General features: G+C 37.2%; 1 protein-coding gene across 1 annotated transcript; it reads left to right on the top strand.

Annotated features, from left to right (window-relative positions):
• Positions 1-203,068: 203,068 nt before the first annotated feature.
• Positions 203,069-568,312, top strand: LOC134158324 (protein eyes shut homolog; the record flags this gene model as incomplete). Its single annotated transcript, XM_062608120.1, has 28 exons — positions 203,069-203,912; positions 205,901-206,014; positions 255,162-255,355; positions 258,083-258,210; positions 263,681-263,795; positions 276,406-276,565; positions 293,591-293,695; positions 293,959-294,098; positions 301,310-301,476; positions 312,004-312,257; positions 323,093-323,197; positions 407,652-407,765; positions 409,653-409,775; positions 424,054-424,158; positions 436,131-436,253; positions 438,057-438,170; positions 439,348-439,461; positions 439,912-440,025; positions 460,593-460,790; positions 462,330-462,451; positions 484,580-484,701; positions 511,859-512,118; positions 524,183-524,279; positions 525,316-525,423; positions 526,248-526,393; positions 548,439-548,610; positions 549,642-549,720; positions 568,113-568,312. Coding segments are annotated over exons 1-28 (4,547 nt in total), but the record flags the coding sequence as incomplete, so codon positions are not given.
• Positions 568,313-576,716: the final 8,404 nt, after the last annotated feature.

Below are 576,716 nucleotides of genomic sequence, written 5' to 3'. Positions count from 1 at the left end.
AGCTTATTGACCATATTCCTCAACTTTCCAATCTAGCATATCAACTCATGGCTAAAATATTTATTTGGGAGAGAGAATATAAAACTGTAAAACTTTCCCAGACAGAAGGATTTAAATTAATTTTTAAATTAATTCTTAAGCCATTCAATATTGAGTACTTAAGTAACACTACAGGTTTTCTTAGTTGATATCATTATTCATTTTTAAGTCTTGCCAACATGTTTAGCATCCACCATTTGATATCCTCTTAAAAATGGAATAGTACAATCTCTTTTGGTGAAAGAATGTGGTGATTCCAAAGCACTGTTAAACTTTCAATATTGCCAAAAATACTTTACATATCTGGAGAAAGTACTTGTGGAAAATGAGATATCATAAATGTTTTGGGGTTTGGGTTTTGGTGGTTGTTTTTTTTTTTGTAACTTTTGAGGAGTAGGGTCAAAACTGAAATTTCTAAGTTTCACTTGTTTCTAAATTATGTTTTTAGATCTGGTCCTTTAAAAGCTTCAGTGGTTATAGTTCCTTGAAAACTCAAGACTTTCATTATCTTGCAAGGATTTTGCAAAATCAAATCTAGTGCAACCAAGTGATGAAATTTTCATTCTGTGTTATTTGAGAGCTATCTAGCAAGCTTTTCCTCATTAACCAAAGCTTTAGCCTATGCAGGGTTCCACTGAAGTAAATGGGGACCCACTTAGAAGAAAAGACTACTTCTATTGGCCAGTGTGCAAGGTTAGGGTCTTCGTACGATAAGTTTAAATTACATTAAGTAATAAGACAAAAGAAAATCTGATTTATTTAAAGTCAGAAACAACAACATAACCGAGTCATGAGGAATTATTTTGGATAAACTGAGGATTCAAACTGCAATATAATCCTTAAAAGCCAGAGGCATACCACATCTATCTCTGAGGAAAGAAAATGATATCAAGGAACAGCCAGCAAGATTGCACAGATAACTGTATATGTGCAGCAGATTAAGAACCAGGATTTGAAGATTTAAGAAGACTGTCTCAAATGGAAATGTCATGGACATCTGGTGAGAGGTCATTACATTTCCAGCTGTGGTTATTCATTTCACAGAACCTTATTTTTGGATATGAAACTCAAAACTTTTCTTCAGATGACAACTGGAATATTACATTAGAGAAAAGAAATGCAAGATTGTATTTTGCTTACAGAATTAAGGAAATAACATTACCAGTTCTAAATTCTTGTCAGTACCAAAAGCAGAAACAAAGCACATACATACATTATTCTGATTAGCTGACTATAGACTGAGCGATGCAAGACATTTAGAAGGTTGCATTTTTTCCCAGTAATACAGGTCTTCAGCAAGTGAAGTTCAAATTGACTTAGGAACAGGCAGTAATTGAGGAGTTAATGTGTTCTATCATTTGATTTAAACAGTACCCTGTGGATAGGTTTTATTTGCAATTTCTCTATCACTACTGATTTTCTAATGAGTGACATATTTATGAACAGTCTAAATCATTTGGTCAAATCAGACACAATTAGGCCAGCCACAGCCCTCCATGGCACATTAGATGGAAGTGTCACGAAGAACTGGAGAAGACAGTGTATATATTAGAGTTACAAACACGTACAATTTTTTGATTCAGCTGTTAAACTAGGAAAAAAAAATACCCCAACATCCAAAGCAAAACAAAAAACACCACCAGAAGGAAACCTCAACAAACCCCAGAAATTAATGGAGGGGTCAGCAGATTGTCCCCCTTTTTTTCATCAAAAGGAAAATCAAAATATGTTTCTATTTTAGCATGAAACTCCAAGTTTTACCAAAAAATACAAAGTTCTTTTTTTGAAAATTTGCAAGAAAAATGAAACAAATCTAAGTGTGCCTGTCTCTTATCCTACTAGGAAAGACTTGTCACTGTAACCTAGATTCTGTGTGCCTTCATCTACCTGAAATTATTTGAATAGATTTCTTACAGAATCATAGAACAGTTAGGGTCATGGAAAGGATCATAGAGATCATCTAGTTCCAACCTGCCTGCCACAGGAAGGAACACCCTTCACTAGACCAGGCTGCTCAAAGCCCCATCCAACTTGGCCTTGAACATTGTCATTTTCTCCCCATCTTATCTTCTCCCCTGCTTTCCTGCTGAGAAGAGTGATAGAGGAGATTGGAAGACACCTCACACCCATGTCCCTGGGAGTGGATGGATTTTTAGCAAAGAATGGCCACGTTCCCAAGTCAGCAAGTGCCTACGTGGAGTTCAACATGAACTGAGGATGAAGGAGGACACGGGTAAGGAAGCAAGAGTAGTGGTGCAAGCAAGGTTAAGAAGAAACTGGAATGTGTTAAGATACAAAATAGTGAACTGTTAGCAAATTTTAAAGGTTAAGTTCCCATACGCTTATTTGATGAATTGTATACTAGTTGCTGTGTGCTGCAAGAATATGTATCAAAGCACAATATACTAAGCTATTGTATATGTGACCATTTATAATACAGCAAGCTATTGAATATGTATCTAATTATACTACAGGAAGCTATTGTATATGTATCCAAATATAATACAGTGAGCTACTGTAAGCAGATGCAGACAACAGTATAAAAAAGGATAGATGCTTTGTATTAAACAGCTTTGGTCTGATCACATTGATCTCTGACTATGTCCATTTTTTCTGCAGCACCTGGGTTGTTTTTAATATAAACATTTTCTTTCTTACAGTGAAATTAGAAGCCTTCCAGCAAAACTTGTACCTGTTGCCCCTTGTCTTCATGTGGTGCCTACTGAGGTGAGAGACTTTGTCCTACTTGTAGCTGCTAGCACATTGTGGTGAAGGCTCTTCCCCAGGTCTTCTCCTTCATGGAGAAAAGACCTAACTCTTTCAGTCTTTCCTTATTGGGCAGGTTCTCCAAACCTGTGAACATCTTCATGACCCTCTTTTGGTCCCTCTCCAGCCTATTTGCCTTTCTTGACTTGTGGGGACTAGAATTGGGCACATTAACCCAGGTGCAGCCTGACCAGCACTGGGTCAGATGATCACATCTTTAGCTCTGCTGTTAAGGACACTGCAGATGCAGCCCAGGATCTGATGTGTCTTTGCTGCTTGCTGCAGCACTGCACTGCTCACCTATGTTCAGTTTGTTGACTACCAGGACCCCCATGATCTTTCACAGCAGGGCTGCTTCCCAGCCACACAGATCCTAGCCTGTACTGGGATCCTTGGTTATGTTATCCCAGGTGCAGGACTTTGCACTTGCCCGTCTTAAACTTCACACAGTTCTCACCAGCCCACTCTTCCAGCCTGTCCCAGGCTTTCTGTCAAATGTGTCCAGGTCTTTCTGATGTGTCTGCCTCACTACCTAGTATTCTGTCATCAGAAGACATGGTGAGAGCACTTCCAGTCCTATCATCCAGAACATTTATGAAGATGCTGAACAGCATGGGGCCCAGTATCAATCTCTGGGGTACCCTGCTTGTGAGAGGCTGCCAGGCTGAGTAAAAATCACTGATCACTACCCTCTCCTATCTGTTTTGCAGACCACCCATTGAGTCTGTATCTTGCCAGTCTGTCAAGGGGGAAGCTGTGGTAAGCAATGTTGAATGCTTTGCTGAAGTCCCTGTTTACTCCCTTTCCCAGATCATGTATAAATAAGAAAAAGTTCCAACATGGAACCCTGAAGAACCCCACTGATAACATCCCTTTTTGCCAGATCTGAATTACTGTTTAAAATATTTTTTAAAGTTTTTTATTTGTTCTGCTGAACAAGAAAAAGGTGCATGTATGCTTTCATCTTTACTTATAGAACCTCTTCTTGATATCAAACAAAGCATAACAAAGAATTAAGATTCATTTCATTTAAATCATGCCACAAGAAACAAGCTATGATTTACCAAGTTTACAAGTCATGTTATTATAGTTTTACTACAATCTTAATCTGAACTAATTAGATGAAATTCATATAAAGAACATCTAACTGTATTAGACAAACTTGAAATGAATCAGCTTTATTTCTAACTGAAAGTTGCTCCCTTTCTCTTTCTCCACCATGAAGAATGATATTAATTTTCTAGCTAATTAGAATGCAACATAATTCTGAAGTCTAGCATCAAATTTTACTTTCTCTCTACGATTTTTAATTAAACAAGCAACTCAGCAGATTACAACTCTGTGCAGAAAAACATTAAGAAGGGGCTGGAATAAATTTTCACGGAATGTGCTTACTGAAGCATTCTAGATGCCTTAAGTCATAATGAACCACAAAAAACATCAAATATTTTCTTCTTAGGCATACTCAATTATGAAAACGTATTTTAAAAATAACATAGTCAATGACTGACAGAAAGACTAACATTACATGTGAGTAGTTTTAATGAGCTTGATTCCTAATGTAATTCAGGATATTTAATAGATTTATTATCTACTTAAACTCTACAAAACTCTTGCAAATGTAAGAACGTTTTCATGATGACTGTGTTACTGCCGCTGAGGTAACAGTGCCTTGGTGTACACTGCACACACTATTATTTTTGTAGAATAGAAACCGAATGCTTAACATAGCCTTTTGTTAGAATAACTATTTTCAAGGAAGTAAAAGTTATTCCCTACCCAACTTTAAGCGCTCCATTTAGCTGCCAAAGTTAAAAGCTTAGGTATTGTACATTCCCTGTCGCCAGTGAACACAGACAGGGGGAGGGCAGTGGTTAAAATAAAGGAGGAGAGCTGGATAAAGAGAAGCATTTCCACCTGCTTTAAAAACACTAAACTCAATGCCTGAAATAAACGATATTAATTTTGTCATGGTTTTGTTGTTTTTTATAAAAATAACCGTAGTGGGCCCAGATGCAGGTCTCTGAGTAGAGTGGAACCGAAAGCTATCTTCACTGTAAGTATATACATCTATATTATAAAATCTACCTAAATTTCAGAGAGAGTTGTCCAAAGTTATACAGGGATCTGTTTTGCCCCAACAATACCCCCACCAACAGAAGCATATGAAAAGATGCAAAATGGAAAAGTAAGAACATCTGGTATTATGTTTATTGGAAATATAAATTTCAAATCAATTTTAAATTTGAAAATAAATTTTAAATAAAATTTAAATTTATTTGCTTTTTTAACTGTTTGAATGCTCAAGATAAGTGCTATTGCTTAAAATAGTTTTCCCTTTTCTCTGTATTCTACCTGTTCCAACATTTCTTAGTTAACTGCACTATAAAAATAAACTCTCATACTCCCTTGTCACAATTTTTTGTGATCTTAAGGGCCAGTACTACAGCTGAACACTGAGAGAAACAGCTACTAATTAATATTTATAATGTTCAGTTCTGAAAGAATGTATCAGACATAGCAATAAATGCTGTAATCCATCTAAATTCTGTAACTCTTGAAATGACAGACTGGAAAACACAATGCAAGACAGAAACTGAATGCCTTTTTGTCTTACACAGAACTGACTTGATGAAACTGAGATTTGAAAAGTTAGACATTATAGATTTAAGGTTTAGAAGGCAAAGGTTTAAAAATGTGGATTTTTCACCTTTACATTCAATACAGACCTTTATATTCCTCTTTTATACATAAAAGGATAAGTTAAGGGCAACAAGTTCAATGATTTTGTTTTAATTTATGTCTTTCATTTTACCCAAAGGGATATTTAAACTTTGTTGTAAAATATGTATTAAATCAGCCCTCACAAGCACTACTACGAATAAGCGTTTGACAGAATATATATAAATCTGAAGAAACTGGATCTACAATAATTCAGGCATAACATTTTACTCTACTCTGAAACCATCTGGGTAAGATCCAAACATAAATGTTTGACATGAGTATAGTGAGCTATTATTATAGTCAAAGTTTTTGTTTTCCAAAGTGCATGTGCCTATATACATGACATGCTCAGATAGTCTTAACAGATGCATGTGGAAGTCTAATACAAAATAATTTACACTTCAGACTTTTTTTCCTTTACAGATGGTTGTAAATCTAAATAGACTTCTCCCCTCCTCCCCCTTAAAGTTTATCAGACTCAGTGGATAACTCACCAATGCTCCTTTTGCTTGTGGAAGCAACATTACCTGAATCTTCTTTATTGCAGAACTTAAAAGCTTTTCCACTATGCCCTGGGACTTCCCATCCAGCAGGGCCAATTTTCCTACAATTCTTTATGTCAGTGCTAGTAAGGCAATGAATACTGACTAGTACTGCTACTATACTGACCACAGTGACACAAAAAATAGCTACTTTTTTTATAACATTACAATTCTTGTGACACTTCCTCTTTTTCTATTGCCAAAGGGAATTTTTTTATGTGCCCGTACAGCTGAGAATAGTAGTTACGAACTCTTACATCAAATGTCTCTTGAAGTAGGATATTTTGTATGAAGTACTTTTTTACTTGAAAATCTTGATCAAATGTTGAGTTTGGGGCATTTACGTAACATATCAACTCTGAGAATTACACAGAATAATATTTTCTGAGGATATTTTCTGCTCTAGAACTTAGACCTATCATATTTTGTCATCTATTCTATTGCTATTGGTCTTAATTTGATGTTTTTTTTTTTAATAAAGAAATATTTAACATTTAGAAGAAGCAGGATATGGGCTTTCCCTCCTTCTCCAACAGTTTTCTCTATTTCTCCAAGTCACATGTTTGATGACACATTTACCTTCTGTCCAGAAGAAACCTAAAACATCCTTATTGTTCATTTTGTTGCATTCTGGAATACATAAAAGTTATTCTGTGCTATTAAATCCATTTCTCCTTATATATTTCGAGTTTAATTTTAACAGATGTACATGCATTAAACTAGCAGGAACACAGTGTCAGAAACCTTGTGCTGTCTTTTGACTTTTCTGCTTTGTGTTACGCCATTTGACGTGACATAGGACTTTGGATTTTTTGTCATTCAGAGGAAAACCCCATTATCTTTTTGACACTGTACTGCCACCATATTGTACCATGTATATAGCACTATAGTTAACTCTGACATTAAAGAAAATACTAATGCCGTTACACAAGGTAGATTCTGTGCTTGACAATCATCAGACTGCCAAAATCCCTTCAACTTACAAACTTAATAATGACAATCAAAAATTTCAGTGTATATGGCTGATTCCTCTTCTCAATGTCTTCAGAAGTTCCAGACCGCATTTTATTTAATGTTTTCAATTAATGAAATTATATTTCTCTTACTATTACAGTAATTATTGTGGAAATTCAATTGAGTCTGTTCAAACCTCATGTCAGGGAAGGAATTTTCAGTGAGTAATTTAGGTTTATAATAAAGATTAGAGAATTATTTATAGAAAAATGCTTAGCTCACCAGTTATAAATTAGGATTAAATAGGCCTATAATAAAGGACCTTGACCAAAAACACTACTAGAGGGATTATTTTTATGGGTGATCAGTGACTTTTTATTATTATTTGAAAACTTCTACCACAGCAAAAGCTTGTTCAGGAGCAGCCTGCCCTTTCATTTTCCAGAGGGGTATAAATAAAGACAGCATCAATATTTGTTTCTAGCAGGAGGGAAATCACTTAATGACTCAGTAGTGTCCTATCTGTGTTTTCTCTAAATATCATTTAGAGGCAAAAAGAAAAAAAAAAATTAAGTATCAGTGTAAACCAAGAAAATTAGGCTAGAAGAGACTGCTAGTGCTTATCTGGTCCAATCCCACACTGACAGCAGGATCAACTTGGATCAGGCTGCTCAGGACCTTGTGCAGGTATGTTCTGAAGCATGCACCTAAAGGATTTATCTAAAACATTTTTCTTCTGGTCTATATACCTAATTTAAAAGCTATAGATACATCTATGAGACTCGATCTTTGCCCAGTTCTTCTCTTTCAAAATTCCTTATTTCTTTATAGCTTGAACCTGGTAACATACTTCAATTAACTTCACATATTCAACAGGATTTCACAGCAATCTATGAAATTAATTTTTCAGTGTCATGAGCTCATCCATTCCTTATTTTCATACACAGTAATTAACATAGCTTTCTGAGAAAGGAGATGAGTAAGAAAAGAGCTATGAGGCCAGCAGAAATTAATTTCCTATATCTATTGCTTCCAGATTAAAAGCAGATTCCCTTAGAGTGATCATAGTTTCTCCGCATAAAGCAACCATCACATAATACTGGTTTTTATACCAGTGTTGAAGTCATACCATTCATAGAGATAGTTTCCAGAACTATCCTCAGCTTCTCAGTCTGCAGTGTAGGTGTATCACCAGGCTGTCCTCCCTATCCTGCAAAATTCACAGACCTTTTCTCTAACATCAGACCCACATCCAAGCAAAGAAAAGATGGAGCAAACCAGTCTCACTCAGTTACAGACAAAAGGAAGCAAATCAGGTTAACAAGTGGAAGACTCCCAACTGTCTAGCACAGGAAAACCTCAATAATAAAATGGGAGGAACTGTTGCATACTGGGGCCTTTGTCAGAGTGTCTCTGGGGTCCACCTGTCCCTGTATTTGCACATCTCTGTCACAGACCCCTTTCCTTCTCCCAGCCTCCCAGCCCTGCCAGCCCCAGGCACACAAAGGGCTGTGTTTTGCCAGGCAGTGACAGGCAGGTGGTGTCACCCCCTCCCCAGAAGGGCCACTCCCAGAGCTGAAGCTGGAGCAGGGGAGGCAGCAGTCACTGGGACAGGTGCAGGGGTTGAACCAGCAGCACCCAGACAGAGCCTCCCCCTGCTGAGGGCAGATATATTTACAGGGCCAAGGTTTCCACCTGCTCTCCTGCCTATAAGGCCTCATTGCAAGCGAAGACACAGGTTTCTTCTGCCTTTGAAATGTCTCACATTTCACAGTGAGACAGCAGCCCAGGGATGAAAGTTTGACAATAGAATGAGGGGACTGAATATTAGTTACTTCAGCATTCATCTTTCATCAGCCTCTTCTCTTCCTTTAACCTTGCTATACTCTTTAATGAGGCACTTTATAAGAAGCCAGAAAGAAAGCATTAAGAAGGTTTTACCATGACTCCACTGAATAAACTTTGAAGAAGGTGCCTTTAGCAGTCACTTTTGTGAAAAAAAAGAACTCTAAAGCGTATTTCTCCAACTCGGACAAGGATCCTTGGTGGTCAAGCTTACCTACATTTACATCCACAAGGCTTTTTGTTCATCAGCAACAGGTTTTCTGTTTTGCTCCACACATTTACCTCCACAGAATAGGTTATAAAATGTTACCTTTATTATTTCATATTGTTTTACCCTCCTTGGAAGGATATAAGTGACAACTCAAAATGCAAGGTCACTGAGAAATCATAACAGGTAGTCCACTGAGTAACATTAAGACTGCTCTGCACCTTCTGTATAGCATGCACTTCACAGTGCACTGGTAGGTATATCAATATAAACAATAAAACTTTACGCAGCACATAAAAAGGCAGAAGATACCTGATACAAGGTGCATTGGAATAAGGAATGAGGGGAGCAATTAGAGAGGATGGTAAAATAAAAGAGGAGTTAAATTAATTTTTTGCATCTGTCTTCACTATCAAAGGCTACGGGGAGATTACTCTTCCAAGGGCACTTTTCACTAGAAATTATGTTATGACTTTAACAAAATTATAGCCTCCATGGAGGAAGTTATAGAGCAACTTTAAAAACTTATGTGTAGTATATCACTGAAACCAGATATTATTCATCTGAGGGTTGTGAAGGAAATGAAGTGTGAAATAGAGAAGTTACTGGAAAAGATATGCAGCATATCATTAAAAAATGAACTAATACACAGGCTAAAAGTCACTGTGATGGCTCTTGGCTTTGGAAGAATCCTACACTTTGTACACTTTTTACATCACAATGCCTACAGGAACCCCAGAGTAAAGTAGTCAGGACTGAGAGTACTCTTCTACCAAAGCAGTTCTTTGTATGCCACATGTAATACGCTACATACAGCTTAAGTTCATAATACCATAAAGATACTGAAACCCTAAAATCAGAAAATCATCCATTAAAAAGTAATTCCTTTGAAGACTTCTTACTATTTAACACAGTATTGGAACACACCAAATTTTGCAAAATCAATGTCACCTTCTATATCATATGCAAAAGCCTAAGGGAGAAATAATAAAACAAAAAGTTAGTTTAAAATAAGTCATTAAGCAAATCAAAACTACTGAACAACAGTTGAAGACAAATAGGGATGAGGCATCTGGAAAAACAAGTCATTTGCTGAAAAATTAATTTCCATATTCTGAAATATTCTAAAGTTCAGGCTGTATCTTCTGTACAGTTTTAGCACATACACATTTGGGGTTTTTTTCTTAGTCTTCAAATCCAGCAGAATTAGCCCTTTAGCCCAATACTTTAATGAGACTAGATAATATTCCAAGGCTTGGACAAAGATTTAAGTTTCTTCTTCTGCCACTCTTGAGCACTGCCCCCATGTCCACCCAGCACACCTGCCTAGACCCCAGCCACTCTCACCTAGCCTACACTTCCCCAAACCACCAGCCAGTCCATCTCTGTACCGCCTAGAAAAAACAGCACTAAAAGTCTCCCCAAGCATACTGGTGTGGACACTTATCTGTTACCCTAGCCCAACCAGTGTCAAAGTTTGTCTTCCTGGAAGTGGCACCTTTAGTTTCTTTCTAGCCCATTAAGTAGGCAAGGAAGGGTTTCTTTCCTGTCTTTATCTCCATGCTTATTTTGTCATGTCTGTTTCCATTTTCACATTTTTTTCCTTAGTTCCTTAACTGAAAAGACTCCCAATCAGATAACTTGGCTAGAATAAATATTCTCACTCTCACATACCCACATCAATCTGTCTGGTTCTCACCACCACCTCCCTTTCTAGTTGTTGATCAGGTTTATGTGCCTGTATGTCCCTTTCTATGGCTTCCTCTCTTTCACATTTTCCCTTCCTTTCCCTACATGGGAAAAAGTCCTTGATCAGACAGCCTTCAAGGAGCAAACACTCTCATTCCACATACCTTAGAAACAGCAACAAATAATAAACTCCAGAATGCTATGCATGTCATTAGATAGGCCAACCCAAGCAAACATTTCAAGGCAGGGACCATGCAATTTTGTTAGGAGGCCTGATAAATATTTAAAGCTTATTTAAAGCAGTAGTTTTAGGTGGCAGAGTCACTATTTTCTTCATGGTAGTTTGTATCACGCTGTGTTTTGTATTTGTGATAACACTGCTGATAACACATAGGTGTTATTGAGCTGTCCTTACACAGCATCAAGGCCTTTTCTGCTTCTCACACTGTCCCACCAGCAAGCAGGCTAGGGGTGGGAAAAAGGCTGGGAGGGGACACAGCAGGGACAGCTGACCCAAACTGACCAAGGGGGTATTCCATGACATATGACATGCTCAGCAATAAAAGCTCAGAGAAAGAAAGGTGATGGTGGTGGAACATTTGGAGTTACAGTATTTGTCTTCCCAAGACACTGGTACACATGATAAAGTTTTCCTGGAAGTGGCTAAGTGTCTGCCTGCTGATTGGAAGTTGTGAACGAATTCCTTATTTTGCTGCTTGCATTGTGCCACTTTTGCTTTCCCTGTTCAATTGACTTGATCTCAAACCACGGGTTTACTTCTTTTACCTTTCTGATTCTCTCCCCTATCCCTTTGAGGAAAAGAAAGTAAACGCCTCTGTAGGGTTTAGCTGCAAGATGGGGTCATACCTTGGCATGAGCCTAGCAGGAATATGTTGAGAACATAAGACTATTTCAGGATAAAGTCATTTTATTTTTGACAGTAACACTCATCTCAGCCATGGAAAATTCCAGACCAAGAATTTTTTGTAGATAAATTGTGCAGTAGTCTCAAGTTGAACTTGAGGCCTCTAGCAATGATTCTAGGAAGTACAGATGAATAAATGTAACTCTACTTCAAGGCAACATAATAGATGCTATAATAATAATATCGGTAAATGTATAAATAAACATAATGCAAAGATCAATACACCTTTGGCGAAGGAAAGTCATGCTTCATAAATCTATTAATGTTCTTGAAGTAAATTCGAATATTGATCAATCAATATTCAATAATTAGATTAAAAAAGAAAAATTGTGTCATTAAAGGGAATTAATAGTAAGGAATGATTACTGAATAGAAGATTCATAGTTGGTTAAGAGAAATATAAAGGGCTGAAGAGAAATTGTACAATGGTGAGAAGTTACCATTCACTCAAGAATAATCTGAGAATTACATAAAGGATGTAAACCTGGGGGGGTTCAACAAAACCCTATGTGTGGAAATCATGTTTTGTCTAACACAAAAGAGCATGCACTATCAGTCCTGTGATTCATGTATGTGTGGTTCCAGTAGGAAAAAAGGAAATATAAAATCACTACTAACTTGCAGAAATAGAAATCCTGTCAGGTTTTTATAGACTACATAATTATATTCAGGTGTCTTATTAACATTGTTGAACATTAAGTAGATAAATAATTAGGTTTCATAAGAAAATTGAATCATATAAATGGCTGACTTTATTGTATGTCACACATTCCAGACCTTTATTCAATTTACATTCAAAATTAACATAGAATGCACCCCTGCTTAGAGCTTATTTCCAAGAATAAAATTTGCTTCTGACTGCATATACCATGTCATGGCCTCCTGTTCATACATACAGATGAGATGTGTTACTGCCATCCTACATAGGTTATATACTCCCTAGCTGGGGTTCACGCCTTGAGGGTACCTATTTCTTTATAAAGGTCAATAGAAATACTTGCTCTATGTGGATGTTTATACTGCAGACATAAAAACCGTGATGCTATGGAAGACTCCCATCACATGTGTACCAGAATTCCGTCACAGGCTTTGAAGCAGACTTACTGTTGCTACAAAGAAATGGACTCATTTTAAATGCCATTAGAAATGCTTTTTATGCCTCAGTGAACACTTCTAAGTTTTCTTACACTTTCTAAATAGTGTTTTTTTTCTTAGTCTCCAAATCAGTAGAATTAGCCTTTTAACCCAATAGTTTAAGAGACTGGATAATCTTCCAAGGCTTGTTTCTTTTTTGAGGGGATTTAGGGGGTCTGTGTTTTGGGTTTTGTTGTTTTTTTTTACAGCAGTATACAAATACTACTGGAAGGATGGCTAGGTTCTATTTGTTGCTTATTAACTGAGAAAATAAAGCTTTAAATTAGCATTCAAGAAGGATACAGACCTTATATGGGTTTATGCCTATACACACACCATATGTGTATGCATAATGAACTAAGAGTATGTTTATTATAGCCCCTCTACTGAGATTGAATTTACATATGGCAAAGCCAGGTTGGACATGGCTTTGAGCAGTCTGGTCTAGCGGAATATCTTCCTGCCAATGGCAGGGGGGATTGAACCAGATGATCTTTTTAAGTCCCTTCCAACCCAATCCATTCTAGGATTTAACATGCAAAAGAGCCGGTTCTGACAATATCAGGAAGACAAAGCCAGGCTCTTCATGTGATACATGGTAGGAAGATAACAGGCAATGGGCATAACCTGAAAAGAGAGATTCAGATTAGATCTAAAGAAAAGCATTTTCCCCATAAAGACAGCTTAGGAATGGAGCTGGTTGACTATAGAGGCTGTGCAGTCTCCATCCCTGGTTTTCAAGACAGCCTTCAGCAACCTGATCTGAACAAACAGCTGACCCTGCTTTCAGCAGGAGGTTAAGAGAGGAGACCTTCTGAGGTCCCATCCAAACTGAATTATTCTTTGATCCAACCCCATGATTATACTTACCATTATTTTATGTATTCATTTCTTTAGCTGTAGTTGAAATGGCTAGAGATTGAGCTATTGATGCAAAAGCTTCTAGACCAAATGCCTAATTTTGCTTATACAACTTTATTCTTTTCACATGTATGATACATTCATATACACAGATAGGTGTTCACACTGTGAACCTCTTCTGATGACAAATTTTGCTAATGTGAAAAGATTGTCTGTCCGCCTGGAACATTGGAACAAAAGCAGTAGACTATTTTGGAAGATAAGTGATATTAAAAGAAAAAGGCATGGCTGCTTAGAATTCTTATACCACTTTTAAGCACACAATGTGTAGGTTAATAAATTTTTTTGTAAGAAAACTTTTCTGATGTATCAAATTTAATTATGATTTTCTGCTCCGTTCAGTGTAATTATTAATTCTGAGCTATGATTTATCATTGTTTTCTGTTAAATACTTTTCCTTTATTTACTTAGAAAGGTAGTGATTCTATTTTGAATTACTTGTGAAAGCAGATAAAAACAATGTTACCTGGTTATTTTTTGTATTGTTACTGTTTAAGGTAAGGGCTCAGTTAGAATCTGCAACAAACAAAAAATTTGAGTTTTCCAATGAACACATCTTCGCATTCATATGAATCTATTGATTCATTAGATATGTTTAAGCTGCCAAAGTAAAATCTGAAAAGCCATAGTTTTCAATGAATAATTCCAGACATGCCGCCTGTTCTAATTTTGCAAAGTAACCCTCAAAAAAAAAACAAAAACCAATATTGCTGCACAAAGCTCTTGGTGCAATTGGAAGATACTAGAAAGGAGCCCAGATGTTTAGAACCCAAAATCTGTATTTCATAATGCTTTGAAAATTGTATACATTTTGTAATTCTCTAACAGCTCCATTGTGCACATTCAGCTCAACAGTTGTCTAAATAGGCTTTCCCAAATACTTACTTTATACACACACAAATATATTATGTTCTACTGATTTATCTCCTATATATTTTTCATTTAATAGGCAGAAACCAGTGCTTACCATTTTCCTTAAATTTTCCTAAATGACATATTTTATATGTCTTCCATTATATGCATTACATTTTTCAAAAGTTTGAAACACAGTGTCTGAGATAATGAGAACTGAAAGTGATAACTTTGTAGTATGGAGCTGTATTGTCTGCTTCTTGATAATGCATTCATAAAAGCACAAAAAGTTCTAGGCCAATGCTCTCCAAAGAAGAAACATTTTAGGAATTGTGCAGAACACAGGAAATGAAGGGCTTTGATTTCCTATTTGATCCATTTTATAAAGGCACTTCCATAGGCTCTAAGTAAAGATAAAAGACTAGCAAAATCAATACAGTAGTATTTTCTGTTTATTTTTCCCTTCTTTGAGATGTTTGGATATGTAATAGGCTACAGAATCAGGCCAAAAGTTCCTAACCTACAAATGTTAAGAGTTTAATGCTGTAGTTTTGCAAGGAATAAAAGAACCATGAAAAGCTACTTCCCCCCCCCCCCCCCCCCCCCCCCTTGGAATTATGTACAAGTGCCAACATGCATTTTTACACTAACATGAATTAGCAGCTTCTTTGAACAAGAAGTTATATAACATAGAAATAAACTGAACTGGTCAATAGAGTTCTCTTACTACAGAAATGATCCTTAGCTAGTGGTGATCTACACCTAAAGAGATCCATCCCATATTAGTTGTCAAGATGTAAATCCCAATTCAGAGATATTCAAGGACTATAAGCTATGTCCCAAGCAAAAGTGACTGAAGAGGTTTCTTTCTGCTTCTTTACTTTGTAGGCTAAGATAGCATTCATTAATTTACATCACTTCCTTTGCTGCTGGTTAACTATAATTTGAAAGTTAAGAGATCATTCTTGAAAATACTATGGATATGAGCTTTTTGAACGGGATTTTTAAAATAAGTAAACCTAAAAATATATAAATTAAAAGTGTTACGTATATCCTTCTCTCATGCTATTCTTTCCTTTCTGGTCTGTCCTACAACTCAACAGATGTTTTGCATAATCATGCTACAAAGAATAAATACATGAAAAAAGAAAACACAAACCCCAGCTTTTCTACATTTTCCCCAGTAGACATTCTAATTGCTTTCATGAGGCAATAATTAAAAATGAGCATTTTTTCAGCATTAGATACGTGGAGTTTGTTGATATTCTTAGCACAGTAATGGATAACTATGCTCTTCTAAACCCCCCTTCTGCTGACGTTTAAAGTAGATGCAATTCCTATTTATGTCAACTACCATTGCCAGCCCTGTGGGAATAAATGACAGACACTTGTCATTAGCCAGGGTGAGTATGCTGCTACTAATAATTGTAAGCTGCAGTGAGGAAGTCTGAGCCGCTTCTTGGTGAATGCTGAGAGCAGTTCTGTATCAGCATTCACTATAACACCATAGGAAAGAAGGGATTCTGAAAACGTGACTGACTTTCAAGTACTGAAGACAGCTGAGACTTTTGGGATACCAGTAGTCACTAAGATACTTATGATGTTTGAAAATAGATATTTTCAGGTATTTATATAAGAAATTATAGAGAATCTGTTTACTTTGTATGCCATACATAGGAATGATACAGTATAGCAACCTAAAATGCAGATGGCTTGGAACCCTATAATACTGATGAAATAAAGAGAGTTTTCTCTAATTAGAAAATCAGAATGGAGTTTAATTGTCTTTTTTTCCCTTCTGTGCATCAGGCATATAAAAATGGAACTGTGGGTTAAGAAAGGGCTGGTCTTTTCTGTACAAGGTAGTGAAAATTTTCTGTTTTTTTTTAATTCCCCTCTGTATTTTGTATGTCTGTACACCAGATCTAATAACAATGCAGAGGTAACTAGCACTCACTTCCAAAACATTGATATAAACCCTGTTTCATAAACCACAACTACCATCAACAGGCTGAATGCTGATGACTGGTGTTTATTGCAAATGATCCTGTAAAGCTTATACAAACCATTAGCACCATGAGGAGCATGAGAGAAGGTAACATATATCCTGTCCTAAGTGTCAGAACTGGGCAAAGCTGATTGAGGTACATTTTGTACTAACAGTCTTTTCTGCGGTCATTAACTAAGAGGTTACACCAAAAAGATCTTATGGCTTCTTCAGTTCATCCGTGTGAGCCACGTTCTTTGCACAATGCTGAGTAGGTTCAGCCCCACAGGAAATGAAACCTGGAGAAAAATTTATATTAAAAGCTACTGTAGCAATATTATTGACACATGGCAAGCATTTTTTTAAACAAACTCACATTTTTTCCTGTCTTTCACTAGAGCTAGGGAAACTGATGAATAACAGCACACAAATTATCACTGGATAATTACCAGATTAATTCAACTTGTAAAAGTTACAGTTTATCATGTTTCTTTTATCCCTCACTGATAGGTAGATTCATTGATCACTGTGTCAGTAGACAGTTTATTACTGAATGATGGGAAGTCTGGCAGGAAGCAATGCTAGGAGAAAATGAAATTGCAATTTGTAAGTATTAGAAGTACTGGTTTTGTTTTGTAGAAGGAAGGCAGAAGTCAGATAGCAGTTTATCTTTTATTTCATAATGAACCAATACAATAAATATGATTTTGCTCTTAGGAGATCCCCAGCTGCATACTGACATGGCAGTGCAGGGGCTGTGTCCCACCGGCTTTAATCTGGGCGCTGTTCATATAAAACCAGCACTAGGGCCTGTGACTGTTGCCTCCCCTACTCCAGCTTCAGTTCTGGGGGTAACAAAGAGACACCTTTCCCTCCCCACTGCAGTCACTGTCTGAGAAATCATAGCCTTGGGTGTGCCTGGGCTTAAGGAGTTCATCCCGTCCAGCTAGGTGCGTCAGAGGAGAGGTGATTACTTACAAGAAACTCTGTGCAGTTCACAAATTAAACCCTCCAGAAATTGAAGGGGAGAAGGGGGAGAACCCACAATTAATTTTATCAGTAACTCCCCTAAAACTATGTCAAGAGAAACAAAAGTCTTCACACATTTTTCTTCCTATAAAAGACACACACACACACACAAAAAAAAAAAAAAAAAAAAAAGAAAGGATAAAGGAAGGAAGGAAGGAAGGAAAAGCAGAAATAGGCCTACTACCCTGTACATCCAGCAACATTTTCTCAGTCAGCAACTGAAAATTCTCTCTGTTCCAGTCCTTGTAACCCAAGATGGAAACACACCACACACTTGTGGGGCTGTATTACCTTTGGATAGGGTCAGGCTCTCTTGAAACCCTCCTTGAGGTGAGACTCGTTTCCATCCCTGCACATGCGTCATGACCTGTTCTGGAACTTTCCAGCTGGTGGCCGGAAGATGGGGTGAGCCTTTGACATAGTTAACTCAGTGCCTGGCAGGCACCGCAGTGTCGGTGACGCTGTCTCCAGGCACTTTGTTGCTGGGGCAGTTGATCTTGGCAGCCTCAGGACAGACAACACAGGAAACCATTTCCCCCTTGGTGAGCAGGATCCTGCTCTGCCCCGGCCCCGGCTGTCTGCCCAAACGAGAGCATGTGATGAGTTCCTCCTATCTGTTGAGTTGTTTCGAGATGCACATGAAAAGGGTCTCTTGGCCATCACAGGGTGTCATGTCTGGGAAAATGAGTAGATGCAAGGAAAGGAAGTTTGATTTGGTTTTGGTGCAACAGTTTTAACCCTTGTATTCTTGAGACCTGTGTGCAGTAATTTGCACCATGAGCGTTAGTGTTACTGAGCTAGCAATATCTGTTTACTGTATTTTGGACTAATAAAAAATTCTCAGCTTCATATACATGTTTGGTACCCTTTTGCCCATAGCAAGTTTCTGAGTGTGATGCATCCAATGAGACCAAAAGCTATAAAAGAAGAAAAAAAAAAAAATATTTTGACCATTATTATGTTGTTGATTTCATTCTAGCTATTGTCAGTATATGCTTAGAGGAAACAAGAAACAAGCGTAGAAGAACTGCTGAAATTTTTCATCATAGTAATATTTCCCAGATGTAGTGTGTTAGCATGAGATTAATGTTGGAGTGCAAATAACCTTTCATCTATCTAGAGTAACATTTACTTCTGGTCAGACTAAATGTGGGCTTCGTATTTATATTCTGTATATAGAACGATTTGTATTTTGTATATAGATCAATTACTTCCTTCAGAGGATATTGTAACTTTTTTTCACTTTCAGCATTTAGTGAAACAAAAAGCAATTGTAAGCAGCCAGCATCTGCAGATATATGATGATATTGTTTACCATAGGCAGGAGGCCTTAGGCACTGGGACATTACCTGTATTAGTAAGAGTTGGCCCAAACTACTGATTCTCACCCATTTTATACTCTCTTCTGAAAAGCCGTTACGTAACTTCTTACATCAGCAGTTCTCAATGAATCATGAAAAATATATTTATCTTCGTATGACAAGAGTAACTACAAGGATCATGGAGACTTTGCTACTTTATCAGTACGATAGCAGGGAGTTAGTGAGAGGAAGTCCTTGCTTATTTTACAGCTTACTAGACAATAAAGTAACTTAATGAAGACAGATCAGAAAAGTAAACTGGAGATACATGGCCCAGTCAAATTCTAATTATGTTTTACTGAATTATTTTTGTTTTATTTTCACATTCTTTTGTGTGACAGACAATATATAAAACATACATTCATGAAATACTGCTATTTTTAAAAAGACACTGCTTACCTCCAAGATGTATGATTTTTTACAGAGAAAAATGTGTGATGATAGTGTAGTCTTATTTGTACCCTCAAAAACTGAGTTTTCTTAATTTTACTGAATGAATTCCTTCCAACATAACAAATTCCTTTGGTTCAAACCTTAAAACGTGAGTAAAGTGGTAGAGTGATAGTTGCCTGCATCTACAGGCCAGTCTAAAAAAATAATTTCAAATTGTTATAAGTCATTTATTGAGCTAAGGAATAGGAAGCTTTTTCCTTTTTTTTTTTTTTTCCCCTCTTTAGAAATGGTCTTTATGAGGTTTGTTCCCAGATCTTTTGAATTGTTATATAAAATGATCTTCTAGTGAAAATTGTATTATATGGTAGAAATTAGATGATTGTTGAGGTGATTTTGCCACTGGAGACACTGTTACAATAAAATGTTTTAAGCAGAAGTGAAGAACCACATATTTGGGAAATAATGGAGGCTTGCCTCAAAATAAATGTAGACTATCTTTCATTAACATCCCATAGACTGGATTTCTGGAACATCTCTTTTACGTTCTGTAGCATACATTATAGAAGATGAAAAAATATAATCAGCAGAAGCAACAGAAAAGAATATGAAAAAATGACTTAGTTTTGACTTTCAACAATATAGATGAAGCAACTACAGTTATATTACTGGATACCCCTTGGAAATTGTAAACAACACACTGTGCAAACACATTAGAATCTGACCAGGCTCTTAGTACTCATGTTCACATTGCAGTTCAGATTGAAGTTTTTGAAAGGACATGGCCACTTATACACTAAATTATACTCAATTGTGTAACAGTGACATACTCAATTCTGAGATGAAGGAGTGTGGTTTATACTGCTACTGTAAATGAAACAAACAGCTGTTTAATGGGGGTTTGTTTTGCAGCACCTGCTTCTGAATCCTCAAAGTAAATGGAAAAATTGGGCTAATGATTTTGTTTATCAGCCACTTTCCAGTTGTTTGTGTCTGAAGATAATGAACTTCTAAGGGACTGATGGGACTCTAAGGCATGATAGCATAGCTACAAAGCATATGTTTGACAAATATGGGAAAAAATCTCCTGTTTGTTTTGAGATTTCTTTTTTTCTAGATCACCTCCCACATTAAGCATTGTACTTGAAAATTATTCACGTTTTCGGTATTAATATACTTCAATAGAAGACAATGGTTGTTTGCAAATAACCATCAACTACACTACCATAAATTAGATCCAGTAAATGCATCAACAAAAAAGTAATTACAGGTTTTCTTTTTAAAGCATCAAAAGCAGTTGGAAACTTCTTGCTCCCTGGGTGTTTTGGTTTAACCCCAGCTGACAACTAAGAACCACACAGCCACTCTCTCAATCTGGCCAGTAGAATGGGGGAGAAAATCAAAAAAGTGCATTGAATTAAAGACAGTTTAATAGTTCAAGCAAAAGCCATGCACGCAAGCAAAGCAAAATAAGGAATTTGCTACTCCTGTCAGCTATCTTCAGGAAAGCTGGGCTCTAGCATTCGCAACCTTTACTTGGGAAGACAAAATGCCTTAATTCCAAACTTTTTCCCCTTGCTTCTTTTTCCCCCAGCTTTATATGGTGAGCATGATGTCATGGGATATTCCTTTGGTCAGCTGGGATCAGCTGTCTAGGCTGTGTCCCTCCCAAACTTTTGTGCATCCCTCAGGCTACTAGCTGGTGGGGTGGGGTGAAGAGAAGAAAATGCCCTGATTCTGGGCAAGCACTGCTCAGCAGTAGTTAAAATGTCTCTGTGATATCAATACTCTTCCCAGCACAAATCCAAAACATAGCCTCATACTAGGTATTTTGAAGAAAATTACCTCTACTCCATCCAAACCCAGCACAATGAGTTACATAATCTTACTTTGTCTCTTACTGAACACCTGATGCTCCTCAGCTACCCCAATTCTCACTGTAAAGCCAGAATAAAGTGGACTAATGTTCCTGCATCAGATATGCCTGATTCCTTTTGTGGCTTCAAGGAATATAGTGGAAGAATTATTTTCTGCACAAAAATATCTGACCTAATGATGGGTGACTCATATCCATTCCAAAATAATAAATGTTAATGTTACTTTGAGTTGCTGCATGTAGTTGTGCACCATACACTCATTAAATTTATAAATAAAACAAAAATCCTAATTGTTACCATTTTTATACCTTTGGACTGGAATTTATATAATAATTCGAGATTCCAGAATATGCATATATGCTGATCTTCAGTACCATTAGGAGTATTATATGCAGTGTACATATGGAAACAGTCTTACTATAATTTATTGAGCTTTTCTGTTTTAATGTCATGGTCACATTGAGTACAGGGCTATTAGGGGAGAAAAATAAAGAAGAAACAGAATAGCCATTTAAAAAAAAATCCAAACAAAAAATAGCAAGTTAAATATTTTTCCTAGGTTGTCCTCTTTTTCTATTCTCCTTCCCTTTAATTTAATGCTTGTATCATAGAAGATCATGAGGACACTTTATAAAAAGCTACAGAAATCTAAAAATAATTATGTTAGCTTTCTTTAAATTTTCATTCAGTAACTTTCTATTCATTTTTTTCCTCTTTTTCTCTTGATTCTCTGAAAAGCATTCAAATTGTCTTCTGGAAAAGCAGTTAGAATGGATCATCCAGCTTTATTAAGAATAATTCCTGTTTATAGTCTTAATAAAGAAAAAGCAGCACAATTGACACAAATGTTTTCCTTGAAAAATTATGGTTAAATAATATATAAATTTATAAAGGACTGTGCATTAGTTACTATCTGAATGATGAACTAAGGAATTATAGTGCCCAGAATATGAAACTTTATACACAAAATCTGGTGAGGTATTTTTTCAAAGATTATGAATAAATACAACCAACAAAACTGCGTTTACTGTTTCATTGGGTTTTGTATTTTTTTCTCTTGCTATTTACATGTTCTTTTTTTTGGTGTGTAACACAATATTATAATAAAGCAAAGCACAAACCAGCTATAAAAATGCAGATGAACATATGTGTAGGCCAACTATCCTGTTTTTAATCACTTGAATGACAATAGTGTTGCTGATACAGTGAAAAAATTGTAATTATTCCAGTGTAAAACTTTTAGCTGTACATTTAAAACATTGTACGGGGAAGAAATGGGGGAGCATTTCCAGTAGCATCCTCTAACAATAATATGCTTTTCCAATAACAAGTCGCTATAACTGCCTCTAAGGAAAAAACAAGCTTCAGAATGTACTAGGAGTGTAATCCTGTGTCATTCTGATTGATCGACCTTTTTCCTTCTTGATGAGTTCAAAAGTTTGATAACATTAATTATTTGAAACTCTAAGGTCCTCAGTGAACTGTTATCATCCTTTGATGTTTTATTAAATTTATAGAATGAACAACAGTGGAAGTAATTGGAAATCTGGAGGCTCAGAAAGGTTAAGTGACTTTCCCGAGGTTACAGTGAGGATTTTTTTGACCTTTTGACTTGAAGAACCATATTTAGTTCCTTCTCCAGCTTAATCCCGTTAGTAGCTTGATCATCAGTTCAGCCCCAAGAACAATTTTCAGCCATCTGCTTTTATAATGTAGTAGCTGAACCTGCCTTATATGCTCTTTGGGAGAAGGACGTGTTGTTACATGCGCATTTTCTTCCGCAGCACCTAGAAGTTAAAGGAATGGTACTGCTTCCGTGCAGAAGAATGAAGCAGGCTGGCACACTTACATTTTACTGTGCCTGTCCTAGACAAGTGCCTCATCCTCCATACAATCTTCTGAAAGTACTTGGATAATTCTTGAGTACCTGGGTAATTTTTCTCTTCTACTTCAGCAGCTATAGCTATGGACATTAAAATAAATTACTTTGGTCCTAAAATAAATGTGCTGTAGCAGTTGACAGGTCTTTGCTTAAATATGCCATCATGAAAGCTTGTCAAAATATGGTGGTTCAATCAATTATACATTAAATCCAACAATAAAGTGTGTAGTTCCAGGAATGCCTTTACTCCACACGATTGGGCATATTGCCTACTGAGTTGTAGCGATTTGCATTTTCCAAACATTGTCAAGAGATACCAATCAGGTTGGTACAGGGAAATTTGCAATCAGTAAGGACCATAGTACTGCTTTACTGCACTCCTGTTTTCAGCTATTTTCAAGTCATGTGTGTGCCTCCAGTACACAGTTTATTAAAGCACTTCATCAGTAACAGTTTTCTTTCTGACTGAGGATACTGCAACATTGGAGTAGCATAAGGAGGAAGAAAAAGAACGCATAAAAAGTATTGAGCTCAGCTAACCAAGGAGAAAATCCATGCCTTTGAAGATGAACCTAACCATTTTAAGAAAGAGTTAAACACCTGCATGAAAATTCCTGGTAAAAGTATGCAGGTATTAGAGAGTCCTTAATATTCAGAGTCTTAAAATCCTAGAATCCTAGAATGACTTGGGTTGGAAGGGTCCTTTAAAGATCATCTAGTCCAATCCCACTGCTGTGAGCAAGGATATTTTTCATCTTTATTAAATCACCTTTATCAAATATTGGTAATTCACATGTTCACAACCCAAATAAGAAGTTTTCAAGTCTAAGAACAAAAGAAAACAGGATGTACTCAAAATACAGCATTTTTGGCCAAGGATTCAATTACAGCTGGAACCTGCCTAAACACTACCTGATGAATGTATCTAAAAGTGACTGTTGTGTGCAACTGCAGCCAGTTGCTAGATGGCTAACGTGACTACAGCATAGGAGGGCTGCAATCAGGATGTGCTTTTGTAAAGCGAAATTGCATTGTAAGCTTGATATTTTCCAATGTTTTTCAAAGGACAACCTAGCAGTTTTGGAGTTTAATGTTTGTCTGTAGCACTTGGAATTGCTGAAGTTAGTCTTAAGTAACGGATACACTACTCACCAATCATTAGTAACAACTCTTAGACTGTATAATCAACGGTTTCATTTATTTTACCCTTTTCCAAGCAAAAGTTGCTTTTAACAGCATAGTGTAATGAATATTCAAACACTTGAGCGATTTTGTTTTCTTGTTCAATAACCATGGATTATCACATAGGGGAGAAGAAAGCATGGGAAAATAATGTGACAAACAATGAACAATGAATGTCAATGAAAGTCAGCATAGTTATGCCATTGTATAAAATGATCCAGATTTTCCTATTTTCTTTATGTCACGTGGCACTCCAAATGATTTGCTACCATGCTAGTGTGACTTTAAGATGATTCCTGTATAGGGGAATGGCTGAAATGTCAGTTCGTCTGCAGTTAGATTTTTGTCATGACTTCAGGGCACAAAGTGATTGCTCCTGAAATTTGGAAATTACTGAGTGCTTGCTGGCTGCCAAAGACATTGCAAACTAGCTTAGATAAAGCAAACTATGAGTGTTACATTTTAGTCTGCAGCCAGGGCAACAAATAAGTCTGTGTAAAGAAACTTTCCACACTCATACCACAAATGCCCAGAAATTTTTACTGTATCAGAAAAACTTGTTCATCAAAAGCAGCATTACTATTGAAACATACTGAAGTATTACATACTCTGCTTCACTGAAGCAAGATCCAGCAGTGCAGTAATTCACTGAATTCCATCTAAAACTTTGATTCTTTCTATAAATAAATAATTAGAACTATCACTTTATGAGAAACAATATTTTGCACTATGCTAGTTCCAAACCCTGAAGGAAGAAATCTTTTTGTAAAATCCTTTTCCACAGATGTTTCAAAATTAGATAGTATTTAAAAATTAACTATCCGAATTACCGAGAAAAAAATCAATAGTTTTATTTTAGACTTAGGCTGGCCTCTTTTATCACATCATACTATTTGATGCTAAAAGACTAGTAACATTTGCAAGAAGGGGAAAATTCAAAAATTAGAGCCAGCATATTTATTAGGCTTAAATATTAGGGAAATGACCTTGCTTATGTATTCTGAAATAGAATATTTGTGAGACATAGTTTATGGTAATAGTACATAATCAATGCTTGGAATCATACCTATAAACATTAAGACCTGACCAAATTAATAATCAAACACATTGGTTGAAATTTGCATTTTATCTTGCAGTGCTAAATGTTTTAGTATTTTACTTTTTAAAAGTCAAATATAGTTCAACATTTGCATCTTCTATTAGATAGATTCATAATGGCTTTCAAATAGTAATCATCAAAACCAGTTAATATGTTAGTGAGATTTTCTTCCATTAAAATAAGTACTTTTTATCACTGCTACTGCACAGCAATTTATACAAAAGACTGAAAAAGTGACATTCTATGAAGAACTGAAAAGGTGGATGTACGTAGCAGTATATAGGGAACTCTTTTTTTTTTTTTTTGTTAAGTTTATATTGATGGATTCTATCTCTAGGAAAAGTTGCCAACATTAAAGAATCGTTGTTACTTGTCTTGCAACAGCAGATTTACTGTGTAGTTCAAGCCTGTCATGAATGTCAGTGTTAGAAAATATATGTCCTAACAATAATGAGCTCTATTGCTGTCAAAGTCAGGCAGTTCAAATAAATTTAAACTTACAACTGTGCGTTTGTGAGTGTCTGCTTTTATTCATTTGGTGAACTGCATCTGGTGTATTTGCTGTACAGAGACTTTTTATGTAGATGTTGTTTGGCACTGAGAAGTTAAATGCAAGGGCACAGTGCTGGTACTGTGACCAATGAAATTTAATAATCATGTTATATCATTTTACCATTAATATCTTCCTGGGCCTGTTGGTTCTGTTGGATACATAAGGGTCATCTATCTGACCTGAAATTGAAAAACTGTATAGATAAACTCACCTAAGTTTCAAGGATTTATATATCCGTATATAAGTGTTGTGGTTTAAGCTCAGCTGGAAAATCAGAACCGTGCAGCCTCTCTGACTCCCCCAGCTTCCTCCCACCATTCCTAGAGGGATGAGGAGGAGAACTGAAAGAATGTAACTCCCACAGGTTGAGATAAGAACAGTCCAGTAACTAAGGTATAACACAACAACTGCTGCTACCACCAATAATAATAGTGATAAGGGAAATAACAAGGGAAGAGAATGCAGCCACTCACCACCCACCGACTGATACCCAGCCTGACCGAGCAGTGATCTAACCCTTCCGGGTAACTGGCACCAGTTTATATAGTGGGCATGATGTGCTGCGGTATGGAATACTTCTTTGGTCAGTTTGCCCAGGTGCCCCGGCTTTCCCTCCTCCCTGGCAGAGCATGAGACTCACAAAATGTCATGGTTTAAACCCTAGCCAGACAGCCTGTTCACTCACTCCCAGTGAGTGGTGCCGGCCTGAGAGCAATTGAGGTCCACCCCCCGGGGCTCTCCCCTTCCCTGCTCCCAGGGGAACGGGAAGGAGGATCGAAAGAGTGCAACTCCCACAGGTTGAGGCAAGAACAGTCCATCAACCAATGTACAACACAAATCACCACCGCTACTACCAATGACAACAATGATAAGAGAAAATAACAAGGGAAGAGAATACGATGCCACCGGCCAAGAAACGAGTCCCACCCAGAAGCCCGTGTCCTTCCGGGTAACTCCCAGTTACCCCTCACCCCGGCCATGACATGCTGTGGTATGGAATACCTCCTTGGCTAGCCTGGGTCAGGCGCCCCTTCTCTGCTTCCTCCCGGCTTCCCCTCCTCCCTGGCAGAGCATGAGCCTCACAAAGTCCTTGGTCAGGGTAAACATCACTTAGCAACAACTGAAAACATCAGTATCACCAGCACTGTTCCCAGGCTGGAAGTCAAAACACAGCACTGCACCAGCTACCATGAAGGAGAAACATGACTGCTACTGCTGAACCCAGGACACAATGTCCTTGGTCAGAGTAAACATGACTTAGCAACAACTAAAAACATCAGTGTTATCAGTGCTGTTCCCAGGCTGAAAGTCAAAAACATAGCACTGCACCAGCTGCTAAGAAGGAGGAAAATGACTGCTACTGCTGAACCCAGACCAGTATAAAGCCTACAGCACCCAGGATTCCCAGGCAGTCTCCCATTCAAGTACTAACCGAGCCCGACCCTGCTTAGCTTCCGAGATCAGAGGAGATTAGGATTTTTCAGGGTTGTGTGGCCGTTCTGATTTACCAGCTGAGTTTAAACCATGACAATAAGTTACAGTTTAATGTACAATATCTCATTGTTATTCTTACCTAAACAAACATTTCTGTCTGTATAGCTATTTTGTTACTTTTCGTATCCTTCTTTTCATCCTTCAAATGATAACATATATATTAAGCAATCCGTAAATAATCTTTACTTGAACAGATTAACAGAACAATTTACAAGAATTCTGTAATAAATACCAGATTGCTTATTATTACAGCCCTAGTGGCAGACTTTAAACAATGGCCCATACTGTTACATTCAAAATCTTACGTATGGGCAAAGAGGAAACACACTTTATATATATAGAAAGTGAAGGACTTATTCTTCATATAACTGAAATACTAGCATTAATCTAATAATTATTAGTCTATTACAAAAAAGAAATGTTACTAATATAGTTTAAACTGTTACACAGATACTTCTTATTTTCTACCCCTTTTCCTGTCTTGATGCTGACTCATCCTGTTCTCTTCTTGACCCTAAAGTTGGTGCTTTCATCCTTATGTTCTCAGCAGACATATTACAGTGAGCATTTTCAGTCCTTCACTGGGTGGATATGATATTGATGCTGATGGTGTTCTCTTCCCTACTCTAGCATCTATTTGTGTATCATTTTTGTATGTTTACTGTTATCACCCATGGTTGTGTCATACAAAAAATTAAAATAAATTAGCTGAAGGCACCTGGTCATTTAGATAAATTGCCATCAGAGCTAAACCAAGTAAAAAATAGCTGCAAGCAGATAAAGAAAATTTGTGTGAATTTGCTTTCATCTTAAGTTATTTGCACCTAGAAAGTTTAGATTCAGCTGATCAGATAATGGCATGTGGATTAATGGAAACTATTTATAAAGTCTGTACTTACTCATTTTCAAGAGAAATGTGCAGTATTAGATTATATTAGTGAGCATATTAGTGTATATCATTATCAAGGTCCAAGATTTTGGATAGATTTCTTTTTCATGGATATGGGCTTTTTGTTTGTTTGATTGTTTTGTTTTGTTTTCCATTGCTAAATCTGGAAAACTCAGATCAGTCAGGTTGTTTTCCCAGCATCTAATATACCTGGATTATTATAACCACATTCCACACTAACTGTCTTTGTTACAGTCACTGATAAACTAAATTTGAGTAATAATTTAAAAAATAAAAATAAAAAACCCGAATTCACAACATAAACAAGAAAATATAAATACAGTCTTAAAATATTACCAGAACACAGAAATATTCAGATAATGTCATAGAGTTTTACATAAGCTTAAGATTTTTATAAATATATATATTTGTTTCTTAAATTGATCTTCATTTTTTGTAAGTAATCTGACCAATTAAATATTGTCACGGATGAGTGACTTTCAACAGGTGATCTTTAAAAGTGAATTTCTGTTGTTTTTAAGCTTTATTAGAAGACTATTTTTGCTGTCTGTATAGGTTCTATGCATTTCAAATTATTGCAGAGGTGACTGTATAGAATGCAATGAACTGTATAATACATTTCATTCTTGCTCTAGTAGTGGTACATGGCTTGCTTATCTTGAATTCCTTTAAGAAGTAAATTGCAAGCTGGTGAGTCTTCTTAACATGGGAAGGTTAATAAAACTAGATGAGACCATATGTGGTTTGACTGCAATCATTGGAGGAAGAAACACGTATGTAGCAGATGCCCTCAGGTAGAAATGTTTTCCTGAAACCTGTGAAGTATAGGAGTATTTATCATTACATAAATTAAAATGTATTTGTTTTCATCGCTTTCATGTCTGCTTTAGTCCAAGATGAAAACATGCTTCTGATGTATATATCATAGTTTCCCACCCTGTTAATCCCCCAAATATAGAATCATAGAATCATAGACTGGTTAGGGTTGGAAAGGACCTTAAGATCATCTAGTTCCACCCCCCTGCCATAGGCAGGGACACCTCACACTAAACCATCTCACCCAATGCTCTGTCCAACCTGGCCTTGAACACCGCTAGCGATGGAGTATTTTCAGTTTCCTTGGGCAACCCATGCCAGTGCCTCACCACCCTCACAATAAAGAACTTCCTCCTTATATCCAACTTAAACTTTCCCTGTGTAAGACTGAACCCGTTACCCCTTGTTCTATCACTACAGTCCTTAAGGAAGAGTCCCTCTCCAGCATCCTTATAGGCCCCCTTCAGATACTGGAAAGCTGCTATGAGGTCTCCATGCAGCCTTCTCTTCTCCAGGCTGAACAGGCCCAACTTTCTCAGCGTGTCTTCATATGGGAGGTGCTCCAGCCCCCTGATCATCCTTGTGGCCCTCCTCCGGGCTTGTTCCAACAGTTCCATGTCCTTTTCATGTTGAGGACACCAGAACATTTTTATTGTAAGCAATATTATTCTTACAGTTCTTGTTCATGGTGGACTCAAACTTCTATGAGATTATTTTACATGTTGCTTATCTTTTCCTTGTTTTGAAAAAAAATTTAGTGCTACTATGTGCAGAACTTCTAAATCTAGGGTATTGTTCTTTAATATTTTTCTCTTACTGGCTGCATGCAAATAAGGAATTTTGCACAAAATAAATCATCAAACCCATTAAATGCACCCTTATGGCTAGGTTATGTCATTTCCTCAGCCAAAAGTCACTAATTTAAGTGCATCTTTGTAATATACTAATATCACTGCATATTAATGACCAATTTCTGACACCACATACCTGGTCCTGCCTGTCCTGCCTTGCTTTTTTACCTTGAGAAAAAGAGAATGAGGCTAAAAAAATATGGGAAACTGTTCCAACAAACTCCATTCCTTCTTCGTGTGGAGTACCAAGTGTGGAATCTCCACTCCTCTAAAACTGCTTCAGGAATAAATAAGAATATTTTCTCATTATGTTTTTGAACAGAAATCTATCTAGCATCTAAATGAGGTGCTGTTTGCAGTTATATTTAAATGAGTAACTGAAGAGAAGAAAGAAGGTGAGAAGAAGAGGTAAAACAAAAACAAAGCACAAACCCAACAACCAAGCAAAAGAACCAACCAATAAGGCTGTCTGCAGTCTGCACCATAAACTATATATGCCTGATTCTCTTTCTTATCCATTCATCGCAGTATGCTGCTGTGAAGGACAGTTGAATGCTAACTTTCAAAAGCATCCCTTTTGCTATTTACGTTTTTTTTTATGAAATACCTCTTCTGGAAACCTTTTCCTCTTAGGCCACTTGGCATCTCTTCTGATGAAGAAGGTACCTTCAAGTAAATGCCACCCAAACTCTGACATGCAAATCACCCCCAGAGTCCCATGCTTTGACTTTGACACAGGCAGGCATGGTTTGTATACAAGACCTCAGAGAGCTGTCTGCAGTCTTGAAGAAAACAAAGCTCAATTTCCTCATGCACACCTTCTTTCTTACCTTACACCAGCACAAAATGTAGTCTTCTTCCTCTCATTATGTACTTGTCAATAACTTAGCACAGAAAACCTAAGGCAACAATAATTGTTAGCAGGAGAGAATGTATGAGGAACAGGCAGAGGGTGAGCTGGGGTGATGGAGAGTGGTGGTGATGTGAAAGGGAGAGAATGGTAGGGAAAGATAAAAGTGCTGAGATATGTCTACTGTTGCTTTTAGAAATCTTTTAGAGATTTGTTACTAGAAATGAATGAAAAAGTGAGGTGGGATGATTTTGCACATTTTGTTTCGGTAATTTACGTACACATCACAGTGATTTTATGTTTTTTTAGCTTGCCAACTCTCTTACCACACTTATTCTGCAAAAGTTAGTCTTTATGGTTGGTGTTACAGTTCACTGGTTTCTGTCAGCAAAACTTATCCTGCAAAGTGATTTTAATGACTTGTGATGTCAGTATTTTATGTGGCCTGAAAATATCATATATGAAACACAACTGCCATTGTGCCAAATAATCAACAGCATTACTTTATCTTTGCTAGAAAAGTAAGAAAATGAAGATTTATTTTGTTAATTGTCAAACAAAATTAGAACGCTGTGTCTTGTTAATATGCCCTAATGGGAACTTCAGAAACTTCTAAGAAACATTTTATTGTTTTAAAAAAACTTTGGAAAATTAAGTACTTTGAAAAGTAAAATATATCATTTACCCTCACAGGTGGAAAAAGTGTGAGAATATGAGAGAAATAGAAAGTGTGAAACTGAAGATAGCAAAATACCATGTTATTTTCTTCAAACATAATATTGGACTGTAAATGCTTTAACTTCTGTCCATTCTTCGTTTCTCCTCATGTGTTTCTTTCCCTGAAAAATTCCAGTGGACCATTTTGTAAGAGTCACAGACAATAACAAGTGAGTTTAATTTCTAATAAAGTGCAAAAGTACATTTTTTTAAGCAACATGTTATGTAGTATTCAATGAAATTTAATTAAATCTTTTCTGTGTAACTTGGCAAAACTATGCTAGTGAATGCTGTTATCTTACATTAGTACATCTTGGAGATGTAAGTCTGTAAGTCCTAACATCTCAAAAGACAGCACTGTGAATGTATCAGTTTATTGTAAAATGTATTGAAATAATAATAATAATAATGCATTACTTCTTTGTTCCAGATCTCACATTAGTACTATGGGTTTGCACTACTGCTGTACATTGAATCTGATTAATAACACATAGATAGTTGTAGAGGTTGTTTACCCTTCTTAGGGGATCTTTAAACATGGGAGTTTGTGAAGGTATAGTGCTTCATAATAGGATAGTCAAGTTCTACCACACATACTTAGATGCCAACATCTAAGTATAGAAAAAAAGTTATTCAGAGCTGTTCAGAACAGTTTTGTTTTCTTTTCTTCTAGAATTAACTGAAATTGTACTACTCCAGACTGTTCATCTGTCCCCAAAACACATTGTCTGGAACTCTTACCAAAAAGTTGTGTCTGCTTTTTGACATTCTCTTTACGTCCCCTCAGATCTAAGACACCATGGAAAGACTAGATAAACGTGTTATTTGTGATAACACATGCTATCATAAATAGTCTTTTATTTCTGGACTAAAAGACTATTTCTATTAAAAGAGTAGAAACACCTAGCCACACCAGAATTATAACTATAGGCACAGTGTATATGCTTAGATGTGTTCATTAACATCTTAAGTGAAGAAATTGGTTTGTCTATAGACCCATGCAGTTTCTGATGCAGAACTGTTTATGAAATTTATCACTGTGTGTAATCTTTGTACCACTTTTTTCTTTTTACTAAGTTCAGCCACAGCTTGCCCCAGTATGTTTTTTTGGCTCATACATGATATTGCTGTTTCTGATGCTTTGACAATGCTTACACGTATGGTTTTACAAAATGCTTGGTATAATGCATTTCTGTTGTTGTTGAGTACTCTCCTGCTATGTTTTAATGTCCTACTGAAATTGCGTCCCTTAGCTTTTAAACCATATAAGCTTAAGAACAGAAACATTAATTTAAAGACCAAAAGTGCTCCAGGGGGCCAAAGGTTTGTCTGAGCGTGAACCTAAATCTGTGTCTTCAGTAAAACCTCATCTTCTTGGAGTCAGCAGATGTGTGATGTAATCAAAACAGTATCTTCAGTTTTTATCCTAAGTAACCTTTCCTCAGTGTTGATTGGTTATTAGATTTGTGGGTTCAGTAATCATTCTGGGCATGAGGTAAATACAACAGATGATGCAGTGAGCAAATATTTTAGTTTAATAAAATCACCAGCATTTGTAGATCCATTCCAGACTTCCTGTATTCATGGCTATCACAATAGTATGGTATAGTTAAAGGTATATCTTTGAATAATTCAGGCTGCAACTTTCTAATGGTTTCTATTCTCCCTTCTTTTTATTTTTTCTCTGCATTTCATTACTATTTTCTCTCCTTTTCTCATAATCTATCTCCCTCTCCTATGATTACTCATAGGACTAACTCTCTCCCTAGACTGTTAAAAAAAGTGGGCATATTTTAATGTTTTTTTTATATTCAGTGTGGTTTTACATACTCAAGAAAACATTTATCAGGGAAAACAAATAGATAGACCTAACATATTTTTTTGCAGTGTTAAAAGCTCATGCTGTGTAAGTGCTGTTAAGTCTTTGACTACCCTTTGCAAATTATCTTTTCCTACTTCTAAATTGAAGTTTATTGAATTTATTTCTGTACTACTCCTCTTTAATCTATTCTTTTTTCTCACAGCGTCATGATGTTGGACAGATACTTGAGATATTTCTGTGTTAAAAATAAATAATAAACTCTACTTAATAAGCCTCAGGAATAATAATCCCGTAACATAGATGGTGTATACCAACCTACAACAAGCAACAGCAAGTTTAGCTGGAAGCAAAACAAGCAAAATTAAGTCCTTATACAGAAAAAATGTCTAATTTAAACAGTTCTATGTAAGTATTGTTGAATCTCAGGCATTCTTTGGAAATATCACTGTCAGTTTATGTTTGGTAAAAACCCTTTAAGCATCTGCATTTCGCATTTTTAATTTAGAAAAAAAAAAAAGACTATTTTGTATTTTAAAATTTGTCAGTGTAACTCAAACTTGGGTTTTATCCATATTCTTGTCTATCTCCAGTTGCTCAGACACATTTATGACCTGGAAATAGTGTCTGCATTGTATTACATATTCTGTACTATTGCTTTTAGATTCTGCTCTTACAGATATTTGCTCAGTTTCTCTAGCTGTCATAGAACTTCATGAAGACTTTAGGTCCGAGAAGTTGAAACATCCGAACTAGAACTGATAGAATTGTCTAAGAAAATATAGTAGCCTTCAAAATATATCGGTGCAACCTTTACCATAGGATTCTTAATTTATTTTTTTCTGTAAATAGTACGAGCAAAGAAAGGAATGTTTCTCATCAAGTTCCTCACATTTCCACTGTTAACACTGTAGGACTGAAATGCTATGAAAATGTCATCGTGTATGTTGTGATAAATGTGTTTTTTTATAATGACAATTTGACAGAAAACAACAGTCTTCATTATACTTAGAATCCTAGCCTAAACCAGAACTGTATGTGAAATGTTTAGCATTACAGTGTAAAAATATTCTCTAAACAGCTAGTCTTTCAAATGAGTAAACACACAGCTTTACTAATTTATTAAATTATTGCATAGACAAATCAGTATGAGCCTTGCATTGTTTATTTTCATCATTTGCAAGACTGAAATTATTAACACAGAGACAAATTATCGTAGAAAGCTACAGTTCTACATTTCAGATACCTCTTCTGTGGGATTCTCATAATTCATTGGTTTCCCTGTCTTTAATGATCATTGTTAATCTGTGCAATGGAGAAGTAGAAGACTAATATGGATGCAGTCTGTACTTCTTTCATTTATTAACAGCCTGTAAATACTATATGTGCAAATCACAGACGTTAATTCTCATATTGGTGTAATTAATGAGCATAAGTGCACTGCAGTCATGACTATGTTCCCATGAAAATCGTTTGCTAGAAAGGTGAGACTCATGCAGCTACTATCCCTTAGCATTCTGAACCCATCTTACAGTGTAAAACAGTTGCCTGCCTGTCATTTTTCCTTATCTGGTTTAGACTTGCTTTTTTAATCTCTGCAGTGTTAGAGCTAACATATTCTGTGCTTGCATCTGAGGGGCAAAATAGATAAGCTCAATTCTAACTGACCAAAATTCAGCTAGTTCAGATAGATTTTTGAAATGCCTGACCTGCTGTTCTGTTTTACCTCACTTGACTAGTGAAGGTCTTCTTGCTCTACTTCACTAGGAAAAGGCCTACTACCCTAGTATAGCCAACGATTTTATTATACTGAGAAGGTATTTTAGATTTCTGAGTTACTTTTTTTTACCTGAAACAACATAAAGCACATAGATAAAATTATTTCAAGAGAAAGAATATTCACTCTGTCTCAGTTCTAAGACGAGCTGGTACATTTGACCATTCCAAGTCTATGCAGGGATTGAAGTCGGGTTCCAAAATGCAGTGTAACGATGTAATTTTTCACACTGACTATAGACCTTTCATTCTCAGCCAGAAAAAGTCACTCATGAGTATATGCCACTTCTCAGTTTGGAGGGTGCTAGATCAAAAAAGCATAAATATTCCTCTACTGTACACTGTTGCAAAGTGTAGGTGTGGCCTGAAAATTTGTTTCATCAAAGTACCTAAACCAATCTTAACTTTAACTCTGTAACAAGCCCACTAACTTCTAAAGTGTACTTACTGTTAAATAACTGCTTAAAAGATAGACTAACTTTAATAAGCTCATGAATCAGGCCTGTAAAATGTATGAAGGGATAATAGTAAGGGCTAATTATTCAACTCCTAAAATACTTATAGAAATGTGGCATAATTTTGCCGCTGAAAAGTAAATCAGAAACTGCTGCAGTCTGTGTAGTTTTTATTATCACTATTATTTTTCGGGTGAGAGAGTTTGTAGCCCAAAGAAATTATAATTACATTTACTAGGATATAAATGACTATAAACATACTAAAGTAGCGTAAAATAGCATAAAGTAGTGTAAACAGCAATAGTATTTAAGCATTCTGCAACACTGTCATGGCATAGCTAAAGACAATGTATGAACATTTTGACTAAATGTATCATCTACATGGCCACCAAAGAGGCAAATAAAGTCTTGTAATTGCACATAGGAAGCATTCAAGCAATAAAAGTTAGCATAAGGACAGAATAAGAAAAATAAAATTTCAAATAAGCAAGGCATTCTGCATACATCCTGCAGCAACATATGTAAGAAAGGTGACTGGCAAAAAATTATGAAAGCAGTATCAGGAGCAGATAAGACCCCCTAACAGGCTTTTTGTGAAGGGCTCAACAGTAGAGAAACAGCAGGTATAAGCAAAGAAAGACAGAGAAGAAAGAGAACAGGGTGACTTCAGTTCTGAGTTCTTTCAGCTGTGAGCTCCTGAGACTGATCTCCTAGGCCTCAGTGACTAAGAATCACGAAAAACTATAGGTATTCATGATAACTAAACAGCTTCAGCTCCATACTTTTGTATGCTCAGAGCTTATTTAAGATATAAACACTAAAGACAAAGTTTTGAAAATGCAGTGATAATGATTAATATTGTGTAAGAACTAGCCACATCTATAATGTGTTTTTAATGAATATATTTAATAAACTTTATTAATTTTTTACAGTTGAAACTTCTCATCACAGTTATTTCTAGATACCTGACATACATACATATGGATACATACATGCATAAAAATACATACAATTGCAATAGTGCTCGCATCACCAAAACAAATCTAAATTATGTGCTTATAGTAGAATTTGTATAACTGACCTATTCACCAAACCTTAGAAATTAGTAAAAATAAGAAGGGGAGGGACAGACCACTTAAGTTACCATGTATTTCATTCTGCTAGGTTTACAAGTGCTTCAAGATAACAAAGCTTACTAAAAATGATCATGAGAACAAAACCCTTGGAAACAGAAAGACTAACATATATTAACATATAGCATATTTGAATGGTTTCTACTTCACCTTTACATGAGAATTACCTTTATTTGTAATCTGAAGCTCTCACGGTTCCATTCCAAATTCAGATTTAATCACTACTCTTTATATTCCTCTACTGGAGTTTTTTATTTATTTTGTTCTTCAGGTATGCAGCATCAAACAGGAAAGTACTTAACAATTATAACTAGTTAGGCTCTTACTCTTTCCTTTATTTTGCAATAACAATGAAATGTTCCATATATTATGTGAAGATCTATTTAAATACATTTTTTTAGGATGCTGTATGCTATCACCAGAAAGGCTATTTGGAGAGCATTGAAGAAAAAGCATTTCCGTTTAACAGAGTTAGGTACACTATCAAATCATTATGAGTTTTGCACAGAATGGCATATACTTTCTTTTCTGAAATACAGAGTAGCAACTTGTATTCAGCTTTTTATCAAAGGTAGAAAATAAAAGTACCTTGTCAGGATTTCACAGTGTAAATACATATATTCTTATGAATGTGGCAGGTAATTGAAGACATTACTCTTGACAGCTGTTGATAACGGCCACCTACCTGGAGTGTACCACTCAGATAGTGAAGCCAACATAAGACAACCCTTTGAGCATTCCTAATCCATTTCAGTGTAATGTCAAATCATTTTGTGTTAGAGTAGTCCTGGAGATGGTTCATGGAGACTTGGCCGGATTTGTCTAAAATGTTTTATATTCTAGCTATTCAACAACTTCTGCTAGTAAGCCACTGGGATACAGTAGTATCTTAAACTGTTCTTGTTCCCAAAGGGGTGATGTGATTATGTTCACATTCTCTCAATACTTTCTAGGAGCTGCATTTTGACTCTCTAGTTTTTCCAAAACTCTCCTTTTTCCTGATTGTTATTGGAAACAGCAAAGATAATTGCACAATGTGGAATAGCTACAGTAGCTGCAAGAGAAAGTATTGCTAATAGAGATTTTGCTAGTACATAGACTATACCTTCCAAATGTAATTAAAGTGCCATCTTGTTCATATGTATTTCTTAAAGTTCGAAACACTTAATTCTGTCTTCTGTAAAGACATAATCTTAGAAAGATTGTATTAAATGCCTCTTTCACAGGCTGTAAAAAGAATTTTAGCTATCTGTTCAGCAGCTAGAAAATGTGCTTTTCTGAGTCAAAGACTGGGGAACTAATCTTTGCTATAGGGTAAATGTTCACAATGCCACTAATCTGTTTCAGTTTCCCATGTCTGGTTTTATCTTTCAAAATTTAAACAACTAGACTGCCTTTATAGTTGAGGAGAGAAATAAGCAATTTTGGGATGTGATTGATCTCAATGTAAGCAGGTATCTGAAACAGGTCAGACAAAATGCATCCCAAAGTGAATCTTTGTATCAAAAATGAGGAAGCCTTATGTGAGTAGAATAGTTGTAGGCATCTATGTATCTATATTAGGTTTCATTTGTTCTGACATTATATTCTAAGCTGGAAATCTGTCACTGGGACCAATATGAGTTCCTTAATGACGTTTTTTTCTCCATAAACATCTGTGTCAAAATCTGCACTGTGATCCAGACATTTTAAAAATCAGCTATTTAAATTCTCACTGCATGGACTAAATCAACTTACTAATTTCATTTTATTTTGTCTTTGTACTCAATTTAATTTCATGCATACTTTAAAAAAAAGGCATGTCTCTGTTATTTTTCTTTTGAAAAAAAAACCTATCGATAATTACCCAAATATGGCAACACTACAGAAAGGAGAATCAATGTGTTTTAATGTATAATAAGAAGGAATATTGTTCAATTGAAAATTCCCAAGCCATTAACATAAATCTGTGTTTTAAATGATTGAACATGTGTGAATTGAAAAGGATTGAAATGCTGTAAAGGTTACAAATTCAATTATTTAAAAGTTAAGATGCATTAAATTTTTGTCTAGTTTTCTGTACACTATCAGTTCAGACTTTTTTTGTGTTTATTCCTTTCAACTCCAGAGTTACTCATGCAATACTTTGGTTTCTATCCCTTTGCTATTCAGACATCTCCCCTTTTAACACTGCATGTGTTCATTTCTCCGCATTCATAGCTATATTGACTTAGAAATCTGAATACCTGTGTTCAAGATTAGTACCATGAGTTAGAAAATGCTTTCAGAATGAGGCAAACTCTCAATGTAGCTTTTTGTCTGAATGGTTCAGCATGATATTCCTACTTATCTTTTGTACTTCATTCATATATATTGCACTGTGTAGAAAATCTTATATTTTACTGAAGGTCTTTTTGATTACAGTCCTTACCCACTTAACCTTGAAAACCATTGATAGTCAAAATATGTTTTGTCAGATTTGGCAGATATTATTATCCCTATTTTACAAATGAAATGCAAAAGCATAAGAAAATTACCTATTTTTTAACTAGAATTACTTATTAGTTAAAAACACTGTTATTTTTATGAATTTGTGGAACCTGTGTCAATGAAACAAAGGTAATCTTTCTGAGCTGTCATACTACAAAACAAAATGATCATGTACTAGCTAATAAATAACTATAGTGGTCTCTATTGTACAAATTGAATTATAATTTTTAAAGTAAAATACTGTTCTCAGCTGCAGCCGTTCAAGCCCAGAATGGCTCCATGTTTGTGCTTTTTAGTATTTTATGGAAGCAGCTTGCATTAATTTGCAGACCGGAGGAAGGATTTCAGAATGCACCCTAGAGCTTTATTAAATTTGCTTTCTGGAATATTATTCTGAAGCTCTTTTATTAAAGAGCACACATTACAGTATTTTAGGAAAGAGCTGAAGCAATAACACTTACCAGAAGTCTTCAATTTTTATTAAAAAAGAAGAAAAACTCAGTGTTCAAAATTAATGTAGAAAGTTATTTTGCTACTGAGTTTACTTCCTGAAAACACTTTTGAAACTCAGTATCTAGCTTTGTTTTGGTTTAGTTGTTTGTTTTTTTTTCTCTGGTTGCTTGGTGGTTTGGGGGTTTTTTGTTTGCTTTTCTGTCTCCTTTCTCATGTATTGTTAATGGTTGTTAACCAAGCCTGAATTCTGTTCACTCTGTGCAGGTACCTGCATCAGTTCTGTATGACTGAAACGTGAAAATATTTTTCTCGGTATTTACTCTAATTACAAGAAAATAAGACGTTATCCTCAAAATGTGTAAAAGCATTTTGAATAATGCAGATAAATGCAAGCACGATTATCAAGTGTTAGCCTAATGGTCAGTCTTGAAAAGGACTTTAAGGACTTACTCTGTAAGGAAGAAGAACCCCCCCCCGTGTACAAAGTTCTTTAATGTCTATGCTTTCCTACAAGGAGCTGGATTCCCACGTTACCTGAGTGCTACTTTTCATCTATCCTATATTTTGAATATGGCTGACTTTCCAAGAGGAGCTTACACTTCCAAGAATTAAAAACAAACAAACAAAAAAACAACAAAAACCAAAACAACCACTGCACATTCTAAAAGGCCCTCTGAAATATTACCCTTCCCAAAGCAGACTTCCTTAGTTCCTCCTATGAAGCAGGTAATGATTATTCTTTTTGAGATTTATGACCAGCATGCAAAAATCCCCAGGCAAATTTTAATTTAATGATGTTCTTTAGAGGTGCGAGATCTAGAAACCAAAAGTCTTAGACCTTTATTGCCGTCCAAATTTATATTGCTGTTTCTTTTAACAATAATTAATTTTGCTTAGAAAACCAAAAGTCTTAGACCAACCAACCAAACAAAAAATCTTAAATAAAAATCAACCTTACTAGCAGCACAGTGGATTTAAGGAGGACTAAAATGATTTAAATTAGATTAAATTTAATAATTATTAAATCAGCTGTACTAATTTAAGCTTATATACACCTAAGTTATAAAATAACATAGGTGTCTAAAGGACTCAAAATGCTTTACCCTTTAGGTATTTTCATGAACAAAAACTGTTAAAAAAATTTCTACTTCCATCAGAATGATCTGAATGGCAGTCTGAAGCTACTTAAACCCTTATTTTCTGTCATTACTTATGTATATGTATCTTAAGTATTTCCATTTTCTTCCTCCAAAATTAAATCAAGAGTCTGCTCACAAATAGCAAGAAACAATGGATAGTGTTAGTATTACTTCTTGGAGTCTCAGTGCCCAAACTTCTGCATTAAAGTCAGTTGGCTTTATTACTGGTACTGTAAATTTGGTATCATATTCAGCTCCAGGAAATAAATCAATTTTTATTCTCCATAGAAATATTTGGCCTATAGGCCACTTTGATATTCTGGATTTATAAAAATAGCTGCTAGTGGCAAGAAAAGTGACAGTACTTGAGATGTTACTTTTAGCTCTTTTCTACAAAAAAGACTCTACATATAGTCAAGACTCACTGTCACTTCCAATTTATTCTTATACTCATCTTCCAGCTGTCATTTCCACGCTTGTTGAGCATCACTGCCACACAATACTTCTCTCATAGCCACTAAGGGCCAAATATCCCTCTCCATACATAACAGAATACCTATTGACTTTAGTGACAGTTGTGTTTACATAAGGAATATTGACTGTCTCTTACATTCAACAGTACATTGAAGAATGTTTAGGTTGTTTTGTTGTTTGGGGTTTTCGTTTTTCATATACAGTACTATCAAAAGAAGCAAAGCACTGTATTTCTCTATTTATGCTTGCTGCCTTTACCAAAACCTATCGAATGCTCTACTACAGTTCTTTTCAGCTGTCAGAAGTATCTGAAATATTAACATTTTGAAATATGAAATATGACATTTGAAATATTATTAAAAAATATATAAGTAAGTATTGAGTTATTTGTGTTTTCATAAGAAAATACCATTTGATATCACCAGGATTATATTTCCCCTCTTTCTCAGTTGGTAAACTGGTACCTTGATCTGTAAGTTTGTAAAATAATTATGTACTTCTATAGAAAGACAAATGCTGTTGTAATGAAAGATGATATAGAAATATTCTCTAGTATTTATATTCCAGCAGTACATATGAAGTGGAGATGAAGATTCTTCCACTTCGCAACAACGAATTTTGATACATTTCGGAGGGAAAAAAAAAAAGTGTATGAATTAAACCAAGACTGAAGACTTTCTCTTGGGAACTTCTGACAATAACTAACAGTAGAGCAGTCTCTAAAATATCCTATTCTTTGCCAGAACTAGAATAATGGAAAGTAATTATGAAGTCCTAGATCCATTGGAGTCTACTTAACAGTCCAGTTATTCTGCTGGAGTCACTGTATACTGGAGAGAATAAAAAAGCAGATCCAGTGCTATTATTGTGTATAAATATGAAAAAAATCCACAAAAAAACTCAAACAAAACAGAAGAAAAAAACCCAAAGCAATTAAATGAAAAATGTTAATAGGGGAAGATTAAATTTTGGTTAAAATACCCATAGTTCTGGTTTTGTAGTCTTTGCAAACAATATAAATTAGTGTATAAGTTTTTGTCGTGGTTTAAACCCAGTCAGGCAACTCGTTCACTCACTTCCCCCCCCTTCTTGCCCTTCACCTACTCCCGGAGGGACAGAGAGGAGAGTCAAAAAGAATGCAACTCCCACGGGTTGAGATAAGAACAGTTTAGTAACTAAGGTATAACACAAATCACTACTGCTACCACCAATGATAATAATGATAAAGGAAATAACAAGGGAAGAGAATACAGCACCTCACCACCAGCTGACCGATAACTCGCCCCCCCAGCCTGACCAAGCACCAGCCGATACATCCTCCAACCCCCCAGTCTACCAGCCCTTCTGGCTAACTCCCAGTTACATCCTGGGCATGAGGTGCTGTGATATGGAATACCTCTTTGGCTAGCTTGGGTCAGGTGTCCTGTCTCTGCTTCCTCCTTGCTTTCCCTCCTCCCTAGCAGAGCACAAGGTTCACAAAGTCCTTGGCCAAACCAAAACATCATTGTTATCAGCTCTGTTCCCGAGCCGAAAGTTAAACACTGCACTGCGCCAGCTACCAAGAAGGAGAAAAATGACTGCTACTGCTGAACCCAGGACAGTTTTATATTCTAAACCAATATAAATTTGCAATATAAAATACTGACAAATGTTTTCCCTACAGTTTTGGATTGTATTTTTCCCACATTTTCAGATTTCCTAAATTAATTTGGGAGACATCTCAAACACTTCAAAGAAAGACCAGAATACTTCAGAAAGCTTTGAATAAGCAGAGTAATTACTTAAAGGTTAGTTTTCTTGGACCAATAAGGACACATTTCTGGAATTCTGCGTTCTTAGATCTTGTACAGTTGAAAGTCATGTTCAGGCAACTGTATAAGTTGCTCATCTCAGTAAAACTTTTTTTTTTTTTAACACTTTTTTTTTTCCTTGGGAATCCTTTTTGTTCATCTCTGATGAACAAAGATTGAGAAAGATGTTCTAAATACCCTATTCTTAGCCTTTTTATTTGGCTCCTATTGAATTTGCATGCAGACCTTATTTTTTCATTACACTGAGATAATATTGGTTGCCCCAGTTTAACTCTTCAAAATTTATTCACTATAGCTTGCAAGAGACAGCACTTTCATAAAGTATTTTTAAGATTTAGGGTGAAGTGAAGCACCATATATAGGCATCTAATTTTTCTGCACTGACTTTTTACAGATCCTTAGGCATGTAAGTTGTTAACTCGGTACATTATTTATGCACCCAAAATTAGAAAGGATGAATATGGGCTGCTGTATTCATTATCTCTCCTGTCTTATGCTACTTCTCTATTTCAATTGTTTGGCTGGTAACTGTATAATTAATGATAATTTTTCAGTGATTTCCTTTCCAGACTTGATTCTTACTCCCTTTTTTGTTGTTCGTTTTTTTTTTTTCCTAGTTCATCAAATACAGCATTTAAAACCTACTCAGTGTGGAAGGCTGTGCTTCCCTTGCTCTCTAAGGCAACTTATATTCTCATGATAGGAAAAAGTGTATGGTAGGGAAATTTGTCTTCCCTTCTGCCCATTCAAAATGTAGAGTTTTCACATTTTGTTTCTCCATTAAGTTTGACTAGATTTTTCTGTATTTCTCTCTGCAGCACAACCTCAAGGCACTACCTTTATTCCTTGTGGCTGTCATTGTGAAGTTCTTCAATCCATTATTCAGCAAGTTTACTGTGTAGAAAGACCTAGGCTTTCATTCATGTGATGGAGGTTTCATGTCACAAAGGAAATAAAACTGTTTGATAGCACCTCTTCTATCTACTTTATATCAGAAATAAACTCTAGCTTAGTGCTGAAGCATTAGGAAAACATCTGAAATTTACTGCTGAATAGGCCCTAACTTCTGCTTAGGCTGTTATAACTGTCATGTAGGAAAGATTTATATGTATTTACAAACTGGGCCAAATCCTGCACATCTCCAAATGCAAAAGGGAAATGCAGTTACTTAACATTTTTCCATGGAAAAATAAAGAATCTTTCAAATGTAGACGGAATTCAGAGTTTTAAAACGTTATGGAACATAAGAACATGGAACACCTTCCAAAGAAATAACTATATTTGATCATTGCTGTCTTTGCCATTTGAAGTAGTCTTTTCAAAATGGTTTTGTTCTACTGTAGCTCCTGAAGCTACATTCTTTCTTATCATCATATACATCTCATATAGACATAAACATACTTACATTTCAAACAAGATTCAGACAAGTCACCAAGGCTAAGAGTTTGCACCAGTGGAAGTGTAACAATCTGATAATGAAATGTCAGCTGTTACATACAGTATATGTCAATACATCTGGTAGTTCTCCTCCCTCATGGCTGTCTTAAACACTTTTAGGAAAACTCTGTTCTTCTGCGTATATTTCTATATCACTCACCTAGAATGATAGAGGACTGTAATGTCACCTGGTCAGCTTTCCAGATCTAAGGCAATATTAGCTCTAGCTATAATCTCCCAATAGATATTTACTTAACCTCTTTTTAAAGGCATCTACAGTCTCCCCATATTGAACTATTCCAGTGTTTCATTATTGTTACCATCAGAAAGCTATTTGTAGACTATAATCTGAATCTCCCTTGCTCTGATTGAAACCCACTTGATATGAACATAAAGAACAAATAATTCCCCTCCCCCTAGCAGTAGACTTTGATGAATTTAGAGAGCATTAACATTTCCATACTCAGTCTCAAGTTTCAGAAATTAAATAAATCTCTCTCTAAACCCATCTTCATGCTCTCTGCTTTCTATACAACTGCTGATTTACATTTCCTTCATTTTGATCCATGACCTGAGCTCTTTCAGGAAGTGCAGTGTCAGATTTGAATATAGTTTCCCAGTGCAGACCATGGCAATGTAGGGTAGAGCAGAAAATTCTCTTTGCATACCTTGTAGACAGGCTTTCAAAGTTATCTGTCAATATATTGTGTACCTTTTTTTGGTGGTAGAACAATAATTTGTTTTGTGTGCAGCCTGATTAGTTCCCCAAATTAATTTCTGTGAAACTGCTACTTGTCTTTATCCTGCATTCATGCAGATGATTATTCTTATGTGCAGAACAAGTCATTTTTGTTCCTGTTGATTTCTGACTTATATTTTTTCAGATTACTTCTTTAAATAATTTAAAATTTTAATCCTTATTTACAACAACTGTTCATATTGTTTGCAAATTTAATGAGTCTATTCTTAATTCCAATATCCATATGATTATCGAAAATACCAACCCTGTATTCAGTACAGGCCTAAGGAAACTTTCTTTAAGAGTTAAGATCTGAATAACTGAATGAATGAATGAAATGCTCAATAACAGTTAAGATCTGAATAGCTAAACTCTTTATGATTTTCTTAAAATTTTTGCATATCACACAGTATCACAGTATGCTAGAGATTGGAAGGGACCTCGAAAGATCATCTAGTCCAATCCCCCTGCCAGAGCAGGAACACCTAGATAATGTTACACAGGAATGTGTCCAGGTGGGTTTTGAATGTCTCCAGGGAAGGAGACTCCACAACCTCCCTGGGCAGCCTGTTCCAGTGTTCCGTCACCCTCACTGAGAAGAAGCTGCTTCTCAAGTTTAAGTGGAACCTCTTGTGTTCCAGTTTGTACCCATTACCCCTTGTCCTATCATTGTTTGCCACTGAGTAGAGCCTGGCTCCATCCTCGTGACACTCCCCCTTTATATATTTATAGACACTTATAAGGTCACCCCTCAGTCTCCTCTTCTCCAAACTATAGAGACCCAGCTCCCTCAGTCTTTGCTCATAAGGGAGATGCTCCACTCCCTTAATCATCTTAGTTGCCCTGTGCTGGACTCTCTCCAGCAGCTCCCTGTCCTTCTTGAACTGAGGGGCCCAGAACTGGACACAATATTCCAGATGCTGTCTCATCAGGGCGGAGCAGAGGAGAAGGAGGACCTCTCTCGACCTACTAACCACCCCCCTTCTAATACACCCCAGGATGCCATTGGCCTTCTTAACCACAAGGGTACAGTGTTGGCTCATGGTCATCCTGTCGTCCACTAGGACCCCCAGGTCCCTCTCCCCTACACTGCTCTCTAACAGGTCGTTTCCCAACCTATACTGGAACCTGGGGTTGTTCCTGCCCAGATGCAGGACTCTACACTTTCCCTTGTTATATTTCATCAAGCCTGCCCAACTCTCCAGCCTGTCCAGGTCTCACTGGATGGCAGCACAGCCTTCTGGCGTGTCAGCCACTCCTCCCAGCTTAGTGTCATCAGCAAACTTGCTGATAGTACACTCAATTCCCTCATCTAAACCGTTGATGAATATATTAAATAATACCGGTCCCAGTACTGACCCTTGAGGCACTCCACTAGTTACAGGCCTCCAACTAGACTCAGCCCCATAGACTACAACTCTCTGACTTCTCTCCTTCAGCCAGTTCACAGTCCACCTCACTACCTGATCATCCAGACCACGCTTCCTCAATTTAGCCGTGAGGATGCTGTGGGAGACTGTGTCAAATGCTTTGCTGAAGTCAAGGTAGACCACCTCCACCGCTCTGCCATCATCCATCCACCGTGTTATTTCCTCATAAAAGGCTAAGAGATTGGTCAAACATGATTTCCCCTTGGTGAAGCCATGCTGACTGCCCCTCATAACCCTCTTATCCTTGATATGCCTTAAGATGGCACCAAGGATAAGGTGTTCCATCACTTTCCCAGGGATGGAGGTGAGGCTGACCAGTCTATAGTTACCCGGGTCCTCCTTCTTGCCCTTTTTGAAGACCGGAGTGACATTTGCTTTCCTCCAGTCCTCAGGCACCTCTCCTGTTTCCCAAGACTTGGTAAAGATGGAGAGTGGTCTAGCAATGACTTCCGCCATTTCCCTCAGCACCCGCGGGTGCATCCCATCTGGACCCATGGATTTATGGATGTCCAGATTGCTCAACTGGTCTCTAACCCATTCCTCATCGACTAAGGCAAACCGCTCCGTCGACCTGACTTCATCTAAGGTCTCAGGGGTACAGGGCTCTTCAGGACTGCCTGCAGCAGAGTAGACAGAGACAAAGAAGGCATTCAGTAACTCTGCCATCTCTGTATCTTCTGTCACCAGGGCACCCATCCCGTTCATCAGTGGGCCTACATTGCCTCTGGTGTTAGTTTTGTCTGCCATGTATTTGAAAAAGCTGTTTTTGCTGTCCTTGACCCTTCTTGCCAGGTTTAATTCTAAGGATGCCTTAGTCCTCCTAGCTGCCTTCCTACATCCTCTAGCAGCAGCCTTTTATTCCTCCCAAGTGGCCAGCCCCTCCTTCCATGACCTGTAAACTCTCCTCTTCCACTTGAGCATACCCAGCAATTCCCTATTTAGCCATGCAGGTCTCCTGGCCCTCTTCCTTGACTTCCTACATGTCGGGATGCTCCGATCTTGAGCACGGAAAAAGCAGTCCTTGAATGTCAACCAACCATCTTGGGTCCCTTTACCTTCAAGCAGCCTTGCCCATGGGATTTCCCCTAGCAATTGCTTGAAAAGGCCAAAGTTTGCCCTGCTAAAGTCCAGGGTTGCAATTCTACTTGGTATTCTACTAGTCCTAAAACACAAGATCCTGAACTCCACCATCTCGTGGTCCCTGCAACCAAGGCAGCCCTCAACCCTTACTGCTTTGACCAGACCCTCCTTGTTAGTGAGGATGAGATCCAGCAGCGCTCCTCTCCTGGTCGGCTCATCCACCATTTGCAGGAGGAAGTTATCATCCATACACTGGAGGAACCTCCTGGACTGTGGCTGGGTTGCCGAGTGGTCCTTCCAGCAAACATCAGGGAAGTTAAAATCCACCACGGCCTGTGACTGTGAGGCCGCTCTCAGCTGCCTGTAGAAGGCCTCGTCAACTTCCTCACCCTGATCTGGTGGTCTGTAACAGACACCTACAACAGTATCCCCCCTGCCAGCCTGCCCCTTAATTCTCACCCACAGACTCTCAACTCGCTTGTCATCTGCCCCTGGGCAGAACTCGGTGCATTGTAGTTCCTCCCGCACATAAAGAGCAACCCCACCACCTTCCTGGCTGGCCTGTCTTTCCTGAAAAGGACATAGCCCTCCATGACTATATTCCAGTCATGTGAGCTGTCCCACCACGTCTCTGTAATTGCCACCAGATCATAGTCTCCTGACTTAACACAGGTTTCCAACTCCTCCTGCTTATTTCCCATGCTGCGCGCATTGGTGTACAGACATTCCAGGGAGCGAGCTGAGCACACCGATTTCACCCTAGGATTATAGGAGGCCTCCCAGTCTTCATCAATTCTGGAGCGCTGCCCCACTGGGGCAAGCCCAGCTACAACCCCATCCCCCTTCAAATCTAGTTTAAAACTCTCCAAATGAGCCCTGCTAATTCGTGCCCCAGCATCCTTTTGCCTCTGTGAGACAAACCTTTCTCACTTGTCATTGTCCAGACTGGTGCCCTATAAAACCAGCTGTTATCAAAGAATCCAAAGCCCTGCCTGTAGCACCAGTCTCGAAGCCAATCGTTTACGAACTGAATCTTCCCATTCCTTCCCACATCATCAGTGGAAGATGGAAGGAGTGAGGAGAAGATCACTTGAGCCCCAGACTCTTTCACCATCCGCCCCAAGGCCCTGTAGTCTTTCTTCATCCCCCTCAGACTGCGGGAAGCAGCTTCCCCTCCACCTGTCTGGAAGATCAGCAGCGGGTTGTATCATCTGTCGGGTGCACCAGGTTGGGGAGCGCCCTAGTGATATCCCTGATCCGGGCTCCAGGCAGACTACACAATTCCCCATGATGAGGGTCAACTCTGCATATCGGGCCCTCTGTTCCTCTCAGAAGGGAATCCCCTACTACAATGACCCTTCTTTCTTTCTTATCAGAGGCAGTCTTGAGGTGCAAAGTCAACCCCCTTTTCCTATGTGGCCTTGTGGGCTGGCCTTGCACCACATTCTCACCTACCTCTCCTTCAAGATCCAGGACCTCGAACCTATTACGGAGGGACACCTGGGGAAGCAGGGCAGGAAGGGGGGAGAGTTTCCCACGACGCCAAACTGGAACTCACTTCCAACCCTCGTCGTCTTTTTGGTCCCCTACCTCTGCGCAACAGCTACAGGGCAGGGGCTGTCTCGGGCCAACCCCCTCTGTGTGAGAAGGCAGGGGGTCCTTCCCCTTTTGGGGGGTATCTCCCTGGAACCGTTCCAACTGGCACGCCAGGGAGTTACTCCACCAGTCGATCTCCCTTTCACACTCCCTGATGGTCCTCAGCGTCTCAACCTCCTCCTTAAGTCTTGCCACCAGGCTAAGCAGATCTTCTACCTGCTCACACCTCACGCAGGTGGAATGCTGTCCTCCCTCCCCCGGCAGCATCAGGCTCTGGCACTCCCTGTACCCAGAGACCTGAACAGCCACGGTTTGGGACGGGGTCTCCGTCTGAGTTGCTGTAGTCACCTTGCTGCAAGCTCTCTTCCTGGAGACAACCATATTGGTCAGCAGTCTGGGACACCAGCAACACGACCTGCTTGTTCCTCCCTGCACCCGGGGGGCAGCGACCGGTCGCTGCCCTCTCAAAGGCTTTTTCAAGGCAAGCAGTAGGGAGTGGTCGCCGTCACCGTGGGAACGCCCCCCGCCACGTCAGCCTCTCTCTCGCAAGGGCTGCTGTGGCTTCGGGGATCGGGAGATGTCGGGAATCGCGATGTCTCTGCGCTCTCCTCTCTGATTTTCCTAATCTCCGTTGACCCTCGCGGTCGCTGAAGCGTGCCGGCTGTGGCTCTAGCTAGGCTAGCTCCGATCAGCTGACTAAATATATCCTGTCCTAATATCATGAACATACAATTTCTATCACTACTGTCATAAATTGAGTATTAAAAGAAAATCGCAGGCAAGAAAAACAAATTGCCAGACATTTGTGAGAAGAGTTTAGACTAAAGTAACTTTACGATACCTTTTACATTTCTAAGCAGTCTATTATGTGAATATGAAACTGATAATGTATATGCAGTCAAAGATGAGCTTCAGTGAAGAAGCACTCAACTTGAAATAGTGGAGTATTCTAGAAATCTTGTAAGTCATCTTTCTGAAGTATCAAGCATAAATGTGTGCAGATGTTAGGATTGCAAAATTAGGTTGGTCATACAAAAAGTTGTTGTTTATATCATAATTGAGAATCTACAGTTCACACAATTAATGTTTCTCTCCTTAGGCATTCAAATTGGTTTGTTTGCTTTTTTTAATAATAAGACCAATTTACTTTTCAGGTACTCAATCCAGGCCCTGCTGAGATATTGCAAACTGAATAAGAAAGCAAAATCCTTATTGATAATTGTATCTCTTTGAGGACATTTTACTATCAGAACAGATGTCCACTGTCTTAGCCTCAAATCTCCGACAAGCATGCATACAAGGGAAGTGGCGTTTCAGTCTTTCCTCAATAAAGACTTTAAAAATAACTGGTCCTAGTGTTTTATATTTTAATGCATCGAGATTTTAAAATGAGACAGTAGTATTAAAAAGCAAGCATTTATTATCCCTCCTGAAAACTGAGTGCAAATGGTACAAACTTGTTGGTTTTTAAGTTCAGAACTTATTGCCAGTGTAAATCAACAACACTTTGTTTACAAGACCAGAGGATGTTTTCAAGGTTATTTCTTAAGACTTACTGCTCTAACAGCAAGAGTTGGAAGAGAGGGGAAAATAAACATGTAAGCCTAGGTGGAGCTGACCTTCCAGCATTATCCAACTGAAGTCTTGTCAGTCATTGATCCATAAAGTTGGCTGAGAATTTAATCATTTATAATGTTAAACAGCCCTCTACCACAATCTTCTTTTTGGCCATAAGGTACAGATTGCCTCATTTTGATCTGCATCAAATAAGAAAAAGGTTAGGGTAAAAATAAATCAGAATGAGGAAACACGAATTCTTTGTATAAGAATCAGAATTGCTTTGTTACATGGCCATCAAATCACAGAAAGACATGTCACAAATCACAGGCACTGGAAGTTAGGGAATAATTCTGTTTACTCAAAGCACTTGCACCATATTCTGTGCAACAATCAGGTAAAACAAGACCAAATTTAACAGTTGCTACCAAACCTATCTTTAGGTTGATACCAAACAAGTGACCTCATTGAGAATAATTTATGGATGGAAACTGGACCCTAATGGTGGATTCACACAATAACAACTTAACTTTGATTTCCTCCTCCATTAATGTGTTTCAGTTTTGACTGAAGTTAGGAGAGCTGTATTTTGAAAATAGAAAATTACCATATTTAATTTTGTGAGTTATATAATTCTACTTTCATGCTGTAGGAAAACATTCATTTTCTAACTTTCATTTCTGGGACTTGACAACTTTGTTATTATTTTCTCCTGTCTATTGTGAGCTGGTGAGTTAAAGTCCCACTTATAGTGAATACCTTGCTAAAAAGTGTTAGTGCTTTATTTTGTATTGTATTGCAGTGTATTGTTTTAGAATAAATGTCTGATCTTAGTAGGTAGTAGTTTCATATTCATTTGATATTGGTTGAATACAATTTAAATTTTATATATAACTTTATAATTTTTTTCTTATTGCAAAGTTTAAAATACTTATCAACTACTCATGTATTATATAAATGTAATTAAGTTCTTTGTGCAAATCTGTTGCTCTGATCTTCAAGTGAGGTTGTTATTAATGAAATTTAATCAGAATATCAATACTCTTCAGTATTAAAGGCCAAATAATCATCTGTTACATCTTTCTTTTTTTTTTTATTTTGGTTTGTAATCCACTAAACTAAATTTCGTAAGACCATAGTAGGGCGGAAAATGAATGTACTAGTGGCAGTATTAAAGTCTTAATGGCAGGCAGGTATACTGATCAAGAATATGTTGCATTAACTCAGTTCTCTTTTGCCTCTTAGATACTTTTAAGGGGTATGTCAATGGGGACTGTTTTTCTTAAGCATTATGACAGTTTGACAGTATTCTGACCTTGTAAATTTTGTTAATATCCTGAAAATGATGCATAATACTCACATATTTCAGGAAATGATACCACAGACTGCATCTGATGTATGAATTCATGCAGTATTTGTAAGAGACTTGTATATGTAACTTAAAAGACATCTAAACTTAAGATTCATAGAAAAAATGCACATCTCCTAAAACTAGCAGAGGAATGTATTTGAAATGGCAATTACAGTTGTAATCTGTAACATTTTGTAGATGGTGGAAATTTAAATGCTTAGCTTATAAAGCAATAAAGTATAATTTAATTTACAATCCTTCTTATGTGCATATGTTGTAATATAGATAAATTCCCTGGGGATTCTTGCTTTAAATTTGCTGTGTAGAAGAAAAGATTATTTTTTCTGTTTTTCAAATGAGTGTTTATGTTTAAAATTATATTTTAAAAGGAAGGCTTATGCTCAAGTACCTGTTCTTTGTTTCTCCCTAGAAAATATTTGTCAAGTGTTAATCACAAAGGTTTAGATCCAGATTCTCAACTGATTTAAATTGGCTTGCTAACCTGAAATCAACAAAGCCAGTGTATAACTAAGACAGCTGTGCTAGTGACAGCAAAGACTATGAGAACAAAAGAGATTTGTATCAAACAGCTGCTGCATAAGCAGTGTCAATGGAGGAGACATAATGGTCCATACATAGAGCTATCAAAATTAAATGATGGAGTCACAGCCCTAGGGGGAGAAGTACCTATGAAAGATTATCTTTCTAAAAAAAAGCTTTAAGTGATAATTTATCAACATTTATGAATGGTGAAATGTATAATCTCAGTCTTTCCAGTATGCTATTTTGTTTCCACTAGTTGTACTATTTATTACAGTTCAGTTGATTCACAGCTGACAACATAAAAAAATCCTCCAGTGAAGGGCCTACTGAACAGTGCCTCATGCTTCCTTTACTGCCTGTATCAGACATTAATAGCAAAACACTATTACTGAGATGTGCTGACATCATTGATTAGGCTTTTTGAATACACTAGAAAGTAAACAGAAACATTAATTTTAATTTTAAACTCCATTAGGAATTTGAGAGTCAAATGAAACTGGTGTCTACAGAATACAAGTGGAGCTTTCTTAATGGAGCAACAGCCATTTGTTTTCTGGTTTCTAAGGGAAACTTCCAGAACAGATACTAAAAGCACTTGAAAAAAAAATTAGAACATTTGCCCAACTTATTGTCTATATAATTCAAAGATACTTATTTTTGATTGGCTACACATTATAGGAAAGAAGAGGAAAAAAAAAATCCATACTTTAATCAGTCATTGTAAGGTGTCCCCGACTTACAGTTATGTCAGAGTCTGGTGATTTTTATACACAGAAATAATGTTGGTAAGTCAAACTTTTAAGAACTGTGACCAAATCTCTGCCTCTGTTAAAATCAGTGACAATTTTAATATTTAATGAAAACATGTTAAGTTTCTGCATCTTATTGTATTCCCCTATGTTGGCCATATGCCAGGTGTAAAATGTTTGAGTCCGGATCTTTAGCTAACGTAAATCTCAGCATAACTGAATTAAAATCAATGTAGTCAAAGAAAGTGGACAGAAATACAGAATATGCAATAAAAATAAAGTAGTGGATGTGGACATATTCTGCTGTGGCTTGGGTAGAAGGGCTTTTCTTTTTTTCAGAATTATATATTTAAGTTTTAAATATTTCAGCATCAGGCGGTTCCTTGGTGATAGATACAATAATGCCCAATATTGATACAATTCTGTTGTTTTTCTTTCAGGTTCTGATAATGCACTTTCACACTCCACTTTGGGCAAGGAATTTTGCTAGATATTTCTTTTGTCATCTAATGTTGCTGTGGCAATATCCCTTCATCTCATAGTTTGTTGTATTTTTGTTTCTTACATTGTGTTTTCAATCCATTTTACTTAATTAATTTTTTAATTTGACAAGACAGGTTATGTTTGGAACAAGCTGCTTCTTTATTTCTCAATTTGTCATTTTTGTTTACACTGTCTTTATCTTTTCACCTTTTTATTTATGTGAAAAGGATCTCTTATGATTCCTTCAGTTACACATAGATCACTTTCCAGAAATGTTTGATGTTTTCCTCCTCTCCTCTAAAGCTTCAAAATTTCTTACCTTTCCCCACCCCTTCTAAATTACTTGCCTTTCCCCACCACTCCCAAGTAATTTCCAGTAGAAATTACTTGAAATAAAGATTATCACACAAGGACAGACCTTCACATACTATATATTGCAATCCTATATCACATCTGCTCCTCAAGTTTTTGCATATATAAAGCATCCTGACTGTAATTCAAAGTAATTTACTAATTTCATTAATGTCAATTGATTTGACAACAAAAGACAATGGGGGGTTCACACCTGTAAAGCAAAAGCTGATGTTGCACTGAGGGCAGCAATTAAATTCGTGGTATAATGCATGTCTTCTCAGAGTAGCAGTGTAAAACACTGTACATTTGGCAGGGAATTAGGTTTTGGACAATTATGATATGCCATAAACTATATTGAATCCTTTTGCATTTAAAATAGCTGTACATTTTTTGTCTGGTCTTTCAGATTTTAGTTCTCATTTGAGAAGCAGCAGTGAGAGATCAGAAATGGAGAAAGAAAGATTGACTTTAATTGTCTTTTTCTGCCATTTTTGTCATTCTGTTTGTTAGTGTCATCTCTTTTCTCCTTTTTTTTTCAAGAGGACATTGAGAATAACAGGAACTATATTGAAGAGAACGTATAGGATCCTGGAATTACAATCTGGTAATTGTTATGTATATCGATTATTGTGGCAACCATGGAGATGCTAATATGGGTAGCTTACTGAAGTTATGTGAATGGTATGATGTCAGAACTGCCAGTCTTATTCTTCTCTCCTGTTTATCTCCCCAGTATAAGTTTTGTCATATTGAATGTGCTCTGTATGTTTTCTCAGGAAAAGGAGTGAAGGTTGATGTCTACCACTTTGTCATGGGGGGAAGTGGAGGGGGAGGTGCTTAACTCTTCTCTCTGATGTCAAGTGATAGGGTTTAAGGGAATAGCTTATAGCTGCATCAGGGAAAGTTCAGACTGAATATTTGGAAAAAACTCTGTCCTGGGTTCAGCAGTAGCAGTCATTTTTTTCCTTCTCGGTAGCCGGTGCAGTGCTGTGTTTTGACTTTCTGTGTGATGTTTTGGTTTGGCCAAGGATTTTGTGAGCCTCATGCTCTGCCAGGGAGGAGGGGAAGCCAGGAGGAAGCAGAGACAGGACACCTGACCCAAGCTAGCCAAAGATGTATTCCATACCACAGCACCTCATGCCCAGGATGTAACTGGGAGTTAGCCAGAAGGGCTGGTAGACTGCGGGGTTGGAGGAGGTATGGGTCGGTGCTTGGTCGGGCTGGGGGGGGGGGCGAGTTATCAGTTGGCTGGTGGTGAGGTGATGTATTCTCTTCCCTTGTTATTTCCTTCATCATTGTTATTATTGGTGGTAGCAGTAGTGATTTGTGTTATACCTTAGTTACTAAACTGTTCTTATCTCAACCCATGGGAGTTGCATTCTTTTCAGCTCTCCTCTCTGTCCCTCCAGGAGCAGGGGGAGGGAAAGGGGGGAAGTGAGTAAACAAGTTAACTGGCTGGGTTTAAACCACCACAAACTCTTAACTGAGAGGGTGGCCAATCACTGGAACAAGCTCCTCAGGGAAGTGGTAATGGCCCCAAACCTGTAAGTGTTTCAAGAAGTGTTTGGACAATGCTTAGATATGTAGTTTAACTTTTAGGTTGCCCCGTGTGGAGTCTGAAGTGAGACTCTTATGATACTCCTGGATCCCTTCCAGGATAGCTGTACAGAAACCTGAACATCAGTCTTGAACCTGGAAAATTATCATTTCATGAAATTAGGTACTCTAAGAGTACTTTCTTCCACCCCCTCTTGAAGTAAAGCCTTATGCTGAAATATCATCTGACATTTCCTGAAGCTGTAGTACAGAATCATGTATCTCTGCTTGACTGATAATGTCAGAGAATCCATCACTCAGAAAACTGTGAATTATTGTTGTGAATGACTGGATTAGGGTGCTTAAAGAATCACTGTCAAAGGTATTAGCAAAAGTGGGTTTAATGAGTGCAACTAAACAAAGTTTGTTGGCAAGATTTACTTTATTACTTAATTCATGAATTAATGTCCTATCACATAGTGATAGGAAAAAGGGTAATGGTTTTAAACTGAAAGAAGGTGGATTTAGATCAAATACTAGGAAAAAATTCTTTACTAGGAGGGTGGTGAGACACTGGAACAGGTTGCCCAGAGAAGTTGTTCATGCCCTATCTATGGAAGTGTTCAAGGCAGCAGGGTCTAGTGGCAGGTGTCTGTGCCTGTGGCAGGGGGATTGGAACTAGATGACCTTTAAGGTCCCTTCCAACCCAAACCATTCTATGGTTCTATAATTCTAGAAAACATAGAAAGGAAAATCTAATTAAAATAGATTTGGAATTATTTATGTAGAGACCAAAGATGCAAAAGTGTAAGGGAGACCCTCCTGTTGAGTCACAAGGTTCTGAGTTGACCCCCTTGCGTTCTAAACTCCTGATGGAGCTTATATGTGTCTAGGTCCAGTCTGAGTCTCAGACTTGGACAACAGTTTGTTTCTAAAGGAACTAACTACCTGGATTTCATTAGTATTAATTTAGCTTGCTATCAGCAACTTTCTTTCAAATAAAGGGTGCCTCCACCTTGGGTAAAAAAGGATCTCTCATTCTCAGGTAAGGAATCTCAAACCTTGAGAGATGTCCCAGCAAAGGGCAGAATCACTGGTGAGCAGTGCAGTTGCAATTTAGAGAGAACTTGAATTGGACTCATCCAAAAACCTGTCTTTAGTAGAAAAGTCTTTGCCTTGAGTAGCAACCTTGAGAGGTCTCCCAGCTGTACTGCCACAAGACCACCATGCCTAGATCACTAAGGCATATTTAGGGGATAAAGTGCTTGGCAAATTGTATACAATGGGAAATGGAAAAGGTATGCATAAGACTTCCTGTACCCACAACATTTTTTGTTCCTTGACGAATCTTGGAAAAGATATCTGCTATTCATGTGTTAAATACATGATCAGTGTTCCAAGCTCATATGCACTGATGCTCTTTGAGTCACTCTGCCCCTTTGTTAGTTTCATGGAGGACTTACTGACCTGGCTAAGTCTCAGGCCTTTACCTCCTTTGGAGCAGGTACCAAACTACAAGCTACCTAGTTTGGTTAAGGGGGTCAAGTGCATCCATCAAAATTATTCATTAGGATTCAGAAGAACTCTGATGATTCAAAACACCTTTGATGACTTAGCAAGCAAAATCAAAACAGTAGGATTCCAGTTACATCCCTGGACCTTAGAGCTGTAGGGTACATGCTGTCAGTGAACCTGATGCTTATATCAATGTTTACAATATTAAAAAATACAGTTTAGTTTTACTGCTACAACATATGCAAGAGGTAATGCAAAACATCTTTTATTACTGCAGAACCTCTAATGCTCTAATGACTGCTTATTATATAAAAAATTGGTTGCCCCATATTAAGAGCTAATAGTACGAAATTGAAGTAGCATGGGAGAATTAATAAAAAAGTATGGGCACTCTCACATATCTTGCGCATTTTTTTATACTTCATCTGTTACATGCATAGAACTTGTGTAGTGATTCACAATTAGAGAGTGATTATAAATATGCAACAGACCTTTCCTATACAGGATTATGCTTATTGTCTTTTTTGTTATAAAACCTCCCTCTGATTACCTTTCTGGTACTGTTACCAATATTTAATAATTAAAAATAATTGGTGTAATAAGCTATGTACTTTTAACTGTTGATAAACAAATTATTTGAAAGTCAAGGTTGATGAAAATTTCTGAATTAACCTGAAGGCAAATGATGTATGCAGTTTTCATTCTATTACTCTTCACTTAAAACATGTAGAACATGAATTGTTAGGAGGTTTTTTAAATATTAAAGGTTGAGATAGAGATAGTTCCATCACACACTCTGTTAGGCCCCCTTTCTTATCATACTCCTTCACTAGATGTGTGTATTAAATTTCCAATGATTTTTCAGTTTTAAGGAAGATGTGTTCCACTTATAGTAAAGCACTAAAATGCATGATGATTTATAGTAATTCTTGTGTAACTCTCCAAACAACCAGTTTTTAAAAAGATTATATTTTTTCAGCAGTTACCCAAATATTATTTTTCTCCTGCAAATGGGTCATGAGATCTGGAATAGCTACTAGTGTGATAACCTTTAAAAATTCAACAGAATATTTTGAAAAGCATTCTGTGTGCTATACAACTTGCCTTCATCAGCTAATAGCTAGTTAAGAAAAGAGGAAATATTTTGTAGAGCTTAACACAAGTGGGATATCAGCTATTCTATCCATTTGGTCATTAGGAAAAGTTTCATCACTGAGAGGTCACTAGAACAGGCTCCCCAGCAAGGTAAGTGTTCATGGCCCAGAGCCTTTCACACTTCATGGAGTGTCTGAACAATGCTCTTACTCATATTGTTTAGTTTTAGGTAGTTTTGAGAGGAGCATGGGGTTTGACTCAATGATCCTTATGGGTCTCTTCCAACCTGAGATATTCTATGAGTCTATGATTCTATTGTTTCCAGAATAAAGAAAAAATCCAGAGGGCTTTTGTTTTTCTATTATAAAAAATCTGTTATCTTCCTATATTTAATATTATTGCTCTTTCCCCTAATCTAACAGTAGCTCTTTGTTAAATTACTTTTGTTAAATTTACCTTATTTGGGCAGTCACCATGATGATAATTGGTCTAAAATTATATGTATTTGCTGTTTGTGGTAGATCTGATGCCAGAGGAGTTTCTAGGATTTCAGGTTAAACTGGGGGGCTTGGGTTTGGGTGGGCTCTTCTGGGAGTTATCTTTTCTTTTTGGTACACAGATCATGCAGTTTGTGGTTACTTTAAATCTCAAAGGGAAAATATTTTCAGCAACTGAATATTTTCTAGAACATGATAATAGTGAACAAGTAGCACTTTGCCTGAGTGGATCATAGAATCATAGAAGAGTTAGGGTTGGAATGGACCTTAAGATCATCTAGTTCCAACCCCCCTGCTACGGTCAGGGACACCTCACACTAAACCATCTCACCCAAGGCTTCCTCCAACCTGGCCTTGAACACTGCCAAGGATGGAGCATTCACAACCTCCCTGGGCAACCCATTAGAGTGCCTCACCACCCTAACAGGAAAGAATTTCCTCCTTATATCCAAACTTCCCCTGTTTAAGTTTTTGCCCATTACCCCTTGCCCTGTCACTACAGTCCCTAATGAAGAGTCCCTCCCCAGCATCGCTATAAGCCCCCTTCAGATACTGGAAAGCTGCTATGAGTTCTCCATGCAGCCTTCTCTTCTCCAGCCTGAACATCCTCAGCTTTCTCAGCCTATCTTCATACAGGAGGTGCTCCAGTCCCCTGATCATCCTCGTGGCCCTCCTCTGGGCTTGTTCCAACAGTTCCATGTCCTTTTTATGTTGAGGACACCAGAACTGCACACAGTACTCCAGGTGAGGTCTCACAAGAGCATAACAGAGAGACAGGATCACATCTCTCAACCTCCTGGTCACGCTCCTTTTGATGCAGCCCCGGATACGGTTGGCTTTTTGGGCTGCAGGTGCACACTGCCAGCTCATGTTCATTTTCTTATCCACCAGCACTCCCACATCCTTCTCCGCAGGGCTGCTCTGAATCTCTTCTTTGCCCAACCTGTAGCTGTGCCTGGGATTGCTCCAACCCAGGTGTAGGACCTTGTGCTTGGCATGGTTAAACTTCATAAGGTTGGCATCAACCCACCTCACAAGCGTGTCAAGGTCCCTCTGGATGGCATTCCTTCCCTCCAGCGTGTCAACTGAACCATACAGCTGGGTGTCATCGGCAAACTTGCTGAGGGAGCACTCAATCCCACTGTCCATGTCAGTGACAAAGATATTAAACAAGACAGGTCCTGACACCGATCCCCAAGGGACCCCACTTATTACTGGTCTCCAGATGGACATTGAGCCATTGACCACAACTCTTTGCGTGCAGCCATCCAGCCAGTTCTTTATCCACTGACTGGTCCACCTATCAAATTGATGTCCCTTCAATTAAGAGACAACGATGTCATGTGGGACAGTGTTGAACGCTTTGCACAAGTCCAGGTAGATGACATCAACAGCTCTACCCCTGTCCATCAGTTCCGTAGCCCCATCATAGAAGGCCACCAAATTGGTCAGGCAGGATTTCCCCTTAGTGAACCTTGCTGTTTTTCATGTGCCTTAGCATGCCTTCCAGGAGAATCTGCTCCAAGATTTTGAAAGGCACAGAGGTGAGACTGACTGGTCTGCAGTTCCCTGTGCCATCCATTTTCCCCTTCTTAAAAATGGGTTTTATATTTCCCTTTTTCCAGTTGTCAGGAACTTCACCTGACTGCCATGATTTATCAAATATGATGGACAGTGGCTTAGCAACTTCATTCGCCAGCTCCTTCAGGACCCGCGGATGGATTTCATGAGGTCCCATGGACTTGTGCAAGTTCAGGTTTTTAAGATGGTCTTGAACCAGATCCTCTCGTACAGTGGGCCTAAGGTCTTCATTCTCACAGTCGCTGCGTCTACCTTCCAAGACTTGGGTGGTTTGGTCAGAGCCTTTGCCAGTGAAGACCGAGGCAAAGAATTCATTGAGAACCTCAGCCTTCCCCAAATCCAGGGTAGTCAGTTCTCCCAAGAACTTCCAGAGGGGGCCTACGTTGTCCCTAGTCTGTTTTTTATTTGCTACATACCTGTAGAATCCCTTCCTGTTACCCTTAACATTCCTAGCCAAGTTTAATTCTGACTGGGTCTTAGCTTTCCTGACCTGGTCCTTAGCTTCCCAGACAACATCCCTGTACTCTTCCCAGGCCTCCTGTCCTTGCTTCTACTTTTTGTAAGCCTTTTTTTTCATTTGAATTTTCCTCAGCAGCTCCTTATCCAACCAAGGAGGTCTCCTTGACCTCCTGCTGCACTTCCTTTTATTTGGGATGTAACACTCTTGAGCTTGTAGTAGGTGATCCTTGAATATCAGCGAAGAGTCTTGGGCCCCCCTGCCCTCTAGGGCTATATCCCATGGAACCTTACTCAGCAGGTTCCTGAAGTGGCCAAAGATGAAGTGCGTTAGCTCTTTGTACTAGGTTATTAACTGTGTAAAGACAAAGCGAAAGCAGAATTATTTCTTTAAATAAGTGATTAAATGTATAATATTAATATAAAAGGTCTAATGGGTAGGAAAAAATAACTAGAGCAGTCCCTCAAGGAACTGTTTTTTTCTAAGATGGCAGTAGGAAGGAAGAGTTTCCATTTCACAGAGTATATTTAGAAAATTGAAGCATTTTTCAGCAAGCATTATCTTATGGGTCATGTACTGCCACAGTTGATATAAAAGTAGGTGAAGATTAAATTATTTTTACTTATCGAAGAGTTTGCATATTTCTTATGACTTAATTCCCATTTCATGAAAACTGAATTAGTCAGAAGAGAGTCAAACCATTACTGTGCTAGCCTATGTGATGTGTTGGCAAGTGCTCATGGGAATCGTTTAGTTAAAACATCAGCAAAGTAGGTTAGGGTAATTTCCCATCTCCTTTTGGAACTCATGCAGTTTCTGTCTCATAAATCCTTGTTGCTGTTGCTTTTATTTTTCCTTAAAAAAAAAGATGGTGAATGTAGACTGAACTGCTAGTGATAGGCAAGAATAATTTTCCTAATATTGACTAATAATTGAGAGCTGATAGTCTGTAAGATCCTTGACTGTGAAGATGTCTATTTCTGTTCTGCTGTCAGAAAAGCGGCCAGTAGAACAGTGCAGAAGAAGGGTTATAAAGTTAAAGTGACACACTAGGAGAAGAAGCTTTGCATTAGCTTTTTGGCTGGCTGTCAGAAAGGCATAATTGTATTTCATGAAGGTAAGTGGAAGGAATGCTTTAGATAATCAAGATGAGAGAGATGATTCACAAAGTTGCTAGTGATGTGAACCCATAGAAAAGATGTCTTTTAGCCATTATGCAAAACAATGCAAGTAACTTTGAATAGGTTTGATGTGGGAATATAGAGAAGAGCCCAAGCCAATGCAGATACCCACTTAAAGACTTAAGATACTGCTGTGCAAAATTATGCATTTAGAAAGCAAATTTTAGGGTAAAATCTGGTTAAAGAAAAAGGAACATCAGCAAAAACAAAGAAAGTTATGATAAAACTGATTTCAAAATAAGTACATGGAAGACAGTAAGTAATTGAATTGAAAAATACCCTGAATTATTTACTTACTATTGTATTAATTTCTTCATAGGTTCTTGTCCTGGGTTCAGCAGTAGCAGTCATTTTTCCCCTTCTTGGTAGCTGGTGCAGTGCAGTGTTTTGACTTTCAAACAATAACAAGCGATGTTTTGGTTTGGCCAAGGACTTTGTGAGCCTCATTTGCCAGGGAGGAGGGGGAGCCAGGAGGAAGCAGAGACAGGACACCTTGACCAAAGAAGTATTCCATTTCATGCCCAGGATGTGACTGGGGTTAGCCGGAAGGGCTGGGAGACTGCAGGGTTGGAGGAGGTATCGGTCAGAGCGTGGTCGGGCTTGGGGGGGGCGAGTTATCGGTCGGCTGGTGGTGAGATGATGTATCTCTTCCCTTGTTATTTCCTTTATCATTATTATCATTGGTGGTAGCTGTAGTGATCTGTGTTATATCTTAGTTACTAAACTGTTCTTATCTCAACCCGTGGGAGTTGCATTCTTTTCGATTCTCCTCTCCGTCCCTCCTGGAGCAGGGGGAGGGCAAGAAGGGGGGGAGTGAGTGAACAAGTTACCTGACTGGGTTTAAACCACGACAGTTCTTTAGAGAACAATTTTTGCTTTAGTGGTTTTGGGGGTATTTTGCGGGAGGGGAAGGGGGGTGTTTGATTGGTTTGGTTTTGATAGGTGTACAGGAGGGACATGTCACTAAAGTGTCTTTGTTACTCTCTAACTCTATATAAGATATCCACACATATTAAACACCAGGATAGATCACTGGAAGAGTGGCTTTGGTGGCAGGTATGATCTCTAACCCATAAAAAGGAGATTTCTAAGAGGGATGTGTCAGGCAGTGCTGCTCTTATAAATAAAATGAAGACCAGGCCTTACACTGCATCACAGCACTTTTTTATTAAAAATGAAAAGATTAAAGAATATTAGTCAAAAAATTATGAAAGGGTAAACAGGAAGAAAAGCAGACTGAATGTATGTGCATAACAGGAAATCTTGAGATGTGTTTTACTGAACGTATTCTGTCTCTGTCATCCAAGGGATTAAATTGTGGGTATCTTGGTCCTCAGATTGAACTTTAGAGATATTTTCCATAGCATGAGAATGTAAAATGTTGTATTCCTCATCAGAATATCTGTTAATGTTTGTGGTTTTTTTCATGGATTTTTGTACTGAAGTCTGTACTGCTTACTTTTGTAAAGGAACAATTAAAATGTTTAAACTAAATTTTCTATGAATTGATGCAGACTTGATACTCATTCAAATGAGGTTTCACTGGGCTGGAAATTATAATATAATTGAAAAGTCTGGTTAGTTCATTTGATTCAGGTGCGAAGAGATTGCACAATCGGTCTCATCTGGCTGTCAGAAACAGTTCACAGATAAAGGATGGAGGTGAGAAAGAGACTGACAAACATGGTTTCCCTGAAGAAATTGCAGCTGTGGTATGGCAAGATGTCCTGGATTCATTTTCTTCCTAGTAGCTGGTATAGTGCTATGGTTTGTATTTAGAATGAGAATAATATTGATAACACACCGATGTTTTAGTTATTGATAGGCAGTGTCAAGCACTTTTCAGCTTCTCACGCCACTAGTGAGGAGGCTGAGAGGGCACAAGGAGCTGGGAGAGGGCATAGCCAAGATAGCTGACTTAAACTGACCCAAGGGATATTCCATGCCCTATGACATTGTGGAAGCTGCACCCACAGACCTGACAAAAGCAGTCAAATATTCCCTGCACAGCTCTTGTCATGTCCACACGGTGGTGGTCAGCATATACAAAGGTGAGGAATTTGGAGTCCTCAGCCAATGGGGGCTGCGTGTTCATATTTGACTACAGATCATATTCAACTAGAGTATAAATGGAACCCCACCAGAGAGACATTTTACATTGTTCCTGTTCAAAGAAGCGGGCTTGGAGTTGTGGACACTTCCCTTGGGTTGGGATGCCAGCAAAGGAAACTCCTCAAGGCTGAGAGCCCTCCGTTTATTAGGTGAGTGACTGAACATTTTGGATGATTCAGAATTAATTATTGAGTCAGCAGTGTAGTGACAAATCCATACAACATCCTGAATCTATAGTTGATGTTAATGGAGCTTTAATTGAATTCGAGCAATAAGTTTCATTTAGTCTCAATATATTGGCTTTGTGACAGATGTTGTACTCTATATAAACTAGGGGAAATGCTGGCTGAGGTTTGCTGCTCAGGAACTGGCCGGGTGTCAGCCAGTGGGTAGTAGGCAATTGCATTGTGCATCATTTCTTTTGTATGTTCTAATTGTTTTGTCATTATTATTACTATTTTATCTTTCTTTTCTGCCCTATTAAATAAACTTTATCTCAAGCCACAAAATTTGCTTTTTTTTTTTTTTTTTAATACACCTATCTTATTCTCTCCCTCATCCCCCTGCAGGGGAGAAGTGAGCAAGTGTTTGTGTGGTGTTTGTCTACCTGATGGGTTAAACCACAACACAAGATGGAAAGGGCAGGAGGGAATTTAAAGTCTCATGTTTAATTTTCATATCCTGAGCAGTTTTCTGTGGATTTCCCTCTCCATAAATGACTGCTTCTGATGTCTTAAGGGTTATGTTTTTCAGTAAACAGAACAATGTAGGTGGCCACTCTGTGCCCCCAAGTCCTATAATTTCCTCAAAGGGCTCAATTTTTTAATATTGCAGGTAATCCTACATCTGTAAATTTTGTACAGGGAGTAAAGTTGGATATTGGTTTAGGGGGTTTTGTTTGGTTGTTTGGCGTTCTTTTTTACTGATATGTGGGATTAACCTTGCCTGGCTGCCAGATGCCCACCAGGCCACTCTCTTGCTCCGCCTCCTCAGCAGGAGAGAGAGAAAAAATAAGGTGAAAAACTCATGGGTCTAGAAAAAGACAGCTTAATGTAAGAAAATAAAGGCTGAACACAGAAGAAAACCAACAGAAAAAATAAGATTTATTCTCTACTTCCTATCAACAGTAGATGTCCAGCCATTTCTTGTTAAGTTAGGCCTCAGTACACATAACAATATCTTCAGGAGACAAACGCCTTAATTATGAAACCCCTGTGACCCTCCCCTAGCACGTTTTTCCTTTCAGCTTTTATTGCTGAGCATATCATATGGTATGTAATATCCTTTTGGTCAGTTTGGAGCAGCTATCCCATTTTATGTCCCCCAGCCTTTTGCCCTCTTGAAGATACTAACGCACGTGCACGCATATGTGTATGAGTGTGCGACAGCCTAGGTGCTGCATAAGCAGTGCTCAGCAATTCCTAAAACACTAGTGTGTTATCAACACTCTTCCAGCTACACTGTATGGGCTGCTGTGGGTAAAGTTAACCCCATCCCAGAAATATCCAACACAGTTGAGTATATATATCTTTATGATATGGCAAAGACATCCTACCGAAAGGCAATTTAAAATACTGTGAGGTGTAATAAATACATGGAAGGAGAAATAAGCAAGAGTAGGGCTCCTGAAAATATCACAATAAATTCAGAGGGCTAGAAGCAATAGCCTTTCTACAGCAAACATTACATTTCAGCCCAAACACTATTACTGTCTTTGCACTAAAAAAAGTAATTTAAAAATAAGTATTTAACAGTGCTTATCCTGCAGCAGAGGTATAATTTTTTCTTCCAGATTTAAAGAATCTGTTTCCTTTTACTGAGTTCCTAAAATATGGTGGTCGTGTGGGTTTTTTTTTTGTTTTAATCAGTTGTAATTTATTTCAAAAGCCTGTCCAAGGCTCCAAGCACCCTGACACAATTAAATCCTCAGCAGATTAAAACTGATTTCATAAAAATGAAATTAGTAAGTTGATCAGATACTAACACTCTTTACTGATTAGGAACCAAACCAGTATCAGTCCATAAAGAGCCTGTCACGTAGATCTATATTTTAGTATGCCTGGAGAATAATTTAGTTTGGTCTCTTTTTTCCTGAGTCCATGCAAAGATCCCTCCCTCGTATTATCCCCATTTCTTCTTTTTAGCATGTGTGATTTTGCATCATCATAAGATACTCAATGCTACACAAAATATTTTTTTTGTCACAAATTTGAATTAAACTATGATTTTGTCCAATTTAGAAGATAAATTACACTATGATTTGTGCTATTGCATTTGACAGAAAAAAAGTTTCTCCAAATGAATTCCATATATGTATGCTTTCATTAAAAAAAAAAAAAGCCACCAAAAATCCAAACCTATCCTTAAAAATGAAATCTCTTCAATTAGAAAAGTCCTCTTCAGGGGTCTTTGTTAATGATTGTCTATGGAGAGAATATTACTTCTACCAAGTCTGAAGATTTTCTAAAAATATGAACAAAGGGAAACAGAAAGATCGTTTTTGTTAATTTCTTCTCTCCCTTCTCTGGGGGGAAATAACCATAACCTCCCTTTGGTCATGCCTATATATCCCAGCATTACTCCACACATTAAAAGCCTCATTTTGTCTGCATTTTAGGAGATATGAGACAAGCAAGTTGTGTCCAAGGAAAGGAAATGTGAGAAAAGAGAGAATACTAAAATATTCAAACACTGTGAAAGAAGCAACAGAGCTGCAGTGTGCTGTAGATGCCTGAAGAGTTTCTAGATCTCTTGCAGAATTATGTAAAGACTCTAGGCTAAAATGTTGCATGTCGGTGCAAACTACATGATTTAAACGAACTCTTTTACCTGAGTCCACAGGTTTGAGTAACATCAACTGTCACCTAAAATGAGCCTTGTGCACCAACAATGAAACCCAGCAAACAAAAGTAGCAAGGTAGAAAACAGAGAAGGAAAGCGAATAATATTTCAGCATTCCACATAATCATGTGAGATATTTCAGTTTTGAGTATTCATATAAAGGCATCGACTCTCTTACACTGTTTATAAGGCTCATTGTACCCAGCTTTTGGAAAACATAGGGAACACTGAAAACTATTATAATTTTACAGTTATGATAATTATCATTAATTCAATGACAAAATTTCTGTTGGGACAAAGAAATTGATATTAGGAGATAATTTCTTAGTTGAAGCTACCAAAATATTTCCTCAGTAAGGAATGGATGGAAGTATCAAGATTTATTATTTTTGCTGTTTTGTTTTTTTTTTTAATCAATATTAAAAATAATTGAAAATTGCAGACATGGTAAAAATTTACCTGGAAGCTGAAATTCCTGTTACTAATGACTGTGGCAAGAGAGATAATGGTATACTCCAAAAGTCCACACACGTTTTAAAAGAGCACAGTGAAAGTGGTACACAGAATTCTGTATGATGCTGTGAGTACACATCCCACATTCTGTGCCATGTTTGTAAATTTATTTATGTAAAACAAAATTTATAATTTCATACTTTACAGATTGGTTTATGAAAAAAATAGTTTTTGAAAATCTTCAGATCTTCAGAGAATTACATCAGACTGTTTACAATAGTTCAATATATGTTTGATGTACTCAAAAGTTAGCAAGGTTCATTTTCATGACACTAATATAAGCCTCTTTATCAGGTAACAGGAGTTATGTGTATGCAAATTTGAAGTGAGATTCATTATAGTTGGTAGTGGTTTGTATATTAAAACATTATTATCATGCTAGAAAAAAATGAACTCTACCTTATACTAAAATTTGAACAGGAACATATAGCGTGGACTTTGTGATAACCTTCACAAATGTCTTTGCAAATTTTTAGATGACAGCAGTATATATACTGATGCATATTTATTAAATAGCAAGATAGTCAGGCTTGTTTACACAGTGCACATGTTTTTGTTATCCTTCCCCGCTTATCATCAGCTGATTTCTTTTTGCCCAAAGTCTGTCTGGATTCTGTTTAAATTGAATTTCCATTTAGAATAGCTTTGGACTCTTTGCTGACTCTTTGACTTACTTCACAGCTGCTAATTCTGAGAAATGTTACTAAAATAAGAAATGGTGTTGAAAGTGCCTGTAATTATTACTGTAATTATTATTATAACAAGGAGTCTGTCAATGAGTAACTTTGTCTAAACGTTATTTTATTTTTTCAGAGGAGGGTGTGAGAAGTTTGACACTTCTTATATAGCTGTGGAAACTAACTTAACATTTGCCTCCTTCAGCCATTATTTCAGACATTTAAAACTTATTTGAGTTGAAGGTCTTAATGACATTTATAAATAGAATAATTACCTAAAATAACTAGTGATGGGAGAACATCAGCTGAGTTGAGTTTTAAATCCTCGAAAACTTCTCCCTCTGCCTAATATTTTTCCAGTGGGTACTGATATTTATTATGTTCTTTTAGGCAGTACTTTAACAATCATATATTTCTACTAATCCTTGTCTTTGCCATTTTAACAATTATTTTCCATATGCCAGAGTTTAAGCAGCATCTGGATGACAGTCATAAGTTTTAGTTTTATGTAGTTGTGTGAGGAGTTGGACTCGATGTTCCTGTGGGTCCCTTTTAACTTGAGATATTCTATGGTTCTGTGATATGTTACTCTGTCGAACTGTATTGATTTAATTTTTTATTTTTATTTTAGTGGAAAATCCTTGTTTTGGTTTTCCTTATTCCATGGAAAATCTATGTTACATATTTCTTTTTTCTTTTCATTCAACCTGTAAAGTTTTCAAACATGGGAACTTACTAATTTTCTGCCACAGTTAACAGGCAAAGGATACTTTTTAATCATTATGGATTTATCTTTTTTGAATAGTGTTTATTTTACCCTGAATGTCTTCATGGCCCACAGATTTCCTGGTAGAACACTTTTTTATATATTTGAAGAATTTTTTTTATGTTTCTGGGTGTGGCGTATAATAGTTCAGATTATTAGAAGTGAATAGTCTGACACAAGGGAAAAGGAGGGGTAGCTAAAACCTAAATTAGTAATTTCTTCTTAGCATGTAAATTTCATTTCCTACTGGGATTTTTCACTTTTTTAGCTTCAAGATGTCTATGGCGATTAGGGATTTCCGTCCATGTATCAAGACATCTTTTCCAGTTACCTAAATCTTTCAAATAGTCTGTATGATAAAATTCACCTTTATGGCTTGCAAGTGTTCAGCATACTTCTCACAAACCGCTCCATAGCAGTGTATCTTAGATGACTTCAAAGAATCTGTTTCTGTTGCATGTCAGGCTATAATGATAAAAAAACCCCAACCAAATGCATCTTAACTAACTGCAGGAGGAGATGAATAACCTTTTCTTCCAAGTCCTGTTGGTGCAGTCAAGCCAGAAGAGCTCAGTTGGATGGTATTCCAGGAAAACTTGTTCCAGGAAGGACAGAACATTGACTTGGAGCTCTGCTTCATAGAAACTGACAGAAATATTTTTCATTGAACAAGAAAGAACACTGTAGATCAAAAGACAGAAGTCCTAATTCTTCTCTTCTATGGTGTGTCATAAATCAGAACTGAGCAAATTAAATTAGCCTGATATTACAGCAATGCAGACTAACAATTTGATACCTTTTCTCTCTGCTGTTTTTTTTTCCTGATGTGTTATATAGCCCTGTGCAATGATCACACCTCTAGAGCTTTAGTTCCTCCCCTCTTAAACTAATCTATGCTGCTTAGCTACCTTGAGTGTCTACGGGTGACAACTGTTAAGTATAGTTGGTATTAAGATGTGGTTTAGGTTTCTGCTCTTTTTTTTATTTTGTTTTTATAGATGTTGTTCAAAGTGACTGCCTCACAAAAGCATAAGAGAACATGAAAATAAGGAATATATGATTCTTACAAGCAAATGGAAGTTCTATGGATAAACTCATTTTTTCAATCCTTTTCCATCTACCAGGAAAATCTAGTTTATACCAGTGATTTTTTATTTTTTTTTTTTACCCTGCTAGCCTATTGAGATTATTTTGGTAATAAGGGAATAATGGTCTTTTTTTTTTTTTTTTTTTGATTACTTGGTCACTCTAAAAATTTTATTGTGCAAGTTGTGGGCATTTAACTTGACAGTTGAAGTTATGTTTATATTTCTGCTGTTAAATTATATTTATGCCTATTCTTCTGCCATCTGTGTGGATTTTTAAGGTACTGTTGTATTTTAAAAAATTTTCAGGTGTATAAATATGGGACAAACCTTATTCTGACCAAACACTTTCCTGAAAATTCACACTGCATAAAGAATAGTGTCACTTAAATGCCTTGGGGAAAGTATTTCTACCTTACTACCATGCAAATATTCCATATACCCCAAAGGGTGAGTGGGTTACTGTGAAAGGAAAAGGAATTTCTACTCAAAGATTTAATAAGTTAAGGGATTTTTTGAAAACTTTCTAGTGGCTCAAACTGATTTTGAATTTTGGCAATTTTTATATTATGAAAATTGCCTCTTAACCACATTCTGCTGACAGGGACTCCCTCAAACACTGGCTATTTTATTACAGAGAAGCTTTCTGAGAGCTTTCAGCTCAAGAAAAGCTTATTCATTGCAGAGCTGGAAAACACTGGGAAAGTACTCTGTGTGAAATACTCAGAATTTAACAGGGATTTCTGTTGTCATAGAGACTTTGCAAAACCCTATATGAGGCTCTACATTCATATTTTAAAACAATTAGCTATTAAAAAGAAAGTTAATTGAAACTTGCATGTTTGGTTTAGGTTCTGATCATCATAGACCCTTGGGAAACTAAGATTTTCTATCATCTCAACCCTCATTACAAATTACAGTGCCACAAAAGTTTAGTTAATTAAATGTTAAAAGGTGGTTCATGGGGTTTTAGTTTGCTTTTAATTAAGTCCACTTTGTGTTTTTTTTATGAATATTTTATGTGATGGTTATGGATTTAGGCTCTTACATGCTATAAAATGGTAAGAGATCTTCTGATGAACTAGAAAAGGTGAATAAAGTGTACAGAGAAATTACATCTATACAAATAAACTGAACCAGACCAGGTAATAGGCTTAAAAACTGAAATCAAGTTGACCATACTGTTCAATTGTCAAGGTGGTCCCATTAGGACTGCAGAGTTATATGTGTGCTGTGCCACATGGCATACTCAGGCAAATAGTTGCTGGCCTGTTCTACTTCAGATACAGGTATATCTGAATATAGATACAATATACAACAGATACAGATACAACAAAAAGATACAGATACAGATACAACAAAAAGGATACCATTAAATGCTATTTTTCTTGAAGTTGGAGCACAACTGTAGATTTGCTAGGAAAAAAAAATCAACTCTCTGAAGTTCTGTCACAGATTCTGGCATTAAACTTGTCTTAACTACCCAGCAAATCTTCAGTGTTTTATCTTCACAAGACTTCTACAAGGTAAATAAATACTTTTCACTGCATTTTGCAGAAACAGTATTAACAATTTTGGTAACTAAGCAAGTTACTGGAGAAGAAGAGGGAATCCTATAAAAGTTGTCCGTTATTTTTGTAGAGTAACTACATATATGCATGCTCTTGCTTGGCAGAGTTGACATAGCTTATATTGAGATATCACATCTTGTACTGTGAGCTTTCTTTCTGCACCCTCCAGCAGCAGGTGTAAGAGGAACTCCAGTTCTTTCTCAGAATCTTGAATTTCTAAATTGCAGTCTGAATGGGAGTTAAGAAACTCAGTGCTAGGAAGCAGTAGCAAGCAAGCATGATTTAGCAAATAAACAGTTTCTTCAACACCTGCCAGCTGTAGCTGGAGAAGCAATGACCAAGTTTAGTGTAGCATTACAGAAATTACCTGTCACTGAATGGTGGTTTCATGTAACAGCTCTGACCTTACTTGGAAAATGTTTAATCAAACTTGTGCAAGCGAAGACCAAACCAGGCCTGATGGATGGTGTCTGATTGAGCACAAACGCAGTCTGGGGCAGAGAATGGATTGAAAACAGCCCTGAGAAGAAATATTTGTGGTTTTGGTTGAAGAGAAGCTCAACATGAAACAGCACTGTGTGCTTGCAGGCCTGAAAGCCAGCAGTATTCTGAGCTGCATCAAAAGAAGTACGGCCAGCAGGCTGAGGGATGTGACTCTCCCTTTCTACTCTGTTTTCATGAGGCCCCACCTGGAGTGCTCCATTTTGCTGTGAGGCTGCCAGTAAAACAAATATGTGGACCTGTTGGAGTGAGTCCAGAGGAGGCCACAAAGTTGATCCAAGGGCTGGAGCACCTCTCCTGTGAAGACAGGAAGAGAGAGTTGGTCTTGTTCATTCTGGGAAGAGAAGGCTCTGGGGAGAGCTTCAAGCAGACTTCCAGTGCCTAAAGGGGAGCTACAAAAAATCTGGATAGGGACTTTTTACAAGGGCGTGTAGTGACAGGACAAGGAGAAATGGCTTTAAACTGAAAGAAGGTAGATTTAGGTTAGATATTAGCAAGAAATTGTTTACTGAGAGGGTGGTGAGGCACTGGCACAGGTTGCCCAGAGAAGTTGTGGCTTCCCTCATGCCTGGCAGTGTTCAAGGCCAGGCTGGACAGGGTCTTGAGAAGCCTGGTCTAGTGGGAGACCTACCTCCTCATGATGGGCTGCTTGGAACTAGGTGATCTTTAAGGTCCCTTCCAAACCAAATCGTTGTGTGACCTCAAAATTTTTCTTGTGCCTAGTATGATGTTCTGGAATTGGAAACAAGCCCTTTCAACAGTCCTCTTAAAACAGGAAGACAAAAAACATGAAAGGATCTTTTCTTTTTTTTTTTTAAACTTTTTGAAAGGGAATAGCTTACTCCCTTACATTAGCAGAGAAAAAATGAACATAAGGTTTCCAGTTATTTTCTCACAATCTATCCTACCACCCATCCAAATACTGAAGCTGTTGAGGCAGTACCCTGCTTAGCTTTCTCAAAATTAGTGGTGACAAGTCTTTCTAGGAAATTAAATCTAGATAAAATTGTGGGCAACTTATACAAGCCAGTGACTGTCAAAAATAGGTAAGCTGTTGAATTCTACTAAGTGGAGAGAGAATCATGCAGAATATAATAGTGTTACTGATTTGAATTAATTCCCTGAATACCTAAGTAAAGCTTATTCAAACTTGTGAGTAATGTCCTTGAAAAAATAAATAAAAGCACTAGCAGTTTGAGAGAGAGGTTTCAACTGAGAAACTATATGTGAAAGTTAGCCTTGGATGGATATTTGACAAAATCTTTCTAGAGAGCCTTAGAATCATATGAAACATTATATATATCTATTCATCCTTTTTCCAAGTCATGCTGAACTTCTCATCAGCCACCATCCCCAAGTCCCCTTTAGGGCTGCTCTCAATTCGTTCTCCACCCAGTCTGTAGCTGTGTTTGGTATTGCTCTGACCCAGGTGCATAACCTTGCACTTGGCCTGCTGAACTTCCGTGGACCCACTACAGAGCTTGGCGTGCTTAGTTCATTACAGAGATGAACTAGCCTTATCCATAATCCATTCAAAGAACCTGGAATACTTACACATGTGATTTAAGAGTGTTGATAATGGCTACATGCTTTCATCTAATGCACAAGCTTTCTGATATGTTTACAAATTTAAAGGTTGAATATGATGCTCAGTGTTTCACACGGAAGCACACACTTCATTTGGAGGGCATACATTTCCCATTTCTAGAAACAAGAACTTGGAAAGAAATGGCAGAGAGGAGATGGCTTTTCATCTGTTGAGGCAGCACTGTCACTTCCAAAGAAATGAGACAATTTAATTCAGTGGAAATGTCAAACCTCATTGAAACTTTCAAAAAATCAACTGAATTTTTCTGCACAATTGCACATTTTTTATTTCAGATTTTTTTTCAATTTTTACTTATTTTTTTTCCTTTATGTGCTTTTATCAAAATATGCCCAAGGATTACTAGGGATTGGTCAGATTTTTTTATCATATACTACTGCAAACCGAGATCTTGTACTCAAGTCAAATTATGCTTTTTCTTTGGTGTTGTATAGTTATAGGGCCATGTGAAAACCTAATTACATGATACTCTTTTTCATTAATATATAAGACAGGAGTCTTCTATACCTCTAGAGAACAGATGCTGATACAATTTGTATGGAGAATAAAGATTTTAGAACTGATAACAGATTTTGGTCATTACCCTAGTATTCACTGTTTTTTTCTTTTCCTTGATCATACAGAGATGTCAAATATCACTGGTGTTCATACAGTCATAGATTGACTATAGAGTAGTTTTTAACAAACAAAACTTTTTACTAAAGCTTTTATTTTCTTTATAAAACCTACATTTTTCACTGAAGAAAAATGCAGCTTTCATCCTAGGTAAAGTTTTTTACTTAGTATTGCAAGGATGGATGTAGCATATGACATTTCTGGTTCTTGCATTTGAAGTATGAATTGAGTGGAGATAGATTCTTCCATTCATTAACTAGGAGTTACAATACCATGCATGAGATGTGTCAGAATCATTCATAATGTGATATTTTACATACCTGCACAAAAGCTTTGAATAATCTTTTAACTCAGCATGTTCAAATTGTCAGATGATTTCTTAGAAGAGTAATTTAATCTTGCTTCCTATAACCTTAAAGCAAAGATGTATCAATGCACATTTGTGTGATTAAGGACTTAAACTGAAAAAAGAAGTGTTTACTAATCAGTGTAGTGTTTTGGAAGATTTCTTTAATACACAGCAGTTTTGTTTAGTTTTTTTTTGTTCACTTAAAAAGAAGGAATTATAAAATATTTTAGTTACATTCCAAAATTTAAATCATGTGTAGTTGAAAAGTGTTCCCAGGTTCTGCAGAATAGCTGTTTCCATAATGTGCATATCCTTACAACAATAAACACAATGAGATGTTAAGCTCTCATTTGCTTTTACAACTGCTTCAAAGTTTATCCTTTTTTTTTTTCCCCTTTAATAGCGAGTATGCTTACAGCTAGAACAGTGCCAAAGTTTGGACTTAAGTACATCCATAATCAACATAAATTCAATTTAAATTGAACAAGTGATAAGTTTCCTGAATTTGTTCATAGTTATAAATATTGGCTCAGGAATAAAAGATACCATCTTTTTAGCAGGGAAGAAGCAAACATTTAAATTGTCCAAATTGAAGTAATATTTGCTGAGAAGATACCATCACGCAAGTGAAGTGATATTTCTCATGTGGTCTTTAATATCATGAGGCTAGACCAACTAATCTACACTGTCTGTAAAAAAAAATAAAAATAAAATCATATACCTTGTTTCTTAGATGCCATTCTTGTTACAGCTTGTCTCTGTTGGTTCTAATAAAGCATAAATAAATTATCCCTGCTTGTAGCTGTGTTGGTAAAACTGTTCTACTGATTTAAGAAACAGTTTGGATTTAACATCTGATTTTTCTTTAATTATATATATAGTATATATAAACATATATAGACATATAGCAATATTTATGCTCAAATTAGTTTATTTTCTTGGCCTTGCTGCATGTCTGCACTACACACAGATACTAAGTTTTCGCCTGCGGTTGGTAAGTTTTGGATAACAGCCAAACTCCCACCCAGCTGCTATCTTACTCCCTCTCTTAAGGGAAGCAGGGAAGAAAAACAGGGATGAGAAAGCTTGTGCCTTCAGATAATGACAGGGAGTAAAGACAGGAGAAAAGTGCCAGTTACTATTGTGGACAAAACAGACCCAACTTTGGGAAATTAGCTTCATTTATTGACAATTGATATAAATGTTCAATTGCTGAATCTGGTATTGGGAAACAAAAGCCAAGTAAAAAGAAACAAACATTTCACACTTGGGGAAAGCACCTTTCATCCCCCTTTCCCAGGCTCTTCATCACCCTAAGTACCTCTTGTCCCCCTTTTTATGTTACTGCATTTAAGCTTAGTCGCTTCATGAAGCAACCAGCAACACAAGGGGCATTGCGATGAGGAGGCAGCAGTTTCTCCCTGCAGTCTCTGTCCTTCTCCCTCCCTCTCCTCTGCTTCACTGCACTCGGCCACTGAGCTGTGTTGTTCCTCTTCATCATTTCATCATCTCTCTGTTTTCTCAACTTTTTTTTTTCTCCTTTCCCCACTCCCACTGTCTCTCTGGGGGCATTTTCTGTCCTTTCTTACACATGCATCCCAAGATGCCACCACCTTGGCTGTGGGGCTCAGCTGTGCCCTGCTGTGGGTGGGTTGGATCAGGGTGGAACTAGCTGTGTCCAGCACGGGGCAGCCCCAGCCTCTCCTCACTGGGACTTGCAGACCCCACTGCCAAACCCAGACACACACCCCCCAGTACAGCTCCAGAAGGAAGAACTGTAATTGCATCTGCACTCAAATGTCCAACAGTTATCATGGAGATTCCCCACACAGGCAAGTTCCATGACAAAGATTCTGAGCCACTTGTGAATGACATCTCTGTGCATAACTCGTACCCCTTTGCCTTCATTTGCTGTGAGGGACTCCTCCACAGGACTTGGAGGTCACTTACATTGAAGTACATTGCAATTAGGCTAAACAAGAAATAATAGCAGAGTATACCTGACTCTTAACCTTTCCAGACTTTGTAGCCCATGTGCCTTTGCCCTAATTTTGACAAACCTACCTCTGTGCCAGAAGCTGAATTAGTTTAAAAGTCATAAAAATCACTGTGGAAGTGTGGTATGTTTCTCATTATATTCCCTAGTCCTGTTTGGCTTCCACCAGTTCTTATTTAATGCTTGTATTGTGCTTGAAGAATAGATTAAATCAATTATTTTCTGTTCTAAATGACAAAACAAAGGTTTGCATAGTTGTATCACAATTCAGCTGACAAAACATATGTTTTCTAAGGGCAGCACTTCAGACCAAGACTATGCGAAAGAGGAAGGGGGTACTTTCTTAGCTTATCTTCCACTCAGCTGCCAACCTTGTGCAGGTTATGAATTATATAAAAATAACAAAGGTGAAATTCCAAGTCAGGAATACAGACTCAGCAGTTAGGCTCTTCAAACAGAAGTAAATTTGATAGGGATGCCATTGAGGGCAAGCCAGTGTGAAGTACCACATAGTATTTTCACAGTTCCCTATCTGATTCCAATCACACTTTAATGATTCCTATCCATTATATATGTGCCATGCCCCCTGATTTATGCATTAACTCTGGAAACAGCACAATAAATAAGTGCTTGGCATATGTTATTTTTTCACTTCTTGCTGGATATTGGCACCAAGAATACAAATACCCTTGTATATATTTCCCTGATGAGTGTGCTGTGGTACTCCTTCCTGTCCTTGCTGACTTTTAGAACCATCAATTCCCCCAGCTATAGAAGATTTAAGACTCTTGGGAGAAGCAAACACATTTTGCTTAGATCTTGGTTTAAAGAAAGACAATATTACACCATCCTGTGTCTTTCATCCTACTATTTCCTGTTCTCTAGAACAGATGCTTTTAAGCACTACTGTAGTGACATGGGATTCATACTTAGAATTCCTTTGCCTTGCAGTTTTATGTCTTAATACCTACCTCACACATAGCCCTTCTTTAGGGTGGGGAGTTGTAACAGCCTGGGGATCAAATCACCATCAGCAGCAGCAGTTTATGGATGAAAAGACTTGGGGTCAAATTCAGATGTGATTTAAGCAAAGAGAAATGTGTGTGTCCTTAGCAGAAATTCATCTGCTTAGAAGGTCCAACATTTTTACCTCAGAAAAATGCATTTCTGCATTTATTACTAGTCAGTGAAGTTACATATTAGGAAACTTTGAAGTTCTGCTAAATAGATAGACAAAAAGACAAAGAAACTGGAAAAAGACAATTTAAATACCACCATTTGTAGTGAAGTTCAGCCATGCTTTCTACTACACACAACACTGTCCTGATCTTTTCTTGTATTTGACCTTAATTTTGTACTGTACATTAAGGTGAAACGGGTTTTATTATTGGGATTTTCTCTGGGGTAGATTTTTTCTGTTTGGTTTTGGTTTGTTTTTTGTTTTTTTTTTTTTTGTTACAACACCTACTAAATTTACTGTGTGTTATCAATGCTAATTCTAACTACTTTGAGTTCTTTATTTTTTGTTACAAATGAGAAAAAAAGGTTGGGGTTATTATAACTGTCTCCATTTACATTTATTTTTATTCACTTACTTGAAATGTTAAGATCTTCTTTCTGGTATGATTTTAGTAAGATTTGAAAACTTTTGCTTGAATATTTTGTTTCCATGTCCTTTCAGGGATCTATAGAAAGAGAAAATAAACATTATATTGAGTGAAATTATTTCAAAGCTGACATAAACTGACATAGTGGTTTTCTGAAGAGCTAGTTAATAACTAAAGCTTTTCTTATTTTAATTTTAATTTTTTTTAATATTCTGAACATTTAAAGATGTTCCTTGTAAACTGAAAATTATTTTTACCCAGGTAAATTGTTTTTAGAAATAGAATGTTAGTGCTCCTATGTTTTAGTGTTTCAAATCTTGCATACTGCTGGTTTCAAACAAGCTAAGTGGAGTCCTATTTCTTTTCACAGCTTTTATTCAGTTATTTATTCTAGAATATTTTCATTTCATTGTACTGGAAAATTCAAGCCTATTTCTGTATGTGTTTTAAGAATTATTCTCATCTGAGAAGTAGAGCAATTCCTTTCTTTCTACCTCTCTCACTATATTACCATTCATAAACTTAGATTCCCTTAAATGAAACGCTACTAGTAATGCAACTATAATAAAATAACCCAATGTATCCTTGCCATCATTGCAAATTAGCTTAATCTGATAGAAGATTTCTACATAGGATAAACTCCCTATAATATATTCAGTATTTTAGTAAAATAGAACTCAAATTGGCTTGACAAATATATATGAGTATAGATGAATCTTGATCTCTTAGCCCTTTATACCAAGAAACTATTCAGTCAAGCATAATGAACACATAGAATATTTACTTTTACTCCAGAATATCTTCACCACTTGCTCAACAGTTTAGTTCTGAATGTGCCCGATAGCTGTCTTCCTATATTACTTCTGTGTTCAGGAAAATTTAAAGGCCATGAGACAAGGTTACAGCCTTCCAGTAATAGGAAGCAATTGGAAAGAGGGAGACAATTAACTGTTCTTTATTCCATAGGCCCAAAAGTAATGGGCTTAATTTGCAAGCAGGGATATTTAAGTTAGACATAAAAAAGGTAAGGAGCTATCTATTGGTAAGGGTAATTAAGCTTTGTAGTACATTGTCTAGGGAGCTTTTAGAATCCATACCATTGATATTTAAAAATAAAATTAAAAAAAAAAACAGGTAAAGCAAATGCATTAGTAATACCTTAGCTACAGCTGACTCTGTCCTAAGGCAGAGAATTTGATTATATGATACCTCAAGTTTCTTTGCAGGTCTGTTTTCTGTGTTTTCTAACACAGCAAGTACTGAGGTAATCATACCCACTTTTCTAAGACAATACTGGAAAACAATTAGAGGACATTGATGCAAAGTAGTATACATGGCAGTGTCAATTATAGTGTCTTGCCTCCAGTTTAATACATCCTGGCATGGATTTCTGAAGAATCTCAGCCTCCTCATTAACCAGTTATTACCCTATTGTATGAGAGAGCCATGTGCCTGTTCAGCTGAGACAATATTCATAATGACAACCAGAGCAAAGAAAAGCCTTTTAGCTGTAGTAATTTGACGGTGTTTTAACAACAAAAAAAAAAAATCTGTAAAGTTTTAGCTTGTTTTTTCCTCTCCTTTGTTAATTGTGCCAGCCATTCCATTATTCAGTGTCCCCGAGGAGCAAAGTGGGTTTGAGTTGTTTTTTTCCAGCCCAAGCAGATACGTTGGTTAATCAAAGTTTCTAATATTGCAGCCTAAATGCTCTGAATCCTGGACAGTTTGAGAGTTCATCATTACTTAAACTGGAATTACAGCTACTTGGGCGATAATTATGTCCACGTAAGACTCTCTTTAGTGAGTTATACTACCATAAATCTTCGTGTTCTGCAACATTCTAGATTTCATCAGAGGATTTCAATTTGAGGTAGTAAATGTGGTTTTGAGATACTTCAAAATTAACCAAAAAGGGCATTTCACAAGCAGGGATTGCTGTGATTGCTGTGTTTACCACAATCAAATATTTTTTTTGTCCCCACAAAGGCTATTTAGGCTTGTAAAATTCCTTCTGCTTCAGGTGAGACTAGGAGAATGACCTAGGGTTTCTATGAGAAATATTTACGTTTTAGTTTCCACAGAATGTTTTTTTTCCCTTGGGTTTGCCACACTTACAGTCACAAAAAAAAATCAACAGCTTTGCTAGTAAAAATATTTTTCTCTGTACAATGTTTTAGGCATAGATTTTTTTTTTTTATGTCTGTATCATATGGTTATGGAATTTTCAAATTCGTAGCAAATTCTTCAGTGAATCACCCAATGTTTCAACCTGTTACTGCTTTACAATGCTGTCATAATGATCCATTACTGTATTGGTGCCTCTGATACAGCCATCCCTGGAGGATCTTCCTGACATTCTATCAGTCTGTCATTTTCTTTTTGTAAAGAGAATGATGAGAGCTCAACAAATTGAAAAGCAAGTCCAGTATTTAGCTTTATAATTGGTAACATTCTGACCATGCCCAAGGGTTTACAGGTTGTTTTGCTTAGGAGTATAGTAAGTGATTTCTTAGTTTCTGATGCGTAGTCTAACAGCATGCCAGAAATATAATATTCATAATTCACTTTAAAGCATGCTAAGCAAGTTATTTACATATACCACTCTATTTCAAGAGTCAACCTAAAATGCATCTCTTCTGAGTGCTAGTTAACTCTATAATTGTCTAAATAACTGTTTGTATTCCACTCTGCTATTTTTGCTTACTTGAAACTCTTTAAGACTTCACTGTGAAAATTCCTACATTTTCAGAATTGCAGCTGATGTAACTTGGTATATGCTTATTGAAAATCATGAGCCAAACTTTTTTATCCTCATAAACTGACTTTTGGATCTAGATCCATCCTGAAGACATTCCTATTCCACTTTTGTTCCTGTGATCTAGGCAACATGTATGCAACCTTCTAAGTAAAATATATAGTTTATGTGTAAGCAAGGAGTTCCTCTGAGCAAAAAAACACTAGGCATATTCAGCAACAAAATGGTAGGAAGCTTTTTTGTTTAACTCTGAAAATGTTAGACAGAAGTTGAACGGACCCTTCCATCTTTAATTCCACCTTGATTGTGGAAGATACTTTTGAAAGAGAAGATTACATCAAACAGTAGATTTCATTGTGGGGAACACTTGGTTTATATTGTATGGAAGAAATAAAAAAGCTTCACCCATGTTTATGATTGGCATATTTTTCCTTGATTGATTAGTAAGTCTTCAAATTATTTACTCTTCCTACATTATTAATTCTTTTACATAGTTCAGAAATGAAGTTTGCTTTTTTATGTTGTTTATACTGTCAGCTCCACAGATTTAAAAGTCCCATCCATAGAAAAAAATTATTAAATTTTGACAAACATTAATTCTGGTTAACCTCTGCAGGTGGTCACATGCAATCCTGTATGTTCATATTTTGAAGTTTAATCGCTTGTATATGGTCTAATTGTCTGATGTGATCTTCTTACACAGTGTAGATGAAATAAGAGGCTGCAAAATGAAAACAAATAAGAAATGAAAAACACTGATTTTTCAGGAATGCACTATACTTTGACACTAAATTATTTAATCATGCTTTGTGTTTTACTAAATCAGCTTTGGTAAATAGCGGCTGTAACAATAACAGTAATAACAGTATTCTTAGTAACAGTAGTCATACTAAAATACTTAATAGCACAGCTGGGCTAGTAGAAATGTACCTCAGGAATCAGACACAGAGAATCTATTTTCCAGCATTCACAGTTCTTGAGCAGATGGTGAAAGGAGTGGGATAAACTGCACTGTCATATGAAGCAAGTTAAACAAAGCACTAACCATGTGATACTTGGGATGTTGATGCAGATAGAGTGCCTCCAGGAGTATTAGACAGGTGTGGTCAGGAACAACTATTACTTTACATTTTTAAATGGGAGCAGCATACATATCCCTTACACAGGCTGCAGAGTATAAAAGGGGCAAAAGAGAAGCTGCACCAGTTAACAACTATTAAAACCACAACACATTTCTGTGAAAATATGTTTTCTAATGTGTCTTGGTTAAAGATTAGTGTTATTAAACTAAAATTCAAATTAACTTAGAGGTTACTTCAAGCTTAATAATACAGCCTATGGCATACTCCAAAACACACTCACTAAAGAAATTACACATGGGGTGAGTGAGAAGATTTGAAGTATGCCAGTGCATGCCTACTTTACATTAAAAAAAAAGCAAAATAGTGTCTTGTTTGGAAGACATAAAAAAAATGATCTGCTAGAAACTTTAGAATATCTACACCTTGCTTAAAAGATATCCATCAAAGTGCTCTTAGGTAGTAAAATTTACAGCTCAGTTTCTATACAATTAGTAGTCTAGACTTCCTCTTTTCTAAGTGACTGAAATGCCATGATTTGAAGACTTTTGATATGGTGAAATGCATTCAGGAATGAATTTTGTAAGTCATACAGCTTTCATGTTCTTGCACAATAATACAAAGCTGCTACAGAAGGTACGGCCTCAATAAAGCATCTCTTATCTCTGCAGTGGACTGTGTCTTATGTAATAATGACTAGCATTTACCAAGTACTCAATATATTCAAAGCACTGTGCAAACCATAACTAATTAGTCACGAATTTTGAGCAGTTCATTTGTTGCACATACACAAGCTTGGAACAAGTTCAGATTTGCTTTCTTAGCATTGCACAACAGTTATAAAGCATCCCAGAATATGTAGCAGAGGTAAATGATCCCAGTATCAAGAATAAAGCCAGTTACAGGAAAAAAAAAAATTACAAAAAGCCAGAATATGTAGACCTTCAAGGCTTCTTTTTCAGGGGGGACATTTCAACTCATAATTGAGTAACTAATACCCAGAACTCAAATACTTAAGCAGCTTGTCCTGAGAGACACAGTGAGAAAAGAGATTAAGCCCTTACTGTAGCTGAAAATAGGCACAAAGCTGAGTGCCAGTCTCTGGAATGAGAAAAGAATGAGCTCCTCTGTAAGCTAGTACCTGCTCTATCATATAAGCACTAGAAATTTTCTGTAAGTAAAATTAGGAAAGCAGTATCTTTATTATACTATGAAACAGGGGCATTGCTGAGATCCTGAGAAGTTATGGAGAAAATGATCAGCCCAATGCTATTCAAAACTGGTAAAAAAACCTGAAGAATAATTTAGTGCATTCTACTTAAAGTTGTTTAAGATTCTTGTGTTTCTTTAGCAGTCCTCTGAATGAATATAATAATAAAATCATAAAAAGTAACCTCATATAATGCTTATCATCCAGAGGGTTCGAGAATGCATTCCAAACTGATATTTGAACCCTCTACTCTGTTTTACAGAGATTACTTCCCACATCCTTGAAATACAGCCACTTTAGGTAAAACTCAGCACCTGTTTAACAATGCACATCCAACCTCACATAATATTTTACTATAAGAAAAAGAAATGCAGTGTCCAAATAAAATGCAGGGGGGAATTTACTGGCACAGTGTAATTACTTGTGTTGGAAATTGTCCAGGACACTGAGGTTAATGCTTCTACTGTTACAGAAAATCCCACTAGCTATTTAATGGCTCTAAATGGTTGAAGCTGGAGCATGATTTGGTGTCTGATATAAAGTAGGCGATGAGAATCTTTGAAAGGTCTTTTGAGTCTGCTCTCACTCTAGTTTGAGGGTAACATAGCACTTATGGTTCTGCATAGTTGCCAATGATATATAGTAGCAAGAAAAAAGAAACTTCAAGCTTTCAGAAAGCTTTGTGATCTACTAAAGGCTGGAAGGTTTTTTTCTTGTTATTAGGAATATATAATATTGAAAATATAGGTTATTAAAGATTATGACTCAAAGAACCACTATCATCAGGCAGACCAGGAAGCAAACAAGCAATTCAAGGCTGTATTTCTAATATAGTCACAGTTCCAACATTATTCTGAGCTGAAGTCATAGCTCTGTAAACAGGATCTCTCTACTTAAGATACAATCCTAAAATCCTATTAGGGAAGAACCATATTATATACTGAAAAGAAGAGCTGGTAAGCAGCATATGAAAAATATATTAATTTGCAGTGAGAACCTTTCTGCTGTCTGCAAAAGCACTCACAAGTACTTACGTCCAGACAAAAAAAAAAGACCCTCTCTCATATTTCTGCTGTAGTGGTTCATATAATCAGAACACTAATACATTAATGTAAATTATTTCTTAGAAATTAATCTGCTTTAAGTATTAAAATATATGTTAATATCATTGAATCATGGAATATAATTTATTTTATAAAAAAGCAGCTTCCACTGATGACAAACTGAGAGCACAAAAGCTCATATGCCAATACACTGGCATGTTTTACCAGGTATTGAACAGAAGTAACTATAAGATTTTTGTGGGTATGTGTGTGCATGAGAAGGGCTTTTTTCTGAGATTTGAAAGGGTTATTCACTGATTTCACAAGGCATGCGAATGTCACAATGCATTTTAACCCTTCTGTTACTGTTACAGACATTGACAGACCATAATAACTTAAAAAATTGTTACTAAATTTTTCAACCACTGCTGACTCGAAAGCTCATGGTCTCCTCCCAGACAGATGTTAGTCTGAGGGGCAAGAATAGAAGTAGACAGACTTCTAGAGAATAGAGAGAGACACTGGTCTCATTTATGAGAAAGGTTAACAGACAGAAAGATGAGAGAAAGAAGCAATGCTCCTGACCATTCAAAATTCAGGAAGCATAGGAATACAGAGATGTAAAATGCTGAGATCCAAATTCAGCAATGTGTCAGAGCAGCAAAGGCTGAGCTTTACTAGAGCCACATGACATCTTCCAATTATTACTGCTTATGAGAAAAAACAGATAAACAGATAGTACATGATTTCATTTTTATGAAAGGAAGAGTATGAGAATAGATGCCATTAAGATCATAAATCACATTATGAAGCAGATACACATAAAGAGGTTATACATGCCATGTAATGAAAACCATTTTTTAAAGCATGAAATACTTCTATTTTGCAGAGAAACCACAACACATGTTTTAAAATGCATGCCAATATACATCTGTTTATAATATAACAGATCCACCAAGTGGACAATCCTCAGATAAAATATGCTCTTAGGCTCACAGCATATTATATTAAAAATTAATAGAAATATACCACTTTATTTTCCATATAAAACTTAACATACTAGAAATTAGGAAATCAACTAATTTTTCACATCTATCATAACCTCAGCTTATGGGTCAGCAATACTTGTTTTGTTATGACTATTAGTGCAGAGATGAGTTTGATCCTGACTTGCTAACAATAGCACACTATTAACTCTTCTGCTATATCTCAGCTACAAGATGTACTCCAGGTTGTGCTAGAAGGTAACTCACATTTTGGAGGGAAGAAATTCAATAGTTCCGTTGAAAGTATAAATTAGCAAGGAAGCTAGATAAAGTGAAATACTGCAAAATAACAGCGCTATCATTATGTAACTGCAGGGCAAAAAGGGAATTTAGACTTCCTATGTGTATTATATGCAAATGTGTCTTTGAAACGGAGGTTTCACATATATTATTTCCTCATCTGTGTCTCAGCATTGTCTGGGAGAGTGTTATTTAGCCTAAGGCAAAGCCACACCAGGGGTTGTTTTAAGAAAAGAAATGGACAGTCATGGGCAAGAGCTTAATCTCATGCCCCCATTTATTAAAAGTATAAATGTAGCAATAGATTTTATGGCCAAAAAAACTGTTATGATAACACATTATGTAATTTTGCTTAATGCTGGCCTTTAGGTAACAAGCAATTATTTCATTATTCGCTATTTTTTCTAATAGTCTATGAAATATATCTTACAAAAGCCAACTAAAGCCAAAACACAGCAATGTACCAGCTACTGGAAAGAAAAATAACTCTATCCCAGCTGAAACCAGTACAGAGATCTGAAAAAAAAAAACAAAACCAGATTTGATATCAAGTCTATTCAGGTTATTTCCACTACCTGACAGGATTATAAAGTCTTGACTGTTGAGTGCTTTATTGGTTTTGCTCTTAAAATATGTCTGATTTGAAGTTTAATTATCTTCTATGTTCATTTTGCATACCTTGAATCTTGCTGTCTCTCATATACTCTTACACTGAAAAGTCCACTCTCAGAGGTGTTCTTCCTTTACACACGTTTTGATAGGTTATTCTCTCCTAAATGTCAAGGCAGATTGTGGGTGAAACCCAGCTCTAGACTCAGACATCTAGCTCTCTAAAACATAGGTATCTACATGTAGACTAGGTAAACATCTAAGATTTCATTACAGTCCATGGAGAGCTAATCAACACAGTCAAGGGCTCCTAGCAAAGTCTTCAGGCAGATGTGTGCAATTTGGAATGAGCTAAATGTCTCTCTGCATACCATCAATTATATTGATTAAAGTCACAGTCCAATTGCACAATTGTAAGTATTCTGTGCCATTTTAAACACCCTGGAGCATCTGGGATATCCACACTGGCCTGGTAAATGTGTCAGGAGAGACATGAACACTTAGAGTGGTACCTAGAGGACAAGTATCTCAAATGCACAAGACACCTAGGTAATACAGTCAAGCCTAAGATATATACTGAATATAAAGGAAGCTTAACCACTTAGGACATTTATAGACTCATAGAATGCTTGGGTTGGAAGGGACCTTAAAGATCATTTAGTTCCAACACCCCTGCCAGGAGGCAGGGACAACACCCTTCACTAAACCAGGTTTCTCAAAGCTCAGTCCAACCTGGCCTTGAACACTTCCAGAGACTGGGCTTCCACAACTTTCCTGGGTAGCATTTTCCTGTGCCTCATCACCCTCAGAGTGAAGCACTGAAGAATTTTTTTCCTAGTATCTGAATTGACCTTCTTGTAGATATCTACACTACAGACATATATGTCTATATCCAACGGAGTCCAACCTGCATGAGCTAAATCCAAACTTCCATGAAACTGTGTCTCAGTTTTAGTACCACTCTTGCAAATCAACCCCATACACAAGCAAGTGAAAACTGACTGTGATATTCCAACAGGAATCTTATTAATGCTGAGTGCACATGTAATAGCTTCTTTTTGTTCCTGCTTAACAATTTTCTGTTCACACTTCTGTGGATGCATTTAGCCCTTTATTTTTGATGCATCACATTTTGTGTAGTTGGCATTTCATGATAAATCCTCTTCCAGAATTATGCCTCTTCAGTGTCCGTTTTGGATATATTGAAACAAAAAGCATTTTCAGACTGTAAACTTGATGGGGTTTCTTTACCAAAAAATTGTGACGCTCTTCTTCACATTCCAAGAGGAAGAATCTCCAATCAAGTAATTCAAACTGGCCAAGTGTTTAGAGTCTGATGAACCTTCTGCTTCCAAGATCTTTGCCAACTGGGATGTTCTGCATTAGGGATTACTCTAGCACATAACATTTTACAAAATCTTAATATAAGAATCTTCCTTTAAAACACGTTACCACTGGAGGTTTTTTGCATGAAAAAATGAACCAGCAAGAAAACCAGCAGAACATCAGAGACCCAAAGGAAGCTGAGATAGAGGATTTGTTGAATAGATTTAAATAAATGTATATATTTTAATAGTAGTTTAATTCCTCCAGAAAACAACCCTGCCAAGCAAGAGCAAGCTAACAGATTTTGCTCTTTTGAGCGTAAGGGTAAACCTCACTGTTTCAGTAGACTTCAACAGAGGGGCAAATTATTTACTGAGGAAAAAGTAATAAAGTGCAGCTGTAAAGCATATTTTAAGAATGGTGGGTAATTTAAAAGTCAATTAATTGTTCTGCTTCCAATGGATCAAAATAAAATGTTCTTTTTTCGTTGGTGCCTTTGTAGAACTCTCTTGCCATATTATAAATGTAACATGCAAAAAACCCTTTCTGTAAATCCATCTTTGCCTTTTGTTGCAACCATTATAGTTGATCTTTAATCTGGGTTGAGAAATACTTGATGGCTTCAGTTTGCTCTTTGTGAGTTAAAAATATTGTAGCAAGACAAAAAAGAAAGGAAGATAACATGTTGCAAGCTACAGCTGCCGAGCAAATGCATGCTTCTCAGAAAAGACAGATGAGACACATGTCAATAAGGATGTGATACTTCTGGTCTTTTGCCAGACTTAGAGAACTAGAGCTCCTGAATGTGCCAAAATATTTTTCAGTAAAAATTTCAAAGAAAAGACATTTGTTATTCCAGTACCTTTACATTCTGGAAAGGAAAAAAAACCCAACCAAAAGATGATATAGTACTTAAATCACTGGTTGTTAAATGTTTAGCCTTTAATTTCAGAGGTTGTAAATCACTTTTCAGACAGTGCCAAGGTTTTATGTATCATGTAATCCCATTTAAATTCTGCAGTGAGGAGCTAATTGGGACTTAAGTGATGTGTCATCTCTGTGCAGGCCATCTGCACAATCTGAATTGCATTCAAAGGCAGCCTATGACAAACTGCAGAGTACCCAGTTGCTGCTTGTTCGAAAAATGAAGTATAAATTTATCTCTGTCTCAAATAATGTGGTAAAATGAATTACAGGCAATTATAAAATAGTCCAGACCTCTGTATTTCTGTATTGGTTGATCAAGTTCAGATCACAACCTGCTTTAACCATCTGCAACAGCAATCACTTCACTGATTTTGGATTCTTAAACCATGGTCAAACCAGGTTCTTAAACCAGGGTTTCTTAGAAAGAAACCCTGTGACTGGGACAGAGTCCTTTTCCTCTGTTTTGTATACACAGAAACAAATATAGCAATGTTCACTGAGGTTTTCCATACATTACATATAAACCCCTCATCCTCCCAACCTGCTCCCAAATCTATCTTTCTACAGCTACCATAGCCAAAGTAAGAATGGTAAAGAAACAAAGAAGAAGAAGGGAAATGGAATTATAAAGCGTTGTAAATTGAATTTTCAGGTAATGTAGGACCCTAGTGGTTTCTAACCAACAAAAATAATACAGTCTTGTCCTCCTCTGATACACACAATACTGTGTTTTTTTTTTTAAATATTTTTTGTCTGTCTAAGGACAATTGTCTTCAGCAAATAAGCATTCAGCCAGGCTGATCTATACATTGCACAGTAAAATTATAGTTTCAGTCTCTTTCTCTTCTACTTCCTAACTATATTGGAATGCATAAAAAGAGGTAAAATAGCCTGTGTTTTCCTTCTTATGTTGACTTGGAATATTAAAGGAAGCAGCTTGCTCTGGTGATCACAATCATGCCTGACTATGCAAGCATTGCTGGAAACAGATTAATTGGATAATCATTCTGTATTTGCACAGAGACTGAGCAATAAAATTAGTAATTATCAGGTGAGATAAATCTTTTCTAAAAGAGAATGTATATGAAAATTTAGCCAATGGCATTGTACTTTTTCTGGTTAGATATATATAAATATGTACTTATAGAAAGGGATGGATGAAGAACATGGTCAAATAAACAAGCAACAAAACATAACAGTGGAGTTTCTTTGACTGATAACAGACTGTGGGTATGTGAACAAACGCCTGCAGCACACACAAGGCACGTGTTAATCACATCTACTATACATTCAGCATTGCAGGGTTATGATTTTAAAATATGCCTGGGAAAGTAAATCTACTGAAAATTAAAGTGATTTTAAACACTTGATTGTGGCTTCTTGGATTCCTATGGAGTATATTTGTCTTTTTCATTATTAGAAAAAACTTCTTGCCTTTGTATTTTTTTATGTCATTTGCAAACTGATTGTTTTCAGCAAAGCTCCTTTCCCTACCTGAAAAAGAGATGGCCAGGTACTGAGATGAAGGGTAAGAGCTTGTGTACAAGATTCCATATGCTTGGGCTAAACCCCCCTTGAGCCTACTATAATCTTAGCCTTTAAAGTAAATGCAGGCGTGTACATGGAACTCAGGTTTAGAGATGTTTTTCCTTTGATTGATGCATCCAAAGATTTTTTTAATGAATTCGTTCACCTCACAGGAAAAGTGCAAGAAGATCAAATATGTGCTGAATTCTGGGAGGCTATATAAGAATAAGAAATCTGAAATTGTTAACTATGTCAGTTGGGAATATTTCATCTCACTCTAGACCAAATATCTGTATAATAAACAGGAATGAGGGATGGAGGAACCATCCTTCTTGTTAAGCAAATACACAAGTTTACTAGCTCCATTTTGATCTATGTTTGTTACTGAACATACTAAAAAAGTAGATTATTGAACCCTCCAAGTAGCTTGTAGATTGTTTCCTTTCAGATAATAATCCTTCTTAAAATGAGGAAAAAGAAAAAGAGAGAGGATGACAGCTAATGGTAAATTCACTTAACACCATTTTCTTTCAGTTGAACATGTCTTTCTTAGCTCCATAAAAAGGGTGATTTCGTTTGACTTAGGGGCAGTGAATCAGATCATGTTAAATAACAGCTCTCAAAACACTTCCATCAACAAAATGTGTACACAAATAGGGTTCAAATCCCTGTGGACAAAAGCTGCAATGAATTTCTGTCCTGAAACAAAGCAACTTTTTTCTGAAAAACTTCCCTCTCTTAAATCCAGTCCGTAATAAGATAGTAACTAGGCTGGAGAACCTAATCCTTGGAGGAGAATAGCAATCTGAGGCACTGAATTTTGAATTCTCCTAAGGTATGACAGCAAGATACCAAACTGAGATGTTTAGAGATAGCAGACAAAAGTATATCATTCTCAGGTTTCATTTCTGTTGTTCCTGAAAGTTGTTTTTTTGGGTTCTTTTTTGTTTCGGGGGGTGCTTTGGCTTTTTTTTTTTTTTTTTTTTTTTTTGTGAAATATTGATCAAAAGTTCAGATTTAAAAAAAATAAATAAAATAAATTAATTCTGAAGCAACATTTTCAAAAGGTCCAATTCTTTTTTCCAAACCAACATTGTCTCTATGGTCAGATGCATGGAAGGAGTTCCTGAGGTGTTGAGGTCTTCAGGTCTAACAGTGTTTATAGAGTAATATCCCTGTGAGTTGTTACTTACAATTGCAGATATTCCCACAGGGAAAATGTGATGGACGTTTGCTGCAATCAAATAGTATCTACTCAGCTAATGTTTCTAAAAAAATTAGAGGTATAGCAATCGCAACAAACTAGGCATTTGCACTCAGTCCCTTCACAGTAATCAAAACTAGATATGAAGATGATGAGAAATTGGCTCCAGAAAATGTGGACAAGAATCATGGCATGGCCAAGCTTGCATATTTAGATTTTTTCTGTCATAGCCATTTTTGTTTTGTCTGTCACTAAACTTATGACAACCTTCCAAATGTTCTTTAGTTATGTATTCATGTTAATTACCAAGTATTAATAACCACAACAAATACAACAATTTTGGCTTTTATTCTGCTGGAATGTCTAAATCCAACTGAAATCAGCAACCCTTTTTTCATAAGGTGTATATGCACATACGAAAACAAGCAAGCAGAAAGGAAGTAGCTTCCACTAGCTAGCAGAAAATTATTTTAGTCTCCTGACAGTTATATGGATGTCTCAAATCCATGCTATAGTGTGAGTTCACTTAAAATTCAGATAAATGGGTCATCAACCTATTTGTACGCTCTGAATTTACAGAAATATATTCTAGAGAGAGAAATAAAAGATTTAGGTTCTGTTCTCTGTTTGTTGCATAGGTGTATTTACTATTAATGGGACCAATGTGGATATAGAAAGAGACTCTTCATTTACAGGATCTGATATGAAAGCAGAAGAATTGCAAAGTGTTGGAAGAGAGATTGAAGTCAAGTTAAAAGATATATAAACCTCATATTATACTTATTGTATTTAAAAATAATAATATTAATCAGAGTAGAATTAAAACTGCAACATGAGAGAATATCATATGAATCTGAACTTTAAAAGTTACGGGTCTTGGATTTTACAAGTACTTTTTTTTTATAGCAGAAAATACTGTACAGGCAGAGTAATATGTCAGGAAAATTCTAAAATAATATATTTTGTACAACTGGTTACATGAGAAAACACACATAAACTTTTTTTATTTTTTTTTACCATTCTACCAGCAGATTTGAAGATAGATTTATTAAAAAAAAAAAAGGACTACTCTGATACTGTGGCCTACAGTGACCTAATAAGTCTTTATAAAATAAATATCCCTAAAGCAAAAAACTCTCTCCTCTGGGTTAAAAGATAATTAAAAACTGCAACTATTTGTATCAGTGCATGATGCAAGTGTATCTTTTGGGTTTTGAACTTTAAATATGTCTGAATTTCTTGTTATTTTATTACATTTCATCATTCTTGCCATATAGCCCAAGACCAGTGGCCAACGTAATAGCTCCAAGTGGCAAAAATGAAAAAGAGTATATTAGATAGAGGTATGCCTTTACTCCCAAAACAATGAGGAACTGTTCAAGGTTGAATTATTAATCACTCAAGTCCCCTCACAGTTGAAATAGGATCCAGAGGTTTGATTTGAAAAGAGAGAAAAATCTCTTAGACATTAGGGTCATCCTTTTTAAGTGCTAATATAAAGAGTTCTCTTATGCCGCTACCCTCACATTTTCTACTTGTTATTGAAGCATATATTGCTTGAAATTGTATTGCTAATATAGTACTTGAATAATGGTAATGATCACATTTTACAGTTTATTTTACATCTTTCTTTCATCCAGCAAATATAGTATTTATATGTTTTTATTTTATTCTGTGTAAATTCATAAATTAACTAGCTGTAAAGTCATAAATTCATTAGGAAAAAAATAAAAAAAATAAAAATAAAAAAGAGAAAAAAAGAAGAAAAAGTTTTCTTCTTAATGCAAAAAGCCTTAACACACAATATAACTCTAACCAGAAGTTTTATTGTATGGCCGTAGTTTATATTGTAGAACTAGAGAAAGAGCAAAGCAGTAAAGAAGCCACTCAGAAAATAACATTTGCTCTTCTAGTGGTTTTTACTGTTTTGAAATGACTGTGGCTGAAGGGATAATCATCTAAAATCATCCCAGGTGAAGCTGAGCTTAGTTGAAAGATGGTGACACAGGAAGGTAAATTGTAAGTTTAGCCAAGGTCAACTGAACAGCCTGAAACCTGCATTAATTCTGTTGTGGACCATTTACCTGCTGGCATTGAATAAGATGCAAAACCACATCTACCCAGCTCCAAAGAAGACTTCCAACCTTTTGTCTGTGCTAACAGCTCAGAGAAGTCATTAGAAAAAACAGTGTTTATCCATCACTTAGAACAGATAAACACTTGTTATTCCTCAAAAAGAAAGAAGAGCAGTTCCTATGCATAAAATTGTTACATGAGAATTCATTAATTTTCCTGAATTAAAACAGATTTGAAGACACCATTTTCAAGCCTCTTAAACATTTTGTTAAATTAATATTTGAACCCAACCTCTACCTTTTACAAATAAACAGTTTAGGTCTAGCACATTCTAAGGTGATAGGTGACTATGATGGGCAAGTGCAAAAGGCTTTTAGGTTGGTGCCCTGCTATAATATAAATCAGTTAAATGATCACTAAGCAACAGAACAAATAATAGAGGTAATTTCAGCATTTCATAAGAAGTAGAAGTTGTCAGCAGGAGTTTTTGTCTGAGAATAGTCCAAGTTTCAGTGAAAATTCTAGTAGCTGGAAGAGCCAAAATCAACTTGAGGACAACAGTTCCACATTGTGGAACTGAATTCTTGGCTAATGAATGGGAGAAGACATAATTGCTGCTTGGTGTGTTTTATAGGAGAGAATGCATATCCTAAGTGTACTCACCAGACAGGATCCTGTAGGTAGGTTAAGGACGGAAATTTTCATTTTGTAAATCATGTTGGATCTTATGTGTAATAAGGACACAAACTGGCAACTGGTGTTTGTGACATAGGAGGTTTTGATGGTCTGACACAAGAAAAGGAAGAGACATAGAGAACAAAAGCATAAGTCCTCAGGGTTAAATTGATGATAAACACATTTTAAAGTATGCCTTTTATGCTCTGTGCTACACCTTGAAAGCATTCTGCATCTATGTAAGATAAGAGACAGATATACGTCATCACTCTGTGCAGCTTTATTTCCTTGGGGGAAGAAATCCTAGTGCAATTTGTAAGAAGATCCCGTATTCTGGAGAATGAGAATGCCTGAGGTGCACTGTCCTGCGATTCAAACCTAGCATCTAACATACCCAGGAAATAGGCCTAGATTTGGGTGGATGTCTGGGACAGTGGTGTTTTGGTTTGTTTTTTTTTTGTTTGGGTTTTTTGAGTTTTTTTTTTGGGGGGGGGGAGGGTGTTGGTTGTTTGTTTTTTTTTTGTTGGGGCTTTGTTGTTTTTTTTTTTCCTGTGGTTTTATTTCTCAAGTGTCAGCTGGCATCCCACAGAGGAAGAGAAACTATCCTGATCTCTTGTAGATGAAATAAGGGAAGAGATTATATATAGTCTATTTCATTATAACAATAGATTTATTTTTAAAAAATATCAAAGCACAGCAAAAAAATATCAATCTATGTCACCATTTAGTGTAAGAACCTATTTGCTTAAAAGCACCTAAAACTGAAATAAAAAACCTGACTAAATTACTACAGGAATACAAATGATGTTAATTTATCTTTCCAACATCATGCAAGGACTTTAGGAAAGTCACATTAGTATCTCCCTTAATACCTTGGCATAGCATTCTTGATAGTTTAATATCAAAGACTTAACTGGTTATTATTCAGTAGAAAGAAGCCAAAATGAATACATTTCTCCATGTTGTGGACAATAGTTAATGTATTTTATTTAAAATCAACTTTAAAACTACATTCATGTCTTTATAACATTCTGAAAGAGATAATTAATTAATAGCTATAGTTCTCCACTTCCCAGAAAGCTACAACACAGAGCTCATGTACTTTCTTTTGCATAAATGACATATAAGGTTTCTTCTATATAAGTAAACTGAGCAGTAGCAGATCCTGTGTCCTTTTCCTGAGGTCACACATACAGACATGATGGGACATTCAGACATCAGTAATATTGAAATATCTTGCCCTGTAAAACCAGACTAGAGACTGTATACTGGAAAAAAGTAAATTTTACTGTGATGTAAGGAGGTAAATGCAGACAGAACACTGGCTTTAGTGAAAATCTATGAACCTCACCATTTTTGTAATGAGATTTCAGATTCAATTTTTCTAGCTTTTGCTGGTGTAGCCAAGCAGAGGTATAAGCAATAACAATAAACCCAGCTCTCGTTGCATGTCTGGATAAGAATAATCAGCTCTCCTTTTGTGCTTACCCTAGTCCTTCAAACTAAGATCGCAAAAAAACCCTTATGCTTCCATCAGTTTTCCACTCTATAGCTGGAACCCAGTAATGCATTCCTCATTTCCTTACACATCCTGTCAGTGTACTCCTTTCCCATTCACCTGCTTCCTGCTTTAGCCAGCATCCCAATCTGCTCTCATTACATCTTGTGTTATACTTCATTGTGCCTTGACATTGTTCTATTCAGGGCCACAGAGCAGTTGAGAGAAGTGATAATGGTCCTGCAGGACATTATGGGAATGCAGATCAAGAAATCTGGACCTGCTTGTGCATAAACCAGTATTTGCCACTGATCTGCACATCAGCCTTAACTGTTTGGATAGTGTGACAGGTATTTAGGTAGTTTTCTTAAAGTAATAGCTATTGGAGTTGTGATATTTAGATGAACGCTATGAGAAAAAAATAACTCAGGAAATGGAAAATATAGGTATAATTTAAATGGTAGAAATATTATTTTTTTTAAGAAAAAACAAACAAGCAAGCAACAATCCACAAACAACAAACCAAACTGTAATCCAGGGATTAAATAGCCTGTCCAGTAACGAAATATTTATGCTTTTTCAGGTCTCTTTCTAGGTTTAAAATAAAAAGATGCAACTCTACTGTAAAATGACTAAACTAGTTTATTGTTAGATCTTTATAGTCATCCAAAATGTACAAAAATGCTAATCACTATGCCATATGTATAAAATGCTATATCGCTATTATGTATATATATCTTGTACAGCGTCCGAGTTATAGGTAGTGACAGTATGGAATACGACAACATAACCAAGGTGCTTTGAAGTGCTTATTTTATTTATTAGGCTTCATACATATGTATATATATCCTGAAGGGTAGAGATGGGGTGAAGTACTATCTGTATAGATAAAAGAGCTGTCTGCTCTAAGCTACTACCAAACATAAATCTACAGATAGCTTACTGATGGCTTTTCCCACTTTGCTTCCAATAAAGTTTCCTTGAAATCTTGCCAGATTTAAGTTTTGGTAAGGAAGAGTTCTGAATTATTTTCTATTGTTCATTATTTAATGTTTTTGTGTAGCTTCAGATGTATGCTTTTAACAGTGGAATGAGAAAATATATGGTTCTTGCCCAAAAGAGACCAGCTCTCACAATGAAACAAAAAAATATGCACAGTTAAAGTGAGAATAGAATTATTTATAGGAAATTCCTATGTAATCCAGGTATGGGGGTGTTTTGAGAAGTGAGGAAGGCTGAAGGGAAAGAGAAGCATGGGAGAAGGAATGAATCGGTTGCAAACTAAATGACTGACAACATGGGCTACAATATTGAGAGGCAGAGAGAATTCTAAGATTTTCTTGATATGAGATATGTGATGATACACTTCTCAACATTGATAGGCTATTAAAAATGTGCCCAGAACTAGGAGGATGAGCTTTTTTATTTGAAGTAGCAGAGTAGCTACTACAGGCTATTTTTGTCAGAGGTATCAATTACCCAGGAAAGGAGATGGTTGTGGTATTTAATTTGACATACAGTTACATACTCAACATGCTGGAGGAAAGGGATGCCATCCAGAGGGACCTTGACAGGCTTGAGAAGTGGGCCAATGCAGACTCTATGAAATTCATCTAGGCCAAGTGGAATGTCCTGCAACTGAGTCAGGGCAAAGCACAACTACAGGCTGATATGAGATTGACCTGTGTGAACAGCCCTGTGGCTACATCAAAAGGAGCCTGGCCAGCAGATCAAGGGAGGTGATACTTCCCCTCTACTCCTCTGTGAGACCCCACCTCGAGTACTACACTCACTTCTGGGACCCCCAGTACAAGGATGTGAACCTGTTGGAGCCAAAAGTATTTGATGTTCCATTAAAATAGGAATTATTCTGGTAGATTGATAAAGTTTTATTTGTAATTCTTTCTGTAAATAGGCATATGTTTAACAATCTCCAGATCAAGTACAAGTAGTATGCATACACATACGTATGTATATTTTAATATCTGTTAGTGTAGATAACAGCATAAATTGCATGAACACTAGTGATAGCACTGGCTGTAAGTTTCAGTACTAGAAAACTACTAATCATAACTGCCTGCTGTGCTGTACTGTACTTTATGCATTGGTCTGCATTCATGTAACTGAAACAGATAAACTGAAACAAAGTTTAATTTCACAAACAGAAATTCTCTTATTCATTGATTACTGTCCATCTGCAGCTACATATCCAAAGCTTGAAGTGTCAGAATTATGTTGCTTATCCTAGGAATTTTATTAGATCTCTATTATTTTCATACTTTACATTAATCCATGGACTGGTATAACTGTGCTGTAGTAGCTGTGAACGAGAAAATTGCCAGATTTCTGAATTATAGTCATTCATGAGGTGATACACTTGATGTGATACAGTTTTCTATTAGGACACTCTTGGTAGGATTCCCAGACAGCTTGGGATGCCAACTATCTCGGTAAATTGAGCTACCTGTGAGGATAATTTGCTACAATTCTGGTTTTCCCAGATATTGATATTTCACATAATTTTTCCTTCATATTGCATTTGGGCAGTATATTTTCACATAGTATTATATAATACTTTTAAGGTAGGATAATTCCATTACAGAGCATAAGTTTTTACATATTTTAACCAAGACAGTTCCATCCTTTTCAATATGAATTCAGCAGCAAGTAGTCTGAGATTCTTATTTTTTTCATAATGGTGCTTCATCCAAAATAAGCAGTTGTTTTTTCACAGGTGTTGTGTTAGAAAATAGAAATTTGGCACAAAAAAAACCAAACCAAAACAAAAAAACCCTGCATTCCAGCCAGTCCTCAAAGGTCGGATGTGCTGAGTCCAGCTAGGTTCAATTTCTAATTATAACCAGTTCAACACTGTAAGTCCAGTCACAGGTAATAAGAACTTTCACCGTTACAGTCACACATAATGTGCTTTGCTGAAGCAAAGGAAATTCAGATTCAGAATTTCCATTGGTAAATTCACTTACTGCATTAATGCTAAAATCCAAAACTAGCCAGCGATTAACTGAGTTCATATAGGAAAATAACCAATTGGTACTTCACTGAGCTCAGTTTCCACCCTAGGTATCACCCAACGTAGTTGGACGTACAGATCTTACCGAAGAGGTGTCCTTGCTTTGGGGAGGAGAAAGGAGCAAGCCCGTCTACTTGTCTGCAGAGGTCATACTCTCATCCTTGCCACTAAGGAGTTCAAATGTGAAATTTGATTTTAGTGAGAAGTGGAGATTAGACTGTAGTCAAATTATGTGTTGCTGCCATCATAGATGGGGGCGGGCATAGGACAGGGACATTCTCATTTTTGTGTGTTTTTTATTTTAAATGAGGGATAATGATAATTTCAATTACCTTTAGTCAAGCTGTTCAAGGGATGTGGTTCTTGCCCAAGGGTGGAACAGAAACATGTTAACATGCTTAACATGCTAACATTGCTCCCTCATTCACCCTGCCAAGGCAGTCATTAAGGCCCTTCTGCAGAATAGCCTAATCTCCTGCATCAGTAGCGCAAACCCCTACCAGGGCGTTGCCCTTAATTGCTTCACCACATGCCTCATGGCCTCAGGCCTCAGGTCTACAGAAGGAAAATTTACTTTTAGCATGATATTCAGCCATAATGTCTAGTGACAACAAGAATCAAAACCTTTTAGTGTGGTTTATCATCATGCCCTTTCTCTCATATTTTAGAAAGTGTTTCTAACTGTCCCATTACAGTTATGTATAGCATGGAATCTTTAGAGTGGATGTAAGATTGTAACAAGAGGCTTTAATTCATAAAAGCATTTTGGCATTCATAATTTTTCTGTATCTTAAATTGACCTTAATTTGATCTAACAGTCACTTGAGGTTCCTTCAGGCTTTGCTGAAGTGCCTTTTTAAGTGCCTGCTAAACTAAATTTTAGGAAAAAATAGGTATTAAAAAAGCATACAATCAACATTTTTCAAACATACATGTCATCTTCATTTCCTGATGAACTTCATCCTACAGACTGCTTGAAAAAAGAGTTGCCAACTCCGTCAGGCCTGGAAGGGTCACCAGCATTGTGATACCAAGCTTCTGGCATTGTGATACCACCTTCCTGGATCAAGTTGGGCAGCCAGGGAAGTGGCTTTACTTTGTTCCCACCTTGATCCTCTTGACAGCAGAAGCAGGCTCAACTTGTATGGTCAGAACAATCAGTCTGGCTTATTGCCCTGCTCCAGCTGCATGATCAAGAAGTCTAGTTATTTTCCAGCTGCCTAACAGTCTTTCAAAATAAAGAATTTTATTAAAATGGAACTACTTTATACTCATCTGAAGAAAACACATATCATTATCATCATTTCTTATGTCTGATTCATTGTAATATTTTATTATTTTATTTAATCTGCTCACCGTTGCGGGCCTTCTGGAGCTGTTCAAGACTGAAAAATTCTTTGTTTCACTCACAACATGGATGTGTTTCTTTTTCCTTCAGGAGTTGCATTAAAAAAAACCTCAAAGAAACAAAAAATCAAACAAACAAAAGAAGATATTCAGCCAAAAAGATCAAGGCTTTTTTCAAAAGCCACTGATGCAGTGAATATTTTGAATAAGAAACAGAGTAAATTGCACATACAGGATAGAAATGAAAAAGATTTATAAGCAGTTCTGCACCTTCTTATTCTTGTCACCACTAGGAGGTCTTCCCCCCTAAGCCTGGTTTCCAGTCTTCAGCAACTTTTAAAGTTATAATACTATATACATGATCTTCCTTTGGCCCATTTGTGGCCTATAAGGACTGTGTGCTTCCTAGTCTTCTAGGTAGGTTTTCAGTCTCTGTATAAAATTCAGATCTCCACCCCCTCTATGTGATTCTTTTAGTTCATGTTCTTTTGCAAAACTGTGTAGCCTGTTGGACTTTCCTTGTCTAAGTATATCTTGTTGCTTCTCAGAAGGAGTGTTCTTTCTGTCTTTTCAGAAATAATAAAATCATTCTTAACGCTTTTTATAACACATGCACACCTAAAATCAGAAGGAAAAAAGATACCATAGGTCACAATGATTCAAAGCATAGATTCATCTAAGATATTTTCACCCTCTGTGTGGTGCGTTTTGCACAGTTGACCAAAAGAAATTTCAAGAAATAAATGTATGTTTTTGATGAAATTACCCTAAAATTATTTTATTATATTTTAACATGTTCTCAATTGCTGTCATGTTGAATGCAGGGTTTTGGTTAGGTTTTTGGTTTGGGTTGTTTTTGGTTTTTTGTTTGTTTGTTTTTGTTGCTGGTTAACCTCCATTAATAAGTTTGCCTATTAAAAAACTTCAGAATAATTATGTTTTCCTACAAGCTACTGCTGGAGCCTCTCCAAGGCCCTTCTTTCTAACTCTAGGATAAGAAAAGTGAGTGTACATGCAGTATTTTCTGTTCAAATTCTGTATATTCTTTTTCATATTATACTCTGTAGTGGTACATTTTGGAAAGGCTCATCCTAGGAGGTTTTCAAAGCTCTTTCTCAGCATAATCTATGTGGTATTTTTTTACTGGTTCTGATAAGTATTACATTTGCCCAAAGAAGAATCGGGAAGAAGTTATCCAGAATAAGAAATTAAAATTGAAACAGGTGAGAAACTTGGGCTAAAATATGGGTTAATTTTTCAAAAAAAAAGAACATGGTTGATTTGTGAAATGCTAACACATTTCATTTTTTCTATTCAAAAGAAAGCTCTTTTGCATTCATGACATTGTTCATTTGAAGGTAAATTTTTCTTAAGATAGTATTGAAATGTGTAATTCAAAAGGCATCAGCCTGTTTAACCCAGGATTACCTATATTAATACAAATTAATCTTAATATTATTTTGTTGCTGTTGTTATTTTTGTAAAAGACAACCGTATTCCTTAGCTTGAACCTCCACACTCTTGCTCAAAAATCAATTTAAAAAAATAAAAAAATTGGTTCAACCTGTACCATTTTTTCATGAATCTTTAGTTTGACCATGAAATAACTTTTTTACGGATCAACATGAAATAATTTTTCCAGTATTGTTTAAGATCCAAAGAGTAAATATTATGGGGAAATTTATAACATTTTGCTAAGCAAGATTCTCCTAGTGCTTGGTTGTTTGCTTTTTTTTATCCTTCCTTATTTTTTTTCAAGAACAGCAGGTAGAGGTATTGCTTGGACCCAGGGTTGACATAATCAGAAATTCCCTTTGATGCTAATGGTGAGGCCTATTGATGGTGTTATCTTCAGGTTTAAAACACCTAAGTATCCTGGAGATACAGACTTAAATCTCAGTAGGACTGAATCAATCTTTAACCTTCAAAGGCAGATAGATCAATTGCTCTTATGTGATGTTTGGTTTAGACCTTTGAAATGGCAGATCTTGCTGCTCTGTTTGGAGAGTAAAGTTGCAGCAGCCTTATCCTTGAAGAAAAAGAGCTGCTTCTGTGAAGACAGTCAGCAGGCTTCCCAGAATTATGTAGTGTTGGGACACAAAGGTTTGTAAAATACTTTGGAATGAAAGACCCTCAGTAAAATATAAATTATTATTTCTGTGTATTTATATAAACTTCCCAAAGCCAAGCGTATCCTGGGCTGCATCAAAAAGAGCGTGACCAGCAAGTAGAAGGAGGTGATCCTGCCCCTTTACTCTGCTCTTGTGAGACCTCACCTGGAGTACTGTGTGCAGTTCTGGTGTCCTCAACATAAAAAGGACATGGAACTGTTGGAACAAGTCCAGAGAAGGGCCATGAGGATGATCAGGGGACTGAAGCACCTCCCTTATGAAGATAGGCTGAGAAAGTTGGGTCTGTTCAGGCTGGAGAAGAGAAGGCTGCATGGAGACCTCATAGCAGCCTTCCAGTATTTGAAGGGGGGCTATAGGGATGCTGTGGAGGGACTCTTCATTATGGACTGTAGTGATAGGACAAGGAGTAATGGGTTAGAACTTAAACAGGGGAAGTTTAGATTGGATATAAGGAAGAAATTCTTTCCTGTTAGAGTGGTGAGGGACTGAATAGGTTGCCCAGGGAGGTTGTGAATGCTCCATCTCTGGCAGTGTTCAAGACCATGTTGGACGAGGCCTTGGGTGATATGGTTTAGTGTGAGGTGTCCCTGCCCATGGCAGGGGGGTTGGAACTAGATGATCTTAAGGTCCTTTCCAACCCTAACTATTCTATGATTCTGTGATTCTGTGGACTTCGATGTAATAACAAAAAAATAGAAATATTTGATATTTTAATAATTTTTTTTCAGATAATATTGTTTATGATATTTATTCATCTAACAATGATCAACTAATCAGCAGGTGGAAATAAAACTCCAAATGACTTGTGAAGTAGAAAAATACTTTACTAAAGAAAATTTTGAACTGCCAAAGACATGTATCAACCTACATTCTGACAGGTGATACTTTGCAGGCTGTGAGCAGAAATACTATTTTAAAATTATAGTAGTGTTTTCATATAACAAAATAAAAACATTTACAAATCTAAATGAATGACTGAGCATTATATAAAGAATATAAGAATTAAAAAGTCTTCATTTTTACAAGATGTTAGTTTAAAACCAAATGTTTTGAGGGAGGAAAATATGTATCTTCTTCAGCCTAAAAACTTGAAATAGAATATTAATTTTGTAAACTTTACATATGGAGTAAAGGCTTTGGGAAGATTAACTATTTGTCTAACGAGCTTCCACACAGATTATGTTTCATTGTTATATATTTTCCTACCACTAATATAAATTCTTTGCATCTACTATCAAATTAAAATATTTGAGCAAGGAAAGTATTCTTCTGGTAAAACGATTGAAAACATTTGGAATTAATTTTTACTTCTTATCAGCAGGATTGCTGTCTAGTCCCTCAAGCACACAATCTCCAGTACAATGCCACCTGATGCTGTCATTAAATCCTCCGCGTCAGGTCTCCTTAGCAACAGAAAAGCTCTCCCTGCTTCACTGTCTGCGTCTGAAATCCAGAACAAAAACAGTTAATTGTATGCTTGTTTTCTACGGGATTTTTTTTTGTCAAATATAGTCTGAGACCTTCTGTATCTGGAAAAAAGTGGTGAGTAGCAGTTAAAGTTTGTGATTATTAGACTATAGGGCTGTATTTTAGTTGCTGATGTACACGCACACCAGATGGTGGCCTGCTGTATTCATCACCAGATTACAAAGATAAAGTCTGGGCTATATGTAGGCCTATATACTTCTGAGTTTACTTTGTAAAGCATAAAAGGTTACAGGGCTTTTAGTGCTTATTTAAGACAGCAGATATTAAAAAGCTATATTTTTGTTTGCTTATATATTTGGCAGGATGAACATATTCCCAAGGTGTTTAAAGTTAATTTTGATATTACTGTTTTCATACTGTTGTCACTCTCCAGGCTGACAATAGCAAGCAATATGTAAACTATATAGAATGTACCTGGTTTAGGAGTTACTGTTCACAGAATAGACAACTGTGTTTGACTTAAAATGTATGATGATAATTAAAAACTGTATCCAGATCTCACATGTTATTTTCACACAGGAAAACTGGAAAATGGTTCTGAAAGTAATTTAATGACTAAATTTGATGACTAACATAGCCTAAACAAAAGCTTTTCTATGTTCATTAAAAACAAAGAAAGCATCTTCTGTGTTTACTTTTTTTTTTTTTCATTTCTAAGACACACACATTCTAGTCCACCCAGCTAGCATGGAGAGCTCTCAGATCAGTGGCGTTTTGAATTTCATTTTAATAAATACCCATTCTTTCTCATTATATTTTTATGATTTGATCTCATAATTGATAAAATGCATGATTTTTTAAGGGATTTTACTTAGATACAGTAACATTTTTTTAAGCAATATTTGTACAAAGTATAGTTGGTACATTTGTTAAACCACCTTTGTAAGTAAGCCTGAATTACTGTCATTTCTTGGTGTATAAAATTTGGCTATGTTAACCATGAAAGCTATGGTGTAGGTTGAATAAAGCAGTTGTGACTGTGGCTTTATTACTGAAATGAAATGAAGAGATGTGCCTTTATACTTCTGAAGATGGTGATTACTAAGAAATCTTTAAGCAATTTCATTAAAATACAATGTTCATCTAATTTAGGGCTAAACCTCTTTTCTGAAGTAAAAGGGACAATGATAGTCATTGTCCAAAGGCCTTTTCAAAGTATCAGCAGTGATATCTGGCCTTTACTAAAGAACGGTGTGTTATGAGAAAGAGATAATAATGTGAAAGACATATAAATATTTACTGAAAATATGTTAGAAACATAGAATATAATTTTAGCATGACATATTTGAAATGCTTTAAATGTAGCAAAACATGTACACCTTGTTTAAAAATGGTTGTGTTTCTGGTTCATAATACTGCTCAACAAAAGTATCATTTGCTTTCTACACATTTGTAGTTAACTTACTGTAAAGACAAGGAATTAAATAAGGAAGAGCTGCACACCAGAGGAGATTGTGCATTTCCAATGTCTAGTCAGTACATTTTCCAACAAGAAAAGGTGTAGGAAATCAGCAGCCCCCTGACTAGACTGTATTGTGCTGTGAACCAATATAAGGATGAGCAGGAAATGAAAAACCACACCTGACAAACCTTTGGTACAGATCTCTCTTTTTAAATATATGAGGATAGTAGTGGAACAGCAGCAAAACCCCCACACATCTTGACCACACATAAGGCATTGCAAACAGCACACAATACTAAGTATTTCAACTAGTAAAAATCCCTGTGCTGGGCAGCACCCTGGACCCACCAGTTTAAACATTATCAGCTGTAGACCTCAGGCCACACTTTCACTCAATTTTAACAAATTTCTTAATCAATGCTTGCTTTTAAAGTTAAATTTTTATTCTTCAAAATTGAGTTGGTAGTTTTGTAAGGTACCAGTGATGTTTCAATAAAGTAATCAATGTTTTGATAACAACATTTGGAGATACTTTGGTAATGTAATTATTTGAGATGCATAAAAGAATCATTTTTACCGTAAATGCGAAGCAGCCAATCCTGTTCAAAAAAGTGTTTCTGGAGAAACAATATGGTTCAGAGGAGCACAGTTGCGTATTTAAGGCTAAATGGAGGCAGAATTTATTTGTTTAGTTGTTAGTAAACTGCTTGGTCTGCAGAACTAAAAATCAGAGTTTATCTGTATTATAGACAAGTAATTTATCTGAAAAATGTGTGCAAATTTTAACAAATCATGAACATATGTTGCAGAAAATATGTGGACATTTTCACACAGGCTCATGCATGTTTTCCTCCAGTTCTTATTCTTTGTACACATTCCAAAATAGTATCAGCAAGCTTTTATATGAGTAGGGAAAGAGTATGTAGGCTATAATATCTACCTTTTTTTTTTAGAAGACAACCCCCCCCCCCCACCCCGTAAAAGTACTATGTAATGAATGTTTAAAATTTGATCTTTGGCAAACATGAATTTAAACAATTTGTGTTTCCAACACCATTTGGGAGAGATGGTTTTCTTTCTGTTGTCATACACTGTCCTGGTTTGTGGTTTCTGGGTTGTTTAGGTTTTTTTTTCATAAATATTTGGTAGATAGAAGATTTGTAAGAAATAAGATCTGTTATAGAGTGTATATGCTGACAAGACTATGATAGATGCAGCAGCGTGATAATTTCATGTCCATACTGATGCATTTTGTTACTATCTCCCTATTCTGTCAGTCTAGTATCCATTCTCTTGTGCCAGTCAAATTAGTCACATTTGAGCCCCAGATTCCTGAGGCTCATTTAGCTAAGGAGAGTTGATAAAGAAAAATAATGTAACTAACTGGTTTCACCAATCAAAACCATTTCTCTGGAAAAGATCATTATGATGAAGTAAAAAATAACAGCATTTTCTATACTAAGTTGCAAGCCTCTAGTTATTTTGTATAAACCCCCGCTTTTTATAAAGTCAACAAATCAAATAGACAGATGATCAATGTCAAATATACTGAAAAACTGCCTGTGCATATGGAATGACAGATTAGATCATAATCTGTCACTCAAAGTGTTGACGACCGTGTGTATATTGCTAAGCATGCCTTGGACAAGAGTTGTAGTAAAAGTCACCTTCATCCTAAAATGTATTTAATGTAAGTTTCATACTAAAGTGTGAAAGATTTTTTAAGGTTAATAAACATTTTCAAGGTACATGATGAAGAAGCTGTTATGAGCTATAAATATATCTTGCACGTTGACTTCCTGGATCAGTCCAATTATTGCAGCAATTAAAAATCATAATAATTATTTATTAAATCTAAAGTGACAAAGATTCATTTTTTCCTATAAATGATATTCATTGATGAAGGCTGCAAAAATATCTTGTCATATTGTACATTGTCAAGTTGCTGCTGTGTCTGTAGGTCCCTTCTGGTCCTCCAAACTTTTACTAGCTTTTCTAATTTTGCATGACTCCCAGACAGTGTGTTCCTTTGGAAGACAGTAGCTGCCATTATTTTGTACATCAATACTGAAAAAATAAATAGGATAAATATTCTATGAAGCCTGAAAGCAGTGGTTAGGTAAAGCTGTTCACATAAATAAGTGATTGAAAGGAAGGCACTCTATGGCCTTTTTTTTTTTTTCTTTTCATTAGATGCTTATAGTCTTTGTTTTCTTTTAATCTTCAAGGATCTATAATTGTTCAACGCTAGGTGCTTCACAGGTTGAGTGGATGCTAGCAGCATATAAATAGGTCACTGCTGGGGTAAACACACCCTTCAGTGGGTGCACAAAGCACTGTTCTATAAAGAAATGGAAATGAGGGTTATGTAGCTCAACCTTCATAGGAATTTAAAATGCCTGAAAGATTTCAATGTGACAAAAGGAAGGAAGGATATTAGGTTCTTCCAGGATAGGTAGTAATCTTGAAACTGTTGAGATGTTTATCTTCTTCAGTAGTCAAGTGATTAACAGGGATTTCCATGGGAGTCTCCTGCTTCTTACTAGGCTTAAGCTACTTCTTGCACTTTCTTATGGAGGGACTTAGCCTGTAATTTATGTAGTTATACTTTTATCTACTTGTTCACTGAATTGTTACATATATTATACAATTTGGGTTAGCTTCAATGAAATACTGAGAAAAACTCAAATTGTGGTATTTAAAGAATTGTATAAGGGTGCAGAACATTTAGAAAATACCTGAACTACTTATGCTAAAAGGTTAATGCCACCTTCATGAAGCAGAAATTATATATTCAGTTTTAAGGTGGCCACAATTTAGGGTTTGTCCCAGGGAGAAAAAAAAAAACAAACAACAACAGTTTTGTTTCCATTAATATCAATGAAGAAAACCAAATAAATTATCAGTGATTTTTTTTTTATCTATCCAAACTGATTTTTCTACTCCTTCCATGCATATGTTAAGCTATTGGACCAAAGATGTAATGCTCAAGTCCTATTTAACGACATAAAATTAATACAATGCTTGTGAATTGTTTAAATCTCTAAGTAATTTTACTTTTGCAGACTGTTACAGTGATGCTTTTATGTCTATGACGTGCAAAATTCTATTGCCATATAATACTGTATATTACAGAAGTGTAAATATAATGCCATATCAAAATTGGGAAATTTCAAAGGACAAAGTTTCTAAAGCAAATACATTTATTCATAAAATTCTTTCTAATGTGGAATTTAAATAGAAACAGATCAACTCCATAACTAACAATAAAATAAAGAAAGCAAATGAAAGGGATGATTATTCTCGTACATGCTTGTGGTGAAACCAGTGATGTAGTATCATTTTTGCTGAAAATTGTAAAAGGAAGCTGATGAGAATTGAAAAAATCTTTGAGGCATTGTTGAAGAGAACTGCTTGAGATAGAATTCAAGAATGTAGCTTTTTAAATGCAAGACCGACAGGTTGCCGCAAAGTATCTTAACAGCAACTTTTCATATTAGTGAAATGATTTTCAGATACTGTAAACATAGCATAGAAACTAATGTACAGAAACTAAAGGTAGAAGATTGAAACTGGGTGAAAGAAAAGGAAGCAATGGAGTTTCAACTAGTTGATGTCCACCACAAGACTGGATTTTTATCTACAAAGCCTAACTTTGTCAAATCTAAGTACCTCATGAAATGTTAGGGAAAGTAGCATTATAAGAGATCAAGTAAGGCTGTTTCCCTGAAAAAGTTTCACACACTGAAGAAGAATTATTTCTGTGGTTGTGGAAGGAAGAATCAATGTAACTTTTAGTATCTTCTTTTTTTTTTATATATCTCGAGTCTTACTTTTTTCTTAATATGAGTCCCCCAAGTGAGGTCATTTTTAGTGTAAACATAATTTGAAGTTAAAATAGCAAAATCTGGTTTATAAAAGTACTGCTCAGGCACAAAAAGAAGGAGGATTCATGGGAGCTTGTCTAAAGTAGAGCTCTGTAGGCACCCAGATTCTGTGTGTTCTGCCTTATAGCTCTTAAACGGGAAACGTAGTTACAGTGGATATTTATTTCTCAGACTGCAACACAGTAGCTGCTCAGAGCAACTTCAGAAAAGTAGTGGTCATGTTGTGCAAAACGCCAGACATGCTGCCTTTTTGCACATCTGGTAGCTTTGGCCAAAAAGATTCAGGCCAACACAGTAAGTACTGTGTCCCAACTGGAGTGGGTTTTCATAGCAAAACCCTTTGCGTGGAAGGTTTGGTATCCACATGCATTTCAGAATCTATAGGTTGGATTGGCTGTGCATTCTACTTGAGGACTTGAATGCCTGTAGAAGGTGGATTTATTAGTTACACAACAGGAGTACGTATTCTGGTTTAATTTTGTTTGAAAGGAGCACTCTTTATCTGCTATGTGATGTGGTCTGAAGCACTGTAAGTGGGGGCAGTGAGGATATTCACTGAAAAAGCACGTTCCTGATCCAAATGAAATGCTGAGTAGCACAGCTCCTCCTTCAGCTATAGAATTAGCCCTGTGTTTTCCAATTTCTTTATGCACTACTGTGTGCTTGAAATAAAGTGTTTTGAAAACCAAAACCGAGAGCTGAGAGATCTTTTTACTGAGTAGCATGTCCTCGTGTTTAATCTGTGTGGGTTTTTTTTTTGTTTTTGTTTGTTGTTGTTGTTGTTAAATTCCATTTGCAGAGTTGTAGGGAGACATTTTGGAGCTGTTAGCTGTTCCCCTGCTTCCCCTCTTTTTGATCCTGTTCTCCCCACTGCCATGAACCTGTGACTATGTAACTGCTGTATCTATATGTTTATTCCGAAAGCAATGTCCCTTGTCATTTCAGAAGGACATCAGCATTACTTTCTGTAATGCCCTCTATTTATCAGGCTAATTTCAATTTATTATTTCTCATCCGTGAGAGTGGGGGTTAAACTCAGTGTGAAGGCAGATTTTCATTAGAGACTACTCCTCTCATTAACTCTTACTCTGTAGTGAGCAGTCCTACCCTGTGCTTGCTTTAGATAACAATCTAATTGGATAGTGTCCTGACATTCTGGAAATCATACACTAGCTCATATGTAATGTTATTGCTTAGAATTTCTTTTCTATCCCCACTGCTTTACAGTATTTGTTCTTTTACAGATAAATGATGCATTGCTGAAAGCACAGTAGTTATTTATACTCATGTATATATAAGAAAGACATCTTTAGGACATCTTGTTATTAAAAAGTGTATGTCCTTATCATCATACAACTACATGGATAAATCACTTTTTGTTACGATGTGTCCATATTTTCCCCACTTGTCACCTAGGAAATAATTTGTTTCCATTTATTGTCAGATTGTGCATCTACACAGCCAGGATATACATATAGTGAAAATTAAATGGTGATTTATAACATAAAGGGCAAAAGTATGAGGGCATTATGACCTTGTCACAGTCTTGAATTGTTCTCTTGTTTTTAAAATAGATGACAATATTACTTTTTATCCTAAAAGACAACTGATGCTTCTGGTATTAGACCCTGAAACAATGAAGCTTATTGTACTTCATTTGTGCTGAATAGCCTTAAACATTTTTCAATAAAACTCTGTCTTCTTTTGCTCTTAAATATTATCTCCCCTTCTATAATCACAAGTGCAACATAAAATCTCACAGTCTTGCACATATTCAGATTATCTTCAGATTATTTTAGCTGCAGTATTATGAACTGTATTAAAAAACCATCAGCTGTATGTAAAGATAAAGAACCTACATGTGCCTTACACAAAGATTATAATGTCATGGAGAATTAGTCTAGTTTTTCTTAGTCCTGTGGGATGTGCATTTGTCTACACAAGGAAAAAAAAAAAAAAAATTAGGGTTCAATTTTTGAAGCAATATTTGGATGATCATATAAATAATGGTGTATTTTGTCATGTTCTTCTTCAGTTCTGCATTTCGAATACTTTATTTTAAACTAATGTCAGGCTAACTTGGTTGTGAGCCACCCCTCCAAGTTTTTTAAATTTATCCCATAGTGTTATGCATCTTAGTCAATACAGCCATATTCAATACAGCAGTATGACTACATTAACAGTTATGATAATCAATGAATACTACACAGCCTAAAAGCCCATGACTACAACATAAAGGATGCTTGATATGCCAATTTATTTCTTTAAATTGCAGAACTTTTATCTTCCAGGGTGACAAAAGGTTACAGTATGTCATTTACATAACACTAGTCACTGGAATAATTTATTATACTCTTTCTTTTTCTTTTAATTTCAATGAAATATTGTTGCCTATTACCTTTATTGCCAAAACATCTAATTAAAACAAACAAAAAAGATTTTTCAGGCTGGCTTTGTACCATATTACAGGTAGCAGCCTTAATAATAAATGAGAGAAGAGAGTATAAGACAGCAGCATGTTTGAAAAAGCAAACTTTCTGAAAAATGAGACTGGCAGAATGGACTGAACATTTTTCCTCTTGAACTATTACACAGATTTTCATCTCAACATGAAAAAAGGAGGAATTTTGCCAAACATTTCAGTTTGACCAAGCTCTGCTTTTCAACCCTACTCTCCTTTCTGTTTGGCTAAATTAAAAAAATTGATTTCTTGCCTGTTTATTAATTTGCATAAGTAGCAGCCTTTATCACTTACAATATAATCTTTTCATGATGATTCACTGTGTTGAAGGAAGCACAGATCTGCTTTCTATTTTTGTGACTGATAACGTCCAAGTCGTCACCTCCCTTACGGCATTTGAAGGGAACAACAGATGACACTTTCAAGATTATTAGAAGGGTGGGTTGAATTTTGTACTCTGTCAAATCCTTGCAATAATCTTTATTAAAAGAAAAGATCCATGTTGTAGAATTTCCTTTTCTCATTACAATCATTGTCATAAGAATGAGAATCAGTATGTAATTGACGGGAGTATTTACGCAGTGTAAGAGATTACCAAACCACTGTAAACTTGACAGCATTTTCTGGAAACTGCCATTAATCCACCGCTTTCTAAGAGCAGAGGTTGTGACTGATTAGGAGACCAAACTGTATGCTGTTGAAAGGCCTGAGTTAACATTTTTGGTTATTTCCCACCACAAAGCCCCAAAGTCATAATGTACAATTGAAAGTGTTATGTGTTCTTAGCTTCCTGCCAAGAGCAAATCAGTTTGACCAAGTGCTGCCCCACAGCTGGTGGGCTACCTGAAATAAGAAAACAATCATGCCTTAGTAAAGTGCCTCACACATTGAGTCAGACACAGTGTGATAGAAGGATTAAAAGCAAAGACACAGGCAAATCCTGTCAGTAAGGCAGGACACTGAACTGCATACTTACCTTTTATTGTATTTTCTTTTGTATAGAAAGTCCTTTTTACACTATGTTTTAATGTCATATTTGTATGATACATTACTGGCAGCATCTCACACTGACATGAAATGTGAAAGAATATGTCAATGGCAATCTATTCCTGTATTGGGTGTAAATACAGCACAGTTAATTAGAAGTGGTAGTGTTATCCCCCTATCATGCCACTTGGTGTAGTCTTCATTTTATGTCTCCTTGTTTTTATTAAGCTTCTGTTGTTGTGACAGATTCAGAGATGATATGTGTGCTATTAGCCCTAAAAAATGGTAGTACTACCAAAATGTTCAAGTGTATGTATAGATCACTTTCTCCTCAGTTTCCCTGGAATGCAGAATTGTTTGCACTGTTTCAGAATTCCAGATGAACGGAAACCTAACTGCTTCCCTTTGAGCAATCTCAGTAGGAGTGACAATGAAAAGTATTGCTTTTGCTCAAAAAAACAGCGAGTCACTTTTCCTCTTTTCTTGAATTTTTAACATGTGCCTTTTTACAGATGTTTAATGTAAACACACAGCTACTTTCCTGCAGACCAGTAGCTTTGCCTGTATTGTACGTGCTTCATTGTTCCACTGAGGTGAAGTTTACTCAGCCTGATTCAGAGTCAGGTACAAAACTAGCAGTTCCACTCCTCCTAATAGAAAAACAGGTGATCTAAGAAAATATAGATGACTGGAGTACAGGAAAACAATATAAAGAACTCATTACATCAGAGAGCATTAATCACACACACACACATGCACAGATTAATTCCCCATACTGTCAAATGTGTGTTATAGAAATTATTTTTCAATATCTGTTTTGGAAGAAACATTGTGAGAAGTAATTAATGTGCTTTCTAATTCCATTTCAGTGAAACATAGTGCTTTGTCTTTCATGTTCTATTTAAGAGAGTTTGTGCTCCTGAATTAAAGTTAATCCAGTTTCTAATTTATTTTTTTTTTTAATCTTATATATATATACACACATGTACATAATTGTATGTATACATTTTGTTCTTTTTGGTTTTGGAAGTATCAGAGCTCAGTCCACCTATTGCTAAATGCCTTACATTTAGTTACTTACTTAATTTTAATTTTCTCTTCTGGTCATATCAACAGCACTTGTAAACCTGTATGTTTTGTTGTGAATTCTTTAGTCAGGAGCCATCATGTCTTCTGGATACCCGCTGCATGTTGAAATGCACAGCGAATATAGAAGAATGGTACTTTGTCAAGTAGTTGACACAGCATAGTTGACACAGCAATGTTGTGAAGGGCACTGCAACTTAATATAACATCTGTCCTTAGAAAAATCATTGAACCTACACAAAGAAGTTCAGTCAGAGTATTGGGGTGTTCAGGACCAATTTTCAGATGGTCCAGACCACTCAGCTTTTGCTTGGTTCAAGTAGTTCTATTTTAACTATGCTGAGATTTGAGTGCTGTGATTCCCTGCTGTCTACACTGGCATAGATCTCTTCAAAAACTGCCCTAGATATGACTTTCAAAAAACTATAAATGTGATTTTATAATACTAACGCTACATAAGAGCCTGATCACCTTGAAGACAGTGTCTGATATCACTGCCTGGAGACATCATTTTGTTCATAAGAACTGTATCAGTTAGCTCCTGTGAGGCAGCATCCTGACATTGTTAAACAGACAGATAGCTAGACATGGCACAAAGACTCCATGGGTAAGAAAAGAGAGACAAAGCCAACTTATCCAATATTTCAAGGGTCTTTTTGAATAAAAATTTGAAATGGGCTTTATATAATCTATGTAGAATTTTAGTCCTGCCTGATACTGCAGTTGAGCATGTAAATTACTACTCAAGTGAAGATGAAGCAACTTTCTTTAAAAAAATAGGTAATTGCTCATATGATATAAAGCAGAGCAGAGTTGTTGCTTAATACCATTTTGAATCAATATACTTTATCTGCTTTCTTTTAATTCAAAACTTCAAAACTGTGATGGGGAAAATAAAAAGTAACAATGACTATGCTTTGAAGATAACTGGTCAGTTCTGAATGTTATCAGGATTACAGGACCAACAGCAGACGTAGTGTGGTAGGATAAGGCGCAGGGGACAAGGCAAGACTGTAAAATTAATTCAAAATTGCACTATGTTAACATTTCTGAGATTTTTTTACTATGCTAATATATTTCAGAAATAAGTAGATTAATAAAGCTAGGTTTTATTATCAATAAATTCTTTGACAGAAGAACTCTGAAGAATTGTATAGCCAATAAATTATGTGAAATCAGGTTGAGTTCAGTGCTTCTTTTTTTTCATATACTGCTTTGATGCAAATGTACCAGTGTTTCTGACTGCAATCGAAGGCAAACAACACTCAGGCTAATAAAAAAAATCTCAGCGACACACTGATCCATAACTTACAGAAATGATCATAAAGAAAAAAAAATAAATTCAGACACATGAAAAGACACAGATATATAATACAATAAGTTATACTAATTACTTTCTAAAACTCTAACTTGCATACACTGATTTTTATAAGAAGGGAAACAGAACTTAAGAAGACCTTATGGCTCCAACTGCCTAAGTAAATACTTTTTCCTGGAATAAGTTTTATTCCAAATCTTTAAGATATTATGTGTGTTTTTGCAAGCTTCCAGTTTTGCCTTTGACTAACCTGTACTGTCCTGCTTTTTAGGTTGATTTTTATGTTGGTCAAGCCCAGACAGCAACTCAGAACCATGCAGCCACTCGCTCACTCCTCTCCCACACTTCGTGTTTTTGTTTATAGCAACAGAAAGGCACACCTGCATAGGTTTGCAGTGAACAGGCCATATGGAAGAAAGCTGCTAGCCAAGTGCTATAGGTGTCCAGGTTGCAGTAGGGCTACATCATCTTTGTATCTGATGGTCTCAGGAAGGCTTGTGATACAGTAGCATGGCAGGAGGTTTGTGTTATCACTTTACCAAGACTTTTGTGACCAAATTTCTTGGGTTGATGGTGGGAACTGTGAAAAGAGAGTATCATGGGTCACTACCCTGTGTTTGGATGGCATTTATTGTAATTTAGCCATAATCACAAGCAAGATTTTTATTTACTGGGGTCATTTGCTAGCTGGACACTTTGTCACCTCTATTTAAAAAATGCCAGAGAAGGAATTTGAAAATCCTGTGTTTGTCAATTACAGAGATTGTCTTGCAGTAACCTTATTATGATGGTAGGCAGAAGGAGAATTCCTAGAGATCATGGACACAAAGAAGTCATGCAAAGAACCAAAGGTAGGAATGTGGAAGTACCTGCTGTAATATTCAAATTAGCTCTGCAGCTGTAAGGCTGCTCAGTTTTTCATGTTGAAACACTGAACTGTATTTATAGAGTATGATTAATCCTATTCTCTGGGTATCAGGTTCTGTGGTGCTTGGGAAATCAAAATAAAGGGAGTTGTTTAAGCTGTGCAAAAATGCAAGCATGGCAGTAGAGAGCTAAAAATATGTTAGGTGTAAGTATATTAAAGAGTGGGGCATACATACACATTGATAATTCACTTTTGTTAAAACTGTTTTTTTACAAATAATAATTAGATTATTATTGTAATTATAGTCTAAAACTAAATTATAGAATCATAGAATAGTTAAGGTTGGAAAGGACCTTAAGATCATCTAGTTCCAACCTCCCTGCCGTGGGCAGGGAAACCTCACACTAAACCATACCACCGAAGGCTCTGTCCAACCTGGTCTTGAACACTGCCAGGGATGGAGCATTCGCAAAGTCCTTGGGCAACCTATTCCACTGACTCAACACCCGTACAGTAAAGAACTTCTTCCGTATATCCACTCTAAACTTCCCCTGTTTAAGTTTTAACCTGTTACCCCTTGTCCTGTCACTACAGTCCCTAATGAAGAGTCCCTCCCCAGCATCTCTATAAGCCCCCTTCAGATACTGGAAGGCTGCTATGAGGTCTCCACGCAGCCTTCTCTTCTCCAGGCTGAACAGACCCAACTTTCTTAGCCTGAGTATCTTAAGTATCTTAAAGCACTTGGGATCTAAAAAATACTTTTCATTTTCATTCAGTAGAACACTTTTAAAGACTTTTTTAAAAGGAAAATGAGATTGATTTGAGCACTTACAGTTTTGTACTATGCATCTGCATTTTTACATAATTTTATTACAAACATGGGGAATTCTGCATTTTCACTAATGAGGTAATGCAATGCCAGTTTCTTCAGAGGCCCGTGACTTTGCTTTTTATGGGCCATTTTTAAGGACCATTAATAAATATTCTGTCAAGTTTAGATACCTGGACCTGATCTAAAACCTTTTTAAAACAAGAATTCAAAGTATAGAATGAAATGGTGTATAATGGTAAGGAGATGCTCATCAAAGGCATTAAAAATGTGGCTGAAATATAGACCTTTTCACTCAGCACAGTATCTGAGAGCTGCAAGACTGCAATCATAACAGAGTAATGAAAATGGATTTAGTTGATGCCATTTCTCGTTTTCATTACCATCCTTTTCATCAGAATGGATTAATTTTGTGCTATTTTGTATTCTCATGGCAATTTTTGTAAGAAAATGGGTTCATGCCAAGCCGTCTTCTGTTCCTGTTAATCTTTTACATGAAAGCAAAGACACCAGATTTTTCATGGCCCATTGGTATCATAGGGATATGTAAAACTTTCACAGAGCTGCAGACTTCAAAACAGGTTTCAGTTGTTTGGATAGTCTAAGCCTATGTGATGCTTACTGAAGCAATACCAGTAAAGAATTTAATGTCATTTGTAACAACTACAATAGAAAGTACAAAACATAATACCAATGAAGTCTAGTGAATAGGTTATAAATGACTTAGCTAGCTACTTAGAGTTTTACACATGCATGTAAATTAAGGAATACATAGCCACAGAAATTATAACACAGATAAGTGTATTAAACACTTAAACTATGGCAATAAGCCATCAGTTTTTGCTTATAACCAAAAATAAAATCTAGTATGTTTTCACTGTAGTAGAATATATAGGGCGGAACTTTAAAAAAATAGCAGAGGGAGTACTTCAAGGAGCATATAAAATCCTTTATGTATATACTTTTCTGCATTCATGTGATAAATCATTGTGCTATTTGACTATAAGACATTTGAATGAGTTAAATTTTGTTTTTACTTTTTCTTCATACTGTAGTTTTGGTCCCTATTACATAGATAGCTGAAATATTTAGTAATATTTTTGTACAAAAATAACTGCTTAGCAACATTACATGATCATTGATATTACACATATTAGAACCAGAATATATCCTGAATAAGGAGAAGGAAGATTACATGGTAATTTACCTAGGGAAGTGGAAATGTATGAAACTTTCCTTTTCCACATAAGGAGATGTCTTTATTCCTGTATTGAGAAAGATTGAATGTGATTGTTAAATAGGCCGATGCACTGGGTGACCATAGCAAGGTGGTAAACCCACTATAGCTGAAATGTTTATACCATAACCTGAATTAGAAAAAAATCAGTTGAATTCTGTAAAAGTTTAGCAGCAAAATTATTTTAAGGGCATTTTTTTATAAACCTAAGTACCCTTAAAAGTCTTCTGAACAATTTACCCTTGCCCCTACTGCCATGTCTTTTGTTTGCGCTGCATTTAAAAGCTAATAGTAACACAAAACAGCAATCAGAACAAAAATTTTCCCTTTTTTGGGAACCTTTTTGAAGTCATGTCTGATGAGCTGGTGAAGTATGGAAGTTTAAGCAGTGTAGGACAGAGTATGATAAAGCCATATTTAATATTAAATAGAAAAAAAATGAATGAAAACTGAAACAGTCATGATATCAGTATTATCTTTAATTATAATCAGCTTGTAAGCATTGAGCCTCTTCTACTTTATCTAGTTCTTTCCACTTCATAGTTTCTTAAGTCTCTGCATCAATCTATTAAATGAAAGCTAGGTAGAGAGAGATCATTCTGTGACTACTGCCTGAAGCAAACCAGTGAATTATCTCTGAAGGGAAACTCACTAATTTCTCATTGAATGGCATACTGAAATAAATGATCCCTTATTTCTAGAAGTGGCCTTTTTCATATGAAATTGAAACAAAACCTCAAAGGTGTTTTTTTGGTATTTTGTTTATTTGGGTTATTTCAATTAATTTGAGTGGAAAAAAAAAAGAATTTGCAAATTTTAAAGGAAAGTCCTCATTTTCCAATGAAAGTATCTGTAAGCATATAGAAAGGGAAATTTATAAGATTTCCAAATTCTTACTGCGTAATCCTCTTGTGAATGCCTTTCAAGATTAAGAAGCCCCAGGCTCTTTTCAAAGATGTTCAATAAAAGTTGGCATATATACTTTGATTTATTTGACTACCTACTTTTGAGAAACTTCTTGACTAGTGCTTAGCTGTTCCAAAGATATGTCAAATCCTTTCAGGCTATATTTTCCTACACATGGCCTTCTGGATGTTACTTTCCTGTCTTTGTTTTAATTCCTGAGTATCATATATATTTTCCAAGGAACGAGATAGCTTTAAGTTGAATACTATTGTGCTTCTGGTTTTTCATACAAGTTTCATATTACAGTATGGGGTTCCCTTTATTACATGGTACCGGTTTCAGCTGTTTATTTTAAGAATTTTAAGAAAAGGAAATACTGCTTGCATAATATCAATGCGAAATCAATGGTTTTGGAGATTTTACCTTGCTGAGAAATTCTTCTGAGTATCCTGCCTGGTATGTCTGGGGTCTAATTAACAGTGAGCAAGCTTTTATTCAGAATATCTGCTTATATTAACAACTTTCATTACTTTCAGACCTAGCTTCAAAAATTTTACTAGTTATTAAACTTCTATAGCTGCTTTGGTGCTGGACTGTGTGTGAGTATTCAAATAATATCCAAATTCATGATCTGTGTGTGAGTATTCGAACAAGACTGTACTTTAGCCAGGTCTTTTCATTTTCATGGAATAGTTTATAGTCCAGCAATTCCAGAAATTGCCTTCAGAACACTACAGCTCCTTTTCTCTGTCTCTAGGACATGGCACTAGTGTTTTTCAACATATTTTTAAAAGAATAGGAGCAAACACATTAAAAGTACTACCTCATAAATTCTTTGTCCTCTGCCTGTGCTGTTTTCATTGTGCCTGTGCTGTTTTCATTTTTTCAAATTGCTTATCTGCAAATAGGTGTTCACCTGCCTTACAAAATGTGAAAAAGTTCCCTATTGATTAGACTCATAGTCAATACCTTCAAGTTCATTTTTGACCAAGAAAAAAAAAGATTGAACACAACTCTGTATGTAGAAGGAAAAGTAAAATAAATAAATAAATACATTGCTGTAATTAGAAGAAGAAAAAAAAAAGGGGGGGGGGGAATATTATTTATATTAAATGTCTAATATATTGTCCTCAGAGCTGATGACTCACCAAGCAGTTTCAATTTAAAAACCAGATTTGCAAATGAAATAGAAATCCTTGTTCAAGGGACTGTTAATTAATTAGGCATTAGACATAAAAATTATATAACAGGTTTGTGAGCAAAAATCAGAACTTGGGGCTCCTTTGCTGATTCTATAGGGTCTCACTTTCACAAGGAAACGAAGAGAATTTCCAAGCCTCATGGTAGCCATCATCTCCTTACGTGAAGTAATCTCTAAGAACATATATATTTGAATTCTCTTAAAAAAAAAAAAAAGATACTGAACCTTGTTCTTGCACTTTCTGCATGAATGCTTTGATAAGAAGACTGTTACATCCTCAGTGGATGACAGCATCATTCCTGAACATTGTGTGATTCCTGTGAGCCATAGATTTTGAAGTCACCACTGCTGTCATCGTTTCCTGTTTCCTACCTATGACTTCACCAAGCTGGCCAGCTCCGGTGCAGGCCATGCTCCTCAGCAGAGCAGGGGATCGTGGCATACTGTGGGGTTGCTGAGGGTCGGAAACCCGAGGAGAGCACAGAAACCCATCAGGAACCATCATATCAGCTATTACAAGAGCACTGACCAGGTGTGGGCAGGGCCAGGAGTAACTGTGATCATCCCCCACCCCCAGAAAAGGCAGCCCTATGGAGCAACCAAGAGCTCTGTGAACAGGGCAGGCAAACAAGGTGTGATATGGTGACATTCTGAAGGGAAGGGATGCCATCCAGAGGGATCATGACACGCTTGAGAGATGGGCCAGTGCCAAACTCATGAAGTTCAACAAGGCCAAGTGCAAGGTTCTACACTTGGGTCAGGACAATCCCAAGCACAAAAACAGGCTGGGTGGAGAATGAATTGAGAGCAACCTTGAGAAGAAGGACTTGGGGGTGTTGGTCGATGAAAAGCTCAACATGAGCAGGCAGTGTGCCCTCGCAGCCCAGAAAGCCAACCGTATCCTGGGCTGCATCAAAAGGAGCGTGACCAGCAGGTAAAGGGAGGCAACTCTCCCCCTCTATTCTGCTCTTGTGGGACACCACGTGGAGTACTGTGGTCACCTCAAGGGCCACCAACACAAGAGGAACATGGATAGGCTTGAGCAAGTCCAGAGGAAACCAGAAAGATGATCTGAGGGTTGGAGTACCTCTTATGAAGGCAGGCAGAGAGAATTGGGCTTGTTCGCCTGGAGAAGACTGTGTGGAGACCTTAGAGCATGTTTCCAGTATCTAAAGGGGGCCTAAAAGAAACCTAGGGAGGGACATTTTACAAGGGCATGGAGTAACAGGGACAAGGGGGAATGTCTTTAAGCTGAAACTGAAAGAAGGTAGACTTAGATTAGATACTAGGAGAAAAATTCTTTACTGTGAAGGAGGTGAGACACTGGAACAAAGGAGTTGTGGTTGCCCCATTCCTGGCAGTGTTGAAGGCCAGGTTGGACTGACCAGACTAGTCCAGTGGAAGGTGTCACTGCCCATGGCAGTGCATTTGGAATTAGATTATCTTCAAGATCTCTTTCTTCTCAAGTCATTCTGTGACACCTGTGGGAAACTGCCAAATGATGTGCTAACTTCTGGTGGACCCCTGGTCAGTGTTCAGCAGCTTTGGATTCAGATCTGTGTTACTGTTATTTATAAAAGCCTTTGTGTCTAGCTTTGGAGACTGGATCATGCTCCAAGTTCCAGGCTGAGCAGTGATGTCTAGCTTTCATGTATTCAGTTCCTTGTATCTGGACTTCAATTGCTATCTAATCTGTGCTGCAAGCTTATTTATGAAGAAATTTAGACTTAAACAAAGAGTTAGGAGAAAGTTTCATAGCTTCATTCTCGAACAGAACTATCTCACCTTGCATTTTGTAACAAGCCCTGTGAAACAATCCTGTTAAAATTCTGGGGTGAGATTGCAGAACGGGCCACATTACAACAAGCCTTTAAGTACCTCCAAATCACCACTAGACAAATGTTACACTCTACACCTACTGTATAAAGGGCACTGACAAATGCTTATGTTCCAGTTTTTATCAACTTTTATTGTTTATAAAACTCTTGCTGATAAAATGTAATGACGCTTCCCAATGCATTTTTATCTCTTCACATACACCCTAGCAGTCAGCCACCACCACACAAAATAATTCAGTTTTCTCAGTTTTCTATGACTCTAACCACATGGGAGCTAGAAGAAAATAGTCTTCAATCACTCATTTTAGATAGGAACTTCAAAACACAGTAGGTTATGGCTTATATGTTAATAAAGTTAACCTGTTTATTTCTTGATAACATTTATTTTTACATCCATTTCAGAGGGTGCCAGAAGTTCCCATAATAGTGAGCTGAGTACAGAAAGAAACTAACAACACTATACAGCTATGGACAAACATTAGTGCTAGAGGAAACACTTTAAATATTATTACCTTTTACAAAGAAGCATGTAAATATGTTAGGAAAATACAAAAGTATAATTTCTGGGTATACTTTTGATCATTTAAAACCCTATGTCTTATTTCATTTGCAGTTGAAACCCTAAAAGCAGCATATAAGTGACAAAGAAAATATTCTTCAAACAGTTGAGGAATGTATCTAGGTTTGCTTTTTTCCCCTAAGGATTACAATATATAGAATATGAAGACCATTTACAAGGAATTCTAACTTTTAAAGTAAGTTAAGATTTCAGGCAAACTTTTTGCCTGTTCTTAGTGTTCAAAACTTAAAAAATTTCACAGGTTCAGTTAATACTAACTGCAAATCTATTTATAATTGGTTTATGCAGTGCAGTACTGCTATAGCAGCTGGTAATGTTATATTGTGTGTATATAAAATAATGTTAATTTATGCAGGCTATTTTACCATTGAAGCCCTGTAACTGAATATATTTATATTCCAATAAGTTCTATTTTTTTCCCTTATGATTTTAACACATTGATCATATGAGACAGTTATAGCTTATATTTAAAATGTTTCGGCGTCAAGACCCAACGCCTGGATTTAAAAGATTTGATAAAGATAGTGATAGCATTTCTTTCAGCTTCTTTTTCCTCCTGTGCATGGAAGTGCAGTGGTACCTTTCCTGGTTGCTTGTGTTGCCTTTGGATAGAAATGAGAAAGTGGTGGGTTGGAATTAAGTGAATGACAACAGGGAGGCTGATACAGTTTGCCTATTTGACATGTAGACATTGGAAACTTCATTTTCAATTTTCATTTACACTTCAAAGTTACTACTGTCACCAGGGAACAGGTTGATCAGCAGTTTCTGGGTAAGAAGTCTGTATTTATTCCTTCATAATATAACAGTGACAGCTTGCTTTGTAGACCTTCTCACTTATTACTTTTGCTTCTTAGAGGTCCTGGGACTGTAATCATCTAACTATTGTAGGTTGCAATTTTACATGGAGTTAGGAAAGACTCTATTGCACTCCTTTTAGCTAAGTAGGCTTTTGCACCTGGAACCCTATTGGTTGGAGAATCTAAATTCTCAAGTGACTTCAGCATCCTCGTAACATGTTGATCTTTGAAATTATGAAGGAGACTATATGAACATTTTATCTCCCAAATAGTAAGACTGATATCACATGAAACTTCTAGACAGCTGTTAGTCAAGTAGCCTGGAATTCATTCTTTATTCTCAAGTTTGTAACTGGAACTACCTACATCACATCAGATTTGCATGTCTCTGACTAGCAGTATGCTCTGGTTTCTTCCAGCTACGTAGGTATCCTTAATGATGTTGTACCTTCTGTGTTTATCTGTATTATAGTATCTGAATTCAGAATTTTCATATCTGTACCAAAAAAAATATGCAAAAGTTAAATTTAATTTCAAGAATTAAATTCATCTTGTGAATTTCCACTTTTTCAATACCAGAAGAGAAGTTGGGAATACATATTCTTAATTTACTCACTACATTTTTCAATTATTTATTTCAGTCCTGCTGTTTTGTCTGTACTTATATGGGAGGTTTTTTACACTTCTGAATGCTCTCTTTGCTTTTAAATCTTGATTACTCCACTTACAAGAGAATTGTTACACAATTTAAGACTGTATTAAATATTTAAACAATGTCAAAATTAAGATTTCTATTTTGTTCTTAATTCTTTTTCTAATGATTCCTAATTATTCTGCTGACCTTCTGGACTGCACTAAACTATAGACTGCTATTTTCAAAGAAATGGTCAAGATGATTCCACATATTTTTTCCCAAGTAGGAACAGATAATTTATAGCCCATCATTCTGTACATAGAGCTAAGATTTATTTTGCCTATATACAATGCTTTGAAGCTACTATCGCAATTTTAGCTGACATTTTATTTCACTATCACTCAGTGAACTTTTGCTTAGTGCTCAAGAAGTTTCTGTTTGGCTAATAATAACTGTTCTCCATCTTTGTCTAATCCTTTTCATTATAATACGTTATTTCTTTAATATGGTATTATGGTACAGGTCTATGACTATTGATTAGTATTGACTGGTTACTTATGTGAAAAAAAAGTAATATTAGGACAACTGATGAGTTGCTTAAAAATGCTAGGAAAAAGCTAAAAAGCCTCCAAAGCCATTGATTGGAGAGGCTGTTGTCACACAGGCAAATAAAGGGGCCACCGATACTCTAATCGTTGCGTATTTGAGAGTGATCTTAAGCTTTTTAGTAGATATAAAATTACCTCTTTCATCCAGTCAGTCTTGTGGCTTTCTTCTTTAAAATATTATATATAAAATGTAATATAAAAATTTAATTTACTAGAGTTATATATGAATTGGGGAGTTTATGTGCAGAATATATAGTTGTACATTAGACACACTGTCAAGAGGAGAGATTACACCTGGGTGTAAATAGGGTTTAATTAGCTAACATTTGTTAAACAGATGGAGATGCTAAGATTGGAGCTATTGAATAACAGTCCATTGTTCTAAGTATCTTTTCTTTAAAGGTGAACGTATTTGTTCCTAAATATAAGCTACTACATTTAAAAAGAAAACAACAAAAAATTAAACAATTAGTAACTCAAATAGGTGACAATGAATTACACAACTCACTTGTTAAAAACTGGTTGATTAAATAGAATGTTGTCTACCATGGATTTTAGCACTCAGTATCTGTAGATGTTACACTTCTTTCAGCTTTCGTGTCAGTGAAGCTCTTGTACAGTTGCAGCCTTCTTGATGTTCTAATCTTCTTACCCAGCTGTTCCACCTTGCCTTCATACCCCAAAATACCAAGTACCAACACATGCCACATTTGTAAAAGCATAAGAAATTTCTCTTTTTCTGGAATTTGTGAAGCACAGTTCAGCAGGAGAGATTTGACCTCAGAACCCACTGCAAAAAATTTCTTTTTAAAACTTGCTTAGGTTTCCTCTTTGCCATGTAATCTGACTCAATGGAAAAAAATTGTGTCATATGATAAAGAGAACTATTTCTATGTTTCAATCAGAGAAAAAACTCAAAGGTAGCAGAGGTGGAAAGGAGAAGTAACTTGGATAAATACTAATTTCTAGTCATATTAGCTACTTTGTATAACAGTAGTTTTTGTGACTGATTACAGTGATTAATTATAGTAATCAGCATGGGTATTATTGTCACTGTGAATATCAGAAAAATATTTAAAAATATTAGAGGTTCTGATAATTATTTGTATGAGTAATTACATTTAAAATTCTAAAAGTCTAATTAATGCACTAAGTTATAGATTGACCAATGTATTATGTTTTGTTAGAAAGGTGTTCTTTGACACATCACACTACTACAGTGAGTTTTACTGGAGGTGGGAAAGCAGAAAGGAAGATAGGTAGTTAAATGAAATGAATGAAATGTGTTCTTCCTGTTTTTATTTTAAATGCCAGGAAGAGGTGGGTTGACAAAGCATAGGAACATCATTAATCTTGCATGCATTATAATCTGAAAGATGAAAAACAAAACTAGTTTAGATTAAAGACCATATCAGTGTGATTTCATTTTATCAGAGCTTGTGCAGTGAAACTCAGATTCATTAGATTTTTTTGAGGTTGACAAAACAGATAGTTCCTCATAAGCATCTAAAAGTACCTCATAGGTGTCATTTGATACAGAACTGGAAAGGATGGAGAGGTATCTTCTCATGGCTTCATTATTAACAACACCTCTAGTAGTCTAACAAGTGCAATAAGACACATTTTTATGTGACTTGTTCAAATGATTACTTGGTCACAATTTCTTTGTGGGAAGGCCTATCTGTCTGGGTTATTTTCATTTTCTCTGGTATGATAGGAACATGGTTAATGACTGGAGGCTTCAAGGCACTGTTGTGCTGTAAACACCAAGCAACTTTTTTCCTGTGAATTGTGACCTTCCTCCCTCAGACTCAGACAACATAAAAAGTAAAAATACTAAATGTTTGAGATTACTGTTGCTTAAGAATTGAACTGATACCTTGGAAGACAGCAACTATTGCTGATGCCATGTCCATAGACTGCAGTTAGAGACATTTTATGCTCATTTACGCAAGGAGTGTCTGCCTCATTCTGTCTTAACCTGTCTGGAATCAGGTTGTTTTGAAAAGGAAGTTCAGCGATTGTTCCTGTTACATTGAGGATGTTATTCTCTCAAGGAGTATAGAAGTGCAGTTGCTCTCAATATATATCGCTGCATGGAACAGAACAATTCTATTTCTATCTCAGATGGTAGAATTTACTTTTAATATGAGACAAATTGATTCTCTAGAAACTACATCCGTTAAATATATTGTATTCATAATATCTGTTAATTAAAAAGCATTCCATACACATAAAAATAGAAATGGAACTCTAATGACTTCTCATTTAGAGTAAAAGATGGCTTCATACAATTTTTTTTCTGTTGCATATTGAAGTACCATTGTCTACAGTCATCTGCAAATCTTATTCTAATGCCCAGTTTCTTAATATAAAATGATTTGTATCTTCATAACACAAATATTTAGACTTTCAGGCAGGTTGCTTAATTGTTAGCTGGCATAATGCAGAAGAAAACTGATGCTAACTTTTTCTTTATTAACGTTGCCACAGATTTTGATTTGTATAGTGATTGATACCTTTTTTGACTACAGTGACTTTCATTTTCACAAAGATCTAACTTCTGAACAGGTAAGAATAATGTTACATGCAATAGTGCGTGATTTCACTGTAAATAATAATTATCTCAAAATAAATTTGATCACTTGCTTTGGAATCAGCCTTAATTGTTAGTTTTCAGTAACCGCTCATCTTTCTAAATTTAAATTTGAATTCTCTGAAGTCTAGAAATACAGGCATATTGTGCTAATTAATAGTATATTGTTACTAGTAAAGTCACTGTTTTTTGTGGGATAGTAAATTCACAGCGTTTGAAAGTTGTTAGCATGACTATTCACTCTGACATATATGCGTATTCAGACTATTATATAAGGGATAATTTGGTTTTGTAGTGCATGTGTGAAAAATAAATAGCTAGCTTCACTGTTCAAGGCAGTGCTTGAAGAAAGTATTCTGCATTTTTTATATTTTGATACTATACTATGCAAACCTTTGAAATAAACACAAAATGCAGGGCTTTCTCCTTTTGTAATCTTCATTTTCATGCTTTCCAGAAAGCAGTGCTACCATACAAGATGAGAGAATGGATGTTTCTGATTTTTACTAATTAATTATTAGTTATTAATAAAACATAATTTTACTAATTCTGAAGAAACAAAATCGGAATTGCTCATGCAGTTGTTACCAACAGGTACCTTGATAAACCAGATGATTTGGCTATAAACAATACAATATACACAAGTATATGTTACATTACTAATAAAACATGTCCAATGGTATTTTGAGATCTGAGATTTTGAAAAGATTTTGCAAAGAAGGTTGTCATCATTATTTTCTTCCTACAAATAATGATAAAACTTGGAAATTGCTCATTTTTATAACAGCGAAGTAATGTGATTCAAGAACTTGGAAGTAGTTAAAACAAGATGAAAATAAGCAATAGACAAATCAAATCCAATGCCTTCAGTTTATTAGAAGTGACCGAGAAATAAAGAATCTTTTGTTACAAAGAATCTAGGGACCTGTTAGAAAAGTTTAACACACAAAACGACATTTACTATTACTTCTGCGTTGGTAAACAGATCTGCTACATATTGCCAGTAGCATTTGCATTTATCTAAAGCACTCTGAAGAAAAGCATCCAAAGCTTTAAATGTCTCAGAAAAAAACCTATTTTTTTATATTTCTTACCCAAGGCGGAGAATATTGCATGTGTAATTCCCAACTACCTTTAATATCCATGTATATTTGTATTATCTGGTATGAATATAGTGTTCATAAGCTTTCAGTATTTGTGTTAAATAACCAAAGATCAAAACATCATTTAATTAGTAATGTAATATGTTAGGATAACCATAAAGAGATTGGATGATTCAATTATATTTGTAGATGAGCAGATACAGAAATACAGACACATTGGGTGGAGGGTGGTTTACTCATAAAATATTTAATCCAATACAACTGTGTGCTAAAAATCCTGGAATATACACTGAAAACATGGCAACCTAATAAATATCTGATTAAGGTCTCTTTATAAGCAAAGATCTTCTGAAATAAGTGAAGTGTACTCTGAAATTATAGCTGGTTGTGTTTACTTATTTTCTTTGCACTTACTAAAGGCATAAACTTACCATCCTTCCTATAAATTGCTAAGAGTCTTTATAACCAAATATATATTACAGTCTGGAAAGGAGCATATGAAGTGGGAAAATTACTATGGAAAACATTGAATTTTAGACTGTCTAAATGAATGCTTAATTTTAAGCAAGAGGTATTTTTCCAGTATAAACAGTATATGGTTTTTATTATATTGTTTAAAGTAAGCCTGAATGCACTTTTCCCTCTCTTACCTGATGTGTGTTTGCGTTTTGTGTAGCGTTTTTCTAAAACAAAAAAAAAAAAGAAAAGAGAACTTAGTAATGCTAGATATTCCCAAGGTTGGTTATACCAAAGATCAATATCAAATATTACTGGAATCTCTGAGTTGAATAGTTTAATATATTATTAATTTTCTTGTAAAGACTGTACTTGATAACTACTACGACTTGATTAAATATGCTATATGACCAAAAGATCACTATTATTTACTTGCTTTATGTCATGGTTTAAGCCCAGCTGGCAACCCAGAACCACACAGCCACTCGCTCACACCCTTCTCCTTCCTCCCCCAGTTCCTGGAGGGATGGGGTGGAGAATCAAAATAATGTAACTCCCACAGATTGAAATAAGAACAGTTTAGTAGCTAACACAAATCATTAGTGCTACCACCAATAATAATAATCATAGAATCATAGAATAGTTAGGGTTGGAAATGACCTTAAGATCATACAGATCCACCCCCCCTACCATGGGCAGAGGCACATCACACTAAACGATGCCACCCATGGCTTTGTCCAACCTGGCCTTGAACATTGCCGGGGACAGAGCATTCAGAACTTCCTTGGGCAACCCATTCCAGTGCCTCACCACCCTCACAGGAAAGAATTTCTTCCTTACATCCAATTTAACTTCCCCTGTTTAAGTTTTAACCCATTACCCCTTGCCCTGTCATTACAGTCCGTAATGAAGAGGCCCTCCCAACATCCCTATAGCCCCCCCTTCAGATATTGGAAGGCTGCTATGAGGTCTCCATGCAGCCTTCTCTTCTCCAGCCTGAACAGACCCAACTTTCTCAGCCTATCTTCATGTGGAAGGTGCTCCAGTCTCCTGATCATCCTCGTGGCCATCCTCTGGACTTGTTCCAACAGTTCCATGTCCTTTTTATGTTGAGGACACCAGAACTGCACACAATAGGTGTGTGGCTGGCTGGCTGACTGTCACCAAGCACCTTGTTGATTTTCATGTGCCTTAGCATGCCATCCAGGAGAATCTGCTCCAAGATTTTGAAAGGCACAGAGGTGAGACTGACTGGGCTGTAATTCCCTGGGTCATCCATTTTCCCCTTCTTGAAAATGGGGGTTATATTTCCCTTTTTTCCAGTCATCGGGAACTTCACCTGACTGCCATGATTTCTCAAATATGATGGACAGTGGCTTAGCAACTTCATTCGCCAGCTCCTTCAGGACCCGCGGATGGATTTCATGAGGTCCCATGGACTTGTGCAAGTTCAGGTTTTTAAGATGGTCTTGAACCAGATCCTCTCGTACAGTGGGCCTAGGGTCTTCATTCTCACAGTCACTGCGTCTACCTTCCAAGACTTGGGTGGTTTGGTCAGAGCCTTTGCCAGTGAAGACCGAGGCAAAGAATTCATTGAGAACCTCAGCCTTCCCCAAATCCAGGGTAGTCAGTTCTCCCAAGAAATTCCAGAGGGGGCCTACGTTGTCCCTAGTCTGTTTTTTATTTGCTACATACCTGTAGAATCCCTTCCTGTTACCCTTAACATTCCTAGCCAAGTTTAATTCTAACTGAGTCTTAGCTTTCCTGACTTGGTCCTTAGCTTCCCAGACAACATCCCTGTACTCTTCCCAGGCCTCCTGTCCTTGCTTCTACTTTTTGTAAGCCTTTTTTTTCATTTGAATTTTCCTCAGCAGCTCCTTATCCAACCAAGGAGGTCTCCTTGACCTCCTGCTGCACTTCCTTTTAGTTGGGATGTAACACTCTTGAGCTTGTAGTAGGTGATCCTTGAACATCAACCAAGAGTAGTGAGCCCCCCTGCCCTCTAGAGCTATATTGCGTGGAACCTTACTAAGCAGGTTCCTGAAGAGGCCAAAGTCTGCTCTCTAAATGATAAGGGAATTAACAAGGGAAGAGAATAGTGAAGGGAAGGGAAGAGGCCAAATTCTTCTCTCTAATGATAAGGGAAATAACAAGGGAAGAGAACGCAACCACTCACCACCTGCCGACTGATACCCAGCCCGACCTGATCAGCAAGCTATCCCTTCCAGGCAACTGCCCCCATTTTATATGCTGGGCATGATGTGCTGTGTTATGGAATACCCCTTTGGCTAGTTTGGGTCAGGTGTCCTGTCTTTGCTTCCCCCCAGCTTCCCCTCCTCCCTGGCAGAGCCTGAGACTCACAAAGTCCTTGGTCAGAGTAAACATTACTTAGCAACAGCAAAAAACATTGGGGTTACCAGTGCTGTTCCCAGGCTGAAAGCCAAAAATACAGCACTGCACCAGCTACTCAGAAGGAGAAAAAAATACCTGCTACTGCTGAACCCAGGTCAATACTACAGCAATATGACAGAAAATATTTTGCAGTTCCAAAACAAAAGTTTTATTTCTATAGTTGGCCTTCTGTGTTTTCTTCTTGAATGAATAAACTGTAGCTATGTACTCTTCCTGCAAAGCCTAACCTTGCTTCCAGAGACTGTACTGTTACTGTTAAGGTTTTGCTGAAAACATTCATTTGTATATGTCAATTAAATTATTTCTTAATTTTCAATTATTTTATAGTCTTAAATTTAAACAGTGGTAGTGGAGACATACAATAGTTTTGAATTACAATTTTCTACTCACCTCTAAAGTGGAATGAAGTATTCTAAAATTATGGCAAACTGGTAAAATTCTAGCAATGAGTAAAGGAAGAGAGGGAATCTAATTTATTATTTTTTATAATATCACCTTCTGCTCCAGAAAGCTAATATAAGGAAAGGTAAAATACAAAAGACATCCCCTTCTTTTCTTTTCTTCATATATGCAAATAAGTTAGGCCAGATGTTGCTTAATAAGTGCCTTTAATATGCCTGCACAATTCAATGTACTCCTTATTGATCACTTCTGTCTACATTGTCCATGCTATGAACCCTCCTGCTTCAGGACTAATGCTGATGGATCCAGTTCTAGAGAAAACACAAAAAGGCATCCTGCTCTTTTGAGATTCAGTGTGTCCAGAAGCTCAACACTATTTCAAATTCCTGTGTCAGCTGTTGCATCCTTTCAGGGACTCTGGCTTTTTTGGTTGACTGACTGTCAACTGTATGGAAGAAAAAATAGTCTACATTATTACATCCATGTAAGGCAGTCTAGACATTAATGGAGATTCTTGTCCTTCCAGGAGTACATGTGCAATATTACCAGATGTTTACATACCCTCAAAATAGGATGTTTCGGCATAAGATTTAGTCTTCTCCCTTTCTAGGTAAACAGGGTATGGCAAAGTCATCACTGAATATACTTGACTAGTTCTATGTATCACAATCTGTTTTCCCCTCCTCTCTTTATCATATTGCTCCTATAGCCAAGAGCATTATGTGATTTTTCAGTTCCCAACATATAGACATCTAATGTCCTTTGGGATGTTCTAGGGTTGCCTGATTGATGTCGTGGTTTAAGCCCATCCAGCAACCCAGAACCAGGCAGCTGTTCGCTTTCTCCTCCCCCTTCCTCCCCCCGCTCCTGGAGGGATGTGGGATAGACTCAAAAGAATGTAACTCCCATAGGTTGAGATACGAACAGTCCAGTAATTAAGGTATAACAGAAAATCACTACTGCTGCCACCAATGATAGTAAAGATGCAGGAAATAACAAGGGAAGAGAATAGAATCGCTCACCACCTGCTGACCAATACCAGGCCTGACCTGAGCAGCAGTCTAGCCTTCCAGGTAACTGCCCCCAGGTTTTATACTGGGCATGACGTGCTGTGTTGTGGAATACCTCTTTGGCTAGTCTCAGTCAGGTGTCCTGTCTCTGCTTCCTCCCAGCTTCCCCTCCTCCCTGGCAGAGCATGAGACTCACAAAGTCCTTGGTCAGAGTAAACATTACTGAACACCAACTAAATACATCGGTGTTATCAGCGCTGTTCCCAGGCTGAAAGTCAAAACCACAGCACTGCACCAGCTACTAAGAGAGAGAAAAATGACTGCTACTGTTGAACCCAGGAGAACTGGTCTATAGCTGCCAGTTCAGAAGGGTTATAGGTCTCTAACCTATCTGTGAATACAGTGTAGTTGTCTCCAATACATCAAGTTTTCTCAAAGGGCATTAATGCCTACGTGCGAGCACATGAATTCAGCCCTTGGTCTCCTCAGTTCTTGTTGACAAAAAGCAAACCTGTGATATACTCAATATTCTGCAGACTTTCCTTTATACAGTGTTACTACACAATATGGTAAAATTAGCCATAGCTATTCTGAAGGAAAGGACAGCTTGGAAAATGTCACATTGCACTTTTATGACATGCAACATTTTGAATTCCAAAATGTAACATATTTTTAATACTAATTCCTTATGTTTTCTTAAAAGTTATCTACATTTAGTTTTATTTATAGAAATATATGAACAGTGAATCAAAATAGATATGCTTGAACATTTTGATCAGAAGGTAAATTTGCAGGCAAAATCCTACCTTGGACTTAGTTTATTTAAAGTAAATGAAATATTAATTATCCATTGTTATACAAGCTAGATTTAGGAAGCAAAATAGTTTTAAAATATGTTCCAGTTTCTTAAATATTGAAAAATGAAGCATGTTGTGTCAGGGACAATAGATAATTGTCCATGGTGAAATACACAAAGTTAGAAAAGTACTGTTTGTCTGCTTTGGCTCCTCCCCGGAAAGTGCAGCTTTGGTTCCTCCCAGGGAAGTTCCACTTTAGAATTCCTCAGAAACATCACGACCTTTGGAGACCTTTCTAGATATTGCTGGCCACTTCTTCTGATGCAGGCTGGCCCCCTGCGTCAGAATGAGTGAGCGTTTTTGTTAGTGTAAAAGCCTGAGCCTCATTCGATGCGGAGAGGCAGAACCCCCTACCACCCAAGTCAGCAATGCCTCCATGGGGATGCCTGCTAAGATTGAGTGTGTCACCTTGCACTACGATGATGTTTCTCAGAGCTGGTTTCCTCATTGTCATTACACAGTCTTTGGGGTTGGTGAGATAGATAGCCAAACAACAGAAGTATCCTTTACTGTATCTGTTAGTATCTCTATATTTTCCTATATTACTAAACTAGTTGTGAGTTCTCTATTTGTGTCTCGTATCTATCTCTCACCTGGAATCCTCGAACTCTGGAACATATGTTCTGTCTTTATCATCTACTGTATTATTTTCATAATCTTGCTTGTCTACAGAAGTTGTAATGAACCTATTAATGTAACACAGGTATCATTTAACTGAGCCCTTAGAGAATAGTTGAACTATAGTAGCATCAAACATTTCAAATGAGTAATATTATCAAAACTCATTTTATTTTCATACTGCATCATGATTCTTTAAAAGAGCCATGTAATGTTTCAAAATAACGATAACAAGAAAAATATGAAAAATAAATAATTATTGAAGTTTCCTAATTGTTAGAATTTGTTATAGAAGAGGCATATACTTGTCAATAAACATACTATACAACTTACGTATTTTGACATTTGATATGATGCAGAGAGATACATATAAATATATGGAAAACAATTATAGCTTATAAAATATCCACTGTAAAAAATGTAATGTGTGAAATTCGTTGTAAACTATTGCAGTATAAACCACCACAAGTAGCACAGAGTTTTTTTCTTCTGTTCAAAGAAATTATATGGTAGTTTTAAAGACACAGATATTTTAGATTCAGTTCTTGAAGTTGTGAGATATATTATACATTGCCTTTAAAGAAATAAGAAATATCATGATGTATTGATAAGAGGATATGGGCCTGCAATAATCCACTTATTCTCAGCCAGTATTTAAGAGAGAAACTAAGGGACTTGGGTTCCTCCTGCAATTTATGTCATCTGAGTCTGCTTCAGCCATCTTTTCTTCTTTCTAAAGAACTCTTACTTCTATATTTTTAATCATAGTCAGCTCCGCTTCATAGTCTTGAAGCCCTAGTGTCCCACTGTCTGCCATATAGGTCCTGCTACACTTTATCTGAACTTTCTAAAAGTACCGAGTAACTTGTCATAAGGAGGCCTTCTTGATTTGTGTGTAATATACACCTTCTGCTCTTCACTAGCTTTTCTAACATTCAAAGTATTATATGTATGATTATTTCTCCCACTAGCTGAAAATGCCTCTTTGCTTCCACCAAGAGAGAAAAGTTGAACATATTCCTTGAGCACCAAAGAACTTTTTTAAAAACAATGTTGGACAACAAATCTTTTTGATCCCATCTATAACACCACAGGAACATACTCCTTTACCATTTTCCATATGTAAGATTTAAAAAGTGACTTAGACAACATGAAAAAAAAAAAAAAAAATCACAACTTCTAGGTAAAATTCCAAAAGTAATTTGTTTTTAAAAAATGATGTATTTGCAAAAGGGAAGATTTTGCTAGATTTACTTTTATGGGCTGTTATAGCAAATGCATAAAATGACATAACCTTTGAGGGTTATTAAAAAGATTTGCATGAAGAAATGAACAGACAAATGAATTCCATTATGTACCTACTTAAGTTATAATGCTGATTCTACTAGAAACTGGACATAACTTTGAATAATACATTATCTTAATATTCATAGATTTTTTTCATTATTGACTGCCTGTTCAGTGTTGTATCATGAGTTCTACGTTTCCAAAAGCAACATTATGTTACTTTTCTGACTGGATAGTGAATACCAAATTCCTTTACTATACCCACACTAGTGAGAAAAAGAGCAGCAGCAACCTGAATATGATTTTGATTCTTTACTTTTCCCTGGCCATTGCAAAATCAGGAACATTTTACGACACTAAAAATAAAACAGAGATATTGTATGTTCTGTTTTACACACACAATTTTATTTTTTTTATAGCTTTAACTATTATTCTGTATCATTAATAAATAATATTTTCAAACATGTCTATTATTTACAAGTTCAAGTAACAGATTAGTATATAAAGCCATGGTTTCACAAAAATAATATACATAAACTTGTTGAATTCTGCCTTTGCTTTGTACCCAGATTTCCTACATAAATTTTTCTATGCATAAAAGATGTACCATAGAGTTAATGTCAGTTGCTCTCCCACTATTTTTTTTGGTGTGCTGCAGTTAAATATATGTATTGAACAGTTCTGTATTATGCCTCTAAGTAGAAACACCAAACCCTAGACTTTTCTAAATGCATATGCTCTACTGTTTTCCAAAATTCATCCACTAATATCAGGTTTGTTGAGTCTCCTTTTCTTTAATATCAGTATAGATACTAGAAAAGTTCAGAGAAACTTTTTAGTCTGAAGAGCAAGATTCCTGTAATGTTCTAAAGATGACAGTCATGTGCCATAAAAAAAACTTTCAAATGGAATAAAATGTAAGATTCATGAAAAAGGTAACAGGTAACAGATAACAGTATTTATCAATAGAAAATAAAGCTGCTTTGTTATTCCCTAAATTACATACAGTTCGTCACTATGTTTATTTAAGTAAAGAACAATAAAGGTAGTTTTTGACTGAGAAATCTTTATCTGCAACATAGTTCTTCATTTTCTGTTCATAATTAAGGCAAGAATTGAAGTATTGAACAGCTTTCTACTGTTTCTTTTTACTCAAGTGTATTTATATCCTTTACTGTTAAAACTTAATCCAGATGATGAAAAACAAGTTAGAAGAAAGCAATTTCTGTTTTAACGATTTCTGTATTAACTCCTCTGCTGTTATTGTTGGTATTAAGACAGATGAATACACGTTCTACATATGAATCTCAGAGGTTTCATAAATAAAATGTACCCAATTAAGTCATTAAGTTAGACCAAATTTTTACTGTGTAATGATTGATTTTGTAAATAAAGGTTTCAAGTCAGTTTGTAAGTTGTAGCAAAAGGTTTAACTGAGTTTGCTTTTGTAATTAAAAAAGGCTTCTCATTCATTTCAAGAATCTTTTAACCATTCCCAAGGTAGTTTAGAAAGCTCTGTGATCTAAGAAATCAATACATACTTTAATAGAGAAAATACCCACTGACTGAGGAACTAAGATTCCTTGGTAGTTAGATGATCAAGGCTTTTGCTTATAAGACTAATTTTTAATTTGTGCTAATTTGTGTCCTTATAAACTAATGTAGAATACAAAGGATTTATACTTACAGAGCTTTTGTGGTTTACCAGCCAAAATAAATGTCAATTAACAACTATCTAAAAAAAAATGTCTGGAAACATAATCATATCAGCAAACACACATAAGAGTAGGTAGATTCAATCATGACTTTCTGAAGTGAAATTCACCTCAACTTCTGTGTCAAACCATGCTTAAAGTCTTTCATGTTTGTGTATGGAAAGAAAGTGAGGCTTTCCAGTTTTGTCCTGTGACACTTTTTGTTCTTCTTTCTTCTAAGAATTAAAATTAAAGAACAAAAAACCAAACCTAATCAAAAAGACCCACTCATGTACAATATTGACACAAATTAATCATTGTATAGGAAAAAAGAAGTCAAGCTTCTATATAAAGTAAGCAAATTAGTAGCTTTCTTCTGTAACTGAAAACCAAAGCTTGCAAGGGTGTTAAAAGCTGCCTAAAGGACACCTAAGGTTACCTATTTCAGAGGAGAATTACAGTACTGCATAGCTGAGATTTTATTTTTTCCATCTTTGTCAGTAATTTTCTGTAGTACAGTTAATTCATGAGAAAGCTAAGAAAGCCAGAAAATAACACCAGTTCTGTGCCCATATCTTTTTCTGTCTTGACCACCTGTGCTAAAAACTAGCATGACAAACAAGGTAAAATGCTTTCAATTACCCAGACAAACCTAAAAGGACCATTTTTAACTAATTCTGTAACAAAAGTCCTTTTACCATCCATTACAAAACACCCTTGGTTTCTGGAATGTGTTACTGCAGATGTTGCTACAGTGACTGTGAAGATTTAACTTGTCAGCAGACTCTTCTTTTGTAGGAATTCAGTGTTGCTCTACTGACCACTAAATATCCAGGGCTCACATAACTTATAACAATTGAAAATATGAAATAGACTTTTAGATGTATATATACTGGAAAACAGTTTTCAGGAAACACTTTGGCTTTTATTAGGAAGTAGTAACAACTGAGGTATTTTATTCATTTTTCTTTAAAATGGTGTTTTGCATGCCAGCAGGCATTTATTATTATATTTTTTTTATAGCTGGAATATCAAGTGTTGTGGTTTTATCTACCCATTTATGATACTCAACACTGTTCTCATGAGAAACTTCACGTGGGAGCAGAAGTACAACCTCATAATATTTAGATGCATAGATCCTGCCTCAGGAGGTTCAGTTCAGTATCTGTGCCATATTGCATGATGTTTTCAAAGGAAAGATAAACACTTTGATGTTTTAAATGATCTGTGAAAAAAATGAGATAAATAATTTAAAGTATCTTATATTTTTATCTGAGAAATGTACCATAAATTTAAAATAATTTACTATGCCATAGGAAGAGAATTATCTTAACATTTGTGAGTGTTGCATTGCTTGTTCTGGTTGCCTCAGATTCCAAGAATATAGGAACAGACCACTGTTGCCAACCAAGAGGCACAAAAGAACAAGACAGTTTTAATTAGCATAGCTTGCAGCACTCATAATACAGCAGCTTATCAAGTATTTTTAGATGACCCAGAAAAAATAGCTCTTCTTCAAAATAAGAAAGACGGTAACAATATAGAATATAATATATTTTATCATTGCAGTTCCTTTTTTAAGGAATAAGTCAAGCTATTTTTCTCCAGAAACTTTAAATTTGCTAACCAACAGAAGTATTGTGGGTTACACTGTGCACCTGGATAAGTAACCTTTCAAAAAAATGAAAGAAGCAGATTAAGGATGTATGATCCTCCAAAGTTATAACAGGAGCTAGATATACCTTCTTTAATTTCTTATCTATAAATAATACTTCTTATTTATGCATAAGTTCTTCCTAAGAGACATTCTTCTGGTGAGGTACTTACCCTGCCAGAATTGCAAGCTTATACAAAAATGTGATTATTTATTATCTAAATATGAAAGATACTGATGGTTTCCTCTACAAAATATATTCTTTTGAGATGACTATAAGGTCCTAGTCTCATTTATATTGTTTTTATCTGAAATATTGGGCAAAAATATTATATGGGAAAAAAATAAAACTAAATTCCAACTACACAGTGTTTATACCTTTTTCTTTTGTATTTTTAAAAGGTAAAAGACACTTACTTTATTGCTATCATCCAAAAAATGGTGGCTTGACATGTTTCAGTCAGTCCACAAAAAAAAGCATTAAAAATTTTTCTTCACTCTCAAGGGGAGAATAATGCAGAGACATCTACTAATAAAATAGAAAGTACACATACATATTAAATAATAATTGTTATACTTTTACTCAATAATTGCACCATATTGAATAGAATACTTTGAGAAACCGTTTTCTGAAATTTTCAAAGGAGGAAAGAATCAGGCATCCTATATTTAGTTAATTCATCAGCTATAACTCATTCAGAATCTTGAAAATATTTCAGCTTTTCTGTACAGCTGGATACTATTTTTTTATTTTTTCAAATACTCCAAACCTCACAAGAATTAACATGCACATTAGACTTTCCTCAGTGCTTTCATCTGCCTATTTTCAGGGGTCTGTTGTTATATATTAATTAATACTTTAACACCACATATATCTGAGACCAGGAGATTTTGGACTTTGGTGCAGAATGCTTACTGAGCAATACAGATGCAAGCCCTGTTTCCTCTCCTGAAGCAAAAAGGAGGAACTGAAATGACGCATGGGATCTGAAGATCCTTGCAAAAGAGATCCTATCTGAATGCCATATTGACACCACTGATCACCCCTATGAATATCTGTTTGGATCCCTGGACTGTCAGGTTCAAGCAGGGAGCAGAACTCATGGATTCAAACAGGATACTTCCAAGAGCTCCTGGTGTCCAGTAACCCATGAATGAGCCTTGAAGAGCCAGCATGGAATAGGCAATGCTTTTCATTCTTTAGCAGGTTAGTGAGATTGCTACAAAGCAAATTCTCTGAGTTACTGAAAGATGACTCACTCTATCTGAAATATTTCATGATGATAGCTGGAAAAGCTGCTTTTCCATCAGAAAGCTTGGGACTACTTCTAATCTGCCTTTTAGGGTGACTTAGATATGACAGACACGTAAGAAAATCTTAGGTCCACTTAGGCAGGATTTCTGCAGCATTGACCATGGTTGGATCACACTAAAAAGAACCCTGTGGGTTTAACTTTGAACTAAATTGTTTGTCTCTATCTGTAAAATATACCTGCAGCATAGTGTGAAACAATGACGAATCTTTGTCAATATTTAAATGCGGAGAATGAAAACATTTAATAGCTTTAAGGATGTTTTGTTGCCTTTTCACCTGAATCTGTACAGTATTTAGCTGTAAAAAGTTGTTTTACACAATTCAGAAGAAAAGAGATTATCAAGAGTGAATCCTTTCAACCATGTAAAACATACATCTTGGGGTCTGACTCTTAGCCATAATTCTCTCATTTCCTTACAGCTTAGCGCTTCTGAGGATAAGTTATGTTTCTTTTCTTTTCCAAAATCTACTGGTTACAGTCTCCTTTGCCAAAAAGATGTTATCTCCTAAGTAATTCTTGTGTACCATCAGAAAAGTTCGAATTGCGTTTCCTCAAATGTATCCCTAACTACCAGTATATCCACAGTCCATAACTCTTCTGCTGACACAGACTGAAAGGTTAAGGTCATTATTTTTGTGTTAAGAAACTATATATCATGCACACAAAATAATAATCAGCCATTATGTTCCATAGAATATAGTATCAGGAAAACCTGGGAAGTGTTGTCCTGGAGAAATTTCTTAAGTGGAAGTTGTATGTTACAGTATGAGAAAAAACAAACCAAACCAAACCAAACAACTAAACACCCTGAAAATTGTTGGGAAAATTATTTCAGAAATTTTAGCCCACTCCTTCACCTAAAGGAGGTCATCAGCAAAGTTGGTAGCTGATAGATTGAAATCCTAACAGGACTGGATTTTCTGGGCTGCAGCTCCTGAAAGCACTTCAGCAAGTAAAACAGTCAATCTGTCTGGGCTACACTGTTGTGGCTCTTGAAGTCCTGCCTTCAAGCAACCAAAATGTTTCCAACTTAATATTTCAGAATTAAGCAATTAGCATGTTTTAACAGTACATAATGTTTCATAAAATTTCTGAACAGCTCTATTCATAGGCAGAACTGGGTTCAAATATCATAGAATCATAGAATAGTTTGGGTTGGAAGGGACCTTTAAAAGTCATCTAGTACAACCCCCCTGCAATGAGCAGGGACATCTTCAAATAGAAATGTTGCCCAGAAGCACATCCAGCCTGGCCTTGAATGTCTCAAAGGAAGGCACATCTATCACTTCTCTGGACAACCTGTTCCAGTATTTTACCACCCTCATAGTAAATATTATTTTTTCCTCACATCCAGCCTCAGTCTTCCCTGTTTTAGTTTAAAACTAGTACCTCTTGTCCTATCACAACAGGTCCTGGTAAAAAGTCTTTCCCCATCTTTCTTATAGGCCCCTTCTAAGAACTGAAAGGCCACAATAAGGTCTGCCTGGAGTCTTCTCCAGGCTGAACAACCCCAACTCTCTCAGTCTTTCCTCATAGGAAAGATGCACATAGAAACACCTCACAGGGTGTTCTATCCCTCTGATCATTTTTGTGGCCTTTCTCTGGACCCTCTCCAACTGGTCCGTATCTCTCCTGTGCTAAGGACTCCAGAGCTGGATGCAGTACTTCCAGGTGGGGTCTCACTAGGCAGAATCACCTCCCTCAACTTGCTGGCCACTCCCTTTCGGATGCAGCCCAAGATATGCTTTGCCTTCTGGGCTGTGAGTGCCCATTGCCAGCTCACATCCAGTCTTTCATCCACCAGTACCTCCAAATCCTTCCTCTCAGGGGTACTCTCAATCCCTTCATCCCCAGCTGGTATTGATATGGGGGTTGCCCTGACCCAGCTGCAGGTTTAACTTGGTCCTGTTGAACCTCATGAGGTTCACAAGGGCCCACCTCTTGAATCTATCCAAGTCCCTCTGGATAGCTTCCTGTCCCTCGTGCATGTCAACTGCACCACTCAGCTTTGTGTCATCTGCAAACCTGATGATGCACTCAAATCCCACTGTCTGTTGTTGAAGATATTAAACAGTACTGGTCCCAGTACGGACCCCTGGGGGAAGAATATCTAATTTTTCTTACTTAAGTGATTTTGTTATGCATATCACTGTTATGATAGCTTTTAACATAGAGGACTGTCTGTTGAGTACTTGTAGATTAGGTAATGCACAGGAAATTTAAAACATCAGCTGTGCAGAACAAATTTCAAATGAGTGATGAAGAGCCATTGTCTATATTTTATTCTTAATTTGAATTAATATTTCAGCTATTTGTTTAGATAGCAGCATAATATTTTTTCATTTCACAGATATTTTAGAACCATTTGTCTCTTGTGTGATTTTTCTTACATATTCAAATTGGTTCTCATGTTTTGAGAATCACATCATTCTGAAGTCCTCTTCTTCACTCTTGCATGCAAATAAATGAGTTCCTATCTTGCCTTTTCATACATTTAAATTAATCATTTTAAACTTTAATTGATTATTACAGTAAGCAACTGATCAAGAAACCTGCAGATTGGGTCAACAGTAAAATTACAGAATGTAAATTACTTATATTCATACATTTACACACTTTTGATTAGATTTTTGAAGTTCCATTTTATCAATATTTGAATTATTCAGGTAATATTATTTTAATGTGGAGAATAACATAAATCTAGTATGCTTGAAAGCTTTTCCATTTTTCAAGTCATTTGGTAGCATCTGCTAAAGGTTACTACCTCTTTCTACAAAGCTTGGCTTTCTTTAATAATATTGTGTGGCTTTGCTAACAAATATAAATGCAAGAGCTAAACAAAATAGGGCTGATGAGATAAACAATGACTATCCTAATGCTGTGTATTCTTTTGGATATGAGCTAAGGTTTCATGAAGAACTTTCTTTTGTTTCCATCTTCGTAATGACTGGTTTTCCATTGGGATTTATTTTGGTTGTTTTTTTATTTGTTTATTTGTTTCCTCCATATCAAGCAAACTGAAACATACGAACATCACAACTTTTCTAAACTTCTCAGTCAAAGAGGATTGTTGATACGAAACTAGTCAAATAAGATGAATTGGTTACAAGTTGTGGTACAGGGATGGTATTAGAGATGGTCAAAATCACCAGTGTTGTATTTTTGCAGGACTTCAAATTCTGAGAAATTCAAATACTGAAAGAAAAGCCCCTTATCCATGGACAATCGATGTAGCTCAATTGTTTTACTTTTGTAGCTATTTCACATCTCTTATTTCTGGAAAATGCCTATGCATAAACGTAATTTTCTTGTGACTACAAGGCTAAGGTTATAGTTGAAAAATAATTTCTTAACAGTTACTGGTTATAGTAACACTGGAAAATACTCGATAATTAAGAAATTGCAATATATTATGCTGTTTAAGTCATAGCTTAAATTGTTTGCAACCCCCTGCCTTCCTTCCTTTGCTGTACTGTCTTATCAAACAGTTTGTGCACTAAGAATGTCCCTTAAAGCAGCTGCAGATATGTTGCACGGCTCTCATTAATAGAACTATCTCTTTCTTTTATTGTCAGCAATTACTATTTTCATTTTTTCGTCTCTATATATAGTCATAATGTAAAAGATTGCTTCCAAGATGATTCAGAAATTATTTGCATCATGCATTCAAAGTGTAAGAATAGCTTTTCTGGTATAATTGGGAAATATTTTTTTTAAAGACAGTAGAGGACCTGACACAGCAAGATAGTGTTTTTAGCAAGTATTTAGAAACTTAGCTGTGAAAGGGAGCTCCAGGGCGTCAGAACTAAACTCCGTGTGATTGCAGTGATCATAGCTCAAAACCTTCCCATTTAAAATAGCTGGATTTTCCTCTACATTGATTTATTTTTGTGCTTCTTTCTTGTGATTGCCAACCCTATTTCTGTTAGAGGACTGCTTAGGATACAGTTAGTGTAATTTTTCTAATTTCTGGTTCAAATTTTTCCACAGCCAGAGTATACCTGTTCACCACTGTGCCAGTATTGTCTTGTGGCTTAAACAGTAATTTTGTTCTTTGCTGATGTTTATACCCTTGATGTGTTGAGGTATGTAAAGAAGTATTGTAGTCCTTCTCTGTCTGCCGTTTGCAAGATTGCTTCTGATACAGACATAGAATTTTGCTTCCTAGCTTCTAGCAAAATAATAGCTTCTTGGTTCATGCAAATATTTATGACAAGTCTATATATTTCATGTCTATAGTAAGCCACTTCTAAAACTTTAATTCTGACTCGTGGCATTATATTAGAAATATTATGCTAGACTGACCAAGCCATGTTTTTTCCATTTCCTTTCCTGAGATCAGCTCCCTACTTCCTTTATCATTGTCTTTGTTCGTCAGCATCTTTTGTAGTTTGATTCTATCGATCTTGAACACGAGGAAAAAGAATTGTGTTCAGCATTTCAGAATATAATGAAAGCTGATTCCCTGTTTTTTATGGAGACTGTTTCAGCTGAAGTACCTTGGAAATTATTTTGCTTCCACTGATCCACAGTGATAGTTCATTATGATTCCATGATCAATTTGTATACTCAGGCTTTTCTCCCTTTCAGCTGCTTTCAGTCAAAAAGCTTGTGGAAAAGTTATCTATCTGGGAGGCATCTCTAGAGAGTAATTCATTCTAATGTAAATGTCCCAGACAGAAGCCAGGCATCTTGTTGAAGTATATCTTTCTTTCTTTCTTTACATTAATGGTGGAGATCCAACAGAACTAGCTTCACCTGGAGAACTGATTTTCAGTTTAAGTGAAATGCAGTGCATCGCCTTCGTCTTGTATTATCCTTAATTTAAACATGTATATAATAGTTGTAAAATAAATTACTTTTATACTGGAGTTGGAGATATGTTTTTAGACCAATAGAAGTAATGTCTAACAGGACATAATGTTCATTTAGGACTCTGATAATTTTGTAAATGAAATTTGTATTTTCCAAACTAAAAAGAGGTCACATTTCGCAATGGATGAATATACCAGTGTCTGCATATATAGGAAAATATTTCCATTTTTCAGACATCCAATCATTATGTGAAACTCTTTTGCATTCTATTAAAGTTCCAAGAACATCTTGGAATATGAACATTGAAAAATTAGTATTTTACTTAAGTTTATGCTTTCAAGAATTAGCATTAATAAAAACAGTAAATCTAATGGACATATTGAAATCAATAAATTGCATGTCAAATGCTTAGTTTTCATTTTAGTTATTTGGTGCATTAACCAGAAGAATTTAAATTTCTCAAAAAATGTAGAGTAATATCAACAGTACCTAAAGTTTCCTTGAAATAGTTCATCAACATTTTAAAATAAGTTATATCACTATTCAAGCATTTCACTGATACAGTTTCATGGACACCTATTGTGGAAAGTAAGTGTTGAGGTCTAGTGTGTCAGCATTTGTTCTGAGCACTGTAGACATTTTACTGATTATTAGCACATTAACGAGAAGCAGCTGGAACCATTATGACTTTGATAATATCCACAGATGTTCATAAAATTATTAAACCAGAACCCCAACATGAGTTAATGCAATGATTAGAACTTGTTCAATCATATTTCAGAGAAACTGTGCTAAGATTTTATGCCTGAGAGAGGTTTCCTATAAGATTTCCACAAATTACTTGGGTTCTCATTGCTTGCTTCTCTCTGTGTGAAAGAGACAACAGTGATTTCATATCCAGGATCTGTGTGAAAGTAGACACAAAGGTTAAAAGTGTTCTTGCAATACAAAGAGAAGGACAAACAATTATCATATCTTAGCCAAGAGTTTGATTTAAATTCATGAAATTGACATTCAATTTCATGACATTGCCAGACACAGTATCTTGTTTCAGGCTCTTCAGACCTCAGCCATTATCGTTGCGCCCATAGAATGCCACGTATCCTTCTCTTGCACTTTTCGTATCCACCAGTTTCAGTTCTCTGCCAAGCTTTTCAGTCTGTGATGTTGATGGCTTGACTTTGCAGCTTTCCACCCAAAATATCCTCATGATATTCTATTAATGGATCTTACAAATGCTCAGAGGTTATCCTTTATTTAAATCTATCTTGTCCAATTAATTTAATTTATACATTATTAGTGGATGCTCACAACTAGGATTCTAATACATATTGCTAGCCTCTATGTCTATTTTGTAGTCTGTACTAAACTACTGTTTTTCAAACACCTGCCACATTAAACTTAATTACAGCTTCTGTTAATATTTTCAGCAGCAGGAATTGGCACGATCATTTTAGGCAAAAATGTGAACTGACTGTGTTTAAAAAAGGACCATGCAGATACAAAAGAAATAAAAGCAAAACTTTGTTGCATTTTTTAAGAGAAATGGCAAAACAATGATGTAATATGGGAATGGCTGGATTCACAGGACAATGTAGTTTGAGGCTTACATATCTCTTTCTATGCAAATGTCGTGGTTTAAACCCAGTCAGGTAGCTTGTTCACTCACTCCCAGTGAGTGGTGCCGAGCTGACAACAATCGAGGTCCATGTCCGTCTCCCCCCCCGCCTCCCCGCTCCGGGGCTCTCCCCTTCCCCGCTCCCGGAGGAATGGGGAGGAGGATCGAGAGAGTGCAACTCCTACGGGTTGAGACAAAAACAGTCCAGCAACAAATCACCACCGCTACTATCAGTTAAAACAATGATAAGGGAAAATAACAAGGGAAGAGAATACGATACCACCGGCCAAGAAAACGAGTTCCACCCAGAAGCCCATGTCCTTCCGGGTAACTCCCAGTTACCCCTCACCCCGGCCATGACGTGCTGTGGTATGGAATACCTCCCCGGCTAGCCCGGGTCAGGCGCCCTGTCTCTGCTTCCTCACAGCTTCCCCTCCTCCCTGGCAGAGCATGAGCCTCACAGAGTCCTTGGTCAGGGTAAACATCACTTAGCAACAACCGAAAACATCGGCTTCACCATCACTGTTCTCAAGCTGGAAGTCAAAACACAGCACTGCACCAGTTAACACAAAGGAAAAACATGACTGCTACTGCTGAACCCAGGACAGCAAACCATTACATGAAACATTTCTGGTTTATTCTATTTTATTTTGCCCTCTGTGGTAGAGAATAGATAGCTTGACATGTGCACACTGTCACTTTCATTATTTCAAATTCCATTCTCCAAACCCAATTATTCAGGGAGATACATTGATTTAATGATATGGACACACAGGATCTAAGAAAAGCTCAAGAAAAAAAAATTAACTTGTGCACTAATGAGAATTTGAACTTAAGCTTCCTGTGACAAAAGTGAGTATTTCTGGCATCCCATGTAAATGCATATTTTGGATAGCAATATCCCTTAAGTAATTCATCGTCATTTGATGTTGGGATTTGTGTGATGTGTTGACTGAGATCCATTTGCAATGTTGACTACAGTATATATCTAAAAACTGAAAAGGTGAGATTTCAAGTTTCAAGTTGCTGAAAAACTATTAATATGACAGATTTGGCAATCACAATTAAAATATAAATGCTACTACAGATCAATGACATATTATTGAGGTTGTCGCTAGCATTAACTGCACCATGCTCTTCACCTGCTAGATTCATAATTCCAGTGTGGGTTTTTTCTGCAACATCTCTTTACAATGACACCAACAGCATAATAGGATGGCACTGTCGTTCACAGATGCAAATGTTTTAGGGTAGGAGGTCACAGTGATGAATAACACCAAACACTTAAGGTATCCTATTTTTAAATAACAATGTTAGGTCTCCTTATGCAACGTTTATGCTTACTGAAAGGGGTTGGTTGGTTGTTGGTTTGGTTTTTAATGACCTGACTGGGTTTAAACCACGACACGTTCCAGTTTCTGGAAAGAAAATCTGAGTTTTCAAGAACTAAAATCATACTATATAGTTTTTTCAGAATCATTTTATTTTTCTCCTTGGCTATGAAGCCTTGTTTATTTAATGCTGTAAACTTCTCAGTCAAATAGAACCTGAAAAAACAGAAATGTGCCACAAGAAGCAAGAGATACTAGATTACAAGTCTGTTTCCTAGGTGTTTCACATTTTGTCCCTTCTATAATCCAGTGTCATTTATGCTGACTTTATTGCTTTTTGACAGCATAATATATTCAAATATAGCAGGAAATCTGTTAAGACTTTGTATATTGCTCTTGTGTCAACAGCAGATTTTGATAGTAGACACTATGACTGCAAAATAAGATTACTCTCCAATAAAAGCTCTTTTTTAATATTTACAGTTTCAACCAAATACAAATTTTTTTATTTCTTGCATTTGACCATCTATTGTTATCAGAGCACTGCAAAGTCTTATGTCATGAGTGACTCAGATTATTTGTTCAAATTCAGGGTAAGAAAGACTGGCCCCTTCATGGGAGTTTTTTCAAGAACATGTATATAAAATGTATGTTCATCATTATTGGTTAGGTTTTTTTCATGTTTATCTGTCTTAAGCATCATGTTTCCACATTGTCAGTGAAACTTATCTTCTGATACTTTGAGATAACAGTTGGCTGAAATGCTTGCATTTCTTTCATTATTACACATATTTGGATATACTTCCAAATCTGGCAGCAATGTATCATCTGCTTTCTCTTGTCACATGCATTTTATTGTAAAAGTCAAAATGGTATAAGCATATGGAATGATAGACAATTAAGTTGCAACAATATCCTTGCGATTCTGACAAGGTCTTAATGGTCTTTGCATCTGTTACACTTTACAAAGTGAGTGTAATAATTGATTTTTTGCTGACTTTATGCAAAATTTTCAATAGTTGGAAAAAATCCATCAACATTACATGCTTGACTGATAACATTTAACATGGTGAATAGTGTTGTTATCTTTATCATAACATGCTATGGTTATGAAGAAGTTCAAGCTCATTGATAGGTACAGACCAGAAGCAATTAGAAAATAATTTCAGGAGTACTTTTTAAGAGGAAATTATATCCTTGAAAGACAGTTCAGTGCATTAGTTTTTATGTATGTCTTTATCATATCAGTACAGATATCATACCATAGATATTTTTTATATTAGAAAAGTATTTAAAAGATCCAGCCTAATGATTTTGTCTCAAAAGCTGTTTAACAATGTAATATTACATTCACAAAAGACCCATTACTTTTTTTTTTTTTTCCAAGGCAAGCATATTTCTCTTAATGTTTTCAATTTTGGTTCACACAAAAAATGTACAGAATTCGTCTTCTTACTAAAGGATCAATTACCCCTTAGACATATGTTTTCTTCAATAATTTTTTCTAAACTTATTTCTAGTAATTGATTCTTACTGTGTTTTTATCTACACTAGAAAGTTCTTTACAGTGTTTTTGCTTTTATTTTGGTTTGCTTGAGAAAGGAATGAAAAACTATGATCAAGTTAGAATTTTCTCTGACTGATATAGATTAATTCATTTACAGGTTTTGATACATGTTTTCTCCAGTGCTTTTATATCAGGCTTGTGCTTATATTTGCACTCTTTCCTGTAATTTGTTACCTGAAAAATGCAGTCATAAAAAAACAATGAAAACATTTGCAAATGGAAAATTACTTCTCCCTCTGTCCACACTTTTTAGAATACAATCATTCTGAACTGTTCATTCTGACTTGTTCTTTCTGATATATCTTTTCCAGGGTCATTACATTTTATGAATGCAGTACTTGCAGGCTTTAATTTCTTGCTCCAAAGCCTGTTTATTTATTTCCTTTGGTTTTGTGTTTGATTAGTGCCAGCTAATCAAGTGTTATGGACACTTCATGATTGATCTATCCTGCTAATTCTTCAACATCCCAATAGCCTTTCTATGATCTATAAATTTTATCTATGGTAATTAATTAAATAGACTTAATTTGCGTAACAGACTTAACTGTTTATAGTGGTTTTACCTTTTACACCAGTTTACTAGATGACCTTAAATTATGTAAGAATGATACTTTGTGAGGAAATAGAACACATTTTCTGCTCCAAATGTAACTGAAAACCATCTGAAAGAAAAACAAAGGGAGTAAGTAGAAAAAACGTCAGTCTATTGGCAGAAATTTGCTGTTGCCTGTATTGATTGAAGCTCTTTTGAACAGTAGAGAATACAATGGGATAAACTTGCATAAAGCACAGTAATATGCTATGAAAACCTTTCTAAAAATCAGTATTTTAATTGCTCCATGCTGTTATCCAGCTTGGCAGAAGCGTAATCTCCCACATTGTTCATGTTACCATTCAATGTGTATTAGCAGAACCCTGCATTGTGCTTTAAGTCAGTGTATGAAATGTTGCCATTTAAAATACTTGCACTGATACAACACTTTAATTAATGGGCTGTAGGGATGTGGCAGGTGCTCCCTCTGCAACAAAGGCCCTCACAAAGGGCAGCAGAAGGTTCCCCCCACAGACAAAAGCCCGGAAGAGCTCCCATGCTTGCAGCTGTTGTCCCACTCACATGGTGGTGGCCAACAAGTGCAGGACCGAAAAAAACAAACCGTCAGCCAATGGGTTTGACCATATTTGACCACAGCTCAGACTTGACGAGGGCATAAAAGAAGTCTCGCCAGAGCACTATGCTGAGTTGGTGCTCCTCAAAGCAGCATGACTGTGATGACGGACTCTCCCACTGGGTCGGGATGCTGGCCAAGAGATCTCTTTGAGGTTGAGAGCCTTCCTTTTACTAGGTGAGTGACAGTGCGTTGCTGACCATAAAGTTTAAGATTCAGCAGAGTAGCGACAAATGCATGGGACATCCCGAATCTGTAGTTGGTGTTGGCGGAGCTTTAATTGAGTTTGAACAACACATTTGGTTCAGCCTCTGTTAATTGGATCTGTATGTATATTGGCGTAGCCAGCACACTATCCGTGGACAAATCGCTACTGATAAGCCCCTTCTCGCACAAGGGCGTGCAGTGGGCAAAGGCGAGGTGGTTCGATACCGGCGCCGTCCTAGAGGGACTCAGGCAGTGCTGTGGAGATCGGGGAGGTGATAAGGAGACTGTGTGCACCACCTTGGGCACATGCCTGGTACAGGCACAGAACAGTTTTACGAAGGAGGATTCGTAGAGGCAATTGGAGACGGACTGCGTAAAAGAGGGTTTGAAAAGAGAAAGAGAGCAAGCTTGTTGGAACAAAGAATTGAAACTGTGGTGGCACGAGAAAATAAATTCTTAACCAGAAACCCCAGTACTGTGCAAATTTGGAAGCTGGGTGTGCGCACAGACCCTAAGGGTTGGGACAGGGAGTATCTGGGGAGATTCTGATGAGAGCAGCTCTTGAGGAGGTGGAGGAGCTGGACGAAAGGGATGTGCGAGCCCCTACTAAAACTGAAAGGCAGATGGGTACCTAAAGTGGGAACCCATGGTCTGTGTGACTCCTGGTCAGGAGCTGATCCCAGGGAATTGCAAATGGAGTTTCCACGTAAGCTGGGCAACACGGCAATGGAGTGTTTGCAGAGTCTCTCTGACAGGGGAGATCGGATATTGTTAAGAGATACTAAGTGAAAAAGACTGCGGTTTTGGGGGTCCAGAGTTGTTTTTGAGGAACAGACTGGTGAGTGGGTGGTTGGCAGGCTCCCTAAGTGGCTTCTTGGGCTTTGGAGTACAGCCAAGGGAGAGAGGAGTGCTGGCCACTGCTCAAGTGAAAGGGCAGCCGAAGCTATGGAACAGAGTACAAACAGCTGCTTGCATCCAAGCAGTGTATAGGAGAGGGCTGCATGGAGTACCGATGGGCACTCTGGTAGATCCCAATCACCCCATATCCCTCCTCAGAGGATCCCCAGAAGCCTTGAAAATACTGTTTGTCTCTTGGGGAGGGAATTCAGGCACAATCGGCCTCTCAGAATCACCCATGCAAGTCTGGACTCGGGTGGAGATGTTACACAGCACATTTACCCACAGGCATGAGATGGGCTAGGCCAATTCAGTGAGTGGCGTGGGCAGGAACAGGAGGCCCCGACAAGCTGGTCATAAACTCCAGGTCGGGGTGGCTGCCCACAGGTACTGAAGGAGCTGGCTAATGAGGTTGCTAAACCATTCTCCAGCATATTTGAAAAATCATGGCAGTCAGGTGAAGTTCCCGACGACTGGAAAAAGGGAAATAAAACCCCCATTTTCAAGAAGGGGAAATTGGATGACCCAGGGAATTACAGCCCAGTCAGTCTCACCTCTGTGCCTGGCAAAATCTTGGAGCAGATTCTCCTGGAAGGCATGCTAAGGCACATGAAAATCAACAAGGTGCTTGGTGACAGCCAGCATGGCTTCACTAAGGGGAAATCCTGCCTGACCAATTTGGTGGCCTTCTATGATGGGGCTGTGGAACTGATGGACAGGGGTAGAGCAGTTGACGTCATTTTCCTGGATTTGTGCAAAGTGTTCGACACTGTCCCACATGACATCCTTGTCTCTAAATTGGAGAGACATCAGTTTGATAGAAGGTCTACTCGGTGGATAAAGAACTGTCTGGATGGCCATGCTGAAAGGGTTGTGGTCAATGGCTCAATGTCCGGCTGGAGACCAGAAACGAGTGGTGTCCTTCAGGGATCTGTGTTGCGACCGGTCTTGTTTAACATCTTTGTCACTGACATGGACAGTGGGATGTGTGCGCCCTCAGCAAGTTTGCTGATGACACCAAGCTGCGTGGTTAGGTTGATATGCTGGAGGGAAGGAATGCCATCCAGAGGGACCTCGACACGCTTGTGAGGTGGGCTGATGCCAACCTCATGAAGTTTAACCATGCCAAGTGCAAGGTCCTACACCTGGGTCAGAGCAATCCCAGGCAAAGCAACAGGTCGGGCAGGGAAGAGATTCAGAGCAGCCCTGCAGAGAAGGACTTGGGGGTGTTGGTTGATGAGAAAATGAACATGGGCCGGCAGTGTGTGCTCACAGTCCAGAAAGCCAACTGTATCCTGGGCTGCATCAAAAGGAGCGTGACCAGCAGGTCAAAGGAGGTGATCCTGCCCCTCTCTTCTGCTCTTGTGAGACCTCACCTGGAGTATTGTGTGCAGTTCTATTGTCCTCAACATAAAAAGGACATGGAACTGTTGGAACAAGTCCAGAGAAGGGCCACGAGGATGATCAGGGTACTGGAGCACCTCCTGTATGAAGACAGGCTGAGGAAGTTGGGGCTGTTCAGGCTAGAGAAGACAAGGCTGCATGGAGACCTCATAGCAGCCTTCCAGTCTCTGAAGGGGGCCTATAGGGATGCTGGAGAGGGACTCTTCATTACTGTGGAGATAGGACAAGGGGTAATGGATTAAAACTTAAACAGGGGAAGTTTAGGTTGGATATAAGGAGGAAATTTTTTCCTGTTAGGGTGGTGAGGCACTGGAATAGGTTGCCCAGATAGGTTGTGAATGTTTCATCCCTGGCAGTGTTCAAGACCAGGTTGGACGAGGCCTTGGGTGATATGATTTAGTGTAAGGTGTCCCTGCCCATGGCAGGCGAGTTGGAACTAGATGATCTTAAGGTCCTTTCCAACCCTAACGATTCTATGATTCTATGATTCTAAAACACCTTTCACAGACTCAGTACTAGGGTCAGTACTAGGACCAGTATTATTTAATATATTCATCAATGATTTAGATGAGGGAATTGAGTGTACTGTCAGCAAGTTTGCTGATGACACTAAGCTGGGAGGAGTGGCTGACACGCCAGAAGGCTGTGCTGCCATCCAGCGAGACCTGGACAGGCTGTAGAGTTGGGCAGGGAATAACTTGATGAAATATAACAAGGGAAAGTGTAGAGTCCTGCATCTGGGCAGGAGCAACCCCAGGTTCCAGTATAGGTTGGGGAACGACCTGATAGAGAGCAGTGTAGGGGAGAGGGACCTGGGGGTCCTAGTGGACGACAGGATGACCATGAGCCAACACTGTGCCCTTGTGGCTAAGAAGGCCAATGGCATCCTGGGGTGTATTAGAAGGGGGGTGGTTAGTAGGTCGAGAGAGGTCCTCCTTCCCCTCTACTCCGCCCTGATGAGACCGCATCTGGAATATTGTGTCCAGTTCTGGGCCCCTCAGTTCAAGAAGGACAGGGACCTGCTGGAGAGAGTCCAGCACAGGGCAACGAAGATGATTAAGGGAGTGGAGCATCTCCCTTATGAGGAAAGACTGAGGGAGCTGGGTCTCTATAGTTTGGAGAAGAGGAGACTGAGGGGTGACCTTATTAGTGTATATAAATATATAAAGGGGGAGTGTCACGAGGATGGAGCCAGGCTCTACTCAGTGGCAAACAGTGATAGGACAAGGGGTAATGGGTACAAACTGGAGCACAAGAGGTTCCGCTTAAACTTGAGAAGCAACTTCTTCTCAGTGAGAGTGACGGAACACTGGAACAGGCTGCCCAGGGAGGTTGTGGAGTCTCCTTCCCTGGAGACATTCAAAACCCGCCTGGACACATTCCTGTATAACATTATCTAGGTGTTCCTGCTCCGGCAGGGGGATTGGACTAGATGATCTTTTGAGGTCCCTTCCAATCTCTAGCATACTGTGATACTGTGACTCCAGCAAGGGTATAGACACTCTCCCACTACTGCCCACAATGCCTTAGCCAAGCTCCTTGGTACTGTGGAGGTGCTAGAAGGTGTCTACAAGTACATAGATGATATCCCAATTGATGGAGCTCTAATTGAGTTGCAACAATAAATTTTTTTTAGCCTCCATTTATTGGTTCCGTGACAAAGGAGAATATAGTATATTCATTCCATAGAGACTAAAACCTTGCTTTATCCTGAAACATGCACATATCAGCAGGAGTGGAAGCTTCCCCACAATGCTGTACAAACATGGGCTTAATCTCATTTGGAAGGCAGAGAAATTGGGTGTCACTGCAATAACGCATCAATGAACTTCTGTTGGTAGACAGAAGCAGATAGCACTTTTTCCCTTTTGATGAGCAAGTAACAGATTGTCATGGTGAAAAGATGTTTTTAGTTTGGGCAGAAGATAATGCATACTATTTTACTGTATAGGTGTGTTAGTTTCAACGATTGTTGTACCTAACTCTACTGAGTTTAAGAAAAATTGGAAAATGGCTATTTTCTTTTGGAAATAGTCCAGAGGCTAGGATTTTCTTTTCATGGCCAAGGTATACCAGTCCTGATGCTGTGACAGTGGGTCAGGATAAGGAACTAATAGTGTATTGATTTTGCATTGTTCAAATTCTGTTTTGTCAATTGTTTAAGGAGACAGGTATAGGTCACTGATGTGAGCAGGACCTGCTGTTGTTATTGTATAGCACTGCCCGGATGAGGTTTGTTTATGTGAGTTTTTTAGTACTTCTTTAAACTATTGTGTTCTCTTTGTAGGTTCTGAAGGTATGTTGTAACACCTGAAATATTAGACTGCAATTTTGTAATGGGAAATAAGTGGAAACAAAAGAAGGCAAATACCTAAGGAGGCTTTAAGATTAATTAAAAATTATCTGATCTGTAACACACAGATTTGTTCAGAAATTCAGCTGATACTGTTTTGGACAGTTAAGGATATAATTTCTTTATTACAATGCAAGCAGTTTGTGCTACTAGTATTTTTTTCTATAGATACAATAAAGAAGATACTTTCTTTGTTAATTGTACACATAGAGTACTTGGTGTCAAAACACTGAAAAAATACTAGTGACCTAAAGGAATATGTAGAGGTAATACTCTCTTGCTAATCCAGTAAAAAAAAAACAACAAACCATTCCCAAAAGTGTCTATATCACTTCCAGTGACAGGGTAAAAGCTTGACATTCTCGAAAATGGTTCTGTTAAAACCAAATTTTTAACAAAAACAGTTCTTGGAAATTTCTTTGGCAAGGACATTCTCTTATTTAGTTTTCTTTCTTATAATGGAACCTTATTTTGCCATAAACTGTGAAAGCACAGTAAATCATTAAAAAGGTTCAAATAAAATTAATCTCCAAACTAAAAATTGTTAATGTTTGAGTATTAGAACTGAAAATATAAATGGATATTTTTCAAGTCTGTCATGTTGGAAGCATAAGAGTGAGAACTCATGGGTTGAGATAAACACAGGGAAAGCAAAAGCTCTGTGTTCAAATTAAGCAAATTAAGCAATACTTTCACTGTTTCCCATAGGCAGAGGTATTCAGAGCCATCTTCGGGATAGTAGGCCTCCAACAGTGACTTGGGAAGACAAACACTGTAACTCTAAATGTCTCCCCTTCCTCTTCCTTCTCTCAGCTTTTATTGCTATTAGCATTCAATATCTGTTTGTTCAATTGGGGTCAGGTGTCCCAGCTGTGTCCCCTCCCAACTCCTTGTGCACCCCTAGCCTACTCGCGGGTGGGGTTGTATAAGAAGCAGAAAAAGCCTTAACTGTGTGCAAGCACTGCCCAGCAATAACTGAAACATCCTCATGCTATAAGCATTGTTTAGGTCACAAATATAAAACATAGCACCATACAAACTTCTATGAAGAAAATGAATTTAGTCCCAGCCAAAAGCAGTGAAGTGGGCAATAAATAGTCTTAACAACCCAAATATTCATTATGTCTTAAATAAATCTTCACGTATTTGGTGGTTTTATAATACTTCTTCTCTCCCCCCCCCCCCCCCCCCAATTTCATGCCAGAAAACTATCTCATTTGCAAAGAGAAATGAGGAAATGTATGTAATATTAAAGACAGATCCAAAAATCTTGGCTTACAACTCTCAGTTAGATTACAATGATTTGATAAAGGGCAAAAAGAGTTACATTTCTTATCGTGAAAGACCTTAAAATACATTTACATGAAAAGGCAATTTTAACAACTTGTGCCCCTTCAATAAGCTTTTTCCTAGGACAGAGAATTTTCACATGGTGCCTCAGGGTGGTAGTCTATTCTGTTTATTTTAATGCCATTCTTATTCTTTCATAAATTTGCATTTGTTTTGAGATTAAAGAGCTAATTTGAACATCAAACTGGAAATGGAGGTTTCATTACGTCCCTGGTATTTGTCTTTTGAAATAATTAAGTATTCTGAGTTATAGTTAATTTTTTAAATACAGTTAGATATAGGGAAAAGATCCCAGCTTGGTGGAAATAAAAAGGGTCTGCTGAAGCAAAAGTCTGTGTTGACCTGTGACAGAATTTTAGTTCAGGAATTGTCAAAATTTACTTTGCTTCTCTGAAACATCCTTAAAGTTCAGGACTCTTGAACCCTTTCCACCTTCATTCTGGTTACAAAAACCCTTCCCAGCAGCTGGATTAACTTTCATGAGTATTTAAATGATACATTATTGATTGATGTAAGATTGAAAAGGTTTAGCACATTACAATTGCTGTTAAATGAAACCTTTTTTTAGTATCTGTAGTGGAGGCCTTTATGGACATATCGTTTCCCTTTTCAGACTTTACTATTTGACCTTAGATTAATTTTAATTAAAACAGTAATTTGTTTCATCATTTTCTTGGCAGTGTGCATAGGTTCAAGGTTGATGGACAATACTAAACTCAGAAAAGATTCATCATGATAATACCTTTTAAAATAAACTTTTAGATGTATGTATAGACATTTTTTTAGAAAGAAAGCAATGGGGCCAATTAGTGCACCCACAGAAAACTGGCAGAATTTCCACTTGGTTTTAGAATCTAATCTAAAGCTTTTAGGCTACTGAAATAATGAGAAATCTTTCCCTGTGTGATGAGTGTCACCTTTCCTAATGAAAGCTTCACAAACACTATAGGGTCTTAAATGTAAGAAAATTAAAATTTAAACTTTCAGATATAAGAGAGCAACTGTCGTGTTTTAAGGCCAGCCGGCAACCTAGAACCATGCAGCCTCTCACTCACTCCCCACCCCCCTTCCACCCCCCACCCTGGAGGGATGGGAAGGAGAATCGAAATAATGTAACTCCCATGGGTTGAGATAAGAACAGTCCAGTAACTAAGGTATAACACAAACCGCTACTGCTACCGCCAATAATAATAATGATAAGGGAAATAACAAGGGAAGAGAATACAACCGCTCACCAGCTGGTGACAGATACCCAGCCCAACCTGAGCAGCGATTTAGCCCTTCTGGGTAACTGCCCCCGGTTTATATACTGGGCATGATGTGCTGTGGTGTGGAACACCCTTTGGCGAGTTTGGGTCAGGTGTCCTGTCTCTGCTTCCTCCTGGATTCCCCTCCTGCCTGGAAGAGCATGAGACTCACAAAGTCCTTGGTCGGACTAAACATTACTGAACAGCAAATAAAAACGTTGTTATTATCAGCGCTGTTCCCAGGCTGAAAGTCAGAAACAGCACTGCACCAGCTACTAAGAAGGAGAAAAAATGACTGCTACTGCTGAGCCCAGGACAGCAAAATTCCTTCAAAATGTTTTAATAAATACGATGTATTATTGAGTCATTCTGAATATGATAGTTATTTTCAGAAAAAGAACTGTACAGAGTGATCCGGAAGACCATGGCAGGAGCACCCCTTAATATCAGCCACCGAGGATGAGGGTCATCATGTTTCTTTTTCTTATACCTCTGATACAGCTTCAGCGTTAATGAAGAGCCATATAAGACATGTAATGCAAGAATCCTAATGCACCTGGAAAATGGCATAATAGTACTGAGAAATACAAACCTAAGAGAAACCTGGTCCAACTTCATGCTGTTTTATGCGTCTTTCGTGTGATGCAGATATAAGTTCCATCATACACTATTAAGTTTTCTCTTACTGTGCAGCTGAAGTTGTCCCCTATTATCAGCTACAAATCTTTTTTTAAAAAAAACCTGCTCTAGTGTTTTCATGGTAGATGTGTACCCTTTTCCAGCATTAGCTTTCTCCTGCCTAATATTTGCAAATCGTATTTCTTTCATCCTTCATTTTCTTAAGCTAAGCAAGCTAAGCTCTGTTTTCCAGCCATAGTTCAATTTTCTGTTTCCTTATCATAGCTGTGACTTCTGTGTTAACTTTTCCTGTCTTATTTCTTCATTATGGAGGGATATGCCAGCTGAGGTCTTACACAATGCTATTATTACTTATCCATTGCTTTTGGAGATACTACTACTCTACACATACATACTAAAATAAGATTTGTCTTTTTTCAGTCACATTATATAGTTGTCTCTTGAACATCCTATGGGCCACTAATCTTTGTCTCCTTCTTCTGACAGTTAATTTTTAAGAACCTTTAGTTCCTAATCAAAATTTATAGTAATAAATTCTCAGTTAACTCCATTTAATTCCACTTAGCATCCTGTCCAAGTTAGAAGTTCAGTCATCAGAGCCAGGAAAGAAAGACAGAAGGGGTGTCTTGCTCCTTGAATACCAGAATAATCTTTCGGAAGTACTTCTTTCTTTCTGTTAACACAAGAATAGGTCCCATCTATCTTCATGTAAGTAGCTGAAGTGACTACTGGTTCTAGACTACTTCTCCATAGTTTATATAAAGAAGGCTATTGAATTCATTGTCCCAAAAATAAACTGTTAGTGGGCATTAAAAATATTAAAAAAAAGGTGAGGCAGATGTATCATATACTCTTCCTCATTGTCTTAAGTTGTATATTTAGAAACAATTACTCTGGGAGATATATGTAGAATAGAGGAGCTGTCTACTGAACAGTGGCTGTTTTGAGGGGGAAAGAAAAGTCCAAACAAAGAAAGCTACAGAAGATGACTCCCAGAAAACTGCTGCACAAGACAAATGTAAAATTGATAGGGCTGCTGATTTTAAAACCCATAAAACAAATCCCAAAATACTTCTTATAATTTTCATATTTGCTAACAAAAGAATGATAAAAAGCTGAAAAAAAAAAAAAAGGTACAGAAAATACTTGAGAAGTGGAACAGATTTACCATGAAAGCATTAAGTAGCTGTTATATCTGGAAAAGAGTGTTGAAAGATGGTGGGATATAGTACAGCATCTTCAAAGATACTTTATAATCCAGAGGTCAGGGGACATCTTGGACTTAGCTGGCCGCTGGTGTTAAACCATGATACCACATTGGAGTTTTTGTGTTTCACTTTGATCAGTGCCATTTATTTACAATTTTAATGGAATGGTGATAGAGTGATTTTGACATTTTTATCACCTGATAAATATATTCACTTACTTTATAGTACTATTTAGACTCAGAATGGTTAGGGTTGTAAAGGATCTCAAGGTCGTCTAATTCTAACACCCCTGTCATAGGCAGGGACACCTTCCACTAGACCACACTGCTCAAAGCCCTATCTAAACTGACCTTGAATGCTTCAAGGGATAGAGCATCCACAGCTTATGTGGGCAGTCTGTTCCAGTGCCACACCAGTCACAGTGAAGAATTTGTTCCTTATTATCTAACCTAAATCTCCCCTGTTTGGTTATTGGGTAACTTTTGAGTTTTCATAGTGCATCTGAAAAATCTTTTGCAAAATATTGAAAGCAAAGTCTCTAAAATGGTTATATATATGTTTACATTTGCTGAATGACAACAATACTTCCAATAGTGCCAACTACAGTTGGGTGCTAGTACAGCCTGAGGTAGAATGCTAATGTTTAGTGTACAGTGCTTTATCAGACATAAGATATTGTATGATAGAACCAGAACAGAACATCTGTAGCTAATTTACAGGACAAAATAAAACTTCAATATTTGCTGATGATTTTCCTGTCTTTTGGGTTTGTTATTTTAATGTCTTCAGTTCTATTCTCCTTTCATTATTCCAAGCTTCTATAACACTTTGATTGATAGTAAAAGAAAATGGGCTACCTCTATAGTTTAGCTACTGAGGGGAAAAATAATTGCCTCAGTAGTGGCAATGAAGAAACTGCTCCAGTGATCAGGAGAACGGGAAGGAGGGATTCAGGAGTATTTTGGTTCCAACCAGTTCCCTAGTCTTGATAAAAATGCTGGAAGTGGAATAACAGTTCACAGAAATGAAACTTATTCCATTTAAATACAAAACCCAAGGCTTAGAAGTGTGAAGATATGGACTGCAAAACCAAAAAATGAGGTTGCTAAGCCACAAACCTAAGCAAAATTGAACAATGCACAGTTCTTCATGACAAAAGCCTGAATAAAAACCTCAACCATGAGAAGGCACTAACAAGCCTTCAAGGTTAGGAATTTTCCAGCAAATATTGCAAATAGTAGATTATCCTATTTATGGACAAATATTGCAGATAGCAGATTATCCTGTACCTTAACTAGCTTAAACTCTGATATTGGTCCTTTTTTCACCTGTAATCCTGCAGTTTGTAACAGTGGCTAAATGTAACTTCTAGCATAAAGCTAGTTTTTCACCCTTCTACAATAATGAACGTATTCATCTGGCTACATTAAGGCAAAATGATAAGTATTGTGTCAGGGAATCTTTTTGCACTTGAGATAAGCTAGAACTATAGATAGCATTGTTATTGGGGTCCTGATATACTGCAGTTTAGAGTTTGTATAAATAGAGGGAAAAATCAACGTGACTGAGACTTAACTTAATCTGCCATAAAAAAAGCTTAATTTGGTTCCTGGTGGGTTTTATTTTAGCTTTTCATTCAGCAGTCTCACTAACTGATCTGAATGACATCATTGCTTAACTTTATTTCTATTTTATTTGCCTTAGCATTAGAATCACTGACCATGATAACTTGTGTAACTTGCTTTTTCTGTCAGTTTCTTCTCTTGAACTACAAGATGCCACCTTTTCATACTTTCACTTCTGTCTGCATTTTAGGTAGAGGTTAGTAAAAAGCTTGTTCTATGAAACTAAATGAAAAATGTAGATTTGGAACACTTAAGACTTTTTTTTTTTTTTTTAACATTCCCTACCAGCTGACCTGCAAAGAAAGGAGAAATTTTATGACGCTCAGAGGTCAAAGCTGTGGGGTTTTTGGAGAGCAAAAGATGAAGTTTTGGGTTTCCAGTTCAAGAACTGTTACTGTTGTCTAAACCCGATACATTTAATACAGTAATTTTTTGGGAAGTAAGAATTCTAGGCTTTACTGACTTCAGACACTTCAGTTGCTATACATTTTTTGCTATTCAGTGTTACCTGTGCTAAGTAACAAATCTCATTTCCCTCACTAAATCATAAAATATGGAATTACCTCAAAAGAGCAGGAGTTGAAAAGAGCTCTACAGGAGCCTCACTTATATCAATCCAACTATATTTGTGTAGCTGAAGGCTCCTGTTGTCTCCTACCCTTTATGCCTCTCTTTTTCTCCTACCTTTAAGTACCTCTGTTTTGTGTTTTTTTTTTTTTTTCATCCAGGAAGTTAATGATTTAGCCATAGCTTGTCAGGACTATATAAACTGTTGTAATCAAAGGTGTGAAAGCTGTTTCCACATATCCAGGCTTCTAATTTCACCTCCAGGACAGTAAAGGAAGTAGGGAAGGAATTTTTTGGCGATTGTTGAAAATAATGCCAATTATTTTAAAATGCAGCATCTGTCAAGATAACAGTGCAAGATATAGTACAATGCAATGCTTAAAAAGCATTTTAAAAAACAAGAACCAGATAAGCTCAGCTGATTCTGAGACATCTTAAGATGAGTTAAGATGGTAAAGGTTGTTTAAGCCGAAAGGGTAAGTTTTGATGAGGTTGCAGTCACAATGTGAACTCATAACACTATAATGTCATTGAAAAATAATAAATCTCAACCATTCCAAATTTCATGCTCAAGAGAGAAAATAGACTGTCATCTTATTGAACTCCAGTATTCTTAAATATCAGAACTTAGGTTTTGCATGTTTAAATACTGATTGAGATGACGGCTATGTTACACCTCTTTTAAACTGGTTCACAGGTAAAGCTGAGCCTCAGAACAATACTCCCACTGAAGGTATGTGTCACTGTGCACATAGAAGCCATCTAGGCGTTTCCTGTCAGCCTTCTTGCTGAGGAAGGTGTTGCTGTCAGGCTCAGAATTAAAGATGCACTAATTATTGGTTCCGAAACTGTGGTCAGCAATAATCAGCCACGTTATTTCCCACCTTCCCTATAAAACCATATAAAGTCTAAAATGTAGCAACTAATTGGTGTTGAAAGGTTAGCTAGGAACTATAAAAATCTGCAAGTCCTGACAATGATTTATTGACTCAAAACATGCAACCACAGATAGGGACATTATAAAGCATCTCCTTTGGTATAATTGAAACTTGTTCTACTTTGCATGTCTCCAGTGAGTTAAAACAATAAATGTTAAGATACATATGTCTAAGTTCTGGAATTTAGCCTCTTGTAATTACCTACATAAAGTGTACGGACTGAAGTAATACAGTCAAATTTGAGGCATAATAATAAAAATCATAGCAACTAATAAGCTGCTATATATTCTACCATGGTAAAAAAATAAAAAATGTATAAAAAGGTGTGCAGGGGAGACAGTTATTATTTGAATCAAATAAAAAGGATGACAAGACTAAAAGATAATGTAAGATGATAAAAGGAAAAGCAAGGCGGTTGTAGAAATGTTTCTTTTTGATCTAGGAATATTTTTTGTAGGAACAGTAAATCACAGCACTAATTCGAAGGAGACATCGTACAGAACTTTTAAAGGAGATATAACAAAGATTTATAGCACAGTAGGTGGTGAAATTAGTCATCAGCTTCAGTTCTGTTAGACTCAAATCAAGAGATTCCTGTGTATGAATCTTTTCTAAAAATATGAGGGGAGTGATATGATCTAAGCAAGAGTGAAAATTAGACTGTCACTTCATTCCTTCATATTTCTAACAGTGAGCTTTTTCTGGTGTAGGCAATCTGTGACTAACAAGACTTAAACTTCCTTTGGAGAATTGGTGGATGGCCACAGGGTTTTAAAGTGTGGTGTTCTATAAAATAAAAATCTACAAATTTAAATGGCTTGTCTCTTGGATGCCAAAGTTTAGCAAATTTATTTCAAATTATCGTAATAAATGAACCATAAATCTTGGAATAAAAGATGGGTTCAGGAAAATAGAGTGGTTGGTTTTGTACAATTAGACTCCTGCTCTTGGCTCTATAAAAGGGACAAAATTTGAAGCTGAAGTTGGGACAGTGGTAATTGTAGGAGTATGTAATATCTATTTAAATCAAAATCTGTCACTGTTCTTTATGATGTTAGGAAAAGAATTAACCTCTCAGTTGTAATGGGATTATTTGTAAATGGCACTGGCCATATCAGTAGTACTACAAAAACTATACACTTCAGTAGAAGTCAAGAATAATTTCTGTACTTTTGCATCTTTTCTTAGCCAATGATATGTCTGAAATACTTCTATTAGCTTTCCTGATAATTGCATTAAGTAAAGTATATGGTGGTGCAACAAGAAGGCATACAGAACAGCTAGCTTGACAAATACTTGCAAATGGAGTGCTGAGAAGTGATATTGAGAAAGATTCTTTGTTTCACTAAAATAAATTTTCTGGATCTGAAAAATTCATAATCTTCTGAAATGCTGCAGAACAAGGCGTCATACTGCCTCTCAGCCACAGCAAATACCTACCCTGTCTATTTAGATAGACACCATGAAGTCCTGATGTAATCCTCCTCTTTCAGTTAACCAGAAGGAATGTTCATAAGTACAATTTAGTTACTTGGAATTCACTATGCTCTTTTGGTTTCATTTTGGTCACTCAATCAAAATGCTATCAAAATATGTTAGCTTTTAGAACCATGGATGAAGGAGATTAGATTTTCTTGGGGGTAGGGAGGGAGTAAATTCGTTACTGTCAGAGTCCAGTTTTTATCTCCACTACACTCCTGATCTTTAGACACAAATAAGAAGTTAGACTGTGCAGTACAGATTAACAGTAAATACATAAAAATACTACCCAGTTCTTCAGCTTGAACTACTATATCTGCTGTAAAATTAAGAAAATTTATTATGCTAAGCAGGTGGCTGTTCACATCCAGAAAGAGATCCAAAGTACAAAGTAGTAATGGGTAAATTACATTTGCACCAAAGGTATGTAGGGCTTGTTTTTTTTTTCATATATCTGAGGGGAAAAAAAAAAAAAGAGGAAACTCTTATTAGAAAAAGTCTCTTACATCTTAGCAATATACATACTTTTTAACTATTCTAAAATGAAAAAGAATCTTTCAATTGATTAGGTTTCTAATGTGTTTTTACCTTAAAATATATCTAACTTTAGTGACTTAAAGTAAAATTGGTCTTGTTGCTTCAAAAAGTCAGACATCAAGAAAATAGATACTTTTTGCTCTTTTCTTTTTCTGTCACAATATGTATTTCACAACTGAAGGAATTCATATGGGATGCAAAGCCATTCAGAAGTCTGCAAATAAGAAAGCAGAAAAGAGGAAAATTTAAGCTTTTGTGTGTAAGTAATAGCTGATGGAAAGGCAAAATATATTTTACTGGCATCATGTCATTATCATGACATCAACAAATGTCTGCTATAACTTGATTATTTAAACTAGTAAGCCAGTAAAATGGTAGGGTTTTGTAAGATAGTAATGGTTCTGCCTAGCCAGCATATTTTAAATATGACAGCCAAATGAAGTTCTGATACCACTATAAATAGAGGAAAAAAACTGATTCAGTGAAGATGCCCTACGCATACTCCTTTGAGTGAAATAAATCTTTAAATAAGCTATCTGCCAAAAAAAATAGTTTCAATATGTATACAATGCTTACTGTTCTAAGCATTGTATCACCACTTCTGTATTAACCAGCAGAACAAAAGGAATATACCTCAAAATTTGTAAGTAATTGTAAAAACGTATTTTCAAGACCTTTTTCTCTGTTACCTAAATGGCTCTATCCCAGTCTGATTTTGAAAAAACAACATACTCACACATCTTTGTGTAATATATATATGTACATGTATACAAGTAAAATAGATGGACAATGCTGTGCATGCAATTTTTCATCAGTGTTAACTATGTTAAAAGGATTGGAGACAGCTTCCTCCCAAAATTCACTATTTTCTTTCACTTTCCAGCAGATATAAATCATACGTATAGTTGCCTAAGGGGAACCCCATATTAAAAACCCCTAACAACCAACTTAAACATGCCATGCTTCCCTCTAATATGTGAGAAGAGAAGCTTTTAAATCACTGTTTTACTGAAGCTCCTTAAATTTTCTAGTTTTGTTTGTTGTTTTTTTTAAGCCTTTTAATTTTCATATTTTATTTTGTATGTTTCTGACTTGTGCATAGCTTTTTGTGTTTTTGTTTTGTTCCCTCCCCACCCCCAAAAAAATTTTTTTTCTATGAGTAAAACAGTGCTCAAGGGGGGCATTGAGAATATAGTTACAGACTTTTTTTTAAGGTTTACGGGACTTTTGTCATATTTTGTTTATTGTTTTTTTAAATTAAACATTTTAAAACCAATTCTGCACTATTATAGACAAAACAGAAAAATATTCACAAGAAACTACACATATTTGCACCAAAATGTATGTAGTAATACTTCAGTCTGTAACGCAGATATATCTTTGAAGAGGTTAAGAAAACCCTACTCATAATTTGGGTCAGCTTTTCTGAAATTCTCCTCATTACTGCAGGTTAGAGATTAATTCAGGATTCCTGATCTCATGAAATGGAGATGTAGCTAAATCGCTTTGACAGCAAAAGGGTGAAATCTTTGGATATGAATACTGTAAAAGCTTTACTAATGGTAGACATAACTGAACTCTGCATCTCTTCTGAAAAAAATCCTGGGTCAATGCCATACACCTTTGAAAGTGCTGTGCTTTGGTAAATTACAGTTCTGATGTAGGCAAAAAAAACTTGCATAGAAAAAAATAATCAAGTGTATCTATAAAAGCAGCCATCAAACAGATGTACTTGATAGGCACGAACAGTAGACTTCCTCAAAAAGAGTGCTTGGCGAAGATATCCAGATCAAAGAATTTTTGATACATCCTCTATAGATACATCTTATAATTGAGCAGCATATATCAGCTTTATCTACTTCTACTAGATCTCAAAGAGCTATGTTTTCTACTTGTATTGAGTCCCAGGTTTAATTATAAATGTGCTGTTCCAATTCACAGTCCAAGGATAAGAAAGGAGTAGTTATCTATGATTTATGTAGCTATGCAATTTTGTAAATAACCCCATATTTCCTGTTTGAATTGTATTTTAAAATTCAAACAGAAAATGTAAAATTAACAACAAACAGACAAAACTAATTTGTGGTGTGAGAAGGCTTTTATTAGCTTCAGCACGATAAAGATGCCAGTACAGATTAGCCTTGTACTTCTACTTTAACTTTGTTCACATAGCATAGAAAGTTGCAAAGTTTTTATTATATTGAGGAAAGGAATACAAGGAATGTATTCAGATGAGAAGAATTTCCCACATTCTTTGCAGAAAATGAGTTTTAATTTTATATTTGATTTTTCTGAAGCCAAAGACTGAGGTTTACATTTTCATGAGACGAAATCTGAAAGTCTATTTTTTTTCACTGTAAAATCTAGGTCAAGCCTCATTCCAAAGCAGTTTTTTCAGCACTACAAAGTGCCATATAGCAGGGACATAGCAGGTAACTTCCAGCTAATACTCCCCTCAAAATTATTGTCTCAGTAAACCAGTTACGTGAAATCTGTTCTGATTTACATTACATAATAATCTGGCCCTCAGATAGGACGACTAATGGAGCAAATATACACAAAATATACTTCCAAAGCCAAGGCTTATATTCTTATTTTTTGTCTCCTTATGATGCTAAAGTCCAGAAAATTGGATTCTGAAACAACATTCTAAGGAATAAAAATACAATGTATGAGGCTAGAAACTCATCTTCCATTTTGCAAACATTTAATGGAAAATTTACACTTCGGTGTTTGAAGTTATTGCAAACACATTTTAAATTATTTAAACTGTGGGAATAAAGAAACTGAAGCAACTGCAACTGTTGGAAAGTTCTCTAGCTGAGAGATTCTGACATCTGCTACAGCTGCTGGTAGACTGATGAGATTCAGGAGTGTTAATAACTCTGCCTTGATATCTTCATACCATTTGAATACACTTTTACAATTTTGATAGTGGAGTTCAAGCTGTGTGTCTTCATTTGATGACAGTTGAAGTTACTTGACTGAAACCTAAACCATGCTTTGCAAACCTAAATGATAAAATCTTGCTTTTGTTTTACTAGGAATCTAAAAGCAACAATATTTGAAATCCAGCAAGTATAATTTTGGTCATTGAAAAAAAAAAAAGTTTTTTCTGCCTTTTTTTTAAATAACACTTAAAAAATGAAAGGTTTTATCCTATGTCCAATTCTGGAATCCAAAAATTGTACAACATTTAACACTTGTGACTCGCTTACCACAGAAATCCTCTGCACAGAGGTTTTCTGAAATCTCTGTCCTGTGTGGGTAGTTCATTCAGGATCCACTCAGGCAAAATATGGCTGTAATTGTATTGTTTGATGGGGCATCAATGATTTGTGCATCATCCTCAAATCACCCACTGCTGCTTTAATTGCTTTGGCAGGATTGTTAAACCAGTTAACATCAAATCTCTACAAAATTAAAGTCTTCTGACTCTACTCCATGCAGTTTACTGGTATATCCACATCATAATTTAGGTTTGACTGTTACCAAAGGAAACAAACTGCAAATTATTTTAAGACAATTGAGAAGGAAATTTGCATGTTTTCTTCTTTCAGTGTTGTCCTGCTTTAGTTCCATTTGGCTAATTTTAATGTGAATTAATTATGCGCTTTTAACATATATTCTGTTAGTAAGCATGTTTATAAAGCCAAGATTAACTACATATTTTCAGAAAGAGTGTGAGGGCTATCAAGCACCCTGCAGAGAATGCCAAGAGAAAATTATACCCCTGGCTATTAATTAGTATTGCTGACAAATGTGGGGAAAAGTTAGATGGAAACTTTAATTTTCACCTGAACTAATGAAAATACTACATGCTTTTATCAAAATGTGTCCTTCAGATGTTTGGCATGCTTTGGATTTTTTTTTATGAAGGTCTCTCAAGTTCTTTGGGTAGCACATGCATAAGTCAACAGGTGCCTGGCCACATACATGTAGAGTAGAAGGTGCTAGTACTTTTTGAAGAAACTTTTTTGACTTCTGCCTTTTAGATATTTTTTCCTTTTCTGAAAAGTGATTTTAGATGACATAACAAATACAGTGAGAGTTACAACTACATTGCTACCAAATATATTGTATATTTAGTAATTTATAATTTTAGGATCAAAAGGTGTTCCCTAACACTAAGTTCAGCAGAATTCATTGAATGAAAAATGTAAAAAGACTTTTATTCCTCACTTTTTTCCGCAGTATTTTTGACCACACATCTGCCACTTGTCATTTTTATTGCAACATTTACTTCATTTTTCAGCTATACTTGGTCTTTTATAATTCCTTGTTGATGCAGTAATATTTTATAGGCAATATTTCATGCTTGTTTTCAATAATTGTTGGTGGTTTTCCCTTTTCATGTTACTTCTCCATGAGCTTGCTCAAGCAAATACTTGAGTTAAACTTCGAGTTAATACTCCAGAATATAAGCAAATGAATCCATATCAGATTGGAACATCCAGTAAAAATTATACAAATGAACCCCTTCAAGCTCAATAGAAAGGAATCAGTTACAACTTATCCTTCAGATTAATAGGGTGCATAAGATACTGCCCTTTCCCTTCTTATAGTAACAAAAGCACAGTATAATTGGATAGGTGAGACAAAAGGTTTATCTGGATCTTCAGTACATAGAATATTTGCATAGTACAAATTTCACTGTCTTTCTTCACTGAACATCACTTGCCATCTGCTGGCTGAATTGCAATTCAAGTGCTTTTGGATACTGTTTCATTAGTCTTGTTTATCTTTCTAATTTTACTGTAATTAATTTTGAAAGAAATTGGCATATCTTGCCATTATGCCACCTGGTCTAGAGGAAGGTGTCCCTGCCTATGGCAGGAGGATTCGAACTAAATGACCTTAAGATCCTTTCCAACCCTAACCATTCTATGATTGTCTGTTTCTGAATTTTGCCTTTATTTGCATTCTGAGCAATCATCAGGAGTTTGACTATTAATTTATTTCACTAGTCACTGAAGAGACAAACAGCATTTCACTCATTCCAGATATTATCAAGCTGAGTGGTGCTTCACTTTCTTCTGATATGAAAGAAGAAATTGTCATAAATTTAGCAGGCTTTAGACAAACAGTCTTCAAGGGGAAAAAATACAACAAAACTCCAAAAAAATGTTGAAATTAAATAACAGCTGTATAAACTGCAGATTAGGTTATAAAGGAGCAGTCTATAGAATTTGTGTAAAAAAATATGATTATAGCAAAATAAAAAAAATGAAAGTAAATTCAAACCTTTGTGAAAAAATGGTCATCTGACAAAAAGCATGTAAGGAAATTGAAAATGAAACTGTCAGGGAAAAGAAAATTTAAATGAGAACCATTAAATAAGGAACATTACCCTGCAGTTATTTCACATATTTATGAAATAGTGACTTCTACCAATATTCTTTGACCAACCTCTGCAGTATCATAGCATGCAGGTACTTTACCATGTATACTGGTTTTGTTAACACAGCTCCCATTAACAGCTAGAGGTTATTTTGCAGAAGAACAGAGAAATGATTCTCTGGTTGTTTACAACAAAGCAGGAGGCTACACAACAGTCTCCTTTTCTGCACGTATTTTCATAAACTCTTTCTTAACTGAAGTCAACACACTAAATTCAAGGTTACTCAAAAGGATGCAAATTAAAAGATACTCAGTCCAAAAGAAAGATACAGGCATATTTTAAAGAGATGCGCAGGAAAGAAAAGGTAGTGAATTAAAAGACACAGGAATTGACCAGAGATATATACTAAGTCCAAAATACTGGCAAATACAAAATTTTGTTCAATATAAACATTAGAAAAATAAGTTACAACACTCTGTAGGTTGTGTACAGATTGCTAACCTCTGGCATAGGATCATTAGCAGTCTGTTACTGATGAATGAATATGCCCAGTAACAGTGTATCGATCTGAACTTAACTGAATCTTAGTGCGAAAAATTGTGCATGGTACTTGCAAGTCAAGACTTTGACAAATGGTAATAGGACAGGCTCAGTATACTTACAAATGCAGAATACAGGTTTTAAGATCAAATTCATACCTTTTAAGGCATAATAATGGGTCAAAGCAGTACATTTAGTAATAATAATCAATATGACTGCTGCTTCCGTTAGGGTACGTAAAAAGCTCCCAACAGAAAAAAAAAAACAAACCTTGTTTGTGTGATTTTTACTCTCATAATCTTAGGCATAACCAATACTTTACTTTCTTAAAGGAACTACAAACAGAAAGGAAGTGAAGCAAAAGTTGAAGCTGTAAATGTATTTGTTCCTTTTGAATCAAGCTAGATAGTAATTTGTTTTTTTTGTTTTTTTGTTTTTTTTTTTTTAACGATAAAAGAAAAAAGTAAAACCAGTTTCATTTTAAAGGATATATTCCACTCAGTCTGGTAAGAAATTTTACCTTGCACAAGAAAACCAAAGGAAAATTGAGACTAGAATAAAAAAATCTATTGGTGGTTGCTCTGCCATTCAGTTATATATATAAGTACTCACCTCAAAAGTACGGCATCTTTTATTTTTTTTTTATCTGAGATAAAAATATGTGAGATAAATTATTTTATTTTCCAAGAGTACTTAATAGACCCATACCTGGGAGTAAAGGCTGGTGAATGTAATGATATATAAACATTTAAACATTTACTGGACCAGATGAAATAGTCATTCAAAACCCTGCTTTATTTTCTAGCTAGGGAAATTCTTGATTAAAAGTGGTTTGTTGAGAAATGAATGCAAACACCAAGAAGTTTTCAGGTTTCACTACAGAGTATCTCCCAGGTATGGAGTAAGTAAATTATGTTAGGTAGGTGCTCTGTTTGCATTTGAGAGAAATGTGAAAATGTTCATACAAATGTTGCACTAGAACCCACTCATTGCTATTGTGACCCTGCCTACACTAACCTCACTGTAAAAACAGTTAATCCAGTTACTTGCCTTTTGAGGATTTAAAATGCAAGAACTTGTTAGTTATTACTTAATTTAGGACACGATGAAAGTTCTCCATATGAGAAAAGCTACTGCTTTTTATATTATTATTGACTCTGAGGATATTATATAATTGAAAGAGGTTTAAAAAAACCAACCACTAAGCTATGGAGCAATGCCAGTTTCCCTGGGCTGTGTATAGCATTCAATGTGACAGTCTGACACCTGGACTAATCTGTCAGTGGCAGTTCTTCAGGAAGCGTAGGTTGAATTACTTTAAAAAAAAAAAAAAAGAAAAAAAAAAGCCTACAAGTTAAAAATCAGTGGAAGATTTTGACTTTTTTCTTCAGTGCTTTCCTCCTATTTGACTCCCTTAATTTTTCCATTAATACCTTAATTATTTTAAGATATATTATCCTGTATCTGGTTAAGGGCAAACCCAGGCACATCTACAGGCTGGGCAGAGGCTGGGTTGAGAGAAACCTTGAGGAGGACTTGGGGGTGTTGGTTGACAAAAAGCTTGCAGTGTGTGCTCACAGCCCAGAAAGCCAACCATATGCCATGCTGCATCAAAAGGAGTGTGGTCAAGGGAGGGGATTTTCCCACTCTGCTCCATTCTTGTGAGACTCCTCCTACAGTACTGCATCCAGCTCTGGGGCCTCCAACATAAGAAGGACATGGACCTGTTGGAGCAAGTCTAGATGAGGGCCACAAGGATGATGAGAGGGCTGGAACACCTCTCCTATGATCACAGGCTTAGAGAGTTTGGCTTGTTGAGCCTGGAGAAGAGAAGGCTCCACAGAGACCTTATAAGAGTCTTCCAATACCTAAAGGAGTCCTGCAAGAAATCTAGAGAAGGACTTTTTGCAGAGCATGTAGTGATAGGACAAAGAGGAATGGCTTTATACTGAGAGGTTACCTTTATATTAGATATTAGTAAAAGATCCTTTACTATGAGTTGGTGAGACACTGGCACAGGCTGCTCAGAGAAGCTGTGGCTGCTCAATCCCTGGAAGTTTTGAAGACCACGTTGGACAGGGCTTTGAGCAATCTGGTCTAGTGAACAATGTCCCTGCCAATGGCAGTGGGGGTAGATAATCTTTAAGGTCCCTTCCAACTCAAAACATTCTGAGACTTAGCTTTAAATTTGTTTCCAGCTGTGTGCATCTTTCTGCTGCAGGCTCTCTCCTTAACCCTTTACTCCCGCTTATAGAAGGTTTTCCAAACCTGAGCATAGTCCAATGAGCTCAGCCTAATCTAGTCTCTGGAAGGTTTTCAGGATGTGAACACTAGGGCCCAACGAGCGGACAGCCTTCTTTTTGGACTTCAGTCAGACTATCTTTAGCTGAAGAATACTCAGTAATGGCGTATGACATTAACAAAATAAATAGTTAAGTCACTGTCAACATCTCCCAGTTAATTTTGGTATAAACTCATTCAAGTCTAAAATGCAGCAGATGTCATGTATTTGGTTTTGAACTGAGGCAGTCTAACAGTTCTTGCAAAGCTAAATACAGGGGAGAAACTTACTTACTTGGTTGGTATATGGACTGTGTATGCATAGAATCATAGAATAGTTAAGGTTGAAAAGGACCTTAAGATCATCTACTTCCAGCCTGGGCAGGGACACCTCACACTAAACCATGTCACCCAAGGCTCTGTCCAGCCTGGCCTTGAACACCGCCACGGGTGGAGCATTCACAACTACCCTGGGAAACCCATTCCAGTGCCTCACCACCCTCACAGTAAAGAACTTCCTCCTTATATCCAATTTAACTTCCCCTGTTTAAAGTTTTAACCAATTACCCCTTGACCCTGAAGAGTCCCTCCCCAGCAACGCTATAGGCCCCCTTCAGATACTGGAAGGCTGCTATGAGGTCTTCACGTAGCCTTCTCTTCCCCAGGCTGAACAGACCCAGCTTTCTCAGCCTGTCTTCATACAGGAGGTGCTCCAGTCCCCTGATCATCCTCATGGCCCTCCTCTGGACTTGTTCCAACAGTTCCATGTCCTTTTTATATTGAGGACACCAGAACTGTGCACAATACTCCAAGTGTATTCTCTAACGAGAATCAAGATTCCTCTGCAGCCTCGCTATCAGGATGTTCTGCTTTGAAATGAAAGGGGTGGGATTTGTATTCTGAATAGTTACGGTGGAAACTAAAGTTACACTTTTAATTCCTGAGTGCCTGAAATAGAGTTTCCCAAGAAAAAGGTTATTTTTACCAAAGGCATAGTACAATCTGTATGTATCATTTCATGAAAGGGACAAATGAAAGAATGGATAACTAAGTCACTAGATTTTACAGTTCATAACTGACAGAGCTAAACCCCACCAAAGTACTATTTAACAATTGTGGAATACTTTGCCATAGCATATTTCTGGAAGTAGAAATAGAATGAGATCAATCTAATGATAGGTCAATGGGTAACCACTACTGAATAATCATTAATCAGTACTGAATAGCATGACCAAAGGTAATTTACTCACACTAGCCCCATTTTTTACTTTTTTCCTAAGTGTCTATTACTGGCTGCTGTTTGAGACAGAATACTGGAAAATGCAACTGCTCTGTTGAAACATAGGCTGGTGAAGCTCTTGTTTATGAGCTCTCATGTGAACTTGAGCATGTAGGCAGATGCTTAAGTATTGTAAATGGCATAGTTTCTGATACAGACCTTTTCTCAGTATTTTGAATCAGTAAATTAACATCCTCCTTGCCTACTTCCTCATTTGTCTGTTGTGCAACCCATTTTCACATTTAAATTTAGAACTAATTTCTTATGCAGAAAAGAAGGTTCTGTGCTTAGATATTTAGCATGAAGTATTTAAAATGCAGTGTATAAAGCCTGTAAATTGTTTACAAGAAAATGAAACATTTGTGTCTTGTCATTTCTTCAGCAAATGCTCTGTCTTTAATTCAGAGTTAACAAAGTTTTTAACTGGAACTGGGCATCTAAAAGGTGTGGAGTTTCTGAGTGTGTTTGTGTCTTTCTGCTTTGGCAGTGACAGAATATTCACTTTGTTTTCACAGCTCTTTATATTGGCATGAAATTGTTGTGAACCCCAAAATGATGATTTGATTTCTGAATCAATACACTTTCTGAAGTTTTCTTGATGTTTAGTATAGAAACAGTTATATTTGTATCTCCAAAAAAATGAGAGGAGTATTAGTAAATATAGGAATTCATGTATATTCAAATCTATCTATTTTTTTAGGAAGGACTTGAAGAACATTAAAATTATTTTTGTGAATGAATAAATCCATTGAAAGCTGTGAAATGCAAAGTTTGTCACTGTTGTTCAGGCTGTTCCTCAGCTGCATGTCCATGAAAGCTGAGGTAATGCAAAGAGCCCTATTTCTGGGCTCTTTCATAAGTATTATTGGCCACTGCAAGAGGCAAGAATCAAACTATACTGGCCTTTGACTAGCCAAGGGTGGCTCATTGCTATACTTTTAAGTCAAGAGAATAATCATATAGCCAATGTGGTATGGTAAAAATGAAGTTGTTACTGGTCCACCAGTGTTTTAATTTCTTATCACAGTAGGCTTATGATTGGTACCATCTTTGCTCATCTTTGCTTATCCTAAGATTTAAATTACCAGGTCAGCATTCTTAGCATATACTCAAATATTTTTTGTCACAGCCAGCACACTCCCCACACGAAAGCCAGAGCACCTTGCTGACAAGTTGGCAAGAGGTACTTAAGCTGTCATAAACCAAAGCTCTCATTTCCATGATGACTTTAGCAAGAGTCAGTTTACAGTTGAAAGCTAATCTGAAAAATGTGATAGTCATAGCCCAGTTATTAGACTGTAATAAGTTATATTCTGTCAATACAAAGACCGATAGTAGATATTAGTGACCCAGTTGATTAGCTCTTTTATGTACACCGTGGAAAAAGGAGAACAACCAGCAAATTTAGTGTACTTTCTCATTCACCACCTCCAGTGAGTATGGAGTAAATATATTTGGCTTCTATAGCAGTTGTTTAAACCCCATCAAAAGGGGTAAAACCTCCTGTGTAACCTGTTCTAGGCGGACCTGCCTTGGCAGTGGGGTTGGACTATATGATCATAGAATCATAGAATCAACTGGGTTGAAAAAGACCTTTAAGATCATGAAGTCCAACCTTTACCCCAGGACTGCCAAGTCCATCACTACACCATGTCACTAAGGGACTCATAGAATCATAGAATAGTTAGGGTTGGAAAGGACGTTAAGATCATCTAGTTCCAACCCCCCTGCCATGGGCAGGGACAGCTCACACTAAACCATATCACCCTAGGCCAAATCATATCACCCAAGGCCTCATGTTCATGTTTTATTTAAAACTTCAGGGTAGGTGATTCCACCACTGCCCTGGGCAGCCTGTTCCTATACCTGATCACCCTTTTGATGAAGAAATTTTTCCTAATATCCAACCATCTTCCCTGATGCAGGTCACTGCCAATGATCTCCAGAGTTCCCTCCCAACCCTAATGATTCTGTGATTCTATAAAGCAGAAGGATCATGGTCAATAAACACTGAACTCTGGTAACTTCCCAGCACTTGCTTGCTAGATCACTTTTATGAATTAATACAGAATAAATAAAATAGTTCTGAAAAGTTAAGCTCAGAATCCAATAAACAGCTGGAAAAAAAATAAAATAAACAAATATATTTCATGAAGGCAGTCAAAACTTCAAACATTGTCTCAAAGCAGATCTTATTAAATACAGTTCACTTCTATTGTGCAAGTGTGAAATTCAGACCATGGAGTATATTTAATTTTTTTTTTCTGATTAAATTGTGCATATTTACATTCTTATTAATACAGCATTAATTTTGATTTTCCACTCTTAATAGGGAGATTAATAGTCTTAACACTCATTTTGTCATATCAACAACACTGATCAAATGCTGCAGGTTAGGTTTTCACAGAAATCCAGATAACTGTCAGTTTGATTTTTTTCTCCTAGTACTTGAATGAACATAAATCCTTTATGTAAACAGATATATATTTATTTTACAGTGAAATGCTGGATCTGGGCAAGGGAAAGAGGTTATATTTTGCTTTAAATGTTATCATTAAGGGAGCAGTTTAAAGTTATATAATGATCAGAATTTCATGTTAATTTTTTCAGACTTTTTTGATCACACTTCAGTGAATGTTTTGGTTGTATAGGGTCATATATCTTTTAATCAGATTCCTCCTAGGGGAACTACTGTCCTTGAGCAGCTGCTCTACCTGCCAGACTGAGCAGACAAAATGTCTATTTTGAGGTGCGGAAACAGCTGGGTTTTCTTAGTGCTAAAGGGAATCTCAGTCAGTGCCTAATGAGTTTATACCAGGTTCTGGTCCCTTATACCATCATTTAATCAATTCTTTTTTCAATCATAGTCTTTGTCAAAATGTGCACTATTACAATGCTAGATTTCAAATATTTCATCTGTTTCAGCTATCTGTGTGTAAAAGGTGTGACAGTAATTTTCACTGCTGGCTTTGGGGATTGTTCTGTAAAGACTTTTGTTTTCATTTTCATTTAGCTACAAAAAGATCAGCATATTTCCTCTGAAAGGAAAAAAAGGGAAAAAAAATCCCTACAAAGCAAAACCAATGTTCCTATCTGTAAAGAAGTAGCAAGGAAAATTATCCTAACATTAAAACGAACACCATTCTTTTATTTGTCTTTTCTGTTGAAAAAATGTATATATCATTTTTCATTTCTATGTGATAGATATAAATGTAAAATTGATAATTTTGAAAAACAAAACCACCCCAAAAACCCGAACCCAAATTGCCTATTTAAAACTAGAGTCATAGAATTATTTAAGTTGGAAAAGATCTTTGAGTTCAACTAGTGCTGCAAAGTCCACCACTAGGTCATGCCCCTAAGTTCCACATCTACTTTTAAATAACCTCTAGTTATGGCGACACAACCACCTTCCTGGGCAGCCTTTTCCAACATGTGACAATCCTTTTGATGAAGGAATTTTTCCTAATATCCAGCCTAAACCTCCCTTAGTATAACTGGAGGCCATTTCCTCTTGTCCTGTTGCTTGTTACTTGGGAAAAGAGACTGACGGGCACAGTGTGATCAACATTTAGCTGATGATTGCATGTTCCACAGCAGATAGGGAAGTGACAAAATTAGAAATTCTTTATGCTATATAAAACAAATTTTCTGATCTCCCTCACACACTTCTTCACAAGTCACAGTGAAGTTGCATAACCTATACCTGCATTAGACTGAAAGGCATTTATACTACAAAGATCATGCAACCTATGATTTTGGTCGGTTTATATTCAAAAGGTCAGAATTTGAGGTTGAAGCTTTTTTTTTTTAAAAAAAAAAACCCTGAGATTTCATAAGATTCAGTCAGAATATTCTTTTTATTCAGTTGTTACATATATAAAAGGACTTGATTCTGCAGACTATTGATGTCTTATTTCAGTGAGTACACAGTTATCTTCCAATTTCAAAAGAAAACAAAGCTGTACCCTAAAATAGATATTTAAATAAATACAGAGAAATCACTTGCCACTTATTGCCACAGGCAAACCAGGCCTTACTCAGGGAATTTAACTTAATTTATTGCTACTTAACATAACCTAAACATTTAATATCTGATTGAAATATAGGGTAACAAAGAAGCTGAACATCAAAACACTTATGAAAATACCTTTCCTTCCCATTCCTAGTACCAGCTTCACTCCAGACACTTCTCTTCCCCTGCTCCTGGTGTCCACTCCCCTTGTTACTGCCACAGGTTGCATGCAGTGCCTTTGGTGAGAATGCCACTGGAGCAGGATCAGGTAACACTTCTGTCTGCTGCTTTTTCCTTCTCACTTGGCTCTTCTGCTCCAGCATAGGTCTTCCATGGGCTGCAGTCAATTCATCTGTCCTGTACCAGCATAAGCTTGTCTATGGCCCTCAATCCTTTCAGCTCTGGTGTGGAGCATCTTCTTCTACCCTGATCTTGTTCCCTTGTTAAATTCTTTTATTCCCCTGTTTCCCTGCTCCATTTCTCCCTTCTAGATGTTTCCTCATCTGTCTTAAACGTGCTCACTTAGGAGCACTATCTTGGCAGATGGGATCAGCTGTGTCCTGTGGTGTGTCTGTTGTGGAGGCAACCTGAACAGCCTGTGCCCAACATGGGGGCAGCCTTCACATCCTTCTACAGAGGCTGTGTACCCTGCAGCCCCCCTCCTCTGCCTGTGTTACCCAAACATTGCCCTTTATGCCATTTAGCACTTACATTGAAGTCTAACCCAGTATCTAGTGTAAAAATAATAAGTTTTATCTTGACTGCTGGTTCTCCAGCATAGTTTATTTCACTTAAGTTAAAGCAATGTGGCTGTTGGGTGGCTCTCTTTAGATCAGTCAGATAAAATAAGCAGCTGAGTATGATTTGATTCAGGCATATCAATGTAAGATAAGTGGTTTTTCTACTCTTCTTTCAGTGACTGAGAAGCAGCTAACAGCAGATAAATAGCCCTCTGCAAATCAGATGTTTCATTTATTTCTGAAGACAGAAACATGAAGCTTAACAGACTAGAACAGGGAAATAAGATAGCTTTTGTTATAAATGGATTTGTTACTGTATGCTTTTAAAGAGCATCCTCCAGCAAGGTACACTAGCAGATGCTACCTCAGGAGGCTTCAGGACGTGATTTTGCAATGGGATCTATGAACCACCTAAAATCTGTTGTGTATCATTATTTGATAATGACTTTGCATTCTTACCTTTGGTTATAATTCAGTACAGGCAAATGAAGATAACAAGATTGTAAAATATTTAGTACGTAGGTTACACTAGTGGTGCTGCCATTTTATGTCAGAATGAGCAGGTAGTCCAGTCAAATAGTGCTATGAGAAAATGCCTTTTTCAGTTAAAATTATATATTAAAAAAAAGAGAATCACAAAATGGCAATATTTGCTAGGTCTGTACACAAGACGCTTTCCTGTCAATCTGTAAAATAACAAGAGAATATGAAAATGAATCTTCAAGCCTTGGTACTTAGATCCAAACACTAAACCAAATCTGTTTCAAGCTTGCAAAAATAACTGAAGTTTTCACCTTGTTATTCAAAGTAGTTTCTGATTGTAGGTTTATTTTCAAATGCATGTTTACATTGTGCCAAATGCTTATAGAACAGCATGCTTTTTCTTACATTATGTGGTTTTCTTTATCAAGCTTACAAAGAAAATAAAATTAGTATAGGAAAATATTGACAAATCAAAAAACCATATTACTATTAACAAAATAACACTGTTTCCTATTCCATTCCAGTTTAAATAGGTTAAAGCTGTGAAAAAGGAAAATACAGTTCTGTTCCTTATACTTTCCCCCAATCTTTATTTAATTAGATAATTTTTCACAACAGTATTTTTTTGTGAAAAACATATAAAATATTTTAGATCCTGTCTGTTCATTTACTGTTGTTTCATAGCAGAGTTTATTCTTGCTCAACCATGCGTAAAGAGCTCTTATATTCAGTTCTAAGATTTCCACCCTTGGCTGCCTGTTTGTCAGTTTCTCACAGAATCTCCAAGTGCCTTCACTCACATGGCTTCTTATGCGTTGCATCTGATCTCACAGCTTGTATGCAAGGCCCCTAGTCTGATCGTATTTCAGGCCCTCTAGGGGCCTGTTTCTGTAAGATTTTAGTCATTCAATCTAGTAAATTTATATTTCTTTTTAATCCCATTCTTTCTTTTTATAATTTTCCCCTTCATTTCTCCTTCTTTGTCCTTAGAATTAAAATATCTTCCTGACAAGGACCATCTTACAAGTACAAAGATGTCTTGCACGCTGGGAGTTACTGCGATGTTGTAGAATATGTTGTATGAATAGCGTATGAAACACATCAAGGATGCTGCAGCTTCTCATTTTGGAGCAAGCCATGATTACATTAAGTAACCTGGCATGCTATAAAAGTGGGAAATTCAGAAATAGGGCAAGAATAGAATTATTTTCTGGACAAGATATAACTTAACTGAAAGACATCCAATGCTAGCCAGGTACTCTAGCTCAGCATAATAGGAAAAGAAAGTGGGGGTTGACCAGAAAAGCAGGAAATAATACCTCCGTATTGTAGGTAACATGGAAGAAAAGGTACTGCAGCACTCAAGCTCCTTTGAGCTTCTTCATATGTATCATCTCTGTATGGATAAGATTGTTAGTTGCCATGCTGCTTGGCATTTTCCTTTCCATAGCTGGACTTCTTCAGCAGACAATTCTTTTAGCATCTGCATGCATATACATTGTCCGCTATTTTGGTGTTACTTTGTCAAGTAAACTCTTGAGCACATCCTCCAGTTTTGGCTTTGCTTTTGCAGCAGTTTACCAATTCAACTCTGAGGCAGCCATGCAGGAGGTGATGGTAGATAGGTGCTTTGCTATCATTCCTCTAATACAGGTATTTTCTTTCATGGGTGAGCCACAGCTTCAGAGAAGACATTCTAGTAGAGAGACAAATGTAGGCTTCTACAAGGTGTGAGGTGGCAAGAGGCTTCTCTGTGAAGAGCTGTCTTTTTTTTTTACGGGAATGATGCTGATATGCATTTAAAGCATGACATTTCTGCTATAAATGGAAAAGACTTTGTAGTGCTGCCTTCTATTAGTTATTTGATAACATAGAAGTATTTCCTGTGCTCTTTAATTTGATTAGTAATATCTTACCTAATTGGTGGTAACGCAATTCCTGAAATTGCTGAGAATACATTCCTCTTCCAAATTCTCACCATCATTGATGAGATCAAAAATCTTTAATTTTCATACACTTTTAATATATGTTGTGTTCTTTCTTTTTTTTTTTTTCTCCTTGCAAGCCTCATTCTTTTTTGCATGTTAAATTATTTTAAAACAGTCAGACTGTGTGGATATTAGATTATGATAGCACTGTCTAACTCAGAACTGGATACTAGATCTCATTTCCCAAGGTGAATATAGATTGCTCAAGTTAAAACTTGCAATGGTATGGATTAAATGCAACAAATTATATGCAATGCTTTGTATGGGCTTACTCAGTGAAGATTTGTGGTTGTGGGGCGGTTTGGGTTGGGTGGGGAGTATGATATGCAGGAAAGCTGCAGAATAATTTGCTTTACAGTTGTCAGATCTTGCACTCCTGTTTTCAATATTGGACTTTCATCAGCTATGTAGTTCCAGAGGTCAAGAACTTGTGACTGAGGAATAGTAGAATATTTATTGATCAAAAGGATGTGAGAATGTGTTGAAATATAGTCAGGTGACTTCAGAATGACTGGTCTTCCCTGTTGATAAAGCATTTTCTTCTAACTAATATACATATACCCCTTAATTGCATTATTAAAATTCAGAAATTATTTTGGACAAAAACACTTTCCAAAAGAGTAGTGGAAGTGTTGTTGCCAAATAGTATGTGAATATACTTGGTTGAGGCACCTCCCACTAGATCAGCTTGCTCAAAGCCCCATCTAACCTGGCCTTGAACACTTCCAGGGAAGGGGCATCCATAACTTCTCTGGGTAACCTGAAGTAATGGTGGATCAGGGTGCTGGCTTTTAAAATGTCAGTGGTTTTAATACTTCCCAATTTTCTTATTCTCTGAAAATCCAAAGAAAATCAACTTCAGTGGAATTTAATTCTTCTTCCAGTAATGTCTACTGTAATCGCACTCTTTGCTACATGAGCTAAATGATGCTGTAAACTGACTAAATGGTTTGGGACTGTATGTTATGGTTTACCTGGGCTGTTAATTTTAGTGCATTTACTTGTGCAACTGCCATTAGGTAGAATATGCTTCTGGAGTACATTTGTTTTTTTTTTAAAAATGAGAATTTTATGCCTAAACGGGATTCTTATAAACAGCTAATTTGGATTCCTTCTGAAATATGTGTAATTTTTTGAAAGTCACAGAAGTCTGCACAATGACTCTGGATTATCTGTGAATTCATTATTGTTCCTAAAATCACAGTACTTTGTAATCTGTGGTCTATTAACAGAAATAATTTACCTCCTGCAATGGTTGTTTGCTTGGATGGGAGATGAGATACGTATTGGTTTTTAGACTGGAAAATGTAAAACATACATGTTAGGGGATTTCAGACTTTTAAAAATTTAAGTAATATATTTTTGTATTTATAATAAAGCAGCAAGTTGTAACACTTTTGATAATTAGTTAAATTGACTCTCCTTCTGCTATGTCATATTGAAATTGCCTCTCCCAATATGTATCATTACCTCCCAGGCACTAGGAGATTGACTCAGGAGACTTAACACCTTTTTTTTCTAGTTCATTAACTGTTCTCATGATCATCACCTGAAATGCTTGAATGATTAGATTTTTTACATTTTCCTAAAGTCTGTGACTTACCTCTGTAAACTCATCTCTTACAGTGATCTCCTGTATATATGAGGCATCATTAGCACTCCTTCATATAGTCGTGGGAAAGTGACTTCTACTTTAAGGATTATGCTTTCTACCACAGGAGAAGTTCTCTCAGTTAAACTCCAGAATAGGCAGTTTTGAAACAGAACATAAATCTTTCTCTCTCACTACACTTAAATGCCTTGGACTTAAGTAATACTGAGATGATACTGGTGGTAGCAGAGTTTTAAATTGGAGACATGACCAGTAAACACATAGTCCCGAGTGCTGCACGCTACAAAATCTTTTCAGATTTTTCTTAAAAGACATCTTTTCTTCTTATTAGTTTCCTATATATTCAACATTTAAGTTCATAGCTTTCTCCTCCCTACGCAACAATCTCCTACGTTGCAAATATCCATGTTTAAATTGAAAGAGTTTCATTCACATAGAATTCATTTGCTGCCCTCTTTAGCAAATGTAGGAAAACCTAGCACATCACTGATCTATTTCTGCAGAAAGATACAGTAGGTGTACACCAAGTTCCTAATACTTGGCATTTCATTTTAATCTCAAGCACAGGAGGGATAGGGACTGTACCTACTTAGAGCATATGCCTCTGAGTAGCTACTGTGATTGTGCTTATGCAGTGTCTGCTGCATGCTGCAGGGGAACAAATAGGAATTTTAAAATAGGTCGTAAGTTTACGTTTGACTATTTCAGGCATCAAGGCAATCTGTGAAATAGAGGATAATACCCTGGTCTGTTCTGTAAGACTGATCACTGGCAATTAGGTGAACAGTTGTTCAGCCTGACTACTTTATGAGGAATTATTACCATTTAAAAATATTTGTCTGATGGTTAGCTAGCAGCACATTTGTATATAATTGCCTTCCTCTTTTTCTACTATGTTTTCAGATGTTCCACTGATTTCCAGTTACAATCCTGAAGTTATGAATTTGTTAGAGAGAAATAGAAATTTCTGCCTTTTTCTCCCTAGTAACAAAGAAGAGTATGTTGCTTATATTACTTAAACTATCTGTTTTTAGGGAAAAAAAAATCACAGAATTTTAATAATAGAAAAAATGAAATATATTTGTATTGTAAAAATGTGAACTGCCACAAACATAGCCCAGTTCTATAGTTTTACCAGTAAAGTTGCATCTTATGCCTGGTATTACATCTGTTCACTAAGCTAAAATGAAAAATTTATGATGGTTTTACTTGTACCTAATTAATGACCTCATAATTTATAGCTATGTGTGGTTTTCCCTATGGAAAACAGAGTAGGTAAGTAGGTTTGAAAGCCAAGACCACAGTTTGAAGATATGTTATAAATTTTTCCTCTAACTTTTTTTTAATTTGCAGGCTGAGGTGGTGAAGATACATAGGAATAGGAATTTTTCTTCTATGTTTATGCAAGCCAATGTGTTAGAATCATGTTATATGATTAGCTGTAGGAATATTATCACACTTAATGATTAATAGTGGTAGTGAGACAGAAGACATGTACTAAGTTAGAATAAAAAAAGAGAATGAGAAGTTCATACTGTATGATAGTTACAAGTGTTATGTTCCTAAATTAAAATCTTAATGTAGTAATTTTCAAGAATTTTAGTCAAAGCTTGGTCTGGTCTAAGTACAGCCAGTAACTCAGAACCATGCAGCCAATTGCTCACTCCCCCCCCACCCCATTCTGTCTCCCCCTACTCCTGGAAGGATGGGAAGGAGAGTCAAAAGAACGTAGCTCCCACATGTTGGGATAAGAGCAGTCTAGTAACTAAGTTCCCGATGACTGGAAAAAGGGAAATATAACCCCCATTTTCAAGAAGGGGAAAATGGATGACCCGGAGAATTACAGACCAGTCAGTCTCACCTCTGTGCCTGGCAAAATCTTGGAGCAGATTCTCTCCTGGAAGGCACGCTAAGGCACATGAAAAACAAGGTGCTTGGTGACATCCAGCATGGTTTCACTAAGGGGAAATCCTGCCTGACCAATTTGGTGTCCTTCTATGATGGGGCTACAGAACTGATGGATGGGATAGAGCAGTTGATGTCATCTACCTGGACTTGTGCAAAGTGTTCGACACTGTCCCACACGACATCCTTGTCTCTAAATTGGAGCGACATCAATTTAATAGGTGGACCACTTGGTGGATAAAGAACTAGCTGGATGGCCTCACGCAAAGAGTTGTGGTCAATGGCTCAATATCCAGCCGGATACCAGCAACAAGTAGTGTCCCTCAGGGATCGGTGTCAGGACCAGCCTTGCTCAACATCTTTCTTGGTGACATGGACAGTGGGATTGAGTGCACCCTCAGCAAGTTTGCTGATGACACCAAGCTGTGTGGTTCAGTTGATACGCTGGAGGAAATGAACGCCATCCAGAGGGACCTTGACATGCCTGTGAGGTGGGCAGATGCCAGCTTTATGGAGTTTAACCATGCCAAGTGCAAGGTCCTACACCTGGGTCAGAGCAATCCCAGGCACGGCTACAGGTTAGGCAGAGAAAAGATTCAGAGCAGCCCTGCGGAGAAAGACTTGGGGGTAGAAAGACTTGTTTTGGTAGATGAGGTTTGGGTTAGGGATCAGTTAAGTAATCTGGACATCTATAAATTGATGGGTCCGGATGGAATACACCCACAGGTGCTGAGGGAGCTGGCAGAGGTCATTGCTGAGCCACTCTCCATCATCTTTGGTAAGTCGTGGGAAACAGGTGAGGTGCCTGAGGATTGGAGGATGGCAAATATCAAGCCGGTCTATAAGAAGGGCAAGAAGGGGGACCCGGGTAATTATAGACCGGTCAGCTTTACCTCCATCCCTGGAAAGGTGATGGAACAACTTATTCTTGACACCATCTCTAGACATATCAAGGACGAGGGGGTCATTAAGAGCAGCCAACATGGCTTTACCAAGGGGAAGTCATGTTTGATCAACCTTATAGCCTTCTATGAGCAAGTAACTAGGTGGATGGATGATGGTAGAGCGGTAGATGTGGTTTTTCTTGATTTCAGTAAGGCATTTGATACTGTCTCCCACAGCATCCTCATAGATAAGCTAAGGAAGTGTGGGCTTGATGATCAGGTAGTGAGGTGGATCAAGAACTGGTTGGAAGGAAGAAGGCAGAGAGTTGTGGCCAATGGGGCAGAATCTAGCTGAAGGTCTGTGACCAATGGAGTCCCTCAGGGGTGGGTGCTGGGACCAGTGCTGTTTAATATTTTCATCAACGACCTGGATGAGGGAACTGAATGTACCCTCAGCAAGTTTGCTGATGATACTAAACTGGGAGGAGTGGCTGACACACCAGAGGGCTGTGTTGCCATTCAGGGAGACCTGGACAGGCTGGAGAGTTGGACGGAGAGGAACTTGATGAAATTCAACAAGGTCAAGTGTAGAGTCTTGCATTTGGGCAGGAAAAACCCCATGTACCAGTACAGGTTGGGGGCTGACCTGCTGGACAGTAGTGAAGGGTAAAGGGACCTGGGGGTCCTGGTGGATAGGAGGATGACCATGAGCCAGCAGTGTGCCCTTGTGGCCAAGAAGGCCAATGGCATCCTAGGGTGCATTAGAAAGGGTGTGGTTAGTAGGTCAAGAGAGGTTCTCCTCCCCCTCTACTCTGCCTTGGTGAGGCTGCATCTGGAATATTGTGTCCAGTTCTGGGCCCCACAGTTCAAGGACAGGGAATTGCTTGAAAGAGTCCAGCGCAGAGCTACAAAGATGATTAAGGGAATGGAACATCTCTCTTATGAGGAGAGGCTGAGGGAGCTGGGACTCTAGCTTGGAGAAGAGGAGACTGAGGGGTGACCTCATCAATGTTTACAAATATGTAAAGGGTGAGTGTCAGGATGATGGAGCTAGGTTTTTTTCAATGATGTCCAGTGATAGGACAAGGGGCAATGGGTGTAAACTGGAGCATAGGAGGTTCCATGTGAACATCAGGAAAAAATTCTTTACTGTGAGAGTGACAGATCACTGGAACAGGTTGCCCAGGGGGGTTGTGGAGTCTCCTACGTTGGAGATATTCAAGGCCCGCCTGGACAAGTTCCTGTGCGATGTACTCTAGGTTACCCTGCTCTTGCAGGAGGGTTGGACTAGATGATCTTTTGAGGTCCCTTCCAAGCCTTAGAATTCTGTGTTTCTGTGATTCTGTGTTGGTTGATGAGAAAATGAACATGAGCCGGCAGTGTGCACTCACAGCCCAGAAAGCCCACCGTATCCTGGGCTGCATCAAAAACAGCATGACCAGCAGGACAAAGGAGGTGATCCTGCCCCTCTACTCTGCTCTCTTGAGACCTCACTTGGAGTATTGTGTGCAGTTCTGGTGTCCTCAACATAAAAAGGACATGGATCTGTTGGAACAAGCCCAGAGGAGGGCCACAAGGTTGATCAGGGGACTGGAGCACCTCCCATATGAAGATAGGATGAGAAAGTTGGGTCTGTTCAACCTGGAGAAGAGAAGGCTGCATGGAGACCTCATAGCAGCCTTCCAGTATCTGAAGGGGGCCTATAAGGATGCTGGGGAGGGACTCTTCATTAGGGACTGTAGGCTGCATCAAAAGGAGTGTGACCAGGAGGTCAAAGGAGGTGATCCTGCTCCTCTACTCCACTCTCGTGAGATGTCACTTGAAGTATTGTGTGCAGTTCTGGTTTCTCCAACGTAAAAAGGACATGGAACTGTTGGAACAAGTCCAGAGAAGGGCCACAAGGATGATCAGGGGACTGGAACACCTTCTGTATGAAGACAGGCTGAGGAAGTTGGAGATGTTCAGCTTGGAGAAGAGAAGCCTGTGTGAGACCTCCTAGCAGCCTTCCAGTATCTGAAGGGGGCCTACAATGGGTAGCGACTCTGCATTAGGGACTGTAGTGATACGACAAGGGGTAATGGGTTAAAACTTGAACAGGGGAAGTTTAGATTGGATATAAGGAAGAAGTTCTTCACTGTGAGGGTAGTGAGGCACTGGAACAGGTTACTTAAAGAAGTGGTGAATGCTCCGTCCCTAATGGTGTTCAAGGCCAGGTTGGACAGAGCCTTGGGTGACATGGTTTAGTGTGAGGTGTCCCTGCTGATGGCAGGGGTGTTGGGACTAGATGATCTTAAGTTCCTTTCAAACCTTAAATATTCTATGATTCTATGATTCTATAAGTTATAATACAAAACCACTACTGCTACCACCAACAATAATAATGATAAAGGAAATAACAAGGGAAGAGAATACAGCTGCTTACCCCTACCAGCTTATACCCAGCCCGACCTGACCAACAATCTAGCCCTTTCAGGTAACTGACCCCCAGTTTATACACTGGTCATGACGTGCTGTGGTATGGAATACCTCTTTGGCTAGTTTGGGTAAGGTGTTCTGTCTCTGCTTCCTCCTGGACTCCCATCCTCCCTGGCAGAGCGTGAGACTCAGAAAGTCCTTGGTCGGACTAAGCATTACTGAGCCAGAACTAAAAACATTGGTGTTATCAGCGTTGTTCCTAGGCTGAAAGTCAAAAACACTGCACTGCACCAGCTACTAAGAAGGAGAAAAATGACTGCTATAGCTGAACCCAAGACAAGCATGCTTTTAGCATGCTTTTATAACAGCAAAAGTAGCATGCTTTTACTAAGAAAGGGACAAATTAAAAGTCTTCATTTAAATCATATTGAATGATATTTTTGAGTCATTCATTAAGTAAGCCACTGTCATAGTCCAGTACTCTGACAAGGTGGTTCTTGATAGTCCACAGGTGGAAAGTGTAATATTTGATATAAAATTTAATTATTTAAAGATATTTGATGTTACTTGGGATTTTTGATTTAGTAGAGTTATATAAAATGTACTGCATACATATACAGAGCAAAATAAAGTGAAAATTGCAATACGCCATTCAGTCACAATCCCAGTAGAATTGCTATAATATACTCAATCACAATGCTGGCGTCCCCAGTCACGGTGAAGAAAAATGTGAATTGAAACTGGATCAAGGCCCTTACTCTCTTCAAAATTCTTTCTCTAGCTGTCTTACATTTTTTGTTGGGTTTAGCCATGTATTCTCACTCCTTATGCTGGCCTGGCTGATTCAGGGAGACATTCGTGCTTTCAGTGAAGCCAGGGAAAAGCATTTACACCACCAGTTCATGCACTCATTTGTTGATAGGTGTTCATTTAAAACCGAAGAATGATGAGTGTGACAGAGAACAAAGTGCTATGTATTCCCTGTCCTAACTGATGCCTTGGATATGGATACCTCCATGGGCAGAGTGAAAGACAGTACTTTGTAGCTCAGTATGAACTTCTGAAGAAGCTCTTGCAGTGCAAGTGCAAGGTCTAGAACACAGCCAAGAAGATCTTGGCAAGAACAAGAAGGAGGCTTCAGAGACTGCTGGAAATGTAGAGAGGTTTGGTTTTCTTTTTAGCTTTCCTAGAGAGAACAGTGTAGCTTTTAAATACAAAAGACCTCTGAAAACTGCTGGACCACAGGAAAGGGTACACCATTCAATTACACAATGGGTATTAGTAATGCTGTTTAAATCCTTCTCTTCTTGTCTGATCACCTCTAACTTAAGTGTCTTGTTCTCATAATCCTAGAAATGCAAAACCACAGCTGACTTCTGAGAAAAAAAACAAAAAGGAGTGTATCTGTTTCAAAGCTGTGAGTTGGGTTCAGGAGCCATCAATTGGTTCAGGTGTTTTGTTTTATTTTTCTTTTTTTTTTTTTTTCTCCTGAGCTCTTGAGTTTTACCAAAGCCTGCTGGAAAAAGTGAAATGGTCTCAGCAGGAAGCATTGAACCAGTTTCTGCATTGTTCTGGCAATTGCAGCCTGCATGCTTCCCTCAGAGCTGAAAGCTACTCTGGCACATGCACCTCTTAGATGAGTGATCAGGAGAACAGCAAGGAATCACAGTTGTGTGAGAAATTAATTTTCTGAAATCATGATGAGAGTCTGAGTAAAATACGCATTTTACCTATCCAAAATCTACCATTGGAGCAGTGTGGTTTTAAGAACAGAAAATCATACTCCAGATACCAGTGTAAATTAATTTTGGTGCATCAGTAACCTTTTTCCTCTGAGCCAGGAAATATTGCTGCTTTGATAGCAACACAAGCACAGTTGAATAAAATCAGCACTTTAGTAAAAGCAGCAGGAGGTCCAAAGCACATCTTTCCAGGCAATTAAATTCAAGCACAATCTATCAGAGTTTTGTAAAACTTTCTGTTCTAGAGTGTGTTTCTGCAGTGGGAGCAGGTGGCAAGATACCTGCTTCCCTAGAAGTGGAAGGTTTGAATAATGTTCCAGGAGCACTGAGACATTTATGTCAGCAAAAGATAACTCATCATGATCATTATTTGTGATGAGAATCTGGAGAATAATGTTGATACATTTTTTATTTTTTTTGGTAATTTTTTTAATATTTTTTTGCTAACCCCCTTTTTTTTTGCCCCACCATCAGCGAAAATCTGCTTTTGAGAATTATTTGTAGAGTCTTGATTACTCCCTGGGTGTACATTTCAGCTGAGCTTTTAGGAGAACTGCAAGTTCCTTTCTAACATTGTATTTGGTAACTCTTCATATAATTTGACATTAACACTGACATTCTCTTATACAATCCACATGGTACTTTCTTCAGAATGTCTAGAAAAATTCTGTTCATCTCATCTTGACTAATTGCCTTTGAAAGAAGGGCTGGTTTCGAAAACTACTTTATTTTTCTGTGCCATATGTGAAAAAGCTGTGCACCTGCTGCAGTTTATCACAGATAGATAGAACCCAGATTATTGACAGTGGCTTGCAAAGGTTTGGCTGATATTCAGAGTGTTAATAGTGACTTTGAAAGACCTATGACAGGATTTAATCATCTGCCTATTTACTGCGTTTTTTCAAAATAAAATTTGAAAGTGATAATTGTGAGCTTTCTAATTTTTCATTGTTATCCCTGAAATATTTTTTATTCTGTGAATTCTTACAAGGATTATGATAGAGGCAACTAAAACCTCATAAAATGGTACATAACTGTCATAGGTGTCATTAATTACCTTTTTTATTATTATTCTTTCAAGAATACAGCTAAAAAGTTGGATAAAAAGCCTAAATTAAATTCTTTCTCAGGGAAGTGATTGAGTTACCATCCCTACAGGTATTTAAAAAACATGTCGATGTAGCACTTAGGGACATTGTTTAGTGATGGATTTGGCAGTGTTAGGTTAATAGCTGGGCTTATAGCTTAATAGCTGGTCTTACAAGTCTGTTCCTAAATGATTCTAGGATTTTTACTTGCATATCGTGTTAAGAATGAGATTTCATCACCATGTTAACCTAAATATTTATCTCTGATTTCATATTGTACATACTAACAGAGCATGTATGGCGGCTATGGAATACTTGCAAAAAAAATATAGTTGCTAAGTCTGAATTCATAATGTCTAGTGTTAGGTAAAACACAGCACCACTGTACTGATAATTATAATTCAGACCCTTTAATACTGGGAGTCACATTTTAATTTATTGTCATTATTCACAGGTCAAATTACTGTACTTTAATATATTTCAAAATAATAAGAAAACAGCAGTCATATATTCTGGATGTGTATTCTGGGCAATTATTTTTTTAAGTAGACATAGACATTGCCTTTTGTTTTGTGCTTCCCAACTTCCTGAAATAATATAATCATAGCCTACATTAAAAGCCTGAAGTAATTTTTCTAGTAACTGAGTGTCCTGGGTTCAGCAGTAGCAGTCATTTTTCTCCTTCTTGGTAGCTGGTGCAGTGCAGTGTTTTGACTTTCGGCTTGGAAACAGAGCTGATAATGATGTTTTGGTTTGGCCAAGGACTTTGTGAGCCTCATGCTCTGCCAGGGAGGAGGGGAAGCCAGGAGGAAGCAGAGACAGGACACCTGATCCAAACTGACCAAAGAGGTATTCCATACCACTGCACGTCATGCCCAGGATGTAACGGGAAGTTACCCGGAAGGGCTGGTAGACTGCAGGGCTGGAGGAGGTATCGGTGGGTGCTTGTCGGGCTGGGGGGGGGGTGAGTTATTGGTCAGCTGGTGATGAGGTGTTGTATTCTCTTCCCTTGTTATTTCCTTTATCATTATTATTATTGGTGGTAGCAGTAGTGATCTGTGTTATACCTTAGTTACTAAACTGTTCTTATCTCAACTCGTGCGAGTTGCATTCTTTTCGATTCTCCTCTCCGTCCCTCCAGGAGTAAGGGGAGGGAAAGAAGGGGGGGAGTGAGTGAACAAGTTGCCTGACTGGGTTTAAACCATGACACTGAGTATTACCAGAGCCTGTTGTCTAGTATTGATGCTTAAGGGGATTGTCTGATCTATCCAAACCACCACTCAGCTTCCAGAACAAATGCCTTTACTCCTCCTGCCTTGTGGGAATGATCCTTGGCCTGACATGTCACAAATTGTGCTTGAGAACTGACTGTTAGGAGTTGGTAATGGTCATGGTCATTCCAAAAACAAACCTATCAGTTTAACAATACAGAAGATCAATGTATTTTTCCACTTACAGAATTGAAAAAATAAACTGATATTTGATTATTACATTGTATCTGTTGTTTTTTACCTCCTATAATATTACTATATTTTAATACTTATCTACTTCCTAAGTAATGCTTTTGGTTCTTGGTATGATTCTTAGGTATTGCTAATGACTCCAGTATTTTGGTTTTTTTTTGAAACATTTAATAGGATAAGGGTCTTTCTTACAAGGGCAAAAATGCATTCTGGTGTTTATAAAAGGAAAAAAAAAAAGAAAACAAAAGGTAAAAGTGAAGTCATAGTCCTATGATCCTTTTTGAATATTTCAATGCAAATTCAAAAGAGAATTGAGCCTTCTTTTAACTTCTGGCTTGCTCCTTTGCTGATTCAGTTTTCATTTAAGTGGGGTGTCTAGGATCCTCTAACAATCTTGTTCTTTCTGTCCTCAACTACAGTTACAATAGACTGTAGTAGTCAGGTAATCCTTTACTAATACAGTTCTTTATAAATAAGCAAATCAGGCTAATACTTTCTCTAACACTGTGTTGAGGCCAATTCATTGGACCCAGATTACCTGCTGTTGGCAAAACAGAATTTTCTTTTCAAGATTTATGAAAGTTTTGAGATTTGACATAATTCCTTTGCTCTAATTAGGGAACAATTCTGTTGAATACAAGAGAATTTTACTCCTTAAATAGTTTATGAAATTAGTTCTATTTTACTTCCCATTTAGTTCCCAGATATGTCTTTGTTTCCAAGCACTGTGGAGCAATAAAAGAAGATTTTTAATGTGCAGTAGTAAAGTTACCTGATGCTGCTACCTAATATCCATTCTATTCTTCTTTTGGGGGTTTTACTGCAGACTCACCCTACAAGTGTGGCTCAGACATCCATTAGTCACTGGAGTGCACTGGGTATATTCTCAAAGTGCTTATTTCAGGTTCATTTAATGTGAAGGTTCGCTTGTTCTGAGATTGCTACATTATGTGAACTAAAGTATGCTACAGGGGGATGTTTTGGAATTGGCTTCAGAAGCGTATTTCTAATCTTAATGAAAAGGTTACTGTAAACTCAACTATAAAAGACATTCTGTAGGAACTCAAAAACCTTCAAAGAAATGAAACAAGGTGATAATCAGTTTAAAATTATTTGGGTGTCTAGTGCAGTAAAAATCAATTTGCTCTGTATGAGAGACATAGAGGTATGAGATTCTTAAAAACTCACCTACACAGTAGTTAATCTACAGTTGATCTTTATTTAGTATAAGTTGTCTTAGTGGCTACTTTTTAAATTTAGAAACATGTCACTTTCAGTAGAAAAGAAGAAAAGTACTGAAAAATCCTGGATATTTCAAGGTAAAAAGAAGTGTGGAATCTCTGTAATTGCATTTTATTTGTAATAAATTTTATGTTATCTGAAAATCATCTTTTCTAAGTCCAGCAATTTGAAAAAAAACAGTAATCTGTGCTGGAAACATTCTTTTTTAATGTGTTTGGGTTTTTTTTTGTTTTTTTTTGGGGAGGAGGGGGAGGTACTTTTACCTGTTGTTCACAGGGGTCTCAATTCAAATTCAATGGAACTAGTGTAAGTATTCCAATCAGATATGTGTTAGGTGTTTCACATGTTTTGAAATTCATCATACTATAAAATGGGCTGATATCACCATAGGTAATTCGATTACATTAGTACTACTTTTTATCTCAAACTGTTTCATTGCTCAGCCTTTTACAGGAAAAGATTAATCTTTCCCTAAGAAAACTGAAGTGACTTTTTCAAAATGTGGAATCAGCATATAAGAATTATTTTGGATAAGTGCATTCTTCAAACAAAAGAATGAAAATGAAGAACTATTGGCTGGCTTTCTCACCTCTCTGATGAACATTTATAAATGAAATTATATTTTTATTTTTGGTATGTAGAAAGTAATCAAGAAGGAAAAACCTTTCTGAAGTCTGTGTCTCGGATTTCAAAGTAGTAACACCTTATTCATGAATTCTTGTACTATTAAGTGCAACAATGTTTAAGAACAGTTGAGTACCAACATGAAAGGATTAAAAAAACAAACAACCTAGAAGTCAAACCTATTGTGCCTTCCTAAGTATTTTTTACTAAAACATTGTTTCTTGTTGAACAATAAAATCAACAACATAAGTCATAGCTGTGGACAGCAGTGGAAATACATTAGCAGAGGCACTTAGGAGAAGCAGAAACCTCATGGCAAATCCAGCAGTAAACATGGTGGTCCGTGGCAGAACTCAGGTACTGGTAGCTTTGGTTCCCAATCTACATATTACTTCTGCACAAAATAAGCAAAGCTGATCTTTTTTTTTTTACATTTAGAATCCTATTACATTTTCCATAATTTCCTACTACATTTCCCGTCATGCGTTTAGTGCATTCTCATTGAAAATCCTTTTTTCATTTTTAAGAAGTTTGCACCTGCTTTACTGACATGATTAAATATTTTCAACTTTTAAGCACCAAAAACAAAGGTAGTATGATGATGGGCAAGAGAAATGTGTGTCCTGTTTTAAATGCATCTGTTTTCATTTCATTTTTCATAAATGGCTGATCAGGGAAACTGTTGAGAGGAGTGTAACTCGAGTAAGTAACTACTCCATACATGTTTTGACTCCTCATCATCATAGCTGATGGTCACCTTCAGGACTTTGTTTTGTTATTGTGCAGTGTTAAAGGACAGAACACATTTAAAAATGCTGCTGCCTCCTTGCTTTTAATACAGTTGTAGTGCAGTGTAAATTCACATGTCGATTAAGGGATATTAGAAAGGTATATAATCACAAAACCCAACATGAATCTCAGCAACATCCATTGTTAATATTTCTAGCGTTATTAGGGCATTAAAAGGAGTTGTTCTCAGTAGCTTGTGAAATTGTCTTTAGGTTTGGCTGAGATAAGAGTTCTGAATATGTGATTTTCCTCTCTGGTTTGTATTTTCATGGTTTTCATGCAAACGTATGATCCACTGTGCCACTGTATCAAAGCAGAAGGCATGCACATTGTGGGACAATGCAAGTTTTTCAGAGAGTGTAGGAAAAGGTGCTGTATGGAGCATATTGACATACTCTCCATCATCTGGAGATGCAGATTTCCTTTCTACAGGCATGTTCTGCATAGACCACCTATTCAAGCAAGCTCCCCAAGGGTTTTCAGGTAAGAAATAAAGCCAGGTCTTAATCAAATATGCTGTTTGAATAAGCATTTTAACAGAGAAAATCAAGAAAGAGCATACACAGAAAGGGTTTATTAAGAGCTCTTATTGTACTATGCAAATCTTAGAATCATAGAAAGGTTAGTCTTGGAAAGGACTTTAAGATTATCTAATTCCACCCCCCCTGACATAGACAGGGACTCGTCATCCTAGACCATGTCGCCCAAGGCACTGTCCAACCTGACCTTGAACACTACCGAGGATGGAAGATTCACAACTTCTTTGGGCAACTTGTTCTCTCACACTAAAGATCTAATCTAAACTTCCCTTGTTTCAATTTGAACCCACTACCCATTGTCCTATCATTACAGTCCCTCATGAAGAGTCCCTTTCCAGCATCCCTGTGGGCCCCCTCCAGTCATTTCAACAACTTTCTGCATTGCTTCAAACTCTGTAATTCAGTCTTTAGAAAATACTGTCATCACTTTGGAGGCCTGTAACTGCTTGTTAAGAGTTGTGAGCCCACAGCTCCCAACTGTGCCTGTCTCACCAGGCTCTTGAACCTTCTTTCCCACTTATGAAACCTTCCTTCATCCTAGCATCTCCTGTCACCAGTGAGAAAATAAATTAGATTCACAGGAATCCACTTTCCAACTCTCCTCCAAAAGAATGGGTAACACTGAACAGAAAGAACCTCCAGTTTAGCAGGTCATAAAGAAAGAATGTAGTAGGGCATTCAACTAGGAGAAAGGACTAATGTGTTTTGATGCTTCTATAGATAGTTTTTGCATTTAAATTGTATAAAATACATAATTTTCTTCTTACCCTGCAGCAACTATACTTGCTGCAGTGACACAATCCTATTTTTTTCAGAGTGATTTTGCAATATTCTGTTTGTGAAGAATTCTCAGAAATTCCAGTAAGTCATATTGATTCTTCCCCAACATTTCATACCAAGATAGTTTTCATAGGAGGTTATACACAAAAATAAGTGGATCTATTTAATTCTGAAACTTCCTTAAAACTGGGTATTTCATAGAGTCTTTCACTGTTGCAGTTGACTCTGTTAATTTTGTTTTAAATATCAACAATTTAAATATCAGCACTTCAAACCCTGGAAAATCCTTATATCAGCCTCATCAAATTTTGTCACAGTGAATATAAAACCCTATAATTTAATTTTTCTAAATATCTCAATGTCTCTTTTGTACACAGAATGTCTGTTTGTCATGGAGACTCTGTTAGGCTTTCTGTTACTTTCTAGAGATTTGTTGCTCGTTTTGATGTCGTTATTTTCTCTTCAATTCTTTTCTCCCCTCTAGTGTTTTTATATGAATCTGTGTTTTCACATTTAACATACCGGAGTTTGTGATTTTTTTTTTTTTTAATTTCATTTATTTATAGGAAATTGCAGATTCTAAGGTCTGCTGCTTACTTTCCTTCCCACATCATGCAGTTTAGTCATGCCAGCCCCCTTTTATCTATTTTCAAGCCCTGATTAATGGTATGCATTTATTCTGTCTCCAGACAGTATACTTAGATAGTCTCTACTTGTTCTATGATCATTTAACACCATTGCACTCTTTTAAGCCTCCTTTTAGTAAATTTACTACATCAATGGTTTCTCTTATAGAAACTTAAAACAATTGTGTACTTCTTCACTTTTGTTTCTCTGCAATCATTTTGGATCTAAGTACTTGATGGACACTTTCTCTGAAAGCTTGAAAAGATACTTTTCAATTCTGAATCAGGACATGCAAAATAACAAATCATGACAAAGATTGCTTTGGCCTTTGTATCTTCTAACCTCTTGCTCCATGAAACAGTCACTGATCCCATCTGAAAAAATAATCTTTAATCTTTAATTATGTCTTTGGGCTATTTGCCCAATGTTCATGGTAGCTGTGATCTCCCATTAGTTTAGTTTCCTGTACTCACAGCCTCTCTGACCTCAGCAGGTCACAGTTGTGGTCACAATCATAGTTAGAGTCTTCATGGTGATCTTTGAAAAGAGCTACAATAAAGAAGACAGGTGAAAAGAATGTCCTTTTTTTATTTTTTTTTTTTAATTTATTTATTTAGGTGAAACCATGGCAGTTGAAATAAGACATACTTTTACTAACATCTGTTTTGCTTCTATGACTCTTTGGGCTGCCTTTTTTGTCAGGTTTCTAGTCTTTACGTTGGTATGTGTGCATGTTGATCACACAAAATAACTAAGATCTGTAGAGTGTATAAAAAACTTACACACAGGTCTGGGTTTGAGTAAGCATGATTGTAGTGGGATCAAGGCCACAACTGACCTTCTACTTGTCCTGGGCGATTTCTGAGTGTTCTGGGACTGACAAAGAGAGGTGGGCAAATCCACCTGTACCAAACTGTCTTGAAGCCAGAGGACTTCATGGACTTGCTCAGACACATGTGCAAAAGGCACTGGTAGCTCCTAGGGGTTGGATACATGTTGGTAGATGCACACCGTGCCACAGAGGTGTGTACATGCTCAGAGACTGCAGTCATTGTCAACCCATACCAGGGCAGGGACATAAGGAAACTGAGCATCAGGAGTCTATTAAGGTCAGGCTAGCAGAGAATTGTTACATACAATGTGCCAATCTCCTATAACCACCCTGAAGGAGCTGGAAAGACTCCAGACATTTTGGTGTGGAGGTAATAGGTGTTTGCATGCGTGTTTAATTATTTGTGTGATTATATATCAGAATCACTGAAAAGAATTTTATATTGGTTAGTGCGCTGGTTTTCTACTTGGATAGAGTTTATTTTTTTCATAGTAGCTTATATATGGCATTTTTTTGGATTTGTGCTGGAAACAGTGTAGATCACATAGGGATGTATTCATTGTTGCTAAGCAGTGCTTACACAGATTCAAGGCTTTTTCTGCCTCTCACCTCACCTCACCAGTGAATAGGCTGGTGGTGCACAAGGAGTTTGGAGGGGACACAGCCAGGACAGCTGACCCAAAGGACATTCTATTCTGTATGGCATCATGCTGAGCAATAAACATCGGGAGAAGCAAGAAGTAAGAGGGGACATTCAGGGTTACAGTGTTTGTCTTCCTCAAGTAACTGTTACATGTGATGGAGCCCTTCTTTCCTGGAGATGGCTGAGCACCTGCCTGCCAATGGGAAGCAGTGAATTAATTATGTGTTTTGGTTTGCTTGTGTGCATGACTTTTGTTTTACCCATTCAATTGTCTTTATCTCAACCCATGTATTTTCTCACTTTTACCCTTGTGATTCCCCTGCCTATCCCATGGAGGGGGTAGTGAGCAAGCGTCTGTGCAGGGCTCAATTGTCAGCTGGGGTTAAAACTATAACAGCTAGCAATAAGATAAAATAAAATCCCCTGACTCAATATTGTTATGCCTATAGTGATGTATGGATTGGTAAATAAAAGACTAGCCAGCAGAAAGCCCTGATAAAATAGGCGTAGTATAACTATAAGGTAGAAATCAAGATTCTGTATTTTAAGTTGCAGGTAAATTCACTGTCTAGCATATTCATTATTCTGGAAAGTCATATTAAGAAATTAATAATTCAGCAGTTTATGTTCTGAATGGCCTTTAGTAAATAAGGAAAGGTTAATTTGCAAAGAATGAAGATTGACATAAATAATGCATCATTTCCTGAGAATTATTAATTTTGTGATGAAAAATATAAGGTACAAAGAATAAATTGGTATGTCATTGAGACAGTTAGTGGATATTGTAAAACATATAGAGAGTGTGGAAGTCAGATTATGCAGGCGCTATAATTTGTGGCATTTCCTGTATTATGTGTACATAAGTAATGCTTAAATCTGATGCTTTTAAATGTGCATCAGAAATAAAGCAAGCATGATATCACAGTCCTAGGGAGCAGCAGACATTGTCTGTCCTGCAAGACAGCTGCACAGCACCATGTGAGAAGCTGAGTGCAGGTTGGGGGTGCCACTCAGAGCCAGTCAATAGCCCAGTGGTGCCCAGGCTGGCCCACAGTGAGGAGGAAGGTCCTGAGATCAAACCAGTAAGTCAAATATTTGGATAAGGGCCAACGCCTAGGTAAGCAAGGTATAAATATAAGGCCAGGTATCAGTCCACTTGCATCATAGCCCAGGTGAGGATGGAGGGTGAGCCTGAGCCTAAATGTCGGTCCTGAGCAAGCAAGCTGCCAGCAAACCCTGCCCTCCCCAGCTCCCTCTCAGTTCTTTTCACAGCAGTTTTATCAAGGTTTGCAGTCCAATCCTGCCAAAGCTGAACTTAAACACACAGAAGCAGACTACAAAGTGTGTGTGCGACATCTGCAGTGGTGGCAAGAGAAGGTTGATTCCTGTCCCCCACATGGTGGCATGATTTTTCCTAAACTTTTTTTTTTGTTTACCTTCTGTAAGCATTTCTCCAATCTTCCCTAAAATGTACTTTTTTTTAATTAGCATTTAATAACTTATTAATAGAAAGAAAACATAATACTGAAAATAATGGACTAGAATGCAAATAACTTGCGATTCATTTTTGCTTTTAAATGACCTCTCTGGGTGCTGTATAAACCTTGATGCTTTAGTTCTCCTTTAGTTCAAAATAGAGCTTTGTGCTGCTTTTCCCTCAGCTTTATGCAACTTTACGAATTAGATTTTCTTCAAGTATCTTTGTGTGTCTATATAAGTCCCAGTCTTGGACTTAGTCTTCATCAATTACATGGAAGCATCTGGGGTTATACATAGGAAGATTTACTTCTTACCTAAAGCAGACCTAAAATGGAACAGTTATCATAATTGCCTTCAAATTTCATTTTGTGACATATTTTTGTCACATGACATGGCCTCAGGTCCTAATTTTGCAGGTATTTAATATCTTTTCTGATTTTCTTAGTCAGGTATGTTAATACTGTAACTCTATTCCACGCATGGATCTTTACTTTTTGTACTCACCACTGTATAACATTTTTTTTTTCCCTTCTTGATTTTATTGTTAAAACCCAATCTTTGTTCTCTTGATATTTCTTTCCCATCTTTCCCTGGTTTTGCAACTGCTTTTACAGGGTGTATTTTTAATTACATAATTAATTCTAGTACTCCCATAATAATCTTCCAGTTGTATGAAAAACAGTAACTCTGAAGACAAAGTATCAGCTGTTGCAATGATCCTAATTATGTATTTTAAAATTTATCCCGTACAAACATTGTAAGGAAGCCAGTATTCTTTACCAGTAAAAATGAAGCCTGTATATGATACCAGACCTGTGCATACTTACATGAATGAAGGACAAAATGTATTGTAAGTGGGCAAGAATTCTTCTGCATTGGACATGCAATAGCCTTCTTGAAGTGTCCTAAGAAGAAAAATAACTTTTTATAAACATCTAGTTTAGTAACACCTGAGGAAATCTCATTATGCAAAAGGTATCTAAAGATAGCTTGCTGATTGTAGGATTTTAAATGTCCAGTAATAGAGAGCACAGACTTTTACACCTGTTAATAGTGACAAATGTAATAGCAGCTATAATAGGTATAACAGTTCAACACTGCTACCTTAAAAGAAAAAATGCTAAATGATACAAACTACACATTTGATAACAGAGTATCTAACGGTATCATTGAGCATCATGAGATTCTGAAGATAATGGAATGGTCTAAAATAGAAAACCTATGAGTATTCCGTAACAAAGTTAGTAGTTTTCTTGCAGATCCATGTGCTTTCTTTTTTTCTTTGGGGAATTAGCTTCCAGGGGTGGAAATACAGAGACAGAGAAAGGAATTAGAAATTGGCATGCTTGCCTGGCTGTGGAGCTAGGTGGTTAGAGTACTTCAACTATTTGGAGGCAGAACTGGGATTCAGTTATTAAATTAAAACAAAAACTATTCTGGAAAGGGGATCAAAATCTAGTTTCTACCACATCTGAGTTTAATATTCTAACCCTCAAGTCTGCTATTATTACTATTAGTCATAGTTCACACCTTTCTGGTATCTTCAAAGGCTTACAGTGCTGGTCCTTGTGGTGCACAAAGGTCATTTGGACAGATTCACATGCACAGCAATTTACTAGTAAGACATGCCTAATTTTTAGATGTTTTCATCCCAATTTAGGTGACAACAGGAGCGACTGAGTGCTACCCTTTGATATTATCTTTAAAGTTTTACAGCTGAGTCATATAATGTTCTCCAGCTCAAAGTTTTCACAAACAGTATCTTTCCTGTCTTTCTTTGATCTTCCAGCATAGTCTGTAGTGTGCTCCAAGATTTTTTTGAATAGGACATTTAATGAAATGATGTAATTAGAGTGGTATCATAATCTGTGTGCACTTCAGAGATGGAACAGCTGTATGTAGGTGTAGAAATACACACATCCAGATGTCATTCCATATGCTGTGTAAAAATGAAAACATTGTAAACCAATTTCAAAATATAAATGCCATTGTGCATTGATACTGAATGGCTTCCCTTGAAAGATACAGTTTATTCTTTACAATAATTTTCTCATTTGTAAATGTCAGTTTAGAGGCCACTATCTTAAAGTGCAACATAAATATACTGACAAAAAAAGGCATTATGGAATTAAAAGGGAGAAAAAACATCAAGGCAAATTAAACTATTAATGACATTTTCTAAAGACTTTGACATATTGTGTTTTCATTGTTTTCAGTATGACTTGAAGAACAAACTTCATAATTTTCCTTTGGTTTTCTTTCTGTACTGTAATCACTGATCTCCATGCAATAAAAATTTCCAGATATATTGAGGGGCCAAGAATGGCTTTTCTATAAATTGAACAGTCTTAGAGGACTCTGTAGTCTGCTAGCTTTGACTGTGATGCATCAAGAACCTCAAGTATATGATTAAGGTTTGTCTTTTGGACAAGTACTTGGAAAATTAAGGATTTAATTGATTGTTTTGCTGAGCGCACGTGAACATCAAAAAGTTGGGGATATGCTTGTATGTTTTCGTCTTTGAAACCATGATTCACAGGCCTACATCTTTGAATATCTACCTTTATCAAAATTAATGATAAATCATCAATGTAACAGCTACAATTAAAGCTCATGACTAGAGCTTAGATGTTCTGCTTTAATTATTAATTTTGCCACAGATGTTAAACTTGGTTATCATTAGTTTTTGTCAACAGAGGGATGGAATATAGAAAGTTTTATTTTAAGCTCTCTTCCATATGCAAGCACAATGAAATGTACTAAATGAAAATCAAATCTTTAGCAAGAATAGAAATTGGAAAAATATGGCTTCAGTAGTATAGTTCTGATCAGTTAATTGGACTTACTCCAGTTCCACATCAGTGTAATTAGACATAGATGTTGCTTTGTTGTGTATTTTCTATTTTTGTAATAAGGCTTTGATATTCAACTGTATTTGATGTGAAAACACAATTTTCTCTGAATTCCTAGGCTGCTGTGGAAAATACAGATGAACCTTAAGGTACAAGTGTTCTGAAGCTATCTTCAGTAATGAAGCAGGTGTGAAAGACATCTCCCATTTGCCAAGTGAAACAATGAATACAAAATCAACAGTTCGCGTATTTGTGTGCTTTATTCAGCTATGTGTTGTAAAGGGGCAGGTAATATGTGAGAGGCAAACGATCGCAGAATGGCGAGTGGAACCAAAACCTAGTATAATAAAATGGACACCAAGAGAAAATGTCTGCTCAGACTTTTATACCGAATGCTGGAATATGAATAAAAGTATTTCTGGGGAAATCTCAGAAGAACAAAACCTCAATATCCCTCAGATATGCCCTTTACAGCTTCAGTTAGGTGATAGTCTCTTCATTTCCTCCGAGCCATCTTTTAAGTCCTTTGGAATGAATTTAGTAAATGTCTCCAAGGAAGAATTTATTAACTGCCCTAAAGCTGGTTTCCTTCAAGAACAGTTGATTTTTGTATGTCAGATAAAAGGAATGCACCAAGTTGACCCTAACTGGCTTGATGTTGGAACCCATTACTTTGCAGAACTTCATAAGAGAGGCCCGCTACTGTGCAACGTGGGCCTCCGTCTGAATGTAACTGTGAAACAGCAGTTTTGTCAACAGTCTCCAAGTGCACCGTTATGCTCTGGGCATGGAAAATGTCTAAGCCACATTTGGGAAAAATCATATAATTGCCATTGTTTCTCACAGTATTCAGGAAGATTCTGCCAGAATTTTGATGTATGCTCCACTAAACCTTGCCACAACAATGCATCCTGCACTGAGAAAACAGAACGTTCTGGAGATTCTTATGAATGCCTGTGTCCTCCAAAATTTTCAGGTATTTCTTTTCCCCTCTAGGAATAAATGTTACATAGATAATACATTTTCCTTAATTGATGATAAAACATTTTAAACATCATTGGCAAAGTTTTTGTATAATTTGGTTGTCCATTGCCAATACTACACCTGTACTGATGAGACTGTGCAGTTATTTGAAGACCGTTTGTGGTTGTTTACATTCATGTCTGCATTGTGGGGAAAACCAGAATAAGTTCTTATTATGCTTCTTTTCCACTTACATTGGTAAGTACTTCTGAATTTATGGAAGTAATAGATATTTTTTGTTGGTTTATTCAGCAGTTCAAGTTCCTGAACCAAAAAACATGAAGTGTTTGGAGTAAAATCCCCAAAAAATAGTTAACCAGACTGCTGAAAAATGGAAAACATTTTTGTTGAAATGAGAGTTTCATTCAACCTGCCACCCAACTTCCTTTTTCAGTTTAAAGAACTTTTAAATTATGTTAGAGAAGTGTCTGAAAACAAAATTTGTTTTTAATTTCAAAGACAAAGATTTAATTAGGAGAAAAAGGAAACAAAAAATACTCTATCTTCCAGATTGTTTTTCACTGAAAAGTTCTTTGAAATCTAGTTTGCTAAACATGCTGTTATCACCAAATTAAAAAAGCTCACCTGATTCTATCCAGGAAATTCTGCAGTACTTACCCAAAACCCACTGGAGAAACTGAATCTGAGTTTGGGATTGGACTACCAGAGAATATAGATATGTTCTTAAAGGGGAATTAAGAAAATTATGGGTTTATTGTTCCTGCTGCATTCAGAACAATGGACTTTGGAAATCCTTTAGAAAGTAAAAGAAATATCCATTCATACCATGAAAAGGGTTGTTGTGGCTCTTTGTGTGCTTGTAGAGCAGAATTCTAGAAATGTTCCTTTGGTGGGCTGCACTTCTGTGCTCTCGCAATAGTGATGCTATGCTGTGAAACACAGCTGACGAGTCAGGAATGAGTGAGATTATGTTGCATAAAGTTTGCTGTAATTTATTTTTAATTGCTTTACAAACTGCATAATAATTAGATTACTAATGCATTTGCAAAAAGAAGGTTATGCAGGTATGAATAAGTCAATATTATGAGAATAATATTTCTATAATTATTTGAAGTTTAGTAAAATAGTGGAAGATATTAGTATGCAGTAGATTTCCTATTTTCTGAGGGCTGCGTAAAATGCTTTGAAATTGATAACATCAAAAAGTATTTAGTACTACTTTAATTCAAATTAATTGAGAGATTCACAATTCTGTTAAAAGCAATCATCATGCTTAATGTTATCAACAAGCAATGCTTAAAATATTCTGTTAGGCTATATGAGATAGTGTTAGCTAATGCCATTATTTTCTACTGGCAGTACTGGTACAGTAAATAAGCTGTATGTGAACAAGAAAAACTAGCAGATTAAACCACATTATATTATGGATGTGGCTACACAAGAATAAGGGAGGAAAAATGTGCTTCCCATAATATAAAGTCTGTTAGAATTTTGAAAACTTGAAGTGTGAATAATGTCATAGCAACAATCCAAGTGGCAAGCATAATTGTATGTTATTTAGATCCATATGTTGTAATAGCATAAACAATATGTAATTGAAACTGTAGTTTCCAGAAAGCTGCATATTAAGAAAAATTTAGTCAAATGGGAGTCCATATGAAAACATCTTTTGCTTAAAATGCTGGAAGAATCTGTAAGCTAGATTCATGTAAAAATGAAAAGTACTACAGTGCTAATAGCACTTCTGCATTTTAAGCTGTATGTTGATTTGTAACTATATGGCAGATGAGGCTGAGCACAGTAGCTCATATTGCAGCAGCTGTATATCTTTCTGCCTTGCTTTAGAACTTCAGTGATTTTGGGGAAAAATAGCAACCAACATTAGCACAAATTCCTATCTATCCATCCACTTATTAAAGTAATATTTTACATATAAATTTGACATTTCAGAAAAAAAATAAAATTATTCTTTTTAAATAGGTAAAAACTGTACAGAAATAGTTGGACAGTGCCAGCCACCTACATGTTTCAATGGTAACTGCAGCAATGTTACTCCAAACACATTTATTTGTGAATGTGACAAGGGCTTTACAGGTAAGAAACACTGTTGTTTCCTGTCTTATAATAGTGGTTTCCTGTGTTGTAATAATAGTGTGATTTTTGCTTTATTAAAAGAGCTATTTTAGATAAATATTTTCCTCCTTTTTTTTATGTAGGTTTTCTAAAATAAAGAAATCAAACTTCCATGTGACTATTGTAAAATACTTATGTACTAAAGTAAAACATGAATGATGGTAGCTTTTCATAATTGAATACCATCCATGAGTACCTTCTCCTTTTGGCAGTATGACAAAGGAAGACTCATAAACACTAACTCACTGGTTCTCAAGTACAGAGTTTGCAAGAATAGGATCAGAAACTCTTGCTGGATGATTTAAAATGATCATGACACCTTTATTCATAATTTCAGCATCCTCTTTACACATGTGCTAGAAAAATAAAATGGAAATAATTCCATGAGTCAGGAGCCTCATGATTTAGTGCTGTGTCTTGATTAAAAAAACTCCAACTTTCAGAAGCTAATCGGTTTACTTATGATATATTGGACAAGTAAGTTGTTGTCATGAGAGAAGCTCGAATCAGAAAGCATATCTGAATCCATCCTATTGTAAGCACTTTTTCTTGGAGGTCACGATAACAGTCAAAATACCATTCTTGTGCTTCACAGCAGAGATTCACTATGTTGGTATAACAGAAGTAGCAATGCACATAACATTCTTTAAGAATGAGCAACATGTATTTTCTTGGAAGCATCAGTAATCCCTGACAACCACAGAATATAAACAAAATACTACATTGAGATGTAGAGTTAAAAATAAAAACAAAACAAAGAAGGAAACAAACAAACAAACAAAAAGAGCTTAAGGGAGTTAGAGGGATCCAAGAACCAATGAGAGCACATCTTTATTTTCATAGTGAAAGGCTGAACAATCTTATTGACATTTTAGTTAAGTCTATGTAGAATTATAATTTATAAATAGGATAGATATGCTTAATCCTATACTCCCAGTAAATTTGTTTTGTATTCATTTCCTTTTCCTCACTTTCCATCGCTGTAGAGGGCATCATGGTCACCATCATTCAGAGAAAACTGGAAAAAGGAAAATAATTTTTCTTTTTTGTCCTCAAACAAGGCAAGTCCATTAGTAAAGTTTTCTAGAATGAGCTTTTCCCCCCATATGACCTGTATGTTTTAAAAACACAACTCTTGTCCTTTTCACCCAAATTATGTGGGCACATTGCATTCGAAGTTTTCCTCACAAAAAGTCTTCTGTATCCTTGCAGTTTTGATCTAATGAGGGAGAGGAGGGTAAAAGACAGGAGGAAACCCTTCCAAAAACTATAAGCCCAAACATATAATGACATTAAAACAGTTCAATACACTCAACTCCAGTGGATAGCAGCAATCATTGCAATCCACTCTCCAGGTAGCTGGTAAGGATGGCGACAGAGAAAAGGAGACTATGAGTGTGAATTAGCTCCCTTTTTGTTCTTCAGTTAGCTAAAAGAAAATTGGCAATGCTTTCTTGTTTCTAAGCATAATGTAAGTATCACAGGAGGAGAGGCAGACTTTCAGGAATTTACCTCTTTTTTTCCTGCTTTGATACAAACTACATCAGGTCCTTGCTGTAAAAGGAAATTATGTAGCCTATCTGCATACCTCGAAACAGGACTGATTGACCAGCAGACATTATAATTTTGCAATTAGATTCTGACCAGATATGGTTGGTTTAAGTCTATATTTCTTCTTGTGATCCTGTGTAAAAATATTTGCTAGCACAAAGGCAATTTCAAGAATAGTTATCTGAAGAAAATCCAACCCCTGTGAAACTGATTTTTCTATGAAAAGAGACATTTTTCTACTGTTATACCATCTTGGCTGTATTGTGTTCTCAGACAAGATGAATTGTGCAATTATGAATCACGTGTCTTGAATGCTATTCAAAGTGTGTGAAGATGGCAGCAAATTCAAAACATTCCTCTCTTTTGATATTGAACTTCTGCACAGAAGATGCAAATATTAATACCAAGACTGTGCAAATGGTGTTTCAGATTTGATAAACTTTGACATACCTTTTTTCCAAAATAAGATAAGACACTGGCAATAACAAGTTTGCATGATCTGAGGGAAAGTGTAACATATTACTATAAATTGATGGCATGTAAATAAAATGATAATATTTTTATTTATAATTATTAGGATTTACAAGTATTTCTAAAAAACAAGTAAACGTTGATTTGTCCAAGTTTGTTCACAATGACAGAATGTATCTATTGGACTAGCAATGCATATGTTCATGTCAGTTATGTATTTTTATTTTTTATTAATTGTTCATTCACTGAGCTCTCAAAACTCTTCCCTGAAAGAACACTTGTAGCATAACTTAATAACGAACAGCTAACAGTGGGCATGGCATTATTCTTATGTTTGAATACTCCAATTAATACCAGAATTTGCACCCTTAGACTTACTAAGGAATTTTTAAAGGAAGGGGATCTAGACAAAATGAGGATAGGGTGAGTGTAGAGAGCAAGGAGGAGTAAAATTGGTAGGGTGTGAGCAGTAGCTGGTCAGCATACTTGTCTGACTGAGCCTGAACTGAATCACTCTAGTCTGTCCAGTCTTATTTAATCCTTTCTGAACTCTCTTCTAATGTAATCTCACTCTCTCCCCATCTGCAAGTGCTGTAAGGTCTAGATGCCAGAATCTGGAGACATGAAAGTGACTGAACTAGGGGTCTACAAATGGAGTTAGACCACTGGCAATAATGGTCCTAATGTCTGTGGTGCTGGCAGCTGGAGTAAACAAGGATCTCAGCATTAGCAGCTGCAGGGAGACCACAGCTCATAGGATTATGTATTGGCAGTGAGTGAGTTTAGTGCTAGTGCATTGGGCCTTGGGTTATAGTGATTCCTGTGCTTCATGCCAACTGGAGAACATGAGAGGCCCAGAACTGGCAAGTGCAGAGGGGACTAAGTGAGATAGGGCCTGTGTGCTTGGGCATGAGCTGGTCCAGGGAGACTGGAATGTTTATATTTCCCCCTCACATTGTGTGTATGCCAGCACATGCATGTTTGTATATGTGTGAACGTGCATGTCTGTGCATGTGTAATTCATTAGCAGACAAGCTGGACTACCTGGTGAGAGGAGGCCCAAGGTCTAGGCATTAATATTAAATGACCCATGCTAATGTTCAAGGCACCCAGGAATGAGTCTGTCCTTTTGAACAAGAGAATAAGGGACTGTGTGTTTTCACTAGCAAACCTCATTCCTGATCAGTTAGAGAGGAGGACTGGGTTTTGGCTGTTTGTGCATATGTTTTATGTGAATTATGGTAGTGTTAGATGTGGGTGATGTTAAAGGTAGTGCCCTCTCTGTGGGCAGTCTATGTAGCTGGCTGTGTTACTGTCCTCTGCATTTGTGGAGGACATGTGTGTGGTATACATATTCATCTTTGCTGCTGGCTGAGCCTTCAAACAGGAAAGCAATAGCTGTGTTCATTAGCTTAGGACAGAGGGACTCTCAGGTCTCTGGGTGCACTGGGCTGGGCTCCAGGAGTTGGGAAGGAGGCTTCTCAGGCCCCAGAGTTCACCAGAGGAGGTACCTGGAGGTGCGTTTTATGTATTGCCTAACAGAAAGGATGTTTTGGAAATTCTTATGGATGCTGTGATCCTGTTCTGAAGATTCACAGAAAATTAATGTGACTCATTCGCAACCTACAGGAAATACCAATATCTTAATTGGTAGTGCTTACCCTAGACAGTGTTTGGTGGTGTTCCATTTGAGTATGTTTTGTTGAATCTGGGAGGACTTTTTACTTCTTAGGTAGGAATATGGGAGGTAAGAGAAGTGGTTAAAACCAGCCCTCTGTAGAGTGCTTGAGATTATTAGTTTTTTTCACATATTCCTGCAAGGGAGACCTAAATTTCCTGCCTTCTCCAATGGCCCAATTAGCCTCTTTACAGGCCATAATGAGTTCTCCTCCTCACTTGCAGGACATGAGATAGTATAAGAATGAGGTGGTTTTGCTTGGAGCTACTTTGCTAGAGCTTCCGTCATCCAGGTGCTTTAGTTTAAAACGGTCTATTTGCTTAATCAGTGAATTACAGACAGAGTACTTTGAAGAAAGCCATAGTTGTAAAAGGACTTCACTATATATGTATGGAGAGAAGACTCCATTGTTTGTACAATTAGTGTTTTAACATCCTAATAGTTCAATTTATCTAATACTAGCACAGCCCAAATTAACACCCAAAGCCTTATTAATAATACCTTTAAAAATACTATATAAAAACACTTTCCTACTATGTATTTCTTACTTTGATATTATGCTCAGCTTTCCACCCTCCTCTTGTCCAAAGAGCAATACATCAGTCTCCCTCAAGAAGAGGGGGTGAGACTTGCAGCAAGTTATCAGAATCCTGAGGTCTTCATCAGACATTCGTGCTGGAAGTTTCTCCCCTGTCAGCCAAGGGTCCATCTCAACCTACTTTTACATGTTTTCCTATCACTATCTATCTCCTTCATTCTCCCATGCTGCCAGCAGTAGCCTGGCAGTGGTCCCCAGCTGCCCCCCACAAAGGGCTGTGGTTTGTCAGGCAGTGATGGAGGTGGAGATTGGATCACCACCACCATAGGGGCCATTCTCAGAGGTCAAGCTGGAGCAGGAGAGCCAGCAGTCACTGTGCCCAAAAACACAGGGATTAATTAAAGCAAACTAGACTAGTCCTGAGCCCTTGCACTGTCAAGTCAGCACAAAGGTCAGCCTAAAGAGATACTCCTGTTACAGAATCTGGTATTTCTTAGTGCTCCTCTAGAGGAAGAGAAGAGGGTAACTGAAGATTAAGTTTTTACAGGATATTTTAACCTCATTTGTGATTTGTTGAGTTTTTTGTTTCGTTTTGAAATGAATGGCTATGGTTTAATAAAAACAGTTTGGCAAGGATAACAGTTTCCTCAGAGAAACCTGTAGATCATGGGGATTATGATCCTTAGTTGTAAAAACATCCTGTAAAACGTTCTGTGATTACTGTTAGCTGCCACAATGAAGAAAGTATGGTCAAGCTTTTTGGCCAGCTGTATGAATGACACTGATGAAATAGCTTTAGTACTTCTAGTGTTAAGAGAGAAAACGTGTATTGTATTTGGGGTTTTAATGAAGTGATGATGACTTTTTTAATTGCATCATTTCATGTATATCTTATAGTTGTTTCAAAAGTACTATAAAAACTGTGACAGCATGTCCAGAACAGGAGTTTGTTTTTCTCCCATGGTTCAAGAATCACAAAAATACTTATTTTTATTATAACATCTTTTAAGAGAACTCTAGCTGATTTTTTTTTTAATTTATTTATTTTGCCATTTATACAGCTTATTTTTAAGCTACTTTTAAAACAGTTTAGAAATGCCAAAGTTAAGAGTTTTAGTCTTTGTCAGAATCCTTTGTTACATTTAACCTCTGTTGCAAATTATCACTGGACACTGTTCCACTGTACTTTCACCATGGTTCACAGGCAGTAGTTGCCCTCACTTTCTATGTATCCAGTGAAGCAACCTAATGACAGACGAAACTGATCAGATCATTGAGAGACTCAGCTCTTCTCCAGAATACATGCCTATTTTATGCCAGAGACCATAATATGTGTCAGTCACGTAGGACCCAGATATGAAAATAAATCTCCCTGTTCTCTGATCTAGCTACTATACATATGTCTTCAGTAATTGTTTTCAATTCAGAGTCAGCGAGTTCACAACATTTCACTCACAACATATTTGAGTAGTGTACCTTAATTAAGTTGATGTTTTCTATGGACTTGTGAGGCCCTGAAGAGACTAATTCAGCAATGAAGGAATATTCTAGTTTGAGAGTTAAGGTAAATGCCCTTAAATTAGGTCACGGAAATACGTGACGGGACTTTACCATTTGAGGCTAACGCGGTTTAGCTGTAGTTTACAAACATGATATAGATAACGTAGTAATAAATACATATACACATGTTGAAACGTATGTATGTAAATGACATGAATTAGTTTGTCTGACATAGTAGATCTAAGTTTTCTTAAATGTACTCTCCTTGGCATGATTCCATTTCTCACTTCAGTATCCTATCTTTCAAAACCTTCTTATTGCTTTTGATAATCTTCCTGCATCGCATAATTTTTTTTGTCTTTATTAATAGAAAGCATTGGTTTATAAGTCAGTTTCATATTTGTTAGAGCATATCAACTCAACATTAAGTATACTCAGTATTGATTGATTGATGGCTTGGCTTTGTGAGCGAAAATTTGGGAAGGGCTTTAACCACGCTTACTACAAGCACGATGACCAAGGGCATGTGGAATATGAAAATCTGGTTGGAAAAAAGGGTGCTTAGGCAGTCAGGAAGTGTCCGACCAGGACTGTCATCCCCCAAGTGATCTCGAGCTACCCATGCGCTAGTCTGCATACATGCAAGGTTGGATCTGCAGCTTTCCATGCACCTTGTCAGCTACCGTTTTGACCCTCGCCTGTCCATACAGACAAGTGAGAGTAAGCCCTTCCAGCCGTGCAATGGATTTTTTAGGTGAGGCACAGCTTGCGCAGAACTGGCCCCACCCTTTACACCTGAGGTTTAACTGCCACGGCCTAGTTAACTAGGACGGTGACAGAAAAGTCCACAGGTCATAGGTTTGTGTGTCCTTCTTAGATGGACACATAGAAGTGTGTCCTTCTTAGATGGAAGACCATACAAGGCTACACGAGCTCCATCTGCCCAGGTTTGAAGACAGGAGTTTTCCTTGTCTTATGAGGAAGGCCTGTCTTCGCTAATGAAGATTCAGGAAGGGCTTTAACTCACTCATTCTGAACAAGATTGTCGTTTCCTGGGTCAATCTCGAGCGACCGATGACGCAACAGCACAGCATCAAGCGTCTAGGCAGGAATCTGACTTAAAGGCATTCAGTAACAAGCCCATAGATGGTAGCCTTGCACCAGTGGCTCCTCAGTCAGTATAATGACTGAAAGTATCTCTGATACCACTTTACAATAGGCAAGTATAATTACTCTGGGACAACACCAGGCATGCATGCTTCTTGTAGTTCGCTGTTAATTACTAAACAGTGTAGCTTCAAACTCTGAGCAGGTCAGTGATCCTTTTAAAGGAATTTGCTAACTTGCACTCAAGTTTCCCTATTATTAAAGTTATATCAAGGCAAATTCCAGTGACCATTCCCAAGGTTAAATATAAATCAACACCTCAGAAACTCACTCATACATTTCATGGACACTCTAATCCAATATGTCAACTAGTATGCCTTCATTAAAATAAATTGTAAAAAAATATTTCTAAAAATTGGAAAGAATCACTGACCATGAGATGAATAGCGATACTTAGTTCTACAGTTAAAAGTGGAAATTGCCCTTTTAGAAGAAAAGTAAGACTGTGAGCTCTAAAATAAGTTGGAAGTATACAGCAGTGTTCAAACATTTTTGGGTGCTGTACAGATCGTAAGTATATTGCATATAAGATATTTGGGGACGTATGATTGAGCTTTGATGAGGTGAACAATTTGGCTAATGAAATGAAGGGCAGAATACTAAAAAGGTGACTCAGTTAATAAATTTTTTTTGTACTTTCTTTTCAGTTTTGCAAAAGCACATTGTCAATATTAGTAGCATTGTTATCTTAAAAATTTGAATGAAACAAAGTTTATTTACCTGGAGTACTAAAAAGATTTTAATGATAACATGGTGATTTGAAAGTTTATTTCCTAGATTTTTGAAAATAAAAGACTCCTACATAATACAGTCAACCCAAACCAATAGAACTGATTTAATAGCTGCTTTGTTTAAAAGGATAATAATGGTAAAGTTGTTTTTCACTACTTCCTCAAAATACATTCAGAAAAAATCACAAATTCCTTTACAGCTGAAAATAACAAGGACATGAAGACCACACACATGCATGCATAGAGCTACTAACCATTTAACCACGCAGTTATGTAAGTTTAGGTGTCTTAACCTGAGAAATAAATTTATCCATGGCATTCCTCCACAGGGTAAAAATCTTACTTCCTCAGAGCAATTTCCTCAGAGCAATTGATCTTAACCTAGATCTTAGCCCTAAATCTAAGAAGTGCCTAGATATTTAGCTAGCATGTATTTTCTTGTGTTTTAGATATCGAAACTTGGGTAATAATCCTAACTCTACTAATGAAAACAAGAACCTTTTTCTCATGTTTGGTCTCATCTTTAGTAGTTAAAATGTCTATAATTTGAAAAAGAAATAAACTTTCATTCCCGTCTTTTCCACATTGCAAACTGAACATGATTAACATTCTTTATTAAGAAGCCCTCTACATACATTGCATTTTGATCATTTTTGTTCAGGTGTTTGCATACAAACATTGCAATATTTTGAAGTTATTGCCACTGTAGCTGAAATAGTTCATAGCTGAATTTATAATTTTAGGAAAGTATGAATATTTAATGGTTTGCTTTTTAAAGATTTGTCTTCAAAAAGGAAATGTAGTCTTCAAAAAAATATTTTTATTGTAAAAATCTATTAAAATGATGAATTAACCATTTTACTTTATGAGAATGTGTATGCTCTCTGCAGTTATACAGAATTCACCAACTAGCCTGTAGCGTATTTTTAGCTAAAAGCGTTTTTAGGATTACAGGTTTAAATTTTCATTTTAAGTGTCCTAGCTGTAAATTGCATTATACAGAAAAATCCCACAAAACCTTTGTATGCAGTATTACAAAGGTAATTTTTACTGAATTCCGTAATCCCCTTGCCTCAAGGGAGGTAAATTTAAAATGGCAATAATGACAGATCAGATATGATCTTACCCTTAGATACAAGTTTCCTTATATTAGCCTATCCTCATTGAAGATATTAGAACCATGGACCCATCAGTTCCAGAGTACAGGTGTGAAGCAGAAGGGATGGGTTTATTTTTGGATCCAGCAACTTCCTCTATCTCTGCCAGGCCTAAAGTGACTAGTGATCATGAACAGCTTACAGCTGGAACCATTGGCAGCAGGAGTCACTGGGAAATGGACTGTTACAGGCCTTCAAAACTAGGGGAGGAGCAGATTTGTGTCATGCCATGTCTAAAAGTAGATTTACAGTAAGTGAAGACTAGTAAAAAGATAAGTGTGGAGTACCAGATCAGGCAAGAGATGAAAATCCATGTTCAATGCTGACTTACAAGATATGGAGGATAACATGGAAAACTGGTGGGAGATAGATGTACTGATGTGGGAGGGTCAGTAATACAGACTAGAAAAAAAACACTGAAGAGCTGGAGTTGTTACTGGATAGTGAGGGAAAGTAAAGCTGGAAACAGATATGGATGTTACTGTAGTCAGCATGGAATCTATAAAAAGAAATGCTGCCTCACTCTGCTGAAATTCTGCAAGCTCATCATTAAACATATGGAAAAAGGAAATGCAATTAGTGTAATAGTTCTGTATTTTCAGGAAAAAAAACAACCCTTTAGTAGTGGTCCACTCAAAACAAAACAAGACAAAACACCAAGCAACGCAGTTATGTGGAACTGGAGGAAAGGATTAAAAGCCACTTAGAGAACAGGAACAAAGGACAGGAGTTAATGCTCATTATTTAAGGAAAGAGAGAAGTCAGTCATACTTTACCTAAAGACTAACACTGTCTGATTTCATTCAGTATCTTCAACAATGATCTGGAGAAGGGAATGGACATTGATAATCTCCTATTTGTCTGCAGACAAAAACATGCTCTTTCAGGATCTAGGGGGAATTAAGGCCTCCTCCACTTAGATACCCTTCCCTAGTTCCTGGGCAGTACCTTCTGAAATCAGGAGGAAATCCATCTCATTATATATTTTTGGAGTAAGTCCAGAGGAGGGCCACGAGGATGATAAGGGGGCTGGAGCACCTTCCGCATGCAGACAGGATGAGAAAGTTTAGGCTGTTCAGCCTGGAGAAGAACGCTGCGTGAAGACCTCGTAGCAATATCTGAAGGGGGCCTACAGGCTTGCTGGTGTGGGACTCTTCATTAGGGACTATAGTGACAGGACAAGGGGTAATGGGTTTAAACTAAGGGGACGTTCAGGTTAGATATGAGGAAGAAGTTCTTTGCTTTGTGGTTGGTGAGGCACTGGAACAGATTGTCCAAAGAAGTGGTAAAGCAAAATCCCTGGCAGTGTTCAAGGCCAGGTTGGATACAGCCTTTGGCAATGTGGTCTACTGGGAGGTGTTCCTGACCCTCCTAGAGGGGCCTTGGAAGATATAAGCATATCTAAGTGTTCATAAAATTAAAAACAAAATTAATGGTATCTCTAGGTGCAGGTAGTTCTTCTACTTGCCTGTATGCAAAAAAAAAAATAGCTGTAGAAATTAAACGTTATATTTTTATATATAAGTAATATAAGAAACTAAATTTATTTTTTTCCCATTGAGATTCACTTAAAATAGATTTTATAAGCTTAAATTTACTGGGCATGTAGTTTAGGTTGGTTTATGTCAAATTGGTGTTCCTTTTCTTTCAGACATTTGTGTATGAAGAGAATTTGCCTCTTTTATAATCAGAATTAACCAGCTTTCCATGATGTATAAATTAATTCAAGGTAAATTTTGAGGTTTCACAGCTGTAGTCCTTCATTGTAAATGCATTAAAAAAAACACCACAACAAACAAAAAAAAAACCCCAAACGTCATAACTGAATGAATAGGGGACATTGATTACCACATAATCTATTTTTGGTTAGCCTTTTATTTGACAGGACCAGATCCTAAGTCTTGGGACAATTTTTATAAGACAAAAGTTCCCGTTTATCTCATCTTCACCATTTAACCAAATATATTAATGCATGCAAACACATTGTAGACAGATCTGTCATAAAGTTGCCTCTGGTTGAAGTAAAGACAACTTCAGTAGCAAAAGTGAAAATTCCGTAGAAAAATAAACACTTCCACAGTGTTTTGAGTTTTAAAGCACGTAAGGTATATTGTTACAATTTTGTTCCATAGTAACTTAGAGACTTTTATAGCCTCAATATTCTTGGATTTCCATACTAACTTTCAAAGGTAGTATTCACGCAAAGGCATAGTAAGATTGGGTTTAGTTTCCTTTGACTTTCTCAGTCCCATTGTTTTCTTCAGATGCTTAACATAGCTGTTCACAACAATATTATCTTTACAAAATTGTTTGCTCATTTTAATCTGAATGCATCTATAGTTCACTTCTGTTTAAGACAATAATGGCAGAAGCAATTGTTAAGGAGGCATATTAAGAATACAATTTTCTATTCAAAGCAGCCTGGAGATAAGTGCAGAGGTGGGTTGCGTAGGATGGAAATAGAATTTTCACGATTGCTCTGAATAGAGAAAAAAATGAACCCAATATTGTAGAGTCCAGGGTCTGCAGTAGTTTTTATTTAAGCAATGCAAACATAATATTTTGACAAGCAGTATAATAATAAAAGCTCTAAGCTACAGTCAGAGTGTGTTTACAGTTTACGGAATCCATGGAGATCCATGATACTTCAGTCTTTCATGGCCAGCAAAATTTACCGTGGAGGATGAACCAAGTGGGATATAACATTTGAAAAGTGTAGTAAGGCATGAGGACTAAAAACCAAGACACACTGACTCTCATCTCTATTTCATGGAATAACAGTCTGAAAATGCTCATGACTTAAGTAGTAGTATGAGGCAATACTAATACCAGTTTTTTGCCTTTTCTTGAAAATTAGTTTGTAGTTGATACAGTTTAAAGGAAGTCCAAATGAACTTTGGATAGACAGACCTGTTAGTGACATATTCACTTTCCTTCAGTTCCTAGCACTTAAATTGCACTCATGCATAAGTCTTGATGAAATGATACAGATTCTGGCCCTTGCAATACGAAAACCATTACAGCTCAACAGACTTTTGATATTTCTGGGAGGCATAATCATGTCTAGACAAGCCAAACCCACCTGTTATCAGCAGGAGGTATTACAAGGGCACACTGTCTTACAGTCAGTATGAACAACAGCAGCTTAAGTGCTGAACAGTTCCAAACAGACAAATAGTGACCATAGTTTTAAAGCAGTCAGAGCACAAAGTCTTGAGAATGGACATGGTTTAATAGAATTAAGGGATGAGTGACTTACTATGAATGCCCCCTGATGCAGATGTTGTGAAAGGTCCCAGCACATAGGCATATGCATATGTAGAAACCCAGTTGTCTCATTTTATCAATCATACGTACTGAATATTGTCAGCTGAAGGACAGGCGCTGGAGGAAGAAGGGAGAGAAATGAGAGAGGGAGGAAAAGAAGGAAAGTGAAGGAGAAAGGAAAATGAAGGAGTGAAGGAGAGAAGGAAGAAAGGGGAGGGTGAGTGGCAAGAAAAGATTAGGCAATTTCTCAGAGGTCTCACTATGGTGCCAAAGCTGACTGCAAGCTAATGTTACACATCTGTTCATCAGAACATTTTGTTGTTCAATTTGGCATGCTGTAACATCTCAAGATTTGTGTAATGAGATATGTTTTGCAGTTCTTAAAAATTCTGGGAAGAATTTATGCTCCTAAGAACCCCACAGTCCCAGTCAGACAAGTGGCTGAAGAACCTTAGCACATGTAACAACTGGTAATGATTGCAGTATCCTGGTTTCACTAATTAGGACTTCATATAATTCTACATCCGATTAGTTAATTTCACATCTTTCTATTTCACTTGTGAATTACTGTGTAGCAAATGCACTCGAGTGTGAAAAAATCTTTTTTTAATGGAAGAGATAAAATGGATTTAATATAACTAATAAGGTCAGGCACATTTACCATTTTGTGCTTTAATCCTCTAAAAATCTCATTTTTATTGTGTCCTGGTAGTTTAGGTATCCTTTTTCAATGTAGAAAATATGTCATCTATACTGAAAGAGCTATTTCATTTGACACTGGTGATGTGCTTTGGACTAAACTATATATTTAAATGATATTTTTTCATCAACTGATTGTAAATAGTTTCATTCGTGGGATTTAAAAGACATACATGTTGATAAAGGCTGTGAGTTCTCAAAAACAATAAGTGGAAGAATATGGTTAATATCTCAATAGTCTTAATGACTATATAATTAACACCACTTGTCTTCTGGAAAACAGATCTTTTGAAGAAACCTAACCTTATGTTTATGCACTAAATTTAGAACTTTGGAAAATAACAGCATCTGTAAAGTGCTAAAATACCTAGCAGTAAGTAAAAGGTAAAAACGATACTGATTGACATTTCAGATGTAGGCATAAATAGTTGTGCTCCTCACCTGATCAGAATTGGTTTCAATTGGTTTCTATGTATGACAGAAGACATGAAATCAACATTTGTAAGCATTTTAAAAGTGGAAGAGTGTGAACAATGGTGCTGCAGGGAATGCAGCTACAGTTTTTATGTAGACAAATATAATCTCGTATAACAAGGAGAAAAGAAAACATCATCTTTACAAACAGCTTTCATACTTGCAAAACAGGGGGTTGTTACTTGATACTATCCTCATTTAAAAAGATACAAGATTATCATAGAGTCATAGAATAATTAGGGTTGGAAAGGACCTTAAGATCATCTAGTTCCAACCTCCCTGCCGTGGACAGACACACCTTACACTAAACCATATCACCCAAGGCCTCGTCCAGCCTGGTCTTGAACACTGCCAGGGATGGAGCATTCACAACCTCCCTGGGCAACCCATTCCAGTGCCTCACCACCCTTACAGGAAAGAATTTCCTTCTTATATCCAACCTAAACTTGCCCTGTTTAAGTTTTAACCCATTACCCCTTGTCCTATCACTACAGTCTCTAATGAAGAGTCCCTCTCCAGCATCCCTATAGGCCCCCTTCAGATACTGGAAGGCTGCTATGAGGTCTCCACACAGCCTTCTCTTCTCCAGGCTGAACAGCCCCAACTTCCTCAGCCTGTCTTCATACGGGAGGTGCTCCAGTCCCCTGATCTTCCTCATGGCCCTTCTCTGGACTTGTTCCAACAGTTCCATGTCCTTTTTATGTTGAGGACACCAGAACTGCACACAATACTCCAGGCGAGATCTCACAAGAGCCTAGTAGAGGGGCCGGATCACCTCCTTTGACCTGCTGGTCATGCTCCTCCAGATGCTTTTAATTCTTTTGAAGAAGATAGAATGAGCTGCATAGTTTTGAGTCTACTTAACTCAGATATTACATCCAGTTTAAATAGTTGTTAAGTATGGGTGTCTAAACCAAAAGCAGTCAGAAATGCTTCAGACTAAATAAAATTTTCTTTAAATCTAATAGAGCAATGCATAGGTATGTAGCAATACATTGTAGAATTCCAGAGTGATCAGATCTGCATATCCAGTTCTGAAGCATGGCATCTGCAGAATCAGGGTTTTTTTAATGTAGTCTTGTGTACACTACAAAGGCACTTCAGCCATGCTATGAGTTATGGACAGCTTCATTAGCTTGTTTCACAATTTTATATCAGTAACTGGCCATTTATGTGCCTTATATTGCTGTCTGATAAGTTTCAGTACTTTCAAAGCCTCTGCATTGACCTCTTAGGAACCTCTGCTACAGTCTTTTGATTACTCATTTTTACATACCTGCCTAGTCTGCATGGCTCACAGTGTGAAACACTGATATTTAAAAGTGTGTCACTGTATATATATATCACTTTATCAACTAATTATTATTAATACTGAGTAACTACTGCATTTTTTGTTACAGTTTTAAATTAAGTGCTTCTTTTCAGAATATAGCACATAGTAATATGAAGTCAACGGAGACCTGCATTATGACCTTACTTAATCTGCCCTAGAATTCCTTGTCTCTCCACTGACAACAAAGACATTTACAGAAAGCAAGCTATTAACTTGCATTTCTCAGTTGAATGCATTAGGGATGATAGAGAGATTCTATGTTTTTTATTTCATTAGTGAAGAAAAAGGGTATGAGTCAAAGAGTATAAACAAATAAGGATATAGGGAATAAGAAAATGCTTAGACATCAGTATAGTTAATTATTAATTTTAGTTTATTGTTTCAACATCTGCTAGATGCATCATGAAAGGGAATATCACCATAGTATTCATATATGAAGTAGCCAGTTCTGTAAAATATTTTTAATGGAAAGGTAGATGGTGCTTTTCTTACAGCTGCAAAGCACACTGCTGTAATACTTATTTGATCAAATACATCTAAAGTATGACAAGCAGTAGAAAGCAGCAAGAGCACATCTACTTTCTTCCATAGGACCAGAAGGGAGCATGTGTTTTCTTTTCTTAATAGTCCTGTACAGCTACATTATCCAGAACAATGTCCAGTTTCATAGTATACATATAATCAGTGAAGAACTAAGATTTAGAGCCAAGACTTAATAACAACTTTTTATATCATAGAATTATAAAATGGTTAGGGTTAGAAAAGGGAATTTAAAGCTCATCTAGTTCCAACCACCCTGCTATGAGCAGAGACACCTTCTATTAGACCAAGTTGCTCAAAGCCCTGTCCAACTTGGCCTTGAACTCTTTTCAGGAATGGGGTAGCCACTTCTCTGGGTAACCTGTTCTAGCATTTCACAGCCCTTATAGTGTAGAATTATTTCTTAATATCAAACTCAAATCTAACCTCTTTCAGTTTAAGGCTGTTCCCCCTTGTACTGTCACTACATGTCCCTGTAAAAAGTCTGGAGAGCCAGATTTCTTGTAGGCCCCTTTAGGTACTTGAAGGCTGCTGTAAGGTCTCTCCTATGCCTTCTCTTTTTGAGGCTGAATCATCTTTAAACCTGACCCATAGTGCAGAGCTCTATGCACTCCATCTGGTTATTGACGTAGAGGGTGACAACCCATCCTTGTCTCTCCAGCCTCTCTTTCCTGTAAAGCCTGTATCCTTCCATTCCGACACCCTAGTGTCCAGAGACCCCCTCCCCCATGTAACTTAAGAAGAGAGGTTGACACAACAAAAAAAAACCTAGTGGAGGAATGACAGAAAAAAAAACAACAAAAAAAAAAAAAAAAAACAAAAAACCAGGAAAAGGAGATGTTTCTATAAAAATGAGTTTAATGTGAGACTTCATGGAAGGTAGGCTTAGAAGGTGGAGTTAGCTAAGAGACTGAATGGAAATGAAGGATCAGGGAAAGGCATTTTAAATGTAGTCATTAGTATTTAAAGAAAAAATATTTGAAAACAAATGAAGAGATAGAATAATGAAAAATAAGAGGAATGGAAGGTGTTGAAATGCAAACAGAGCCATTATTTGCAAAAAGCCAGTAGTGAATGTGAAGGAGTCTAGGGTAGCCAAAGAGGCTGATGAATGACAGGTAGCTCAAATGTGACATTCTTTGTTACCCACAAGCCACAGCAAATACTAAGAACAAAAGAGCTCTACCCAAGCACAGTGCTGGGCCTGGAATAGAGACATGCCAAAGGCTCCATTAAGACCACAAAACATATCACTATTCATTTTCATGGAAGTAATTGGATACTGGGGAGATGGATGAACAGACAGGTAGATAATAAAACAAAAAAAAGATTGCTCATTGTTTGACTGTCATTATTCATATTTAGCAATCATAGTTGGATTGGTGAAGACAAAGCATACATTGCAATATATTGGGTTAATATCGATGAAAACATGGGGATGTAATATTTCTTTTTAGTTCTGCCTGTCCTGCCATTTCATTTAGAGGGTTATACATTACATTTACTGGGAGAAAAAAACACAAGGTGATTTGAAAAGTTAAGTATAGACAGCATACTGAAGTCACACAAAGTCTTACAAAGCAAATATTGAGAATAACAGTAACTGTAGAAAGAAGGCAAATACTATAAGAAATAATAAAAGCGTCACAGTTAATAAAGTTACTGCCACTCTGAACAGCAGACTGGTTAGAATTCTCAACATTAAGCAAACAACAAATTTAAAAAAAAAATGGTTTGAAATCACATCCATGGTTTGTGAGCAAAAACAAAAAGACAGTTGTTACTATTTCATAGTGTTGTGATAATAATGGATTTTGATATCCATACAGAGAAGGAAAAAAAAAAAAAGTCAGAATGCCATAAAATCGAAAAAAGATTTCAATAGGCACTGTTTCTTTTCTTCCCTATTTTTTCTTATTTTTTTAATTTCAATTCCCTATCTTACATTAATTCTGGCTGTAGTTCCAGTTGTTGTTGTACTTAGGATTGTGCAAGCAAAAATCTCTGTTCTCCAAATACTTCATGACTGAAATGCCATGTCAGCTGAATTCTAGAAAACTGAAGCTCCAAAGTCATTCATTAGGAAATTCTAGGAGAAGAGTACAGCTCAGGTGCCATACATAAATCCTTGCTTATTTACTAGATAAGTGTAACCACAGTAGAACTGTGAATGTGTAAATGATTAGCATTGTATGTACCACATTACTGTGTCCTAATATAATAACACAGGACATACAAACAGAAAATGGCTGATTAACCAAAATCAGATTTAATGAAAATGAAAACTTTTTGATAGCACACTAAAAAAAAAACAAAAACAAAACAGTGCAACAAGAAAAATTATAGTACCTGACTCATTACCTGTTCAGAATGGCAAGTTTTAGTGGCCCTTTGTTGAACTCTCTCCAGTGTGTCCATCTCTCTCTTATACTGGAAGCCCAGAACTGGACATAGTACTCCAGGTGTGGCCTTAGCACCAGTGCTGAGGAGAGGGAAAGGATCACTGCTGACAATCTGCTGGCAATACTCCTGAGTGTAGCCCAGGATAACATTAGGCTTTGTGGCAAAAGATATGTTGCTGGTGAATCATAGAATGTTCAGCTGCTTGTCCACAAGGACCCACAGGTCCTTCTCTGCAAAGCTGCTTTCTATCAGGTTGTCACCCAGCATGTACTGGTGCTTGTGGTTATTCCTCCCCAGGTACAGGTTTTGGCACTTCCCTTGTTGAACATGATGAGGTTGATGTCAGCCCATTTCTCTATCCTGTTGAGGTACCTCTGGGTGGCAGCAAAACCTCTAGTGTGTCAGCCACTCCCATTTTTCTGTTTTAGGCAAACTTGCTGAAGGTACACGCTGGGCCATCAGTCAGATTAATGAAGATGTTGAACAGGACTGGACCACTATTGACCCATGGGGTACACCGTCGGTTTCTGGCCTCTAAGCAGACTCCATGTTAGGGATCATCTCCATCTGGGCCTTGTTGTTCATCCAGTTTTCAGTTCACCTCACTGTCTGCTCATTCAGCCTATACTTCATCGAATTTTTCATGAGGATCTCACAGATGGTAGTGCCAAAAGCCTTGCTAATGTCAGGGTAGACAATATACTCTCATCTAGCAAGCCAGTCATTTCATTGTAGATGGTTATCAGGTTGGCCAAACGTTCCCCTTTGTGAATCCATGCTGATTACATCTAATCACCTTCATGTACCTGGAAATATTTTTATGGTATTATCTGCTCTATTGCCTTCATAAGAGCTGGGGTCCAGCTGATCAGCCTGTAGTTCCCCAGTAAGGGAAACTACACTTTGTTCTTCTGTCTTACCCTTCTTGATGATAGGAGTGAAAAAATTGCTCAGCATCCACTGACTGATGCCCAACTCATCCCCAAGCAGAGATTGGTCCCTTCTGGGTGACTCACCCCAGTTTATATACTGGGTATGATGTGGTGTGGTATGGAACACCCCTTTGGCTAGTTTGGGCCAGGTGTCCTCTCTCTGCTTCCTCCTGGCTTCTCGTGTCCCTCCTCACTGGCAGAGCATGAGAGACTGCAAAATCCTTGATCGGGGTAAGCACTACTTAGCAACACCTAAAACATCACCGTGTTACCAGCATTATTCTCAGATTAAAGCCTAACTGCAGCACTGTACTAGCTACTAGAAAGAAAAATAATTCTATCCCAGCCATGACCAAGATACCATGTTATTATCTATGCTGAGTGGTTTTCTGCCCAGGACCTCTAGCAAAACACCCCAACATGCTGATTTCCCAAAAAGGGTCTGTTTTTCTTCACAGTAATGCTTTGTAGGCGCTTCCTTGCTTTCATGCAAGGAGGTGAATCTGCTTAAGCCACATTTCGTTGGTTTTGTGTTCCCTTTCATTCACTTCATTGTGGGCACTTGTGAAACCTATTTATCTGTCACTCACAGGGATGCTGGTAACTCTTCCCCTCCCCTGTTTGTTTTTAGCGTAAAGCAACATAGTGCTTTCAAGAGGGCATGGGACTCTGTAGCCCAAGAAGTCCTTTTACTTCATGTATTCCTGTGAATCAACCCCAACCTGTATTTATCAACAGAAGTTTGTTAGTTACCTGCATTTATGGCAAATAAACTGCTGGAAAACAGCTACTCATACTGGTATGACTTTTTTTTTTTTTTATTTTGGGACCTCCAATGCAAATTTGTGCCACCAAGTAGTGTTACATTGTTAGTAAAATGTGCTCCTGTTAATACTATCAATTCAGCTCAGTATCATTCTCATATGAGTCCTCTATAAATACTAACTGGAAAAAGGAAGTCTGAAAGGCAGTTAAAATGATTCGAGAGAAAGAAACACTGAAAAAGAAAACTAAATTATAAAACTAATGAAAACTGATAGACTACTGTGAAAGAATCCAAGGATTATGAAGAACCTGTTGATGCTGTAGAATAAACTAAAGATTATTTTAGAGTTTATTAATGTTTTAAAAAAAAAAACCCACAAAATAAATGAAGAGCCTTAGTTAAAATACAGAAGAAAGAAATGAGTAACAGAAGGTTAACATGATAATCTAGTTGCTATGGTGACCATAAGATGTAAAAGGAAGTAGTGTCACTGCTGACTTGTACATAGTAGTAAAATAAATAAGTTATTTCTTCACAGGAGAGACTCTGTATCATATCTATAAATTGTAATGAGGTTAGTTAGCTCTTCAAAAGCCTTCACACTGAACTACCCGTTGGCTGTGGTATGCCAAAGAAAATAACATAGGAGCAGCACAGATGATAATGGGGTAAATACTCTCTTAATGTGAACAAATGTTATTTCACTTGGAGTCATGCCTGCAAATGAATCTTGTGCTGCCTTTATTCACATACTAAGTCAGACTTACAGAACTAACTTTAAATCACATCCTCAGCATCCAGGCAGAAATGGTATGCAGACAGAAGGGTAGGAGTTACATTTGCTTAACTTATTTGACTGCAGCATACATACATACATACAATGGTTTTGGTTGGAAAGGACCTCAAGATTGTCTAGTTTCAGCACCCCTGCCATGGGCAGGGACAACACTAAACCATGTCACCCAAGGCTCTGTCCAACCTGGCCTTGAACACTGCCAGGGATGGAGCATTCACCACTTCTTTAGGTAATCTGTTCAGTGCCTCACCACCCTCACAGTAAAGAACTTCTTCCTTATATCCAATCTAAACTTCCCCTGTTTAAGTTTGAACGCATTACCCCTTGTCCTGTCACTACAGTCCCTAATGAAAAGTCCCTTGCCACATCCCTATAGCTCCCCTTCAGATACTGGAAGGCTGCTATGAGGTCTCCATACAGCCTTCTCTTCTCCAGGCTGAACAGACCCAACTTTCTCAGGCTTTCTTGATAACGAGAGGTGCTCCAGTCCCCTGATCATCCTCATGGCCCTCCTCTGGACTTGTTCCAACAGTTCCATGTCCTTTTTATGTTGAGGACACCAGAACTGCACACAATACTCCAAGTGAGGTCTCACGAGAGCAGAGTAGAGGGGTAGGATCACCTCCTTTGACCTGCTGGTCACACTCCTTTTGGTGTAGCCAAGGACACAGTTGGCTTTCTCGGCAAGTGCACACTGCCAGCCCATTTCATTTCCTTATGCCCAAGACAAGATTTTGAGTGTAACAATATTTAGGTAATTAATGCAAATTTCTATGGGGTCTTAGCATACACAGTTCTATAGGTTACTAGGCTTTTCCAGAGCAGTTGAAAAATACATCTTTAAGCTGAAGATGGGACTAGTCCACAAATAATCTGTTCACAAAAATGAGGTGGATTGGTCTGACTTTCACTGACACAACTCCTGTAAATTTTACTCATTCTGAATAAAATAAGGCTTTTCTCCTCTCCACCCCACCAAGTTCTGCAGTGCCAGAATTCAATCAGAATATCCTAAATCTCAAAGTGTTGCTTTTGTTTCTTTAGATAAATGGGCTTTCCAGGAATGATTTTACAGAGACGTTACTAATTCAATATGGGAAGATTCAGCTTTGTGGCTTCCTCTTGAGAAATTAGTCTCATTTTTGTAGCTACTGTAATTTGTAGTCATAGTAATTTATGGTGCTATTTTGTAGCCAATTAGTACAATAAATGCCATAAAAATGTTCTGTACTCTTTCCTGCAGTCACTTTGAATAGTGCCTTTTGTCCATTGTTCTGAATTAGTTTTTCCTTGAAGGCCTTGGCAATATCAATATAGGTTCTCTGACTCAGCAAGTTACCTTTAGCTTTCCATATTGTAGTGGTACTGCTGCCACTCCAGTGAAGATTCAGCTTGAGTGCCTACATGTAATTTTTCATCAGCTTTTCAGCCATTCATGTATATATTATCTGGCCAATGAAAACATGTTTGAGCAATCAGTTACCTGATATACAAGGACATGTGGTGATACTACAAGGGGTAACGGTAGATTTAGATTAGATATTAGGAAGCAAGTTTTTACTGTGAGGGTGGTGAGACACTGACACAGGTTGTCCAGAGAAGTTTTGGATGCCCATCCCTGGCAGTGTTCAAGGTCAGGTTGGTGAGGGCTTTGAGCAACTTGATTAGTGGAAGGTGTCCCTGCCTGTAGCAGGTGGTTTGAACTAGATGAACTTTAAGGTCCCTTCCAACCCAAGCTATTATACGAATCTAAGATTCAGATGCCTTGACCAGTGTATTTGTGCTTAAAGTATCACACAGCTGTGCTGCTAATCTCACTATTCAGAACTATATTCTGTCACTTTATATGAACAGAATCATTCATGCAGACTAATGCAGAAAGTATTGAGATGTTTATTCTGATGACTGCAAGTTTCTTAACTTCTGCATGTTACATTAAACTGGCTTTGAAAGATGAATAGAACACACTTTCATTCAAAATGTTTTATTTTTCCATAATAGAAGGATGTGTTTTTATGTCCCAAACCAGAATGTGAATTAATCTGTATTGTCATCCATGCATATTTTATGAGCTATATTGTCAGCTAAATTCTTCCACAGATTTTCTCATTATTTAGTGGTAATGCATAGATCTAACTGTTTTTTTCAGCATCTTCTAGCTCTTCAGTGTTGTGAAGCTGGATGAGGACCTTAATTTCCTTTATGATCACTTGCAGGCTTAGTTGCTTGTTCTTGTGATCAAAAGAGTTGATGATATATGGCATATGTCCTAATATGTGTATAATCATTGGCAAAGAACAGCCCACGATACAGCAATTATATAAATTTTGATTTAGCACAACATCTCTCTCATGTATATGCTGACAAATACAGATCCTTTTATGCCAACTCAAGTATGCATGAAGGAATTTTTTTCCGAAAACTTGTAAAAGCCTGATAGCTGACAGTACTGAAGGTTTTGGATTGATGACCTAAATTTTTTGTTCAATTTCCCTTGCTGTACAAGTCATAGCAGCTTGTGGTACTATAGCATTGTGGTGCCCAGTAGGCACCAAAGCACCACACAGCCACTTGTTCACTATCCCTGCTCCCCTGGTGAAATAGGGGAGAGGATCAGAAGAGTAAAAGTGTGAGAATTCATGGCTTAAGATAAAGACAGTTTAATAGGGAAAGCTAATGCTATCCACGCAAGCAAAGTAAAATAAGGAATTCATTTACCGCTTTACATCAGCAGGACCATTATCAGCCATGTCCAGCATAACATGGTTCCATCATGCATGATTGTTACTTGGTAAGACAAATTCTGTAACTCTGAATATCCCCCTTTCCCTGTTCACCCAGCTTTATATGCTGAGCATGAAGTCTCCTATATTTCTATATTTTTGTGCGAACACTCTATGTTTGCATTGAATGGCTCTATTACAGCTGTTTAGGAGTTTGAAGCATATTACAAAGGTACTGCTACTATCTGTTTCTTTATGGGTAGCTTAAGTTTCATTTAGTATTTTGTCAAAAATGATAGATGAATCATTTAATGGTATTGCATTGTTCATTTTGCATCAGTGATTCAGCATTTCTCATCCAGAATTTGATAATCTTCATTGAAATGTGCAATAGCAGCATCATAGGGCATATGCAATTTAAAGCCACGGTAGAGGTGTTTGATGTGATATCATTTTGCATTTGTTGACATTTATGAATCATAAGCATTTTTTAACTTTCATTTATGGTAGGCAGTATTCTTGTTTGCCAGTTTTTACATTTTACTTAAGATTTGCACAATATTTGTACTTCAGCAGTGTTCAGATAAAATCATTTTAAAAACACCCAAAAACCAATGTGTGTCACATTTGATTTTGACACAGCAAAGAACCTTCTCTGGGGTAGTGCATGCTACCTGACTTGCATCCTGACTGACAAAAATCAAAGGAATATAACATAAATTCATCTGAACAACATCTACTCCATCCTTCTCTAGTGCAGGACCAGCTATACGTGCAACTTACCTTATAAGCAAAAATACTTTCTTCTGTTAGGCTACCATAAGATAACTGCTGTATAATTCCAAGCAGTGTGCAGCACTTCATGCTGACCCAGTCCATGGAAAGAGTTACTCTATTTTAGTCATTCAGGCTATTACAGGATTTTCTTGGAAGGAAAATGTTGAAATCTGTCTTGTCCTCGAAAATTGCCATCACATTATCCCTAAACTTTTTTTTTTTCTTTAGCCGAGCTCAAGTTCATTCAAATTGACTTTGTAAATAGTTTTCATTAAACATTTGATACTTCTTTTTACTTCTTTAAGCAGGACTTTCTGTAATGACACACTTACTTTCTCCCTCTGTTTTTTAAACTGACCCAGTATTCTAACTGAGATAGAATCAGATTATGTTTTTCTTCAACTATTTATGGAAATCAGTGTCAAATGCACTATTAAATTTAATGTAAATGACATGATAGGTGATGTTGTCCTTCATAAGCCTAGACTGGTTTGACAAGATTTGTAGCTTGCAACTCCATGTTGTCTTTTATCTTTTTAATTATATGCTGTCTTTATTGTGTTCTGGGTGCTTGCAAATAGCTTGCTATTTGACATTATCCATTTCATCTTTTATAAAGCTAAACAGCATTAAGAATGGCTTCCATTAATTTCTTCTTCTCTGCTCTTCTGAGTAATTGAATCTGAACCCTTTAATTTCTTACAACTGGTATTTAAATTGCAATTGTCAGGCATCCTGTGACATACAGCACACCATAGGTTGATCATCTGACAATCAGACTGCATGATACATGGGCAGTTCTGACATCTGCAAATTCTGAATTGCTTCACGGTGATCTAACTATCAACTTTGTATGCCTAGACTGTGTATGAGTCCAGAATTTTTGCTTGTCAGCTTGTTGAAGTATTGTATAATGATAATCACCTGAAAGTCAGATGCTACATTTATTTTCTTCCCTAAAACTATGCTTACTTAGATGCTTAGTTTAAATAGGAAGTCAAGGCCTTGTTGTTTCATGCCATGAACTTCATGACACTGTAAAGATACAGTCTTCCTATCTCCTATGTTCTTTCATGATTATTACCTCAGTAGTAGCAAAATAACCTGCTGGGTCTTCTTAACACCAGCACCTACCAATTTGTTAGGTTGAGGACTTTCTTGTCAGTAATCATGTACTTGGTCTTTTCTTAACTCCAGTTTGTCCACCAGCGCAGCTTCGGAGCCTTCCAAATCAGACTTGCTGACCAAACATTTCTAAATTGCAACTATGACACCTGCATATCACTTTTTCTATTTTTCTGCATTGTGGGAGTTAATATAGTAAAGAGTAAAAGGAATAGTGCAGTATACCTCCTTAGAAATGTGTTCAAATTGTATGATCAGAGGAAGAAAAAAATGCAGAATCCCATTCAAATTTTCTGTGGCTGTTATTTACCAGTTGACATAGCCAATTGAAAAAAAGTGGGTAGTAAAGTGTAAATTGTTGCCTGAATTTGGTCAGTTAGTATAATTTTCTCAGATTTAATAATATAAATTGTAGAAACCTGTACAAATTTGCCTTATTTCAAACCTGCCACAGGTGTCCATTGCTCAGAACTGCAGTAGTGCCACACAGGGATAATGGCTGAGCAAGTGTTTAGGTTTCTGAGCCTTCAGGACTTTACAAAGTATCACTGTTGCCATAATTTGTATCCAAAATCCAGCAGGCATCTTGGGCTTTTTGGAGCAGGTACAGAGGAGGGCCACAGAAATCATCAGAGGGATGGAGCCCCTAATCTAGGAGGACAGGCTGAGAGATTTGAGGTCATTCAGCCTGGAGAAGTCTCTGAGGAGGCCTTGCTTCAGTCTTTCAGTACTTAAAGGAGCTTCTAAGGAAATTTGAGGCAGACTTTTTAGCAGGGCATGTTGCAGTAAGACGAAGGTAATGGTTCAGACCTAAGAAAAAGGGAGATTCAGACTCAATAGGAGGAAGACATTTTTTACAATGAGGGTGATGAAACACTGGAACAGGTTGTGCGGAAGCCTTCGAGGTCAGGTTGGATGGAAATTTGAGCAACTTGATCTAGTTGAAGATGCCCTGCGCATTGCACAACACGTAGGACTAGATGACCAGAATTGGCTACCTAAAGAAGTTGTGTATGCTCCATCCCTGGCGGTATTCAAGGCCACGTTGGACAGAGCTTTGGGTGACATGGTTTAGTGTAAGGTGTCCCTGCCCATGGCAGGGAGGTTGGAACTAGATGATCTTAAGGTACTTCCTATTCTATGATTCTATGACCTGTAGATATCCCTTCCAACCCTAACCATTCTATGATTCTCTGACCCAAAATTAAAAACTATGCTTAAAAATGTAAAGCAGAGGGGAAAGCATTTCACCTGTTGAAAAGAAACCTTCTTTATTTATATAGAAAATATTCCTTTCATACAAGTTTTGCAACAGCAAGAAATTACTGATTCACATTGATTGTGATGCTCAAAATAACTGTTATTTAGCCAGTTATTGCATAGGTGAGTATTCTAATCTAATTTCAGACTCTGCACGTTTCACTGTATTGCATCGTACCTTTCTGAAGTATTTTTTGTTTCCATATTCCATAGCAAAAAAGCTGTTCCCCCCCCCCATTTTTATAATTTGTGTGTATGGACTTTAGTTTTTATCAAAGTAATTTTTCAATGTGACCAACATGATTTTATGGATCCATTTCTGTGATCATTTACAAAAATCAAAAACCTCAAATCAAACAGCATTCTGTAAATTAATACACATTTAAAATTGCCAGAAATACATTTTTAATGGACTGAATTGCAACTGTGAGATAACCTCGGCTTTAGTGGCTAGGAGGAACAAATGGTTTAAGAGTATATTTACTTTTATGGAAAAAAATTTAGCCAAACTGCATTTATTTCTGTACTTCAGTTTTAAATTCATTTTTGTACTTCGTGATTGCATTATTTGCAACAAATTCAACTCAATTTAATTATATTAATTTAGTAATAATTACGTTCCTCAGTGCAGTGATTTTTTTATGATGTCCACTGATAGTACTATATCACTAATTGTGACTTTTGGATAAAGGTATTTTCTGAATTTTTTTTTTAAAAACACAAGAGAAAATTTTGTAAACCAGACACACAAGTACTCTGTAGTAAATTTTTGTGAAAGTAATACCATCTTCTCCAAAGTCAGTGGGTGTAGCTCAGTGTTATTTAAATTAACTGTGACTGCTCATAGCTGTTGCTTGTCATGGTGTGAATTGTTTCTGATTGATAGGCAAGATTTTCTCAAATCCTATACAGCTTGTTGAACTTCTGGGGGAATTTAGGAAGGATTCTGATTCTTGTGTCTTCACTGAACATAGGTATAGTATCATTACAGTATCAAAAAACAGGTAACATATCTAAATGACACCTATTTCATACTTATTGAAGTAACATACAACAAGAACATCAGCTTATCTAAGTTACACCAGTGAAGAGAGGCAGTGAGCACATCAAATTGGCAGAGCTTGAGCCTAAATTTGGCACCAGCATGTTAGACAAATGCAAAATACCAAAATCATGATGCCTATAGAATGTGGGTGCCTTGGTGATTAGGTGGTAGCTGTTTAGAGGGTATTTTACTTCCATTTTGGATAGAGAGAGAACTTAGTTGCCAAAGTCCTGCCACCAACATAGAAGCTTTCATGAGCTCTAGGCTGCAGTCTCTTCTCCATACCCATAAACTGCATCTTCCATGCTTAGACTTGTCAATCCTTTGAGTTGCCCATGAAAGATTTGATCACTGTACCGTGAGGTGTTCTGTCACTGTATGTTGATATAGAACGTAGGCATATACCCACCATTTGATTTGTCAAAAAGTAATCTATTTCACTGCAGGAATAAAGAGCTTAATAAGTGTTCATTACAAAAACCTACAGTTTCACAGTTCTTACTGTTATTATTGTCCTTTAAAACCAGCAGGTACTCTCTACTCAATTAATTTTGTTGAAGATGTCTTAGCAAGCACCATTTTAGCGACAATTGTCAACTAGAGAATATTTTGCTTATATCAGTAATGTTTTTTTGTTGCTATTGTTTTATAAAAAGAAAACATAATCCAAACCGTTCCTGAAACCAGTTATGTTCAAAACAGAGAAAGCCTTGATGTACTGTGTAAAACTCTTGTACAATAGGGCAGCTTGCATGGGTGCCTATAAACGCAAGAAATTATACATGGAGCTTATTTGTGCTATGCTGTGTGAGGAATAATGTTTCTTAAAGTGATGCAAATCACTGCAAACACGGAGAAGTTAGAAATGTAAAGCAAACTGTATATGTTTGCTGTTGAGATTGATTTATTCCACATATTTTCCTTTTGTTCAGCAGATATCCTTGCAGAAGGTAAACTTGCAATAGTTCTATTCTGAGAGTATTCTGAGTGAATTGAACAGAGACTGAAAAAAAAGAAAAAAATCCATACGTATTTTATAGATTAAAACTATGTTGTACACATGCAATTCCATTCAATACAGTTCAATTCCTTTTAAAAACTATGTTAATGGCAGAAAAAAACACTGTATTAATTTTCCGATATGTGAACTTCTCTTGTTTTTATGAACTCACTCTAGAGAATCATTTCCTTAGCCTACTGCTGGCATGTCTTATTTTTCTCTTACTTAAGCCTGTAGTGCTTTCTGGTCAACTTGCGTTAGTTTGAACGTAAAGCCAGAGTGCACATGAGCAGAGATTTGAAATTCCTTTTGACACTAAGCATGGGTACAGGAGCATATCAATCTATGGTCAAGAGAATTGCATTGCTCTTCATCTCCTTTTGTTACTATGACTTATTTCTTCCCCTCTGGCTTTTGAGCTTGATTCAAAGTTAATGGGTTTTCAACTCTGAGATACCTGATATCTTGTCTTGTCATTAATCACTCTGAAGTTAAAGGATAGTACAACTTTCAGCACTACCTTGGCTTTAACTTTGTCCATATAGTAACAAACCAAGCTCAAGAAAATACAGCACAGTTCCATTTGAAAACAAACCCTCTTATTTTTCTATCAGTCAGGCAGTCTTTCATTTTAAGAAAAATCTTAACATTGTTTCAAAAAAAACAGCAGCCTGATTGAAGTTGCAGTGTTAAAAAAGCTAATTGCACATACAATTAGAGAGATCAGCATTTCCTGTAAGTAACTTTGGTTGAAAGCAATTCAATTTATTGTTTCAGAAATGTTAAGTGTTAAAGAATAATTTTATAATTAAAAAATGTAATTTACCATGCCATTTCAATTTAAAATTTTCATGGTTTGTCCATTACTATGTGGATAAATTATTGGCCTGTACATTTGTGATTATACATTTCATTTATGTACAGTAGCTCAGGTCAGGAGCTTCAAATTAAGAAGTTTAAATAGTTCGCAAACTATTTTTAACCCATGGTTCATTTGGAATCCATTTTAGATTCCTGGTGGTTTTGCCTGTAAAATAGGCCGAAAGTTCATTGTCAGAGAAGCAATGATTGTTGATTGGTTATTTAATTTACTTTCCAGAATAATTATTCAAATTCTGGACAAGCCAGAAACACAAACTATCTTTATCATGCTTCAGGGAGAGGAAGTTGGACCATGGGAGTTCTGATGTATTTTAAATAATTTGGCTTATGTTTTAATTTTGACTCACGATGATTTATGTACTTAGTCAAAACCAGTCAGAAAAATCATAATATATTAAATAGTCATAAGACTCCAATCAAAATTGTACGCCTCCAAGTCCATAGATAGACTGTAACATTCTGTATACTGTATTGCTGAATAGTCTTAATAACTGTAGCCCTTGTACAGCTTTGCTTAACAGAATCTCCTAAATTCAGCCTTTGTACACAGATGTACACACGCTTATCTTAGACACGTAAGAGATTAAGAGAAATTAGGAGAATATCCTTTTAAAAAACATATTTCATATGGTAAATCATAGTGATGCTAGCACTGCTAAATGTGTATTGGGAATCATGATCAGCACTAGCTTCATAATTTTTGTAGGAATATTAAAAGGATTTAGTGATACTATACTATAAGTAAATTAAGAAGAATGTAAGTCTCTACAGTCACATGAAAAACAACAAGGTGCTTGGTGACAGCCAGCATGGCTTCACTAAGGGCAAATCCTGCCTGACCAACTTGGTGGCCTTTTATGAATGATGGACTGAGGTAGAGCAGTTGGACTTGTGCAAAGCCTTCGACACTGTCCCACACGACATCCTTGTCACTAAATTGGAGAGACATCAGTTTGGTAGGTGGACCACTCAGTGGATAAAGATCTGGCTGAATGGCCGCACGCAAACAGTTGTGGTCAATGGCTCAATGTCCAGCTGGAGACCAGTAACGAGTGGTGTCCCTCAGGGATTGGTGTTGAGACCGGTCCTGTTCAACATCTCTGTTGGCGACATGGACAGTGGGATTGAATGCGTCCTCAGCAAGTTTGCTGATGACACCAAGCTGTGTGGTTCAGTTGATACACCGGACTATAGGAATGCCATCCAGAGGGACCTTGACATGCTTGTGAGGTGGGCGGCTGCCAACCTCATGAAGTTTAACCATGCCAAGCACAAGGTCCTACACCTTGGTCAGAGCAATCTCAGGCACAGCTACAGGTTGGGTAAAGAAGAGGTTCAGAGCAGCCCTGTGGAGAACGACTTAGGGGTTGGTTGTTGGTCAATGAGAAAATGAACATGACCTAGCTTCAGCGTACTCTTGGAGCCCACAAAGCCAACCATATCCTGGGCTGCATCAAAAGGAGCGCGACCAGCACGTCGAAGGAGGTGATCCTGCCCCTCTACTCTGCTCTTGTGAGACCTCACCTGCATTACTGTGTGCAGTTCTGGTGTCCTCAACATAAAAAGGACATGGAACTGTTGGAACAAGTCCAGAGAAGGGCCACGAGGATGATCAGGGGACTGGAGCACCTCCCATATCAAGATAGCCTTGGGTCTGTTCAGGCTGGAGAAGAGAAGGCTGCATGGAGACCTCATAGCAGCCTTCCAGTGTCTGAAGAGGAGCTATAGGGATGCTGGGGAGGGACTCTGTGTTAGGGACTGTAGTTATAGGACAAGGGGTAATGCGTTCAAACTTAAACAGGGGAAGTTTAGATTGGATATAAGGAGGAAGCTTTTACCCTAAGGGTGGTGAGGCACTGGAACAGATTACCTAAAGAAGTGGTGACTGCTCCATCCCTGGCAGTGTTCAAGGTCAGGTTGGACAGAACCTTGGGTGACGCGGTTTAGTGTGAGGTGTCCCTGCCCATGGCAGGGGGATTGGAACTGGACATTCTTAAGTTCCTTTCCAACCTTAACTATTGAATGATTCTGCGATTCTAAGAGGAAAAATCATTTTATTCTAGCTAGGTGGGTGACTTTGAGCTCCTATTGCTTAAAACCCAAATTCTTCTATTTCATACTCTAATAAAAGCTGGCTTTTTTCTGAATTTGGAAACCTTTCAGATGTTATTTAGGAACCCACTGTGAAGGAGATGTCTACCTCAAAGTGGTGTCTGAGTTGGTGACCTATTTCAGTACATTTATATTCCAGTGAATAAAATAGAATTTACTTACCTGTGTACTTGACATATGTTTTAAATAAATAAACAAATAAATAAATAACATAAATTGCTGTATCAATTCCAAAGACAATTCTAAAAAAATCCCATTTCACAAATTTTTCCCTCATCTTATCTCATAACTTAATCCATCCAGATGGCTTTTCATTCCTTTGAGCAAATCTGAAGTAAATCAGGATTTAAACTAAGACAAAAACACCAGCAGCAAAATCAGAACAAATTTTGCCTGGAAAAAGAAATGTGAAACAAACTAAACCAACCCAAACCCAAACTGTCAATTACAGTATTTTAAGAACTCAGTTTACTTCCAGAGGCAATTATGTGTTTTGGTTTTGAGGTCAAATTACCCAGAAAAGGTACTAACACATTCTAATATTAGTTAAAAAAAAAATAAATAAAAATTGCAGATTTGCAGTATGACTCAACTTGGTGAAACTTGAATAGTGTAGCAATTTCTACTGGAAAAAAAACCACTTAGTGGAAAGGTGAAAAAGGAATATATGAGGAAGTAAGCTTTCAGTCACATTACAGCACGATTTTGCATAGTTCTCCAAATGGTTAATGTGGGTTATCCCCAGTGAGCAACAAAGCCCCACACAGCTGCTCACTCTTCCCCCCCCCAGCGTGGGACGGGGCAGAGATGGAGAAGAAACTAAAAGGATTAAAGTGAAAAAGCTCACACATTGAGATAAAGGCAGTTCATTAGGTAAAGTGAAAGCCATGCATGCAAGCAAAGCAAAATAAACAATTAATTCATTATTTCCCATTAGCAGGCAGCTGTTTCCAGGAAAGCAGGGTGCCATCATGTGTCGCAGTTACTTGTGAAGATAAATGGCATAACTTCAAATGTCCCTTCATTTCTCCCTTCTTCCTCACAGCACTTCTTGTTGAGTATAATGTCATGTGGTGTGGCATATCCCTTTAGTCAGTTAGGATCAGCTGTCCTGGCTGCATCCCCAACTTACCATGCACTCCCAGCCTACTTGCTCTCTTGCTATGAGGAGTGGAAAAGGCCTTTACTCTGTGCTAGTACTGCTCACCAATAATTAAAACAGTGATGTGTTTCCAACACTGTTTTCAGGACAGATGCAAACCAGACCCATACTAGCTACTATAGAGAAAGTTAACTTCATCCTAGCCAAAAGCAGTAGAAAAAGATAAGCACAGTATATTTATAAATGAGCAAAAATCAAGGATATGAAGACAGAACATAAAACAGAATTTGAAAATATGGCAGAATGAAGGGAAAGAATTAAAACCCCCAACTTTTTGGCTTATTTGTGTGTTTTGAGGATGGATGAAGCATTACAGTATTCTTTACTCTTTACCTTGTAAGTTAGTGTTCTGAATAAACTGACAAAATGTTTTTCCTTAGCAGAATGAGTAAAATCAATAAGATACAGATTTGGATAGCAAGGCAATAGCTTGACGCACAATCTGAAGTGCCTTCTAAGGTGGGTATCATAAGTCCCTCAGTATATATACATCGGATTGTTTTTTTTTTCTTTGCCAGTTAGAGGGTAAATATGCTACTGATTAGCTGGCTGACAGTATCTTGCACCTGTGAGAGAGCATGATCTTTGTGTAGTGCACTGAATATCTGATTTTTGCTGCTGGCAGAAGTCCTTAGGCTTGTGTGCTGACCTGGCAACACAGGGGCTTGGCCTCACCTTGTCCTGAGCTGGGTTTCACAACTGCTGCTTCCCTGTTCCAGCTTCAGCTTTGGAGATGGCTCCTGAGGTGGGGGGGACATCACCCATCCCACCTCCCACAGTCAGTGCCAGGCTGGGGACCAGGGCTTCAGCTGGCAGCCTGAGAGAAGGAAGCGGTCTGTGATTAGAAAATATATATATATTTTTTTTTTAAATTAAAAACACACACACAAACACCACCTCTAGATTTTAGACAGAGAGAGAACCCCCTTCCACGAACATCATACTTGGCATGATGAAGGCATCAATATGCCCATGAGTCTCATAGCTAAGGCTTGAACATTTACTCCCTTCTTACTGATAAAGGCAGAAACTGTCAACCTTGTGCTCCGGAGAGACACTGGAAGCATGAATAAGGCACTGGAGAAAGGGAATATTAGTAAACTTCATTCTATAGTTATTTTAGGTCTTTTAGGTGTTTCTGTATTAAGCAGAGAGTATGAACTCTTAGACAGTTAAAACATTAACAGTAAATTATTGGATCATATTGTGTGTTCCCTTTTGCCTGTAGTATTTTGTGTATCATATATAGCTCTCAGTTTCTACCAAATTTATAACACAGGTAAGCAGAAGCATTTTTTCTGAAGTAAAAAACTGCACCATATTGACCTCTGTGTCCCCTGTGACACTTAGTCATATCTTCTAGTTCTTGATCTAGTTAAATCCATCCACCAACAGAAGGGTATCACTGACTGTGAAATAAAGTGAGACTGTAGCTAGAAGCTATCATGCTTCTTGGTTCCATCTTCAAGAGCAGTGCCTTTGGAGACGTAGCTCTAGTTATCCAGCATCAGAAACAGTGGCATTATTCAGTAGCACTTAAATAATTTGTTTAGGTAATGTTTACAGTTCAGACATAGTTCCTAAGAACTTGTGTAGTAAAAAATAATGTAGCAGATTAAATGGAGCTGTCCTGACAGATAACACTGTATATTGAATAGACATGAATTAATTAATTAAGGTAGCATTTGGTTTTGTTCATTCTGAAACTTGAATAGTTTTTAAATCACATAGGCAGATATAAGCAAAGCATTTGTGAACACATGCCCATTTCCTAGTGCTATCAGCATTTTTGTTTTGTCTTCTGTATTCTTGAATTTTTAATTTTGCTTTCTTCAAAGATTTTTCTGAGCCTTCAAGTCAAGAATATGGTAAATAATACACTTTGTTAGCATACCACACCACACTTTTTTTGTTCTACATAAATTGTGATGAGTATATGTGGGCTGTAATAATTCTCTACAATACTAGAGTATGCTACCTTTTTCTGCTATGAAGTATAAAAAATGAAGTTAGCAACTGTGACACAAACTTGACTCAGCCAGAGATTTGAATTGGACCTGACTGCGCTTCAATACAGAAGGGCTTTGAATTGCTAAACTGTGTTTTATAAAAGCATGAGAATAAAGAACTCGAAAAAAAATACATTATGACAAATTAAAATAAAAAGGCCTTTCTTGTGTCTTTTCCTTGATTTTTGCTATCAGTTCCCCAGTTCTTTTGTCAGTCACTTCTTTGGGTTGAAACATTTTCTACACTTTACTTCGTGGGACTAAAGGAAAAATGTCTCTGTGCCCTCCACCATGGTGCCTTCATTCCCTATCTGTTTCCTTCACTTCTTGTAGTCCTTTGCTTAGTGCTCACGTTGCTCTCCCCGTTGCTCAAATCTCTGCCTGGATTCCTGCAGCTTCAGTTGTATTCAGGAGTGATTTCACCCCCTTCCTTCCAGCAGCTTTCTTCTAATCCACAGTGTAGTAGACAGGAAAAGTTAAAACAAACAGCGTGCTGTTATCCTGCTCATTCATATGCTTTTAAAAACAATTTCACATATACTAACTTACACTGTCATTTTATATATAGTAAAAAAATGACCAAACAAGTAAGTCTTCATCTGGAATTCTCTCCACCAGAAATACAAACCTCCCTTAAAAATTAAAGTTAAATTTCTTGCATAATGAAATGCCATCAGAAGTTTATGCTTTGGGAAATATTTCCAGACACAAAGTCACAGGATTGATAACACCACTATTCAGTATACTAATTTTTCCTCCCCAGGCTAGTGATGAATTAGCATTAGTGGAGAAAAGATGCTGGAATTCATTGCACAGTTTATTCTTTATGAATATGAAGACTGACATGTTTAATATCTCAAAATATTGGTTTTAGTACAAGATACAAACTAATCTGAGATTGATTTTCCTAGAAACAACAAATTCATTTATTATTCACTGTTACAGCTTTTGATACAATTCACCACTACCATTAACAAATGACGCCTTTAAGACCCTCAGGAATTTTTGCAGTTTTGTCTGGAATTTGAGTCAGGACACCTTAGGGTGAGAAGATGGAGTCAGGCTTGCCACAGTAGTGCATGGTGAAAGAATAAGACAACAGGTATAGATTGGAACACAACAGGGTCAAACTGGATATTATGAAAATCTTTTTCACTGTTTGGACAGTCAAGGACTGGAACAGGTTAACCAGGATTACAAAGTCTCCCATCTTTGGTGTTTTGGAAGACCTGATAAAGGCCCTAACTAACCTGGTCTGACTTCATAGCTTATCTTGCTTTCAGTAGGAGGTTGGACTGCAAACTTCCTACTGCCTTTACACCCTATGGTAAAAGTGGTGAAATAATCTTTAAGTGTAAATAACAATATTTAGAACCACTTCCCATTTCAAATTAGAAATAACTTCAGAAGTAAAACACATGACAGGTCTGTGTCATTAAGAGAAACCTATAGCTTATGTAAAGTGAGAGTGGTTTTACAGGTATTTTGACATTTTTTTTTTACATATTCCATGGACTCCACTAGTCCAGAGAGGGGGGTAAATCTGACTGGACACCAGGACAAGACTGTCCTCTTTATGTGAAAGAGATAAGATCGTTAACATTTTATGCATTTCATAGCTGCTATATAAGTAGGACTTCTAGACTGTAATACTATCATATAATTTATTTCAGCATCTGGAAATCAATGGCTTGACAAAATGTGTCTTGAAAGTAGCTTTTTGTTTATTGGCATCATATCATGTGTCAGCAGAAGACAATACCTAATGTTCTTAATTAATCAATGAAATTCAAACACTAGAAAAAATGTGTGAAGTTGTTTTGTTTTTTTTTTTTCTTTAAATAGATGATGACTATACACATTTCCAATTTAGTAAGACTCATTTACTCATTTTAGGGAATTAGCAGCAAAGCAGAATTTAGAAGTAACATCACTAGCACCAGGAGGGATATAAATCAGTGTATAGAACCGATACCGTTGCAAACATTTCAGTAAAATAACATCTGTCTTCTTTTAAAGGGAAGTCCACTCTTCATAGCCAAGGTATACGGACTATTAAATAAACAGAAGACGTGTTTACCTTACAAGGAGACAGTAACAACCTGTGAATTATGACAGAAAGTCACTATTTCAAAAGCTTTTCACAGCTTTCAGAAAGCTTTGACAATTCCTTTGTTCATTTGTTGGTAGACTGTAATCCTTTTAAAACTAAATCTGATCCTAAGAGTTCTTATATGCTTAACTGTTTAAGCATAATACCAATAAAAGAAAACAGGAATCTTTTAATTTTAAGACATTTTTCAAAATGAATGGAGATTCCAGATTAAAACAAAAATACTCTGTAGGCAAAATGAAAAGATGCCACTAGCCACTCTTCATTTTAATTTATTAGTTAGTATATGTGTGAATGAAATCCCTAAATGTATAGGTAGGAATACATCACATTTTAAGTTGTTTTTTCTCCAAGATGCAGGATACCATTTCATTGTCTTTTCTCCAAACAAAAATTGGTCTTCTGATGCTGTAGAGTTTTAACTTACTATTGAAGGGATCTTGTTAATAACCTAGAAAATGTCTTCAATATTAAATGAATGACTTTTTTTTTCTCCTCCATTTTCTCTGGCTTTAATTTCATTTGGCTTTGTTATCTTGCTGCCATTTGATATGTCAATACGTATCAATATTTAAACACAGGATTCCGCAAAAAAAACATTACACGTATAAAGCAAAAAAAAAAACTATAGTGTAATTGAAATCTTAAGAGTCTGTGCAGAATCTGTGCAAAAAATATTTCGATAATAATACAGATATAGTTCTTACATATCTCAGGTTTCTACATATCTGCTTCTTGGATTCTGACTCCTTTCCAGATGCTGTTTTGACCCTTTCCATGCTTCTTTTACTGCTGTTGACAGCAGGAGTGCTACTGTGAGCATCTGAAGTCCTAATCTAGGAGGAATATACTGTTTGTGCCAATGGTTTCATCTTCCTTGCTGAAGGATCTACTTAGGATCATGTTTAAATATTTGCTAACATGCTTATATATCTTTTTTTTTTCTTTACTGGGCTGCAGTTCAACATCACATCTGAATTTACTAGGTATGATCGGGTTTATGTACAAAACTGAGTTATCTAATTTTAATTAACATTTATTTTGCTTTTCTGGTTTTCTTCTATAGGTACTCCTAGGGATTATTGTTTTTTTCTTTCTTCAGATTAGTCGATCATAATAAATTAATGCATAATTTAGGAGATGAGAAGATAAATTTGGACTATAAAATGGTGTGATGTGGTCACTTGATAGCATATCACACATTTTATACATGTAATTAACCTTCATTTTAGGTATTAACACAACTGAGCCCTCTTGGGATTTTTCATGACAGTATTTTAAAATTTGGTAGACAGGATGAAAATCAGCAATATGGAAATACTCAAGGTAAACCCCATCTTTTTCTCATCAACAACATAAAGAAAGCTCTTTTCAGCTGCATTTTTTTCTTCCTCTGCCTCCTAGGGTAGCTACTGCACATATTAAAACAGAGGTATCAGTAACTTAGTAGCTTTTCCTATAGCTCTGCATTACTGGGATGGGCTCCTCTGTTCCTGGGATTCAAAGACTCCTTTTGCACTTACTTTCTATACCACCTGCTCTCTCCTCCTCCTCCTCTACTCACTATACTCAATCCTCACTGCTGCCTCAGGCTTCCCCTTATTTAGCACATATCCCTGGTCTCTGCAGTTGTCTGAGAGCATACCTTCCCAGAATATTTTCCTATAATTTATGTCTTCCTAAACCCTTACTTTGCTTGTTGAATTTCAGGTGGATATATCTCCTGAAGATTTGTTTCCCAAGTCCTCAGTAGCTCCTCAAACATACAGTCATGTTTCTGAACATTGCTAAGTAATCAAATAGGAATTAAGCTCAGCCAAAATCCTCTTTGACTGTAATAGGACTTTGCCATTTAGACTTGTGATTTCCAAGGACCATGGTGGGGGATGTGTGTGTTGTGGAAAGTATGTATCTTGAATAGTTTCTTTTGTCAAAGACTTGAACAATCAATTACCCTTCAAAAAGATTAGTCCCCATGTTAATTTCTTTCTTGATTAATTGTAAACCTGCTTCTACATACTACAGATAGTAAAATAAAATATATAATCTTAAAAATAATTGACATTTCACTCCAGGACTATACAGAGACAAATGGATCACTGGCTTCAGTTATTCACTTCTGTCAGAACTCATTTTAAAAATAATTTTGTTAAGGGATTCATAAGAATTAGTTCAAAAGATTCAAGCTATTTGGGAGAATTAAAGTGCTTAAAATGTACATTGCTGAGGACTCCATTTGAAAACTTGAGAGTGGTGCAAATATGTCAGCATTTTCATCAAGTTCAGTATTAACAGCTGTGTATAATACATCAGTTCTGTGAACTGTATTTGCCTGCAAGTGTTTTTTCTTGATTACATTTGATGTAAAAAGATGTAAATGGCTTATTTCTGGATTCATGTAACTAACTGAATGGCTCACTATCAATATTTGAACTATTGCATCTTTCGTTTATCCTAGTTTCAGAGGTAGGTCTCAAAAATATTAGTCAAAACAATGGATAATAATAATAATAGCAAAAACAATAATGTCATAGAATCATGGAATGGTTAAGGTTGGATGGAACCTTAAAGGTTATCTAGTTCTAACCGCCCGGCCATGGGCAGGAACTAGACCACTAGACCAGGTTGCTCAAAGCCCTATCCAACCTGGCCTTGGAATTGGAAGGCATCAAGGAACTGAGGCATCCACAGCTTCTCTGGGCAACCTGTTCCAGCATGTCACAACCCTCATAGTGAAGAATTGCTTCCTAATATCTAACATAAATTGGTCCTCTTTAAGCTTAAAGCCATTCCCTCTTGTCCTATCACTACATGCTCTTGTAAAAAGTCCCAGTGCAGTTTTCTCGTAGGCCTGCTTGAGGTACTGAAAGGCTGGTTTAAGGCCCCCCTCGAGCCTTCTTGAGGTTGAGCAACCTCATCTTCCTCAGCCTGTGTCCATAAGAAAGCTGCTCCAGCCTTCCTAGCATCTTTGGGGCCCTCCTCTGGACTTGCTCCAACAGGTTCATATCCCTCTTGTGTTAGAGACCCTAGAACCAAACGCAGTACTGCAGGTAGGGTCTCATGACAGTGAAATAACTATAACAACACCTTCCTTCCTCGCCCCCTCCCTCCCCACCCCCCCAAAAAAAAAACAATCTTTCAGTTCTTAAAGGTTTAAATTTATTATGTTGTAATCATGATTGCTGAATATTGGGGTATATAGTACAGGTCTGTTACAGACAATTTTTGAGTCTTTTAGGGAATTTCCAGTTGCGGGTTAGTTTCTTCATTTGACTCTTAATGGGTATTAGCCTAAAGCTTTTGGTGTCCAAAAAGGGTTTACCTGATTTACACCAGGTTATGTGAGGTGATACTGAGATAATTAGCAAATGAATGCAGTTATGACTGCCCCAAAATGGTGAGGTGTGTCATTTTGAATGTTTCCATACAGGAATAAAGAACAACCCAGCAAATCTAACCTATATCAACTTTACCAAAGAAAAGTGTCTCAAGAAGGAAGAATAAATTATTATGGCGACTAAAGTAAGCCTGTTAGCACAGTTAACAGCAATAATTTTCTTAAAGCTGCCATTTATCACCATATTTTACAGTGCCAGCAATAGAATTTCCATTCTAAGATACCTAGATAATTTTTGAAAATGGGACTTCATAGTAGTATAACAAAGTATCACCTCAAAAATCGAATCTAAAATTCAATTCGCAGTTGCCAATTTGATTTCATATAAGATACCTTCAGGTGTGAAAAAGTCTAGCTATAATAGGAGAGGCATAGCACATTTATTTTGTATGTCAATTATTTGGATATTTTCAGAAATGTTACTTGGCCTCTTTATGCGTTCTTTCAAATCTCATCTAGTTTTACAGTGCTAAGAAGGTAAGTACTAACAATCCTAAATAACCAGATTGTACATAATGTGGCTAAAGTTGTTACTTGTGTTGAGAACATTTATAAAAAAGAATGTCCCAAAGTGTTTTGAGAGGTTCAGAGTAATTCTGGCCTAGGTATACATAATTTTACGCCTCTCATTAAAACCTCAGTGCATTCAGACCCTTATGAAGAGGTTTTGCTCTTTCTAGTCTTCTGTCTCCATTTTAAAGAAAAATAAGAGCTAGAAGAAAATTAATTAATTTGTTTAATTTAATTACGAAATATTGATTTCCCGCATTGCATTAGTAGGGTTTTTAGACACAGGGAACAAAATCTATAAGTAAATTAAGAATGGTAGAAGCAAAAATACATTTGTTAACTTGACAGAAAAAAGCAAACAAATAAACCCCCAGTTTTGGTCAACAAAAGCTGTTTTGTCCCTCGAAAACTTCTTTTGCTTAATAATGTAGAGTATTTTTAATGTTCCTAAAGAATCTACTGGACAGCTAACTTCACCAGTATATTATCGGGAACCTCAGACTGCTTTAATTAGCTTCCATTGCTATAAGGTAATCTTTGTAAGTAGGACAGAGTATTCAAGATATGAGGAAATTATATGTTCAGTTGTGTCATACATGTTACTTTTCAGAGTTGTACTGATCTGATAAAATTAAACTATCATGTGATTTTGTGAAACTCAAGCAGTAGTACAGAGGTAAAGAAAAATGTAGGAAATTTCTACATTGCCCCAGCCAGAAGCATACAAGCTCTGTTATTTACTGACCTCAGGTATTCAGTGACCATAGAGATAATAAAGATGATATTTCTTTTCCACTTTTCACTAATAATCAAGTCTAGCCATATTTGCCACTGTCTTTCGTTACACTTATTTTATCCATGAACTTACTGCTATTCAAGAGAGTTGATCTGGCCCATTCAGTGTATCTATTATAATTTAGGATGCTTAGCTTGCATAAGCACTCTTATATGCATAAGAATGCATAGCTTAAGAAGTATATGTCCCATTTATAGCTTTATAAAGCATGCTGAGTATCTGCAGGCACAGTGCTAGTCCATGAATGTCAGGAGAGACATCCTCATCTCTAAGAGGTGGAATACTTGAGAAATACTGAACCTCTCACAGGAATATGTATGTGAGCCATCAGAGACGTAACAGCATAAGAACAGTCCTGCCACTTGAGGACCAATGAGGAACTAAAAGAATGCTATCTGGAGTAACCGTTGCCTTAGAGAGAAAGGAGTGATTAACCACTGAATTTTTAAAACTGGTTTCCCAAAACATGGATACATAATCATGTAATTTTACTGTAGCGGAAACCGTGCAGTATTAGTGAATTCACTGTTAATGAACACACATTTTCTTCTGTACCTGGTGTCTGGTGAACACAAGCAGCTAGCTGCAAGGGAGGAGGCAAGTTAAAATCCAGACTTTCTGTTAGTGGGCAGCATTGATGTTCTTGATAAAAGTCATAACTGTCAATTTGAACATTATGGCTATTCTTCTTGTGCCCCTAGCAGCTATTTGAACACCTCTTTCTGCAACAGACCGAGGCACTAGGAAGGGATTTTAGGCTAGGAATAGTACATGCTGATCTGTTAGAACTATGTTGATGCCCTGCCCTTTCCCCACGGAATAATAACCTTCCAGAAGTAGTGACTGGACAGCCCATGCAGACCGCCTTAGCAGTGGCCAGAGTGGCATGGGCTCAGAATCAGTGCAGCTCTGGCTATTTTAGAATTTCTGAACACTGTGTTTAGTCAAGATAAAAAGTTTCCAAGGACTCTTGATGAGTTTTTCCAGCAGTACTGTAATTTACTCTCTAATAGGCTTTACTCTGATGGCAGCTAATGTTCTTCTCATTCATTTACTTCCAAAATGTCTATTTTCAAGTCTGCTGATTGGAGCTTTTGTATAAAGCACATCAGTGAGATTTGATACTGCCTATATAGTCTAAAATTAAGATCATAGCCCTTATAATCTTTCATGAAGATTTGCACTTGCTCTCTTCTGAGACCTAGATTTACAGTGCCCTAAGTAGACGTCATTTTGATTCAAACTTTACTGAAACTTCATATGCAGAAAAAAGGTGGCATTCATTGGTTTTGATTAAAAATCTATATGAAGATGCAAATATTCATATTTCAAAGAGTAATGCTTTCAGTGCACCAGGAGAAATATTGGTATATTTCAGGGTCTAGGTATATAAGACCAGACCATGTGATTCAGCGATGTTTTTAAACAAAAGAAAAAATATCTTTTTACCGAGAGGGCTTTTAAAAATACCTTTCAGTTTTACATTTAAAAGGAAGGGTAGCAGATATAATGAAGGAAAGTGAAAAAAAAAAAGGGGAGAATTGGACTGGACTAATTGAAAGAAGTTGCTAACAGAACTATGAATATATATATTAGTTTAATTGAAGAAGTACTTTCACTTAATCAGCTGAAACCTGGTGGACCTCACATTAAAAAAGCCTCATTTTGGCATTAAAGTGAACAAGTGTGCTAAACATTAATCATGGCATGATGTGAGGACATGCTGTGTGGGTTTCTACAATTTCAGCTGTGAAACAGAACATATTACAATTCTAACAATATTTTTAAAAATTACATTATCATATTTGTCTTCATTTCCAGGCTTTATTCTGTTCACTGCCTACTATGTATCTTGATCCTTGATTGTAGCTCCTAGCAACCACCTTTTTTCTTTTAAACTGAAAACAGATTTCTCTCCCACTAAATAGTTCCTTTTTTATGGTAACCCTGAAATAGTATTGCTTCATTCTAATTGAAGTACAAATAAGTGAATGTATATGTATGCAACATATGCTGTTTCCTGAAAAAGTCTGCTGTGCCTTATGCATATCTCTTCTAGAAAGTACTGATATTTCGTTAAAGGAATAACAAAACAGAAGTACTGAAATAATATTATAGTATGCTTATATGATCTTTCACATATTTTTCTCCTTGGAAATGGAAATGGTTGTAGAAATGTGAAGCCCAGAAAGACTTGTATTAAAAATAGAAACTGTATTAATCAACAACCCCAGATATTTTGTAAGTGGCACTATGTGGTATCTTAACAAATTCAGTGGCTTATCAATGGTGTCAGGAATGTCTTTTGACTTCTAATGGATTATCATTGTTACATGGTAGTGAAAATAATGAAAATTAGCAGGGATACAGTTAAGAAAGGTGTGGGGTTTTGTTTTGGTTTTTTTTTTCATTTGTTTGTTTTTGGTGAAGGGTTTTATTCTCTTCACATGTCAAAGCAATAAAAAATGCTGAAAATAAGGTTCACATCCTTAAACTAAAATTCATTAACTGTCATATTGGTCTGTAGGATAATCTTTACTCCCCCATTACTGCTCTTTAATCTTCTACCATTTTTATTTCATTGAAGTAAATAAAACAGGAAGTTGATGTATTGGAAAACCATGGTGAACTGATCCTGCTGGTGATGTCTTTAATTTCTTTAATTTTTGGTTTAATCAGGATATTCAGTCAAGGTGAACTATTTTTTTTTTTTTTTCATATCGAAGTTGGAAGTTTCCTGGTTGTTTCCCATTAAAACATGTTTTCTACAGTTATTTTCCTGAGAATTTGAACAATATACCATAGTATATATAACCACAGTTAATCATTTATCAATGAACATTTTCAGCTGTTGTCTCTTTTTTGGGCTGTCTGAGGTAAGAATGAGTTCTGTTGAAACTGTTGGCAACGGAAATACCTAGCCCCTATGTCAAATACTATGCCTATATACCATGTTGTTATAAAAGTAAAATAGAATATTATGCATTAGATCTATGCAGTTACAAGTATTTGCCTTGCCCTTTTTTAATTTAAGTCTCAGCTCTCCATAATCTGTACAAACATTTTCAATATTCACTTCCAATTTGGACCAGTATATTCTTTATGTCTGCATTGTTCATTGCTTAAATATTATTCTCCTGCAGGGGTTCACATTTGATTTGAGATAATACATATCTATTTTTACCCTGGTCACTTTTTACCTTGCTTCTAACAACAGCGTTCAAGAGGTCAGTAAATGTTAACATGACTATGAAGTTTTTATTTTAACATACCTAAGCAGGGGGCACTGATGAGGACAAGAACATACCAGTTTTATTATGCAAATTTGGATTTAATTCTTAATTTTACACAACTATTAAAAGTTTTTGTATATATTTTGAGTCCAAGTAGATAAATAGATTTGCAAATTTAGAGGAACAGTTTTTTATCTATTCTGACCAAAGTTTGTTATATTGCTTACATATATATTAAGGCTCCTGTCTTGTATATGGTTAAAATAGCATCTTTCAAAAGGCATTGATGTGACATGAGCAGCTGTAGAATCCAGTTTTTTCATGGTTGTCTGATACAGAGATCTCACTGGTAAAAATATGAGGCTTTTCTAACTTCATTTGTGTTGCTTCTCTCTTTCTTTGCTTTTGTTGCATTTTTTCTCCACTGAATTAACGGTCCCTTTAGTGTCTAATATTATCCCCATCCAAGGGCTGTTATCAAGTCACCTTTCAATCTTATTAAGAAAATAGATAGAGTGTGATATCAGGTTTGGAAATGATAGACTAAGAAGCTTCAAAACACTAATACTCCTGAATTCCTTTTATTGACTTGATTTGTTCTCCTGGGTTCAGCAGTAGCAGTCATGTTTCTCCTTCGTGGTAGCTGGTGCAGTGCTGTGTTTTGACTTCCAGCCTGGGAACAGTGCTGGTGATACCGATGTTTTCGGTTGTTGCTAAGTGATGTTTACCCTGACCAAGGCCTTTCTGAGGCTCATGCTCTGCCAGGGAGGAGGGGAAGCTGGGAGGAAGCAGAGATGGGGCGCCTGACCCAGGCTAGCCAAAGAGGTATTCCATACCACAGCACATCATGCCCAGGGTGGGGGGTAACGGGGAGTTACCCGGAAGGACACTGGCTTCTGGGTGAGACCTGTTTCTTGGACGGTAGTACTGTATTCTCTTCCCTTGTTATTTTCTCTTATCACTGTTGTCGTTGGTAATAGCAGTGGTGATTTGTGTTGCACATTGGTTGCTGGACTGTTCTTGTCTCAATGAATGGATGTTCAAATGAAAGAGCACTGCTTTTGCTTTTCATATGAAGTGCTGAATACAAGAAATTATAAAGCAGAGGAATGTCAAAGACATGAGTAGCTGTCCTGGGTTCAGCAGTAGCAGTAATTTTTCTCCTCCTTAGTAGCTGGTGCAGTGCTGCTTCTCACTTTCAGCCTGGGAACAAAGCTCATAACACCGATATTTTTAGTTGTTGCTAAGTAATGTTTACTTTGACCAAGGACTTTCTGAATCTCTTGCTCTGCCAGGGGAAGCCAGGAGGAAGCAGAGACAGGACACCTGACCCAAACTAGCCAAAGGGGTATTCCATACCCCAGCACATCATGCCCAGTATATAAACTTGGGGCAGTTACCCGGAAGGCCCAGATCACTGCTCAGGTTGGGCTGGGTATCAGTCAGCGGGTGGTGAGTGGTTGTATTGTCTTCCCTTGTTATTTCCCTTATTATTATTTTTGGTGGTAGCAGTAATGGTTTCTGTTATACCTTAGTTACTGAACTGTTCTTATCTCAACCCGTGGGAGTTACTTTTTTTGATTATCCTTCTCATCCCTTCGGTAGCGGGGTGAGGAAGGCAAGGGGAGTGAGCGAGCGGCTGCATGGATCTGAGTTACCGGCTGGGCTTAAACCACAACAGTAGCATCAATGATTAAGGAAATATTCATGCTCAAGAACGAATTCTTCCTAAAAGTTGTTAGGCAGCTGGTAAAGTTTTTCATTGAATTTACTCTAAATTTATCTGTGGTTTAGGCCCTGTGTCCAGTTACTGACTCAGTATCTTCATTTAGATTGATCCCCCATGACCTGGTTGGGTAATTGGCTTCCAATTCATACTAAAAGCACTTTCTTTTTTTCCAAATTAAATAAATACACAAATTTTTGCCCCTTGTAAGGAGATGCAGGGTGAAAAGAAGTTAAAAACCTTTTTTGCCTTCCTTGTACCATGAACTTTTTCCTTGGTACATCTGTCATGCTGTGATTAACATTTCCTTGTCTCCTTGCAGGCTTTTCCCTAGTTCTCTTCCAGCTAGTTTTAGTCTTCTCTAAAACAAAGTTGCACTTTTTTTTTTTTTTTTTTTTTGCAGATAAATGCCCTTTTCCTGGTTTTGCTGCAAATGAGCATACCATTATCAAAAAGGCACCTCTATCATCTGGTTTCTGCAGCTGGCCTTCATTGTTCTGTGTTAGTTTGTTCATTCAGTCTTTCCCTATTCTAATAATCCTATCTGGTTTAACAAAAGGCTAAGAAATTCTGTGTAACAGTGGCAGGACAAATGAGGAAGCTTTTATGAACTCAGGAAGGAACAGCTTACAAACCATTTGGCTTGTGGAACTATACTGTTTTGCTTTCCTTTGAGTAGAGCAGTTGGAGTCACTGTTTTGCTGATTTGACGTCTCCTGTTGAGTAACATAGGTGGGACAAGAGCACCCATTCTTGTCAAATATGCCCAATATAAGGAAAAAATCCTAAAAAAATAAGCGTTGATATGTAAGCTTATCTGTGTGTACTGCTGAGGTACAATATGGTACTCAAGTATAACAGGACAGCTAAATACATAACTGAATAATCTAAAACAACTGGCCAATTCACCTCACTTCATGTTTCAAATGTTCTCTTATGTATGTGCACTACCACCAGTCAATGGCCGTGTTCTGAGGAATGGCCTTCTTAGCTTTTTCTATTAACATCTGTAAGTTGCAGTGTATTTTTACTGTAATTTGGTTACTATGGTGATGAAGGATAGCAACATGTTCATTATGGATTCTTTGAATGTTCTCTGATGCTAAGGAGAATGGAGTAATACATTCTAAAAGATAGATCCAGTGCATTTTGTGTTATTGAAACAACTACTTCCAATGAACTGAGTGAGGAAAAGGATTTTGTGTTTTGACCCTTTTTTCTGTTAATAGGATTTTCATGTATAGGGTTTGTTGCATCAGCTGTTCTGGTAAATAATAGAGACAGTGTGTAATATTTGGATTTCCTGGTAAACATTGGTCCACATAGTTACAGTTTCTCTATATAACTAGTCTGTTCGTGAGAAAATCACTGGAGGCTTGCATACTTACCTATTAATTGGTTCAGAATGAATTTTGTATGTTTGCCTTGTAGTTTACAATTCTGAATTTTCTATACTGTGCTTACCATTATGGAAGTATACATCTTTTCATAAAGTATAATTTGTTTTTTTATGAATGTCTATTTTTAATGCAGTTAATTCAGGTGGCTAACAAAATGCATAATCAATACATACTACAACTTCAGAATAGATTTATTATGACGGTAATGTTATTGCTACAGCAAATTACTGAAAAAAATGCATCTGATGTAATTGTGTGTTAGGAAAGAGGTTTAAAATAGAGTACCAAAGTACAAACAATGTAAAAAGTATATCTGCTACATATTTTTTTAGAAGTAAATGGAAGTAAATTCTTAGGTGCCATAATTCTGCTCTTTGATGTTGCACAATTTAAAAAATTAATTGACCAGAATACTTAGCTCTTAACTGTTGAGGTATGCAGGTAGATTAGTTAACCCCTGCCTGGGCTTACAGTAGCTGAACAGGACATCATTAACTACTGGACAGAACATGGGAAATTGCAGATTTTAACAAGTAACTGAGCGAGTGGCTGAAAGTTACGGATGGCGTCATGAGTGATGACTGGATTTCATAGATGGTTAGGGAGAATTTTGTCAGAAACAGAAAAACTTCACAGATAATTAGAGGAGGAATCGGGGACATTTCATGGATTATTCTCTTGTAAAGCCAACAGAGCCTCGGTAGCCATATCAGTAATGCCACATAAAGCCAAGATTATTTAGGTAGCAACCAGAAGTACCAAATTTCTGTATGGAGGTGAAAAAACTGGGAACCATGGGGACAAACACTTAAGTAGGGGTTATTTATCTGTGAGGAGAAAGAGGATCAAGGTGGGTGGGAGGAGTACAAATATGGGAAAATGCAGAGAAAAGGTGATAAAAGGGCTGGTTGGGTGTAAGCAGTCTTCTGCTCATTATGCTTCTCTGGCTGAGTCTCTGTGTTACCACAGACCACGGCTGTCTTTTTACTTCTGTGTTACCACCCTTCTTAGCTAGCACGGGTGGGCTTTTGCAACTAGAATAATACCCAGATCTGGAATGACTTAAGATCTGAGCCAGCAAATTGGTAAGAGGTTCAGGATATGGATCTGGATATCAGACATAATTTAAAACCTGCACTGATATTTGAGTGATCCATTTATGTGGGTTTATTTGTGCTTTCAGGAAAGAAAGGAGTGCATATGTTAGCTGATGAGCTTCAGTACTGACTACTCAGAGAGGAGGAAAAGGTTGAACATTGTTGTTCAGGCTGATGTGAATGCTGTTTGTATTTATGTTGATCCATGTGGGCAGTGTGTCTGTCTTATGTGTGTGTGTGCATGACTATGCACCTACTGAGGCTACAGTCAGCTTCACTGCTGGCTAGTTCTAAAACCGGAATGGTAACAACCTCTTTGATCTGAAAGTCTGTTGTATTCAGCTTTTCTTCGTAATAACTGCTGTGAAAGAGATGTTCAGTGACCATTCAGTATCTCCTGGAACTGTGGTTCCGATTCTTCTCCTTTTGTTAGAGATGAGTTTAGTCACTCCCACATTCACTCCCACATACTTCTACCATGTTTATTCACCAAAAGAAATAAACCAACAGGAATATTTTTAGTTCTTTTCTATTAAATTGGTGATAGTTTTCAGATGTCCCAGTTAGTAACTTAGAGCCTCATAGGGTAGACAATAGCAGAAAACCACTATAAATAAAAGCTTCTCAATCCTTCCTAAAATTATTAAAAAAAAAAAAAAAAAAAAAAATTATGGGCAAAATATCAGGAAGCATCATTAACTCAAACACTCCCTACCTTTTTGTGTTTATTACTTTTAGGTCCATTTTGTGAGAAACCTGGTGATCCTTGTGCATCTCAGCCATGTCTGAATGGGGGCATATGCCAATACAACCAGTATGGATATGTCTGTGATTGTCCTGCTGGTTTTCTTGGTCACAACTGTGAAATTGATGTCAATGAATGTTCTTCAAGGCCATGTCAGAATGGAGGTACATGCATCGATTTGCCAAATGTAAGTATAAGCTTCAGAGATTTCTATTTGGACAAGGAGTCGTAGAATCATTGAGTTGTTTTGGTTGGAAGAGACCTTACAGATCATTTAGTGCCAAACCCCCTGCCATGGGTAAAGACACCTTCCATGAGACCAGGTTGCTCAAAGCCCCATCCAGCCTTGTCTTGAACACTACCAGGGATGGGGCACCCATGTTTGGGAAGTCTTTTCCAGTGTCTCACCATCCTTATAATAAAGAGTATCTTCCTTATTTCTAATTTAAATCTACCCTTTCCCTCTTTCAGCTTAAACCATTATTCTTTGTGCTATCAATACAGGCCCTTTTAAAAAGTCCCTCTCCAGCTTTCTTGTAGGCCCTTTTTTAAGTATTGAAAGGCCTCAACAGAGCCCCCAGAGACTTTTCTTTACCTTTATGAGCAACCCCAATCCGCTCAGCCTTTCTCTGTGGCCATTTCTGTGGCATTCCTCTGGACTTGCTCTAACAGGTCCATGTCTTTCTTAAGCTGTGGTCCCCAGAAACTGAACACAGTACTCCATGTGCGATCTTACAAGACTAGAGTGGGAGAAGCACCTTCCTTGATCTGCTGGCCGCACTTCTTTTTATGCAGCCCAGCATACAGTTGACTTTCTGGACTGCAAGTGCATAGTGCTAGCTCACATCCAATTTTCCAAGCAGCACTATTACCCAGTCCTTCTACTTAGGGCTGCTCCTAATGCATTCATTATGCAGTCTGTACTAATACTGGTGATTGCCCCGATGCACGTGCAGGACTTTACATTGAGCCTTGTTGAACCTTATGAGGTTCACATGAGCCCACTGCTCAAGTCTGTCAGGGTCCTTCTGGATGGAATTCCTTCTTTAGCGAATCAATTGCAGCACTCTGCATGGTGTCATGCGCAAACTTCTGAGGGTGCACTCAATGCTTCTGTCTGTGTAATTTATAAAGATACTGAACAGTAGTGGTCCTAGTACAGGCCCATGAGGGATACCATTTGTTGTTACTGATCTCCATTTGGACATGGAGCTGTTGATTGCAACTCTTTGGGAATGGCCAATATCTACTGAGCAGTCCATCCATCAAACCAATACCTCACCAGTTTAACAACAATGATGTTTGGTGGGACAATGTCAAATGCCTTACAGAAGTCATGGTAAATGGCATCAGTTGCTCTTCCCTTATCCATCAGCACGGTCACTGCATCATAGAATGCCACCAGATTAGTCAGTCAGGCATGATTTGCTCTTCTTGAAGCCATATTGGCTGTTTCTAATCCCCTCCCTGTCATCCATGTGCCCTGCCATAGCTTCCAGGAGGATCTATTCCATGAAAGTGGCAGACCATTTAATTCTAATGTACATTTTAAAATGAGCTTTGCATGACCCATGAAGAAACCGAGCTTTGTCTGAATGTGCAGTGTTCCTAATATTCCTATTTTTAAAAAGGCCAAATACCACATTTTCAGTTCAGTTGGGCTTTTTTTGTCACTTAAGAAACTACCAGTGTTGCTTAACTTTTTTCTCTCTCCCTAATAAAATCTTCTGATATAAAATACGATACATCAGTCATCTTTATTAATTAATGGTTGTTTCCTGTTCTCATGCTTTGCCTGTGATACTTGGTTTTAATACTTGGTTTTAATTTCCATCCCTTTCCCCTTCCCTCTTCTTTTTTCTTCTTGTAAAATAGAATAAATTAATGCAGACTTGATAATAGAGTCATATCTGGTCATATTTCAAACTGCATTGTCAGTGCTCTTTCATTAGCATGACTATTGCAAATAGCAGTGATTATACAGAACCAAAATAGCGGAAGATTCAAAAGCTCAGTATCACATTCCAGCAATGCATACTCACAGAGAGAAAAAAAGACATCTAAATTCCCAAACAAATTGATAGATTTCTAAATTATACAATCTGTCTAAATGTTTTTTAGTAGATATACTAGCACATTGTAATTTGTACAGTCATTTCTATAGTCAAACAGATGAAGTAGTTTGTTTTACACATATATATAAATCTTTCACTAGATGTTGAGAGTTCCCTTGATCATGCCTTTAAGACTGATTCTAAAGAAACACCTGAACACTTGCAATTTCATTGGGGGAATAAACCCATGTATAATTTTCCTATACTTTCTGACATCAGAAGACCTGTAAAGAATATTACTTTATATAGAAAAATAAGGGTGGGAATATCAGCTCTCAGAAATTGTTTGTAAAATAACTTATTGTTCTTACTGTGCAAATTACAGATGTCTTTCACCATCATAGAGAAACATATTTTCTGTGTTTCATATTGAAGGGGAAAAAACATTTTATTTCCTACTTTAGTTGGCAAATACTGTTTGGTATTTGATGTACCTTGTGTACTGTTACTGTTTGAAAGATGCAAACATTACATTGATACAAATTCAGAAATTAGGAAAAACCCTAAATGAATTGTAAAGTTCCTTCTCAATCCAGTTATGAAATGACAAATCCAGCTAAATTTAGAGCTGGTGTATTTCCAGCTAGCAAACTGAGCTCTTGCATAATTTGTGCTGGAATGCTTATCCAACTTGTCCTAAATTCTGTTTGTAAGCTAGGAGTGCTTTTTGTTCTGTCTTTGTAGACTGTTTAATATGATGAAACTCTGTCCTAGTTAGGATCTCTATAGTAGTGGAACTAAACACTAATTTCTGTATTGCCTTGATTACAACAAATAATTATTTTTAATTTCTTCTATAGGATGTGGCATGTATCTGTCTGCCAATATTCACTGGCAAGTTCTGTGAGAGAATACTGAATCCATGTGAATTACTGCCTTGCTTAAATAACGCAACTTGTGTAGCTCAACACCAGAACTATAACTGCCGGTAAGATTAGAAATTAATTTATTTCAGTACTTTGATCACTTGATGACATCCCAGTGATTGCAGAAAGAAAAGACTTCTTCAGTCACAGAGCACACAGAAAAAAAACACATTCCTTTCAACAATTGTTTATGTATTTTTGGTGTTCTACTGTGTCAGTCTTCTTAAAAACTTGTGAAGTACTAGAAAAAGATTTAAAACATTTAACAAGTTACAAACTTTTAAATCAGTAATTCTGTAAGATAAAATATATAAATCCTGACAAAATGATGATAAGTAAGACAATTATACTACAGGTACCACTCCCATTCAAGGCATATGATATTTCTGTTGTTTCTGATAGGATAAGACGAATCATTTAATTTCTGATTCACAAACATGTATTAGTAGGTCTTAGATTGATCCTTCAAGCAGCATAGTAAAAAGTGCTTTATCCAGGAAGACCATGCTGGAAATTATCCATTTGAAAATAACAGACGACCCGGTATATCATTTTATTCTATTTTAAATAGCTTTTTAGAAGCAATTTAAAACTATTTTTAAACTAAAACTAATAGGTTAGTTTTCCTACACCACTAAAGAGTACAGTTTGTCCTCTTCCCATTTGTTTGGCTTTTATCTTGCTGCCTGGAGTAAGTTCTGCTGGGCACTACTGAAGTGCAATAAACCACTTTCAAATTTTAAGATATTCATAAAAACTGAAAGCTATGGTACGCAAAAGCCTGAAACCATTATGAATTAATTTAGAAACCACAAATGCATAACTGAAGTACAGATATAAAGTTAGGGTCTACCAGAAACGATTCAGTTGAGAAGTCTGAAAATTAAAATATAAATAGAATTGTGTTGGCTATTTTCCCAAAGAAGAAAAAAAAAGACAATTTTATTTATACTTACACTTAAATATATATATATATACATTCACAAACACATGGAAACACACAAAATTAGATCTTCCCATATAAATATCTATAGCATAGAACAATGGGGTTAACATTTATTTTCCAATACTTTAACACAAGACATATGCTGCTAATAATTTACTACTGTACAGCCAGTCTTTTACATTGTATGTTGGTGCAGGAATAAGTATGAAATGATGCCCGATGTTTACATTTAAAATTATGCATAACATAAGCAATTAATAACAAGATAAGATTACATTTCTTAAAAAAAAGAAATAATAAAAAATCTTGGCCCTGTGTACAATGCAGATTGAATAATTTATAACTTCTCAAACCACTGGTAGAAATAATCTGTACCATGAACTTCATCGTATCAAGGAAATTGATTATTAAAAATAGCCATGGAAAGGCATGGTGATCTAACAGTCTTCCAATTGATATAATAAGGAAGAATAAGAATGGAAGTCATGATTTAGACCAATATAACAGAAAATAAAAATGGGCAATTAACCCATGCATACTGATTATTCAGAGATTCACCTAGGTTATGTGGTAAAGCTAGGTACTAGAGGTTTTAATTTTAGGCTCAAGTATTACAATCCTCTTTACTACTAATATCAAGCATTAAGACCCTATTAATATAAGTGGCACTTAGATTTTACATTTAATATCTGTATATTACATTTGTATATAAGTGTATAGTTTTTCTGTGTGTAAAATATGCATTTGGTAAAACAGGCAAGATATTTGTGGAGAGCTAGTTTGAGAAGCAGGGTAGGTTATAAGCTTGTTATTTTTTAGCACTAAGAACACTCTAAAAAGGGGAATAACATCCTAGGGAGAACACTGTGAATAGAATAATGGAGAATGCATCCTTCAGCTTTGCACAATGTTGAGTGCCTTGCCCTTACAGACTATTTACATAAAAACTTAAAAACTTTAGACCCCCATAGTTTTCCTTAGCATCCAAGTTGCATGACACACTTTCTTGGTGAAGGAGGAACTCCATAAAATTGCTCCTATTCCGAAGAGTTATATTTAGGACAGGTGAGATGAAACACCTTCTTGAGGTTTAGGGTTTTCTCTTTACAGAGGCACAGAGAAAGCCTGGGTTGCTCTCTTAAACCAAATACTAAAACTGCAGACTTCTAATGTTAGATAAGTATAGCAGCACTGGAAATTGGTTTCAATAGAATGAGAGAATCATAGAAGAGCCAGGTTAGAAGAGACTTCAAAAAATCATCTGGTCCAGCCTTCCATGGGAAAAGGTACTTCCATGAGATTATCTAGCAGCTTGTCCATTCACATATTGAAAACCAGTACACAGCCGTAGTATTACCTTTCAGTCCCTGAAGGCTGTAATTACTGATTGCAATATTTTTTAGTGTTTATTGTTAATAAATATGAAATTATTTCCTCATTTTTTTGTTAAATTACAATTTTCTACCACTTGATCCTCAATATTTAATAAATGTAAATTCTGTATATACTTCTGCCTGTATACTGGGAAGCAGGCATTTAGTTGAGAGAAGGCATTTCCAGGGAGTATGAATTGCATACCTTTCAAAAGGATACCAGATTCAGTAGCTGGTTGTGGGAGCTACAGTATTGCCAAAATCAGAGTGTAGAGGAGATACTGACTTCTAGAGAGGGCCGACAGTCAGCAGATTTTACTATTTCTAGGATTCATTGTAGTTCTATGTCTCACATTAACTACGTTCTATAGGAACAATGGTTTAAGAGTTTCAGTTTTGTTAAGCCACAGACTCTGAAGCTTTCTGTTTGTGAGTTGTTTCTGAATTCATTTTACGCAAAGCAAACCTACTATTAACTATGTTGCTTTATTCAGGACGTTTGGAACTTCTCATTCAAAATTTTAAGCAGAAGTTTTGTTTCATTTTTTTTGTCACATGCATATACAAATTCAAGTAATAGCTGAACTGACCTTTTTACTCCTTCTTGTTTTGTTTTCTTGTCCCTACATTATGTGCTTCTCCTTATACCCAAGCTCCATTTTGCTTATATCCATCACCATCCTGGCTTCTTTCCACTTCTCCTTTCTTTGGGAAAGCAGTGATTTTAAATTCTAAACATATAACCAAACACACATTATAATTTTCTCCAGTTATAATGTATGACTATCTTGTATCCTAATTCCATCCTTTCAGTCTTGCTATCATATACAGCTTTGTGCTTAGATTCTAATAGTAGCATGTTTTTAAGACAGTAAAATATCACAAAAAAATATGAAAGGGTGTTCTGAGAAAATTTGTTCTGTTGGTGTCTTCTTCGAAACTTTACTGTCAACTTTGTTAGTGCTACTTTACTCTTACCTCCTCTGACTTTGGTACACCTATTGCAAAATGACATCAAAACCAAAAATGGGAAAAATTAGCAAATTTTTAAAATAGAAGAAGCAGCTTCCACAATTATCTTACTAAAGAACAGTCATCAATTACCCAAATAAATTCAACCAGAAAAGTAGGAGCTTTTTCACCTGGTACAGGATATTTGGTAAAGACAAACCAGTAAAACAAATGTTACAATTGAGTTGCTCTGATTTGGTTTTAAGTGTAAATTAAAAATAGAATTATAACAAGAGAGACTTTTATTTACTTTTACATTCCTTTAACGCATAAATATAATGTATGGATGAATGGTGCTGTAACATAGAGGACAGCAAATAAGCCATCGGTTTGTATGACTACTTCTGTTCAGAGGGAAAAATAAGTAACTATCCTAATTACTTATTCCTAAATAATATCCTATTTATTCCTAAATAAAAGCAGTCAAGTATAATGAAAAGCTTCTTTTAGCTACAATATGTGAACCAGAAATGAGTTAAGAATAGACTTTGCAAGAGTTTTGATTCTAAGTATTTGAAAAGGTAGCAATATAACTATAGGATTTACATATAGCCATTTTTTCAAGAGAAGGGTGAGGATTGCTACTTGCATAGAGTGTCCTCCTGTGGTTGTGTTTATACTAGCCTGAAAGAATATAACTATTTAGAGGAGGCTTTCTCATATACACCTATCTCTGTCCAAATGGACCTACATATGGACTGTGTGGATACTTTCCAGGGGTTTCTGGTGAAATCTATCTGGTTTGACACTTCACCAAAGGTTAATAAGTGACTTAAGCTTCTGGACATGCTAGGTGCCTCTCTACATCCCTCACAGGCATAACCATACCCGCTGATTAGGCACCTTAACTGAGTTAGAAAATGCAGCTAACCTAGTTTTTATTAAATGTTGTTGACGATTTGCTATTGGTAATATAGCCTTTACTTGAGCTATATAACTGTGAGAGGCTTCTGCATACTGAAACTAGCCGTGGTATTGTTTCTAAAAATGGGGAAACATAAGCAGCACGAATCCAGTAGAAGAAGAGCATAGGAAAAAAAAAACAAAAACAAACAGAAACAATTCTTTGTCATCTTCCTGATTTCCAGCTTCTGTGCTGAGTCATTAGACAAAGTTCCCCTCAGAAAGAGATAAAGAAACTTCCTATCTATTATTTTTGGGTTCCTTCACAATTACAAATTTTCAGGCAATTGGCCATTATTTTTCTCTTCTACTTAAATCTTTTTTTTCCATGCTACAAGAAGGAGCCTTTAGACAGGGGAACATGCTAAGCATGTCTGCAAGTAAATACTGAGTGAATTTGACAAGCATCATGTATCGGTTAAAACACAAAAGAGAGTTTTTGCAGTCTGTATTTTACTTTTTGCACATTTTGAGCAAGATATACATATTCAAATATTTTTCTACTTTGTTCCATTGTTGCTTTTGAGTAAGACTTGTTTACATTTGCATCTACCTCATCTCTTTTGTTTGTGTACAGAGGATATTTTTAATCACTGGAAGGATAGGTAAGAAAAAGATTTTCACCTACTAATGACAAGTGCTGACATGAAGCAGAAGAAATGCCTGCAGTTCCTTTTACCATAGAATAGTTACCCATGGCTCCATTAGCATAATGTGGAAATAAAAAACTGTCATAAAAATAGAATGCTAGTTTTCTCTTTTAATGAAAATACTGAATTGCAAATAAGCAAACACTAAACCATGTGTTGTTCTCTCCACAGATTGTTCCTTACATACCAAAGCATGTCATTATTGACTAATCTTTGTTAGTCATTAGTAATGATTGATGCTAAGTACTTTAGACCTTATTTATCATCATATTTCCAATTTTTCTCTCTGATGGTTTAATTGACTCGTCCTTTCTAATAGATTTCTGAAACCTCATTTACAGCTTTTTACTGTACTTTTTACTTTTTTTACTACCTCATTCTAGATTATTTAATGTTTCTGGAAGATTATATGAAGTTTTGGTATGAAAATGTTTTAATCAATGCAAAAAAAATATTTTATGGGGAAGCAAAAATATCCAGAATCATGCAACTGTTTTTTAATTGCCTGAGAACATGTCCTGTTTACTTTAAATAACATATGAAGTTGGTTTTGTTACTGCAAGAGCATTATTTAATAGAATTATGGAAAATAATTAAATACAATTAACTTTTAAAATACAAGTCCTCTGATACACGGATGTATTTGCAGCTGTATGCCAGGATTCACTGGAAAGAACTGTGAGGAAGTAATTGACTACTGCAGGCTGCTCAGCATCAACTGTCTGAATGAAGGATTGTGTCTTAATATAATTGGTGGATTCACTGTAAGTAATTTAATATATGTTAAACTAATTCAGTGCTCCAAAGTATAAAAGCTTCAAACAAGCAGAACTTGGAATGCATTCATTACTCTTAAGAGACAAGAGGGACATGCATTTATGTGTTTTATTTATTTAAATCAATAACATAAGGACTAATCACTTGGGTAATACAGATTTTTTTTTATTACTTTTTTACTGAGAGCATGTTTTGTATTGTATCAAGTAAGAGAACTGAAAAGTATTTTTATTGTAAAAATTACATATATATAATATATATATTATAGAGATATATCCATCTCTATAATTGTAGTCCAGTGCCAGTCCACACAAATGAGAATGAGTCTTTAAAAATATATTGCCTGAATTGAGAACATCTGTTGCCATTGTTTTAACCATAATCAAATTAGCAATTTAAACATAAGCACATTTAAACTCGTTAAAAGCTTAGAAGCTTGATAATGAAACTGCCATGCAGCAAGATTAATTCAAACTGACAATTTGAAAAATAAAATAATTCTGCTTGTTCTAACATCCATCATGTACCAAGATTCTCCTGATCATAGCTTGTCAGAAGAGAGGAAAGAATAGTTTTTCCAACAGCAATAACTGGGAACATAAAGGTTATTCTAAACAAGTGCTCATTCTGCAAATAACAGGAGAAGATTACAGAATCACAGAGTGCTTGAGGTTGGAAATGACTCTGGATATCATCTTGTCCACCACTCTACACAAACAGCGTCACCTACAGCCAATTATCCAGTCCTAACACGCTTACCTGTTTGGGTGCTCACACAGAATGCATTAGGATTACTGTTACTCCTTGGCTTCATTGAGTGGGAAGAGTAGTTCTCCTGTGTAAAGGAAGGAGAGCTGGAACCGAGGGTGACAGCAAGGCTGGCAGTGACAATATCTTCACCAGTAAAGGGCACAAAGTTCCTCAATGCCCACAGCAGATTCACAGATTCAGCCAAAAGACCGGTGACCACCAAACAAGTCTGTAGTGATTTGCAGTCAATCTGAGAAGTCAGCTGATCAGGATTAGCAATGTACAAAACTGGATACATGCATCCTGACAAAATAGCCCTGGAAAGGATCTAGTGCCTGAGCTTAAATGCATCTGAGAGGTGAGTTCTGTTTTCACAGTAGGGTGGTCTGAGGTGACAATGCTGGGCCACATCAGAGCTGACCTTGAACACATGCAGTTGTATCTGTGAGAGAGGGAAAAGAAGTCACCAAGGAAGAGTGCAGTGAAAGATGAATATAGTCTGTTTAAGCAAATTAGAGCTGGTTGACGCATTCAAAGTCCTGACGGTTTCTTTGAATATTTCTTGCATGTAATTATTTATTAAGTCTATATTTCATCACTTTTCTTGTAGTCACAAAAGCTAAAGAGGTGTTGATATTGTCTCCACAATGCTTTCCATGATGTTAAAGCCATTTCCACAGTTGAAAATTATTGTCATTTTATTTTCAGTTTGTGGTGTGGGATCTTTATTTGGAAAATTAGCAGTTGTACATCAATTATAAGTTAAATTCTCTGTGAAGAGACACAAATAACTAAGTAATCTGTCCAGCCATTTTTTTTTTTTTGCTTCTCTTTGTGGTAACTTTCTTGATCATAATTTATTTTTTCCCACAGTAAGTACATATTTTCAGGACTATCAGGAAATCAAATACTGACAAGTAATTTGAGAATTCCAGCTAAGAGAAACTTGGCTGTTATTTTTTTCCTTTTTTTTTTTTTTTAAAGAAAAGTGGACCTAAGCAGTCAATCTAAAAAAAAAAAATCCCAAACCACCCCACCTTCAACAAAGGAATTTTCAAAAAATCAGGGTGCTGAAACTTAAAATCTAATTTAAAAATTATTTTTATTTTAAAAGTAACCTCTAATTTAGTTTCAAAAAGTAGGAAGTACTTAGAATTGAAACAGTATAGTTTCTTTTTCAGTATTGCTGTAAAAGTTATTGGCACAAATTCTTGATCACTGATACTAGTTATAATTGTAATATTAATAGCTACTCTGCTTACATTTATTGTATTTTGTAATTTAATATCTGTTTCTAAAATTGTTTCTGCCTCTATTAGGAAATCCCTCTAATTCATATTAGGCTTATGCTTGATAGTAATGTGAAGTTATAGGAAGCATTTACTGATGAAGCTATTGTGTCAGATAAACATCGGAATTGTTGCTTCTTAGGAAACAGAGCTTCTCCTTGCATTTCATTTTTTTATATCTCAATTCTCATATGTCATACTTCAGAGTACAGCTCTACTAATAACAATTTCCTTTGTTCTTTGCATGGTTGACCATCATCTTGAGAATCAAAATAATGATGTATATATATTAAGATAAGATTTATCATTAGAAAAAACAGTGTGTAGTTAATTCCTGTTCACATAGCTTAATGCAAAGAGATGACATCAGACAAAGCAGATTTAATGAGATTTAATAACCTGACAGGTAGTGATGGAGAAACATTTTCTGCTGCAATTTACTCATTAAGCAAAATTAATTGTTTAGTGGAGCAAGTTCAACTCCAAGGAAAAAAAAATGTAGATCTTGATGACACTTCAGTGGGCGTAGCCAATCAGCTGTATTGACGCAGAAAAGTTTTGTTTCCAGGCAGTTGAATATTCTGCTTTTTGCAGCACACACCCCACACATCCCTCACCCCATCCAGCTGAAACAGAAGATACCACAGTTTGTATGTCACGGCTAACTGCCAAGATGACTGTAAAAGACCTAGAATTCTGCCTAAGATATATTTTTGATTTTATTTTCAGAGTTAGAAAAAGTTCAAACTGATAAAAATGTTACCACTGTATTACTGGACTTATAGGTTTGAAAATTTGTGAAGCAGTTATTCTGATTTAAAATTAGAAAACTTTTTTGGTAAACCATATTAAATTAAGTAAAAACAGAGTGAATAGTCAAAGACGAAAATAATTATGAATTGGGAATTAGTGATCCCTATGAGTGTTTTCACTGGGCTCATGTCAAGCCAGTCAATGGGCTGTCAGTTTTCTGCAGAAGGAATACAAAGGAATAGTTGTATTTGGAATATTTAATTCTGGGTACCAGAAAATGGTAAAGCCGCATTAGCAAGGACATGCTAACAGTGTTGTGCATAGTTCTGTTCATTTGCTTCTCCTGTGTGCTACTGATTATACCAGGAGCATTTTTAAAAATAGTTAGAATAAAATATAGTGCAGTACAATGTATAAGCATTTTTCCATCAGACCCGTGCCAGGTCACATCTGTCCTGTTCTAGTGAAAAACTTCACCAGACATTAGATTTCATGAGGACCTACTGCTGTGGGATTCAAACCCCAAAATTACCACAGGCTGAAGGCTGGAAAACAATGTGAATTGCTTGTAGTAGCCTATGCAGCGCTCTTATTCTTCTGAATTAAAAGGTTGGTAAAAGGATTATATTTCCCAGTGTTTCCATGAATAGTGAAAACATAAAAAACTCAACTCACTTTATCTGGGCTCCATAGATGGTCAAAGATACATTTACTTTTTTAGCTAGATCCTAAAATACAGAAAGGTAAGATTGCAGCCTTGCCTCAATTTAAGAAACCATGTTATCATTTGGACAGGTAACAAATACAGTGTTTGAACATTACAGATCTTCCTCTTTCAAAAAATACTGCTATGTAAAATTCTATTATTTACTATTGATTTGTCAGTTATTGCAAGAACCCTGCTACTGAATTTCCCCTGTTTTCAATTGCAATGTCGGAATCACTTTTTGAAACCTATATAGAAGAACATATAATATAGCTCATTTTTCTTCAATACCCATCACATAGATAAGATTTTTAATTGATGTTATCCTGATTCGGCAACTTTGCCTCCAACTACTCAGTATTAAAAAACACGGGGTTGCTGTTTTAATGAAAATTTTAAATTAAAACAGGTTTAAAATAAACCATACTTCTACAGTGACTACCATGTGTAACTTGCAGTTTCCAGCAGAAGTTTATTCAATAAAAATATTCATCTAAATTATTTTGACAGTGTGATAATCTGCTCCATAAAAGTATTTTTTTTAACAAGATCTGCCTTACAGAAACACATTTCAATAGGCATATCTGTTTTCATGGCAACTCTTTAATTTTCTTCAATGGATATTTTAGATGAAAAGACAGTGTTCTTAATTTTAAGTCCATACTATTTTCTCAGTGCTTTTAATGTGAGTGTCTTAACCAGTTTATGACTATGGGTGTCTGTTATCCTTGTCTCTACATGAAGACAGGGAAAAGATCAACAATTCCCAAAGGACAGCTGTCAGGGAAGAAAGAACTGTTGTTTCTTTTGTGTTAATCACACTGCTGCCTTATGCTAACCACCTGTGGGGGCGTGCAGTGGTTTTGGTAGAGTTCTCTCAGTGAATTTGAATGACTCCAGCAAAGCCTCTGGCAGAAGGAGACAGAGCAGTAAAAGCAGGTAAAGAGGATATACAAATGAGGAATCACCTGGGGATGTAAAGCATTCCTCTAGGTCTCAAGGGGGAATCAGGTACTCAATTGTTTATTCACAGGAAGTGGCTTAGATTAAGGCCAGATTAAGAATTATCTCTGTTTAAGATCACCTGCTTTTTTCCTGAATCACTATTATTAAAATAAATCAAGTAAACAACAAAACCAAAGATACTGAAAGAATGTATTACATGAATTATGTAAATTATGAGGATAACAGGATTGTCAATTACTAAATTTTGGAAGCCTGTAAAGAAGTGAAGTTTCTGAAACTAGGGAAAGTAGGGGATGTCAGACTGTCAAATTTGTGGCAGACCAGCTGTCTTTACTTTCTAGGGGAAATGACTGAATCACATAAAATTTACAGAATTCACAGTCTAGTTAGGAATACCTGCAGAAAAGGGCATTTGAGGGAGAAGAACGTGCAGCCCTGCTGAGTTGCAAGCAGGAAATCTGGAATAGCTACACACACTTTCCTGTTTCTGCTCTGCCATACACTTCTTATGGGAGGGCATGCAGAGTGAAAATGCAGGGTGTAAAAGTGCTCATTCATAGTTGTTTGTGTTTTTTTTTCCTAACAGCCCCTTACTATGTTACAAGCAACTGTCTTTGAACTTACATGGTCTGCATAGTGTACTGAAGTCTATTTTGTCAAACTCCCATCATCCCGACAAACCACTGATTCATGCAAGATTATGTGCTTACAGCTAACAAAGGAACTGAGTCATATAGACAAAAAAATAAAGCTAAAAAATGAAGCGAGGGCAATGTCATTGTAAGGTCCATTTCCATTTGCCTGCACTACACTTGAGACAAGGACTAAGGAAATTATATATGTTGCCTGAATAGCAGCGCTGTGTTGGCAAGCAAGTAAACACTAGAGCAGCATTAAAGAAAGAGACAGTGATCTGTGTTATACCATTCTGGGTTTTACAATTACACCTACTGTTGGCCATTCAAAGCAAGTGTTAAAAATTTTCTCTGAAAAGCTGTACTCACACTTGAATGTGAAATTTTATGTTGGAATCATTGTCAATGGATGTCCTGGCGCCTTCCGAAAGAGTAGCAGGAATTGCTGCTGATTCCTGGCTGGTGTTCACACAGTGCAGTGGGATTGTGCTGTAAAAGGGGAGTGAAGGTAGGCAAAAAAGGAATAATGGTTTTAACTTCTATGAGTAATTTTCAGTATATGTATTCTGTAATCGTCAGGTGTTTGTATATGCCTGGAGAACATCGATTAATGAAAACATGTACTAACATGCATACCTTTCAGAGAGTTGTTCGCTAATCACTGTTTCTGCTTTCTTTTAATATGGACATGCATTTAATACTGTATATCAAATAGTATGATCACTGTAACAGTATAGAAAACATTATGTAATAGAAAAGATTGCTACCTAAAATCTTGCCCTGCAGATGGCTCTGTGGCTGTTCATGTTATATGCTTTTGATCCTTTTCCATATGACCATATATCAAAACTGTTACATCTAGAGTTTGTTGGTGAACCTGAGATATTTCAACAACAAGGTGTGAACCAAGAAGATATATGGTTGATAAAATAAAATAGAGAGCACAAATGAATAATCAGTAACCCCATGGATCACACCTTTGTAGTTTAAGTGAAAAAAAAACCACAAAAAACAACACCAAAAGCCAGCAAATATGTACTGCCTGAAGATGATCATGTTCTCTACAAGAAGAGGCTTGAATACTAACACAAAGAACTGTCTTCACCAAAGCCAATATAATCCTTATGGGTGGATGAGGGAAAGAGGAGGGAAACTCTCTTTCTCCTGTTTGGTTTTTTTTTTCCCCCATGTTAGAAATCTGGAATGAGGTATGCATTCAAAAGAACTTGTGCAGAAATGACTGGGAGGCAGACAAAGCTCCAAGTTTCATCCCTAACCAGATGAGGTTTGCCCTTGTGGGTGCAGAACCAGACCAGTCAGCCAGCTGTCAGGCTGGGAATCAATCTGCTGATTTTCAGAAGAGTGGCAAGCATTGCCAAGCCCTGCAGGCCTGTTGTACGCCCTACACCAGCCTGAACAGCCTTTGTGGAAACTCTGCTGCTACTGCTCCCCTTTACCACTTTGTAAGTTCTTCCATGAGAAGCTGCTCTCAGTACTAATGTTGTTTGGTAATACTTTATCCACAGAAGTCTGGAAGAATTTATAACCCCAAATAAAGCATCTCTATGCAGTATTAGCAATAAACTCCAGAAATGAGCTACATCAGCTTAGATCTCATAGTCCTGACTAGGCCTCAGACTTACTCTGAGAGCAGCCATTTGTATGTATTGCATGAGAGGAGAAGTAAGTTCTAGGTAACATACCCAGAATTAAAAAGAAGGGTAGCTGAGAGAAAACATTACCTTGTTTAACAAATGCATAATGCAGTTCTTTACAAAAAAAAAGCCACCAGGGCTCTTTTAAAACCCTTTGCACTCTATCAATCAATATTTGTTTTCTGAGTATAAAAAAGCCGTAAGGAAATAAACATTTAATATATTTGGCATACTATATATTAAAGCTGTTGTTTGGGGTAATAAAATTGTTATGAATATTTATAACAGCTCTACTAGCAATGCTGGAAGCAGTGAAAATTGGCACTGCAAAATCTACTGCTCTCAGATGCAACTTTTATACTTACAAACAATATATAAACTAGATTATTGTCATTTTCTTTAGAAAAAATATCTAGTCTCTTCTATTAGTTTCTCCCCGTAGACTGTCTGAGCAATATAATCTCATCTCTGTGAAGCGACTGCCACCATCATTAATTCCACTGATGTGTCCCCTGTATTTGTCCTTCTAGCTGACTATTCAAACAGCAGTAGTTCAAAGTCAGATACTTCTATTATGGTCTAGTTTTGCACAGGTTAATTAGTCCATTTTCTTCCACAAGGTAACAGTAATTCCACAGAAGATATCACATTAATTTTGAAATATCCTATACAGTTCTGTGCTTCTTCAGTATTAAGTTTGAACTTAATCAAAACAGCCTTTCCCTATTTTTCTTATTCTGTTGTGATAAACAGCATCAAAGCACCCTAGGTACTTTTTATACATGCTGTTAAGTACCTCTGAGCAGTGCAGAAGTCAATAAGCAGTAGAAATCTTCAAGTAATAAACTAAATATTCTGCTTTCCAAGAGTTAATTCAAACAAAAAATGTTTAGTTAAAGCTCTCATCATGTAATACCTTTATACACATATCTTAATTGATCTACTTGAGTAGATTATAATCAAATATAAGCAGACAGTAAAATACACCAAAAATAACCAATTAGAATGTTTTTTTTTCATTTTTAAACAAAACTTCTGAGATGACAGTCATGTTAACTCATTGTCAGTGAAAAAAAGCATAAGCCAGAAAAAAATAATGAAAACTAAAATACACAAAGTTGATAAATATTACAGCGAAAGATTTGCTACATGATAGGTCTGAAATACTGTTTATTATTGATAAAATGCAGTGCTGTTCCTATGCATTGTATGTAAAGGAAAAATTACTAGATTGTTTCGAGATGGTGAGACAGACAAAGGAGTTTTAGACCATAGGAATGGAAAGACAAGAAAACACATCAAGAATTTCAAGGAGAAAGGAAAAATAATCTCGAGAAAACAGTGTTCACATAAGAATACTAGCAGTATTTCTTACTAATTTTGTACTATGAAATAGTTACTATATCAAAGACCATATAACCTACAGCCCAGATGCTTCTATTTCATATGGAAAGACATGAAATCTATAAAGGGGATGAAAGCCTGTACCTGGGTGAAATGTTGTGTTCATTAAAAATGCATCATATGCAAAAATAAGTGTCTGTAATGCACTTCCATGTTGTGGAAACACATACGACTCCCTAGTCGCTGGTTGGGTGGGGTGAGAAGCAGAAAAGGCCTTGACTCTGTGTAAGGCTGTTCAGCAATAACTAAAACATTTCTGCTATTAATGCTGTTTCCAGCACAAACCCGAAACATAGCCCCACACTAGCTACTATGAAGAAAATTAACTCTATCCTAGCCAAAACCAGCACATCACACTAGCTGAGTTTTAATTACTTTTTAACAGAATCAGTGCTCAAGTTTAAACCACTTCTCAAGTTTAAACCACTTCTCAATTTGGGCAGTCTTTTCTGACTTCTCTACCTAATAAGGAGCTGGCCCCTTGAGATAAGGAGGATTGCTGTAGGAAGATTCCATGAAAGTTTGGTCAGCCAGCTCAGCACTGTGTATTTCTGAAGTGCATAACTTACAACTAAATTCTTTAATCTGTTTATTAGTGCCAGTAAGATCAGACACACATTCTCCATGTGCTGCTTAAATTTGTGATGCCTTAAGCAGCTGTTTCCAACACTGCTCAGTAATTTTCTAGGACATGCTACAGCTTCTTGTGGAATAATTTTCATCTTTCAGTATCTGCTTTATATTCATCTACTACCAAATAAAATATGCACATTCTTAATTTTCCTTTAGAGGTTACAATTAAATATTAATAAAATTTAAGTATTTTTTAAAGTGATGAGATGCAGCACATGCTCAAACTACACAAAAGTCAAGTTCACCTTCCTTGTCTCTATAGGAGATGTGCACGGATGGAATTCTACTTCATTGGAAGCCAGAGGAATACTAGTTACTATAAAAAAAGTAATTTCTGTTTTCCCCACTTATGTAAACCTGAAAAAGGAAAGAATATAATCTCTATAAAATGAATTAATTTATTCAAGATACACCATTTTTCTACCCAGACCCCTAAAGATTTTTACCTGAAGTCAGGGATTCACATGAACGAGCATATCATATTAGAGATCACAGAATCATGGGATGGCTTGGGTTGGAAGGAACCTTTAAGGGTCATACAGTCCAACTCCATGAAATGGGCAGGCAGGTTTTCAAATAGATCAGCTGGCTCAGAGCTCCATCCAACCTGACCTTGAACACTTCCAGGAATGAGCCATCTACCATATCTCTGGGCAGCCTGTGCCAGTGTTTCACCACCACCATTGTGAAAAATTTCTTCCTTATGCCTAGTCTGAATGTACCCTCTTCTAGTTCAAAAACATTACCTTGTCTTATCATCTTACCTTTTAAAATATCCCCATCTTTCTTATAAGACCCCTTTAAATATTGAATGGCCACAGTATGGTCTCCTTGGAGTCTTCTCCAGGCTGAAGAGCCCCAGCTCTCAGCCTTCTCTCAGAGGGGAGGTCCTTAATCCCTCTGATTATTTTTGTGGCCCTGCTCTGGACCTGCTCCAAGAAGTCCATGTCTTTCCTCTGCTGAGAGCTTCAGATCTGGATGCAGTACTCCAGGTGGGATCTCATCAGAGAAGAGGTGCAAAATCTCCTTTGACCTGCTGGACATGATTCTTGTTATGAATCAGTGTAATCTGAAGGTGATAAAGGTTAGCTTCATTTTATAATGGCTTGTATTAGTAAAAGTGTAGCCAGCAGGTCATCTGCTCAACACTTGGAGGCCACCCCTAGAGCTCTGCATGAGGTTTTGGGCTTTGGTGTAAAAGAAAAAAAAAAAAAAAAAGACTGAAAAAAATTGGAACAAGTCCAGCTGAGAGACGCCAATATTGTGAAAAGGTTGCTGCACATAATACAGGAAGAGAAGCTGAAGGATCTGGGTTTGGCTACCCTAGGAAACAGAAAGCTGAATGGGGATATAATTCTTCAGCTCCCTATTGAGTGATCACAGCCAAGACAGAGCCAAACTTTTCTCAGAATTGCACAGCAACTGAATGAGAGGCAACGGCAGCAGGTGGTCCAGAAAGGCTGTGGAATTGCTATCCTTATAGATACTCAGACCTCAACAAGACAAGGTCCTCAGTAACCAGCTTGAATTTTAAAGCTGAACTGCTCTGAGCAAGGAACAGGACTATATGACATTCAAAGATCTCTCTCAACCTATATTATTTTGGGAATCTGTGAAGGTAAAATACATTGACATATAGGATAAATAATATTTTTATAGGTTTGTTCAGGGAAGCTTTGTGTACTGCACGACAAAGGTAGGTGTTGCTATAGATACAGCTACCTAAAACATGCCATGTTGTTTTTACATTTTTATAGTTGTGTCAGAGTTAACCAAACATAACATCAGGGACAAGGTTGGTTTATTGGAAGTGGCAGGTGTTTCTGGAGATTGAATGGAATTGGGAAATCACAGAATCATGTGTGGGTGTTGTCAAACACAGAGGTACAGGGATTAGGAATTCAGAAAATAAGAACTAAGGAATATAAAGCCACTGAAGAACATTAAGTTTTTCCAGGCCCTGAGAAGGTAAGTCACACTAATGCTGTTGCATATGATGTTCCTTTTATGTGTTGGTCACTCAAGAGATGACAGCCCACTAGTTGAGCTCAGAGTTTCAAGATGGGGGATTCCCATCAGTTTAGGTCTCTTAAAGTCTTCTTCACTTGGCTACCTGAACGCTGTTCATTTTTTCAAAAGATGTATATCAGGGAATCAGTGATCACTGTAATGTGAATGTTAAGAAGACTGAATTGCTGGGCAAGTTTTTTAAACAAAACTTTATTGAATTTACTTTTTACAGGTCAGCCATTCACACTACACTTAAATAGTTATTCTGCAATACTTACATTCTAAATACTTTGTGATTATACGATACCATGGAGCTGGTGCCATATAGTTATTGCTGATGGCTCTCATTGTTGGTTGTTCTTACTTCCAAAGTCAAGGTAATCTGTTTTATGAGCAATTTCATGAGAGAAGTCATTACTGAAGTGAGCTTGTTTTCCTTTTGCTCCACCTTTCCTCTTCATGTTTGACATTTCATGCTTTTTACCCCCTCCCTCCCTTAAAAAAGGTGGGTTTCCTCTTCTGATATTGCTTGCCTTAGGGCTTTTCTGTGTCTTGACTGTCCTGTATTCAGCAGTATGTCTTGCCTGTTTTCCGTGCCTTAAGCTAATCTCCTACTTTAGCAACATTTTTTACTTACATGATGTGCAACTTCACCCCTGTGCATCCCTTTGCTGGTCCCATTGTACACATGTGAAATGCTTATACATTGTGGCTGGCAGCACCCTCAAAAAGTTGTAAAATAATTTTATGCTACTGTTGGCTATACTGTTTTATTGACCTTATAATTGGATTCAAGTCAAGCTATTAATTATATAGTTATCAGAGCACTTGTAATTTATAGGTTTCATGGGACTCTTTTGAGAAGTTACTCTATTAAGCTTGTATTCCAAGAAAATATTTTCTGTATCTTTTATTTTTTTGTTTATAGTTATATCTAGTGTGTTTTTTGTTTTTTTTTTCATGTTATTTCTTAGTCCTTGAAGGTTATTGAAGTAAAAAGATGATGCTGCCAACATGTTTCTGTCCTAGTAATGCTTAATAATAATTCTGTCATAATAATGGAATAATGATGCAACATATTTGTCCCTATGTTTTAGTTCTTTTTTTTTTTTGTAAATGAAACTCTTTGTCTCAATGAGTCATGATTGTATTGTCATTGGTCCAAAACAAAAAATTTGTAATATGTGAAGACGACCAAAGGTTTCTCAATTACTCCAGAAATATTTTTTTCTTAAAGGAAAATATTATATTGAGCCTTGTACTGAAAAACTTCACTAGATAGCTTTAAACCTTCCGCTTTCCTCTGCAGAAATTAGTTTTATTTATTTTAGTTAACAGATAGAGTCAGAACATATAATGGAACCCCCATATTATTTTTTCTCATTACCAGTTGGCCACTGTGTTTTTCTTGCAGGCTGTGTTAGTATCACTGCCTGGTTTCTCCCTCACTTCAAGGCCTTTTAAATCTCTTTTGCATGCTAAATTCTTCTGTTCCTAGGGGCAGCTCCTTCCCTTAAGAGCCAGTAATTATCTTGCCATTTTCTCCTGCTCAGGTATCCTCTTTTCCCACACTTTTTTAACAGACATGGTACATGAATTCTGAGTCTTTCAACTCTTTTATCATCTGCAGATACAGGCATGTAGAATAGTCTCAGCTGGGTGTAACACTGCATTCTGCTGTACTTTTGTTCAGTAGTAAAATACAAGACAGATTTCAGTAAACTTTGACATTAAATTTTAATTTTGTGTTCTCTCAGTGGTTGTTCTGTTGTTGTTTGTGCGTTTGTTATATCTAGTGCCTTTGTGCACCTGGATGGACAGGAGAATTTTGCCAATTTGCTGAAAATGCATGTTTGATTTACCCGAATAGTTGTTCTGATGGAGCAACTTGCATTGATATGAGCCAACTGGGAGAGCAACCTCTGTTTCAGTGTCTGTGTCTTCATAATTTCACAGGTAAGGAATATGCATGTAGAAGTTTGTAATTTCATTTCCTTTTAAATATTTAATATAGGAATGCTGAATTTTCAAAAATAAGAAATAAAGAAGTGTTTGGAGGAGTAATCACAACTCTCTGCATTTTCTGGCCTCTGCTGTGATGTCTGCAAAATTTAAATAAAGCATGCAGATTTAAATTTGAAACTTCCAGTTAAGGTTATAATAAGAATAGACATAGATTAAGCTTTAGATTCAGTTTAAGAGACTTAAGTGTATTTCTACGTATAGGAGCTCTACATGCGAGCTAGATGTCTTGCCATCTGATTATAGTTCCTGGAGATAAAGCAATGGAGTCTAGGAAGGTGGTTAGTTTGTATCAACTTTTTTTAGTCCACATAAATCTACTTATCTTTTCTGAGAGATGAATCCCACTTTCTGTTTCAATTCTTTGGTTGGCCACCAATGATTTATGCAACTTAGTCTGGGTGGAGTTAAATGATTCACTTTCACATGACTTTAGAAGTCTATAATGTAATGTGAGACCTAGTAAACAAGTCTTCAAGGCTCTGTGTATCATCAGTCAATAAGCATTTTCAGAGGGTAATTAGGACCACTTATGGATATTTGCTAGTGGTAGAAACACTTTCTTCAGGAGTGTTACTCTTTCAATTGCTTACAAAAGAAGCCTAGAAAAATAGTTTAGATTAACCATATTGGGTTTTATTTTACAAGGAATACAATTCCTAGGTTTTCTTCCATTCTTACCCTTTAACTAGAACCTCATTTAGGTTGGATTCTAAAATCCTTCACTAATCTTTGCATAAGAAGGGTACTGAACGAGGATCATTGAATACGATTCACTCCAGCTTTAGGAGAAATTAAGGAAACAGGTATTAGTCATGTGTATATACATTTAAAGATAAGTGGCAAAAAAGATTTACCAGCATTTACAAAAATAACAGTTTGAAAGACAGAAACTTAATTGCATAAAGAATGAAAATTAGATTAATGCTAGTATTAAAAAGAGAAAATTGACTTTACTGCTATTGAGATAAACATTATAGAATCATATCCCAGAGGGTTGTAACTATCAGCTTCTTCTTTCACTCTCACCTTATCACCTCTATGATCTTTCTTCAAACTAATCTTGTGTTACTTTTTATTGCTGCAACAGCTAAAAGTATGGATTTGATAATAAAAATAATGTTCGACTACAGTGCTTCAAGGCTTTTAAGATAATAGTAAGGTTTCTACTGTACAACGTAATCATCAAACAAAAGTCTGATAGACTATAGTAAATGACAATAAATAGATGCAATTTAGAAAATTTAACCTTACTAAATGCTGAGTTATTACTGAGTTCTAGTGGAATTGACTTCAGTGTTCAGGGAAATCTTAATATAAAGATTTTTTTCCTGTGTGCGATATCACTGTAAGAGGTTCTTCATATTGTAATAGATGTATTTTTTTTACTTCTTTCTATTCTTAAATAATAATTTTCATCTTCACTCTTGTTCCATAGCAATATTTTAACTTATACCTGTTTATTGTTTCATTTATGTGTTTGGGAAGGGAGAGAGGGAAGGACACTGCAGTTGCAAATATGTCATGTTTACTTGACTCTGAATGAAATAACGTCTGCAACCAGAAAGGCTATTGTAGTTTCACATCTGATTGTTCTTAATTGTGTTTGTAAATTATACACACTACAGTTGCAGCCTTTACATTAACATTTAAATAATATTTGGAGTAGATTTACCTTAGAGAAAAGAAATATGACATGATGTAACATTGTCAGCTGTGAAAAGCAGAACTTTGATTTAAAAAGCAATAAAAAAAAATCTTTTTTTTTGTTTCATACTCTTTAGCGAAACCTTGTAGAAGCTTAGCACATGCACACAATAAAAATGGAATTTTAAACTGCATTACTTATTTCTATTTGTATGTAAAATATGTTTTGGATAGTTGACACAGAAAAATATCCAAGTATTCAGCTTAGATGGTCAAAAGAGACAATAAAAAGGTTATAAAATATAGTTATTTTCCTTGAACAAATGTTACAGCTTTTGTATTTTAGACTTCCTTCTACTGTTAGTTCCTTATTTCCTTTTTTTTCTTCTCTGAAAGTGGATAAAAACCTTTGTATCTACAACAGGACATGTCAGTAACATGGTTTATGACACTGAAATGAAGCAACCCATGTCAGCAATTTCTCAGATTGTGCGTAGGAGACCAATTGTCCTTGGAGAAGCTTCCTCTAATTAACTACTATCTTTCCTTGTGTGTAGAGCAATCATATTCTCAGGAATTGATTGGGCATGTTAGACACTTAATTTAGTTGGTAGAAAAGTCTTTTAATTAAAATAATCTTACTGCTGCTAAAATGAGCTACACCCAAAACAAACTCACCAACCATTATTTAAAGTACTGCTTCAGTTAGATAATTTTTCCTCATCTTCAAACTTTCCTTTTAGAATATTCATCATGATAATTCATTGATTTATTCACATTTTTCCCCGCCCCTCTTTATCTCATTGTTTTATTGAGTTGAGACAGGGCTGCTAATTTCTACAGGTATATTGGAAATAACTATAAAGAGATTTGGATGAAGCTTGCACTATGGTGGTTCATAACAGTCTTCTGCAGAAAGTAGTTCTGGTGCCATAACAGCTAGTGGCCCAGAGAAGAAAATATGTGGCATAAAAGTTCCTGTATCTTTTACAATCTAGGTAAGGCAACATTTATACTATGAACAAAACAACAGCATGGCATAATTGAAACCATTTCTATCTAGTCAAATCCAGATTTTTAAATCACTTTATTTTGCAGAATACAGAGAAAACGTGATTTAAAGCTAGTGGGCAGCTAAGCACCACACAGCCAGTTGCTCACTATCCACCAGTGGGATGGAGAAGAGAATTAGGAGGGTAAAAGTAAGAAAAACCTTTGAAAATTGAACTCCTTTTTAAAAGTAGTTTTAATTGACAAAGCAAAAGCTACATGTACAAGCAAAGCAAAATAAGGAATTAATTCACTGCTTCCTATTGACAAGCAGGCCTTCAGCCGTTTGCAGAATATTTGGGGAAGTTCTTTATTTTATGTTGAAGTACAGTGGAAGTCTTGTAAGTCTCAACTCAGATAGATAAAAAGAACAATAACATTTCTTCTACTGCTCTATCCCCTGTACTGAAGGTGAGCTGGTAAAGGAATTTTTGTAGCACCATGGGAGGTCCAGTGACAGGAATGTCACTGGAATTACAAAGCAGTATGTCTGAGTAACAGATGCTGTCATTTGAAGCTTTGTTCATTGCACTTTTTATGTTATTACCATTGTCACCTTTGAAAGAGAAATTGTTAGTGCACATGGATTCCAAACATCAATGACTATGGACTAAAATAATAGAATAAAAGAAGTAACTTTCTAAGTATTACTGGAGGAATTCACTCGGAATACTTACCTTCATTAAATGAAGAAAAAGGGAACACTTCACTGCTTTGCAGAGGATTCAATTTCCTGTTAAAGAACTTTCAGTGATAAGTGACAGAAAGCAAAACCAACAACCAAAATACTTAAATCTCTAATAGTCTTCAACAGATGTCTAGAAATGTTTCCTGCTGTTTAAAATGCCTTTTAGAAGGCGTGGCTGAATAGCGTTAATTAGGGTGAAATGCAAACGATTTTAGCTAGGGCACAGGTCCTTACAAAGATTTGTCACCTAAGATAGCAAGCTGAATTATGTGAAAACACAATGGTGCCAGTCCATCTGGCGCATTCCACTTTAGTAACTGAGATAAATAGATAAAAGGATGGAAAGATAAAAGGATGGAAAAATAAGCAATCAAAAAATAAAAAGAACACATGAAAACATAGTGGCATAATATTTAGCTCGAAGCAGATAAACTTAGAACACTAAGTGAGGGTTAATATCTGATATTGTACCATACTTGTGGGAACTCCATGCAGACTGTGACCTAAAACAGGTTAAGTCAGCAATTATTTTCAGATCTTGATTTCCACAAGAATATTAAGACTACTGAAATTTTCATGCTGGAAATACTTTTTATTCTTTGGCATCCAGCAATTGCATGAAAAGCCAAAAGACTGTAAAAATGTTCTACTTGATATTTCAAAGAGAAACATAATATCAGTATTGAAGTTCTGGCTCCTTTTTAAATGGAACAGAATGTTCCCAATGCACAGAATATCTATGAATATGTTCATATTTTTTAGTATTTCAGTTTCCAGTTTGAATCGCTGTACAGTGAATGTATTTTGCCCATATGAATAAGAAAGAATTTTGACAGAATTTTAGTCCATCACGAACAGTTATGTATTTAACTTAAAGATGCTGTAGGTTGTTAAGCATATGTAATATCAATGTGTATGGATTGCTGAGTAAATAATTAGTAAAGTTCTCATCTGGAAGACATGCTTAAAAATTTGCACTTAAACTTGACATGTAAAATACTCCAGCTGTCTACAGCTGCTCATGTATTTCAAAAACTTTCACTCATCTCTGAAAACCTTCTTTTTATTTTTGAGCAAAGTACAAACTCCTTGACCTTTTACTTTCTGGGACTGTCAGACCAGCACTCAAACCAGAGTGGTGCTCTGCATCACTGACTATTTTAAATGTAGCAAAATTTCAGAGATGTAGTAGGAGTGTTTCCTCATCAGTGTGTTCACGTGAAAGGCTGACCTCAAAATTGGGTGTATACAAAAGAAACTAGCACTTTCTTTTCCTACTTTCCAATACCTACCAGGGTTTATTTTATGAAGACACAGAACTCCTAGATTTACCCTCAGGGAGTCTGCAGACCTCTGCTGATTGGCTTTAGCTTGTCTATCTCTTCTGGTGTCTCTTTGCAGATATTAGTGTCTGTATTTTTTTTTGTTGTTGCTTTTTTGGTGGGTTTTCTTTTGTTTGTTTGGTTTGGTTTGGTTTGGTTTGGTTTTTTTTTTTGTTTACTCGTTCAGTGTGAGACCTAAAAGGAAAGGTCTTTTCTCCATGGATCTCCATTCATCTCTCTCTCATAGAGAGCACCAGTGCATTATTCATTCTCATTACCCAACATGTAAATCAGCTGTAAGTGACAAGGGAAACTAGGAATTTTAAGCTTTCTTCAGTCATTCAGAGAGGCAGCTGGAGAGATAGTGTACATTCAAATTAGCTGTATATTGCCACCAAAAAATCATCAAATCATCAATAACAAACAGGAGGGAAGTACACGTTTTATGTAAATTCAGTCAAAAAGCCTTGAGAACAAGTTGTTTGAAGCGGTTTAAAAAGTTGATGAACTATAATAGCCATAGAGACATTTTTTTCTGCTCCTCAGCTGAGCCTGTGCTGATTAGCTCAGCTGGGAACAGCATTTCAGACCTTTCCTAGAGAGAAAAATTGTTGGCAGCGCTGTAAAATCACCTATCACACTAATGGGTTTAAACCATGATAAAGTGTGTAGTATAGATTTAGAAATAACACATTTAAAAACAGAAAATGTATTGGAGAGTTGAAAAACACTATCATGTAGATTTAGTGACTGTGTTCATTACACAGCTGATCTTTGTAGGTCTATTTTGTTTCTTTAGAAGACCTTAGTCTTACGTCGTTTAGCTCCTGAAGCCTTTCTGTAACGTGGAGGTATTCAAGTTGGAATTCAGTGTTTCTGAAGAAATTATCATGACTGAAAGTATGTAGAAAACATGATTAAGAAAAAGTTACCTGTTTTACCATGTTCAACTAAACCAGTCCACTACAGTATTCTTACACCAACCTGAACATCAAATTTCCTCTTTAAAGAATGGATAATCATGCTTAACCAGGTATTATTTACTGTTTCTCAAACACAGTGTACCACATCATTAGCTGACATAGTCAGCTGTATCTCCATTGAAGCTAGAATTATGAGAACATATGAATTAAAAACTCAAGGCTTTCTTAAGCTATTTCTTAATCTTTGTTCATTATTTGTTCCTTCTAAAACAAAAAAGCAAACCAACATTCTGTTCAAATACTTCCTTTCAGATAGTACAATGTGACACAGTTTCATCTGTGTTATTGATGACTGTTATTGATGTGTATTTTTCCTATGACTTATCTGCTTTCTTTTTAACCTGTATTACACTGGAAACATATTCAACAGCTTCTATGTTTTGGTCTTCATTCTGGGACTTTTCTGAATAGCTTAGGTATACTTTTTCTGAAATGTACTTGTTTCAATTTCTATTTCCTGAGACATATCTCGCTATTAAAACATGTTCCTTTCAAGTATTTAATCTCTTTACACATGTTTTTATTTTATCTTACTCCTCTGTATTGGCCACCAATTTAGTACAAACTATGTGATTGAAGCATCATCTGCTTTCTAAGTCATTAATAAGAACGTTAAATAACATTAGAACTCCATCAGTTAGAGTACTGCATCCAACTCTGGAGCCCTCAGCACAGCAAAAACATAGACTTGTTGGAGCAGGTCCAGAGCAGGTCCAGAGCAGGTCCAGGAAAATGATCAGAAGGATGGAACACCTTTCCTGTGAGGACAGGCTGAGAAAGCTGGGGTTCTTCAGCCTGGAGAAGGCTCCAGGGAAACCTTATTGTGGTCTTTCAATACTTAAAGGGGTCTTATAAAAAAGGTGGGGGACAAAAATTTTAATAGGGCCTGTAGAGATAAGATGAGGTATTGGTTTTAAATTAAAAGAGGATGGGTTAAGTCTAGATATAAGGAAGAAATTTGCTACGATGAGGGTAGTAAAACACTGGCACAGGTTGCCCAGAGAGGTGGTAGATACCCCATCCTATGAAATATTAATGGGGCTCTAAGCAACCTGATCTACTTGAAGATGCCCCTACTCATTGCTGGGGAGAGGACTGAGGAGTGGACTAGATGACTTTTGAAGGTCCCTTCCAACCCAAGGTATCCTATGATTAATTTTTGTGGCACCCAGCAAATTCAGGCTGCCGTCCCAGTGCACTGACATTAGTGCTTACTCCAGGTTTATAATATCATCCTATTCTCAGTCCAGAATTCTTATATCTAAATAATAAGGGACAAATTTTCCAAGGAATTTCTATAAAACTCAAAAATTCCCACCACCTTTCTGGAACTCCCAAGAGTGACATTCATGCCTCTTCCAGGGACCAGAGGAGGTCGCAAGGATGATGTTGTTTATCCAGGCTGGGTAGGATGCTCCTTCTGGAAGTCTCTCTTTCTCTGCAAATGGATGTGTGTGTGGTTGTTCTGGATTTCTTCATAGTTCATATACGATGACTGACTGATTCCCTTCAGGATGAATTTAAAAGACAGTGAAAGAGGATAAAGCTAGATGAAGTTTCTCTTGTTTCTGGCATCAAGAATATTTTGCACATTCAAGTATCCTGGGATTTCTTTAATGAACCATCTTTCTTAGTGAGATGTGAAGGGTACTTTGTCAACAAGGAAACAACCCCTCCGGGACAGTATTTAGTGTTTCACTTTGCTCTCACTTACTGGGACATGTGTGTCTTTGTGTTAAAAGGTTACGCTGCTTTCATAAGAGGAGAAATAGCTTTCTAGAAAACTGGTCCACTGTATGGCTGTATGACGCAAATGTGACTAATATCTTTCACTCAATCAGATTTAGTATGTGAGGAGTTCCAATTTCAGAACTGGTTATCTCCAACCCCAGCAAATTTTTGTTTTTCAGGACGTAATGAAAACTATTTGCTTTAGATCTTAATTAGAAAATCTGTGTCATTAGAAAAGTATGAATACCACATTTGTCTTGGGTTTACTTTTATAATCCCTTCCTTTCAGAAGAATAACTCACCTTCACTGGCATATATAAAACACCATCCTAAAATGAAGGGACAAGGAATTTTGGAGGTAAAATAAGTGAGAAATTATCATTAAAACTTCAAATTTTGACAAAAATAATATTAAAACATTATTTTCCAAATACCACTGCAGATAAATATGTACATTGTGAAGCCAATTGCCATTTGAGATGGCTGTATCATTCATTTTTTTTTAAATTAAATACTGAGAGAGGTAATGATCATCAATGCATGAGGTAATTTAGTATGAGGTGTCTTTAGCAATCTAAAAAGTAATAATTCGGTCTAAACAGGTTGTCTGGATTCTGTCTTTTGCCAGTGGAGATTATCCAGTTGTAATCACCTCATCTCCTCTATAGCAGAAACCTCTCCACCAATAGGATGAATTACATGTTCCTGTTTTTTCATGTTTACCTATAGAGAGGCAAGATATTGTTTTTATTAGTATGCAATTATATTTTATTCCAAAGGAATTGAAAAACTATGTATATTGATCTTAACTAAATCTTAATTCTAATATTTATGATAGCAACTTTACTAAAGACAGATCTTTCATGTAGCCTGTAATAGAATTATCTTTATTATTGTGTCTCCTTTTTTCACTCTTTCCTCATTCGCTGTAACTGCTTTACTTCAAAAAGCACAAAGATTAATTACTATACCTAGGCTTCTCTAAGAATACTTATACTGCTCAGTTCTACACAAGTTTAAATGAAAATGAGGAAATACTCAGAATCTGTGAAAACCTACTTTCCAGTTTCTAGCAGATCCCATAAAAATTACTCTGAGTGAATTTGTCTTTCAAAATAATTAAATGGAAAGTTCTTGGAATAAATCATTGCTAATTTTTAAGTGCCTACAGTGTAAATGTCTATACCAGGTTTGTCATTTTGTGCTATCTACATCCTCGTGGTCCTCCTCTGGACTTGTTCCAACAGTTCCATGTCCTTTTTATTCTGTGGACACCAGAACCGTACACATTACTCTAAGTGAGGTGTCAGGAGAGCAGAGGGGCAGGATCACCTCCTTTGACCTGGTGGTTACACTCCTTTTGATGCAGCCCAGGATATGGTTGGCTTTTTGGGCTGCAAATACACACTGCTGGTTTATGTTCATTTTCTCATCAACCAACACCCCAAGTCTTTCTCCACAGAGCTGCTCTGAACCTCTTCTTTGCCCAACCTGTAGCTGTGCCTGGGCGTATCAACTGAACCACACAGCTTGGTGTCATCAGCAAACTTGCTGAGGGCGCACTCAATCCCACTGTCCATGTCACCGACAAAGCTGTTAAACAAGACTGGTCCCAACACTGATCCCTGAGGGGCACCACTCGTTACTGGTCTCCAGCCGGACATTGAGCCATTGACCACAACTTTTTGCATGCAGCCATCCAGCCAGTTCTTTATCCACTGAGTGGTCCATCCATCAAATTGATGTCTCTCCAATTTATAGATAGGGCTGTCGTGTGGGACAGTGTCGAACGCTTTGCACAAGTCCAGGTAGATGACATCAACGGCTCTACCCCTGTCCATCAGTTCTGTAGCCCCATCATAGAAGGCCACCAAATCGGTCAGGCAGGATTTCCCCTTACTGAAGCCATGCTGGCTGTCACCAAGCACCTTGTTGTTTTTCATATGCCTCAGTATGCCTTCCAGGAGAATCTGCTTCAAGATTTTGCCATGCACAGAGGTGAGACTGACTGGTCTGTAATTCCCTGGGTCATCCATTTTCCCCTTCTTGAAAATGGGGATTATATTTCCCTTTTTCCAGTCGTCGGGAATTTCACCTGACTGCCATGATTTTTCCCACTAGCTCCTACTACCTTTATTTCAATGGTCAAAAGTAATGAGTGTGTGTGCATGTCTGCAGTTGCACACATGTGCAGATGTGCACTAAATCTAACTGGGTATTACTACACTCAGAAAAAAGAAGTTGTAGTTCTCTAAAATGACTTTAATTTTAGAGAAAAAAAAAAAATTATGATGCAGACCCAGTACCTGTGTACTGAAGAAAAGCATTAGGTCATGTAAGATATTTTGCTTAATAAGCTTGTTGCCATATAAAATATGGGAACGGAAATGCTCAGTGTAGATATATATACTCTTTATTAGCATACTGTTTTTTTGCATAGTTTCTGCCAAAAAAGTGGTCATATTAGAATCATAGAATCATAAAATGGTTACGGTTGGAAAAGACCTTGAGATCATCTTGTTCATTAAAATGAGAGCAGAAGTGCAAAAATGGAACAAAGCAAAAACCAAAAACATGTCTAGAAATGCAGCTAAAGTCCTAAAGAAAGCAAATTCTGATTTTATTGCTTAAGATGTTTGGGTCAGTTAAAAACGAAACACCCTTATTAAAAGTGCTGACTTTTGTGTACTCTGCAGTATGGAAGGCAACTACAAGTTGCATTCTTTATAAGGACCTTCAGGAAATGGTTTTTAAAATCAGGCCTACTAGTATGTACATTTCTAGCTGACTCTGTTGTGGTCATGTCCTGGGTTCAGCAGTAGCAGTCATTTTTCTCCTTAGTAGCTTGTGCAGTGCTGTGTTTTTGACTTTCAGCCTGGCAACAGCACTGATAGCACTATCATTTTTAGTTGTTGCTCAGTAATATTTAGCCTGACCAAGGACTTTCTGAGTCTCATGCTCTGCCAGGGAGGAGCGGAAGCTGGGGGAAATCAGAGACAGGACACCTGACCCAAACTAGCCAAAGAGGTATTCCATACCACAGCATGTCATGCCCCGTATGTAAACTGGGGGCAGTTACCTGGAAGGGCTGGATTGCTGTTTGGGTTGGGCTGCATATTGGTCGGGCGGTGGTGAGAGGTTGTATTCTCTTCCCTTGTTATTTCCTTTATCATTGTTATTATTGGTGGTAGCAGTAGTGATTTGTGTTATACCTTAGTTACTAAACTGTTCTTATCTCACCCCGTGGGAGTTACATTCTTTTGATTCTCCTCCCCATCCCTCCGGGAGCAGGGGGAAGGGGGGGGTGGGGGTGGTGGGAGTGAGCGAACAGCTGCGTGGTTCCTGAGTGACCGGATGAGCTTAAACTACAGCAGGTCACAATCTTGGTTATAGGCAAGGGAAAAATATATGTCTATAAAGCCAAGAATTTATTGGTAATGTAACTGGAATATTAAAAATAGAATAATTGGGGCAGGTCTGATTTCATGGTGGTGGTGTTGGGGGCAGTGTTACAGAATCTACAGTCCTTCCTTGGGAGGAATATGATCATACTAGTGGTTTCTTCATCTCTCTAGGATCTGCTTGGGATCATTTCTGTATGTCTGCTTAAATGCTTTTACACTTCATTGAGCTGCAATTATATTTTATATCTGAATTTACTTTTCATGGTTGCTCTTACATAAATGAAATACTATTTCTTGTTACCCTTAAGACCAGTTTTGTCCAGCTCCAGGTCCAGAATGGTTGAGGTTGGAAGCAGACCTCTGGATGACAAGCACGTTGTCTAACTCTTGCTCAAGCAGGGTCCCAAGGCTGCCCAGGGCTATGTCAGATGGATTTTTGAGTATCTCCAAAGACAGAGACTCCACCACCTTTCTGGGCAATCTGTTCTAGTGCTTGGTCGCCATTGCAGTAAAAAAATATTTCATGGTGTTCATCTGTAACCATAGTTTGTGCTCATTTCTGGTCACACTTTATTTCACTGATATCTCAGGAATTGAATTTGTAGTTAAACAATTTAACTTGTGAGAACATAAGGTAATTTTGAAAAATAAACAGTACAGCAGTAAACACTTTAATATAAAATTATTCCCAGTCCCTCTTATATTATACAATTTATTTTTTTCCTTTGTTCCTTGTACCTGCTGAACTTATTCCTGATAGAAGAATAACATGCGTAATTGCACACAAAAATCTCATTTGAGTTTAACCAGTATTGCATTTCTCAATTATTCAGCTCTCTCTCACTATGAAGTGATAATTAGGCATTAAAAGCTAAGTGGATTACTGTGGAGATCTCTCCTGACATCCATTTAACACTTAATCAGATATTAATACCATAAATTATGCATTTCTCAGCAGTATTCAGATTCTAATAAATTTTATAACAGTTTGAAGTTACTAGGTTTTCTTGACCTCATTGTGGGAAGGAACAGTTGTAAAGTTAGCTTAAAGGATAACATCTGTTACAGGAATTTAAGATTTGTAGCAAAATAATTCTTTAATCCTGTTTGGTTATACTCGTATTTATTCATAAGGGTTTCTTGGAGAAGAGAATTCCATCATCATGAATAACTATGAAAAATTGGATCAAAAATGCATATTGAGTTGAAGTTTATTCCCACCTTTCTGCTTTCCAGACCTCATTAAGAAAAATATGAAAAGAAACCCCATATTTCGTGGGAGATAGCAACTTCCTCAACGCATTCAGTTGATTTTGCAACTAAAATATCTGGGTTTTTTTTTTCACCATGTCCATTTGCCAATCACTATTAAGCAGTGACTGTTTATAACTCTTTTCCTAGCTCATCTCATAGCATGGCTTTCTAAAAGTTGCCGTTACAGTTACTGTAATGTGAGTCTTGTGAATGTAAGGTCATGTTGTCCATAGTTACCCATGTAATATTACATATAATAATGTAATATATAACACGTAATATTAAATACAAATATGTAACATTAATATTCTATAATATTAATAATTATACATAATACACATTATTACATATTAATCTGTATAAATATATTTAATATGTATATAATATATATACTATATTATGTATATTTAATATATCTACACATATATCTGTATATATAAATATACATATATTTAATATGTATATATTTAATATGTAATATAATTATATTACATGTAATATGTAATATTACATATTATAATAATAAGAGCAAGAAGTATCTAGTTTCCTATTTTCTCTATGAAGTTAATATTTACAGTAAGCTTTAAAACCTTCAGTAAAATATACTCTTTGTTGTTTCAAAATTTACATGTTAATTCTGGGCTATTTTTGGCTGAGAAGCAAAAGAACGAAACAAACATTTGCAGTCTATATACCATGCTGGTCAACTTATCTGTAAATACATAAGATTGTACATGTGTTTCAGCACCTGGTGGCCCAAAAAAATGAGATTTCTGGACAGCAAATCACAGCATTAAGACCTTAATAAGTATATTCCTCTTTAAATTTGTAGAAGACCATAAAAGCAGTCTTTTGGTCTTAGTTTGACACTCCATTCCAGCATGTTAAAAGATATAATGTATGTTTCACAAAATTTAAGTGTTTTATATTTTTAATTATAGAATCATAGAATCATAGAATAGTTTGGGTTGGAAAGGACCTTAAGATCATCAAGTTCCAACCCCCCTGCCATGGGCAAGGACACCTCACACTAAACCATATCACCCAAGGCTTCGTCCAACCTGGTCTTGAACACTGCCAGGGATGGAGCATTCACAACCTCCCTGGGCAACCTCTTCCAGTGCCTCACCACCCTAACAGGAAAGAATTTCCTCCTTATATCCAATCTATAATCCCCTGTTTAAGTTTTAACCTGTTTTAACTTTTTTTTCCCCCCATCCCATCCCCTGTTTAAGTTTTAACCCATTACCCCTTGTCCTATCACTACAGTCCCTAATGCAGAGTCCCTCCCCAGCATCCCTGTAGGCCCCCTTCAGATACTGGAAGGCTGCTAGGAGGTCTCCATGCAGCCTTCTCCAGGCTGGACAGCCCCAGCTTTCTCAGCCTATCTTGATATGGGAGGTGCTCCAGTCCCCTGACCATCCTCGTAGCCCTCCTCTGGACTTGTTCCAACAGTTCCATGTCCTTTTTTATTCTGAGGAAACTAGAACTGCACACAATACTCCAGGTGAGGTCTCACGAGAGCAGAGTAGAGGGGCAGGATCACCTCCTTCGACCTGCTGATCATGCTCCTTTTAATGCAACCCGGGATATGGTTGGCTTTCTGGGCTGCAAGTGCACACTGCTCACGTTCATTTTCTCATCGACCAGCACCCCAAGTCTTTCTCCACAGAGCTGCTCTGAACCTCTTCTTTGCCCAAACTGTAACTGTGCCTGGGATTGCCCCAAACCAGGTGTAGGACCTTGCACTTGGCATGGTTAAACTTCATGAGGCTGGCATCAGCCCACCTCACACGCGTGTCGAGGTCCCTCTGGATGGCATTCCTTCCCTCCAGCCTATCAACTGAACCACACAGCTTGGTGTCATCAGCAAACTTGCTGAGGGCGCACTCAATCCCACTGTCCATGTCACAGAGAAAGATGTTGAACAGGACCAGTCCCAGCACTGATCCCTGAGGGGCACCGCTCGTTACTGGTCTCCAGCTGGACATTGAGCCATTGACCACAACTCTTTGCATGCAGCCATCCAGCCAGTTCTTTATCCACCAAGTGGTCCATCCATCAAATTTATGTCTCTCCATTTTAGAGACAAGGATGTTGTGTGGGACAGTGTCAAACACTTTGTACAAGTCCAGGTAGATGACATCAACTGCTCTACCCCTGTCCATCAGTTCTGTAGCCCCATCATAGAAGGCCACCAAATTGGTCAGGCAGGATTTCCCCTTAGTGAAGCCATGCTGGCTGTCACCAAGCACCTTGTTGTTTTTCATGTGCCTTAGTATGCCTTTCAGGAGAATCTGCTCCAAGATTTTGAAAGGCACAGAGGTGAGACCGACTGGTCTGTAATTCTCCGGGTCATCCATTTTCCCCTTCTTGAAAATGGGGGTTATATTTCCTTTTTTCCAGTCGTCGGGAACTTCACCTGACTGCCATGATTTTTCAAATATGATGGCCAGCAGCTTAGCAACTTCATTCGCCAGCTCCTTCAGGACCCGCGGATGGATTTCATCAGGACCCATGGACTTGTACATGTTCAGATTTTTAAGATGATCTCAGACCAGTTCCTCTCCTCCAGTGGGCACAAGGTCTTCATTCTCACAGTCCCTGCATCTGCCTTTCCAGACTTGGGTGGTTTGGTCAGAGCCTTTGCCAGTGAAGACCGAGGCAAAGAAGTCATTCAGAACCTCAGCCTTCTCCAAATCCTGTGTAGCTAGCTCTCCTGAGAGCTTCCTGAGGGGGCCTATGTTCTGCCTTGTCTGTTTTTCATTTGCTATGTACCTGTAGAATCCCTTCCTGTTATCCTTAATATCCCTAGACAAGTTTAATTCTAACTGAGCCTTAGCTTTCCTAACCTGGTCCCTAGCTTCCCGGACAACATCCCTGTACTCTTCCCAGGCCGCCTCTCCTTGCTTCCACTTATTATAAGCCTCTTTTTTCATTTTAATTTTCCTCAGGGCCTCCTTATCCATCCAAGGAGGTCTCCTGGCCCTCCTGCTGTGCTTCCTTCTAGTTAGGATGCAACACTCCTGAGCTTGCGGCAGGTGATCCTTGAACATCCACCAAGAGTCTTGGCCCCCCCTGCTCTCTAGGGCTATATCCCATGGAACCTCACTAAGCAGGTTCCTGAAGAGGCCAAAGTCTGCTCTCTTCAAGTCCAGGGCAGTGAGCTTGCTGCACGCTCTCCTCACTGTCCTGAGGATCTCAAATTCGAGCGTCTCGTGATCACTGCATCCAAGGCTGCCCTGGAGAGTCACATTTCCAACAAGCCCTTCCCTGTTGGTGAGCATGGGGTCAAGCATGGCACCTCTCCTTGTCGGCTCCTCTATTACTTGCAGAAGGAAGTTGCCTTCCACACAATCGAGGAACCTCCTGAATTGCTTGTGCCGGGCCGTACCGTCCTTCCAACAGATTCCAGGGTGGTTGAAGTCACCCATGAGAACAAGGGCCTGCGAGCATGAGGCTTTTCCTGCCTGTCTATGGAGTGCTTCATCTGCAGGTTCTCCTTGATCAGGCAATCTGTAACAGATCCCCACAGTAATGTCTCCCATCGCTATTTTCCCTTTGACCCTGACCCACAAACTCTTTGTTAACTGCTCACCTGTCCCCAGACAGAGTTCCATACTCTCCAGGCAATCCCTAACATAAGGGGCAACTCCCAATCCCCGCCTGCCAGGCCTGTCTTTTCTAAAGAGCCTGTAACCTTCCATTCCAACACTCCAGTCATAGGAGCCATCCCACCATGTTTCTGTGATGCCTATTATATCATACCCCCGTAGATGTGCACACATCTCTAATTCCTCGTTTGTTCCCCATGCTACGGACATTTGTATAGAGGCATCTGAGCCAAGCTCCAACTGAAGCTGTCTCATTGGCTGGAGCAGCTGGACTAAGTCAATTAAAATGGCAGAAATGCATTGCATAAACAGACATAATCCTTTACTTACCAGATTTTATACTATTAGTTCATGTTGTACTGATGTCTCTGGCTTTAGATCAAATGGGAGCTGACTAAAAAATTTAAAGCTATATCATTATCACAAGTAAAATTGGTGGTTTTTTTGTGTTTTTTTTTTTTTTTTTTTTTTCCCTGTGAAAAATTTCAACTTGAATTATAACTTTTGAAAAAACATTTTTCAGAACCCTTTGTCTGATTTAAAAAAGTATCCCAGTTCCCTGTGCATTTCTCTCAAACATTTTTCTCCTGTACAGCTCTTCCAGTTTTGTTTTGCTTAAGCTACTATCACTGACTGCAAAGAAGTTGATAGTAAAGCCATCAGTAATCTACTCTTATTTCCTTTTCTGAAGTTTTGTGCTATGAAACTTTGAAAAACTTCTTCACTTTCCTCTAGTTTTATTGGCAGTGAAGATTAATTCCCACTGTAGAAATAATAAACTAAAAAATAAAAAAGTTAATGGAAAAAGGAATAACAGCACACCAATAACAAAAAACAAAATAAACCTCAAAACCCTTTAAACAGAATTCATTATATTGTTTTCAGTACTAAAAAGAATGAGAAAACCTTACTATGATGTGCTTTTTTCATCAAATCCTGTGTTTTCCATGACTAATGGTAAAGCTGACCATCTTCCTTATCTCTTATCACCAGAGTTATATTTCTCTTCAGCACATTTTATTTAGAACTGTCATTACAAGTTCAATTGTTTTTTCTACTGACCTAAAAGAAAATGTAAAGTATTATCTCCATTTCAGATTCTTTTTTTATATGTATAGAAATGGAGAGAAAAGAGTCTGGAAACTTACACAGGGTCTTTAAATTCTTACCAATATTCCAGACAGATGGTTTAAAGCAATTATTTTACAAGTATTACTAATATGGTTCATGTTTAGATGTTTTTGGTTTTTTTTTTTTCAACCCTAGGAGAATTCTGTGAAGTACAAATAGATACCTGTGGTTCCAGTCCTTGTGAAAATGGAGGAACATGTATTGACTATGGAGATCATTTTAACTGCTCTTGCCCTATAGGTGAGTCATTGGAAATGTACTTTATTCTCTAAACAGAACAAAGAAAATATCGTATGATATTTAAGAAATGTCATAAAAATAGCAACATATTTTAATGTATGCAATAAACATTTTGTTTTATGAAGAATACCATTTTTTCAATTTTTTTCAGAAATAAAACTGCCAAATTACTCTAGTAGAGTGGTGTTAATTGCTGACACCTGCATAGACGTAATGTCAATATTCTGAATGAACTGTGATTAAACATTCTCTTTGTGGTGCAGGTTTTGAAGGTGAAAGATGTAAACTGGATATTGATGCCTGCCTGTTCTCCAATATAAGCTGTGCCCCAGGAGCACTGTGTGTGGATAAACCTCATGGATTTAATTACACATGTTTATCACCATGTATTGGAAATACAGAGGTAGGATGAAGTGATACATTTCCCCCAGTGTTTTTGGGAAATCAAACAAGTTATTCCAAGAGCAGTTAGCTGATGAAGCCTTATTTCCCATGGGTTTCCTAAACACAGTACTTGTTCTTGTTATATTCTCATGCTAATCCAACCCTTTCCTGTATAACGTGTATCCATAGGCGTGTGATGTGACTAGTCTTGTTATTGTCCAACAAACTGTGTAATTCCTGAGCTCTGTCCTTCTTGTTCTTTATAGGTTTACTCACTGACATCTCCAGTACCTTGCTTACTGCAATGTTACGAAACTTGTAGGAACAAATGAAATTTCCTAGAAATGTTTGATGTGGTTGAAAGTTACTAGAAAGAAGGCTGACGGTGTATCAATGCAGAGAAAGAATGACAAAAACTTAGTTTCCATTAAAAGCAAAAATAAACACCATAATCAACAAAATAAACTAAAGTAAGAGTAATATTACACTGCAATGAGAGCTGGAAATGCAGTTAGAAAAAAACAGTCAAGATTATCCTTGCAAGTTATTCTTAAATGCTCACAATATAGTGATGAATTGGATTTTTGTACATACAAGGTATTGTAGAAATCTTTAAGTTAGATTATCAACAATGCTTAGGCCAAAGTAGCATCCATTTTGTATCTAGATGTCTTTAAGATGTATTGATTATACCCTTCTCACTTAACTTTAGTGACCTTTGCAATTAAATTACTGGAATTACTGGTTTGGTTAGGATTCATTCACATCAGAGTGAACTACAGACCCAGGCCCTTGAGTTACTGCAAGATAAAGTAAAATAATGTTGCACTGCTTTATTATGTTAGTTATTTTAAAAGCACAATATTGTGTAGCCCTTTCAAACAGCTATTCAAACATGGTAACCAGTGTTTCAAAGGTTTAATCTATTCTTTTATTGAAATACATTCACCATAAAAACATACTATGCAGAGCAGGCAATGTGTTTACATGGAAGAAATCAACATTTATGTTACCTTAAAGTCCACAAGTACGCACTCACCAATGAGTATGAAATGTAATGCTTAAATACTCACTGGCTTAAAGGTTTATATTTAAATTTGTTCAGCATCTGTTAAGTTTTAATGTTTTCATTATTTAAAGTGTCATACTGAGTGCAAATTTATTATACATTGCATAATACCATAATGATGCAATAACCATTATGGCTAGTTAGGATAAGAAGTGATGTTGTGCCAAGGATGCTGTTGGGAGCTACTATAACATTTTACTGTGATATTCACTTAAAAGCCCTAAGACATATTTAATTTGTTCATACAGACATTACATACACAGTCATAAATGTCATGTGAGGTAAAAAAATAATATGTATGCATCTATATACACCCACTGTATGAGAAATATATTTGGGGCAAAATGGAAATAAATAGTAGACTTTTTATGGGAAAGAGGATAGAAACTAAAATAAATGAGTGATATGTTTGTGTTTTAGTTCTTTTCATAGACTGACATAATCACAGAATGGTTTGAGTTGGAAGGGACCATAAATATCATCTAATTCCAACCCCACTGTCATGGACAGGGACACCTTCTGCTAGACCAGGTTGCTCAAAGCCCCATCTAACCTAGTCTTGGAATACTTACAGGGAGGGGGCATCCAGAACTTCTCTGGGCAACTTGTGCCAGCGCCTCACCACCCTCATAGTGAAGAATATTTTCTTTAATGTCTAATCTAAATCTCCCTTTCCATCTTAAAGCCATTCCCCTTGTCCTATCACTCCATGCTATTGTAAAAAGTCCCTCACCAGCTTTCTTGTAGGCCTGCTTAAGGCACTGGAAGCAGCTTTAAGGTCTCCTCAGAGCCTTCTCCAGGCTGAACAAGCCCAACTCTCCCAGCTTGTCTTCACAGGAAAGATCCAGCCCTTTGATCATCTCTGTAGCCCTCCTCTGGACTTGCTGGAGCATGTCCATGTCCCTCTTATGTTGGGGGCCCCAGAGCTGAATGCAGTACTCCAGGTTGGGTCTCATGAGGGAGGAGCAGAGGAGGAGAATCACCTCCTTCGACCTGCTGGCCATGCTTCTTTTCAAGAGTATGCTTAGCTTTCCAGGCTATGAGCTCACACTGCTGGCTCATGTGGAGCTTCTTGTCAGCCAACACCCCCAAGACTTTCTCCTCAGGGCTGCTGTCAATCCAGTCTCCTCCCAGCCTGTGTTTAGGATTGCTCCAACCCAGGTGCAGGGCCTTGCACTTCTAATTGTTGAACTTCATGAGGTTTACACTGGCCCACCTCTCAAGCCTTTCAAAGTCCCTCTGGATGGCATCCCTTCCTTCTAGTATGTTGACTGCACCACACAGCTTGGTGTTGTCTATTCCACTGCCCCTGTCACTGAAAAAGATGCTAAAAAATGCCTATCCCAATACTGACCCCTGAGTAATGCTTCTTATTGCTGTTCTCCACCCGGACATCAAGCCATTGACTGAAATTCTTAGAGAACAACCGTCCAGCCAGTCTTTATCTGCCAAATGGTCCATCTGTTAAATTCATGACTCTCCAGTTTAGAGACAAGGGTGTTATATGGAACCGTGTCAAATGCTTTGTATTTAGACAGTTAGAGGTCCAGTTAGATGGCAGAAGTCGCTCTTCCCTTATCCACAAATGCTGTAACACCATTGTATAAGGCCACCTAATTGATCAGGCATGATTTGTTCTTAATGAAGCCATGTTTGCTGTCAGGAATGGCCTCCTGATCTGCTTCATGATCTTGCTGGGCAACAAGGTGAGACTGACTAGCCTGTAGTTCCCCAGGTCTTCATTGCTTCCCTTTTTAAAAAGTTTCCCCTTTTCCAGTCAATGGGAACTTCACTGGACTTGCGCAACTTCTCAAATATGATAGATAATAGCTTAGCAGCTTCACTCACCAGTTTCCTTAGGTCCCACATGATGCATTTTGTCAGGTCTCATGGACTTGTGCACTTTCAGGTTCCTTAGATTTTCTTGAATCTGACCTCCTTCTACAGTGGGTGGTTCTTCATTTGCCCAGTCCATGCCTTTGTATTCTGCAATTTGAGGGGTGTGGCTGGAGCCCTTGCTGGTGAAGGAAGGCAAAAAAAAGTCATAGAATACCCCAACCTTTTCTGTGTCCCAGGTAACCAGGTCTCCCATTCCCTTCTGGAGAGGGCTTACATTTTCCTTAGTCTTTCTTTTATCACAGACATACACAGGAGCTTTTCTTTTTGTCTTTGACAGACATCTGGCCATATTTAATTCTGTCAGTGCTTTAGCGTTTCTAATCTGATCCCTGGCTGCTCAGATGATTTCTCTATTCTACCCAAGCTACCTGTTCTTGCTTCCACCTTCCTTTTTATGCTCAAGTTTGTTCAGGAGCTCCTTCTTCATCTGTGCAGGCCTCTTGATGTTTCTACATGACTTCCTCTTTGTTGGGATTCATCGCTGCTGAGCTTGGAGGATGCAGTCCTTGAGTATTAAACATTTTTCCTGGGCCCCTCTTCCTTCCAGGGCTTTATTCCATGGTACTCCATCTAACAGACCCCTGAAGAGGCCAAAGTCGGCTTTCCTTATTTCCAAGGTAGTGAGCTTGCTGTGTGACCTCCTTGCTGCCCTATTTGGAGGAGGCTGGCTTTGAATCACTATGCGTTTATCGTTGAAAACCTTGCACAGGATAGTGAAGACAGGAAAATGAGGATAAGGCATACATTATTATATATTTTCTACCATTATGTGCATTAAAAAATTAGAAATAAAGCCTTTTTTATTTCTCTAAAGGAAACTAATAATACTTCATTTATAGTTTCTGGGAAAAGTGTCACTTGTAATAAAGTAACAAATAAAAAAAATTGCCAGAAACCAATAATTTCAAGGCAATTTATTTTCCTTTGGTAGCAAGAATAGAAATGGCAAAAATTAAAAGCTTTTAGAAAACTTGAAATACATGAGCTTCTCAAAGAGTAATCTCATAAGTAAACTAGTGAAACAGTGCACCTGCTCTAGCTTGGTATAAAGCAGGTAAGATACTTATGCTGAGTTATTTTAAGGGTAGTTTCCTGAACAAAAGAGTCTGACATCACCTTGGAGAAATTATCTGAAAAATAGGATGGAATTTATTGTGTATATTTGCAGATTACAAGTGACATCTGTGAACTTCAGAATTGTTATGTTAAATTAATCTCCAAGATAAGAGATTCAACGACTTTTCAATTACTAGTGGTAGTAGGCATTGTAGGTAGGGTTTTAGATGTTAAGCAATATAGCCATCTGTAGAAATATTTTTTCTCTGTAGAAATATTTTTCTCTATAGTTCTCTACAAAGTTTGCGTCTTAGAAACTGCTCTCACAATACTCACTTCACTTGCAGAATGCAAAAATAATGTTTAATTGTCAAAAGCCAGAGTATCAAAATTGAATAAAAGGAAACATAGTGGAAATATATGAGACTGCATAACTTAGGTGACCTAACTCACATTCTGGAGACCAAGAAAGTCATTAAGTTCTGCTTATAGGCGGCTTAAGGATTTTAAGTATTTACTTCACAAAGAATAATTCAGTAGCATCTAGAGTGCAGGTAGAACTGAAATCTACAAGCAGTTAAAGTATAAGCAGAGTGCTTCTTTCATATTAATCATACTCTTCCATATTTTAGTTTCATTATTCCTTCTGGAGCTTTCAGCAATTTTTTCTTGAAATGCAGATTTATTTGTTTTTTTGAAGAGGGATTTTTTTGTTTGTTTGTTTTAATAAAATTTTTTTAGCTACTTTCTTAGTGTACCACTAGTCCAGGAAAGAATATAGGGCAGATCCATTAAAATTATACTTTTTGGAAATTTTGAATATGAGTACAATTGATTTTGCAGTAATAAAGCCCGAAGACTGTAGTGAAAGGATATGCCAGGTGAAAAAAAACAAAAAACAACTAAACCAACAAAACCAACAAAAAAACCAAACAAAACAAACAAACAAACAAACAAAAAAACGAACCAGTTTTATTCAAACTGCAGAGAATTTCAGAAAAAGTAAGAGGGAAGAAATGTTCGGAAAAGATTGTGCTGAGTTCCTTCTACCTTGGTGTCTTTTCTTATCTCAAGCAATAGAGAATAGATGATACATAGAGAAGAGAGTCATATTGTTATGTCCTCAATTACTGCAGAGTGAAGAAAGTAGAAGGAGGAAATGTAATCAACTGGGGACTAATTATCTTCTGTTGCTGTAATAACATTTCCTGGTTGATATTAGAAGGAAGTGATTCTTATGTTTTTTATGAAGACTAAATAATAAGGCAGATTTATTTTAAAGTACATGCTGTATACAGAAGTGTCAGACTGACCAGGAGAGCCCGTGTTTACAGTTTGTGAAGTCATGAGATCTGTGCTTAATCATAACAATGAGGAAGATTTACTTTGGGAAAAAGAAAAAGCTGATTGATGGGAGGATGCTGCTCTTTACAAAAGTCCATTTGTCTATTTCTTTTCATTTGAAAGTGTTTCTTGTAGTAACTCTAGAAAACTACAATGCAGGTTTGAAGTTTAGAGAACGACGTTGAGTAGGTACTTAGTTTGACTTTAGTAATAAATGAATTTTATTTAGGATTAATTTATTATAAAATTCTTAATAATTCTAACCCAGAGTTTTCAATATTTAAACTGACAGGGAATTAATTTTACAGCAGAGGTAAAAATGCATATGATAGAGAAAACTGCTGACTGTATTTGATGGTAAAAATGTCTTCCATAACTTCATCTTAATTTAAAGCTGCTTTAGCTTGCAATAATATCTTAAAGGCTGACACACTTATTCACAGTATAAAGTATCAAACTCACATAAGTCTATAATGAATATAATAATGGGGCAATATTGAAATTTAACTTCTATCTTAATTGCCTTACAAGTTTTTTATAGTTGACTTTTTCTGAGTGTGAGCTTATATTGGAGGTTTGAGGAAATAGTAAGCCTTTGGAAAAAATCCTGCAGAAATGTTAAAATAAAAAAAATAAGAAGACACATAAAAATCAGAAAGAGAATACTTCCAAAACTATACACAGAGAAGTTTTCTTTGCATTTGTTTTCTTTATATTTATGTTGAGCAGCGCTTTTTTTCAAATAAGTTTTCCCATTGAAAGAGGATCTCGAGTCTAAAATTCAGTAGTCTGAACATAGCAAAAAATCTCTTTCATTTTAAGGTCAATTTAAAACCTAATGAAAGACAAATGAATATTAGAGGATTTCTGTCAAGAACTGTTATTATTACAGAACTTAGGTGTCCCTGCCCACGCCAGGGGGGTTGGAACTAGATGATCTTAAGGTCCTTTCCAACCCTAACTATTCTATGATTCTATGATTATAAAGAGACTCAGACTCAAACAAACTGAAGTACTAGTGCATTAGCTCATCTCCTAGACACGATTTTCTTTAGAAACCAATTCATTAGAAGGAGGGGTCTTAATTAGTTTGAAATAAAAATGTAGTTATCCATTTTTACACTTGCAAAATTTTCATAGAAATTAAATGGGACCCTAAAAGTGAAACAAAGAAAACAACATTTATTCTGACCTAGAAATTTCTGCTATTTTTGAAGAATACAAGAAATGTTGTAAGTAATATTAGAAAATAAAAGCTACAAAATAAAAATAAAATGCTGGTCCAGACTAGGTTTCTTAATTTCTCAGTGTCTGGAGGTAGGAAAGAAAGAAATTTCTGGTCTTCCCAGAGCATAGATGTATTAGATGCAGATAAAGGTATAGATAGATACAGTTGTATATAAAAGATTCAAGTATACATTGTGAATCAGAATTATTATTAAAATTTAAAAAAAATAGTCTTTCTGGTGATAGCCAAAACTTCAGTTAAATTATACATTGATTTTAACCACTTTCAGTGGAACAATAACAGGCTAGTTCACTATTACCCCTCCTAAACCACGCACGTTTTAAGGTCAGTTATGAAAGTGGCACTATTAAATAGAATCATAAATTTTTCTTTCCAGCTAAACAATTATATGATGGATTGATTCAGTGACATTCAGTATTTTAGGTTCTTTTGGAACCTAAAATCTATCTTGGAGATCTATCTTGGAGATCTATCTTTTGCAATATTATAGTGTAAAACCGTATTAATTGTTAACAGCTTAGTCAGTTAAAATCTAGGGGAAAAAAAAAACAACGTTGAGAAAATCCCAATGTAGAGAAAAGCTGCTTTATGTATTTGTACTTCTCATATACAGGTATGTGCAAATGGAGGTAGCTGCTTCTATGATGAAGAAAACCAGAGATCTCATTGCTCCTGTGCTCTTGGATGGAAAGGACAAGCATGCCTGGAGAATATTAATGACTGTGAGGTCAACCAGTGCCAACATGGAGCCACATGTGAAGATGGAGTTAATAAATACAGGTACTAACAAGATGCTTTCCATACAAAGCTTCATAAAGAAATTTATGCCAAATTAAGATATTTTTCCTTTCAACAAGAATTACAAAGGGAGTTGCTATTGCAGGAGTATTTTTGTCAGATCATAAAATGCCATGGGTACTAACTTTGAATAAACATGTGCATTCAATAAAATTCCTTAGTCTGAAGTATTGCAGAGAAAGGCCTCACAAATATTAGTCTTTGATAGACAAACTCTTTATCTCAGATAAACATATCATCTCTTCTAGTAAACGGTAAACACTTTATGACCTGTAGTGTGACATGGAGTGGCTTTTCTTATTAAAACCCAAATTATAATTTTCAAGTTAACAGTTCAAATGCTGAGTTATTCGTGGCTTCTAGGTTTGTGGGTTTTTTTTTGTTTTTGTTTTTTTTTTAAGGTTGTCCTGGGTTCAGCAGTAGCAGTCATTTTTCTCCTTCTCAGTAGCTGGTGCAGTGCTCTGTTTTTGACTTTCAGCCTGGCAACAGCGCTAATAACACTGATGTTTCTAGTTGTTGCTAAATCATGTTTAGTATGACCAAGGACTTTCTGAGTCTCATGCTCTGCCAGGGAGGAGTGGAAGCTGGGAGGAAGCAAAGACAGGACACCTGACCCAAACTAGCCAAAGGGGTATTCCATACCACAGCATGTCATGCCCAGTATATAAAATGGGGGCAGTTACCAGGAAGGGCTAGATCACTGCTCAGGTAGGGCTGGATATCGGTCCCTTATCATTATTATTATTGGTGGCAGCAGCAGTGGTTTGTGTTATGCATTAGTTACTGGACTGTTCTTATCTCAGCCCATGGGAGTTACATTCTTTCGATTCTCCTCCCCATCCATCCGGGAGTGTGGGCAGGAAGGGGGAGGAATCAGCGAGCAGCTGCATGGTTCTGGGTTGCCAGCTGGGCTCAAACCACGACAGTTCTTTGTGCTGCCCAACGTGGGGCCTGAAGGGTTGTGATAACGACAGATCTGACCAGAGTGTGTCTAATCATATTTGTGATAAGCATTTATTGGTTTGGATTCATAGTCACTCATCACAATGCTGATTTATTGGCTCTCAAAGTTGTTGCTCCTGCTCTCACAGTTTCAGCGTTTCATACCTTACTTACAGCGGTATTTGCTGTTTTAGTGTTTAGCCGTTGCGGGACTTGGGCTAAGGTTCTTGTTTCACTGTATTTTATGGTAATGACTTGTAATACAGTAGACTTATTGATCATGAAACTGATCTGGCTTGTATTCCCAGCGTGGTCACCACCTCTATACTTTGGGAGGTATATAATAGAAGTGCTTAGCAATTATACATCTTTTTTTCTGCTCCTTGGGTGGTCAGCCTATGAAGGAGACATTCTCTTAGGTTCCCAATCCCCCCACCAGACTATTGACAGCATCATTTGAGAGTTCTGAAGGTTTTGAATGGCCTTTGGGTACCCTTGAGACCTGCCTGCTGATTGTGATGAGAATCACCATGCTGGCACACATACAGAGTGTGTTTTACCCACGACCATTTTGTCTGATCTTGAAAATTAAGCAGAGTCAGCTTTGGGTCTTGTCTAGGGTTAGATGACAATATAGGAGGACCAAGAGATTTTCCCTGAGGCTGGACGGTCATGAGTGGCAGGGTGTGTGGGATAGTATGGACAAGTATCTAGGCCAGTGGGCCCCTCCATACTTTGGAACTTCATCAGTGAATAAGTGCAAAATCCAGAAAAATTAGTAAAACACTTAAATGAGGTGTGTCGTCATCCTTGTCATACCAGAGAGGGACAAATCTTGGCAACCTGCTAGGGCTTGGCCTATGCTTACAGAGCCCTGCTCAACAGCATCCAGCACCTTCAAAGGGAAAATATATGTCTCTGGATCTGATGGCAAAGCAACAGACAACGCAGCTACTCCAGCTCCAAATACAGCAGCTACACCAACCATAGTGACAAGTACAGCAGCTACTCAAACTCTGACTACAACAGATAACGCAGCTACTCCCAACTCCAACTACACCAACCCCATTGACAAGTACAGTAGCTACTCAAACTCCAACCACAACAGACAGTGCAGCTACTCCAGCTGCAAGCACAGCAGCTACACCAACCCCAATGACAAGTACAGCAGCTACTCAAACTCTGACTACAACAGACAGCTCAGCTAATCCAATTCCAAGCACAGCAGCTACACCAACCTCAGTGACAAGTACAGCAGCTACCCAAACCCAACAACTGATACTGCAGCCACTCCAACCATAGTGATAATCACTGCATCTAAACCAGAAGAGCTCTGCAGTGACCAGACGAGTTCTGTGGTGTCATCAGCAGACAACAATCCAACACCGCACACTGTCTCTCCTTTTCTGAAAGACTGTTACAAGAGATGGAGCCAGACATCGTGGACTGGATGAACTCAGCAGCTTTATAGGGATTAGTCCATGCACTAAGGAATGACATCTCCCTCTTTGTGTGTGTGTGGATGCATATATATATATGAGACAAGAGTGATGGTATATTGAAAATGTGAGAATCTGAGCATGATGTGAATGGTATGGAATAAGGGGTGGATAATGTCCTGGGTTCAGCAGCAGCAGTTATTTTTCTCCTTCTCAGTAGCTGGTGCGGTGCTGTGTTTTTGACTTTCAACCTGGGAGCAGCGCCGATAACACCGATGTTTTTAGTTGTTGCTAAGTAATGTTTAGTCTGACCAAAGACTTTCTGCCAGAGAGGAGGGGAAGGTGAGAGGAAACAGAGACAGAAAAACCTGACTCAAACTAGCCAAAGAGGTATTCCATATCACAGCAAGTCATGCCCACTATATAAACTGGGGGCAATTACCCAGAAGGGCTAGATCACTGCTCGGGTTGGGCTGGGTATCGATCAGCAGGTGGTGAGCGTTTGTATTCTCTTCCCTTGTTATTTCCCTTATCATTATTATTATCAGTGGCAGCAGCAGTGGTTTGTGTTATACTTTAGTTATTAGACACTAGTCTCAATCCGTGGGAGTTATTCTTTGGATCCTCCTCCACATCCCTCTGGGAGCAGGGGGAAGAAGGTGGAAGTGTGAGCGAACAGCTGCATGTTTCTGGGTTGCCGGCTGGGCTTAAACCACGACATAGGTATTGACAAAACTGTCAAGTATGTGCTTTCCTTAGTGAGCTGCAACAGGCTGTAGATATTTGAAAATAAGACTCTATGAATTATGGGGGAAAAAAATGTAAAAGGATTTCTTCAATAAGCAGAGTTCAGCTGTTTTCATCAGACTTGAATTTTTTATTTTTCCTCTATAAAAAAAACAGAATAACTAAAACCTCTCCATAATGTCTGTAAGTGTATTTTGAAGGGCTTTAATACTATGCTGTGTCCTGTACTTATAAGAACTGTAATTAATATACTTTATTTTTTCTATTTAGAAAAGTTTGCAATAGCAGACCAAATTAAAATAGAAGTAATTAAAAATTTCTTCCACTCTACCTCTGTTTTTATACAATCATCTGTAATAATAACTAAAATCACCAAATAAGCACAAAAGTACAGATAAGTACGTGATTCTCAACATACCGGAGTTAAAATGTCAAAATATGGTCCAGTGATTCAATACTAGAGTTGACTGCAAGCTTGCAAAAAAAGAAGGATGTATACTTTATAAGGGTGGCAAAAATGCCTTTTATTTCACTGATAAATCTTTGATTTTCCTGTCTGTATTGTAAAGAGAATCCTGATAGATGAGCAAAGCCACGCTTACCTTACAAAATCCACTAGCATTTACTGAGAAATGAGTAGGTCTGAAGACTTCTGGTGAAACAAGAACTTCTGAATTTAGCTTGCTAATCCAGACTCAGGCTACTGACTGAAAACACTTAATTCTTAAAGTCTTTGAAAGGCAAATAAGGTTTGCAGAGCAGTCCGTTTAGTTAAGGAACAAGAAAACACACCACTGAGATACAGATCCTAGGTGTGTTAGCCGACACTTTTTTATCAGAGAACCTGACCTCACAAGAACACAATTGGTTATTTTGCAAAGACAATGTGCAGAGTGTTTAATGTGTAATACCTGCTCTGTTGACAGGGGATTGCTATTTCACAAGGACAGTGAAGCATTTTTAAGTGAACTAAACTATTCCTTCCATAGAAATAATGGTATTTCCCTAGAGTTATTTATCGTCAGCAAGTGAAACAATTTTAATTTCCCATTTGCAACACACCATTAAAACCAAAATAATAGGAAAGGAAATGCTGAACTTCACTACTGTAGTCACCCACATTTTTCAAAAGAGACTTACAATTTGCGTTTTTATCCTAAAATGGCTATCACTTTTGATAAGGCAGTTATCAAGAACTGTATTTTATGCAAAGTAGTTTTGGGAAGACATACGAAAACTGTCAGCAGATTGTATGGAGAATTAGATGTGTAAGAGTCATTAACAGGCCTACTGAGATCCATTTTTAAAGATGTAATAGTCATTCAAAACATTACTTGCCTTTGTCTTCTTCACTTACTAAGTTAGCCAAATTGTTATGTATTACTTATCTGTTATTATATGGTTTTATTTAGTATAATAAGTGTAAAACTAGACTTTCTCTGAGGTAAGAAAACTTTACTTCTAAGGTAATTATTAAACTTTATTCATAATTTATTGTTCCAGGGGTAGCTTGCTATAATAATGCTAATTATATAATGTTAAGAGCAGGAAAGCCTTGAAGGTATCCAGCTTAGCTTCAAGAACATATCCTTCTTTTAAAGGTCTCATGTTTACAAGCTGTCACATTCTTCCAGATTGGAAATAAGTGCTCAGCTGTATGTATTTTTTTTAACTTTCTATCTCCTTACCATGGCATATTCTGTTTCTCCTCCCATTTTGAAATGACTTGCAGACAGTAGTGTCACATAATACATGCAGAGAAATTCTTTTGAGTACAGGATGGGGAATTGCTCTGTGTGAAGGAGGGGAACTTTAAAACTATGATAGAGGATAATACCCAGTAAGGCTACATAATCACAGTATCACAGTATCACAGTATGCTAGAGACTGGAAGGGACCTCGAAAGATCAATAAGAGCAACATAAGTCTTAGGAATTTTACTCCTTTGGCTTGGTGAGCCATCTGTTAGAACTAGAATGGACTCAGTCACACTATCACAAAACCTCTAATCCAAATTAATTATTGCACTGCCAGCTGAGCCTGTGCTGTTTGAGATACCATGACATAAGTGAATCAGCATGTATTTAAAGTGATAACTTCTCCAAAAAGTTACTGATCCTGGCACTGGGTTGGTGGTATAGCTGTCAATATGATGAATCAGGAAGATACACTACAATAGACCGACTGCATCCACATGCCAAAAGAATCTCTTGACCTGTGGTCACATATAAAACAGACTAAAAACAGAGATTCATTACCTCAGTAAATAGACAATGTTGCTACATAAAAAAGTATTTGAATTTTCCTTTCTAAAAAGCTTGGTATTGTTTCATTATGTTATGAGAGAAGAACTGACTTAACATATGTCAACAAGAAGCATTTAATAAATAATTAAAGGGAAAGAATTCTTCAAGGAGTTGATACTCCTGTTTTGCAATCCAAACGGGGGTTATTACTCTGTTTTCTTCACCCTTGTAAATTTATTCCTTACTATTACTGTTGCTGTTGTTTGGACAACCAAGATTCTAACCAAAATAACTCCTAATAGATATTTTATTGTAGTCTGTTTAGTGAGGGGGAACAACAGAGGGAAAAGATAGAATTTAAAATTCAATATATTTTCAATTACCTGTCCTATTTCTCCTGTTTTTTCAGTCCAGTCTATTCAGACAAGTTTTAGACATCCCATAGCCCCAGGAAAGCCTTGCAAGAAGGACTGAGAACTATTAGATTAAGACATTTGAAGAAGCTGTATTCTGGAATTTACCACTATTTAAACTAATATGTTTTAAAACTTATTTTAGTGCATAGCTATAGCACTGAAGTCAGCATTTCATGAGCCTTTATACAAGAAAACTTCCAATTAAGAAGCTGGATTCGGTGTACAGTACAGCTTGAACTGCCAGCTCATTTTTCAGTATTCAGTACATAAATTTCAGTGTGCATAATTTAATCTCAATTAATCTCACTAGGAAAGAGTAAAGCCTTACCTAGTGACACATTGTTAAATAAAATGTTTTAGAATGCAAGATACTTCTTTGCATGATGCCAGCAAGAGTATGAAAAGTAAACATAATTTAGATAACTTTTCTGTATCATAAAATTTAACTCTTCTATTACTTCATTCATCCTTGACTTTTTCTATTTTCTGCCAGATGGATAAATGAGGCTGTTAGATTACATTGTTTTTTTAATACCTAATTTTCCATTTTTAAGTTTATTCATCCTGTATTATATATGCAATTTGACTTCAGGACCTATCTGACAGTGTCATTTGAAGTTAGTACTATGATATACACAGTTTTCTGTAGCAATGACAGGCTTCTTTCACTAGAGAAAGAAGAAAAATACTTTCCCTTGCTTTGCTACAACTCCAGAAGGTAGGTGAATATATGTTTCAATTTCGTGGTGGATATCTGTAATGAATTATACAACAGCTTTTCTGCAATGCCTACAGATGCTTACAAAAAGCCAAAGTGAAACTTTGAAAAATAACCTTTTCATTCATTTTATGAATGTGTGTGAGTTCATACTTCAACTAGAAAAGAAAATACTAAATACTGAGTAAATGCAGTTAATCTCTTTGGACAACTATAATTTAAACCCCCAGACATCTATTAAAAAAACGAAGTACAGAGATACTGGGAAGTCTTTGCTAATACCAGGCTTCAATGAGCCAATATGCCTTCTGTCTCAAGATACACAATAGGTAGCTGGGTCACCTCCTAGCACAAATCAACATAACCAAATCTTCAATGTTTTTTGTCTTTTTTTAGTCCTTTTGAGCATTCATCTGTTGTACACAGTTACTTACTCAACCGCACAAGTCGTGCTACATCTCTTCAGTGCAGGCAGTCTGTGGTGACACTGTGACAGCTGCCCTGCCTGGACTAACTAGGAGGGACTTGCATACCTGCACACCTGCTGTTCTAGACCTCTGGTGCTAAGTTATATCCCACTCCATATTGCTAGGAATGTATTGCAGATATTCCATAACCATCTGAATGTATGCAATGTCCCTTCTTAGACTAAATTCCATGCCTGATTTATCTGCATCTCCATTTAACATGTATTTTACATGCATATCAAATTACAGTGCAGTGTTAACTGGATTTAAGCATTGGAGTAGCAACATACTGTCATCTGCATGGTACATGTGAGAGCAAAGCAATCTACAGAAGGATAACAGTGGCTTGTGTTTGGTATGCACTAAAAACTAGAATCCATGTTTGTAAGCAAAAGAATTGAGGTATTGGTTTCCCTTTCCAGGATCTGTTAAAATCTTGATACAGGCAAAAGAGACTACGGAGAAGCTAGAAAATTGCTGTTATTCCCATTAATGTTAATACAAAACTTCCTCATATTTACCTTTTCCTTGGTGCCATGTTTATCCTTTCAATGTGTCCCCAGTTTATAAATTTGATGTTTTAGTCTTCCTTAAGAAAGTAGTTGGCGGTGTCATTAGGATCTCCTGGCCTTTTGGTAGGAGGTGTCCCACACTCCCCAGAGGGGTCACTCCCAGAACTGAAGCTGGAGCAGGGAAGGCAGCAGTGACTGAGCCCTGTTGAAACCCAGATCAGGCCATAGTGAGGCTGAGGCCCCAGCACACAGCTGGGGCATCCTTCTGATAAGGTGTCCTGGGTTCAGCAGTAGCAGTCATTTTTTCTCCTTCTTAGAAGCTGGTGCAGTGCTGTGGTTTTGACTTTCAGCCTGGAAACAGCACTGATAACACCGATGTTTTTAGTTGTTGCTCAGTAATGCTTACTCTAACCAAGGACTTTCTGAGTCTCATACTCTGCCAGGGAGAAGCAGAAGCCAGGAGGAAACAGAAACAGGACACCTGACCCAAACTAGCCAATGAGATATTCCATACCACAGCACGTCATGCCCAGGATGTAAACTGAGAGTTACCTGGAAGGGCTAGTTCACTGCTTGGTCGGGTTGGGTACCGACGGGTGGTATTGTATTCTCTTCCCTTATTATTTCCCTTATCATTATTATTATTGGTGGTAGCAGTAGTGGTTTTGTGTTGTACCTTAGTTACTGGCCTGTTCTTATCTCAGTCCGTGGGAGTTGCATTCTTTCGATTCCCCCTGTCCCTCCGGGAATGGGGTGGGGGGGAAGCAAGCGGGGGGAATGAGCGAGCGAGACTGTGTGGCTGATCGAGTTTAAACCATGACATAAGGGCAAAAAACAAGTTTTCTGAGCTAGAGATTCACTCACAAATAGAAACTCTGGTATTATAGATATCTGTATACTTTTTTCTTTTTTAATTTATTGTAGAGAAACAGTTCAGCTTTGCAGCAAATTAAAACTGCAAATCAATCCATGATTCAAAGCTTTTGACATCATGTTCAGTATTTTAGTGCTGCTGAAATATTAATGGAAGGTCATATTCATTAAAATCTAATGTGGTGATTGTATTTTTCCTGCTACAAGTGTAGTAGACTTAATTACTTTTAGATCATAGGTCTTGATATTATTTCTAAGACAGGCAGGAAAAGATATTTGAAGTTCAGCTGTGTCAGTGTTACGCCAGCAGAGTTTTTATCAAAACTGTGTTCAAGACCCATTTCATAGATTGACTTAGAAATGATAGCATTTATTAAACACCTTGTATCATTTAGAATCTTGTAAAAATGTTAAGGCTGAAAATAAGAGCAATCAGATGCTGATATTCAAAGCCTACAGAGCAGTACCGACACTATTATACGGTAAATTTAAGAACTATGCATAGAGCAACCCATGTTGGCCTTGTACATAGTACTATTGAATATATAATGCAAGTAGTAACTAGTACATGTTAATGTTATTACATTAACAAAATATGCACCAAACTCAAAGACCTGACTAGTTTAGACGTTTACCGCATAAAAATGGCAGTATTGAAAAATAGACACATTATAAAGTGCAGATTTTAAATAAAGACTATTAATAACCTATGCATTTAAATATTATTTAGCCTTCCTTTGTGGATTTTCTGTATATGATGTTATGTATTAAAGTTATGTGTAAGCATGCCAGTAGAATTTTATGTAGATTATTATAAATTATATTTATAAGGACTTTTAGATCCCTCACCTCTAAACTTCAGTCTGGATTATAAACAAATTAATAATTTTTCACTGGTTTAATCCTCAACACATAGTAAGAGATTAAATTGTTACTAAGGGGGCCAGAGTTCTCCTGTTTGCATTGATATACGACTAACAGAACAAAACCTCTTTCTGTACTATTAGTTTGTAGTTTTACATTGTTCTAGGTCATTGCCACAGATTTGGGCTTGACTAGCAGCATAGGTCAGCCACTTTGTTTCATGTGACATGAAGATCCATGACATTAATTTTGAAATTACATTCCTACTACCATGCTGTCTATGATTTTACAGGATCCTACTGACTTACAGTTACTAATTACAATTATATAAATTACCTAAGTAGGATTTCCACAATTCTAACACAAAAATATAGGGATAATAAAGAAACAAACAGCCACATGAACATTATCTTCTGTTAAAAATAAATAAAAAAGAAACTTTCTGCCAGATGGATCAGTAGGGAGCATTGCTATAATCAAGCCTTCCTTAACTTGTTAGTTCTTTCCAGCTTCCAAATAACATTTATGTGGATCAGGAATATGTAAGATTATTGTAAGATTTTCTCCTCCCCTGGAAGGAGACCTCTGGACATGATAAGGAGAGGATCAATCAAAGAAAGGGATTTTCTTATTTTATGATATGTGGATCAGCTGTGGAACAATCCACCTTGAATTTTCATTCACACACTTCAAAAATAAAAAAAATGGAAGCACAAAAGAAGCCATCTCCAGTCTTATACAATTTGTATATCATCCTACATTGTGGGGAAGAGATATCTTGCTCAAGTTATATAAAATTTGTAGATTGTTGGGGTTTTTGGTCAGTTACAGAATGAAATTGTAAACTTGGTTTCTAATGATAAAGCATTTTTATACCGATTTTATGTCCAGAGGAAGCAAGATGTAATATTGTTTTTTTTCTTTTTAGTATTATAGCAAGCAACTAATAATTTTCAGAAAAGAATTCATAAGATGCATCAAGTTCATTGTTTATAAAAGTTTTCTATTTAAATATTTTCATTGGAAGCTTCATATTAAAAGCTATATAGCTGCTAGTTTGTCCCATCTAAATAGCTAAAATTTTATTATTGTGCAGTTTCTTTTAGTTATTGCAAGCAGTCTATGTAAAACAAAGCTACTTAGTGACTAATCAAAGGTAAAGAAAGAAGATTAAAAAAATTCAATTAATTTGTGAGAAATTCAAAGTGAAAATAATGTTGACATTAGTCATTAGTGACCCATATATTCAAGATTTCTTTTTACCCTCCTCTCGTCTCGATAACAGGTGCATATGTCCCCTTGGTTACACTGGCACATTTTGTGAACGTGATGCTAGCAACTGCGTTGGAAACCAGTGCTCCAAATATGGTTTCTGCCAGGACCACTTGCATAATTACAGCTGTATTTGTGTGCCTGGATATGAAGGACCCTTCTGTGAAGTTGAAATTAATGAGTGCTCAAGTTCACCTTGCAGAAATGGAGCTACCTGCATGGATTTAATTGACCACTTTTCATGTCAGTGTGCTGCTGGGTTCAAAGGTAAGTTTTCTCTTTTGAAGTGACTTGTGCTACAGATGTGATTGTCCAGTTATGTGTAAGAGATGTATATATGATTGCATAATAACAATTTTTTATATATGTAAAAGTATGTATCAGTTTGAATGAATTAGCATGGAGGTGCTTAGATTGTGTCTTCTAATTGTTCCTCAGGTGACTTTCCCTCCACTAAATATACCATTCTGAGTATAAGATTTTGTGCTTTTGTAAAAAAAAATGATCAAGTTCCAAACTACGGTTTTAATTGTATTTTTTTTGATTTTGCTGTTATTCAGCCTGTCCATGTCCGTCTCATGGATTTAGTCAGCACAGACTCATATGAACAAATGTTTTGGTATTGAACAGGAAAATCTAAGTGTGAGGAGGAATGAGATCAGCAGTATCATCTCTTGTCGTATATGGAATATAAATAGCTATATTTGAGTGAGTTGTTCAGACTCCTGTTCTACTCAGCAGAGATAGGGCATCTGCCTATCTTGGACATCTGGTCTAGGATGAGATACACTGTAGATTTCTGCATTGCGTAAACGAATCCCACACAATCTGATAATGTGCTTCCCTTAAGTTCCCGTTTTCTGTTTTGTGTGAATACCCTGATACAAAGAGTATGTGTAGGAGGCAGAAAATAATTTTGGATTCAGCAATTCTGAAGTGTTGCATTCCCAGTCTGTAGTCCAAATCATTGAACAGAAGCATTAATGCTCTGAATGCTTCTCTATCTTTATTGACAATCTGTGGTACACTACCACTAAGAAAGACAAAAATAAATAGTATAGTATGTACAGTATCATCTGTACTAACTAGTCATTACTTACAGCTTCTTCTTCAAGCTGCTGAGGGCTTTTGTTCCAATTCAGGGAACATGCATACTACTAGACTTGTAAGTCCCAGTTAAACCACTGAGATAACACATGTATTTGGATTTTGCTGGGTCACTGCCACAGTACTGAGCTACAAAGTAACTATAACTTCAGTGCAAATTTTCATTATAAATTCTGCCCAGCAACACTTACTTTTAATATTTCAGCACTAACATTTTTAATTTTAAATACATTTATATTCCTTTATATTATATACAGTTATGTATGTGAATTACATTTGCAGATTTGTTGGTCTGGAGTTGAGTCTATAATTTCTTGGGCATTTTAAAACATATTTAATAAAAGATGATGCATCTTCTTCTCTTCTGGAAGGCATGCTAAGGCACATGAAAATCAACAAGGTGCTTGGTGACAGCCAGCATGGCTTCACTAAGGGGAAATCCTGCCTAACCAATTTGGTGGCCTTCTATGATGGCGCTACAGAACTGATGGACAGGGGTAGAGCAGTTGATGTCATCTACCTGGACTTGTGCAAAGTGTTCGACACTGTCCCACACGACATCCTTGTCTCTAAATTGGAGAGACATCAATTTGATGGATGGACCACTCGGTGGATAAAGAACTGGCTGGAAGGCTGCATGCAAAGAGTTGTGGTCACTGGCTCAATGTCCAGCTGGAGACCAGTAACGAGTGGTGTGGTGCAGGGATTGGTGTTGGGACTGGTCTTGTTCAACATCTTTCTCTGTGACATGGACAGTGGGATTGAGTGCGCCCTCAGCAAGTTTGCCAATGACACCAAGCTGTGTGGTTTTGTTGATACACTGGAATGCCATCCAGAGGGACCTTGACACACTTGTGAGGTGGGCTGCTGCCAATCTCATGAAGTTTAACCATGCCAAGTGCAAGGTCCTACACCTGGTTTGGAGCAATCCCAGGCACAGCTACAGGTTGGGCAAAGAAGAGATTCAAAGCAGCCCTGCGGAGAAGGACTTGGGGGTGTTGGTTGATGAGAAAATGAACATGAGCTGGCAGTGTGCGCTTGCAGCCCAGAAAGCCAACCGTATCCTGGGATGCATCAAAAGCAGCGTGACCAGTAGGTCGAAGGAGGTGATCCTGCCTCTCTACTCTGCTCTTGTGAGACCTCACCTGGAGTATTGTGTGCAGTTCTAGTGTCCTCAACATAAAAAGGACATGGAACTGTTGGAACAAGTCCAGAAGAGGGCCATGAGGATGATCAGGGGACTGGAGCACCTCCCGTATGAAGACAGGCTGAGGAAGTTGGGGCTATTCCGGCTGGAGAAGAGAAGGCTGCGTGGAGACCTCATAGCAGCCTTCCAGTATCTGAAGGGGGCCTATAGGGATGCTGGAGAGGGACTCTTCATTAGAGTCTGTAGGACAAGGGGTAATGGGTTAAAACTTAAACAGGGCAAGTTTAGGTTGGATATAAGGAGGAAATTCTTTCCTGTTAGGGTGGTGAGGCACTGGAATAGGTTGCCCAGGGAGGTTTTGAATGCTCCATCCCTGGCAGTGTTCAAGATCAGGTTGGACGAAGCCTTGGGTGATATGTTTTAGCGTAAGGTGTCCCTGCCCATGGCAGGGGGCTTGGAACTAGATGATCTTAAGGTCCTTTCCAACCCTAATTATTCTATGATTCTATGATTCTATTGCTATCTTAGCAATTCCATTTTCATATAGTCTCAAGATTTATGATCCTGGGACATTTTCCAGCATAGAACAGCTTTGATGCATGTTACAAATCGGTGAAGAGCATTTCAGTGTAATTCTGAAAAAAAAAACACATTTATTTTCATCGATTTTGTGTGTGTGTTTGCTGTGTCCTTTATCTGTAATTCAGGTTTTACATATCCAGATATAGTACTTTTTTTTCTTTTATAAATAGTGAGTTCACTTTCAGATGAAATATTAAAGGCAATAGTAAATAAAGAAGTTATTGTTGCCCAGGACCGTGTAAATCTTTGGGGAACTATCATACTTTGTGAACTAGTATTTATAGATTTGCAAATAAGCCACCGAGTTCCCAGTCACCAGCTTGTTTTCTCTCCTGCTAATGAATAAATCTCTGGGTGCTCTTTGATATAACATTAGAATCAGTTTTTATTTCAGAAGCAAAATTTTGCATAGAGAACTCATAGCTGTCTTCTCTCTCTAGGTGATTGATCTGATGTCTATCAGCATTTCTAAAACACATTACATTGTATTAGCTAGGGACCCCTTAGGCACTTTTCATAAAAAATCCAAGGCTTGGTTATTTGCACAGTAAAAACAAGTACTTTATAACATCATGTACCAAGTATTTTCTTTTGAACTATAAACTGTACGTGTGATTGAAACTTTAAAATGGAGATACTTCATGACTGGAGTGCTCTCCACTGCCTGGAAAAGAATTTGGCCTATAGCAAACCTGGAAATTTACAGTATGATGTTTAAAAACTGAATCAGAATCATAGAATAGTTAAGGTTGGAAAGGACCTTAAGATCACCTAGTTCCAACTCTCCTGCCATGTTCAGGGACACCTTCCACTAGACCATGTTGCCCAAGGCCCTGTCCAACCTGGCCTTGAATTACAGATAAATGAATTCAAAGTGAATGAGTGAGCCTAGTGGAGGCAGTGCAGTCACTAAGGAAACTATAGCCCGGCAGCATGTAAACAGGTCAGGCAGATCCAAGGGCTAGTAACAAGGTCCCTCATAAGCCCCAGGCATTGCAAGCGGTGAACAAAGTGCAGGGTCATAGAATCATAGAACAGTTAGGGTTGGAAAGGACCTTAAGATCAAGTTCCAATCCCCTGTCATGAGCAGGGACACCTCACACTAAACCATGTCACCGAAGGCTGTGTCCAACCTGGCCTTGAACACTGACAGGGATGGAGCATTCACAACTTCCTTGGGCAACCCTTTCCAGTGCCTCACCACCCTCACAGTAAAGAATTTCCTCCTTATATCCAATCTAAACTTCCCCTGTTTAAGTTTTAACCCGTTACCCCTTGTCCTATCACTACAGTCCCTAATGAAGAGTTCCTCCCCAGCACCCTTACAGGCCCCTTTCAGATACTGGAAGGCTGCTATGAGGTCTCCATGCAGCCTTCTCTTCTCCAGGCTGAACAGCCCCAACTTTCTCAGCCTGTCTTCATACAGGAGGTGCTCCAGTCCCCTGATCATCCTCGTGGCTCTCCTCTGACTTGTTCCAACACTTCCATGCCCTTTTTATGTTGAGGACACCAGAACTGCACACCATACTCCAAGTGAGGTCTCAGGAGAGCAGAGTAGATGGAGGCAAGTTAGACGTAACAGGAGACAAGACCAGAGACAACACTATGATATACATACAAGTAATCCATTCAAAAAGAAAAATTGTTTATAGTGTGGGCTGAAGTCTGTTCTTGAGACAGGGCCAAAGGCAGGAAATAGCGCATCTACAGAATAGCTCAGGCCAGATCTGAGTGCCTACAGCTGGGTGGAGCTGAGCTGAAGTGATGCTCCTTGGACAATGGGCTGATTGTATGGGAAGGTCACACATGGGGCTGCTTAGGGAAATTAGGGACTACTAGTGATCTCAAGGTCCTGATATCTGCTTATATTAGCAGAGTCACCTGATACTATAAAAGTATTCCGCTGCACGAAGGAAGGCATTTGGGTTCAGTTGGTTAGTTCACACACTCTTTCTGTGTTTGAAGTACCTGCTTCATTTCCATTCATACAGTTCCTATTTTAATAGGGCAAGGCCATCCTATGAGTACAGCTCATGTCTGCTTCCACATCTCCACCACCAAACAGGTCTAAGTTGGGTGTGTGACTCAGGGTATAGGGCAGTGCAGACTCTGTGGTCACTCTGGCTGGCTTTTTCTGCCAGGGGAGACTGATTATCCTTAGTACCCTTTGCCAGTGCAGCTAGCCTGTCAGATGTACAGTGTAATCCTATGGAGAGAGATGAGGTGGGCTCTCAGCAGATTATGGAGTTGAAGAGCCACAGACTTTCTCCAAGTTAAAATTCTTTCAGGGAATCTAAGACAGTGAAGTGGTTTAAGACAAGATCATATAAATCAGTTTCAATCTCGAATAAGAGTTCATAGAAAGGTTTACGCTATATGAGGTAAATAATAATAAATAATTATAAAGAATTAATTTGGATTTTTAACTGCTGTGATTTCTTGCACAGTAAAGAAAAAATCCCTCAAAACAACAAAGGACCAAGTGTGTAGTACAGCAAAGCTAAGAAAGGGAAATGCTAAATTCATGGAGGCCACACTTGGAACTGTCTTCCCTTTTTCACAACTGCATTTTCTGCAAACCCAATGTTATTTTACTGAGGTTGATGCCTTTCTTATCTAACACAGTAACTTACTTTGCCTAAAAACAAAGAGTTATAACATGTGTTCTCAGGTACATGACCTGAACGCTTTATGTATATTTTACAGAATGGTGGATACCGAGGCAACCATTCAACCTTCAAATACATTGTTTGGGTACTAGTTGAACTTCAAAAAGCTCCTGTTTTTTTTAGCAGTACTTGTTTAAGATTACATGAAGTGGAATTCTAAATAATTTGCTTTTCATCAGATCTGGGAATATAAAAATTCAGCTTATGTCTTGAAGTAATTTCTCCTCAACAATAGAGTTTTAGTTAAAAAAAAAAAAAATTAAAAATTCTTAGACATCCTTTTACTAATTGTGCCCATTCTGTCTGTCTTTGCATTGTCAAACTTCGTATTCCATTATGTCTATAAAACCAAAGTTCGTATAAACAGTAAGTAAAGTTTTTATTTTGATATTTGTACTTCATAATGTGTTTCATAATTCAGATAGATATATTTATAATAGTGGTGGCAGTGAGATACTTATATATAATATTTATTACATTGAGAAAATAAGCTCTCAAATTAATTCCAGTTTGGTACTAATGTCTGAATATTGTACTTATATATGAAGTTAAATTTATTCTGATATATAAAATCAGTTTTGTGGATATTCTGCAAAATCTAAAAATATTTCCATTGGTTCAAAGTTTGAACTTAAGCTCTTTAAGTTAAGCAAAAATAGTGATTTACAGTAAAGTGATTTACAGCAAAGTGATTTACAGCAGTAATGCTAGTGGAGGACTAAATATCTTTGCTAAATTTTTTAGCATGTACCTACTCAGATCCTCAGGCTTTCCTCAAGATTTTTGTGCTCCTGCAGAATAACATTTGTGTGTCATCAGTGTGCCTGTATAAAATGTTTCTGTTAAGCATAAGGCTATGCAATTTGTAAGAGTGACAGACTTTCCTAAGCAGCTGTAATTATTTGTTTTGTATCATAAGAACTGCATTTTTTTACAGGATAAGACACACTGTAGAGTTACTAGAATTGGCTCCTAATAAATTTTAACATTCTCTTTGTACTTCAGAATTTGGTGAAATGATCCCAGTAAATTGTTTAGGAATTCAGACCTTATCTAGAATTTATTAAATAACTAATTATATATTGCATTTTACTGCTAATTATGTTTGGATGTGTTGCATTAATATTAAGCGTAAAAGTGTAAAAGTGGAAAATATTTACATTAACATACTTTAATGTTGAAAGTAATTTGTAGCTAATTAGTGATTTTTATGAGATTTTCAAAGAAGGTCCTCATCACGCATTTCAAACACTTAGTTGAGATTAGTTGCATACTGGGAAAAAAAAGGGTTTTCTGTACTTTTCCAGCTTTCTTCATGTCTCAAATACTCAGAAAATATGGCCTCATGGTAGCTTCATAAGTTTTTTTTTGTTCTCTCTGAAATATTGTTGAACTTCTGTCCATATATTGCCTTTGTACTCTGAGATCATGAATTGCTACATTTCCCTAGCAACTGTTCGCAAGCAGATTTGGGACATGCCTTTTGTCAGGTGCAACTACCAGTTTAATGGCACTCCATGTTATGGCACATAGCCAGAAGACTTAGTTACTGTCTACAACACACAAAATTCAGTTGTCATTATTTTCACTACATGTGCATTTGACTGGCAGAAATCGCACTAAAACATGAAGGCTTTTCCAAGTTTTAACATGATTCATATATAAAAATTCTCATCTCCTAGCCTTTTCTGAAATGTAAAGAATTACCCAAGACTGCATTGTTAGCTTTTAGATGGAAAACAGTATCAGTTTTTCATAGCTGCATAAAGTGTATTTTTCAGTACCCAAATAGAAAAATCAGAAAGAAAATGAAAGTGATCCTGAAGGAATGGTAACAGAGATGCATAGAAACTAAAGTCTTAGCTGTGTATGCCAATAATACTGTAAGTTAGTCAGGAATAAAATCAGTGATCTGTATTTAATGTGTTAACAGCATTTTCAACTGGAATATTTCAGATATCTTGTTATCTTTCTAAATGCTTTTGCAAGTACTGTTAGCATGACTTGTAAATCAGTCAGTGGTTTTCACAAGTATTTTCATCACTGAGAGGTATTCTCAGTGCTTGATAACTCAGATGAGGCTGAGTGGCATGGAATTGCTTCTTTGTCAACTGAAGTAATTCAGCTCTAATAACAGCCTCCAGCATAAAATCATCACCTTTGTTAACAGAGCAGGGCTTTTTTTCCCCCCATTTCCTTGTTCTCTTAAATGAAGATTGGAATTCATACACATCTAGCATGGTCACAGGCAAATAAAAGCAAAATGTCTGAAGCCAAGAAGTTGTTAACTATCTCTGCTGTACAGCATTAGTTTGCACATTTGGGACTAATTGTCTAAATTGGAACTAAATCTTTTAATCTATGGAGAGTTGCAATATAGGTGAATACATTAAAAACTGCAGTTACTGAAGTCTTAAAATAATGGGGGGTTAGTGTCATGAGATCAGAAATGAAATTAATATTCTGATGCCACTGGTGAGAATTTCTTTGCACTACATTATAGCAGATATTTATTTATTGCAAATGAAGATGCAAAATAAATTGTCTTTTTCAGCACCCTTTCTCATATTGACGGAATCATTATGCTTTGTGTCAGACTTAGAATGGCAGAATGGTTTTGATTCCTTTCTCATGTTTTCTGCACAAAATCAAGTTTTGTCACTTCTCCTTGACACAGCTAAGGCTCCACTATTCATCTTATGTCTCAAATTCTTTTAGCCTTCATTATTTCATCATCCTCTCGGGACTCCTCAGGTCTTATACCATTCCATATAGCTCAGTCGAAACATAGCCACAGAATTAACCTTTTGATCAGGTGTCATTTTGCTTTTGAATTCCTCCAAGCGTTCAACTTGCCCAGTACATGCTATTTTTTTGTTCTCTTTTCAAAACACTCCTTATTAGACAGCTGCCCTCTATGATTTTGATCTTTTCTCTTATTTCCTATCATCCCATCAGGATTTCCAGACTGAATGACCAATTTATGGTACTGTTATAAAACTGCTGCAGTTATCTTTTCATGTCGTCCATTTTATCCTCTGTCCTGTGTTCAGCAGTAACAGTCATTTTTCTCCTCCTTAGTAGCTGATTCAGTGGTGTGTTTTTTGACTTTCAGCCTGGGAACAGCACTGATAACACCAATGTTTTTAGTTGTTGCTAAGTCAAGTTTACTCTGACCAAGGACTTTCTGAGTCTCATGCTCTGCCAGGGAGGAGGGAAAGCTGGGAGGAAGCACAGACAGGACACCTGACCTAAACTAGCCAAAGAGGTATTCCATACCACAGCACATCACGCACAGTATATAAACTGGGGGCAGTTACCTGGAAGGGCTAGATCACTGCTCGAGTTGGTCTGGATGTCGGTTGGCGGGTGGTGAGCGGTTGTGTTCTCTTCTCTTGTTATTTCCCTTATCATTATTATTATCAGTGGCAGCAGCAGTAGTTTTGTGTTATACCTCATTTACTGGACTGTTCTTATCTCAGCCCGTGGGAGTTATATTCTTTTGATTCTCCTCCCCATCCCTCCGGGAGCAGGGGGAGGAAGGAGGGGAGTGAGCGCATGACTACGTGGTTCTAGGTTGCCAGCTGGGCTTAGACCATGACATCCCCAGAGAACTGTTTTCTTGGGACTGAACACAGGATGTCATATATTGCATTAGATACTGCCAGGGAAATGAACTTCACCCTAGATGCTTACTTTTAAGTATGGACATGTATTTGGAAGCCTACATGTATTTGACTGATTTCCTGCTGAATGCCACACCCATTTCCCAAAATTAAAAGAAAATCAAAGGAGCTGGTTAAGAACAGTCCAGAGGGAATTGCAGTTATAACTGTTACAGCCACATCTTAAAGTTATGGTACTACCCAGGTCAGTAATATACCTTTGCTGCCTTAGAATCAAGAGGAAAACAGAACCATTTTCACAAAAAGGCAGCAAGAAGTTCAGAAATCTCTCAATAATATGAATAAATGACGATGATCTCAATCCATATTTTCCCTTAGAATAGCAGTTGGTTTATTTTATCCTATGTATCACAAGTACACCACAACTCAAGGGATGTGAAAGAATCTGTTTCAAAGAGGTTTTTTTTTCTTGTACATGCTGCTGTTTACGCATGGCTTGTGGTCAGATGATTTACAGGAAACTGTGCGCTACTCCCCACTTGTCTATGCAGAAGACAACATATGCCAGTATACTTCCATTTCTCTTTATCAAAAGAGACCTACCATAATCAGGAAATTGACTGTGGAAATGGATCTGAACTAGAAAACATAATGAAACCAAAACAGCAGAAATAAATCAGAAAGGTTGCACAGAGTGCTGTTAACTTAGCAGCACTTCAAAGAGAAAAAATAAAAGTAACCTAGGAAAAGATTCATATTTTGTCCATTCCTTACTTGTGCCACAGCGCACTCCAAGCAGCACTCAGCACCAGCTGCAAGCAGATAGCTGTTTACTTCACTGTTATGTGAACTTTCCATAGTCTCCACTTGTGCATCCCCTTTTCATACAGATATCTTGAAGACTTACAGAAAATGCAGAGCATGTTTAGAAGCAGAGAGAAACCCTAATAGGAGCCACTTTGTCATAAGTTTATTTGTGGACGAGAACCTTGGTGCTACTATGGGCTTCTCCAGTGGAGGCCTTTTATATCTAGTAGTTTCCCAAAATACAGGTTTTAAGAGCTGATCGTCTTGGTTCGTAAGATTGTATGAGAGGACATGTATGTGTGCTGCAGATAAGAGACCAAATACTTTCCACAGTGAGAAGAGTTCAGAGGAATTTCAGCATTCATTTTGGTTTTATCTAATTCTTTGAGGTTCACAGAAAGCCCAGCATGCTTTGTACACTGCTGACCTGTGATAAGTACTGAACATCTGATTTGCCTCCATATTTCTGTGGATGGAAATAACTTTTCCCTTTACAAATCAAAGCAACCCCTTTTGTGTATTGCAGATCTACATTTCGCTGTACTTCCTATCTTTGTTCCTAATTATTTCATTCTCTATCATCTGTATTTGGCCTCATTAAATATTCTTCAGTGACTTTATCATTCTCTTCCTTTGCATTATATGGTGAAAAGAACTATCCAGTATCATAGCACCGAGAACTTTCTGTAGAACATAGGCTGATTTCTGCTGTTACATGTAACTATCTGTAAATTAGTATTGGCCTGACTTTCATATGCTTTCATATTCAATAACGCTTTGCCATTCTTTTTTAAAGGAGACAGGGAGTGAAAATAAAGAAAAGAACCAACACAACTGAATAAAAATTGCCTGAATATAGTAATTTTATATAATGGAAAAAAAGCTCCAGGTTTATGCATATTCTCAGTAGGAAAGCTTTCTGTTTTCCTAATTGTCATGCTTCCAACATTGCCTGTCAAAATGGACTGTGTTGTAACCAATAAGGCAAAAAATTCGTCACACGTAAGATGTCTGTATCCCTGTGTACTCGGTGAGGGCACTTTGGCCAATGGGGTCAGCATTTAGACCATGACAATCCTATAGTCCTTTTTCATTACAAATACGTCTCTGTGATTTGAACACGTCAGAACATTTGTCTTTTTTTTTTGAAATCTAAAATTTCAGGCGAAACATGTTCTGTTCGGATGAGTGAGTGTCTAGACAGACCCTGTTGGAACAGAGGAACCTGTGAAGAGGACATAAATGGCTTCAAATGCAATTGTCCCTTTGGTAAGCATTTATAGTTTCTATACAGTTGCTAGTTTGGTATAATGTATGAGTTCTACGTTTGTTACTCAGGTGCTATAATGTCTTTTATGATGAAAGCATTTTGCTTACATTTTGAAAGATAAAAATCTGGTTATTTAGACTACTGAAGGAGAATTTTCTCAGTAAGTCCATGACATTTTCTCTCTGTCTGATTTTTATAATAGTAGATTACTTTAATTAAAACATATGTTTAGTACTGGAACATATTGGTGAAGGAATGACAGAACTGGAGATTTCCAATTATTTAGTGTCTGTTTGTAGGTTTTAGCCAGCAAAACATGTTAAAATTGAGCAAACATCCAAAATCCTAGTCTTTGGAATCCTATTATGCTGGCCACGCTACTCACACCTAAAAGATTAAACACTGCTCTAAAGTATGTATGACCTCAGTCTGTTGCCTGAGTATATGCACTTTGTGTCATGTGAATTGCCCTTAAGTATCCAAGATACTGCATGAGTCTAGAAGATACAATACAGGATATAAGGGACATCCAAGGAGGATCAGGCCATGGTGGCAACTGAACTCTAAGCACATAATGTAAGAAGACACAGCAAAATAGAGGAGAAAGAAATATAGTATTGAAGATTTTGTTTTACTAATTATATATACACTGTATAATTTGGAATTTTGTATGTTACTGTAGGGTGACTAAGAAAACGTAGAAAAATGTGGGTTAGAAATTCCTCAGAATATAATTACGGCCAATGGGGTAGACATTCAGCAACTGGTAAATTAATTCGTAAGTATGGGTAAGAAATTACTGATAAATTCTAAGAAGGCTTTTGGTTCTGACATGTGCATTTATAAGCTCATTGTTACTATGGAAAATAAGGTCGGAAGAATGAATTTTACACGTCTGTGGTCTAAGAAAGCTTACAGTATTTGGGTGTTTAGAAGTGAAACTGATAGTCATCAATAAAACCTGTGAATGTCAGAGTACTAAAACACAAGTCTCCAACCATCCCTCTGAAGCAAATAAACTGATTTTAAGTGGACTTTCAAGTACTTAATATCAAGGGATCCTTAAAAGTTTTAAGGGTGGTATCCTGCTGAGTTGGGAACTGAAGACAATACTGAGTTGTATCTTCAAAGGTAAGATGATGTTAGTTGCTTCACTGGGACAAATTTCAGCATGTGTTCAAGTATTTTACTTGAGGTAGGTAGACACAAGGTTTGTAGCTAAACAAAAAAATATTGTCATATGGAGATTCTCACATTCATTTTATTGCTTTGCTATCCCAAGTTTAACTGTCATTGGTGTTCATTAACACTCTCACGCACAGTGGATTTTAGAGAGAAACATCCTGCATATCCTTCCACAGATAGGAAGATCTCTCTGAAAAGAGATCTTATTTACACTGCAGAATGTCTGTCAGTGTTAGGAAAGAAAATTGTTGTGATGCTGTTTTAGTAGGTCATTTGTGCTTCTTTCTTTAAGGTCAGTCACTCTGTAGACAGTTTTTATTATCATTTTCAGTGTGTCTTATGTGCATGCATGGTTTGAGTGTCTGTAACTATTCATTCCTTCATGTTGTGCCTCTGATGGTAAATCAGGTATTTGTCTGGAACAGTGAGGTTTGTATAATGGACACATATACACGAGAAATTGTGAGTTTCATTCTGTTGACTACTAAAATGCTGTACATAGCAGCGGTTATTCATCATAATCAGTCAAAGGGTCAAGTAACTCATGGTGAACCAGCAGTTATCTGTAGAAATGATCAGTTAGTTTCTAAAAGAGTTAAGATTTTCTGTATTACTATATGCAGCTACATTATTAACACAATGACAAGCTGAATTAGAGAGACGGGAAATGTGGTGATGTGCATACCTAACAATGAGTTAAAAAGAGGAGAATTTTAATCTAAATGTGATACAGATTTCCTTTGTGCCCTTGGGTAAATTAATACCCCAGTTTATACTCTTTAGGTGAAGGTTTAGATAAACAAATGTAGCCATCTCACAATATTGTAGTAATTAAACAGATAACGTCCGTAAATTGCCTTAAAACAAAAGTAGTTATGTTACTGGATATTTTTACGAGCTAGCTTGGGTCTAACAAAAGTATCACTTCAAAAGATAAGGTAGTTAATTCTGTCTAATCCTTAAGTGAAAAAAAAGACAATTCATACTTTCATTGACAAGCAATGTCATATAGGATTTCTGAAAAAGAAAATAGGTTTTGCTTATCAGAGGATCTGTTGTTGCTGGCCTTTAACAGGTAAATAACAACAAATAAATAGTAAAAACATCGAATAAATCACATGTATTCAGTAACAGGATACAAGGCAGCACAGAGAATTTGGTTATGCCCCACTGATCAAGTTCTTGTAAATGACAATACTTGCATCTGCAACTGTCTGTCTGCTAGATCACTAGTAAATTGCTTTTCACTGCCTTTCTTTGGAATACATTTTTATTCATTAGACAGGTGGCTGTTACCTCTCCACTTTTCTGCTTTGCTTGCTGTTGTCTGAAACGGTCTCTGTCTGCATCTTATTTTTAGGTGCATAGTGATGTGTTCCCAAATTAGACCTTTCAATATTATCAAACGGCTACAAATAATAAAAATAAAGAACTTTCCTCTATATACAGTGGAAGTTCTAGTTCTTTGTTCTTCTTTTTTTTTTTTTTTAATATAATTTAAACTGTTATTTAACAAGGAATTATAGCTCTATTTTACCAGATGCAGCTTAAGATACCTTTGATGGGCAAGAAATATGTCGGTAGCTCCTCTTACACATGATATAGAGTCTTATATCTGGAAGTGTATAATTGCCCCAACAAGAATGCAAACATGATGGATTAAAGGCTAGATTCTTCACTGCACTGTTTGGTGTAGACATTTGCTTGGGTCTGAAGAAAGCAAGATAATTAACCTGATTAAGAACCAAGGATCATTAACTCAACAAGAAAGCTATGCTGATAGTTAACGCTGCTTCTGATACTAAAGTAAGCTCTTTCAGATACTGTCTCTTTATGAAGTACTATAATTATGAAGTGCAGAGCTACTAACACATTGCCATTGGCTGGAGTTAAAAGAGTTACCCTGTCAGAGAAGCTTTATAGACTGATCAAACTGCTTTTGATAGAGACTTGTGGTCTTCTGTTTTTATTTTATTTAAAGAAGAGTTTGAAGTGGGAAATGCATGTAAAATGAACAGTGGGACCTCTGCTTTACCAGGGCAATCCTTCATCAGACCATCTCCAATCTGTCATGTTTATGTCTGTATAAACTTTCCAAGACAGAATCTATATTTAGAAATTGTTATAAATGCACTTGTGAAGACCTCAGCACTTTCTCCACTGGAAATTCCAAAGTTACTGTTTGTTTTTTTTTCCATTACCAGTAGTCACTGTGTTAACAGAAACCAAGGCACGCTAACATTGCACACCTCTGTAATTAGTGTATAGAAAATACTGAACCCATTCTGTTTCAGGCAGCCAAATGAGAATTTTATTACAGTACTGATGTTCTTCAGTGTATTAAATATGTATATATTATGTTTCAAAAGACAGAACTATTTGAATTTAACACCTGCACTTTTCAGTAAGAGCACAGATTTTTTTTCCTTTTGAGAAAAATTAAAAAAAAAAATCTAAAAATATATGCATTAAAGTTTTTGCTAAGCATAGGAAATATGTTTCCTATTTTTGAATGATCTATGATACTGCTACAAATTTTAATTACTCTATGGAATATTGGTGAAAAATCTTATTTGCATCAGTCACAAAAATAAGAGACCTTGATGCCATGCAAAATTGCAAGCATCTTCTTCATTTCTGTCACTACTAAATAAATCATAAATCAACAGGAAACTTCAATAAGAAGCTTCCAAAATAAAATCTAATTGCTGGAATATTTGTGCTATAAATGATCATTAAAACAACAGTGAGTAATAGCTAAATGAACATTACTTATCTAAAACAAAATATTTTTTTAAGAGCTATTGATTTTTTAAGAGTAGTAAGATGTACATCATAAAAAATTAAATGTAGCTGTGGAAAACAGTGTACCACATAAAAATATTTAAGTACATAAGACACATTGATGAATTTAAAACATTACAGTCATGATTAAATTAAAAATGTAAAAATATGCTTCTTATTTTAGAGAGTCAATTCTTCTCTCTTTAAGGCAAAAATTCCTGTTAATGAAATTTGAAATTTTCACTATTTTTACTGAATTCCTACTTTACTGATTCGCATTTTGTGTCTCATTTGTTCAGAAAACATTCTCTCTAAAATATGAGTAAGTGTGTCTTCTCTATCTAAATTGCAGGAAAATAGAAAGCAAAATTACCTCTGAAACCTTTGCTGAACCTAGTAGCTGAACCTCAGTATTAATCCTTCTGATGGCTCAAGAGATTAGCTTAGCTGGACTCATTGATGATCGAAAAAGTTCCGCAGTTAACAACAGTAGCACAAGTACTGAAATACTACTTCGACTCATATGTCACATGACATAAAGTACCTCTTTTGCGAAGTCAAAAACCTCATACAAAAGCATAGATATTTTAAACCTCATACAAAAGCACAAAATCATATTTATTCTCAAACCTTTTTTAAAAAAAGAATCTTTGAAAAAATCAGTTTTTCAAATATAAATATTTGTTAGGATGGACGTGTTCATTTCAGTTATACAAATTCAATCTCACTTTGTTAATGTAGGAAATAATAAAGTGCATAGTAAGAGGAAAATCAGCAGATCTGTCATTATATCTGTTCTATCTCAGTTGAAATAAGGCAAGATTGTAAGTGTGCACATATGAAGATTATCTAGTAAAGTATGATGAACATCTTTTGTGATATGTTTTATCCATTTGTGATGCTAAACCAACACAGTATTAGTAACTTGGAATTTCTAGTAACTTATGTATAGCGTTATACCATATGAAATCCCTTTGTTGTTTTCCACTGAGCATGACATGTTCATATAAACATGTTCAACATATTCTTAGAAGAAGAACCTTGAGGGGATATAAGAACAATTTTTAAAGTGATTTAATAAAATGTATGCTTTTTGAATATAAATGTCTGCAAGAATGTCAATAATTTGTACTGAATGTTTACATGCTTTTAAAGTAGGATGTAGCTGGAATAAATGCACATCGACCACAAACTGCTGAAATATTTAAATGTGTAAGAATTCAGTACTGAGTAATGGAGAAGTACGTAAATACTTGAACTCTTACTCCTGGAAAACTACAATTTGGGGAAATTATGCTGGAGTCCTTTTTTCATCTGCCTATCCAGTGTAAAAAATTAAACTGACTTAGTAGGGTTAAACGTGACAGCAAACTCCTTTTTCATTCCAGAAAGAAACCTTGCATTTTAGAAACTAAGAGAACACCAGTAAGGAAATTCGTCATCTATAAAAGCTGAAAGGAAGCATGGCCTGAGGGCTAAAGCAATGAACTTGGATTTAGGAAATGTGCTGCAAGTTCTACATTGCTCCAGAGTGAATTTTTACACAATACGTTTAAAGCCACAAGTTAATAAAAGAATTGATTCTGCTAGTAGAAACTGCAGAACCATGATGGTGGCAGAAAGTTTTGACCTGAGGTTTCTGATCACTGGTTTCTGCTCATCCAAATCTGAATTCTGACTCTAATCTTCATCTGGATCCTTAATGCCAGTTCAAGTGTGTATTCTCTGGACAGCTACCCAGATCTACCCCAAATACTTCTGTAGCTCACACAGTCAATTAAAAATGACAAAAAAGAGTGATCATTTTTAGTTTCAAACTTACATGTACAGTTCTATCACCCTTAAGAAGCAGGGTTGCTCCTCCTTTTTAAGAAATCAGAAAAACTAAATGTATTAAGCAAGTCTAAAATGTACACATTTAACTTGTATATGCTAATTTTATTGAAATACACTTAATGCTTTATTAGTTACTGTCAGGTAATTAATTATCTTAATATGCTGTCAATCTCAGCAGCTTTAAAAATAATTCATTAGAATTATCTATAGTATAGCTATGGTATTTCTTAGAAATTATTCCAGTACTCCATGCTGCTGTTGATATTGTCACTAAATACAAAGAAATGAAGTAATTTAATCGTACGTGTCTTAACTTTTAAAAATACATATCTACAAAAAACTCTTGACTTTTAAGCATTTAGGCTTGGTTCTTACCAGATATTTTTTTTCTGTGGGCTGTTATTTTTTTAATTTCCTTGTAGTTTATTCTGATTTCATATCACAGTGTAAGAACCCCATTCACGAAAACGTATAGGTTACTTTAAGTAATGCACTCTTCTGGGACTCTGCTGTTGCGGTAGAGCCAGGAATAAAAAAGTGAAGTTGAGACTGGGAAAAAGCAGGGAGAGAGTTAGGTGAGAGATGTTTTCATTTTTGTCATTGATTGTCATCTGCTTTTAATTTGCAATAATTAAATTAATTTTCTCCAAGTTGAGTCTGTTGGCCCATGATGCTCACTGGTAAGTGAACTCCATGTCTTTATCCCAGTCCAAGAGATTTTTCATCTTATTTTCTACCCCCATCCTGTTGAGGGGTGGAGGTGGGTGGAGGTCTGACAGCCATCCAGGGTGAACCCACCACACATCTGCAAGCACCAGTCCTGGGGAAAACAGGAACCTTCAGTATTTTAACCTTCTCGATGTGTCTTGCACCTAACAACAGCGTTTCTAACAAAAAAGTTCTAAAATATTTAAATCCAGGTTATCCAGTATTAAAATGAACATGAATTCTGTTTAGGATTCTTGAAATTAAGGTGAAAACATAATAACAATAAGCCCTATAAGTGGGGTGGAAAGGCCCTAGAAAAACCTGCTCAGTGCTTTTACAGAAACAAGTGCTGCAATTATGACAGATAAGCCTGGAAGATGACACTGGAGAAGCAAGTAATTCTGAGGAATCTGAAATCTGTGTTCTAACACAGCAAGTCTTCCGTTGTTAAAATACCTTCTGGAAAGACGTTTTTCATCAATTCTGTAGGAAGAAACTCCTGCCTCTTTCACTAGGGCTGAGAAGACCTCCAGCCAGCACTAAAAGTGCCAAGGAAAAAATGATAGGTACTAGCAGTATGTCTCTTTCCATCACTCACTGTCCCTATGCGACTTTTTTCATCAGACCCATAAGGACTGATCAGTATTGATTAATTTTTCATGATTTTTAATTCAGCATAATGGAAGCACAGCATAGTGCTATCTTCATCAATGGGAGGAATGGCAGAGGAAATTTCAGTGGTGATATATACACAGCTAGCACATGATATTTGATTTAATATGTAATATTGGAGCTAACATGTTGTTGGCTTCATACAGAATAGATGTAATTCTTCAGAGTCTGTCGAGAAAACTGAAGGGCAGACGACTGATGAAGAAGCCATAAAGTATTATATTTGAATGTATGTTGTGTTCCAAGATTGGCTAAGATTAATGTGTTCGTAAGACATTTTAGCTATCAGTGAATCAGCATTTTTAGGAGAAAAAAAAATCAGTGGAAAGTGTTATATCTGCTCTTGTTCCAAAAAATAATACACAAACTTTCAAAATCTGTGGGTTCATTACCTGTATATTTTGCTGCCTCACAGCTTCATTGTACATCCTCCTTCTTTTATGTGGCTCAGACTTCAGAATGTTTTTATTTGGCTCTAATGTTTTTATTGCTCATTCAAACATTTTTTGCGTGTGTTGGTTTCGTTTTGTTTTGTTTTGGAGTTTGATTTGCATTTGTTGCTTCAAGTTGTTTTCTGAATATGTGCCACTTGTTGTCCTTCCTATTCTGCTCTCAATGTTATTTAACACTTCTTCTGTTTGATTATAATATTTAGAAGCTCTTATTTGTTGCTTAAATAGACTAATTAAACTTCTATTTCTTGCAGGCAGGCTGAGTAGCAAGCTTTTTTTTTTTTTTTCACTTTGTCACCTGAGTATTTGTGTACTTTTTCTGATTAACTTGGTAATTATTTTGTTATTTTAATAATTTAAGCAGTTCAAAGTTTGGGGGACTATTTCATAGAATCATAGAATCATAGAATAGTTAAGGTTGGAAAGGACCTTAAGATCATCTAGTCACAACCCCTCTGTCATGAGCAGGGACACCTCACACTAAACCATATCACTCAAGGCCTCGTCCAGCCTGGCCTTGAACGCTGCCAGGGATGGAGCATTCACAACCTCCCTGAGCAACCTATTCCAGTGCCTCACCACCCTCACAGGAAAGAATTTCTTCCTTATATCCAATCTAAACTTCCCCTGTTTAAGTTTTAACCCATTACTCCTTGTCCTATCACTACAGTCTCTAATGATGAGTCCCTCCCCAGCATCCCTATTGGCCCCCTTTAGATACTGGAAGGCTGCTATGAGGTCTCCACACAGCCTTCTCTTCTCCAGGCTGAACAGCCCCAACTTTCTCAGCCTATCTTGATACGGGAGGTGCTCCAGTCCCCTGATCATCCTCATGGCCCTTCTCTGGACTTGTTCCAACAGTTCCATGTCCTTTTTATGTTGAGGACACCAGAACTGCACACAATACTCCAGGTGAGGTCTCACAAGAGCAGAGTAGAGGGGCAGGATCGCCTCCTTCGACCTGCTGGTCACGCTGCTTTTGACGCAGCCCAGGATACAGTTGGCTTTCTGGGCTGCGAGTGCACACTGCCAGCTCATGTTCATTTTCTCATCAACCAACACCCCCAAGTCTTTCTTCGCAGGGCTGCTTTGAATCTCTTCTTTGCCCAACCTGTAGCTGTGCCTGGGCTTGGTCCGACCCAGGTGTAGGACCTTGCATTTGTTATGGTTAAGGTCCTGTACATGTTTTCTTCTTACTTTATTTGCTGTAGGTAAAACTTTGTCCAGAATGCCATGATAGTCTTTTACGGAGTCAGTGACTAACTCTTTTGCTCACCTTTCTCTTGTAATCTTTCAGTTAGGTGAGTGTAGGAGTAAAATGGAAATTGTCATTTTTGTATGTTTCAGTGTAGATGAATATGCCATTAGTCATTGCCTTGCATCTCAAAGTTCTTAAAGTAACATCTTGTTTTGGGAAAAATAAAACCATGAATGACTTGAGGATGATTAATTTATTGAAATAACATAAAGTCTAAGCAGCAGCTAAATAAAATTGTGGCAACAAAAAGATTTCTAACCCAGCTGTTTCCATGACAACTTCCCTTCTCAGAGTTTCAGAAACCATTCCTGCATTACTCCTGTGCATCTCATCATTTTCATTGTACCTTATTTGAAAAGATATTTCTATTTTATCCATATAAAAAAATCACGTGAAATACATGATAGAAGGTATTTCTCTATTTGTATTGTAATAGCGTCCTTGATGCCTGATATGTACTGGGTACAATTATACAATGTACTTCAGGTATGTGTTTTCCTTTTACAGTAGCATAGGCGTTAATCTGATGCAAAAAGTTCAGTGTTTTTTTTTAAATGGAATCATCATTGTTGTGAACATGATAGAAAATGGTTGGATATATTAAGTATTGTTTTCCCTATTTTGTAGTTGTAGGGACAATATGAACACAGGTGAAATAGACAAACATTTTGCTACTGTACAAGTCTCTTGTACCAGAACTTAAATGAGAGTTTAGATTTAGAAAAGTTTTAGATAACAGAAGATAGAAGAGATTAGATGAATCCCAGCTGAAGTGATTTTCTCTGTGACTAGAGACACTGCAATACAAGTGGACAGAGGTCTCCTTAGCCTTTTTCTGACAACTTTCTTCCATGTTAACAACTGAATTCTGGGGATGGGATTTTTTTTTATTCACACAGATTTTTTTCATTGTTATTCTTGTTACACCTTTAAGGTTCCCAGAAGGGTTCATCTACTTTAATAAAGCACAATTTTATTTTTTTTTATAATCAACTCATTGAATCTGGCAAGTGGAAAATGTGTATATATTATAACTTAATGTGAATCATCAAAGAAATAATGTGGGAAGTTAAGAAGTGCAGCAGGATGGTAAGAGCAGAAATGGAGTTGATATGCAACAGTGAAAATAAGCTGTAAGAAGGCACCATTAAAAAGTTAAATAAAATGAAACCTTACAAAAACTCCCACACACTTTTATTAAATTCAGCATTATAATATTCTTTTTAAAGAATAACTTAAGACGGCAGTAGTAATGCTACTGCCTGAATTGTTGCAGTACGCTGACAATGTCTGAGGTAAACTGCCCACTGAGCGCATATGTTATGCCTTCCACAATTGAAAATAAAAATTTAAACTTATTAATACTTATAGTTTTGCTGCAGCCAAATTACAGTCTAGGCTGCCACATTATTAATCAGTTGTTTCATCCAGCCTTAGTAGGAAGTCCTTGAAGTCAGGTACTCAGGCCAAACACAACCACATAGACCTTACACAAGGTTTGCACAGTTCACTTTAATGACAATAAAGCAATGATGATGTAATTGACAATAGAATTAAGGCTATCAGTGGTCAGTTTGGCATACCTTTTTCTGAAGAAAAAGCACTGCACTGGGGTTTACTACAGCATTATGCACCCAAGCTTGGAGCGGCTCCACCTATGCTACTAGTCATACTCAACTTTAAGGATTAAATTGCCTGATTAAATTTGGATTCCTTTGCAAGGTTGATTTGATCACAGAATATTTCACTTTTCTTTAATGTGAGAACCAGTTATGTCGACTACCCTTCATTTTGTATTTTCTTAAATAGCCTGTGCATCTTAGACAACCTGTTAATCTATGCACCATCTGCCTTGGTATATTTTCCTTTGGTTGAGATCGACTTTTTTAAACACCTAGTGTCTTTCTTACTGATATTTTTCCTACATAAGGTTCAATATAACCTTAAAACATTCTTAGTCTTTACCATAGTTTCAGTTTGGGGTTTGTAGGTTTCTTACGATCCCTAGAAATTCAAGTTTCATATCAGTAATAAAACCATATTTGTATAAACAAACTCATTTGTAGAATACACATATAAAATCTAATATCTTTATCTGTTATTCATATCTGTTTATGACTGTTAATTAATGTAAGTAACCAAACTTGCTTATGGAAATCTATTTGATTTCACAAACAAAACTACAGCTTGATGAAAGAGGTCTTTATGTACTTCTTCAGGGAAATATTTAAAAACAAAGCACACTGACTTTTTCTTTTCCATAAGTGATGAATTTTTCTCATTGGGAACAATATTATGAGATGTTTTTTCACTAAACTCTACATTAAATTATTTACTCACCCTGCCTATGGTTTTCTTTTATCTTCCAGAATATGTTTTTTTTTTTTAATTGAATGAAAAATACATTTTTATTTGTTTGAGCCTGTTTATTTGCTTAAACCATGCTGTACTACATGGAAATATATCATCACTCTGCATTATTTATATGCCTTCTTTTATTGCAATATTTATATTCCTGTATGACAATGCAGCCCTGCCAATTTTTTCACTTCTTAATTGTTTATGACTTGAAATTGGTAACAGCGATGGGAAATGATATTTCATATGCTTGCAGACCAGCTTTGAATGGCAAATTTATCTTTGCTGGACACTAACACATGATGAAAAGTTAAATCCATTCCAGGTAGCACTGCAGAACATCTGTTTGAACTTCTAGTCTGTCATCATAATTAGAAAAGGTTATTCTCTCCAGCCTGTTTCAGATAAACCGTGGTCAGATAGAAGATTGGCTATCTGATTATTCCTTTCACATAGCAGGCAAGAATCCAGTGCGCAACCCATCTGCAAGTAGTCTGTGAATAAACCCATCAGCTTGCTTCCTCAAGCTCCTAACTCAGGCTGTGCCAGCTGAGTCAGCTGGACTTCCAGAGATTAAAAAGCAGCTTCTGACAGCTGGATGGGGAGTCTGTACATCAACAGTTTCACACAGTACAGATTGCATATAATCCCAAGAGAAATACTCAGTTTTCTAACTGGGATTTAGCTTAAAAAGTTCTGTTCTTTGGACTTGGAACAATTCAGGTTTCTTTTTTCAAGTAAGTCCATTTAACTTTCTTCTCATGGAATTATCCTCCCTGTCACCCAAAACAAACCTTCACATTGTTTTTTATCTGTATTGTTTTCTGCTGGAATGGAGTTAATGTTCTTCATAGCACCTCATATGGTGAGGTGTTTTGGATTTGTAACCAAACAATGTGGATAACATACCAGTATCTCATGCTAAGCAGTGCTTGCACAGCATCAAGGCCTTTTTTCTCACACTTCTCTGCTGGAGAGTAGGCTGGGAGTGCACAAGAAGTTGTGAGGGGACACAGCCAGGACAGCTGATGCCAACTGACCAAAAGAACATCCCATGCCATATGCTGTTATGTTCAGCAAAATATAGAAGCATGGAAGAAGGCAGAAGGGGGAGGCTGTTTGGAATTAGGGCATTTGTTTTCCCACGTAGCCATTCGATGTGATGGAGCCCTGCTTTCCTGGAGATGGCTGAACACCAGCCTGTCGGTGGGAAGTAGTGAATTAATTCCTTGTTTTGATTTGCTTGCATGGACAGCTTTAGTTTTCCCTATTAAACTGTCTTTATCTCAACCGACAAGTTTTTCATGCTGGTGTCCTTCCAGTTCTCTCCCTCAACCCACTGTGGAGGAGTGTGCAAGTGACTGTCTGGCTAAGCTGCCCGCTGCCATTTACCAACATTACCACATCAGCCGTGTTTTTGTTCCTCTCCCTCAGGACTGTCTCATGAAGTGTGCAAAACAGATGATCCTCAAACAGAAAAAAAAAAAAAAGGTGATTCAATATTGTGTCTTATTTTTACTCTAGAGCTGTATATTTCATTTATTAGATTTTATTGAAACTATGTCCTCAAGATAGAATTACTGCTTTGCTTTCTTTTTTTTTTTTTATAATATATGCCTGAATTTTCTTCTCTAAAATTCGTCAGATTTGGTCCAAATCTTCCGGAATCTAGATCACCTTAAACATAACATGTGTCTCACTTCTTCATCCTTTCTCAAAGGTCTCAATAATGTATCAAATCCAGTGCAACATTAATTAAATTAATTTTTTTTATTTTATTTGTTTTTAACATCTCTTGATACAGGAGAAGCCACCTTCTCAAATAATGGTAGTTCTTTCATACAGTCTTGGAATTCAGCTCAGCAGGGATAGAACTGCAAAAAACTTGCTCAAAATATCCACTTTTCCTTCCCTGTTAATTCTAGAATTAGAAATCCGCTCAGTAATGTCCAAAGTGTCAATATGAATGCTTCAAATGAAGTTGCCACCAAAAATGTTGTAGCAGCACATGACCATAATCATGGTCATTCAGCTACCAGACATGTATATTAGTGATGGATTCACCCAATGTTTAGGGGGCTTTGGTGCCACATGCACTGTTAGAAAAAGCAGTTCTTGTATTTCAGAAATTCTTTGTAGAAAAAGGCATGCTTAGATTTTGCAACCAATTTTCTTTGTCTCATACATAGCCCAATCAAAAATCTCAAAAATAAATCTCAAAAAAAGACTTCTATATTCCTCCCTCCTTTCCACTCTGGGTCAAAACTTCTACAATACAGTATCTACATTCTTAGCTACTTTAGTCCAAAGGCTTAAAGACGTGACTTGATGAGAACTGAGGCAGAACTTTAAACCTTAATGCCATATATTCTATTAAAGATTTACCTATCCAGCTCTTTTAAGCTAGTCCTTCAATTTCTAACTCTTCATTAATCATGAGAAGAAACTTTCCAGCAACTGGTTTAACTGTTTTACCTGGGATAGACAAAGATTCAGGAGTCCTATCTGTATATTTCCAGCACAGCTTACAATCTTATCTTCCCAATGGAATTTAAGACCATTTCACATAATGTTTTAAATGTCTACAAAAAGTGGTAATTCACAATCCAGAAATGCCTTTGCTTTTTCACCACTGATGTGAAGGAAGGCTAGATCAGCTGTGTGATGATCTGCACTGTAAATATTTATGGTTAACACAAATCCCATTCTTGATTGTTAATTACCCAAAATCTGCTCTTCTCTAATATATCTCCGAGTTAGTTGTCCTTTTTACTTTTTTAAAGAATACATGTTGGAAAGGTATATTAATGAAATAAATAACTTTATCTTCTGACCGTTTTTGCTTGGAAGAAAACAGCATATGTAAGGTACAGAAGCATGACATAGGTATCATTTTGTATTACCAAGAGCTGAAGAACTGAGAGCAGTATTTGTGCGTTTGTGTATTATGACTTCTTTATCATAACCTAATTTTTTGACATTTAAGGTAACATGCCTAATTTTAGGAAAGGAGAGCTAATGGTAAAGCTTTTCAGTCACTGGAATCACCTGAACTCAACTTTCACTTTCATGGAACTTATAGAAATAACACTTTTAGACATGTGACTTGTCTGACTTTGAAATCGGTGATCTTAATCAGCATTTTTCATACATACAAAAAGCATTACATAAAGTTTCATAAAGAACATTCATATAAAGTTTGTTTTCTGAAGATATGATAAGAACATTTCTTAGGCTCCATTTTCTGATTTTAATTATCTAACAAATTTATAACAAAGAAAACTTTTTAACAAGTTAAAAAGAATATATTTTTGTACACGTTCTAGCATACGAAATACTATCTTGCTTTGGAAGGAAAAATTAACTGCCAAGACTTCAAAGAAATAATGAGATTTGACGTTTCATATAAAGCCTTGCTAGAGTTTAGAGAAAAAAAACAGCATAATCTTACATTTCAGGAAGATTTATACCTAATACAAAAGATAGGCTACCAGGACAGGTATTAAGTTGAATACATTAGCTATCTTGTTGCCTTCTATAAAGACAGCTGGTTTTCAGGACATCTGAAGGAATATCAAAAAAAGTGCCAAAGTCTGTAATCTTACTGCCATTCATGAAAGTGTATTTATCAGATAATCACAATTGCTAGCTGTGCCTGTGAGGAGTCAAATAATTATTTATTATGCTTAATGAAATCCACAAAATTCATTAGCTATACTAAATGTCTTCTAATTATTCATTCTCTACAGAAGAATTAATGTATTTCAAGTCATCAAAAGACCAGTCATTACCAACCAAACTTGATTATACAGTGAAATGCACGTGAGATGCCTCCAGAACAATCCTGAAAGCACTGAAAGAAAAATTATGAGTGAGTTAATTAGGTTTCTCAAGGAAGTGCTTGCTGTTATGTTGAAACTAGTATTTAGACTTCTTGTTCTTTACACCTAAAATACCCTGTGGTTTAACTGATCTTCAAATTAATTATAAAAGTCATAAAGATCTTACCAGCTTTTCACTTCTATACTTTGAAACACTTGAAACCTATTAAAAGTCTGTTTTTCTCAAAAAGTTGCTCCAAAAGCATAGTCTGTAGAAAACAATGAAGATTATCACTATTACGTAATACATGCTTCAATCCTCCTTTCTGCCTCCAAAATGCCACCAGCCCTAGTAATACCAGAGGGAGGTTGCTTGGTCACAAGAGACTAATTAAAATAGTACTGCTCCTAAGTATTGGGAATTTTTTGTATTGCAGCTAACTGGTTCTATTGCAGTATTTATTTACATGGGAAAAACAGAATAAGTGTTTAACAACTGGATGTAGTTAGAGAAATGGGATCTTATTAGAAAGACTTCAGAAAGGCAAGGTAACATTTTGACTCTTGAAATAATATGGACTTCATTGGACGTTTATAGTGAAACATGTATTTTCCAAGGTGAGTAAGCTTTATGAACTGCTAGCTTTGGAAGCACTGGGAAAGTAGCAGAATGGTAAAATGCTGCATTGGCTGTCAGACTGAATTCAATTTTGGTGCATTTCTTTTTCTGGAGAGAAAAACCCAAACAAACAAAACAAACATTTTAATAGAAATACTTGGTTTGAAAGAGAAATGTCTTTTAGCAAGAACAAAACCAAAGAAAAAGTGTTGTTGCCATGATGCTCCATTGTCTTTCATAATCTACAGTCTCTGATTGTGTTTCCGCAATAAATCATATCTTTCATGTTTTGGGATACATGCATTGCATCTTCTGAGTCTCATAGATGCATCTGGGAAGCTGAAGTGAAATTTTCTCAACAATTTAGGCTGTGTTGATAAAATGATTAAAAGTTAAAATTTGAATGCTAACCCTGACAAAATGACAGAGTTAAATAGGAACCATCTGTCATTGAAGGGTGAACAATTGTCTGGAAAAACAGTACAAGCCAATTGAGAAAAGAGGTCTGGGAAAAGTGAAGAGAGCATAAATAGTATGTGTAAAGCTGGAGGTGTTAGAGCTGATTGAAGTGACTTTAAGTTAGCTCTACAGATGTCAGAGAGCCAATTCAAAGAATGGTTAGGAGAGTGTGCTGCCATCAGTAGATAGATGAGGTGTAGCTGAAACATGCCAACATTGGAAACAGATTCAACTAGAAAAGATGCGAGAGCCCGGAAACCAATACAATAACTTTATTCCTCAGTAACAAGCAAGAGAGGAAATGCGATATTCTGACTACCTCTGCCAACAAATCAGGCTCATAGAGTTCTGAAATTAACACAAATAACCATTTGTCAAATGCATTGTCTTTGTAGTCACCTGTAGGTGTGACAGCTTGGTTAGAGATTTTTATCTCAATCAGCGTTGTGGTTTAAACCCAGACAGTGACTAAGTACTGAGCAGCAGCTTGTTCACAGTCTGCCATGGTGGGATAGGGAGGAGAATCAGCAAAAAAAGCTAAAAACCATGGAGTCTTTTTTCATTATTATTAGTAGTAGTATATTATTAAATTGTTCTTATCTCAGTCCATGCAGTTTGCTTTTTTTCTGATTCTCTTCCCCATCCCATGAGAGAGGCAGAGAGAGTGAGCAATTGTCTGGTATTTAGTTGCCAGGTGGGGTTAAACCACAACACTGAAGGTTAGCACTAAGGCAAAGGTTTTGGATTTTAGAAGAGCAAACACCAGCTTCCTCAGAGCTCAGCTGGGAGGGATTCTGGGGAGACTTTCATGGGAGATAAAGGACATAGTGAATGCTGGGAGATTTTCAAGAACGTTCTGCTGGAAGCACAAAACCAGTTTGCTCCTGTTAAAGGTAAGGAAAGCAGGCACGGCAAGAGACCACCATGGCTGAACTGCAAGCTTCTGAATCTGCTCAAAACTGACAGAAAATCCTTCCAGAGATGGAAAAGCAGACAAATGCCTGTTGAGAATTACAAGGGCTTTGCCAGAGGGTACAGAGATGCAGTTAGAAAAACAAAAGCTTAGATCAAGTTGAAATTGGCCAGAGATGTGAAAAACTGCAAGAAAGGATTCTTCAGGTACATAAACAACAAGCAGAAACAGAAGAAATATGTTGTCCTGATGTTAAGCAGGAGAGGTAAGTCACCAGTAACACCAAGAGGCAGAGATTCTCAACTTGTTCTTCAACTCTGTCTTTACCATCACCATTAAGCCTCAGGCCTTGGAAATAAAAATCCAGATTGATGCAAACACAGACTCACCATCAGGGAAAGAAGAGTTGGTATGGCAACTATTACAGGAGCTTGAGCCCAGCAAATCGATGGTTCCTGACAATATCCACACAAGGGTGTTAAACACTGTCTGATGTCATTGCAGGTCCACTCTCTGTAATTTTTGAGAAGTCTTAGCTTGGTTGATGTTTGTCCTGGGTTCAGCAGTAGCAGTCATTTTTCTCATCCTTAGTAGCTGGTGCAGTGCTGTGCTTTTGACTTTCAGCCTGGGAACAACACTGATAACACTGATGGTTTTAGTTACTGCTTAAATGTTTACTGTGACCAAAACATGCTCTCATGCTCTGCCAGGGAGGAGTGGAAGCCAGGAGGAAGCAGAGACAGGACACCTGACCCAAACTAGCCAAAGAGGTATTTCATGCCCGGGGAGGTAACTGGGAATTACTCAGAAGGGCTGACTCACTGCTCAGTCAGTCTGCATATCGAAGGGTGGTATTGTATTTTCTTCCTTTGTTATTTTCCTTATCATTATTATTACTGGTGGTAGCAGTAGTGATTTGTGTTATACCCTAGTTACTAGCCTGTTCTTATCTCAACCTGTGGGAGTTACATTCTTTTGATTCTTCTCCCTGTCCCTCCAGGAGCTGGGGGTGGGGGGGAGGGGAGAAAAGGGAGGCGTGAGAGAGACTGCGTGGCTGACTGGGTTTTAAACCACAACAATGCTGGACGAGTGGTGGACATTGTTTGCCTGCATTTCTTCAAGGATTTTGATACAGATTCTCACAGCCTCCTTCGAGAGAAACGGATGTATGACAGTCTAGACACATGTCCTGTGTGGTGGGTGGGGAACTGGCTGACAGGCTGCACCCAGAGGGTAGTGGTAAATAGCTCCTTCTCTGGCAACTTGTCACAAGTGGGAGTCCCCAGGGATTGATCTTAGGCCTGATGTTCTTTAATATTTCATGAGTGATGGGAGCAAGAGTACCCTGATGAAGTTTGACAGTGATACCAAACTGAGTGGAGCAATGGGCAATCAGAAAGGGAGAGCTACTCTGCTGTCAGACCTGCATAGGCTGGAAGAGTGGGCTAACAAGACTTGGTGAAGTTCAGCAAGGACAAATGTAAGGTCGTGCCAGCGAGAATCACATGAAGTTCAACAAGTTTAAATGTATAGTTCTGTAACTGAAATAACTCTGCAGAGCAGCACAAGCTGAGTCTTTACCCCTATAAGCACACAGGGGTATATATCTGCCAGGAAGGCCCTCGGATCATGATGGATGGCAAGCTGAAATTCAGCCAGTGGTATGTACCTCGGCAACAAGAAAAGTAAACCACATCCTGGGCTGTGATGTCTAGTATATAGTGAGCAGATTGAGGGAGGTGGTTACTTAGCTCTACTTGGCACTTTTTAGGTAATGCCTAGAATACCGTGTTCAATTATGAGCCTCCCAGCTAACAAGAGACACAAGAAAGTTGCACAGTGTCCCACAGAGGGCCCCAAAATGAACAGAGGGCTTGAGAACTGGACATACAAAGAAAGGTTGAAGAAACTGTGTTCATTCAGCTTAGAAAAGAGACATCTCAAGCAGGATCTAGTCCCAGTTTTCCGTTACCTAAAAAGCAGTTACAGAGACCATCAAGGTTCTTTTTTTTCACAAGGATGCCCCAGTCACAGAAGAGGCAGTGGGTATAAGTAGCTTCAGGGCAAACTCTGGATTCAAGAAGTCTTCACCATGAGAACAGTTCAACATGTGAATAAATTGTTCAGAGCAGTGGTGGAATGTCCCATGCTGGAAATAATCCAAGACTTGTCGGAGCACTGGATACCACCTTGCTACCGACAGAAAGCAGGACCAGACTGTCTCCAGCGGTCTTTTCTGACCTAGACTTTTCTATTACTCTATACCACTGTTTACATCTAGACATGCTGGTTGTAGGTTGGTTATGAGTAGGGTGAGGGCTACTTCTGCATATCAAGGTGTCACAAAAGTGGGCAGATCTGTGAGCAAACATTACTTCCAACTTCCTTTTATACTTGATTTTATAACTTGATTTTATAAAGTAGCATAGACAGATTATTTTAGTAATAGTAACTGTATAAATAAAGATTTTCAAGACCATGGGCTGTGTTTTTCTACTCACACTTGTATTTTTATCCATAATGTCCCTTGCTGTACTATTTAATCACTGAGATTGTGATTTTCCACCTGTCTCCATTGTAAGAACAAGCATTTCAAATATTTCCCATTGCTATCATCAGCTTTTCTTAACTAAATTCTCCTCATCTCAAGGGTCAAAGGGAGACATTGGCATTCTTCATCAGCTCTGGTAACTGTTATCTGATGTGAAAGTAATGTAATGCAGCACATCAGTTCTGACATCTGTGATACCCTCTATCTTTTCAAATTTGTTAAGTCATATTGACTTTGTATCTTACATCTAACAATGTGTCTTATATGACGTTACTATATTTACTGTTTCTGAAATGAAAACCAAGCTTTTGTCATGTCAGAAAAGAACAGATATACAGCAATGCTGGAATTGCATAAAACTGGCAACTTAGCTTTGACCAGAATGACAGGAGTGTTTACAAATGATATTTTCATGATGATTGTTTCACAAAGCAGATGGTTGGTTGGTAATATTCCACTAACAGGTTTGGAGGTTGTTTCTTTCCAAATATAGTTGTTCAGAATGGATCGAATACCAGTCGTCCCTTTAAACATTTTTTCCTGGAGCTGCAGTACCATTCATTATTCATAACTGGTCCTGCAGTTTCAATACTTTATGAATATCCTCTGAGAAGTTGGATCTTGTGTACAGGTGGACTGACACTGGTATGCACAGCTTTTCTTATGCTCTTAAAAGATGTTTTGTCTGAGTATCTCAACATACGCAGATACCACTAAGTCCAGTTATGTCCTAAAATATATCCCTGGGTAGAGGTCAGTACTCAAAATATTACACAAAGTAATTCAATGTATATAAATAATGAAAGAGAGGCATTACTTGAAGAAGGTCAGTAGGCCTTGCAATATTTGCAGTGGTATACTTCATAGTACTTCATACAATACACTTAATTACATTTTTATTCACTCAATAAATACATAGCTAGGACTCCGTTTTTATTAAAACATTAATTAAACGATGAAGATAATTTACAGAATCATGTATACACTTAATATTTGAGCAATACTTGCAAATATTTTCGTCCTGTGTACTGTAAGAATTTCAAAAAAACATGCCAGAAAGTTGTTATAGATTAACAGAACAGTATATAGAAATACAAGAAATTATTTTTTCTGACTTTTTAATAGATTTGATTACCAAATCCATTGCCAATATATTGTTTACTGTTCTTCTAATCTAGTTATAATTACAGCATACTTTAGAATGCATGGACTAGGTCATTGTCTCACTGATGTATAAATGTAAAATGATTTTATTAATTTACCTCACATCATCATACAGAACCAATTACAATGGTCTACAATCAATCTCACTGTAAAAAATATTTTGTTGCAAGGATGCTTCTATATAGGAAATTGGAAGGTGTTATCATGTCTTTTTAAGGTGATACTGAATATTTTGTGAAAAGAGTAATTGTAATATTTGGTTAGTCAGATAGCACTATTATCTTGCATACATACACCTATAAATTTTGTAATTACTCAACCATTATGCATGAACTAAAAATAATAATCCATGGTTTTATCACACTATATTGGTTTTTAAAGTCTGCGAAAATAAACCTAAGTTGAAGATAGAAGATTTCATCTCATAATAGGGATGAAACTCTCAACCAGCTGTTTTGTTTTGTTCTCTGTTTGAAAGGAAGATCTTGTTTGGAGAAGATAAAAGATAGAAAAATGTATTTTTATAAGTCAGTTATTAAAATTTAATCTGTTAACTGAAACATTCATTTATTTGAAATAAAGTTCTGAGCATTTTGCCTAGCCGAGTAGTATAAAACAAAAAAGATCTAAAGGCAAGGTGTAATTTCTCACATATACCCTGTAGGCAATATTTGAAAATCAATTTTATTTAAGTACATGGATTTATTTTTTTTTTTTAATAGTAAGCATCTTAAAAGACTGTACAATTATTACACAATAATTCAACAGATAATGGTAAAACTACAGATAACGGATGGAGGAGGAGGACCATGCATAAATGTGAATAATATGAATAAATCATTTGGTGCATTCTACATCAGGCCATTTCCTAGTGAGGATCTGGTGATCTGACTGTGCATCTCATAAATTATGCGAGCACACATTTCATACAAATATGAATGAAGAAATATATCCAATAAAAACATTCATAAAGTAGCAATATTTTCCATTGCATTACCTAGGAAATACTTTCCATATAAAAATAAATGGTGGAATTGCAGAAAGTTTTCTCTTTTGTAATATTCCAGAAAGGAAGACATATATCCCCCCTTCCCTGTGCCTCAACCCTCTTCCAAAGTGCTAATAAAGGAAGGACCCAAAGTGACACCTCAGGTAAAAAGGCAATGCAAAGTAGGTGCAATAGTTATGCTGAAGTTAATTTTTATTTTTTTTTAAATAACAAACAAAAACTAAAGGGGATGCTGTGACTAATCTGGAAAGGGCAAGTAAGAGAAGTATTTGTTCCATATACAAGATTGGTTTTTACATTAGTTAACAGACATGTTCCATCTGTTATCACTATTTATACTGCGACCTCTGTCCCAGGGCTGTTAGTCAGCAGAAACACATTGTGCACTTGCCGGGAATTCTGTGTGAAATACGCAGTTCAGGTGTAGCCAGGCCAGTGTGTGTTCCCAATTCTCTATACACCGTGTCTCTCATCCAGCATCTCAATTCTGACCTTTGCCTCTTATGACCAGGAGAAGGGCCTTTTCAGCTCTTCTAGGGAAATTGAAAATTGACTGCACACCCACTCCCTCCCCTATTTGGACATGTGCAAGAAATGTACAGCACAGAGGGGATTTTTGGTGGTTGAAATCATAGCATCATAGAATGGTTTAGGTTTGAGGGGACCTTAAAGGTCATCTAGTTCCAACCCCCCCCCCGCCATGGGCAGGAACACCTTCCAGTAGACCAGGTTGCTCACAGCCCCATCCAACCTAGTCTTGAACACTTCCAGGGATGGGACATCCACAACTTCTCTGGGCAACCTGTTTCAGGGCTTCTTGCTGCTTTCTAATGTCTAGTCTAAATCTTCCCTTTTTCAGTTTAAAACCATTCCCCCATGTCCTGTCCGGACAAGTCCTTGTAGAAAGCCCCTCTCCAGATTTCCTGTAGCCCCCTTTATGTACTGGAAGTCTGTTACAAGGACTCCCCAGAGTCTGCTCTTCTCCAGGCTGAATAACCCCAGCTCTGTCAGCCTGTCTCCATAGGAGAGGTGCTTCATCCCTCAGATCATCTTTGTGGCCCTCCTTTGGACTCACTCAAGCAGGTCCACATCCTTCTTATGTTGTGAATGTGTTTTATTGTGGTTTTTTTTTTTTTTGTTTGGTTTTAGGTTTTTTGTTTGTTTGTTTGTTTGTTCGGTTTGTTGTTCTTTTTGTTGTTGCTGTTGCTTGTTTCTTTTTTTGCATTGAATCCTGTACTTCAAGCATTTCTTTCAGTAGGGTCTGTTCTTGGGAGTATATGCTAAGAATAGAGACCAATGTATCCACAGTTGTACACTGTCAACATATATATAGTCTCTTATGAAAATAGTGCATACGACTTTCTTAAATGTTGCCACCACAAGTAAAGGTTACATGCATAAATCTATCAATGGGCTCTTGCTCTTAATTTTATTGATAATTACTATGCCAGGGCAATTCAGAGGCAAGTCACAGTAACTGAGCTGCTTACTGCAAAATTCATTCAGCTTGACTGCAAAATAATTAGGTGTTTTGAGATGGAGGAAGATACTTAGACCTTTCAAATACTATGCTGAGGAAAAAAAGTGATCAAATAATATGCTGTGCCATGTCAACTTCAGTTTCTTAGCTTAAATGTATCCATGAATTGTTGTCCTGGGTTCAGCAGTAGCGGTCATGTTTTTTCCCTTTGTGGTAGCTGGTGCAGTGCTGTGTTTTGACTTCCAGCCTGAGAACAGTGTTGGTGAAGCCGATGTTTTCAGTTGTTGCTAAGTGATGTTTACCCTGACCAAGGACTTTGTGAGGCTCATGCTCTGCCAGGGAGGAGGGGAAGCTGTGAGGAAGCAGAGATGGGGCGCCTGACCCAGGCTAGCCAGGGAGGTATTCCATACCACAGCACGTCATGGCCGGGGTGAGGGGTAACTGGGAGTTACCCGGAAGGACACGGGCTTCCGGGTGGAACTCGTTTTCTTGGCCGGTGGTATCGTATTCTCTTCCCTTGTTATTTTCCCTTATCATTGTTGTAGTTGATAGTAGTGGTGGTGATTTGTGTTGTACATTGGTTGCTGGACTGTTCTTGTCTCAGCCCGTAGGAGTTGCACTCTTTCGATCCTCCTCCCCGTTCCTCCGGGAGCGGGAAAGGGGAGAACCCCGGTGGGGGGGGACGGATGGACCTCGATTGTTGTCAGCTCGGCACCACTCACTGGGAGTGAGTGAACAAGTTACCTGACTGGGTTTAAACCACAACAGTTCTTTTTGGCGCCCAACGTGGGGCACGAGGGGTTGAGATAAGAACAGATCTGACTGGATTGATAGTCACTCGTCACAATGCTGATTTATTGGCTCTCAAGGTTGTTCCTCTTGATCTCACAGTTTCAATATATCGTATCTTACGTCCATCCGGTATTTGCTGTATTAGTGTTTTTCAAGTGTGGGGCTTGGGCTAAGGTTTTTGTCCCATTGTACTTTATGATAATGACTTGTAATACAATAGAATCATTGATCATGAAACTGATCTGGCTTATGTTCCCAGTGTGGTCACCACCTTTATACTTTGGGAGGTATATGATGGAGGTGCTTAGCAATTACACATCTTTTTTCTCCTTCTCAGGTGCTCAACCTGTGAAGGAGACATCCTTTTACCCTCCCAGTCCTCCCCCCAGACCATTTACATTTGAGAGTTTTGAATTTTTTGAATGGCCTTTTAATGCTGTTGAGACTTGTTTGCTGATGGTGGTGGGAATCACCATGCTAGCACGCATACAGAGTGTGTTTTGCCACGACTGATTTCAAGAGTTAAGTAGAGTCAGGTTTGGGTCTTGTCTGGGGTCAAACGACGATGTAGGAGGACCAAGAGATTTTCCCTGAGGCTGGACAGCCATGAGTGGCAGGGTGTGTGGGATAGTATGGGCAAGTATCTAGGTCAGTGGGCCCCTCCAGTACTTTGGAATTTCACTACCGAACAACTGCAAAATCCAGAAGAATTAGTAAAACACTTAAATGAGGTGTGTGGTCATTCTGGCCATACCAGAGATGGACAAATCATGGCAACGTGCTGGGGCTTGGCCTATGCTTACAGGGCCTTGTTCAACACTATCCAGCACCTTCAAAAGGAAAAGAATGTCGGCGGATCTGAGGGCAAAGCAACAGTCGCTACTCAAACTTTGGCTGCAATGAACTGCGCAGCTACGCCAGCGGCAAGTACAGCAGCTGCTCAAACTTCAACTGCAAAAGACAGCGCGGTTACCCCAGCTCCAAGCACAGCAGCTACACCACCCCCAGCAACAAGTACAGTCGCTACTCAAACCACAGTGATAATCACTGCAGCCAAACCAGAGGACCACTTCGTACCAATATCGGTTGCCCCTGTACACAAGAGAACAAGCAAAAAGGAGGCAAAAAGGGTGAAGCGAGATGAAGAAACAATGAATTCACCACCCGGTCCAGAATCTGATCAGGAGTCATCATCACATGACGAAGAAGAAGAAGAAGAGGTAACTTCTTGACCTCGGACCTCAACCGAGCTGCAGAATATGCGAAAAGATTTTACCCGTCAACCAGGGGAGCACATCGTCACCTGGTTACTCCGATGCTGGGACAATGGGGCCGATGGTCACGACCTAGAAGGTACAGAAGCCAAGCAGCTGGGATCACTTGCTAGAGAAGGGGGAATTGACAAAGCAATTGCAAGAGAGAAAAAGTCCCTCAGCCTTTGGAGGCGGCTCTTGGCAGCTGTGAAAGAAAGGTTTCCGTACAAGGACGATGTTACGAGTCGTTCGGCCAAGTGGACTACTATAGACAAAGGCATCCAGTCTCTGAGGGAATCGGCCATCGTAGAGATGCTCTATCACATCAAGCCGAATAACGGGGATACACCTATAGATCCAGATGAAGTTGAATGTACACGACCCATGTGGCGAAAACTTACACAGAATGCACCGTCATCATATGCCCATTCATTGGCAACAGTAACCTGGAATGACATAGTACCACTAACAGTGGATGAAATGGTTCATGAACTCTGAGAGTTCAAAGACAATCTCACCCCTTCCATCATCTCAGCTGTGAAAAAACTGTCCCAGGACCTCGAACAATTGAGGGACGATCTATCTGATTTATCCAGCTCCTCACGTGTACCAACACACGTCTCAGCTATTAACAAAAGGCGTCCTATTGTTCAAGAGAGGAGATACTCCACGGGGTACCCTATGGTTTTACCTGCAGGGTCACGGAGAAGACATGACAAAGTGGGATGGAAAACCTACTTCAGCTTTGGAGGAACGGGTGAGTGAACTGAAGAGGGGAGCAAGGGCCAAGACTGATCGTCCCATGAGAGCTACGGCTTCAGTCTCTGGTGAGCAGTTTCCCAGATGGAATGGAAGAGCTGATTTTACTCCAGCTCCTGTGATAACGAAGAATAATCCCTTTCACCACGACTTAAGTGTCCAACGCTGTGACGACCATTAGAGGGGCCCTGCCTCCAGCCAGGTGGAGGTAGGGGACAACCGGATTTACTGGACTGTGTGGATCAGATGGCCTGGCACATCAGTCCCACAGAAGTATAAGGCTCTAGTAGATACCGGTGCACAGTGTACCCTGATGCCATCAAGCTGTCAAGGGGTGGAACCCATCTATATTTCTGGAGTAACAGGAGGATCCCAAGAGTTGACTGTGCTGGAGGCTGAAATCAGCCTGACTGGGAGGGAATGGCAAAAGCACCCTATTGTGACTGGTCCAGAGGCTCCATGCATTCTCAGCATAGACTACCTCAAGAGAGGGTACTTCAAAGACCCAAAAGGGTACCAGTGGGCTTTTGGTATTGCTGCTTTGGAGACTGAGGAAATTGAGCAGCTGTCCACCTTGCCTGGTCTCTCAGAGGATCCCTCTGCTGTGGGGTTGCTGAAAGTTGAAGAACAACAAGTGCCAATTACAACCACAACAGTGCACCGGCGGCAATATCGCACCAACCGAGACTCCCTGATTCCCATCCATCAGCTGATCCGTAGACTGGAGAGTCAGGGGGTGATCAGCAGGACCCGCTCACCCTTTAATAGCCCCATATGGCCAGTGCGAAAGTCTAATGGAGAATGGAGACTAACAGTAGACTATCGTGGCCTGAATGAAGTCACACCACCATTGAGTGCTGCCGTACCGGACATGCTAGAACTTCAGTATGAACTAGAGTCAAAGGCAGCCAAGTGGTATGCCACGATTGATATTGCCAATGCATTTTTCTCAATTCCTTTGGCAGCAGAGTGCAGGCCACAGTTTGCTTTTACTTGGAGGGGTGTCCAGTTCACTTGGAACCGACTGCCCCGGGGGTGGAAACACAGCCCTACCATTTGCCATGGACTGATCCAGACTGCACTGGAACAGGGGCAAGCTCCAGAACACCTGCAATACATTGATGACATTATTGTGTGGGGCGATACAGTGGAAGAAGTCTTTGAGAAAGGGAGGAAAATAATCCAAATCCTGCTGAAAGCTGGTTTTGCCATAAAACGGAATAAGGTCAAGGGACCTGCACAGGAGATTCAATTTTTGGGAATAAAATGGCAAGATGGACGTAGACAGATCCCCACAGATGTGATTAACAAGATAACAGCAATGTCTCCACCAACTAATAAGAAAGAAACGCAAGCTTTCTTGGGTGCAGTGGGGTTCTGGAGAATGCACATCCCAAATTACAGTTCGATTGTAAGCCCTCTCTATCATGTGACCCGGAAGAAGAATGATTTTAAATGGGGCCCTGAGCAGCAACAAGCCTTTGAGCAAATTAAACGTGAGATAGTTCATGCAGTAGCCCTTGGACCAGTCCGGACCGGGCCAGATGTAAAAAATGTGCTGTACACTGCAGCTGGGGAGAACGGTCCTACCTGGAGCCTCTGGCAGAAAGCTCCAGGGGAGACTCGAGGTCGACCCCTCGGCTTTTGGAGTCGGGGATATAAAGGGTCTGAGGCCAGCTATACCCCAACTGAGAAAGAGATACTGGCAGCCTATGAAGGGGTTCGAGCTGCTTCGGAAGTGATTGGCACTGAAGCACAGCTCCTCCTGGCACCCCGGCTGCCTGTGCTGGGCTGGATGTTCAAAGGCAGGGTCTCCTCTACACATCATGCAACTGATGCTACATGGAGTAAATGGGCTGCACTAATTACACAACGAACTCGAATAGGAAATCTCAGTCGTCCAGGCATTCTAGAAGTCATCATGGACTGGCCAGAGGGCAAAGATTTTGGAATGTCACCAAAGGAGGAGGTGGTGCGCGCTGAAGAGACCCCACCATATAATAAACTGTCAGAAAGTGAAAAGCAGCATGCCTTGTTTACTGATGGCTCTTGCCATATTGTGGGAAAGCATTGGAGATGGAAGGCAGCTGTATGGAGTCCTGGACGACAAGTTGCAGAAACTGCTGACGGAGAGGGTGAATCGAGTCAGTTTGCCGAGGTGAAAGCCATCCAGCTGGCCCTGGACATTGCTGAACGAGAAAAGTGGCCAGTACTTTACCTCTATACTGACTCATGGATGGTGGCAAATGCCCTGTGGGGGTGGTTGAAGCAATGGAAGCAGAGCAACTGGCAATGCAGAGGTAAACCCATCTGGGCTGCTGCACTGTGGAAAGATATTGCTGCCAGGGTGCAGAACCTGGTGGTGAAGGTACGTCATATAGATGCCCATGTACCCAAGAGTCGGGCCACTGAGGAACACCAGAACAACCAACAAGTGGATAAAGCGGCTAAGATTGAAGTGGCTCAGATGGACTTAGATTGGCAACATAAAGGTGAATTATTTTTGGCCCGATGGGCCCATGACACTTCAGGCCATCAGGGCAGAGATGCAACATATAGATGGGCCCGTGACCGAGGGGTGGACTTAACAATGGACACTATTGCCCAGGTTATTCATGAGTGTGAAACATGTGCTACAATTAAACAAGCCAAGCGGTTAAAGCCTCTTTGGTATGGAGGACGATGGTTGAAGTATAAATATGGGGAGGCCTGGCAGATTGACTATATCACACTGCCACCAACCCGCCAAGGCAAGCGCCATGTGCTTACCATGGTGGAAGCAACCACCGGGTGGCTGGAAACATACGCTGTGCCCCATGCCACTGCCCGGAACACTATCCTGGGCCTTGAGAAACAGATTTTGTGGCGACACGGCACCCCAGAGAGAATTGAGTCAGACAATGGGACTCATTTCCGGAATAACCTTATAGATATTTGGGCCAAAGAGCATGGCATTGAGTGGGTATATCGCATCCCCTACCATGCACCAGCCTCTGGGAAAATCGAACGGTACAATGGGCCGTTAAAAACTACACTGAGAGCAATGGGTGGGGGAACTTTCAAGCATTGGGATACACACTTACCAAAGGCCACCTGGTTGGTCAACACCAGAGGATCTGCCAACAGGGCTGGTCCAGCCCAGTCAGAACTTTTACATATTGTAGAGGGGGACAAAGTTCCCGTGGTGCATATGAAGAATTTGCTGGGGAAGACAGTCTGCGTTATTCCTGCTTCAGGTAAAGGCAAACCCACTCGTGGGATTGCTTTTGCTCAGGGACCTGGATATACTTGGTGGGTAATGCGGGAAGATGGGGAAGTCCGATGTATACCTCAAGGGGATTTGATTTTAGGGGAAAACAGCCAGTGAACTCAATTGTATGCTGTTGCCTGCTGTGTAATGCTTTTATAGCCCATCAACTAGATGTCTCCAGGTTACCAGCGACTGGCCCTGACTTCCCTCCAGCCATCATCCCAACAGAGAATGAACTTTGAACATCATGGACCAAATGGACTTGGCAGCATTATAGGGATTGGTCCATGCACTAAGAAAATGATCTTTTCCTCTTGGTCTGTATGTATATGGATGTATATATGTGGGAGAGCGAAGGTGTATTGAAAATGTGGGATCTGAGCACGACGTGAATGGTATGGAATAAGGGGTGGATAATGTCCTGGGTTCAGCAGTAGCAGTCATGTTTTTTCCTTTGGGGTAGCTGGTACAGTGCTGTGTTTTGACTTCCAGTCTGAGAACAGTGTTGGTGAAGCCGATGTTTTCAGTTGTTGCTAAGTGATGTTTACCCTGACCAAGGACTTTGTGAGGCTCATGCTCTGCCAGGGAGGAGGGGAAGCTGTGAGGACGCAGAGATGGGGCGCCTGACCCGGGCTAGCCAAAGAGGTATTCCATACCACAGCACGTCATGGCCGGGGTGAGGGGTAACTGGGAGTTACCCGGAAGGACACGGGCTTCCGGGTGGAACTCGTTTTCTTGGCCGGTGGTATCGTATTCTCTTCCCTTGTTATTTTCCCTTATCATTGTTGTAGTTGATAGTAGTGGTGGTGATTTGTGTTGTACATTGGTTGCTGGACTGTTCTTGTCTCAACCCGTAGGAGTTGCACTCTCTCAATCCTCCTCCCTGTTCCTCCGGGAGCAAGGAAGGGGAGAACCCCGGTGGGGGGGGACGGATGGACCTCGATTGTTGTCAGCTCGGCACCACTCACTGGGAGTGAGTGAACAAGTTACCTGACTGGCTTTAAACCACGACAATTGTGTACTACTTCACTTAGTCATTTTACACTATATAAAATAGGAATTCAGGAGGTGTTTGTTTTTTTTACTTCACAATAAAACTTTAAAAGTTTTGTGTTTTTTTTAAATCAGATTCTTAGGAAGTCTGTGCTTAAGCCACAGTGAGGACTGTAGTAACAAGTTCATGGCACCTTTTTAGCCTTACGTTGTGCTGGAAATGGACTTGGTTTTATTCCGGGTTTGTCCAAGAAACAACGGGTATTTTAGCTGCTACTGGAATTCCATGACATGCTATGATAATACTGCAGACACCTTCAGTAAGATGAGGTGAATACCACTCTGAAGATTTCACCCCAGCAATATCCCAAATAATACCAGACCTTGTATTTAAGATTTCAGAAACAGGAAGCATGCGGAGAGTCCCTAATAGCGATCTTGTCATTTCCCAGTATGAAGTCCTTAGCCGGAGACGGTATTAGCTTCATTCAGCTTGAGCTATCTTTCTCTGAAATAGCCATGGATAAATGACATAGCTGCACAGTAAGCAGGGGAAAAAAGGTACTTTTACTGAACAGTTCATTTCATCATTTTTAGATGTCTGTTTTGGATAAAATCAATCATGTTCAATAACTTCCCAAACCGCTTCCTCTCAGAAAATTTAGATGTCTGCAAGCAAATAATTTTATCTCCCTGTATCTCTCTGAGCTCTCTCTTGAGGCTTCATGTGTGTTTGTGTGTGTGTACATAGATACAAAATTGTATTTTAACTTGGACTGCTCTGGGTTTCTAGTGCATTGGAGTAGAACTGCAAAGATAAGAGATTGTGCTATTTAGCCAATTCAAGGAGTTACAGGGGTTGAGAATACTAAAGGATGTCCTTTGAGCCATGAGTATTCCTTAATGAATACAACCGTAATTCTAACATATCTTGAGTAGTGGGAGAGGAATAAGAATTTATTCTCATGCCTTTAGGTATGACTTTAAACTATCCTGTAAAGGAAAGTTTGAATTGAAAAGGCTGTTTCATAATAACACACACAGAGGCTTAAAAATCTCATATACCAGTGACAGTTATATCCATCATATATTAATCTCCTGGATCAGCATAGGAAGAAACTGCAGGAATGAAAGCCTGCTGACAGCAAAGTGTAAATAACATAATTTGGTTTACTCTGTAGTGGTCATTATTACAGTATAATGGTATGCCAGTAGCATTTGAAATATCTGGTGTTTCTTAAGTGATTATGGAGTCTTACTTCTGCCTTCCTATTAGAAAGCACTTACATTTTTTTCTTGCAGAAAGGCAGGGGTTTGTCAATACTGCTTCTTTTGAATCACTTGTATGTGAATACAGCCCATCCTAGATGTGACCAAAACATTGTCAGAATTAGAAGAGCTGATTATTCTTTCTAGATATAGTTAATTATTCCTTCTGATATGATTTGATTAATTGAAAAAGTGTAGACTTTCTCCTGTATTTTCTGTTTGCACCAATAATTTAGGATGGAAAGACCTCAAGAGCTCATTTATGTCAGCCTCCTCATCAGAGCACATCTAACTTGAAAGTTAGATCAGGTTAGTAGCAGACTTGTCCAGTCAAGATCTGAAAATCTCCACTCAGAGATGTGCCACAGCCTCTTTGAGTGACCTGTTCGTTAAATTGCATATCAATACTGTCTGACTCCCTCAGGAGGTTCATGGATGACAACAAATTGGGGGACACCTGATATGCTGGAGGGAAGGGTTGTCAGTTAGGGTGAGCTATCCAAGACGGAGAAATGAGCCAGTGGAGCTTCAAGTTCAACGAAGTTGAAGTTCCCAGCACATGTGTTAGTGCTGGGACTGATGTGCTGGGGAAGAGTGCTGATGGAAATGTCCTGAGTGGGTGTCTTGCTGAACAAATTAATGTGAGCCAGGACTACATTCTTGTGGTAATAAAAGCTAGTCACACAGAAGGCTTTGTGATGGCTTGATGCCAGCAGGCAGTAAGTCCAGAAACATCTGCTGGCTCAGTCCCGCCTCCCTGCAGGGGGAAGGGGGAGAGAATCAAAAGGGCAAAATAGAGTAAAACTTGAGTTGTGTGAGCAAAGCAAAACTAGACATTTGTAGACTACAAGCCATTGACAGGTAGATGTTTAGCCATTTCAAGGAAAGCAACGCCTCAGCACACATGTTTAATTGGGAAGATAAACACCATGAACACATCTTCCACCTTCCTCCTTCTTTTCCTGAGTTTTTATTGCTGAGCGCAATGTCATATGGTATGAAATACCATTTGGTCAGTTGGGGTCATCTCCCCTAGCTATGTTGTCCCCTAGTTTCATACGCATCCTCAGCCTGCTCTGCACAGGCAGAGTGGGAAAAAGAAAAGGTCTTGACACTGTATAAGCATTGCTGAGCAATAGCTAAAACATTAGTGTGTTATCGATACTGTTTTGTTCAGAAATTCGAACTAGCACCATGCCAGATGCTGTGAAGAAAATTACCTCCATCCCAGCCAGATCAGTACAGTTGTGTTAGTAATATCATTACCAGTTGGCCAGGGGAAGCCGTTCTTGTACTAGGGAGGCCACATCTGAAATGAAATGTATTGTTCTGGGCCCCAGTACAAGAAATACGGGGATAAGGTAAAGCAAACCCAGCAAAGGATCACTAAAGCAGATAGAAAGCTGGAATACAAAACTTGGGAGGAGACACACAGTCTTTGTGTAGCCCAGGGAAGAGGAGTCAAGTAGGGGAATCTTTAATTCTATCTTAATGGGAGGTTACAGAGAAGGTTGAGTAGACTTTATTCTGACATGTACAAAAAAAGGTCAGGGTTGATTGTCAAAAGTTGTAGCAGAGCTTCCAGAGAGGCTGTGGAATCTCCATCCTTGGAGATTTTCAAAATATAACTAGACACATTCCTAAGCAACCTCATCTGCCTTTGAAGGTAAATCTGCTTTAAGCAGGAGGCTGAAGCAGATGACCCCTCACCTTCTAACCTAAATTACTCCACAATTCAACAGACTGGCTATTATCCACCACACACCAGTTTGCCCACTGGACATGATTTATTTCTCTGCATGATTTTTTTTTTTCTTATTTATTTTAAAGATTGTCTCCTTTGAATTATTTAGATTATGAGTGTAAATACATGAGCTCAGAGTCTCTTCTGAAGCTTTCTGAGCTGTTTCTGACACTGTTTCTCTCATAGATCTGCTTCTTACGAGAAGTGCAAAACTCCATGGTTTCATGCAGTTTCCCAGACAGAGTTAACAAACAATTGTTTTCTATGTCTGATACAGAATTCATTTACCTGTGCTGATACCTCTTCAGGGAACATGGTTTTGTTAGTAGTTTTCTGCTATCATATTTAAATAGACTTTGGTTTTTTTTTTCGTTTTTTCTTTTCTCTTTTTTAAGGAAAAAGGGAAGGTTTTTTAATCTCCTTGCATGGGAGCTGAAAGAATAAAAGAACTCTCCTTGTCATTTTATCTTTGAAGTAAAACCTTTGTGTAAGTAAATATGACTCATTTGGATTTGCTGCCTGCTGAAGTAAAGTACTTGTATGCTGTAATACTGCAGATATATATTGTTTGAATTATAAGGTTTTTTTAAAAACTGGGCTTCTGTAAAGGTTTGAACCAGTGAGAGTAACTGAAGACATTTCAATGTGTCCTTTCCTGAGGCACCTTCTAAATGATGACAGGTAATGATAGGATAAAGCCTTTATTAGATGGCACTTCATGGGGTATGAAGCTGTAGTCCAGGGATACTGGAAATATGTAACGGAAAATCATTCAGAACTTTAAAAGAGAACATGAGTTTTCCTTATATATCAAGAAGCCATTATGCATTATTGCTGTGTTCTAATGTCGTCCTATGGTTTCATTATTAACCTTCATTTTCAAGAACTTTATAACTCATCCATTTTAAATCTTATTACAAATGTACCTTATCTGTCCAAATGCATTCATGCTAATTTTGTTTTTTTAAAAAATAAACACATACTTAGCCTAAATATATTGACATTATTGTTTGATGGTCAGACAGTGCTAGCAGCATGACAAGATGCTGCTTTTCAATAACTGATGATAACAACTAAGATCAAATTTGAACAAAGCTTAGTTAAAAATAATGTTGAACTCTCCTGTCAGCCACTTCAGTCTGTGAAATAACTGGGAGTTCAAGAAACAGGCAGAAGAAATAATGAGAAGAAAAATTCAGAGAAAGCTTAAATGTCAAGGCTTGAAAACACAAAGAAATGTAGCTGTGAGCTCTGCAGGTGTCCCAGAGATGGAAGTCAGTTATGGCTTCACTTAAATTTGTGCAGAGTAATTCAGATCAATGATTAATTTAAAAGTAGACTACCCATGATTCTTTCATGTATGAGTCTGTTTTTCAGAATAAATATATGTTTCACCATCTTACTTGAAATCATTTTATTTCTTCCCTACACACAACATGAAGTTAGGAACTTGTTTCGTTGCCCTTATTTTCTGATTACATGAGTTAATCATTAGCTGACGTTCCCTTGAAAGCCAGTAATGCAGGAAAAAGGTATACAAAAATGCATGAAATTGTTTGAAATTTAAAAATATATTTTAATATATATATTTTAAACTGGAAAACCAATCACCAGTAACAGTAAAACTAATTGTGCATTGTCCTTCCCTCTGCATCAATCCAGTATCAGCATTTACACTTAAACATGAAAGTTAACTGTAGAATTATGTGATCTTTCAGTTGCTGATTAGTATTGTTAAAGCTTATTGAATGAATCACTAAATGATAAGCTACTGCATTGAGAATCCTTTTACTGGTGTTTTCTAGAAGCCTAGCAAGGAAAAGTGAGTGTGTATACTTATTAATAAATGCGCTGGCTTACCAAAAATTAGTTTGAGAGCAGGTCATTGTAAAAATCTGCAGGTATCTTATTCTCTGAGTTTGACTGGCTACTCAGTAACCAGCTGTCTTAGACATTCCATAAAAACAAGTAAAGGAAGTTCCTATGAAGTAGTATCAGAGAGTGCCTTTTAGGTATAAACTTGGTTTCCTGCTATTGCAGATGAATGCATTTTATAATTCTTTTCACAAATCTATGAATTTCCATTTAAAAGCAGTAAAGCTTTTTTTCGATGACTTGTGTAAAATTATTCTGGAAACTCAAATCATTTTGATGGCTTGCAACTTTATTCAATCACAGCCTGTTTATACCAGTTTATTTCTCTACCAGTATTATCCTTTCCATGAAAATAAATTTTAAGGAGAAAAGATCAGCATATTGTCCTTCTTTTGTGCTACAAACATGTAGTTAGATCCTTTCAATCCCTGTTAAAAGGAAGTCAATATTTTTTTCTGTGCTGTTGTACTGATATACATAATCTTTTCCTATATATGAAAAAAATTAACATATATGAAAAAATTATGTATATCAGTACAACAGGCAGAAAAATTATATAATTTGTGTAGGTCATCATATGAAGAATAGATTGTTTATAAAATGGATGTCAATGAAGATATAGTAATTCACAGGTTATGAAGGGATAAGATTTGTGCTGATTTGCCTCCTAAGTTAGATCCTCATATATAACATTATTTATAAAAGACAGTTACTCTCACCCCAGCAATAGCTATTTATCCTGACCAAATCCTATCCAATTGTTCTGCTGATGTACAGACTCAGCCCTGGGCTTGTCAGGTCTCTAGGAGACAACCAGTTTCACATGCCAATACAAGCCTAATGTGTTCCTGATTGTACTACGTGGCTTTTGTATATTTTGTAATCTACCCACTGTAAGTGAAATTGAGTTCCTCTGAATTCTTTTCTAAGCATGAACTACACTTTTCATATGTTTAATATGTTAATTACTGGCTTATGTATTGCATGATTTTACAGCTTACAGGATTGTTGGAAGCAGATAAATATCATCAAGCTTCTGTTTCATTTATTTGCCATAAAATGCTCAACTTCAGACTTTTCTGAGATAGACTCTTAAAAAACTTATTAAGTGCACCTTGTAGCTATTTTTTCCATACAGTGCTTCCACTTACATACTTTATAAATGCGCTATTTTGCTTGACAAACACTACTAAGTGAGTTGTACTTCACAGCACTCAAAGCAGATTTATTTTGCTGTATGCCAGTATAACTGCATATTGGATGCTCCAACATTTCATTTAGTTTCCATTGACTTTGCATTTCAGCATGACATTTACTGTTGCCAGGTTTATCAGCATATTCTGAAATGAAAGTTTGGCTTTCTATTCAGAATAAGAAAACGCTATCTTGTAATATAAGTTGCATTCAAATATATTCCTGTATTCCTAAAAAATATATAATATATTTTAGCATCTTTTCCCACCTGTCTGCTTTGATAAATTTCACATAAATGACTATTTTCCTCATAATTGATTTTAAGGACAATGGAAATATTCACAAATTCACTTCACCGATATTAATTTGCTGGGGTTTTATTCATGTAACAGGAAGTCTCTGATGCATCTATTACAATCTCACACACCTTTTCAACTTGACAGTTGTAAATGAGATTCAGGAAACATATGCTTCTTCCATTCACAGAATTTAGAGAATGATAATAAATTATTACAATCAGTCATAGTAAGTTTAAACCATATAGGAGAAAATATTTCACACAGGAGGGAGTCAGAAATACATCTCTCCAATTCCTTTTGTAGTGTGTTCAGAATACATGCATTAAAAGATCTGTGATTTCAGTTCTGTGTGGTTAAGAATTTTGATAGTTTTAATACTATTTAATTCTCAACATTGTGTATATCCCATATAAGGCTTAAGGTTAGACTTGTAAATAGATGACTGAAGGGAAACGAAGGGAAGAAAAGGGAAGGAAGGGAGGAAAAGGGAAGGAAGGGAAGGCAGACAAAGGGAAGGCAAGGGAATGAGAAAATCTTATATCCTCCATACATTCCAAATCAGAAGCATGGTTGGATTTTATTTCTGCTCACAGTGTTGCCAGACTGTGGGCCTGAAGTAGTCAATGACAGTCCAGTACCATCATGCAAGGGGACTGTGCAGTCTGGAAAAAAAATGTTGGCTTGTATATAATCTTAAAAGGTGCCTATCACATGGAACTGTACACAAATAAAATGGCAGGGTTTGCTTTTTTTAAAGTTGTTCTAACATTATCATCATAATCTTCATTAATAAGATAGTGGTCACAATAGTTGCCTTTGTTAGTTCTTTGTACTTCATTGACATCCAAGCAGTGGAGAAGTATCTTTCCATTGTGTTGTTACTTTTTTGTTTTGTTTTGTTTTTTGGGTTTTGAGATTTTATGTTCCATATCCAGAAGTCTGGTGAAGGGAAGGCACAGATGTGTCATTAGAAGATAATGATTTGCGCAGCTAGCATTAGACAATACAATCAACTTTTTTTTTTACTAGCTCTCAGAGTTCTACATGGCTGTTGTTTCAACTGGTATAGACCCCCCAGTGGTCTTAACACATTTTCATTACGTCCATGCATGACTGAACCCAGACAGCTTCTCTATAAAGTATAATCCCAAAACAGGGAAATAGAAAGTGAGACAAGGATAGGCATGAAATGAGGTAAAAGAAAGAAGTGCTGTGTGATGATCTATTGGTTTTGCTTCACTTGGTTGCATAAGATAGTAGTATTATACAGACACCCACAGCAGGTAGATTTGGATTCATCTCATGGGTACTCTCTCCACATCCAGATCAGAGATGACTGTAGCTGAAGTACGTGGCTGGTGGGAGTTGTTTTGGTCCAGGCACAGCCTACCTGTTCCCCTGGAGCATTACAATGGAATGTAGTAGGTCTCCTGTTTAAATATGTGAGATTGCATTGTCTCAGTGACTTGCGGGGTCCTAAGATTTCAGACCATAGCTAGCTCATGGATTTCTTCACTGTGCTCCATCATGAATTATATATGTCCTTGCATTTTTCTTTCTATGCTTGCATATATTCCTCCTTCAGAATTACTTGTATTGTTTTTTTATTTGGGTGTGCTGCAGCAAGATAATATTGCTTTAACTGCACTGCATACAGTAAATTTTCAGGAACTGGATATTGTTTTCTGGATTTAGATTTCAGTAAGAGAAGGTACAGCATACCTATGCATCCACGTATGTATTGATGTTAATTACACTGAGGACACATGGAGATGCTACCTCACAGATTACTACTTCCAGTAGAAGCTAGCTTATATAGTCCTTATTTCAGTTACAATTCAGCAAAAGAGCTGCTGTCTGTTCTACATACAGGAAAATCATACTACAGATTATTTCTTAGGGCTGCACCTGTGGATATTTAGAGAATGTACCTCCCCTATGTTTACTCCTCAAAAGCCATTCGCTCCCAGGCACAGAATGGGGCAAGTGGTTCTGCTGTCACACAGCCTCTTCAGCCTATACTTTATTTAGGCCTGCTGATTTCTTAAAGCCTACAGAAAGTTAACCATAATGTGCCAGGTCTTTTCCTAGTAGTAAGATCTATACATTGCTTTATATAGTCTATAGAATCTGGACCAGTATGTCCTAAATGAAGCTACCATTATGCAACAATCCTTGCTTTGAAAACTCAGAAGAGCAAACTAGGTCAAGATGCATTCATAAATGCTGAATCCTGTAATAAGAAGTACAGTCATTTTTGGATCAGCCTTCATGAACCTATTAGTAATTTTCTTTACATTCAAATTACAAACAGTTATATTGGCATCTCTCTAGGCTCCCTGTAGAGAACCATTTCAAATTAGACAATGTAAGTACAAAGATATTCTGCTTCTGTGTGTCTGATGATAAGGAGCCATACTCTATAGTCGGCCGTTTGCTGGATATAATTAAGACATAGTTCAGTTATAGAAACCGAAAACGCAGTAGGGGGTGAATTCTTGCAATTTAACACATTCTGCAGAAGAAAACTAGCACAGTACATCAGATGAAGTAGAAGTAGTTTCCCTCTGATACAAAATGTCTCTGGCAGGAGTGTGACACAAATAGAGGCAGAGCCTATAAACAAAGGCAAAAAGAATAAAGAAACAACAACTGCTGCCAGTTTTGGAATAAGACATGTCTAGTGATTTATTGAGTAAATCACTACACTGTATTTCTCAGTATTCACTGTATAAAACCATAGCTCTCTCTGGTGAAAATTTATTCCATTCATGGTTTATGTGTTTGTGTACTTGATATTGCAAATCCATGCAGAAATTAATAGCAAGAAAGAAATTAATTAAAAACATGTTTCAGCTGAGAAGGTTTTATAGTGGTAAAAGTATTCTTGTACAAATAGGCTTCTTATTGTCCTATTAAACAGATAAATGTTTCACCAAATATTCTTGTTCCTATCAGAAAGACTAAGCCACAGGTTTCTGAGCCAAGTCACTGCTTAGCATTTCAGTTGCTTTAATGTCCATAGGCATTTATTAATTTGACAGTCAAGTTGGGGACATGCACAGGAAGGATATAGTTTTGATAGATGAGTTCTGAAAATGTACATCAAAAAAACCTGGCATCTTCCGCTGCTGCTTAATAAAAAAAAAAAAAGGAGCAATAGTTCATTTGCTTTTCTGTAACAGCACTGTTTACTGGAACGATCATACAGGAAGAAGGGTGCAAAATTTTGATTCCCTACTCATTTTACATCTCCCACCACTGAGAACAATGCCAAGCCTTCCTTACTGGACTAACATCTGACTTGGGCAAGATGTATAAACCTTTTCTGTAGTAACCAGGCTACCAGATAGTGAGGGTTTCAGGGTTCTCAGCTGTGAGAAAAAGCATTCAAGAGAGTTTGTGCTCCTCAGCAGGCTAACACTGACATATTCCCACTGGGAGTATAAACTTGTCTTTAGCCCTTGTTACTAGGAATGTTTCTGTGCTCTGCTTGAAACAGTTCTGAGCTAGAACAGGTATAGTCAAAACACTGTGTTAGCTGCCAGCCACAAGCCTGTACTTTCCATTTTCCTTTCTCAAATACTGCATTTGTTGCTGCTCATTCCCAGAATGAAGCTGAGTACAGGGAACTCAGAGTGCACCCTGTTTTACAGGGCTTGCTGCTGCAACAGTCAAGCTTAAACAGCTTGAGTAGAGAAGAGACATGGTGCTGTATCTCCACCTTGTCTCATGAGTGTGTCATTACAGAACTGTATAATGCATACATATATATTCCACTTCAAAAGAGGGGGTGACTTCAGGATTTACACATTTTGGTATGCACATTCCAGTTCTACATATACACCTTTAAATCTGAAGAGAAATTGCTTTCCTGTTTCCTACTGACTTGTTTTCATAGCTTGTTGGCTGGTGCTCTGTTAGCTACAGGCTGTCTGATTCCCACTTACAGGGAGAGATGCCGCTTTGAGCAATGGATTTCATTGTGTCACTGAGGCAGGTCAGATACCCAATAACCAGTCCTAGTAAAACTCAGCAGTAGCATAATTTTATGGTTGTACCTCTAAACAACAACAAAAAAAGACTTCGGATAATCATTGAACTTCATCTTTTGAAGAAAATGGAATGCAGAGATAAATTACATTCCGTCCACACGTGCCTGCTTACTCGTGTGGAAGTTATAACCTGTGGCTACTGAAAGCTCTAATAAAAATAATGAATACTGTAATTAGCAAACTATGCTTAGTGTAAAGTACACATATTTATCACCATAAAGAAGAGGAACATAATTTGAAGATTTTATAGTAAAGGCCACCAGAAAAAGACGCTGAAGATGCAGGGATTGTAAGTCAGATGGGCTTTATTGTTATACTTCAGAGATATATAAATAAAACTTTTGGCCTTTTAAGTATTGACATTACTAATACAGGATTATGAATCTATCAGTCATCTTAAATCATAAAATTCATGTTTTTGTTATAAACTATATATAATGCAAGTGAGAAAATCAAGAGACGGGTTTATAAACATGAATTTATGGGTCTGCTCACTACAGTCTCTTCCTCAAACTTCATGTGGTCTTTTTTTGTAAATGAGTTTCATAGCTGTCGTTCTGGTATATTGATTTGTGCAAAATATACCTTAGGGCTCTATGGCACTCTTCCTCACCAAAAATAACAACACAGTGGGAGTTAAAAACTGCAGCAAATTGACATTAAGGATAGCAAAAATGTGTCACTAGAATGACAAATTTAGTTTGATTTGGCTTCTTGTATTGTCTGTATAGGAAATTATGCATCTAATTATCTTTCAAAATGGCTTGTATTATACCATGCAGTATTCAATGTAGCTTGAAATTATGTCCTTACCACTGCATCTTAGGTGGATGATTTGGTAGCTGATGTTGCTTAGAGCTAGTGTCTGTGTTTGGTAATTTTTATTCCACACTTCTGCATCTACAAATGTTCATATTACATGATATATAATTTCACAGGGAATTTTTTGAAGAAAAAAGAGCACCTTTCTCTGATAATCTTTAATTTTTCATATATATAAAAAAATAAAAGATTGCACCTGCATGACTCCATATGCATGAATAGCAGATAGATGTATTTTGCTCTGTTCCTTGGCTTGTACTTACCTCATACTTATCAGTGTATCAGCAAACACTGATGCATTTGCTGTTCTGAACCAAATGCATTGTAAAAGCAGTGGCATCAGCATTCATGCTCTCTTTCTCTCCTTCACTCTTTCTGGCTTTGTAAGGTATTTCTCTTCATTTTTTTGTGAGTTTACTGGTACTAAGTTCTCAGACCATCAGAGTTCACATAAGTGAAGTGAACAGAAAAGAATTCAAAATGATAATCTGGTATTAAGAACCTCCATTCTTCATGCAAAAATGACTTGATAAAGCTATATTGTAAGTTCAAAATAACTTGTATCTTATGCATGTAATGGCTGACCTGTTAGCAGAGGTGGTAATTTATAATGCCTATTAAAACTGGTATGTTTTTATTAACCTCTTACACTGAAGTACATTGTGGTAGATAGCATTTGGAATGCTCATTGTAGGTGCAAGCTGATAAGAGGCTAACCTGAAAGTCTTGTAATATCTTTATGCAAGAGAAAAACCTTTAAACTTGGTCCTCAAGTAGCTCCACTTTGAGTATTTAGTTAGTGTGCAAACCAACCTTTTGCATTTATTACAAGTCCATTCCTTTATTACTTAAAAGTCATAGTATCACTGGGAGATAGGTGTCAAGTCTTGCCCATATAAGGAACCAGCTCAAGACTTAAAATCTGTAAGAAGCTAAATACAAGACTGATCTGAAACAGGAGCCCATCAGCCCCAAAATGTGGTTACAAAGAGAATGCATTAAGCTGAGAAATAAAGTGAAGAATGTTTTTGTATCCTTGTGGTTAGACCACTCACACTGGTGATGTCCTCTTGCATATATGTCCTGCAAAGATGCAGATGTTGTCAAAAGTGTTGTTTCTCTAATGAATTTTTTAACCATTGGGCTAAGAAGTCATTAATTTTTGTCTCTATTTCCACATTTTCTTTGCTCGTTCTCTTTCTTTACTGTGGGAAAGAAAAAAGTGAAGGTTGCATCTCTTGCAAGGTATCTGATGACCTTGAGTCTAGGACACTTAGAGTAACAGAAAATGTCAATGCAAATAGTTTGGGGTTCTAAAGCAATCTGAATTAAAATTTCCCACATCACTGGTTAGGATTCATGTCATAAAGATGTAAAGTAAAAGGAACACTGTTAGAGAACAGTGAGTGTGACCCCAGCACAGGCAGCGCTCCACAAATAGGGGCTGAACATGGTGGACAGAGGAAGGTGCTGATAGTAGGGGATGACCCAGAGACAATGAGCAGTGAACCAGGTCCAGGCTCAATAGACAAAGTCCAGCCAGGAGCAAATGGGTCCAGAGGCAATGCTAGAGACAAGGCTTCAAGGTGATTCTGAAGGGTCCAGCTACCTACAGCGTAGAGCTGAAGTCTGTCCAGGAGACAGAGCAGAGACAAAGCTGAAGACTGAGTCTCCTACAGCATTGCTGCACCGCAATTGGGATAAATGGTAAGGGGCCAGAGGAAGCAGCTGGGAGGCTGGGCAGGGCCACATGTTTGTTCCATCAGGGCCCTGACGTGTGACTGTCAGTCTCCTGTGTCTTCTCACTTAAAACCTTGAAAGAAGATGAGTAGAGGTATTGATTCTCAGTAAATGATTCCAGACTTTACTCCTGAAGGGGATGGAGACAGATAGCTAAAGCTGAAATGGCTTCAAGGCATGTTCATCTGGGGATATTTGTTATCAGCCAGTTCAAGTGGTTCCCCATTCAGCATGTGACTTTTGCCTTTTCACAGTACCAGCATCACCCCGAATCCTGATGTGGGAACCTCAGTGTTTCATTTCAGAAGTTTAATGTCGAGGTCATCCATTGAACTGTATGATGGATGATTTTCCAAAATTCTGCAGTTCTCAAGGAAAGCATGAACATTTTGAAGATAAGCACAAATGGTTGCACTGAATCAAGAACAGGGCAAAGGCAGTCAACAACATTTTTCAGGACCTCTATTTCAGAGTTATCTTTAATTACAGTACAGCAACTTTTAAAAGTTGCAGATACAAGAATTAAATATTCTGATTTGTGAAGAAATTTACTAGTCTTTTGATTTAATTTGACTTTTAAACTTCCAATAAGCCAGTGCAGCCTCCAGATACTAATTAAGCTCTTTTGCACTGAGGTATTGTGATTTGTCTGTTCAACAGGATTTCAGTATCTTGTAAATTTAAAATTGTGACCATTGTCCTCCCATAGCATTTACTTGGCTGTAAAGTACGTGAAGCATCTTTCTACTTTCAAATAAATATCGTAAAAAGAAAAAAACCCTCTAAGATTTCTATTCACGTAAACAAAACTGTTACTTTAGTCAATAAAGGCAAGTGTGCAATATTAGTGACAGCAGCAAACACTTCACTGGATTCTCCATAGTTTGCAATTAGTTTGTATTTCAAATACTGGAAAGGTTTTGTAAAGTTAAATATATAAAATGTACTTTAAAAATGCATTCATAGCAACCTACAAAAATTAAATTTGTCTTTGTGTCAGTATTCAGAGGTATTTGCTTTTTAATTAGAAAGCTGATGGCATATGGATTGTGGAAGAATAGATTTAAGAGATGAAACAACAGATCATCAAAGGTTTTTAATTAGCACTGAATCAAAATTAGGAATTTAGATGATTTTTTTTTCATATTCTATGCCAAACATATTTGCTAGATGGATACTGTGTCTAACTCTGTTCCATGCCTACACAGTCAGAAAAGATATTTAATAAAATAAAGGCTATTGTCAATAAATGTCATAATATTACTTACAAAAGGTCTTCTTGAGTTGCAAAGCTATCAAGTTTTTATAAATGTCAAATGCTGTTTTCCACATAATCTCTCTCAGCAATGCTACTTTGTCTCTACTGCTCTCTCTGCTCAGTAGGTTTTTTTTTTTTACTTCTTAATATGAACTCATTATGTGGTTGTCATTATTAATCTTGGTTACAAGCTACCTCCACAATTAGCCTTTTTTTTTTGCCAGAATGGTTTATGTAGTAGAGAATTTTTTGAATATGAGTTAAGATTTATTAATAACACCCCTTGGGATTTTTGCCTGTAAGGGTAATTTTTAGTAATAAAGCTCTTAATTTTGTTTGCTGGCATGATCTCACTGCATACACTAAGATCTAGATGTTTTAGAACAACATCAAATATCTCAGGCTAAAAGTGATAAAATTATCATGATTATGCCAAACATCAGTAAATACCCAAAGGGCTATATCAACCTCTTACAGAAATGAGGGTTGCTCTTCCAAGATTTGTAAGGGACTGCATTATCTATCTCTAGACATTTTCATCTATTGTAGTGCCAAATCTATATGCTAGATTTTGTCTTGATATACAATTTCCTGGAAAGTACCTTAAGCCTCCAATCCTCTGTTCAATCACGCCAGGGAACTGAAACTGAGTACAATGGCCTCTATTATTTTGATTGTTACTAAATTAAATGGAATTTGGCTTGCCTTTTTTTTGTTCCAGTGCAAGGGCTATGTTTTCAGAAGGATTTGAATCAAGCCATAACTCACACACAAAAATGTAACTATTCAAAGAATGGAACATTCTACTGTATGCCAAACAAACAGTGAAAAACGGGAAATTAACCTACCTTTTATCCCTTTTTCTACTCATCTGATCATTAACCAAAAAAGCTTATTTTACTAAAAAGTGGATATCCAAAGTCAACAGCAAGCAAGTTTGATCTCCTAGGAATTATTCACTCGTTTCAATTCACATGGTAATTGGAAGTAGTGAATGAATACACATCTGAAGTAATATGTGCTGACATTTGAACTTCCCTGTCACAACAGCCTTTTCCTCTATTCTTTCCTACACTGTCAAAACTAATTTAAAAGAAAGTTGACTTGATACAGATTGATGTATGCTTGTTTGTTTGTTTTATTGCAGATTAAATGTAGCTTTTTTCTTACACAGTTTAACAGTGTTGTCCTAGAAAGACAACCGTAAGAATTGAAACAAAGAGAATTATGGAAGGACCTTGATCTCATGCCCTGGTGATCTCATAAACTGTAGAAGGGGTTGTTAGAGCTGGAGGGCTGAGCTTATCTGTAAGAAAACATACCCAGCTGAAAGTTTCTATGAAGGAAACATTGTGGACAATTTAAAGTATTTCTGATAACTGGTAGGCAGGATAATCCAAGGTGTAGAGACCTGTACGTTTTCATTTCCAACACTGTAGCTTTATTTTATGAATTTTAATATATTTGAGAGTTATTGCTTAATTGTTCTGTCAGAAGCTAAACAGTAGAGATATAAATTGTCTGGTTTGCCTCTATTTCAGGGCCTCAGGAGGAGCAGTTTTCTCCTTTCTGATTTTGTTTTTACATGTGTCTTTGGGGAATTCCCCAGTCTTTAAAAGCTTCAAATAGATCCTAATGGAAAGGATCAAAAATAGTCCATCACATTAAAAAACTCTGCATAGTCTAGTTTGAGTCAGAAGAGGGTATGTCTAAAATTTCGTATAGGGGTACACAATGATATAGTCATTGGAGTATGGTCCCCTATCAGTGACACTTCTAAAAATAAAATTAGCAGAAATAAAGCATTTAGATATTAGGTACCTGAACAAAACCTGAAGTTCTGCTGTCTGCCAAATGTTCCTACTGTTTACTTGCACAAACCAGTTTTGACCCTCAGGAAAAGAGGAAAAAATAAAATCTGGCTTGAAAGAAAGAAAGGACAAGAAAAATACATCATTGAAGTAAGCATTTCAAAATTTGTCACTTGAAAATATTTTGCTTTATATTTTCAGGAGAGCTTTCACCATATTTATAAAGTCTGTGAATTTTAACTCTGTATTTCTTTCACTATCTTGTATTTCTCCTTATTACTTGTATTCATTTAATCTTAGAATTTTGGGAAGAAACATCAGCACATATTAGGAGCAGTGCCGGGAAAAAGAACCCCAACAAAAACCCAAAATACTCATTTGCTCTTGTCAGTGCTTCAAAGTTCTTCAGAATTAATAAGATTTCTTGTTTCCTATCTTCCCATGTGGATTCTTTCTTTAGGAAGGGAAAGTGTAATTTGTGGAATTACGGCCTAAACACTCTTGGAGTAGCAGCAATTCTGATAGCACAGTCTATCCTCTCATAGGCAGACATCTGTTTACCATGTATAATAAACAGATTAATTCATAGGTGCTTAAAAAGGCAATTGTGAAAAGCACTTAAGTAATTTAGAAGCCCAAGTCTTATATTGAGACAAATACATTTTAGAAAGTTAACTTAGGATATCCTTTTATCTGTGATCCAATGCTGTTTTGCCTTTTGTAAAGAACTGTAACTCATAATTAAAAATGTGTGTCAGTCTGCTTCAAAACATCAATTTTACAGCAATAACTTGTTTCCCTTTATTTATTCCCTAAAATGAAAGAGGACAGGCTAAAACTATGTCATATTAAAACACGTAGTGCCAGTAGCTAATGATGAAGATGTATTTAGTATGGTTGAAGGAAGTTATTTATGTTGTGTTTACATAGCTATATTGTAATGAAGCTCTCCGGTCTACTAGAAATGTATCTATTAGCCTAGACAAGATAGATAAGCTAATGCCTGTTTAGTATGGACATTCTGTTTCCCTCACCCATGAGACACTGACAGGATAGCACACTGCTTATTTTAAAAAGTCTGATGGAAAATTGGAGTGGATAGTGCTGAATATCTAAAATGGATAGAACAGTTTATAGTGAGAGATGTAAGAGTGCAGTTTATCAGGAAGAAATAATGGAGGGTTGTGTCATTGCTCATAAGAAAACTTCCATGATGTAGAAACAGTCAGCAGTGGTCTCAAGAAAGTCCTCAAATGTATCTGTGCATTGTCTAGCTCTGTAACTGTAAATGAATCTTCCTAGAAAGACCAAGTGAACTGTGGTGCCCTTTTGTCTACAGAAAGTCAAACCAGGTTGAAATTCCACCTGGCCTTAAACTCTACTTATAACATGCCTTACTCATTGATATCCTTGCAAATGTTGTAAGCAAACAATCATACTGTTCACTGCACTTATGTAGTTCTGTATGAGTAGTAAACAGAAGGAATTTTTCAGTGTTTCTAGGTGGACATTGAATGTTTGCCAAATAGAAAGTTACACTATTAGCAGGGGCAATTATTTTCATTCTTCTGCTCCTCCAACTGTTGGGGTAAAAAAGAAAATTAAAATTCTGAAAGGTACTTAGAGATTTTCCCTATTAGGCATACCATCTGACAGCTGTCATTGCATTTTATAAACATTTATTTGAAAAACTAATTGACATTTTTATTGAGGGAAATAAGTCTATAGTCTTAAAGTTTTAAGTATAAAATTTTTAAGGAAGCTATTATATGTTTAAAAGAAGATAATTGGAAGGTCTAACAAAATTATATGTGATTTTAGCAAGTTAAAAAGATTGAAAAAAAAAATAAACCCTAAGCTTAATATTTTGATTTCTAAGAACTGTTTTCTAACTGACATAAATTGCCTGTCTGAAGTGCAATGGTCTCCAGTAAGTTACCAAAACTCATTTGAAATAGAAAGAACACAGTTCTGCTGATACATGTGAAGAAGAGTTAATATTTCAAGTCTGTGGTTTTCTGTTTGTGCGTGTTTACTTCTGCTTTTTACAATAGCCTCTGTTAACTTGGCAAATAATAGAATAGCATAATTTTTAATGGATTTTAAAACAATTCTGGAAATTATTCTCTCTTTGGAGTGACAGTTGTGAATGATTATTCCTTTAATTATGTGTAGTTTGTAAATGTTGATGATGGTTGATTCTTATAAAAAAATTTTTGTATTTGAGAGTTTCAATATCTGAAGGGTACTGATTGTAAAAAACATAACAGAAAGGTTTACTCTGAAAAGCTCTTCCAAATCTTGTGCAATTATTTTTTTTTTAAATCTCTAAAAACAGAACATCCCTAACTTCTATGAGAAGCCTTTTCTCTGTCTTCCCCTTCTTAAAATGGTTGTTCCAAAGTGCTAATTTTAAGCTATTAAAATCAAATTGGTATTTTAAATGAAGGCCTGTCCTCTTTTTAGAAAAATAACTTTAATTGCTTCTTTATTTTTTTCTGCTCTTCCTTAATGGGCAAAATCTTAACAATTGCTTTTTAACTGTTGTGGCAATATGGGCTAATATTGCTACTGAGCTGCCACATTTTTTTCTAATTGAATGCCTCAGTTTACTCATCTGTAAAATATCTATAATAAAGCACTTTCCTCCCTCATAGGGGTGTTGTAAGGTTTAATGAGATAATAATGTGCAGTACTCAAGATCTTCAGATAATAGATCACGTGTAAGTGCAAAGAATTAATTATTATTCTATCTGTCCCTCAGAGCATACTTTAAATTCAAAATCTATCCACCTAAGCATATTTAGATTATTTTTTACAAACTTTGGTTTGCTGTGAATTTTGTTCAGCAGTGTATTCTGGGTCTCGTCTATTTCTCACTTAGAGTTATTTAATTTTCTAGAGTTCATGCTTCCCAAATCCATTATCTATAAAGAAAACAAACAGCAAATTTCTCATTATAAATCTACCACATTTAGGTGCAGTAATCTGTTTAGGAGGTAGAAGAATTTCTCGTCAATAACACTGAAAAATAAATTCTTCCTACTTTAAAAGTGTAGCGATTGATTCAGAGAAAGGGTGTACGAGAACAAGCCTGCTTTAATAATTTGATATTCTACTACTATAACAAAAGTCCTAAGCTTATATGTAGGCATCTCTTAACATTTTTTTTTTTAAAGGTAGCCATCTTGAAATATTCAGGACTCTATATAGATAAATCAAATGAAATTACCTCTCTCAGTCAGTGCCAGGACACAAGCTGCAGACCAGTAAATATGATGTCTGTCCCCAAGAGGGGGATGCCCCAGCTGTGCCCTGTTACAGGAATGCAGGGGCTCATCCTCATCGTCGCCTGAGCTGGGTGTTGCTGGTTTAACCTCAGAGAGTGGCTGCTGCCTCCCCTGCTCCAGCTGCAGCTTTGGGACTTTTCAACACACCACAGATTAGTTGTATCCACTCTGGTATAGTCACAGAGGACTATGTAGGGCTTAAAGAGCCAAACCTGGTTCAGTCTTACCAGTTTTACCTCAGCTGTCACTGGGAAGAAGAGTTCAAAGAAAAGAAATAAAATTAAATTAGTGGGAATCTGACTGCTAATATAAAGATTAGGACAGTTAATAGGTATTGGGTCTTGTGCCCCTTTTTCTCAATAAGTGTTTTTTAGGTGAAAAAGAGTGAACAGAAGGCGTGATAGTTAGAAAGTCACCTGGGTGTTAACAATGAAGTTCATCAGGATAACACCAAAATGTGTTGAATTTGAAGGCTTCTAAACGTTGTACAGTATGAAGGCACTGCTGGCTTTTCAGTTTATATTCCTAAAGGTAGCTGAAAGGTGGCAGACTTCAGTGCTTTATACAGTTTACTTCTGGAAGAGGACTAGAATAGATTCAAGAATGTTCCGGAGAGGAAAGGAGCTCAGGAAGTGACAGCAGTTTTGTATTGAAGTGCTCAGAGTCAGTAGTGACTCACGTCCTAGTCTCAGGACATCCATAAATAGGCAGGGCAGCAGGAAAAGCATATTCACCACTCAGCTTGTAGGAAATCGATTATAAAAACAGAGACAACAGTGTGGCTTAAACTGTATGTGATTTTTTTTTCTGAATTGCTTTTTATCTTATCCCTTCAAGGTTTTTTTCTAAATTGGTAGAATTTTGTTTTGAAAACAGTACCAAATATACTGCTATGAATAAATGAAATACCCACCTGAAAGTAAATATAAAGACATTGTAAAGGAAGACTTCGTTGTCAAAGTGTCTGTATAGTTTTTATACATTGTAGCTATTAAGAGTCCTATTCTTGTGCTTGATTGTTTCTTCTTCCTCTCCCCACACCCCTCCCCAGCCCTTGTCAACCAAAGTGTTAATAATACCGTGAGACAAATAGGGTACTGTTGTCAAATACAACTGAAGAATTGGTACTTAAACTAATTCTGTCTCTTAAAAAAAATTATTTGTTCCATTAAGAAGGTTGTATGCCTATTATCAATCCCCAGCATTTAATTTCTGCTGAAGTTGCTTATGAAATATTTTTGTATTAAATCATATTCAAAGCAAGTAATACATGCAAAACTATTTCTGACTGTTATGGAGTTCACACCAGTGTTCAGCTATACATACTATTTATGAGCAGAGCTTGTAGAAGACAATACTATTCTTATGAATTTATGTATGTGCACTTTTCCTTCTCTTTGGTAGTCTTTTAAAGGTGGTTTATTTTGTAATTAAACAGCGAAAGTATATCCATAATTTTCATTATCTTTCATAACTTCAAAGCAAAACAAAAGACGTCTTTTGAAGCAAAGAAAATTGCAGTAATATTATATTGGATAACCTTGAAGTTGTATCAAAAATTTAACTTACAGAGAGTGGTTCTGGTGACCGTGATGGGAAAACTCTGAAAACATACAGAGTCTACAAGAACTCTATTGCTGTGGGGTTTAGTGCACTGCTCCATCCTTGGCAGCGTTCAGGGCCAGGTTGGACAGAGCCTTGAGTTACATGGTCTAGTAGTGTGAGATGTCCCTGCCTGTGGCAGGGGGGTTGGAACTGGATGATCTTATGGTCCTTTCCAACCTGAACCATTCTATGATTCTATGAATGAAAATCCAAATTACACTGTATAAGCTGTACAACATTTAGACACTTATTCACATATTCAGAGCACGAACAGGTCATGGTAATGAAGGCAGATAACCATCCTCCCCCTTTTCTCAGAATCCATAGTTTAAATGCATTTTAAAAATAAAGTTTTGAAGTGCCAATTAATATTATAGCAAGAATATTAGAAAGTCACCAGCCATTATCAAGTATATAAATGTCATAAAACACACACATATTTTTACACATATTGTTCCATATATTTTGTACTAAAATGCTAAATTCCAAAACCTTTACAGTTCTTGTCTTTTTATTAAACTCTACTCAAGAATTTATTCTTTCTGTTTATTCCAGCTTTCCTAAATCTTTCTATCCACCAAAAAAAAGCCTCTCCACCTGCTTATATTTTTCACTCCAAGCACTTCAGAACAGTCTTATTAATTACACATATTTCCATGCATCCCATAATTATGCACTCCATCAGTAAGATGCCGCCTCTGTTTTTAAGTATTGTACGGGGATGAGTGTCTTACAGATACTCTATATATCAGAGTGAGTAGGTCAAACAGGACTGTGACAAAGAGAAATGAGCATCACTCTAATGCAAGGTCCTTATTTTATACCTTATCCCTACTTACAGATAAAACTGAAAGGCTGTCAGATTAGCACTAACACAAATCAACTGATATTCCACAAGGAGAGGACATTTCTCTATCCTTGTCATACCCTAACCACATAGAACTAAAAAATTTAAAATTATTTTTCTCATTTTTTTATGAAGAAAACAAGTGCAAGTCAGGATGAGGAAATGCACTGTGGGTTTACACTTAATTCTTTTGTAGCTGTTTTTTCCTATGAAGAAGGTTTCCTATTGTGTTGTCTTCATTCAGATCCAATGAATCTCAACTAAGCTCACTTTGTAACTGCACCCCACAAAGAAAGTTTCACTGGGCTATTAAAATGCCTATTGCCCTAGAGCTTTCCTAAAGTGTACATGAAGTCCAAAAAGCAGCTGGAAGATACACAGGGAAACTAACTTTGAAACAAAGCTAGCTGCTGCTTCTCTAAGCTTCTGATCATGTTTACAATATAGTGTGAAGAGTAGACCTGAGAGGAAAATGAAATAGTTCATAGGTTCCAAATGGCCTTACTCTCATTCATTGTTGGATATATATTAGGAAAACCAGTCTTGGTTATGAAAGCCTCAGCCTTTTCTACAGACAGAGCTGTTTGAGGGTGATCTCTGGGTTTGCTCTCTGGGCTTTCTCAATGTTTACACCTCTCTTGGCTTTCCATATGTAACATTTCACTTGCTGAAGCTTCTAATATTTCATCAATGCACCAAATAACAAGGCCATTCAAAGTAAAAGCATCAATTTCTAGCTATGAAATTGGCATCAGCTACTTATTTCTCTAGGGTAACTTAATATTATTTTCTGAACCTGAAATGTGACTGTGATTAATCATTCTCTGGTAAGCTGTAAGAGCTTCAGAATGTGTACCTGTTTTTATCTCATGAAGAAATATTTTTCAGACTAGTCTTAGAAAAACTATGAAATCTTGTTAAGAGAAACCTGCCTTTATTGATTTAGTAGTATCATAAGCTAAGTTGATACGTATTTGTCTGCTTTTACCACTGTACAAGAGATTTTTTTTTGTTTGGACAGGGAGCATTTAAATGACTCTTCTTGTCAGTGATGCCATTTCTAAAATTTTCATAATAATTTTCCTTAGTTTTTCTGCTTGTAATTTAGTTCTTCTTTTTATAGTTTCAACGTTTGAAGGCAGTGATACTAAGATGTGATACTCATCTTTTGTGTGTTTGAAAGCAGTGATACTCAGATCTATGCTGCTTTATATGCTGTGATGTCCCCACAGGATAAACTTGGGAAAATTATGACTTACCCAGGTTCTAGTAATGAAAATGTAATTAATAATCTGCTCAAGGTTAAAAAAAAAAAAAAATCAGAGACTCAAGCTGTGTTTTTTACATCTCAATTAGTAAATGTTCAAGATACTAATTTATCTTTTCTTAGAATCTTAAACTGAGTTTTGAAGGGAAAAATACCATTTATTAGCAGTATAGGTTAATTCCAAACACAATTTTCAGCATATTGTGGCAAGGAGTACTTCTCACTGTGTGATCTTTCAGAATGATGCACATTTCAAATTGGATTATTTTTTCTATAACTGCTTCACAGTAAGCCCAAGAGCAGTTCATAAGATGAGAACACTTAATGCAGAGCCAGATAGTTGTGACTATAAAGTAAGGATTAATCATAGAATGATCATAGAATGGTTTGGGTTGGAAGCGACCTTAAAGGTCACCTAGTTCCATCCCCCCTGTGATGGGCAGGGATACCTTCTATTAGACCAAGTTGCTTCAAGCCCCATCCAACCTGTCCTTGAGCACTGCCAGGGATGGGGTAGCCACAGCTTCTCTGGGCAACCTGTGCCAGTGCCTCACTACCCTCACACTAAGGAATTTCTTCCTAATGTATAACATAAATCTACCATCTTTCAGTTTAAAGCCATTCCCCCTTGTCCTATCACTACATGCCCTTGTAAAAGGTCTCCTTCCATCCTTCTTGGCTCACGTCTCAAGTTTACAAAGGTCTGTCTGGATGACATCCCTTCTCTTCAGCATGTCCACCATACCACACAGCTTGGTGTTGTCAGCAAACTTGCTGAGGGTGCACTTGATCCCACTGTCCCTGTTGCTGACAAAGACATGAAATAGTGACAGTCCCAACACCAACCCCTGAGGAGCACTAGTTGTCACTGATCTCCACTTGGACATGCATGTGTGAGGGAGTATGCATATGGACAAATTTTACATCTATACTTGTGTATCCTTCGTATTTGTCACAAACAGAAAATTGGAAAATCAGAAAGTGGGTGTATTATTAGTTGCAGCACCACATCAGTAATGCCTTCATCTTTGGAGCCGTTGGTCCCCCTCAGGCTTTTGTGACGAAAGCTTTTTGTTTTCTTCCTCAGTTACATTAAAAACCTGCATGGAATTATTATTTTTTAATATATATTTTAATTCTATGTATTATTATCATCACTACACATTTTTGTAATTATTGCTATTTGGTGCATAATATGACTAATACCCTGTTTATTGAAAAGGTAGAAGCTTAATTAAATGCTTGTTAGTTGGAAAGAAATTTTGAAGCTACGCAGTCTTTGTATTCTTCATACCACATGGAATCATAGAATCATAGAATATAACACTGTACATATAGCATATAATACTGTAGATTTTGGGTCTTGAACTAATTCAGCAGATACTTATTAATCAGTGCAGTTGACGACAAAATGTCTTGACATGCCTAGATGAAAATGCCTTATTGATTGCCCGTGTAAATGACAATGAGCTATGACCAAACCTTTATCGTGATAAAATATTCAGCATATCAAGAATAAGAAAGACATCTTTAAATTCTCTATTTTTCACAGTGTTTTTTAAAGGATTAATTGTTATGAAATGAAAGAGTAAGGATTCTGGTTTTATCAGTCTTGGAATCATTGGAGCAGAAAAACACAGGGTAAACAAGCTTTCATTTAGAAAAAACCTGCACAGATAATATCTCTAAGTGATTTAAGACAGGTTTTGCATGGTTTCTATTTACAGTATAGGCCTTAATTTTTAGACCTATCCAGAGGGTAAAAAAAAAATCATTTTGAATCTTACATTCCGGAAGGGCAAGGTTAAGAAGTTCTTGATTTTAAAGATGATTATATTATTTTCACTAAAAGCATAGAGCAAAGAAACAAGCTAGTAAGCACTGAAAAATAGCTTGTTCAAGGTCAAATATCTAACAGTGAACATATTTTTTGAATATGCAGATTTCATTAGAGTTGTAGGTTATTGTATTAGATCTGTATCACTGAGTCTCAGTGATAAATGGATTGAGAGCAGCCCTGCAGAGAAGGACTTGAGGACACTGGTGGATAAAGATTTAGACATGAGCCAGTGGTTGGGATAAAGTTTTTTTTTTTCATTATTAGTTGGTACCGTGCTGCGTTTTGGCTTTAGTTTGAGAACAGTGCTGATAACACACTGATGTTTTATTTGTTGCTTAGTGTTTACTCTAAATCAAGGACTTTTCAGTTTCTCATGCTCTGCAAGTAAGGAGGGGCATGAGAAGCCCTGAGGCTTAGCAGAGACAGGACAGTTTACCCAAGCCAGCCAATGGGGTATTCCATACTATAAGCTCTCAGTATATAAATGGCAGGGGAGTTATCTGGGAGCCATCAGTTGCTGCTCAGGGGTGGGATGGCCATTGGTCAGTGGGTGTTGATTGATTGTGTTGTTCATCAGTCATATTTCTTGAGGTTTATTCCCTCTTTCTCTTTTTCCTATTATAATTAGTAGTAGTATAGTTGGTTTTGTTGTTCAGCGGTAGCAGTCATTTTTCTCCTCCTTAGAAACTGGTGCAGTGCTGTGTTTTTGACTTTCAGCCTGGGAACAGTGCTGATAATACCGATGTTTTTAGTCGGTGCTCAGTAATGTTTAGTCTGACCAAGGACTTTCTGAGCCTCACGCTCTGCCAGACAGGAGGGAAAGCTGGGAGGAAGCAGAAACAGGACACCTGACCAAAACTAGCCAAAGGGGTATTCCATACCACAGCATGTCATGCTCAGATATATAAACTGGGGGCAGTTACCTGGACGGCCCAGATCACTGCTCGGGTCAGGCTGGGTATCGGTCAGTGACTGGTGAGAAGTTATATTCTCTTTCCTTGTTATTTCCCTTATCATTATTATTATTGGTGGCAGCAGTAGTGGTTTTCTGTTATACCTTAGTTACTGGACTGTTCTTATCTCAACCCATGGGAGTTACATTCTTTCGATTCTCCTCCCCATCCCTCCAGGAGCAGGGGGAGGAAGGTGGGCCAGGGACCGAGCAGCTGTGTGGTTCTGGGTTGCCAGCTGGGCTTAAACCACAACAGTTGTTATTGACCTTATAGCAGCCATCTACTATCTGAATAAATTCTTCACTGTGAGGGTGGTGAAACATCAGAACAAGTTGCCCAGAAATGTTGTAGATGCCTCATCCCTGGAAACATTCAAAACCAGGTTGGACGAGGCTGAAAGTAACCTGGTCTAGTGTAAGGTGTCCCTGCCCATGGCAGAGGCTTGGAAGTAGATGAACTTTAAGGTCCCTTCCAACCCAAACCATTCTATGATTCTGTGATTCTATGACTATCAATAGCTATGTAATAGATTAATAGCTTATTATCATCAAGTATTATAATATTCTTCCATTCTTTTTTTTCTTTTTCTTTCTCATTTTATTTACATCTATAATTCTTACCATATAAACACACAAATTTTCTACTGTATGTGCTAAATGTATTTTGTTTGTGGTACAATTTCTTCTGTCTGCATACAGTCCCTGTAAAGCTGTGTAAAAGAATTCAGGACACCACATGTGCTTTGCAGTGGTAGGAGTGATTATAAACACTTTTATGAAATAGATAATTGAGTTCCCTTTGTGCTGAGTAACATTGTGCATGCTGAGACCTTGCCAAGGAGCACTCAAGCTTTGTTAGAGGAAAAAGCAAAATTGTGCATAATAGCAATTGCTACGTATCGTGGTATTTGTGTCAGCAGTTTGCGTGATTCTGAATTCAGGACAAAGAGGTAAGGAATGAAGATTAATCCTTATTGAATTAATTTCTGATAAAGGCAAATTTAAACGTTTTCAAAAGAGTATGTAGATTAAGATATCTGCAGTTATAGCTGAACGGAAAGAAATTAACTCAATTATTATTTTCAAGATAAATTATAGGCAGATTATCAACCTTCAATTTTGGCATCGCTACTTTTGATGACTTTGACAGCTAAAAAAGAATTATTCTCTTGTCAAAAATACTTGTAGTAGGCAGTTGAGGAACAAAATGTATATATTAGAAGTTAGGTTTACTTACAGTTACCATAGTTGCTTGCAGATTAGAAGTTTTGTCATTTATCTATGATAAAGAATACTTTAAGAGGTCACATAGTCTAAAATAGTCCTTATTATGTCTATATTAATAATATTGAAGTAGATTGTTAACTACTTTTTAAGATTGTAATGTTAGTTTTTAATTCTCACTCAAGCATAACATACATTTCCTGAAAATATGTACACATTATTAAAGTGAATATGATTTTGCTAGCATGGGAATACTCTGCATTAAGTAAGTAGCTTTTCAATGATGGATTCTCTCTCAATGCATTTGTTATTTGTATAATAGAAATTGTTTCATGCACATGGAGAAAAGAAATTCCTGCCTCACATTTTTTCTACTACATAGAGGTAGGATGAACATGAGTTGTATGCCTTGCCTGTCCCCGCCTTGTCAGTGGTTAGTGATGATATAGTATGCTTTCTACTTGCTCTTTGTTCTGATCAATAAGGAAGATCTGATTTGTACCTTATGCATATGTTCTTTATGTAGCAACAAACAGATCAGGACTATCTGCAGAGAGACAACCTGCAAATAGCGAGACTAACATTTCTCATTCAGTTGTACCTTGACATCAGTTCCACGTAATTTATCCCAGCGTAAGTGAGCACAGACACTTTTTTCTTTTTTTTTTTTTTTTCCAGCCCATTGTGTCTGGATCTGTCTCTTCCAATTAGATATTCACATGTTAGTGACCATTGCGCCTCTTGTGTCGCAATGCCGTTTGTGTAGGGAAAAGGCATCCAACAGCAGTACAAACACATTCCCATCCCGTGACCTAGGCACAAATTGATGTCGGCAGTGATAGAGGGACACTGTACCACTGTAAATTGTTTAGCCTGCCTAATAAATCTAATTTGCATACTTTGTAATTTGTCAACATATTTTATGCCACAGTACCTACTTACCACAGTTTTGACAGAGTTGCAACCACCTCTCTTCCTGATTGCAGGAGATTAGTTCCTGTTCACACCAGGATGACCTTTGACAGCCTGTTGCCCCAAAGCAGCTCTTTGAAATTAGTGATGTTCCACACATGCGCTCTTGGGATTTGTTCATGGCTGATCTCTGTTGTTAAACTCTGTTCTGTTGCACAGCCTATTCAGATGTACAAAGACATTTGACATTATGTGAGAGCCCGCAGCCAACTTTCAAATTCAGATCAAATCTGTTAATCAAATGCAGGTTTTCTTTTTCAAACTGGTGAAAAGCATATACACCTGGTTTTATAGTTGCCAGTTATAATACCAGTGTCAAGATAAAATGCTTGCTGATAGCAAGTAGAATGTCAAATATTTGGTTAATATGAAATTAAAATTCAAATGAGATAAGAATTAAAAAAAAATCGAAAGTTATTTTTTGAAAAAAATCATAATTGTTTATAAAAAAGAATATAGGTATCCATTGAGTTTAAGCAGTGGAAGGTATTTTAGAATACTTATGTCTTTCATGGATTGACAGTAATGATTGCTTTGACTGCCAATTAGATAAAGATCCACAACCCTAAACATTAGAAGTTTGAAAGTTTGGTACCTGATGTGTTAAATAATGGCACAAGACAAGTCATTAATCATATGGTTTATACAATTATCCACACAAAATTTCAAGTGCAGCATATTAGAAACATATGGCGTATTTTAACTCCTGATTTACTGTTAGATCAACAAATTTCATAAGTACTGCTTCAGTGCATTTATGATTATATGTATTTTGCTTGAGGCAAATCTGACAGCCTCTGTATTCATAGTGCAGTCATCTGTTCTCTCTGCTCATATAAACAATTAAATGAAGATACATGTTCCTAGCACCCAGTGAAGGAGAAGAGTCATGGTTTTTTATTTAAATTGTTTTCTTTTATTTTAATCTGAGCATGCACCTACTTTAACTGTTGAGCCTATATTCTCGCTTGCACCTGTTGTACCCCCCTTTTTAGTTAATTTGATATTTTTGATATTCTGATGCAAAACTCTTAATGAAATGTATTTCACCCTTGATTAAGCACATTCAATATAGAAATAAAAGGAAATGAGGAAAAGAGAAATCCTGGCAAAGTATTTAATTAAGTGTTTTTACAGTCATTATACAGTGGAGACTTAAACTGACTTGAATCTGAACAGGGAATGCAGAACAGTGCCCTAAACCACAAAAAGCTGTGATTTTTCTAGATACTCATCTTCTACTGAGCTGTCAGGAGGAATTAAAATGAGTTCTTATAGTTTTAACATGTTGATAGGAGTACATGAAGGGACTAAACTAATGGAATTGTTGTAACTGAAGAAATGACTGAAACATAAAATATCAGATAGGATATATTGTGATACAAAGCCTTCCATTGTTGCTATATTGATTTTTAAGGCAATTATCTTGCAATAGTAATCATAGAGTGTTGAAGTGTCATTTTTTTCACATGACAATTTAAAAAAAAAAAACACCAGTGTATTGGTAATTGTGTGCATATGCTTGAGTATATCATGTTAAAATAGAAGAAAAACTATATGCAATAGAAAATATTGACCTTCCCAACATCTTTCAAGAATGAACAGTAGACCAGTTCTTTCTATTACAAATCCTTTTATTTTGATGTCATTATCAATTTAATTACTGACTTGACTATATCGTCCGTATGTAGTTACAGAAAGTGTCATAAATATGAAAATATGTAGAGAACGTTAAAGGTCTAGCAGATGTGGTTGGATAAGTCATCTTCTAACATTTAATTAGGGAAATATCCGATTGTCTGCCAGATGATTTTATGCAAGCTATAGCTGTTGTGATTATAATGTAGAGCAATTAAAATTGAAAGGGGTCCTTATTCTCCAAAGTTGAACAAATACCAGTCAGTGAAGTACCATGTCATCTTTCTCAGCTTTGGCTATGTATCGGACTAGCACGTAAAATCCTCACTATGGAGGTCTTGGCTTTGAGAAGTTAAGATCTGAGCCAAAGACAATTCAAATCAACAGAAAATCCTATTGACTTCAGTGGGACCAAGCCTTTGGAAAGCAGCCTGAAGCACCCCAAAGCCAGCCAGCTTACCCACAGCTATCCACTTCTCTCCAGGCTGGAGGTTTTGTTTTCCTGCAGAACCATCTAGCTGGCACTCGGGAGCCAGCTGGCACTCTCACTGCCTGACAGGGTATTTTTAAGTCTTCTTGCATACAGAATAAAAACAAATACATCAAAAATCTGATGGTCTGTTTATGCCTCAATTTTTCAGTTATGTAACACCTTCAGGTAAACCTCACTGTTTTTTGTTGAAATTTGTTCTTGTCATTGCAAATCGTTTAATATTTAGACATAATACATAGATTAAAATGACCTAGTAGCATACCTAGAAAAAAGTATGTTAGCCACAGTTAAAATATGTGGTAGCATAAATAGTTTATTTGGGAATGTTCCTGGAATCAGGCCAAAATTAAGATTTCTGCCCTTACAAAACATGTTATTGAGCACCAAAAGTCTTAATCTTACAGCTGTTCTGAAGAGTATGAACAAAAGTGCCCTAAATACAACATTACAGAGTAAGTAGCTTATGTCAGCTCTTGGTGTGTAAACAGAACAAAAGTGGGGTGAGTTGCTCTGTGAATATTGCAAATAATCCTGTAGAAAAAAATATCTCAAACTGTACAGTATTATAGCTAGATAAAAGTATAAACTCTAAGGCTTTTATGCATTTAAAACTTGAAGTTCTTTTATTTGCTATAGACTGCATCTCTTTCTGTCTATACTCTGATTTTTAACATAATAATACATAGTTACAAGGAATGCTAAAAGCAAATTTACAAATGGAAAGGGAGTAAACATAGTGACAGATCTGACAAGAGCAGGAGCTATATCCAGAACTGGCAATGCAAAATAAATTCAGAGTAAATATTTCAGTTGAAGCAGTAAGGCTCTATTGTAAAGCAATGTGCAGAAAATAAAAGCTGTAAAGGTCCTTACAAATTTTCAGAAAACCCAAATATGCTACTCATCTACAACATAAAAAGTAAAATGAAGAGAGATAATTGTATTATAGTTAACCAGCATTAAGCGAGGATGTAGGTATAGAAGAGAAAGTACTGTAAAATAAAGCTGTGTAAATCCTGGAATAAAGTAAAATTGCATATGGGTCAATGAACTGAATAAAGCCATCTTCAGTGATTGCTTCCACAATATTTACATTTTAAAGCTCTTTTTTGCTGTGCAAAGATTTTATAAATTTGGTTCAGCTATGCTACAGCCACAGGAGCGCACGCTGTATACACTGAATAATTTTGCCCTGTACTCAATTCATTCCTTGTTTAATAGAATATAGCCCCAGTTCACATAGGATATAACATATCTCCTACCTTTTTTCTTCAAATAAAATATAATTGTGGCATGTTACCTATCTGGTGTTTTATCTATTGATAAATGTTGATTTTTACTGGGCACTGTTTATATCAGCCCTTGTATATAGCTGTAAGCTGCAATCCAGCTGTGAGACAGAGTCCAGCTGTAAATGGCTACACATTATTTCCCGTCTGGACAACTCTGACAAGGAAAATAATATTTGAACCATTTCTCATTCATCTTTGAGATACAGAAAATACAAACCATTTCTGTTTCTTCTTTGTGTGTCTTGCAAAGAGATTCAGCTGCATCATTGTCATCAGTGGTTAATGAGCTGCAGTGCAGCCTACTGGCTTTTAGATTCCTCTTTTCTGTCTGAAGGCATTGCATTGCATTTCTCATTTTCTGTTCTGAGTTTTAAAGCAAGAACACAGTCAGACCTATGAATGATACAGGTGAACCCTGGTTTGCCTTTTCAAATCTGCTCAAGATATGAGTAATCAATTCTCTTATTTGTGTATCTGTTTCTGTTTTCCTACTTTGTCTTGCTTATGTGGGTTCTAAGCAACTAGGACAGTCATATTCATATGGGCCATAAGTTTACCAGCATTTAGGCCAACACACTTAAACATCCGAACAAACTGGTACTGGCAACTCAACCAACTAACAATGGAAAAGCAATAAGCGTAAGAGAAAGAAAGGTTAAATATGGACACAACTTAGAAATCTCTTATCAACAAGCTTATTTCTTTTTAGCTGAAGCCTATTTTCTTTCATAGGATTTATTTATTGTTGGTTTTAACTTGGTATGAAAACTGCCTGGAAGAATTTAAAAAACATGTCATCAGTTTTAACAGCTATACATATTAAAAAAAAAAAAAAAAAAGCAAAAAAAAACCAACAAACAAACCCCACAACAGTAGGGATTTAAAAAGTCCTGGTGCAAACCTGAGAAAAAAGGAAAAATCAGTGGGCTGTAGTCAGTCCTTGAGTGAGAACTGTTAGTTTGACTAACTTCATGAAAAGTATTTCAAACAACTATTCCATCACAAAAATATTCACTATAAAGATCTAAAAATCAAGGTATGGTATGGCTAAACTCCCAAAAGTAAGTGTAGATAATTTAGTCCTTCGGTGACTGACCAGTTGCAAACTCACAAGAGGGAATAATTGCACCCTAGTGCTGTTGTTGCTGATTTGTCTACATACCAAAGCCATAGATGTTTTAAGTACTAGTTTAAAGTGCTGAGTAATTTTCTCATATAATTAATTATATGGATATGTAAATTAGTTATAATAGCAGGAATGAAAAATATCAGAACAATTTAATTGCTACATTGTGAAACATAACTTTAAATAAGTCTGTCTCATCACACTGCTTCTGCAATTGTTTGACTTTGTAAGGCATTCAGTGAGTGTTTCTGAAAAGAAATAAAAATGTGGAAGCATTCAAGGTGGAATCAGCTTGGATAAAACCCCAGTACTTTAGATTTTCTCGTAATCTGTGAGAAGCTTGTTGGATAAATTCCACACACATTTGCTGAAGTCATTTACTTACAAGTTCTATAAGCAGGCATGTGCGAAAATGCCATGGCATTCTAAATTAATGCCACTGATAATGTTTATATACACCCTTTGATCTGTTTTTAGCATACACTTTTGACACTGAGCTTTAGAGACCTAGAACTTAGATAGTTTCTTGCCTGTTTTTACTGATGTCAAATAACCGTAAAATGCTATAATGTCTATGTTACAGCTCTATCTCTGATTTTCATAGAATCGTAGAATGGTGTGGGTTTGAAGGGACCTGGAAGATCATCTGATTCCAACTCCCCTGTATGGGCAGGGACACCTCCTTGTAGACCCCGTTGCTCAAAGCTGCATCTAACCTGACTTTGAAGGGTCAGAGCAGCCACAGCTTCCTTGGGCATCCTGTTCATGTGCCTCGCCACTCTCACAGCAGCACGCTGAGTATTATTAGATGAGGAGAAACAGGGAACTGATGATGGTGACACTAGGAAGGGACAAGTCACATACAGTGCAAGTGAGGTTTGAGTAACCAGCTCCTACCCTAGCTCCTGCCTCTGTCTTGTCCTTATTTGCAGTGTTATGCCATGTCTTCCCGCCCACTCTGTGCAGCCACATAGGGATTTCTGGCCATTTCTGAGCAGCATACTGTCTCTGTTCAGTAGGAGTCTGCAGTACTGTGTTGCTGCCTAACCTAACCTCAGAGAAGCCCCACCTGCACCATTCTTGAAATAAGTGGGTGCACCCAGGGGCACCTATCTGTGGACAGGCTTCTGGTCTGCAACCTACTCACTCACACACTGATAGTCTCATTCCAGCACATGATCCACAAATTCTCCCACTTTGGAATGTAACAAATAAGTTTCCTGCACCCATTCAGTGTCCTCTGGAAGTTTAGTTGAGATTATTCATTCCCTGAGTTACACTGGCAGAGGCCTGTTCCAGTTTGAAAAATTACTGTAGAAGAAACGATAGTTTTAAAAGAAAAATAAGAGATGCTACTCAGCCACACAATTCTTTGGCTAGGTGATTTGTTTTACAGCTGGGCTAGTGTTCTGTTTTCCAGAAATGAAAAGTTCTAATGTAAGCCCACACTGGAGTTCCCATTTTCAAAGTTTTATGAGATTTTTTTTTTCCTTCTGCTGACTCCACATTTCTGCCTAAAGGTGAGTTCTGTGCCATGCTAATGGAGTCCAAGTCCAGTAGAGCATTTAATCGCCTGAGTAACTCTTAATTATATAAGTGCCTCCAAGGAAATCAATACCATTCTTCACATGCTTAAATTGTACCCCTACTTAAGTGCTTTCTTGGATTCAGGCCTAAAATATTGCCATTAGAAAACATGTTTCTTTGTATTTTAGATAAATATAACAATAAAAGGGTATTTCTGGAAAATTTTTATATCTCAGATGCATGCTTATCTGTTAAGGTCAGACTGAGTCAATGGATCACATTAATAAAAATTATAAACAAAATGCAATTCAGTATGTATATCTGTTCCGCTTAAATAACCAGCAAAGCCTGTTTTCATTACAAATATTAGTATATTTAATATTTGCTACATAGTTCTGTATGAATTAAGATTAATTAGGATGGATTTTTAAACAGATTTCATTCAGATCTGAACATAATAATACACTTTACTGTCACTACCATTTTTGTGAGCCCAAGCACTGGCTCAGTGCTTTGGCTTAAAAGCAGCATTACAAATTTCCATCTGAGAAGTAGATATCTAGAAGTAAATAATTAGTGATAATCACAAGTTACTCTGTCTACTAGAATGGGCAAAAAAGTATACATGCTAAGAAGTCTGCTGATAGAGTTTGCCTGCTACATCTCTGTATTCTATGCAGTGCTTCACATTTGTTCAGACAAATTAGATTGGCTGTGGCTCCTAAGACTATCTTTGCAAGACAAAGTTTTGAAGACCTTAAGCTTTCCCAAATTGTTTTAGAAATGCCAGCTCAAGTCTCACTGATAGTGTTCTTTGATTCATCTTCTTGCTCACTTCATGTGTCAGCATCTTACATATGAGATCATATTTTTTGCAACAGGTGATAAGTTACTGTGATCCATAAGCCCATTGTACATATCTCTGAACTACAGCATAATTGTTACCTGCAAGAATGGCCCACTTTCTTAGTTTAACCATTTGATCTTGAAACAGTTTGTTCAAACAGGCCTCTTACAAAGCCGTGTCATTTTTATAACTTGCATGTCTACATCAATGTTTATTATTCTGATTCGAGGTGCAAATTTTACTAATATTTATTTCTATTTTTATTATTAAAATAGGGAATATCTTTAGACCAAGAATAGATCTCTTCCATATCTGACTAACAAATTCCTGCTCTGCAGAGTTTCTATAGTCAAAATCGCTTGTCTCCATTAATTTTAATATCAATAAATCTGGGGACCCCTTATTTTGCATAGTATTGATGCATAAATCAGAATATTATTTTCTGATACTAAGTAAAAAGAATACATAGAAACCTGAGGGTTTTTCGTTTGTTTTTTTTTGTGTCAGATGTGCTTGTGGTCATACCATAAATGTCAATTTTATTTGATACTGCCTGTTTTCCTAAAATAGTGATAGTTGGTGTCAGTTACATTTTTGTCCTTCAAATTGTATCTCAGTTCTTTCCAGATCTTACTATAATTGTTATCTGGAAGTACAGTCAAGATAAAAAAATCTAAATCTGTAAGAGCCCTCTTATTTGGACTTTTAATGCGGGAGTAATATGTGTGTTTATCCCCTCCAACCCTCTGAAGTTCTGTTATTCCAAGTTTTTATTATAATTAATCTTAATTATTAGAGATTACTTAATTTTTTTTTTAATAATCTCAAATGAGATTTTGTTGTCACCACCCCAGGCTGAATACATGGCAAATTGGATATTCCTATTTTAGCATTATCTGTAATAGCGATGAAATAGAAAATATTTCATAATCACTGTAAAAATAGGAATAGTTCTTAAGTTAGAGGAAAAGCTGCTCTTGCCTCTAATTTAGCTTCACAGTGTTGTTTAAAGATACCTTAACAATGATAGTGAGAAATACATTTGCATGAAGTAATGAAAATATTGTATCTGTCCATATGTAAACCATTTTTTATTTTCAGTATTTTGCTAACTTCATTAAGTATTTTACTTCTGAATAATTAAAATCTTATTCTTAGTTGTGTGTCTTCATGATTGTATTCAACCCAGATGACAAAAAATTGATCTGTTGGTAAGTTTTACAGTAGGGGATTTTTTAATGCAATTAAAATTAAAATTAAAATTTATATTTGCACTGTCATAAGTAATACTGTTCTGTTTATGCTTTCAAGGCATAACACATACGGATGAATGACTTTCAATACTAAGAGTAAGATGTTGAAGTATTCTATGGCATAAACACCTGATGAGGAAGGATTATGTTGAGCTTTTAACAGGTTAACAACATCTTATAGGTGCACACATGCTTCTTGAAAGGCAATTTACCCTCCACTGTGACTATTTATTAGCTTTTAAATTGTCTTGTACTAGTTCCATACAAGAAACCATTAAATCATTGTTGAAAGGAAAGGATGTGCATGGTGGGTGAGAATATTTGTGCTGTTAATTTCTAAGTAAATAATTTACACCTATTCAAATACTATTTCTAACACCTGTTCAGAAGTTATTTAAGCTAATACTATATTCTTGGTCAGTTACTTTCTAAGCAGTTGCTGCTAGAATGAGTTAGTAAAACAAACAAAGTAGCAGTCCTATAATCACAATTGTCTTGAAGTTTGTGGTAGGAATACTAGTAGACAGGCACTTAGATTTGATTTCCTGGAAAGAAATTTTGTCTTTAAATGAAAAAATAAAACCTTTGAAGAAAAGTTAATTAAAAATAGTAGGTTGTCTTGTCTTTAAATTTAATATGGACCAGGCCCTGTGTGAAAGATGGAATATATAAATTGCCTGCATGGACATCTCTTGTGTTTCCATTTGATGGGTTTTAGTTCCTGCCATTACCTCAAACTTTGTCTGCTTTTTAAATGTTTTATTTATTTTCAAAGACCATAGTGAAAATTCTCAAAACAAAATTCGTGATCTTGTAAGCATGTGGATAATAAACATTAGCTATATCCTGGGAAGCTGATACTTGCTGTTTCTCATGGCCTTCATATTAAGCTTAACCATGTGAATTTACCTTATCAAAAAAACTTTAATGAAATGTCAAGTATGACAAAATGTGGAACTGCTCTTTTCTCATTTTCTGTCTTCAAGGAGACAGTTTCCGAAGCACCTTAAGGACACAGGTGCCTGATTTCCACAGACTGCTAATTGCAGTTAAAATACCTGACTTCCCCTGACAAAGTAGTTGTGGAGTAACTTTTAGGAGTACCTTCCATTTAGTCTTACTGAATGTAACACCACAGGTCACATATCTAAGTATTTTAGTTTATTAATTACACTCAAGATTTCTTCCCTCTTGGGTATTTTGTAAGTATTAAATCTTCTTAACCTGCCTCTGTAGTACAGGCCATTCTCAGATCCTGAGATGATCAGGAAGTTCAATTTAACAAATTCTCTGCTGTTACTATATCTAAGACTCCAGTCTACCTCTTGATCTTTACCCCCAGTACAGTTGATGTTTTGCCACAGGCCTTAATTTTATGACACTGTCCTGAAAAGATTCCTGAAGGAGATGTGAAAAACACAGCTGTTAACTCTTTTGAAAGAAGCATTTATTTCATGATCAACAGCTTTCAGGAATGAGAAGGGAGATGACTGATTCAATTACTTCAGTAGTTCCTGCCAGATATATGTTCCTGTGACTTATACTGCTTCTAAAACTAGCTGGTTCCCACATTTCCCTGGAGAAATACCTACTATCTTTCTAAGATCTGTTACCATTTTTGATCTGTTTCTTTTTAATCTTTAAATTGAAGAATACTGCTAGTGTAATTGGATTAATAACCAGTAAAGCATATGCTCAAAAATATTTAATCAGCTGATAGGAATACATGTTCAGTTTGGAAAGGCCAAATTAGGTTACAGTCTGTAGACTTGATTTCCACTATGGCTTATGTATTTTACAATGAATTAACCTGAAATGCTAAACTTGAAGTGAAGGTTGTCAGATTTTGTGGACAGTAATGTGCTAAGTTTCACCTGTCACATCCCAGATCTTTATTAGCATTCAGGTCATCTTTTTCTCCCTGATACTCAAATGACCATAGAGTTATTTCTTTTGATGTGCTTTTTGATTTACCTTGTCATGCTTCCCCACTATGTAGTTTCAATAATAAAGTATAACAGATATTGGAAAATGAAATACACTCCTCTCAGAGGAGGTCCCTCCAAAGCCTGAATGACTCACATTGTTTAGGATACCTGTGGGATGTCATTGTACTTGTTTCAAGTGCTTGTATGGAAGGACAATGCTTGTTCAATATTTTCCCCAGCACTATGCTCACTTTTAAAATGAAACATTTCTAATTATATAGCTAAGAGACTATAGAATTCTTGACTTTTCAAACGCCAATCCTTTGTGCCGTAGAACAACACACCTGAAGCACTCTAACTAGCAAGCGTCCTTGCAGACAACATCAGAAAATTCTTTTGTTACCTGGCAGAAGAGATGCAAAACAATGGTGAATAAGGGTGGTTTGTTTGTTTGTTTTTTCTGTGTAAATTTATCTATCCTGACTGGACAGGCTTCTTATCATTTTCTTTATAGTTGTTCAGTAAATAAAGAAGCTGAGCCTGGTGTTCCTCTAAAAAAAATAAAACATAAATCAATTTGGCTAAATACGGATTATGAAAAGAAGTGGTTTATTAAAATCTCTAGGAAAATAGAAAAGGGCAGGAATGAACAAGAAAAGTCACAAATTAAAAATAGCATGAAACATTTTTAATTGAAAGTCTTAGAAAAGGTGAGTGCAATAATAAATTGAATAACAATAATGTTGACTAAAAAATGCTTCAGGGAAAGGGAGGCTTTTGAGAAAAAAGAAAAAAGACTGACCAGTGCATAAAGAAATACTGCTTCTGTAAGGAAGATCACTGATAATGAAGGGAAAATAATGACATATTGGGAAGCATACACATAAATGTATATGTTAGTACATAGTACTGAAAGAGAAAGCTCAAAATTATTTTGTTAAAAAAAGAACCCTGAGTTGGCAGGTGCGTAAAAATAACTGGATTGGAGAAAGCAAATGGAAATTTGTGTAAGCGAGGATCAGATACCCTGTTTTATGGGAGCATGGATAATTGATTTCTGGTTATGTGGTTTTGTTTGTGTATTTTATCTGTACAAGTTGAATTTTTTTTCTGGTAAATTTACAAAGAAACATCCTAATTTAGCCTAAAGGCAGAATTTTTACACAGAGTAGAGAAGAATACGTGATTAGCTGAAGGTAATTCTGATAATTTAATTTTATATCAAGTTGTCTTAAACTATATGAGAATCACGACTGTGGTTAGGCAGATTTCTATTCACAATACAGGAAGAAGTTGAAAACAAGCTTGCACTTCACTTGCTATGTATCATTAACTCATATTGGAACAAAATAGTCATGCTGTACAAATTTGAATGTTTTTTTTTTTCCCTATCATAGTTTCACATTGTAATGCCAGTATGATAGATTCATAATGGGTTCCCTATAGACACATACAGAAATCACTTTGTCATGGTTATCTCACCTTGTAACATCAGTGAAAGCAGTTGGTCTCCATGGTCTTGCATTAAACTGTCACATCACTGTTAAAATTCTATGTTTCAGGAAATGGTGATGGTACATCTTGAATGCTGTGAAAAATAACTACTTCATTGCCCTTACTCACTGGCTCTGTAAAACCCGATTACTCTCTTATTCGTGACTGGGAGGTGAAAACATTTTTCAGTAGTAAGTGATGATAGAGATTAACCGTTTTCTTTACTTGTTTAGCTGTCTCAAAATGATGATACTAACATTTTACCACCCCAGCACTAAATCTTGTGGCAATAGTTATGTTTCTAGGTACCTGTACTTTGGCTTGTCCTGATTTTCAAGCCATTAAAAGTATATGCAATTTTTTCCTTATTGTTATTCATTTCTTACACTTAACATAGCTCAACTGCTCCCTTCAGAAGACACCTCATTTTTTAAATTTCTGGGAATTCAATTTTTTCCTGTTTATTTTGATACAATTTGGTTTACGCATATAGAAATACATATGTCTGAACTATCCTATTCATATTTCTTTGTGATCTAAATTTGTAGAACTTAAAAAAGTAATACTTCTGCCATTTATTTATTGGATTTTGAACCATCACAGTATTTGCTTTCTCTTACTTTTGATATTCCATTCTCTCACCTTAGATTAGACTAAATTATTCAGGATGCAGATGATATCTTTGGCTTCTAAGTCTTCAGTGCAGTTAGTTGCAGGACTCCATATAACTGGCATATAAATTGTAGAAGAAATTAAGACAAGCTAGATTTCTCCCTGATAAATGTGTTTCTGACACTTCAAAAATCACTCAGCAAAAATGCCCTTCAACCACCTCCCTGATTCTTCTGGAAAGCAGTCAATTATTGAGTTTACACAGACTGTCAGACACTTGGATTTCTTAAGCACCCAAAAAAGTACAAATTATGAATTCATTATTAGAGTACCCTCTAGAATAATAACTAATATATTATTTTGTTTCTTAGAACTATTTTATTAACAACTAGTAATAGAGCTGGAAATATAATGGTGGTGCTTTGACAACTTGTAAAACTTACTAAATTTTTGTGTTTGGCAAAATTGTGTTCACAATAAATGTAGTAAGAACTCATTAGAAAATATATAAGGACTATTTCTGTCATTATTATTTTTTTAAACATATCACTGACAGCTCTTCTGCTACACTATTTGGGAATTTTTATTAAATAGAAAGCTGAACTTGGTGATGGCAGCAACTGTTTCAGTGACAGAAACATGTAACACAAAGCACAAAAAATTGCTTCAAAACTTGGATCTGACACTACAGTGAAATGTAGTGGAACTTACCCTGTTTAGTACACAGCAGTCAATATGTTACCACAATGGTCCGCATCTGTGGGTCCATCCCCGCTAACAAGCATTACTCTTCAGTTCTGAAGTAATACTGAAATCTGGGGTGAGATAAGAATTACAAGATCTTGGTGTTTCATACTTAGGAGGATAATAACAGTACATCCACCAGAGACCTTATTGCCACCTTTCCATGTTTAAAGGGGGTTTTAATGAAAGCTGGAGAGAAACTTTTTTCTATGCCCTGTAGTGACAGAACAAGGGCCAGCAGTTTTTAAACTTGGAGAGTATAGGTTTAGATTGGACAAAAGGAAGTCATATTTTACAATCAGAGTAGAGAGACACTGTAATAGTTTACTCAGAGAAGTTGTCCATGTGCCATCATTGGAAGTGTTCAAGGTTTGATTGGATGGGTCTTTGAGCAGCTCAGTCTCCCATGACAGGAGGTTGGACTGGAAGGACCTTTAAAGGTCTTTTCCAACCCAAACCATTCTAAGATTCTGTGATTTTTGATTCTGTTCTGGGATTCTATGATCCAAACATGGGTTAACATCCATCAAGACCAATGATGACAGCAGTAAAAACATCAGGACAGTTTATGACCAATTTACATTGATAAGCAGCTGTATTCTGGGCAGTCTGTTTTATCAGTGTGGAAATGAATGTGTCTCATGTGACACAGTCCCCAAAATTGGTTAATCCACACACTCACACAATTGGACACTTGACACATCTTTCTGACCTCCAGGCTCTTCTCACCCTTCCAAGATCTTTCCTTCAGCCAAGTTCTTTACCTCCCTCTTTACGATCTCCTTTCTGTACAATACCACTTCTTGTTTTCAGGAACTCATCTTTTTGAGCACCAGCTCTTCTTTCTAAAAGCCCAACCCCTCAGTTCTCTCAGTCTAAACAGCCTTTGTGCAGAAGCACTGATGGGTGATTGTCTCTCATGTCTCTCCATTAACTGAAAGATTCAAGATATGCAACTTTTATTTAACAGATGTTACCAAAATTTACAATAAGATGTCATGGTTTAAGCCCAGCTGGCAACCTAGAACCACGCAGCTGCTACCTCACTCCTCCCCCTTCCTCCCTCCACTCCTGGAGGGATGGGAAGGAGAATCGAAAGAATGTAACTACCACAGGTTGAGATAAGAACAGTCCAGTAACTAATATAACGCAAAATACTACTGCTACCACCAATAATAATAATCATAAGGGAAATAACAAGGGAAGAGAATACAACTGCTCACCACCTGCCAACCAATACTCAACCCGACTACAGCAGTGGTCTAGGCCTTCCATGCAACTGTCCCCAGTTTATATAGTGGGCATGATGTGCTGTAGTATGGAATACCTCTTTGGTTAGTTTGAGCCAGGGTTCCTGTCTCTGCTTCTTCCCAGCTTCCCCTCCTCCCTGGCAGAGCATGAGACTCAGAAAGTCCTTGGTCAGAGTGAACTACTGAGCAGCGACTAAAAACATTGGTGTTATCAGTGTTTTTCCCAGGCTGAAAGACAAAACCACAGCACTGCACTACCTACTAAGAAGGAGAAGGACTGCTACTGCTGAACCCAGGACATAAGGCCACACAATGACTAACAAGTTGCAGGCTTCTACTTGATATTTCCCTATATCCACATTTATATGCTGCGTTTACAATTTAAGCTTGGTTTTGGTTTTTTTTTTTTTGTTTTTTCCTTCAGCAGTTACATTAAGGATTTCTATTTGTGATGAATGGTTACCAAGTACCAAGGATGTCAATTGAACCAAACTGGGAGTCATATTCAGCATCTTTGCCTGTATAAATTATGGGAAATTGGGGAACCTCACTGGTTCATATGATAGGATTTGTGCAGGCTTTACCAGCAAGAGTCAAAAATTAACATTCAAATCTTAGTTCAAATGCTACATACTCTGAACTATTTGTTACTTTGATTTAAGGTTAGTCTCCAGACTATTTTTAAACTTATGTTTGAGCTCTTCACAGGTTAAAATTGTGTCCTGAACACTTTGCTTCTAAGAACAACTAATTTAAACAGAGTTATGACTCTAAGGGTCGTGGAATTATTAATATTCTTTTGAATTATTTAAAAGAGATTAACAATGCTTCATATCCCCTGAGATAGTTATCTGGGATATATGGCACCCATGTTGTACATCTGCTGGGGAATGAGTATATCCCAGTTAGATTCATGAGAATTTTAGTCTGTTGAAGACAGAAGTTCCCGTTTGGTTATTAAAGTCCAAACGTACAATTATTATTTGTAATGTCATTTATCGATCCTATTTCTTTTACAGTGAATTAGTCAGGAATATTTTTTTATTTTATTTCGGTTTAAAATCTGTTAGAAAAATAAAATAGAATAAGACATTGTTGCAAAAAAAAAAAAAACCTGCCATAACAGACACAATAAGAAAGGAAAGCAGAAACCCAAACACAACAATTCCAAGCAAAAACAGTTCTCCGAATCTTTGTATATATAGTGCCTTTAATACATTTACAGCAGGAAAAATACTGCCTACATAGATGTGTTGCATGTTCTTGCACCTGTGTGCACATCATAAGTTATTTCTTTTATTTGATCAATAAATCCTGTTATTCTTTTAACTCAAGCTGTAAGTCATGAAAATCACAAATGCAGGAAGAAGTTTCTCAGGCCAAGAGATAGAAATGAAATAATAGTTTTCCCTGTGCTGACTGTGGTAACGGGTATGTTCAGCATCTTCCTTGGAACTGACCTCTCTGCTCTGGCATCTGTATATCTTTATCTGTGGGAGATACTTGGGTGTTCATGCATCTTTAGCTTTGATGTGGCTTTATAAATTTGTCTGCAGTGATGACATCCTTTCAAATAAACAGATATTAATGTTAAAAGAATAAAAAGTGTAAAAAAAATAAAGGCTGTACTTTACAGGAATGAAATAAATCACTCTGATGCTTTTCATCTTTAAACAAAAATATCATGGGACATTTGAAAGTTAGAATAGGTTGAAAGAAAGGCCTGGAAGGTCTCTTCCTTTAGCATAAATTAAAAATCAGGAAGCCTAAGCTTGCACAGTTTTTATACAATCATTCTGTCAGGGGGCATGGTTTTCTATTTAAGCCCAAGTTATGGTTTGAGTGAGTAGCATCTCTGACATGCAAGTCTGTCTTTATTTTTCTCTGCAGGGAATCATATAAGGATTTTTCTTTTTTTCATACATGTACTCTGCTATGTTTGTTCTTAAACCTTTTAAGTTTATCAAGAAAGCTTTATCTCCTGTACAAATGATTCTAATCCTTGTATTAGACAGTTCTAATGTGTGTATTCTCTCCTTGTTCTGAAGTTTTGTGATATTTTGGTATTTTAGGCTTAGCCTTCCAATCGCCTAAATATATGAAATCCTATAAGATGCAGGGTGGTTTGCAAAAGACAAGATAGCTAAGTTATGGATGTCTCCTTTCGCAATCTAACTGCATGGAGTTAGTAATGGTTTAACCCTGAACAGCCAAAGATGTAAAGCAAATAATTTGGATGCAGATTTAGAAAACAAACATCTTTAAGATGAAGTTCTACCCCTTAATAATTCTAGATTAATCTCCAATATTCTATTCAGTTTTAGGTTAGTACTGTAACCAGAAAATATATTTGTTGGAGACAGTCTCAGCTGGAGTAACTCATCCTATGAAGGTCAGTGTAATTTTGTAGAAACAAAATAGTTTGCCCATATTGTATCCCCTGCATGACTGGGGACTTTATTCTTTCCTTATTAATATTTGATTGAGCCTATTATGCATATACGCACAAACTGTATTAAATGAATGATTAAGGTTTCAAAATCTGGAAAAGACAAAATTAATGTTGCCAGTGAGATTTCTTGTATCCTCTGTCTTCCTCTCCATGCAAATACAGAATAATCTGAAGTTGCATGATTTCTCCTTGCTTACAGTGTGCACAGTACTGTCATATTTACATCTGCACAGGTGCTCCAAATGGGGGATTCAATTGCTTAAATATAGACACCTACTGATGTTTTGGTCCCCAAGACATTTATCTTTTGCAGATGTCTTTAATACCCCTGAACATCTCAAACAGCAGAAAGATGCTACATCTATACAACTGAATCTTGCTTCTTTTGTCAAATAGCTGCACCACTGAAGTTGGTATGGAGCTCTCTGAAGAACTCATAAAGAGCAGGAATCAAGACATAAAAAAATCTGATCTCAACAAGTAGATTTCACTTCATTTCTGGAGGTGTAGACAGTTCAGTTTCCAAATGCACCTTACTTTTCAGTGCAAGAGATCCTCATGTAACCTACTTCAGTATCAGGCTTAGCTTAAAATTTTAAGTTAAAACTTTAAAGACTCTAACATAAAATGTTTTTCAGTTTTATGATTTCGTCCTTGGAAAATGTCTAGGAGTCTTACCACTTTGTAAAGCAGTTAGTTTGCTATAAAGTGTCTGAATTCAAGCTGCTGTGAAGTTGATTCTGTACCACATTTGTATGAGTGTAGTTTTGTAGAAAGAGAGTCATACAAAAAAATAGACATGTATTGTTTCCTTTTTACAAATAGATACAATATCAAAAATCAAACGTAATAGAAAAGATTTCTTGCCTTTAGTGTTTAATGATGTGATTTAAACATCCAGGGGGTTTTCGTTAATAACGCAGCATGCCTATGAGGCTCAGAAAACATCTCTTATTTCTCTGTCATATTCATGATGCAGGTTACTTTTTCTGTGGTTGTGAGCTTTCTGCTAAGAAAGAGAAGGAATTATTCAGATGGTTTTTTTTTTTTATTTTTGTGGAATCATAATTCTCAAGTATCAAATATTAGAGACATATTTTCATTCCATATTTTCTATAGAAATAACTGCACTTTTTAGATTTGACCCACAGTTTCTTGGATTATTTGACACATTTAAAATATTTCTTCTTTCATGATTTATTCCTTAACATTAATCACTGAAAAACAAAATAATGCTGAGGCTTTGATGTATGGGACACTATTATAAGTCAGCTCACTGCATATATATCTTCACAGATCTATATAAAATGACTATTTTTAAACAGCTTCATATATATGAAAGAACCTTGTAAGCAACATTGCTTTCACAGAATTGCTTCCCAGTGAATCTTGTTCTTTTTCTTGACTTTTAAAGCTGTATTTTACCTTTCTATCAGCTGAAAAAACTATGACTAGTACCAGTGGAAACAGAGATCTCATTCCCATCTTTGAAGTTTAAATGAAAGAGATTTCCCATAAAGGAATTCCCATAAACTCATTAAATATGAATATACTATTTCCCCTCTCACACCATTTCATGTACTATCCCACTGGCAATAATTTTATGTTCTGTGTTAACATTCATATCAATGACTTCTCATATTTTCATGTATTTGGAACTGGTGAAATTTGCATGGTATCCCAGTTAAAATCATATCAAGCTGGTACAATTCCAAGTATGCAAATATATTTATACTTTAGTTGACTAGTTTCTTCTATTTTCTTGTCTAACTTAGTTTTATTATATTAAAAGTAGGTAATTAAGCATGAATACATGGATTATAATGTAGTTAAAAACACCCCTCTTAACTCATTCTTGATTTAAAAATAATGCAAATGGAGTTTACACTTTCTCATGTTCTTCCAGCACATTAATATAGCTAATTGATGTTTGCGAAAGAGGTGTCACTTGATGGCATTTTGATCAGAAAGAAACAAACATAGTCAAAGCATATAATATGATCTTGAAAATGAAATTACTTCAGCAGAAACAAATCAGATAAATTCAAATTACATTTGAATTGTTTTCTGTATGCAGAACAAATTCTCTTAAGAATGTGACAAGGGACAAATAGAAATCTATCAGTATGTTTTCCTTTCACATCTTTCAAAGTCGATAATTCACACACAAATAATTTTAGACTGAAATTAAATACAGATTTGACTTACACCTTTAATTTCTTCCCTCCTAGTCCTTAGGTGTGGAATATACCAAAGGCAGTTCTGAACAACTGCAACAGCTGAAGTGAACCATGTAATGAAAACCTTTAAAAAAGTCTCTGCTGTCTGCAGCACTGTGTTTGCCCCTGTGCTACTTGCAATCCATGATAATGTGTGTAAAGTTAAACCTGGGAAGAAGGGAAGGGTGTGAGTAAGGTGTTTTTAAGATTTGGGGTTTATTTCTTATTATCCTACTCTGATTTGTTTGGTAATATATATTAAACTAATTTCCCCATGTCACATCTGTTTTCCCCATGACCATAATTGGTGATTGTCTCTCCCTGTTCTTGTCTCAATCCATGATCTTTTTGTTAGATTTACTCTCCCCTTTTCAGTTGAGGAAGGGAGTGACAGAGCGGCTTAGCTGGGCAACTGGCCGGCAACTGGCCTTCAACTGAGTTCAATGACCATGCCTCCTAATTGCAGATTTCATTTTTTTTAATTATTTCTTAAGTATATTTGGCGTTACAATTAGAATGAAGTCATCCTGGTCATAACTTTGAACAATATAAATGTAAGTTAATGAACATATTCTACCTTCCTTTAGGGAATTCTTTTAACTCTTTACAATATTTCAGTTTTAGAAATCTCCTGTCCCTCTGAAAATACAACTGAGCATAGCAAACTTTGCTTGCCATAAATTTTGCCAATATCCACCCAATATCCAACATAATTCCAGGCCTCTGTCTGTTTATACTGGAATGATATTCCAGAGATGTCCATCTTCAGACTGCATTTCTAAGAAAAATCTTTCTTACTTTGTTTTTCTGACTTGTATTTTTTCTTTCTTTCTCTTTGGCATTTTCTCCATTCTGAGGGAAGCAGATGGTCTTCTATTCAGTCTTCATCTAAAGAAATCTGATGAGATCTCAGTTGCCTAACCTTTTGAGATAAATTGAGCTCTGCATCTTCTTCTGAGATATATGGAAGTGATAGTACATAATACCTTTGTAGAGAAGAAAATTGTCAATCACGGTTTAATAGGATTTCTTTCCAAGCAAGGGCTTCTCAGAAAAGGAGAGTTTTTTCCCCTGTGATTTGTTTGGATCTCTTGTTATGTCTGAAAAAACTATCTTTTTTTTTTCTTTTCCTGATCTGTAATGCCATGTTGCAAAAAAAATGTTGTGAGATCTTCAATATCTTTTCTTTTTTTCTTCCATTATTGAGCACTGCTAATAAGTTGATATATCTATTTCTTTTTCTCTTAGTTGTGTGACCCTCCCTCTGTTGGACACACAATAAAAGATGACTACTGTTACTGTGGAAGATGAGAAATTATCAGAACACTATGTTCTCTCATCTTTTCCATACAGAATTGTTCAAAGAGGTATAATCATGAAGGTTCTTTATTATAAGAAATAAAAGTGATGGTAACTTGACATTTCAGTGGTTAACAACAGCAGCTAACATACTGAAGAATTTATCTTTCACCGTGCTAAATATCTCTTTATCATTACAGCTTTGTTTCTCATCCCTCCTCTTTTGCTCTGTGACATCAGGAAATTCTTATCATTACCCCAGCAGAAATGAAAAGAAGCAAGAAGTTGTGACAATAACAATTGTTATCTAATAATTCATAAAAGTTAAGTTAAAAGGAATGTTTCATAAGTTTCATTTGTCTGCATTTGAAGCATGCCATATGGAAAATGGCTAAAGTTTATTCCAAACTTCATAGAAAATGGAAAATATAATAAGCATAATCTTGCTAAAGAAATAGTGCTTTATTCCACCTGTCAAATAATATGATAAACCAGGGAAGACTTGAGTAATCAGGTATTGGAAATCTGTTCTCTACCATTCCCCTGAAAAAAAAAAAGATTTTTGAAATGGTTTCTGAGAAAGTTGTATATCTATTAAAGGAGTGAATAAAGGTTCCCATCTGTCTTTAACAGTCTAACTTCTTGAACATTTATTCTACCATCTGAAGTTGGCAGAGTTATCTTATTAGAACTCCTCCTGAATCTGTGTGGACCTGCAGAGCAACCAGATACAAATAGCAAAACCTTGAAAATCCATACTTGCTGCTTAAGAAAGAAATATTTTTACCTTGAAAAAGGCTCTGGTCTGAGAGTTTTGCACTTTTGCATTACCAACTTGATGTAGCAAAACTTAAAATACTTAATTTTAGCATGTCACAACTGGCACTGTGTGTGCTTCCAAACTCACTCTTCTGGACTTCTAAATTTGAAACTTTGGTGAGCCCCCTGAAACAGCTAATAACATCCCTGGGAATCTGATATGATCTTCAAAGTGCCCAGTTTATAATTCATCAAAGAAATAACTCTGTCTTAATTAAAGAAGGACTAAACTTGTGAAAATTCATGTATGTAGTCTGTTAGAATTTACAATAGAGGATTTATAGTAATTAATTTTGCCTCTCGGCTTTTCATTTTCATGATGTCTAATCTCATAATACATTGGTAAATGATCGTTTGTGTTTAAAATCTGAACTGTTTTACATGCCTTTATTCATTAGGAAGTTAGATGATAGGTTATGAGAAACAGATTTTAAACCTAATTCATTTTGTTATGTTTTCCACTGGAAGCTTGAAACCACAGCACCCATCTAGTAATTTGTGAATAGAGTCTAATTTTACAGTTCTATGTTTTGTTTAAGGTTTTGGGTTGGCTTTTTTTTTGGTGGCAAAATTCTTCCTATACAGAACTGCATATTAAATATGCAGACAGTGTACTTGTGCATATTCCCATCATTGCACAGATAAAACTGCTATTTTCTACTACTTTGTATCATGTGGGTTTTTATTTATATTCTCACCATAGAGCTGGTCTGAAAATACTGTTCCGATAATTAATAAATACACAGTTCTGCTTTTTGGATATGCTGTGAAACAGTTCTATTAGAGGGATTGCTGTTAAATTTACTAATTTGTAAAACTCTGGAAATACTTTTTCAACAGCATTTAATCCCATTCTTCATTGTTTTTCCACTTTGAACATGAGATTATCAGGTGGAACATATAAGAATAGGCAATTTGCCTGTTCTAAATTCCAAGTGGAAGAAAGTTAGGTTGAGTAGGACTAGACTTGGAAGTAAACATGATAATGTGTGTCTGTGAGATCATGGTATCTTTAACCCAGGTAGATAGCAAACTGTGTTGTCACAGCATGGAGCTCAGCCTGTGATCTATAGCTTGCTTAGACACTTCATATAAGCAGCTATCCTATTAAGCAGTGTAAGCTGCTATAGCTATGCTCTGTGCCATCCATATCAGGTCTATTAATTTCAACGCTATCTCAGAAATGTAGTCAGACTGTTTGGTGTAGGCTATAGATCTTTTGCCAAAGTATCCTAGATGAAATATATAGAAGTTGAATCTTCAGGAAAGAAAACAGAATTTCAGACTTGTTACTGTTCATGTAATGACCCATTCATGGCCTGTAATTCTAAGTGATCTGAGAAACTTTCCTAAGTGATCTTCAGTTGTGTAGAAACTGGATGCACTGCTCACTTGCTGACTGCTGTGTTCTTTCCAGCTAATAGAAGGGGGCTGAAGACAGTCTTCATAACATTAATGCTTATATATGAAATCACTTGTGACAACAAAGAGACTGGGATACTTGGTTGTTTTGCCTTTTTTTTTTATTTTAATTTTATTTATAAGGACCTATGATACTGGCTAAGTGTTAAAATGGCAATCGTCTCAGAAGTTATATTAGAAAACACGTCACATATAATTCTCAATTTTAGTGGATTAAACAAATTTAAGTTTGTGATGTTCAAAGATACATTTCTGGAACAATACAAAGTTGTTAGGATAAGTGACATTAAAAAAAAAAAAGTAGGGCAATATGGATTATGCAAAAACCAATGCTTCAAAATTACCAACTATGCAATCGTAAATACTTCCACGCTTCTAAAAATTAAATGGTGGGATGATAAAGCTCATTGGAAATTAGGGCAAGTGGGGACATCCTAGGTTATTGAGGCCAGTTCCACAATGCAACAGAATAACATACTATAACCTGGGAGGGATGGCATGGAGTTCCCTGGCTTTAATTTAACAATGCTAGCTGAACAGTCTTTTATTGCATCTGCAAATAGAAACAATATTTCACTTCTGGAAGAAAGCCTTGGAGAAAAAAAAAAAACATGTTCTTAACAAAAAATCCATTCCCTAGATGATATTTTATCATTATTGTTTAGTAATGTATCCTCTGAAAAAGTAAGGACTACTCATATTTCCAAATGCAACAGAATGGCTTGTATTCATGGTAAATTACAACATCTGTGAAATGAACACAAGCATTACAGTTTAACTCATAAATCTGCATGATTTATACCCTCTACCATCAATATTTTAACTACCACAGACTATTTAAATTTTCCTTGCTATTTTGGTGTAATCGTAAGAAATGTATGATACCAAATAACCTAGAATAATCCAAATGTATGATTGTGTGGTGCCTTGTAAAAAAGTTCAGTTTAAGATGAAACTGAAAAGGAGATTCTTTGAAAGCATGTCTAATGTCTGACTTCTGTTGTATTCTGTGCAGTTTGTGCTCTGTATCTTATGTCAGAAACCCAGCCATATATTAGAATTCAGGCAAAAAATATCTGCAAGAAAGAGGGAAAACAACTCACACATTGATTGTGCTGGGACACTCTATTATTTATCTGCATTTGTTGTTATTTTGCTGACACACATATGAATTCTATGCAAATTATTTTTTATGGTATTCACAAATTCATCATGGATAGATATTCTATTACGATTCTGAAGGCTTTTGAATGTGTTTTCTAATTGAGATAAGGTTGAGAGACTTTAAAGATGACATGAAAATAGGAAGGAAAGATGTAAAATCATATGTCTTTTCTGACATACTTTTTTAAATTGACTTATTTCTATTTATTAGTTTTAAAAATATTTTTTTAAGGAAACATCAGGATTTTTTTGCTTTACATCAGTAAACATCTGTTTAACACTGTGGTGTGCTTTCACTATACATCCTTTAGAATTAAAGTCCTGGGAACATCATCTAAAAAACAAAAGCTTTTTCTCCATTTGAATAATTACACAAAGGTATGTGAAAAGAAACTGAACCGATGGAAAACATTCAACAGATGCACTTTCATTTTATATATGGATTTTATTTATTTAGTAACAATAAAGATACAATTTTGAGACCTCACTTGAAGTATTGTGGACGGTTCTGGTGTCCTCAACATAAAAAGGACAAGGAACTGTTGGAACAAGTCTAGAGGAGGGCCTCAAGGATCATCGGGGGACTGGAGCACCTTCCGTATGAAGATAGACTGAGAAAGTTGGGGCTGCTCAGGCTGGAGAAGAGAAGGCTGCGTGGAGACCTCATAACAGCCTTCCAGTGTCTGAAGAGGGCTTATAAGGGTGCTGGGGAGGGACTCTTCATGAGGTACTGTAGTGACAGGACAAGGCTCAGTGGGTTTAAACTTTAATAGGTGAAGTTTAGATTAGATATAAGGGAGAAGTTATTTACTGTGTGGGTGGTGAGGCACTGGAATGGGTTGCCCAAAGAAGTGATAAATGCTCCATCCCTGGCAGTGTTGGATGGAGTCCGGTGTGACATGGTTTAGTGTGAGGTGTCCCTGCCCATGGCAGGGGAGTTGGAACTAGATGATCTTAAGGTCCTTTCCAACCCTAACTATTCTGTGATTCTATGATTTATTTTTTCTTCCAATCAAACTGAACATGTTAATGATAGCATAAAGAGGAGTGGGGATATTTGGACCATAGAACATAGAACAAAGCCATAGATGTGTATTGGGTTGACCTTGGCTGGCTGCCAGAGCCCCCTCTCACTCTGCCTTCTTACCAGCATGGGTGAAGAATAAAAAATGAAAGCCTTATACGTCAAGATAAAGAAAGGGAGATCACTTACCAGATAGTCATGGGTAAAACAGACCTAGACTGGGGAAAACTGGCTTAATTTAGTGCCAATTAATGTAGGTTTGCATAGTGAGAAAGAAAGACAAATCAAAACAACACCATCCCCATCTCTGGATTTCTTTTCCCCCCAAGGCTTAATGGACTCCTTCATTCTCTACTCCTCTCCTTCCTGCCACGATCAGCACAAGGGGGCACGGAGTGGAGGCTGTAGTCAGCACATAACAGCTCTCTGCTGCTCCTTCATCCTCACACTTCTCCACTTCTCCTGTGTGGGCTCTCTGTGGACACAGTTCCTTCAGGGCACATCCACCTGCTCCAGTATGGGGTCCTCCACAAGCACCTGGAACACCTCCTCTCCCCTCCTTCTCTGACCTTGGTGCTCACAGGATTGTTTCTCACTCTTTCCTCCTCCTCACTCCACCTGTGCAGCTTTTGCCCTTTACTAAAAACCTTTTCCAGAGGCACTCCCCCCTCCACTGGGGGCTCAGATGTGCCCTGCAGTGGGTGGGCTAGATCCATCTGGAGCTGACAGTGTCAGCACAGGGCAGCCCCAGCACCTCCTCACAGAGGAGGCCTGCAGACCCCACTGCCAGCACCTGGGCAACTGCACTGACCACACAGCAAGTCAGAGTACCTGCAAGAAACAAGACAACTGACTTATCTGTTCCTTCTGTAAGTTTCACTAGTCTTTTGGGTTTTTGTTTTAGAGGTGTCTGCTTCCCTTCTTTAGCAACATATCCTCATCTACTGTAATTAAGCTGTACACTTTACATGTGCTGAAGACCTGACTTGTATGGCATGTGTTTGTTATTCCTCAGTGTATTTGTTCTCTGTATTTTTTACTGCTCCTCTCCACGTTAGAAATCCCTAGACAATGGATGAGAGATAATCGATCTGCTCTGTCTTATCCTGACACTGCAAAATTCAAGAAAGGTGTTATAAGATTATTAAAGTGACTGTAATACAAGCAAACCACTTGAAAATCTGTATATTTGCATATCACTATGAATGTCTTCTGGAAGTACTTCATGCTTAATTTATTGCTCTATTCCAGTAACAAATGCATGTCTTTGTGATATGGAATCAGAAATAAGTGAAATCTAATTCTTTGTAAATAAACTGCAGAAGCTGTGCATTTTATAAATAAATTTTATGAATATAGATTGCAACACCTCCTGATTTTAATTACAGAACAGCGTTTGGAATAAAAGTTCCGTGTTAATAGAACACATAAAGATGAAGGCAATCAAAGATAATCTTGCTTCCTTTCCAGGTTTTTCAGGCCAGTACTGTGAAATAGAAGTGAATGAGTGCAATTCAGCTCCCTGCTTGAATGGTGCTGTCTGTCAGAATGATGTCAACAGCTATGAGTGTTTTTGCCCTGAAGGTAAGTTGTTCAAAATAATTTACTTTTATTATTTTTGACAATTCTAAAAATTGCCTGAAGTCTGCAAAACATGTGCTTGACAGTCTTCAAAGCCATTGTTAAAATTTCCTTTGTGTGGAAGTTATTCACTCTTTTCTGAAGTCTCATTTGCATCTTTGTCCACCAAGACACCCAATAAAACAAACATTCTCATTAAGAATGGAGGGAGGTACACTTGTAACTGCTGCTGTTTTTTGGACAGAACCTCATGATTTTAGCAAAGTCTGAAGGAGTGGAGAAAGCACAAATGAGCAGTATGTGAAATCCACAGAAAATGTAATCAATGAACTTACAAAGAATCTGGTTTATCCTGATGTACTAAATTACAGCTTTATGACTGAGCATAGTAAGTAAATTACAAAATTACAATGACCATAATAATGACTGTAATATATCTTCATTGCAGAAATCTATTAAAACTTTCAGAGACAAAAAAAAAAAAAAGGTTTTCAGCACTGGGTCTGTTTGTTTAAGAATGCATAAACTGCTCAGTGTTACCAGACATGGATGAACAAATGAATATTTTCAAGAAAGAAGTAGTTAAAGGGAAAACTAAAATGCTTTAAAACATTTAAACTTACAGGTCTTCCTGAAATACTTTCACAAATAGATTTCTTCTGAATATTTTTATGTTGGGTTTATTTTTTTTAATTGGATTTTTAGTTAAAAATAAAGTCAAGTGATTTATAACCTGGTACTTTGTTTTAAACTTTCTTATACTTGTTTGAGGTTTTTTTACTATTTTGTAATGATAGACTGATGCTGAGTTGATTTTAAAGCTTAGAATATTTCAGGGGGTTGTATATTCAAGTATTCTAGTGGTGATGAGTTCAGAAACTTCACAAAAGATGAAATTGCTACAAATAATTCTCATAAGTACACATTCCATCGTTAGCTTAAATTGGAAGCCAAAACAGATACTGAAGACAGTTGAAAATTAAGCTGGAGAAAGATCATTCTGCTGGTCTGCCTGACCAGCTTATGGAAAAATAAATCTTGGCATCCACATTGATAATTTTGTGGTGTACTTGTTACCTGTGAGACATGGGTCTGATTAAACTCTAAATGCAAATGAGAGCTGTTACTGTATACATTACTAATGAACTGAGGGTAATTCTAAAGTTTTATGATTTAGGGATCAGTGGAAATTGGTTCCATGGTCAGTTTGAGAAATTACGGGAATATGCCTTGCACTGAGGGTGCTGATAGCTTAGCATTAGTCATGGTCTTCCTGCAGCCATGGCCTGTGACAACACTAATGATAGTCATTTTGTACCATGACCATGAATTAGAATGCATTTAGAAGAGCATAAAATGTCAGCTATTGGAGTGCAGATTCTACAGCAATTTCAAGTACAAAAAAATACTGTTGGGCTTCTGAGTTTAGTAAAAGTCACTATGACACAAGAAACAAATAGGGAAAAAGTAGAGAAGTAATTATTTGAGAGCTGATTTTTAAAACTATAATCAGCTGTCTAAATTCCAGAATCACTTATCTTCTTCTGCAATGCTTTCAAAATGGCAGAAGATACATAGATTCTGCTAAACAAATAATTCAACTAAATTAATGAAAATACTGAATACTAAGCTTGTTCTTCCAGTTACTAGCTCCTTTTAAAATATATTTGATGGTAAATGTATTTTCCTGTTAATGACAGAGCAGAAAAATCTTCTAGGAAGATCTTTCAGTAAGACTTCAAGACAATGTTATTACACAAGTAAATTGAAAATAATTGGTTTTTTTTTTAGTTTCTTTAGAAAAAGGGACCCAAAAGCATGCTTTAAAAAGAAGCACAGATATAGCTGAATAATAAATAGCTCTCTGTTTTTTGTTTTTTTTTTAAAAAGGGTTTGAAGGTTTGAACTGTGAAATCAACTTTGATGAGTGCACTTACGGTTTTTGTAAAAGCAATTCAACTTGTTTAGACCTGGTTGCAGACTACAGCTGCATTTGTCCTCCAGGATTCACTGGTAAGATTTCTTTTAACTCTGGAAAGACATTGCATAGTTAAACTTTTTAATTTTTTTTTCTGAAATTAAAAGAAACTTTTTAATTGTGTTTTGTTCAGCATTTTAGCATTAAAGATGCTCTGTGCTATTGCTAATCTGCTTTAATCTCCCTAGTAATATGATAAAAATTGAAAGCAGTGTGCATGCTGTTTGATTAATTGATGGAAAGCAAAATTATACTTTGCCTAGGAAAAAAAGTGTTCAAAGAGACCTAGTCTATATAGGTGAGCAATGACAGCTACAGCAGGTGCTGTTTATCTTCAGATGATCATATCAGAGACATACTCAATTGAGACAGAAATGCAAATACAGTTTTAGCGAAGGAATGCTTTGTACTCTTCAGAAAGAAGCCATCAAATCCTTATGATAAATAGCTTGTAAACTGAACTTTTATTTGTGTCTACCAGGTTTACGAAAGTAACTCTTGCACTGGGAGCAGTATTCATGGCCTTACTTTCTGCCAGAAGCACCTAACAGGATCATTGGGAAATCAATAACACTGTCTCCAAAAGTATGCCATATTAACAACAAACATGTTGTGATTTCAGAGGCTGGAGCAACTGATTTTCAGCTGCTGATTTCATAGGGGCAAATGGAGCAGCATTAGTCATCAGCAGTAACAGGAAGACAAGCAGTGGCAGTCCCAGTAATCATACACAGTTAGTGGGTGTTGTAATAAAAAGCCAAACAAATATGTACTGAGAGCTCAAAATCTGTTGACCAGTGGAAAGACAAAAATGAAAGAGATCTATTATGGAGAATTAAAAGATTGAAGAAGCAAGTAGAATAATTAGGGACAAGTAGGAAAAAATAAGTTAGAAGTAAATAGAGCATTTCAGTTGATAATAACACCAGCATCATAGAATCATAGAATAGTTAGGGTTGGACAGGACCTTAAGATCATCTAATTCCAACCCCCCTGCCATGATCAGGGACACCTCACACTACACCATCTCACCCAAGGCTCTGTCCAACCTGGCCTTGAACACCGCCAGGGATGGAGCATTTACAACTTCCTTGGGCAACCCATTCCAGTGCCTCACCATCCTTACAGTAAATAATTTCTCCCTTATATCCAATCTAATCTTTACCCGTAAAAGTTTAAACCCACTGAGCCTTGTCCTGTCACTACAGTACCTTATGAAGAGTCCCTCCCGAGCACCCTTATAAGCCCTCTTCAGACACTGGAATGCTGCTATGAGGTCTCCATGCAGCCTTCTCTTCTCCAGGCTGAACAGACCCAACTTTCTCAGCCTATCTTGATACGGGAGGTGCTCCAGTCCCCTGATCATCCTCGTGGACCTCCTCTAGACTTGTTCCAACAGTTCCATGTCCTTCTTATGTTGAGTACACCAGAACTGTATACAATACTCCAGGTGAGGACTCACGAGAGCAGAGTAGAGGGGCAGGATCACCTCCTTCAACCTGCTGGTCACTCTCCTTTTGATGCAGCCCACGATACGGTTGGCTTTCTGGGCTGTGAGTGCACACTGAAGCCTGCTCATGTTCATTTTCTCATCGACCAGCACCCCCAAGTCCTTCTCCACAGGGCTGCTCTGAATCTCTTCTCTGCCCAGCCTGTAGCTGTGCCTGGGATTGCTCCAACCCAGGTGTAGGTCCTTGCACTTGGCATGGTTAAACTTTATAAGGCTGGCATCAGCCCACCTCACAAGCTTGTCGAGGTCCCTCTGGATGGCATTCCTTCCCTCCAGCATATCAACCAAACCACACAGCTTGGTGTCATCGGCAAACTTGCTGAGGGTGCACTCAATCCCCCTGTCCATGTCAGCGACAAAGATGTTGAACAAGACCGGCCCCAAAACCCATCCCTGAGGGACACCACTCGTTACTGGTCTTCAGCTGGACATTGAGCCATTGACCACAACTCTTTGTGTGCAGCCATCCAGCCAGTTCTTTATCCACCGAGTGGTCCATCTATCAAACTGATGTCTCTTCAATTTAGAGACAAGGATGTAATGTGGTTTGACATCCAGTTTAGGAGCACTTCATACATATATTGTCAATGGTTAAAAATAGGCAGATGGTACATAAGGAATGTAAGATGATACACAGAGATTTAGAATCTGTGGAACCGATAATAGTTGCAGCTTCCACAAACATCTGTGATTTTGCTTGATTTGTGCCAACTATTCTTATTATTCTTATATTATTCAGCATTTTAAAACTGAGCTGTGCTCTATTTCTTAGAAGATCATGCTGTCCTTTTTTAGTTTATAAGTGGATTTGCTGTCATGGGTTTGCAGGATATTTGCCTACTTTGTGTCAATCATGAAAATAACGGAGGTGTTTACAAAGTATTTGTTTATGTAATAGAAGCATTTTTAATGCAATAGTTTTAAAAGAAGGAGCTTTAAAAATATACTACTATGCTGCAAGAATCAAAATAGAAAACATACAACTTTTCTGTAGTAGATTGCAGTCATTTTGAACTAAGGAATGCAGGAAAAGCTGTTCCTTTGAAAATACAGCTACACTACTTTGGGGTATGATGGAATCCACATTACAGAACAAGAAGTACTTAAACTAATGTGTGGATGTCACCAAGGCAGCCTTGAACAGAGTATGTTCTCCTTAGGAAGAACACTTTATCCTAGATTTATAGCAATGCACAGTTTGCCAGTAACATATCTGTTCATTCCAAGACAAAAAGAAGTCAAAATCTGTCAACAGTAGAACAGTTACAGGTGAGTTATGGGGAAATTTTAATGGGTGCCTCAAGGCCTATGTTGAAATCATAGAAGTTTACATGACTGCATAATAGGCTGCTATGAAAAGGCTCTATTTTCTCCCCCATTTCCTGTGTGGGAGACTTTTCATCATGAATGTACTATTGATCTCACTTAAACTGGCTTTTTTGTGAGACAGGACAGCTACCACAAGAAAAAAATCATTCAGTCTACTGACTGGAATTGGAAGTGGGGATAAGGATCCTCCTGATTACACAGAGTATTTTGATCTGTGTTCATACTATTTGTAAATGCACAGTCAGCCATTGCAGATGTCATTAGGTTTGCTCCCTCCAACAACTGCTTCAGCCTCCCTAGAAAGAGTTGTTGATGCAAAATACCATATATTTGAGCTTTTACTTTCTAAGAAAAGCAGACAGTGGTAAAAGAATGTTTCACGTCTTTCTGAGTTTTAGGATTGATGTTAATGGTCCAAGAAGATACTGCCATAATAACAGTGGTACACTAAAAACCTTTTAAAGGGGAAAAGGAAATATAGTTGCTACATATTTATTTTTTGTTTATCCAGTTAATATTTAGGGAATTTAGAAATCTATATTATATACTGAATGTAGAAAAGCACCATTAACAGCACAGTAAAAATTGTTTTACCAGAAAACTTACTAATGTCTACCCATTTTTTTTTTGAGTTATGATCAACATTCCAGTGTCCCTCTGTTTCCTACAGGTGACAGTTTCAGTCTTCTCAAGGCGTGAAGGAGTCTAGGCCCTAGTCATTAACACCTTGAGCCCTTTCCCAAGAGAGGAATGATGTTCCTGGTGGGGGTTTCTTCCTCCTTAGTTAGGGATCCAGCTGGGGTTATTCTTACACATTTTCTCATCTAGCCCATATCCTGTCCGGGACTGCCAGCTGCAGCCTGGCAATGGTCCCCAGCCCTGCAGTCTCGGATACACAAAGGGCTTTGTTTTGCCAGGCAGTGACAGGCAGGAGGTGTCACCCCCTCTGCAGCAGGACAACCCCCAGAGCTGAAGCTGGAGGAGGGGAGGCAGCAGTCACTGGGCCAGTTCAGGGATTGAGCCAATGAAACCCAGCTCAGGCCATGGTACTGCCGGAGCATCTTCCCTGCTGAGGGTAAACATTGTATTTCCTGAGCTACCATAGTTAGCTCTGACTACACAGAGGCAAAAGTCCAAAAGTTCATCAACATCTGCTAGCACCCTGTCAATCACACTTTGTATTTTTCTGATGAGAAAAAGGAGCTGAAATTTTGCTCAAGGAACTGAAATTTTATAAAATCCAGTAAATGTATAAAATGTTTAGGGCTGATTTTAATTTTTTTCTTTTTCCCCCATATGTGCTTTTGTTCTCCTAGCATTTTAAAAGGCATCTCCAAGTAGAGTTTAGCTTTATCATCTGAGCTGGTCAGGTGCAAAAAACTGTCTTAAGCCTAGTTGTTTGCTTGTCTTACTGTTCACTAGCTCTGTTCTGGCAGCATGACTCAGCTTTGGTGTTGCATGCCTTGTGCATGAATGCTCTGCTGGAAGGGCAGCGTTGGACAGGAGGGATACAGCTGTCTGTTTCAATGGCCTTGTCTGGGTATGCTCCACAGACTACAGAGCTTGTTCCTTCCCTGGAAGCAGAGCTGGGAGGAGGCAATACCATGAAAGGGAGGGAGCAGGCCAGGATGGGGGGAACAGCTCTCTCCTGCTGTTGAAAATCAGCAGGACAACAGCATCCTAAATACCCGAGAGTGCTGAGAGGAGCAGGGAGTCTTCTTTAAGCTTCTTCTCTCATGTACAGTTCTTACTATTAAAAGGGTGTGTATCTGAATGCTGGCAAATTTGCAGCCTGCTGCATGGACTGCCCATTACTGTGACAAAGATAGGCAGACAGAGAGAAGCAGCCCTGAGGAAGGCAAGGAAAAGATTTTCTATGAAATCAAAGCTTATTCTCAAATGCCCTCTTGTGGGAGTCAGCATACACAGGATCATTATAATTATCCCATAGTAAAGAGCTACTGGACAAATGGACAGATGACAACACTGCCACTTTCTTACTTCACAATATTTTAATTTTGTCAAGTAAAGGGTTTCAAAACCATCTGACAGTTAAGATAGGTAAAGGCAGCCCATGTCTGTTAGCTTGGCAAGTCACAAAAAGTAAAAGGACTTGTTTTGTACATCCAGAGTAGTTAATTCTGAGCATTATAAGAACCTGAAGATAGGTGAAGTAGGGAACAGTAGAACACCTTCAGTACCTTGAGTAGTAAAGCACCCTAAAGCAGGTGGGCTAGAATTGGAATTCATCAATGACACAAAAGGAGGAGGCAATTTTATGAGGTGCTGGTTACTGACCTTTTTTCCTAATTTGAGTGGATTTTCTCTGGTCATATCAGTCACTGGAAACCAAGAATTTTGTAAGTCAGTGTTCTGGTATAAGAAGGCATGGGCTTTTAACTGCAAATAGTTGATGGGATTATATTTTGTCCATTGTAAACTCTTTGCCTGTTTTAAGTTTTATAAGAGATTATTAATTAAATGAATTTCAAAACTGTTTGCATGTGCCTGAGTGAAGTGATTCCTAACTTAGGAAGCTGACACCAGTGAACACTGGGTAGAATATAGATGTTTCCGAAGTGATTTTTCTTTAGAACTTAGTACTGAATTTTGTTGTGATTTATATGCATGAGATTTCTAATCAGATTCTCACCTATATCATGGTCTACATGAATTCTCTGTGTGTAACATGATCCTTATTTTAGATTTTGCCTGTGTCTCATTCATGTTTATCATTATCATGCGGCAGTATGAATCAACAATCAAAATCTACCATCAGGTGACGTATTGACTTAAATAAGTATTAGGCTTTACACAGCAGACTAAACAAATTTGCAAGTCTTTTAATATGCTTTATGAAGTTCAAATCCATGTAATTTCCTCTGACATGTCTCATGAGCCTCAGGAATTCTGTAGTAGCCATTGTGGCTAAACAAGTGGTCCCTGCAACACTGAACATCTGAAAACCAAAATTATAAAAGCATGTGCAGTGTTTCACAGCTCACCTCACTCCATCACAAGGGAACAGGTGATATCTTTTTTGTTCTTTCAAAAATCTTTTCCTGTTCATTATTTTTCAACTGTTTTCTAAGCTTTGTTTTCAGTAAGTTGGCAAAAGCTGTTCTGTTTTAGGCAGCTTTTGGTTAACCCAGATGTTTTTAGTTAATATCAGGACTACTGGAGAGTTTAAAATAATTGAGTCACTCCATCCTCTATTCCTTCCATGCTAATCATCTCCAGTCCTGTCTTCAACAATTAGAAGGAAAGAATTGGCCTGAGAAGTCCATTGGTGCTCACCCATCTTTAAAGTCAGTCACAGATCACAGATTATAGAATTGTTTGGGTTGGAAGGGACCTTAAAGGTCGTTTAGTTCCAAACCCCCTGCCACAGACAGAAACACTTTCCACTAGACCTGGTTGCCAGACCACTGATTGCTCAAAGCCCTGTACATCCTGACCTTGAACACTTCCAGGGATGGAGCATTCAGAGGTTCTTGGGAAACCTTTTTTAGTGTCTCACCACCCTCATAGTGAAGAAGATACTCAGTTCTGGTTGCATAACATGCATCAGATTGTTGTTGCAATCAATGGCCCTTCCAGAAGCAGCCCCAAAGCCAGGTATTTTCTCTGATGTCTTGTAATGACCAAGGTCATGTAAAAAAACATGCCTATAACTGATCTGTAGTCAAACTGCTAAAAGTGTTTCAAACCAATCTAAAACCTGGAAGCTGAAGACTGAAGAGGGTGGTATGGTTACCACAGCTCCTCACCACCAGCGTTGTGATCCATAGTGGGCCCATGCTGGATTGCCTTTCCCTCTGCTCAGCTAGAGCAGTGCCAATAGGCTGCTGGTTTTCAGAAACATTCCAGAAGGGAGGTTGCCAGGGGCAGGCTCCCCACAGCTGTGTGTGCAAACTTAACATGCTGGAAAATAAACACTATTTATGCATACATGTAAATGTAGTCAATATGTATTTCTGTGGTTATTAGAGAATGTTTATCATCATGTCAAGTGTAATTGTATTGGCTTCCCCTGGAAGAAATTCAGGATAGAACAGAGTGGAAAAGTAACGATCAGGAGAGTGCAGAAAAGTCTGTTTAAGTTTCATCATGTTGCAAATTACATTACATAAAAAATTGATAAAATAATACATTAAAAACTATTAAATTGCATGAAAGAAAACCAAATCAATTATAGTTCAGTAGCAGTGTTTTTTTATCAAGTCATCTAAAAATCAAGCAGTGGCTCATTATTTTTTTTTGTGAGAAATCAAATGTTACATTTCTCCAATAGTTTTCCATCTGCAAATACTATGCTTGACTTGTTTGAATTAGAAGGTGAGTAGTAACAGTTGGATCCGTCTGACAAAAGATAAGTTAATTCTTCAATCAGAAGTTTAATTAGTTTATATGGATTTACTTTATTATTGCTCTATTGGAGGCATTACAAGATAATTTTTGTATTTCAGTTTATCTGCTTTAGATATAATGTGGGTTTTTTCTAATAATGATGACAATTGTCATGCATAATACAGTGTATGTAGAACATACTTTAGTATCTTTCTGGGTCTAACGGTGTATTAATTAATTTTAGATAAACTGTAACATAATAATGTAATATGTTAGGTTTCATTTTCAGTAAAATATATTTGTCAGTTGCTGGGGGTCCTTTAGCAAATAAAAGATAAAAAGTAATCATGTTGAGAAAAGCTCATACAGTGATTAAAGCACACACAGAAGTCTCCAGAAAACGTGGTTGAAAGTCTTATTCTTCCTGAGTTACTGTGGGAAATCAACCAAATTTTTCCTTACCTCCGTACTTTTTTATAAACTATTTCTTTTTGCCTTTTCTTTGCATGTGCTTTCTATTTATATCCTAAACAATTACAGTCATGGATGTCATTGTACTGTGAACAGTGATAGGCCAGCACAGTAAGCACAATTTTTGCTTTTTACATGAGCGCACCTGTAAAATATGTAAAATAACATAGGGATTTCAAGACAATTTCCAACTAGGTTAAGATTTTTGTTATAACTACCTCAATTAACATCTTGGGACTAAATTTTCTGTTATGACATGAGCAATTAGTGAATAGATATTTGATACAGGAAAATCTGCAACCAGCCATTTTCCCCACTGCATATTTTTCCATCACTCCCAGACATTTTGTTAGCCAATTTGAGAAACAGAAGTAGCATCTTACAGAAGAATGGTTTTCTCCAATTTTTTTATAGCAGATGGTTCCTCTTTGGAAAAAAATCTCCCAAATCATTGATGTTGGAAAGTCTGTTGTTCAGTAACTCCTTTGCAGTAACTACTATCATTGTACCAGAGGTTTTCCTACTAAAATGTATTTCCCAGTATATGCCAGGCTGTCTTTTTAACAAGTGAAGCAACTCACCTTGGGCACCTCTTGTTTGACAGAGTTATGCTGTAAAAGGTATGGCATTACCAGTTTCAGTGTGACCACACTAAGTAGGAGCCGTATTTGGTACCGTCTTCAGAAAACATGTTGACTTTTCTTCTTCTTTGTCTTGATTTTTCTTTCTTTTATTTTTAAACACCTACTTTTTTTCTTTATTTTTTTCCCCTTCCCCTCAATTCTGCAACTCCCTGTCACTACTGATTTTTCTATGTTTGAGACATTTTACATATGTTAGGCATTCGTTCTTTGTCCATGTTGTTTACATCAAACCTAAAACTGTTTTTGCCCAGCTCCTATGTTAGATTTTTTGCTTTGCTATCAGTAACTGGTCACAGGTGAGCTGTTAATACCATTGGAGTCCCAGTACCCTGTTACAAATGCATCCTCAAGGCCTCTGCTCTCTCCCCTGGACTCCCTCACACTGCAGCCGTATTCTAGGATCATAATTAGTTCATTCTGTACAGCACAACTACTTGTTATTTCTGTCTACATCTCATTAAAAATAAGCATCACATGATGCAATTTACAAAATTAAGGAAGACTAAAATAAATTAAGCAAGATCCACCTGACCCCTAGACATGTCCTGAGGCTTCTGGTGTTAGCTTGAAACCAAACCTGTGGCCTGATGTTTGAAATGGCAATGACAAGCATACTGGGCTGCCGAGCTACAGTGGGGACATTACTGCACTGGTTGACTGACTTCACTTGATCAGAGACTGTTGTTTGCCCAGATCTGAGGAGTCTTGAGGCAGGAGGGGAAAAGTATATAGTGCAAAGTGGCATTTTTAAAGCTGTTTATACAAGTTTTGTTAGAATACTTTTTTCCTTGACACCTTTGCAGTCAGAAAGAAACAGAATTGCATGGATTATTTGCTCTGGTAGCAGAAGAGCAGCACCTGACAGACAGCTTCCCTGGAACCTCCAGGGGCAGGATGAACACATTTCGCATGATGACAATGATGTTATAGAACCCAGCTGCCTAAGGGTGGGCTATAACTATCACAGACAGATACCTGGTTCACAGATTTCTCTTGATGTTTTCCCAGAAAAGACTCATAGAAGGCTACAGGATGATTAACTTTATTCTGGAAGTCTTCTAACCTGTAAATTTGTGATTGTATGCTCTACGTTCCAACTGTATACCAGAAGGCAGTTAATGTTGCCCATTAACCACCTTGTATTGAACATAATTACTTTTGATTAAAGCACCCAATGAATCCAAAAGGCTTAAAACTTGATACAAAGGCATGAAGACAAGTCAGAATTTTACTGGCATTTTTTTCTAGTAGGAATCACAACCATACTTAAAAGTTTATATTAAATATTTTATTTAAATTTTTGTCTTCAACTTCGAGCCACTGTGTATCATTAGTTTTTCTACACAAAAATGAAAAAGCCTCTTGCTACCCAAGTATTTTCTCTTTGTAAAGACACTTCTACACTGTAATCAAGTCACTTCTTGTTTTCGTTTGTTGTAAATGAAACAGATGGAGCTCTTTAAGCCTTTGCCAACAGCATGCTTTCTTTAGTTGTTGAATAAATTGTGTGTCTTTTCCTGCATTCTTCCACTTATTTTTAATATGGAACATTGTAGTTAATGTTTTATGCAACAGTATTTTACACATCAATACAACACAAAACCATTCTTGGTTTTTTAAATACATTTGAGATTTTTTTTCTTCCCCTCAGAGCACTGCAGTAGGGCTCATATGCTGAGGTCCTCAGCAGTCCTTTTCAGATCACTTGTTTCCTCACATACAGTTCAGCAGCTGTAACCTACATGTCTTTTTCTTTGCCTGTATCTGGCAGCTGCAAGTGACCAGAAGTGACCCACAGTACATAGAAAAAATGTACTGTGTAACTAAAAAAAAAATTACCACAGGATTTGAGTTAGTGTATATGCTTGCTGTTCTGTGGAAGGGAGGTACCAGAAAGGAAGAGAGAGTGGAAATGAAGTGTCTTTTTAAAAGTCAGTGTTGAAATAATAGGGTAAGGGCTTTTCTCATCCACCTACAGAAAAAGAGGGAACAATGAAATGGCTCATTTGTCTCATTATGATTTTCTCATGAGAAAGACTTGAGGGGTGAAGACAGATTGAATGTGCTGAAAGCTGTACTGCTCTCTTTGTAAGAGTAGGATTTTCCATCTACCCCTCTGTAGTTTAAACCATGCACATTTATGGTGTGCATGAAGAATGTGTTTGCCTACTAGTGTTAATATTTTCATCTTTTGTTTCTCTTGTCTACTGCATTCTGTACTTACCTTCATTTTATCTGACTAAGACAGAAATGTGTTTTGACAGAGACACAGTGGAGAAAAAGATTTGGACAGAAGCACTGGGTTCCAAAGTGGGAGCTCTCTTATCACACCCCAAGTAACTTAAGACCTTTACTCTACCATGTGGCAAAGCAAATTTCCAGACAGTCAATTCACTAATTCACTGTATGAACATAAAAGCCTTTGGACCTTCTTCAGTGTTACAGTGCGTATGCTCTGTAAAATATATAACTCTAGAACAAAACAGTAAATATTATCTATTCCATCCTCATCCCAGCAGAAAACCTATACTATACATACATTATTTCTCTCATATGTTTGTCTCACCTTAAAGAAGTCCAACAGCATTCCTTATTTTCCTCAAGCAGTCTTTCCAGTGTGTTCTTATACTGAGCATCAGAAGTAGTTCCTTATCATCTGATCTTTCACTGTAGTTTAAATGTAGATTATTTCTTACTCTGTCTGCTACGAATATGGAGAACTAAAGACATTTGCAGAAGCCTTTTCTTATTTTGTAATTATCATAATTTCTATTCAGATATTCTTTATTTAGGCTTTAGACCCCACTTGTTTTGTTTATCATAAGAAGTCAGGCTGTCAAGTTCTTTGTCACTCCTGTCATCTATACATGGACTGTTTTCATTTGGTCCACATTTTTGTTGAATGCAGCTCACTGCACAGTGCAAAGCACTCCAAATGAAGCTTTACTCCAGCTCAATGAGAATGGAAGGATTATTTTATGCTTCTAAGTGGTTATGTTCCTTTTTATATATCCCAGCACACTATTTGATTTGAAACAAAATTCTGGAGTTTGTTCCTAATTAACTGGTGATTTGCTGTATTTCGAGATCTTCAACTTGTTCTGAGTGGATAACATTTGTTATTTCAAACTCTATCTCCAATTTGTCAAAATTTCTGAAGACTTCTAATCCTGTCCTCCAGTATACCTTTTCATGTTGCCACCAATAAGCTTACTCCATTGTCAACCATCCAGACTGTTATTGAAAAAAATGAGTGGAACTAGATGGGCAGTAGACCGCTTCAAAATCTTTATACATTTTGGTAGGAAAACCACAGATAACTAATGTATGAATATGGCTTTCCAACATTTTTTATTCACCTCATATCTTGTAGTTCATATCCAGTACAATTATTAGTATTTCACATGAAACAGCAGCAGAAACATAAGTGAAATCAAGGACTATGATATATGCCACTTCTTCTTTTTTTCTATAATCCACAAGGCCTGGAACTGTAGTGTAGGACGGAATTGGTTTGCTTCCATAAGCTCATTTTTTTGTAAATTATTTTATACTTTAGGTTCTTACAACTAATCAATTTAGTAAGTTTGTCCTGTATTTCCTCCAGGAAAAGAAATTACACAAGTGGATCTATAATTTCCCAGCTCTGTCTTTTACTCTTTTTTAAAGGCAGACTTTATTTAGAGTCTTCAGGTACTTTACCTATCTTACACAAGTTTGCAAAGAAAACTGCTGAGCTTTCATCAGCCACTAACCAAATGTAAAGTTCATCAAACCAGCCTGTATGAACATCTAACTCATGTGATAATTCTCCAGCCTGCCTTTTCTGTTCAATACTGAAGTTTTGTCCTTTAATCATAGGTATTAATTAGGGTAATGATCTGATGCAGTTGACCTTTTTACTGATGGATTAAGCAAAAACAGCATTAAAAATCTGGCATGATTACCATGATCAGTGTCCATCCTTCTCCATTTAATGGCAAACCACACTTTTCATTCATCTTTAATGCTGAAGTTCTTACATCATCATTTCTTGTTATCTTGACCATCCTACAATAGCTACGTCTTATTCAGTGCCTTTGCCAGTCTGATTTCATACCTGCCTACTTGCGCTGTACTTCTTAAGCTATCCTTAGTAACCTGACATTGTTTTGCTAGTTGGGCATTTTCATCCTTTCAAAATCAGGAAGTATCAGATCGGTCTCCTAATACCCCATGCCTTCCTCCCACAAAACGATAACTGGTCCTGCTGCAGCACCTTCCTTAATTAGCCTTTTAATTTAATTCAACCTCCCAGCAGGTTTCACATAAGAAATTTTCTGCATTCTTTGATTTCTTTTTCTGAATTTCTTTGTTATTTTGTTCACCCTTCTCTCCTTCCCTCTCCCTTTCCATGGATCTTGATTGCTCTCACCCACGTTCTTTGCATTCCTCTCCTCATTTTCAGATACTACTTTGCCTTTTCATTTGGAATCAAATCTCAAAAAATCTGTTTGTTGTTGTCTTTTCCACTATCACACGACAAATTGCAAATAGCACATTCAGAAATCTTTGAATTTTTGAATGATGCTTCACTTCCAAAACAATGTTTTGGTAGTTAATACTCTTAAGTCCTGTATTCTTAAAAATCCTGCTAGTTTTCTTATATATTTAAAAAACTAAAAAAACAAAACCAAACAACAAACAAAAAATGCCTATAAAACCCTAAGCTTTCATTCTACTGGTTTTACTGGACTTGTGATCTGTAGTGAATGATTAAATGTAGCAGATAACAATGAGTGTGCAGTATTTCCCACATACTTGCTAAGTCTGATCTAGAGTCTATCATTCTCCTTGTCTATGAGCTTCTGCTTTGTTCCCCTTACAGCCTTTTCTAAATAATTATTTTAGAGAAACAGTGTAAAGAGGAGGGTTCCCCCCGCCTTCTCATCACTTTTCCCTCTATCAATTGTATGATTTTTACATAGATTCTATTTTTACCTGTTAGGTCAAAGAATATCATATGGTTAAGAAAAAGCGCCAGATTATGCCCTCTGCCAGCCATGTATTTATTGATGGAATGAATCTATAATTCTCTGAGTGCTGGTTACCCCAGAAACCCCATGTGATCCTTGAATTCAGCTCCTTAGAATGAGATTCCTGGGAGGCATTACCTGATATATCCAATTTGAGTGACACAAGGATCCTTCCACCACTTTCTGTGTAGAATACCAGTGGCCATTCTGCTTGCTTACATCTGTCACAGCTACAGTTTTCCTTCTATATGGCTGGAGTAGCTTCTGGTGTTCATGGAAACTCTTAACCTCTACAGTTGTTCTTTCATTTTAGATCAATTTTGGATCAGAAAGATCACAATATAAGTTATACCAGGGTAGGGCTTGCTCTGTATTAATGCAGTGCACTATAGAGAGACGAGGAACTGTGGGTTTTCTTTGGTATGCCAAATGAGTTAATTGTTTTCATACTCCACCTCGTATATTGTCTTCTAGATAGTCTTCTATATATTCTCCTATACTTCTTTTGTTTCAGATTTGAATTAATTTGAATTCCAACTCAATCAACTCTCTTTAAATGCAGAAAAATGAAGAAACAGTTGAGGAAATTTGTGGTTTTCTGTTGGGATCTGAGAAATTACTGCATTCATCTAAACATGGAAGCAGCCTTGAGAAATATTTTTCTTATTATTGTTACTAAGGTTATTAAGTCTCTAAAATATTTTTTAGAATGTGGCATATAGTCAAACTAATTATGGTGTTCAGATGTAATGCTACAATACACAAAACATATTTGCAAATGTAGGTCAGACTTATTCCTTTAAAATATTTAATTTGTTCACTATCAGCTATGATCTATGAATATCTCTGGTTTTAAAGCTGTTAAGTAGAAATAGTGTTTCCAACCCAGAAAACTTAAATTATGCACTTGTCACTTGCACTGTGAAGTGGCTTTTCTGCTTTCACAAACCCAGCATGATTTATAGCTTTAATGTTTAATTTTCTTTTCTTTCAGACAAAAACTGTTCCATGGATATTGATGAATGCTCCTCCAAGCCCTGCAAAAATGGAGGCCATTGCCATGATTTGATTGATGAATTTTACTGTAGCTGTTTGCCAGGTAGGAAGTCAGATACTTAGGTGAGAAATGTTCTGTGGTATTTAAGAACGAAATACAGTTTTTCATTAACACACAACTAAGTAGTCACTTATTTTGCTTGACAAGAGAGAATGACCAAGCAAATATTCTTTAAGCAAACTCTACAATTACTATGCAGCTGGTATCAGCAGAATTTATTTACAAGATATAACCTGTGTACCAGAAATCCTGCCTTGTAAACTGATGAATGAAGAGTCTTGGAAATCAACCAATACTATCAGTGGTATTCACTCTAGTGTCTTTGAGGGATTCTGAATTTCTAAATCTTTCCCAAAGTTAGTTTTTTTTCTTTAATGTAGAATGATATTGTTTCAGGCTTTCTTACTAGAAAATGTTAGCTTTTAAATTTCTTATGATACTCTGAAGGACAAAAACATAGGGGGAGTATTTATACAGTAGTTGTCATAAGGGTTGCTGTGGTGGGTTTGTCCTGTTTGTATGACATGTGGCCAACCAAATCCACTCTATCACTTCCCTCCTCAACCGGACAGGAAGACATCACTCACCAATTACTGGCATGGGCAAAACAGACTTGACTTGGGGAAATTAGTTTAATTTGTTACAAATTAACAATTTGTTTAATTTATTGCAAACCAGAGTAGGATAATGACAAATAAAAACTTGCTGTCATTTAAACCCAGCCCGTAACTCAGAACCATTCAGGCGCTCACTCACTCCCCCTTTCACACTCCCTGGGTAGGATGAGGCGGAGAATCAAAAGAATGTAAACCTGGACTGAGATAAGAACAGTTTAATAACTGAAGAATGATATACTACTATGGGAAATAACAAGACGAGAGAAAATAAAACTAAAAGGGGAAACTAAAAACCAACCAAACAATAAACACAAGTGATGCACAATACAACTGCTCACCACCTTCCAACAGATACCAAGCCCAACCTGAGCAGTGATCTGCTCTTCTGGGCAACTCCCTACAGCTTATATACTGGACATGACATGCTGTGGTATGGAATACCCCTTTGGCTAGTTTGGGTCAAGTGTCCTCTCTCTGCTTCCTACTGGCTTCTTGTGCCTTTCCTCACTGGCAAAGCATAAGAGACTGAAAAGCCCTTGACCAGGATAAGCACTACTTAGCAAAAGCTAAGACATTGGCGTGTTATCAGCATTGCTCTCAGACTAAAGCCGAAACATAGCACTGCACCAGCTACTGGAAAAAAAACAACACAAAAAAAAACAAGCCACAAACCAAAACCAAAACCAACTGTTACAGCTGAAACCAGGACAAAACTAAACCTTAACATCTTCCCCTCATTCCTCCTTTCTTCCTGGGCTTATCTTTACTCCTAAATTCTCTACCTCCTCAGACAGACAGGGAATGGGGGTTGTAGTCATTTCATCAGATGTCTCTGCCACACCTTCCTCCTGAGGGGAAGACTCCTCACACTCTTCCCTGCTCCACTGTGGGGTCCCTCCCACAGGAGACAGTTCTGTACGAACTTCTCCAAAGTGAGCCCTCCCACAGGCTGCAATTCTTGTGAACTACTCCAGCATGGGTCTTTTCCAGAGTGCAGTGACATAAGAACAGACTTCTTCTCTGTGGGTCCCCCACAAGTCCTGCTGCAAACCTGCTCCAGCATGCGTTTCTCTTACCATGGGGTCACAGGTCTTACCAGGAGCCTGCTCCAGCACGGTCTTCCCACAGGGTTTCCTCCAGGACACACCTACCTGTTCTGTTGTGGGGTCCTCCCACATGGGGCTGCAGGTGGAGATCTGCTCCACCATGGACCTCCATGGGCTGCAGGTGGACAGCTGTCTGACCATGGTCTGAACCACAGGCTGCAGGGGAATCTCTGCTCTGGCACCTGTAGCACCTCCTGCCCATCTCTTTGTGTTCATTTTTTGGAAGATGTGCTAGGATCTTGGATCCTTTGGAGATACTGCTGATGTTCATCTTGCCCTCAGACTCCTGCCTCTGGTTGCCCAACCAAATGGGAGTACTACCAAAGGGAGACCTGGAACAAACTGAAGAGTGATTACAGAGCACTAGGAAAAGTGAAGAAGGGACTGGAGGAAATGAGGAAAGTCAAAGGCTTAAGTAGGTTTGGGCATGTCATGCAGAGGAGTTCTTGGCTGTGTGGCTGGAATTGCAGACAGATCTTTGGCTTTTAATTCTCCCTCTGAGGGACAGTGAGAGGTGTGTCCCAGTTGAGAAAGTGGAAAAAGAGCATTTTGGGCAGCAGGCTTCCTACCCTGCCAAGTGGTCTTTAAACTGGATACACCATTGGACAATAGCTTTAAGAAGGAGATGTGAACGCACATAAAGCAATGAGAAAATGCCTAGGTGGCAGAACAGTAGGGGAGGTTCTCACACTCGTGAAAGTGGCATAACTGAGAGAGTCCCTCTTTAGTACAAATGCAGAAATGCATGCAGCAGTGATGGAAACATGAGGAATTACAAGTGTGTGTGCAGTTGCACAGCAGTGATCTCATGGGATTTAGAAAGATTTGGCTGGATAGCCAACAGAGTGCTACAAGGGAAGGATAGTCGGTCTTTAAGAAAGATAAACTGAAAAGGTGAGACAGTTTCACACTATGCAAAGGAGAGTGTCTGGTATATATATTTTGGAATGAACGATGAGTCAGTCAAGAGCTTATTGGTAAGGATTAGCAGGCAAAACCACACAGGTTGTGTGGTGGGCATCTGCCATAGACCACCTGATCAAGAAAAAGTAAATGAAGCCTTCTTAAAACATCTTGAAGAAGTCTCATCATCACAGTTCTTCATACACATCTGCAACTTCAATGACCACAGTATTGGCTGGTGGAAGAGTGTCGCTAGCAAGTCTGGAGGTGATTATTTTTCTACTTGTAACTTGTGAAACTGCATCTGAAGGACTGCACCTAAATTTTACATTCTCCACTAAAAGAAGGGCATTGCCATATTGTGGCAAGTCCAGCAAAGGGCCAGGAAGATGGCCAAGGGCCTGAGCAATTTGGTGCACAAGGAGAAGTTGAGGTGATTTACCTGTTCAGCCTGAAAAAAAGGGTAATAGAATATTTTATTAGGGTTTATAACTACTTCCTTGGAGGATACATGAAAGGCAACAAGGCTGTTCATGGACGTGAAAATTGTGGTAACCAAGAGGCAACGTACCAAATTGGAATGCAGTAGCATTCTGAATAGATATTAGGGGCAAAATCCCCCCCCAAAGGTGGCTAACTGCTGAAACAAGCTGCCTGGAAAGGTTGTGGAATCCCAGTCCTTGGAGACGTATTCAGGTCTTGACAGGACAGTTACCTGAACTACCTCATCTAGCTGGTCTTGCTTTCGGTGAGGATCAGACCAGATGACCTCAAGAAGTCATTTCCAACATAAACTGTCTTGGGAGTCTATTACAAATGAGGAATCTTTGCCCAATTCTGTTGATAGTTTACAGATGTAATACTTCAGATAAGAAATTAATGGAACTACCTGAGCCTACACAGTTTGTAAGACCATAAACATTTGACCACATCTAAAAGTTTTCCATAACCTTCGTTTGTGTCACCTTTGTCAACCAGTCAACTTTGTAGCTGAAAAAGTGGTTGTCCATATGCAATGCTTTTCCAAAGCCAGAATTTGCACAAATGTTTAAAAATTTCTGGGATATTATTTTTTCCCATGTGTTAATTTAACCTTCCACTAGGAAATTGCCTCATACCTATACTTAATTTTAACAAGGGAAAAAAACAAAAGCAAGTGCTATAGTGGTGTATTAAAAAGTTTATTACAACAGTAGTTGATCATCTGGAAACTTTGCTTTGAACTGGTAAATCTCAAAGGAAGAGGTGAGTTGTCACTTTTTAAAGTTTATAACTTTTCCCCAGGTAATCTAATATTTAAGGAAATATTAATCTAGAAGATGTTGGATATGTAGAATGTGTTCAGAAAGACAACAAAAGTGATCAGTGGAATAGAGAAACTGTCTTATGAAAAAGCAAGGACCCTTTAAGTTTGTAGAAGAAAAGCATGAGGGAAAGAGAGGAAGCTTTGAAAGAAAATCATGATAGCAGGGGTTAAGCTGAAAGCAGAACTGCTGTTCACTGAAGGCTGTTCACAAGAAGCAAGAAGGTACTTGAAGAACTTTGTGGAATTTTGGACTAAAACTCACAAAAAAAACCTTTTAGTATATGACATTTCTTTGTTTGCATCACCATATGTGATGTAGCTAGAGAATTTATTCAGAAGGTTTGGTAAGAGATTAGACAAATTCCCAACCAAAAAGGCTGTAGATGGATATTAAAGGATCCTCTGATTTCTTTAATACACCCAAATGCTTGGCAGTTTCAAAGGGAGCAGACAGCTAGAAGTCACCAAGCTAATATACTCTCCCGAAATAGCATCTCTTTTTCTGCTCTCAGAGAGTTCTAGGCTAGATGCACCATTGCACTGACTACACAGGGTGTTTCTTAGGTTCTTACATGATGGTCTTATGTTTTTGCCTTTTAGAAAACCTTACATCTACCACACAGCTTCTTTACAGTTTAGACCTCAGTGATATATTATCCCTGCTATATCTAAGTGAATGCATAAATATTTCTTATTTCAGTGGGATTAGTGGATGGTTAGCATGATTCCTAAAGTAAACTGATTTTGAAGCAGAAAATTGGGTCAGTTGAGATGTTTGGATTGATGGATTCAACCTAGAATCAATTTTTGTTCAATTTAATCCACTGAATCAAAGGAGCAGTAATTCTGATTAAGAGTAAACTCACATACAGAAAAAAATAAATCAGATTCTTACTTTTGGGGATGTTCACTGTTATTAAAGTTTACTGTACCATGAAATAAGACTGTGAATTCTTGCAAGCCTTATTATGAAGTAGAAGCGTATACATGAAAGTTTTTACTCCAGGAGAAGGTGTTAGGAAGTAAGCATACTGTGACTCAAAAAATAAACTGAATCATGAAGATTACAGACAGGAAATGTTTAGGAAACCATTAATACCTTTGAGCTGCTGCTGCCCAAGAATCGTTAGCAAAGATTTTGTTGGTGCAATGCCATCCTCCCCTTGGCATGCCTTTTGCAGCCCCAGTGTCCCTGAAGCTGTATGCTTTGTGGTTCCCTGAACCCTAACCCTATACCTTAATGGGAAAGGCATCTTGGAGCTGAGGCTTTGTTCCCCATCACCATGGCTGGTCCAGATGAGAAAGGCAAGGAAGGTGCAGTGTTGGTGCAGTGCCCATTCTCCCCTTGGTATGGCTTTTGCAGTCCCAGTGTCCCTGGAGCTCTAGGCTTTACCATAAAAGAAAGAAAAATGAATCTACAAAATGCTTAGATATAAAAGTATACTTTGTTTGACCTCAACTTCAGCTCTGGTATTTAGAAATGATTCAGAGCGGTTTCAGAGCTCTTGGCTTGTGGATAGGTCAAATAACGGAATGGCAGAAAAGAGCAGAGTTTAAGTATAGAACTGTCAGGTATAACTTGAATTCTTTAAAAAATACTAGAGAAAATGTAAAGGCGAACTCTTACAAGCATCTGAAGGCAACAAAAAAAATTGCCATCAGTCACTGGGTTACATTTATTTCTCAAAGCAAAATACTTGAAAGCGTTGTAATTTCTGTTCTCAGGTGGCAATAAGCTGTCTGGATAAGGAAGAAGTAGCATCATCATTCCTATATGGAAACCAAGGGAACAGTGTCTTATTGAAAATATCCCTAAATGAAACATAACTCACTTGAAAAAATAGTGAAATATTATAGTGATTCAGTGTGGAAAATAATTTCACTGGAAGTGCTTTGGGTCCACTGATGTTCTTCATCAGTGTTCTTCCTCAGTGACCTTGACTGAATTGGGAATATTGTGACTGAACTTGCAGATTGCACCAATGTCAGAAAGACAGGCAAAACCTCTAGTAATGTTCCGGAAGAGAATGAAGATGCTGTTGAGCAAAGGTGTGTACTCTTTGGCAGTCATAAACAAATACATAGAAATCAGGAACAACTAGGCAATAATCTGCAAAAACAGATCCAGAGAATTCGAGCTGAATGGGATTCAGCAACGTACTGGTGATGTGGAAAAAAGAAACCTCCTTGTTGATATATTTGGTCAGGAGTTCATGCAAGCAGTTCCTTGCCGTACGTCAGAATGTACTACTAGGCTTCTGCCAATCTGACCTTGCCTTGCTGACTTTGACTTCCCAGCTTGATCTAGACCTACCTTGTCACTGCATGCTGCCTTGTCATCACTGGGTCATGACCGACCCTGGTTACCAGCATTCAGTCTGCTCAGGTGTCCTGGGTTCAGCAGTAGCAGTCATTTTTCTCCTCCTTGGTAGCTGGTGCAGTGCAGTGTTTGAACTTTCAGCTTGGGAACAGAGCTGATAACAAGGATGTTTTGGTTTGGCCAAGGACTTTGTGAGCCTCATGCTCTGCCAGGGAGGAGGGGAAGCCAGGAGGAAGCAGAGACAGGACACCTGACCCAAACTGACCAAAGAGGTATTCCATACCACAGCACGTCATGCCCAGGATGTAACTGGGAGTTACCCAGAAGGGCTGGGAGACTGCGGGGTTGGAGGAGGTATGGGTTGGTGCTTGGTCGGGCTTGGGGGGTGAGTTATCGGTCGGCTGGTGGTGAGGTGTTGTATTCTCTTCCCTTGTTATTTCCTTTATCATTATTATCACTGGTGGTAGCAGTAGTGATTTGTGTTATACCTTAGTTACTAAACTGTTCTTATCTCAACCCGTGGGAGTTGCATTCTTTTCGATTCTCCTCTCTGTCCCTCCGAGAGCAGGGGGAGGGCAAGAAAAGGGGGGGAAGTGAGTGAACGAATTACCTGACTGGGTTTAAACCACAACATCAGGTCATTTGGATACTATGGGATCGTGTTGCTTTTGCGTGAGGCTGTGCTTTGTGCCCCTTGCTGTCATATTCCCTAGATGAATAATAAAAGTTGTTTAAATTATTAGACTAAACCTACCTGAACTTTACTAGTAACACTACAATGTGGTGTTAAAATGTAGACCTGCCATACAGAGTCACCACATGACATTACTGGAATGTGTTTTTCATCAACCACTGCCCATCTCTCAAAACCTATTAAAACTTATTGCTTCTTGAGGATTTGTGCCTCCGTATGGAGCTATAGGTATTCATGGAAAAAAATGCTATTCTCTGTAGTGCTAGAGTTTGGTGAATGAAGATTATTATCAGAAAAGTACTGGTGTCCATTAATTAGCGAGAAAACTGTAAGAGAACAGCTTGTTACCATTAGAGAACTCAGATTAATCTGACAATTTGTTAATTTGTAAATATGCCAGATAACTTGCATTCAGGTACACAGAGTTCATACTAACCTGTAATTTCAGTCTTGATTTCACAACGGACTGCATTGATGAAATGGAAATAACAATGTCCTTTAACTCTCCTGTGTAGGAACACTACCTATGTGTAGGTAAAAACGAATCTCCAGGGCTGAGAGGTCCAGGTGACTAGGACAAACTGGACAGCAGCAGCTGCCTAATAAAAACCTAGAAGGCATCCAGAAAGGCATGTGGATTCAGGCTCAGATGTGGTATGCTTCTAGCTCTGCAAGGTCCACCTGTGAGATCCATCCACTGGGAACTATCTGAATCAGAAGTGATCTTAGAGCAAGTCCATCTCAGAGAAAACATCAGTAGCCTAGATGAAACATCCTTTTGAATTGACTGTGACAGGTACATCAGCTTGCCACCACTGTCACATATATGTTTACCATAAACAACCTGATGTGACTGAGGCAGAACTCTGGTGTCAAGAATATTTTAAAATGTACATGTATTTGTTGATACCAAAGGGAGTGAGAGGTAAGCAGAAGGTGGACTCACTGCTATTTAAGATTCCTCTCCAGACTAAATTGAATTCAAATGATGTGTGTAAGTCTTTGCTGAAATAAATGTTTTTTTTTAGTATTCCTGCCAGAAAATCATAGTATAAAATTCAAAGTGAGTTATAATGATGACTTTTCAGCTGCCAATAGAGCTTTTTAAGGAACATCCAGTGAAATATTATTTCATCAGAAAACGCTGACATGATGTGCTAAAACCTGACTTTTACACTAGGATCTTTATTCTTTTCACTTAGTACTTAGCTGAGAAAATTTTACAAAAGTTTCAAAACTACTGAATTACCTCAAACCTAAATTGCAGAAAATTGCAAATCTGTTGAAATTATTTTTTCTTAGAATATTTCTCTATTTATTCCAGGAATGGAATATGTAGGTAAGTAACTGCAGTACGAACACCCTAAATACTCATAACAACACATTCATACAAGGTGTTTTAACTTTCTTTTGGATTATGTGTACATAAACATAAGTTTTGACTTACCCTGAGCTAGACTGGTAAATAAAACAATTGAATTTCTCACTGGAACAGAATACCATTTTTCAGATTGCAGCTGTTATTATATCAGGAAGTCTGCTTGTGAAAATGAGCTGTCATCAGAGAATACAAAAGCTTTCTTAAAGTTGGATGTGTATGATTTCTCAGTCTCTTTAATTTTGGACAAGTTTTTAAGACTTTTAGAGTGTAATTCTGTTATTGTAATCTAACTGTGAAGTGTCAGTTGTCTTTATGGAGAATTAGTGGGGTTTGATCTCAGAGTTCCAGAAACCATATACACAAGAAGGATACAACAAAGAAAATTGCGTCTTCCACAGTGTGTTTTATTGTTGTAACCAGTTTCTTCAATACAACAATCCAATGTATTTATTAGAGCAGATGGTCACAATAAATCACTTTCCTGTTGTATTGCCTGAGGTAACAGCAGCATTTTTTTCCATGTCTTTCATCCAAAGATGATTTTTACTCTTTATTACTCTTTCTCTATTTTTTTAAACTATGCTATTAATAATTGCATTTTTTTTCCGTTTTTATATTTTGTATACATTTTGCAATAAGTAAAATCATTATATTTGAAATTTGAGAAGACCCAAGCAAAAGTATTATTTCATTATGATAGGAGTTGAATGACAAAAACAATATCAATCGCTTTTACCTCAAAAGCTGAACAAATAAAATGGCTTGTATGTTATTATCACATCCAGTGCAAATAAGGAGAAATTCAAAACCTGTTAGTATGTAAGAAACTTAATGACAGTGAAAATATTTTCTGAGTTTTCAAATGAATTTATTAAATTCTCACATTTGTTTCTTTCAGTCTCTTTAAGCTTTTCCCAGCTGTAATTTTAACAGGAAGCATTAACTTTTTCCCCAGAAGTAATATTTGTTCACTAAAAATGCATGAATTTGCATTAAACCCTGCTGGCCCTGACAATAAAGCTTAATGTGAGGGTCCAGTTAATAGCTTCAAATGTATCTGCCATCCAGAATATAAGGAGCCATATAGTGAAATTGCCATAAGTCACTGTGTGGCTGGACTATGTCAGAATGGATCACAATGCAGTGATCTCTCTGGAGAGTTTAAGTGTCACAGTCTGACTAGTAAAAATCGCTTTTGTCATGAGGCATTTGGGTTTGTCAGAAAGAAATGTCTGAAGAATGTAAATGCAGCATTTCATAAATAAAATAAAAATTAAAAAAATACTTTGCTGTTACATTTCCATTATCTGAATTCATAAAATGTCTTTTGAGTGCCTGTACCAGAAAAATAAACCTACACCTGCTCATTTAGTTTTATATTTGTAAGTACTATTCTATTTATATTTAAGCACTGCTGCTGAATCTGTTTTGATGAGAAACCTTACACAAAAAAGTTGTTGAATAATAAAATTGGTCTCTGAAAACCACCACTCTTTGTTCTTCAACTTAGTACAATAATTTTATATATTTTTCCATGCTGCAATATTTTGGTAATTAATTTAAAACACAGAAATAAAAGCATACATAGGTTAAGATATTTATTTGCAATCTATACAGTTAGCATGAATATTTTTTTTATCTTGTCTTTTCTATATTCAGTATCTCTGCGTGGATGACAGTCATATAAGCACATGTTACAGTTATATTGTATACCCGTTACCATCATTGATTAATGTTTCCATTTTACTTCTTTATCATAATTTTTTATATTAGTTTTATGTAGTACTTCAGTAAGCAGATGTTAACAGCTCTTGATGAAGGCAAAAATGAGATATGCTTAAATTTTTAATATCAGTCAACAGGGAAGAATTCTTCAGTTATGTGAAAGCATTGCACAGCTGGTGTTTGGGATGGAATAGAAACATAGCTTGAAGACACTTTTCTGCATCTACTTATTTAGAAACCAAAGTGACTGCATGTGTAGGGCAGCTTTAATGTGCATTGTCTTGTATTTATGCCTCAAAGGGTTGCTATAGAAGCCAAGATTTCTAGAGTACAGTATCTTTCAGCAATTTACTTTGATGGTCAGAAGTTGCTGTCTTACCTCATGTAACCAGCTGTTCAAAATCTAAAAAATCTTCCAGATCAGGAGTTCTTCAGTTGTGCCCTAAAGATATGGTTTACATTTCCTTTAATTTGAAGACTAGTCTCAAACAGGATTAAACTTTTAATATTTTGTCATAATCTATTACTTAATAAAATCTACAGAAACAGGGTTATGTTTAATTTTAAAAGCTATCACAGCACTCTATAGGAATACACATATTTCTAACAACTTTAAATGAGGCTGCTTCTACTTTCTCCTTATTGAGTAAAATGCTGATGAGCGCAAGGTCAGATATAGAGTAACTCAATGGCACACCAGAATCTCTTCTGGCAATACCTATGCTACTGAAGAGTACCATTCTTTTATAAATCTTTACTGAAATTAAATGAAGTGACATGTGAAGTTCAGCTCTTCAGCCAGACTTGGTATCCAAGTTTTTAAGACATTGGAATTAATGATATTTAGCTCACTGAAGTAAATCTCTAGTTAAAGTCTTTAGTGACTTTTCATGCTGTAATTATTAAATTATAATAAATTGGTCCAGTCTCTTTTGATCTTTTCCAGAACATTATTTTGCAAGAATCTAAAAGTCTTTAGAAAGTTTTAGTGTTTTGTTAATAAAAGAACTGAAAGTAATACTTCTTATGCTTTAATTGACTCATTTGTTATGACAAAAGTCACAACAAAATGTCTAAAGTTGGAAACCTGGCATTTATGTTCAGCACTTGCAACCTTGCTCCACATTCAATGAGTGAATTTTTAATTCCTTTATATCAATTAATAAAAAAATAGCTATTGGATGTGAAAACAACTGGGGTTTAGTGAAAAAAAAGAATATTTATTTACAACTATTTAGTGTGTATGTTTTAAAATAAAGGTGTTGTTATCAGTGAACCATGTGACTTAATTTCTGGGTGATGGCTTCAGAAACTAGAATACTATGGCCAATATAGCTTAGCTGTAAAATGTAGATTCTCATTTTATCTTAGATTTTCTTTTTAAATTTTTGTGCTTATGTAGCACTTGACTGAGAAGCACAGGTACTCAGTATTTCATCAGATTAGGTTTCTTATTCACTGTAAGTTAACTGGTTCAAAAAATCAAAATCAATAGGTTGCCTAATCTGTTGGATCTTGTAATATCAGCTTTATTACAGAATGTATTGGGACAATTTTCTTTTTTTTTGGCTTGGAAACAGGATGTTTTCTTAGTGTGGTCTACACAATACCACAATAAAAATGAGAAGGCTTTCATCAACAGTGTTTTTATTGATACTTCAATAAAAATGGGAATATCTGCATAAAACCTCTTGAAGAATTTGGCATTCTACCAAATTCTCTTGAAGACCCATTGTAACTTGAAGGGTTTGTTTTATTATTGCGAGTATGGCTTTCTCCTGGAGTTCTTTTATTCCATTTAGAACTGCTTTGATTATGAAACTGAAACTTTTAAATGTTATTTTTAAATATAAGTAAAGAACATAAAAGTTCTCATCAAAATTTGTTTTGCCTTCCTCTGTTTTCTCAGACTAAATGTGATAATACATTTTTTCTGTCTTCTGTTACTCTATTTTTCATCAGGTTTTACTGGTCAGTTTTGTGAAGCAGCTGTTGCTGCCTGCCTGTCACAACCATGTGGAGTCTCCAGCATCTGTAAAGACATAGTGGATGGCTACCTTTGTTTCTGTGCACCTGGTTTTATAGGTGGGTTCAAAGGAGTATTGTTTAACCTGATTAAGTCAGTCCTAAACTATAGAAAAGAAGGTTATTCAAAAGTAGCAATACATATTAATTAGCCATGTGCTACTGATTCAGAAAGAAGCAACTTTTATTTCCTGGCACACAGACGTACTTGGCTGTGTAAGAGTATTCAGCTGTAAAAAAATAATGACTACAAGAGACTATTTCCACCCTGATAATTCTTACTTTATACTATTTTAGACAGGGTGTCTTACACTGGTGTGATTGCAACTCCCAGCCATATGCAAGCTGGTCTTAATCTGTCTGCTTTGTGTTTCCTGTAAGAGTAAGGCTGCAGTAACAAGGGCCTTAACTGCCAAATACACATCCGAGATCCTGGACAGGTTTAACTATTCATGCTTAAGCTTACCCCACCACTTCATTGTCATTAGTACAGAGTCTGACTAGATTAAAATTACTAATTAAAATTAGTTTGGTTATGTCAGCATACTGTCATGGTAATTTCAGAGTACAGGGTTAACAAAAAAAACAAACAAAAATAACAAACCCAAACAAATACAAAAAAGAAAGTCTTTCCAGACACAGTTTCAGATTTTTTTGACTTTTTGATCACCTCTATGATAAAATAATCAAGTGAAATAGGAATTCCCTGAGTGGCAGATCAGATCTAGAGCCCAGATTCATCCTATCCAGCTGCAGGGACTCTGATGGGTCTCCTGAAGCAGGAATAAGAATATTCTAGAATCTTTCTCAATAATTGCGGAAGACACAGACAACCAGAGGAATTCAGTTCTTGAGTAGACTTTACACCTCTTAAATTGTTGCTCTGTGTCCTAACGTAGGCATCCATTTAGATGATGGATCTGTAATTTAATAGCTGTAGTATTTGTGTCTATAATATAGTGAAATGCTATGTCTTGTTTCTATGGTTGGTTTCTTTTATTATCAAAATATAAAAGTAAAATTGATGTTATTATTGGTAATTCTTGATGAAGTCTTATCTTATTGAAATGTTTCTTTAAATTCCTAAATCTACATAATTGATTAATAATTTTAGGTCATACATTTTCTGCGTCCAAATGTAGTCCTCAAAATGCCTCTGAAACATTCAGGAACTTTTCACCTCCTTTTCAGGCATAAGTAATAGGAAATTTGAATCCATCATCTGTTTGGATAATTCACATGCAAAATGCACATAAACACTTTCTGATCTTTGTTTTACCTTGAAGGCCAGAAAAAATATTAGGTGCATCATTTTCAAGTGCAAATCCGTACCTATTCTTTTTCATTTCTGTGTATCTGCATATTTAAAAATATATGGCAGTATCTAACATTCTATTAGTTTCAAAAAAGATTTAAAATATCTAGCCATAATATGAAGCTTTACCAGTATTTCCCATAAAGATCTCCTTAAAAAAAATAATAAAAAAAAAAGAAATAAATGGAAAAAGAACCCCAACATTATAGAAAAAGACTGTGGTATTTTAATATTTGGTATTAGAAATCATTCTTAAACTTTTATGTTGCTTCAGGGAAACTCAAAACTTTATTGCTTTTAAAATATGAAAAAATGAATTTTTTTTATTACCTCTGTAAATTAATCTATACAATTCTCATCAGATCTTTGTTAAGTATTATATATTCAATTCACTTTTGCCTTTAATCAACAAGAAATGAATTCCCCAAAGACAATTCAGGGCTCATTGATAAAAGTTCTCTGCACCTAACCTCAGTTATTTCATTTTATTGTTGCTGCTTTCACTGGTAACTCACCACCATGTGAATGAATCCTTCACTTATTTCCAGGTAATAACTGTGAGACTGAGGTAAATGAGTGTCTTAGTGACCCTTGTCACAATGGAGCTACTTGCGTTGATCATCTGAATGCCTTCAGTTGCATCTGTCAAGATGGATTTCAAGGTATTAAAAAATCATAGAACTATAACTTCATAAATCTATTTTGAGTGTTACACCAATTTTTTAACACATTGGATGAGATGCATGTATACTTACTTTAGTGTCATCAGAGGTTGTAAATATGCAAATTCAGCATGAGTGCATCTTGACTGAAGTTATCTAATTTGCTTTTATGACAGCATAGGACTAGGTGTTTTTTACTGGCTGACGGTTTAGATGTTGAAAATGAACCAGTGGGAAGATCAATGAAATTTTGCAAATAGGAGATACTATTTTCTGTAAGCTTTTTAAACTGCTAGCAGATTTAATGTAATAGAATCAGAGAAAAAAAATGGGAAATTTTTTTGTTCTTGGCATATTTGTACAATTTATATAAAAAATGTAATCACTTTGATAAGCGCATGCATTAGTATCTGCACCTATTCTTTACTTTCAGCTCAGATTAAGAATTTAAATTGCATCCACTTTATTTTTAGTGAATCATATTTTAAATATCATGGATTTTTAGTCACTGATATACAAAACAACCTGTAATTCAAATGTTACAGGGCAAAATGTTACAGGGCAAAATATTACATTTCTACCATTAGCTATATTCAGAACAGCTATCATTTGCATTTTTAATTAGTAAGATTTTTTGAACTTCCCAAACCACACAATTGATGTAATTTTTCATTTATTCTTCAAATGATAAAAAAATTAAGTTTCCCTAGAAATATTAGCAATTGAGTATTTTATACTTTAAATAGCTATGTGCTTGTTATTTATAGTCTCGACTGGAATACATTGTGTTCTTGTATACATTGGACCTCTTTTTCCATTTTTTGGGAGTACCTCTGTTGCCTTATCATGAACACAAGGAATATTTTCTCTCATGTGAGTGCAGTGCAGTCTGTCATATTTAATGCAATTTTTTTCGATTCTTCTCTATTTATGTAGTAAGAAAATTGCTTGAAGCCTTGGGAATCTGTTCAATGACTGTAGTTTTTATTTTTTAAGAAAACTAGTGAATAGCTTAAACATTAAAAATATCAACATACTGTCATAGATGGCTAAATTTGAATGTAAAAAGGATGTCAAATGGATTCCAGCATGTGAACTATCTTCAGTTAAAGATGGTATTTAACTCTATATGCTATGCAGTAACTTCTCTTCTCTTTGCCTGATTGTATATTTATAGGCACAACTTGTGAAGCAAACATAAATGAATGTCACTCTTCTCCATGTCTTCATAACGCGTCATGTGCAGACCTTATTAGTGGTTATGAATGCAGCTGTCTGCCTGGCTTTACTGGTGAGTTGTATTCATAGAAAACTTTGCTCTTCACATGGAGGTAGTCCACAAAACATCCATTAAGGCATTATTGACTAATTTGCTTGTGCTTCCTTCTCATTTCTCTTTATCTGCCCTGGTCTAATGTTTCATTTGTATTACCAACAAACTGGAACACTGACTCCATCTGTAAAATAAAGAGCACAAGATAAATTAGCCTGCATTTAAAAAGGCCTTCAAAGCTTCCACACAGAGGGAAGATTAGTTACCATTTAGCAACTCAAAAATAAGTTGTTATATGTTTGTGGTGATAAGAATTTAATGGATGCTGACATTATTATGTGTCTCTTTATTTGGCTGATTTATATTAGTTTCTCCTCACAAGTTGCTTAAGATTCTTGTGGTGCAAATGAATTAGAAATTGGCACCTGCTTGTTTTAACGTACGCTCAAATCTTTCATCTTTTCAAAGGTGCAAGATGTGAAACAGATATAGATGAGTGTGCTTCATTTCCCTGCAAGAATGGAGCCACCTGCATTGACCAACCTGGTAATTATTTCTGCCAATGTGTGGCTCCGTTTAAAGGTAATGAACACCAAGGGAGAGGGGAAAGCAAACATAATTAACTTTAGAAAGCATTTCTGTCAATTGTCTGAACTCATTTCACCTTCCTACAGCATTATTAGTCCTTCATTTTCCCAGGCAAAGCTTTTAAAGTGACCAGCCAATTATGCCTTAGGCTGCAAGTAATGTTGAGTAAACTTTGTTTATAAATCTATTACGAGTTTTTATTTATTAATAAAACTGGATACTTTCAAGTTAGTTTGTTAACAGAATAAGATTATTTTAAAAATTATTACAAAATTAGGCTGCCTTTGCAAAGATTGGTTGCTTTTCTACACATTTTCCTCCCTAATTTGATTGATCAATCTCTAAATTATTTTTTCATTATCAGAAAACAATTTATAGTTATCTTGGAATCCATAAATTTTGTGTGATTATTTCTATTGAAATTTAAAAGAATGTATTTAAAGGAAATACACTTAAAAAACAAGCTTTATTATGATATTTTCTTAGAAATTTTGAGGGTTTAATTTTAAACACTCACTGCTACAATAATATAAAATAACAAATTGTGTTGTTTCTTAAGCAAATCTAGTTCAAGTGATAATCTCAATTATAGGCACTTGTTGATTTATAAATGAAACATCAGCACATTTTTTCCTCCTGCAGTTCAATGTAATGGTATATATTTAGGATTCTGGAATAATCATTCAAAGGCAATTTTCTTGGTATATTGAGACAGCAGGGCTTTTTCCCTTTAGGGAAGATTGTTGAATTAAATTCATCATTCGTGAGAAAAGAGTGAGCTCTAATATTTGCTCTGATTATTTTAGTTAATGGTCAAAATTTAGTTTGTTGTTTTTATTAGTTATAATTTATGTTCCGCTAAATAAAATGTAGTATAATACAAGTAAATGAGTACTGCAGTATCAGACTTGCTTCTGCTCAGAAAGATGTAAAATAATTTTCAGTGCATGGTTAGAAATACTGGTCTCTCAAGTAACTGTTTCACAAGGAGAAAGATTTTCAGAGGACTTTAGTATTAATTTTGATATTTAAGTAAATGATCAAAATTTCAGAAAGTCAGTGTTTCTGTAGTTACCCTTCAGGAAGCTAGCAGTGTCTAACAACTGATAGAAAAGTTAAACCCTGCTGCAAAGATTTGTAAGTGGTAGCTGAGCTTCTCTAAAAACATAATATTCTTGGTACAGAATGTCTAGAATCTATAGGATTCTTGTTGAAATACAAGATTCTTTGCGATTGTTTACTTCTTTACAGGGTTTTCTCAGCACTTTTCAAGATCAAATTCTTGTGTTAATGTTACCTAGATTTATGGTGTTATAAATAAAAGCATAATTAGTTTCATATGATAACTTTACCTCAGTCTTACACCATCTGTTTATTTAGTATTAAACTCCTGTAAATGTAGTCTTCAGTAGCTTCGCTTTTGCCCTTGGTTTGGGGGAAGCTCAAGATGTGATTAAAGGAAAAAAAATTTATACCAGATTATGTTATTACTGAACAGATTCCTGTGTAAACTCACACAGAAATCCTTGAAGTTACTGAGCATATGTTGCAGCTAAGGCCAAATGGAGGAACAATAATAGCATGCAGACTTATATAATATGGTTTTGCCATTTATAATAGTTATCTGTGTCACAAATACTATATGTGCTTGTGAATATATTCTAATTACCCTGACATGACAGTCGTATTCTCTGTCTGCTTTCACTGGTGTTATGTCACTGACCTGTATAGTACAAATTACTATTACAACTTTTACACCTCACACTTAAATGATGAAACGCTATTTACCATGCTGCTACTCACACATACTGTAGCATAATCTTCTTCTCATACAAGATTTAATCTAAGTAAATATCTAGTATAGTTGCTTCAGCTTTGTTCTAATGTATTAGTCCCTGCAAATATGCTACTATTTTAGAAATATCTCTCTCTTCTGCTCATTTTCTATCGTATCTGAGGTACAACACTGATAGTCCTGTATATTGGACATTTTTTATCACAGGACATTCTGAAATTAAGTTCTTCAGAAACAGAGAAAGGGATCAGCTGGTTTTCTGTTGCGCCCCCTACTGGCAAAGTAACTGTTGGAACTGGGAGCAGGAAGGAAGATGAACTTGATTTGGGTGCAGGACAAATAAAAGATTTTAATATTAGCAACAGGAGGCAAACAGCTCAGAAGTACATTCAGCTGCAGTTCTGGCCAATACATTATCACTGGTAGTCTTTGGCAGCAATTTATCTATTATAGTGTTAAGAAGGCCTCTCAGCCCTCTTATGAGCTTGATTCCATTATAGCATCCTAGCTGGGGAGTTATTATAACAACTTTTCTCTTAGGATATTGATTGTACAATTGTAGCCTTTCTATAATAGTATCACAGTTATTACAGAATTGATATTAAGTCTTTCAGAGAAGAGCAGTGTGTGAGAAACATACTGTGAGATTGTATCTCATTTAGGATTCCTAACAGTTTCTTGCAAGGTAGAATGAAAGATCCTATGTCTCTATCAGAAAATACTGTCTTGTTCACACACAATTCAAGAATTAGAAAACTTTATAGTCCCCACTGTCATATTTTATCTATATATAAAAATATATATCCACACTTTACCTATATTTCTATCCATGCTGTTCCATGTAGAAGCACGTTAAATGCAGACCTGAAAAAAAATTATTTACAGAGAATAACAGGAAGAAGAAGTTTGTAATACTCGTATTTTGAAATCAATACACCCTTTCATTTTCAATGAAAAACTCCACATCCTTTTCTGCTGAGTAAAAAGAAAAAAATTCCAAACCTCAAATCACTCCATATTTTTTCAGTCACTTGCTGTTCTCCATGAGAATTTAACAAAGTACATTTCTTATCTTAAGCTAGTTATTTTGTTACAAGGCTGAAAAATATCCATTATATTCTTCTAGCTGCGCCAGCAAAATCAAAACTATTTTTGGATTGCTACAGTTTTATTTGTTTTCCTTAGTTTCGCATCTTCTTAGTTTTAAGTCTTCATATAATTTAAAGCTGGAGAAGAACATCAGTTTACAGATTTTGCCTGGAACTTGCTTTTTGTGTGAAGGGAAGGGGAGGAATTCCTGCATTTCATTCAGTTGTTCAAAGATATCTTGGTAGAAGACATGCTCACATGCTGTACTGATAAACACTGGTTTACTGTTTCTTGGTAAAACTGGCCTACTACATAATGAATATTTCTTATACTTCTGAGTTGTTCTAATATTACATGTCTACTTTCAAGGTACCTCTAAGTGCTTCACCCCAGTCATTAGCCTTTCCATCCATATTTAGATGTATTGATGGATTTGGTGTTTTGTAAGAACCTTGCAGAACTTTAAATATTCTTTTAACAGCCAGGTTTGTAGTAATAAATGCAAGTTCACTGTTCACCACTTCGGAGTGCCAACATTTTTATGTATTATACAGCCACATCAATAAAGTTAGTTATAGCTATTAGACATAGTCCTTGTTAAGAGTGTAGACAAGGGGCATTGTCCCTGTATTGAGCATGCTGTTTTTCAGTATTTCTTAGCATGCAAAAGGAGAATGATCCCAATACAGTTTTTGGACCAGCTAGTTTTTATGGAAAATAAAGTAGGACTTATAAAACTGCTTTATTCGTATTTGGGATTAAAAGCTAAGAACAGATTTTGCGTTCCCACACCAAACTGCAAATTTTCCCTATTTTCTACAGTGGTATTTAAGGAAAAGGTGACCCAAACTAATTTTTGACTACCAACATTTCTGTGACGCACGGACTGAACCAGTATTCTGCTATTCCCAAAGAAAGCTCAGGAAGTAAGAATTGAGGTAGAGATTGTATATTTGATATGTGATAGCCCTGTAAGAGTTGACATGGTTGGAGCTTTTTTTCCTTAAAAAAAAGGCAAACTAAAAAAACCCCAAACCCCTGCTTAGTAAATTGATTTTAATAAATGGAGCAATGTGCAAAGAAGTTTATCCTTTGATCCAGATTACTGCATGACTCATTTTAAAAAATGCGCTGTATGTGCTTGGTCTAGATGCTGCTAATAGGTACGACCTTTTTAATCAAATATATGTAATTGTAGAGGAAAATTGAAATTCAGTTCTGAGGAAATGTCTACTTATTTGTTGTAGCCTTAATGACACATCTCCAAATGTGTTCCAATTAAGGTTAAAGCAAAAATGGTAATTGGCCATTAAACATGTTGCAAAAGAAAGTAAACTAGGGAGAAAGGCAACTCAGCAGAAAAAAAAATGCTGAAGTCCGTTGAAAAGCAAGAGTAATAATGGAGTTTTCAGCACAGGACACTCTATTATGGGAAGAGCTAATTGCAAAACAGATAATAAGTAAGAAATGTAAGTGCTCATGAAGCCAAAAAAAACTGGAGTGGAGATAATGGAGCAATTACTTTTTCAGTGCTCATAGGCCAAATTTCAGTCTTCCTGTGCCAAGACCCTGCAAAAAAGGCAGTTATGCAAGACCTGTGGCTCTTTCTAGTATATCTCTGTGTTAGACCATAAAAGAATATCTCCTGTTCAACATCAGTTTATACCTGGTTCTGCCATTCTCTTGACAGTGAACAGCCAAATAAAATTTTATTTAGGGAAAAAGGAAACTGATGCCTGGAACTATGAAGCACACTTTGCATTACATAGAAGCTTTTTGTGGGTAGAGAAGCAGAGTGGCAGGTGTATTACGTAGACAACATGCATTGTCTCTAAGCAATAGAGAAGGTTTTTCTAAAAAAGTTATACAATGCCTAAGTAGGAATTAGTATGAACTGGGACTTGCTCTTGGCTTGTGTTTGAAGTCACTGCAGAACTTCTTTGGATTTTTTTCTGATATTTCTCCTGATTTTTCTATTGTTTTGAAAAGTTACCATCTAGATACATAAATTCTGGTGTTCCTGCTTCCAAAATGAAACAATTGTGTAAGTCTTTTGCTTAGTCATTTCTAGTGTCAATTTAGGCAGTCTTGGGTACACAAGATATCTGTATGGGTCTGGCAGATACAACAAACTCTGCAGGAGATCCGTAGCTTTCCAGAAGAGCACCAAGAACACAAAAGCATCTTTAAAAGCCCTATTTGCTGAACTCTGCACATACAAATTCAGTGAGGTATATGTTGTAGTTTCAGCTTTGCTATGAGTTTGCAGCTTGGGACACATTTTGATCCACAAGAAAAAATTTCTAAGCCCTTACAGCTCTGACTACTCTGGGATACTGCATATGTAAATCCAGTCATCTACAGCAGAAAAGGGATTTGAATTTCATTAGTCAATCTGTGAGAATGGTGCACAAGATCCTTAGTTGGAGGGAGATATAAGTTATGTAGATGATACAAGGTATATTCACTGCAAAAGAGAATCTGTATGGATCTGATCCTTAATTTTCCAGAAAATATGAGCAAACCACAATTTTTTTAAGACTTGAAATATTGTTGCATTTTCCCTGGCTACCCTACAAATTATGAGGACATTGCTATTGCTCAAACAAAAGTTTACCAAATTTGGCTTTTTTTTTTCTTTGGTAAAACAAAGGTTTGCAGTTTTGTTTTTCTACATGGTGTCCTATTTATGGTGTAGGGTCATCTGTTGAATACACACATAAAAGTAATAAAAAAAAAAAAATGATAGCAGCTGCTATAAATAATGTCTGGCCAATCTCTCACATTTTAAGAAAATGAGATCAGGATCTCAAATCACTGAAGGGTTTGGCCACCTGAACTGAAGCTCTCCACTCCTATATCTGAAAATTATATCCACAGGTCTTAGGCTGTAAAAAAACTGAGTTTGATACCAGCTTCCTTCAAGTTTTATGCATATATGTTAGCGGTGAGGAGAAGCAAGACACACCAACCAAATATGGGTGATAAGCAAGCTTCTACTTTATTCGTGGTGCAGTTCCCTTATATCGGCGTGGTGTTTAGCCACACCTACTAGTCACAACAGTATTGGTTAGCTCTACACAGCTTCCTTCACATTCTCTTCCCACATCCGGTTTCCGGTTACCTGTGAGGCCTACACCTTGCTTTGCTCTAAGGATCCATGGCCTTGCTCTTGGAGCCATTCTGCAACAATCCCCCCCTTTTTCTTTTGTGAGAGCAAAACATTGTGGGTCGTTCTGTTCACTTGTTTCCATCACGGAACTATAAGCAAGTCTAACAACTACAATGATTAAAATAACAATGATACATAAGCGCAGTCCTTCAAATAACAGTGTTTTAAGTCAACCTGTAATGCCCCATGAGGACAACCATCTAGTTATCCCTAGGTCATTGTTCACTTGCAATTGCTGGGTAAGCTGAGCTGGGGTTCTCAGCTGTGCATGTATTGAATTAGAATGATCAGAAAGATTCATACAACACATTCCATCAAACTCTCAACATCCATGTCCCTGTTCCAACAATAAAAGGTCTATAGTGGCTCTGTCCTGCAGTGTTGCATGTCTCACAGAATCAACATCAAACAACAAATCAGAAATTGCCTTCGATGTAGTATTTGTCTGCTTAGCAACTCAGCAACCCAGTCTGTTTAATTGAGCCAAGGCCCCGACCGAAGCCACACTTGGTGCAAGAAAAGAAGCTGCTATAATAGTGTCAGGTGACCAAAACTTTATATCAGATCTACAGTTAGCAGTAAAACTATGTACAAAGCGTTTTAAGCGCCTTAAATGGTGCCGTCAAGACATATCAGGAATCATTGAAGTGTTAGGGGTCAACAGTGTCAGTCTTCCAGTAGAACAAGGTCCCCTTTTCATTTTAGAGGGAATACCAGGCCAGGCTCGATTGCCACAAATCAGGAACATTCCACTGAGCAACTTCAGGGGATGATTGGTAGAGTGGGAAGTGTTGTGGGAAGCATACTCACACCACACGCTGGCGTTCCTGTAAACTAAAGGACTAGAATTTACATTTGTCACGGTACCATTCACCTTGGCTTGGGCGCTTGTCCAACTAAATGCCACACAGGCATCCATTTGCACAGCCCCTGATAATTCGAACTCCTGAGGCTCATTTGGGGCAATAGGCGAATAGGGTACCCAAGCGTCCCAATTGTCTGTTGTGCTGTTGAGGTTGGCAGTGCTACACAGGGTATGGCAGACGGGCAGGGTCAGTTGTCTATAGGAACACCAACCAAACAGGTTGAAAATGGGTTGCCAGGGGAAGATAAGGGGAGGCAAATGGTGTTCTGCCCCTTAAGCTTAACCATTGTCGCCCACCCGTTGGTCTTGGGCTACGGAGGCAGATAACTGGCCATTTCCGGAGTCTTCATTACTGTCAGGAAGAGCAGGGGAAGATAAAGACACTGTTTTGGTCCACTTCGCAGGGACCCATTGTGTACCTGTGGACATGAGCACACACATATAACCTCGCCCCATGTACTTCAGTTCTGCTGGGCCCTGCCACAGGCCTGTGCTGGGATCACAGTACATGACCATCATGGGTGCCTTAGACTCGGACGCCACGACTCGGCCATGCACTTGAGCAAGGGGAGCGTCCTGATCTGCAAAAATGCACAAGTAGTTCAAAACAATGCCTTAGACAGTCTTTCTTGCACGTCATGAACGTCACTGAACTTCTCAAGGTACCGTTTCAGGGTCTGATTCACCCGCTCAACTATTGCCTGTCCCGCTGGTGAATGGGGAATGCCAGTCACATATTTGACTCCCCATTGTTGACAAAATTGGCGCATTCTCTCACCTACATAGGCAGGCCCATTGCCCGTTTTTATTTGCTGAGGCACTCCCATAACGGCAAAACAGCTAGCTAGATGCCGTACTACATGGGAACCCTTTTCTCCTGTCTGGGCTGTAGCCCATAGTAATCTGCTATATGTGTCAATTGCGACGTGCACATACTTTAGGCGTCCAAACTGTGGCACGTGTGTGACATCCATCTGCCACAATTCACAAGGGCCCAAGCCTCGAGGGTTCACCCCAATTCCCAGCCCTTGTCCATGATGGCTACAGCTGGGGCAGGCCCTAACAATGCCTCTCGCTTCCCCCATTGTAATCTTAAATTGACGGTATAGCCCCTTGGCATTCTGGTGAAAAGTGTTGTGGGCCTCCCTGGCCTTTACAAAGTTGCTCAGGGGTGCAGCAATGGAAACTAATTGATCTGCTCTATCATTGCCTTCCCCCAACCCCTGTGACCATTTATGACTCTGTATGTGGATGATGGCGTAAGCACACTCCCGCTGATGAATGACCGCCTGCAGCTGACGCAGCAGGTCAAACAACCGCCGGTTTCGACACTCTCTGAGTCGAGCATCCTCAGTGTGCTGAACCACACCTGTGACATACATAGAATCAGAGATTACATTTATTTCTGTGTGATGACAGTTCAGAAAGGTCCAAACGACCGCCGCTAGTTCTAAGGTTTGCAGTGAGTCCTCTGCTTCCGCAACCAATATCTGCTGGTGCCATTTCTCATCCTGCATCCAGGTCGCCGCGGCACACCAAGACTTCTTTCCGGCGTCTGTAAAAACCGTTACTGCATTGGCCAGCGGACACTCACTCCTTTTTGGTATCTTGATCCATTCTTGCTGGCTGATCCAGCGCAAGGTGGTGGATTGCAGTTGTTCTACCTTAAGCTCTGCAGCCTGAGACAGCAGGCTGATTTGTAATGCCTGTGAATGCTGGAGATACCACTCAAGATCCTGCTGTTTTATCGGCAGGTAAATGGTTCCAGGTTCCTGGGCCGTTAATTGCAACACCCTCATTCGGTCCTTTTGACCAACTCTGCTAAATTATCAATTTTTTGTTGAATAGTAGTTTTGGGCCGGATAGCAGTAAAAAGCCATTCCAATATCTTCACCTCCTACCCCTTTTCTTTTTGCACTGTGTCAGTGCACCCAAAAGTTGCTTAGGGCCTTGTAGTATTGTAAGGTCTATGGGAAGATCTGGGTCTCGACAGTCAACCCATCGCTGTACGATTTGCGTGCTAATGCGCTGGACTCAAGCATCGAGTCGAATAACTCATCACCAAACTTTCACCACTCGCTCTCCTCAAAAACTGTATTAGGATCTACAAAAAATCCCTTAGCCTCCCCTACAGCCACTAGACCCGCTAGCTGCTTTAGAGTTTCAGGCTTAATTCCCCGCTTTTCTAAAAAGCGCTGTAATAAATCAAGGGCTACCTCTCGGTCCATTTACATGGCCGGCCTTTTCCAGATCATCCTTTTCTGGATCATCCTGTGACCTCGGTCTCCGGATCGTCCTCCCAATGCAGCAGTATCTGGTTCGCCCCAGCGGCAGACTCCTTTCGGTCAGTCCAAGCACCCGGGTCAGTCACGCCACCGCAGTAGCACTGCCCGCGCTCCCTGGCCGCTGCCGCCGGTGCCGCTCACTCGCCGTTCCAGGTCCCTGTTACTCAAGGCCCTGTATTCCGGGTCCCCGTTAACCGGGGCCATGTAGTCCGCGCCCCACGTTGGGCGCAATTTGTTAGCGGAGAGGAGAAGCAAGACACGCCAACCAAATATGGGTGATAAGCAAGCTTCTACTTTATTTGTGGTGCAGTTCGTTTATATCGGCGTGGTGTTTAGCCACACCTACTAGTCACAACAGTATTGGTTAGTTCTACACAGCTTCCTTCACATTCTCCTCCCACATCCGGTTTCTGGTTACCTTTGAGGCCTACACCTTGCTTTGCTCACACAAGGCCTCTGAGGATCCATGGCCTTGCTCTTGGAGCCATTGTGCAACACATATATTTGTAATCTCAGTTGAATTCTGATGTAGTAAACTAAGATAAGATAAAAGAATGAAAAGCATTTCCACTGCATGGCATCCCAGTAGGAAATAAAACTTTGGTAATTGTTTTCCTTAGTAGCATTTTATTTTCTGAGAAAAAGTGAATCATCCTTTTACGCTGAAATGTAAAATCCACAGATGTGAAGACAGACATATCTTCATGAATACAGGCAGATCTTCATTGTTTAGTAGCTGTAAACTGGTATATTTTAGAACAAAAACAATGCACCTAAATAATGTATTCAACTCCTGCTTTTGTCTATTTTTACAGAAGTGTATGCAGGTATGAAGCAATAACATATGTGCCTCTGTGTGGTTTTAATTTTGAAGTTTGTGATGTCGGCCTATCTCACGCTTTGTTCCAGCATGCTGCATGGTCTGCATTATCATAGACAATTAAGGAAATGTTTTTTACTTGAAAAGTACTAAGTATTGCTTTTCAAACATCCTTCCTTTAAAAAACAAACTTACTGATTTTCAGTTAATGTGGATTTCACAGAAAATGTCTTTGCATAGATTATATTTAGAATCACAAAACAGTACTTGTCATGGAAAGTAGAATTTGCCTTCCAAGGAAATGATGGATTTGCTATAAATTTGAGCTGAAAGGACTTGCTATGTTTTTAAACTGTTAAAGTAATACTTGGCTTAATTTCAAGTAATATCAATATGTGCATGCTTCTGCTGTTTTTTTGTTGTTTTTTTTTTTTCTCGCTCTTCACTTCCAGGGTGCTTCTGGGTTTTTTGTTTACATTTACTAGCCTTTAATCATCTCAGCTGTGGAGGTGTTTTGTTTTCTTCTGCCATAAAATAGATCAAGCTAAGCAGACAGTTTATAAATTAATAGCAAGCTTAAAGGTACTTCTAAGTTATAGAAAATTATAGAAAATTAAAATTTTGAACTTTTAATAATGATTATTTCCTATTTAGCATTAAGATGTTTAATCTTTAGAGTTGCAGGGATCTCAGATTTTAAGCATCTAACTTACTATTTATTAGTGTTCCTGGGATTTTAAGGTAGGAGCTATTGAGCTGTATAAAGTTGATAAAAAATAAACCATGGATTTCTATGAAATGGTAATTTTTTTTTAATTTCTTTTGATTACTGTATCACTGATTTCAAAAGAACAGTCGTGTGAAAAGCAGAAAGTTGCATAAACGTTTAGAGGAATTTAGAGGTGAGGGGTTTTGTTTTTTCTGGTAGCCTTTCATTGCCTTTGTACACTGGAATATCTTCCATAACTAAACACATTTTATTCTTTCCTTATTGACATCCTTTAAGGTGGTCTAATTTTCTCATTTCAATGGAGCAAAATGCTGTTAACTTCATTCATAATATGCATTCTTTTTCATCAAATTTATAACTGTGGTGAGAAGAGTTTAAGCAAGGCTATACTGATATCCAGTTATACCTCTGTTATGAGGTTACTGGAGCTGGATCCCCAAAAATAAAATAAATTTTAACAAAAATCTTTTAGTTAGCCAGTGTCTAAAGATCATGTTAGCATCACAGTTTCCATCAGAGCAGCTAGTAGAACTGGGACTGTGAAACTTCCTAACTTCATAGCTCTACCCAGTCTGGTGCCCAAGTGTAGGTGCTGCTACATGGTTGTACTTCCTCTCTTGTCCAAACCCTTACATGGACCATTTGACAATGATGGCCTTTGGTCTGGCTTGGGAGCTTTCTGTCCTCATAAATGCATATTGAACATCAATATTCATTGATGAATATTGACCAGACTACATGGTATTATTTGGGAAATTGCCACCCAAATGACACACTTGTTCTGGTACTAACCATAGTTTATTTTCACTATATTGTCGTAATCATGCCAGCAGTTTGCAATCAGATATATTTTGTCATTGATTCACTCTGTACTATCATGGCAAAATGCTGACTTTGAAAGCTGTTGTCAAATCCAATTCCTTAAAATGTTAGTAGCAAATGGCTTTTTTATTAAATTATTTTCCAAAAAGAATAACAACATTGAAGAGATGCCATTTCTGATTATAGGAGAATTCTATACTACATATCAAAATATTTCATGTGCAGATTTGTGCTGAGCAAATCAAATAAAGAAACATGAATAGTTTTGCATAAACAAGTGAAAACTTATCCCTCACAATTTATTTTCTATGTCATTTGTATAAATCAAGCTTTTGGCTTGCAAGAATAGCCTTAACATAGCGATATTTAAAAAAAAAATAAATCTGTTCAGTGTTCATTTACATTTGGAGATTCTACTCTAGAAGTATTACAAGCAAACACAGTAGAAAAGAGAGCTTACTAATGTTAGCAGAATGGCATTTCTGAATATGCAATATGCTTCTCACTCCCCCCCCCAAAAAAAAAAACAACAAAAAGGATTTTCCAAATAAGTAATTCACTCTTTCACATATTGTAAGCTAGTAGAGAAACATAGCATAGGCTTATATATATAGAGAGAGAAGTATAATATTTAATTCAATATATTGTGCCACTGAAAAGGAAATTGTCCTTCAACTGACTTTAGTTTAATAATTTGTGCATCTCCTTGTGGGGTTTGTTCAGGTTTATTCTAATAGGGAGGCTTTTAATTGTCTAGTAAAGTGAAGACAATCCATTCTTGTAATCAGTAAAATATAGCCAAGAATTAAACAAGCAAAATGCTTAAACTTGTCTAATGGAAATAAGCACAGTTGGAAAGATATGCTGAACTTACTAATTCATTAATGATCTTCGGTTTGATTCTTTCACATTTGATCTGTTGGGCATACTTTAATTTACGTTTCTGTGAGCTAACTATGTTTAGGGAACACAAGATTTTTAGTCTATAATAGCTAATTAAAAATATGTCAGTGAGAGAAGACAGTTTCTAAACTGTTTCCCTGTTTCTGTCAGCAGTCACAGGCTTGCTAGTTCAAAAACTTATAAGATCAAGTGAGAAATTTCCTATATTAGTGAAAGTATTCAAATTAATCATTAATAGTTAAACATTTAATATTTATATTTTTGCACAAATATTGTCTAAAAAGAAAAAAAATGCAGGAAACAGAAATTCTGTTTTCTGATTAATCTACTTTATTAAAGAAATTTTCACCTATAACCTGTTGGCTCCTTGATTTATCCAAATAGCTTTAATCATACATTTACAGCATTGTAAAAAAATGCTGAGATGAAATTAAAAGCAGTAGTGAACTCATACTGACATTTAATCCCTGTTGCCTGATACTATCCAACCTTAATCTTTGTGTGGATGTGCATTTTTCAAAATAATTCCACTTTAAATCACCCAACTTTAAAGCAGCCAGCTTTCTTTTCTTGTTTTCTTGCTACTTATATTCATTAGCACTAATAGTCAGTTATTTAATAATGAATCATTTTCAGAATTGTACTGAAATAATATAAACAGTTGTGATCCTCTGAGTGAGGGAATGTTTTTTTTTAAATTATTAATTCTCAACACTGATAGTTAAAATTACTAGATTCAAGGAAAGGGACTGAGTGGGTGGGAGACACTCTTATTATTTTCTTGTCTTTTTGTTTTTCCCTATCCTCCAGTTTTAATATGAATGAAGTATTTGCCATTTCTGCCAGAAGCAGAGAAAGATTTTTCATGCAGTGAGGGGAAAGGAGGAAAAAGAGGTTGAATTTCTAATTAAAGAGTGGTGAAGGTTGCTTGAAAGAAGTCACTGAAAAAACTGTTTAGATTACTACTAGCAATTAATACTGTACCACAAGGTTTGGCTGCATTTAGTAAATAGGATTGTTAACCAAGGTTATCAACTTTGTGACCAGGTTTTATAAATGTCAGGATAATGTAAGTGGTGTTTGCTTTGTGCTGTTTTGTTTTACTATAGCTAGAACAAAAGCAATAATTTATGTTTCCCCTAATATCCTAAAGAGGGGGTAAAAGTCTTTTTTGTCAGGGAACAATTTTGGTGTAATTTCAAATCAGTACAAACTTCCCTGGAATTGATATCCTTCTGGGCAGCTACCTTGAACAAAAATCTGAAGAAGAGGTATAAACCCATGCTCCTACTTGCAGAATGTCATGGGAGGAAGGTGCATGAACTCCTTACTAGCCAGATGTGCATCCTGGCTGAGCTGCTATGCTTCCAGGGGAAGAAGCTTGGGAGGAAGAACTGGCTGCACAGCGTCAGTGATGACAAAATACAAAATGTAGGGGTATTTATTAGAGACCTTGAAGGGACAAAAGTCTGATACAGGAGCACAATTGGAGGAGGAGGGGAAGAATAGGTAGAAGATATACACAGGCATGAGGGGACAGAGAGTCTGCAACAGTGGACGCTGGAAGATGATTACTTCTGATAACTTGAAGGAGACTTTCTCTTCACCTGCAAAGGTTCATTTATGGAATAAGTACTGGGACATGACAACAGGTAAAGAAGAGTCAGTTTAATCCGGAGAGGCATGTAAGCTGTCTGAGCCTGACCCATACACCCTCACCAGTAACACTAAAATGAAGCAGTGGTTGACAACACATAAACTCACTCCTCTGTGGCAGAATGGCACCCGCCCGTTGACCAGCTCTGATTTCTGAGGAGGTGTATTTGACTGTCAGATGTCTGTATTCAGGATGCAGGAAACAAATTGCCAAAGCTTCTCTGGTGCCAACTTATTAACTTTTGCTGCTTACTCATGCAGGAGCCAGCAATACTGCCAACAGAGACCCTGAGAATATCAAAAGTGACTAGTGAACTCTAGCAGCAAGGGCAAAGACTGTGTGGGGCCCAGACAGTTTTGCACAGAAATGCAGGTAGGAATAGGAATCCTGAGGGTTAATATCTGATTACTGGATTTCCCTTTTTCCAGTCATCGGGAACTTCACCTGACTGCCATGATTCTTTATATGTGATGGACAGTGGCTTAGCAACTTCATTTGCCAGCTCTTTCAGGACCCATGGATGGATTTCATGAGGTCCCATGGACTTGTGTACATTCAGGTTTTTAAGAGGGTCTTGAACCATCTCCTCTCCTACAGTGGGCACAAGGTCTTCATTCTCACAGTTCTGCATCTGCCTTCCAAGACTGAGGTGGTGTGGTCAGAGCCTTTGCCAGTGAAGACCAAGGCAAAAAGTCATTCAGAAGCTCAGCCTTCTCCAAATCCTGTGCAGCTAGTTTTGGGCCCCCCTGCCCTCTAGGGCTGTATCCCATGGAACCTTACTAAGTAGGTTCCTGAAGAGGCCAAAGTCTGCTCTTCTGAAGTCCAGGGCAGTTAGCTTGCTGCATGCTCTTCTCACTTTCCTGAGGATCTCAAATTCGACCATCTCATGATCGTTGCAACCAAGGCTGCCCTGGAGCATCACATTTCCAACAAGCGCTTCCTTGCTGGTGAGCAAGAGGTGAGGCATGGCACCTCTCCTTGTCGGCCCCTCTATTACTTGCAGAAGGAAGTTGTCTTCCACACAAGGTAAATGGAGTTCAAAAAAATTGTCTCTGAGAACGCATGATCAGGAAAGCCATTGCAGTTCTTTGGAGTGCAACTGAGGGTCCATGTCAAGTGCCTACAGACAATGTACAAATATAGGAAAGACAGAAGGAGTAAGGATTCTACATGCTTTCTTAGTACTACAGCTTCTTATCAGAAGAATAATGTACACAGATATAGCTCAAATTAATGGTATGCTGGAATGGATGGATGCAAGCTCTCTGGAAATACAGGCAGGGGAGATGAGGAGTCTGGGCTGAACTTCATGCAAAGCAGTATCTTGAATGTATGGATGTTTGCTATGAAATGTGTGATGCACTACTCAAGCTGATGGGGCAGGATAAAAACAAAACCATGTAAAGAAATACTGTGATGGGTGTCTGCTACAGACAGCTTGATCCAGAAAAGTTTATGAACTCATCGATAGGAAACTGGAAAAAAGACCCATGAACACAGGCCTTAGTTCATGTGAGGATATTATTACAAACTTAACTTTTGTTGGAAAGACAACATGGAAAAACACAAAAATCTCAGAGCACACATAGGATTTGGACCATACAACTGTTGAGTATAGTTTTTTGAAACAATTGCAAGGAGAAACAACTAGGGGAGGTACTTACCTGGATTCTCTATTCATGAATAAGCAAGAGGTGGCTTGGGACATAAAGGTCAAAACCAGCTTTGGTAAGAATGGCAGTGAGATTATGATGTTTATAGTCCTGAGAGAAATGAGAAATTCAAGTAGCAAAATAATGGTTTTGGACTTCAGTGAACTGACTTCAGTTTGCTGAGGGATCTGCTTGGCAAGTACCCATTAGGGATAGCACTCAAGGGAAAACTGATTTATCTTGGGCCCACTGATTTATTTTAAAAGGCAGTTTCCTCAAAGCAGTTCTTTCCAGCGTGCAGAAACTAAAGCAGATGTGACTGACAGAAAAATGGACAAATGGAGAACTCCTGCTTCTGCTTAAAGAGAAGAATTGCACAGAAGGTAGATGCAGTGGTGAGCTACCTCTTCACCCAGCCATCCAGTCATGTGGGGACAGAATTGGGAAAGCTAAAGGGCAGGTGAGGCTAAAACTATAAAGGGAAGTAAGGGCAAGAGGAAAGATTTCTATAAGTCTACCTGTAATGAAGATGGAGAAAAATGTGATCATATTGCTGAACTGACAAAGGACATGGAAGAGTCTGAGATACTCAATGCCTTTATTCAGGCTGTTTTTCCACCAGTGGAAAAGCAGACATTTTTCAGCCTGGAGAATAAAGTTTCAGGGATACCAACAGAAGACTAACATTTAATATGAGCTAATTATAAATCTAAGACAGATTCAGGCTCCTTTTCTCAGAGCACACAGTGAAAGCCATCTGTCCTGGGTTCAGCAGTAGCAGTCATGTTTCTCCTTCGTGGTAGCTGGTGCAGCGCTGTGTTTTGACTTCCAGCCTGGGAACAGTGCTGGTGATACCAATGTTTTCGGTTGTTGCTAAGTGATGTTTACCCTGACCAAGGACTTTGTGAGGCTCATGCTCTGCCAGGGAGGAGGGGAAGCCATGAGGAAGCAGAGACGGGGCGCCTGACCCAGGCTAGCCAAAGAGGTATTCCATACCACAGCACGTCATGCCTGGGGTGGGGGGTAACTGGGAGTTACCCGGAAGGACATGGGCTTCCGGCTGGGACTCGTTCCTTGGCCAGTGGTATTGTATTCTCTTCCCTTGTTATTTTCTCTTATCATTGTTGTCATTGGTGGTAGCGGTGGTGATTTGTGTTGTACATTGGTTGCTGGACTGTCTCAACCCATGGGAGTTGCACTCTTTCGATCTTCCTCCCCCTTCCTCCAGGAGCGGGGAAGGGGAAAGGCCCGGGGGGGGGGGGGGGGGGGGGCTCAATTGCTCTCAGCCCAGCACCACTCACTGGGAGTGAGTGAACAAGCTGTCTGGCTAGGGTTTAAACCACGACACCATCTATCTAAGAGTTCATTAAAAAGCCCCAACAAAACAGAGTAGAAGGAAAAAGCAGAAAAATCTGAGTATGTAACTGAATCAGCAGAGTGAAATATTTGAAATAAGGTAATATTTTTCTGGAATATATAGTTAACTCATGAAACTTTGCCACAAGATACTGAGATTAAAAGTTTTAAATCCGTCAACATTCTTAGACAGAACTGTGCACAGTCCTATTTATACTGGACACGTATTTGTAAGTAATACAAACCTGTGGCCTTTAGGACATACATCCTCACTGTTTCTTATTGCATCCTGATTTTCCAGTTGTTCACAAAAACTCTGCTGTGTTCTCATACAAAAAGTGGCAGTACCTACCATTGGAGAAGAATACTGTAATTGGAGAAAACTATTGCACTGTTACATGACTTTTACTTTATCTACCAGAAATGTCCCCCTGAACAAACTCTTGGTGTGTAAGAGGATGGGCAAATCTGTTTAAACATTCTTTCACCAACACAGAAAAAAAATCAAATACTGCATTACTGATCATCTGACAGTTAGACTTACAATTGTGGGCCATGTGTTAAGTTTGTTCGTGTAAGTGTGAACTCCACTTTAGGAATCAGCAGGGTCGTCACCCATGCCAAGCTGTTGTGATATAAAGATGAAAACTTCAGGGCAAAATCTCAATATGCCGTATGGCTGCTTTTGCTGCTCAATTCCATGAATTCCAGATCTGACACTGCTGGCTGCCTATGGCAGGATCATCCTGCACCAGAGAGATCATTGGTGACATAATGACAGGTAACAACTCGTGACGTTCTTTTTCTCCTCTGCCAGCAGGACTATTGGGGTCAAAGAGTTGATGTTTGTTTTGTTTTTTTTTTTAACCTCAATCTGTTCCTACTTGTTGTTTTTTGCTATTAGAAGCTTTAAGAATTTAGCCCTTTTAGGATTTTATCTTATGGTAAGGAATCAGCTCACCTAAAATCCTACTGACATTTGGACAGTGCCTGTTTCATTATTGTGAAGATGACCTGTTCATAGCCAATGTGCTACAACATGATTAACAGCTACCAGTAGAAAAAGAAAGGCAGCTGATGTGGAACAGGCTAACAACATTATTCTATAGTGACAGTATAAACAAAGGAGGAGATAGTGAGTTCAGCTGACTGTAGCAAATACCAAGAGTGTAACTGTGCACCTGACTGTCCTCTTTTAGTGCAGAGCCCAGATCCTTTTACTGACAACACATCTCCGTAATTCTAAAAGTACATTTCCCAAGATAAAGTTGAATCACATTCTGTCTCATGGTAATCTTAATACTGAAGTTATCCAATGAGTGTTCTTCATCCTGTCACCATACCCTACAAATTTAAGGGAGTTTAAGCTTTCAATCAAATCACGGAATGGCACTAAGTGGCACTGTAGCTTGATCTCAATCACTTTGCTGTAAAGTCTTGTTCTTCTGAAAACGTAACTGAATATTCAATATATTCCTACAGAATAAACTAGCCACTTAACTGATTCATTTTCCCCAGCTTATGTCAAAAAAGCCTCTATGAATTGCCGGTTCCGTTAATTAGTAAATGGTCTACAAATTTAAAGCTGCTGTATGCCTTAGGTGACCTCTAAGATTGGTTGACTCTTTGTCAGGAATTCTTGTCTGAAATTTTGAGACTGAAAAGAAGCTGAAAATTCTCAGTACTATTATCCATCACCTGAACGTGCCTTTCCTTGTGTACCAGGTGCAGGTGCCCAGGTCCAACCCATCCACAGTCAAGGTGGTAGTTCCTTGGTGAAAACATGCATAAAGTTGAAATCCTGCATAGGCAGTGAGGAGTGAGGAAAAAAGTGTGAGAAACAGCCCTGTGAGCACCACCATGAGAGAAGAAGGAGGGGAGGAAGTGCTCCAGGCACCAGAATGGAGATTCCCCTGCAGCCTGTGGAGAAGACGATGGTCTATCAGGCTCCTGGCAGGAACTGTGTCTTTTGGGAGGTCCACACTTGAACATGGGAACAGTGTGAGGAGGAAGGTGGGGTGGAGGGGGACTATAATGGACTGACCACTGTCCCCATTCACCACCCTTTTGCGCTGCTCAGGGGTAGGGAGGAAGTAGAGGAGTCTGGAGTGAAGGAGTGGAGTCTGGGAAGAAGAGGGGGATGGAGGAAAGTGGCTTTATTTATGTTTTTGTTTCTCACTATCCTATTCTATTTTTAATTGGCAATGAAATTGATCAGTTTTCCTCAAATTGAATCTGTTTTGCCCATGATGGTAATTGGTAAGCGATGGCACTTATCTTTATCTTGACCCACAAGGTTTTTTATCTTATTTTCACCACCCTATGTAGGAGGAGTGAGAGAGCAGCTGGGTGTGTATCTGGCAGTCAGCCCAGGTCAACCCACCACAACATAACTATACGGATCTGATTTTCCTCATGACTACCCAGGTGCTTTAGATTATAGTGTCACATTGCCCATTACTGTTGTTAAGGTTACAGCCTGTCTAAGGAAAAGAGAGGTTGTCGGGGCAGGGAGAATTTGCTCCAGGAAGGAATGTCTGGGCAGCCAGAGCTGGGGCAAGGGCAATGGAGAAGTGGGCAGAGGGCATGGCATGCAGCAAACACTTTGCAGCTCCACCAGAAAGGTAGCTCTGCCTCAGCAGTCACAGCAAGGCAGATGGGATACAAAGGGGCTCCCTGGGGCTTGTACACAGTTTGTTGGGACCCTGAAAGCTACTGGGCTCTGAATCTAATCCTGAAAGACAAGATTTAGGTGAGGGCTACTGCAACCCAAGATCACCATCACGATTTGTTGATTAGCTCAGCTAACATAATCTGTTATACACCACTGTTTGTTAGGAAAGAGTAGAAATGGACTGTGTGAGAATTTCTACTGTATGGAATTCTTGTAAATGATGGAAGTAGTTGCTCATTGTAAAACATATTCATAATTTCAGTAAAATAATGTGTGTAGTCACAAATTTCAAGCAGAACAATTATGCAAGGTTACTTGCATTTCATTCAGGATTACGGGTTAATGTATAAACAGCTTTTAGGGTAGCTGTGACAAGATGAGTATCAAGAAGAAATACCCGGAGCCTCAAAAGAAAATTCATAAATTAATCTGAAATATACATCATGAGCCTTTTTAGAGGACAAGGGTAAATGGAAAAACTAAAATACATTGAGACAGCTATTATGATTTTAAAATGTAATGTTGTTATATAAACAAAACAGGAAAAAGATGGTTTTTTTTGTTAGTAATTCTACAAGGCAGATAAATGTTTCTGCATGGTAACATACATATCTGTACCTCTGAGATGCTCCAACTCAATTTTAACCAGGGATATAAAGAAAATACAGCTCGTAATAGGCAGCAGCTGCAGGGATATGTTCATTAGTTAAATACTGACAGCTTTGCCATTTTTCTTTTCAGGTTTGAACTGTGAGTTTAGGCCTTGTGAGGCCAGCAATCCCTGTGAGAATGGAGCTGTGTGCATAGAAGAAATGAATTTGGACGTTTTTCCCCTTGGATTCCATTGCAAGTGTGTGAAGGGCTTTGCAGGTCCACGCTGTGAGATCAATGTCAATGAGTGCAGTTCTAACCCTTGCCTCCACGGATACTGCTATGACAGTGAGTTCAGTCTGGTTACTCACTTTAATGTAGAGTAGTCTTTCTGTTGAAGAGTCTGTAGCTACTGAGCTGCTCTGGGGAGAACAGTGGATAATTTACTGAAATTTAGCTTATCTGATGCTCCACAGCCAGTACCAGAAGGATTATTTTTGCCAAAATGCTTCAACTCCTGGCACTGGTATTTCAGTGTTCAGGGGTTCAGAATTGCAGCTAATGAGAAATTTTAATGAGATTTGTGCTGTCTCCTTTGATACCTACATTAGCCAAACACATCTTACATTGTGCACTTGATGAGAGAATATTCAGGTGCTGAAAAGGAGCTCATGGAACAGTTAGGCAGTATATGTCATAATTCTGACAAGTTCAAAACAGCATTAAACATCAAACTGATGCAAATGGAGTGTCAGTTTACTGTTAAGCACCTTCTATAGTGTATAACTGTATAACTTAACACTTTCACTAATAGATATATTTAAAGGCTTTAGAAGCAACTTGATGATGAATTATTCTACTATATTTTGTCTGGATTGGGAAGCTAAATTCAGTAACATCTGTTATGTATGGAGTATTTACTGGAAAGTTTTATGGGGCCATTGCCACCTATCAGACACTTTCTGTGCTTGGTTAAAAAGAAGTAAAATCGGTACTTTCCAGAGAATCTTACAGTGCTGGCTGGAAAGGAGAATGGAGTCTGGAGGTCATGTAGTCAAATCCTCATGAAGTTGGACTATGAACAGTGCTAGAGCAGGTCAGTCAGGGATCTTTCTAGCTGAATTTCAAAAACCTCTAAGGCTTCAAAACAGCCTCTTCCACTGATGCACTACACTTGTAATGTTCCCCCACCTCCCAACCCCATCCAAATCTCCTCAGCTGTAACTTTGGCTATTACCCCTTATATTGTCTGACACTACTAAGAGGAATTCAGTTCTGTCATTTGTGTAATTGCCTTGAACCCTAATTCTTCTGTGAGTCTATGATGATTCTGTGGTGAAAAAGGGAGACAATTTTTATTATTAGCTTGTTAACGTTAAAATGAAGCTCAGAAATACATCATAGGTTGAGCAGACAAATTTAACTCAAGCAAGTTTTCTTTTAATATAGTGATATAAAGCAGTCCTTTCCCCCCAGAAAAAGCCAACAAAACAAACAACATTTAACTTGCCCATCTCATTTAGGCACAATATCAGAGATAAAATCTTATGTACTTTGTGTACAGTTTTGTGATGGAAAATTAGTAACTAGCTTATAAGATACCATCACTTTTTCAGAAGCTAGTAATGGGTCATTGATTTATAATTCTTATGTCAAAATACTTTAATTATTTAAACAAATGCAGTACCTGATCTGCTTTCATATTAAAAAAGTATTTTGAGATATTGCATTTCATTTATTTCAATATTTTAACATGTCCACACCCCTTATGTAAAGCCAGTCCAAATCTTTCTCTAGATACTAGTCATAACTGTAACTTACTTAATTCTACTGTATTCTGTTGTCATGCTAAAAACTCTTACTACTAAAATACTATCTCTGTTACAGTTGTGGATGGCTTCTATTGTTTGTGTAACCCAGGATATGCAGGACTGAAATGTGACCAGGACATTGATGACTGCATAATCAATTCTTGTGAACACAATTCTACATGCGTTGATCTACATCTGGTCAGTAGAGAGTATTTTTTACTTCAAATGATTGCTAAGTTTTCTTCATGAAAGCTAAAGTAATACTGTTGCTAGTTCTAAACCTCCACTTAATCCATACACCTGTCAAGAGTTTTATAATTGTGCTTTCCAGTTACTGTTGTTTTTTGTTGTTTGGTTTTGTTGTTGTTTTTTGGGTTTTTTTTGGTTTGTTTTTTTTTTTGTAATGGTACAGGCAGTGGGAAAGAGCAATGTTTTTATAATTTAAAAGCAGTTCTTGAGTCAACGTGGTTATTTGGGGAATTCAAAAGGAGCATAATATTTTTATCTAGGTCTGTTTATGGACTCAAAGTGACAGCAATACTCACTTACACTGAAAACATTACCTTCAAATGGGCTTTAAAAGTATCTTACGAATTGCCTGACTGGGTTTAAACCACGACACCCCCAAAGATGGATTTAAGTACTTCAGGATTTATTTTCAAAATTCTTCAGCTATATTATTTCTGAAACACGAAGAGTATTAAAAATAGCTTCTCAGAAATAAAAATGTTCTATCAATTAAGAGATTAGTCTGTCTGGGTGGCGTAGTCAGAATTTTAACATTTACGTATTATACAGGTTCTAAATACCATAAAATTCACATCCAAAAATTATGTAAAACACATAGTGAGCAGCAGCAGGAAGGATAACACAGTGTTTTGCTTAGCTAACTGTAGAGAGAAGCTGGAATGCAGCAATTGTATTCTAAATATTCTAACAGTGGAGTGCTCTGAGACTGTATACCAAAACGTAAGCACAAATGGTTATAACTGAGGAATTGCAACTCTGCCTGAGCTGCTCAGATAAAATCTGGGACATCGATTATGTATTCAGGTCCCAAATTTGTTCATTCAGTGAGATGGACAGAGCCTTGGGTGACTTGGTCTAGGTTAAGACATCCCTGCCCATTTCAGGAGGGGTTGGAACTAGATTATTTTAAGGTCCTTTCCAACCCTTTCTATTCTACAACTATGTGATTCTATGGCTAGGCATTAGATTAGGCAAATGTGATGATAAGGAAATACTATGTTAAATAGTGACACCCAGATATACAGAATTAACAGCTGATTTTTATAACATAGAAAAGTCATCTTAACAACACATCAACTCAAATAATATGTGGCGAATTATAAAATGCTTTTCTATAGAAGTATCATGGAAGCAGGAGTAATTTTATCTATTGCAACTTATCTGAGACATGAGTAAGAGGAACTAATCAGAGCAGACACTTCCTTCATTAGGTCACCTCGGCCAGCAAAAATTAAAAGATGTCAATATTAGTACTGTTAGCACAGCTACCTATCCTATATATTCTCAGTCATCAGTCAGCTCAACTAGAATTGTCTTTTTTTGTAGCCCAAACATAAAAATTTTAAGATTTTGAAAAATGAGTTTGATGCTGGGAAGGTTGGTCTCATAGTAGTTGCCTTTCATAACCATTCATCTTTTTGTTGTACCAAACTAAATAAATCTGATTAAGGTCTAAGTGTCTTTATTTTCACTCTAGCAAGAAGTATTTGGTGAGCCTTGCATAAAACAGTGTTAAATCTTGGATTTACGTTCATGTAGGTATAATTCAATTGTTCAGTCAAACTGATAGATCAAAATAATAGGATGAGAGAAGTATGAGAACTGTTGAGAGGCTGCAGTGTTTTCACTGTGAAAGAGAGAGGTGCAGTCCTCATGAACTGACAAAGAGTAAAGGGGTGAAGCTTTCTGCATTCACTGTACAAGTAATGAATAAAAATAGGATAAAACTGAAATATATAAAGGTCTTAATAAAGCGAGCAAGTTTTGCAACTGAAATTGGTCTGAAACAGTACCTAAGTTTAACTAAAGGTCAGAGCACATACTATGAATGGTATACAGTATGCAACAAGCGACAAGCTCCTTAAAGTTCCCAGGTCACATAAATTCAAGTTAAGTTGAATGTGACAAAGTTACACATTTAACTTAGCTGAGAGACTCCATCTGCTGAAACTGTGAATGTCCTGTTTGACAAATCAGTTTCAGATTACCAATCACACATCCCAGAAAAGAGCTATACAGCAGCTGGAGTTCACTTAAGAGACTAACAACCACAGCAGTACTTCTGCAAAGTACTGCTGCTAATACAACTCACTGTGCTGCCCTGAAAATTTGACTTGCCATACCTGATATACTTCATCTTCCACCTGTATTTAATTAAAAAAAATGAACAGTGTCCTCATAATCCTTCAATAAAAATTTTTTGAAGAAGATCGAGTTAAGTAACACCCTCCTCTTCCTTGTACTATAGGGCTAGTGGATATAGCAGTACACAGACTAAAAACTTAGTCATTATGGGATGTACTCCTTTATGCTCTAGTAAGTCCAGTTGAGTCAAAAACATTGGAATGCACAAAATTAACTATTGATTTACTGACTTAGGATAATGTCCTTAATATTGGTCTGTGTAATTATACATTAATTGGATAAAGTGATTATGATGTCTTATGTCGTACTCATCTAATTGAAAGTTAAAGTCAGCAAACAAGCATCAACTTTCCATTTATTCTTTTTATTTACTACATTATTTTAAATACTTTAACTTGTTGTTTGTTTTTTTTTTAAGAAATTGAGGACATATATGAAAAGTCTTAGGTTTAACCAACAATGTCAGTAAATACCACAGGAGTAAAACCCTTTAATTGTCTTTTTCAAAAACTGAATTTGAAATACTCTACAGAACAGAATAAAAGTGTTATAAAATGAAGGAAAGGGAGATTAAGAGAAAGTTAAAGGTAGGATTTCCAACGAGATGTGTGAACAGATGGCATATCAATGTGATAAAGATACAGGAAGGTGGTCCCAGATGGTGTGCTGTGAGCTCTGCCAGCAGCAAGGAGGCTGGACAGAAAAAATCAGCAACAGCAGGGAAAGAAGTGAAAAACTTCATAACATAAGAAACAGGCTGGAGAACTGTGGCCTGTTTTTGGAAAGCATTACCCTAAATTAGATTTTTGTATGATGTAGAGACTAATGTTTATTTGAGGCAGGACATGAAGTGGTTGTAACTTCAAAAAAGCATTAAAAGTCCAGCATCAGTATTAAAGAGATTTGAGACTACGGAGACTTCTTTGACTCATAAGGAAGATAATTCTACACAAAAAGGTTTAGCTGCAGAGAAGTCGATAATATATACTGCCTGTATTTAGTAGATCTATAGAGCAGAAAGTCACTGAGGGGTAGGACCCCACAATAGCCCCCAGTAATAACTCTGAAATCAGTTAAATAGTGAAATTTATAGGTTGTTATTTGGTCTTTGAAAACTGCTTACATACATCTTTACAATACAGCATGCAAGAATTAAGATCAAATTTATTTTTCAGTAAAAGTATGATGAACTAATTGATTTACTGTGGGATAAGTCTGAGCATCGGGACTGTTACTGAAAAGGAGCTCTCAGACTGTAATTTCACACCCCAATTTTTATCACAGTAAGTCATTGTCTCTAAAGTCAAGCCAGATGAGTCTGGTAGGAATATTTAAGCGTCATCTACACCCATTTCTGAGAGCAGCATTGGTCATTTTCTCATGAAAATTTTCTTTTTTGTGTGTGTGTATTTTGTTTTAATGTATTTTTTGACATTTGTCATCAAAAAAGCTTAGTATCTTGCAAATATTTAGTTTTCAGTTTAAAACATAGCACCTATTTGCTTCAGTTGCAGGTGTTGAGTGTTCAGCAGTTCTAAAAATCACACTTTAAGCTGAAAATTCAGAAAAAAAAAAAAAAAAGAAGGAATTAATTTCTACTTATAAAAATATACTTGCTAAACCAACTTCAGCTGAGTGTGGTTTATTTTAATTTTCTTAGGGCAACATTCAACTGAAACCAGAAAACTATCCCTTCTTCTCTTTTTTTCCAGAAAATTATTTCCCATGACTGCAGCTGTAGAGCAGACCAGTTTCCTCATGCTCTCTTAGGCACTGAATGAAGTGATGGAAAATTATTTAATCCATGTTGGTAGAAATTCTTTCAGTATATTTAGATGGAGAGGGGGTAAATCTAATGAATGATAAAACCCCTTAATTTGGGCATTTTCTAAGTTTTTGGTGTATATGATTTTGCAAATCCTGCATTATTTCTTTTCGCAAACATTTTTATATAAAATGCATGTAATGGATCCAAATTATTATATGGATGGGTTTTGCTATGGAGACTACTTTCAGACATTCATATAATAGATGTTTTTAACTCTTAAATGTGAGTAGATACTACATATATTTGCAGTAGTTTCTGAAAAGCACTCAGCCTTAGCCTTGCTCTGCTCTCACTGTAGCTGACAGAAAAATTGTTGTTAACTTCAGAGCTCCACTGGCCAAGTATATTCTAATTCCAGGGTCAGCTCTTTTGATTTAGTGGCAGACATTGATATATATTACATCAAAGGCAGATCTTTTGCTTCCCTTAAAAAAAGTCCATAATGGTATCTATAGATTATCTTCTTCTGACTCCAGGTTTGTTATCTCTTAGTTTCAGACAAAATATTCCTGTTTTCGAAAATGGTCTCCATGTGTTTTCTTTTTTTATGAAAGAAGAGATCCTACTCAAGTATGCCAAGTTTCAGCTGAAAGCAAATTTGAATATATTATCAACTCTTCAAGAACTTCATTAAGGGAAAAGCATCTGATGCTTAACTTTAGAAGCTGGGTGCTAATATGATAAACTGATAGTCGAACATCAAATAAAATCAAGTCTTCTGATAATCCTTCTCTGGCAATATACTTCACTGATCCTTTACTGCTGGCTGTGCCAATTATTGTACTGCGGCCAGCAGGGAGTTTGCTGCTTGAGCACCCTGAAAGCATCTTATTATTCTCTTTCTGAAGCTTAAGAACCCTACCAAGATTATCAATACCTTGCTGCCCTTAGGCAACTTGTGTGATGATCTTTTTATTGTCATCTTCGGTTGAATTTTTCAGAAATCATATCTAGGCTTTAAATGGAGTGTTGTCTGTTTTCAGTACAAGATTGGTTCAAGACAGAAACTTTAATACTGAAACTTTTGTATTCTAAAGCAAAGAAATGAGGTGGTATTAGGAGGGAAAATATCAAAATGACTGTACAGCAAGATAGGTTTCCAGTTCAAAAGGATTGGCTTAGATAGGCGAAGCAAGCACAGCTGTTTACAGAGTGAACTAAGAGACAGATGTTAGTGTCCTAACAGTCAAATAGTCTAAAAATAGAAGCAAAACGTTCTTCATAAATGTCCTTTAAGTTGTAAGGAAGTATTTTCTTTGGAGTGTATATTTGTGAGAAAATATATTTATAAGCCTAGGGCTGTACTGTCATACTTGCAAGTGCCTGCTTCTAGGAATGCTCCCATTGACTTCAGAAGGTTTCCATCGGAAACAAAAACCAATATTATTTCTCTCACATATCCTGAGAACATCCAAGGCTTTGTGTTACTACATTGTGCAGTTATGCCATAAAGACAGATTCCCCCCGAAGCTGTAGTCAAAGATCCTTTCACTACATTCATTTCACTTCACACAGTGTAGCAAGCCTTATGTCATTTTCACTCTGAGAAGAAATTCTAAATGGGTGCAACAGAAACATTTCCCCATGTGGTGGGAGAGTTTTTCTCTTTTGTTTATGAACTAGTACCTGACTCAAACTGTTTGCATTTCTAGAGAATGGATGTTAATTCTACTCCATCAATTATAGATTAGACTATGGTATCTCTTCCATAACAAAACCAATTCTGAAAGAATAAAGAATAGCCTCACCTTCCTGTTTGTATAATAAAATGTGAAATAATTCACATGATATATGCAGAACCGATAAATTTTCTGTTTGTGTTTGTAATCCACAGACTAGCAGAAAATTTGCTAATTTTAGTGGATCTCTTTAGCCAATAACCTCTATTTAAAACTGCCTTCAGCCTTGGAAAACTTAGCATGGAAAATATCCTAGAGAAAGAATAGTTACCCATTTTCTGTTTTGTTTTGTTTTGTTTTTCCTTAGTTACTTGCAAATTCTGTGATCTGTCCTTCTATTCCAGGAATTCTAACTGAAAAAGTGAGTGCAAAGCCAAGCTTCTGGCATCCTTTCACCCTGACCAAGTGGCTGTAAAGGCGTGCAGGAATGGGCACTAACAGATTATGCTGTATGTGAGAGTTCACATGAGCCATTTATTATGGCTGAGTACAGACTTAGAGTAGCATACGTATGGAAAGCACTTCTGGAAGAACTGTACTTCCTGGAGGATCCTAACATTCTATTTCTTCACAAATTGTATTTTTTATTAGATTTGTTTAAATGCTTTTTTGTTAAAATACCCCAAGTTCTAAGGAATCTCATTGGAAGACCTTTCTTGATTGCATTATACTTTTCTAATCTTACTAGTGAGGACAGATCCTATACATACAACTATTATGAAGTAATACACTTTGGAGAATGCATTTATCCATAAATTTCACAGCCTGTCTTTGCAAACTTAAATGAATGTATATAAACTAGACAGACCTTGCGGTGTTCAGTGTTGACAGCCAAGCAGATTACATTCTCTCATTATAACATATTCCTATAGTTTCACTCAGACTGCCCACCCATCTCCGGCTCCCTTTTGTTACAAAAAGCTATGCCACCAGCTGGAGACAGAAGAAGCCAGTTTCAGGCTCCATAAGTTCTTCCTTCCTGATGAAAAGTATACATAGAAGTTGATCATGTGCCACAGGCTGTAAAAGGCATCACATTTTGGAGGGAGGTCTAAAGGCATGGGATAAAATGTTTTTCATAAGAGGTTAGTCTCATATGTAGTCTTCTAAATCAAGAATAAAAATTAATAATAAAAAACCCAAATCCATTGAAGTATCTTGTAGGTTATGCTTACATTACCATTTATTTTGTATTACAAGAACATTTATTCAACAAATCTCTCTGCTGTACCAGCCTACTACACATGATTTGCACTGGGGAGAAGACTTGGATGATGCAAACAGGATTTCCCTTGGATGAAACTAAGCCAGAAAAATGCTCTCCCACATGCATATAATGGGCTCCAAACAGTGATTTTAAGTCTGTGGGTTTATCTAAAATCTAACTTTTTAAAGTAAAAGCCTCAGGATCCAGGTAGCATGTATGTTGGGTTCTCAGTGTGAACACTTTTCAGAGATTTGTTGCTGTTGCTGATTGCTAGTGTAGATATAGCCATTGTAATTTGAAGTTTCATGAACATACAGCAAATTCATCCAGCCTGTTTATACTATGTTGCATGTTACTTGCTTTTAAATGTATACAATTTACATAAACTGTATACCATGGAGGTTTTAGAAGATTTATGATATGAGATTGAAATGTAGTAAAAGAAAGGAAAAATTATGTCTTTTTCATTCACGTTTCATAGTACACCTGATCTAAGGATGTTGCTACATTATCAAGCAACATAGATCGACAGAAACAACATGAAACAGCAGGACCTAAAGCCTGTCTGCAAACAATATGCATGTTTGGGGCAGGATCTTGCTATTTTGTAGTAGTTCTAGCATAGTGAACGTATTCCTGTAGACTCAGTGCTCATTACTGATTAGGGAAGATTGGGTGTACTGTTGAAGCAATCTTCTTCAGTTTCTTTCAAAAGTAATTTGGTTTGTGTGCAGTGAGACCACTCCATGGTGTGAGGCAAAGAACATGTAAGTGAGGACAATTGAGAAATTCGTGTCAAAAACATAATCCTAATCTAAACTAAAACACTAATGAGTCTGAACCTTATGGACCCTAAGAAGCATGTGAACACATGGTTGTTTTTAAGTAACTTAGGCCAACAGATTCATAAAGGACAAATCCTGTGAAGCAGCAGTTTGTGATCTCAGTATGGACAACAGCGTGGAAATCTCTGGCTTTAAGTCTGTCCCTCATTAGTCAGCTGAGATACTTAAATTATGTGTAAGTGTACTGATTGCCTATATATGTTTTCCATATGTTTGTCTGGTTTTGTGCCTACTAGAAAATCAGTGGTCCATTTAACAGAGCCAGACAAATTGTGCCAAGTGATTGAAGTAGTTTAGCTCTTACTGGTCTGTAACAGACCATGTCATATCAGTTAAGTGAAAAATTCTGCGTATTGTCCCAAGACCTAAAAGACATCAGAGCAAGGAGGCTAAATTTAAACAGTTCTTGCTGACAACTTGACTGTTGGCAGTGGTATAATATTGAGCTGAATTGAACCAGGAAGGAACCAACTAGTTGCTAGCAGTGCACTGGCATATACTAAAGAAAGTATGTTTTCTTTTAAAAGGGAATGACTAAATGGTTTAGATAGCTTCACTGTGTGACAAGCTTGACTTATATCCCAGTGTAACATCTGTCTTAATGTAGTTCAGCTAGTGATATGAAATAGAAACCTAGTAAGGAGTTATTTCCAGTTCCTTGATTCTGAGTACTAAGGAGGAGAAAGATATTTTGTTTCTTGATACATGTTTCCGATGTATTCGGTGCTGAGTAGCATTCAAGATCCTTGCTGTTCCAGTTTCATTCACATACAAACACTGAGGTACAGAAATAATAAAAAAAAAATGATGGAGGATTGCAAAAGTTTTCAGCTGGTCTGGTTAGCAATCTCTCATGTAAGACTCATGTTATAAGGTAATTTCTGATCTTCATGTTTGAAGACAGTAATAAAATACATGTAGTACTTTAAAAATCAGCTGAAAAATGTCAAACTAGCTTAGTCCAAATATACATACTTAGTGTAAGAAATTGAAGCTTTTGAATATTACTTTTTTTTGGTTGTTGTTTTTTCTATTAGGAGAAACAACCATGTATTTTGTACAGCATAGAAAACACAATAGATTTTTTAGTTTACTGTCTTGCCACTTGCTGGCTAGCTATCCATCTGGGATGACTGTCACTAAATGAGTTCTAAAGAAGTCCAAGCTTGCAAAGCATCTGCAGGGAGAAGTCCCAGTGCTGTAGTGAACAGCAATGTACGTTCTGTGAGTGTGTACATAGGGGGAAGACACAAAAGGCACATCAAAGAATTTGGCATTTTCATTTTCCCAAAACTAAAGTGATATTATTACCTAAGCAACATTCCCATTGTCCTCTGGCTATGGACATACGCTTTATAGTCATGCTTCAGTAGCTGCTTCTTGCTTGAGGAATGAACAGTAATAGAGATGCTGGTTTTTACACACTTTAAGCATGTCAGTTTCATTAATAAAAGTATTTAGGAATAGTAGGCTAAATGCATCTTCTCACAGTATATAGGACTGTGTACGAATTCTTTCTCCTCAGGTTTCATTACGTACACCTGTAGCTTCCAAGCTCCCAGCTTTATATTGCTTCTTGGTTTTGCTGTATTCCCGAATGATTTACAATGCCTTCCTTACAGACTGTCAGGTTTTCTCCACTAAATCTTTGACCATTAACAAAATCCATACTATTCCTATTTTTATCTATATGCATTATTATCTATATGCATTTCATTAAGGGAAATACTGACTTGTAGCTGACCGAGGGGAAGGAAAGGAACTGTGTGAAAGAAACAGTACTTCTTAGTGTGATTTTTAGCAATATAAAATATACCTTTGGCAGAAAAGACCAGGGAGGAATTATAAGAGTAACCAAAGCTTTCAGCATCATGAGTTAAAAATCAAGATGTTAACTAAGACAAGCATTAGTTGAGAAGGACTTTCTGGAGTCTCCATTCCCAGCTGTTCTGCATGACACAAGTGCAGAAAAATACTGTGGTTTAGAGAAAAAGAAATTATGAACAAGTGCATATCAGGAAAGAAAGAATGAGTAGTATATTTTAAAACTGGGTAATTTATATATAAGAGTTAAGTTTGATATAATACTAGTTTTGATCCAGTTCAAGTGTACTCAATCTCATGTATGCTGATCTAAGAAAACACAGACTTCTACAGAGCTTTAGGCTTTCCTCCTCCTGTCTCTATGAATCTATATCAATTCCTTGCAACAGCTGTCTAAATCTTCTCTTTTTTTTTTTTTTTTTGGAATTGCCCTATTTTTTTTGCTGTTACTGTCAGATACATGATTTTTTTCTGTTCTTTATGATATCATAGGTTTTCCAACCCCAAATTTCCTTCTCTTGCTAAGCTGGCAGATAAGCAGAACACACATCAAACATAGTCAAGCTTTTGTTTTGCAACAGTATATCAGAGTATCTCTGTTACATTTTTTTGTCTCTAACCTGTAGGTGAGAGAAAAATGCATTGCAGACTTAATGTCTGTGTGTGTGGTTTAACCCCAGCCAGCAACTAAGCCCTTAACTCACTTTGCCAACCCAGTGGAATGGGAGAGAATCAGAAAAGTATGAAAAATTGTGTGTGGAGATAAGAATAGTTTATTATTATTATTAATAATAATAGCAACAACACCACAATTTGTTCCATTAACAAAAGATGGTCAAAATTAGACTTGCTAAACGTCTATACATATTAGTAAAGACTACTTAGTCAGAGGTTATGTCCTTTTATTGTATCATTGCTCTGAATCTCCAGTTTTCTATCTGTCTCTCCTATTCTGTTTTTCTACTGCTTTTCCCCATTTAAAGTTTCCCAAGTCAGTACATTCGTCCAGGGGCCATCACTCTCCTCATGCTCCTATTAGTTTTGTACTACAGTACTACAGGTTTCATTTGGGATTTTTCTTTTTATTTGGTCGGTCATTTTTTTCCCATTTTTTTTTTTTTTTTTTTTTTGCTGTGGGGTTATAGCATCCCTTGCTACTGTCCCATTAGCTGCAATGGCTACACAAATCCACGCCCTTGTCCAGTTCCTGCCAAGGCCTGAGTAGGATTCCATGAGTGGAAGAAAAGGATGCATCTTTAGTGGTGGAGAAAGAAGGGGAGAGAATAAAAGAGTCAGTGGCCTAATGATGACACAACTGCAATTACACAGAAAGGAAAAGAAATGTAATCCATCAAACTTGTAGACAAATTTCAGACACAAATAAACTTCTGTGGCTTGTTGATGAGATTGTCTGTCTCATCAATATGCTGCTGAAATCCCAAGAATGAAGAAAAGCCCTGACCATGCACCATCATCATGAATTGTAATAGGTTTAATAAATACAGGTAGTGCGTATAGTGTTTGCAACACGATTAAAAGGTGTGGAGCCTCCTGAAGTCCTGTAGGACTCAGTACTGAGAAATAGGACTTCATTAGAGTAACAAGAGGTAACCTCCAGGAAGACCCACAACATGCAAGTTACACAAGGTTACTTTTCATAAGATCACGCTCTCCCAGAGAGAAGAAATGAGACAGAAAAAGCTACAGGTAATATTAAATACTTTTGCAGCCTTACAAGATAGAATTAAAGTCTTTAAATTTGCTGCTGTCAGAGAGCCTTTTCTTTCTCTCATGTGAAATATGAGCTAACAGGTAAAGAGTTAACCTCTATCACACCAAATATAGACAGAACCATAAAATCCGAAGAAATAATTTCTTAAAGCATAATTTCTGTAAGCGCACAGTAGTCTAATTACAGAATAAATTATTGATGGTTTTATTGCTTCATCTTAAATACTATTAAAAGTAATTTTAACTATGCGTTAGGAAAACAGAGGAAGAGGGGAAGACAGTTCTTAATATTTGAATCTAAAATAGTGGGTGAGGATATTATTGGAAGAATCCTTCTATTCCCTTTTCTCTTACCTGTATACATTTTTTATAATGGAAATCCTTTCCTAATAGTTCTTTAATATGCTAATAAATCTAGAATTAACTTGCATCTCTCTCTCTCTCTCTCTAAAATGTTGACAACCCCAGCTGATTAAAGTGTATCTCAGTGTTAATTTTTGTATCCTGTTCTAGAGCCTCTTTATTCATATTTTAGTTGACATACGATTGTTAGAAGAGGCCTCAAAAGCCAACTCTAATTGATTTTTCAATTAAATACTTTGGTTTTCAAAAGAGTACTTGTATTTGACTTTTGGAGACTTACACATCATGTTACATAACAAGTGAATCAGAGTGTTGGACACAATTTGTGCTTTTCTGGAAAAGTATTGATTCCTATAGCAAGCCACTCTGAGACCATAAGTATTAACTACAGAAATTCTCTTGCAGTCAGAAACTGCTATGAAGTTTTACTTGTGAATGCAACTATCACTGGGTGACTGCTAAACAGGCTTTTCCAAGTTCTTAGTGTATAAACCATCTTCAGGTGCTCATTATCAAGCAGTCATGTACTCTTAGTTTTGGTAATACAAGACTGAGTGAGGAAACAGTAAGAAGAGCGCCAGGGTTTAGTTTCCAATACAGAGGAAGCCTACAAAATACAAACATCTGTGATACAGTGCTACTTTCTGACCTGGGATAAAGTCTAGAAAATTGCACTACATTTAGTGACTCAGAATCTGGGGACAATGGATTTCACTTTTGTGGAACCCAATCTGTCCAACTCCAGTCACCCACTGGCCTTCCAGGACCTGTGGCCCTGGTCAAAATGACAAAACCGTTCAATAAAAATCTCTGAAAGGCATGCACAGTGCTACCTGGACATTGGTGTTTATCTAGCTGTATGAGGTAAATGGGGGAGTTTCCACTGGAATTTAAACTTTTGAAACTGTGCATGTTGATCTAACTGAAAAGGCAAAGAACAATGACACAGCAGTGAAAAACAGCACTGTTATGTCTCAAGAGCTGCAAATTAAGCCCTAGGTGAATATGGATCCATGTTCTCATTCTTTCAAATACCTGACTCCCAATGCATGCTTTGTTTGTGTTTCTTACAACTACGTGATTTCCTACTGGATTATTCTCTGCTCTTTGCGTCTTCATTTGCGTGCTCATAGCCTGACACTAGCACCACCCAAATTATTTGAAAACATCCTGTAGATAACTACTGCACATCAGCTAGCCATCAGCCTGAGCTGCTGCTGACATCTGCGTTCATCACTTACAGACTTTGAGCCAAACAATGCTGTTTAAGACCAAACTGACAGTGAGAACTAACTGGGTTTGGATACGAAAGCACTTTTAGTCCCAGGTATGTATTTAATATTAACAAGTGACAGGCCTCCCTGCCCATTCTGGGAAAACGGGACAGCCTGGGAGAGCAGCCAGATGGGTCAGGGTAAGAGTTCCTTACACAACGTCCCTGCCCTGTGGATGGAAAAAGGCAATATGGTGCAGGAGGAGGAGGGGTGAGTCAGGGCAGCGCTCCCAGCGACTGGGTCAGGTTGCTTCCGCATCTCCATTAGAGCCCCAAAGCACTCCAACTGCCTCCCGTAGCATCTCTGCCAGCTTTCTCCATCTGTGACCACAGCTTCTGTCAGCCACAGGAGCAGAGAGGAAATACCCAATGGTGACTGGCTGCTGCTGCATGGATGCTCCTTGCTTATCTCTCTGGAAGGTTCTCTACAGGTTACCTAGTGCTGACCCACCGTGCAATATAACCAGGCAGTCAGCAACTAAAATGCCATGCATTTTAGTTTTGTACGCAATGGCATAACCTTAATATAAAAATCTAATGTTAATGAAGAAGTTTATGGTTAATTGCGGTTGATTTGATTTCATTTTGTCACAAAAAATCTGGGTTTCTCTTTTTTTTTTTTCCTAAAGTTTTGCTTCTTTATGTTGTTAGGTCAGGTCATGGTCTCCCAACTCCTGCTTTCTCCTATGATCATAATTTGTTCTTCATAGGCTCCTAGTTGCTGTATTAAACCAGTTTCCTTTGTCCAGTTCAGAGGCTGTGTCAGCCTATGTCCACCACTAGATGGATTTTGAAACCCTGTTATTCTATAGTAATTTTGGATTAGATTGAATAAAATATTTTCAGGTATGTATATTAATACATGGACTAGATTGCATAAAATTTGTTTACTACAGAATCATCTTTTCTTCCTTTATCCTTGTCTGCTGGTTGTGCAGCTGATTAGTTTTATGCCAACTGTACTTACCACGGGGCACAAGTTTGGCACTTTCAAAAACTCACCTTTTTGTATTAGGTATGATAGAAGGAGCACATTAATTTGTAATGTGATTTATTATACTGAAATGCTCTATAAATTTAAAGTAGGGATGAGTGAAAGTTCAAAAGAGGAAAATTGACATCAAATACTTTTATGAATGTCTGGGGGCTTTTAAGGATATTTGGGTTGAGGTATTTTCAGAACAGTCTGTTTCTTTAACTTTCTCCCACTTTTGAGCCTGAGATTGGCAAAAGTGACCCTTTGTGGTATTTGAAGTGTACTGATGGAGAAATGGTTGTATGCATTAGATCTAAATTTGAATCAGCTGTTATGTTAAGGTACCAGACAGCTTTGTTTTATGGAAAACAGTAGTTGTTCTACTGCTTTTTCTACTTAGTTAAAAAAGCTACTACTAACAATATCAGGCTTGAAATTCAGAAGCAAGGTGTTATTTCTGCCTCTCAGTATCCAAGACTGTTCCTTTGGAATATCGCTGTTAACTCCCATCGCTCTGCTGTTACCTGAGGTCTAGGGGCAAAGTGAAAGCTCCAGACAAGGTTTTAGGTGAGTCAAGTTCCTTTCAGTATTTCTGCTCAACAGGAATGTGTTTATGACCTTTCACTATTGAGCTAAGCGTGAAACTAGGTACACTGATCAAAGGCTGATATTCAAATGTCTGTCACTAGCTGGACAAGTTATTTGGTTTCCTTTGCACAAACATCTTAGGGCTGTTGTTTTTCATTAGTTTTCCTGTGCTACTCCATACCTGTCATGTTCAAGGTGAATAGATTGACACATTTTGCAGTAAACTCTCTAGCAGAGGAAGGAAAGAGGTATAAATAGAATAAGTGGCAGAGGTAAAGAAATATAGATGAAAATAATTTATCACCAATTATGAATTATATAAGAGATCTCAAACTGACTTTGGTTTGTTGTCATGAAATTACTTCTAGTCTAGTCAGATTAGGCCCATACTTAAAATTACATTTCTAAAAACCATAAAAAATTCAAATCAAAACAGCTTTTCTCCAGAAATACTTCAATTTTCCTAATTTGCAGCAACAATTTTTAAACACTTTGACTGCTGCAGTTGTTTCTTTTAATGATTATTCTTAAATATTTTTAATGATCTTCTAATGTTCATATTCATTGTAGTGTCTCCCCTAGAATAACATTTTAAAACCAATAGAAAAATGTAAGATCACAGAGGCATGGTTTTGTTACTATTTTTCTTCTTTCTGCAAATCTAATACATAATATTTAATATTGGCTGTGCTCAAATGGGAAACCTGTGTCAATATGAGTAAAAGCCATGTTGTATGACTGCATGCTCCAGCATGTTACAGATGAATCACCACAAGGAAAATAAACCTGAATATGATTGCCACTGGACTATGAGAATTGTCATATTTGAGTAGAGGTGGAAATAATTGATTAAATTCTAAAGGCACAGTCCAGCATTTATTTGCAATGAGAACATGAAATATAAAATAATTAGAGGAGAATTCTGTTGCTAGCATTAGTCTTGATTTAATTTAGGAGCACTAATATTTTAGCAAAGTATTGTATATTTACAGATGGGTCACTTTAAAATTATCAATATCAAAACCAGAAATGATTATGAATTTATTAGCAAAGCTACCATTTTAAGAAGTGATTGATTGTGTATAAAAACATGCAGTGCAAATAACTACTATTCCTATTCAAGATAATTTTCCTTGAGGCCACAAATTCCAGTACTGTTCAGTCAGAGCTGTAAATATGCATCATATCTGGATACCAGCCATATTTTAAGCTGATTCCTGCACTGAATGAAAATGTAAGCTTGTTTTTACTAGTGGCGTGCTACTGAAATAAGCTCAAAATTGTACTTCTGCACATATTTAGTAAATGCATCTAATGTACAGATATAGAAATATTCCAGCGTAAGGCAAAACTCATTACAGCTCATCAGACTTTGCCCATATCAGGCATTTTAAGTATGCTTCCTCTTGCTAATTTAACTAATTCATTATTTAAAACGATGAAGAGATAAGAAAATTAAAAATGTTCTTTGTTTCTCCTTTAAGCCTTGCTTAAAATTTAAATAAAAGAAACTGGTTTATTCTTGATATCAGATAATACATAATTTATAATAACTTTGAGTGCAAAAGAATAAAAGTAGGTTTGGAAGGAGAAATAAATATGCTGGTCAGAATTTCTAACATGTCAAACTATTTAGGGAAGGATGTATAGAGTGGTTAAGCCTTTGAAAATCCATAGTGCTATCTCAATTTCTGTAGATAGCTGATGCTTAATATGAAGTTATTTCCTAGTAGTTCACTTTTTTTAGTGCTTAGTGCAAAATCACAATGGCTTTGTAACTTACATAGCAAGAGTAAACTAGAAAAAAAATAAATAAATTAAAACAGAAGAATATGGCACCTAACGATTCTAATAATAAGCTTAGTAACTGATTTTGGTGATTTTTAAATAGTGGTTTTATCAAAACCACTCTATTGTAGCACTGTTTAGATATCAGACTTTTTATTGTCATTTTTATTCATATCAGAATTCATGTTTGTTTGTTTTCTTTTCACTTTAGTCTTTCATGTCACAATTGTTCCTCCAATTAAAATTCATTATCCATAGTCATGTTGGCGAAATCATGGCAGTATTTATTTGCCATGAGTTAGGGTTAGGCAATGTGACTATCTCTTACAGATTTATTAACAAATATTAGAGCAAGCCATATATGTCTTTCAGACTAGGAAAAACTGGGCCTATCACAGATTTTGTTCATGCCTCAGAAGCTAATTTTCTTTCACTTGTTGAACAATACTGTTGATACATTTACTGTTCCTATATCTCGTAAAGATCAGTTAAATAATTACTTACAAGGAGAGTGAAAGGTAGCGTAGTTGCTGGGACTTCACTGCATAGATCTTGTTTTATTTTGTCTTTCTTTAGTAAAGTTAAAGTAAGGGTTAAAGTAGCTGAAAATGAACAGGTATCCTCTTTTTTGGTTGGGTTGGTTTGTTGTTTTTAATAAGCTTGCTTATTTAGGGTGCATGCTTATTTAGGATATAAATGCAAACAGACTTGCATAATGAAAACATCATTATGAAAAATGGGAATAGTCTAGTGTTAGTGAATATGTATGCTCGGTAAATGGTTAAATCAATAACTTAAAAGTGAAGTTTTAAAGTAGCGATTCGGAAAAGATCCTTGAATTAACCTAAAAGGCTGCATAAATAATGTTAGGAACTCAATATGGTTTAGAGCAATTGCAAATATGATTTCACAGATGCTTACATTTTTATGTTCACATTTATTTCACAAGGTTAAATGAACTGCTGCTAGCACTAGTAAAATGAAGTTTGTGATGTAAAGTTTCCTGTAGAGGCAGAGAGGACATAATTTTCCAGGGGCAAAAGAATCTCAAAGTCAAACCTGAGGTTTTTTTGCTGGAGTACATCTCGCATTATTTTGCAGTGATGGGTGGTGTTATGCTTATGCTGTTTGGCCTTAATGGAAAAAGAGTTGCACCACAAGAAAAACAGTCTGGCAGAAGAACTTAGAACATACAGAATAAAGGGAGATTTCTAAATTTCCATTTGTGTGGTTCTGTTTCCAAGCAGGATATGTTGTTGTCTTTCCTGTAAATTAAAAACTGTAATGACACCTCCAAATGACCCAATTTCACAGTATGTTCAGAAATGAAGTTACTTCCATTCAAATTCTGCTCAGGATGTGGAAAAGTACCTGGAGTACATATCTGTGTGGTAGAAATTCTACTCAACCTACACATGAGAAGTACAGGCTTGAAGATTTACTGTATTCATAATTCAGATCCTTGTTGTGTGTGATGAACAAAAAGGATGTAGTTTCTATTTGCCAGATGTTCAGTTGCCATTTTCCAGTAAAGTAACATTGACTAAGGCTTAAGGAAATGATTAATTCTTCATTTACAGTGTTAGAGAAGGGAAAATATGCAAATTCTCTTAAACACTTTCTTACCACAGACACAGAGTTAATTGAATAAAGACAAGCTAGTGTGCATATATAGTGCTAGCTATGTATACAGGAAATTTAAAAAAAATCCGTTTTTAACCCCATGTATAGCTGATGAAGCCCACTCTTCTTATAAATACTGTGCTGTATATTGTAAAAGGGAAGGGTGTGTACAAGGAATGACTGTGATGTTATTTATTATGTTCTTTAGAGGACAAGCAAAAGATGATTTGAAGGAACTCAAAGCTACCATTTATTTTAATCTGTCTACAATTAATAGTAATATATAATTACCATAAATAAATGAAAAGAAGTACACAACTAGGTGTCCTGGGTTCAGCAGTAGCAGTCATTTTTCTCCTTCTTAGTAGCTGGTGCAGTGCTGTGGTTTTGACTTTCAGCCTGGGAACAGCGCTGATAACGCCAATGTTTTTAGTTACTGCTCAAATGTTTAGTCTGACCAAGGACTTTCTGAGTCTTATGCTCAGGATGGGAAGGAGGGAGGAGGGGAAGCCAGGAGGAAGCAGAGACAGGACACCTGACCCAAACTAGCCAAAGAGGTATTCCATACCACAGCACATCATGCTCAGTATATAAACTGGGGCAGTTACCCAGAAGGGCTAGATCACTGCTGGGGTTGGGCTGGGTATCGGTGGGTGGTGAGTGGTTGTATTCTCTTCCCTTGTTATTTCCCTTATCATTATTATTATTGGTGGTAGCAGTAGTTGTCTGCATTATACCTTAGTTACTGGACTGTGCTTATCTCAACCCATAGGAGTTACATTCTTTTGATTCTCTTCCCCGTCCCTCCAGGAGCAGGGGAAGGAAGAATGGGGAAGAGTGAGCAAGCGACTGTATGGTTGTGAGTTACTAGCTGGGCTTAAAACACAACACTAGGTGTCGAATCTTAGTCCTCCAGTCCCTAGTCTTATTCACTGCATACTTGCCACTACCTGGCTTCCTGTCATTTTACGTTGTTTGGAGTATAATCTGCCTTGACTGTCCCACAGAGGACAGCCTTCCTTCATCTGAGAGATGTTGTTGGCCCTTCAATGGACTCCTTCCAGTATCTCCATCTCTGTGTTATACTGGGTAGCCTAGAATTGACACAGGACTACAGGTGTGAACTCTCCAAGGCTGAGTAGAAAGGCAGAATCACCTTACTTAACCTGTTGGCAGCCCTCCTAATGCAGCCTGGGATATCGTACCCTTTTTCACTGCAAGGGTGTGGTTTTGCCTCATGTCCAATTTGGTGTCCATCAGGACCCCAAAGTCTTTCTCTGCAAAGTCTCACAGTTATTAACACCATTTTTATCTACCTATACTTATATGTCATTTATTGTAACATGTCACCTTTAGTTGCTGTAAATCTACATAGAGATGAAATAATACAGCTTTTTTTTTATGCATGATATACATATACATGATTAATGTTTTGTGCTTGCTCATGTCATGAGAAATCTGCAAAGCATAAAAATTCAGCAGCTGATTGATAGATGGTTTTAGTGAGACCAGAAAAAATACTGCTGCTTTCTAAACAATACTGCTGACAGCCTCCTTTCACATCTAACTTTATAATCCATTTCTATGAGAGTTTTTTTTGAAGTAAGTCATTATTGCACATCCCTGCTTTATGTAGAAACTTAACCTGCCATTAAAACAGTTTTTAAGAGGTGTCTAAAAGTTACTTGTGGGTATGAATTAGTTGTCCCCATTTTGGCCTTTGTACCATCTTTTTTTCCCCTATTTTAACACTTGTTTTCATGGCACTAATAAATATGCAGAGAATTCAGGAAATCTCGGAAAAAAAAATTCAAAAAAAATGATGTATTTAATAAGTAATTTGGGTGTGTCTGTGATGTAATAGAAAACATTTATATGTGTCCTAGTAACGTGATTTGTCTCAAATGTGTTTCTTTTTTTTTGTCCTTGGCACATTTCCCAGAAAATGATTTTCTCTTTCCATGTTTGTCTCTCAGTATTATATTTAAACAAACACAAAATATTTTTAACAAAATCTGTCTCTTTTATTAATCTTTGATTTACTGTCACTTCAGATATTTCCGAATTCTTGGACTTATTCTGCCAATTTTCTTTTCTCTTCATGAAGAATATTTTGCAGTTCTTGAATTTGAGTTCAGGCGTATGGAGCAGCAACAGTAAACTATCAATTAAGATTTTCTATTTTCTTTCTTTAACAGATGGAGTCTACAGGTCACAAGATGTAGTTAGTTGCATGGAAGAGCCTTGCCTATGTAAACCACAAAGGATAAAATGTCATTTTCTTTTTTTTTGACTAGAAAATGTACTTAACTCATCAGTACATACTGATCCTGTTTTGAGTGCCCAACCTACTTTTACGCAGTTATTTTTCTGTTATTTTGCTCTGTAAACCCATCACTGACATTTCATATTTGTCAAAATGGTCTGTCTTAACTCAGACAGATACCCTTCAATTTTATTTTCTGACATGCAAAGTTTATCTCAGTGGGTTCAGTAAATCCATGTCACAGAAATAATGTGCGTGTCCCAAAAAAGCACAGCAACTGTGTTAGTCAACATGAGCACAAAACAAATCGAGTGCAGTTGGGAAAGTACAAGTCGCAAATACGTTATGTACAAACGGGCTGGTGAAAAATTTGATTTTACCAGCTGTAGTAGAATATACATGTAAATAATTTTACTTCAAGTACTGGAATCAGTGGAGTTCTTCCACAGTATCTGACACTTCAGGCCAATCAAGCTGACCTTGACCTTAAATTATTAACTTTTCTTTCTTTTTTATTTTGTTGTCTTCATTCCAATAAAATGCAACAGATTCTTAGAGTATCATGATAGAAAGTTCTGGGACAATTGCCTAATATGTATTTCCTTTAGAGTTCTGATCCTTAACTTGTATTTTTAAACTATATTAGGGAATAAAATAATTTTGCTGTTAATGTAGAAGTTCATAGCCCATATCTCCTTGAAACACAATGGTCTCTGTTTCCAAAGTTCATATTCAGTAATAAAACAGCTGAAATACAACAATATGATTTGCAGACTGCAAATATCTGTAGATGCCACAGTGCTGGTGCATTTCATATTTGGTCATCATCCTATGGCAGTTCATTTACGTACTCAGCTTTTAAAAACACTAGTAACTTTATTACTGTCTATTAATGCTTTCCAGTTTACATGGATTTTTAATAAGCTTTAAAATCTATCCTGAAGGCTGTTGCAATGTTTAGCCAGTAATGAAATAATTCACATCAGTCATGCTTACCATTTAAAGTGTTTCCTAACTTTTAACAGAAAAAAGCCTTGTTAGAAACAAGCATGATACAAAAGAAGACTTCTGCTGAATAGAAGTGTTTGCATTGCTGGGCCTCTCTAGTTAATAATCAATTCATCAATTCAGCAGATGTTCACCTTTGTCTTTTTTTCTTTTTCTTTTTTTTTTCTTTTTTTTTAGGAGAACATAGGCAGGGAAAATGTACTTTATGTTTTTTTGAGACTATGTGAAACACCTCTTTGCAGTTTTATGCAGTTTAATCAGTCAGAAATTTAGCACTCAGCACCTAATCATTAGTGTACATTATACTATCACCATAGAACTAGAAGATTTAAATTATGTTATCTGAATTGACACCCAGTATAATATCTAATACACTGTATAGGAAACAGTATTTTTTATGCCATGAGTTGTTTAGTACTGCTTAATTAGGATGCTGATGCACAATTTCATATTAAGGGTGTTAAAAAAGTCGGATAGCTATATAATCCTGAGAATTTCCATAGTAAATTATTTTATATTGAGTTCTATTTGGACTGCATTCTGAACTTTACAACTCAGATGATTAGAAATGCCTGTAGTTTAGGCATGTCTGTGTAATATCTAACCAAAATATTTTTATATAAGAGATGGTATCTTTTATTAGAAAAACCTTGGAGACAGAAGGCAGAGATAGTAAAGGAATTGCAGGTACACAAGTTGGTTATTAAAAAAGGTAGCTAAAAAGTAGGGTTACATGCCTACGTTATCTTAGTAGTAGGTCAAACTATTGATATATTTATGAAATTTTCAAGTTTTGAAATGGTGAAGTGCCTGTCAGTAGACAAAAATGCACAGCAATCAATACTAATACTTTTAATGATATTAAAATTACAAAAAAAAAAAAAAAAAACACAACAAAAAAACAGATTATTTATTTTACTTAATACATTACAGAGATACCAATGTGTTTGTATGCCTGGATGGGAAGGAACGTTCTGTGAAAATGAATCAAATGAATGTAATTCAGAGCCTTGTAAAAACAATGGCACCTGCGTGGATCTTTTCAACAGCTATCGGTAAGTGTTACATCTTCTCCCTATATGATTATGTTCCAGGAATGACAGACTTATGCATCCAGTTATAATTTTATTGCTCAGCTTGGGAATGGAATGTTATTACACAAATGAGCAAACAACTTATGTCATGGATAAACTGCTTTACTTTATGTTCATTTGAAGTCAGAAGACAATTAATTGTAGATGGAGAATTAAAAAAAAATGCATCCATTCAAAACACTTAGCAAGTAATCTAACCTGGAGCTGTAATTAGTCAAAGAATATATAGGATCTTTTTCTATCATGTATGTCCTGAGTGGGAGTGGAGGGTTGTACAATTTTAGATGAGATTGTATCATTGCTGCCACCTTGTGGTTTAAAAGATAGGAAAATAGAAATTTAAAATTTACAGGCACACTGGGAGAAATCATGAGGATTTGACACCATAGTATTCATAACTTAAACCCCAGTCTTTATTTCATGCATGCATTTATGGTTTAAAAGTGATTCTTTTTTTATGTTTATGAAGCTAAGGACTCCATAAACCATCTAGCAATCAGCTTCTTTTATTTGTATACAGGGTTTACCTATATTTAGATGTCAGGACTAACTAAAGTAGTCCTGTATCAGAATGCAAACCCATAACAGATACTGATATAGTTGCATAAAGAACACAGTGTAATAACTGTACACAGTACAGAGTCTAGTTGTTGTGTCATGATTATATTCCTGGTAATACAGACAATAGAAAGAAAACCTACCATAGCTGCAAACAGACACGATTCCTCAAATAGCCAAACATAAATTCAGCTAAGTTAAATAATGCATATAAAATAATATATTTTTTGCATTATTCTGCTTTCAGGATTTAACTGAAATACTTTGAGTCATCCTAGGACTGCATAGGTATCTGTCCTATTTTGGCAAAATATTTTCAGAAAAATTTTCAGTCCAATAAGAGAAGAAGCCTACCGAGGCTAGGAAAAGCTGTTAAAATGTTTTAAGTTGATTTTTTTTTGGGGGGGGGGGGGGGGGGGGAGGTGGCTGAGAGAGAGTTAAGTGGGTTGGGACATACTTTTTTTGTGTGTAATTATTTTCGTGAAGTTTGTAGGTTTTTTTTTGTATTCTACTAACAAAAAATGATTTCATAGTTGTGTACTGTTTATGTGTGATAAGTTTGTTGAATTCTTACATAATAAAGTGGATTATATAGGCAAATGAACAGTTTCACCACCCTCAAGGACAGTTTTGTGTGCAAGAATATTTTGCAGCCATGTATCATTACCTGCCATTATATTATACCTATTTTTTTCAGTTTCTGGAGTGTTATATATATTGCAGAAGGTAACACAGTTTCTGCTGTATTTATTCATACCTAGGCCAACTATGTATGAGCAAATTCAAGGACTTCCTATTGTTTGATGAGAAAAAAGGTGTTCATAAAGTACTTTTTCTGGCTTTGGCAAACACTGAACTGTTACAGAAAATGCTTACAAGTGAATCAATTTGAACTGCAAGCACCACAAGTCTAAGACTTGGAAACAGCAAGGAAAATAAGTCTATATCCATAGTTTTGTTGTATAATCTAAAACAATTTAATTTCAATCATTAGAGTTGTCCTAGTTTATACTCTCAGATATTAAAAGGCATTCTGCTTTTTTTCACAATTACTTAATATAAAAAAAAAAGTATGATTTCTATTACATTTTTTAAGACTTTTCTCTTTATAATGACAAAACCAAGTGTTCATCTCATGGTAGCTAAGTAGTGGCACTGACAAGTACCTGATCCTGGGGATATCCAGCCATATCTTTAAAATTAAGTCTTTAAAACAGGATAACTGGATTTTAACTGCTTGATAGAAAAAGTTCATTTGCATTCTGGAGCTGTGCCTAGGTATTGTGTTGGACAAGCACTAGCTGCTCTGACCAAAGTTAGATCAGGAACTGCTTTGGAATTACAACAGTGATAGATGATGCAGCTGCTTTCCTGGCCAAGTTCTGGTACTGTTTATTTTCCTAGTATAAGTTTAGTTGCTGGACATGATACTCAGAATTTTCTGAAATTCTTTGAAGTTGGCCACACCATCACTAGTACCCAATATTACTTCTAATTTAAATTGATGTAAAGTATAGATAACATAGCTTTCTTTTATGCCTTTGATAACACTCATTAGTTTACTTTCTTTTAAGTATTTCCAAATCCACCTGAAAACTTTTTGAAAAATTTAGTGTGCAACAGCCTAAAAAATAGATTTTTGTATAGAAAAAGAAGGAAAAAAATATAATAGAAAAGGAAATATTTTTGTAACAAGATTCATAGCTGTAATAATGAGAATAATAATACAAACCATAAAATCATAGAATAGTTAGAATTGGAAAGGACCTTAAGATCATCTAGTTCCAACCCTCATAACTCCTAACTAAAAAATTCTCTTTTATGCTCATTTATATGGTGCTATTTAATTTTTAACCTTGATCTGCAAACTTGCTGCCAAAATTGAAGAACCATCAAGTATGCCAGAACAGAATGCTTTCCTGTATGGATTCCTTCATACAAAAATAAATCACACACTGCCAGGGGGAAAAAAATCAAAGCTTTCTCAGTTGCGCACTTTTATTTTAAGGAATGAGAATAAGAAATTTAGAATAAGATACTGAATCAAGAGTTAATCTCGAATTGTTAAATATGAATAATTTTGTATGTCATTCCTGTTTCATTCCTGTTTACTTTTGTTCAGGCTGATAAACTAAGGAATTTGTTTTTCTCCTTTCTCATTTTTCAGTTTGGCACATGGCACAGCAAAGTCAGTAATTTAGAATAGTTTCATGCATATATTTCCAGTATCCTTTGAACCTTTAATTCTCACGACAGCATAATCTCTCAAATTATTTCTCTGAACATTTACAGCATCTATTATGCTAAATTCCCTATTTCTTCTCTATCCTATTGCATCATCTCTCCTGATACTTTGAGTAATTTTGCCCTAATAACATCAAGCCCTAATTAAAGCCCTTGTGTCTCCTTTGCTTTTACCAGCTCATAGGGAAACTTTAAGTGAAAACTCTCTTCAAATATTCTTTCAAAATAGTAGCAACATAGTTTTATGGATGAACCAGTGTTTCTAATGGTGTAGAATAGTTTTGGACTTGGCTGTAATCATGATGACATTAAAATTTGGAGAATTAACCAAGTGTCTTTCCAAAGTACTCAATTCTTCCTGTGTATTTACATTGAATCCCACAGATTCATGCTATTTGCCATTTTGTCAGTATTTGTTGAGATGATGCGTTGTTGCTGCTTTTCTTTTTATAACGTATCAGTGGACTTCTCTACACTAATCAGAAAATTGTACTTTCTGAAGTACATTTCGTTATGCCATCTGTTGATCTTGTAGTCTTTATAACAGGTTTAGTGTTTACTTAAGAAAAGTTATCCTTTGTCAGTGGCTGAATAAGATACCATTTTACAATCTCTGTGGAAACTGAAGTCCAGTTCTGTTTTTATACCTGTAGTTTATCCTTTTTCCTCTTTAATGGTTCTTTTCTAGCATTTTCCTTTTTTAAAAAAGTAAATATATTAGACAATAGTTATCCTTACAGTATCTTGATTCACTGACTGGGACTCATGCTGACTGTGTCAGTCAGTCTAATGGTCCTTAGCACCAGAGCTCTATCCAAAATCTCGACACACTGACTTTACTATATACATTCTTTTCATTGTAACTTAGTTAAATATAAGTTTGTTGTAAATTAATATGTAGAAAAATGTATTAGTTGGGAAATGGATGATCTCTCTGATGGGAGTATTTAAAAAGACTGTCAAACTATGCAACTTCCAAACTTCAGAATTACTCTACTGGATTGCTAATCTGCATTAACACTACACATTGACAAGGGTTACCCGGGTAACTATAGACCGGTCAGCCTCACCTCCATCCCTGGGAAAGTGATGGAACACCTTATCCTTAGTGCCATCTTAAGGCATATCAAGGATAAGAGGGTTATGAGGGGCAGTCAACATGGCTTCACCAAGGGGAAATCATGTTTGACCAATCTCTTAGCCTTTTATGAGGAAATAACACGGTGGATGGATGATGGCAGAGCGGTGGATGTGGTCTACCTTGACTTCAGCAAAGCACTTGACACAGTCTCCCACAGCATCCTCACAGCTAAATTGAGGAAGCGTGGTCTGGATGATCAGGTAGTGAGGTGGACTGTGAACTGGCTGAAGGAGAGAAGCCAGAGAGTTGTAGTCTATGGGACTGAGTCTAGTTGGAGGCCTGTAACCAGTGGAGTGCCTCAAGGGTCAGTACTGGGACCAGTATTATTTAATATATTCATCAATGATTTAGATGAAGGAATTGAGTGTACTATCAGCAAGTTTGCTGATGACACTAAGCTGGGAGGAGTGGCTGACACGCCAGAAGGCTGTGCTGCCATCCAGCGAGACCTGGACAGGCTGGAGAGTTGAGCAGGGAATAACTTGATGAAGTATAACAAGGGAAAGTGTAGAGTCCTGCATCTGGGCAGGAACAACCCCAGGTTCCAGTATAGGTTGGGAAACGACCTGTTAGAGAGCAGTGTAGGGGAGAGGGACCTGGGGGTCCTAGTGGACGACAGGATGACCATGAGCCAACGCTGTGCCCTTGTGGCCAAGAAGGCCAATGGCATCCTGGGGTGTATTAGAAGGGCGGTGGTTAGTAGGTCGAGAGAGGTCCTCCTTCCCCTCTACTCTGCCCTGGTGAGACCGCACGTGGAATATTGTGTCCAGTTCTGGGCCCTTCAGTTCAAGAAGGACAGGGACCTGCTGGAGAGAGTCCAGGGCAGGGCAACTAAGATGATTAAGGGAGTGGAGCATCTCCCTTATGAGGAAAGACTGAGGGAGCTGGGTCTCTATAGTTTGGAGAAGAGGAGACTGAGGGGTGACCTTATTAGTATATATAAATATATAAAGGGGGAGTGTCACGAGGATGGAGCCAGGCTCTACTCAGTGGCAAACAATGATAGGACAAGGGGTAATGGGTACAAACTGGAACACAAGAGGTTCCACTTAAACTTGAGAAGAAACTTCTTCTCAGTGAGGGTGACGGAACACTGGAACAGGCTGCTCAGGGAGGTTGTGGAGTCTCCTTCCCTGGAGACATTCAAAACCCGCCTGGACACATTCCTGTGTAACATTATCTAGGTGTTCCTGCTCCGGCAGGGGGATTGGACCAGATGATCTTCCTTCCAATCTCTAACATACTGTGATACTGTGATACTGTAATTCTTAATTGCTGTTCATCATTATCATTGCGTGTATAACACCATTAGTCCTTACAATTATTAACTTTAAAAATAACATTATTTCTATTTATATATGTATATTTATCATGTTTATATAATCTTGCCATGCTGTGGAACTGATGCTTGTTTAGTTAGCACTGCTAGCTGTGACTGTTGATGGCTCTTAACTGCTGAGGTCAAGGTAGCGAGTCCAAGAGTTCTTCAGTGACAGAAGCAGGAGCCACAATGGTTTGTCTACCTTCCCTAACTTTCCTCACTGGTCATCAATGTTTTATGCTTCATGCCTCCTCTCTGAAAGAAAACCGTGATCTTATATGCCCTTGAGATCTTACTTTTTGAATAAAAAGAAGGGACCACTTCTTGTTTCACTTACTTACTGTTGCAGAGACAGACATCTTTCCTGCTTGGGCGTTCTTATCCTCTAAATTTTAATTCTGGCACATGTTTTCTTACACTTTGTGCAGCTATCACAGGTCTTCATTTGCCTTTTCACAATTACAGATAATATTTACATATTTAAGCCTAGTTGTGTTACAAAATTCTGTAAGTGGTGTTACAGAATTGTGAAATACTCTTTTTTTCTAGTTATGCTATTTTAGCATGCTTACTTCTGGAACAAGTATTACGTACAGTTCCTTTAGCCTGCTTCTAAGCATCTGGTTTTTGGGTGCAGTGGTCCTTTTCTTTGGGTACATATGATACAGATATTATTTTTGTCTAACATTATGACTGTTTACACAAGGGTACCCAGTAAAAAATTGTAGCTGTTTTTGTATGACTCTAATTCTAGGAGCTAGCTTTTTCTTTTCAGAGGTGACTCTAAAACACCTCTTTCACAATAACTTCTGCAAAGACAAATGACAAAACTTGGTAAATGCCAATGTCACCTTTAAATATGAGGCTTAAGTTCCTTAAGCACTTTTGAGAAATTACTGATAATGTGCAAAAACATCTGTTTAAATGCTCTTTATTTAAACTCTTTGTTGCTTATCCTGTCCTGTAAGAGGCCCTAGTTTTCCTATCTCCCTTTAGACTCTGAATTGTGGTTAGAGTAGAAGGTCTTTTGAGTCATTTCAGACTGTGTTAGTCTTCCTTAGCAGCACTTCTTCAATTAGTAACTATGCCCCAATCACCTTTCTTTGTCCTTACTTAGATAATAATTTATGCTAGCTGACAATTTGGGTAACTATACTGTCAACCAGAGTTGGACTTATTTCATCTCTTTCCTGTTATTTTCACAGTCAATTCCCAAATACGCCTTGCCCTGTAGCTCCCCTCTTTGCTTCTTAGCATTTGAAGCCATATCTCCTTTTCAGAATAAAAAAACAGTTTTTCATTAGTGTAACTGTCATCTACATGTGCTGAGTTCTTGAAAAAGGACTAGTCTTATGTCATTAGAATGTATTCAGTGTTAGGCATACCATAATCCTTAATTATATAGAATAGTTAGGGTTGGAAAGGAACTTAAGATCATCTAGTTCCAACCCCCCTGCCGTGGGCAGGGACACCTCACACTAAACCATGTCACCCAAGGCTTCGTCCAACCTGGTCTTGAACACTGCCAGGGACGGAGCATTCGCAACCTCCCTGGGCAACACATTAGAGTGCCTCACCACCCTTACAGTAAAGAACTTCCTCCTTATATCCAATCTAAACTTCCCCTGTTTTAGTTTTAACCCATTACCCCTTGTCCTGTCACTGCAGTCCCTCATGAAGACTCCCTCCCCAGCATCCCTATAGCCCCCTTCAGATACTGGAAGGCTGCTATGAGGTCTCCGTGCAGCCTTCTCTTCTCCAGGCTGAATAGCCCCAACTTTCTCAGCGTATCTTGATACGGGAGGTGCTCCAGTCCCCTGATCATCCTCGTGGACCTCCTCTGGACTTGTCCCAACAGTTCCATGTCCTTTTTATGTTGAGGAGACCAGAACTACACACAATACTGCAGGTGAGGTCTCACAAGAGCAGAGTAGAGGGGCAGGATCACCTCCTTCTCCCTGCTGGTCACGCTCCTTTTGATGCAGCCCAGGATACGGTTGGCTTTCTGGGCTGCAAGCACACACTGAAGCCGGCTCACGTTCATTTCCTCATCGACCAGCACCCCCAGGTCCTTCTCCGCAGGGCTGCTCTGAATCTCTTCTTTGCCCAACCTGTAGCTGTGCCTGGGATTGCTCCGACCCAGGCATAGGACCTTGCACTTGGCATGGTTAAACTTCATGAGGTTGGCATCAGCCCACCTCACAAGAGTGTCAAGGTCCCTCTGGATGACATTCCTTCCCTCCAGTGTTATCAACCAAACCACACAGATTGGTGTCATTGGCAAACTTGCTGAGGGTGCACTCAATCCCACTGTCCATGTCACCAGCAAAAATGTTAAACAAGACAGGTCCCAACACCAATCTCTGAGAGACACCACTTGTTACTTGTCTCCAGCTGGACATTGAGCTGTTGACCAGAACTCTTTGCATGGTGCCATCCAGCCAGTTCTTTATCCACTGAGTGGTCTATCCATCGAATTGATATCTCTCCAATTTAGAGACAAGGATGTCGAGTGGGACAGTGTCGAACGCTTTGCACAAGTCCAGGTAGATGACATCAACTGCTCTACCCCTGTCCATCATTTCTTTAGGCCCATCATAGGAGGCCACCAAATTGGTCAGGCAGGATTTCCCCTTAGTGAAGCCATGCTGGCTGTCACTAAGCACCTTGTTGTTTTTCATGTGCCTTGGCATGTCTTCCAGGGGAATCTGCTCCAAGATTTTGCCAGGCACAGAGGTGAGACTGACTGGTCTGTAATTCCCTGGGTCATCCATTTTCCCCTTCTTGAAAATGTGGGTTATATTTCCCTTTTTCCAGTCATCAGGAACTTCACCTGACTGCCATGATTTTTCAAATATGATGGACAGTGGCTTAGCAACTTCATTCGCCAGCTCCTTCAGGACCCGTGGATGGATTTCATCAGGTCCCATGGACTTGTGTACGTTCAGGTTTTTAAGATGGTCTCAAACCAGATCCTCTCCTCCAGTGGGCACAAGGTCTTCATTCTCACAGTCCCTGCGTCCGCCTTCCAAGACACGGGTGGTTTGGTCAGAGCCTTTGCCAGTGAAGACTGAGGCAAAGAAGTCATTGAGAACCTCAGCCTTCTCCAAATACTGTGTAGCCAGTTCTCCTGAGAGCTTCCAGAGGGGGCCTACATTGTCCCTAGTCTGTTTTTCATTCACTACATACCTATAGAATCCCTTCCTGTTATCCTTAGCATCCCTAGCTAAGTTTAATTCTAACTGGACCTTAGCTTTCCTAACCCGGTCCTTAGCTTTCCGGACAACATCCCTGTACTCTTCCCAGGCTGCCTGTCCTTGCTTCCACCTTTTATAAGCCTCTTTTTTCATTTGAATTTTCCTCAGCAGCTCCTTTTCCATCCAAGGAGGTCTCCTGGCCATCCTTCTGCACTGTTACAGAAAAGAAGCATACAGTTTTGCTCTTTTTTTCCCACACCTGGGGAGGATTTGCACAGTTTATCTGTGCTTTAGGAAAGCGCAATTAAAGTCAGCCTCTCTGTTTTCTCTGAATGATGCAAGAATTGTTCTTTGCTAAGTTTTATAACCTGGTGATTTGGAAATTAGGGATGGGTGAATATCTGAAAGATCCATGAGTAAAAGCATGCATATTTATGCAGTATATTTTTAAGATACATTTACTTCTAAATGAATGGCTTTTAAATTATCATGGAATTCAAAAGAAAATTGTGATATAATTTGAATGTTGAGTTCAGTCTGCCTTCTGTTTTTACTGGCACTCCTTTAAACTACTTTACTTCTATACTCTTTCTTGCTTTTTCTCCCCCAGAAGCAATAAACAGCTTTTCCCACAGATGGGGATCAGCTTGGCTTTTAATGGTCCCAGATGCCAAAATCTGGAACATTTTTTTTTAAAGCATCTGGCTTCTTAGCTGGCATTTCTTCAGGGTTCTTTGGCCAGCTCTTCCTCTCTTGCAGCAGAGATATTTCCTGAAACATTTATTGATTGTACTTCTGACTTATCTTTAGTACTGACTTGTTGGGTTATTTTCATCTTACTACCAAGTTAAGTATTCACCTCTTACTGAAAATCATCTTTAAAGAATTCATATGGATAGTCAGGAGATTTACTAATGAATTATCTAAAGGAATTTGTGAAAGCAACAGCAAGTGCTCCCTCCAAAGATAAGAAGTGTTTTATAATTTTGTCTCTGGTAACACTGTTAAGAACCAGAAATGTGTAGAATGCTGCTTGTTATGCTGAAGTGTGTGAATTCAGCTTTAGGGTTTTTGTTGCCTGAGGCAAACAACAAAATAGTGCTGTACCATCTCAGTAGCATTTACTTAAAAGTTGCTGACATTCTGTGCCCCTTAGGGCATATTTTGGACATGAACAGTTTTCTGAAAGGACTATTACATTTTTGTTCAAAATCCCAATGAAACATAAAATTTAAAAGGATGCACAATAAGTACCTGGAAAATACCTCCTCCACCCCAAACAGATCATCAAGTTTTCCTTCCTGACCAGTAGAATTAGTCCTCCTGGTATATGCAATCATTGTGTGGCATATTTTAAATAAATATTTTAGAATATCTTTCCATTACAGACACACAAAAAGACATGAAAATAATCATCTGATCAACTCACAGGTTAAAGGAAGGGAGTACAAAACAGTTTCTAAAATAATGAGGTACCCGAGGCATAGCTTTGAGAGTGCCTGAAATGTGATACAAAAGTTATCCAAATTTATCAGTGCTGTAGGGCAGTTAAACACTTTCAGTGTAAATAATGTTAAGTATATAAGCACAGCTAACAGGGAAAGCTAACAGATGAAGCAGTTTGCACATCAGTGTCTGGGCTGATTTTCTGGAAACTGTTTCCGGGGTCATCAGAGGACTGCTGTGAACTCTTTGAGGAGCTTCAGGGTGCCTGCTGCTCCTGTGAAGGGATAGCTACAGGAGGCTGTGACTGCTAGCAAGCTGTAGCAGTTTCCCACAAGCTTTGTTGTCAGCTTTTCTTGATTGATCTTGATTGATGGAAACTTTGAGCTGTTTATTTCCAGCTGACTTCTCATTAGGGACAGTCCAGCATCCTTTCAGCAAATGCTGGAAAGAGTATGTGACTGCTAAGCCTAGAGCACAGCCAACACAGGCACTAGTGTTGAAGGGGGCCAGAAGCTATTGAGGACACTATGTACTTAGGTGAGGTGCTGCAGGGCACTATTCTGTAGCAGCTAGAGCAGCAACTACCTCAGCATATTAGAGACCTCAAACTGGATTGAGGTCCTCAGGGGGAAGGTAGTTCTGCATGCATGGTGCTGCAGATATGTCTAGGGATACTTGCTGAGCTTAGGACCAGAGGTTACACTCTCCTTGACTGCAGGAAGTACTTGTGTGCTGGAGAAGGATCAGTGCTGCTGAGTAAATGAGCTGCAGGACGCAGTAATCAGACTGCGAAGCTTGAGAGATGATGAGAACAGTATTATATTCTCCAAGACTCTCTAGATACAAGAACCTAAACTCCTAACCATAGTGAAAGAGGACCAGCAAATGTCTGTGCTTAGGAAGCTTGTAAGTGGAGACTCCAGTGATGATGAGGGCTGGAAGACTGATATGGACAGCGCAATGAGGGCTCCTGTCCTACATGCAGGAGCCTCTGCAACTACAGAGTTGATTCAGCAAGCTGGTAGCAAAGTGGCCAGAAGCTCTTTCCAGCTGGTTCAGCTGAACCTGAACCATGAGGCAGCACTGAGAGGTAACGAGTGAGTGTACTGGAAGACTCTCTGCTGCAGGATCTTGATAGGATGTATCATGAGTCCTGAGGGAACTTGCAAGGCCACTTTTGATTATCTTTAAAAGGTCTTGGTGACTGGAAGAGGTTCATGAGGATTGGAGGAAAGACAGAAACTGAAAGAAAATATGTCAGAGAATGGAGGAAAAATTGCAGAAAAAAGAAGGATGGAAATAGAAAATATTGCTGATATCTTCATGAAAGGCAAGAAGGAGAATCTGTGAAACTGTGGATCAGTCAGCCACACTCTCGTGCCTGGGAAGGTGATGGAGCAAATAATCCTTGAAACCATTTCCACACATGTGATGGAAAAGAAGGTGATGCAGAGCATAGGTTTATGAAAAGAAAATTATGCCTGATAATAGCATTCAATGAGTTGACTGGCTTGATAGATGATGGGAGAGCTGTGGGTGTTGTTTTCTTGACTTTAGACACTATTATCGTAGATAAAACTGACTGCATTGCCAGGCACAAAGACCAGATGGTCAGTCAGTGGTGATGTACCCACAAGATAAATAAGGAAGAAAGAGCTGGGACTATTTAGCCTGGAGAAGGGAAGGCTGAGAAAGATCAAAGAGTCTCATAATGGGGAAGGGGGCAGTGAGACAAGGAGAAGGCACAGGTAAAGAAGACAACCAGACTCTTCTCAGAGGTGCCCATTTAAAGGACAAGAGGCAATAGGCACAGACTGAAATACATGGAAGTCCATTTAAATATGAGATTTTTTTTTTTTTTTTTTTTTTCTGTTAGGGTGATTGAACCCTGGAACAATTGCTCAGAAAGATTGTGGAGTCTCCTCCTTGGAGACAGCCAAAACACAACTGGACAAAATCCTGGGCAGCCTGCTGTAGTTGAGCTGCTGTGAGCAGAAGCATTGAACTAGGTGATCTCCCGAGGTCCCTTCCAACCTCAGTGATGTTTTGCCTTTCTATTTATTTCTGTAGCCATCAGATTTTCTTTTCTGTCTATATGCATAAATCCTTCAAAGTTTGGGTCTAAGTAGACGATATTGATAGTATAATTGAGGAAAACTGTACATGAACATATGCACCAGTTACTCTGCACTTCAAATCTCCTTTAGCTTTGGCCTACTCCTATGTTTAATGTATATAAAATGCATACAATTTTATATTTTCAGTTTTTCAGCTCAAGTATATATTTTGGGTTTCTGACATTTTTAGATAGCAAGTTTCGTATATGCCCAAAACCTAAGATATTTATTTTCCATATAATTATTATAGTTAGGAGTAATAAAATAATAGTGGACTATAAACATAAAATTGGTGATATTAATACAACAGTTTCTGGTCATGAGATTTGCATGGAAACATTTAAAAGACAAATATAAAAAAAAAGCTAAAAAAGCTGTGCTTCTGTTGTATTTAATTTCTCCTTTGGCGGCTGAAGTGAGAATGCAGAAAAAAAAACATGAATGTAAACTTCCACTTCATTTGGCATAATTTGTAATGGAATTGATAGAGAAATAGTAAGTCGTATCAATTCTTATTCCTGCAGTGCCTGGATGTGGAGAATGAGCAAACTGAGTACCCTTTCCTTTCTGAGGAAAAGCCTTAGGTACCTCTTATATTTACTCAGACCTAAGCTCCCTGACTTTAAGGTCATTGCTGAAGAGAAAATGTACAGAGAAGTGGACACATACAATTGGAAAGGTAATACGAGTGAGAGCCAAAGGAGAAATCTGCAAGGACCAGTTTTAAAACTGAGCAAGCACACACTAAGCAGTATGAAGTGTGTATGGACAGGTGAATTCAGTACTCTGGTGTATGTAAAAAATACAAAATTAATTTGCATCTAGCAGTGAAGAAAGATTAAAAATAGCACTAGTAAAGTATTTTTGCAGAGATGGAAGAATTGACTCTGCAGGAGTTTGCCAAAAGTGGGTTAGAAAGCTGTAAGGAGTTGCATTTCAAAAATGGAACTGTTCAACTAATTCAGAATTTAGTAAACGCATTGAGGTGAAGGAAGCAGAAGATTGGAAAAACTGTTGGGACCATCTCCGAGTATTCTTGTTGTGGGTTGAAGATAAGATGGTGGTGCATTAGAAGGCAGGTATATGAGGTAAAGTGCTGAATGAAAGAGTGAATAAATCTTAAGGAGAAGTGTGTGAGAGAGAGGAAGCTGGTGATCATGATGAGCTTTGGTCTAATAAATAAAAATAGAACAAAATGTGCCCTATTGCCTTCAATTCAAATGACAACAGGTAGCATTGTTTGATTTATTATTTTTTATTTATTTATTTTGTCATGACCTATTTTGGTTACCTCAAAGTGAGTATGTAACTTCTAATATTTGGTATTTTTCTGCCTGTCAGAACCTGATGGAAGTTCCCATCATGTTATATAGCAATGATATTAAAATTGGAATTCAACGGTGTGTCTTATGTAGCTACAGTTCTGGGCAATAACAAAAATGCTGCCACCACTAAGTATTTTTTGCAGGGGCTGTGTGTGTAAGAATTAAAACTACAATCAATAGAAATAAGATAGGCAATGAAGTGAAGAACAGCTGAAAAGGCTTTCAAGACAGACATCACTAACTCATTATTTTTAATCCAAATCTGTTACAATATTTCTGTTGCTGATGATTCATAATAGACTCCATTTTGCTTGTTTTTTTTTCCCATCATTAACAGTTCCCTAAAAGCATATTCACTTTTTTAATTCTGGAAATCTTAGTAAAATAGGAGGTTTAAACAAACACACAAACAAGCAAAAAATGGAGCTGACACTTTAAAAATGGCTGATTAGAAATGAATGGGAAAACCATCTGTCATTGTTAGCTGCAGTTTAGATATTTCATGCATCAGCAGTGTCTAAAAGATGCACAAAGGAACAAAATTTAGAAAGGATTATGGGCATTGCTGCTGACATTATATCCTGTTGAACCATGGAGAATGGGTAATAAACAGTTCCACATAAAAGGACAGGACATTCTCTTTACTTTAAAATCTGTATTTTTTTTTCACTTGATTTAAAAAATCATTAGCGAAACCTACATTTCACTTGTTTAAACAGATTTCGTCAGTTTCATAGGTTTTACCTACCCTCTTAGAGCAATTCTAAAGTGGTTAAGGGTCAAAATTTTTGTAAATTAATTGTCTCAGTTTTAATGCCAAAATGTTACCTGTGTGTATTTCACACTGAAATAACATTCCAGCCAAAACAAAAGCAAGGTTTCATCTTCAGTTTGAGGCATTTTTTTTTGAAGCAAACAATAGCAGTCACAATTTGCCTAAGAACAACCAGCAAGACTACTTCGCAGGCAGCATTTTCTCTGTTTTGGGAGATGATAGGGAGAAAATTAATCCTGACTATGTATTTAGTTGTAGTGTAATTGAATACATTTTAGTTATGTCAAGCAGTTCAGTAGTGAAATACTATTTATCTCATCAGTGGTGCTCACATACCTTAAATGAGTAGATGATATTACCATTGTTAGGTTACTGGGGTGATGAAGATAACATATGAAGAAGAATTCTGCAAGACTATTAATAGTGTAAAATCTAGTATTTGTGAAACTGGCAGAATGTGACCTATATCTAATGGAATAAAAATAGAGTTCTGTTTTGTTTTGGTCTTCCAATTAAGACATGTTAAAAAAAAAAATAGAAGACTTTTCTTTTTAAAAACCATATATTTTTTAAAAGATTGTGCTAGCAACTACAAAACTGGTTTTGAGGAAGAGTAGAATTTTATGTTTAGAAAACATTTCAAAAAGTATGAGTTATTCAGCTAAAGCAGATGCATCTTTGAAATGATTGCTTATATATGAAATATATGTACAAATATACAAATTACATGGAATGCTTCTAGCATTGTAAAGTGTATACAATACGTAATTAGAAAATCAACATAGTTTTTCTCACCACTATTTTCTATGGGTAATGGAATTTTAGTTAATAGTTTTTCTACGTATGTCTGGGATTTAAACTGTTGTGTTCTGTTAAATAGAAGTATTATAGGGAAGTTTATTTAGACAGCTATTACAGATAGTACATTGTTAGACATCCTCTATAAAGCAGTGCTTGCTGTTCAGCAATAGCAAGCAGACTGCATAATGCAGGATCTATAATTATCATATTTGCTTCCATCAAAAGCCAGTTTGGATGTGTAAAAAAAAAATTATTATCACAGTTATAATAGGAGGCCTTTATCTTTTGGAGGTCACAAATAGAGAAAAAGGAGCACAAATTTGAAAGTCACATCCCTCTGTGAGCATTCATAAGTGTTGCTGTGTATGTCTCTTAGGCTTATTCATTCCCTATTGGGAAGGGGCAGTCATAAAATTTTCATAGGTTTGGTCTATTGAAGTAACCCAGTAAGACAGCCATAGTCAAAAGTTTGATTCTTTATATTAGAGTAGCAAGGGTAGATAAAACCATAAGTGACTCTTGGAGACCAATTGAAAATCTTTTTTTGTTGATGGCTTTTATAGCTTTAATCAGAACGATATCTTTCTAAGGACAAAGCTATTTTTGAAATGCTGGTTGCAAAGACATGCCAAGTTGAATTTTGTTTTGTAACAGTCTGTAGTAGGGAAATACCTACCTCATCTTGTGACTGCAGTATTTGAGCAGCATACACACACACATATATACACAAGCTTCCCAGGGAAGTGGTGGAATCACTGTCCCTGGAAATGTTCAGAAAACAAGTAGATGAGGCCCTTGGTGACGTGGTTTAGTGGTGAACTTGGCAATCCTGGGGTAACAGTTTGACTTGATGACCTGAAAGGTCTTTTCCAACCTAGCTTAGCTGATTCTATGATTCTGGTTTGTTTTTTTTTGGTTTTTTTTTTGGTTGGTTGGTTGTTTTTTTTTGTTGTTGTTTGTTGTTTTGGGCTTTTTTTAAAATAACATTGAGAAATACTTTCTGAGTTGAACTTAAAAATGCTTACTTTTGCTCTTTTCCTATTGTTTATATGCTTGGAAGTTGTGGCACTTCTTTAGAAATATTTCATAGGCTTAATGAAATAATTCTTCCTAGGCAAACTTAAGCAAGGCCTGTGTTAGGTACTCTCTGGTAAACTTATTTGTGGCAAGATGAAATGTTACAGTTTCAGTTATTTGTTGGAAGTTACAATCTTCTTATATCTTCAGATGACTTCTAACAGATTATAATTTAGTATATTAAATCATTAATGAAGATCAGTTTGCACAAAACATTTTTTCTTTTCTTTCTATTACTGTAATAACAAATTTAAGCCCAGAGGCATCCTTGCTTCTTAAACTTTTTCTAAAATATTTTCTAAACTGCCAGTATTGATGAAAACACACTGTAGCTTATCCAAAAGTTTTCCTTTGTACTGGCTTCTTTGAAAATCTGAGTTTATAATGTTCAAATTTATATTTATTTATATATTTATTAAAAAATTCAAATTAACATTGTGAGAGTTGTTCACATTCTAAATGATTCACCAGATAAACTTTGATATAATTGACTACTGCTAGTGTAGGTAAAGATCAAGTGACAACCCTGAAAGTAGCTTAAAATATGGGCATAGAACATTGGGGAAAGATGCTGATAAAGATATCTTCTTAAATGACAATTGTGTTTGTGGAATTCAGAAATGGTCAGAAGCATGAGGGAGAGAAATGCTTCTTTGTCATCATTATGTGGAGGTCATTTGCATAAACTTCTGAATTGGTGTGTATTAAGTTCAGTTATTTTTCATGTATTTTTTCTAAATATCAAAGTGCTCTATCTTCAGGGTTAGATTCATATTGCTCATTCTTCAAAAAATTCAGAGTTGCAGCATGCAATCTACCAGTTCATGCTGCTGTATTAATTACTGCTAATAAAGATTAGCGGTTGTAATTTCCTTTACTTGGTCTTCTGTTGTTGCCTGTGGTGCAAGGAACAGACCAGGAAAGATCTCCTTTACTCTGCCTGGAGCAGATTTGTTAGCACTCTACCTGAAGAGTTCATTTTTCTTCTCCATAATCAGTGCCATCTCTGTATGGTAGGTGAAGAGCTTTGAGGTCAGTTGACGAACTACAGTTGCATTGCTAAACTCTCCAAATTAACAAACATCTTTCCTGCAGGGGCTGTTAACTGCTTGTACATGATAGCTTTTATTTTCTTCAGTGCAGGATTCATCTTCCTTTCAGATTTTTGAGCTCAAAGAGGATTTATCTCAAAATCAGTGTACTAAAACATGGCAAGAGTTACCTGTAACTCTCAGAGAATACCAGAGCAATACAAACTGAAAAACAGTATTGTGCTTATTTTCATACCAAGTAGGACCTTTGCACTGAAATCTAGTAGAGAGGAAGAGATTTTCAAGGGGAAATAGTACCAGGTGTTAGTTTCCACAGGTGCAACAGTAAACCCACTACCAGATTTGTCATTAAGGACTGGTATTAAATTAAGATAGAGGAGCACAAGCAAAAGGTAACTAGGGAGATGGAAGCCTTTTGTTCAGGAGTCTTCCAGATAGAGCTCAGATGTTGAGTAAATCAGTTAACAGATTAACTTTATGTAACATCAGCTTCTTGGACACTGTATAACAACTGATTCCCTCTGATTCTTGAAAGAATGAATAATACTTCTCTTTTCTCTACCAAAGTGAATCCATACCATCTAAGATCCTGGAGGTAGATTCTTTACTTCCTGTTCACTATAGTATTGATTTACTGATGCCGTGTTTTCACAAATGAATGTTTTGCTCTCTGGCATATCCAATCTTTGGAGAAGTGCTGCATGTTAAAAAAGATGCAAATTAAGTATTTTCCCTCAGATTGCTGGATGGAGTCTTGAGTTACCTTGTTGCTGTTGTACTGATTGTTGTTGTTCTAGTGTGGGATGAAAGACACATAGGCAAACAATGTGGCTTTTGATGTTAGTGACAACAGGTAGTAAGATAAAAAAGAATGTGTGTCCTTTCCCCTTTGCATTTTGTCAAGAACAGAAAGAAGTATAAAACACATTTACTTAATAGATGATGTTACTTGTTTAAGAGCAGCTTCACATGCCAGAATGCATGGATAGCCTATATGGGGGTCTGCAGTAATTCAAGAAATGAACGCTGCTACTCAGAAAATCATTTTATGCACTGAACACAGATTTAGACAGATCTTTCTCTTTACACTGCTTTGTGTGCTGACTTGTTAAACTGCATTTTAAAATTTTCACATGACTGTGATAACCTTCATATATAACTTGGGGAATTTAGGAGAAGGAAGTTCCTGTTTTGTTAAGGGATGACTTGACTTTGTATTCTTTAAATCTTTTTAGAATATGTGTTAAAAATCTTGAACATGGTAGAGTAGTAATTATCTAGCATGTGGGTATTATCTAATAGCCTAGATAACAGCCAAAACTGTGAAACAAAAGTAAAATAATATTCCATAATTTTTTGTTTGTTTGTTTGTAATTTTTAATTAATTCCTGCTGCCTCTAAAATAGAAGTTTCAGGAGGTAAGACTGATGGAAAGGTACTTTACCATTTGTTTTCTACGTGGTCATGGTCTATGAGTAAGACTGTTGATACCAAACTGTGTTGTATTTTCCGGTTCAGGAAAATGGAAAAAGAAGAAAAGCTGCAATAAAAAATTAGGAGTTGAAAGCTGAGAATACTTTCTGTAAGATATAGAATTATTTTTCTGAAAACAGAATGAGAGCACTGCATCTGAAATAGAGCTTAAAGTAGAAGCTGAAATATAGCTTGCTGTCTGATGGAGCCTGTCATGTGAACTCATTGCTTCACATAGAGAATTAAGGAAGAAATACCTGGAAAACAAGCAAATGCAACTTTGTCTATTTGTTAAACATTTTTTTCTTTGTGCTATGTCCCTGAATTGCACATAATATTAGGAATAAATTTTAGTTATTGTAGAAATGAAGAATGTGAGCAGGGAGTTATGGGAGCAAAAGTATACAGAATAGAGAAAAACCATCCTAAAAAATAAGAAAAGGGACAAGTATTATAAGGCTGAAGGAATTTAATTGAAAGGGAATGAAAACTACCTAAGCCCTTGAAAGCTTTTCTCTATGCATCGAACACACAAAAAAACACACTTATCTTTACTTATATTAGCAGAAAAGTAATCTTTATCTTTCCAGAAATGTACCTTCTGAATCCTTTTTCTTTAATGGGGTCAATATCCACTTCTGTTTTCAGCCTTAAGAAATATTTCCAGCTTTCTTCTTAATTTCTATGAGAAATTAATGCAAAATTTTCACTCATAGACTACCTTTTTAGTAAAAGAATATAGCTGCCTCTGAAATATCAGGGATTCATAGCATGTCAGATTGGGAAAAATAGCATAGTTTAAAAAAAAACACAAAACAACCCATTGAATTGGATTTTCAAATTTGACTTAATTACTTAGATTGTTAAATAATAATATTTTCAAATTTGAGGAAAGTGGCTTAGTCTAGATATTTCTCTGCATATCTGACAGAGAAATTCATAAGCCTACCTTCTTGGTTTCCTTTATAGCCAAGGAAGACAAGTAAATCGATAGATTCCTTCCAGAAGGATTCATTCAGCTCATCTGAGATCTGAACTAAGTAGCTTACTTCACTGAAAAAACAGCACCTTCAGAGTGGCTTAACTCGTAATGTACAAACTTTCAGTTGTCAGAATTGCACGGTTGGTTCCTAACTAGTGTGCTCTGCAATGTTTCTGAAGGCCAGACCCCTCAGTTATCTAGAGGAAATGGAGCATACTCCAGGGTGAGTTTTAGTTCAGAATGTGATTAGATTTTTGAAGTAAAGTGTATATCCTAGATGTACCCAATTGCTTGGCTTGCAGTGTTGAATGATCATACACACACAAACTGGAATGAAACTAAATGTTGTGGTTTAAACCCAGCTGGCAACTAAGTACGACACAGCTGTTCACTCAGCTGCCCCCTTTCTTTCTTGCCAGGCAGGATGGGGAGGAGAACCTAAAGAATGTAAAACCCACAGGTTGAGATAAGAACAGTTTAATAACTAAAATAAAGTAAAATATAGTGGTAATAGAAAGAATACCAACAATAGGAAACAACAAGAGAGGAAATAAAAGCTCAGAAAATACAAATGATGCACAGTACAATTGCTCACCATTCACTGACCAATACCCAGCCTGACCTGAGCAGTGACAGGTCCCTTCTGGGTAACTCCCCCCAGTTGATGATATAATGGGCATGACATGCTGTGGTATGGAATACCCCTTTGGCTAGTTTGGATCAGGTATTCTGCCTCTGCTTCCTCCCAGCTTCCCATGCCCATCCTCACTGGCAGAGGATGAGAGACTGAAAAGTCCTTGATCAGGGTAAGTGCTACTGAGCAACAGCTAAAACACTGGTGTACTATCAGCATTGTTCTCAGGCTAAAGCGAAAACACAGTACTGCACCGCACCAGCTACTGGGGAGAAAAATAACTTTATCCCAGATGAAACCAGGACACTGAATTAGAGGATACCCTTTGAGTATATCATTGTGTTAAAATTTTCACAGTGCCAGGCATTCCTACAACGGTTAGGTGGACCTTGGGGATTGGTTGTACACCTGCACTGAACTGTATGGTTCAGTTCAGGAGCCTGAAGTAGAGAGCACTGGTGTAGAAAAGATCTTTCTGTTATTCACATTAACCAAAAGTTTCCTGGTACATGTCAGAGAAGGGCAATGAATGAGTAAGTTTATAACACAGCATTTTTATTTCAGGATTTATCTGGTCCTGCCTTCTTAACCACAGCAATAAAAGAAGTAACAATTTTAGTCTTTGCCATTACTATCCTTTATGGCTTTGCCTCAGTCATTTAAAAGGTCTATCCCATTGCTAGTGTTTATAAAAATTACTGTATATGTCCCAAGTTAAAAGTATGCAAAAAAAAGAGCAGAATAAAAACTAATACTACTTTTGCCATGCGGAACAGATTGAGCAATTAGTTTCATCCTATGTCTTGGGCATTTCACTGTCACAGCGCACTTCTCTTGAGCTTCCAGCTGCAGCCTAGCTGTGGCCCCCAGTCCGAAAACACAAAGGGCTATGATTTGTCAAGCAGTGACTGCAGGCAGGGGGGTTACCCCCTCCTAGAGGGGTCACTTCCAGAGCTGAAGGTGGAGCACGGGCCCTGTCAGCAGTCTCTGGCCCCAGCACAAGGCTTAAGCTAGTGAGGCTAAGCTGCTGCACTGCCAGGTCAGCCCACAGCTGGCGGCCTTGTTGCAGCAGTGTCAAAGTCATAAAATCACAGAATCACAGAAACAAATCATCATGTGTTACTGATCTCCATTTGAGCATTGAGACATTATCTATAAACTCTGGACACAGCCATCCAGCCAGTTACTTACCTATCTAATAGTCCATCCATCAGACCTGTATCCCTCCAGTTTTGCAGCAAGTGTTCTGTGCAACCATATCAAAGGCTTTACAGAAGTAAAGGTAGATAGTAGCTCTTCACTTGTCTGCTAATGCAGTCACTCCATGGGTGCTGGATTAGTCAGGCATGATTTGTCCGTGATGAAGCCATGTTGGCTATCTCTGATCACCTCCTTACCTTCCAAATGTTTCCACGTAACTTGCAGGAGGATCTGTTCTATGATCTTCTCAGTCATGATGATGAGATGAGGAGAGACATGGGTGGAAATCTGAGAAAAATCTAGTAGTGACATATGAGAGTGGAGAACTAGTAGCACCAGAACAGCATCAGAGATAAACTCATCATACAACTTTTGAAGGTGAAAGATGGTGAAGTATGTAAGATGGGTCAGAGAGCTGCTTGAGGAACAAAGAGGGCTTTAAGCTTTTCAGAGAACAAAGGTTTTGTGGGAGGAAAGAGGAAAGAGAAAAATGAATATTTGAAGCCTCTATGGTGACTGGAAGTGTATGTCTTTAGAGCTTTGTGATATGTGTTGGTGCTCTAAATTTAAAGCTGTGCATGTATTGAAAGCAAGCTCTCATTTTACTGCTTCAGATGGTCCAATAACCTCTAGCTTACCAGAAATGAATCTGTTACTGAGCACTGTGTTTTTTCAGGCTGTTAGCTGATTTGATTAAATGCACTAGACAACATAGACTCTTACTGTAGAATGGACCATTGTTGCATGTATTATATAGCTAATAGGCTAACCTACACTTCATTGAACATCTTGAAATTTCTCATCAAGATCCTGTCAAATAATGAGGCAGGTGAATGATGGTCACAGTGTATCTGAGGGTTCAGTTTAGGATTCCTGTTGCTTTGACTAAAACACTATGGAAAAAAAAAAAACAACAGTTCTGCTGCATCTTGAACCTTACTGTTTTGTTTTTGTTTTTTTTTTCTGTAGAAACACCTGTATCTGTGGCAAAAGCAAGTTCCTTGACTGATATTTTCTGAAAAATTAGTGCAAAATACAAATATAGACTGAAAAGACCAGTTTATTTTTTGCTTTTCTGCTGTAAGATGTCTGAAGGCCAAAAAGGGCTCCTTCTGAAATTTGTTCTGTGCTGGTATAATCATCTGTGTTACTGCTTTTGTCAAGCTTTGGCTTTTTTCCAGGTGTCCTAGCTGAACTAAGTAGAAAGAAAATAACTTTAGAACTCTTAAAATTCAGGGTGGATTCCCGTTCTGGTTGGCATCCTGAAATAAAATGGCTTAGGCTCAGGGCAGCTCTTGCTAATGCGTCTAAATAACTGATGGAAATGAGTGAAAAAGGTGGAGGCAGACTCTTCTCAGTGGTATCCAGTGACAGGACCAGAGGCAGTGGACAAAAGCTAAAATACATTGAAGTCGACTTTAAGATAAGAAAATACTTTTTTTTCTTTTTTTAGTGTGAGGGAGGTCAGGAGCAGAAATAAGCTGCCCAGAGAGTTTGTGGAGTCTCCATATGTGGAGATACTTGAAGTATCAAAGACACAAGCCTGAGAAACCTCTAGCTGACCTTGTTTTGACCAGGGGGGCTAGGTAGGCCTCAAGGACTTGACCAGGGGGGGACTAGGTAAACCTCAAGGTTTCACTTCAATGTGAGAAATAAAAAGGGAATTTTCAAGCAGGTGAGAACCAAAAAACTCATGTAGAGATAGATAAGCTTACAACGTTAATACTAGTTTTTCTGAGTATCATTCATGACTGTAACTTGTAATTTTAGACTTTAATATTTAAACAGGAAGTAAAATGCAAATCCATGCATATACTTTACATTGTATATTTTCATTACTTTCTGCTTTTGTTCGTTGGAACATAATATTTATGAAAGCTGACCTGTATGTGTGTTGAGCGTTCAAAAAAAGTTTATATGTCTAAATGATTTAGGAATAAACACAAAGTTACATATAAAACATCTGCTATATTTAGATTTTTGTCTTTAGAAGGTATATGAAAACTTTAATGGTATTTTGCTACCACTATTAGATCTTTTTATCTGAGTTTGCAAGTTGATAAAAGAACAGCAAATACTGTATTACATATATTATGTGGTCTCATGAAAGCGTAGATGACTTTTTTTTTCTAATGTAGTGAGTAAACTGGTCATTTTGAAAAAGACTGTTTGGATTTTTGCCTTTTGATCAGATAATCTACAAGAATATCAACTATAGTAAGTTAATCGATAATCCACAGTTAAAAAACCCTGCTGTATATTCTTTTAATACTCCTAACACCTCCCTGCCTTGTTTAAATAACAGTTGTCATTAAGGCAAAATGTTGTCTTGACTCTTAAAAGTGGGCCTTGCGATAGACATTTCTATGTATTTTTTCACATTCAATGAGAGCACCAACAGCTTCTTGATAATACAGAGTACAATGAAATGTTATTGTGTCAGCTGGTAGCTGTCATGAATCTGGCTAGTACAAATAAACTTCTGTGTTTCAGTGATCTCCATCTGACCTAATGCTCCCTGTGGCCATATAGAATAGTTTTGATAACTTGAAGGCAGTTATGAAATTCATTAGGGAAAAGAAAGGAATAGAATGTGTTTTATGTTTACTCTTTTGCACCTCAGTTACACCTGTAACAGTTAGAAAACTTAAGAACCAAACCCCATTCTTCTAATATGCAGTGAAAGGCTCGCCATGTAATGAGCTTTCCAAGCTACAGATGGAGCATAGACAAGGCACCACATGGTTTACTTTTAGTAATTTCTTCAGAACTTCATAAATATATTCAAGAAAAAAATAAGCATCCTTAAAACAATTAACACCTAAAATACTTGTTCTGCTCTATTAGAACAGACTATTCTACTATGTCCAGTGTCGGTGATTCAGAAATCCTTAATTTATAATAGAGGCTCATATTTTTATAGGCTTACTAAAAAGAAAACGAAACAAAGTGCTGAGTAATGTATCCACTCTTACTCAGTGTTGTTCAGTGGTATTGCTTCTAGATACCGAATTGATACTACCAAGTAGCAAAAGCAGACATGTTTGTTGTGCATAAACACAGAGAAACAAACATATTTGTTTGTAACCATATTTCCAAAAATGTGGTTTGGGGTGCTGTAACTGGTAAATGACTCCTGAAAAGTGACTTTTGTCATAGTTTCTTTAAGAATCCTGAATGCCTTTTGGTAGTTAAAACTATTTTTCTGTCCATGAAAAACATACAGTAACATAATTTTTGACTCCTTATTGCTAAAATACTCAGGACTTCCAAATGATAAAGTTCCTTTGTAATACTGCTTTCAAACAGAACATTAGAAAGTCCAGAGAAAACAATGTGTTTTTAAGTGAACCAAGTGTGGCAAGTCCCAGAGGGACCTTGACACGCTTGTAAGGTCGGCTAATGCCAGCCTTATGAAGTTTAACAATGCCAAGCGCAAGGTCCTACACCTGGGTCAGAGCAACCCCAGGCACAGCTACAGGTTGGGCAGAGAAGAGATTCAAAGCAGCCCTGCGGAGAAGGACCTGGGGGTGTTGGTTGATGAGAAAATGAACATGAGCTGGCAGTGTGCGCTTGCAGCCCAGAAAGCCAACCGTATCCTGGGCTGCATCAAAAGGAGCGTGACCAGCAGGTTGAAGGAGGTGATCCTGCCCCTCTACTCTGCTCTCATGAGACCTCACCTGGAGTATTGTGTGCAGTTCTGGTGTCCTCAACATAAAAAAGACATGGAACTGTTGGAACAAGTCCAGAGGAGGTCCACGAGGATGATCAGGGGACTGGAGCACCTCCTGTATGAAGACAGGCTGAGGAAGTTGGGGCTGTTCAGCCTAGAGAAGAGAAGGCTGCATGGAGACCTCATAGCAGCCTTCCAGTATCGGAAGGGGGCCTATAAAAGGATGCTGGGGAGGAACTCTTCATTAGGAACTGTAGTGATAGGACAAGGGGTAGCGGGTTAAAACTTAAACAGGGAAAGTTTAGATTGGATATAAGGAGGAAATTCTTTCCTGTTAGGGTGGTGAGGCACTGGAATGGGCTGCCCAGGGAGGTTGTGAACGCTCCATCCCTGGCAGTGTTCAAGGCCAGGTTGGACAGAGCCTTGGGTGACATAGTTTAGTGTGAGGTGTCCCTGCCCATGGCAGGGAGGGTGGAACTTGATGATCTTAAGGTCCTTTCCAACCCTAACTGTTCTATGATTCTATGATTGTATAAGTAATAAGCATGCCTTACAGAGCTATCTGATTGATTCTCCACTGAATGACCTGTGTATTATTTAAGAACAATTCCTTTTATCAAATTAAAACTATGAAGCATTATTTGAATGGTTTAATGACTAAAATCAGTATCAATCAAAACAGACAAGAGCTGGTGTAATCAATCTTTTGTATTATCTGTTGTCCTGGAAAATAGTTGCAAATATCTGTTGAAATTCATTCTGTCTTCAAAGAAAGTAACAGGAACATACATCTTTTAAAGCACATAGAACCTTCTTTTACTGCAGCTACACTCTGCAAACATTGAAAACATTACCAAATTGTTACCTTTGAATTTTTAGAATCTTATAATCATATTGATGTTCTAAATAAAATCAGATACTGTCGTGGTTTAAACCCAGTCAGGCAGCTCACTCACTCACTCTCCCCCTTCTTTCTCTCCTCCTACTCCTGGGGGGACGGAGAGGAGAATCGAAAAGAATGCAACTCCCAGGGGTTGAGATAAGAACAGTTTAGTAACTAAGGTATAACACAAATCACTACTGCTCCCACCAATAATAATAATGATAAGGGAAATAACAAGGGAAGAGAATACAACACCTCACCACCCACCGACTGATAACTCTCCCCAGCCCACCAGACTGAGCACCGACAGATACCTCGTCCAGCCCCGCAGTCCTAGCCCTTCCAGGTAACGCCCAATTCCATCCTGGGCATGATGTGCCATGGTATGGAATACCTCTTTGGTCGGTTTGGGTCAGGTGACCTGTCTCTGCTTTCTCCCGGCTTCCCCTCCTCCCTGGCAGAGCATGAGGCTCACAAAGTCCTTGGCCAGATCAAAACATCATTGTTATCAGCTCTGTTCCCAGGCAGAAAGTCAAAACACAGTGCCGCACCAGCTACTAAGAATCAGAAAAATGACTGCTACTGCTGAACCCAGGACAGATATCTATCTAATTCATGGAGATAAGATTCTTTGTAATCAGATATGATGTAGATTTTGGTCCAAGTTTTCTTCTGTGTTGTCAGTAACAGGTATTCACAAAAGCATACAAATAAGAAGAAGGACATAATGAAAAGGGGATTCTTTTATCATTTATAGTGCCTTTGACCTCCTACATTCTTTCTTAAAAGTATACTGAATGATACCTGGTTCATTTAATCCCAAACACTGAAGTACTTAGTAGTTTACACATGAGAAGATGCCTTTCCAATACTAAAGCTTAAGGGAATTTGCATTCCACATTTGATAATTTGTGGTGGCGTTTCATCTTACAGAAGATTCACAGGTGTTTCTGTCAGCATTAACTAAACTAGGTGGTTCTCCAAGTGGATAAAACCTGTGATTTAGAATAAGTAATTTTGCTTTTGCACCAGTAAATTATGGAAGAACCTGCATGTGACTTTTATTCACGGTGCAGTCTAGAAAAAGCTATGCACAGAAAAACAATATTGTTTGTTTGTTTTTTTTCTTATTTTTTAATAGTTCAATTAGCTCCAAGTACTTTAAGTTGCTGATTTCCATTTTGCCACCATGTCATCTCTTTTTTTTTTTTCTTTTCAGGTGCACATGTACAACAGGATGGACAGGGCCAGACTGCAGCGAAGATATAAATGAATGTGATTCTGAGCCATGCTTGAATGGAGCCACCTGTTATGAATCTGTTAAGCAGGGACAGTTTGTATGCATTTGTCCTCCATTTTATACTGGTAACTTCTGCCATCAGCGCTTCAGTCCCTGTGAGCTGCCTTACAATCCATGCATAAACAATTCAACCTGCTTGGCACAAGCCAATGGAAATCCAGTGTGCATTTGCAAAACAGGTAAGAACTGGTGTAGTTACTCTTTTCAGTTGTCTGCTGTTCTGCAGAAAAATTGCAATGATTTGAATTTAATGCTGTCTTTAGGGAAAGAGACCATGTATTACCTATCAAAGCAAATCAAACCTTCATTAATTGCAGCAGGCTTATCAGTTATGGTAAAAGACTTAAGATAGATGTCAGTTTGCCTACTATCAATTTCTTATATTACAGTACTTATTAAATCTATGTCTGTTTAGATACCAGCATTCAGAATTATTATGTCTGTGTAAATTGTTACAACATATAGACATGCCTCTAGCCAGCAGACCTGACATACAAAATTGACAGAATAGAAAGGCAGAAATAGACAAAATATATGCAAATTCTTAAGAGTAAAAAAAATTATACATGTTGAAAATGGTTCCTTTTCCTGCTGAGCTGTCAGGAATGCCTGGCATATCAAGGGAGTAATCTTCTGCCTAATGGGCAGAGCGGATTGCTCTCCGTATACACAACAAGCTAAGTCACAACAGGTACTGACAGATTTCCTGGGCCATGGCTTAAAAGACATGATCTCTCCCTAGATGTACAAGAACTGTGCATAGTTCATATATACAAGTTCTTTTCCATCAAGCAAGAGTTTAATTGTGCAGAACATCACTATGCAATTCTGCAAAGGATTTGAAGAATACATTAACAAATGAAAACTGCAGTGAAAATGTAAGAAGTGAAAGTACAATTATTGAACCTGCAATTTAGGCAGAATTTTGAAGTCCTCACTTTTATATCTATAAATGGTAGGGGTGTCCTGGGGACGAAGGACAGTAAATATGTTAACTGTGTTAACTGCAGTATTATACCACAATAGTATTACTTTTTGTTTACTGAGCTTCAAAGATACAGAGATAATACATACAAGTCAGTAATGCTTATAGCTCAGGTTTTTTACTATTACGGTAAAGGTTACCACAAGTTGCTGAGTTAAAAAAATGGTCTCTGGGGAGGTATGCACGTTGCTTAATGAAGCCACTTGGAGAAAAGCTGCTTTTTAAAAACACCTTCTAATACAATATAGTGATTTTGAAACATTTTACAGAAATGATCTGTAGAGAGACATGTACTTAAGTCTTTTCTCAACATTCTTACAAAAAGTCTTCTTTTCAAAACATTTTTGTGCACAGTATCAAGAATCCAAAAAACTTGCAGTCAAGATTCTTAGAGAAATTTAGTGGAATCTTCAAGTATTCTTGAAGCTTGCAGCTAGGAATCTTCAGGCAACTAGCAGGCGAGTTATGTGAACCAGTAACATGCACTGCTAACAAATCTTGTAAAGTGGAAAATACTTCAGTATTGCAAAGGTGTAAAAGGCATAATTCATGAAATGAGTTAATCATTCATGCTAGGAAAAATAGAGCCACTTATTCAGGACTCTTATCAAAAAAAGGAGAGGCAGTAAAATACAGAAATTTAATTGAAAGCGATTTATTGAAATTATTTCTACAGTTGTCTTTTTTTTCTTTCATTCTCCTATTTTTATCTGCCATGTGCCTCCCTTTTTCTCCCAGTAAACCTGCCACAATTACAGATCTGATTACAAACAGCAGTCACACTGACAGAGCTAGATTACTCCAAGATATCAGACTTGGTAACAAATGGCATGTGGTTAAATAACTTGCCAGTAGTTACCAGTCCAGTTATTAGAAGGTATGGGTCTGATTTAGCAAGAGTCACAAAAAGTAGCTGTGCTTACCATATTCTAAAGATTATCTTTACAAAACCATATGTGAGGTGGGTAAAATAGGGCCACAAATCATGCTACTGACTGTGGTACATATTTAGAAGAAAAAGAGAATATCCACTGACTACAGGGAGCTGGGATTGGAATGCCATACTAGGGCAGAGAGGACAAAAACTGATGGAGTACAAATTGGGCACAATCAAACTTCTTGTAAGATGCTAGCCTAGGACAGAATTATTACGGCAAATTGGTAGGGAGCTCATGAAGTCATGATTAGTAGTAGTATAAAGAAAAGATACACATCTTTGTTCTTCTGTGTATGTTAGGGAGTTACAGTTGTGTGGTTTTGCATTGAAGATTTTTAAAATCCAATAAATAATATAAATGTAAAGCTTCCTTTTGAGGTGTCTACCCTAGCTGTAAAAGTTTGCTTCCTGCAAGGAGACAGATTATAACATTCGTAATGCAAAACTTGGCTGTCATATGGTAGACTATGGAGCAGTGTTAAACTGTAAGTTTAAGTTAGGTTGTCCACACAATTAGGTTGTGATCTCTACAATTGTATGCTGGTATATTCATGGTCGCAAGAATGTTGTAGGGGAGCCTATTATTGCAAAAATTCAGGAATCACTGCAGTAGAGCCCATTTGCCAAGAGGTTTACAGAAAATATCTGTTCTCATCTACTTTGCCAGTGATTGATAAGCAAGGGTTTGATCAAGGCAATAGGAAGGAGATGTCTTTTATGCCGTTATGCATATACCCAGCACTGAATCCTGCCATTAGTTCCTCCTGAAATGCTGCATAAAAAATTCAAATGAAACAAAAGAGGAAAAGACAACTTAGGGCAAATAGTAGAAAATTTTATGGCTTAATTTATCAACAAGTTTTTCTGTTCTTGAATAATTCAATTCTTGAAATTAATAATAGAAATGAAAATTTACTGTGACAGAAGAGAAGGTTAGGAAACATGAGCAAAGCTATAGTATACGAATCATGTTTAAATAGTTGGAGATGAGCATGAGCAACTAACTGTTCATAAATTCCCTGGGAGATCTATAGGCAAAAGATCAGAAGAGCAATTCAACTGCACACATAAGAGAACTAGAGGGTTAATTAAAGTAGTGGATGGACACTAGACTGTGATGTTCTACATAATTCCAAGCACAAAAGTGTTAGTTTCATAAAGGCAACCAAAAAAGAAGACAGGACAGTTTGGTAAAAATAGTGCAGCTTTCTTAGAACAGTTGTGTTCCAAGAAAGAACAAATTACTGAAAAAGATATATTCAAAATGAAGGAAAACTCTTGCAAATGCAGGGTGCATGTTCTGAGTTCAGCAGTAGAAGTCATTTTTCTCCTTAGTAGCTGGTGCAGTGCTGTGTTTTTGACTTTCAGCCTGGGAACAGCACTGATAACACCAATGTTTTTAGTTGTTGCTAAGTAGTGTTACTCTGACCAAGGACTTTGTGAGTCTCATGCTCTGCCAGGGAGGAGGGGAAGCCGGGAAGAAGCAGGGACAGGACACCTGACCCAAACTAGCCAAAGAAGTATTCCATACCACAGCATGTCATGCCCAGTATATAAACTGGGGCAGTTACCCGGAAGGGCTAGATCACTGCTGGGGTTGGGCTGGGTATCGGTTGGCAGGTGGTGAGTGGTTGTATTCTCTTCCCTTGTTATTTCCCTTATCATTATTATTATTGGTGGCAGCAGTAGTGGTTTGTGTTATACCTTAGTTACTGGACTGTTCTTTTCTTGACCCATGGGAGTTACATAATTTTGATTCTCCTTCCCATCCCTCCGTGAGCGGGGGGAGGGAAGAAGGGGGGAGTGAGTGAGAAGCTGCATGATTCTGGATTGCCGGCTGGGCTTAAACCATGACAGTGCAAGATCATATCTCTGGCTAAGAATGTTGAACAGCAGGCCTACAAAATGGTGAAATGGGAGACATAAGGATAGACCTGAGGGAATTCATTTCACCCAAAAGCAGAGGTACAAAGTCAAGTAGTTTGTGCTAAATATTTATGTCACTCTGCTGACTCTATAGGCAGCTTAGGAAAATTTGTTCAAATTTGTAATCTTTTTTGTGCTCATTTTGTCTTTAAAGTTATAAAGCTAGTAAGTGAGAAGATGAAAAATGTACTTATGCAAGAGGAATTGCTTGGGTCATGAGATTACAACCACCAGTTTTAGGGTGTAGAGAAATTACGTGTCATGTTCCAGGGAAAGATGACAATGAGATCTAAGGACAATACCATGCTGTCTCTAAGAAGCTAGAGTTTGGACTAGAATTAGCCACCTTTTTTTTTTTTTTTATCCTCCTAAATACTCTTTCTAAAAGAAAGACTTTATGGCTCCTTTCTTGATGCATCGGGGTAATTTCTGAAATCTTTGTTTTAAACAGCTCTTTTCAGGACATTCTCACCCCATTTATTGGGTTACTGTCAGTAATTCTTTCCTGTGACACCTTTTTTAAAGCCCTTTTTCCTAGCATGCTAATGATAATTTTTTTTTTGGTCTATAGCATTTTACAGCTGGAAGTTTGAAATGAGATATAATATTTTTCAGCCCATGTCTCAAATAAGACTAACTGAAAGTTATCATAATGTACAAAATTAATAATATCAAGCAGAACTAGTAAGTAGATGCTAAAGAACAGAAGTTTGATATTGTCAGATTTCTGAGAATGTCAGTGCCATTTTCTTTCAGAAATATATGCAAATAATTCACAAAGGGAAACAATATTTTTACCGTATTTAGCATTTCATGCACCTTTGGTTTTGGTATGTGCACTTACCTGTGTTACACTGAATAACCTGAATACTTATACTAATGTTTATGGAGCTATTGTGATATCCCTGCTGCTTGTAAACATTGGTTGATAAATGGAAATAAATACAATCAATTATACTGTGATGATGAAAACAATAGAGAGCTTATGGAGAAAGAGCCCCATTAGTCCTCTGTGTTACCTGCATAGGTAAATTCTGTGATATTTCTCTGCAGTGCAATAAGGAGATGAAAATAACCATAACTGTAACACCAGATATGTATCTTCTGTGTTCCGTGTATTCCTGCACTTCACAGCTAACTTAAGTCCCAGAGTTGAGTTTCCAGGAGTAGCCACTTCCTCTATTTCAGAGAAACAGAAAGAACAATAAGATCTGTCCCATCTTAAGTAACAGCATTTAATGCTTCACCCATTGACAGCAACACTACTACAGTATTGGAATTTCTGTAAACTAAAATGAATGTATCATTCTTCCTGCATGTAAATTACAAACAAATTTAAGCATACTGTCACAACCTCTAGTGTTAATGTTGAGTATGAGAAAACTAGGGCTTGAGACTAGAGAAGCTGCTTTCGTTGCTTTCTCCATGGAACACAGGTGGTTTTAGACTTCATATTATTAAAGACCCTTTCATGCTTCCTGAATGGTTAAAAAAATGCAGAAATAAAATTAAGCACAAAGAATCGTAATGATTTTTAATTGTTTTTCATCTCTGTTAATATCTGAAAGTCTTGAAATTACTCTCCATTAGTATGAAAACTGTTAATATTTCTGAGATACATTTAATTTCCTCAAAAAATGCTATCCATTTTCCTTAAAATGAAAAAAATGTTTAAATGAAGGACTGTGACCCTATGTCTTTTTTTTTTTTTAATGAGATTTTTTTTGCATCTTCAGTTTCTCTAATGTGACAGGAAAAATAGTGTAAAATATGTTTAACAAAACACATTGGTTGGTTTGTCAGACTTCACAATGACATTTGTCTAGCCTTTATACTGGCCACGCAAAAGAAAAACCAAAAAGCCACTTGTTTCCTGGATTCAATTGTTGGAAATTAGGAGTGGATATCTAATGGAAATCTGTATTCATGGTGACCATGTGTGCCATTTGCTGTTCCCCATTGGTCACATGCATTTTTTCACTTAGAAGTTCAGAATGGCTTGCAGTGAGTTCAGAAAACTTTAATTTTTTTTTACATAAAAACACTAAGGTTATAAACAGCACTTTTAAGATGTCACTCAGGTTTGACATCTGGAAAAGTGTACAGCTGGAGAGCTATATCAAATAATTTGCATTTGTTGTTGATTTAAAGTTTTGTTCTTAAGTTTGATGGGCAGTAGCAAAGGCAGCAAGTAGTTGCATTTAAATGTGCATATTATTTTCCTACACATAGTACTAAATATTGCTACAGTAACAATACATTACAGCACCATACGTATTTTGAAGCTTTCCAACAATTAATGATTTTGCAAACTAGTTCACGTAAAATTAAAATGACTGTGTTTTATAATTCAAATAAAGTAATTGTAATCAAAGTATAAACTATGGATAAAGCTTTGTTGACTGCATTAAGTGAATGCTGTTTTACATACTGCAGATTTCTTTGCAACTCAAAAATGTTTGTTTCAGTAATATATCTGACATATTAAACATTTTAAGTGAGTTTCCTCCCATTGTCTTTTTATCTTTCCTCTTGTAATACATGAAATAATTTGGAAACATGTCTACATGATTATAAAAATTGCATCCTTACATTAATTTTAGTTTAAACATCTCAGAAGATCACAACTATGTGTGTCAGCAGTTGTAGCTCATACAAAATAACCTAAAGTATTACCCTTTAAACTGTGCTTAAATATCATGTAAAATGCAAGAATAACATGAGCCCATGCATGTTAGACCCATGATGTTACTCGTAGCTTCAACAAGTGCTATATAAATAAACTACCAAGGTAATTCTTTCCTTAAACCAGTTCCACTTAAGTATGAGCATTTTAAGTGTTCTTTTGGATCTTAGTGATCTTTGAATTTAAGTGATCATTTGGATCAGAGCACTTTTGAAAGTGCTGCGGTGGGTGTCTGTTCAAGTGTATCCATAAAATAAATATTTTATGAATATTTTTATGCAAACACTGCAGTATACATTTTGAGGTTTGACCTCTCCAGTTTGTATGAATGATGTGCGTAGTGTTACACTCCTTTATTTTAGTCATTTACTCTGAGAATATGTGTCAGGTATGAATTCAAATATGCTTAATAGCATACACTTTTATTAAAACATCCTTTGTGCAAGCTTCATAAATTATAAATAAGCTACAGCAGAGACATACAGAAAGTATGAATGAAGTTAATACTGCTGATCTTTTTCAGGTCCTTTTAAGCAGATCTGAGGGTTTGTGATTAACCGTTACAGTTGAAAGAAGGAGGTTTTGTCGAAATCTCCATTAAAAATTGCACGAAGGGCTAAAAAAAACTTAGAAAATTAACTATATGAGTTCAAAACTTTTCATTCTGGATCAAATAATCATCGAAATAGTTCTATATAATTTTCAACAGTGTATGTCATTAAGAAAAAAAAGACTTTTTTATATAAAGAACTAAGCTAATTTATGTCAGTTAAAACCCCACAATATTCAATAGTAAATTGAACTCATAGATTACTTATTTCATAATGTGATAGGTAAACAGTAAAATTCATGATGAAAATGGTCTTTTTCACTATTTGTAGGAAGACTAGATAAAGTAGCATGCCTGCTACATGTTTGTTTATTTTAACTGGCTGGATGGCCGCATACAAAGAGTTGTGGTCAATGGCTCAATGTCTGGCTGGAGACAAGTAACGAGTGGCGTCCCTCAGGGATTGGTGTTGGGACCGGTCTTGTTTAACATCTTTGTCGCTGACATGGACAGTGGGATTGAGCGCACCCTCAGCAAGTTTGCCAATGGCACCAAGCTGTGTGGTTCAGTTGATAGGCTGGAGGGAAGGAATGCCATCCAGAGGGACCTTGACACTCTTGTGAGGTGGGCTGATGCCAGCCTTATGAAGTTTAACCATGCCAAGTGCAAGGTCCTACACCTGGGTCAGAGCAATCCCAGGCACAGCTACAGGTTGGGCAGAGAAGAGATTCAGAGCAGCCCTGCGGAGAAGGACTTGGGGGTGCTGGTCGATGAGGAAATGAACGTGAGCCGGCTTCAGTGTGTGCTTGCAGCCCAGAAAGCCAACCGTATCCTGGGCTGCATCAAAAGGAGCGTGACCAGCAGGGAGAAGGAGGTGATCCTGCCCCTCTACTCTGCTCTTGTGAGACCTCACCTGCAGTATTGTGTGTAGTTCTGGTCTCCTCAACATAAAAAGGACATGGAACTGTTGGGACAAGTCCAGAGGAGGTCCACGAGGATGACCAGGGGACTGGATCACCTCCCGTATCAAGATATGCTGAGAAAGTTGGGTCTGTTCAGCCTGGAGAAGAGAAGGCTGCATGGAGACCTCATAGCAGCCTTCAAGTATCTGAAGGGGGCTATAGGGATGCTGGGGAGGGACTCTTCATTCAGGACTGTAGTGACAGGACAAGGGGTAACGGGTTAAAACTTAAACAGGGGAAGTTTAGATTGGATATAAGGAGGAAGGGTGGTGAGGCACTCTAATGGGTTGCCCAGGGAGGTTGCGAATGCTCCGTCCCTGGCAGTGTTCAAGACCAGGTTGGACGAAGCCTTGGGTGACATGGTTTAGTGTGAGGTGTCCCTGCCAATGGCAGGGGGGTTGGAACTAGATGATATTAAGTTCCTTTCAAACCCTAACTATTCTATATAATTAAGGATTATGGTATGCCTAACAATTCTATGATTCTATGTCTTTTAATTTTATGATTCTATGATTCTATGTCTTTTAAAGGTAGCTATATTTTGCTATGGGCTGAAAAAATGTGTACTACTGCAATCAAAAATGTGTCTAAATGATGCTCTATGTATTAATTTCAGTACTATTTACTTCAAAAAGATGATAAAACTTCCATAGCCAAGTGGGGATGGCAGGCAGAAGCAGAATGATGAATGCTCACATTTTCCTTTTTGTGTATTTTAATCTGACAGCTATGGTGGGCTTTTTAATGAGAGGTGCTTGCTCAAATGTTGTATATAGTACCACAAAAAAAAAAAAAAAAGAATCTATTCCATACAAGTTTTGTTGGCAATTTTTTTGTTTTACTTTCTTAGCTTCACACCCTTTAGTGATCACCTTGTCAAACTAAAATCTGCCTGTATACCTTGGGGTCATTTATATTACATAGGTTTACTTTCTCTTTCAGCGTACTACTTTTCACTGAAGTCGCATTTCCCCTTCCCATTGACATAGATTTCTACTCTGTAACAGAACTTAGTTTCAGCAATACCAAACATTACCAAAAATGAGAAATTACAGATGAGGCAGGTGGCTGCAAATGGTGGCTACAAATGGTGGCTACATATGGTAGTTGTGGCTTCCCACATTCACTATGTCCTCCAGTTTCTTAATCAAACCAGAGTTATAGAAACATGTTACTACTTTTTTGATCTTATTCAGTGGCACCGGGAAGGCATGTGTCAAAAGAACAACTTCTGATTATCTTGTGTGTGTGTGCATGTCTACTCGATGTGAGCAGGTCTAGTACTGAACATTGAACAAGCTTGACACAGCCAAAGTTATAGTCCATTTACTTTTCTTTTTTCCTTAATTAAACTTCAGGCAAATATAGATGAAGGCTCAAGCTGCAGTATAATGATGCAGCTTATACATGTTACAGATAAGAAAAATGTTTGGATCTTTAATTCTGGCTCCAGCCCATGTGCATAAAATAAACTAAATATAACAATGTTGCCTGTGTTGAGGGAGCTACTACAAGCAGTACACTGGGTCAGAGAGTTTTTGTCCCCTATTATGGAAATTCTTTTACAAAATGTTTGTGAAATGTCATTCAAACAGGAAATAAATAAGGGCATCATTTCACACTCAATATATTTCTGAAAAAAAAAACAAAAAACAACAAAAAACCTCAAAAAAAAAAAAGTGCCCAAACCAATAAAACAAAACATAACAAAAAACACCAAAATCCCCAAAACCCCAGAATAATATCACAAGAATATAAATGACTATAATTGAAGGGTTAGTTTGAGATACATTCTAAGTTTTGTTTTCCAGCTTCATAGCAGTCAAACTTTGCTTTGAAAACTTCAGCAAACACAGCAAACTCATTTCAGTCAGGTCTAGACACAAAACTTCTTGCACAGAAAATTCCTGGTAAGACGAAAACACCAACTGCTTTGATGTGGGTTGATGTTTAGATCATACACTGGAGTGTCAGCAGAGATTTCTCTCCACAGCTTTCCCCACAACTCTGAACAAGCTGCTTAACTTTTCCAGTAATGATTTTCTGTAATGTGATGAGTTGACCCTGGGTGGATGCCAGGTGCCCACCAAAGCTGCTCTGTCACTCCCCTCCTCAGCTGGGAAAGGAAGAGAAAATGTAAGGAAAGGTTTATGGGTTGAGATAAGGACAGGAAGAAATCCTTCACCAATTACCGTCATGGGTTTCTCTCTCCATGGGGCCACAGGTCCTGCCAGGAGCCTGCTCCAGTGCAGGCTTCCTGCAGGGTCACAGCCTCCTTTGGGCAAACCCCTGCTTCGGCATGGTGTCCTCCCCAGGCTGCAGGTGGATATCTGCAACTCTTCTGTAAACCTTCATGGGCTGCAGGGCCACAGCCTGCCTCAACATGATCTGCACTATGGGCTGCAGGAGAATGTCTGTCTAGTGCCTGTAGCACCTCCTGCCCTTCTTCACTGACCTTGATGTCTGCAGGGCTCTTTAACTCCTCTTTCCATCTGCAGTTGCTCCTGCACAGTAACTTCTTCCCCATCTTAACTATTATCCAGAGGTGCTACAGCTGTTGCTGATGGGCTCAGTCTTGACCCACCAGCTGGCTTTGGCTCCATCAGACACAGGGGAAGCTTTTGGCAGCTTATTACAGAAGCTGTAACGCCACCCCCCACTACCATAACCTTGCCACAGAAAGCCAATGCATCTAGAAAAACATAAGCCATATTATTATAAATATGATCATTGATAATTTGACCACTTCCATGAAGTACTTTGGAAACCACAAATACATAATATTACAATAAAAGTCATTACTCTCCTTATTTCAGTATCTAAAAAAATACTGATACCAATTTTTTACGTGTTTTAATAGGAAATAAAGTAAAGCCTTTGTCTTATTTATGATAATATACACTGAATTTCAGTGGCTCTTTTTGTAGCTTTTTTAATTTTGATAGCTACATGGTGTTCAAAAGCAGTTTGGTGAGCAGCATGAATGCTCTTTAGTCAGTCTTCTAAAAGTGATCATGTTTATCATAGCCACTACAGTACAAATAGTTTGTTCATTTTAATTGATACATTACTACAGCAATTAAAACATATTCAATTTGTGCAAAATTCAACTAAGTAGTTATAGTTTATCCACTGTACATAATTTTAACACAACTATTTATTTATTTATGTGAATGATGTAACATGTTTTATGCCATAGAAGAACAGAAATAGTGTTCTTATACACTGAAAAAATGTCTTACTTCTCTTAAGCTCATATTCTGGGATGTTTACAGAGGCAAACATAATGTATTATGCAAGTGATGTACTCTGGATATAAGCTCTTGATCACTTTTTTTTTTCATTAAACACTGAAATCGGTTAAAAGTGTGGGTTTCTTTTTTACCTAGTGACTGCTTTGAATAAATATGGTCTCTGTAACTACCATTATGCTCTGTAATATATTATTTATTGAATTAGCTTTTAGTTTCTGACATTGTCCCACAGTGCCCAAGAAAGCCTTCTCAGTCCTTTAGAATGGGTTACATTACCCCAGTATATTTAGCCAGATGCTCCATCCAGATTTGCTCTTTCTGGTTCATTAAAGTATATTAAGACTTTCACACTGTCCTGAAATGAATTTGGTGAACAAAAATAATTGGAAAATATTCTTTAAGGATTGCATCCACTTGCTGCCCCTGACCTTGGAGTCAGAGAGCAGTGAGGGCTGGCTGCTCTGGAAGTGAAGGTAAGCCAGGAGTCTTACCAAGGCAGCCGGGGCAGGGTCCTCACTGTCAATGGTCCTGTCTGACAGTATCTGAAAGAGGTGAGCAATGCAGGGATAATGGAGGTGTCCAGGATCACCATACTACACCAGACTGCCAGTCAAGGCTACAGGAACAGGGCAGATCCAAGGTCAAGTCAGGGAGCTAGTCTGAAGGCCAGTGTCAGCATCCAGATAAGCAGGTACATAACTAAGCATGTGCATAGCGCAGATACCAAGAGCCTCAGCTTAGATGCCCCCAAGAGGAGGGGTAGTCACTACTCAGCTCTTTCTTGAACAACTTCAAGGGCAGATAAGGTTTCTCAGGCCTGCCATGTGCATTGTCTAAATTCTCCCTGAGCTCAGGCAGCCAAACCTCTAAGAGGAACTGTGACTTTTGTATTTGCATTATGTAGTAGGATTCACTCATTCAGTTAATATAATCTGTGTTTCAGGATTTGAGGGCATTTACTGTGAAATTAACAGTGATGAGTGCATCTCCCATCCATGCCAGAATGAAGGTCTCTGTGTGGATGGGATTAACCATTACAGGTGAGGAAAATTATCTGAATGACAGCTATTCAGTATGATGCACATATGTTTATCATCTAGCTAGTCTTCTCATACTTTGTCTGTATTATGTTTGCTGCCTTTCAGTGATGTCTTTTTTTGTGGTGTGTTTGACACTGTTACATTACACTCTGAATGTTTTGGGCAAAAAGACATACACGTACACTATCCAGGTGGACTCAAGAACCTGTCGTAGGGTTAATTAAAATCTTAGGAATCTAATCAAAATATAACAAACAGCTGTTGTTAGTCCAGTTACAATAATGCTAATAGTCTGAGTTGAAGCTAATAGAAAACAGCTTCATGAACAATGTAGTTATAATGGTTATATTAGGAAATCTTGCAGTTATCTAGCTCTTGTCTCTTTTGTTATAATGTCACAATTTCTGTGTGTGTCCTGTGAGGAGTGATTTCAGTCTTCCTCAAGAACTGGCAGTGGTACTGCATGTCACCAGTATCTGGGACTCTTTGCCAGGAGAAGTGTGAAATTTAAGGTTGAGGGTTTTCTCACCTTCAGTCTCAGGCCTGCTGGGAGCTATTTTTGTATGTTTCCTTATGGCAATTTACTTCCTTTGCATTGTTTATCAGCTTCCCCAGCCCACATGGACTCAGAAGGTTATTGTTTGTAACACCATGATTACCCCAGTGTGTCACACCCTCACCTCTGCTAATTCCAGAGCTGAAGCTAAAGCATGAGAGGCAGCAGACAACTGGCTCCAGACTAAGTGTCAAAACAAGTGAAAAGGAGCTCAGGCCAGGGCAAGTTCTGAGCCCCTGCACAGTGGGGTCAATACAAAAGCTGTGGCCTTCAACTAATAATAGCAAAAAAAAAATATTTCCTGGGCTGCAGTCCCTGTACTTGTGAGGCTTTTTAAAGCAGTTTTGTAAGGACCAGAAGAAAAATCAAACAAGATTTTGGAACCACCTAATTCATACTCCCCCAAATTTGCTACATTTTCCCAAAATCTTTTTCTATTAAACTAAAAAGTAACATGGTGAGTGATATCCTTTTTGCTAGGTGCTCCTGCCAACACGGTTTTACTGGGACACTCTGTGAAGCAGAGATAAATGAATGCTTATCAGGACCCTGCAAAAACAATGGAACTTGCCTGGATCTCATAAACAGGTTAGTTATTACTAAATGAAAAACAATTCTCTGATTTCCTTATGTATAAAATCTACTCACTGCCCTGAGGTTGGATGGGATCTTCAGCACATGACAATGATTCTGTGTTAAAATTAGGTAGGCAAGTGCTGTTAACTCACATATTTGTTTCTTAAGTGACCTGAAAGAAAAATAGAAGGGAAGCTGTTTTCAGTGCAATTTGTTCTTCCCCCCTTACCTTTTCATCTTCTTCTTTTTTCTTTATAAATTTGGAAAAGGACTAAAATAAAGAAAAATTGATCATCAGTTAGAGTAGTACATCTCTCTTTTCAGTTTCTGACAATGACCTTCTCTCGTGTGTTTACTAAAACTTAAGTGTAATCAAGAGAAAAATTTGTACGTTGTGTTTTTTTCCACAACACTCTTCAGAGTCTTAGGTCAAAAGAACTTTAACCCTTAAGTCAGTCCTCATACCTTCAGCTAAAATTATTGTGCGCAATTTTTCTAGTGATTTAAAAAAATGAATACGTTGCTGTGCTTGCTTCAGAAATGTGGAAATGAGAAGTTCTGGAGTTCTGGACTGCAGTGCGCTACACTGAACGGGCATCTGTGCTAAGGGCGGCATCAGTATGGTGAGCCCTGGGGAGCCGGGGCGCACCAGGTTGACTAAGAAGGAGAAAAATAACTTACAGCCGAACCCAGGACAACAGTCTGTTAATTATTTTGATACAGATGAGGATTAGGGACACCAGCTTGACGTCAGGACATACATACAGCTTCACAATATTAGAGTAGATCATGTTGTTTACTTCTGTTGACTTACCTGATTATTTTCTTTTCTGAAGATTCATCTGCAGTTGTGCACCTGGGTACTATGGGTCTCTGTGTGAGATGGATGTAAATGAGTGTGAAACTTTTCCTTGCTTGCATGGAGGAAGCTGCGTCAACAGACTTGGTGGCTATGGGTGCTTCTGTCCACCTGGATTCACAGGTACGGTCCGCTCTCTACCATAGTGGAGAAAGCTGTTTCACAGGTTTTACAGGGTTTTAATTTTATAGCAATGGCCTCAACTAAATAATAATTAAAATAGAGTGCACAGAATCATCTCATTTTTGGAGGATAAATCATTATTAATTCAAATAGAACTTTGATATAAGTCTTGCTAAGTAGCTCAAGATGTTGTTTACATTAAGGCTTGATTTATGATTTCTTTAGTCACCCATACATTCATCTGAAAGGTATTAAAAGAGAGATTGCATAGTGCAAAGAAAATAAATGTTTTCTGGATTCAGCCACTGACTTTGCTGACCTGTTGGACTGACACTGTTGCCTTTAGTGTTGATTGTTGCATTTTTGCAGTACTAATGACAAAATATTTAGTGGGTAGAGATGCAGTAAAATTTCTCTAAAATGACGATGGCATTTAAATGCTCTGCATGCTGTAGAATAAGTAGTTCATACTTAATGTTTTTGATATATCCAGCTTAAGCAATCTGAAAACATGTAGGGTCATAGGACTCAGCTTGCAGAAATTTTTATAGTTCTCTGCCTCAAGTTGTTTTATTTCTTCATTCTTTCTGTATAAAATGTTTTTTCCTACCCATTTCAGCCTTTGATAAATGCCACATAATTCATAAGATTAGAAAAGGTACAATTGACACCACTGAACTGAGAGGAATGTATTTTCTACACAGAACAAATAAGTACAGTTTTGGAAATATCTATATAGCTGTATATCCTGCTTCAAACCACCACAAACTTTAGTTCACATACTTCCAGTGGAGTGATCATTACTCAAAATTTAGTGATACATTGGCAATCACTTAATTAAGACCTGTGATTTTTTTTCCTCCCTTTCAAGTGACACTATTTGGACATCCGCTATGCAATGTACCAGTTAGACTAAGTCTGAACGAATAATTAATCCACAAAGTGTTTGGTATAGCAGTTAAACTAAGGCTTTAAAATGAAGTTGCAATGTTGGCAGGCTCAGAAGTGAGTGAATGTAGTTTGATTTCAACACAAGTTCTTCTCAGAGCAAAACATTGCTTTTCTGGCTGATGAAGCAAAAAAAGCATTCATGAAGCACGTATGAAGTGGAAAACATCCAAACCTGCGAAGTAGCTCTGTGATAGTTTGTGGTTTTGCAAACTTTTTGTAGCAATTACAATTCAAATAGCCAATAGGTGCTTTTTTATATTTAACATTTTTTGTTTGTTTTATGTTATCTACAATACAGAAAAGGTAATTATATTGTCTGAGAATACCAACTTTTGGAATTATAAATAGTAAAAATAAATACTGTGGAACTACAAAATATTAGTGTTCAATGTACTGAATTTATAGCAGTATGACAAAAGTAATTTGTTTAACTCTGAAAGATAGGTGTATTTCAGTTATTTTGTACACTTAGGAACGGCTTTTTTTTTTTAATCATGGACAAGGGCCCTTTAAAGATACATAACAATGTATCTTTATACAATGTTGGTTTGAATTTCAAAAGTGTTTTAACGTGCAGAGAAAACTTTAATAATTGACTAGAGTAATTAAAATATAGACTTCCAAATATGAATAGAAAGCGAGCAAAAATTACAATATGTTAAATGGGATAAGACAAATACTGTTACTATATTCCATTTCATTTATAAAAAAATATTTTAAAAGTATTCACTTTCATCAGACTTTTTTAATGTTTTTTTCTGCTTATTACATAATTCTAATGTCTAAGCAAAGCAGTCTTTAGACATTGATGTCTGTAGCTCTAAAAATTTGGCAGCTTATGTACCTCTTAAAATTTTAAGAATTCCATAATTGTATTTATTTTGGATTTACTTTACCTTGTTCATAATTTAATTTAATTTTAAATACCTGTTTAACAAAAATACATTAAAATAATTTATTAACTATTAAAATACAACTTTTCCTCAACACTGCTAAGATAAAATCTACTGCTTTCTAACTTTGGTGGACTCTTTCAAAAAGTGATCACAGTTAAAATGATTTCTGTCAGAAAATAATTGGCAGCAACAATGATGTTCTTAAACCCTAGGTAAGACTAATAAACCTTGGTTAAAGTCCTTACCCCAGATACTTTGGAAAATAAAACTAACTGATCTGGGAATTCAAGAAACCTTTTTTTTTCCTAAAAGTGAATTAATAAAGCAGTGCTGTATTAGAGGAGAAAAGCAACAAAAGGATAATAACAAATAATCAACTTTTCAACAGTACACAGTTCCTTTTCTCTGGGTTTGCTTTGTTGGGTTTTGGGTTTGTTTGTTTTTTTTTTTTGACAAAATACCTTTTAAAGATGACTGCATTCCCTCTTCTGCAGTAGCCTTCTGTGTATGTTTGGTTGTCATCAATCACACTGACTAGCAAAACCATATCAAAGGTTCAGGTGACCCAGTGACAACTTTCCATCCCTAGCTTAGTCCCTGGTTTGTTAATTGCTTTGACTGGCTGCTAATTGCTCCATGAAACAATATTGCTCAGTTCCACTAGGTCCTCTTGACAACACAGGATCTTATTATTCCTATTCTATCAGCTGCTGCTGTTCTTTCACTTATATTTGCTCTTTAGCGACTATATATATAGTATACATCATCCTTGTTGCCCAAAAGGATCTTTATAAACAGACATCTGTTGTTCCTTCAGATCTATGACTTACACATACTAAAGCTACAAACTGTCTCCTTACATCAGTTTAATCTCTCACTTCCCAGCACACAGAAATGTTATTAGTTTTTCCTAGTTTTACACTCCATTGCAAAAAATACTGATTTATTTGAAATACCATTAAACTTTCATGTTGAAAGATGCAGGCCTGGAATTTTTGGTGTTTAATGTTTATGTTATGCTATGCTTACGTAGCGTATCATGAAGTCCCTAGGTAAACAGTTAGCTACAAAATTCTGTGAACTCTTCAATTCTCCAGTCTGATCATTCTCATTCCATACATCCTGTCTTTGTACGCGGAAAGTCTGGCCTGGTTTACAGAACTAACTGAAAAAATCAGTGGCTGAAAGACCTAAGTAGAATAGCTCTTTGCTCAAGATCACCGTTGTTACTGCTTATTGCTTGTACATTGGTGGTAACTGAGTATTAGGTACAACAACACAAAACTAAAAGTTACTCCTGAGTTACTGAATCGAAAACCTGTTTTGTCTAAATGGTTAGCCGTTCATTGGCTGTAGTGATGAATGTTAATGGTTGTAAAATGAACTGTTGAGATTGTACAGCAAATGTTGTAAAGAAACAAGCAACTCTAAATGTTATACTTTGTAATCTGCCAAACCTGAGATTTAATGTACATAGAGAATGGATCTTTAGAGTAAGGGACTATGTTTACATAGTCATCTTTCAGCACTAAGATACACTTTAAATGTCTTAATCGGGGATTGTTTATATGATTCCAGAATCCTTTGTTTTCATAAATATAAATACAGGAATGTATTCATAATCTAAATAAATAAAAGGAGAATAAAAGTCTATGTCAGGTTTAATTTTGGCTTGGTAGGTAAACCTTTGTTGAGAGAATCTGAAGATACAGTGCAAACAAGTGGAATTATTTTGACTGTGAAACTATAAATTACATGTGACTTAATCAGCAATTTAAAATTAAAAGCAAAATAAGGAAATTAATCAGTGAGTATAGCTATATCTGCATTATCACAAATCAATGTGACGTTGCATTCTGGATGTGCACTGGTACACAATCATGTAAAGAAAAAAAACAAGAAAAAACAAATATGTGTATATTCCACTGAGTTTCCTATTAAAAACCTGTTAATTAAAACACTAGGATTAATTTCTCTTCAGCTGCACAGTACAACATCTTAAAAGGAAGAATTAATTAAACATACTGTATTATGATCACTTACCCAGAAGGTCATTTCATGACTGTGTTAATCACTTCTTTATAAATCTTACCATATGAACAACCTTACATCAAATTTTAATCCAGATGATTCAGACATGCTTCAAATGAAATATTTTTCATGTTCATGAAAAAATTATTTTATAATCAAGTATAAACCATAAGTGTCTGGGTCACTGTGTCTGCTGCAAAATGGGTTTAATAAAAGCACGAGTCTTTTGACTGTAGAATTTTTATTTTTATAGTTCCTAATTGCTTCATTTGGAAGGATTCTAGGGTTACCAAGTCATTATTGTCTTCGCTGACAGGCATGGTAATTCCTAAATCTTTATTTGTTTTATTTCTTTGTTTGAAGTTAAATAAATAGTTCTAAGATCTCTTGCAAAGACTAAAGTTTTTTTCCAATAATGTGTTGGGTTGACCTTGGACAATCAGTGGACTGCTGCCAGCTGCTCAGCCAGCTACTCAGTCTCCCTCGTCAACAGGAAAGTATGGCTTAAAGCTCTTAAAGTTAGTTACTAACTTAAAGTTAGTAGACGGGGAGTCACTTTGAGAGGAAAAAGAATGTTTATGTCCTGACCTTGACATTCAGGAGAGGGGACTAGCAGTTAGACTTGGCACTTCAAGGCAAAAACTACTTGAGGTTACATCTTACTCTTCTTCCTGGCTCAGGAAATCTTTGCTGAATAGTGTTGAAAATCAGCAAGTCCAGCAAAAATTTCTCCTCTTTTCTTTACAAATTAGGCTAACTTATAGCACGGACATTATAGTACTTCTCAGGAAAATGCATTAAGCAAATTTTCCTCTCATGAGGAGGGGATTCACTGAACCAGAGATGGCTGGCAGCACAAAGCTGTAGAAGTAGCTGGGAAGGTTAAAAAGATAAAGAAAACTTATCTCCCTTTTTGTTGATTAGATCTTCTTGGACTTTTTTGTTAGGTAAGCCCACTGTATAAAAAAAAAAGAGCAGATTTTCATTGTCATATGGACAGGATGAACAGCAGGTTCTGAGGTCCAGGATAAGGAAGGCTGGGGCTCAGAACTGGCATTAAAGATAAAATACATGATGAGTTATTTAAGCATAAGTTTTGACTTGGTTTAATATACAACTTAAGTGCACCCTTAGTCACTTCCAAATGTCAGTTCGTACTGATCTCATAGAGAAGATAAGAATGTAAGGGCAAATATGAGATTAAGAGAATAGCTATTTAGAATTCAGGAATAATTACCTCTCTGCAGAAATGATGACTCAACCTTCACAGCAAAAAAAGACTTCATGGTACTTAGTCATTTTTAGGTGTCTTTTGAATCATATGTTCAATAATTGGCAGTGTGAATCAGAGTTTTGAATTTATACACTTCAGTTTAATACACATTCTATTTTAGCCACTGAAACCTTATTTTGAGTATTGGGTGGTGTCAAGGAGTTGGCAAATTGTGGAGCTGCAAGGCATCTTCTGAGAAGAGACCAGGGGCTGAGTCATGCCTGGCACAGGCAGTTCCAGCTGGCTCTAATGCAGCCACTGTAAGACACAGCTGAGCTCCTCAGCCAAGGTGGTGGCACCTCTGTGAAAATGTATTTAAGAAAGGGCAAAAGTTTAGAGTCACAGGGAGAAATTGAGAAGTAAACCTGTGAGCAGCAAAGTCAGAGAAGGAGGGGGAGGAGTTTCAGGTGCTGGAGCAGAGATTTCCCTGCAGCCAATGGAAGAGACATGGTGGAGCAGGTATTACCCTGCAGCCTGTGGAAAAACACTCCTCACACAAGCAGATATTCATACTGCAGGCTATGGAGGACCCCACACAGAAGGAGGTGATTGTTTCCCGAAGGAACTGTGGCCTTGTAGAGATCCCATTCTGAAGCAGGTATGTCTTGAAGGAAAGGGGAGAGGACCCACTCAAGGAACAGGGGAAAAGTGTGCTAGCAGGAGGGAGCAACAAAGGGGAGCTGTTACGGGTTAACCACAACTTCCCATCCCCCACTTCCCTGTGATGCTCAGGTCAGGGAAGTAGAGGAATTGGGAATGAAGTTGAGCCAGTGGAGAAGTGGAAGGAGGAAGATAGGAAAAGGGGAAAGAGCTGCCTTATTTCATCTTTGTTTCTTACCATCCAAAAATCTATTTTAATTGGTAATAAAATACTAATTTTTACTGAGTCTATTTTGCCCATGTTGATAACTGCTAAGTGATCTTCCTGTCTTTATCATAGAATCATAGAATTGTAGAGAAATGTATTTGAAGTTTCAAAGCAAGGAAGTTACTGAACAGCTAAGAATCCTATTTGTAAGAAAAGCTTCTACAGCACATGACGCCTCTGGTCCTTAAGTAGACTCAGTGAATAACTGCCTAATTTTTTGTACAGATTATGCTTGAAATATGCAATGCTATAGTCCATTCATAATAAGCATTTGGCAACAGCAGCTCTCACTGTGTATACAAATTAAATTTGGTGATTAAGAACTTGGATGACAGCACACTCCCCTTGTTTAGTAAAATAAAATTGTGGGAGTTTTTATAGATCTGTGCCTTTAGGGAGAAAAATCCTTGTCTTTTGGCAAATATCTAAATTTGAAGTGTTTGTTCTTCATGCTCATTACTGTCGATTTTGAATACATTTAACATAGCAATTCTAAGGTGGTTCCACCACTGTGTTCTATACTTAATTTTTATCTTCAAAGAGAACCAGCTCCTTTTTCTGGATTTATAGGAGTCACTAAAAGAGGAATAGAACTAGCTCTGCTTCTTATATTTGACTGCTGAAAAGAAGCAGTGAGTTATTATGAATCGTGGTTATTTATGAATAGCATTAATGTAGGAGACTGCTTTATAATGATAAAAAGAACATTGTTCATTCAGTCATGTACATGTTTGGACCTAGACCCATTTCGAATTGTACTTGTTCCCTAAAATGGTGTGATGGATTGAGAGAAAATCTCGGTTTGATTCCACAGATTTGCCTCCAACTTTCCTTCACCTTCATAGAGGTTAAAAAATGTAACAGCATTTGTAAAGAGTTTTGAATAACTTCTGCTGCTTTTTCCATACATCACTCAACACTGATCGGTGTTGGGAACAGGTCTTGTTCAACAGCTTTGTCGCTGACATGGAGAGTGGGCCATGTGAGCACGCCCTCCGCAAGTTTGCCGATGACACCAAGCTGTGTGGATAGGTTGATATGCTGGAGGGAAAGAATGCCATCCAGAGGGACCTTGACACGCTTGTGAGGTGGCTGATGCTAACCTTATGAAGTTTAAGCATGCCAAGTGCAAGGTCCTACACCTGGGTTGGAGCAATCCCAGGCACAGCTACAGGTTGGGCTCTCTGCCCAATCTCTCTTCTTTAGAGATTCAGAGCAGCCTTGCGGAGAAGGGCTTGGGGGTGTTGGTTGATGAGAAAATAAACATGATCCGGCTTCAATGTGCACTTGCAGCCCAGAAAGACAACCATATCCTGGGCTGCATCAAAAGCAGCATGACGAACAGGTCCAAGGAGGTGATCCTGCTTCTCTACTCTGCTCTTGGGGTACTGTGTGCAGTTCTGGTGTCCTCAACATAAGAAGGACATGAAACTGTTGGAACAAGTCCAGAGGAGGTCCATGAGGATGATCAGGGGACTGGAGCACCTCCTATATGAAGACAGGATGAGAAAGTTGGAGCTGTTCAACCTGGAGAAGAGAAGTCTGCATGGAGACCTCATAGCAGCCTTCCAGTATCTGAAGGGGGCCTTATAAGGGTGCTGGGGAGGGACTCTTCATTAGAGACTGTAGTGATAGGACAAGTGGTAATGGGTTAAAACTTAAATAGGGGAAGTTTAGATTGGATATAAAGAAGAAATTCTTTCCTGTTAGGGTGGTGAGGCACTGGAATGGGTTGCCCAGGGAGGTTGTGAATGTTCCATCCCTGTCAGTGTTCAAGGCCAGGTTGGACAAACCCTTTGGTGAGATGGTTTAGTGTGAGGTGTCCCTGCCCATGGCAGGGGGCTTGGAGCTAGACGATCTTAAGGTCCTTTCTAACCCTAACTATTCTATGATTCTAGGAGGATAATTCTTGAATCCTGTATTATAATGCAAGATTATGGTGATGTGTCCCCTCACATATTCTTTCTCTTTCCATAGCTGGTCTCTTTAACGTTAATAATTTATACCTAATGGAAAACAAACAAACAACACCCCTCCCCCCTCAAAAAGAACCAGCAACCCTCCAAACAACTAACCCTCAACCAAGCAAAAAATAAAACAGAAAAAATATTTTCAATATAAAATATGTGGTAGGTGAGCCATCTGTACATTCTGACAGTTCATGTGTAACTTTTTTGCTCCTTATGAACCAGATCTGGAAACACTTGAGAACGAAGCATTTTTTAAATCATTAGGGAAAATGAAGGGCAGTGATTCTTTAGACTTACACAGCTGACTAAGTCTATTACACAGCACAGTTCAAAATTTGCAAGGTAGCTTAAATGCTCTCCCTCCACTCCCCCCAAAAAAACAAAATTAGAAATTGTAGCTGTATCAGAATTCTGTTGTCTCCATGCTGATTTGTTCTCCTTAGAGGCGTTGGTAAAATCAGACACAATGCCATACTAACATGGCTAAAATCCACTAAGCTTCCAGAGCGATTGCTGTGAACATATTTTTTTTGGACTCTAACACTCTACTGTATTATGCTACCTAGGCACGTGCTCATAGTTCTTTCCTCACTTTTCTAGCTTCTAAAGTCTTTCAGTACTTGACTTCCCATGCGGTTCACATGGAAATCCTGGCTGTGTCTCTCAAAGTAACAGATTTTGCAGAATCTGCCAACAAGATTAAAGCCAATCTTCTTATTTCTGTCTTGTTGCTGCAAAGTGGTAATCAAAGTAATCAAAGTAATAATAATAACAATGATAATAATAGCAATCCCTTTCTGTAATAAACCATGCCTTACAAGAATAGAATCACTGTTAAATGTGTCTGAATTATGGAAGTGCTGCCGTGAAGTTCTGTGATTTGCATTATGCTTTTGATCATGATCCTGATTCTGTGTCATTGAATAGAATCATAGAATGATTTGAGTTGGAAGGAACCTTAAATAGCATCTAGTTCCACCCCCCTGCCCTGGCCAGGGAAACCTTCAACTAGATCAGGTTGCTGAAAGCCTCATCCTGCATGGCCTTGAACACTTCCAGTAATGGGGCATTTGCAAGTTCTCTGGACAGACTGTTCCAGTGCCTCACAACCCTCACAGTAAAGAACTTCTTCCTAGTATCTAATCTAAATCTACCTGCTTTCAGCTTAAAACCATTCCCCCCTTGTCCTATCACTCCATGTCCTTGTTAAAAGTCCCTCTCCAGATATCTTGTAGTCCCCCTTTAGGTACTGAAAGGCTGCTTTCAGGTCCCTCTAGACCCTTCTCTAGGCTGAACAGTCCCAACTCCCTCAGCCTGTCTTCACAGGAGAGGTGCTCCAGCCCTCTGATCATGGCCTTCCTTTTGAACTCACTCCAACAAGTCCACAACCTTCTTATGTTGGGGACCCCAGAGACACAGTACTGCTGGTGGGGTCTCACAAGAGCTGAGTAGAGAGGGAGAATCACCTTCCTTGACCTGCTGGACATGCTCCTTTTGATGCAACCCAGGATATGTTTGGCTTTCTGGGCTGCAAGCGCATATTGCCATGTTATTTCCAGCTTCTTGTCAATTAAGTCCTTGTACTTGGGGCTGCTCTCAATCCATTTTCTCAGCCAGCCTGTATTTGTGATTGGGATTGCCCAATCCAGATGCAGGACCTTGCACTTGGGCTTGTTGAACTTCATAATATTTGCTCTTCCCCACCTCTCAAGCATGTCAAGGTCCCTCTGAATAGCATCCCTTTCCTCCAGTGTGTCAACCGCACAACACAGACAATTTGTTATCCACCAAGTCCATCCATCAAACCCATGCCTCTCTAATTTAGAGACAAGAATACTGTGCATGACAGTATGCTTTGTACACATCCAAGTAGATGACACCAGTTGCTCATCCCTTACCCACCAGTGCTATAACCTCATTGTAAAAGGTCACCAAATTCATTAGGCACAATTTGCCCATAGTGAAGCCACGTTGGCTGTCAGGAATCACCTCTTTATTGTCCATGTGCCTCATGTTTCCAGGAGGATCTGCTCTATGATCTTGCCAGGCACCAAGGTGAGACTGACTGACATGTAGTTCCCTGGGTCTTCCTTTTTTTCCTTTTTAAAAATGCAGACTATCTTTCCTTTTTACAGTCAGCAGGAACTTCACTGGACTGCCACGACTTCTCCAATATGATGGGTAGTGGTTTAGCCACTTCATCCACCAATTCCCGCAAGACCTGCAGATGCATGTGCATATGAAAGTGTAAGGGAACATTCAATAAAACTGAAACAATCCCCAGCTAAACAGATAGTAACTGAAATTAGTAATATAAATATGATCAATCAGAGCAGTATTTCAGGGTAAAGCAGATGTAGAATTTTTCCCTGAAGTTTTTTTGAGCTGCTTGAAATGAAGAATTCAGGGCTGTCCTGTGAAAACATTTGGGAGTTTGAGGTCAAGTGATTAGATCTTATCTATTATGGTGAGCTGTTAGATGAGAACTTACCTAGGACGTCTAGAGACAAAATCAGTGCTTCATATTATAGCTACAGCAAATTCAAGAAAGCCCTGATGCAACTGTTAGAGCTGTTTCGTAGCTGTTACTGCTAGCTAAGAAAGTTGCTGTGCTTCTCAGCAAATGTAACTTTGGGGGGGGGGGGGGGTTGTCTTTGAATGTGTTCAAGTGTGCCACTGTGCATGCTTTAAAGGAGTTTCTATGCTGTAAGAGTTACCAAGGCCCAGGGGATTGAACTCTAAGTTTCCACCCAAATTGCTCTCCTACAAATACTGTGAAAAAGGAACTTTTAAGCAGCTTTAATGAGAGAACACCACAAGCGAACATTGCATCATAATGCCAGTCTATTCTTCTGTGATTCTGCAATATTTCTTTGAGCTTTGTGTAAGTTGTAAATGTACTCATTTTCTAGATCTTTTGTATTAAGATATTGTAGTACTTCTAAAAGATAACATTACAAATGAACTAAAACTATTTTAATAACTATTTCTGATGGTGTGGGGTTTTTTGCTATGCAGTCAAAAATACATTACTGGGAACTAGTTAGATAAAAACATGCAATTCATCACTTAAAAACCTGCGGATGTTTCAGTCAGTCACAGCATTAAATATCTAAATAATGACTACTGAGTGATGTTTTCACTTTCACGGAACTCAATATGCTGTATGTTAGAGCGGTTTCTGTAAAGTTGCACTTCTTATTTTGGAAAAGCATGCCAATGGTACCATGATGGATATTTTTATTTTTTTATTTTTTTATTTTGTAGCTACTTCTACCAGCAGTATCTGATTTTATTCTTAACAGAATTGAGAGTAGATGACTTCATGAAGTTCACTAAAGTAGAACGAGTTGACTTTTCATGCTAAGAAGCTAGTAGTTTTCTTAGCAATTCTGTTGCAGATTTTCCTGTTTCATAGTGGAAAAATGTATGTTCTTACTGATTATATGACTTGGATCTGTTGAATTTCCCTGCAGTCAGCCTTAAGTACTATTCCAAGTTGCCAAGTTCTTATTTGAAATGAATAGTGAAAGTGGTGTGCTGTAACAATTAAATGAACAGAATGTTAATGCCTAAATATACTACCCAAGACATACCTGTGTTCTAAATAATATATTTTCTCATTAGTAATTAATATTATTTCCAGTCATTAAGATTATTTGCAAGTGTTTGTACTTCCCGCTTGCCTGCATAGAGTCTCAGTTTGTGATTAGTATCAATCTAAATGGAAAAAAAAAAAAAAACAGCATACCTTTTTTTCATACTTTCTTTTGTAATTTTTTTTTTTTTTTTCTGGAGGGAAGGTTGAATTTTGACTGTGTGTAATAAAATAACATATGAATTGTAAAAATTTCTGCTCTATGATGAGCTACATGCTATTGACAAGAGATTTTGCATATAGCCATGATCAAATTCTTGTTCCATATCCAGTAAATATGATATATGCCCTTAGCAGAGGGAGGCTTAGCTGTGCACTGACCTGCCATTGCATGGGGCTCAGTCTTGTTATGGCCCAAGATGGGCATTGCTGGTTTAACCCCTGCACTGGGCCTAGTGACTGCTGCGTCCCCTGCTCCAACTTTGGCTCTGGGAATGTGCCCATTGGGGAGGGGTGACACCCTGCCCCTCAGTCACTGCCTGACAAACCCTTGCCCATTGTGTGCTTGGACTAGGAAGGCTGGATGCCAGGAGAAGGAACAGGGCTGTGACAGGGAAATGTATAAAGGGAAACCCAAGCAAAGCCCAAGATTAAGGAAAGAAGAAAGTATCCACATCATGTTCCTTCAAACAAAGAGAAGAAAAAATTCCCAGTCCATTGCAGTCCTCCTGGCAAAGATGTCATAATGCTAACAAATCTTTCCAACACCCCTCTTTCCACTGCCTTCTGCAGTTTTGAGGAGAAAACTGCAGGGCCATAATTTAAACCCACAGGGATATTTGAAGTATGGGTACACCACCAATGGAAAGGGTTAGATACTGTCAAGGTTTGGGGGGATTGTTGATAAAACCATTTCAACCATTTTAATATCAATGTTTTTCAGTACTGATAATTTTGACTGTCAGACAGTTAAAACATAAATAGGAGTGTTATCAAATTCTAGACTCTATATCTGGTGTGTTCCCTTTCACGTATCACAAGATTATTAATGTTTGAATTTCTGTTATTTTGAATAGAAAGTGTTCTGCTGCTGCTGGTCTTAACATGCTCCATTCTAGAGTTCAAATATCCTAATAACATACAGTGCAAGCTACAGGTGATGTCTGTTTCTTGCATTCACTTTTATATTTTAAACGGGCAGATGAAGTTTGCAGAAGGGATACATGCATATCTGAGATCTCAAACTGATATTTAATTAAAAAAATCTTCAAAGTTTTAGACCAAGTATATTAATCTGTGTTTGTCTTAATAACTGTGGTCTAATCTTGTCTTGTAATGTTCTCTTCACTTTTCCATCCAGAAAGGAAATAAAACCTTGTCTAAACAAAGGAAAAATACTTAAAAACAGTTTACAACCACGCAAATTTTCTGCAGCCTGATCAGCACCAATTTAACATGACTTAATAGAAGGAAAGTGAAATGATTGCTTGAAATAAATCTACTACTGATACAAAATAAAATAGAAATAGAAAATCTACGTCTTTGGTATTAGTCAATATGCTATAATAAATCCTTCTGAAGAGGAAATCAACAAAAACAAGCTCAGCAACCTTATCAGGCCTAGTTTTTCATGCAACGTACTGAGAAAACTTTTGTTACAGTTTGTTGACTCATAACAGACTGAATGAGGCAACACTAAAATGATGTTAAAAGGACCTTATGCTGTTCACAAAATTAATGTCACTGTGAAAAAATGAGTAGTGGTTCTTTGCAGTCAGTTAATAATTTTAAGAGGCAACATATTTCTAGATTTGTAAAATGGTTGATTTAGAACTTGGTGATTGGAGAATATTACATCAAAGTTAATTTGTCAGAGAGGAAAGACAAATTCTGCTGCAAAGTGTCTTCTAAGGAGACTAAAGTATTTATTTACAATGTGATTTTGTACATATGTGTATACAGGAAAAGTGTTTATTATAGAAGACATTTTGAAAGCTGTGGAAATAAATTTATATCTAGTGGAAACTACTACATACTCTATTTTTTTCAAGATGTATCTTCCACATCCTCCAGTAATAAGTTAGGTACCTGAATTTTTCACCTACTGCTCATCCCAGTTTGTCTTTGTTTTAATTATGAGATGCTACTATATTATTTTTCCATACACCAGTTTATCATTTATGCTGCTGATCCCAGACAGCTCAGCTGATGTATTCTTTCTCTTTATTATTTTCTTTTTTTTCTCTTCTGCAAAAAGACAGTTCAGAATGATCAGTTACCATTCTTGATCACTGTCAAGATAGAACTTGTTTAAATATATATTTTCTGTCTGTCCAAGTTAAGATTTTGAAGCTGTAAATAACTACCAGTGTTAACTATTATATTCTATTTTTTTTTTCCACAGCTTCTGTTGATAATTTATAGTTGTTTACTATTGCATGCTTCTTGTAGTTATATCAGTAACTAGATGAATGGTGATTTTAAAAAAAAATGTATGGTACTAGGACATGAAATTCATCTACAAATATAGGTTTTTCACAAGAATTACCATTATTATTCACAATTTCTGTGATACATAGGCACATTTGAAAATATTTTTATTTCTCATTTTCTATGTTTTCTTGGGCTTAATGCTCTTATGCTGAAATTATTTAGTAAATAAGTTTTTTTTTTCCTGTACCTTAAAAATGCTCTTCACTGTCGTTTGTTCTATTTCTGCTCATGTTTAAGTTGAGCAGTATTTTTTTTCCTTAGGCTTTATGCTATACAATCTTTTTATCTATACAAAATTTGTTTCATTACTGCTTATACTTTAATGTCCATTTTATACTTCCATATAATAAATCTATTCATTGATCTTTTGATTAACATCTATGATGACATCTCATGGAATAGTCACAAGTAGTTTTCAGTAGTCTTATCGTAATAGTTAATATCAAAATTGACTTCAACAAGAGAACTAGGTGTTGCTGAGCAATTCTGAAAGGATTTATCTGCTTTTCTCTTGTTTCTGGCTCTTTTCAACTGGATATAAAATTTGCAGTTACCATAGAAGGACCTACACTTTTTTCCCATATCATGTATAAATTAGTATACTGTGCTAATTTCCTATTTTATTTTTTTCCATTTTCATGTACACCTCCAATAACCAATTGTTTTGGTTTTTTTTTTCATGCATTTATTTTTCTTTTCCAGGTAGTACATTTTTACGTGATGAAGCTGAATAGCTGAATAATTTTAAAATAAGCAAATAATTATGTACACCACATAAGACTACAGATGTATAGTACATCAGTCATAGGCAAAATGTAAAAATATGTAGGAAAACTTCAGAGTTGTTTTTTTTTTTAGTAGTAGGATAAAAGCTTCAGGAGAGCTGTCCTGGGTTCAGCAGTAGCAGTCATGTTTCTCCTTCTTGGTAGCTGGTGCAGTGCAGTGTTTTGACTTTCGGCGTGGGTACAGAACTGATAGTGATGTTTTGGTTTAGCCAAGGACTTTGTGAGCCTCATGCTCTGCCAGGGAGGAGGGGAAGCCAGGAGGAAGCAGAGACAGGACACCTGACCCAAACTGACCAAAGAGGTATTCCATACCACAGCACGTCATGCCCAGGAGGTAACTGGGAGTTACCCAGAAGGGCTGGGAGACTGCAGGGTTGGAGGAGGTATCGGTCGGTGCTTGGTCGGGCTGAGGGGGGGGCAAGTTATTGGTCGGCTGGTGGTGAGGTGTTGTATTCTCTTCCCTTGTTATTTCCTTTATCATTATTATCATTGGTGGTAGCAGTAGTGATTTGTGTTATACCTTAGTTACTAAACTGTTCTTATCTCAACCCGTGGGAGTTGCATTCTTTTTGATTCTCCTCTCCGTCCCTCCGAGAGCAGGGGGAGGGCAAGAAAGGGGGGGGAAGTGAGCGAACAAATTACCTGACTGGGTTTAAACCACGACAAGAGCATAGGTAAGAATGTTTGAGTATCTCAGAGATCACACAGAAGTCAGAGGTGTTCGTTGTATGGTCCATTCTTATGTTCAAGTAGCTCAAGTTTTGCAACTGTGAGAGTTTTAAAAAAAGTAAGTAACTTGAAGGACCCACCACTGTTTAAAACTTCCTCCTTTCCTGTGCTGAAATACTTAGCGGATAAAGTCTAGTATCTGATTTTTCACCTTATTAGGTATATTACAGCTTGTAAAAACTCAGTTGTATGTTGAGGGGATGTGTTCCTGAGGGAAGAAATGCAAAAACATTGCAATTTTGTTTTAACAGAAGGCTAAGAATAAATGCCTAGTGGTCAGAAGAGGGAGATTCTAGGTGGGATCTGAAGTTGGTGAGAAAAATCCTTAAAAATGTAATTTCGTGTTTGGATTCACAGTTAGAAAGATGAAAGTCTTGATGGAAGATGTGACAATCTCTAGATTAGGGTGCTAGTGTGGAATTGTGCAAATGAGCTCCAATTAATGAAGTAGGTTGAACATAAGCATTGGAAGAGGCTGTTGAGTTTTTATCAAGGTAAGACACGGACTAATCCTCCCTGTGAATGGATGATTTGAAAGAGCAGAGAATAGTTGTCTCCTTTGTATCTTACTGATACTGTTACTACTCCATACTCATTTACTCATATCTATGGCATTTCTTTGCCTTCCACAGCATTCTTGACATGCAGCGGAGCCCCCAGGTTACTGTTACTATCAATAATCACTCAAAAGTGGGACATGTGAGGTACTTTTCATAGAATCATAGGACCATAGAATCAGAATCATAGAATAGTTTGGGTTGGAAAGGACCTTAAGATCATCTAATTCCAAACCCCCTGCCATGGGCAGGGACACCTCACACTAAACTATGTCACCCAAGGCTCCGTCTAGCCCGGCCTTGAACACTGCCGGGAATGGAGCATTCACAGCTTCCTTGGGCAACCCATTCCAGTGCCTCACCACCCTCACAATAAAGAACTTCTTCCTAATGTCAAATCTAAACTTCCCCTGTTTAAGTTTGAACCCATTACCCTTTGTCCTATCACTACAGTCTCTAATGAAGAGTCCCTCTCCAGCATCCTTATAGGCCCCCTTCAGATACTAGAAGGATTTTCCCTTTGATGTATGAATGCATTGTTTCTAGCATGGTAAGTACAATCTGTAAAGCAGAGCTGCAAGAGGTGTCTTCATCACAGTAACACTTTTGGCAAAGTCAGAGCTATAAAACAATTTACAGGTGAAATTTTAAGTGCTAGTTCTGTGGTATTACAGTCTGTCTTTTACACCAGCTTTGCAGAATGCTTTATTATAATGATTACAATGCAGCAAGATTCTTTTTATTAGAAGTTTTCATACTTTGCACAAGAATTGAAAAAGGAGGCAGGTTTCAAGATAAATGACAGCCACATTGGAAGAGAATGACAGGCTGTCTAGGTTGCAGTCATAAATGATTGCTAGCTTTTTTGTGTCTATAATGTGAGAAATTACAAAGTATGTTTTTCTTTTGGAAGTAATTTAAATGAAAATGTTTATAGAAGAGCTCTGTTCAGTATGTTTTTATTATTTAAAATAGTCTGCTTTATAAATAATCCAGAGTTGTTCATTCCTACTGCTACCTTTCACTGCTGCTGTCTTCTGTCCTCTGCATAGGTCTAATAGATCCACTGAAGGAAATCAACCTGAGATCAAATCATGTTAAAGTTTAAAAAATAATATATTGCTACAAAGATAGTAATAATTAGTTCAGCACTAAAGCAGTAGCAGATTCCAAAATCACCCAATGAAATTTGATTTGACTGTAATCAACCCAGCTTGTCTGAGGTACCTAAAATGGCTGCAGCCTTTCATTCGAAGAGGTTGACATATATTGGCATGTTGATTCTGAAAGACAGATTTAAGGGTTAAAATAATCATAATACTTAATCTACTGAGAAAGGAAAAGTTATAGTTGCTTTAGATGATTAACATCCTGTAATCAAATAGACTCTGCTTTACATTCCTGATCGATTCTTATTTATGCTACATTGAATACATTTTTACCTGAACAACTCAATGAATGAAAACCCACCTTACAATTGGAGAGCTTTAAAAACAGGAATCATTGAAGCATTTCTTTAAGAAAACATTCAGAATTAACAAATTGTGTAAAAATATGCAGTGTCCATTATATAAAGAGATTTTCCCTTTTTATAACTTGAAGAATTAAACTAGATATGACAACATATTTAATAGAGTAAAAGAGAACATGACTGTAAAATGCCATAGAATTGTTTGAAAATTAAATTAACAGGTTATTTCCATTTAAGTGCCCAAACATTTGCTTGGGGCAGGGGGAAGAGTGGTTAATTCAGTAAAATTCTGAACAAACTACTGCTAGTCATACATATTTTTAATGCAAAGAAATGGTTCGTTCTTATGGAGTTTATAGAGAACTAAAATTAGTGAAAACTAACTTTATTCCTAGTATCAGCTGCAAATAGCATGATCCATGTAATGCAGCTTACTCCACAATTTCTAAATCTATATTTTCTTTTTTTGTGTTGTATATATGAGTTTTTGGAATACTAGCTTGAGTCCTGAAATAGTGTTTCCTTAAATAAGTTTTTTTTTCTCAGCCTCAGTTCTCCCACACCTTATTGTTCAGCAAGAACATATCACTGTAGTCTTCCTTTATTTCTGTTCAAGTACTGTGAAATCCTGTACATCAACTTTCAAGGCAGTCTTTGCTTACGACAGTGTTTAATGTCAGAAAGGGTCTTTATTCTTCAGGTGTATCTGAAATACAGGAACCAAAATTCAGGAAGTAATGTTCAGGCAGGGCAAAACATTTGGGAGATAGAGAACTGCAAGTTTGTGTTTAGTTTCTTTAAAAAAAACAGATATTGTGAGATGTAATTGATTCCACCAAGAAAGATTGAATCTGAGGGAAAGAACAGAAATGCCTTGCAATGGTATCTCCATAATCTGCCCTTAATAGGAAAACTTTAGCAGTGTTAAGTCAAAATGGTCTTTTAGTCCTGTCAGCTGACATAGTTCAAACTCAGCTGGTAATTCAGTACCACACAGCTGTTTGTTCACCCCTCACTCCCTCTTCTCCAGACAGGATAGAGAGGAGTATCAAAAGAATGTAAACCCACAGGCTGAGATAAGAACTGTTTAGTAACCTAAGGTAAAGTAAAATATAGAGATAATTGAAAGTGTACCAACAATAAAAATACTGATAAAACCAGGAAATAACAAAAAAAATGAGATGAAAGCTCAGAAAATACAAATGATGCAAAATGCAATTACTCACGACTTGCTGACAGATAAACAGCCCAACCCAACCATCGATCGGTCCGTTCTGGGTAACTTCCCCCAGTTTATATGCTGGGCATGATGTGCTGTGGTATTGATTACCCCTTTGGCTTGTTTGGGTCAGGTGTCCTGTCTCTGCTCCATCCCAGCTTTTTGTGCCCCTCCTCACTGGCAGAGCATGAGAGACTGAAAAGATTGATTTAGAGTAAGTACTAAGCAACAACTAAAACATTGGTGTATTATCAGCATTGTTCTCAGACTAAACTGAAACACAGCACTGCACCAGCTACTAGGAAAAAAAATGACATAACATAAAGTAAGATGAGAAATATCTGACTTAAAAATCTAGAAAACACTAGAACTTTTTTAAAATAATTATGCTTTCATATATATATCACTATCAAAAGCAAATTACTAAATTTGAACTGAGAACCTTTAACTCTTAAAATACAGATTTGCATTTCCTAAGTAACACGTGTGATTTACTAGGAAAGTGACTTTTAAAAAGTAACTCGTATGGGTTTAGTGAGAGTACATAATAAAGCCAGCAGCAGTCTGTGTACATTAATGCTACTCATTTAATTAATATGTCTTCTCACTAATTTAATAATTTTAAATTAGCAGAACTTCTTAGGAGAGCAGATTATTTTAGTGGAAAGCTAATACCCTTTCTAGTCAGTATCATTGGAAAGGTAGGAATGAAAGCATGATTGAGTGAAAATGTAGCTGGTTATGAAAGCAAAGCTTGGAATTATTAATTTGCTGAAAAAAAAACCAAACCAAAACCTCAGGACTATCACATTTTAACACTCTCAGGTTTTGCTAAATGGACCAGGAAGATCAAAATATCTGTAATCATGGAATGACCTTGTTTTTTATGATCATGTGGAATAGAGATGCCCTCACCATTCAGATACAAGAAAAATAATCACTTCCAGAATTGCAAGTAAAGTGAGCTTGAAGTATGTTCTTGTGTAGTACTTTTGGCCTGCCAATGCATTTGAAGCATTCCTTGATAAGAGCAATTAAGAATTTTCTTTCCTAATGCTGACTTACAAGAATTGCCTTTTTGATAGTTTGATCTTCTATAATGGGCAGATGAACTTGTCTTCTGTCATCTTGAATGTAGTTTTTGGTAATATATTAACAAAACACCTGTTTCTGAAAGTTTTTAAGTTCTTATATCTAGTGATATAAGACACCAGTGATGCAGAGAGTGTGATGCTAAATGAGAACATCCAAGGAGCACAATTGATCAGAGCTGTTTGCCGAATGCTTGCATGATACGGGGGATTTAACAAGGATAAACAGGTTTCAGAACTGCCTTCTAATTTGTACCAATGGATAGTTTAGCATAGTGCAACTACCACTGTGCCAAGATCTGATCAAATACAGAATCACATGGCAGCCCCCTGGGCTCATTTTCCTGGGAGTACTTGCCAAGTCCAATCCCCTGTCATGCACTTTCCACTAGAGCTTGACCTCTAGGGCTGCTGGGGCTAAGGCCACATGCGTCAGCACAGAATCTTAGATGTTTTATTTTACACTGTTAATCTTTACTAGGTAAAAACATTTCCCACGATCTTAAAGCAGTTCTACGTGTAGCATGTTAATAGATTTGTTGCAAACATCTGATTTTTATCTTTGGCTATATATTCGCACATGGACTAGACAAAGATTATGGTATCTCTGTAATTCTTGCTATGAATTCCTTTAAAAAGATGTCAGTAGTCAGGTGGATAGCAATGATAAAAGGCTATAGGAACTTTTCATTTACTATAAACATGTGTGTATAAAGCACATGGTTTTGAATTGAGACTTCAGTACTTAAGTGCTTCATTTTTGTTGTGAAATGGAGAGCTAGAGGAACTAGTGTAACTTCTGGCTTCTGGACACTTTGTCTGCTCCAGAGGAGGACCTGTCATCTTCAGCATTGTTTTTATCTCCTCCACACCTCCCCTGGCCCACACACCTGAAAAAATCAGGAGAATGTTCTTGCATTATATGTAGTCTACTGTTTTTTCCTTTTTTTTGGGGGGGGGGACTTACCCATAGCTACATTTCTCCATCGTAGTTTTTGTGAAACTATATTTTGGGTTTGTGCTGAAAACAATTGATAACACATCATTGTTGTAGGTACTTCTGAGCAGTGCTCCTACATTGTCAAGTCCTTTTCTGCTTCTCACACTGCCCCACAAAAAGTAGGCTGAGGGTGCTCTGGTAGCTGGGAGGGACATAGAGAGGACAGTTGACCTCAACTGTCCAAAGGGACTTCCTGTTCCATATGGTAGTGTGCTCATCAATGAAAGCTGTGGGGAAGAAAAAGGAAGGGAAGGTACTTTATGTGTGATGGAGCCCTGCATTCCTGGGGATGGCTGAATACCTGCCTACTGGTAGGAAGCAGTGAATGAATTCCTTGTTTTGCTTTGCGTGTGTGGCCTTTGCTTTATCTATTAAACTCTCTTTATCTCAACCTACCAGTTTTCTCACTTTTAGCCTTTTGTTCCTCTCACCCATCCCATGGTGGGGTGGAAAAAAGCAGCTGTGTGGTGCTTAGCTGCCTATGAGGCAGTGGGCAGTAGCTGCCTGCAGAGAGACCTATGAACGTGTTGGTTGTCAATTAGTATTTTCTAAAGTACTTTGAGATGTTTAGGTGGAAGATGAGTGGCGCTTATTTGTAGGAAAATTACAAGAAGAAAAGTGCATCACCGTATTTCTCATAATGAATGTCTTAAAAAAGATTTCAAAGAATTTTGTGTATTGCATTTTCATTTTATTTTGGTAAAATAAGTTTTAACCATTAGATCACCACCAAAACACACATAATTTTAATTCTCTATTTCTCTTATTGGAAACCTGCACTTTTCATCTTTCTAATAACTGTGTAAAGAAGCACCAGCTACTAGGAACAAAAATAACTGTTACAGCTGAAACCAGGATGCTCTTGAAATTTCAGATTCTCCATTTAACTATCTTGCTTGCAAGCTGACCATCAAAGCTTTCTTGCCTTGCCAAATTACAGATGTTATCATTGTAATGTATTGCAGTATAACCATTATTTTTGGCATTTGCAACTATAGGTAATTCTAGTGGGATATTCTTTATTGATGAATATAGTGAACTATGTAAACAATAAATAAACTGGTTTGAATTTAGATTTTAAAACTTATTCATATCTTCTTTTTTTTTGCACAGGTGATAGATGTGAAGTAGATATAGATGAATGTATGTCTACTCCTTGCCTCAACCATGGAAGTTGCATTGATGATATCAGTTTTTATAAGTGCCACTGTAGAAGAGGTTTCATTGGAACAAACTGCGAGATCAATGTTAATGAATGTTTGCCAGATCCTTGTCTTCATGGAAGGTGGCTATCTTTATTTAACTGTTACCATCTCCAAGATAATGTACCTAACTAGCAATATTTAAAATTTAGTGATATGGGAAGGCTGATATATATACTCTTAATTATGTTCTTCTAGAAAATAAGAGTACTAGCAACTTAAAGATGATAGATGTTGCTTGCTTAAACTAATGTAATACACTGTTTTATTATCTCAGTTTCTCTTTCATTTTTATTCATTAGCGTAAACCAATTAGTTAGAGTTTAATATACGTAAAAACAAAGCTGTTACATGCCAAGAGACTGAAATGGGAAGACATCTTTGAATATGGCAATCAGAATCCTTATAAAACTCAGCACTCATAACATATGCATTTAACCCCCATTATTAAAACTTAGTGCTATGGATTTCAGTACGTTACCTGGAGTAATACTCACCTGGAGTATTGTGTGTAGTTCTGGTGTCCTCAACATAAAAAGGACATGGAACTGTTGGAACAAGTCCAGAGAAGGGCCACGAGGATGATCAGGGGATTGGAGCACCTCCCGTATGAAGACAGGCTGAGGAAGAGAAGGCTGTTCAGCCTGGAGAAGAGAAGGCTGCGTGGAGACCTCCTAGCAGCCTTCCAGTATCTGAAGGGGGCCTATAGGGATGCTGGAGAGGGACTCTTCATTACAGACTGTAGTGATAGGACAAGTGGTAACGGGTTAAAACTTAAACAGGGGAAGTTTAGGTTGGATATAAGGAGGAAATTCTTTCCTGTTAGGGTGGTGAGGCACTGGAATGGGTTGCCCAGGAAGGTTGTGAATGCTTCATCCCTAGCAGTGTTCAAGACCAGGCTGGACGAAGCCTTGGGTGACATGGTTTAGTGTGAGGTGTCCCTGCCCATGGCAGGGGGGGTGGAACTAGATGATCTTAAGTTCCTTTCCAACCCTAACTATTCTATGATTCTATGATACATCAGACCATTTTTTGAAAATATATGGAATGATACTACTAATGCTGAATCTAGAATTACATAGCTTCATCTGAATAACACTATTTTATATTTCAGATGTATAGATCTCATTGATGGATATCAATGCTCTTGTGAATCAGGATGGACCAGCTCAAGATGTGAGATAAATATTAATGTATGTCTTCAAATTTTATTTTAGTCTTAGGGGAAAGGGTAATATGCTGCTTGAAACTCATTTTTTCATTTAAGTAACTTCTGAACCCGTCAGTTTATTGAAAATGCATGACAAATCCAATTGTTTCAAATCATCTGAAAAGTTCATTATTTATTACTTACATGAAATGCTTTAGAAAAAACAGTTGAGAAAATGTTTAAAAGTGGAGTGTGAGTGAGAAATGTGAAAAGCCACAGCAAAATAAGCCAGCATTACCTGAAAATCATTCATCCCTCATGAATGACATAACTACCTAATTTACATTGCAAGCACCATTTGCTGTAGCTTAATTGTATGTTTGAATAGTAAAACTCAAGGTGCAATGTACTGCAGTGAAAGTAGGCATGACTAGTGTTTAAATTTTCAAAATCCAAGTAACTGTAGAATTCTATGACACAGAATGGTAGCATACAAGATACACTTCCCACTTCCTCCTCTTAAATTTAGGAATATTTTTGCTTTATCATGGTGAATGGCAATGTATAAGAAGGCATCTGTATATGTGAGTCTGTGCCATGAAGATTCCTGTGGTCAGCAAACCAAATTGTAGAAGATGACATCTGGTATAGCAAGGAACAGCCTTTACAATGTTGGCCACACTTTGGGGGAAGTATTGAATTTGTTTGGACTTTTTCAGATTTTGTGCCAAAAAGTTTAATAAGATCTTGGGATATGTTCCTTTCAAATGTATTTGCTTTCATGAGAAAATCTGGCTTGAGATCTGCCTCCCTTTGTGCTATCTGGCTTCAACTATTGTGCTTCTGAATTGTCAAAAGCACATTCCAAAATGTTATCTAAACTTCTTTTTAACTTATGTATGTATGTAAGAACCTTTCATGATTTTTATATATAGTCAAAAGTATTAAAAATGCTTCAGAGCTATAACTTTTCTTTTGAAAATGTATTACAGTCTCGCACAAGGAGTAAACCTAGCTGGAATATTATCTTCCAACTACCTTTACAGAAAGAAAATGTCAGAAAATAAGTAATTCAGCTCAAAAGTGTGCGCATCATGATATGATACTGCGAATTTGTATGATTATCAGCTGTTGCCAATGCTAATACAAAATACTTTTGAGTAATATTTTGTCTAGCAACATCCATCATTTACACTTTACTCCATTTTAAGAGAATGAAAGATTAAATGATCTGTAGACAACTGCATAAAATCATACTCAAAAGATAACCATATTTCATGCTGAAGTGTTTGAAAATGCACAGATTAGAAACTCGTAGAAAGAAACAGTATACATATATATTTGACATATAACTCTGTCAGACTTTGCTGTCCTGCAGGGGGCTAATGAGGAAACGCACTCGAGCCAGAAACAGCCAGCTGATGCCCTGGTAAAGTGTTCAAGACCAGGTTGGACGAGGCCTTGGGTGATATGATTTAGCGTAAGGTGTCCCTGCCCACAGCAGGGGGGTTGGAACTAGATGATCTTAAGGTCCTTTCCAACCCTAACGATTCTATGATTCTATGATTCTATGGCTATATTTTTTGATACTCATGTTATTTGCATGCAGTGCAATTCCCAGATTAGGCTGTAATGCAGGTGTCATACTTTTAAAGGCTCTAACACTGCATTCATCCTGCTCAGTCAGATATCATGCCTATGTAAGTCTTACAGTGATTAACAGGGCTGTCTGACTGTGTACGTGTGTGCACATCTGAATAATCACAGTAGGCTCATGCTCTATAATTGTTTTGCTCTAGAATAATATCAGCAAGTCCCACTGTTTAAAAGAATAATCAGGAATCAATCCAGGTAAATGTACTTCAATATCTTCTTCCCTTGAAGATAAATATCTTTGTATTAAGGGTGTTGTGGTTTAAACGAAGTCAGCCACACAGTTTCTACTAGCCCCCTCTTTTTCTTTCTTTCCCCTTCCTCCACGCCTCCTCCCCATTGCTCCCGGAGGGATGGGGAGGAGAATCAAAAGAATGTAACTCCCACGGGGTGAGATAAGAACAGTCCAGTAACTAAGGTATAACACAAATCACTACTGCTACCACCAATAATAATAATGGTAAGAGAAATAACAAGGGAAGAGAATACAATACCACCTACCGAAACAAGACCGACCAAGAAGAAAGTGCCCTTCCAGGTAACTCCCAGTTACCCCCCGGGCATGACGTGCTGTGGTATGGAATACCTCTCTGGCTAGTTTGGGTCAGGTGTCCCATCTCTGCTTCCTCCCAGCTTCCCCTCCTCCCTGGCAGAGCATGAGACTCACAAAGTCCTATGGCCAGTCTAAACATTTGAACAGTAACTGAAAATATCGGTGTTATCAGCTCTGTTCCCAGGCCGAAAGTCAAAACACAGTGCTGCACCAGCTATTAAGAAAGAGAAAAAATGACTGCTACTGCTAAACCCAGGACAGTATCCACCCCTTATTCCACACCATTCATGTCAATCTCAGATCCCCTCAATATCCCATCACTCTTACGTATATACATCCACATACACACACAGAGAGAAAAAGATCATTTCTTAGTGCATGGACCAATCCCTATAATGCTGCTGAGTCCATTCGGCCCATGATGTCAGGTTCCATCTCTTGTAACAATCTTTCAGGGCAGGAAAGGCTGTGTGCAGTGTTGGATCGTTGCCTGCTGATGCTGATCGTTCCTTTACTGCAGAACTCGTCTGGTTCTATCAAAGTTCATTCTCTGTTGGGATAATGGTTGGAGGGAAGTCCGGGCCAGTCGCTGGTGACCTGAAGACATCTAGTTGATGGGCTATGAAAGTATTACACAGCAGGCAACAGCATACAATTAAGTTCATTGGCTGTTTTCCCCTAAAATCAAATCCCCTTGAGGTATACATCGATCTTCCCCATCTTCCCACATTACCCACCAAGTATATCCAGGTCCCTGAGCAAAAGCAATCCCATGAGTGGGTTTGCCTTTACCTGAAGCAGGAATAACCCAGACTGTCTTCCCCAGCAAATGCTTTATGTGCACCACAGGAATTTTGTCCCCCTCTACAATATGTAAAAGTTCTGACTGGGCTGGGCCAGCCCTGTTGGCAGATCCTCTGGTGTTGACCAACCAGGTGGCCTTTGGTAAGTGTGTATCCCAATGCTTGAAAGTTCCCCCACCCATTGCTCTCAGTGTAGTTTTTAACAGCCCATTGTACCGTTCGATTTTCCCAGAGGCTGGTGCATGGTAGGGGATGTGATATACCCACTCAATGCCATGCTCTTTGGCCCAAATATCTATAAGGTTATTCCGGAAATGAGTCCCATTGTCTGACTCAATTCTCTCTGGGGTGCCGTGCTGCCACAAAATCTGTTTCTCAAGGCCCAGGATAGTGTTCTGGGCAATGGCATGGGGCACAGCGTATGTTTCCAGCCACCCGGTGGTTGCTTCCACCATGGTAAGCACATGGTGCTTGCCTTGGCGGGTTGGTGGGAGTATGATATAATCAGTCTGCCAGGCCTCCCCCAGCTGGATGGCTTTCACCTCAGCAAACTGACTCAATTCGCCCTCTCCTTCAGCAGTTTCTGCAACTTGTCGTCCAGGACTCCATACAGCTGCTTTCCATCTCTGATGCTTTCCCACAATACAGCAGGACCCATCAATAAACAAGGCATACTGTTTTTCACTTTCTGACAGTTTATTATATGGTGGGGCCTCTTCAGTACGCATCACCTCCTCTTCTGGTGATACTCCAAAATCTTTTCCCTCTGGCCAGTCCATGATGACTTCTAGAATGCCTGGATGACTGAGATTTCCTATTCGAGTTCATTGTGTAATGAGTGCAGCCCATTTACTCCATATAGCATCAGTTGCATGATGTGTAGAGGAGACCCTGCCTTTGAACATCCAGCCCAGCACGGGCAACCAGGGTGCCAGGAGGAGCTGTGCTTCAGTGCCAATCACTTTCGAAGCAGCTCGAACCCCTTCATAGGCTGCCAGTATCTCTTTCTCAGTTGGGGTATAGCTGGCCTCAGATCCTTTGTATTCCTGACTCCAAAAGCCAAGGGGTCGACCTCGAGTCTCCCCTGGAGCTTTCTGCCAGAGGCTCCAGGTAGGACCGTTCTCCCCAGCTGCAGTGTACAGTATATTTTTTACATCTGGTCCGGTCCGGACTGGTCCAAGGGCTACTGCATGAACTATCTTGCATTTAATTTGCTCAAAGGCTTGTTGTTGCTCAGGGCCCCATTTAAAATCATTCTTCTTCCGGGTCACATGATAGAGAGGGCTTACAATCGAACTGTAATTTGGGATGTGCATTCTCCAGAACCCCACTGCACCCAAGAAAGCTTGCGTTTCTTTCTTATTAGTTGGTGGAGACATTGCTGTTATCTTGTTGATCACATCTGTGGGGATCTGTCTACGTCCATCTTGCCATTTTATTCCCCAAAATTGAATCTCCTGTGCAGGTCCCTTGCCCTTACTCCGTTTTATGGCAAAACCGTATCTCAGCAGGATTTGGATTATTTTCCTCCCTTTCTCAAAGACTTCTTCCACTGTATCACCCAACGCAATAATGTCATCAATGTATTGCAGGTATTCTGGAGCTTGCCTCTGTTCCAGTGCAGTCTGGATCAGTCCATGGCAAATGGTAGGGCTGTGTTTCCACCCCTGGCACAGTCTGTTCCAAGTGTACTGGACACCCCTCTGAGTAAAAGCAAACTGTGGCCTGCACTCCGCTGCCAAAGGAATTGAGAAAAATGCATTGGCAATATCAGTTGTGGCCTACCACTTGCATGCCTTTGACACTAGTTCATACTGAAGTTCTAGCATGTCCGGTACGGCAGCACTCAATGGTGGTGTGACTTCATTCAGGCCACGACAGTTTACTGTTAGTCTCCACTCTCCATTAGACTTCCACACTGGCCATATGGGGCTACTAAATGATGAGTGGGACCTACTGATCACTCCCTGATTCTCCAGTCTACGGATCAGCTTATGGATGGGAATCAGGGAGTCTCGGTTCAGGCAAAATTGCCGCCGGATCACTGTTGTGGTCGCAATTGGCACTTGCTCTTCTTCGACCTTCAGCAACCCCACAACAGAAGTATCCTCTGAGAGACCAGGCAAGGTGGACAGCTGCTCAATTTCCTCAGTCTCCAAAGCAGCAATACCAAAAGCCCATCAGTACCATTTTGAGTCTTTGAAGTACCCTCTCCTGAAGTAGTCTGTGTCAAGGATGAATGGAGCCTCTGGACCAGTCACAATAGGGTGCTTTCACCATTCCCTCACAGTCAGGCTGATTTCAGCCTCCAGCACAGTCAACTCTTGGGATCCTCCTGTCACTCCAGAAATATGGATAGGTTCCACCCCTTGACAGCTTGATGGCATCAGGGTACACTGTGCTCTGGTATCTAGCAGAGCCTTATACTTCTGTGGGACTGATGTGCCAGGCCACCTTATCCACATAGTCCAGTAAATCCGATTGTCCCCTACCTCCACCTGGCTGGAGGCATGGCCCTTCTAATAGTCATCACAACATTGGACACTTAAGTCGGGGTAAAAGGGATTATTCTTCGCTATCGCAGGAGCTGGAGTAAAATCAGCTCTTCCACTCCATCTGGGAAACTGATCACCAGAGACTGAAGCCGTAGCTCTTATGGGATGATCAATCTTGGCCCTTGCCCCCCTCTTCAATTCACCCACCCATTACTCCAAAGCTGAAGTAGGTTTTCCATCCCACTTTGTCATGTCTTCTCTGTGATCCTGCACGTAAAACCATAGGGTGGCCCGTGGCGTATACCTTCTATATTTTCTCTCTCGAACAATAGGGCACCTTTTGTTAATAGCTGAGATGTGTGTTGGTACACGTGAGGAGCTGGATAAATCAGATAGATCGTCCCTCAATTGTTTGAGATCCTGGGACAGTTTTTCCACAGCTGAGATGATGGAAGGGGTGAGATTGTCTTTGAACTCTCAGAGTTTATGAATCATTTCATGCACTGTTAGTGGTACTATGTCATTCCAGGTTACTGTTGCCAATGAATGGGCATATGATGACAGTGCATTCTGTGTAAGTTTTTGCCATATGTGTGTACACATTGTGTACCTTTGCCTTCATCTGGGTCTATGGGTATATCCCCGTTATTCGGCTTGATGTGATAGATCATCTCTACGATGGCTGATTCCCTCAGAGACTGGGTGCCTTTGTCTAAAGTAGTCCACTTGGCCAAACAACTTTTATGGAAACCTTTCTTTCACAGCTGCCAAGAGCCACCTCCAAAGACTGAGGGACTTTTTCTCTCTTGCAATTGCTTTGTCAGTTCCCCCTTCTCTAGCAAGTGATCCCAGCTGCTTGGCTTCTGTACCTTCACAAACCTGTAGCTGGTGACCATCAGCCCCATTGTCCCAGCATCAGAGCAACCAGGTGATAATGTGTTCCCCTGGTTGACGGGTAAAATCTTTTCGCGTATTCCATCGCTTGGTTGAAGTCCAAGGTCAAGAAGTCACCTCCTCTTCTTCTTCTTCATGATGTGATGATGACTCCTGATCAGATGCTAGAACATCTGAATACATTGTTTCTTCATCTTGTTTCACCCTTCTTGCCTCTTTTTTGCTTTTTCTCTTGCATACGGGGGCAACCGATATTGGTACAAATTGGTCCTCTGGTTTAGCTGCAGTGATTATCACTGTGGTTTGAGTAGTGACTGTACTTGTCACTGGGGGTGGTGTAGCTGCTGTGCTTGGAGCTAGGGTAGCTGCTCTGTCTGTTGCAGTTGAAGTTTGAGTAGCTGCTGCACTTGTTGCTGGGGTAGCTGTGCTATCCACTGCAGCCAAAGTTTGAGTAGCGACTGTACTTGTTGCTGGGGGTGGTGTAGCTGTGCTGTCTGTTGCTTTGCCCTCAGATCCACTGACATTCTTTTCCTTTTGAAGGTGCTGGGTAGTGTTGAACAAGGCCCTGTAAGCATAGGCCAAGCCCCAGCACGTTGCCATGATTTGTCCATCTCTGGTATGGCCAGAATGACCACACACCTCATTTAAGTGTTTTACTAATTCTTCTGGATTTTGCACTTGTTTGGTGGTAAAATTCCAAAGTACTTGAGGGGCCCACTGACCTAGATACTTGCCTATACTGTCCCACACACCCTGCCACTCATGGCTGTCCAGCCTCAGGGAAAATCTCTTGGTCCTCCTATATCGTTGTTTAAGCCCAGACAAAACCCAAGCCTGACTCTGCTTAACTTTTGCGATCAGACAAAATGGTTGTGGATAGAACACACTCTGTATGTGTACCAACATGGTGATCCCTATCACAATCAGCAGGCAGGTCTCAACAGTATTAAAAGGCCATTCAAAATCTACAAAACTCTCAAAGGATGCTGTAAACGGTTGTCGTGGTTTACGGTCTTGGGGGTTGAGAGAAAAACAGTCCAGCAACAAATCACCACCGCTACTATCAGCTACAACAATGATAAGTAACAAGGGAAGAGAATACGAACCACCGAATCCACCCGGAAGCCCCTGTCCTTCCGGGTAACTCCTCACCCCGGGCATGACGTGCTGTGGTATGGACTAGCCCGGGTCAGGCGCCCCGTCTCTGCTTCCTCACAGCCTCCCCTCCTCCCTGGCAGAGCATGAGCCTCACAGAGTCCTTGGTCAGGGTAAACATCACTTAGCAACAACAGAGAACATCGGCTTCACCAACACTGTTCTCAAACTGGAAGTCAAAACACAGCACTGTACCAGTTAACACAAAGGAAAAACATGACTGCTAAGGACAACGGTCTTGGGGGGGACGGAACTAAGGTTATTGATAATTGCTAAGCACTTCTATTATATACCCCAAAGTATGAAGGTGGTGACCACACTGGGAACATAAGCCAGATCAGTTTCATGATCAATGATTCTATTGTATTACAAGTCATTACCATAAAGTACAATGAGACAAAAACCTTAGCCCGAGGCCCCCAGCCGATAAACACTTAACACAGCAAATACTGGCTCTAAGTAAGGTACAATATACTGAAACTGTGAAATCAAGAGAAACAACTTTGAGAGCCAGTATATCAGCATTTTGACGAATGACCATTAATCCAAAACAATGAACACTTATCCCAAATACGATTAGACACACTCCAGTCACGTTAGCTCAACCCCTCGTGCCGCATGTTGGGCGCCAAAAAGAACTGTTGTGGTTTCAAACCCCCCCCCCCCCCCCCGAGGGATGGGGAGGAGAATCAAAAGAATGTAACTCCCACGGGGTGAGATAAGAACAGTCCAGTAACTAAGGTATAACACAAATCACTACTGCTACCACCAATAATAATAATGGTAAGAGAAATAACAAGGGAAGAGAATACGATACCACCCACTGAAATGAGTATGACCGAGAAGAAAGTACCCTTCCAGGTAACTCCCAGTTACCCCCCGGGCATGACGTGCTGTGGTATGGAATACCCCTTTGGCTAGTTTGGGTCAGGTGTCCTGTCTCTGCTTCCTCCCAGCTTCCCCTCCTCCCTGGCAGAGCATGAGACTCACAAAGTCCTATGGCCAGTCTAAACATTTGAACAGTAACTAAAAACATTGGTGTTATCAGCTCTGTTTCCAGGCCGAAAGTCAAAATACAGCGCTGCACCAGCTACTAAGAAGGAGAAAAAATGACTGCTACTGCTAAACCCAGGACAAAGGGCACAAAGGGACATGCAGCAGCACTGTGTGTAGGTGCCAAGGTTTTGTAAGGGAGGCTGCAGACCGGCCAGGGCTGCCCTCAGCTGGACACAGCCTTTTCTAGTCAGTTCCAGTGGACCCACTGCAGGACACAGCTGAGTCCCTCCCCCAAGATGGTGGCATCTCTGTAGAAACATACTTAAGAAAGGGTAAAAAACACTGCCCAGCAGAGAGGAGTGAGGAAAGTGTGCGGAAAAAAAAAACAGCAGACACCGAAGTCAGTGAAGAAGGAGAGGGTAAAGGTGCTCTAGGTGTTGGAGCAGAGATTCCCCTACAGCCCTTGGAGAGAACCATGGTGGTTCATGTATTTCCCTGTAATCCATGGAGAGGACCATGCCAGACCCATGTTGCAGCCCATGGAGGACCCTACACCACATGTGGCTATGCCCTAAAAGAACTGCAGTCCATGGAGTTCTTATACAGGAGCAGGCTCCAAGCAGGACCTGTGGGAGGGACCTACACATGAACGGGGGAAAAGTGTGATAGGGAAGGAGCAGCAAAGAGGATTTGTTATGGACTGACTACAAACCCCATTCCCCACCCACCCTCCACTGCCCAGGGTGAAAGGAGAAAGCAGAAGAGTTGGGAATGGAGTGGTGAACTTGAGCCTGGGACGAAGTGGGGGTGGTTCCAGATTTTTGTTTTTTGCTGTCCAAAAGTCAGTTTCTAATTGACAATAACTTAATATTCCTCAATCTGAGTCTGTTTTGCTGGTGAGAGTAATTTGTAAGTGATCTCTGTCCCTACCAACATGTGACCTTTATCATTTTACTTTCTTCCCTTGTCCAGGTAAGGAGGGAGAGTGAGAGACTAGGTGGGTGGGAATTGTACAGCCTGGAGAAGTCAGCAACTAAGCTGATTCAAATAACCAATTTTAAAATACATTCATGGGTTTATGTATATTTCTCTAGATATACTTGGATGTTTTTTATTTTTCTTGGATTTTTTCATCCTCTACATGAGTTGCAATATAGTTTGCAAGAAAATGCATGTCAAGGCTTTCTCAGATTCCCTAATAGTTTTAGGGAAAAAAATAAACACTTTATAGATGCAGCCTGTAAATTTTGCACACCTAATATGGAGTGTGAATATTAGGACTTCCCTATCTACTACAGTTCTCATTGCTTTTTCATTTACAGATTTAATTCAAGAAAGAGCAAAAAGAAAAGCACTACATGAAATAGTTGCACTACACAACTTCCTTCGAAATTTACATATTTCTGAAATAAGTATACATAACTGAAATTTTTTTCTTTCAGTCTGATAAATGTAAACATAGATTGCTGATATGTTCAATAGTACTTGCGGTTAGTAATAGACAAAAGGGAGCAAAAAACATTTTGAGTCTTTACACAGAAGGATATTCAGCTTGTTGGTGCTTCTCCCTCTATCTGATAGAAGGCTGTGATCAGATAGCTTCCTAGTATTACTTTGTTTTGTTTGGTTTTACTGATCTTTTCTCTCTATTTTCATGAAAGACTTAAACAAGGGGGAAATCAGGAAAAACAACTAATTTTCTACAAAAAGGCACCAGAGCCCAAAGCGCACATGAAGTCAGATAACAGTGTTTTGCTAGTCCAAGCAAATAAGCGATTATTCACCAGGACTTACCATATTAGACATGACATTTAAAGACATGTAATTATCTGTATTTTGATTGGGAAGAATGGTAGGATTCAGCTTGCCTAATTTAAGGTGTCTTTGTGAAAGCTAGATGTCTATGAACTTCTAGTCCACAAGAATGTGGTGAATATTTAGTGAGATCTGCAGAGCTGTTCAGCTGATTTTAAAATGGACATCTGCATTTCATTAGTGAGTCTAGATTCCACTGCCTGAGTTGACTGGGTCTTAATGGACTATAGTAGCCAGAAAGTAGAATATCCTCCCAAGAATTCTGTCTATATGTTTAGTATATACATATAGGGCAATCATTTGTGAACATACAAAGATCCTCAGATGAGCTGAATGCTCTTGTTTGTACTGGGAGGGACTTCACACTCTTGAGTATTTTACCTATTATTAACTAGTTTAAAGAGGGTTGAGCAAAGTAAGTAGTTTCATGAAAGAAGTTAAACTAATGCGAACTTCCAAAACATAATGGAATTTATGCTCTAGATTCAGATAGGTAAATCTAAGACTAGAAGGAGAGATACCCCTTTTATTCTACAAAGCACATCTGTGATTACCCACCCATGGAACAACCCTGAAGTAGTAAGTTTATTTTAAGTAACTGGCTGAATTTAATAGATTCTATTAAATAGAGAATTAATAGAAAAATAGAGATTAGAAATTGGAGAAATAGAGAAATGCATGAGGCCTACAAGGATGTTGCAGAGGAGTTTCACCACCAAAGTGGTAAGCCCTCTGGTGACATTTCACTGGTAGGCGTATTTCTGATCTCTTACATAAGAAAAGCCTGTAAACAGATGCTCACAGTATGCTCTTACAACAAGGATGCTCTAACAACAGAGAATATCTTAAAAAACAAAACTATTTGATTAGCTGGTGCACAGGTAACTGGCTTTATGACATTAGAGAAGCCTTGTATACAGATGCTTTGCATCTGGAAAGTTGGTGGATCTCAAAATTTTTCTAGAGATATTACTTGGGTGTGCTGAAAAGAAGCTGATAAATGTGACCTGTGTTGGTAACCACTAATGGAGGGAAGAGTAGGAAGGATATATTTGAGGTTACAAATTCAGGCTGGGCATGTCTAGGACATGCATCTAGCTTGCTTTGAAAAATTTCCATGTCCATGTAAGACCTAAGAGGGAGACAGAGATTGAGCCCCAGTACATGATTAATATCTTAGTAGAGACAAAAACAATTCAAATGCATTTGAAAATAGAAAAGCTTTTGAAATTTAAGGAACCAGTACAGGAATGGATTGCACCTTTGTCATTATAGAATCAGGATATTGAATGAAAATTAAAATGGTTATCGAGGAATATTTAAACTAGATGCTTGGGAAATGCTGACACATATAGAACAGTACTGTATAAGAATGACAAAACTAAAAATCTGAATATGAATAATGTTCAGTGTGCCTCTGAGAAGACCAGCATCTGGCTCAAGAGGTGTTAATAACAGAGATTATGTCTATTAGGGACTATAATACACCTGGGTTTATGACAGTAACATGAAAGAGCATGCCAAATAAATCCTGTGGATAGATATTCAATTTCAAGAAAGGAAACTATGTGAAAATGAGGTGCATTGTCAAATAACTTAAAAGGAGCAAGCCAAAACCATGAGAGACTTATAGATAGACTCAGGGCTATCAAAAAATAATTTGTTAAAAGTCCAGGTAAAATGTGTGCCACAATTCAAGAACACAAAGTGGTTCAAAGCCCCTGGATGACTTAAGGAAAAAAAATAAGGATTTCACAGGGAAAACTGGCATTTTAACAAATGGAAAGCTTGCCCACATAGGAAGAACAGAAAGGCTGTAAAACATGTTAGTTCAAAAGTTGGCAGGAAGATCAAAAAGTCGAAATATAAAAAGTGCCTCTTGCAGGATACTCTAACTTATAGAAAGCTCTTAGCATCTATCAAAATCAGGAATTCAGGAAGGGAACTGGTGGGATTGCTTGATGGCTGAAGTGTAAAATGGGCACTTGGGCAGGATAAGGGCATAGCTAGAGAAGCACAGTGAATTCTTCGCATTTGAGAAATGTAGAAAGACCTCACAAAATAGAAAGAGTGAAAAGGTGGTGGATAATCACCAGTGCAAGACAAAAATCTAGGGAAGTATAGCTGTGTACAGTTGAATTCAGAACTCTCAGTCAGAACCCGGGAAGGAAGATTTGGAGCAATCATTGACAGTTCTCTGAAACTATTCTGTTTGGAGAAAGATGAGGGGAAGACAACTAAGATTTAGAAAACTATGACACTGGTATATAAACTTAAATGGAAAATTTCTTCACCAAATTCTGTAGTAAAAGAATTGGGGAGACATGATGAAAAGAATTGGAGAAACATTTTAAAATGATTTCGTGGGAAGCAGAGAACATCAAGAACTTGCATCCACAGAAGACCAGGGAGGCAGGTGATTTCTTAGTAGGTTCAGAAAAATTAAGCAAGTCATGGATTATAGGTCCATAAATGAATGATAAATGAACGATAAATGGACCAGTCAGGGAAGTACTGTTTACCATGTCTGATTAGACAGTTCTGCTTGCTGGGAGGATGCATGGGATATAGACGGTAGTTAGTGGCAAATTTCACATGATTTTTCTAAAGTGGCTTTTTCTCCACCACTATTATAGACAGAAATCTGGGATAGATGGAGCACTGGTCTGATCCAGTAAGTTCCTGCTCTTCATTGTTACTTAAAAGTATAATTTATTTTTATTATTTTTATTTTCTCCTTGTGTCTATAATCAAAAATTTCCAAGCAAAATATTTTTGTCATTTTCAACTTACTTTGAATTGAGTGTTGCTGGATAAAACCAACACTCTAAAATATGGGAATCAGTTTTCCTACTTCATTCCACAGAATGTTGTATGTGTATTTAATCCACAAAATGAAAATGCTTTAGGAATTTAATAAGTAAACAATATGGATACATGATAATATTAACAAAAAATTTACAGAAAAAATAGAGTAATAATTTTACTGGTTAGAAAAATACACTTTGTAGTTTTGTTAAATTTAAAATAGAAATAGACATCTGTAGCAATCATAATTTTGCCTTCATTCCTATTGTAAATGACTGGAAACGTGACTCTAGAAGGCATCTTTCTTTTGTGGTGCAGTATCTATTTTTGAATTGCTTTCTTATCTCTTTTCAACTTCATCAAACTTTGGGTTCAAACCTCTGTGTGGTTCAACCTTCTACAAGCCAGTGATTTCCACTTAGAATCCAGTTTTCTCCCAAGTACCAGGATGCTTGCTTTTGCTCCCTGAATTAATATTTAAGGCTACTACCTTTTTCTTCTTCAAGTCCTCCCATACAGTTAGACACTTCATAACTGTCTACAAAGAAATCAGTAAATAGTACTTGGGGCTTTATGTCATAAGTATTCGCAGGAAATTAAACTGTATAATGCACTACATGCATACAAGTATGTTGAAAGATACATTTGTAAATAGCTTATGTGTATTTCCAGTAGACTTTTTCCACTCATAGTGGATTTGCATGGGTTGGTTATGCTCAGAATTAATCCACTTCATAATTACCTTTTTGATATCAGGCAAAACCTCACTTAAATAAAAAAAGCAGTTATCATCACAATTTTGTTCTGCCTTGAATCTCTTTTATAGAAATAGATTTAAAAAGTGACAGCAGAAATATTTTTTCATTTCTAATCAGTTTCCAAAGACAACTACTGAAAAACAGTCCTGTCTGTAAAAAAAAAAAAGGAAAAAAAAAAATCCTAACTTTAAAAAGGCATTTCTAGATTTTAAGAGATTTGAACTAACACATTATTTTTAAAAATATGGATTTTCACTATTTTTATTAATTTGCTAAAATGTATTACCTCATAATTATTGCAAGCTATGGATTGTGGCTTTCAAAATGAAATAATGTGATCTGTGGAAAGCTGATCTCACTTCCAAAGGCATATTAAGTATGGACCCACAGATACGGATAAGGGAGCAGTATGCCTTGAACAAAGTGCTGTGCCTTTCTAGGTCAATTGCTAGGGTCCAGATTTCAGTGCAGCTCCCTGCCAGCAGAACCAGTAGACTATGCCATGACAGGAGGGATCTCTTAAGGGACAGTCATTCCCTTCTTAGTGCAAACAAGCTTTACTACACCATGACATTCAGAGAACAAGAAATAATAAACTACTGTGTTCTAGTAAATGTAGTGGATCTTGTTTTGCATTGTTTGAACTAAGGATTCTCAAAAACCCTACCCTTAAAAGAGTTGCAAAACCAGACATCTTAATATTCTTTCAATTTTTGCCTTGACTTTTGAATTGGTATGCTATGCTAAGAAAAATCAATGAAGACTTTCATGTTCCATAACAATAATTTAGTAAAAATAAAGACAGAAAATCACCATTCTGTCTTCCTATCAGAAGTCTGTATATTCATAGAATCATAGAATCGTTAGGGTTGGAAAGGACCTTAAGATCATCAAGTTCCAACCCCCCTGCCGTAGGGAGGGACACCTCACACTAAATCATATCACCCAAGGCCTCGTCCAACCTGGTCTTGAACACTGCCAGGGATGGAGCATTCACAACCTCCCTGGGCAACCCATTCCAGTGCCTCACCACCCTAACAGGAAAGAATTTCCTTCTTATATCCAACCTAAACTTCCTCTGTTTAAGCTTGAACTCGTTACCCCTTGTCCTATCACTACAGTCTCTAATGAAGAGTCCCTCTCCAGCATCCCTATAGGCCCCCTTCAGATACTGGAAGGCTGCTAGGAGGTCTCCACACAGCCTTCTCTTCTCCAGGCTGAACAGCCCTTTCATTCTTTCCTGTGGAAACTAATAATTGTATTTAATTTACATTTGCCTAAATCATATGTTTTTGAGATACTTCCAGCCTTTATTTAAAAACTTGAGGAGGAAGATCAACTACTTTTGACAGTTTTACAGTGGATGACTCTTAGAAGTAAAGTTGGACCTTATCTCTAGCAAATATATCTGGATTAGGGCATCCAGTTAGTCAGCTTTGTACTGACTTTCTCTGGGACTTAAAATGCTCCATAACTTGTAATACTTCTTGTGAAAATAACTGCACTGCCATTGTCTCTCTCTCTCTCTCTCTCAGTTTTCTTGGTGGTAAACTAAACCTAAGAACACTCATAGAGCCGAGTTCTGAACTTCTTACATCCAAGAGCTCACACTGATTATTTCTTTCAATGGCTAGAAGCAGACTTATATTCCATGAATTTGTCTAATCATTTTAACCAATATATATTATTTATGTTTTCAGCAGTATCATGTGAAAATGAGATATATATGTAATAATGGCTCTGGGAAAAAAAAAAAAATCTATCCTAAAAATTCCATTAAGTACTATTTTCCTTAGCTTACTGTAAAGCATTTTATCTAGTATCTAAATCATTTTCTATTCTCAGATTTTTGACATCCTTTATAATAAATGGATTCTAGAACTTGACACAATGTTTCAGTTTCCCCTAGCCATAAAAAGAGGAATAATCATCTAAGTGCAAGTCACAGTTCCTTTCTCTGAAGACTTAAAGATAGCATTAGCAATTTTTTTCCATAGCATTGCAATGAGAGTTCATGTTGATAGCTTGTCCATTATAACTGCCAAGTTTTTTGCAAGGTCATTGCCTGTTAACAACACATAAACTCAAAGGATTCCTTGGTAGATCAAAGTGGGAAAAGTGTATGCTTCACAGCAAAAAACAGACACAGAAGAAAAAAGCCTAATGGAAGGGAGCCTTCCTGCTTTACTCTAGGAGATCAGATACAAGAAAACTCAAAGATATTTGAATGAGGGTAAAGTGTGTCAGACTGGTGAAGTGAAAAAAACCACACAAAAAACACACCAAACAACTCTATACAAATAATGATAATTGTGTAATTTTCATTTTGTGATATCATTTGATATCTTTATAAGACAGCTTATTGAAGCTGTTCATGTTCTAAAAATGAGCTGCAAAGGACAGTATTGTTATGCTGTAAACTGTGAGTACAGGTTACTTGCTCTGATATGACAGAAAGAAAGTTTTCCAGCCTGAGTAAAATTAGGTGTGGTGAGTTAACTTTGGCTGGCTGCTAGACACACACCCAGCTGCTCTTGCACTCCCCTTCCACATCAGCTTATGGATCAAGATAAGAATAGGGAAATTGGTCATGGTCACTAATTATTGTCACAGGCAAAACAGACTCAACTTGGGAAGATTAATTTACTCTTGATGAAAACCTAGAACACTTCCTCCCAGCCTGACAGAAAATATGCTTCTGCACAGGCTCCTCTCCATAGGCTGTACATCCTGCCAGGAGCCTGCTCCAGCAGAGGCACTCCATGGGTTGCAACTTCCTTTGGAGCACATCCACCTGCTCTGGTGCAGTATTCACACACATGGCTGTGTGGATATCTGCTCCACTGTGGTCCTCCATGGGCTTAAAGAGGCCAACCTGTTTCGCAGTGGTCTTCTGCAGGGGCTTCAGAAGAATCTCTGGTGGAGATTGCCTGAACCACCACCTCTCTCTCCTTCTTCTCTGACCTTTGTGTCTGCCGGCTGGTTTTCACACTTTTTCCTCTCTTTCTTGTGTTCTGCTGCACAGTGGTTTTTACTCTTTCTTAAACATACTTTCCCAGAGGTGCCATCATATTGGCTGCTGGACTTAGCTGTGCCCTGTGATAGGTTCAGTGAACCAGCTGGAATCGTCTGTGTTTGGTGCAGAATGCAATAATGCTAGTGCAGTAGTTCACTTAATTTTAGTACTATTTAATTTTAATTTTTTTAATTATCCATTATTTGATAGATTCATAATTTACTCTACTAATGTGCAAAGCTGTAATAACAGAAGTAGTAGAGATGGATACAAATGCATATAAATTAAGGACACTAAACAAGAGAAATTACTGGAACAGGAAAAAAAGGCAGAAAGTTGGAACTGTGAATTGAGATTTTTTTTTATGAGCACAACAAAGAAGACATGTTTGCCAAACCCAAATGTAATTAATATAGCAAAAAGACTACTTCTAGAACCTAGACATAGGATTTTTGGCAGTGTGTAAAACTATCCCCATCTTCCCATGGGATATGTAATTCAATTAGTTTAGGTAATGCTCACTAATATATCATCTTATATACACCCAGCTGGAGAGCTTATAGGAAAATAAGTTACTATCTCACAATTCCCCCTGGATATCTGAATTTGCATTCTGTCAAAGCAAGTGTAGTACCTGAAAGAAATCTGACTGCCCTTGGATATTTTTAAAGAATTAAACCTCCTAAAGTTACAGGAGTGTGAGAATAAATTTAAAATACTGAATTTAGCTAGACTGTTTGAGTGGTAGCAGCAAAACAAGCCTCCTCTGGGATATAGGCCAAAACTAGGTTTCTGTGCTCAACAGCAAAACCACATTTTTTGCACTGGCAACTGCACTAACTAAACTCATCTGTAATTCTGGGGAAACATTGATTTGCTGCTACATTGCATGGTTTGAATTTGATTACTTTCACGTTAGCTTTATCAGAGGGAATTGTTATTATGTGAACACATAAACATTTCTATGTGTTTCTGTTTACAATTTTATGCATTAATTGATAATGAGAAAGTATTTATCATGAAATACTGATAAAAGGCTTGTGTGCATTGGTTAATATAAGTAATTTTATACTCTATCCAGAATTGCCTGACTAATGTGATTTTTTTCACTGGAATAGTCTTTATTATAAAAACTTAAAAGGAATAATTGTATAAACTATGGTTCAAAAACATGTTTTAAACTTTTAATAAAGGAAACATGAGTGGGAAGCACATACTTACAGCTGTAAGACTGCTTATATAACAATATATTTGCATGTCTCCAAAATTAATTAATAAGAACAAGCATAGTTCAAAAATGAGTATGAGTTGCAATCAAAGGATCTTTGTGTAAACAAAAATTATCCCAAATTAGAGGCTTTTGTTCATCAGACAATAAAGTCTAACACTTATTCTAATCTCCAGATTCATTCTCTTGCACTTGCTGTTGAAATGAATGAATAAGTAATGCGTTTAAAGCAGTGTAGTCAATTATTATGTCTCTCCTCAGGAATGTGAATCTGCTCCCTGCATTAATGGAGGTTCCTGTCAAGATGCTGTCAATGCATTTGTTTGTACTTGCCTGAGTGGGTACACTGGCAGGTTTTGTGAAGTTGACGTTGATGTTTGCAGTGAGCCTGCACTGAACTCAGTTCTCTGTTACAATGGAGGTGTATGTGTTGATGGACCTGGAAGAATATTTCATTGCAGGTTAGTATGAATATTGTCATATAATTGCTTCAGTTAATATACATTTATTTGCTAAGATTTCAGAGCAGTGGTATTACTTCATGCAGTCTGTGAATTCAGTTGAATCTGATGTTCAATCTAGTGATCAAAAATATTATTACGTTAAAGCAGTCACTGTTTAACATCAGGCCCTTTTATCTGGAAACTCATCTTCTAGTGCTTTTCTGAATTATGTGTGGAAACTCCTGACATAAACTGACCCTAATTTTTTTTTTAAATCATTATGTCATTATGTTTACAGGTATGTATGTACTCCTGTGTTTTGCACTCAAAGAGAGAATTCATTTGCGATCAAATTTAGATGACAGGTAGTATTTGACCTACAAGGATGCTAGGGAGGGACTCTTTATTAAAGACTGTAGTGACAGTACAAGGGGTAATGGGTTCAAACAGGGGAATATTAGGCTAAATATAAGGAAGAAGTTCTTTACTGTAAGGGTGGTGAGGCACTGGAATGGGTTGCCCAGAGAAGTTGTGAATGCTCTGTCCCTGGCGACATTCAAAGCCAGGTTGGATGGTGTCTTGGGTGATGTTTTAGTGTGAGGTGTCCTTGCCCATGGCGGGGGGGCTGGAACTTGATGATCTTATGGTCCTTTCCAACCCTAACGATTCTGTGATTCTATGATTTATAGTATGTGTGTGACAACATATATCCAAAGAAATTTCCTACAGTCCATCATCATTCTCCATCTGTTTAAGGCTTCAGACTAAATACATCTAATCTTATAGTCCCTGTGAGATAACTCAAATATGTCATTTTTTAGCTTACACCACTCACTACATACTAAAATACTTCACAGTGCAGTGAAGTATTTTTAGTGCACTGAAATACTTTTGCAGTGGTCTGCTATACTGCACAAAGACTTTCTTTTTTCAAGCTGCAGTGTCCTTCCTTCTTTCACAAATGAATTTTCTGAACTAAGTGAAATTACTTATATTTCTCCTCTCTTCTGCTTGGGAACTTACTCCAAACATTGTGAGCGTTACTACTTTGCCCTTGCTTTTGAGTCCAGCACTGGCCATCAGGAGGAGCTGATCATGGATTCAGAGTGAAAAAAACTGCAAACAGTTAAAATCAGGTTTTTTAGTGTTGCCAAGATCACTAAGGTTTTAATGAGTGTTGTAAGACTACGCTAAGGTAAGTTGATGCAACATACAGTTGCGATGATACAACAAGAATTGTCATACTCATAAATTTCTTCTTCTGAGTGGGTCCAGGGAAAGGACTTTTTTTCAGCTCATTGCCCCTTCTACATTGATATGCTTCAGAAGACAGACATAACTCATTTCTTACAGTTCGGCATCTGCTCCCATTCCAACTAAAGTGTACAAGTGGAAATTCAAAACAAAAAGATCATCAAGTTGACTTGTTCCACCTGCTTTAAGCAGTCTAAACAAAACTTATGTACAGGCTGGGGAATAGGACTGATATGGAGGATGGGAAAAGCAGAATAATTGGAGAACATGGAAGGGAGAAATAGCTTCTACTCTAGCAAAAAGCCACAGATACTCAAGTGAGTAAGGAGTCTTACTGCCTGTTACACACTCATTATGGAATGGGCAGGAGGAAAGACAAAAATCTGGTATCATTTAGAGACTCCTTGTTTTTTGGATCTGGCTTGGGATGGCTTGTGGTTGGTAAAACTGGAAACAGCCAATAATGAAAAGTGTTCAGTAATGGATAAATGTCGGACTGACTTAACTGCAGGCAGCGCTGGCAGCTTCAGTTATGATGTATGTGGTATTTTGCCCAGGAGTATAGTGAACAGTTCAACTTTTCTTAAATACTGTGGGAACCAATTACATGAAAAACCCTACAGGCTTCTTTCAGAAATAAATATTAAACATGCCTTTTGGGATAGCCCTTGAATTGTGTGTTAGATGAAATATCTTTCTGTCTTCAAACCCTTGGTTTAAAATTAAAACAACTCACTGGAAATGAGAGGGGTGTTGGGAGTTGTAATTCAGTTCTGTCCTGGGCAAACTGCCACTGAATTAGGGCTTCAGGAAACAGATTACAATCTGAAAGAATGCCCACCTACTTTCTTTTGTATTTTATTCTTCTTAATTAAAGGAACTGATTGCCACAACAGCAAACACTGTATATTTTAACAAATTAATAATAAAGCTGTCATTGTATTCAGTGGGGCTCTCAGAAGACAGTTCAACCCAACTTACATATGGTTGATATAATGAGTATATAATAGGAATTCTGAGGCCTTTTCATAGTATTCTGCAAGTATTTTGAGGAAGAGAAACTGTTCTTCATCAAATACTCAGATATTTTTTCATTATATTTAATCCACAGTTGTTTCATCCTCACTTTTTCACCTTCTGGTCCCAGACCATTTTGCATGTTTGGCTTGGGATTTAAAAAAGTAAAACCAATAATAGTTAAAGTATTCCTCCTTCCCCACTCATGCTGGCATTGAGCCTTTTTCAAATGTGTGTTTCGGGTACTTAGATTAAGTTCTTGAGTATTATAGCTTCACTGTACTTTTTCAGGATATTTATAGCACATTTGGGTTTTGTAATGCTTTTGTTAGGGAAGACAGAGGTGATTTTTTAATGTCATTCTGTCCTTTGTGATCTACTCTTAAGTAATCTTTTTCCAGAATTTAAAGTTATTTAGTGGCATAAGATAACTTTGTTGGCCTGAGAAATATGCAGGGTCACAAATAAGTTTGATGCTATCCTTCAATTCATAAAGGGAGACTAGTGCTCTTAAAATCTACTTTTAGGATTATATTTGATTATTTGCTGAATTACATGCAGAACTGAAGATTTTTTCCAGCATCTTTCAGCTGCTTTTCAGAATCATGGAATCATTAGGGTTGGAAGGGACCTGTGCAGATCATCTAGTCCAACCCCCTTCCAAGGCAGGGCCACCTAGAGCACATTACACAAAACGTATCCAGGCAATAATCAAAAGGATCTCCTGCCCTTCAAAAGGCTTAATAAGTGGCGCATTTGTTCAGCTGTGTGCCACCATTAACCCAAAGAGTGATTTAATAGTATTTGTTTTGACAATCAGTTAGGTCTCATGTGCCAGGTAACAGAAAAGGTAGGTTTCTGGTGGAAGATTGTTAACTGAAAAGCTTCATTTCATTTAGCAGTTACTAGACAGCTTGCAAGGTCTGACTGAAGTTGTAGAGTACACATTACACAGAGCTGTGTATCTAAGTTTGGCAGAGCACTGAGATAAATGTAAGAAGAAAGTGACTTTATCATATAGAAGGACTAACTCCACTGGAACATCAGAATCTCTTAAAACAGGCAAGTCATAAAACGATAGTTTCTCACTTTTGTATGTGCTGTGAATATGTGTGTGGTAATCTTTCTCTATCTCCTCTGTGCGAAAACAGATGCTTCTTCACTTGTATGTAGATAAGGAGATGGGTTCTGCATGACTTGCTGATTTAATAATCAGGTGCATAATTATTTATCTTTCATGAAGCATTGATATTTTAGGCTTTGCATTGTGTATTAGTTAACATGAAAAAAGGAGAATGGATGTACAGGTTGAAGCCAAGAGCCCTCTAACCCAACATTGCTATTCCCAACAGTGGACATAAGTCGGTTGCAGGAAAGAATATAAAAAGTGCGTGCATAACATTTTTCCTCCAGTACCCTCCCATGTTCCCTCAAACAGGGGATTTCCTGAGTGTCCTGTAGTTTGTTCAGTAGAAGTCAGTGAGTCTCTAAGTATTTATAGTTTCCCCTTAAACCTGTATAAACTTCTCTGAGGAGGGGGCTTTGAGTAGACAATCTCCAGAGGTCTCTGCCAACATCAGCTGTTCTGTGATAATACCATTCAGTAAGCAGACCCACAGGTCTAGACTGTTGCATGAAAAAGGCCTCCCTGTTTTAGCTTTGAACAATGCTCCTGGTAGGTTCATCTCATGTTCTCTTATTCTGGTGTGAATAAGAAGAATGAAAAGCTGATTCCTAACCATCCTTTCCTTGATTGTGTGGTCAATTTCCATATTGCCCCATGCTCCTTCCTTTCCAGGCTAAAGTTTTTTAGCTTTCCCAGTTCTTCCTCCTTCGGAAGCCATCTCAAACTTCTGGTCATTCTTGTTGCCCTTTTTCCAGGCTTTTTGATTTGTATTTTGTTTTTTAATTTGTATGTTTTGCTTTACTGACACGAGGGGATAAGAAGTACACAAAGTATCCAAGCTATGGGCCTCTTTGTGATTTATACAGTGGCATAATGTTCTTTCTCTTTCTCTAATCCTCCCACAACAACATTATTGATGCTTGGAGGTGAGGGTGTTTCACGCAGGTATTACAGTTTTATTCTTCAGTTGGCTGATACAGTTTCCATGGAAAATGGTTAGATAAAGTTGGCATACTAACATGTTCCTGTGCCACTCCATGTATAATTATTTTAACTATAAATATGCATATAGGTATGTGTGTGTGTTTCCATTACACTGCACTTTATTTAAGCAAAATACCACTTCACTCTCAGAGCAATAAAAATAGGTAACTATGTTAATGACAATTTTTAACCATTTATTCAATTTTATAGCAACAAATTCTCATGTCTCCATGTGAAAAGTACTAACTGTAATACTATCAAAAGAAATAGTATAGTAAGAATGCAGATCATGTCCTGTATTTTTCTTACTTTCTGAATTTACAGTAAAATTCTTCATTTATGCATGTGACAAGCTTATAAGGGAATCTATTTGCTACATGCTAATATTAAATAAATAATTAATTTAATAAACTGCATATGCTGTTACTCTTTAACATATCTCTACACTTTCAACTAAAATCAGAACTGTAACCATAAAAATGTTAATATGTAATTTAAAAAGGCGGTTCTCCAAGTGAATTATAGTTCTGATTTTTTTTAGATATATCTTGTTGACAAGAAGCTTTGGTGTTTATAATTTGCATACTTTAAAATAAGTTTTTATTAATACATGCCTTATTGCTCCCTTTTTCATTCAGATTGGATCAAATTGGTATGTTGTTCTCTTTGTATGGTATTGCATGAAAAGTAAAGGAACATATTACAGCTGCAAAACCACATCCATTTTAGAGAGGTTTCTTGTATAATAGCAAATGTATATGAAGGTCAAGATCACAGGATTTGGAATGAATATTTAAAACAAACAGATAATGTATCTAAAGATGTTTGATGTGCACACTGTGCCCGATGGAATAACTGCTATAGCTGTGTCTTGTACTGCTTCTGGGCAAATGCAGAGAAAAAATATCATTCTGTCACTGAAATGGATAGTTATATCAATGTTCAAACATTTTATCAAGGAATTTTAAATACCTACAGAGGCATTTTGCCAATTAAATAGCAAAATACAAATAGGAAAAAGACACAAATGGTAAGAGGCTGTAAAAGAAAAAAATACAAACGGTAAGAGGCTGTAATGGTTGTGTCCTGGGTCCATCAATAGCAGTCATTTTAATCCTTAGTAGCTGGTGCAGTGCTGTGTTTTTCAACTTTAGTCTGAGAATAACACTGATAATACACCAATGTTTTTAGTTGCTGCTAAACAATGTTTACTCCTATCAAGGACTTTTCAGTCTCTCATGCTCTGCCATTGAGGAGGGGCACAAGAAGCCAGGAGGAAGCAGAGACAGGACACCTGACCCAAACTAGCCAAAGGGGCTTAAACCATGACAGGTGGAGCATGAAAAGAGGCAAGGCATTAAGAAACATATCCCAAACATGGCTACCATATTTTATGATTAGATGCACATTCTGTCTTTTCTCATTTTACTATTGATATTTACAACGCATCTAGTTAGAATTACCACTCTTCTTACCGTTTTAAATTTCTAAAATTCAACAGTAAAGTGAAATCTGCTAGAGAATTAACATTGTCTACGAAAATGTAGACAGCAGTGTCTGGAAATGAGGCACTAAAACCTAGTAGGAAAAAAAACACACATAAAAGCAAAACACAGATCTGGTACAAATCACCCAGCTGCCTAGTCTCAGAATAAAACCATTTTAAAGCTTATATCTGAATGGCTATTACCAATTGTTATATTATTTTTATTTTTATTTTTTTTAGCAAACCTTTTAAAAACTCACTCCTTGAAAAGACACAGGATGCTTCTACACTATGTGTATATTGGTTATGGGTTTGGTTTTGTTTTTTCTAGCTACGTTGCTTTCTGATTTCATGAAGCAGAAGCTAAACAATAACAGCTACTGGGAACTGTGTTCACATCCCCATTAAAGAAGATGCAGTGGCTGAACAGCTGGGAATGTGACTGTAACAGAACATTTCAGGTTTTTCTAGCCACACACAAAGAATATTTAATTCAGCTTTACCCAAAACATCCATGCCCAAATAAAATCCAGCACCTGGAACAAGATTTAAAATTTCACAGTGCTTTAAGATGCAATGTGCTGCTTATTTATTCAGTGTCACATGTGGAATACTAAAGCATGCTTCCCGAGTGATTCAGATACATATCACCTTTGATATTTTTGCTGTTACTGTCTTCAAAACTTAGTGGTATTTGTGGCATTCTTTTTTTTCTTTTTCCTTCTAAAATATGTATTCTGAGTGCATGTACACAAATGGCACACATATTGCTAACAATGACTTTGCCTTTTTTATCAAGGGGAAAAACTTTTTATTTTAAAACAAAGATAAAAGTTTTAATGTTTCAGCTTTTCTGTATAAGAAAGCCTTCTTCTAAACTGCATTCACTTGTCCATAAACTTTGGAAGTAAAGAGCATAAAGAATTTGAATGACAGTATCTTTCAAGTCATTGTATGAAACAACAGAATTTCCAAAGGTTTTGGTTGGTTCGCTGTTTGATTTTAAAGCGCATTTATTGAAAAATGTGCACCATAGCTCATGGCCATTTGGTTTTGTTGCACCCTGAATGTAAAAAGTGGGAAAACAAAGTACAGCTAAAAAAAAAGACAAAACAACAAAAAACCCAAAACCAGACTTGGCTGTAACATTTGATTTTTTTTTTTATTTTTTTTTTTAGCATGAGCTGTTTCACGTTGCCAGTTAGAGGTATGGATTGCTACTTCTTAGAGAAGAGCACAAACAAGGGCAAGGGAAAGAGAATGGGGAAAAACAGACATTATTTGTGTGAACTGGTCATTTTTACAGCCCAGAAAAATAAAAAATGTTTTTCCATCTAATTTCAGTGTTGAAAATGGATGTTTCAGAATTAGTCTCTAAGAGAGGCATACGATTTTTGAGAAGTGCATGTGTGTGCCAATGTGCATGAATGTGGTTAGATACACCTTGGAATTTGATATCAATAAATAAATATAAATAAGTCCATCTGACAGAGTAATAGTACCAGAAAGATAATTTTTACCATAAAAACCTTCTGTAGTTTGAAGTTTTATTTATTCTACCCGTATTGAAAATCATACATAAGGTATTGTGCTCTATGTCTGAATGTGCCATGCAGTGTAACTCAACTACAGTTTCTCCAAAGTGTCATGAATTATGTATATTAATGCCACTGGAATTAAATACTCTTCCTGTACATGGCTTTACCTGAGATGCTTCATTATTTCCTGAAGGTTTCTCAATTTCAGTTGTGCAGGACACGGCTAAAGATCAAGTTTCTATTTATCTGCAGTGGAGAATTGGTGCTTTCCCTTAAGAACTAACCCCAGTGGCATAACATTTTCCTTTCAGAAGCTACTGTAGTGTAGTACCAGGTAATGGCTGCCATGGTTCCATAAACAGATTCTTTTCTTTTTTCCAACTGTCTACACTTAAATTACTTCATGTAGAAGTGACCTGATCTTCAGAAGCACTAATGCTAAAGACAAATTAAACAACTATTGTAAAATAAAAGTCCTCACCTTTTGAGCATTGTAAAATTTCTGTTTGAATTATTATTACATTCAATTGCATTATTATTATTTTCAATAACTTTAATATTGTTGCATAGTTCTTTGTACTTGTTTTCATTTTAGAGAATTGGGGGAGAGTAAATGGAACACAGGAACTGCCATTTAATGTCAGGCCTGAGCTTCGTCTTGTTCTCTCTACTTGTACTGTACTGTAACCAGCTTTCAGAGAAATGCTTGAAGAACTCAGTAGATAAACTACATATTTTCCCCCACCTCTTCATCTACCACCACGTACAGGTCTCAGTGTCATTGGTCAGGGGTAGTGATTGCCCTGAAGCACAAGTTTAAGATCCTTCCCAAAGGTTACTTTAATGCATTTTTACATTAAATATGGATGTTTCTGTATCCCATAAAATTTCCAAGCCCTTCCAAGCTTTCCTTCACATGTCTACCATTAAATATTGCTTATTTGTTATAAATATGATCAGTAATAGTGTTGTTTAAGTAAGTCATGTATATTGCTGTATATGTCTTCCTTTTTTGTT

The sequence above is a fragment of the Pezoporus occidentalis genome, unplaced genomic scaffold (genome assembly GCF_034315485.1).
Source record: "Pezoporus occidentalis ecotype Australia unplaced genomic scaffold, CSIRO_AGI_Poc_V1 ctg13, whole genome shotgun sequence".
Lineage (NCBI taxonomy): Eukaryota > Metazoa > Chordata > Aves > Psittaciformes > Psittacidae > Pezoporus > Pezoporus occidentalis.
The sequence above is the reverse complement of the archived record's forward strand: the minus strand, read 5'-3'. Positions and strand labels throughout refer to the sequence as shown.